Source organism: Oncorhynchus mykiss, chromosome 22, assembly GCF_013265735.2.
Source record: "Oncorhynchus mykiss isolate Arlee chromosome 22, USDA_OmykA_1.1, whole genome shotgun sequence".
NCBI classification, from domain to species: Eukaryota; Metazoa; Chordata; class Actinopteri; order Salmoniformes; family Salmonidae; genus Oncorhynchus; species Oncorhynchus mykiss.
In genome coordinates this window covers 39,372,719-39,949,434 of record NC_048586.1, presented here as the reverse complement: position 1 = coordinate 39,949,434, position 576,716 = coordinate 39,372,719, and the positions used below count along the sequence as shown (strand labels likewise).

General features: G+C 44.1%; 9 protein-coding genes and 1 pseudogene across 20 annotated transcripts; 6 read left to right on the top strand and 4 right to left on the bottom strand.

The window, feature by feature from the left end:
- Positions 1 to 36,394: 36,394 nt before the first annotated feature.
- Positions 36,395 to 36,522, bottom strand: LOC118943662 (annotated as a pseudogene).
- Positions 36,523 to 36,572: 50 nt separating this feature from the next.
- si:ch73-116o1.2 (ras-related protein M-Ras) lies at positions 36,573 to 58,792 on the bottom strand. The gene is made up of 6 exons (XM_021579712.2): positions 58,638 to 58,792; positions 45,561 to 45,778; positions 44,803 to 44,956; positions 43,884 to 43,983; positions 39,032 to 39,111; positions 36,573 to 38,383 (listed from the first exon to the last, which is right to left on the bottom strand). Exons 2-6 carry the CDS (start codon positions 45,754 to 45,756, stop codon positions 38,284 to 38,286), a joined length of 630 nt encoding a protein of 209 aa, XP_021435387.1. The 5' UTR covers positions 45,757 to 45,778; positions 58,638 to 58,792; the 3' UTR covers positions 36,573 to 38,283.
- A 37,273-nt stretch (positions 58,793 to 96,065) lies between these two features.
- On the top strand, positions 96,066 to 98,580 carry tmem177 (transmembrane protein 177). Of its 2 annotated transcripts, none has more exons than XM_021579711.2 (2): positions 96,066 to 96,364; positions 97,245 to 98,580. In XM_021579711.2, the coding sequence occupies exon 2, from the start codon at positions 97,284 to 97,286 to the stop codon at positions 98,214 to 98,216; it is 933 nt and encodes a 310-aa protein (XP_021435386.1). In that variant the 5' UTR covers positions 96,066 to 96,364; positions 97,245 to 97,283; the 3' UTR covers positions 98,217 to 98,580. The 2 variants fall into 2 exon arrangements, with proteins under 2 accessions (XP_021435386.1, XP_036815198.1); XM_036959303.1 differs by lacking the exon at positions 96,066 to 96,364 and adding an exon at positions 96,463 to 96,666.
- A 2,857-nt stretch (positions 98,581 to 101,437) lies between these two features.
- Positions 101,438 to 213,006, top strand: LOC110502147 (tyrosine-protein phosphatase non-receptor type 4). Of its 4 annotated transcripts, XM_036959299.1 has the most exons (28): positions 101,440 to 101,901; positions 132,059 to 132,109; positions 132,538 to 132,692; positions 155,193 to 155,312; positions 160,031 to 160,073; positions 160,159 to 160,237; positions 166,482 to 166,526; positions 167,227 to 167,279; positions 170,091 to 170,211; positions 170,443 to 170,530; positions 172,759 to 172,847; positions 175,575 to 175,638; positions 180,550 to 180,722; positions 181,310 to 181,378; positions 184,995 to 185,129; positions 185,444 to 185,605; positions 189,977 to 190,133; positions 190,357 to 190,440; positions 190,802 to 190,858; positions 194,392 to 194,548; positions 195,013 to 195,179; positions 198,286 to 198,376; positions 199,477 to 199,538; positions 199,764 to 199,910; positions 200,149 to 200,277; positions 200,985 to 201,133; positions 206,073 to 206,208; positions 212,663 to 213,006. In XM_036959299.1, exons 3-28 carry the CDS (start codon positions 132,555 to 132,557, stop codon positions 212,885 to 212,887), a joined length of 2,940 nt encoding a protein of 979 aa, XP_036815194.1. In that variant the 5' UTR covers positions 101,440 to 101,901; positions 132,059 to 132,109; positions 132,538 to 132,554; the 3' UTR covers positions 212,888 to 213,006. The 4 variants fall into 4 exon arrangements, with proteins under 4 accessions (XP_036815196.1, XP_036815194.1, XP_036815195.1 ...); XM_036959301.1 differs by lacking the exon at positions 132,059 to 132,109 and having other exon boundaries at positions 101,438 to 101,901; positions 206,078 to 206,208; XM_036959300.1 differs by lacking the exon at positions 132,059 to 132,109 and having other exon boundaries at positions 101,441 to 101,901; positions 155,193 to 155,300.
- Positions 213,007 to 218,320: 5,314 nt separating this feature from the next.
- LOC110501861 (band 4.1-like protein 5) lies at positions 218,321 to 266,215 on the top strand. 4 transcript variants are annotated; one of them, XM_036959295.1, is made up of 26 exons: positions 218,321 to 218,621; positions 220,480 to 220,681; positions 229,292 to 229,396; positions 229,721 to 229,763; positions 230,006 to 230,084; positions 230,203 to 230,247; positions 230,795 to 230,847; positions 234,761 to 234,881; positions 235,716 to 235,803; positions 236,256 to 236,344; positions 236,511 to 236,601; positions 240,839 to 241,008; positions 242,313 to 242,419; positions 242,507 to 242,525; positions 243,475 to 243,511; positions 245,434 to 245,561; positions 254,049 to 254,209; positions 254,566 to 254,651; positions 256,107 to 256,235; positions 257,282 to 257,346; positions 258,074 to 258,193; positions 263,290 to 263,371; positions 263,517 to 263,609; positions 263,822 to 263,887; positions 264,130 to 264,221; positions 264,826 to 266,215. In XM_036959295.1, the coding sequence occupies exons 2-26, from the start codon at positions 220,502 to 220,504 to the stop codon at positions 264,890 to 264,892; spliced, it is 2,316 nt and encodes a 771-aa protein (XP_036815190.1). In that variant the 5' UTR covers positions 218,321 to 218,621; positions 220,480 to 220,501; the 3' UTR covers positions 264,893 to 266,215. The 4 variants fall into 4 exon arrangements, with proteins under 4 accessions (XP_036815190.1, XP_036815191.1, XP_036815189.1 ...); XM_036959294.1 differs by having other exon boundaries at positions 218,322 to 218,621; positions 264,076 to 264,221; XM_036959296.1 differs by lacking the exon at positions 264,826 to 266,215 and having other exon boundaries at positions 264,076 to 264,225.
- A 3,050-nt stretch (positions 266,216 to 269,265) lies between these two features.
- ramp1 (receptor activity modifying protein 1) lies at positions 269,266 to 359,406 on the top strand. The gene is made up of 3 exons (XM_021579710.2): positions 269,266 to 269,860; positions 321,748 to 321,883; positions 358,270 to 359,406. The coding sequence occupies exons 1-3, from the start codon at positions 269,803 to 269,805 to the stop codon at positions 358,523 to 358,525; spliced, it is 450 nt and encodes a 149-aa protein (XP_021435385.1). The 5' UTR covers positions 269,266 to 269,802; the 3' UTR covers positions 358,526 to 359,406.
- A 23,404-nt stretch (positions 359,407 to 382,810) lies between these two features.
- On the bottom strand, positions 382,811 to 471,181 carry LOC110501860 (NEDD8-conjugating enzyme UBE2F). Of its 5 annotated transcripts, XM_036959288.1 has the most exons (11): positions 470,882 to 471,166; positions 466,804 to 466,940; positions 461,443 to 461,472; positions 458,712 to 458,777; positions 441,569 to 441,636; positions 436,115 to 436,185; positions 435,577 to 435,634; positions 410,204 to 410,236; positions 408,305 to 408,367; positions 399,489 to 399,601; positions 382,811 to 384,290 (listed from the first exon to the last, which is right to left on the bottom strand). In XM_036959288.1, the coding sequence occupies exons 2-11, from the start codon at positions 466,919 to 466,921 to the stop codon at positions 384,182 to 384,184; spliced, it is 729 nt and encodes a 242-aa protein (XP_036815183.1). In that variant the 5' UTR covers positions 466,922 to 466,940; positions 470,882 to 471,166; the 3' UTR covers positions 382,811 to 384,181. The 5 variants fall into 5 exon arrangements, with proteins under 5 accessions (XP_036815183.1, XP_036815184.1, XP_036815185.1 ...); XM_036959289.1 differs by lacking the exon at positions 461,443 to 461,472 and having other exon boundaries at positions 470,882 to 471,175; XM_036959292.1 differs by lacking the exon at positions 399,489 to 399,601 and having other exon boundaries at positions 384,100 to 384,290; positions 470,882 to 471,153.
- A 23,128-nt stretch (positions 471,182 to 494,309) lies between these two features.
- zgc:162780 (class I SAM-dependent methyltransferase) lies at positions 494,310 to 497,843 on the bottom strand. Its single transcript, XM_021579707.2, has 7 exons — positions 497,689 to 497,843; positions 496,952 to 497,071; positions 496,494 to 496,657; positions 495,321 to 495,534; positions 495,004 to 495,107; positions 494,745 to 494,882; positions 494,310 to 494,631 (listed from the first exon to the last, which is right to left on the bottom strand). The coding sequence occupies exons 2-7, from the start codon at positions 497,060 to 497,062 to the stop codon at positions 494,538 to 494,540; spliced, it is 825 nt and encodes a 274-aa protein (XP_021435382.1). The 5' UTR covers positions 497,063 to 497,071; positions 497,689 to 497,843; the 3' UTR covers positions 494,310 to 494,537.
- A 10,075-nt stretch (positions 497,844 to 507,918) lies between these two features.
- Positions 507,919 to 512,236, top strand: LOC118943588 (extensin-like). Its single transcript, XM_036959076.1, has 5 exons — positions 507,919 to 507,931; positions 508,330 to 508,533; positions 508,861 to 508,915; positions 510,172 to 510,665; positions 511,164 to 512,236. The coding sequence occupies exons 1-5, from the start codon at positions 507,919 to 507,921 to the stop codon at positions 512,234 to 512,236; spliced, it is 1,839 nt and encodes a 612-aa protein (XP_036814971.1).
- A 732-nt stretch (positions 512,237 to 512,968) lies between these two features.
- On the top strand, positions 512,969 to 519,763 carry LOC110502146. The gene is made up of 10 exons (XM_036959592.1): positions 512,969 to 513,097; positions 514,849 to 515,166; positions 515,326 to 515,586; positions 515,732 to 516,034; positions 516,246 to 516,566; positions 516,805 to 516,912; positions 518,765 to 518,839; positions 519,041 to 519,115; positions 519,198 to 519,229; positions 519,309 to 519,763. The coding sequence occupies exons 1-10, from the start codon at positions 513,010 to 513,012 to the stop codon at positions 519,351 to 519,353; spliced, it is 1,626 nt and encodes a 541-aa protein (XP_036815487.1). The 5' UTR covers positions 512,969 to 513,009; the 3' UTR covers positions 519,354 to 519,763.
- Positions 519,764 to 576,716: the final 56,953 nt, after the last annotated feature.

Sequence of the window (576,716 nt, the reverse complement as noted above, 5' to 3'; positions counted from 1 at the left end):
GACATGACGATCTTAGCCGCTGCAGGTACTGTACAGAGTAGTGTCTCTCAAACCAATGCTGTTCTAACACCTTTCCTGGTGTTTCTTGATGTACACTCCATCTCCAGAATTCAGCCCGTGCCTTTGGTTATATCTCTGCTTCCACCTGAGGATGTGCACACTGCAACACATGGGTCATTTCCTGACAACATAATTGGTGATATTTGAATAACCGCATCCCCTGTCCTCCCATCGGTCTCCCAGTTACTAGTAACCGATCCATGTGACATAAGTCATCATAAACTGATATCCCAACAATGCTACAAAAGTAACCATGGCTCCTTCCAACATGGCCCATGATTATAGTCTCACAATACCCCTCATTTGCGCAGTAGTCCATTAATTAATATAGCATTCTACTCTTCTACTACAGCTCCTTCTGTTACTGTCCCTACAGCTCCTTCTGTTACTGTCCCTACAGCTCCTTCTGTTACTGTCCCTACAGCTCCTTCAGTTACTGTCCCTACAGCTCCTTCTGTTACTGTCCCTACAGCTCCTTCTGTTACTGTCCCTACAGCTCCTTCTGTTTCTGTCCCTACAGCTCCTTCTGTTACTGTCATTACAGCTCCTTCTGTTACTGTCCCTACAGCTCCTTCTGTTACTGTCCCTACAGCTCCTTCTGTTACTGTCCCTACAGCTCCTTCTGTTACTGTCCCTACAACTCCTTCTGTTACTGTCCCTACAACTCCTTCTGTTACTGTCCCTACAGCTCCTTCTGTTACTGTCCCTACAGCTCCTTCTGTTACTGTCATTACAGCTCCTTCTGTTACTTTCCCTACAACTCCTTCTGTTTCTGTCCCTACAGCTCCTTCTGTTACTGTCATTACAGCTCCTTCTGTTACTGTCCCTACAGCTCCTTCAGTTACTGTCCCTACAGCTCCTTCTGTTACTGTCCCTACAGCTCCTTCTGTTACTGTCCCTACAGCTCCTTCTGTTACTGTCCCTACAACTCCTTCTGTTACTGTCCCACAGCGACTGCTGTGAGAGTAGCTATTGCTTGGAATTAGTCTCCTGCTCTCCTATTGTCTTCGTGTTTTACTGATAAGTCTAAGACTGAACCTTTCAGATACCCCCTACCTGTTTCCCTAGTTCATCCCTTGGTCTCTAGCCACCAACATCTCCAATGACCTCCTGTGTTCTGCTACAGTTGGTACCTGCGGATAATACATCCCTGTGCTCAAGGTAGGTACACATCTCTCATTCCAAGGCCGATCTACCCCCCACCCGTTTGTAAACACCCTTGTTACAGTATAGACTTTGGGCCCCAACGGTTGATAAGCAGCCACCTTCTGACCCGTACCATTTACCGTGGTTCTGTCCCAATCTACTGGGAGGTATGTCAAATGTTTACTAGCTGTCAGAAATGGGGGGGATATTAGTGGCGTTGGAAGAGTATCCAACCGTACAAAACTCTATCCAACCGTACTAAACTCTATCCAACCGTACTAAACTCTATCCAACCGTACAAAACTCTATCCAACCGTACAAAACTCTATCCAGCCGTACAAAACTCTATCCAACCGTACAAAACTCTATCCAGCCGTACAAAACTCTATCCAACCGTACAAAACTCTATCCAACCGTACAAAACTCTATCCAGCCGTACAAAACTCTATCCAACCGTACAAAACTCTATCCAACCGTACAAAACTCTATCCAACCGTACAAAACTCTATCCAACCGTACAAAACTCTATCCAGCCGTACAAAACTCTATCCAACCGTACAAAACTCTATCCAACCGTACTAAACTCTATCCAACCGTACTAAACTCTATCCAACCGTACAAAACTCTATCCAGCCGTACAAAACTCTATCCAACCGTACAAAACTCTATCCAACCGTACAAAACTCTATCCAACCGTACAAAACTCTATCCAACCGTACAAAACTCTATCCAACCGTACAAAACTCTATCCAACCGTACAAAACTCTATCCAACCGTACAAAACTCTATCCAGCCGTACAAAACTCTGAGTCACATGTTTCTTAATCACACTCTGCAGGAGATATATTTGCTATTATCACAGCAAACTTCCCTTCTGGTGATGTGGCCTCCTGTATACAGGGATCAGTTGCTATTCTTTCAAGTGTGATGCCTTCTGTGACAAACTCATTACTGAAAGTTGACAATAGTGTCTGAAATGACAACACTATCTCTGCTACTTTCACCATGATCTGGGTATGTGTAATGTTCAATTAAATCCCCATAGTGTGTACAGTTAGCTGCTCTCCCTCTTCTATAAGCATCTCCTGTAACAATATACAGTCTCTGGGAATGATACTCCTCTATCATTACATCTAACCCATAACACACGGTACTCCTAATGCACTTTCTACATTTACAAACCTACTAACACATTCTCAAATCAGTTAGTCAATGTAAATCAGCCCCCCTTTTGTCCCTGTTTTCCTGTCATTAGTGGCCTGGTAAATGAAGATCAGTATCTCAATGCATTCGTAGTTTAAATAATTAGCAGGGCGTAACCCCCCCCCCCCCCCTTTCTGTCCCCCGGCACTTATCATTCTAGCGTGTCGTCTTCAGATATCATTTACAGTTCTTTTTCCCAACAAGACATGTAACTTTTGCCTGTCACATTTCGTGGCCCTTGATAATGTCCCGATTTTAATATCCAAGTAGATACTTCTGTTTCTCCCATTTACAAGAGCCTCTCACCTGAGCTTGTTCTCTGTCTCCACTCTCACTCCACACGTGCTCTCAGCACTCCGGCCCTGGTCTCACTCCACACCGCTCTCAGCACTCCGGCCCTGGTTAATGGCTCGGACTCAGATAGGATGGTAAAAGTCACTGTCTCTCATTGCACGCCTTCGTTGCTCTTTCTTCAGTTGGTTAGGGAGGGTTTTGAGGTTGACACACACTGTCTATGGTCAAATTATTTCTACCATGCATTGAAACACGATCTGAAGTCACCTTCCATGATAACCTAAAAAAAAAACACAGATCATAACAACAATTAAGTTCATTACATTTCTGTTTCAGGAAACTGGATAAACATTGTCTATATGACGAATTATGACATTAACCTTTTCTTTATACCATCTCTAAGACAAATGTCAAAAAGCATAACAATGTTACAGCTAAAAAAAAACATTTTCTAAATTAGTCAATACTCCCTTATTCTACTGGCGACCTCTAGGATGGTTATCAGATCATGAAAATAACAATACATATATCACAGTCCATTTGAAGTTACTGTCATCCCTCATTAACATATATGTTCCTTCCTATACGCAGCCTGAACACAGTACCACTGTATAAGTACCCCGAAGACCATTACCCCAGGGAACTGATCATTTATCCCTTTCAAACACGTGATTTTAAAAAAAAACATGTTCAATCAAAAATAAACCATTTAGAATTACAACTCTTTATAACTCCCTACAGAAATAATAATAATCTCCTAAAGTAATGGTACAATTTGGATAGAGAATGGTGTTTCTCATGAATTTTATAATGAACCCCCCCCCTATCTATTTAATTCCTACTGAAGTTGATTATTCTTCATTAGGAGTTTTTAACATTCAGGGCTTTCGTCACCACGTTTCCTCTCCTTTTCTTTCCCTGTCCTTCAGAAACCATTGAAATACCTCTTACAAACATTACATCCTCCTGCATACCCATTTAACTGAATTGAAAAGATAAATCCCACAACACGGCGATAGTATCTCTCCACCGAGTCTAACGATTCACTGGTCTCCTTTTCTCCATGATTCTCCATAACCGTCATACCATGTCAAATGTAAGTTTATTTTAGGTTTGGTACCCCAATGCTAATTCCTCGTGACCCCTCCACTCTTTCGTCCATTCTAGAATCCCATTCCAGAATAAGTGTAAATGTAAATATAACACTCAAACCACATAAACTGTCTAATGATTTAAGACCTTTTGCAATGAGTGCTGTGTCATATAATTAAAATGTGTTACCTCTAGAATCCATTCCCTTGGCATGTCGCCTAGAATCTTCAACCCAAAATACGTAAGGAATCTGCAATATATACATGTGGTTCCATAACACTTTCTCTCACCAAGGCAGCCACCTTAGCCATTTCATCTGATTTACGATTACCTATGGCGATTTTATCTGTATGACAGAGCTTCACATTTCACCACTGCTAATTTACTGGTTAACTGATATGATTCTAATAATACATCTACGTCCAGACCATTATCATTGGTGTTCCTGTCGCTGCTAACATGCCCCGTGGTGACCACAATGTACTGAAATCATGAATTACTCCAAATGTATACCACACACAGCGCACTCCTTTACTCTATTCCCTTCTGTGTTCATGTAACTAGAGCCATCTGGATACAATACTTTTCCTGATTCCAATGCTGTCTCTTGCAAATCAGGCCTAGGTTTTGGAGTAATCTGATCTGGGTCACATGTATGCGATTCACCCTCCCCATGCAACAGCATTAACGACGCAGGATTCAAAGCACCAATCTTATGAAATTGTAGATATTCCCCATTTAACGTCAACTCCCAGTTTGTCCATCTTGCACAAGTTACATGTTGTGCTTTCTTACACATACTTTATGACCCTGTTCCGCCAAATTGTCTACCAAGTTTCTTCGTCTTTTGACGCTAATAACAAATCCTCCACGTCTTGTACCAACACAGAACCTACAATTGACACCCTTTTAACGATTGTTTCAATGCAAAATGATACCACGTGGGACTATTTGTAAATCCCATCGGTACTCTACTAAAAGTTAGGTAAAACGTGATCTAATACGTCTTCCATCACATAGAAACTGTATTCTCTATGTACCTCTTATCGATGGAACAGAAACTATACACCGCTAGGTGAAAGTTCCATTCTTGCTAACCTCAAAACGAGTAGTTGTTGCTGCTTTGAAAAAGATGCAAACTCTTGTATTTAGCTGTATTTCCTGCTAATACAATAGGTTCCAGTATCACCTTACACTCATTCTTCCAATGCCCGATAATCCCACATCTAAAACATTGAGCCATCTCCTTACGTTTTGATGTTTTTCGCTACGTTTCTTAGTTTTATCCTGGCAATTGAAACTATTGTTAGTGATCTCTTTCTATGGCCCAATTAATTCATTGTCTTTAATTAAATCTACTACCCCCGCAATTACCGTTTTGATGACAGGGTTCAACCCCGTCATTAAAGCAGAACCACAAATGATATCAATACACTCCCGTTCCCAGGCCTTCTGTAGTACAGTACTGGTGTTACACTCCCGTTCCCAGTCCTTCTGTAGTAAAGTACTGGTGTTACACTCCCATTCCCAGGCCTTCTGTAGTAAAGTACTGGTGTTACACTCCCATTCCCAGTCCTTCTGTAGTAAAGTACTGGTGTTACACTCCCGTTCCCAGTCCTTCTGTAGTAAAGTACTGGTGTTACACTCCCGTTCCCAGTCCTTCTGTAGTAAAGTACTTTTGTTACACTTCCGTTCCCAGTCCTTCTGTAGTACAGTACTGGTGTTACACTCCCGTTCCCAGTCCTTCTGTAGTACAGTACTGGTGTTACACTCCCGTTCCCAGTCCTTCTGTACAAAAGTACTGGTGTTACACTCCCGTTCCCAGTCCTTCTGTAGTACAGTACTGGTGTTACACTCCCGTTCCCAGTCCTTCTGTAGTACAGTACTGGTGTTACACTCCCGTTCCCAGTCCTTCTGTAGTACAGTACTGGTGTTATACTCCCGTTCCCAGTCCTTCTGTAGTACAGTACTGGTGTTACACTCCCGTTCCCAGTCCTTCTGTAGTACAGTACTGGTGTTACACTCCCGTTCCCAGGCCTTCTGTAGTACAGTACTGGTGATACACTCCCGTTCCCAGTCCTTCTGTAGTACAGTACTGGTGTTACACTCCCGTTCCCAGTCCTTCTGTAGTACAGTACTGGTGTTACACTCCCGTTCCCAGTCCTTCTGTAGTACAGTACTGGTGTTACACTCCCGTTCCCAGTCCTTCTGTAGTACAGTACTGGTGTTACACTCCCGTTCCCAGTCCTTCTGTAGTACAGTACTGGTGATACACTCCCGTTCCCAGTCCTTCTGTAGTACAGTACTGGTGATACACTCCCGTTCCCAGTCCTTCTGTAGTAAAGTACTGGTGTTACACTCCCGTTCCCAGTCCTTCTGTAGTAAAGTACTGGTGTTACACTCCCGTTCCCAGTCCTTCTGTAGTACAGTACTGGTGTTACACTCCCGTTCCCAGTCCTTCTGTAGTACAGTACTGGTGTTACACTCCCGTTCCCAGTCCTTCTGTAGTACAGTACTGGTGTTACACTCCCGTTCCCAGTCCTTCTGTAGTACAGTACTGGTGTTACACTCCCGTTCCCAGTCCTTCTGTAGTACAGTACTGGTGTTACACTCCCGTTCCCAGTCCTTCTGTAGTACAGTACTGGTGTTACACTCCCGTTCCCAGTCCTTCTGTAGTACAGTACTGGTGTTACACTCCCGTTCCCAGTCCTTCTGTAGTAAAGTACTGGTGTTACACTCCCGTTCCCAGTCCTTCTGTAGTAAAGTACTTTTGTTACACTTCCGTTCCCAGTCCTTCTGTAGTACAGTACTGGTGTTACACTCCCGTTCCCAGTCCTTCTGTAGTACAGTACTGGTGTTACACTCCCGTTCCCAGTCCTTCTGTACAAAAGTACTGGTGTTACACTCCCGTTCCCAGTCCTTCTGTAGTACAGTACTGGTGTTACACTCCCGTTCCCAGTCCTTCTGTAGTACAGTACTGGTGTTACACTCCCGTTCCCAGTCCTTCTGTAGTACAGTACTGGTGTTATACTCCCGTTCCCAGTCCTTCTGTAGTACAGTACTGGTGTTACACTCCCGTTCCCAGTCCTTCTGTAGTACAGTACTGGTGTTACACTCCCGTTCCCAGGCCTTCTGTAGTACAGTACTGGTGATACACTCCCGTTCCCAGTCCTTCTGTAGTACAGTACTGGTGTTACACTCCCGTTCCCAGTCCTTCTGTAGTACAGTACTGGTGTTACACTCCCGTTCCCAGTCCTTCTGTAGTACAGTACTGGTGTTACACTCCCGTTCCCAGTCCTTCTGTAGTACAGTACTGGTGTTACACTCCCGTTCCCAGTCCTTCTGTAGTACAGTACTGGTGATACACTCCCGTTCCCAGTCCTTCTGTAGTACAGTACTGGTGATACACTCCCGTTCCCAGTCCTTCTGTAGTAAAGTACTGGTGTTACACTCCCGTTCCCAGTCCTTCTGTAGTAAAGTACTGGTGTTACACTCCCGTTCCCAGTCCTTCTGTAGTACAGTACTGGTGTTACACTCCCGTTCCCAGTCCTTCTGTAGTACAGTACTGGTGTTACACTCCCGTTCCCAGTCCTTCTGTAGTACAGTACTGGTGTTACACTCCCGTTCCCAGTCCTTCTGTAGTACAGTACTGGTGTTACACTCCCGTTCCCAGTCCTTCTGTAGTACAGTACTGGTGTTACACTCCCGTTCCCAGTCCTTCTGTAGTACAGTACTGGTGTTACACTCCCGTTCCCAGTCCTTCTGTAGTACAGTACTGGTGTTACACTTTCTGGGTTTATCGTTATGCATTTTCTGTTGATAGAATGCCGACATCAAAACGCTGGTATATTGAGCTTTTGATTCTGGTTTTATGTCCTTGTGCCAAGTCATAATTGCCTCCCTGAATTCTTTATTTGATTTGAATTCTCCGTCAGCAGGAAAATGTTGTCAAATTTTCCAGCCGAACTGATAGAATGCTCGTGCTCTTCTTTTAGCTCTTCCGTGGCTTTATTAAATTCTACTAGAACGGGTCCGTTTGTCGCCATATCAATAGATATTATTCCCGAATGTCACGTTCGCTGTCTTCAAACTCCCTGTCATAGATGAGCCAAGGCGCAGCTTGTAAATACACATCTTTTAATCGTAGTGAAACTTTCACACAAAAAACAGGTAACCAGAAACCGACCGTGACGCACACAACCACACACAGAGAATAAATAATTACCCACAACATTAGGTGGGAAAAGGGCTGCCTAAGTATGATTCCCAATCAGAGACAACGATAGACAGCTGCCTCTGATTGGGAACCACACTCGGCCAAAAACAAAGAAATAGACAACATAGAATGCCCACCCAAATCAGAGGCACCTAAACCTAAACACCTAAACACTCCCGACGGTGTTGATTGTATTTTATATTCCTTAACTCCCTTCTATAATACACACCTTTTATTCACTATTTTCTGAGACAGCACTACACACTTCCCCAGATAATAATTACAGCTTCTATTAACAATTTTCTAAGGTAGCACTACACACTTCCCCGGATAATAATGAATTGGATAAAGCACTTAATACCTTGTATTAAAACCGATACCATAAATATCTGTGAATCTATTACTGGAGAAGGTAGATTTCTTAATGTCTTTCTGCCGTATCTCCTCCAATATCACCAAAATGATTCACACTTGTCTTCCTATTTCCACATAATATGCCATAGTTCATCACCCCAACAGGGCACACAATTAACCTTCCATTCACACACACACTTTTATGGTCAATACAACTAGGCTCTCACCCCGTTATAGCTATGCAATACCAACCCCGCTGGTATTTACCCCCTAGGACTCACCCTTCGCAGGTTCCAGCCTGCGCGGACTTACCTTCCGGGACTCACCCTATATTAATAGTAATCACAGGTATTAACCTACTGGGATTTACTATTGTCTTTATAGTACTAAAGCAGGACCAACCTACTAGGGATTTACCCCCTAGGACTTTCCCTACAGGTACCAGTCCGGGCCTTACCATTTACTATAAAGCTACAACCGGTCGTTACACAATGGGCTTATGTAATTAAACTCAGGCTCTCCAGGTCCGTATCCCATAATTAGTTCAGCCAACGATTCTCATCTCACCAAGATGTCAAAATGAGTGGAAACAGATCTAGGAACTAGCCTACCTTGTTTGTTGTGCCGGCTCCTGTTCCACTGATCTGGACTCTATGGTTTGACTACAAATCATGATGAACTCTGCTCGCAGCACCCTCTGTTCGGTTCTTATTTTTCAGAGTAAATAACCCACGGACACTAGAGAAGCTTTAACCAAGTTGAATTCTTCCCAAAGGTTATGTACAGCTGTAATCAGACAACCCAACATTTGTCCCATCCAGATATCAGACAACCCAACATTTGTCCCATCCAGATATCAGACAACCCAACATTTGTCCCATCCAGATATCAGACAACCCAACATTTGTCCCATCCAGATATTTATATCCAACTTAAGACACTCCTCCTTCTCTCCAATCCTTCTTATGGTTAAACAGGAAAAGAGTAACGAGATCCAAAACCCTTATTACTCCCTTCACCTGTCCTCACCTCCTGACCTCAACCCCTCCTTCACCTAATCCACAGATGTCCATCTGTCTCCCCTGTATCAACACGGTGCTCTGCTCCCGTCCCCCAACACATTCCAACACATTCCGCAGCTATCTGTCCTTCTACAGAGAACCCTTCCCTTTCTCCTTTGATTCTATCAATCATTTATTTAATATCTCAATGTTCAAAATGTCGAACCCAACACCAGCGAGACAAGCATGTAACATGTAGCCTATGTGGCCTATAGATCTCATTTGGACCCTAACCATCTTCCAGTCTTCAGTAGGTGAGTTTGCCAAAGTACTGTACTGGTACTAGAGTAACACTTGTACTAGCGTTCATTAGGTTCATCCTAAAACCACTTGAATCAACAAATGTAAGAAGTGTCCTGGTCAGTCGTTTATGATACTGTAGGGTGAGGTGTCTGGATTCAAGGGTCTGTCTGGTCTCTGTGTCCGTCTGGTCTCTGTGTCTGTCTGGACCTGCCTGGTCGATGTGAGTTAAAAACATTTTTGAAGTCATTGACAGCTTTCGAAACAGCATTCACATTTACAGACAACCGAAGACTAAGATGACAAACACATCACTATTGGGAGCACATCAGAGCTGCTGAATATTGTTCTATTGTTCTATTTTCTAGTAAAAGCCTGGTGGCTCAGGGAATTCTGACAGGTTTATCTGAAGATGTAGACAGCTATTCAATTACTGGACAGAAATGTCCCTGGAAGGTTCTGTGTTTTGAAAAACAATACTTTGTAGAATCGCCTTTGGCAAAGATTACAGCTGTGAGTCTTTCTGAGTATCTAAGAGCTTTCCACACCTAACCCTAACCCTAACCCTAATTCTTCAATCTCTGTCAAATTGGTTGTTGATCATTGCTAGACAACCATTTTCAGGTCGTGCCATAGATTTTCAAGTAGATTTTAACTCGGCCACTCAGGAACATTCACTGTCTTCTTGGTAAGCAACTCCAGTGTAGATTTGGCCTTGTGTTTTAGGTTATTGTCCTGCTGAAAGGTGAATTTATCTCCTAGCGTCTGATGAAAAGCAGACTGAACCAGGTTTTCCTCTAGGATTTTGCCTGTGCTTAGCTCCATTCTGTTTCTTTCTTATCCTGAAAAACTCCTTAGTCCTTAACGATTATAAGCATACCCATAACATGATGCAACCACCACTGTGCTTGTAAATGTGGCCACATTTTTTTGCAGCATTACTTTAGCGCCTTGTTGCAAACAGTTATTTTTTATTCCGTACAGGCTTCCTTCTTTTCACTTTGTCAATTTGGTTAGTAATGTGGAGTAACTACAATGTTGTTGATCCTTCTTCAGTTCACTTCTCCTATTACAGCCATTAATTAAACTGTGTAACTGGTCAAATACCTGAGTGGTTTCCTTCCTCTCCAGCAGCTGAGTTAAGAAGGCCCCTGTATCTTTATAGTTATTGAGTGTATTGTATTAATACTGTAACGATCATTGTTGCATGAAGAAGTGGACCAAAGCGCAGCGTCGTAAGTGTTCATGATTTATTAATAGAACTGAACACTGAATAACAAAACCAACAAAGAGAATGAACGAAACAGTTCTGTCTGGTGCAGACACAAAACCAGAAAACAACTACCCACAAAACACAGGTGGGAAAAGGCTACCTAAGTATGGTTCTCGATCAGAGACAACGATAGACAGCTGCCTCTGATTGAGAACCACAGCCGGCCAAACACACAGAAATAGAAAACATAGAACACAAAACATAGAATGCCCACCCCAACTCATGCCCTGACCAAACCAAAATAGAGACATAAAAAAAGATCTCTAAGGTCAGGGCGTGACAGATACACCATCCAAAGTGTAATTAATAACTTCCCCATGCTCAAAGGGATATTCAATGTCTGCTTTTTTACCCATCTACCAATAGGTACCTTTCTTTGTGAGGCATTGGAAAACCTCCCTGGCCTTTGTGGTTGAATCTATGATTGAAATTCACTGCTTGACAGAGGGACCTTACAGATAATTCTAAACTCAGTAAAAAAAGAAACATCCCTTTTTCAGGACCCTGTCTTTCAAAGATTATTCATAAAAATATAAATAACTTCACAGAACTTCATTGTAAAGGGTTTAAACACTGTTTCCCGTGCTTGTTCAATGAACCATAAACAATTAACGAACATACACCTGTAGAACGGTCGTTAAGACACTAACAGCTTACAGACAGTAGGCAATTAAGGTCACAGTTCTGGAAACTTAAGACACTAAAGAGGCCTTTCTACTGACTCTAAAAAACAGCAAAAGAAAGATGCCCAGGGTCACTGGTCATCTGCGTGAACGTGCCTTAGACATGCTGCAAGGAGGCATGAGGACTGCAGATGTGGCCAGGGCAATAAATTGCAATGTCCTGACTGTGAGACACCTAAGACAGTGCTACAGGGAGACAGGATAGACAGTTGATCGTCCTCACAGTGGCAAACCACGTGTAACAACACCTGCACAGGATCGGTACATCCGAACATCACACCTGCAGGACAGGTACAGGATGGCAACAACAACTGCCCGAGTTATACCAGGAACACACAATCCCTCCATCAGTGCTCAGCCTGTCCACAATAGGCTGAAAGAGGCTGGACTGAGGGCTTGTAGGCCTGTTGTTAGGCAACTCCTCTCCAGACATCACCGGCAACAACGTCGCCTATGGGCACAAATCGCTGGACCAGACAAGACTGGCAAAAAGTTGCTCTTCACTGATGAGTCGCGGTTTTGTCTCACCAGGGGTGATGGTCGGATTCACATTTATCGTCGAAGGAATGAGCGTTACACCGAGTCCTGTACTTTGGAGCGGGATCGATTTGGAGGTGGATGGTCCGTCATGGTCTGGGGCGGTGTGTCACAGCATCATTGGAATGAGCTTGTTGTCATTGCAGGCAATCTCAACGCTGTGCGTTACAGGGAAGACATCCTCCTCCCTCATGTGGTACCCTTCCTGCAGGCTCATCCTGACATGACCCTCCAGCATGATAATGCCACCAGCCATACTGCTCGATTTGTGCGTGATTTCCTGCAAGACAGGAAGGTTAGTGTTCTGCCATGGCCAGCAAAGAGCCCGGATCTCAATCCCATTGAGCACGACTGGGACCTGTTGGATCAGAGGGTGAGGGCTAGGGTCATTCCCCTCAGAAATGTCCAGGAACTTGCAGGTGCCTTGGTGGAAGAGTGGGGTAACATCTCACAGCAAGAACTGGCAAATCTGGTGCAGTCCATGAGGAGGAGTTACTGCAGTATTTAATGCAGCTGGTGGCCACACCAGATACTGACTGTTACTTTTGATTTTGAACCCCCCCCCCCCCCCCCCCCTTTGTTCAGGGACACATTATTCCATTTCTGTTAGTCACTTCTGTGGAACTTGTTCAGTTTATATCTCAGTTGTTGAATCTTGTCATGTTCATACAAATATTTACACATGTTAAGTTTGCAGAAAAAAAACGCAGTTGACAGTAAAAGGAAGTTTCTTTTTTTGCTAAATATATGTGCGGGGTACAGCGATGAGGTAGTCATTCAAAAATGTATGTCAAACACTATTTTTAAACAGAGTGAGTCCATGCTACTTATTATGTGACTTCAAATCAAATCAAATCAAATCAAATTTTATTTGTCACATACACATGGTTAGCAGATGTTAATGCGAGTGTAGCGAAATGCTTGTGCTTCTAGTTCCGACAATGCAGTAATAACAAGTAATCTAACTAACAATTCCAAAACTACTGTCTTGTACACAGTGTAAGGGGATAAAGAATATGTACATAAGGATTTATGAATGAGTGATGGTACAGAGCAGCATAGGCAAGATACAGTAGATGGTATCGGGTACAGTATGTACAAATGAGATGAGTATGTAAACAAAGTGGCATAGTATAGTATAAAGTGGCTAGTGATACATGTATTACATAAGGATACCGTCGATGATATAGAGTACAGTATATACGTATGCATATGAGATGAATAATGTAGGGTAAGTAACATTTATATAAGGTAGCATTGTTTAAAGTGGCTAGTGATATATTTACATCATTTCCCATCAATTCCCATTATTAAAGTGGCTGGAGTTGAGTCAGTGTCAGTGTGTTGGCAGCAGCCACTCAGTGTTAGTGGTGGCTGTTTAACAGTCTGATGGCCTTGAGATAGAAGCTGTTTTTCAGTCTCTCGGTCCCAGCTTTGATGCACCTGTACTGACCTCGCCTTCTGGATGATAGCGGGGTGAACAGGCAGTGGCTCGGGTGGTTGATGTCCTTGATGATCTTTATGGCCTTCCTGTGACATCGGGTGGTGTAGGTGTCCTGGAGGGCAGGTAGTTTGCCCCCGGTGATGCGTTGTGCAGACCTCACTACCTTCTGGAGAGCCTTACGGTTGAGGGCGGTGCAGTTGCCATACCAGGCGGTGATACAGCCCGCCAGGATGCTCTCGATTGTGCATCTGTAGAAGTTTGTGAGTGCTTTTGGTGACAAGCCAAATTTCTTGTGACTTGTTAATAAGCAAATGTTTTGCTCCTGAACTTAACAGTATTTAGGCTTGCCATGACAATGGGGTTGTATAGTTATTACCTCAAAACATTTCAGCTTTTCATTTTCTATTAATTTGTCAATTTTTTTAAAGCATAACTCCACTTTGACATTATGAGGTATTGTGTGTAGGCCAGTGATATACAATCTCAATTTAATCCACTTTAAATTAAGGCTGAAACAACAACATTTGGAAAAAGTCAAGGGGTGTGAATACTTTCTGAAGGCACTGTGTTGTGAAGAGACATGGTGGATATATATTGTGGAGAGATATTGTGACTGATAGAAGTGCAGTATGTGTTGTGTCAGACAGTAGAGTAAGCTGAAGACATCTTTGATGAAAATCTTTTCAAATGTAACTAAATTGTCAGTTTGTTGGCACATTTTTGGGTGACTGTAATACATTTTTTATGAAAGCCGTTGGGTTCTATGTTTGATTTATGTTAAGTCAGGATCCTCGTTTTCACAGGATAGTTACACCCAGGAAGCTGTCGACACTGTGCAAAATAAATTATTTGTTATCTTGAAAATATGCAATTGAAATTAATTGAGAAGGTACTTGTTACGGTGCGTGAATGAGGACCCAAAAGCGAATTAACTTAGACAGAGCTTCTTTAATTACCAAACATAGGTAGGCTCAGACGGACCGGCAGATTCCGACAGGACAAGACAAGGTTACAGCAAACATGACGACAGTCTGGTTCAGGCATGAAACACAACAAACAAGAATCCGACAAGGACAGGAACAAAAACAGAGAGAGATATAGGGACCTAATCAGAGGGAAAAAGGGAACAGGTGGGAAACGGGGTGAATGGGTAGTTAGGAGGAGACAAGGCACAGCTGGGGGAAAGAGGAGGAGAAAAGGTAACCTAACAACGACCAGCAGAGGGAGACAGGGTGAAGGGAAAGGACAGAGACAAGACACAACATGACAGTACATGACAGTACCCCCCCACTCACCGAGCGCCTCCTGGCGCACTCGAGGAGGAAACCTGGCGGCAACGGAGGAAATCCTCGATCAGCGCACGGTCCAGCACGTCCCGAGAGGGAACCCAACTCCTCTCCTCAGGACCGTACCCCTCCCAATCTACGAGGTACTGGTGACCACGGCCCCGAGGACGCATGTCCAAAATTCTACGGACCCTGTAGATGGGTGCGCCCTCGACAAGGATGGGGGGGGGGGGGGGGAAGACGAGCGGGGGCGCGAAGGACGGGCTTGATGCAGGAGACATGGAAGACCGGGTGGACGCGACGAAGGTATCGCGGAAGAAGAAGTCGAACTGCGACAGGATTAATGACCCGAGAAATACGGAACGGACCAATGAACCGCGGGGTCAACTTGCGAGAAGCCGTCTTAAGGGGAAGGTTCTGAGTGGAGAGCCAAACTCTCTGACCGCGACAATATCTAGGACTCTTAGTTCTACGCTTATTAGCAGCCCTCACAGTCTGCGTCCTATAACGGCAAAGTGCAGACCTGACCCTCTTCCAGGTGCGCTCGCAACGTTGGACAAAAGCCTGAGCGGAGGGGACGCTGGACTCGGCGAACTGAGATGAGAACAGCGGAGGCTGGTACCCGAGGCTACTCTGAAAAGGAGATAGCCCGGTCGCAGACGAAGGAAGCGAGTTGTGGGCGTATTCTGCCCAGGGGAGCTGTTCTGACCAAGACGCAGGGTTACGAAAAGAAAGACTGCGTAAGATGCGACCAATAGTCTGATTGGCCCGTTCTGCTTGACCGTTAGACTGGGGGTGAAAGCCGGAAGAGAGACTGACGGAAGCCCCAATCAAACGGCAAAACTCCCTCCAAAATTGAGACGTGAATTGCGGACCTCTGTCCGAAACGACGTCTGACGGAAGGCCATGAATTCTGAAAACATTCTCGATGATGATTTGTGCCGTCTCTTTAGCAGAAGGAAGCTTAGCAAGGGGAATGAAATGAGCCGCCTTAGAGAACCTATCGACAACCGTAAGAATAACAGTCTTCCCCGCTGACGAAGGCAGTCCGGTGACAAAATCTAAGGCGATGTGAGACCACGGTCGAGAGGGAATAGGAAGCGGCCTGAGACGGCCGGCAGGAGGAGAGTTACCGGACTTAGTCTGCGCGCAGACCGAACAAGCAGCCACGAAACGACGCGTGTCATGCTCCCGGGTGGGCCACCAAAAACGCTGGCGAATGGAAGCAAGCGTACCCCGAACGCCAGGGTGGCCGGCTAACTTGGCAGAGTGAGCCCACTGAAGAACGGCCAGACGAGTAGGAACGGGAACGAAAAGAAGGTTCCTAGGACAAGCGCGCGGCGACGGAGTGTGAGTGAGCGCTTGTTTTACCTGCCTCTCAATTCCCCAGACAGTCAACCCGACAACACGCCCCTCAGGGAGAATCCCCTCGGGGTCAGTGGAGGCTACTGAAGAACTGAAGAGACGAGACAAAGCATCAGGCTTGGTGTTCTTAGAGCCCGGACGATAAGAAATCACGAACTCGAAACGAGCGAAAAACAGCGCCCAACGCGCCTGACGCGCATTAAGTCGTTTGGCAGAACGGATGTACTCAAGGTTCCTATGGTCAGTCCAAACGACAAAAGGAACGGTCGCCCCCTCCAACCACTGTCGCCATTCGCCTAGGGCTAACCGGATGGCGAGCAGTTCGCGGTTACCCACATCATAGTTACGTTCCGACGGCGACAGGCGATGAGAAAAATACGCGCATGGGTGGACCTTGTCGTCAGAGAGGGAGCGCTGAGAAAGAATGGCTCCCACGCCCACCTCTGACGCGTCAACCTCGACAACGAACTGTCTAGAGACGTCAGGTGTAACAAGGATAGGAGCGGATGTAAAACGATTCTTGAGGAGATCAAAAGCTCCCTGGGCGGAAACGGACCACTTAAAGCACGTCTTGACAGAAGTAAGGGCTGTGAGAGGAGCTGCCACCTGACCGAAATTACGGATGAAACGACGATAGAAGTTCGCGAAGCCGAGAAAGCGCTGCAGCTCGACGCGTGACTTAGGGACGGGCCAATCAATGACAGCTTGGACCTTAGCGGGATCCATCTTAATGCCTTCAGCGGAAATAACAGAACCGAGAAATGTGACGGAGGAGGCATGAAAAGTGCACTTCTCAGCCTTCACAAAAAGACAATTCTCTAAAAGGCGCTGGAGGACACGTCGAACGTGCTGAACATGAATCTGGAGTGACGGTGAAAAAATCAGGATATCGTCAAGGTAAACGAAAACAAAGATGTTCAGCATGTCTCTCAGGACATCATTGACTAATGCCTGAAAGACAGCTGGAGCGTTAGCGAGGCCGAAAGGAAGAACCCGGTATTCAAAGTGCCCTAACGGAGTGTTAAACGCCGTCTTCCACTCGTCCCCCTCCCTGATGCGCACGAGATGGTAAGCGTTACGAAGGTCCAACTTAGTGAAAAACCTGGCTCCCTGCAGGATCTCGAAGGCTGAAGACATAAGAGGAAGCGGATAACGATTCTTCACTGTTATGTCATTCAGCCCTCGATAATCTATGCAGGGGCGCAGAGACCCGTCCTTCTTCTTGACAAAAAAAAACCCCGCTCCGGCGGGAGAGGAGGAGGGGACTATGGTACCGGCGTCAAGAGCTACAGACAAATAATCTTCGAGAGCCTTACGTTCGGGAGCCGACAGAGAGTATAGTCTACCCCGGGGGGGGGTGGTTCCCGGAAGGAGATCAATACTACAATCATACGACCGGTGTGGAGGAAGAGAGGTGGCCCTGGACCGACTGAACACCGTGCGCAGATCGTGATATTCCTCCGGCACCCCTGTCAAATCACCAGGCTCCTCCTGTGAAGAAGAGACAGAGGAAACAGGAGGGATAGCAGACATTAAACATTTCACATGACAAGAGACGTTCCAGGAGAGGATAGAATTACTAGACCAATTAATGGAAGGATTATGACAAACTAGCCAGGGATGGCCCAAAACAACAGGTGTAAAAGGTGAACGAAAAATTAAAAAAGAAATGGTTTCACTATGATTACCAGAAACAGTGAGGGTTAAAGGTAGCGTCTCACGCTGAATCCTGGGGAGAGGACTACCATCCAGGGCGAACAAGGCCGTGGGCTCCTTTAACTGTCTGAGAGGAATGTCATGTTCCCGAGCCCAGGTCTCGTCCATAAAACAGCCCTCCGCCCCAGAGTCTATTAAGGCACTGCAGGAAGCTGACGAACCGGTCCAGCGTAGATGGACCGACAAGGTAGTGCAGGATCTTGAAGGAGAGACAGGAGTAGTAGCGCTCACCAGTAGCCCTCCGCTTACTGACGAGCTCTGGCCTTTTACTGGACATGAAGTGACAAAATGACCAGCGGAACCGCAATAGAGACAGAGGCGGTTGGTGATTCTCCGTTCCCTCTCCTTAGTCGAGATGCGGATACCTCCCAGCTGCATGGGCTCAGCACCCGAGCCGGCAGAGGAAGATGGTAGTGATGCGGAGAGGGGGGCGACGGAGAGCGCGAGCTCCTTTCCACGAGCTCGGTGACGAAGATCAACCCGTCGCTCAATGCGAATAGCGAGTTCAATCAAGGAATCCACGCTGGAAGGAACCTCCCGGGAGAGAATCTCATCCTTTACCTCTGCGCGGAGACCCTCCAGAAGACGAGCGAGCAAGGCCGGCTCGTTCCAGCCACTGGAGACAGCAAGAGTGCGAAACTCAATAGAGTAGTCTGTTATGGATCGATTGCCTTGACATAGGGAAGACAGGGCCCTGGAAGCCTCCTCCCCAAAAACAGATCGATCAAAAACCCGTATCATCTCCTCCTTAAAGTCCTGATACTGGTTAGTACACTCAGCCCTTGCCTCCCAGATTGCCGTGCCCCACTCACGAGCCCGTCCAATAAGGAGAGATATGACGTAGGCGACACGAGCAGTGCTCCTGGAGTAAGTGTTGGGCTGGAGAGAAAACACAATATCACACTGGGTGAGGAACGAGCGGCATTCAGTGGGCTCCCCAGAGTAACACGGCGGGTTATTGATTCTGGGCTCCGGAGATTCGAAAGCCCTGGAAGTGGCCGGTGGATCGAGGCGGAGATGGTGAACCTGTTCTGTGAGGTTGGAGACTTGGGTGGCCAGGGTCTCAACGGCATGTCGAGCAGCAGACACTTCCTGCTCGTGTCTGCCTAGCATCGCTCCCTGGATCCCGACGGCTGAGTGGAGAGGATCCGAAGTCGCTGGGTCCATTCTTGGTCGGATTCTTCTGTTACGGTGCGTGAATGAGGACCCAAAAGCGAATTAACTTAGACAGAGCTTCTTTAATTACCAAACATAGGTAGGCTCAGACGGACCGGCAGATTCCGACAGGACAAGACAAGGTTACAGCAAACATGACGACAGTCTGGTTCAGGCATGAAACACAACAAACAAGAATCCGACAAGGACAGGAACAAAAACAGAGAGAGATATAGGGACCTAATCAGAGGGAAAAAGGGAACAGGTGGGAAACGGGGTGAATGGGTAGTTAGGAGGAGACAAGGCACAGCTGGGGGAAAGAGGAGGAGAAAAGGTAACCTAACAACGACCAGCAGAGGGAGACAGGGTGAAGGGAAAGGACAGAGACAAGACACAACATGACAGTACATGACAGTACTTTTACCTAGGACCTCTTAGAAAGCATTCCCATGGGTCTTTCAGGACCTGCAGAAACAAACAAGACAGATTGTTGTGATGTAAACATATATTGTTAAGATGTAAACATAGATTGCTGAGATGTAAACATAGATTGTTGACATGTAAACATAGATTGCTGAGATGTAAACATAGATTGCTGAGATGTGAACATAGATTGCTGAGATGTGAACATAGATTGCTGAGATGTGAACATAGATTGCTGAGATGTGAACATAGATTGCTGAGATGTGAACATAGATTGCTGAGATGTAAACAGATTGCTGAGATGTAAACATAGATTGTTGAGATGTCAACATATATTGCTGAGATGTAAACATAGATTGCTGAGATGTAAACATAGATTGCTGAGATGTAAACATAGATTGCTGAGATGTAAACATAGATTGCTGAGATGTGAACATAGATTGCTGAGATGTGAACATAGATTGCTGAGATGTAAACATAGATTGCTGAGATGTCAACATATATTGCTGAGATGTAAACATAGATTGCTGAGATGTAAACATAGATTGCTGAGATGTAAACATAGATTGCTGAGATGTAAACATAGATTGCTGAGATGTAAACATAACCATTTCATTTCAGTCAAGAGTGCACATGGCATACTGACAATAAAATTGCGACAATTGCGTTTATAATACCACTTTATATTCTACTGTATGAAACTAGTGTAGTGTAGAATGGGAGGCATTGCATACAATTACCATGTGTTTTTCTCCTTAAACGGTCGACATACGCCCGTGTGATGTGTGTGATTAGAGAGGCACTCCACTATGCCCACTGTAGCAATCACAATTCCCTCTCGTCACACCACCAAAAAAAGGACCCGGTTCATATCCAAGCATCCTCTCTCATCCCCTTTTACATGGAACATATTACACACAGAAACACACAATGTCATTTACATGCCATTCAAGCATGTTTTCAACCCATTGAACATGTATTGAGAAAGAAAAATGGTTGCAAAGCCATGCTGACACAAATGGACACGCCTGTCATCTAGAGAACTAATTAGGACGTCAATTAGCTGGTACTTAGAAACAGAAAGACAACCATGCTGACGTCAGGTAAGACTATCATGACAATCAATCTATAAAGGGCCATATTCATCTCCCACTCTAACAACAACAGCCACTTACGGAGGTGCAGGAGGCAGAATGAAAACCATCTGCTCCTCTATTGGAAGACAGGAGAGACAACCTCAACCTCCTGGGTTGCATCCCAAATGGGATGCTATTCCCTTTATAGTGCACTACTTTTGACTGGAGTCCTTATGAGCCATGAACAACAGTAGTGCACTATAAAGAAGTGTCTCTAGGATTTTGGGTGATAATTATTTGTAGTTGAAAATGACCAATTTTTCTTCTGCAATTCTGACATTTTTCATGGCAATGTGGGATGATTTTGTCAAATGTATCGCAGAAATGCACTGACAAGGGAAAATGTTTGTTGACGTGTGGGTTGATTTGAACCATATTATAAGCTACATGTGTGGTGATTGGTTGAAAATGCGAGCCTTCTTTTTGTACTGCTGTGATAGGTCCGTTTTATGCTCTATCATTGGGATGATCTTACCGTTTTATGTGGAAGTAGTGCGGTGATTGGTCAAATTTGCAACCCCCCCCGCATAATTAGCAGGTGAATTGTTGATTTTTCTAAAAGTGCTGCGATCGCAGAATCACGAGTTGGAATCCTGGGGGGACTGATGGAGGGAATAGGGTGTCATTTGGTACACAGACCTTGTTTCATGATGTGTCTGTTATGTCACAGATGGAAAAGCAACGAGTGGTCTCGATCTTCCTGATGAGAAAAGGCTACACAGGTAGTGTTGAGCACAGGGTAGCTATTTATGAATTGAGAAAGGAGCTGAGGGATTGTATTCTGTTGTATCCTCTGCCCAGGCCAAAATCATCCTGGACCCGTATTCAGAAAGCCTCTCAGAGAAAGAGTGTTGATCTAGAACACTGCTTTACACTATGCACTGAGAGATTAATCATAAAAAACGTATGCACACTCATGCATGAACCGAAGCATCAGGGGATGAGTGCTTAGTCCCCTCCTGTAATCCATATTCAACCATGACCGAAGCAGACAAACTCAGTCCCTGGAGTGGGGAGCTCGAGTGGAAAAACACATCTATCCTTTCCTCTCCTACGGATGAAGGATCCTCATTTCTGTTGCTGAGAATATGTTCCTGCACAGCAGGAAATGTGAACTTGTAATATATTTAAGTTTTAAAAAAGGCTTCTAAATTTTGTAATTTCAGACTTAATTTGCCCCAACAAGAAATATATCAACTGCTTCAAAAATGTACATTCATTATAATCCACATTTACATTTCCTGTTACTGCAGGACTATTTTCCTGCTGTAGCAAACATGTTGATACCCCCGAGACTCTCCTCTCCATGAACCTTGTGTCTGAGCATAGTTATCATCACCTCCCCTGCTGAGACTATGCATATGTAGAGACAGACTGACAGCGAGGATGAGATAGACAGAGGAACAGGTATGATAGTTAGAGAAACAGGTATGATGAGATAGATAGAGGAACAGGTATGATGAGTTAGATAGAGGAACAGGTATGATAGTTAGAGGAACAGGTATGATGAGATAGATAGAGGAAAATGTATGATAGTTAGAGGAATAGGGTATGATAGTTAGAGAAACAGGTATGATGAGATAGAGGAACAGGTATGATGAGTTGGATAGAGGAACAGGTATGATGAGTTGGATAGAGGAACAGGTATGATGAGATAGACAGAGGAACAGGTATCATGAGATAGAGGAACAGGTATGACAGTTAGAGGAACAGGTATGATAGTTAGAAGAACAGGTATGATGAGATAGACAGAGGAACAGGTATGATGAGATAGATAGAGGAACAGGTATGATGAGTTGGATAGAGGAACAGGTATGATGAGATAGAGGAACAGGTATGATGAGATAGATAGAGGAACAGGTATGATGAGTTGGATAGAGGAACAGGTATGATGAGATAGAGGAACAGGTATGATGAGTTAGAGGAACAGGTATGATAGTTAGAGGAACAGGTATGATGAGATAGACAGAGGAACAGGTATGATGAGATAGATAGAGGAACAGGTATGATGAGTTGGATAGAGGAACAGGTATGATGAGATAGAGGAACAGGTATGATGAGTTAGAGGAACAGGTATGATAGATAGAAGAACAGGTATGTTGAGATAGTTAGAGGAACAGGTTTGATGAGATAGACGAACAGGTATGATGAGATAGATAGAGGAACAGGTATGATGAGATAGACAGAGGAACAGGTATGATGAGATAGATAGAGGAACAGTTATGATGAGATAGACAGAGGAACAGGTATGATGAGATAGACAGAGGAACAGGTATGATGAGATAGATAGAGGAACAGGTATGATAGACAGAGGAACAGGTATGATAAGATAGATAGAGGAACACATATGATGAGTTGGATAGAGGAACAGGTATGATGAGATAGATAGAGGTACAGGTATGATGAGATAGACAGGAACAGGTATCATGAGATAGAGGAACAGGTATGATAGTTAGAGGAACAGGTATGATAGTTAGAGGAACAGGTATGATGAGATAGACAGAGGAACAGGTATGATGAGATAGACAGAGGAACAGGTATGATGAGATAGATAGAGGAACAGGTATGATAGACAGAGGAACAGGTATGATAAGATAGATAGAGGAACACATATGATGAGTTGGATAGAGGAACAGGTATGATGAGATAGATAGAGGTACAGGTATGATGAGATAGACAGGAACAGGTATCATGAGATAGAGGAACAGGTATGATAGTTAGAGGAACAGGTATGATAGTTAGAGGAACAGGTATGATGAGATAGACAGAGGAACAGGTATGATGAGATAGATAGAGGAACAGTTATGATGAGATAGACAGAGGAACAGGTATGATGAGATAGACAGAGGAACAGGTATGATGAGATAGATAGAGGTACAGGTATGATGAGATAGACAGAGGAACAGGTATGATAGACAGAGGAACAGGAATGATGAGATAGATAGAGGAACAGGTATGATAGTTAGAGGAACAGGTATGATGAGATAGACAGAGGAACAGGTATGATGAGATAGATAGAGGAACAGTTATGATGAGATAGACAGAGGAACAGGTATGATGAGATAGACAGAGGAACAGGTATGATGAGATAGATAGAGGTACAGGTATGATGAGATAGACAGAGGAACAGGTATGATAGACAGAGGAACAGGAATGATGAGATAGATAGAGGAACAGGTATGATAGTTAGAGGAACAGGTATGATGAGATAGACAGAGGAACAGGTATGATGAGATAGATAGAGGAACAGATATGATGAGATAGATAGAGGAACAGGTATGATAGATAGATAGATAGATAGATAGATAGATAGATAGATAGATAGATAGATAGATAGATAGATAGATAGATAGAGGTACAGGTATGATGAGATCGACAGAGGAACAGGTATGATGAGATAGATAGAGGTACAGGTATGATGAGATAGATAGAGGAACAGGTATGATGAGATAGATAGAGGAACAGGTATGATGAGATAGATAGAGGAACATGTATGATGAGTTGGATAGAGGAACAGGTATGATGAGTTGGATAGAGGAACAGGTATGATGAGTTGGATAGAGGAACAGGTATGATAGTTAGAGGAAAATATATGATGAGATAGACAGAGGAACAGGTATGATGAGATAGATAGAGGAACAGGTATGATAGTTAGAGGAACAGGTATGATGAGATAGACAGAGGAACAGGTATGATAGACAGAGGAACAGGTATGATGTGATAGATAGAGGAACACATATGATGAGTTGGGTAGAGGAACAGGTATGATGAGATAGACAGAGGTACAGGTATGATGAGATAGACAGAGGAACAGGTATGATAGACAGAGGAACAGGTATGATGTGATAGATAGAGGAACACATATGATGAGTTGGGTAGAGGAACAGGTATGATGAGATAGATAGAGGAACAGGTATGATGAGATAGATAGAGGAACAGGTATGATAGATCGATAGAGGAACAGGTATGATGAGATAGATAGAGGAACAGGTATGATGAGATAGATAGAGGAACAGGTATGATAGATAGATAGAGGAACAGGTATGATGAGATAGATAGAGGAACAGGTATGATGAGATAGATAGAGGAACATGTCTGATGAGTTTCAGGGAAAGGTAGGATGAGAAAGAGGAACATTTATGATGAGTTTTAGGAACACGTATGATGAAATAGGGGCACAAGTGGCACCTACAGGAGACAGGGAAGCTGTATCCTCAAATACCTATCTAGTGTCTGTGATCTGTTATCTTCAATGTCAAATCGGATGGCTGCTCCCCCTGCTCTTTGCCATTTAGTGTGATTGAACAGGAGCAGGCTGTCAGAGCTGATACGATAAGAGGTTGTGCATCGCTCTCGTCCTCTCTGTCTCCCAACAATCCCTCACCTCACGGTTGATTAAATGATAAGATTGGAGAGAAAACAGACCGTATGAGATTCTCTTCACTATGACATGCCGTCACCGCTGAGCAATAATAGTAGCCTCTTCACCACAGAAAGTAAACATCCAGCTTCTTACTGAGGTGAATAATTAAAACCGCCTTTGTGCCGAGTGCCTCCTGTTTTGTGCAGTGTGTATTATTTGAATCCTGATAACAGATGTGTTCAGAGAATCATATGAAAGTAGGATCTCAGAGAGAAACTGGAGATATTGTACTTTATGATAGCACCAGTGTGATAAGGCAACAGGCAGCACATAGTTCTCTGCGTATTGTGGTGAACCACTTGCTTTCCCTTCCAAAGGATATGTGAGCACTTTGACCTTTGAAGGATTTAAGTCACAACATTACGTAAACATTTACTTTACAGGGTCAACTAAATTCCATCCTCAGAGGTTTAATCAGATGCATAGCCAGTGGTCTTATTGATGACCCCCTTGTACATTGATACAGTACTCCTTCTGTAAACCTGAGCAGCAGCAGTGTAGACAGCTTTATTCTCCACAGATGAAATTGGAAATGCTCTGAGTCAGAGCTGTAGTTATTATAGTCGTAGGAGATGTTTTAGAAAATCTCAGGTTGTCTTTAATTTGGCTGAGTCTTCTCCTGGAGGCAGACCTGACCAATTTTCGGTAGATGGGCCAGCAGCAAAGACAAAATTGGCTATATTGAGAAAAATTCATAAAAACAAATTCCATCCTGAGCATTTTGGTCTTCATTTAAGGTTAGGGTTAGACATTAGTGTTAACCCAGATTGGATGACTTTGTGCCTGTGCCAGCTAGAGACCACTCTGCAGAGTGGCCTCCATAACAAGATTCATGATGAAAAACGCTAATCTGCTGGAAAAACTAATTTCACCAGCTTTTAACAGGCTTAAACATTGTTGCCAGCTTCCCACAGGCTTTTAGCAACGTTTACCGCCCGATATCTTGCATCACTAAACACTGTCCAAATATGGTCCAAATATCCCCCTATACCCTACCTAGTGCACTACTTATGACCAGAGCCCTATGGAACCATTTGTGCAGAGGGGGCATGCTGAGTGTCTTGCCGACGGCCCAGAGTCACAGGGGGTTACATCCACTGACAGGAAGTGGACGTCAGGGTGTCACCAGCGCTATCTCACTGGGAAAAAAACAAGGGGCCAGGGTTTCCGTTCTAGAAGCACGATTTAGACTGCTCCTACAGTATTGCTTCTGTACTTCAGTTTAACTGACGCCCGGCCTAGAAAGACAATTTCCATACACAGCCACATAGAGAATTCAGATTAGAAAATTCCTAATACGACACTTATAGTCATCACCTTTGTGCACAAAACATCCTTTGAATTTTTCAACCTTATGTGGCAAAACTGGTTAAATCAACATTATTTCAATGTAATTTCAACCCCAAAATGATATGTGACGACGTTGAATCAACGTGGAAAACTGATTGGATTTGAAAAAAGTAATTACGTCTTTATTTCACCCAACTGTTACGGATACAGGTATCCTGTGTGTGTATCCTGTGTGTGTATTTCTTTTCTCTCCTTCTCCCCTCACATGTGGCATTCATCATTCCCCAATCAGTCATCAATCAGTCGTTAATCAGAAGACACACCTCCTCCTGTTTCCATGACCCAATCACATCCCCTTTCCCTTGGTTTAAAAACCCATTCAGTTGTTTCCTCTAGAGCTCAATCTCTCTAGGTCAATGCCATCTGTCTGTAGATCTCTCTGTCAATGCCATCTGTCTGTAGATCTCTCTGTCAATGCCATCTGTCTGTAGATCTCTCTGTCAATGCCATCTGTCTGTAGATCTCTCTGTCAATGCCATCTGTCTGTAGATCTCTTGTCAATGCCATCTGTCTGTAGATCTCTTGTCAATGCCATCTGTCTGTAGATCTCTTGTCAATGCCATCTGTCTTTTATTTTTTTTTATTTTTTATTTCACCTTTATTTAACCAGGTAGGCTAGTTGAGAACAAGTTCTCATTTGCAACTGCGACCTGGCCAAGATAAGGCATAGCAGTGTGAGCAGACAACACAGAGTTACACATGGAGTAAACAATTAACAAGTCAATAACACAGTAGAAAAAAGGGGAGTCTATATACATTGTGTGCAAAGGCATGAGAAGGTAGGCGAATAATTACAATTATGCAGATTAACACTGGAGTGATAAATGATCAGATGGTTATGTACAGGTAGAGATATTGGTGTGCAAAAGAGCAGAAAAATAAATAAATAAAAAAACAGTATGGGGGTGAGGTAGGTGAGAAATGGGTGGGCTATTTACCAATAGACTATGTACAGCTGCAGCGATCGGTTAGCTGCTCAGATAGCAGATGTTTGAAGTTGGTGAGGGAGATAAAAGTCTCCAACTTCAGCGATTTTTGCAATTCGTTCCAGTCACAGGCAGCAGAGAACTGGAACAAAAGGCGGCCAAATGAGGTGTTGGCTTTAGGGATGATCAGTGAGATACACCTGCTGGAGCGCGTGCTACGGATGGGTGTTGCCATCGTAACCAGTGAACTGAGATAAGGCGGAGCTTTACCTAGCATGGACTTGTAGATGACCTGGAGCCAGTGGGTCTGGCGACGAATATGTAGCGAGGGCCAGCCGACTAGAGCATACAAGTCGCAGTGGTGGGTGGTATAAGGTGCTTTAGTGACAAAACGGATGGCACTGTGATAAACTGCATCCAGTTTGCTGAGTAGAGTGTTGGAAGCAATTTTGTAGATGACATCGCCGAAGTCGAGGATCGGTAGGATAGTCAGTTTTACTAGGGTAAGTTTGGCGGCGTGAGTGAAGGAGGCTTTGTTGCGGAATAGAAAGCCGACTCTTGATTTGATTTTCGATTGGAGATGTTTGATATGGGTCTGGAAGGAGAGTTTAGAGTCTAGCCAGACACCTAGGTACTTATAGATGTCCACATATTCAAGGTCGGAACCATCCAGGGTGGTGATGCTGGTCAGGTGTGCGGGTGCAGGCAGCGAACGGTTGAAAAGCATGCATTTGGTTTTACTAGCGTTTAAGAGCAGTTGGAGGCCACGGAAGGAGTGCTGTATGGCATTGAAGCTCGTTTGGAGGTTAGATAGCACAGTGTCCAAGGACGGGCCGGAAGTATATAGAATGGTGTCGTCTGCGTAGAGGTGGATCAGGGAATCGCCCGCAGCATGAGAAACATCATTGATATATACAGAGAAAAGAGTCGGCCCGAGAATTGAACCCTGTGGCACCCCCATAGAGACTGCCAGAGGACCGGACAGCATGCCCTCCGATTTGACACACTGAACTCTGTCTGCAAAGTAATTGGTGAACCAGTCTGTAGATCTTGTTTGGTTTTCACAACTACATGTCACTTTGTCCCCACCTGTGAGTATTGGTTGTGTTGTGGTGTTTGTTTGACGGTGGGAAAAGGGGGTACCAAGATAAGTCACCCATGGGCATACATTACCCGTAGGAATACTTTGTATAAAAACACTAGTTAGAACTGGGCGGACCACCCACTGTATTTTTGGTTAGCTGTTGGTGAAGTAGGCTAGTCTAGCTTAGGGGTATTTTGGGTTAGTTAGTTAGCTGTTGGTGAAGTAGGCTAGTCTAGTTTAGGGGTATTTTTGGTTAGTTAGTTAGCTGTTGGTGAAGTAGGCTAGTCTAGCTTATGGGTATTTTTGGTTAGTTAGTTAGCTGTTGGTGAAGTAGGCTAGTCTAGTTTAGGGGTATTTTGGGTTAGTTAGTTAGCTGTTGGTGAAGTAGGCTAGTCTAGCTTAGGGGTATTTTGGGTTAGTTAGTTAGCCCCCCCCGGTTTTGGCCTTTCTAGGGAGTTTTTCCTAGCCACCGTGCTTCTACACCTGCATTGCTTGCAGTTTGGTGTTTTAGGCTGGGTTTCAATCAGGCCTTTATAGTAGAGAGGCCAGACTGAAGCCCCTCCTCAGTAAAAGGGTCATGACAGCCCGCTTAGAGTTTGCTAAAAGCCACCTAAAGGACTCTCAGACCATGAGAAACAAGATTATCTGGTCTGATGACACCAAGATTTAACTCTTTGGCCTGAAAGCCAAGCGTCACGACTGGAGGAAACCTGACACCATCCCTACGGTGAAGCATGGTGGTGGCAGCATGATGCTGTGGGGATGTTTTTCAGCAGCAGGGACTGGGAGACTGGTCAGGAGCGAGGCAAAAATGAACAGAGCAAAGTACAGAGATCCTTGATGAAAACCTGCTCCAGAGCACTCAGGTGCTCAGACTGGTAAGAAGGTTCAACTTCCAACCGGACAATGACCCTAAGCACACATCCAAGACTACGCAGGAGTGTCTTAGGGACAAGTCTCGGAATGTCCTTGAGTCGCCCAGCCAGAGCCTGGACTTGAACCTGTTCGAACATCTCTGGAGAGACCTGAAAATAGCTGTGCAGCGACACTCCCCTTCCAACCTAACAGAGCTTGAGAAGATCTGCGGAGAAGAATGGGAGAAACTCCCCAATACAGATATGCCAAGCTTGTAGCATCATACCCAAGACGAATCGATGCTGTAATCGCTGCCAAAGGTGCTTCAAAGTACTGAGTAAAGGTTTTTTTTAATTTATATAATTAGCAAACATTTCTACAAGCCTGCTTTTTCTTTGTCATTATGGGTTTATTGTGTATAGATTGAGGGGGAAAAAACATTTATTATATTTTAGAATAAGGCTGTAACGTAACAAAATGTGGAAAAAGTCAAGGAGTCTGAATATTTTCCGAAGGCCTGTATGCTGAGCACTTGTTGGATGCTTTTCCTTCACTCTGCGGTCCAACTCATCCCAAACCATCTCATCTATATTTACACACTATGAGGTTGGAATAATACTGTGAAATTGTGAAAATGATGATAATGCCATTTTAGTGTAAGAGCTGTTTGAAAAAAAAAAAAACACCTGAAAATGTCAGCCTGTTTTTGTGGGATGGAGCTTTGGCCTGCCTGGTGATATTACCAGACTCTGCCAATAACAGATAGCTTTCCCCTCCCCACTCAGACCACTCCCAGACAGCCCTAGCAAAACTCTTGATTTAGAAATTGCTCTTTGCTTAGAAGCTATTTTTGTTTATTTTGTACCATTTATAATTTAAGACAATCCCAGTAAGGTCCAAAATTCTTACCCAGAAATTATTTGATCTTTAGATAAAAAACGGCTGCATTAGACCTATAAATGCTGACTCATTCAACAAAGCAGCCAAACTTCCTGTTTAGGAAGTTTGGCTGCAAGTTTGATCATGCCATTTCCATTTAGATTAAATATGTCCACAAAGCTGCCCGGAGACTGTTATATTATTACTGTTATATTATTGAAAAGTTTTAATGACTTTCAACTTGCACCAGAGGCAAAAATAGGCAGAGAGGGACAGAACACGCATTACATCAAATCAACTTGCCTTTGTAAACAACCTCTGGTGATAGGCTGCCATGGGATGTGATGAACAGCAGGAGTGACAAACTCATTTCATGGAGGGCCTAGTGTCGGCAGTTTTTTTTTCTCCATTTCAATTAAGACATAGACAACCAGGTGTGAGGAGTTCCTTACTAATTACTGAACTTAATTTATCAATCAAGTACAAGGGAGGAGCAAAAACCTGCAGACACTCGGCCCTCCGCGGAATGAGTTTGACAAGGCAAGACAATAGCGCCACCATTTGGCCTGATGAGGTAAATACAGAACTTTAACCTGTATAGCAAGATGCAAGTCCTATCAATCTATAGAGAATGATAGAAGCCTCTTGTTGCCAAAACACCGTTTTAGCAACATTGAGGGAAGCCCTGCTTCCACCATGCTTCCTCCATTTTAAAGTAGTCAGTGGGGTGGGGATTCCTATGGGTTGTAGACTCAATGACGCTGCCCATGCAGTTACAGACGCTATGATGGCACAGATATAAAGATGAGTCCTCTATATATCTCTATGTATCAGTCATGTAATTTCATTCAAGTTTGCATTTTGCAACAATATATATATATATATATATAATTTTTTAAAATCCAGATCAGGCCATGGTCCCTGGGACAACAACTCAAAAAATGTTGGTCACATACTCATATTCAGCAGATGTTATTGCGGGTGTAGCAAAATGCTTGTGAAAATATAGAAGTTATTTCCGGCTATATGTAATAACACAAAAATTGTTCTGGGCTAATAATGTAAGAAATAACACCCCAAAATATACACTGCAAAGTTGCTTAGGAGCTCCCCAGCCTGTCCCAGGATGCCCTCTTCCCCCATCCTTGGTCAGGAGGTCAACAAACTCTTTTGGAAACAGAAGATCAGAAAGGCTGCCGGCCCAGACAAGGTCTCTCAAGCCATATTTAAGCATTGTGCTGACCAGCTCTCCCCTGTTTTCACTGAAATATACAACCAGTCACTAGAGCAATGCACTGTTCCTGCCTGTTTCAAATCTTTCATCACTGTTCCAGTCCCGAAAAAACAAAAGGTGTCCTGTCTGAAGGATTACAGACCTGGTGTCCTGTCTGAAGGATTACAGACCTGGTGTCCTGTCTGAATGACTATAGACCTGGTGTCCTGTCTGAAGAACTAAAGACCTAGTGTCCTGTCTGAAGGACTACAGACCTGGTGTCCTGTCTGAAGGACTACAGACCTGGTGTCCTGTCTGAAGGACTACAGACCCGGTGTCCGGTATGAATGACTACAGACCTGGTGTCCGGTATGAATGACTACAGACCTGGTGTCCTGTCTGAATGACTACAGACCTGGTGTCCGGTCTGAATGACTACAGACCTGGTGTCCGGTCTGAATGACTACAGACCTGGTTATCTGTCTGAAGGACTACAGACCTGTAGCGCTCACCTTGGTCATCATGAAAACCTTTGAGCGCCTGGTACTGTCCCATCTCTAAACCATCACTGACGCCTCCCCTCGACCCACTGCAGGTCACCTACAGAGCTTACAGGTCTGTGGACAACGCTGTTACCGTGGGCCTAGACTACACCTCAAACATCTGGAAAATCCAAAGACATACAAGGATATTGTTTGTGAACTTGAGCTCTGTGTTCAATACCATCATGTCAGAACAACTAAAAGACAAACCCTCCAAGCTGAATGTGTCCAGCTCCATGTCAGTGGATCACTGACTTCCTGACCAACAGGACTCGTCACGTGAAGCTGGGAAAACGCCTTTCGGACTCTTTATCCCACAGCACTGGAGCGCTGTAAGGACGCGTGCTCTCACCTCTACACTACACCAACTACTCACGTATGCAGGCGACACCACTCTGGTTGGTCTCATCAACGAAGACGATGAGTCCAGGTACAATGGAGAGGTCGATCAGCTGGTGTTCTGGTGCAGTCTCAATAACCTGGAACTCAACACAGACAAAACTGTGGAGATGGTTTGTTGACTTCAGAAAATGCCCCCACCACCAGATTGATGGCTCAGCTGTTAGCACGGCTGAATCATTCACATTCCCGGGAACCATCATTTCCCATAACCTTAAGTGGGAGGACAACATCACAGTGGACAGCAAGAAGGTACCCCAGCGGATGTATCAATAGTTGAGTTCATCCTCATCTCCTCCATCGCCATCTGGTTTGGGTTTGAAGCTGCTCACTACAAGGGCAAATTACAATGCATTGTCTGGTCTGCAGAGAGGGTTATCGCTGGCTAGCACCTGCCCTACATCGAGGTTCTGCATGACTCCAGGGCAAGGAAGTGTGCAGGAAAGATCATAGCCGACCCCTCCCACCCCGGTCACCCCCTCCACCAAAAATTCACCTCACTCACGACCTAAACCTTCCCCCACCGGAAACGTTGCTTCCCCCGGGCTGTGGCCCTAACCAACCGGCCATCCGGCCTAGAGACTAAAGGACTATGTACTCGATGTGGCTCGATTTGTATATTTGTTAATTATCTTATAGCTCTTTGCTCACTTACCTAGTTGTATATATGTATGTAAACGTTGTTTAAAATCTGCTGTCTGTCTAAATCACCATATGAAATGGTAAAATTCTGAGTTTGTGTAAATGTACTTGGTGAAGGTGATTCTGACGTTGGATTTCTTCATGGTTTTACACTGCTTAGAAACGCCTAAAATGGCTATACTGCTTCTTACCTTATCATAATCCTAATAATCCTTATCATAATTGCACAACGTTTTGCAACGGAAACCGTTTACTGTTTACTCTAGGAACCAAACGGAACGAAACGGGACCTACCTGAATTTGTCCAATATAAACTCTCGTTTTCATTACAAACTGTTTCCTGTTTAGAGTAAACCGGTTCCATTACAAAACGTTTTGCAAAGGAATCTGACTAATGAATACACCCCTGGGATATAATCATTAATACAAACCGTGCACCTAAAACGAGAGCTTCTATTTGGCAAATCCAGGTAGGTCCCACCCCGTTTCATTCCGTTTAAGAACATTTTTACCACAGGATAGCCATGTTTTTGCTACATCGCGAATGAGAACATTACAGAAATTTAGGGCGGCCTATGTTTTAGTCTCGTGGATTTAACCCAAAGGCACATTTGGATTCATTTGGAAAAAAAGGGCGTTACTTCCGTAACCAGGTAGAGGTCCGTGGCCGGAGTGAAACTTCCCTGTAAACGTGAAGTCACAGGTGCATAATTTATTATTTCCTTGATTCAATGTCAATACCTAACCACTAGAGAGAGGCATTAGACCAGCTGTTTTAATGGGCCTACAAACAATATGCTCATGTTGTGTGGGCGCCCAAATTAGAGTTGAGTTGCAGAATGGGGCTTATTGATTAAACTGGTCAATTAACCACTCGTTTATTTTTTATCAGACTTAAAGGTGTAGATCAGGGGTGGGAAACTCCAGTCCTTGGGGACCGGAGTGGTGTTACTTTTTCCCCATCCCTAGCAAACACAGCTGATTAAACGAAATGCGTTCTAAACTGAAGATCATGATTAGTTGAATTATGAAGTCAGGTGTGTTAGCTGGGGTTGGAGCAAAAGTGTGACACCAATCAGGCCCCCGAGGACTGGAGTTGCCCATCCCTGATATAGATATTGCTCAGGTTGATAGATTGGGTATCATGACTGCAAGTCAAATCTAACAAAGATACTTCTTTCAACTTTTTTCTAAAGATCGGACACTTCAATTTTCGCCTAAATTGACATACCTAAATCTAACTGCTCAGGACCTGAAGCAAGGATATGCATATTCTTGATACCATTTGAAAAGGAAACACTTTGAAGTTTGTGGAAATGTGAAATGAATGTAGGAGAATATAACACAGATCTGGTAAAAGATAATACAAAGAAAAAAAACATTTGTTTTTTGTTCTATCATCTTTGAAATGCAAGAGAAAGGCCACAATGTATTATTCCAGTTTAGGCGCAATTTAGATTTTGCAATGTATGTGCAAAGTTTTAGATTGATCCAATGAACCATTGCATTACTGTTCAAAATGTTGTATTATGTCCACCCAAATGTCCCTAATTTGTTTATTGACATTTTCAAGTCCATAACTGTGCACTCTTCTCAAAAAATAGCATAGTATTCTTTCACTGTGATAGCTGTAAATTGGACAGTGCAGTTAGTTTAATGAGAATGTAAGATTTCTGCCCATATCAGATATGTCTATATCCTGGGAAATGTTCTTGTTACTTACGTCATGCTAATCACATTAGCGCACGTTAGTTCAACTGTCCTGCGGGGGGGAACCGATCCCATAGAGGTTTTAAAATGCAGGGTTTCTTTTAGTTTTTTGTTTGGTTTCGGTTCCTCCTCAGTGAACTGGTCTTGTTTTAGATGGGGAAACTCTGGTGTGTCTGTTGCCATGACCACATCTGGACATGCAGACTAAAACAAGAAAATGGGTATGGTGAGGTAAAAATAAATGCCACTGGAATCAAATAATCCCTCTGGTGTTTGACATCTCCTTTTTCTGAGCCACTCTGAAAAAACATCTTCAAAGCAATACCAGATACCCTCTTCAACCTGTACTAGTAACTTTCATATGCACGTGACATATTCATTGGCTGTGAAAATAAAATGACACATAGAGAGGCGTGAAGTGTGATATGCTACTTGTAATCTGCATCCCAAATGGTACCCTATTCCCTATGTACTGCATTACTTTTGACCAGGGCTCATAGGCTAGTAACCGAAAGGTCGCTGGTTCGAATATACAAGTCGACAATGTGAAAGTCTGTCGATGTGCCCTTGAGCAAGGCACTTAAACCATATTTTGCTCCATGGGCGCCGTACTTCTATGGCAGACCTCATAAAACAAAACATTTCACTGCACCTATCCGGTGTGTGACAATATTATTATGATATTTTGTGATTTATAGAGCTTACTGTAAATCAGAGAGTAGCATGTCTGTTCTACACAATATAATTCCATCTGCAGATTCTCCACATTCCATAACGTTGAAACCACTTCAACAGACAGCGAGGCGCTGAAATAACTGTACAAGATACAGCCACTCTGTAGGTCTATTTTATCAGAGGGAGAGAAATTCTTAGTCTCCAGGGTGCATCCTGGTCATGTATTCAGTGGAGTCCGATGGACAAGTACGATGACAAGGACATCAATTTTCAATCAATTGTATCCGTTTCAGCTCTACAGGCTGTATCTATTCCATGGAGAGTAGAGAGATCAATATGTTTTTTAATAGTTTACAGTAATTACATTTTTTATTTAACCTTTATTTAACTAGGCAAGTCTACCGACACCAGTGAGCCAGCAATATGATTAATATCAAAGGCTTCTGCTGAACAGACAGTTATGCCCATCACGATACATATTTTAGAGATGATTTAATAACAGTGTGCTACAACACACACACACACACACACACACCACACACACACAGCAGGAGATTTAGCACCTAACAGGCACCTCTGTCTCCTCTGGCTGATATTAGTTATGTCCTACAACACCGAACCTCCACTAGGAGCTAATAACAATATGTAGTCATAGAGTGCCACAAATGGCATGCTATTCCCTATATAATGCACTACTTTGAAGCAGGGCCCATATGGTTCCAGTTGAGGAGCAACCACAGTCTCTCGTGACAGACTGACCAGCATTCCTCTACACCCACAATAACATCTGCTAAACACATGTGACCAATAAAATTAGATTTGACTGTTTCTATTTATTTAACTAGGCAAATCAGTTAAGAACAAATTCTTATTTACAACGACGGCCTACCCCCGGCCAAACCCGGACGACACTGGTCCAATTGTGCGCCACCCAATGAGACTCCCAATCACGGCCGGTTGCGATACAGACTGGAATCGAACCGGGGTCTGCAGTGACGTCTCTAGCACTGAGATGCAGTGCCTTAGACCGCTGCGCCACTCTGGAACATTTAATATGTAGTCCCTCGATGGGGGACGTATCAGATATTAAACTGATAAAAACAGATACTACACTTGATCTTAGCCAAAAGGCCGAGGTCCCCAGGTTAAGTAAGCCAAGACATCATACAGACACACAGTCAGAGATAGTATCATTTAACTCACAATATTGTATTTCTTTATTCATTATTGAAACCCTGAAGTGACGATAGATAGAAAGGCGGTGGCCATTTTTGTTATGCCTCGTCTTCTCCTGGTTCATCAGTCAGACACAGCCAGTTATAACAAATCATGTTGAGGTAACAGGTACAGTAATAAATTATCAATTATTAAAAAACACTACTAAAGAAATTCATATCAATAATACAAAGGCTTCAAACATACTTGATATGATATCATTGATTTCTTCAGACACAAGCTTTTTTCTTCTCTTTTTTTGTTGTAAAATACTGCCGAAGACAACATGTCTGCTACTTCATACCCTGGGAAGTGGAACTTCCACTGCACTGCACCTCTCGGTGAAATACAGCAGGGTCACTCCAGGGCCATGTTTATTAAGCACCAAACTAATGAAAATGGACTGAAACATGAAGGCATTACTTGGACTTGTCCAATAAGAAACGGCCATTTTTGTTTTCCATTGCAAACTGCTTTGCTACGGAACACGACCCAGGGCTGAGAGTATAGAAACTGTTCAGTGCAACAGACATGAGACAGACAGATTCGGCTACATGGGATTGACATATGATAAGATCGGTTTTTCACATTCCATTATGCCTTCCCTTTCATATTTAGCCATTTTTCAACAGATGCGGATATGAAACTCAAACTCTGTTAAAAATGCAATGGTACTTTGTTCTTTTAAGAGCCCATTTCTAACCAGATGAACAAGCCAAAATGTTTGCTTTTTGTTTTGTTTAGTGCTTTAACAGTACAAGCCATTTCATATGTTGTGAAATACTCCTTATTAGACACGAGAAATCAAACGTCTTGTTGCTTGGAGTGACTGGTCCCCTTGACCTACAAGCCAGATTCCCCATTGACTGATCCCAGACCAGTACTAACAGCCACATCCTCCCACTTTTCTTCAGGACCCCAGGAAACAAAGCCACATCCTTTCATGCCAGTGGCTAGTGCAAATAGAATATACTTCAAAATCATATACCCTTATCGTTTCAGAATTCAATCTTCAACATCATGGAGAATGAACAACCACAATGTTACACTCAAATAATGTGTCCCAAGTCCCCGACCTGACTGACAGTCAGATCATGGGTCCCCAACAACATCTAACTTCACATCTCCCCAACCTGGAGAATACATTGATGTCCACCTCCACAGAGAGCATCATCACATCCCTGTCTGTCAGTCAGTCCATAAGGAGCTCTAACTGAAGGGTCTTTTTTCTGACCAATCAGGGGAAGGGAAAGGGTAAATCTATTAATTTGTACAAATGAATGCATTTAACCCAACCCCTCTGAATCAGAGAGGTGCGGGGGACTGCCTTAGTTGACATCCACGTCATCAGCGCCCGGGGAGTAGTTGTTGTTGGGGGTTTAACTGCCTTGCTCAAGAGCAGAATGGCAGATTTTTCCACCTTGCCGGCTCTGGGATTCGAACCAGCAACATTTCAGTTACTGGCCCAATGCTCTTAACCACTAGGCTACCTGCTATAAGACCCCCACTTGGGGATGTCTTGGAGTTGAACCCCTCAACTGAGAGAGGTTTTCCATGACACTGTAACAGTCAACAGTCAGTTCCTTCTCTCCCCAAGTCCCCCCTTCCTCCTCCAGTTGTTGCTCCCTGCCAGTCTGCAGTTCTCTCTAACAACAATGCTACGCAGAGGCGAGAAGGGTGACACCATCATAAGATGACACAGTGAACTTTGTGAGAACCCGTAGAGCGTTCTCCTCGCCACTTCATCTTCTTTTTCTTCTTCAGGCTCCTCTCTGGGATCTGCTGCCTGCAAAGGGAGGGGGGGGGGGAGAGAGGGGGAGAGAGAGAGAGGGGGAGGGAGAGAGAGAGGGAGAGAGAGAGAGGGGGGGGGAGAGAGAGAGGGGGGGAGAGAGAGAGGGGGGGGAGAGAGAGAGAGGGGGGGAGAGAGAGAAGGGGGGGAGAAAGAGAGGGGGGGAGAAAGAGAGGGGGGGAGAAAGAGAGAGAGAGAGAGAAGAAAATGAGTAAGAAAGGAGGGTATGTAAAGGGAGGAGAAAACAAGAGAAAAAAAAGATGGAGATGAGAGAGAATGAGGGTTAAAATCAGATGGCCAAGCTATCTAAGCAGCTAGACTAGATGGCCTCTGTGTTACTCCTCTAAATGCTTGACAAACAGTTGAGTGGGCCCTGACCACACCAAACATCAACACATACTGGAGTCCTCTGAAATTACACATCTGTTCATTCAGGAAATAGCTACAGTTTTTTCCCCATCCTTTTAACAGACTTTTTCTGGCATTCATGTCAAACATATAGTTATGTACGTTTGCAAAGAGAAACCAAAATGGTGGTTCTCTTATTCAAGCATCAATTTAATCCAATATGTTCATGCCTATAGATTCATAATTCTTAAAAATAACCTGCAAGTCAGTGAGTATCCATCTAGAAGTTTGACCTACCTTATAACCCTGACTAATCCATGGAACGCCTTATCCACATTCATAGGAGGATCCTTGGCACTTGTCTCAATGTATGTAATCTGTAAAGAAAAAACACATTGATCCAACATTGCCAGGAAAGACAACATAGTACACAAGCAAACGTCCAATTGTCTCTGTTTTAAAAAGTTATACAGCTGCACCATCGAGAGCATCACCGCTGGTTGCATCACCGCCTGGTATGGAAACTGCTCGGCCTCCAACCGCAAGGCGCTACAGAGTGTAGTGTGTCCGGCACAGTTCAGCAAGCAGTACCGGAGCGCCAAGTTCCGTTCTAAAAAGGCTTCTTAACAGCTTCTACCCCCAAGCCATAAAAATGCTTAACAGCTAATCAAATGGTTACCCAGACTATTTACATTGACCCCCCCCCCCCTCTCCTTTTTATGCTGCTGCTACTCACTGTTATTATCTATGCATAGTCACTTTACCCCCACCTACATATTACCTCAATTACCTCGACTAACCTGTACCCCTGCGTATTGACTCAGTACTGGTACTCCCTGTATGTAGCCTCGTTATTGTTACTTCTACATTTTTTTACTTTAGTTTATTTAGTAAATATTTTCTTTACTCTTATTTTTCTTAAAACTGCAAGGGCTTGTAAGTAAGCATTTCATGGTAAGGTCTACTACACCTGTTGTATTTGGCGCATTTGACAAATAAAATTAGATTTGATTTAGCTAGTGCCACAAGGTATAGACAACAAATAGTAATTACGTCTTTCCGAACCAGACCCTCATAATAAGGAATGTGGGTTTTTCCTACCCTGCACCAACAACCTCTGTCGCAGCCTGCCCTGCAACCAACAACCTCTGTCCCAGCCTGTCCTGCACCAACAACCTCTGTCCCAGCCTGCCCTGCACCAAGAACCTCTGTCCCAGCCTACCCTACACCAAGAACCTCTGTCCCAGCCTGCCCTGCACCAAGAACCTCTGTCCCAGCCTGCCCTGCACCAAGAACCTCTGTCCCAGCCTGCCCTGCACCAACAACCTCTGTCCCAGCCTGCCCTGCACCAAGAACCTCTGTCCCAGCCTGCCCTGCACCAAGAACCTCTGTCCCAGCCTGCCCTGCAATCAACAACCTCTGTCCCAGCCTGCCCTGCACCAAGAACCTCTGTCCCAGCCTGCCCTGCACCAAGAACCTCTGTCCCAGCCTGCCCTGCAACTAACAACCTCTGTCCCAGCCTGCCCTGCACCAAGAACCTCTGTCCCAGCCTGCCCTGCACCAACAACCCCTGTCCCAGCCTGCCCTGCACCAACAACCTCTGTCCCAGCCTGCCCTGCAACCAACAACCTCTCTCCCAGCCTGCCCTGCACCAACAACCTCTCTCCCAGCCAGCACTGCACCAACAACCTCTCTCCCAGCCTGCCCTGCAACCAACAACCTCTGTCCCAGCCTGCCCTGCACCAAGAACCTCTGTCCCAGCCTGCCCTGCACCAAGAACCTCTGTCCCAGCCTGCCCTGCAATCAACAACCTCTGTCCCAGCCTGCCCTGCACCAAGAACCTCTGTCCCAGCCTGCCCTGCACCAAGAACCTCTGTCCCAGCCTGCCCTGCAACTAACAACCTCTGTCCCAGCCTGCCCTGCACCAAGAACCTCTGTCCCAGCCTGCCCTGCACCAACAACCCCTGTCCCAGCCTGCCCTGCACCAACAACCTCTGTCCCAGCCTGCCCTGCAACCAACAACCTCTCTCCCAGCCTGCCCTGCACCAACAACCTCTCTCCCAGCCAGCACTGCACCAACAACCTCTCTCCCAGCCTGCCCTGCAACCAACAACCTCTGTCCCAGCCAGCCCTGCAACCATCCTCTCTCCCAGCCTGCCCTGCAACCAACAACCTCTCTCCCAGCCTGCCCTGCAACCAACAACCTCTCTCCCAGCCAGCACTGCACCAACAACCTCTCTCCCAGCCTGCCCTGCAACTAACAACCTCTGTCCCAGCCTGCCCTGCACCAAGAACCTCTCTCCCAGCCTGCCCTGCACCAACAACCTCTGTCCCAGCCTGCCCTGCACCAACAACCTCTGTCCCAGCCTGCCCTGCAACCAACAACCTCTCTCCCAGCCTGCCCTGCACCAACAACCTCTCTCCCAGCCAGCACTGCACCAACAACCTCTCTCCCAGCCTGCCCTTGCAACCAACAACCTCTGTCCCAGCCAGCCCTGTAACCATCCTCTCTCCCAGCCTGCCCTGCAACCAACAACCTCTCTCCCAGCCTGCCCTGCAACCAACAACCTCTCTCCCAGCCTGCCCTGCACCAACAACCTCTCTCCCAGCCTGCCCTGAACCAACAACCTCTCTCCCAGCCTGCCCTGCACCAACAACCTCTCTCCCAGCCTGCCCTGCAACCAACAACCTCTCTCCCAGCCTGCCCTGCAACCAACAACCTCTCTCCCAGCCAGCACTGCACCAACAACCTCTCTCCCAGCCTGCCCTGCAACTAACAACCTCTGTCCCAGCCTGCCCTGCACCAAGAACCTCTCTCCCAGCCTGCCCTGCACCAACAACCTCTGTCCCAGCCTGCCCTGCACCAACAACCTCTGTCCCAGCCTGCCCTGCAACCAACAACCTCTCTCCCAGCCTGCCCTGCACCAACAACCTCTCTCCCAGCCAGCACTGCACCAACAACCTCTCTCCCAGCCTGCCCTTGCAACCAACAACCTCTGTCCCAGCCAGCCCTGTAACCATCCTCTCTCCCAGCCTGCCCTGCAACCAACAACCTCTCTCCCAGCCTGCCCTGCAACCAACAACCTCTCTCCCAGCCTGCCCTGCACCAACAACCTCTCTCCCAGCCTGCCCTGAACCAACAACCTCTCTCCCAGCCTGCCCTGCACCAACAACCTCTCTCCCAGCCTGCCCTGCAACCAACAACCTCTCTCCCAGCCTGCCCTGCAACCAACAACCTCTGTCCCAGCCTGCCCTGCACTAACAACCTCTCTCCCAGCCAGCCCTGCACCAACAACCTCTCTCCCAGCCAGCCCTGCACTAACAACCTCTATCCCAGCCAGCCCTGCACCAACAACCTCTGTCCCAGCCTGCCCTGCACCAAGAACCTCTGTCCCAGCCTGCCCTGCAACTAACAACCTCTGTCCCAGCCTGCCCTGCACCAAGAACCTCTGTCCCAGCCTGCCCTGCACCAACAACCCCTGTCCCAGCCTGCCCTGCACCAACAACCTCTGTCCCAGCCTGCCCTGCAACCAACAACCTCTCTCCCAGCCTGCCCTGCACCAACAACCTCTCTCCCAGCCAGCACTGCACCAACAACCTCTCTCCCAGCCTGCCCTGCAACCAACAACCTCTGTCCCAGCCAGCCCTGCAACCATCCTCTCTCCCAGCCTGCCCTGCACCAACAACCTCTCTCCCAGCCAGCACTGCACCAACAACCTCTCTCCCAGCCTGCCCTGCAACCAACAACCTCTGTCCCAGCCAGCCCTGCAACCATCCTCTCTCCCAGCCTGCCCTGCAACCAACAACCTCTCTCCCAGCCTGCCCTGCAACCAACAACCTCTCTCCCAGCCTGCCCTGCAACTAACAACCTCTGTCCCAGCCTGCCCTGCACCAAGAACCTCTGTCCCAGCCTGCCCTGCACCAACAACCTCTGTCCCAGCCTGCCCTGCACCAACAACCTCTGTCCCAGCCTGCCCTGCAACCAACAACCTCTCTCCCAGCCTGCCCTGCACCAACAACCTCTCTCCCAGCCAGCACTGCACCAACAATCTCTCTCCCAGCCTGCCCTTGCAACCAACAACCTCTGTCCCAGCCAGCCCTGCAACCATCCTCTCCCAGCCTGCCCTGCAACCAACAACTTCTGTCCCAGCCAGCCCTGCAACCATCCTCTCTCCCAGCCTGGCCTGCAACCAACAACTTCTGTCCCAGCCAGCCCTGCAACCATCCTCTCTCCCAGCCTGCCCTGCAACCAACAACCTCTCTCCCAGCCTGCCCTGCAACCAACAACCTCTCTCCCAGCCTGCCCTGCACCAACAACCTCTCTCCCAGACTGCCCTGCACCAACAACCTCTCTCCCAGCCTGCCCTGCACCAACAACCTCTCTCCCAGCCTGCCCTGCAACCAACAACCTCTCTCCCAGCCAGCCCTGCAACCAACAACCTCTCTCCCAGCCAGCCCTGCAACCAACAACCTCTCTCCCAGCCTGCCCTGCACTAACAACCTCTCTCCCAGCCTGCCCTGCACCAACAACCTCTGTCCCAGCCTGCCCTGCACCAACAACCTCTCTCCTAGCCAGCCCTGCACTAACAACCTCTCTCCCAGCCTGCCCTGCACCAACAACCTCTCTCCCAGCCAGCCCTGCAACCAACAACCTCTGTCCCAGCCAGCCCTGCACTAACAACCTCTCTCCCAGCCAGCCCTGCACCAACAACCTCTCTCCCAGCCAGCCCTGCACTAACAACCTCTCTCCCAGCCAGCCCTGCACCAACAACCTCTCTCCCAGCCAGCCCTGCACCAACAACCTCTCTCCCAGCCAGCCCTGCACTAACAACCTCTCTCCCAGCCAGCCCTGCACCAACAACTTCTCTCCCAGCCAGCCCTGCAATAACAACCTCTCTCCCAGCCAGCCCTGCACCAACAACCTCTCTCCCAGCCAGCCCTGCAATAACAACCTCTCTCCCAGCCAGCCCTGCACTAACTAGGTAATACAGTAAATACGGTTTTCCTGGTCAGAAAAAAACTATCCAGGAGTCCCTATCAAAAGTACATGAATCAATTTGGACACTGTACTACATCAAACAAAACATTGAATACAAAGGATTTAGACGTCAAGATGTCCCATAATGCTTCTTGTCGAAGCTGTACTCACGTTGTGTTTGGCAGCCATTTCCTGCCCCTGGTCGCTGGTGATTTTGCGCAGGTGAACCAAGTCCACCTTATTGGCCACCAGCACCATGGGGAAGGCCTCCCTGAAGGAGAGAATGAAAAAGAGGGACTGAGGAACAGATGTATCTCATTTAACACAACGTGTTCAGTAACACCACTACACAGCTGACGATCTGACTGGAATCCCACTGAGCAAAAGTTGGTTGAGTCAACGCTGTTTCCACGTCACTTCAACCCCCCAAAATCTATGTGATGATGTTGAATCAATGTGGGAAACTGATTGGATTACCAACAAAAACATTTTTTTTTTTAGTATCATTTTTTAACCAATTTTTTTTTTAAACATATTTTTTTTGTTGATTTCACGTTGAATTCACGTTAGCTAACAACTCAACCAAATCTAAATAAAAACTAGAAATTGAACTGACGTCGGCACCCAGTGGGATGGAGACATTGGCTGAGGAAGCAGTTGTTTGTTGTAATTTTGTGAACAAGAGATACAATAGAGAACAGAATGACTATCTGCTGTATAGATGAACCCTTTACCAGTGAGAGTGTTAGAGGGACGACACAAAACATTATGGCAGACAACCCAGTCGGAGGCACTCAGAGCACCACCAGCATGTGTCTGGTCCATAAGGCACGCATCATACTTTTTTTATTTCACCTTTATTTAACCAGGTAAGCTAGTTGAGAACACCTTTATTTAACAAGGTAGGCTAGTTGAGAACACCTTTATTTAACCAGGTAGGCTAGTTGAGAACACCTTTATTTAACCAGGTAGGCTAGTTGAGAACAAGTTCTCATTTGCAACTGCGACCTGGCCAAGATAAAGCATAGCAGTGTGAACAGACAACACAGAGTTACACATGGAGTAAACAATACCAAGAGCTGTGTCTCACCTGTCCTTCACCCTGAGGATGAGCTGGTGGAAGCGGTCCACATGTTCAAAGCTGGCCTTGTCTGTCACAGAGAACACGATGAGGAAGCCGTCCCCCGTCCTCATGTACTGCTCCCTCATAGCACTGAACTCCTCTTGGCCTGCCGTGTCCAGCACTGTGCAATTACACACATACAGGTACCAGTGTTTCAGCACTGTGCAATTACACACATACAGGTACCAGTGTTTCAGCACTGTGCAATTACACACATACAGGTACCAGTGTTTCAGCACTGTGCAATTACACACATACAGGTACCAGTGTTTCAGCACTGTGCAATTACACACAGACACTGTAATAACACACAGGCACTATGTAATAACCCATAATGTAGGCACTGTGCAGTAACACACATAGGCACCTTACAATAACACACATGGGCACCTTACAATAACACACATGGGCACTGTGCAATAACACACATAGGCACCTTACAATAACACACATGGGCACTGTGCAATAACACACATAGAGGTACCAATGTTGCAGGTTTTACAATATGTTTTTTGGGAAATTCATCTTCTTGCTCAACTGTGAAAAATCTAGCTAAAAAACAAATGCACATCATGGGTGTAAATCCCAGGATCTAAATCTGTGAATCTATATGGGAGCACTGTGCTACAATATGTTTAATTAACAAGTTAAACACAATTAATAAAGGAGACAACCCCCCCCCCCCCCCCCAACCCTGAGAGACAGAGGACAAGATGTCTCCCTACCGTCCAGGATGGCCCACTGTCCGTCTATCTCTGTGTGTTTCAGGTAGGAGTCCTCGATGGTGGGGTCGTAGTCAGACACAAAGATCTTCTGAAAGAACTGGATGGTGAGAGCGCTCTTCCCCACCCCTCCGTCCCCCACCACCACCAGCTTGTAAGTGGGGAGGTTGTCGCTAGGGACCGCGCTGCTGGTTGCCATGGTGACAGGCAGCTGGCTACACCTGGAACACGGCAGGAGGGGGGAGGCAGGCAGGGAGGGAGAGATGGAGAAAGAAAGGAACACAAGATAGAGTGTTAGACTGCTGCTGCTGGTGCTAATTCATTGCCAGGGAGACCAGACTTCATGGAGAACCATGCATCAAACACCAACCTCCTCAGAGAGAAAGAGCATCAGCTAGCTATCGACACCTCCGTCAATCTCAACTAGAGAGGCTTGCAGAAAAGGCTGTAGTAAAGGATGTGTGTGATGTGCAAGCAACATGTGTCATAATACTGAAATAAACCAAAGAGCTGGAACAGCAGAGCCTAAGATAGAGATTAGGCTACTGACTGAGCTGGAGAAAACACCCTGGTCACTGATTGGCTGTCTGTATGAAGAAGTGCCTTGCACAGCCAGCCAACCAGTGGTGTAATGGAGAGGCTCTCCTTCCCACTATGTAGACTATTCTGTTTTCTCCTTTTTCTGAGACTGCCAGAATAGCATGCAGCACCAACCACTCTCCCAGCACCATTATGAGCAAGGGAAATACAGTCTAGACATATAGACTACTGTGTTTTGTAATTATGGCTTTCAGAAAGAAATTCACTGCCCGTGACTTTTCTCTGAAAGAGTAGACTATATAGCAGCTGTCGTGGTGCATTTTCACCAGCTTCCCACAAAAATAATTGTGATTCAGATTCACTGACAATTTCTGTTTATTTTCTGTCGTTTGACAACATTTTCCTTCCCACACTTTCTTTAAATCGTTGTTTTCTACTGTGACTTAGTAAGGACCTGGTCCTTGATAAATATGGACATTACAGCAGGTAAGTGCTCTGTTGTCTTGTGTGTGGGGGCATTATTTCATTAAACTTATGCTGTAATGGCAAAAGGCAACAGCTTTCACAAGACATGTAAAGCCACTAAGATAGTGGGTAGAGGACAGGCTGTGGGTAGAGGACAGGCTGTGGGAAGAGGACAGGCTGTGGGTAGAGGATAAACTGTGGGTAGAAGACAAGCTGTGGGTAGAAGACAGGCTGTGGGAAGTGGACAGGCTGTGGGAAGAGGACAGGCTGTGGGAAGAGGACAGGCTGTGGGTAGAGGACAGGCTGTGGGTAGAAGACAGGCTGTGGGTAGAGGACAGGCTGTGTGTAGATGCTGTGGGTAGAGGACAGGCTGTGGGTAGAGGACAGGCTGTGGGTAGAGGACAGGCTGTAGGTAGAAGACAGGTTGTGGGTAGAGGACAGGCTGTGGGTAGAGGACAGGCTGTGGGTAGAGGACAGGCTGTGGGTAGAGGACAGGCTGTGGGTAGAAGACAGGCTGTGGGTAGAGGACAGGCTGTGTGTAGATGCTGTGGGTAGAGGACAGGCTGTGGGTAGAGGACAGGCTGTGGGTAGAGGACAGGCTGTAGGTAGAAGACAGGTTGTGGGTAGAGGACAGGCTGTGGGTAGAGGACAGGCTGTGGGTAGAGGACAGGCTGCGGGTAGAGGACAAGCTGTGGGTAGAGGACAAGCTGTGGGTAGATGCTGTGGGTAGAGGACAGGCTATGGGTAGAAAATGTGGGTAGAGGACAGGTTATGGGTAGAGGACAGGCTGTGGCTAGAAGACAGGCTGTGGGTAGAGGACAGGCTGTGGGTAGAGGACAGGCTGTGGGTAGAACATGTGGGTAGAGGACAGGATGTGTGTAAAGGACATGGCATAGATACAGTTGAAGTCGGAAGTTTAAATACACCTTAGCAAAATACTTTAAAAAACTCAGTTTCTCACAATTCCTGACATTTAATCCTAGTAAAAAATCCCTGTTTTAGGTCAGTTAGGATCACCACTTTATTTGAAGAATGTGAAATGTCTGAACAATAGTACAGAGAATGACGTTTCATCACATTCCCAGTGGGTCAGAAGTTTACATACACTCAATTAGTATTTGGTAGCATTGCCTTTAAATGGTTTAACTTGGGTCAAACGTTTCAGGTAGCCTTCCACAAGCTTCCCACAATAAGTTGGGTGAATTTTGGCCCATTCCTCCTGACAGAGCTGGTGTAACTGAGTCAGGTTTGTAGGCCTCCTTGCTTGCACACGCTTTTTCATTTCTGCCCCAAATTTTCTATAGGATTGAGGTCAGGGCTTTGCGATGGCCACTCCAATACCTTGACTTGTTGTCCTTAAAGCTATTTTGCCACAACTTTGGAAGTATGCTTGGTGTCATTGTCCATTTGGAAGACACATTTGCGACCAAGCTTTAACTTCCTGACTGATGTCTTGAGATGTTGCTTCAACATATCCACATAATTATCCTCCCTCATGATGCCATCTATTTTGTGAAGTGCACCAGTCCCTCCTGCAGCAAAGCACCCCCACAACATGATGCTGCCATCCCCGTGCCTCACGGTTGTGATGGTGTTCTTCGGCTTGCAAGTCTCCCCCTTTTTCCTCCAAACATAGCAATGGTCATTATCGCCAAACAGTTATATTTTTGTTTCATCAGACCAGAGGACATTTCTCCAAAAAGTAGGATCTTTGTCCCCATGTGCAGTTGCAAACCGTAGTCTGGCATTTCTAATGGCAGTTTTGGAGCAGTGGCTTCTTCCTTGCTGAGCGGCCTTTCAGGTTATGTCGATATAGGACTCGTTTTACTGTGGATATAGATACTTTTGTACCTGTTTCCTCCAGCATCTTCACAAGGTTGTTTGCTGTTGTTCTGGGATTGATTTGCACTTTTCACACCAAAGTACGTTCATCTCTAGTAGACAAAAACGTGTCTCCATCCTGAGCGGTATGACAGTTGCGTGGTCCCATGGTGTTTATACTTGCGTACTATTGTTTGTACAGCTGAACGTGGTACCTTCATGCATTTGGAAATTGCTCCCAAGGATGAACCAGACTTGTTGAGGTCTTGGCTGATTTATTTTGATTTTCCCATGATGTCAAGCAAAGAGGCACTGAGTTTGAAGGTAGGCCTTGAAACACAAAATTACTCAAATTATGTAATTTAGCCTATCAGAAGCTTCTAAAGCCATGACATAATTTTCTGGAATTTTCCAAGCTGTTTAAAGGCACAGTCAACTTAGTGTATGTGAACTTCTGACCCACTGGAATTGTAATACAGTGAATTATGTGAAATAATCTGTCTGTAAACAATTGTTGGAAAAATGACTTGTGTATTGCATAAAGTAGATGTCCTAACCGACTTGCCAAAACTCTAGTTTGTTAACAATAATTTTGTGGAGTAGTTGAAAAACGAGTTTTAATGATTCCAATCTAAGTGTATGTAAAGTTCCGACTTCAACTGTAGGTTACATGGCAAGGTCACTGCCCAGGATGTGTGATACAGATCTGACCCTTTAAAATAATTCAGATTTATTTGCCTGATTCCAGTTATTTTTTTTCCCCAAAGTCAGTTTTCCATTTTCTTCTCTAGGTTTCTGTTTTCTCCTGTTTTTTCAGGATTTCACTCTCAACATCACACTTTTTTTTAAATAGAAAAAGAGCAGAATTGGATGTTCCAAGTACACAACTATGTTAAAGCCACATCAGGAGGCCATTTTTTAGTTCTAGAAAAAAATTAAGAAATGTCAATTTTGGTGTGTAGTTAGCCTGTAATGAAAGTGCACACCAGGAAGAGATCAGTACTTTATTAAGCATTGCTATAGCGCTCACGTGATTGCAGAGTTTGCAAAACAAATAGCTACTAGATTGATGAAAATAATGTTGATACTGTATCATTCTAGGCTACGATGTATTTAACATTTAATTGAGAAGGTTTGTGGGAAAGCCTCTCCATCGCTTCCAGAAGAAGGTTATCATTAGCATTATTGCTAACAGCTACACAGTGTTGTCACGACTTCTACCGAAGTCGTTGCCTCTCCTTGTTCGGGCGGTGCTCAGCGGTCAACGTCACCGGTCTTCTAGCCATCATTGATCCATTTTTCATTTTCCATTGGTTTTGTCTTGTCTTGTCTTGTCTTCCCACACACCTGGTTTCAATCCCATTCATTACCTGCTGTGTATTTAACCCTCTGTTTTCTCATCATGTTTTTGTCAGAGATTGTTTGTTATTCAGTGTTGTGTTGTATTGGTGCGCGACGGGTCCTCGTACCCACTTTGTTTATTTGTTACATTTAGTGTTTGGAGTATGTTTAGTTTATTTGTTACTAAATACTCCATTACACTCAGTTTGATTCTCCTACGCCTGACTTCCCTGCCACCTATACACACGACTCTGACAAGTGTAGACATAAGCGTGCACACACAGACATGGACATTCTTGTGCTGTTTCATAAAGTTTCAGGAAAATAAGAATCACTGATGCATTTTGTTACTGTCTTAATTCACAAATATATTTTCTAATAAGTTCAATAGATTTAGTTGATTTCCTACTAAGTTCAATACATTTTTTAATATTGTTGAATTCCCTTTTAATTAATGTCTGGATTCCGTGATTCTGTCCTGGTTCTCTGCACCGTGCATACAGCGAGTGGGTAGAGAACAGCCCAGACAGTGAGTAGAGAACAGCCCAGGCTCAGCCCAGACAGTGAGTAGAGAACAGCCCAGACAGTGAGTAGAGAACAGCCCAGACAGTGGGTAGAGAACAGCCCAGGCTCAGCCCAGACAGTGAGTAGAGAACAGCCCAGGCTCAGCCCAAGCAGTGAGTAGAGAACAGCCCAGGCTCAGCCCAGACAGTGAGTAGAGAACAGCCCAGACAGTGGGTAGAGAACAGCCCAGGCTCAGCCCAGACAGTGAGTAGAGAACAGCCCAAGCTCAGCCCAAGCAGTGAGTAGAGGACAGCCCAGACTCAGCCCAGGCAGTGGGTAGAGAACAGCCCAGACAGTGAGTAGAGAACAGCCCAGGCAGTGAGTAGAGAACAGCCCAGGCAGTGGGTAAAGGACAGCCCAGGCTCAGGCCAGACAGTGAGTAAAGGACTGCCCAGGCTCAGCCCAGGCAGTGGGTAAAGGACAGCCCAGGCTCAGCCCAGGCAGTGGGTAGAGAACAGCCCAGACTCAGCCCAGGCAGTGAGTAGAGAACAGCCCAAGCTCAGCCCAAGCAGTGAGTAGAGGACAGCCCAGACTCAGCCCAGGCAGTGGGTAGAGAACAGCCCAGACAGTGAGTAGAGAACAGCCCAGGCAGTGAGTAGAGAACAGCCCAGGCAGTGAGTAGAGAACAGCCCAGGCAGTGGGTAGAGAACAGCCCAGACTCAGCCCAGGCAGTGGGTAGAGAACAGCCCAGGCTCAGCCCAAGCAGTGAGTAGAGAACAGCCCAGACTCAGCCCAGACAGTGGGTAGAGAACAGCCCAGACTCAGCCCAGACAGTGGGTAGAGAACAGCCCAAGCTCAGCCCAAGCAGTGAGTAGAGAACAGCCCAGACTCAGCCCAGGCAGTGAGTAGATAACAGCCCAGGCTCAGCCCAAGCAGTGAGTAGAGAACAGCCCAGGCTCAGCCCAAGCAGTGAGTAGAGAACAGCCCAGACTCAGCCCAAGCAGTGGGTAGAGACCAGCCCAGACTCAGCCCAGGCAGTGAGTAGAGAACAGCCCAGGCAGTGAGTAGAGAACAGCCCAGACTCAGCCCAGGCAGTGAGTAGAGAACAGCCCAGACTCAGCACAGGCAGTGGGTAAAGAACAGCCAAGGCTCAGCCCAAGCAGTGAGTAAAGAACAGCCCAGACTCAGCCCAGGCAGTGAGTAGAGAACAGCCCAGACTCAGCCCAGGCAGTGGGTAAAGGACAGCCCAAGCAGTGGGTAGAGACCATGACTCAGCCCAGGTTGAGGAAACCGCAGTCAGCTGGTGAAGGCAGCCCGCCCCTTCCTGCTCCACACAATAAAGGGAAGGAAAGAGGTTTCCTTCATCAAGCAGCCCAGACAGACCTTCCTGCCTCTAGCGGCCCAGACAGACCTTCCTGCCTCTAGCGGCCCAGACAGACCTTCCTGCCTCATGCGGCCCAGACAGACCTTCCTGCCTCAAGCGGCCCAGACAGACCTTCCTGCCTCATGCGGCCCAGACAGACCTTCCTGCCTCTAGCGGCCCAGACAGATCTTGCTGCCTCTAGCGGCCCAGAAAGACCTTGCTGCCTCTAGCGGCCCAGACAGACCTTCCTGCCTCTAGCGGCCCAGATAGACCTGGCTGCCTCTAGCGGCCCAGACAGACCTTCCTTCCTCAAGCAGTGAGTAAAGAACAGCCCAGACTCAGCCCAGGCAGTGAGTAGAGAACAGCCCAGACTCAGCCCAGGCAGTGGGTAGAGAACAGCCCAGACTCAGCCCAGGCAGTGAGTAGAGAACAGCCCAAGCTCAGCCCAAGCAGTGAGTAGAGGACAGCCCAGACTCAGCCCAGGCAGTGGGTAGAGAACAGCCCAGACAGTGAGTAGAGAACAGCCCAGGCAGTGAGTAGAGAACAGCCCAGGCAGTGAGTAGAGAACAGCCCAGGCAGTGGGTAGAGAACAGCCCAGACTCAGCCCAGGCAGTGGGTAGAGAACAGCCCAGGCTCAGCCCAAGCAGTGAGTAGAGAACAGCCCAGACTCAGCCCAGACAGTGGGTAGAGAACAGCCCAGACTCAGCCCAGACAGTGGGTAGAGAACAGCCCAAGCTCAGCCCAAGCAGTGAGTAGAGAACAGCCCAGACTCAGCCCAGGCAGTGAGTAGATAACAGCCCAGGCTCAGCCCAAGCAGTGAGTAGAGAACAGCCCAGGCTCAGCCCAAGCAGTGAGTAGAGAACAGCCCAGACTCAGCCCAAGCAGTGGGTAGAGACCAGCCCAGACTCAGCCCAGGCAGTGAGTAGAGAACAGCCCAGGCAGTGAGTAGAGAACAGCCCAGACTCAGCCCAGGCAGTGAGTAGAGAACAGCCCAGACTCAGCACAGGCAGTGGGTAAAGAACAGCCAAGGCTCAGCCCAAGCAGTGAGTAAAGAACAGCCCAGACTCAGCCCAGGCAGTGAGTAGAGAACAGCCCAGACTCAGCCCAGGCAGTGGGTAAAGGACAGCCCAAGCAGTGGGTAGAGACCATGACTCAGCCCAGGTTGAGGAAACCGCAGTCAGCTGGTGAAGGCAGCCCGCCCCTTCCTGCTCCACACAATAAAGGGAAGGAAAGAGGTTTCCTTCATCAAGCAGCCCAGACAGACCTTCCTGCCTCTAGCGGCCCAGACAGACCTTCCTGCCTCTAGCGGCCCAGACAGACCTTCCTGCCTCATGCGGCCCAGACAGACCTTCCTGCCTCAAGCGGCCCAGACAGACCTTCCTGCCTCATGCGGCCCAGACAGACCTTCCTGCCTCTAGCGGCCCAGACAGATCTTGCTGCCTCTAGCGGCCCAGAAAGACCTTGCTGCCTCTAGCGGCCCAGACAGACCTTCCTGCCTCTAGCGGCCCAGATAGACCTGGCTGCCTCTAGCGGCCCAGACAGACCTTCCTTCCTCAAGCAGTGAGTAAAGAACAGCCCAGACTCAGCCCAGGCAGTGAGTAGAGAACAGCCCAGACTCAGCCCAGGCAGTGGGTAAAGGACAGCCCAAGCAGTGGGTAGAGACCATGACTCAGCCCAGGTTGAGGAAACCGCAGTCAGCTGGTGAAGGCAGCCCGCCCCTTCCTGCTCCACACAATAAAGGGAAGGAAAGAGGTTTCCTTCATCAAGCAGCCCAGACAGACCTTCCTGCCTCTAGCGGCCCAGACAGACCTTCCTGCCTCTAGCGGCCCAGACAGACCTTCCTGCCTCATGCGGCCCAGACAGACCTTCCTGCCTCAAGCGGCCCAGACAGACCTTCCTGCCTCATGCGGCCCAGACAGACCTTCCTGCCTCTAGCGGCCCAGACAGATCTTGCTGCCTCTAGCGGCCCAGAAAGACCTTGCTGCCTCTAGCGGCCCAGACAGACCTCCTGCCTCAAGCGGCCCATACAGACCTTCCTGCCTCAAGCGGCCCAGACAGACCCTTGGAGAAGGATGTACTGGAATATATTCCTGCCTCCCTCACAAGGGAACATGAAGTCACTAGATTCTGGGTACAAATAAGGTCACTAGATTCTGGGTACAAATGAGGTCACTAGATTCTGGGTACAAATGAGGTCACTAGATTCTGGGTATATATGAGGTCACTAGATTCTGGGTACAAATAAGGTCACTAGATTCTGGGTACAAATGAGGTCACTAGATTCTGGGTACAAATGAGATCACTAGATTCTGGGTCTTCAGCATCTGTGATGACAGTATACACGATCACATAATGGACAGCTGTGTGCTCAATGTGCTCTGAACGTCTCTCATTCTATAATCTGATCAGAACTCATGCATTACATATTTTGCCACTAAAAGACTGACTGACTGTACATGACTTGGTACAGATAAGGTTATGTTACTGTTGAGATGCCTCTTCAGTGAATCAACCTCACCTGGCTGTCAGTGGACTTGATAGGAACATCTAATGTACTGCAGAGCATAGATCCATGTCGCATTTCATAGAGTAACGCCTTGTTAGAGTCATTTGGTTGACACTGCCCAACATGCTTCTCTAAAACAAAACAAGAGTTCAAGCTGCTTTGATCAAGTTTAAATTAAACATACAGTACCTTCAGTAGCAGTTTAACTTCTCTGATCGACTGACAAGTGAAAAGCCTCGAAAATAAAAGAGAGCCGCACACTCTAGGAGCTCAGATGCAAAAATGTAATTACCAACGTTTTGACAGCCAAGCTGTCTTCATCAGGGTAAAGCCTCCACAGCCTTGTGAAAAACCTCCACCACCATGTGAAAAACCTCCACCACCATGTGAAAAGCCTCCACCATCTTGTGAAAAGCCTCCACCACCATGTGAAAAGCCTCCACCACCATGTGAAAAGCCACCACCATGTGAAAAGCCTCCACCACCGTGTGAAAAGCCTCCACCACCGTGTGAAAAGCCTCCACCACCATGTGAAAAGCCTCCACCACCGTGTGAAAAGCCTCCACCACCATGTGAAAAGCCTCCACCACCGTGTGAAAAGCCTCCACCACCGTGTGAAAAGCCTCCACCACCGTGTGAAAAACCTCCACCACCATGTGAAAAGCCTCCACCACCATGTGAAAAGCCTCCACCATCTTGTGAAAAGCCTCCACCACCATGTGAAAAGCCTCCACCATCTTGTGAAAAGCCTCCACCACCGTGTGAAAAGCCTCCACCACCATGTGAAAAGCCTCCACCACCATGTGAAAAGCCTCCACCACCATGTGAAAAGCCTCCACCACCATGTGAAAAGCCTCCACCACCATGTGAAAAGCCTCCACCACCATGTGAAAAGCCTCCACCATCTTGTGAAAAGCCTCCACCACCATGTGAAAAGCCTCCACCACCGTGTGAAAAGCCTCCACCACCGTGTGAAAAGCCTCCACCACCGTGTGAAAAGCCTCCACCACCATGTGAAAAGCCTCCACCACCATGTGAAAAGCCTCCACCACCATGTGAAAAGCCTCCACCACCATGTGAAAAGCCTCCACCACCATGTGAAAAGCCTCCATCATCTTGTGAAAAGCCTCCACCACCATGTGAAAAGCCTCCACCATCTTGTGAAAAGCCTCCACCACCATGTGAAAAGCCTCCACCACCATGTGAAAAGCCTCCACCACCGTGTGAAAAGCCTCCACCACCGTGTGAAAAGCCTCCACCACCATGTGAAAAGCCTCCACCACCATGTGAAAAGCCTCCACCACCATGTGAAAAGCCTCCACCACCATGTGAAAAGCCTCCACCACCATGCTATTCTTGCTGCTGTATTATCTGGTGATTTCACTGAGGTATTAATAGTCAAAAGAATATGTGTAGCCCCATAGAATATGTGTAGCCCTATAGAATATGTGTAGCCCTATAGAATATGTGTAGCCCTATAGAATATGTGTAGCCCCATAGAATATGTGTAGCCCCATTGAATATGTGTAGCCCTATAGAATATGTGTAGCCCCATAGAATATGTGTAGCCCTATAGAATATGTGTAGCCCCATAGAATATGTGTAGCCCTATAGAATATGTGTAGCCCCATAGAATATGTGTAGCCCTATAGAATATGTGTAGCCCCATAGAATATGTGTAGCCCTATTGAATATGTGTAGCCCTATAGACTATGTGTAGCCCTATTGAATATGTGTAGCCCTATAGAATATGTGTAGCCCTATAGAATATGTGTAGCCCCATAGAATATGTGTAGCCCTATAGAATATGTGTAGCCCTATAGAATATGTGTAGCCCTATAGAATATGTGTAGCCCTATAGAATATGTGTAGCCCTATAGAATATGTGTAGCCCTATTGAATATGTGTAGCCCCATAGACTATGTGTAGCCCTATTGAATATGTGTAGCCCTATAGAATATGTGTAGCCCCATAGAATATGTGTAGCCCTATAGAATATGTGTAGCCCTATTGAATATGTGTAGCCATATTGAATATGTGTAGCCCTGTAGAATATGTGTAGCCCCATATAATATGTGTAGCCCTATAGAATATGTGTAGCCCTATTGAATATGTGTAGCCCTATAGAATATGTGTAGCCCTATAGACTATGTGTAGCCCTATAGAATATGTGTAGCCCTATTGAATATGTGTAGCCCTATAGAGTATGTGTAGCCCTATTGAATATGTGTAGCCCTATAGAATATGTGTAGCCCTATAGAATATGTGTAGCCCTATAGAATATATGTAGCCCTATTGAATATGTGTAGCCCTATAGAATATGTGTAGCCCTATTGAATATGTGTAGCCCTATTGAATATGTGTAGCCCTATAGAATATGTGTAGCCCTATATACTATATGTAGCCCTATTGAATATGTGTAGCCCTATTGAATATGTGTAGCCCTATTGAATATGTGTAGCCCTATATACTATGTGTAGCCCTATTGAATATGTGTAGCCCTATATACTATGTGTAGCCCTATTGAATATGTGTAGCCCTATATACTATGTGTAGCCCTATTGAATATGTGTAGCCCTATAGACTATGTGTAGCCCTATTGAATATGTGTAGCCCTATATACTATATGTAGCCCTATTGAATATGTGTAGCCCTATTGAATATGTGTAGCCCTATAGACTATATGTAGCCCTATTGAATATGTGTAGCCCTATAGAATATGTGTAGCCCTATAGACTATGTGTAGCCCTATAGAATATGTGTAGCCCTATAGAATATGTGTAGCCCTATAGAATATGTGTAGCCCTATTGAATATGTGTAGCCCTATAGAATATGTGTAGCCCTATAGACTATGTGTAGCCCTATAGAATATGTGTAGCCCTATTGAATATGTGTAGCCCTATAGAATATGTGTAGCCCTATAGACTATGTGTAGCCCTATAGAATATGTGTAGCCCTATTGAATATGTGTAGCCCTATAGAATATGTGTAGCCCTATAGAATATGTGTAGCCCTATATAATATGTGTAGCCCTATTGAGTATGTGTAGCCCTATTGAATATGTGTAGCCCTATTGAATATGTGTAGCCCTATAGACTATGTGTAGCCCTATAGACTATGTGTAGCCCTATTGAATATGTGTAGCCCTATAGACTATGTGTAGCCCTATTGAATATGTGTAGCCCTATATACTATATGTAGCCCTATTGAATATGTGTAGCCCTATTGAATATGTGTAGCCCTATAGACTATATGTGTAGCCCTATTGAATATGTGTAGCCCCATAGAATATGTGTAGCCCTATAGAATATGTGTAGCCCTATAGAATATGTGTAGCCCTATAGAATATGTGTAGCCCTATTGAATATGTGTAGCCCTATTGAATATGTGTAGCCCTATATACTATATGTAGCCCTATTGAATATGTGTAGCCCTATATACTATATGTAGCCCTATTGAATATGTGTAGCCCTATATACTATATGTAGCCCTATTGAATATGTGTAGCCCTATAGAATATGTGTAGCCCTATAGACTATGTGTAGCCCTATAGAATATGTGTAGCCCTATAGAATATGTGTAGCCCTATTGAATATGTGTAGCCCTATAGAATATGTGTAGCCCTATATACTATGTGTAGCCCTATTGAATATGTGTAGCCCTATAGACTATGTGTAGCCCTATAGAATATGTGTAGCCCTATAGAATATGTGTAGCCCTATAGAATATGTGTAGCCCTATAGAATATGTGTAGCCCTATAGAATATGTGTAGCCCTATTGAATATGTGTAGCCCTATAGAATATGTGTAGCCCTATAGAATATGTGTAGCCCTATATACTATGTGTAGCCCTATTGAATATGTGTAGCCCTATAGACTATGTGTAGCCATATAGAATATGTGTAGCCCTATATACTATGTGTAGCCCTATTGAAGGCTGCTCAATGGTGGGTGACCTCATCCTATGATGTGGTGCCTGAAGAAATTCTACAATGGTTATAATGCATCTATTCATAACATGCCTGGTTGAAATACAGTCTGAGGTATAAACATTGTAACAAAGCAGATACATGTATCAATCAAGTTTGATCTTGCGATGTTTTATCAAGTTATTATTTTTTTTTAATGAAAAGTAGATTATATTACTGTTCACTTCACCACTGACATAAAACGTCACAACATTATTTCTGTTGTTTTGAAGTCGGGGTTCTGTGTGTATAAGAACCCGAGTTGCCGCGCCTGGATAAAGGTTTTTTGTTGCTTCTTGAATGTGAAAATCTTTTAGAGAAGTTTGCTGCATCAAGCAATTTCCGCAAATTGAATATTGGCGTCCATTTCTCGAATCCAACAGAGGCCCCACAATGTTACAAAAAAAATGTACTCCAGTTTACGTTGCAGAAACCAACTCCACAATTTAAATATTTACAAAAGCAGAGTAAAAACATGACATGAAAAATACTTACTAAGAATGTTTAAGCAACCTACAGTAGCTATGTGTAGCTGCCTGGCCAACGACGACAATTTCAGCAAATAACTTACCAATATGAAACCCGTTGTCGTGGAAGTAGACTACAGCACTTCACGTACAAATATTCCACATCCCTCTTTCTATCCGTTACCTCAGAACATTGCCATCATCTTGTGACGAGAATGCGCCTGTCATATCCGCGATGCGACGCAGTCGGCTATGTAGCAAATCTTTTTTGCAACAGCTGATACTAAAAATAGAACGGTCTCATAGGGGTGGACCCTTATGTTGGTTACAAATAAGAATCATCCGATTTTACTCTCTGCATTAAATAATGACTGCTATTCAAATTTGGTCTAAGTTAACATTTTTAAATATGTTTCACAGAAACATATTTTTTCTACAAAATGTAGAAATCTGATGATTATTTTTAGGAACGCACCTTTTTTGAGAAAGTGAACTGTTCCGTTATGTCCAGTCTCCCCCAGACTGGTTTCAAGCAATGGTTTGAAGAGGTACCTCTGTCTAAATTCTAAAGTGGCGTCTCTGAGTAGCACATTTCGATTTTAACATCAACATAGCTTTTGTAATTATTTTATTGACCATGAAACTTGATTAGTGGTAATTACAGTCGCTAGCCTAACCCATTTTATTTATATGGGTCACCGATCACTACATTTATGAATTATTCTATTATGCATCACATGTTAACAAAATGAAAGTGAGAAAGTTAATCAGATGTGAGACTCAAAGTACATTGATCATGGAAAAATAGAGGTATACAAACTAGGGCAAAAAAAATGCATAATTGAGTGTGGAGAAGTTGCGGTGTGGTACAGCAGTGCTTTATTTGTAAATCGAGGTGCCGGAACAAAAAGTGAGCACGAACGCATGAGAAAAAAGTGCCATAGAGCAGTAGAGGAGAGGCACTTACAGAAGTTGCACACATGGCTGAAAAAAATTGTATCCTAGGATCCCAGAAAAAATGTGGCCTTTTATAAACACTATTCATGCAATTGTACATAATTTTACATGACACATGACGTTGGCAGAATCTTTTTTAATACCGCACAAATAAATGATCTAAATGGCAGGCTACTTTGACACTGAGAAAATTAGAATCTGAGATCAATAAAAACGACCTTGTCTTAAATGCAATAGCCTGGCTCACCCAATGACACGGTGCTCACTCGCTGGTGATGGCTGATGGGCTCGTGCCAAAAAAATTTTTTTTTTTTTTTCTAAAACAATATTTGAAAGTTGATGAAATATGTTGGTAGCCTAGCATAGTCTTCTCTTTTCAGCAGGAGCCATTTGCTTTCCAACCCGTGTTTTCCCTCAATTGAGGTTCAGCGGTCTAAGGCACTGCATCTCAGTGCTAGAGGCATTACTACAAACCCTGGTTCGATCCTGGGCTGTATCACCAACGGTCGGGATTGGGAGTCCCATAGGGCGGCGCACATTTGGCTCAGTGTCGTCCGGGTTAGGGGATGGTTTGGCCGGGGTAAGCCGTCATTGTAAATAAGAATTTGTTCTTAACTGACTTGCCTAGTTAAATAAAGGTTAAATAAAACATATTTGAAATATTGCTAAAGGGCTGTTTTGTCTGCATGCTGCTTTTTCACTGACAGATTTGCCTCGTGTTCCCCACTCTAGGTTATTTCTTACTATTGGGCTACTGTGGCAATTTTCGCATGTAAATCTTGGTGGGGCAAAAAAAAAAAAAAAATGGATGACATTTTTAAAACGTATTTTACCAGTCTGAGCTTTTTTCTGAGTTCCCAGTTGTCTTTAACTCTCTGAAGTCTGAGATTTCCCAGTTCTGAGTTCCCAGTTGTCTTTAACTCTCTGAAGTCTGAGATTTCCCAGTTCTGAGTTCCCAGTTGTCTTTAACTCTCTGAAGTCTGAGATTTCCCAGTTCTGAGTTCCCAGTTGTCTTTAACTCTCTGAAGTCTGAGATTTCCCAGTTCTGAGTTCCCAGTTGTCTTTAACTCTCTGAAGTCTGAGATTTCCCAGTTCTGAGTTCCCAGTTGTCTTTAACTCTCTGAAGTCTGAGATTTCCCAGTTCCGAGTTCCCAGTTGTCTTTAACTCTCTGAAGTCTGAGATTTCCCAGTTCTGAGTTCCCAGTTGTCTTTAGTCTCTGAAGTCTGAGATTTCCCAGTTCTGAGTTCCCAGTTGTCTTTAACTCTCTGAAGTCTGAGATTTCCCAGTTCTGAGTTCCCAGTTGTCTTTAACTCTCTGAAGTCTGAGATTTCCCAGTTCCGAGTTCCCAGTTGTCTTTAACTCTCTGAAGTCTGAGATTTCCCAGTTCTGAGTTCCCAGTTGTCTTTAACTCTCTGAAGTCTGAGATTTCCCAGTTCCGAGTTTCCGGTTGTTTTGAACACGGCAGGAGTCATGCTGGATTGACAGCATGGCCAAAGTGTTCAACCTTATCTGTCCAATGACATGTGCATGTTTATCCTTTACAGCTTGGAAAAGAGACCCTGAAACCCAGACTTGGACCACACACCCACTCTACTGAATAGCAGGTTAGTGATTGCTTTGCAACGCTTGCAGTTAGCCACTGATTCCTTCCAAATCACTCATCGTTGAATTTGCGATTTCCAACTTAGTAGTGTAATGTTTATGTCCAATTGCCGATGAGCACAGATATGTTTTATTTATAATTTCTCCTCATATCACAAGGATTGAGAATTATTTGCCAGTAATTGTCAATATGATTCATCATGATGACTGCTTGTTTAGCTTGCTAGCTAACATATTGAAAGTATGATGTTGATATGATCAGTCCAATCAAAGCCACGGTAGATATGTGATTTGACATCTTTTTATCTATGGCCAATGACCTTGAGCCTTCTTGAATGGGCACCTCTAATGTACAGTAATTATATGACAGCACCCAAGGGGCTTGAATTTTTGAGCTCTCCCCATAGATTTTGTAGTGATGTAGTGTCCCCATTAGTGAAAGAACGCTGAGCCAATCACGGCGCAAGTAGAGAACATTATCAACCACAATGCTCTGTATTTTCCACTGGCTGCCACCACCATAGACAACACAGAGCTAGGCTGAAACACCTACATTTTGGAGCTGTCTTACTCAAGAAAGCGACCATGTTTGTATGCGGCTTTATTAACTGAATGATTTTGGGGGTTTTACATTGTTTGCAAACTGATAGGTAACACGTATTAATGGCTAAATAACATGCAAAAAAGGCACACAAATAGATAAACAGGCTCTGCCCCACCTGCCCTGAATGACGGCGTTGCCACTGTTGGGCTACAATCCACAGCTAGGCTATTTTTAAAATCTATTGAGACTCTGTGGCTGAATTATAGGCCTTCTCATGGTGAAGAAGGTTATTCTGAATTATTTAATTTATTCCTGAACAGACAGCAGTAATTATATAACTTTGGTAAATGTATTTACATTTATCAGGGGTGCTGCAGTTCCTTCAGAACCCTTTACGCGATTCTATAAGGAAATACATTATGTGCAAAGCTGGAGAGATGAGAGTTGGAGGCTGGTGTCTTTCAGAGCAGAGAAGGAGATAGATCATAGAAAGGGAAACTCATTCTAGTTCTGTGAGAGATACTGGCACACTTCTCACAAAGCCACGGCCACGCGTTGGTCTCAAACATAGGTTACAATGGTGCGCAAATCATAAACCCAGGCCGGCCCAACCCAAATCAATTATTTGAAAATTAGGCTGAAAATCAACTTTTTCACATTATATATATTTTGTGGGGGCAGGATAATGAACAAAGAGGCAACTTGAATTAACTTGGATCGCTTTTATAAGAATTTTTATATTGCAAAAAGTGACAATTATTTTTCATGCCACAAGAGGTACCGGATCAGGCCAAATAGGTTCCGGAACAAAACGGAGAGGTGCAGGATATTGTGAAGTCATTATGTTGACACTTTTAGGTGAAATTAACAGATATGAGGCTGAAGCGATGGATTTAAGGCTTCCTTCATGCCATTACAAGTAGCCTAAATATCCTTCTGATCTCTTTCGTGGGGTTCAGTTAGAGGACAGGTGACGGATAGGATCATATCAATCAAGTGTGTTTGTGATTGCATGTGTAGGCTCTGTGAGGGGGGCACTGAAATAGCACAGATACAATTTATCATGTTCTTTTTCTCTCCATACTTCACTTACAGTAAACAACATCTATATTGATTCTCCTTGAGAGAGAGACTGTCTAGAAATATGTGCCATGAGGTCAGACACCATTGTGTTCCTCTGGAAACCCGTTTCAAATCAAATCAAATTTTATTTGTCACATGCTCTGAATTCAACAGGTATAGATAGACCTTACCGTTAAATGCTTATTTACAAGCCCTTAATATATTCCTCTAAGGGCTCAGATCCCGCTAGCGGGATTAAAATCGACAACATCCGGTGAAGCTGGAACGCGCAATCTGGAGCCTATTGTAGAGTATATCCCATAGGTTAGCATTGAAACGGCATGTGACCTGAAAAAAATACAATTCCGGATGGATTTTCCTCTGTTTTTTGCCTGCCATATCAGTTCTGTTATACTCACAGACAATTTTAACAGTTTTAGAAACTTCAGAGTGTTTCCTATCCAATGCTACCAATTATATGCATATCCTAGTTTCTGGGCCGAAGTAACAGGCAGTTTACTTTGGGCACGTCAGTCATCCGGAAATTCAGGATACTGCCCTTAGCCATAAGAGGGCTTAACCAACAATGCAGAATTTTGTAAAAAGTAAGTAAGAAAATATTAGAGCCAGTTTCATCATAGCGTTTGATGGTTTTTGCGACTGTACTTGAAGAAACTTCAAAAGTTCTTGAATTCTTCCGGATTGACTGACCTTTATGTCTTAAAGTAATGATGGACTGTTGTTTCTCTTTGCTTATTTGAGCTGTTCTTACCATAATATTGACTTTGTCTTTTACCAGATAGGGCCATCTTCTGTATACCACCCCTACCTTCCCACAACACAACTGATTGGCTCAAACACATTAAGAAGGAAAGACATTTCACAAATGAACTTTTAACAAGGCAAATCTGTTAATTGAAATGCATTCCACCTTATGAAGCTTGTTGAGAAAATGCCAAGAGTGTGCAAAACTGTCATCGGGGCAAAGGGTGGTTACTTTGAAGAATCTAAAATCTAAAATATTTTTTGATTTGTTTAACACTTTTTAAGTTACTATATGATTCCATATGAATAATTTCATAGTTGTGATGTCTTCACTATTATTCTACATTCTAGAAAATAGTAAAAAATAAAGAAAAATCCTGGAATGAGTAGGTGTGTCCAAACCTTTGACTGGTACTGTGTATAGCAAATCAAATCAAATCAAATGTTATTTGTCACATACACATGGTTAGCAGATGTTAATGCGAGTGTAGCGAAATGCTTGTGCTTCTAGTTCCGACAATGCAGTAATAACCAACAAGTAATCTAACTAACAATTCCAAAACTACTGTCTTATACACACAAGTGTAAGGGGATAAAGAATAGGTACATAAAGATATATGAATGAGTGATGGTGCAGTGCTATTTGCAGTTAGCTCCAGGTAAACGTTGCAATTCTTCAGCCATTCCTAAACCAAAAACGACCTACATATGGACAGTACCAAAACAAATGATCTAATGATTCTGTCTCTTCGCAGCAAAGCAAAATCTGCAGAGCTGGGATGGTTGTAATCCCCATATACAGTATATAACATTATATTGGTTGCAAGAATTTTGTATAATAATTTAAATAGAAAAACTCAAAGTTTTGAATCAAGTGTTGTTTGGTGTATCAGTTCATACATAAACCATGTGCCATGGAATCGGTACATCGAAAATATCTTCCCAACTATTTTGCAATCTACATGGCACAGCTGTACATTTTTTGACCTTAAATGAAAGTCTTTAATGCAGGGCCGACAGACAAGTTTCTTACTTTCTCCTTCTTCCATTTTTGCAGTAATGCAGCAATTATTTGGTTGTAATTTTGTGAAGACCAGCCCTTTCCATATTTTTATGTTAGCTGCATGTGTGACATAACTCCACCAGTCCTATTTATGATATAATTTACTTTTTATTCCTGCATCGGTCTCTTATCAATATACAATGTGACATATGGCGTGTTTTAAAAATAGTGATATTTTGGAGATTATCTCATTTTCAAATAACTGAAATGGAGAGGTTGTAATCTGACTAAAGGGAAAGGGCCATTCTTGAACATGGGCTGAGACAATCCTACTAATCTGCTAGAAAACCAGTTTGGAAATTATCAAGATCCTCTGAGGCTGTGGAGGGATCCAAGTTGTGGATTTAAAAAGAAAACATGAATCAGCGGTTAATGACACCTTTCTTTTTAAGCCATGGATTTCTAGGCCCTTGATACGATTGTTGTATCTGATTTTAATAGCCAACATTTCGATGGCCATAATAAATAGATATGCCAAAAGTGGGCAACCTTGTTTTACTTCTCTTGACAGTTTAAAACTTTTTGAGAAGTAGCCATTATTTACTATTTTACACCTAGGGCTACTATATTTAACTTTAACCCATTGTTTAAGAGATTTTCCAAAACTTTTATATTCTAGGCATTTACAGTGCATTCGGAAAGTGTTCAGACTCCTTGACTTTTTCCACATTTTACATTACAGCCTTATACTATAATCGATTAAATTGTTTATTTCCCTCATGAATCTACACACAACACCACATGATGACGAAGCAAATTTATAAGAAAAAAAATGGAAATATCACAGTTACATAAGTATTCAGACCCTATACTCAGAACTTTGTTGAAGCACCTTTGGCAGCAATTACACCCTCAAGTCATCTTGGGTATGACACTACAAGCTTGGCACACCTGTATTTGGGGAGTTTCTCCCATTCTTCTCTGACAATCCTCTCAAGCTCTGTCAGGTTGGATGGGGAATGTCGCTGCACAGCTATTTTCAGGTCTCTCCAGCGATGTTCGATAGGGTTCAAGTCCGGGCTCTGGCTGGGCCACTTAAGGACATTCAGAGACTTGTCCCGAAGCCACTCCTGCATCGTCTTGGCCATGTGCTTAGGGTTGTTGTCCTATTGGAAGGTGAACCTTCGCCCCAGCCTGAGGTGCTGAGCGCTCTGGAGCAGGTTCTCATCAAGGATCTCTCTGTACTTTGCTCCGTTCACCTTTCCCTCGATCCTGACTAGTCTCCAAGTCCCTGCCGCTGAAAAACATCCCCACAGCATGAGGCTGCCATCACCATGCTTCACCATAGGGATCATGCCTGGTTTCCTCCAGACGTGACACTAGGTATTCCGGCCAAAAAGTTCAATCTTGGTTTCATCATGGTCTGACAGTGGTCTGACAGTCCTTTAGGTGCGTTTCAGCAAACTCAAAGAGGGCTGTCATGTGCCTTTTACTGAGGAGTGGCTTCCTCCTGGCAACTCTACCATAACGGCCTGATTGGTGGCGTGCTGCAGAGATGGCTGTCCTTCTGGAAGGTTCTCCCATCTCCACAGAGGAACTCTGGAGCTCTGTCAGAGTCACCATCGGGTTCTTCGTTACCTCCCTGACCAAGGCCCTTCTCCCCTGATTGCTCCACCCGACCAAAGTCAGCTATGAATACCAGGCCTGGTTTCCCAGATTTTTCAGTGTTCTATTGTTTCCAGTACTTGTCTTATATTTTCTCCAATGTATCGTCCATGTAAAAAACCTGTCTGATTAGGATGAATAATATCCAACAATAAAATGTTTATTCTAACCTCTATATACTATGCTAGAATTTTTGCATCACAGCACTGAAGTGTAAAGGGCCTCAAAAAAAAATGTTTTTACTGGATCTTTATATTTACCACTTGGGTCATGTTTCAGTAATAAAGAAATCAGACATTCTTGCTGAGTATCTGATAATCCATTTAATATGAATGGTTAAAGCATGCTAATAACGGTCCTCTGCGTGGAAATTATGTAAGAGTAATGTACACTACCATTGAAAAGTTTGGGGTCACTTCGAAATTTCCTTGTTTTTGAAATAAAATCACCTTTTTTGTCCATTAAAATAACATCAAATTGATCAGAAATACAGTGTAAACATTGTTAATGTTGTAAATGACTATTGTAGCTGGAAACTGTGTTCCAGTGGCATGTTGTGGTAGCTAATCCAAGTTTATCGTTTTAAAAGGGTAATTGATCATTAGAAATCCCTTTTGCAATTATGTTAGCACAGCTGAAATCTGTTGTTCTGATTAAAGAAGCAATAAAACTGGCCGCCTTTAGACTGGTTGAGTATCTGGAGCATCAGCAGTTGTGGTTTCGATTACAGGCTCAAAATGGCCAGAAACAAATAACTTTCTTCGGAAACTCGTCAGTCTATTCTTGTTCTAAGAAAGGAAGGCTATTTCATGCGAGAAATTGCCAAGAGGCTGAAGATCTCGGAAAACGCTTTGTACTACTCCCTTCACAGAACAAAGCAAACTGTCTCTGTCATGTATTGTCATGTTGTGTCTTGTTTCTGTCCTTTCCCTTCACCCTGTCTCCCTCTGCTGGTCGTTATTAGGTTACCTTTTCTCCCCCTCTTTCCCCCAGCTGTTCCTTGTCTCCTCCTAACTACCTTGTCACCCCTTTTCCCACCTGTTCCCTTTTTCCCTCTGATTAGTCCTCTATATCTCTCTCTGTTTTTGTTTCTGTCTTTGTCGGATTCTTGTTTGTGTTATTCATGCCTGAACCAGACTATCGTCATGTTTGCTGCAACCTTGTCCTGTCCTGTCGGAATCTGCCGGTCCATCTGAGCCTACGTTTGTTTTGTTATTAAAGAAGCTCTGTTTACGTTAATTCGCTTTTGGGTCCTCATTCACGCACCTAACAGAAGAATCCGACCAAGAATGGACCCAGCGACTTCGGATCCTCTCCACTCAGCCGTCGAGATCCAGGGAGCGATGCTAGGCAGACACGAGCAGGAATTGTCTGCTGCTCGACATGCCGTTGAGACCCTGGCCACCCAAGTCTCCAACCTCACAGAACAGGTTCACCATCTCCGCCTCGATCCACCGGCCACTTCCAGGGCTTTCGAATCTCCGGAGCCCAGAATCAATAACCCACCGTGTTACTCTGGGGAGCCCACTGAATGCCGCTCGTTCCTCACCCAGTGTGATATTGTGTTTTCTCTCCAGCCCAACACTTACTCCAGGAGCACTGCTCGTGTCGCCTACGTCATATCTCTCCTTACTGGACGAGCTCGTGAGTGGGGCACGGCAATCTGGGAGGCAAGGGCTGAGTGTACTAACCAGTATCAGGACTTTAAGGAGGAGATGATACGGGTTTTTGATCGACCTGTTTTTGGGGAGGAGGCTTCCAGGGCCCTGTCTTCCCTATGTCAAGGTAATCGATCCATAACAGACTACTCTATTGAGTTTCGCACTCTTGCTGCCTCCAGTGGCTGGAACGAGCCGGCTTTGCTCGCTCGTTTTCTGGAGGGTCTCCGCGCAGAGGTAAAGGATGAGATTCTCTCCCGGGAGGTTCCTTCCAGCGTGGATTCCTTGATTGAACTCGCTATTCGCATTGAGCGACGGGTTGATCTTCGTCACCGAGCTCGTGGAAAGGAGCTCGCGTTCTCCGTTGCCCCCCTCTCCGCATCACTACCATCTTCCTCTGCCGGCTCGGGTGCTGAGCCTATGCAGCTGGGAGGTATCCGCATCTCGACTAAGGAGAGGGAACGGAGAATCACCAACCGCCTCTGTCTCTATTGCGGTTCTGCTGGTCATTTTGTCACTTCATGTCCAGTAAAAGCCAGAGCTCATCAGTAAGCGGAGGGCTACTGGTGAGCGCTACTACTCCTGTCTCTCCTTCAAGATCCTGCACTACCTTGTCGGTCCATCTACGCTGGACCGGTTCGTCAGCTTCCTGCAGTGCCTTAATAGACTCTGGGGCGGAGGGCTGTTTTATGGACGAGACCTGGGCTCGGGAACATGACATTCCTCTCAGACAGTTAAGGGAGTCCACGGCCTTGTTCGCCCTGGATGGTAGTCCTCTCCCCAGGATTCAGCGTGAGACGCTACCTTTAACCCTCACTGTTTCTGGTAATCATAGCGAAACCATTTCTTTTTTAATTTTTCGTTCACCTTTTACACCTGTTGTTTTGGGCCATCCCTGGCTAGTTTGTCATAATCCTTCCATTAATTGGTCTAGTAATTCTATCCTCTCCTGGAACGTCTCTTGTCATGTGAAATGTTTAATGTCTGCTATCCCTCCTGTTTCCTCTGTCTCTTCTTCACAGGAGGAGCCTGGTGATTTGACAGGGGTGCCGGAGGAATATTACGATCTGCGCACGGTGTTCAGTCGGTCCAGGGCCACCTCTCTTCCTCCACACCGGTCGTATGATTGTAGTATTGATCTCCTTCCGGGAACCACTCCCCCCCGGGGTAGACTATACTCTCTGTCGGCTCCCGAACGTAAGGCTCTCGAAGATTATTTGTCTGTAGCTCTTGCCGCCGGTACCATAGTCCCCTCCTCCTCTCCCGCCGGAGCGGGGTTTTTTTTTGTTAAGAAGAAGGACGGGTCCCTGCGCCCCTGCATAGATTATCGAGGGCTGAATGACATAACAGTGAAGAATCGTTATCCGCTTCCTCTTATGTCTTCAGCCTTCGAGATCCTGCAGGGAGCCAGGTTTTTCACTAAGTTGGACCTTCGTAACGCTTACCATCTCGTGCGCATCAGGGAGGGGGACGAGTGGAAGACGGCGTTTAACACTCCGTTAGGGCACTTTGAATACCGGGTTCTTCCTTTCGGCCTCGCTAACGCTCCAGCTGTCTTTCAGGCATTAGTCAATGATGTCCTGAGAGACATGCTGAACATCTTTGTTTTCGTTTACCTTGACGATATCCTGATTTTTTCACCGTCACTCCAGATTCATGTTCAGCACGTTCGACGTGTCCTCCAGCGCCTTTTAGAGAATTGTCTTTTTGTGAAGGCTGAGAAGTGCTCTTTTCATGCCTCCTCCGTCACATTTCTCGGTTCTGTTATTTCCGCTGAAGGCATTAAGATGGATCCCGCTAAGGTCCAAGCTGTCATTGATTGGCCCGTCCCTAAGTCACGCGTCGAGCTGCAGCGCTTTCTCGGCTTCGCGAACTTCTATCGTCGTTTCATCCGTAATTTCGGTCAGGTGGCAGCTCCTCTCACAGCCCTTACTTCTGTCAAGACGTGCTTTAAGTGGTCCGTTTCCGCCCAGGGAGCTTTTGATCTCCTCAAGAATCGTTTTACATCCGCACCTATCGTTGTTACACCTGACGTCACTAGACAGTTCGTTGTCGAGGTTGACGCGTCAGAGGTGGGCGTGGGAGCCATTCTTTCTCAGCGCTCCCTCTCTGACGACAAGGTCCACCCTTGCGCGTATTTTTCTCATCGCCTGTCGCCGTCGGAACGTAACTATGATGTGGGAAACCGCGAACTGCTCGCCATCCGCTTAGCCCTAGGCGAATGGCGACAGTGGTTGGAGGGGGCGACCGTTCCTTTTGTCGTTTGGACTGACCATAGGAACCTTGAGTACATCCGTTCTGCCAAACGACTTAATGCGCGTCAGGCGCGCTGGGCGCTGTTTTTCGCTCGTTTCGAGTTCGTGATTTCTTATCGTCCGGGCTCTAAGAACACCAAGCCTGATGCTTTATCTCGTCTCTTCAGTTCTTCAGTAGCCTCCACTGACCCCGAGGGGATTCTCCCTGAGGGGCGTGTTGTCGGGTTGACTGTCTGGGGAATTGAGAGGCAGGTAAAGCAAGCACTCACTCAAACTCCGTCGCCGCGCGCTTGTCCCAGGAACCTTCTTTTCGTTTCCGTTCCTACTCGTCTGGCCGTTCTTCAGTGGGCTCACTCTGCCAAGTTAGCCGGCCACCCTGGCGTTCGGGGTACGCTTGCTTCCATTCGCCAGCGTTTTTGGTGGCCCACCCGGGAGCATGACACGCGTCGCTTCGTGGCTGCTTGTTCGGTCTGCGCGCAGACTAAGTCCGGTAACTCCCCTCCTGCCGGCCGTCTCAGGCCGCTTCCCATTCCCTCTCGACCGTGGTCTCACATCGCCTTAGATTTTGTCACCGGACTGCCTTCGTCAGCGGGGAAGACTGTTATTCTTACGGTTGTCGACAGGTTCTCTAAGGCGGCTCATTTTATTCCCCTTGCTAAGCTTCCTTCTGCTAAAGAGATGGCACAAATCATCATCGAGAATGTTTTCAGAATTCATGGCCTTCCGTCAGACGTCGTTTCGGACAGAGGTCCGCAATTCACGTCTCAATTTTGGAGGGAGTTTTGCCGTTTGATTGGGGCTTCCGTCAGTCTCTCTTCCGGCTTTCACCCCCAGTCTAACGGTCAAGCAGAACGGGCCAATCAGACTATTGGTCGCATCTTACGCAGTCTTTCTTTTCGCAACCCTGCGTCTTGGTCAGAACAGCTCCCCTGGGCAGAATACGCCCACAACTCGCTTCCTTCGTCTGCGACCGGGCTATCTCCTTTTCAGAGTAGCCTCGGGTACCAGCCTCCTCTGTTCTCATCTCAGTTCGCCGAGTCCAGCGTCCCCTCCGCTCAGGCTTTTGTCCAACGTTGCGAGCGCACCTGGAAGAGGGTCAGGTCTGCACTTTGCCGTTATAGGGCGCAGACTGTGAGGGCTGCTAATAAGCGTAGAACTAAGAGTCCTAGATATTGTCGCGGTCAGAGAGTTTGGCTCTCCACTCAGAATCTTCCCCTTAAGACCGCTTCTCGCAAGTTGACCCCGCGGTTCATTGGTCCGTTCCGTATTTCTCAGATCATTAATCCTGTCGCAGTTCGACTTCTTCTTCCGCGATATCTTCGTCGCGTCCACCCGGTCTTCCATGTCTCCTGTGTCAAGCCCGTTCTTCGCGCCCCCGCTCGTCTTCCCCCCCCCCCCCATCCTTGTCGAGGGCGCACCCATCTACAGGGTCCGTAGGATTTTGGACATGCGTCCTCGGGGCCGTGGTCATCAGTACCTAGTAGATTGGGAGGGGTACGGTCCTGAGGAGAGGAGTTGGGTTCCCTCTCGGGACGTGCTGGACCGTGCGCTGATCGATGATTTCCTCCGTTGCCGCCAGGTTTCCTCCTCGAGTGCGCCAGGAGGAGCTCGGTGAGTGGGGGGGTACTGTCATGTATTGTCATGTTGTGTCTTGTTTCTGTCCTTTCCCTTCACCCTGTCTCCCTCTGCTGGTCGTTATTAGGTTACCTTTTCTCCCCCTCTTTCCCCCAGCTGTTCCTTGTCTCCTCCTAACTACCTCGTCACCCCTTTTCCCACCTGTTCCCTTTTTCCCTCTGATTAGTCCTCTATATCTCTCTCTGTTTTTGTTTCTGTCTTTGTCGGATTCTTGTTTGTGTTATTCATGCCTGAACCAGACTATCGTCATGTTTGCTGCAACCTTGTCCTGTCCTGTCGGAATCTGCCGGTCCATCTGAGCCTACGTTTGTTTTGTTATTAAAGAAGCTCTGTTTACGTTAATTCGCTTTTGGGTCCTCATTCACGCACCGTAACAGTCTCTCACCAGATAGAATAGAAAGAGGAGTGGGAGGCCCCGGTGCACAACTGAGCAAGATGACAAGTACATTACAGTGTCTAGTTTGAGAAACAGACGCCTCACAAGTCCTCAACTGGCAGCTTCATTAAATAGTACCCGCAAAACACCAGTCTCAACATCAACAGTGAAGAGTCGACTTCGGGATGCTGGCCTTCTAGGCAGAGTTGCAAAGAAAAAGCCATATCTCAGACTGGCCAATAAAAAGAAAAGATTAAGATGGGCAAAAGAACACAGACACTGCACAGAGGAAATAACAGCTGCTACACGATATCTAAGGAAGTCTTGAGCTATTGCTCACCTGAGGTAGAGTTTCTCATGATAAGCTGTAGACCACACTACCTACCGAGAGAGTTTTCATCTGTATTTTTTGTAGCTGTTTACATAGCACCACAGACTGAGGCTCGCACTAAGATAGCATTGAATGAGCTGTATTCTGCCAAAAGCAAACAAGACAACCTTCACCCAGAGGTGGAGCTCCTAGTAGCCGGGGACTTTAATGCAGGGAAACTTAAATCCGTTTTACCAAATTTCTATCAGCATGCTAAATGTGCAACCAGAGAGAAAAAAACGCTGGACCACCTTTACTCCATACACAGAGACGCATACAAAGCTCTCCCTCGCCCTCCATTTGGCAAATCTGACCATAATTCTATTCTCCGGATTCCTGCTTACATGCAAAAATTAAAGTAGGAAGCACTAGTGACTAGATCAATAAAAAAGTGGTCAGATGAAGCAGATGCTAAGCTACAGGACAGTTTTGCTAGCACAGACTGGAATATGTTCCGGGATTACTCCGATGGAATTGAGGGGTACACCACATCAGTCATTGGCTACATCAATGAGTGCATCAATGACATCGGCCCCACAGTGACCGGTACGTACTGTACATATCCCAACCAGAAGCCATGGATTACAGGCAACATCCGCACTGAGCTAAAGGATAGAGCTGCTGTTTTCAAGGAGAGGGACTCTAACCCGGAAGCTTATAAGAAATCACGCTATGCCCTCCGACGAACCATCAAAAGGCAAAGCGTCAATAGAGGACTAAAATCTAATGGTACTACACCGGCTCTGACGCTCGTTGGATGTGGCAGGGCTTGCAAACCATTACAGACTACAAAGGGAAGCACAGCCGAGAGCTGCCCAGTGACACGAGCCTAGCAGACGAGCTAAACTACTTCTATGCTCGTTTCGAGGCAAAGAACACTGAAAAATGCATGAGAGCACCAGCTGTTCATAAAAACTGTGTGATCACGCTCTCCGCAGCCGATGTGAGTAAGACCATTAAACAGGTCAACATTCACAAGGCCGCAGGGCCAGACGGATTAACAGGACGTGTGCTGCGAGCATGCTCTGACCAACTGGAAAGTGTCTTCACTGACATTTTCAACCTCTCCCTGTCCGAGTCTGTAATACCAACATGTTTTAAGCAGACCACCATAGTGACTGTGCCCACTACCGAGCCGTAGCACTCACATCTGTAGCCACAATGTGCTTTGAAAGGCTGGTCATTGCTCACATCAACACCATTATCCCAGAAACCCTAGACCCACTCCAATTTGCATACCACCCCAACAGATCCACAGATGATGCAATCTCTATTGCACTCCACACTGCCCTTTCTCACTTGGACTGAAGGAACACCTATGTGAGAATGCTACTCATTGACTATAGCTCAGCTTTCAACACCATAGTTCCCTCAAAGCTCATCACTAAGCTAAGGACCCTGGGACATCTCCCTCTGCAACTGGTTCCTGGATTTCCTGAAGGGCCGTCCCCACATCCGCCATGCTGATCCTCAACACAGGGGCCCCTCAGGGGTGTGTACTCAGACCAGTCCTGCACTCCCTGTTTACTCATGACTGTACGGCCAGGCACGACTCCAACACCATCATTAAGTTTGCCGATGACACAACAGTGTGATCACAGACGATGATGAGACATCCTATAGGGAGAAGGTCAGAGACCTGACCGTGTGGTGGCAGGACAACAACCTCAATGTGATCAAGACAAAGGAGATGATTGTGGACTACAGGAAAAAGAGGACCAAGCACACCCACATTCTCATCGACGGGGCTGCAGTGGAGCAGGTTGAGAGCTTCAAGTTCCTTGGTGTCCACATCACCAACAAACTAACATGGTCTAAGCACACCAAGACGGTCGTGAAGAGGGCACGACAAAACCTATTCCCCCTCAGGAGACTGATGCCTAAGCCAGCTCATTGGGCTTCCACGTCCTAGCTGGCTCGAGAGGTTTCTTTGCCTCAGTTGGCTCGGCAGGTTCCCATCCCACGTCATGCTCCGCCGGATCATCGAGCTTCCACGTCCTAGCGGGATCGCCAGGCGTTCTTGCCTCATCCGGCTCGCCAGGCTCCCTTGCCGCAGCCGGTTCGTGGGGAGTTTACCCCCAGCCGGATTGCCCAGCACCCATGTCTCGGCCGGCTCACCCGGGTGGGATGCCGGGTGGCGCTCCTAGAGTGGGGGGGTACTGTCACGCCTGCTCCCTCTCTTCCTCCCTGGCGCTTGAGGGCGCCAGGCTGCCTCGCATTACTCACTCCTGCCACCATCATTTACGCACACCTGCTTTCCCTCGTCACGCACTTCAGCGATACTGGACTCACCTGGACTCACTCAATCACCTGTTTATTACCTCCCCTATACTCACCTGGACTCACTCAATCACCTGTTTATTACCTCCCCTATACTCACCTGGACTCACTCAATCACCTGTTTATTACCTCCCCTATACTCACCTGTTTATTACCTCCCCTATACTCACCTGGACTCACTCATCACCTGTTTATTACCTCCCTATACTCACCTGGACTCACTCATCACCTGTTTATTACCTCCCCTATACTCACCTGGACTCACTCAATCACCTGTTTATTACCTCCCCTATATTTGTCAGTTCCCCAGCTCTGTTCCCCACTGCAGATTTCTCCATTGTGTTAATGACTGTTTAACTCTGTGTTGTTTGTGTCGCACTGCTTTGCTTTATCTTGGCCAGGTTGCAATTGTAAATTAGAACTTGTTCTCAACTGGCCTACCTGGTTAAATAACGGTGAAATTTAAAATTTTAAATATAAAATTAAAATAGTAACTTTAATAACTCTACCTACACGTACATATTACCTCAACTAACCGGTGTCCCCGTACATTGACTCTGTACCGGTACCCCCTTATATATAGTCTAGCTATTGTTATTCTACTGCTGTTCTTTAATTACTTGTTACTTTTATTTCTTATTATCAGTATTTTTTTAAAACTGCGTTGTTGGTTAAGGGCTTGTAAGTAAGCATTTCACTGTAAGGTCTACCTACACCTGTTGTATTCGGAGCATGTGACTAATAAAATTTGATTTGATTTATATGAGATCAGATGATGTTCCTGACACTGTAACACAGACTATATTTGACTCACAATTCTGGCAGCTTGGAACAGTGTAACTTCGAGGTGTTCTGGTGTTGCTGCATGGTCGGGTGGTGTGAATTTATGATCTTAGTTGATCTCAAATCAAATCTAATTTTATTTCTCACATTCACATGGTTAGCAGATGTTAATGCGAGTGTAGCGAAATGCTTGTGCTTCTAGTTCCGACAATGCAGTAATGACCAGCGAGTAATCTAACCTAACAATTCCACAACAACTACCTTATACACACAAGTGTAAAGGGATGAAGAATATGTACATAAAAATATATGAATGAGTGATGGTACAGAACGGCATAGGCAAGATGCAGTAGATGGTATACAGTATACAGTATATACATATGAGATGAGTAATGTAGGGTATGTAAACATTATATTAAGTGGCATTGTTTAGTGGCTAGTGATACATCATCTTCAAATAATATTTTTGCAGGAATCTCCATGCGAATGATTGTATTTATGTATTACATAAAGATGGGAAGATGCAGAATGGTCGGACCAAGCTGCAGCGCGATATGGTTTCCACATAATTTATTAAAGTGAAAAACCTAGAACAAAACAAATAAAGAAACAAACAACGAACCGTGACCAACGAACCGTGACTAACGAACCGTGACCAACGAACCGTGACCAACGAACCGTGACCAACGAACCGTGACTAACGAACCGTGACCAACGAACCGTGACCAACGAACCGTGACCAACGAACCGTGACTAACGAACCGTGACTAACGAACCGTGACTAACGAACCGTGACCAACGAACCGTGACCAACGAACCGTGACCAACGAACCGTGACTAACGAACCGTGACCAACGAACCGTGACCAACGAACCGTGACTAACGAACCGTGACTAACAAACCGTGACTAACAAACCGTGGCTAACGAGATGCTACGTGCAATAACTCAAAACATATACATTCAAACAACATCCCATAACCCACAGGTGGAAAAATGCAACTTAAGTATGATCCCCAATTAGAGACAACGATTACCAGCTGCCTCTAATTGGGAATCATACATAAACCCCAACATAGAAAATAAACCTAGAACTACACATAGAAATAATAAACTAGACTAAAACTCCTAGTCACGCCCTGACCTACTCTACCATAGAAAATATAGGCTTTCTATGGTCAGGACGTGACAGTGACATTGTTTAAAGTGGCTAGTGATACATTTTACATACATTTTTCCATTATTAAAGTGGCTGGAGTTGAGTCTTGGATTTTAGAGCTGTTAAATTATATCTAGAACCTGAAAGGGTACTTTGGCTGTCCCCATAGCAGAACCCTTTGAAGAACCTTTATTGGTTCCAGGTAGAACTCTTTTTGCATCCATGTAGAACCCTTTCCAAAAGGGTTCTATCTGAAACCAAATGAGGTAATCCTATGGGCACAGCTGAAGAAACACTTTGCAACTCTTTTTTTTCTAAGAGTGTATTCATTAAAGAGAAATCACTGAACCGACCTTTAATTCATTTTGAATCTTAAAAGTTTCTAGGAATGTATCTTCTTAGGGCTAAACTGTTACCCTTAGGTTTATCAGACCAACTGTAAGGGGCAAAGGCAGGTTGTTTGCACACACACACAGATTTGTACCATAAAGTGGCTAATGGTGGGGAGAAGGCGATAGGAGCAGGCCTGTGTCTACAGGGAAGGTGGCAGCGGTAGGAGCAGACCTGTGTCTACAGGGAAGGTGGCAGCGGTAGGAGCAGACCTGTGTCTACAGGGAAGGTGGCAGCGGTAGGAGCAGACCTGTGTCTACAGTGAAGGTGGCAGCGGTAGGAGCAGACCTGTGTCTACAGGGAAGGTGGCAGCGGTAGGAGCAGACCTGTGTCTACAGGGACGGTGGCAGCGGTAGGAGCAGACCTGTGTCTACAGGGAAGGTGGCAGCGGTAGGAGCAGACCTGTGTCTACAGGGAAGGTGGCAGCGGTAGGAGCAGACCTGTGTCTACAGGGAAGGTGGCAGCGGTAGGAGCAGACCTGTGTCTACAGGGAAGGTGGCAGCGGTAGGAGCAGACCTGTGTCTACAGGGACGGTGGCAGCGGTAGGAGCAGACCTGTGTCTACAGGGAAGGTGGCAGCGGTAGGAGCGACGTGATTGTGAATAATCTGATGGCGGACTGTGCTGTGCTGCTTGATATCAGGATTGCCTTTATAAATAAGTAATGCGTTAGATGGTGTTCCTGGCTTTTACAAGACTCATTACATCGACTAATGGGCATGAAATGGACAGCTCTCTCTCCCTTCTCTTTCGCAGTGTGCTGCAGTTCCTGGAACACCTCATGTTCACTCAAACCCCCCCTTCTCATGCTGAATTGCATTAGTGCATGTGAGGCTTCCGGGAACCAAATCATCTATTCCACGCACATTGTTTTCCAGTAACCTGCCATTCCCTTTGGTTCCTATGTACTATGTATATATAATAGCAGGATACTACATCATTCTCTGTCTCCCAAATATATTTTGACATGAAGATGAATAACAAACATAAACAATGATCCCTTGAGCAAAAATTATAATCTGAAACTGGAAACCCAAAGGGGCCTTTGAAACCTAAAAGAATACTTCCCTTCTCAATGAATGGAGAAGTACACTATTGATTTACCTCTTGTAAATTGCTTGGAGGCAATCATGTCAAGGGTCGCTAGATTGATCGATTGGTCTCCACTCAAACTGATTGATTGCTCAACCGATGAAGCAGTGGTGATGGGATCTTAATTTGATTATTGATTTCAAGGTCTCTTTTACAGATGTGTGTGTGTGTGTGTGTGTGTGTGTGTGTGTGTGTGTGTGTGTGTGTGTGTGTGTGTGTGTGTGTGTGTGTGTGTGTGTGTGTGTGTGTGTGTGTGTGTGTGTGTGTGTGTGTGTGTGTGTGTGTGTGTGTGTGTGTGTGTGTGTGTGACATATTTCTGAGACTCGGTTAAAGGCCCAGTACAGTCAAAACATGATTTTCTTTTGTTTTATGTATACTGAACAAAAATATAGATGGAACAATTTCAACGATTTTACTGAGTTACAGTTCAAATAAGGAAATCAGTCAATTTAAATAAATGAATTAGGCCCTCTTCATGGGTGGGCCTGGGAGGGCATAGGCCCACCCACTGGGGAGCCAGGCCCAGACAATCAGGATTAATTTTTCCCCACAGAAGGGCATTGTTACAGACAAAAATACTTCTCAGTTTCATCAGCTTTCCGGGGGGCTTGTCTCAGATGATTCCGCAGGTGAAGAAGTCGGATGTGGAGGTCCTGGGCTGGGTGGTTGTACGTGGTCTGCAGTTGTGAGGCCAGTTGGACGTACTGCAAAATTCTCTAGAATGACATTGGAAGCAGCTTGTGGTAGAGAAATTAACATTCAATTATCTGGCAACAGCTCTGGTGGACATTCCTGCAGGCAGCATTCCAATTGCACGCTCCTTCAAAACTTGAGATGTCTGTAGCACTGTGTTGTGTGATAAAACTGCACATTTTAGAGTGGCCTTTTATCGTCCCCTGCACAAGATGCACCTGTGTAATGAACATGCTGTTTAATCAGCTTCTTGATATGCCACATCTGTCAGGTGGATGTTTTATCTTGGCAAAGGAGAAATGCTCACTAACAGGGATGTAAACAAATATGTGCACAAAATTTGAGAGAAATAAACGTTTTGTGTGTATGGAACATTTCTGGGATATCTGGGACACTTTACATGTTGGGTTTTATTATTTTTTGTTCAGTATATATTTACACACTATGAGGTTGGAATAATAATGTGAAATTGTGAAAATTAGGATAATTCCCTTTTAGTGTAAGAGATATTAGAAAACAAACAGCTTGAAATTTCAGCCTTTTTGGTAGGATGGAGTTTTGGCCCACCTGGTGACATCACCAGGCGGTAAATTAGCTAATTAACCTAAGAAAGAGAGTCCCAACCCTCTCTGCAATAACAGCTAGTTTTCACTTTTCCCCTCCACACTCAGACCACTCCCAGACAGTCCTAGCAAAGTCTTGCTTGAGAAATTGCTATCTGTTGAGAAGCTATTTTTGTTTGTTTTTGACCATTTTAATTTAAAACAATCACAGTAAGGTACTTAACTAACTCAGAAATGATTTGATATTGAGATCAATATTAAACAGTCTGCATTGGACCTTTAACACTATCACAACATGAACCTTTCCACAAATCACACCTTATTTACGTGATACCGTGCCTTCACAAAATAGTCCCTTTGACTTATTCCACATTTGGTTGTGTTACACACAATACCCCATAATAACAAAGTGATAACATGTTTTCAGATATTCTTGCTAATTTATTCAATATGAAATACAGAAATATCTCATTTATATTCACACCCCTGAGTCAATACATGTTAGAATCACATTTGGCAGAAATTACAGCTGTGAGTCTTTGCACAACTGGATTGTATAATATTTGCAGATAATTAATTTTAAAAAATGATTCAAGCTCTGTAAAATTGGTTGTTGATCATTGCTAAACAACCATTTTCAGGTCTTGCCATAGAACTGTAACTCGGCCACTCAGGAACATTCATTGTCTTCTTGATAAGCAACTCTAGTGTAGATTTGGCCTTGTGTTTTAGGTTATTGTACTGCTGAAAGGTGAATTCATCTCCCAGTGTCTGGTGGAAAGCAAACTGAACCAGGTTTTGCTCTAGGATTTTGCCTGTGCTTAGCTCCATTCCGTTTTTTTTTATCCTGAAAAACACCCCAGACCTTAATGATGACAAGCATACTCAAAACATGATGCAACCACCACCATGCTTAAAAATATGGAGAGTGGTACTCAGTAATGTGTTGTATTGGATTTGCCCCAAACATACCACTTTGTATTCACGACAAAAAGTGAATTGCTTTGCCACATTTTTTGCAGTATTATTTTAGTGCCTTGTTGCAAACAGTATGTATGTTTTTGAATATGTTTATTCTGTACAAGCTTCCTTCTTTTTACTCTGTCAATTAGGGTAGTATTGTGGAGTAACTAAAATGTTGTTGATCCATCCTCAGTTCTCTCCTATCACAGCCATTAAACTCTGTAACTGTTTTAAAGTCACCATTGGCCTCATGGTGAAATCCCTGAGCGGTTTCTTTCCTCTCCTGCAACTGAGTTAGGAAGGACACCTGTATCTTTGTAGTGACTGGGTGTATTGATACACCATCCAGAGGGATATTTAATGTCATCTTTTTTTATACCGATAGGTGCCCTCCTTTGCGAAGCATTGAAAAACCTCCCTGGTCTTGGTGGTTGAATTTGTATTTGAAATTCACTATTCGACTGAGGGACCTTACAGATAATATGTGGGGTACAGAGATGAGGTAATCATTCAAAAATCATGTTTAACACTATTATTGAGAGTCCATGCAACTTTTTATGTTACTTGTTAAGCATATATTTTTACTCCTGGACGTATTTAAGCTTGCCCTAACAAAGGGGTTGAACACTTATTTTTACTTGTATTCATATTTATTAGAATCCCCATTACTCTTCCTGGGATCCAAACACATTAAGGCCCTTACATTACCAGTGGAGATTTTAGTAGGGAAATTTTGGTGAGGAAAACCCCCCCCCCCCAACATTTGTTGATGCATGCCAGCGAAGTCACTACACAACACTAAACATTACATTCATTGCACTATAACGGTGACAAACAGTGCCCACAAACTGTTAGCGCCAACAGCAGAGCTTTCTTTTCAGCACCATAGAGTGAATCCTTACCACCGCAACACCTGGCTAGTTCCCAGTTGTCTTGAACTCACTGAAGTCTGAGATTTCCCAGTTCCAAGTTTCCAGCACGGCCAATGTATTCAACCTTTTATGGCCCATGGTATTGAATGTTTGTCCTTTTAAGCTTAGAAATGAGATCCTGAAACCCAGGCTTGGACCACACACCCACTCCACTGAATAGCAGGTTAGTGATTGCTTTGCAACGCTTGCAGTTAGCCACTGATTCCTTCCAAATCACTCATCGTTGAATTTGCGATGTCCAACTTGTCGTGTAATGTTTATGTCAAATGGCCGATGAGCACCGATACAATTTATCTATAATTTTTCTTCATATGACAAGGATTGAAAAGGATTTGCCAGTAGATTGTCTACAGTATTCATGATGATGCCTGCTTGTTTAGCCTGCTAGCTAACATTTTGAAAGTATGATGTTGATATGATAAGTCCAATCAAAGCTACGGTAGATATGTGATTTGATGTCATTTTATCTGTCGCCGATTTTATCTGAGCCTTCTTGGATGGGCACTTCTAATGTAACTCTATGGCAGCACCCAAGGGGCTTGAATTTTCTAGCTCTCCCCGTAGATTTTGCAGCAACGTAGTGTCCCCATGAGTGACAGAACACTGAGCCAATCACAGCACAACTAGAAAACATGACCAACCCATACGCTCCATATGTTTCGCTGGCTGGCCCACCACCACAGAAAGCACTGAGCTAAGCTGAAACACCTGCATTATGGAGCTGTCTTACTCAATAGGCAAAAAGGAGACCATGTTTGTATGCAGCTTTATTAACTAAACATTGTTTGCAAACTGATATGTGACACGTATTAATGTCAAAATAACATAGCTCTGCATATAAAACAAAAGATGAAACAGTACATCATATAACATTACTACACCACTACGTTTCTACAAAACAAATAGTATAATACCACCATACAACAATACTACAATGTACGTGTGTGTAGAGTGCGTGTGGTAGCGCCTGTATGCGTGTGTGTGTGTCTCTTCACAGTCCCAGCTGTTCCATAAGGTGCATTTGTATCTGTTTTTTTCAATCTGATTCTACTGCTTGTATCAATTACCTGATGTGGAATAGAGTTCCATGTAGTCATGGCTCTATGTAGTTCTGTGCGTTTCCCATAGTCTGTTCTAGACTTGGAGATTGTGAAGAGACTCAAGACATTTCAGATTTTAATTTTTAATTAAATTTGTAAACATTACTAAAAACATTACTAAAAACAGAATTCCACTTTGACATTATGGGGTATTGTGTGTAGGTAGGCAAGTGACACAAAATAAAAATGTAATCCATTTTAAATTCAGGCGGTAACACACCAAAATAAAATAAAAAAGAGGTGTGAATACTTTGTGGAGGCCCTGTATCACTGACATTAATCAGGGCAAAATGTGTAGAATTGCAGGAATGTAGCTGTAAAAACATTTTTTTGTTCGCTTTAAAACTTACATTTTTCTCTCCTTAGTCAAGAAGGGGGGCAATAAAAAAAATTGCCCACTTGGTGCCCCCCCCCCCCTCCCCCCCCGACCAAATCTCACTTAGGGTCCCCAAAAGGCTGCCTGTACACATTCTACATTGGTGTGCATAATCTCCCTCTACTGCATGAAATAATTATACAGATCACTAGCAGCAGTATTCAGATTAGTCAAAAGCTTTCCATCCACTAGTGTCTTGACCTTTATGTAGGCTACAAACACCCAGGCTTAATAAATACTGAAAATCCATAGTCAAATGAGGGAGAGCTCCAAAGGTTACCAACGAGTAGCCTTCGATAATACCAATCTCCATTCGACACCCTGGATTGCTCGTCCAGTGACGTCTGAAAAAACAGCAATGACGTTGACGTCACTTACCCTCAGCCTGGCTTTACATTTGTCACCGTGGCAGCCAGAACTCCTTTCTCCCATCATTAAAATACATCTTACTCCTTCTGTCCTGCTAGCATGTGTTCCATGTTGCCTAGTGACCTCGCTCAGTGGAATTAAAAGGGGATTACGAAAGGGATGCGGTTTTAAACTGAACTGGTGTAGAGTAGTGGTGTAGAGTAGTGGTGTAGAGTAGAGGTGTAGAGTAGTGGTGTAGAGTAGTGGTGTAGAGTAGTGGTGTAGAGTAGTGGTGTAGAGTAGTGGTGTAGAGTAGAGGTGTAGAGTAGAGGTGTAGAGTAGAGGTGTAGAGTAGAGGTGTAGAGTAGTGGTGTAGAGTAGAGGTGTAGAGTAGTGGTGTAGAGTAGAGGTGTAGAGTAGTGGTGTAGAGTAGAGGTGTAGAGTAGTGGTGTAGTGGTGTAGAGTAGTGGTGTAGTGGTGTAGAGTAGTGGTGTAGAGTAGAGGTGTAGAGTAGTGGTGTAGAGTAGAGGTGTAGAGTAGTGGTGTAGTGGTGTAGAGTAGTGGTGTAGAGTAGAGGTGTAGAGTAGAGGTGTAGAGTAGAGGTGTAGAGTAGAGGTGTAGAGTAGTGGTGTAGAGTAGAGGTGTAGAGTAGAGGTGTAGAGTAGAGGTGTAGAGTAGTGGTGTAGAGTAGAGGTGTAGAGTAGTGGTGTAGTGGTGTAGAGTAGTGGTGTAGTGGTGTAGAGTAGTGGTGTAGTGGTGTAGAGTAGTGGTGTAGAGTAGAGGTGTAGAGTAGAGGTGTAGAGTAGTGGTGTAGAGTAGTGGTGTAGAGTAGTGGTGTAGAGTAGAGGTGTAGAGTAGAGGTGTAGAGTAGTGGTGTAGAGTAGAGGTGTAGAGTAGAGGTGTAGAGTAGAGGTGTAGAGTAGAGGTGTAGAGTAGTGGTGTAGAGTAGTGGTGTAGAGTAGAGGTGTAGAGTAGTGGTGTAGAGTAGTGGTGTAGAGTAGTGGTGTAGAGTAGTGGTGTAGAGTAGTGGTGTAGAGTAGTGGTGTAGAGTAGAGGTGTAGAGTAGAGGTGTAGAGTAGAGGTGTAGAGTAGTGGTGTAGAGTAGAGGTGTAGAGTAGAGGTGTAGAGTAGAGGTGTAGAGTAGAGGTGTAGAGTAGTGGTGTAGAGTAGAGGTGTAGAGTAGAGGTGTAGAGTAGAGGTGTAGAGTAGTGGTGTAGAGTAGAGGTGTAGAGTAGTGGTGTAGTGGTGTAGAGTAGTGGTGTAGAGTAGTGGTGTAGAGTAGAGGTGTAGAGTAGAGGTGTAGAGTAGAGGTGTAGAGTAGAGGTGTAGAGTAGTGGTGTAGAGTAGAGGTGTAGAGTAGAGGTGTAGAGTAGAGGTGTAGAGTAGTGGTGTAGAGTAGAGGTGTAGAGTAGTGGTGTAGTGGTGTAGAGTAGTGGTGTAGTGGTGTAGAGTAGTGGTGTAGTGGTGTAGAGTAGTGGTGTAGAGTAGAGGTGTAGAGTAGTGGTGTAGAGTAGAGGTGTAGAGTAGTGGTGTAGTGGTGTAGAGTAGAGGTGTAGAGTAGAGGTGTAGAGTAGTGGTGTAGAGTAGAGGTGTAGAGTAGTGGTGTAGAGTAGAGGTGTAGAGTAGTGGTGTAGAGTAGTGGTGTAGAGTAGTGGTGTAGAGTAGAGGTGTAGAGTAGAGGTGTAGAGTAGTGGTGTAGAGTAGTGGTGTAGAGTAGAGGTGTAGAGTAGAGGTGTAGAGTAGTGGTGTAGAGTAGAGGTGTAGAGTAGAGGTGTAGAGTAGTGGTGTAGAGTAGTGGTGTAGAGTAGAGGTGTAGAGTAGAGGTGTAGAGTAGAGGTGTAGAGTAGTGGTGTAGAGTAGAGGTGTAGAGTAGAGGTGTAGAGTAGTGGTGTAGAGTAGTGGTGTAGAGTAGAGGTGTAGAGTAGTGGTGTAGAGTAGTGGTGTAGAGTAGTGGTGTAGAGTAGAGGTGTAGAGTAGAGGTGTAGAGTAGAGGTGTAGAGTAGAGGTGTAGAGTAGAGGTGTAGAGTAGTGGTGTAGAGTAGAGGTGTAGAGTAGTGGTGTAGAGTAGTGGTGTAGAGTAGAGGTGTAGAGTAGAGGTGTAGAGTAGTGGTGTAGAGTAGAGGTGTAGAGTAGTGGTGTAGAGTAGTGGTGTAGAGTAGTGGTGTAGAGTAGAGGTGTAGAGTAGAGGTGTAGAGTAGTGGTGTAGAGTAGAGGTGTAGAGTAGAGGTGTAGAGTAGTGGTGTAGAGTAGTGGTGTAGAGTAGAGGTGTAGAGTAGTGGTGTAGAGTAGTGGTGTAGAGTAGAGGTGTAGAGTAGTGGTGTAGAGGTGTAGAGTAGAAGTGTAGAGTAGTGGTGTAGAGTAGAGGTGTAGAGTAGAGATGTAGAGGTGTAGAGTAGAGGTGTAGAGTAGTGGTGTAGAGTAGAGTTGTAGAGTAGTGGTGTAGAGTAGAGGTGTAGAGTAGAGGTGTAGAGTAGAGGTGTAGAGTAGAGGTGTAGAGTAGAGGTGTAGAGTAGAGGTGTAGAGTAGAGGTGTAGAGTAGAGATGTAGAGGTGTAGAGTAGAGGTGTAGAGTAGTGGTGTAGAGTAGTGGTGTAGAGTAGAGTTGTAGAGTAGTGGTGTAGAGTAGAGGTGTAGAGTAGAGGTGTAGAGTAGTGGTGTAGAGTAGAGGTGTAGAGTAGTGGTGTAGAGTAGAGTTGTAGAGTAGTGGTGTAGAGTAGAGGTGTAGAGTAGAGGTGTAGAGTAGAGGTGTAGAGTAGAGGTGTAGAGTAGAGGTGTAGAGTAGAGATGTAGAGGTGTAGAGTAGAGGTGTAGAGTAGTGGTGTAGAGTAGAGGTGTAGAGTAGAGGTGTAGAGTAGAGGTGTAGAGTAGTGGTGTAGAGTAGAGGTGTAGAGTAGTGGTGTAGAGTAGAGGTGTAGAGTAGTGGTGTAGAGTAGAGGTGTAGAGTAGTGGTGTAGTGGTGTAGAGTAGAGGTGTAGAGTAGAGGTGTAGAGTAGTGGTGTAGAGTAGAGGTGTAGAGTAGAGGTGTAGAGTAGAGGTGTAGAGTAGTGGTGTAGAGTAGAGGTGTAGAGTAGTGGTGTAGAGTAGTGGTGTAGAGTAGAGGTGTAGAGTAGAGGTGTAGAGTAGAGGTGTAGAGTAGAGGTGTAGAGTAGTGGTGTAGAGTAGAGGTGTAGAGTAGTGGTGTAGAGTAGAGGTGTAGAGTAGTGGTGTAGTGGTGTAGAGTAGAGGTGTAGAGTAGAGGTGTAGAGTAGTGGTGTAGAGTAGAGGTGTAGAGTAGTGGTGTAGAGTAGAGGTGTAGAGTAGAGGTGTAGAGTAGAGGTGTAGAGTAGAGGTGTAGAGTAGTGGTGTAGAGTAGTGGTGTAGAGTAGAGGTGTAGAGTAGTGGTGTAGTGGTGTAGAGTAGAGGTGTAGAGTAGAGGTGTAGAGTAGTGGTGTAGAGTAGAGGTGTAGAGTAGTGGTGTAGTGGTGTAGAGTAGTGGTGTAGAGTAGAGGTGTAGAGTAGAGGTGTAGAGTAGAGGTGTAGAGTAGAGGTGTAGAGTAGTGGTGTAGAGTAGAGGTGTAGAGTAGTGGTGTAGAGTAGTGGTGTAGAGTAGTGGTGTAGAGTAGAGGTGTAGAGTAGTGGTGTAGAGTAGAGGTGTAGAGTAGAGGTGTAGAGTAGTGGTGTAGTGGTGTAGAGTAGTGGTGTAGAGTAGAGGTGTAGAGTAGTGGTGTAGAGTAGAGGTGTAGAGTAGTGGTGTAGAGTAGTGGTGTAGAGTAGAGGTGTAGAGTAGTGGTGTAGAGTAGAGGTGTAGAGTAGAGGTGTAGAGTAGTGGTGTAGTGGTGTAGAGTAGAGGTGTAGAGTAGAGGTGTAGAGTAGTGGTGTAGAGTAGAGGTGTAGAGTAGTGGTGTAGAGTAGAGGTGTAGAGTAGAGGTGTAGAGTAGTGGTGTAGAGTAGAGGTGTAGAGTAGTGGTGTAGAGTAGAGGTGTAGAGTAGAGGTGTAGAGTAGTGGTGTAGAGTAGTGGTGTAGAGTAGAGGTGTAGAGTAGAGGTGTAGAGTAGAGGTGTAGAGTAGAGGTGTAGAGTAGTGGTGTAGAGTAGAGGTGTAGAGTAGTGGTGTAGAGTAGAGGTGTAGAGTAGAGGTGTAGAGTAGAGGTGTAGAGTAGTGGTGTAGAGTAGAGGTGTAGAGCAAGCCCAGATCTTAAACCTTTATGTGAGGAACACAAAATCCATTCTATTACCAGCATGTTTCCGGGGAATGGGTAACCTCCTTCTTTTGAATTCTCCCTTTTTAAGGGCCAGGAGATTCTCGAATGTCTGCCAGTGCCAGTTGCCATGGAGACTTGTGTAGGGAAAAGCAAAGAGGAGCTTTCTCTCTTGGAGTTGATCATAGCCTCTTGCTCGTTTTGTGTAGATAATTCTACTGAGGTTTGATGAATCTCACAGCATCAATGTGTAATATATGCACAGTTACAATGAGTGGTCTATCTCAAAATTAAATCACATTAGGGACAGATCAGGGCTGGTCCATCGCAAGGTGTCATAAAAAAAAATGCACCCCTCCCCAACTAAAAAAACATTTTTACACGACCCTCCCCTTGTACTGTAAAACAGATTGAACACCCTCCCCCCTCATATAATTTACTCAAAATAATGTTTAAGACCACAAATAAAAATAACTATAGCGACCCTTTGTTTATAAAAAAAAAAAGCATTATTTTAAGTTCGCTGTAACCAGCGACTAGAAAAAGGGCTACAACAAACACTCAAACTGTACAGTTTTATCTCAATCGCTTCATTCAAAGACTCAATCAAAGACTCAAACACTCTTACTGACAGTTGTGGCTGCTTTGCATGATGTATTGTTGTCTCTACCTTCTTGCCCTTTGTGCTGTTGTCTGTGCCCAATAATGTTTGTACCATATGTTGTGTTGCTACCATGTTGTGCTGCTGCCATGTTGTGTTGCTACCAAGTTGTTGTCATGTGTTGCTACCATGCTGTCTTGTCATGTGTTGCTGCCATGCTATGTTGTTGTCTTCGTTCTCTCTTTATGTAGTGTTGTCTTTCTTGTCGTGATGTGTGTTTTGTCCTATATTTTTAATCCCAGACCCCGTCCCCCAGAAGGCCTTTTGGTAGGCCGTCATTGTAAAGAAGACTTTGTTCTTAACTGACTTACCCAGTTAAATAATAATAAAGGTTAAATTTAAAAATCATAAATAAATGTGGATATCAATTTTGCCACTTCAGCATGCTTTTTTGGCACAGTGGATACCAAGCAGGGCTACAGGCCAGAAAGTTGAGGGTTCGACGACCACCACAGACGAGCTCACTCTCTCTACCTGTTTCATTACTTCATGATCAGAGACAGTTGCAGACAATGATCAGCTGTGGGGGAATCTGATTTTTTTAATCATATAAAATACAGTGCCTTGCAAAAGTATTCGGCCCCCTTGAACTTTGCGACCTTTTGCCACATTTCAGGCTTCAAACATAAAGATATAAAACTGTATTTTTTTGTGAAGAATCAACAACAAGTGGGACACAATCATGAAGTGGAACAACATTTATTGGATATTTCAAACTTTTTTAACAAATCAAAAACTGAAAAATTGGGCGTGCAAAATTATTCAGCCCCCTTAAGTTAATACTTTGTAGCGTCACCTTTTGCTGCGATTACAGCTGTAAGACGTTTGGGGTATGTCTCTATCAGTTTTGCACATCGAGAGACTGAATTTTTTTCCCATTCCTCCTTGCAAAACAGCTCGAGCTCAGTGAGGTTGGATGGAGAGCATTTGTGAACAGCAGTTTTCAGTTCTTTGCACAGATTCTCGATTGGATTCAGGTCTGGACTTTGACTTGGCCATTCTAACACCTGGATATGTTTATTTTTGAACCATTCCAATGTAGATTTTGCTTTATGTTTTGGATCATTGTCTTGTTGGAAGACAAATCTCCGTCCCAGTCTCAGGTCTTTTGCAGACTCCATCAGGTTTTCTTCCAGAATGGTCCTGTATTTGGCTCCATCCATCTTCCCATAAATTTTAACCATCTTCCCTGTCCCTGCTGAAGAAAAGCAGGCCCAAACCATGATGCTGCCACCACCATGTTTGACAGTGGGGATGGTGTGTTCAATGTGATGAGCTGTGTTGCTTTTACGCCAAACATAACGTTTTGCATTGTTGCCAAAAAGTTCAATTTTGGTTTCATCTGACCAGAGCACCTTCTTCCACATGTTTGGTGTGTCTCCCAGGTGGCTTGTGGCAAACTTTAAACGACACTTTTTATGGATATCTTTAAGAAATGGCTTTCTTCTTGCCACTCTTCCATAAAGGCCAGATTTGTGCAATATACAACTGATTGTTGTCCTATGGACAGAGTCTCCCACCTCAGCTGTAGATCTCTGCAGTTCATCCAGAGTGATCATGGGCCTCTTGGCTGCATCTCTGATCAGTCTTCTCCTTGTATGAGCTGAAAGTTTAGAGGGACGGCCAGGTCTTGGTAGATTTGCAGTGGTCTGATACTCCTTCCATTTCAATATTATCGCTTGCACAGTGCTCCTTGGGATGTTTAAAGCTTGGGAAATCTTTTTGTATCCAAATCCGGCTTTAAACTTCTTCACAACAGTATCTCGGACCTGCCTGGTGTGTTCCTTGTTCTTCATGATGCTCTCTGCGCTTTAAACGGACCTCTGAGACTATCACAGTGCAGGTGCATTTATACGGAGACTTGATTACACACAGGTGGATTGTATTTATCATCATTAGTCATTTAGGTCAACATTGGATCATTCAGAGATCCTCACTGAACTTCTGGAGAGAGTTTGCTGCACTGAAAGTAAAGGGGCTGAATAATTTTGCACGCCCAATTTTTCAGTTTTTGATTTGTTAAAAAAGTTTGAAATATCCAATAAATGTCGTTCCACTTCATGATTGTGTCTCACTTGTTGTTGATTCTTCACAAAAAAATACTGTTTTATATCTTTATGTTTGAAGCCTGAAATGTGGCAAAAGGTCTCAAAGTTCAAGGGGGCCGAATACTTTCGCAAGGCACAGTATATAATTATAAAGCAAACGTCCAATTCTAAATCTTCTTCTTCTTATTATTATCGTGGGGCTTACGCAGCAGCTTCAATCTTCAACATACTTCTTATTGTGGGACTTGTGAAGCAAAAGCACTAGCTTCCTCTTCGACATACTACTTCTTCTTCGTCTACTTCTTCTTTAGCACCCTACTCCTCCTACACCGTTTAAGCTAGAAATGCCGCTCAAACTTTAAAACGTTCAGAATGGTAATGCTTGAGTTGCTTGTATACAACTTTTTTGATATCTTTTATACTTTTTAATAAATTAAACCTGTTGTCCTCCATCCCGTTGTATGGGATTTCCTCAACATTCTAAAAAGCCCAATGGTGACATCATCACTTCAAACTTCCATTCACTGTAAATGCAATAATGCAACTTTTGACACAAATCAGCAACTTTGACCACTTTGCAACAACTTAGACAAAAACTTACTCAAATCTTGCATTTGAACATAAAATTATATTCTGATAAAAAGTTACAGCTATTTTCTGTAACTTTTTTGCAAACAACTGCAGTTTTGACCACTTCCCCAACAATTTGGAAATAGGTTATCAGTAGATCTGTTTTAGTTACCCATCAACTGCTCTCTTTTTAGACACAGTCATGTCAGAAGCTAATGTTAGCAGATGAATTATTTGCCAACAACAGTTGCATATTCCAATAAAACTACATCACATTTTTAAGGTAACTTTATAGCTTTGTCTAACAAAACTATTATGAATCTAGCAAATACGTTTTGTGGGTCAGAGCATGGTATTTATTTGGTATTAAAGCACTGTATGTTAGCATGTTTTTCACACTTGCTTTAGCCATAGTGGAGCAGTGTTGCCAATGTTACTGTTCCCTAGCAACGCTTTGCTTGGTGAAAGAGAAGTCTTCATAGCTTGACAAATCCCCATGATTTGTGAACTACTGACCACTCAACTTGCCTAGCAACGCTTGACTCGCGGGAATGAATGTCTTCATAGCTTTTCAAATTCCCTTGACTTGTTCATCTGTTTCAGACTGAACAGCTAGCACTGTTTCTAATGCTTACTAGCATTGTCCTTCTTTTCCAGGATCATTCTCCGTGTTCTAAATAACTTTACTGACTAGTTTGCCGGTCTCTATAGAGGAGTAGGGCTGTAACCCTCTTATTGGATTGAGTGGATTACGAATTCTACCAATACAAAGTTACAGCTGTTTAGAGTACAGCTGAGTTTAGAGTGACAAAAAGTGTCTAGGTAACGTCTATTAACAACTCTCCGTGTGATCATTGAGCAGCCTGAACGGAGCTGTTGTTATGGATACTCACAGACAGAGAGGGCAAAAATGATGACTTGGGTGAAGAGAGTGACCACAATTACTGACCACAACCACACAAATATTGACCCCACCACAAATGAACCACACAACTACAGACCACAACACAACTACTGACAACAACCGCACAACTACTGACCACAACTACTGACCACAATGATACATTTTATTAGTGTGGCGAGACATTTGAGTCAGTATGTTGGCAGCAGCCACTCAATGTTAGTGATGGCTGTTTAAAAGTCTGTTGGCCTGTTTTTCAGTCTCTCGGTCCTAGCTTTGATGCACCTGTACTGACCTCGCCTTCTGGATGATAGTGGGGTGAACAGGCAGTGGCTCAGGTGGTTGTTGTCCTTTTTTGCCTTCCTGTGACATAGGGTGGTGTACCTGGAGGGCAGGTCATTTGCCCCCGGTGATGCGTTGTGCTGACATCACTACCCTCTGGAGAGCCTTACGGTTACGGTTGTGGGCGGAGCAGTTGCCGTACCAGGCGGTGGTACAGCCCGATATGATGCTCTCGATTGTGCATCTGTAAAAGTTTGAGTGTTTTTGGTGACAATCCAAATTTCTTCAGCCTCCTGAGGTTGAAGAGGCGCTGTTGCACCTTCTTCACCACCCTGTCTGTGTGGGTGGACCATTTCATTTTGTCTGTGATGTGTACGCCGAGGAACAGAAAACTTTCCACCTTTTCCACTACTGTCCAGTCGATGTGGATAGGGTGGTGCTCCCTCTGCTGTTTCCTGAAGTCCACGATCATCACCATATTTTCCTGACACCACACTCCGAGGGCCCTCACCTCCTCCATGTAGGCCGTCTCGTCATTGTTGCCCACAACCACACAACTTCTGACCACAACCACAAAACTTCTGACCACACAAATGCTGACCACGTCACAACTACTGACCACAATTACTGACCACAACCACACAAATTCTGACCACAAAAACCTAACTACTGACAAAACAACTACTGACCACAATCATACAACCTCTGACCAAAACCACACAACTTCTGACCACACAACTATTCACCACTCATCTAAATCACCATAATTACTGACCACCACAATTATTGACCACAACTACCTGGCTACAACTACTGACCATAACCACACAACTACTGAACACACAACTACTGACCACTCAACCACTGACCACTACTACTGACCACAACCACACCACTACTGACCACAACCATACATCTGCTGACCACATCTAGTGACCAAAACCACACAACTTCTGACCACATCTAATCACCACAATTGCTGACCACAACCACACAACTACTGATCACTACTGCGACCACAACTACTGCTCTGGTCTGCACTAGCTCTGGTCCAGCTCTACCCCCGCCGCAGGCCCCGGACTGGCGACCCTCCCCGCAGGCCCCGGACTGGGGACCCTCGCCGGAGTCTACAGATTGGGGACTGTCGCCGGAGGCTCTCTAAGGTCAGGGCGTGACAATAACTACTTAAATGTGAACATATTAGCCTACAGTATAATACCTACCAACAATAATTGTAACTCTTGAACCGTTCAACAAACCACACCAAACCAACTTTCACATATTCAATTTATCCTAACTTTTAAATTATTATTAAGTGATCAACTATAACTATATACATTTGTGTAAAATAACTCATCAACGCTAATTATTGAACCCTTCAAGCTAAAGACACCAAACCAAATTTCACATGTTCACTCTATCCTAACGTCAAATTCATATTTTTTTTTATCGACTATCACTATATGAATTAGCATACATTTGCATAAAATAACACACCAACCGTAACTCTTAAACTGTTCATACTAGATACAACATATCGACTTTCAAATGTTCAGGCTTTCATCTACTTCCTTTTTCAACAATAACCAGTCACCACCATTACTAATCTATGGATTTCACATGAATGATGAATGGGCAGGGGCGCAGCCAGTCAAAAATAGTTTTTCCCCACAAAGGGGCTTTATTACAGACATAAATACTCCACAGTTTCATCTGCTGTCTGGCTGGCTGGACTCAGGCGATCCCGCAGGTGAAGAAGCCGGATATGGATGTCCTGTGCTGCCGTGGTTACATGTGGTCTGCGGTTGTGAGGCCGGTTGAATGTACTTTCTCTAAAATTACATTGGATGCAGCTTATGGTAGAGAAATGAACATTCAATTCTCTGGCAAAAGCTCTGCTGGACAAACCTGCAGTCAGCATGCCAATTGCACGCTCCCTCAAAACTTGAGATGTCTGTAGCACTGTGTTGTGTGATAAAACTGCACATTTTAGAGTGGCCTTTTATTGCCACCACTGTCAGGTGGATGGATTCTCTTGGCAAAGGAGAAATGCTCACTAACAGGGATGTAAACAAATTTGTGCACAAAAGTTTAGAGAAATAAGCTTTTTGTGTGTATGGAAGATTTCTGTGATCTTTTATTTCAGCTCATGAAACATGGGACCATCACTTTACATGTTGCATATATCTTTTTGTTCAGTGTTGAGACCGTATCATAGGTTTGTAGTAGCTAAAGCTAAATAATAGCCATGCCACACCACACCTTGACAAAGGTTTCTGAACTTTATTATGGTCATATCAAAAGTAAGGGTATTTATGAGCAAGCTGTTATATTGTGGAAAACAGCATTACAGTTGGAACTTAAATTGGACAAAGAAAATGGCTCAACAGAATTAAATATGGTTTAAATCTTCACAAAAGTTCTGAACAGGTTATAGTGTAGCAATTACCATCAAAGGCAACTGCCTACCCTACCCAACAAGTGACCGAAATAGGCTAATATTATTCATTTTTATAACAGACCTACTAATAACCCATCTTAAACTAAATATGGAGCACACAATTAAAAAGACAGATCAAATGTAATTTAGCCAATGAAATGTCCCAACAGAATTAAACAAAACAGGTTTAGCATATTTAAAAATCTGGGTTTGATTAATAAATAGTCTTACAATAATATCAATGATATAATAAAATAATAATGATATAACAAATAATTATAAAGTAAGTTCTAAAATTGCATCCCACCTGAATAGGCAGTTACACAGTAGCCTGGAATTTGGCAATGCCAACGTTCTTCTCATCTTCCACTACAATATTAAAACATACTAAATCCCCCTTATAGGCTTTTCACTACAGGAATGCTCTTTTTCCTCTAACTTTTGTTTTAATTCAATGAAAAAAGCTTCCATTTTCACAATCAACAGTGGCCTAAACAAAGGCTCCTCTCTCGCTTGCTTTGGCCTAAGCTGGAGGCTCACGTGTGTGCTTGCAAGGCGTGAAAGAATTGTGCTGAAGCACGAATTCTGGGTGTAAGGCTATGGTAGACAGTCTCTCCTGGACAATTTGGTTTGCTACAATTTTATTTATTGGCTTTTCATTTTTTATTGGCCAAATTTTATTGGCCAAATGCCGCAATTAGCCTAGGCTAAGGGAACCCCTTGTGTATGTTCCCATCAGAGTTCCCATCAGTGCTTCCATCAAATGTACTTGTTACAGATATTATCTGCACTACGTATGTATGCACAGACCAACTTTTGCGGTCAAATTCTCATGTAGCGAATAAAAAAAATACAAGTTAAATGGGTTTCCATGGCATTTTCAACTCTAGGTTTACTGATGGTTTTGTCACAAAAAAATGTTGTGTAAGTATAGCGAATGTGCCGACTAAGTAATGTATGTTCCTTGCATCACATCCACCTAGTTACATTTAATTTGCATCTCCTGCATACTCCAACAACACCATAAACATTTCATAACAGCTCGCAGACATTTTGGACATTTATTGAGCACATCATTTCAGCTCAGGGCCTGAACACACATTCCTACACGGATCAATGTGTGTCTGGCAGTAATAATGCATGAGAAGTGTGTTATGCACACTGTAATTACCCAGATGCATGAGGTTGGTAAATCCCCAGAAAAAAAAGAGAAAAAGAACCGGTTGGTAATCAAGCATTGTCTACCCATCACGCCCACAGCGACAGGCAGCTCCAGCAACAGTCTGGAGGAGAACAGGGAACAACAGTGATATGGGAACCTGGAGAGCTAAATTATTCATATCAGGCTATGACTCTGAAAATGTGAGACAAATAGAGAGGATGGAACATTTTCTCTGTGACACACACACACTAAATATAGTAATATGTGTTATTTATAACAACCCCTGTTAGAACACTTTACAAATGCCTCTGTCCTTCCTTCAGTGAGATCTAATAGGCTGATACTGTGCCTTTGCTTTGCACTTATTTGAAGCTGTGGTAAAATAGAGTAGCCCCTATCTTAGAACACTTTACAATGCCTCCTTCCTTCAGAGGTCTAATAAACTGATACTGTACATTTGCTTTGCACTTATTTGAAGCGGCGGTAAAATAGAGTATGCCCCCTTGTGGCCAAGTGAATAGCGTGACACGTATATGAAACTGTTCCAGCAGACTACGATAGCAAAACATGAATGCATTAAAATTACACTACTTTAACCCACTATGCAGTGTTTGATATTCTTACAGCGTAAACAGATTGACGCACTTGTCACTGATTAACGTAGTGACTAGACATTAACGTAAAACTGTCGTAAAAACAGTTGCTTTACGGCGTTGTTGCCTTCGTAATAACCTGTTTCCACTATATAGCACAGCAACAAAGTCGAAATGTCTATGTCTAGAAATTTATGAAAAATCAAATTAGCTTTTTGGTGTTAATTTAAGGTTAATTTAAGGTTTTTTTGGTGTTAATTTTTGGTGTTAATTTAAGGCAGCGTGGTTGAGTTTAGGGTTAAGGTTAGGTTTAAAATCACATTTTTAAGAAGTGAAATTGTAGAAATAGGCGGGGTGTACTACTTTGTGGCTGTGGTAATTAGTGACGACCCTTTTTGTCCAGTTGCCCTTACATAGATGTCCATGGCATGTGAGTTATCCAAACGTTTTATGAAATGCAACATTACCTGTTGGTTCAGTGTGTGTTTTCAAGCTGTTAGTAATGCTTCACTTGCCTGGCAGTCATGCACAGTTATCGTTATTTTATTGAGATTTCTGTGCTAGCTATGCTAACCAACTAGCCAGCCAGCTAACATAATAATCTGGCTTCTAGTTGCACACGTATCCATTGCATTTTGGATTTGACCAACAGGATAACATAATTGCCAATTGGAACATTAGTGTGAGACTTTGTTACATTTTCAGCAGACGCGTTTATCCAGAGCGATTAAGGTTGGCTAAGTACTTTGCTCAAGGGCACATCGACCAATTTTTCAACTGTGTAACTTTGTATTTAACTAGGCAAGTCAGTTAAGAACACATTCGTATTTACAATGACGGCCTACACATTAGTCTGCTCTGGGATTCGAACCAGCGACCTATCGATTACTGGCTCTTTAACCGCTAGGCTACCTGCCGCCTTTATTACACGATGCACTGTTGTCGTCAAGTTCAGGTAGTCTGGATGAATTCTAGAACCCCATACATTCTCAACACATCCCTATGAGAATGTGTTGTATGCAATCACAGTAGAATTAAAAAGAGTTCAGTCTTCATGGTTCCCCAACTTCTCACAGATAGCAGTGTTTTCCCTGTATTAATTTAGCCCTATATTCATTTAACCCCCTATCCTTGCCACCACTGCTGGGAAAAAACATCCTAGGGGAAAACACTGGAGAGTATGTATTTGTTATTCCTAAAACAAGAGTAGGCCTATTCACCGACAGTATTTTGTCACCACTCATTCAGCCAGGTCAAACCTGCTTTGTCAGATATAAAACCATTAACGTTATAATTCTGTTTCTCTGCAGATCCATCCCTCTGAAGTCTGTGTCTAACAGATTACGACCATGGCGTCTCCATTTCTGAAGTATGCCGTGATGGTACAGAAGTACCGGACGCCGCTGCTCATTGCTGGGTGCAGTGGGGTGTTTGCGGCCCAAATGTTCTACCACTTATTCCCAGAGAATACTTATAGGAAGCTGTATCAGGCCTGGAACAAAGGAGAACCAGCCAGCCTTTCTGAGAAGCTGGAGAGCCTCTTCAAACAGGTGCTGAAGGATTCTGATGTGGGCGCCCCTGATGGTTATAGTGCCTTCGCGTCGTTTGGCTTCCACCCTGTTGGGGCTGGCGTACCCTGGCTTCCCTCCGGTGCCCAGATTGGCATCCCTGCCAACTTCAACAGCACATTGGACGACCCTGCTGGCATCACAAACCGCAGCATACTCATCAATGGCGAGAAGGTGGAGTGGGACAGTGTCATCGGCACGGCCCTGAAGGATGCTCTAGTGTTCTCCCCAGAGGCTCAGAAGTTTGCCGTGGCGAGGGAAGTAGCTCGTCTTGAGGTGGGCGGGCCTGTGCTGAATGCGGCTGTAGCTCCATTCTGCTTGGCCGGAGTGATGGTCTACTCGGTGACCCTGAAGCAGATCTTCAGGCTCCACGTTGGGCCTGTGATCTTCAGGGGCGTAGTGAATGTTGTGGCGCTCGGCCTGGGCGCTGTCTCTTACTTCCTGACTTCCGACGCTGTCAGCCAATGGCTGGACTACAAATCAGACCGCCGTGCTGCAGGCCTGTCCAAGATCTATGCCAAGGGAGGGGTGGAGTTCTACAACAAGATCCTCTCCCGGAACAAGACGCTACGTTCGCTGATGGGCCAGAAGGGGGAGGAGATGTACGCGCCCAGTGGCAACCTGTTCCCTGCTCACCTGCTAAGACTGAAGCACGCTCCCTACACCTCCAGGAGGGATGGCATTGTGGGCCTACTCAAGGAAGAGAAGGCCTAAAAAGGACATTGGAAGCCCAGTAATCTCCGCACCAAGAACCAAATATCACGTGAGCTTTGACCTCTGGCCAGCTACTTGTAAAGTCTGACACGAGACTGGAAGCCCAATGCTGTTTGTGCTAGTTTTCCAACAGGTATTATTTATGAAATCACAATTACTGTGAGGAAAAAGGAAATTTCAACCACATGTAACATTGCCTGAATAATGGCAGTTATACTTGACCTTGTTACTATCGTTTCTCTTATCAGTGACCTCAATTTGAGCACAAATTTGCCTAAAATTGGTCTACATGGTGAACCTGCACTTTTGTGTTGTAAAATACATCAGGGCAAGGCGCAATAAAAATATTTCATAACAATACCAATTTGACAAAATGTATGTAATAATGTTTAAACATGTACAGCTGACTTGTGTGAGATGAAATTGTTGTGAATGTTTAATCACAACATAAATAGCCTTTGGCTATTGTGTGAGAGAGACAGTGTGTGTGCGTGAAGGAAATCAAGAATCAGTTGGGTTTTAATGAACCCATCATTTTAAAGCAATTTGCTTGGTGATACAGATCTTAATCTCCCGAGTCTCCACATTTAGCAGTTGTCTGCATATGAAATTGGAAATCTAATCTAGTTTTTTAATCACATCTCACACGTCTGAAGCCCTGTGGCGTTCTACAAAAAGAACCAAGTAATTAACATTGTGACAGAGTGACTACTGCAGAGCAAAACTGAACCTAGAGAATAATAGCATTGTCAAATGAAGGTGCAGCTCAATGGCACTTTATCTCGGTCTAAATCATAGAGCCAGAACAAAATCCACACTAGTCACAGCAATGACAGCGTCTTTTTAGCTTTGATAGTGAGGCTCTTATGGGCTATATACGAATTCCTGTGTTTGTGATTACAAAAAACTCAATTTTATGCAACGGAAAACTTGTTTAGGAAAATGACAATTCTCCACCCAACTTCTATGGAAATGTGATTGGGCCGTTCTCCACAGAAACTAATTACAGCACTGTACTGGGCTACCACCAATGGTACCCACAGACTGGGTGGAGATGATCTGGGGTACCACTAATTTGTGACAATAGATACTCTACAATTCACAGTTTAAAAAAACCCACATGCAAATAGCATTTATCTTTTAAAATATATTCTCAGTTTCTTTACATACCACTTCACCAGTATGAGAGAAAATAATTTTCATCACCACATCAGTCATTGCTAACTGCATAGATGGAGTGTCAACAGAAGTGGGAGGATCAAGAGAAGTACACTATATTTACAGAAGTATGTGGACACCCCTTCAAGTTAGTGGATTAGGCTATTTCAGCCACACAAGTTGCTGACAGGTGTATAAAAGGCACACAGCCATGTAATCTCCAAAGACAAACATTGTCAGTAGAATGGCCTTACTGCAGAGCTCAGTGACTTTCAGCGTGACGCCGTCATAGGATGGCACATTTCCAACAAGTCAGTTCGTCAAATTTCTGCCCTGCTAGAGCTGTCCAGTCAACTGTATGTGCTGATATTGTGACGTGGAAACGTCTAGGAGTAACAACGGCTCACCATGTGTAATGCCAAGCGTCGGCTGCAGTGGTGTGAAGCTCACCGCCATTGGACTCTGGAGCAGTGGAAACGTGTTCTCTGGAGTGATGAATCACGCTTCACCATCTGGCAGTCCGACAGACAAATCTGGGTTTGGCAGATGTCAGGAGAACGCTACATGCCCCAATGCATAGTGCCAACTGTAAAGTTTGGTGGAGGAGGAATGATGATCTGGGGCTGTTTTTCCTGGTTCGGGCTAGGCCCCTTCGTTCCAGTGAAGGGAAATCTTAATGCTACAGCATACAATGACATTCTAGACGATTCTGCGCTTGGGGAAGCTAAAAACGAAACAGTTTGGGGAAGGGCCTTTCCTGTTTCAACATGAAAATGCCCCCATGCACAAAGTGAGGTCCATACAGAAATGGTTTGTCAAGATCGGTGTGGAAGAACTTGACTGGCCTGCACAGAACCCTGACCTCAACTCCATCGAACACCTTTGGGATGAATTGGAATGCCGGCTGTCAGCCAGGCCTAATAGCCCAACATTAGTGCCCGACCTCCCTCATGCTCTTGTGGCTGAATGGAAGCAAGTCCCCATAGCAATGTTCCAACACCTAGTGGAAAGCCTTCCCAGAAGAGTGGAGGCTGTTGTAGCAGCAAAGTGGGGACCAACTCCATATTAATGCCCATGATTTTGGAATGAGATGTTTGACGAGCAGGTGTCCACATACTTTTTGTCATGTAGTGTAGGTGTATGGAAATCAAATCAGCTAATTGGGCAGATTTGTTACCACTTAAGACCATTTTGCTGGCTGATTGGGCTGCACAACAAGTTGATTGTGGACAACTATAGCATTTTACCTAAGCCTAACCCTTTTCCGAACCTTAACCTGATTCTCCTAACCTGCCACAATAATTATCCTAAACTGCTACGCTACATTAGTTCACTTAACTTGCTATATTAACATTAAGTTAACATTAAATATTTGATTTAAGCTGACCCGCAGTGCACCTGCTTACCGCTGTTGATCCAACCATTGATTCTACTGCACCCATCACTGTTGACCCAACCATTGATTCTACTGCACCCATCACTGTTGACCCATCCAGTTATTTTGCAAAGCCCATTTTCAGACACCAAGTATGTAGATACCCATACTTGCCCCATCATTGGTCGCAGTGATATGGAATTAAGGGGGTAGTACTGTTCTTGTTTGCACCACATGATGTCGCCACAGCCCAAATTTACATTTTACTCTACAGTGGCATTGTCTGGCCACAGTGGTGTATTGTTAATACAGTTCCTTCACAGTCACAGGCCTAGATATTTCCTGAATTTAGGGCAATAACAAACTAATTTAGGCTAATTCTGACCAACAATGGAATATTGCATATCCTGTGGCTAAAATTAACTGAGGCAATGGTGTCGCTTCCTCGCCACTGACTACCGGTATTCTACTCCACACTGTTGCATTTAGATTTCAGTGACCTTGGCTGCACAATGTTCTAAGGTGATGCCACAGTTCTCACAATACATTCGGTAAATCTATAAAACCGGCAAAATACCAATACCATGGCATGAAAAGTAGTGGGAAAATGACAGGAATGCTCACTCGCGGTTTAACCAATTAAAACTGCGCCTCCCTGTCCTGTGACTCCACCCCGGTGCACTGGTGGCGCTACGGAGATGGCGCCGGTACGTTGCTATGCTGTTGCCTCTGCTGCATTCAGCGTGCATTGACAACGGACTCCGCTGAGAAAGTCAGAGACGCTATTCGGAAATCCGGAATACACTCCCCCCCCCAACATTTATGTCGCTCATACCCTCTCATTTACAAATCAAAGGAATTGTAAATATCATTCACTCGGTCTGAGATGCCTGCTGGTTCGCTGTAGCCAATGGTTGCTGTATCTTGTCTGTGGATTATTCGTCGCCGAGCAAGTCGCGGATTCAAACTAGTAAAGGGCCCGCAGACAGTTGAATGTATGAAGCTGAAGGATCGGAGTGATAAAAATGAGGTTTTGTCGGAGTTCCCAGCGGGTGAACTGAACTTGGATTTTCAGTCCCTCACCCTAAACTCATTTCCCGTTGTAAGAAAACCATATTCCTTAACTGGACGCCTCTGGAACTGTTTATGACGGTAAGATATTTGACAGACTGGCTACAGTACCTAGCTAAGCGATTGCGTTACTCGTTAGAACCACATTGTACTGAAAAGTAATGCAGCTTGTTAGTTACTGTACAGTAAGTTAACGTTAGATGGGTATGAACTGACTAGCTAACGTTAGCTAACTAAATTACTAGGTCATTTTTGCTGTCCATAAACCCAACCAAGATATAGCTAAATGTTTTGCTAACTTATCTAGTTGCACTTTTGAACTGTCCTATACTCACGTCCAATGTAGGCTATGCTTTTTTATTTTATTTTATTGGAAATGAAAATAAACTGTTCACTACTGTCACTGTAACGTTAACGGTATTCACATGACTTCAGCTAATGTTAGATTTAGCCAGCTCAAATTTGACAGATTATGGAAGGAGAATAGCTAGCTAACCGTATTTAGCTAATCCAATTCTGGATCATGTTGGAACTAGATACTGTAGCTAGTTAGGCAGTTGACTAGATATTTATAATTTTAATTACGCAGCTAGCTAAATTAGTTATAAAGCTACCTTAATTAACCCATTCTGAAATAGCCTACAACAGAGGCTACATTGTCATAATTTGCATCCAGTTACTGTATCCGCATGGCCCACTATCACCAAAGACAGAACAGTATGTGATCACTCACAACTGTTCAACCAGGTTGCAGTTGCCTTGTACTGACAGCTGTATCAGTCCTGTCACTTTCTTGTTGGTCATTTTGAAATAACATTAGGGAGAACTAACGTTACAAGCATTCGTCAAGGGTTTCCTTCCTTCTGACATTACTGAGGGCTGTTTCAAATTAGTAAATCGATGGTTAATCTGTCATTTCTGAATTTGGACATCATTCAATTATGTAGCTAGCTAATGTGGTCAGCGTTTACAATTACTTAATCGTCAGACATGACACATTAATGTTTGTGGAAGCCCATCGAGAGTGTAATTTACCTGGACTGATTTCAGCCTGCGAGCTCGAACATGTCACTACGTGAAAGCAAATTGAATGTCCGAGTTCAGCCTGAATGAATGATAGTCTACATTACAAGACCGGACCTCTCACTTGTCGCAAAAATGTTGGCTTTCTCAGGTCCCCGAATCTCATTCAATCGAACCTATTCCTCCCTTACACGCTGAATGACGGGCTGCTTTATAGTCCAAAGAGGACCTCTGTATTTTTCCTGTCCTCGTTTCATTAATCTAAGCCCCCATAGATTGCTACTTTGCTTCACAAAATCCTAAGGAGATCACGTCCAGGATTCAGAGAGAAATCAGATTCATGCCAAAGGGTGGATTTACATTACTCAAATGTGTCTAGTGAGTTCTATCTCTGTTCAACATCAGATTTACAACGTTTTTTATGCTAGCCTTGGATGTGGTGTGGCCAATGCCACATTCCTGCTGCATGTGGAGCTATTATCATACCTTTAAAAAAAACATATTATATAGACAAAGACATTCCAACTATACAGGAAGCTAATCCATATTGCACACTGTGGTGCACACTTGATACATGCAATGATTCCCAATTGTGTGGATATTTTAAAAGCCTTTCATTAAATTGGGCTAACAGAGCAAAAATGGTGTTTGTCTATTGGCATTAAGGTCATTCTTGCATGGACATGTTGAGCTGTTGTCGTTAAACTGTACCACTCAGAGAGGTGTATGTGGCAGATATGTTGTGTGAGATACATCTCTTAAAGAGATGTATCCTGGACCTAGTTTGTGTCATCAAAGTAGTGTTGTGTAAAGAAGCCATAAGAGACTGTGACTGTGTGTCAGCAGAGATGCCTCTGTGTACACTAGAATAAAACCTTTTTTATGGGGACCCAGCTGGTAATCGAAAAATGGCCAGTGGCGAGAGCCATGGCTTAATAGGTTGTGTACCGGAACTGGGCATCCTTGGATTTGAAGTGGAGTGTGGGTGGGGTATTGGGACTGGGGGTAGAGGGAGAGGAGGGGGGGGGGGGGGGGGGGGTCCCAGGTGCGGGGATAATTGGGATAGACTACACCTGCTAACATGAGCATTGGCGAATCCACAGGGAGATTGATGGGACACAGCTAGCTAATCTACAATGAAGTAGGCTAACATTACTGCTGGGACGACAGTAACAAAGCTAAAGAGGCAGAATTTGTAGCCCTGTTATGCTCATACAATGGTTTTTGTGTTTATTTGACGACTGCAATGGGAATGCCATTGTCATCCTTGTTTCAGTTTATCATAAGTGAAAATACAGCTATAGGTTGGGGATGAGATAAACCTGTGATCGTAAGCCATGTCCTCTTGGATAATCCCAACCTACACCAATCAGTCAATACATTTCAACCCAGGTAAAATACTCTGAGAAGGCAGCAGCTCCAAGACTGACACCTGTGTTGACTTGGCTCAGGACCACCTCTGTTTGAGACACGAGGCATGCTAACAGGAGACAGCTCTTAGCTCTGACACTTTCTGTTTAGTTAGCCCTGCAATGAAAGCCACATGCTTGCCCTGGGTGTTACAGCAGTGTTGTCATGTGTGCAGCACACCCTGTCAGCACCCTTTGCAGAGACAGCCTGTGTGGCAATCCATAACGAAGGGCCCGTCGGGTCGGCCGGCCGGATATCACACCCGTTTCAGCAAATCTCTAAAAGGCAAAACACAGCTGTGTTTACACTCCCATCTCTCACAGCCTCACATCTCAGAATCAAATGTGTTTTGGCTAATCTTTTCATTTCCTAACTCTGTGATGATCGCTGTATTGCCAGCTAAATGAAGGGTATTCATCAGCTAAGCGACAGTCCACAGAGGGATGAGTGACAGCTGGTTCTACACACTCCTGTTTGTACTGGACTACACTGTGCCTTGAAATGAAACATTACTTCCTGATATAACCAAGTTTAATCCACAACTGGCTTTAACTCTTTATCCTTCCCATTTCCCCAAATCAGCTTCTTAATTCTTGGAAGAGGGACCAGAATAGAAATACCCTTTTACCAACAACCACAACAAACCTCTCAGACATTTACAATTAACAATCTCCAGGGCAGATGATGGTAGGCTTCACATTAATCAAAGGTCCTAATTGGAGCACAGTGTAACAGCTTTATGCTCTAAAACACTGGCGTGGTAGGGTGGAAAGGTTCAACCAGTCCTTTCATTCAGAACCTATTGTTAGTTCACAGGCCTGTTGTCTCTTTTGCGCTGGACAGATGCATAACCAATCAGATGAAATAGCATTTTTGCTGCATGTTAATGATGTTATTGGTTACTCACCTGTTGTACATATTTAAGTTGTTGAAAAGTGTGGTAAGGAGAGACAGGAGCTTCTGACCACCTGCTGTCAACTGAATTTAACCTGCTCAATGCACCTACTCCCAGGTTGAACATTTGTGATTATAGTGTTGGAGATGCAGCATTTAGTTCAGAGCAATTCCACAGTAAAGGAATTACCACAGAACATGGTTAGCTTCAGACTTGATTTACAGAGGGGTAATTCCACGCAAATGGAATTACTCCTAGACTCCTATTTTTCACTTTAAGATGTATGCCGAACAAAACATTAATTTTTGAAGTTTAACAAACCATACAACACAATGACTACTTTAAATAATTTACACAATAAATCAAGTTTGGTAACAGAATTATGGTAAAATCCATAGAATTTGGATTGTAATAGGATCTCTGTGGTTTAATCTCACTGTTTTAATCTCACTGTTATCTCACTGTTACCAAACTTGAGCTGCAACATTCTTCCTGTAAATGTGTTTTTGTCAAATGTTTAGTGGAAAGGTACATTGTAAAGTGAAAAATCTTGAGTCTCAGTGTAATTCCGTTACCATGGATTTGCACTTCTATTCCCAGCCAATGATTATTTAGGGTGCACCACTGGGACAAGAGAGGATTGGCTCATGACTGATACACCACCAGTAGGAAATTGAGAGAATGAGATGAAATCACCTATAAAAAGCCACGTGTGTGTGATTGCTATTGCCAGCTGTGGGAAGTCCCAATCTGGAACAGCCTTTATGTTAAAGTCCAGCCCTGAAAGATAGACTGTTCTGTTTGCCTAGATTGGATACAGTGAGTTAGAATCTGCATGTGCTTGTTGGAGACGGTAGTGCACTATTTCATAGTGAATAGACAGTTTTAGTCAACCCCCATCCAGTGGTTCTACTGAGCATGTTGGCGATGCCTGTTGGCCAGTACACTGCCCACTGTGCTAGACCATAGGAAGGTGATCTGCTCCAGCTGTGAGGGTTCATATTGGGCACTATGGACAGTGTGACTCAAACATCCTCACATCTTCCAGGTCAGATTAAGAGATTACGGGCCCTGGGGGCTGCCTGCCGTAGCATAGCAGTGCTCTGGGTCATGGCTGAGTTTGCTGTGGCTTAGAAAATAACAGGTACGAACATTAAAGGATTAGCATGATCTGTGGTGATTACTGTATAGGGAGGGTTAGGGCCTATTAATGGACTAACAACGGGGAAGAAGAGGGCATGTCACCATCCATGCGTATGAAAACATAAATAGTGAGCTTTCTTCCATTTTCTGTTAAAGTGCATCAGAAAGCAAAGATGAAGTGTAGCCATGATATTCCACATGGAAAGAGCCCACAGAACATGGTTCAGCTTAGACTTGATTTCTAGAGGGTGGTGCCTCTTTCTGAAACCTTTGTGCAGTATATCAACATTGAGTTGGATAGCGGGCTTTGGCGGCCTCTCAAATGACATCCTATGGGCCCTGGTCAAAAGTAGTGCATTACATAGGGAATAGGGTGCCATTTGAGATGTAGCTTACAGTGCATTCGGAAGGTATTCAGACCCCTTCACTTTTTCCACATTTTGTTACAGCTAGGGATGCACCGATATTACATTTTTGGCCGATACTGATATCCAATATTTTCTTTGCCAAAAAAAATGATAGTGATATTTTACATTTTAGTAGCCTTTTAAGCATTCCAGTACTGTTAAATAGTTACACACACAAACATGGACACAGTGGTCTAAGGCACTGCATCTCAGTGCAAGAGCCATCACTACAGTCCCTGGTTCCAGGCTGTATCACATCCAGCAGTGATTTGGAGTCCCATAGGGCGGCGCACAATTGGTCCGGGTTTGGCCGGGGTATGCCGTCAATTTGTTCTTAACTGATTTGCCTAATTAAATACAGGTTACTCACTCACTCACTCTCGCTCTGACCAAAACGTTATTTAGTTGGCATTTACGTATGTCCCTATTGCCAGTAAAACATAGTCAAAACATATTTCTTTCACTTACTTGCTGTGCTGTTTCGTTGTTCATTTGTTCAATCGTTTCATTCTCAACCAGGATTTCATCATACATGTCAAGCAGTGAAGTTTCAGTTCTGTCTGTAGCCTCTCTTCCTAAACCCTGTTTCTTGTCTGCATCGAAGTAGCGGTCCTTGTACCTAGCATCTAGCATGGTGGCAACACAGTAAAGAGGCTCAGAGAGAATGCCACTGAATTGCTTGTTCACAGCCTCTAGTACTTTTCCAAGTTTTAACCCCACTGTCTGTGTGGGCAGTGTGTGGGCAGTTTTACGGAGCAGGTGTTTCAATGCCATGACAGAGGGTATCATGTCTGCTGCAGACACAGTTGATGAGCTTATTTCTCGTGTCAGTTCTTCGAATGGGGCCAGGAGCGTGTTCATGTTTCAAACATGTTCTCATATGCCATTTGAAATGGCAGCAGCGGTATGAGAACCAGCACATTCTTGAGCAATACTGCTTTCCTCAGTACAAATCCTCGTCGACCCACTGTGCTGTCAGACTCACCATGCTCACTGGGCTGACATCGCTGGTCCAAATGTCAGCTGTGAAGCTAATAGCAGTGACGCCCATAGCAAGTAGCTCATGGATGTGTGTTTCAACAATACTGTGTAACTCCGGTAGGGCAACCTCTGACAAGTAGCGCCTACTTGGTAGTATGTACCGGGGCTTGAGGTGCTCGACCTGTTAATGTATTTCGCCTTTGAGTTGTCTCGCTGAAAGGGTCTTACTCTTTCAAATGACTGCTTGACTTGAACTTGTTTAGTTGTTGGAAGTTTGCGTGTAGTTTATTTCTGCTTTTTGTTCTAAGTAGTCTCTGAACATCTGGAGGTGATGCACTTTCAAATGAATAATTCGGTTTGTGGTATTGAGAGTTTTCACTTTCACAAATGTTGCATATGGCCTTTTTGTTATCTTCCTTTGAAACTTCAAAATAGACCACACAGCAGACGTTGTGGGCTGGGTTAGGCCAACATGATGGTTGTCTAGCAATGATCACCAACAAGAATAATGTGCAATGCTGCACAATCATATACCTTGAGTCAATACTAGAAGCACCATTGGTAGTGATTACAGCTGTGAGTTTCCGGGTGAGTCTCAGAGATTTCCACACCTGGATTGTACAGTATTTGCACATTATTCTTCAAGTGCTCAAATTTGTTGGTGATCATTGCTAGACAGCCATATACCTTGATTTATTGTGTTTTATATTGTGTTTTATTTTTCATAAATATTTGACAAATGTTAGAATTTTTCTTCTACTTTTACATTAGTGTTTTGTGTGCCGTAATTTCCGGACTATAAGCCGCTACTGTTTTCCCACGCTGTGAACCTCGCGGTTTATACAATGACGCGGCTAATTCATGGATTTTTCCCGCTTTCACAAGATTCATGCCGCCAAAAAACTGAGCACCGTCACATAATGTGACGTAAATCGAGCGCGCTCAAACTTCCCATCATTCTGATTACGGTAGTCATTTTGTCACCCTCATCATGGCAAAGACACGGAGAAATGCATATGATGCAGCTTTCAAGTTGAAGGCGATCGATCTGGCTGTTGGAAAAGGAAATAGAGCTGCTGACAGCGTGGAGCATTGTCAAAAAATCCACTATCATCAACGGGTTTCGAAAGGCTGGACTGCTGCGTGTTGAAGAGGGCAGCGATCCAACATCGGATGAAGCAATTCTGAGGCTATTCAACTCCGACACCGAAGGAGATGACTTCAGTGGTTTCAGAGCACAGGAGGAGGAAGATGGTGACCAATGACTTTCTTGGTAGGCTACTGTTTACTGCTATTTTTTTTGTTACAGGCCGTGTTTCATTTAAAGGCTGTGTAAAGTTTATTTGTTTCAATGTACCGGTAGGCACCTGCGGCTTATAGACATGTGCGGCTTATTTATGTACAAAATACAAATTTAAAAAATAATAATTTTGATCCCACTTTGTAACATGCTGACCACACCTCCTGCATTGTTTGCACGAGCATTGCAAAATAAATGTACACATACATGTTATTCAATCATTTCATCTGAAATGCTTGTGTGCGTCAACAAGCATCTGTGTAGCCAGACGCTAAAATAGAATTCATACAACGTGCTACAAGTCCCATCTCCTCATTGGTTTTTAAGAGCATATACCCATGTGGGTGATTGAAAGATGAAATAGGTCCACACATCAGTCTAGTTGGTGGCTGTATTGTACCTTAAAGTTGGTTGCCATCCACTGTAGAAGACTGATTGAGGAGAGATTACTAGAACCTAACTAGGTTTCCCATTTTATCTGTGGATTAATTGTCACAGTAGAGAACACACGATTTTGTGTGACTCAAAAATCTACAAAAGTCCAGCAAATAAAGAACATTGTTCATTTCAGGTAAAATAACAACCCAATGTTTATATCCCAGGACAAATTAGCTAGCAACAGCAAGCTAGATATCTAAATGTCCAAGAATGTTTCATATGTGTTTTGACCTGTCCTCAAATGAATTATCATAGTTGGTTCGGGGTTTTTGATAATAACCTGCGTGTCCTGACCGCGTCTGGTGGAGATAGACAAACTCAGTATGTGCAACCGGATACATGCTCGGAGACGGTTTGGTCATCATGTAGCACATCAAAATGTGGAATAAGTCAAGGGGTGGGAATACTTTGATGTTACATTTCTGATGTCCTAATAACAGCAGGACTTTGTCAAAATAAAGGACAGAATTCACACAAGGAACTGTCCATGGAGTTTTGTGCAGAAACAACAATGGTTCTGAATATGTTAGGAAGAGAACTTTACAATTGCAAACCTTGTTAAAGACTTCAAGGTTCAGATTGGATTTGGCTGATTCTAAAGGTTGTGGTGTAAGGGCCCTTTGTTTCAGCTAGGTGAATGAACCCTTATCGCTGTTTGTACCAGAGCAGGTTTACCAGTGTTTACAAACCGAAGGTCAGATCATGGTCCTTCCTTCACTTTGATGCCTAAATAATCTAGGCAATGCTCTCTACTCTTCTAATGGCAAACCTGTGACTGCATTTCCCTTAAAACACCCACAGGCCTCATCTTCTATAGCACAGCCATCCAACCTCTGACATCTCTGGCATGTTGCTCTTGCCCTACGTTTTGCTCATATCTACTGCTGTGCTTGTTGTGACTTGCCCCCCCTCCTTCCTCCCCAACCCAGTAGGAAAAGTCTACCCTGACTCTGCTTGCACAGAACGCAAGAGAAGTGACACAATTTTCCGTAGTTAAAAGAAATTAATGTTAGCAGGCAATATTAACTAAATATGCAGGGATAAAAATATATACATGTGTATTGATTAGGTACATTGGTGCAACGACAGTGCTTTTTTTTGCGAATGCGCTTGTTAACTCAAGTAGGCTGTGATTCAATGATAAATTAACAGGCACCGCATCGATTATATGCAACGCAGGACAAGTCCACTATCAGCTCCTTCGTTTTCTCTTGATGTTGAGAGGTTATTTTCCTGGCCCCACTCTGCCAGGGCCCTCACCTCCTCCCTTCAGACTGTCTTGTTGTTGGCAATCAGGCCAACCACTGTTGTGTTGTCTGCAAACTTGATTGAGTTGGAGGTGTGCGTTGCCACGCAGTAATGGGTGGACAGGGAGTACAAGAGGGGGCTGAGCACGCACCCTTGTGGGAGTGTGTAGTGTGATGGCAATATCATCCTCTGTGTCTCTTGGTTGGTATGCAAATTGAAGTGGGTCTTGGGTGTCGGGTTTGGTGGAGGTAATATGATCCTGAATTAGCCTCTCAAAGCACTTCATAATGACTTCATAAGTGAGTGTTACGGGCGATTGTCATTAAGTTCAGTTACCTTCGCTTTATCGGGTAAGGGTGGCCCTGAGGTGTTATGGAGAGACTTCAGAACAGAGTATCTATCTCCTGTTTCTCAATCAGTGCTGCTTGTGTAACCTAAGCCACTAAAGACAAGCTCTTAACCATATCGATGCACAGCTTCAAATGCCACAAGAGTTCCAGTCCTCGGACTGATGCCACTCTAGACAGCCACTGTTAAGATCGTACTGAAATACTACACCATTCATGGGTCTCTACCGAACATGCTGTGAGACAGTTGACAAACATAGTCATTACGGAATGTAAGCGACTTAGGGACTGTTTTTAGTTTTTATCCGCTGTCTATTTGAGTTGGACGCCCATAGAGGAAACAAAAATCTACGTCCAAATTAAATAAGGATACGCTGTAATCCAAAAATAAGACTGTAGTGCGTTAAGTGCTTTCTCCTTCAATTCCACTTGTTTTCTTTCCCCCTTCCATTGGAACCCTGAATTCATGTCTATGTTCAACCTGTTCTAGAGGCAGAGTTGTTGGAAATGATTTTCTTCTCTCCATAACTTCCCTCAGTCTATGTATTTATGGTGATGGTGCCAAATGTAGCCTGGGGCTGTGAAAATGTCAGGTGTGCGTGCGTGTGTCAGAGAGTGGGGAACCTAGTTTCAAGTTCCTATCGACATGGTGTTCCAGGGAATGTGTTCACGTGAGGAAGCTTGAGAAACACCCTTCGCACCACAGTCCTGTCTAGATGGGATACAGCATTTGATGTAAAAAGTAGTTTTTTTTTGCATTTTTAGCTCTGTTGTGTAAGTAATTCAAAAACCTACAACAAAAAGTCAATTTTGACAAAAGCTGTACCCTTCTAGACAACCCTGCACCACCTCCCATACCGAAAACAGACATGCTTTCTGCACTCTGCTCTGTTAATATGCATGTTTGGCTTGCCTTTACTTTGGCTAACCCGCCCTTAGCTCACAGCCAAACGAGAGGAAAAGAGAGCAAGCATTTATGGTCCTGTAATAACACTAACCAGGGTCTCTCTGTACAGAATGTGTGTAGGGTATTTGTGCTTGCGAGCTTTGCTTATAAACTTTGGTAGCTGCCCCACTTCACGGAATAGTACACTCTCATGCTCGATCTGCTTTCAAGGTTGTTGATTGAAGAAGCTATAATGGTTCCTTTTATTCTTTCAGAGTTCATAGGACTGTTCCTGTCCGCATCTACAGACCTGTCTGTTTTTTTAGATTTCATGTATTCTGTAATAGTGAGGGAGTGGGAAGAGCATGTTATTTTCTTCTCTAGGGATAATAACAGAAGCTGTTACATTCTTGTGGTTACTGACTGTGATTTCAGCACTGGGCCAAGTCTGACTCGTTCCCGCTGCAGTACCCTGCAGTTCAGTTTAACAGTCCCCAGCATGTAACGACACAGCTAGCCTTGACTTCTGGTCCTTGACAGATGATTTTGCAAAATGGTTTTCACAAAAATCCCCAGTCATACTTGACAAGAAAACGTGAGTAGCCTAAAAGCCTTTCCATTGGGTTGTCATCATTGGATTCAAGGGGTCATCCTCTGGGGCCCCTCTATGAGCTACGCCTGGGTGTAGATTCTACACCTAGTAGGGAGCAGGTGTTAAATTGGGACTAGATTCTACACCTAGTAGGGAGCAGGTGTTACATTGGGACTAGATTCTACACCTAGTAGGGAGCAGGTGTTACATTGGGACTAGATTCTACACCTAGTAGGGAGCAGGTGTTACATTGGGACTAGATTCTACCATTCTGCCTCTTGCACTGAGAAGCAGTGCCTTAGACCGCTGCACCGCTTGGGAGCCCGGTGGGAAAACGTGTCACGTGCTCTCATGCTCAAGACAATCTCTTGTTTACTGCTGGTCAATTGCACTTTAACATAATGTCACTGCCAAAGACCATTGGTTTTAAAGTTAAGCAAACCATACAACTCTATGCTCAAGGACTTTTAAATTATTATTTTATATATATATTTTTTTTAAATATAATTTCTACTGAAAATATATACAGAACCAGTCAAGTTTGGACACACCTACTCATTCCAGGGTTTTTATTTTATTTTTACTCTATTCTACATTGTAGAATAATAGTGAAGACATCAAAACTATGAAATATCACATATGGATTCATGTAGTAACCAAAAGTGTTAAACATCTAAATCTATTTTCATGAATGCATCTCTATTAACAGGTGTGTCTTCTTCATTTGTGGAATTTCTTTCTTTCTTAATGCGTTTGAGCCAGTCAGTTGTTTTGTGACAAGGTAGGGGTTGGTATACAGAAGATAGCGCAATTTGGTGAAAGACCAAGTCCATATTATGGCAAGAACAGCAAAGCGAAATGATTACTTTGAGACATGAAGGTCAGTCAATCCGTAAAATTTCAAGAACTTTGAAAGTTTCTACAAGGGCAGTCGCAAAAACTATGTTTTTTTTCAACAAGTGCTTTGTTGAAACTGGCTCTCATGAGGACCGCCACAGGAATGGAAGACACAGAGTTACCTCTACTGCAGAGGATAAGTTCATTAGAGTTACCAGACTCAGAAATTGCAGCCCAAATAAATGTTTCACAGAGTTCAATTAACGGGCACATCTCAACATCAACTGATCAGAGGAGACTGAGTGAATCAGTCCTTCGTGGTCGAACTGCAAAGAAACCACTTCTAAAGGACCAAAATGAGAAGTAGACTTGCTTGGCCCAAGAAACATGAGCAATGGGCACTAGACCGGTGGAAATCTGTCATTTGGTCTGATGAGTACAAATTTTAGATTTTTGGTTCCAACCGCCGTGTCTTTGAGACACCGAGTACTTGAACAGATGATCTCTGCATGTGTGGTTCCCACCGTGAGGCATGGAGGAGGTGTGATGGTGTGGGGGTACTTTGCTGGTGACACTGTCTGTGATTTATTTAGAATTCAAGGCACACTTAACCAGCATGGCTACCACAGCATTCTGCAGTGATACTCCAGCCCATCTGTTTTGCGCTTAGTGGGACCATCATTTGTTTTTCAACAGGACAATGACCCAACACACCTCCAGGCTGTGTAAGGGCTATTTGACCAAGAAGGAGAGTGATGGAGTGCTGCATCAGATGACCTGGCCTCCACAATCACCCGACCTCAACCCAATTGAGATGGTTTGGGATAAATTGGACCACAGAGTGAAGGAAAAGCAGCCAACAAGTGCTCAGCGAATGTGGAAACTCCTTCAAGACTGTTGGAAAATCATTCCTAAAGAAGCTGGTTGAAGGAATGCCAAGAGTGTAAAGCTGTCATCAATTTATTTATTTATTTTTTGGTTCTACATGATTCCATATGTGTTATTTCATAGTTTTGAAGTCTTCACTATTATTCTACAATGTAAAAAATAATAATAAAAGTCTTAAACAAATCAAAAATATATTTGAGATTCTTCAAATTAGTCACCCTTTGCCTTGATGACAGCTTTGCACACTCTTGGCATTCTCTCAACCAGCTTCACATGGAATGCTTTTCCAACCTTGTGTGTTCAACCTTTGACTGGTACTGTATATAAAACACTAATCGGATTTACATAACTTTTCAACCCCCTTAGTCAATACTTGTTAGAATCACCATTAGCAGCAATTACAGCTATCAATTTGTTTGTTGAGCAATGTTAGACAGCCATTTTCAACTCTTGACATTGATTTTTAAACCGATTTTATGTCAACATTGTAACTAGGCCACTCGGGTATATTACATTTCATCGCGGTTAGAAACTCCAGTGTATATTTGGCCTTTTCTTTAGGTTATTGTCCTGCTGAAAGGTGAATTCATCTCCCAGTATCTGTTTGGAAAGCAGACTGAATCAGGTGTTCCGCTAGGATTTTTTTCTGTGCTTAGCTTTATTCCATTTATTTTATGATAAACACCCTAGTTCTTGCCGATGACAAGCATACCCATAACATGATGCAGCCCCACCATGCTTGAAAATTTGGAACGTGGTACTCAGTGAAGTGTTGCGTTGCATTTGGCTAAAACATAACGCTTTATCTTCAGGTCAAAGTTAATTTCTTTGCCACATTTTTTGCAGTTTTACTTTAGTGTGTTGCAAAAAATGCTTTTTTAAAAATATTTTTTATTCTGTAAAAGCTTCCTTCTTTTCACTCTGTTAATTCGGTTATTATTGTGGAGTAACTACAATGTTGTTGATTCATCCTCAGTTTTCTCCCATCACAGCCATTAAACTCTGTTTTAAAGTCGCCATTGGCCTCATAGTGAAATCCCGGATCGGTTTCCTTCCTCTCCGGCCACTGAGTTAGGAAGGACACCTGTATCTTTGTAGTGACTGGGTGTATTGATACACCATCCAAAGTGTAAGTTAGTAACTTCACCATGCTCAAAGGGATATTCAATGTCTGCTTTTTTATTTTTTATCCATCTACTAATAGGTTCCCTTCTTTGCGAGGCATTGCAAAACCTCTCTGGTGTTTGTGGTTGAATCTGTGTTTGAAAATCACTGCTCGACTGAGGAACCTTACAATTATCTGTATGTGTGAGTTATAGAGATGAGGTAGTCATTCAGAAGTCATGTTGAACCTATTATTGCACACAGTGAGTTCATGCTACTTATTACGTGACTTGTTAAGCACATTGGTACTCATGAACTTATTTAGGTTTTCCATAACAAAGGGGTTGAATTCTTATTGACTCGAGGGCATTTCAGCTTTTCATTTTTAAATAATTTGTACAAAATTCAAAAACATAATTACACTTTGGTGTGATGAGGTGTAGTGTGTAGGCCAGTCCCCCCCCCCCCCCCCCCCCCCCCCACAAACAAAAAAAAATCGCAATTTAATCCATTTTAAATTCGGGCTGAAACGAAACAAAATGTGGAAAAAGGGTGTGAATACTTTGTGAAGAAACCGTATTTCTAATATCTTTTTAGACTTTTGGTAGATGTTTTCTTAGACCCATTTTCCAACTGTTTGACCAGAAACCAAAGCGTTTGCTTCTTCCACATTTTTAGGATGGTAAATTTATTTATGAAAAATAGACTGTTAGCTATCATGTTACACCAAATTTGATGTGCTGCTATGATCTTCATGGAGATTTTTACATGGGAATGCCTTGCTGCTCAACCCGCAGCCATAGCTGTACCTCCACCACTGGCTTCTCACGGCACAAATTGATTACGCCACACGTTTTTTCCCTCTCTGCCTCTGCATTTCGTGTGAGATGAATGTGACAGACTGATTTCTGAGAAGTGGTAAAAAAAAGTGGAAGCTTCCTTCATGAGAATTCCAGTTCTACAATTGCATGTATAAATATCCCTTAAAAATAACCAATCTGTCACAATTTGTGTTTGAGGAGGAAGTGGTTGTTTTGAGAAAATGTTCAGATGAATCTTATCTCGTACATCATTCAGAGGGGAAATGTTAGAGTAGCTCAACGGCAGGGAAACCTAGTGGGAGCTACATTATACATCAGTAGAAACACTCATCAGATAAATGTGCTGCTGGGCCTATTAGGTCACATTCTCAGACCAGACGTGAACACACACACACACACCAGACGTGAACACACACACACACCAGATGTGAACACACACACACACACACACACACACACAGAGTGTTTTGTATTGCTGTCCTTGTGTGAGGATCAAATAATTAATTACCATCCAAAATCCTATTTTCACTAACTGTAAATCTAACCTTAACTCCTAACCTTAATTATAAACCTAAACTTTTGTTTTTCCTTGTGCGGACCGGCAAAATATCCACCTTGTTTTTCTATCCTTGTGAGGACTTCTGGTCCCCACAAAGATAGTTAAACATACAGTGTTTTCAGTGTGACACCCTCGTCAAAGGCACTAAACCTCTCCAAGGTGATTATTTACACTACTGGCAATGAATTTTATGCCTTCTATAAGCAGCGTGTGTGTGTGTGTGTGTGCGTGTGCGCGCGCGCATGTGCGTGTGTGTGTGAACTCCGTTTGAGAGTTTAAATGTTGCGAGGCAGAAAAAGGCTCATGCCAGTTAGGCCTACTTTATCTGTTTCCATTCTATGTGGTTTCTTAGATGACTCCTCGTTTCCTCTTTCAGAGACCGAGAAAGAGGAAGGGGTTTCCACACTGACGCCATTTTTAATTTCCACTCTTCTTCCCTCTCCATGGGTCAGCGCATGATTAGCAGGAGGACTGAGCAGAGTGTTGTTCATCTGAAATTTAAAAGCTAATGGTCATATCTGGATGTGACGATAAAGCCCTTGTCTGAAGAGGATTAGGCACAATTCAAATGTCAGTTTTCTTATATAATTGGAGTTTCCCTTCTCCAGAATCTCCACCACGTCTGACCACTCCAGTGTGATTCTAAGAAATGGGCACATGTCACAACTGACTGATATGTATCAAACTGACTGACAGCAGTTGCTGATCAGTTCCTGTCCAAATTCCAAGAGCCTTTTCCAAACTTTCTCACACTTTTTTATCTGACCAATACCATTAACAAGACAAGTCAGTGTCTATGGTTGTGAGTTAGGACTGACACATGCCTTGACAGACAGAAGGCCTGACACATGCCTTGGCAGTGTTCTTAGCAACACAGCCTGAAGAACAGAGGGTCACTTGTGTGTGTCTATAATTCACTCTACCCACACTGCGCCAGGATCCTCTCCATTTTAAAACTTGGAAGTCACACAGAGCCCACAGAGGAAGTTTTTGTGTCCAAGTCTGAGATGCATCGGAAACTAGTCGTAAAGAATTCACAAGGGCTAACTTCCTCCCAGACTATTAGCAATCTCCAGCAGCCTGAGCTTGAGCAGCTCTGGGGCATTTTCTACAGCTCTTCTAATGAACAGAGGCTGATTCACTTACAGCCTATCAATCTCCCTGGAACTCCTTAGCTGGTTCCCCCTGCCTCATCCTGCATGTTGATTCCCCTCTGGAGGTATCCGACTGTAATCTGCCCGGGCCGTTAGTTGCCCATCAGGGCAGGTATGATGCCTCTAGTTGGCTCTATCGTTGGCCATAAGTGGGTCGCAGGAGCAGCAGTGGGCCCCCTCCATGACACACCTGGCTTCCCCTCCACGACAGCTGCCACACAGGAAGGTGCAAGGTCAAGGTGGATGCGGGAAGAAATTTGCTGCGTGATCAGAACACGGCCCCCTAACATTTAAACCTGCTAACGTAAGCAGAAGAAAATCTGGAGAATGTGCTGCTTTAATCAAATGTATGTTTCTTTTTCTGAAAGTCATGAGTCTAGTGCAACGGGAAAGAGAGGGTCTCTTGTTTTCAATCTGAGCCTCTTGAATGATGTTGTGTAACCAGTTCCCCCTCTCACAGCATTGTCCTGGATGACTGATCAAATGTTAAACATCGCTTTAGGATGGTTTTAATGACTGAATCGTAATGTATTTTGATTTGACCAATAAGCTGTGTTATTAGGCTGTAGCCTAGGGTTATATTTGTACCAGTTTATATGTTGTGACAGAGGCGAGAGTCGTCATGTCATGAGACCTCATGAGGACACAGGCCTTCTGGGGGCACAGACGTCATAATACTTAACGTCGGGAGGTGCGACACACAAGGCCAGCCCAACCCTATAGATGCTGTAAAGAGGTCAATCGAATTCGACCAAAACAATGGAAATTAGGGATGCACGATATATTGGTGAACATATCGGAATCGGACGATTATTAGCTAAAATTTCCAACATCGGTATTGGCCCGATGTTAAAAACCGTTGTCAATGTACATACCTATATTACGTAGGTACATCATGTAATGATGCCAAGTAAAATGTTGAGCTACACGTGCAACACAGCATTCTTAACCTAGCCCACAAGGTCTGCTGTGTGGATCGAGCAGTCAACAAGTCGAGCAGTCATTTGAAAGAGTAAGAAAATTTCAGCGAGATAACTCGAAGGCAAAATCCATTAAAACCAATATAATGGACTTCATTGCCCTTGTCAATCAACCGTTCTCTGTCGTGGGTGATGTTGGCTTTCATCGACTGGTCGAGCACCAGGGCACACTACCAAGTACGCTATTTTTCAGATGTTGCCCTACCGGAGTTACACTAATAGCATCACTGCTATTAGCTTCACGACAAACATACCATTGAACACCATTTGGGTCTTTTGCGTGTCAAAAAAGATACAGTAGCACTGTCAAAGCTGAACATAAACGTCTGCAAACAAGCAAACACTGGCCACAAACAATGTTTACAATACTGCGTTGGTAATAATGCATCATTTGCTCGACGGCAACTTCTGGGGTAGCTAGTTTAGCTTGGTACCTAGCTTGCGCCAATACAACCAGCCTGAAAACAATGACCAGTTGAAACTGCAGTCATTTTCATTATTCTTAGCAATGATTTAAGAATCCTTGTGAGTAAGTATTAGCTAGGTTGTCGCTTGTTGTTCACCTATTGAAATTTAACTTCAGTTCATGAAAATAAATAGCTAGCCAGCTATTTAACCGTGTTGCCCAAAGCTAACGTTATAAGAAGCCAGCTAGCTTCATCTGGCTAGTGAGGCTCGACCAGACCTGGTTATGTGTTGTGAAGCTAGCCACAATAAGGATTAGGCACAATAGTGGAATTTTGCAGTTTGCCTTTAAAAAAATAAAAGTATGTCATTGGGGCGGCAGGTAGCCTAGTGGTTAGAGTATTGGACTAGTAACCGAAAGGTAGCAAGATCAAATCCCCGAGCTGACAAGGTAAAAAATCTGACTTGCCTAGTTAAATAAAGATAAATTAAAAAATGCTAATGAATACAAATAGTGGAACTATGCTATAGTTTTATTTTGAAGGCTAACCGCAAAGTCGACTATTGTGGCAAGCTTCCCATAGATGGGTCTGACCACCATTAATCAACTAAGAACTGTCTTATAAATTAGGGTTATTTTAGATGATACCTAAATTATGTAGTTTTGTTATGTTTTTGAGGAAGAACATTGTTTGCATCCATGAGCTTGCTAGCTTTTTTTTATGACCAGCACTGTAGGTGTGCTTGACAACTTTACAAGCATCATAGCATACATATTGATGAATCGTTGAGACATATGAAATGCAAGTGATAGTGTAATCAATGTGTAATAACTACAACCAAAAAAATATGAACTCGTTAAATTATTACGTGACGTGCAGTCATATTCAGTCCTGATTGGTCAAATAGAGTTATTTACACTTATCTTTTTTGACACGCAAAGACCCAAACGGCATTCCATAGAAATCCCGAGCAAATGAACAACAAAACAGCACAGCAAGTAAGTGAAAGAAATAGGTTTTGATTTATGTTTTCATCACGGCCAGATGTGATACAGCCTGGATTCGAACCGGGGACTGTTTTTTTTTTTTTAAATTGTATTTATTTCACCTTTATTTAACCAGGTAGGCTAGTTGAGAACAAGTTCTCATTTGCAACTGCGACCTGGCCAAGATAAAGCATAGCAGTGTGAACAGACAACACAAAGTTACACATGGAGTAAGTAAACAATTAACAAGTCAATAACACAGTAGAAAAAAAAGGGGAGTCTATATACATTGTGTGCAAAAGGCATGAGGAGGTAGGCGAATAATTACAATTTTGCAGGATAATAACACTGGAGTGATAAATGATCAGATGGTCATGTACAGGTAGAGATATTGGTGTGCAAAAGAGCAGAAAAGTAAATAAATAAAAACAGTATGGGGATGAGGTAGGTAAAAATGGGTGGGCTATTTACCGATAGACTATGTACAGCTGCAGCGATCGGTTAACTGCTCAGATAGCAGATGTTTGAAGTTGGTGAGGGAGATAAAAGTCTCCAACTTCAGCGATTTTTGCAATTCAGTCACAGGCAGCAGAGAACTGGAACGAAAGGCGGCCGAATGAGGTGTTGGCTTTAGGGATGATCAGTGAGATACACCTGCTGGAGCGTGTGTTACGGATGGGTGTTGCCATCGTGACCAGTGAACTGAGATAAGGCGGAGCTTTACCTAGCATGGACTTGTAGATGACCTGGAGCCAGTGGGTCTGGCAACGAATATGTAGCGAGGGCCAGCCGACTAGAGCATACAAGTTGCAGTGGTGGGTGGTATAAGGTGCTTTAGTGACAAAACGGATGGCACTGTGATAAACTGCATCCAGTTTGCTGAGTAGAGTGTTGGAAGTAATTTTGTAGATGACATCGCCGAAGTCAAGGATCGGTAGGATAGTCAGTTTTACTAGGGTAAGTTTGGCGGCGTGAGTGAAGGAGGCTTTGTTGCGGAATAGAAAGCCGATTCTTGATTTGATTTTCGATTGGAGATGTTTGATATGAGTCTGGAAGGAGAGTTTGCAGTCTAGCCAGACACCTAGGTACTTATAGATGTCCACATCTTCAAGGTCGGAACCATCCAGGGTGGTGATGTTGGTCAGGCGTGCGGGTGCAGGCAGCGAACGGTTGAAAAGCATGCATTTGGTTTTACTAGCGTTTAAGAGCAGTTGGAGGCCACGGAAGGAGTGTTGTATGGCATTGAAGCTTGTTTGGAGGTTAGATAGCACAGTGTCCAAGGACGGGCACTGTAGTGACACCTCTTGCACTGAGATGCAGTGCCTTAGACCACTGCGTTCATGTGTGTGTTAACTATTTAACTGTACTAGGATGCTTAAAACGCAGCTAAAATATTGGTTATCGGTATAGGTTTTTTTGGCAAGGAAAATATTGGATATCGGCCAAAACTGTCATATCGGTGCATCACTAATGGAAATACCATGAGAACTCGTGGGGGAAAGAAACCGAGTCTCCTTATTGCCAACGAGCTAAATTACCCTACATTTAGGCTATTGTTAATGTGTATTTCACACTATGTTGAGGTAAAAATCAGAGTGTAATGCTTGTATGAATGTCAACCCGAATACATGTTCATGTCATCGTTACCAATAAACTGCATTACAGTTCACAATGACGTTGAATACCACCACCGATTTCTGTATGCTAGCTATGCTAACCATCTTATACGAACGGGAGTTAGCATTTAGCAGTCACTACTTCTAAACCTGAAAAGGGACAAGTTCTACATGTTATGCAGCTAAAACATCCACATTTATCCACATCGGACTTAAGTAACCACATTGTGGACCTGTTACAATACAATACATCATCCCCATTTTTTAGATCAGATTTGTTGGTGCACATTCAATCTGTTGTTCCGTTGACTCCTTTACCACGTCTATGGCCGCCGCTCTGCTCGTCTCATCTAGCTGACCTTTTGAGCACTGTTTGTGTGCTCAGAATACGTTAAACTTGATGTTCTAGGAAAGGACTGAAACTCTCTCTTGTGTGAAAGCCTCGGTTGTAAACTGCATCCCCCCCCAACACTATCCCCCAGCCTCCACCCCCTGTGGGCCGCTGGCCACTCAGCTATGAATGGCCTTGAGAGAATGAATGGTTTCTCCAAGGAGTTGATTATTGCAATTTGCATAATGGTCTTGCTCGGGAGTGACAGGCAGAGTGGAGGCTGAAAGAGAAAAGGGCATACACACAAAACATTTCCCCACAGTAGGAGCAGGAAAATAGAAGGGGGAAAGGAGGGGATGGAAGAGAGATGGGAGAGCACAGCACAACTCAAGAAGTGCTATTTATGGGATTGTATGAAATGTATATATTTTTTTGAGGGTCTGAGATGATGGCTGTCCGGGACAAATAGTACTTGCTCTCTGGGAGCCATCAGACTGTTTAAATAGTCACCACTAGCTGGCCTCCACCCAGTGCCCTGACCCGAACAAAGATTTTACTGAGTTACAGTTCCTATAAGGAAATCAGTCAATTGAAATAAGTTCATTAGGCCCTAATCTATGGATTTCACATGACTGGGAATACAGATATGCATTTTGGCCACAGATACCATAAAAAAGGTAGGGGCGTGGATCAGAAAAACCAGTCACTATCCGGTGTGACCACCCTTTGCCTTATGCAGCGCGATACATCTCCTTCACATGGAGTTGAACAGGCTGTCGACTATGGTCTGGAGAATGTTGTCGCACTCTTCTTCTATGCGAAGTTGCTGGATATTGTCCGGAACTGGAACACGCTGTCGTAAACCTCAATCCAGAGCATCCCAAATATGCTAAATGGGTGGAATGTCTAGTCAGTATGCAGGCCATGGAAGAACTGGGACATTTTCAGGTTCCAGGAATTGTGTCCAGGTCCTTGTGACGTGGGGCTGACCTTGCGTTATCATGGTGAAGCATGAGGTGATGGCGGAGGATGAATGGCACCACAATGAACACGGATCTGTAGTGACTCCTTTAATTGTCCCCAGCACAAGGTGCACCTGTGTAATGATCATACTGTTTAATCTGCTTCTTTATATGCCACACCTGTCAGATGGCTGGATTTTTTTAGCAAATGAGAAATGCTCAAGAACAGGGATGCAAAAAAAATTGATTTGATTTTGATTTACAATACCAGTCAAAAGTTTGGACATACCTACTCATTCAAGAGTTTTTCTTTATTTGTAATATTTTTGGTATTGTAGAACAATAGTGAAGACCTCAAACTATTAAATAACACATTGGTCATTGTCTTGTTGAAAAACAAATGATAGTCCCACTAAGCGCAAACCAGGTGGGATGACGTATCGCTGCAGAATGCTGTGGTAGCCATGCTGGTTAAGTGTGCCTTGAATTCTAAATAAATCACAGACAGTGTCACCAGCAAAGCACCATCACGCCACCTCCTCCATGCTTCACCGGTGGGAACCACACATGCGTGTCTCACAAAGGCAGTTGGAACCAAAAATCATCTGACCAAAGGACAGATTTCTACCATTGTTTGTGTTTTTTGGCCCAAGCAAGTATATTTTTCTTATTGGTGTCCTTTAGTAGTGGTTTCTTTGTAGCAATTCAACCATGAAGGACTGATTTCACGCAGTCTCCTCTGAACAGTTGATGTGTCTTTTACTTGAACTCTGAAACATTTATTTGGGCTGTGATTTCTGAGTCTGGTAACTCTAATGAACTTATCCTCTGCAGCAGAGGTAACTCTGGGTCTTCCTTTCCTGTGGTGGTCCTCATGAGAGACAGTTTCATCATAGTGCTTGATGGTTTTTTAGACTGCACATGAAGAAACTTTCGAAATGTTGGATTGACTGACCCTCATGTCTTAAAGTACTGATTGATTGTCATTTCTCTTTGCTTAATTGAGTTGCTCTTGCCACAATATGGACTTGGTCTTTTACCAAATAGGGCTCTCTTCTGAATACCACCCTTACCTTGTCACAACACAACTGATTGGCTGAAATGCATTAAGAAAGAAAGAAATCCCACAAATGAATTTTTAACAAGGCACACCTGTTAGTTGAAATGCATTCCAGGTGACTACCTCATGAAGTTGGTGGAGAAAATGCAAAGGGTGGCTATTTGAAGAATCTCACATTTAAAATGTATTTTAATTTGTTTAACACTTTTTTTGTTTGTTTACTACATGATTCCATATGAGTTATTTCATAGTTTTGATGTCTTCACTATTATTCTACAATGTAGAAAATAATACAAATAAAGAAAAACCCTGGAATGAGTAGGTGTGTCCAGATGTTTGACTAGTGCTGTAAATAACAAATTGTAGCTTTATGGTCTGTCATTGTCTCTTCACTGATCTTATTCTCATAGATGAATGAACCATTTTAGACAGGTCTTCAGTAGACGCCAATGGGATATTTTTTGTTTCCGTTCAATATGATATGTGATGATGGCGGTTCAAAATGTTCAAGGTCAATAGTGCAACAGCGAACGTCCTCAGAAACAATGAGCAGGAAACAAATTGCGACCTGGAGTTTGTGTTGTCGTTCTTCACCACATTCGTATGCTCAGTCTTTATCTAGCCCATCTCTTTGCTCATATTAAATGAAGCGTAACGGTGATCTCTCCAATTTTTAATGCAGCTGGTGTTGAATGGTGCTTACATCCGCCTAGAGAATAAGCCTAACATATGTATTGGACAGACATTGTGTGAGAGACATCAGTCAGTGATCCTTCATTGGATTTGCAGCCAGGGGAAGAGTGTGTCAGCCTAGTCCAGGAAGGTTTGTGGTAGAGTTAGGACATGGAGAGTGTCTTTTACAGAGACGGAGGCATTGCTGCTCTACAGACACGGCATGGTCGCTGTAGAGATGATGTGTCAAATCTTTTCAAGTCAGTCTGGCAACGCTCGTACAGAATAACGGTTCTGAAATGTATTCTTCTGGAAATAAAACATGTACAGGATTTAAAAGGCCCATTGCAGTCCAAAACATGATTTTTCTGTGTTGTATATGTATTTCTACACTGATGTGGGAATAACACAAGGCAGTAAATTAGTTAAAAGACCAATAAGAGGGAGAATGCCAAAACACTCTGCCAATAGCAGCTAGTTTTCAGGTTTCCCCTCCCAACTCAGGCCACTTCCGGACACTCCTAGCAAAATTCATGCAATAAAATTGTCCTTTGCAAAGAAGCTATTTTTAATTTGACCGTTTTAATTGAAAACAAATCACAGTAAGGTACTTACATTGTTACCCAGAAATTATTTGATTTGGAGATAAAAACGACATCATTGGACCTTTAAAAGGGCAGAAAGTTTTAGGTCAGAATCAAATCAAATGTTATTTGTCACATGCTCCGAATTCAACAGGTGAAATACAACCTTACAGTGAAATGCTGACTCACAAGCCCTTAACCAACAATGCAGTTGGTTAAAAAAAGTACAAGTAAAAGATAAGAATTACAAATAATTAAAGAGCAGCAGTAAATAACAATAGTGGGGCAATAAACAGGTGGGTACCGGTACAGAGTCATTTGAGCTACCCACAACCCCTAAACACACCCTCTTAAAAAAATAAGCATTCTTTTTTTCCCCTCTCTTCTGTGTGTTCTGTCCATTTATATGTGCTGTCCTAGATACTAGTACAGCAAACCTGTAGTGTTGCTTTTTCTTCTACTGTTCGAGCTATGAACCGTCGTCTCTCCTGTTTTTGTTTCCTAAAACAAGCCTCTCTGTTCTTAGTTGTATTGTTGTGCCTGAGTTGTCACGCTAGCTGTCGACCTGGGTGGATCTCAGTGGGGATTCCCCATAGTGACTCCTCCTTTTCTACTGTAGCTGCTGTCTGATGATTGACTCACTGCTTCTGATCCCTGTGCTTTGCCAAGTAGGTGCCTCTTGAAAGCTAGCTACTTCACTTTAAAAAAAAATATATGCAGGGCTCTGTTGGCAGCGCTCACCAGACGTCTTTCCCTATCAGCTCACATGAAGATGAAGACGCTCTCATCTCTAAATCTGTGATCACCTGTTTCTCTGCGTCCAGTGTAAACTGCACTACAGCACCTTGCTGGAGCAGGAAAGAGAGATCTCCTGAGATTCTTCTGGGCTTTTCTAATATCCTGTTGATAGTAGAGAGGCAGAGGGGTGAGGGGGAAGGACTGGTACGTAGAGGGGAGGATGGGAGACAGAAAGGCTGCTGGGCTGTCTGTGTTTGTAATAAGCCGAGTGCACCGGAGCCTACCGGTGAGGGAAGCACTGGGGTCAAGAGGCCTGCTACACACACACACACACACGGGAGCCCAGGCCCAGTGTTTGGAAGCTTTGCTTACTGGAGTAAGCAATAATGGAAGTACGCTTCCGGAGCGTTCTCCATGCCGGGAGAGGAGAGGAGAGGAGCAGAGGCCTGAGCGGCCGGCCTCCTGTTGCCTGACGGAGCGGCAACTCACTGGGCTTTGCTTTGTCCTCCTCTCATTGGGACGGGAGAAGACAAGCCTCAGCTGTGGCGCCTCACATGTTGAGCATCAGTGAACAGCATCATAGTACACACACACACACACAGCTTTAGATTTATAAATGAAACCATTCGGGCCTCACTGCATTGCAGTGCTAGAGGTGTCACTACAGACCCGGGTTTGATCCCGGGCTGTATCACAACTGGCTGTGATCGGGAGTCCCATAGGGTGGTGCACAATTGTCCCAGCCTCCTCCGGGTTAGGGTTTGGCCAGGGGGGGGTTTACTTGTCTCATTGCGATCTAGCGACTCCTTGTGGCGGGCAGGGCGCCTGCAGGCTGACCCCGGTTGTCAGGTGAACGATGTTTCCTCTGGCACATTGCTCCGGGCGGGTGTTACAAAGTGTGGTTTGGCAGGTCATGTTTTGGAGGATGCATGACTTGACCTTTGCCACCCGAGCCCATATTATTATGTACATATGTATCACATACTGCTCATTCCATACAATATGTATCATATCACATACTGCTCATTCCATACAATATGTATCATATCACATACTGCTCATTCCATACAATATGTATCATATCGCATGCTGCTCATTCCATACAATATGTATCATATCACATGCTGCTCATTCCATACAATATGTATCATATCACATGCTGCTCATTCCATACAATATGTATCATATCACATGCTGCTCATTCCATACAATATGTATCATATCACATGCTGCTCATTCCATACAATATGTATCATATCACATGCTGCTCATTCCATACAATATGTATCATATCACATGCTGCTCATTCCATACAATATGTATCATATCACATGCTGCTCATTCCATACAATATGTATCATATCACATGCTGCTCATTCCATACAATATGTATCATATCGCATGCTGCTCATTCCATACAATATGTATCATATCACATGCTGCTAATTCCATACAATATGTATCATATCACATACTGCTCATTCCATACAATATGTATCATATCGCATGCTGCTCATTCCATACAATATGTATCATATCACATACTGCTCATTCCATACAATATGTATCATATCACATGCTGCTCATTCCATACAATATGTATCATATCACATGCTGCTCATTCCATACAATATGTATCATATCACATGCTGCTCATTCCATACAATATGTATCATATCACATGCTGCTCATTCCATACAATATGTATCATATCACATGCTGCTCATTCCATACAATATGTATCATATCACATGCTGCTCATTCCATACAATATGTATCATATCACATGCTGCTCATTCCATACAATATGTATCATATCACATGCTGCTCATTCCATACAATATGTATCATATCACATGCTGCTCATTCCATACAATATGTATCATATCACATGCTGCTCATTCCATACAATATGTATCATATCACATGCTGCTCATTCCATACAATATGTATCATATCACATGCTGCTCATTCCATACAATATGTATCATATCACATGCTGCTCATTCCATACAATATGTATCATATCACATGCTGCTCATTCCATACAATATGTATCATATCACATGCTGCTCATTCCATACAATATGTATCATATCACATACGGCTCATTCCATACAATATGTATCATATCACATGCTGCTCATTCCATACAATATGTATCATATCACATGCTGCTCATTCCATACAATATGTATCATATCACATGCTGCTCATTCCATACAATATGTATCATATCACATTCTGCTCATTCCATACAATATGTATCATATCACATGCTGCTCATTCCATACAATATGTATCATATCACATGCTGCTCATTCCATACAATATGTATCATATCACATACTGCTCATTCCATACAATATGTATCATATCACATACTGCTCATTCCATACAATATGTATCATATCACATACTGCTCATTCCATACAATATGTATCATATCACATACTGCTCATTCCATACAATATGTATCATATCACATGCTGCTCATTCCATACAATATGTATCATATCACATGCTGCTCATTCCATACAATATGTATCATATCACATGCTGCTCATTCCATACAATATGTATCATATCACATGCTGTTCATTCCATACAATATGTATCATATCACATGCTGCTCATTCCATACAATATGTATCATATCGCATGCTGCTCATTCCATACAATATGTATCATATCGCATGCTGCTCATTCCATACAATATGTATCATATCACATGCTGCTCATTCCATACAATATGTATCATATCACATACTGCTCATTCCATACAATATGTATCATATCACATACTGCTCATTCCATACAATATGTATCATATCACATACTGCTCATTCCATACAATATGTATCATATCACATGCTGCTCATTCCATACAATATGTATCATATCACATACTGCTCATTCCATACAATATGTATCATATCACATGCTGCTCATTCCATACAATATGTATCATATCACATGCTGCTCATTCCATACAATATGTATCATATCGCATGCTGCTCATTCCATACAATATGTATCATATCACATGCTGCTCATTCCATACAATATGTATCATATCACATGCTGCTCATTCCATACAATATGTATCATATCACATGCTGCTCATTCCATACAATATGTATCATATCGCATGCTGCTCATTCCATACAATATGTATCATATCGCATGCTGCTCATTCCATACTATATGCGTGACTCGTGAGCCGTAATATGTCATCCCCAAGGCCTTTCTTAAGTCACTAATCTTTTTCCACGTACTGTAGCCGGTCTCGTGTACTGGTGTACAATTCTCAGAACCTCCATATGACAGGCTAAAGACACCTCAGAGTAGTAGGACGACTGGACAATGTGCTCTTAATATGGGCGAGTTGGTTTACTTGTACCTCTTTGTGTGAGAGTTTACATTACCAGAATGACTAAGTACAGCAGGGTAGAAGGCTGTGTGTGTTCATGGAATAAGTACTGCTGTGACTCTGCACAGCACGCTGGAATTAGTCCCTGGGGTCCCCTGCTATGTCTCTGTTCAACTCAGCACTTCTGCACACACAGGCCATCTTCTGCCGTTCTTCATTTGCGAGGCCTGTGATGTTTTGTGAAAACTCTTCAAAAAGGCACAGAAAGCCTTCCATATGGATTAATCAGGTTTAAACTGAAGGGGCGTGACCTCCATAGCTTAGGTAATGTATCCCTAGAGGGGTGACGATGTGAAGACGGGGCTTTACCAACGTGTGTGTGTGTGTGTGTGTTTGTGTGTGTGTGTGGATTCAATCAGGGAGTTAACATGGAATTATGTTCTCCCCAGTCAGCATGTAGGTTTGTCTGTACTCCCCATTAATTTTCATTATTGTCAGATGGAGCACTTGTTGCCCCTTCTGGATGTGCAAGTTTGTTAGCTGAGTGCTGATGTCAATAGTACTGTATAGTAGGGTTGGCCGTTATCCAGATTTAATTACCGTTCCTGTACCGTACCGGGGTATGTGTGTCACCGGCAGTGCACACAAAGGCCGTTATTTCTTTCCAAAGATAAAAATACATAATGTTAAAAAATGCTAGCAAATTACTAGCGGATTCTAGATAAATATTAACAAGTGCAAGTGAACACACAGTACCAGTCAAAAGTTTGGACACAGCTACTTATTCAAGGGGTTTTTCTTTATTTTTTTACTATTTTCTACATTGTAGAATAGTAGTGAAGACATCAAAACTATAAAATAACACCAATGGAATCATGTAATAACCAAAAAAGTGTTAAACAAATCAAAATGTATTTTATATTTGAGATTCTTCAAATAGCCACCCTTTGCCTTGATGACAGCTTTGCACACTCTTGGCATTCTCTCAACCTGCTTCACCTGGAAGGCTTTCCAACAGTCTTGAAAGAGTTCCCACATATGCTGTGCACTTGTTGGCTGATTTTCCTTCACTCTGCGGTCCAACTCATCCCAAACCATCTCAATTGGTTTGAGGTTGGGTGGTTGTGGAGGCCAGGTCATCTGATGCAGCACTCCATCACTCTCCTTCTTGGTAAAATAGCCCTTACACAGCCTGGAGGTGTTTTAGGTCATTGTCCTGTTGAGAAACAAATGATAGTCCTAAGCGCAAACCAGATGGGATGGTGTATCGCTGCAGAATGCTGTGGTAGCCATGCTGGTTAAGTGTGCCTTGAATACTAAATAAATCAATGTCACCAGCAAAGCACCATCACACCACCTCCTCCATGCTTCACGGTGGGAACCACACATGTGGAGATCATCTGTTCACATACTCTGCGTCTCTCAAAGACATGGGGGTAGGAACCACTAAGGACAGATTTCCAATGGTCTAAATTTCCATTGCTCGTGTTTCTTGTCCCAAGAAAGTCTCTTTCTATTGGTGTCCTTTAGTAGTGGTTTCTTTGCAGCAATTCTACCATGAAGGCCTGATTCACGCAGTCTGAACAGTTGATGTTGAGATGTCTGTTACTTGAACTTGAGGTATTTATTTGGGCTGCAGCGTTCTAATGATCTTATCCTCTGCAGCAGGTAACTCTGGGTCTTCCTTTCCTTCCTCATGAGAGACAGGTAACTCTAATGAACTTATCCTCTGCAGCAGAGGTAACTCTGGGTCTTCCTTTCCTTCCTCATGAGAGACAGGTAACTCTAATGAACTTATCCTCTGCAGCAGAGGTAACTCTGGGTCTTCCTTTCCTTCCTCATGAGAGACAGGTATCTCTAATGAACTTATCCTCTGCAGCAGAGGTAACTCTGGGTCTTCCTTTCCTGTGGCGGTCCTCATGAGAGCCAGTTTCATCATAGCGCTTGATAGTTTTTGCGACTGCACTTGAAGAAACTTTTAAAGTTCTTGAAATGTTGGAAGTGTTCCTGGATTGACTGACCTTCATGTCTTAAAGTAATGATGGACTGTCATTTCTCTTTGCTTATCTGAGCTGTTCTTGCCATAATATGGACTTGCTCTTGTACCAAATAGGGCTATCTTCTGTATACCACCCACCCTTACCTTGTCACAACACAACTGATTGGCTCAAATGCATTCAATTCCAGAAATGAACTTTTAACAAGGTACACATGTTAATTTGTTTCCCGAGTGGCGTGGTGGTCTAAGGCACTGCATCTCAGTGCAAGAGGCATCACTACAGTCCCTGGTTCAACTCCAGGCTGTATCACATCTGGCCGTGATTGGGAGTCCCATAGGGCGGCACATTGGCCCATATTTTCTTATAACTGCATTGTTGGTTAAGGGCTTGTGAGTCAGCATTTCACTGTAAGGTTGTATTTCACCTGTTGTATTCATAGCATGTGACAAATAACATTTGATTTGATTCTGACCTAAAGCTTTCTGCCCTTTTAAAGGTCCAATGATGTCGTTTTTATCTCCAAATCAAATCATTTCTGGGTAGCAATGTAAGTACCTTACTGTGATTTGTTTTCAATTAAAACGGTCAAAATAAAAATAGCTTCTTTGCAAAGGACAATTTTATTGCATGAATTTTGCTAGGAGTGTCCGGAAGCGGCCTGAGTTGGGAGGGGAAACCTGAAAACTAGCTGCTATTGGCAGAGTGTTTTGGCATTCTCCCTCTTATTGGTCTTTTAACTAATTTACTGCCTTCCCACCTCAGTGTAGAAATACATATAAAACACAGAAAAATCATGTTTTGGACTACAGTGGGCCTTTTAACTCCTATAAATGTTTTATTTCCAGAAGAATACATTTCAGAACCATTATTCTGTATGAGCGTTGCCAGACTGACTTGAAAAGATTTGACACATCATCTCTACAGAGATCTGTCATTGGCCAGGTTGTTACGGTCAGTCTCCTTTCTGTGTTGCAGACCCTGGTTGGACCGTAATGACCGCACGCTTCCAGTTGCCTGCTGGCAGATCTTACAATGTCCGGGCGTCGGAGCTGGCACGCGACAGGCAGCACACTGAGGTTGGCTGCAACATTCTTCTATTGGACAACACTGTCCAATCCTTCAAAGTTAATGTAAGTATCACAACAAAACAAGCCCTTTTTTAAAAGTATATGTGTGGAAGCCATGAGATGCTAAATGTGTTTATGTTAATTAACGGTAAATTACCATGAGACCGACAGTTATTTGCTTGACAATCACCGGCTGACAATTTCGTGACCGCCACAGCCCTAGTGATGAGTCAATACATTTTCAACCCCGTAGTTACGGCAAATACGAGTACAATACGCGTATAATACAAGTACAATACGAGTACAAATTTTCTTAACTAGTCGCATAATAAGTTGCATGCACTCACTCTGTGTGCAATAACAGTGTTTAATGTGATTTGTTATGAGTCCCTCATCTCTGTAATCTCTGGAAAGGGTTATTTAACATGCATTGACTCAGAGGGTTGAATACAATATTGTTATTGTATTCAATATAATATTGTTTTTTATTATTTTTTTTTACAAATGTTAGAATTTTTCTTCCACTTTGACATTAAGAGTTTTTTTTTTGTTTTTTTTTGATTGTTGACAAAAAATGACATCTAGTTTAATCCTACTTTGTAACACAACATGAAATCTAGTTTAATCCTACTTTGTAACACAACATGAAATCTAGTTTAATCCTACTTTGTAACACAACATGAAATCTAGTTTAATCCTACTTTGTAACACAACATGAAATCTAGTTTAATCCCACTTTGTAACACAACAACATGAAATCTAGTTTAATCCCACTTTGTAACACAACAACATGAAATCTAGTTTAATCCTACTTTGTAACACAACATGAAATCTAGTTTAATCCCACTTTGTAACACAACAACATGAAATCTAGTTTAATCCTACTTTGTAACACAACATCATGAAATCTAGTTTAATCCTACTTTGTAACACAACAACATGAAATCTAGTTTAATCCTACTTTGTAACACAACAACATGAAATCTAGTTTAATCCTACTTTGTAACACAACATCATGAAATCTAGTTTAATCCCACTTTGTAACACAACAACATGAAATCTAGTTTAATCCTACTTTGTAACACAACAACATGAAATCTAGTTTAATCCTACTTTGTAACACAACATCATGAAATCTAGTTTAATCCCACTTTGTAACACAACAACATGAAATCTAGTTTAATCCCACTTTGTAACACAACAACATGAAATCTAGTTTAATCCTACTTTGTAACACAACATCATGAAATCTAGTTTAATCCTACTTTGTAACACAACAACATGAAATCTAGTTTAATCCTACTTTGTAACACAACAACATGAAATCTAGTTTAATCCCACTTTGTAACACAACAACATGGAAATCTAGTTTAATCCTACTTTGTAACACAACAACATGGAAATCTAGTTTAATCCCACTTTGTAACACAACATCATGAAATCTAGTTTAATCCTACTTTGTAACACAACAACATGAAATCTAGTTTAATCCTACTTTGTAACACAACAACATGGAAATCTAGTTTAATCCTACTTTGTAACACAACAACATGGAAATCTAGTTTAATCCTACTTTGTAACACAACATGGAAATCTAGTTTAATCCTACTTTGTAACACAACATGGAAATCTAGTTTAATCCTACTTTGTAACACAACAACATGGAAATCTAGTTTAATCCTACTTTGTAACACAACAACATGAAATCTAGTTTAATCCTACTTTGTAACACAACAACATGAAATCTAGTTTAATCCTACTTTGTAACACAACATCATGAAATCTAGTTTAATCCTACTTTGTAACACAACAACATGAAATCTAGTTTAATCCCACTTTGTAACACAACAACATGAAATCTAGTTTAATCCTACTTTGTAACACAACAACATGGAAATCTAGTTTAATCCTACTTTGTAACACAACAACATGAAATCTAGTTTAATCCTACTTTGTAACACAACATCATGAAATCTAGTTTAATCCTACTTTGTAACACAACAACATGGAAATCTAGTTTAATCCTACTTTGTAACACAACAACATGGAAATCTAGTTTAATCCCACTTTGTAACACAACAACATGGAAATCTAGTTTAATCCTACTTTGTAACACAACAACATGAAATCTAGTTTAATCCCACTTTGTAACACAACAACATGGAAATCTAGTTTAATCCTACTTTGTAACACAACAACATGGACATCTAGTTTAATCCTACTTTGTAACACAACAACATGAAATCTAGTTTAATCCCACTTTGTAACACAACAACATGGAAATCTAGTTTAATCCTACTTTGTAACACAACAACATGAAATCTAGTTTAATCCCACTTTGTAACACAACAACATGGAAATCTAGTTTAATCCCACTTTGTAATACAACAACATGAAATCTAGTTTAATCCCACTTTGTAACACAACAACATGAAATCTAGTTTAATCCTACTTTGTAACACAACAACATGAAATCTAGTTTAATCCTACTTTGTAACACAACAACATGAAATCTAGTTTAATCCCACTTTGTAACACAACAACATGGAAATCTAGTTTAATCCTACTTTGTAACACAACAACATGAAATCTAGTTTAATCCCACTTTGTAATACAACAACATGGAAATCTAGTTTAATCCCACTTTGTAACACAACAACATGAAATCTAGTTTAATCCTACTTTGTAACACAACAACATGAAATCTAGTTTAATCCTACCTTGTAACACAACAACATGAAATCTAGTTTAATCCCACTTTGTAACACAACAACATGGAAATCTAGTTTAATCCTACTTTGTAACACAACAACATGAAATCTAGTTTAATCCTACTTTGTAACACAACAACATGGACATCTAGTTTAATCCTACTTTGTAACACAACAACATGAAATCTAGTTTAATCCTACTTTGTAACACAACATGAAATCTAGTTTAATCCTACTTTGTAACACAACAACATGGACATCTAGTTTAATCCTACTTTGTAACACAACAACATGAAATCTAGTTTAATCCTACTTTGTAACACAACATGAAATCTAGTTTAATCCTACTTTGTAACACAACAACATGAAATCTAGTTTAATCCTACTTTGTAACACAACATGAAATCTAGTTTAATCCTACTTTGTAACACAACATGGAAATCTAGTTTAATCCCACTTTGTAACACAACAACATGGAAATCTAGTTTAATCCCACTTTGTAACACAACAACATGAAATCTAGTTTAATCCTACTTTGTAACACAACATGAAATCTAGTTTAATCCTACTTTGTAACACAACAACATGAAATCTAGTTTAATCCTACTTTGTAACACAACAACATGAAATCTAGTTTAATCCTACTTTGTAACACAACAACATTAATTCTAGTTTAATCCTACTTTGTAACACAACAACATGAAATCTAGTTTAATCCTACTTTGTAACACAACAACATGAAATCTAGTTTAATCCTACTTTGTAACACAACAACATGAAATCTAGTTTAATCCTACTTTGTAACACAACAACATGAAATCTAGTTTAATCCTACTTTGTAACACAACAACATGAAATCTAGTTTAATCCTACTTTGTAACACAACAACATGAAATCTAGTTTAATCCTACTTTGTAACACAACAACATGAAATCTAGTTTAATCCTACTTTGTAACACAACAACATGAAATCTAGTTTAATTCTACTTTGTAACACAACATCATGAAATCTAGTTTAATCCTACTTTGTAACACAACATCATGAAATCTAGTTTAATCCTACTTTGTAACACAACATCATGAAATCTAGTTTAATCCTACTTTGTAACACAACATCATGAAATCTAGTTTAATCCTACTTTGTAACACAACAACATGAAATCTAGTTTAATCCTACTTTGTAACACAACAACATGAAATCTAGTTTAATCCTACTTTGTAACACAACAACATGAAATCTAGTTTAATCCTACTTTGTAACACAACAACATGAAATCTAGTTTAATCCTACTTTGTAACACAACAACATGGAAATCTAGTTTAATCCCACTTTGTAACACAACAACATGGAAATCTAGTTTAATCCCACTTTGTAACACAACAACATGGAAATCTAGTTTAATCCCACTTTGTAACACAACAACATGGAAATCTAGTTTAATCCCACTTTGTAACACAACAGAATGTGGCAAAAGGTGTGTGATTACTTTCTGAAAGCACTGTATGTTCCTCCTGATCCATTGTCACGGGCTGTTACTCTTAACCATGTCGAAAGCACTGTATGGTCCTCCTGATCCATTGTCACGGGCTGTTACTCTTAACCATGTCGAAAGCACTGTATGTTCCTCCTGATCCATTGTCACGGGCTGTTACTCTTAACCATGTCGAAAGCACTACATGGCCATGTCCCAGAATAGCTATTGGAATCGGTTGGATTTACTGCAGCCCTATTGTTCAACACTCCTCTTTGGGTCGTAGATCTTTCAGGGCTATCTTTCTCCTATAAGATACCCAGGACTGTAACACCACAACATGTTGCAAATCTAAGATGGAAATGTCCCCCATCCGTTCCTTCCGTCCTCTGCAGGGTGGTGGGGGTTGAGGCCAGGGCTACAGCCCTAGCTCTCCTCACTGTGAAATGCCTGACATTCTTTCTCACATAGTAGCTTCCCTAAGGGCTGTCCATTCAAGTATATACTCGCTCACAGGCACGTCTTTCTAGCTACACACACACACACACACACACTATGTGCCAAAAAATCAGTGTTCAGAGTAGGGATGGATAAGATTTTAACGGTATTACTACTCTTACTGATGCTGCTTATCGATCCGGTACTTTAACGGTATTACTACTCTTACTGATGCTGCTTATCGATCCGGTACTTTAACGGTATTACTACTCTTACTGATGCTGCTTATCGATCCGGTACTTTAACGGTATTACTACTCTTACTGATGCTGCTTATCGATCCGGTACTTTAACGGTATTACTACTCTTACTGATGCTGCTTATCGATCCGGTACTTTAACGGTATTACTACTCTTACTGATGCTGCTTATCGATCCGGTACTTTAACGGTATTACTACTCTTACTGATGCTGCTTATCGATCCGGTACTTTAACGGTATTACTACTCTTACTGATGCTGCTTATCGATCCGGTACTTTAACGGTATTACTACTCTTACTGATGCTGCTTATCGATCCGGTATTTTAACGGTATTACTACTCTTACTGATGCTGCTTATCGATCCGGTACTTTAACGGTATTACTACTCTTACTGATGCTGCTTATCGATCCGGTACTTTAACGGTATTACTACTCTTACTGATGCTGCTTATCGATCCGGTACTTTAACGGTATTACTACTCTTACTGATGCTGCTTATCGATACGGTATTACTACTCTTACTGATGCTGCTTATCGATCCGGTACTTTAACGGTATTACTACTCTTACTGATGCTGCTTATCGATCCGGTACTTTAACGGTATTACTACTCTTACTGATGCTGCTTATCGATCCGGTACTTTAACGGTATTACTACTCTTACTGATGCTGCTTATCGATCCGGTACTTTAACGGTATTACTACTCTTACTGATGCTGCTTATCGATCCGGTATTTTAACGGTATTACTACTCTTACTGATGCTGCTTATCGATCCGGTACTTTAACGGTATTACTACTCTTACTGATGCTGCTTATCGATCCGGTACTTTAACGGTATTACTACTCTTACTGATGCTGCTTATCGATCCGGTACTTTAACGGTATTACTACTCTTACTGATGCTGCTTATCGATCCGGTATTTTAACGGTATTACTACTCTTACTGATGCTGCTTATCGATCCGGTACTTTAACGATATTACTACTCTTACTGATGCTGCTTATCGATCCGGTATTTTAACGGTATTACTACTCTTACTGATGCTGCTTATCGATCCGGTACTTTAACGGTATTACTACTCTTACTGATGCTGCTTATCGATCCGGTACTTTAACGGTATTACTACTCTTACTGATGCTGCTTATCGATCCGGTACTTTAACGGTATTACTACTCTTACTGATGCTGCTTATCGATCCGGTACTTTAACGGTATTACTACTCTTACTGATGCTGCTTATCGATCCGGTACTTTAACGGTATTACTACTCTTACTGATGCTGCTTATCGATCCGGTACTTTAACGGTATTACTACTCTTACTGATGCTGCTTATCGATCCGGTACTTTAACGGTATTACTACTCTTACTGATGCTGCTTATCGATCCGGTACTTTAACGGTATTACTACTCTTACTGATGCTGCTTATCGATCCGGTACTTTAACGGTATTACTACTCTTACTGATGCTGCTTATCGATCCGGTACTTTAACGGTATTACTACTCTTACTGATGCTGCTTATCGATCCGGTACTTTAACGGTATTACTACTCTTACTGATGCTGCTTATCGATCCGGTACTTTAATGATATTACTACTCTTACTGATGCTGCTTATCGATCCGGTACTTTAACGGTATTACTACTCTTACTGATGCTGCTTATCGATCCGGTACTTTAACGGTATTACTACTCTTACTGATGCTGCTTATCGATCCGGTATTTTAACGGTATTACTACTCTTACTGATGCTGCTTATCGATCCGGTACTTTAACGGTATTACTACTCTTACTGATGCTGCTTATCGATCCGGTACTTTAACGGTATTACTACTCTTACTGATGCTGCTTATCGATCCGGTACTTTAACGGTATTACTACTCTTACTGATGCTGCTTATCGATCCGGTACTTTAACGGTATTACTACTCTTACTGATGCTGCTTATCGATCCGGTATTTTAACGGTATTACTACTCTTACTGATGCTGCTTATCGATCCGGTACTTTAACGGTATTACTACTCTTACTGATGCTGCTTATCGATCCGGTACTTTAACGGTATTACTACTCTTACTGATGCTGCTTATCGATCCGGTACTTTAACGGTATTACTACTCTTACTGATGCTGCTTATCGATCCGGTACTTTAACGGTATTACTACTCTTACTGATGCTGCTTATTGATCCGGTACTTTAACGGTATTACTACTCTTACTGATGCTGCTTATCGATCCGGTACTTTAACGGTATTACTACTCTTACTGATGCTGCTGATGCTGTTGATGATGCTGTTGATGATGCTGATGATGCTGATGATGATGCTGATGATGCTGATGATGTTGATGATGCTGATGATGCTGATGATGCTTGCTTTATTTTCTGAAATGTAAAATATATCAAATAAACTATTATATACAGCAAAAGAAACAGCAATGTTTTTAACTAAACATTATAATTATAGACTCTAATGTTGTGGTGATAGTAATGCAAAACAAATTACAACAATATTTTCCTGCAGAAGATAAGACAGGGGTATAGAGCAACACGGGTGGGGCCTGCAGGTAAGGCTGCAGAAGGACTATACAGGGGTATAGAGCTACACGGGTGTGGCCTGCAGGTAGGCTGCAGAAGATAAGACAGTGGTATAGAGCAACACAGGTGGGGCCTGCAGGTAGGCTGCAGAAGGACTATACAGGGGTATAGAGCAACACGGGTGGGGCCTGCAGGTAGGCTGCAGAAGGACTATACAGAGGTATAGAGCAACAGGGGTGGGGCCTGCAGGTAGGCTGCAGAAGATAAGACAGGGGTATAGAGCAACACGGGTGGGGCCTGCAGGTAGGCTGCAGAAGGACTATACAGGGGTATAGAGCAACACGGGTTGGGCCTGCATGTAGGCTGCAGAAGATAAGACAGTGGTATAGAGCTACACAGGTGGGGCCTGCAGGTAGGCTGCAGAAGATAAGACAGTGGTATAGAGCAACACGGGTGGGGCCTGCAGGTAGGCTGCAGAAGGACTATACAGGGGTATAGAGCAACACGGGTGGGGCCTGCAGGTAAGGCTGCAGAAGATAAGACAGGGGTATAGAGCAACACGGGTGGGGCCTGCAGGTAAGGCTGCAGAAGGACTATACAGGGGTATAGAGCAACACGGGTGGGGCCTGCAGGTAAGGCTGCAGAAGATAAGACAGGGGTATAGAGCAACACGGGTGTGGCCTGCAGGTAAGGCTGCAGAAGATAAGACAGGGGTATAGAGCAACACGGGTGGGGCCTGCAGGTAGGCTGCAGAAGGACTATACAGGGGTATAGAGCAACACGGGTGGGGCCTGCAGGTAGGCTGCAGAAGGACTATACAGGGGTATAGAGCAACACGGGTGGGGCCTGCAGGTAGGCTGCAGAAGATAAGACAGGGGTATAGAGCAACAACGGGTGGGGCCTGCAGGTAGGCTGCAGAAGATAAGACAGGGGTATAGAGCAACACGGGTGGGGCCTGCAGGTAGGCTGCAGAAGGACTATACAGGGGTATAGAGCAACACGGGTGGGGCCTGCAGGTAGGCTGCAGAAGATAAGACAGGGGTATAGAGCAACACGGGTGGGGCCTGCAGGTAGGCTGCAGAAGATAAGACAGGGGTATAGAGCAACACGGGTGGGGCCTGCAGGTAGGCTGCAGAAGGACTATACAGGGGTATAGAGCAACACGGGTGGGGCCTGCAGGTAGGCTGCAGAAGATAAGACAGGGGTATAGAGCAACACGGGTGGGGCCTGCAGGTAGGCTGCAGAAGGACTATACAGGGGTATAGAGCAACACGGGTGGGGCCTGCAGGTAGGCTGCAGAAGGACTATACAGGGGTATAGAGCAACACGGGTGGGGCCTGCAGGTAGGCTGCAGAAGGACTATACAGGGGTATAGAGCAACACGGGTGGGGCCTGCAGGTAGGCTGCAGAAGGACTATACAGGGGTATAGAGCAACACGGGTGGGGCCTGCAGGTAGGCTGCAGAAGGACTATACAGGGGTATAGAGCAACACGGGTGGGGCCTGCAGGTAGGCTGCAGAAGGACTATACAGGGGTATAGAGCTACACGGGTGGGGCCTGCAGGTAGGCTGCAGAAGGACTATACAGGGGTATAGAGCTACACGGGTGGGGCCTGCAGGTAGGCTGCAGAAGGACTATACAGGGGTATAGAGCAACACGGGTGGGGCCTGCAGGTAGGCTGCAGAAGGACTATACAGGGGTATAGAGCAACACGGGTGGGGCCTGCAGGTAGGCTGCAGAAGGACTATACAGGGGTATAGAGCAACACGGGTGGGGCCTGCAGGTAGGCTGCAGAAGGACTATACAGGGGTATAGAGCAACACGGGTGGGGCCTGCAGGTAGGCTGCAGAAGGACTATACAGGGGTATAGAGCAACACGGGTGGGGCCTGCAGGTAGGCTGCAGAAGGACTATACAGGGGTATAGAGCAACACGGGTGGGGCCTGCAGGTAGGCTGCAGAAGGACTATACAGGGGTATAGAGCAACACGGGTGGGGCCTGCAGGTAGGCTGCAGAAGGACTATACAGGGGTATAGAGCAACACGGGTGGGGCCTGCAGGTAGGCTGCAGAAGGACTATACAGGGGTATAGAGCAACACGGGTGGGGCCTGCAGGTAGGCTGCAGAAGGACTATACAGGGGTATAGAGCAACACGGGTGGGGCCTGCAGGTAGGCTGCAGAAGGACTATACAGGGGTATAGAGCTACACGGGTGGGGCCTGCAGGTAGGCTGCAGAAGGACTATACAGGGGTATAGAGCAACACGGGTGGGGCCTGCAGGTAGGCTGCAGAAGGACTATACAGGGGTATAGAGCAACACGGGTGGGGCCTGCAGGTAGGCTGCAGAAGGACTATACAGGGGTATAGAGCAACACGGGTGGGGCCTGCAGGTAGGCTGCAGAAGGACTATACAGGGGTATAGAGCAACACGGGTGGGGCCTGCAGGTAGGCTGCAGAAGGACTATACAGGGGTATAGAGCAACACGGGTGGGGCCTGCAGGTAGGCTGCAGAAGGACTATACAGTGGTATAGAGCAACACGGGTGGGGCCTGCAGGTAGGCTGCAGAAGATAAGACAGGGGTATAGAGCAACATGGGTGGGGCCTGCAGGTATGCTGCAGAAGGACTATACAGGGGTATAAAGCAACACGGGTGGGGCCTGCAGGTAGGCTGCAGAAGGACTATACAGGGGTATAGAGCAACATGGGTGGGGCCTGCAGGTAGGCTGCAGAAGGACTATACAGGGGTATAGAGCAACACGGGTGGGGCCTGCAGGTAGGCTGCAGAAGGACTATACAGGGGTATAGAGCAACACGGGTGGGGCCTGCAGGTAGGCTGCAGAAGATAAGACAGTGGTATAGAGCTACACGGGTGGGGCCTGCAGGTAGGCTGTAGAAGATAAGACAGTGGTATAGAGCAACACGGGTGGGGCCTGCAGGTAGGCTGCAGAAGATAAGACAGTGGTATAGAGCAACACGGGTGGGGCCTGCAGGTAGGCTGCAGAAGATAAGACAGTGGTATAGAGCAACACGGGTGGGGCCTGCAGGTAGGCTGCAGAAGGACTATACAGGGGTATAGAGCAACACAGGTGGGGCCTGCAGGTAGGCTGCAGAAGGTCTATACAGGGGTATAGAGCAACACGGGTGGGGCCTGCAGGTAGGCTGCAGAAGGACTATACAGGGGTATAGAGCAACACGGGTTGGGCCTGCAGGTAGGCTGCAGAAGATAAGACAGTGGTATAGAGCTACACAGGTGGGGCCTGCAGGTAGGCTGCAGAAGATAAGACAGTGGTATAGAGCTACACGGGTGGGGCCTGCAGGTAGGCTGCAGAAGGACTATACAGTGGTATAGAGCAACACGGGTGGGGCCTGCAGGTAAGGCTGCAGAAGATAAGACAGTGGTATAGAGCTACACAGGTGGGGCCTGCATGTAGGCTGCAAAAGGACTAACAGTTCTTAACAGTTCTTCTGGAGAAAGATCAACATATTTGCCTTCTCTGGCAGAAGTCGGGACCTCCCCTGGCTTATTGTGTTCCCTGCAGTCGAAAATACCCTCTCGCTAGGGGTGGAGGAGGCTTGAGCGCAGAGGTAGCTTGTTGTAATGTTTGTGAGGAGGGGCAGAGTATCTCTTCTCCCACCACCACTACACAGGATCTTCAGCCATGGAGATGGGAGGCAGGCCTTTGTAGAGCTCCACCTCTAGGTCAACACACTCACTGAAGGTGGGGGATGAGGTGTCCTGTTGGATCATCAACCTCAACTTCCTGTCCTCCTCTGAGAACAGCTCCTCCAAGGATCTCCTCCAGTTCTTCTCCTTCTCCTTCAGACTCCCTCTCCTGTTGCTGGTGCTCTGTGTCTGTCTGCTCCGGCTCCTCTGACAGCCTTGGTGTTGCTCCTGTCACATTGGCCTCAACAGTTGCCTTCCTCAGCCTGTCCCAGGTGAAGTAACTCACCAGCCTCCCTTGAAATCTGGGGTCCATTGCTGTGGCCTCATGCAGGAAGGCTTGAATGTACTCACCCTGATAGCACTCGGAGAGGTTCTCCCAGATATTGTCTTTGATGGTTGCCACTAACGTTGTATCTTCATGCTTCACAGTGAAGTGCTCTTGTGGAGGATGGGTTTGATCTGTCCACAGGTCGCATTCTTTTCACATGACACACACAGTGTGGATGTATAGAGGATTCTCATGAGCTGGACAAACTTCCTCAGTCTTAAGGAAGTCCTCGTCCTTCAGACGGTCCAGGTTGTCCTTGGTCGTTGCTTTTCTCAGTCGTGGATCCAAGGCCGCTGCTTGGATCACTGCCTACTGCTCCATGAATATCTCTATCATTAGATAGAGTTTCATCTGGTCCTGACATCAAGGATGAGTGTTGCAGAAGGTCTGAAACAATAACAAAAAACAACATACATTTATTTACCACACACTTGAATATTGAATTAAATTGTTAAATGTGGGAATTTCAAAATAATACTTTAATAGATTGAACTGGCTTCTTACCAAGGAGCTGCTGCTTTTCCTTCAAAACTGTTTTGGACATCGAGGATCTCTTGAACCACATGACCACTGCTCTGATTCAGGCTGCCCATTTATCAATGGAAGTAATATTGTAGATTTTATGTGCTGCTAGATTTACTATGTGCACAAAGCTCTTGAAGGCAACATCCATATTGCCAGCAATATCAACAGTCACAGCTACAATATTTCTCGGCTCTGTCTCAAACTCTTCCTGAATGTCTGAGATCTCCTCTGCCACTACTTCGCCAGTTTGCGATTTGTACACTGCCCTGGTGTGGAGGACCTTCTATTTTACACTGTCCTGGTGTGGATGACCTTCTGTTTTACACTGTCCTGGTGTGGATGACCTTCTGTTGTACACTGTCCTGGTGTGGAGGACCTTCTGTTGTACACTGTCCTGGTGTGGAGGACCTTCTGTTGTACACTGTCCTGGTGTGGAGGACCTTCTGTTGTACACTGTCCTGGTGTGGAGGACCTTCTGTTGTACACTGTCCTGGTGTGGAGGACCTTCTGTTGTACACTGTCCTGGTGTGGAGGACCTTCTGTTGTACACTGTCCTGGTGTGGAGGACCTTCTGTTGTACACTGTCCTGGTCTGTCCTGGTGTGGAGGACCTTCTGTTGTACACTGTCCTGGTGTGGAGGACCTTCTGTTGTACACTGTCCTGGTGTGGAGGACCTTCTGTTGTACACTGTCCTGGTGTGGAGGACCTTCTGTTGTACACTGTCCTGGTGTGGAGGACCTTCTGTTGTACACTGTCCTGGTGTGGAGGACCTTCTGTTTTACACTGTCCTGGTGTGGATGACCTTCTGTTTTACACTGTCCTGGTGTGGAGGACCTGTTGTACACTGTCCTGGTGTGGATGACCTTCTGTTTTACACTGTCCTGGTGTGGAGGACCTTCTGTTGTACACTGTCCTGGTGTGGAGGACCTGTTGTACACTGTCCTGGTGTGGAAGACCTTCTGTTGTACACTGTCCTGGTGTGGAAGACCTTCTGTTTTACACTGTCCTGGTGTGGAGGACCTTCTGTTGTACACTGTCCTGGTGTGGATGACCTGTTGTACACTGTCCTGGTGTGGATGACCTTCTGTTTTACACTGTCCTGGTGTGGAGGACCTTCTGTTTTACACTGTCCTGGTGTGGATGACCTGTTGTACACTGTCCTGGTGTGGATGACCTTCTGTTTTACACTGTCCTGGTGTGGATGACCTTCTGTTTTACACTGTCCTGGTGTGGAGGACCTGTTGTACACTGTCCTGGTGTGGAGGACCTGTTGTACACTGTCCTGGTGTGGAGGACCTGTTTTACACTGTCCTGGTGTGGATGACCTTCTGTTTTACACTGTCCTGGTGTGGATGACCTGTTGTACACTGTCCTGGTGTGGATGACCTTCTGTTTTACACTGTCCTGGTGTGGATGACCTTCTGTTGTACACTGTCCTGGTGTGGAGGACCTTCTGTTGTACACTGTCCTGGTGTGGATGACCTTCTGTTTTACACTGTCCTGGTGTGGAGGACCTGTTGTACACTGTCCTGGTGTGGATGACCTTCTGTTTTACACTGTCCTGGTGTGGAGGACGTGTTGTACACTGTCCTGGTGTGGATGACCTTCTGTTGTACACTGTCCTGGTGTGGAGGACCTGTTGTACACTGTCCTGGTGTGGATGACCTTCTGTTTTACACTGTCCTGGTGTGGATGACCTTCTGGTTTACACTGTCCTGGTGTGGATGACCTGTTGTACACTGTCCTGGTGTGAATGACCTTCTGTTTTACACTGTCCTGGTGTGGATGACCTTCTGTTGTACACTGTCCTGGTGTGGAGGACCTTCTGTTTTACACTGTCCTGGTGTGGATGACCTTCTGTTGTACACTGTCCTGGTGTGGAGGACCTGTTGTACACTGTCCTGGTGTGGATGACCTTCTGTTTTACACTGTCCTGGTGTGGATGACCTTCTGGTTTACACTGTCCTGGTGTGGATGACCTGTTGTACACTGTCCTGGTGTGGAGGACCTTCTGTTTTACACTGTCCTGGTGTGGAGGACCTTCTGTTTTACACTGTCCTGGTGTGGATGACCTTCTGTTGTACACTGTCCTGGTGTGGAGGACCTTCTGTTTTACACTGTCCTGGTGTGGATGACCTTCTGTTGTACACTGTCCTGGTGTGGATGACCTTCTGTTTTACACTGTCCTGGTGTGGATGACCTTCTGGTTTACACTGTCCTGGTGTGGAGGACCTTCTGTTGTACACTGTCCTGGTGTGGATGACCTTCTGGTTTACACTGTCCTGGTGTGGAAGACCTTCTGTTGTACACTGTCCTGGTGTGGATGACCTTCTGTTTTACACTGTCCTGGTGTGGATGACCTTCTGTTGTACACTGTCCTGGTGTGGATGACCTTCTGGTTTACACTGTCCTGGTGTGGATGACCTTCTGTTTTACACTGTCCTGGTGTGGATGACCTTCTGTTGTACACTGTCCTGGTGTGGATGACCTTCTGTTGTACACTGTCCTGGTGTGGAAGACCTTCTGTTTTACACTGTCCTGGTGTGGATGACCTTCTGTTTTACACTGTCCTGGTGTGGATGACCTTCTGTTAAACACTGCCCTGGCTTGTGTACTGCACTGTAACAGAGAGATAGTGGTCCTGACAGAGGCTGGTCCACCCGTCTGATGAGATGTCCAGCTTTGGCACGTCCTTCAGCTCAGTGATCACATTGGCCTTTTCTGCACCACACCAGGTAGGAATGAATATGTCTCTAAGGTAACTCCTGGAGGGAGGGGTGTATTTGTGTTGAGTGCCTTGCTCATCTCCCTACAGTACAATAACTTTTTTCATGTGTTGAATTATCATTATTGTATTGTGGAGTGATGGGACTAATACAACCCTTTTATACCACTATATCCTAAACATTAATATAACTCAACATATACTGACAGACTGTTACCTGAAGTCCTTGGAGTCCACTGTTGCAAAGGGGTGTAGGCCATTCACTATGACCTTGGTCACGGTTAGGTGGCACTCGTTCAGCCTCTCCTCAGTCATCCTCCCACTAGCTGCCAGCGTGAAGGGGCTTTGGGCTTGTCTTTGGCTTGGACCAGCAGTATTAGAGGGAGGAGTGGGTTGGTTCATTGTAGCTGCAACTTTAACAAAAAAAGTAGCAAAATCTTTAAATGGGTGATTACATTTTATGAACACACCCATAGCTCAACACTCAGCTGGCTAATGGTTCCTTTTGATCAGGAACCCATGTTCTCATAATTTAGTTAACTTGTTATGGCTGCAATCCCGTTAACAGGATAATTGTCATCAACAACCTCTGAATTGCATACCTCTACATTCAATGAATATTACTAAAAATATTTATATTCATGAAATCACAAGTGCAATATAGGAAAACACAATTTAGCCTGTTAATCCACCTGTCATGTCAGATTTTGAAAATGATGCTTTACAGCGAAAGCAATCCAAGCGTTTGTGTAAGTTTATCGATCGCTCGACAAAACATTAAGTACACTTAGCATCAAGTAGCTTGGTCACGAAAATCTGAAAAGCAATCAAATTAATCTTTTACCTTTGATCTTCGGATGTTTTCACTCACGAGACTCCCAGTTACACAACAAATGTTCCTTTTGTTCCATAAAGATTATTTTTATATACAAAATACCTCCGTTTGTTTGGCGCGTTATGTTCAGAAATCCACAGGAAAGAGCGGTCACGACAACTCAGACAAATTCCAAATAGTTTCTGTAATGTCCACAGAAACATGTCAAACGTTTTTTATAATCTATCCTCAGGTTGTTTTTAAAATATATAATCGATAATATATCAACTGTTGACACCTTGAGGAAGTGATAGGAAAAGGAATCTGGTTGATATCCCTTTAAATGGAGCAAAGGGAGGCTATGGAACATGGAGTTTTCAAAATAGAAGCCACTTCCTGGTTTGATTTTCCTCAGGGTTTCGCCTGCAATATCAGTTCTGTTATCCTTACAGACAATATTTTGACAGTTTTGGAAACTGTGTTTTCTATCCAATACTACTAATAATATGCATATATTAGCAACTGAGACTGAGGAGCTGGCCGTTTACAATGGGCACCTTTTCATCCAAGCTACTCAATACTGCCCCTGCAGCCAGAAGTTAACTCCGTGTGTGGGCTCTAGGCTGCTAGCATACATACCTAACGTAGATCAGCCAACGACAGATGAACTACGAGCTAGGCAGTCAAACTGTGCATTTCTCTGCCTGTACACAAAGCACTTTCGATAGATGTTTGGACAGATTGCTTGTGTTTCTGCCCTAACAAGCAAAAGTGTTGTTGCATTGTGGCAACGAGCATTGTCAGCATCGACTCTGGTGAAGTGTATCCACAATTTTGTATGTTTAGTTCTCTCTGCCATCGTCACTGTTTAAGAGCAGGGTCTTTGTGCGCGCGACAGGCTCTGCGCGAGAGCGATCTCTTCTGGATTGGGAATAGTGAAAATGCATCATAGACATATGTCTTAATCTTATTGCAAATTAGAAACGGTTGGTAAAATGTTTGTAGTTTATGCAATAATAAATACATGTATTTTCCTAATTTCTCCAGTTCCGAAAGCAGAACCGATAACGTCGGTTTATAATTTAGCCCCGGGGCCCATTTAAAACCTGGTTTCGGGACCCATCCCTAGTTCAGTGTCTTTATTGAGCTAGGCAAGTCAGATGAGAACAAATTCTTATTTACCGGGGAACAGTGGGATAATTGCCTTGTTCAGGGGCAGAACGACAGATTTTTACCAAGTCAGCTCGGGGATTCGATCCAGTAACCCAGTTACTGGCCCAACGCTCTAACCACTAGGCTACCTGCCGCCCCAAATGGCCACACAATCATATTACATGTCAGGAGGAATATAAAAGAGCTTGCACAAACCCCCTTCCCATGTTATTTGTATTATATAATGTGGGAATATGTGAATTATATTATTATGTAACTTCTCTGAGTTAATGTTTTTCAGGTTGATACTGTATATGTACTCCATCTGTTGCCACGGTAGCCCGGCTATAAAAGGAGCTTGTGACACTGATCTTGGCTCAGCAGCTAAATTAATAAAGCTCAACATTCCTTCGATTTCCTTCCTCAGTTCCGCATCGATTTGTACTCTGCAGTTCCTGGAAAGCCATACGTCCCTGGCATAACAAGAGTTGGTTTGATCAGATTTGTCCAAGCTTTGTCGTGACCTACATTCCTGACTGATTGGTTGGAGCGGGACAGTAGGAAAGAACCTGACTGATTGGTTCCTCTGAATGTGAAGGGAAACTGAAGACAAGATGGAGTGATGAGAAAGTAGGAAGGGAGGAGGAGTGAGGATAATGAACGGGACAGTAGGAAAGAACCTGGCTGATTGGTTCCTCTGAATGTGAAGGGAAACTGAAGACAAGATGGAGTGATGAGAAAGTAGGAAGGGGGAGGAGTGGGGAGGATTGTTGGTGTCAAAGACGGGTCACTAAATATTGTCACTAAACAACTAACATCGGTTCAATTACTTGAATTACATGTAGTATCAACTCAAGAACTGTGGGATGCTGGAATGGAGTTTTCATTAAGCAAATATGCAACCTAGTTCAGCTCAGAAACATGGTAATTAACTACAATGACCATAATCCATTGCACTTTATTGCTACGTTAGGTTAGATGCACACAGAACACAGCCTGAATGAGAGACAGGATTGTGCACATCACAGCAACAAGAGAGAGGGATAGAGACAGTTTAAGTATGCCTCATCTTCTTTAAAGAACTAGTAAAATGATTGTCAGACAGCTCTGCAGCTAGCCTAGCAAACTAAATAGGATGACTCACCACTGTACGATATGGGGAGTATAGAGATAATGTTGGCTGGCTGCTACTGTCTGAGCAGAGATGAGATGATGACTTTAAGGAATGAAAAATAATAAAGCCGTGAAATAAAAACTAAGTAATATACACAACTGAAATGTTTTATTTCATAGTAATTTCTTATTTTTCTATTGATATTTACCCAATGTGGACCTGACAGAGACAATAGAATATGTTCAGTGATAACTGCTTTTGGCTTTGGAATTTCCATTAAAAAGCTCCTTCTCACTCTCCATGCCTGCCTCATCCTCTCCCTCCCTCCCTGCCTCCTCCTTTGCCTGCCTGCCTCCTTCTCTCCTTCTTTGCCTGCCTGCCTCCTTCTCTCCTTTTCCTGCCTGCCTCCTTCTCGCTCTCCCTGCCTGCCTGCCTGCCGCCTCCTTTCCCTGCCCCCCTCCCTCCCTGCCTCCTCCTTTGCCTGCCTGCCTCCTTCTCCCTCTCCCTCCCTGCCACCTACTTTCCCTGCCTCCCTCCATCCCTGTCTATCTGTCTTCTATTGCTCCTGAACAAGCTGTCTCATGTCCACATTTCCCTCATTCCTCCAAGCTCAGGCTCTAGCAGTGCCCCAAGCCTCCTTTTCAGAGTCTTTACCAGAGATCCATCTAGCTCTTCCTTTCTTATGATTGCAACCATGTTCAGTATGTTTACATGTAAATACTATATTTCTCATACATATAGACTTTCGTGCATTGACACCACATCTACTTTAGAGATATAGTTTCCATTCAGACCCAAGGCTTGTATTCACCTAACATTCTCCCCCTCCCTCACTAGTCCAGTCCTCACACCATCTCAGGTGCTGGCTCACAGATAGTGGTGGGGGTATTGATAAAGATCAGCACAAAGACTGTTTGTATGGCCCTGTCTGCCGAGTCGTCAATCATCCACTCACTCTCTCTCTCTCTGTCTCTATGTCCCAGCCCAGTCTTCAGTGAGGATCTCAGAATGGGCCCATTGCCATTGTCCTCCACAGATAACTGAAGTATCTTTCGAGACCTGTGTTAATCTAACTTTCCCATTTATTATGCAAACCTCAAGGAGAAGGTGCCAGCCCAGTTTAAATAGTTACTGCCTATGTCAAATCAAATTTTATTGGTCACATACACATATTTAGCAGATTTTATTTATTTTTATTTATTTTATTTTATTTCACCTTTATTTAACCAGGTAGGCTAGTTGAGAACACCTTTATTTAACCAGGTAGGCCAGTTGAGAACACCTTTATTTAACCAGGTAGGCCAGTTGAGAACACCTTTATTTAACCAGGTAGGCCAGTTGAGAACACCTTTATTTAACCAGGTAGGCTAGTTGAGAACACCTTTATTTAACCAGGTAGGCTAGTTGAGAACACCTTTATTTAACCAGGTAGGCTAGTTGAGAACACCTTTATTTAACCAGGTAGACTAGTTGAGAACAAGTTCTCATTTGCAACTGAGACCTGGCCAAGATAAAGCATAGCGGTGTGAACAGACAACACAGAGTTACACATGGAGTAAACAATTAACAAGTCAATAACACAGTAGAAAAAAAAGAGTCTATATACATTGTGTGCAAAGGGCATGAGGAGGTGGGCGAATAATTACAATTTAGCAGATTAACACTGGAGTGATAAATGATCAGATGGTCATGTACAGGTAGAGATATTGGTGTGCAAAAGAGCAGAAAAGTAAATAAATATAAACAGTATGGGGATGAGGTAGGTAAAATTGGGTGGGCTATTACCAATAGACTATGTACAGCTGCAGCGATCGGTTAGCTGCTCAGATAGCAGATGTTTGAAGTTGGTGAAGGAGATAAGTCTCCAACTTCAGCGATTTTTGCAATTCGTTCCAGTCACAGGCAGCAGAGAACTGGAACGAAAGGCGGACAAATGAGGTGTTGGCTTTAGGGATGATCAGTGAGATACACCTGCTGGAGCGTGTGCTATGGGTGGGTGTTACCATCGTGACCAGTGAACTGAGATAAGGCGGAGCTTTACCTAGAATGGACTTGTAGATGACCTGGAGCCAGTGGGTCTGGCGACGAATATGTAGCAAGGGCCAGCCGACTAGAGCTTACAGGTCGCAGTGGTGGGTGGTATAAGGTGCTTTAGTAACAAAACGGATGGCACTGTGATAAACTGCATCCAGTTTGCTGAGTAGAGTATTGGAAGCTATTTTGTAGATGACATCGCCGAAGTCGAGGATCGGTAGGATAGTCAGTTTTACTAGGGTAAGTTTGGCGGCGTGAGTGAAGGAGGCTTTGTTGCGGAATAGATTCTAGATTTGATTATTCTATTCTAGATTTGATTTTAGATTGGAGATGTTTGATATGAGTCTGGAAGGAGAGTTTACAGTCTAGCCAGACACCTAGGTACTTATAGATGTCTACATATTCTAGGTCGGAACCATCGAGGGTGGTGATGCTAGTCGGGCGTACGGGTGCAGGCAGCGAACGGTTGAAAGCATGCATTTGGTTTTACTAGCGTTTAAGAGCAGTTGGAGGCCACGGAAGGAGTGTTGTATGGCATTGAAGCTCGTTTGGAGGTTAGATAGCACAGTGTCCAAGGACGGGCCGGAAGTATACAGAATGGTGTCGTCTGCGTAGAGGTGGATCAGGGAATCGCCCGCAGCAAGAGCAACATCATTGATATATACAGAGAAAAGAGTCGGCCCGAGAATTGAACCATGTGGCACCCCCATAGAGACTGCCAGAGGACCGGACAGCATGCCCTCCGATTTGACACACTGAACTCTGTCTGCAAAGTAGTTGGTGTTATTGTGAGTGTAACAAAATGCTTGTATGTGGCATCAATATGAGTCAAACATGAATTCTAGTGTCAAAATTGGCTATAAAGTGTAGATAGGATAATTTTGGTCATAAAGTCACTCGTCTAAAACTGAGTTTGTAACATCCTTGCGTCACAATGGGTAATTGAAGGTTGGGTTTTGATTTAATGATGTCCATTTGTCCACTGACATGGAGCGCTGCGGTGATTTGCTCTCTATCCAATAGCATAGACCTGCCCAGCAGCTCCGACTTTGTTCAAATAAGATAACACGTTGTTTTACTTGACAAGTGCTGCACCAAACACCTTAGTTAGATATAAAATTGCGCATCTAAAACATCATTTGGAATAGCATATATTAGAATCACTGGCCACTTTTAGAAATGGATCTCTAGTCGCTTTAATAATGTTTCCGTTTCTAACATTACTCATCTCGTATGTATAAACTGCACTCCACACTATTCTACGGTATCTTAGTCACTTTTAAATTGTGTTTACATATTGTGTCATCCATTTCATATGTCTATATACTGTATTGTGTTCTATACTACATCACTGACTGTTAAACCGCCATCTCAGCACATCAGAGGCTGCTGCCTATAGACATAGATTAACCACTTTTTAAAGAAATGAAACACTAGCCACTTTAATAATGTCTCCGTATCTTGCATTACTCATCTTATATATGTAAACTGTACTCTACTATTCTACGGTATCTTAGTCACTTTAATTGTGTGTAAATATTGCGTCACGCATCTATGTACAGTGGGGCAAAAAAGTATTTAGTCACCAATTGTGCAAGTTCTCCCACTTAAAAATGAGAGAGGCCTGTAATTGGCTTCGTAAGAAGCATTTCAAGGTCCTGGTGTGGCCTAGCCAGTCTCCAGATCTCAACCCCATAGAAAATCTTTGGAGGGAGTTGAAAGTCAGTGTTGCCCAGCAACAGCCCCAAAACATCACTGCTCTAGAGGAGATCTGCATGGAGGAATGGGCCAAAATACCAGCAACAGTGTGTGAAAACCTTGTGAAGACTTACAGAAAACGTTTGACCTCTGTCATTGCCAACAAAGGGTATATAACAAAGTATTGAGATAAACTTTTGTTATTGACCAAATACTTATTTTCCACCATAATTTGCAAATAAATTCATTAAAAATCCTACAATGTGATTTTCTGGATTTTTTTTCTCTCATTTTGTCTGTCATAGGTACACTTCAACCATGATGAAAATGACAGGCCTCTCTCATCTTTTTAAGTGCTAGAACTTACACAATTGGTGTGGCTGACTAAATACTTTTTTGCCCCACTGTATATACTGTGCTCTATACTATGCCACTATCTTAGTCCAATGCCGCTCTGACATGTATCTATGTATGTATATATATTCTTAATCCATTCCTTGCTTAGATTTACGTGTGTTTTGGGTATATGTTGTGAAACTGTTAGATATTACTGCACTGTCGGAGATAGAGACACAAGCATTTCGATACACCCGCAGTAACATCTGCCAAACACGTGTGTGTATGTGACCAACAAAAATTTGATTTGATTTGGTGTCATCTAACTGAAGGTTGAGGCTAAACATAGTGTACGCGGGGAGTGGCTGTGTTTCCCCACTCTGTCAGCACATGTTTGACAGTCAGCAGCCCAGAGCTGCCAGTCTGTTCCCTGTGGCTTAGAACTGGCCTAGGGCTGTGACATGGACTTACCTCTGTGGAGCACCGTGTCAACACCATCCCCTCACTGGCACAGCACTGCAGTGTCACATGGGAGAGTGGGAGGGGCAGAAGGGAGACAAGTGGTTGTCACTGTGTCCCTGGTGTGACTGTGCTATGGGAGATGGACAGTGATAGGTAGCAGCTACTCAGACCTGGCTGCCATGGAGACTTGAGGCATGGGGAGTTTGCTAGGAGACACACAAATAATTTGTTATTTTCTTGTTCCCTCTTTCTCACCCCCCCTGCCCCTTTCTCCACCACCCCCTGCCCCTCTCTCTACAGAAGCACAACCAGGGTCAGGTCTTACTGGAGGAAGTGTTTAAACACCTGGAGCTGACAGAGAGGGATTACTTCGGCCTGCATCTGTCCGACGACTCCTCTGACAGCCCGGTAGGTGCCAAGGTCAGACTCTTGATGGCAAAACACCTTTTTACACTTCAGTCAACACTGTCTCGTTCACTACTGTCCATCTCCATCAAGTCTTTCACTTGAGGACAGCCTTTTCCTGCTTTCACCTAAATGTAACTCTCTGTGGTGAATTTAGTCTTCAGACAAGTGTGTTGCTATGAGAAATGGAGGGGGTGGAGAGGGATAAGATGGGGAATTATTCTTCTACATAACCCGTTGTACAATCCATCTGTTAGCCTAAGTCATGTTGGAAGCCTGTATGTTAATGGGACATTGCCTGCCACTGCACACTATACTACAACACAGCTGATGGTCGCCTCGCTTTGAGTCCTAAGGAAACTATGCAGAATTTAGTTTTTTCATGTATTAATTCTTACATTGTCTCCCCAGAAAATCTTAAGCGTTATTACATACAGCCGGGAAGAGCTATTGGATATAAGCGCGACGTCAACTTACCAACATTACGACCAGGAATACGACTTTCCCGAAGCGGATCCTTTGTTCGGACCACCACCCAGGACATGCAATCTTATCCCAGCGGTCGACCCAAAACAACGTTGCCGAAGGAAGAGGCAGACGGAGCGGCCTCCTGGTCAGGCTCCGTAGGCGTACACAACGCCCACCGCTTCAGAGTATACTACTCACCAATGTTCAGTCTTTTGACAACAAGGTAGATGAAATTAGAGCAAGGGTTCCCTTTCAGAGAGACATCAGAGATTGTAACATTCTCTGTTTCACGGAAACATGTCTTTCTTGGGCTACGTTGTCGGAGTCGGTTCAGCCACCGGGCTTCTTCATGCATCGTGCTGACAGAAATAAATACCTATCTGGGAAGAAAAAAGGCGGTGGTGTATGCTTCATGATTAACGACTTATGGGGTAATCATAACAACATACAGGAACTCAAGTCCTTCTGCTCACCCGACCTAGAATTCCTTACAATCAAAAGCCGGCCATATTATCTCCCAAGAGAAGTCTTGTCAGTTATCGACACATTTGTGTATATACCCCTCAAGCAGACACCACGGCGGCCCTCAAAGGAACTTCACTGGACTTTATGTAACCTGGAAACCATATATCCTGAGGCTGCATTTATTGTAGCTGGGGATTTTAACAAAGCACATCTGAGAACAAGGCTACCTATATTCTACCAGCATATTGATTGCAGCAGTCGCGCAAACAATACTCGATCACTGCTACTCTAACTTCCGTGATGCATACATGGCCCTCCCTTCGGCACATCCGACCACGACTCCATCTTGCTCCTACCGTCTTATAGGCAGAAACTCAAACATGACGTACTGGTGACTAGAACCATTCAACGCTGGTCTGACCAATCGGAATCCACACTTCAAGATTGTTTTGATCACGCAGGCTGGGAAATGTTCCGGGCAGCCTCAGAGAATAACATTGATCTATACGCTGACTTGGTGAGTGAGTTTATAAGGAAGTGCATTAGAGATGTTGTACCCAATGTGACTATTAAAACCTAACCTAACCAGAAACCGTGGATGGATGGTGGCATTCGCGCAAAACTGAAAGCGCGAACCATTGTTTAACCATGTTAAGAGGACTGGGAATATGGCCGAAAATAAACAGTGTAGTTATTCTCTCCGCAAGGCAATCAAACAAGCGAAATATCGGTATAGGGACAAAGTGGAGTCGCAATTCAACAGCTCAGACACGAGACGTATGTGGCAGGGTCTACAGACAATCACGGACTACAAAAATAAAACTAGCCACGTCACGGACAACGTCTCGCTTCCAAACAAACTAAACACCTTTGCCCGCTTTGAGAATAATACAGTGCCACTGTTACGGCCCGCTAACAAGGGCTGCGGCTTCTCCTTCTCTGTGGCCGACGGGAGTAAGACCTTTTAAACGTGTTAACCCTCGCAAGGCTGCCAGCCCAGACTTCATCCCCAGCCGCGTCCTCAGAGCATGCACAGACCAGCTGGCGGGTGTGTTCACGGAAATATTATATAGCTCCCTGTCCCAGTCTTCTGTCCCCACATGCTTCAAGATGTTCACCATTGTTCCTGTTCCCAAGAAGGCAAAGATAAATTAACTAAATGACTACCGCCCCATAGCACTCACTTCTGTCATCATGAAGTGCTTTGAGATACCAGTCAAGGATTATATCACCTCCACCATACCATTTTAGAATAAGGCTTGATGCATACTGGTAATATTTTCAGATATTACACTTTTCTAATTTTGACAAAGTGGTTTAATTTCAAGTGTACTGTTAGCTAGCTAACGTTAACCTGCGGGGTCGCTAGCTAACGTGTGATCTTATTCTTCGTATCTGACACATTTGCTTGACTAGTTATAGCCGTTGAACCTGCTGGTTAGGTACCTGCAGATTCATGTAGGGTAGTAATGTCATGTTGGTCCATTATGGTCCATTGTTTTGCTTGCTAGCTAGCAAAACAATATCTTAACAAAACATGTCTTAACAAAAGACTCCACTCTAATTTTGACAAAGTATTTTCATTTAAAGTTAGTGTACTGTTAGCTAGCTAGCTAGCTAATGTTAGCTGGCTGGCTCGCTAACTAACGTCATGCGTTGGGATTGATTGTTTACCTAGCTAGCTATCAAGCTACATTTCTTAACAAAACACCCTTTGAATATTTTCGTTGTCAGTAAATTTGGCAACAAAGCATAATTCAATTGTTGCCAGTCGCACAGGTACAGTCACCAACACTCTGGATAACATGAAAAAAGCCTAACCAGCTCTGCTAGGGTGAGTAAAATAGTCAGAGTGGGGTGTTCTCTCATTATGTGTCTGGAAGTAGCAAGCCAATGTTTGCCAGTTAGCGTGGGTGCTTGACTGTAGTTGTGTGGTCAGAGCCTTCGGAACAACCCTACTTACTTATTGGCCAGAGCGTCCAGTGTGCACTCTGAACTCGAAACCACAGATGGAGCTATAGGGTGAGTAATGCTCAGTGAGCTGTTCTCTCTCTCTTAGATGTCTGGAAGTAGCTGGACAATTAGTACAGGACGCACGGATCAGTGTGTGAACGATGCTGAATGGGTGTAGACAAAGAAGGGCTCTCCAATAGTAGTACCAAAACATTTTCTCAAAAGTGAGTTTACAATTTAATCAACTTTCAAAGCAGAATTACTTTCCCATTGTTTCCTCAAATGCAGTGTATGAAATACCATTTTGTAGCTCTGAGTCTCTAATTTATCCAATGTAAATAACAGAAATTCAAATGTTGCTACATAAGACGGATTCCAGGTGGTGAGTTGTATTTACTCCGTACTTTGTTAAAGTACCTTTTGCAGCGATTACAGACTTCTTGAGTATGATGCTACAAGCTTGGCACACCTGTATTTGGGGAGTTTCTTCCATTTATTCTTTGCAGATCCTCTCAAGGTCTGTCAGGTTGGATATGGAGCGTCATTGCACAGCTATTTTCAGGTCTCTCCAGAGATGTTAGATCGGGTTCAAGTCCGAGCTCTGCCTGGGCCACTCAAGGACTTTCAGAGACTGTTAGGAAGTGAACCTTTTCCCCAGGCTGATGTCCTGAGTGCTCTAGACGAGGATCTCATCAAGGATCTCTATTTACTGCTCACCTTTCCCTCAATCCTGACTAGTCTCCCAGTCCCTGCCACGGAAAAACATCCCCACAGTATAATTCTACCACCACCATGCTTCAATTGGTATTAGCCTGGTAATGAGCGGTGCCTGGTTTCCTCCAGACTTGACGCTTGCCATTCAGGCCAAAGAGTTCAATCTTGGTTTCAGCAGACCAGAGAATCTTGTTTCTCTTGGTCTGAGAGTCCTTTAGGTGCCTTTTATTGAGGAGTGGCTTCTGTCTGGCCACTGTACCATAAGGTCTGATTGGTGGAGTGCTGCGGAGATGGTTGTCCTTCTGGAAGTTTCTCCCATCTCCACAGAGGAACTCCGGAGCTCTTTCAGAGTGACCATCGGATACTTGGTCACCTCCCTGACCAAGGCCCTTCTCCCCCGATTGTTCAGTTTGGCTGGGCGACCAGCTCTAAGAAAAGTATTGGTGGTTTCAAACTTCTTCCATTTAAGAATGATGGAGGCCACTGTGTTCTTGGACTTTCAATGCTGCAGAAATGTTTTGGTACCCTTCCCCAGATCTGTGCCTCGACACAATCCTGTCTCGGAGCTCTACGGACAATTCCTTAGACCTCATGGCTTGGTTTTTGCTCTGACATGCATTGTCAACTGTGGGACCTTATATAGACAGGTGTGTGCCTTTCTAAATCATGTCCAGTCAATTGAATTTACCACAGGTGGGCTCCAAGTTGTCAAAGAATCTCAAGAATGATCAATGGAAACAGGATGCACCTTAGCTCAATTTCGAGTCTCATAGCAAAGGGTCTATGTAAATAAGCTATTTCATTTTTTTTTAAATGTAATGCATTTGCAAACATTTCTAAACCTGTTTTTTCTTTGTCATTTATGGGGAATTGTGTGTAGATTGAGGATTTGTTTCTATTTAATGCATTTTAGAATAAGGCTTTAATGTGACTGTGTAAAAAGTGAACAGTTCTGAATACTTTCCGAATGCACTGTTACTAGCTACAGATCATCACGGCCCAGCCCGCATTTACCAACTAGAAAACAGAGAGTGAGAGGTGGAGGGGGCTGTCTTGTGAATAATTGAGAATGAACACGGCTGCTGAGGAAATGCTGTTGTGTCATTGAGTTTCTCCTCATTTATCTTTTACAGAGATGGCTGGATCCAAACAAACCCATCAGGAAGCAACTTAAACGTAGGTGAACCTTCAGTAGATGGATGAACTAGGAAGTGGTTCTTTTTAAGTGTAGATACAATAATCTCTCATTGTGCATTTACAGGGGGATCGCCTCATAATCTGAGCTTCAGAGTGAAGTTCTTTGTGACCGACCCTAATAAACTTCAGGAAGAGTACACTAGGTAAGGATACTAATTAGAAATGGAACATTTCTGCCAAAATTCCACGTCAATTCAAAATGTAGAATAATGGTCCTACTACATATGTATGACCCGGCAATGACGTTATATCAACTGCAACCCTTTACAGACATGGAATGCAGCTACAGTAACATGTCAATAGCGACCACTGATAACAAGTTATGAAGGCTTCAGAAGGGTCTGTACCTTTTCAGACGGTAGAGTTCTGCTCCGGCATATGTTCTATTCTTTCTCTGACCACAAGAAACGTTGCTGATTGATGACCTGCTGTGTTGTTTTTTATGGTAGAGTAGCTAGATGTACTTTCTTTCTACTAAATGTCTTGGTAAGTCACGGTATTTAAAATAACTTTACTTTTTTAGGAGAGAGTGTTCTGCAGGCAGGCTGTGCGAAGCAGTTTGAGATGATTTGATTGACAGTTCTGGTCGCCTAGTGATGGAAGTTAGACCCACTTCAGAAGCAGCATTACTTTACAGACAACTAAAATGCCATTCATATCTCCAGAGAAAGTTTTGTGTCGGCATTTAAAAAGCCATTGTGTAGCCTTACCCTAACAGACAAACAAAAATGCTGTAGACGAGGCGCTTTCCATTCCATTATATCTGAAAAGGGTAATCTTTACAGGCTACCAGTAGCCTACTGTAATTTCATATTATGAGACAAAAACAGCCCCACCCACTCAGCAACAAAGAGTACTGAAGAGTTGTGCTCTTCAGTAAATACTTCTGTAGCCCGGCGACATCGGTCCCATGATTGAACTAGGATATTCTCCAGGCAACAGACTGAACACACACATGCATCATTAGCAAAGTGAAAGAGCAGGCAGGCCAGCGCTAAGGAGGGAGAGGGGCAGGAAGGCCAGCGTTAGGGATGGAGAGGGGCAGGAAGGCCAGCGCTAGGGAGGGAGAGGGGCAGGAAGGCCAGCGTTAGGGAGGGAGAGGGGCAGGAAGGCCAGCGCTAGGCAGGGAGAGGGGCAGAAAGGCCAGCTCTAGGGAGGGAGAGGGGCAGGAAGGCCAGCTCTAGGGAGGGAGGGAGAGGGACAGGAAGGCCAGCTCTAGGGAGGGAGGGAGAGGGGCAGGAAGGCCAGCGTTAGGGAGGGAGAGGGGGAGGAAGGCCAGCGCTAAGGAGGGAGAGGGGCAGGAAGGCCAGCGTTAGGGAGGGAGAGGGGCAGGAAGGCCAGCTCTAGGCAGGGAGAGGGGCAGGGAGGCCAGCGCTAGGGAGGGAGAGGGGCAGGGAGGCCAGCGCTAGGGAGGGAGAGGGGCAGGAAGGCCAGCGTTAGGGAGGGAGAGGGGCAGGAAGGCCAGCGCTAGGCAGGGAGAGGGGCAGAAAGGCTAGCTCTAGGGAGGGAGAGGGGCAGGAAGGCCAGCTCTAGGGAGGGAGGGAGAGGGACAGGAAGGCCAGCTCTAGGGAGGGAGGGAGAGGGGCAGGAAGGCCAGCGTTAGGGAGGGAGAGGGGGAGGAAGGCCAGCGCTAAGGAGGGAGAGGGGCAGGAAGGCCAGCGTTAGGGAGGGAGAGGGGCAGGAAGGCCAGCTCTAGGGAGGGAGAGGGGCAGGAAGGCCAGTGCTAGGGAGGGAGAGAGAGGGGCAGGAAGGCCAGCGCTAGGGAGGGAGGGAGAGAGAGGAGCAGGAAGGCCAGCGCTAGGGAGGGAGGGAGAGAGAGGGGCAGGAAGGCTAGCGCTAGGGAGGGAGGGAGAGAGAGGGGCAGGAGGGAGAGATCCAGAAAAGAGCTGTTAAATTCTTCAACCACCTAAAAGGAAGCGATTCCCAAACCTTTTGTAAAAAAAGCCATTACCTACAGAGAGATGAACCTGGAGAAGAGTCTCCTAAGCAAGCTGATGCTCGGGCTCTGTTCACAAACACAAACAGACCCCACAGAGCCCCAGAACAGCAACACAATTAGACCCAACCAAATCATGAGAAAACAAAAAGACACATTGGAAAGAATTAACAAAAAAACTGAGCAAACTAGAATACTTGACCACTGTGACTGACCCGAACTTAAGGAAAGCTTTGACAATGTACAGATTTAGTGAGCATAGCCTTACTATTGAGAATGGCTGCCGTGAACAGGCGTGGCTCTCGGGAAGACAGGCTATGTGCTCACTGCCCACAAAATGAAGTGGAAACTGAGCTGCATTTACTAACTTCCTGCCAAATGTATGACCATATTAGAGACACATATTTCCCTCAGATTACTCAGATCCACAAAGAATTTGAAAACAAGCCCAGTTTTGATAAACTCCCATATCTACTGGGTGAAATTCCACAGTGTGCCATTACAGCAGCCATATTTGTGACCTGTTGCCACAAGAAAAGGGCAACCAGTGAAGAACAAACACCATTGTAAATACAACCCATATTTGCTTTATTTTCCCTTTTGTACTTGAACTATTTTCACATCATTACAACACTGTATATAGACATAATATGACTTTTGTAATGTTTTTATTCTTTTGTAATGTTTACTGTACATGTTTGTCTATTTCACTTTTGTATATTGTCTACTTCACTTGCTTTGGCAATGTTAACGTATGTTTCCCATGCCAATAAAGCCCCTTGAATTGAATTGAGAGGAGGGGCAGGCAGGCAGAGAGATGCAGGCAGGCAGAGAGATACAGACAGGCAGGCAGAGAGATACACTTATCTTGGAATTCTGCATTTCGCAATGTTTAGTCTTGCATGCCTCGCAAGTGGAACCCCAAGACTATATCCACAAGAACAAGCAATCCCTGTACCATCAATTTAGTAAGATCTTGGTATGACATTTGTAAGTTATTTGGTCTGAAACAGGACTTGTCACCCAACACACCCCTGTTGCAAAACAGACTCCTGCCAATGATCTTGGATAGCAACATGTTTCAACATTAGCATGAGAAGGGAACAAATCATATTGAACATTGTTATATAGATGGGGTACTTATGTCATGTAGAACATTGTTATATAGATGAGGTACTTACAGTTGAAGTCAGAAGATTACATACACTTAGGTTGGAGTCATTAAAACTTGTTTTTCAACTACTCCACATATTTTTGTTAACAAACTATAGTTTTGGCAAGTTGATTAGGACATCTCCTTTATGCATGACAAAGGTCATTTTTCCAACAATTGTTTGCAGACAGATTATTTCACTTGTAATTCACTGTATCACAATTCCAGTGGGTCAGAAGTTTACGTACACTAAGTTGACTGTGCTTTTAAACAGCTCGGAAAATTCTCTAAAATTATGTCATGGCTTTAGAAGCTTCTGATAGGCTAATTGACATCATTTGAGTCAATTGGAGGTGTACCTGTGAATGTATTTCAAGGCCTACCTTCAAACTCAGTACCTCTTTGCTTGACATCATGAGAAAATCAAAAGAAATCCGCCAAGACCCCAGAAAGAAAATTGTAGACCTCCCCAAGTCTGGTTCATCCTTGGGAGCAATTTCCAAACGCCTGAAGGTTCCACGTTCATCTGTACAAACAATAGTACGCAAGTATAAACACCATGGGACCACGCAACCGTCATACCGCTAAGGAAGGAGACACGTTCTGTCTCCTAGAGATGAACGTGCTTTGGTGCGAAAAGTGCAAATCAATCCCAGAACAGCAGCAAAGGACCTTGTGAAGATGCTGAAGGAAACAGGTACACAAGTATCTATATCCACAGTAAAAACGAGTCCTATATCAACCTAACCTGGAAGGTTGCTCAGCAAGGAAGAAGCCACTGCTCCAAAACCGCCATAAAAAAAGCCAGACTACGGTTTGCAACTGCACATGGGAACAAAGATCGTACTTTTTGGAGAAATGTTCTCTGTTCTGATGAAACAAAATAGAACTGTTTGGCCATAATGACCATTTATGTTTGGAGGAAAAAGGGGGAGGCTTGCAAGCGGAAGGACACCATCCCAACCGCGAAGCACGGGGGTGGCAGCATCATGTTGTGGGGGTGCTTTGCTGCAGGAGGGACTGGTGCACTTCACCAAATAGATGGCATCATGAGGATGGAACATTTTGTGGATATATTGAAGAAACATCTCAAGACATCAGTCAGGAAGTTAAAGCTTGGTTGCAAATGGGTCTTCCAAATGGACAATCACCCCAAACATACTTCCAAAGTAATGGCAAAATGGCTTTAAGGACAACACAGTCAAGATATTGGAGTGGCCATCACAAAGCCCTGACCTCAATCCTATATAAAATTTGTGGGCAGAACTGAAAAATTGTGTGCGAGCAAGGAGGCCTACAAACCTGACTCAGTTACACCAGCTCTGTCAGGAGTAATGGGCCAAAATTCACCCAACTTATTGTGGGAAGCTTGTGGAAGGCTACCTGAAACTTTTGACCCAAGTTAAACAATTTAAAGGTGATGTTACCAAACACTAATTGGTGTATGTAAACTTCTGACCCACTGGCAATGTGATGAAAGAAATAAAAGCTGAAATAAATCATTCTCTCTACTATTATTCTGACATTTCACATTCTTAAAACAAAGTGGTGATCTTAACTGACCTAAAAAGGTCATTTTACTAGGATTAAATGACAGGAATTGTGAAAAACTGAGTTTAAATGTATAAAGGTGTATGTAAATTTCCGACTTCAACTGTATGTCATTTGAGCAACTTAAAGATAAATACCATTTATCCAATAATAATTTATTTTATTATTGAGAGTTAAGAAACTTTCTCAGAAAGTCTTTGAGATATGACTTTACCAAACCTATCAAGTTTTGAACAACTACTCCATGATAACAATGACACACACATATTTATATCCAGAGTGTACTCATTGCTAATGCAACAATGCCCAAAACCAGATGTACATAAGTCAAGAGAGCGATGGGAATCCGATTTGAATCCTACAATTGATAAGGGTCTATGATTGGACCTATGCCACGATAGTGTGTCAGCGACCATCAACTCTAGATATAGACTTCTACATTACAACTTCCTCCACCAACTCTATCTGACGCCTCAGAGGTTACACCCTGAAATATCAGAAATGTGTTTTAGATGTGGAACAACAGAAGACAGTTTTTGCATTTAACTTGTCAGTGTACTAAATTACAAACCTTCTGGCATGATGTTTGTGACTCCCTGGCCTTTATTATGGAGGTCCGTTTCCCCCTTGACCCTGAAATATACCTTCTGGGTAACTTCACAAATGTGAATTTGAGAAATAACTTCAAAATCAAATTTACAGAAATCGCTCTTGCCACTGCAAGAAAATGTGTTGCGTTGACATGGAAATAATTTCCCCTCTCCCAATTACAAGACGGCTCTCTGAAATGAACACGTGTATTCATATGGAGAAGATTGCCTATGCTTTAAGAAATAAATTCAACCACTTTGTGAAAATATGGCAACCCTTCCTGGTCTTAATGGAAACACTTCCATTGGGTTTGGTGGATGTGAGCTTGTAGATTGATGTAGCTATGGTCTCTCTGTAATGTACTGTTTTTGTGTAAATGTTGGTATCTCTTGTCATTTGTCTTATTTAGTCATTAGTGTTATTAATATTACAACCATGCCATGTCATGCCCATAAAAGAAGATGAATTACCCTGTGTTACTGTATTGCACTTGCTAAAAGCCCTCAGCTAATCATTCTACTAATGGAGAAGACTACAGTAAACGGGTTAGGAGTAGGTCTGGGGTTGAGAGTTTGCGACAACTTGGTCTAAGACTAGGATCAGCTTGGTAGGTATATTAACCAATAATGGGCTAATTCTACTGCTGGCTGCCTGGCACACAGCTAGACATAAATGTGAATAGCATGCCATGGATGCTGTCAGCCCCTATTGCAAGGGTGTCCATCCATGGTCATTAAAAACAGAGTTACAGTCAACTAGATACTCCAGTGTTATTTACTCAATCCATGCACCACTCAAGCATGATATTGCTCAGACAGCCTTATTAAGTGAGTAAACCACTTTGCATGTCTAAGATGGAGGCATGGATCTGTTTTGGATGTGCGTTATCGATTCCAGACAGCACACAACAACAGTGCTGGTGAGCTCTTACACTATGATGAGTTTAATTCAGTATTAGTTATACACAAAAACAACAGGCTACAAGTTAAGTCATAGAAATGTTGCCTAAGCAATGAGCATGGGAGAAGCTCCATGTGAGTGGGTCTGGTCCAGCTGCTTTTTCTAGTGTACTGTACATTATGTCCTCTGGTCCATAATCACAGAGGCATCTGTATCTCATTGTTGTTGGTGTAACTGCTCTCCTTATTCCCTGTAGGTACCAGTATTTCCTCCAGCTCAAACAGGACATCCTGACTGGAAGGTTAGTTCAGTTGGCTGTTCTTATTTACACAGGTTCAGCAGCACACTCACACACTGTTCTAGTGGACTAACACTGATTCTACCGGGCCAGCACACTGACACACTCTTCTAGTGGACTAACACTGATTCTACCGGGCCAGCACGCTGACACACTGTTCTAGTGGACTAACACTGATTCTACCGGGCCAGCACGCTGACACACTGTTCTAGTGGACTAACACTGATTCTACCAGGCCAGCACGCTGACACACTGTTCTAGTGGACTAACACTGATTCTACCGGGCCAGCACGCTGACACACTGTTCATGTGGACTAACACTGATTCTACCGGGCCAGCACGCTGACACACTGTTCATGTGGACTAACACTGATTCTACCGGGCCAGCACGCTGACACACTGTTCTAGTGGACTAACACTGATTCTACCGGGCCAGCACGCTGACACACTGTTCTAGTGGACTAACACTGATTCTACCGGGCCAGCACGCTGACACACTGTTCATGTGGACTAACACTGATTCTACCGGGCCAGCACGCTCACACACTGTTCTAGTGGACTAACACTGATTCTACCAGACCAGCACGCGGGTACACTACACTTTATTGGTAGCAGCCATCAGTAAAAGCTGTTGTAATGATTTTCCTATTGATCCAAATGAATTAATGTGGTGACTTGTGTGTTTGTGGTTTGTGTCCCACAGACTGCCCTGTCCACACAACACTGCCGCACTCCTGGCGTCCTATGCTGTTCAATGTAAGTACCCGTTCTCCTGGCGTCCCATGCTGTTCAATTACCCGTTCTCCTGGTGTCCCATGCTGTTCAATGTAAGTACCCGTTCTCCTGGTGTCCTATGCTGTTCAATGTAAGTACACGTTCTCCTGGTGTCCCATGCTGTTCAATGTAAGTACCCGTTCTCCTGGCGTCCCATGCTGTTCAATGTAAGTACCCGTTCTCCTGGTGTCCCATGCTGTTCAATGTAAGTACCCGTTCTCCTGGCGTCCCATGCTGTTCAATGTAAGTACCCGTTCTCCTGGCGTCCCATGCTGTTCAATGTAAGTACCCGTTCTCCTGGCGTCCCATGCTGTTCAATGTAAGTACCCGTTCTCCTGGTGTTCCATGCTGTTCAATGTAAGTACCCGTTCTCCTGGTGTCCCATGCTGTTCAATGTAAGTACCCGTTCTCCTGGTGTCCCATGCTGTTCAATGTAAGTACCCGTTCTCCTGGTGTCCCATGCTGTTCAATGTAAGTACCCGTTCTCCTGGCGTCCCATGCTGTTCAATGTAAGTACCCGTTCTCCTGGCGTCCCATGCTGTTCAATGTAAGTACCCGTTCTCCTGGCGTCCCATGCTGTTCAATGTAAGTACCCATTCTCCTGGCCTGCTGCTAAAGATATGTAGCTACTTGTAGTTAATTCACACATTTGATCTCTCTGTTGCTTCATACAAGGCTACACAGTTTCTGGCCACTAGGCAACTCCAGCGTTTTTGTTGTGAGATGACTAGAAAGATGTGTGTTGTAAGCCTTTAGTTGAGAGTCAGTGTACTCTCCAGGACTTCCCAATGGTCACACTGTGTGTGCTGCTTTGCATAACTTTTTAAGATGTCATATCCAAATTATTCTTTCATTCTCTCACCCCAAAAAAACAAGCAGTTTGCAGCAGAGCCTGAAATCGGCCATAATCCTCTCTTTATGCCCTTGTTGCTTTTTTAATTGAATGAACCTTTATTTAACTAGGCAAGTCAGTTAAGAACAAATTCTTATTTACAATGACAGCCAACGTTAGCAGGACATGGAGAGCTGTATACGGAACGCTATGCTAATCATTAGGCTGTTTCTCCCCATCTTTTGTCCCAGATTGATTTGTGTGGTATGACTTTTCTGTGCTGGTAGTGTGACTGGCCATTCGCCAAGCATGCTCAGGACAGCAAGGCACAGTATAGTGCAGCACACACCACAAGAGTGTGTGGAGAACAGGTTTATGGTAATGGCTGACGTAGAATGGTATCAAATATATCAAACACATGGTTTCCAGGTGTTTGATGCTATTATTATTACTCGGTAACCAACATTCTAGCTAATAAATTAGCACGCTGACTACTGTAACATGTTATCACAGTATAGCCTAGCCTAGCGGTCCACAGCTAGCATAGAACCACAGCCTACCATTGTGATGGGCCCATTAGCCTGAGGAGTGTAGTTTACCAGCCTGTGTCACCAGATTGACCTGAATAATGGCTCCTGACAGATTGGAGAGGGGGATAGCCAATGGTCTGTCCCCATTCAATCTGTCCACATTCCCACTTCAGTGGCCCGCTGAGGCTTGCCTCTCTCTCCAAACTCCCCAGGGAGTCTCATGGCTATATAGGTCACTGGAGGGATTTGAACTGCACCTCTAACACAACCTGTGGGTGTCCATGTCCAGAATCTCACTTAGCTCAATGTCCCTCCCCAAGAGAAGGTTTTCATTTCATTGTAGCCATGGGGATAGTGGTATGAATCATTTTAGGTTCAATTCAGTTTCAAGATGATTCAATGCTGCTGGTCATTCGGTTAGTTTTACCAAATCAGTGAGGCTGGTCAAATTTGATCAAGAAATGCACTCTGCTGAAAGCTTTGGTGTTAGTGCTGTGTAGATATTTATTTGCATACTGCTCATAAATCCATAGGCAATTGACCGGTTAGTTTTAACATTGCGTGTCTTTTTTTTTGTGTGGTGATTTAGATCAAGAACTGTTTTGAATTGATCCGTTTGTTATGCGCCCTAGTTAAAGGGATTTTTCCCCAGAGTCAGATTAAGTTGTTGATGTCATATTTACGTCTCTGCGTCCAGTATGAACGAAGTTAGATGTAGTTTTGCAATCCAATGCTAACTAGCGTTAGCGCAATGACAGTAAGTCAAACTAGGCATGACTTCCTGTCATTACGCTAGTTACCATTTGTGCAAACGCTAGGTGGCAACTTCCTTTAAAATGCACTTTGAGACATTGTCAAAATCACAAACTATCCATTTTAAAGCAGCAGTTGCTACATCCATTTTTGGACTTATAAATGAGTTATAAATACCCATTGATTCTTGAATATAATTAATACAAGCTTGTTTTATTCCAATGTTTGTAAACAAACACTGTATAGCTTCAACATGCTTAAAACAATACATGTTATATTGTATGGTCAGTCCTTGAATTCCTCAGCTTTTTCACAAAACCAGAGGCAAGGACACTGCTTTGTTATTGTTACAATGAAGGATTGGCCTTTTAAGAGGTCCACTCCAATGAATTGGTGTCTGTTTCACACACGACCACAAGCTAATGGATCTGAGGTACTCAGCTATTGTAGTGGTGGTTGGTGGTCCAAAGCTTCTCAACCCACTTGTGTATTTTATAAACAGACCTCATAACCAGGCTTTTGATTGAGGTTCTTGTATTCATTACTGCATTGATAGGCAATGGTTTGTCTGTCCAGTACAATATAGGCCTACTGTTTGCTGTGTATCATATAGGCTATGTGTGTCGACTTAACTGTCTGTGTACTATTGAATAGATTCTCTCTCTGTGCGTTGTGTAGCTGAGTTGGGAGACTACAGTGACTCGGATCATGCTCCTGGATACCTCTCAGAGTTCTGCTTCATCCCCAACCCACCACAAGGGTTCCACAAGGAGGTCACCAAACACCACCAACAGCACAGGTAGAGAGGCCCATCTTCATGCCCCAGGCACACATGTTCATTCACAGCTGTATGCTTGTCACTTGTCTGCCCCAGCTCTTAAAGCAGACTAGGTTTTCATGGTTTTATTGAGTGCATTTCCAGGCATGGTCTCACTGTGCTGCTCCATCTTCTGTGAATGGATTACGTGCGTTTGATTAGAGGAACCGTCTCCCACTCATTTATCTCTCTCTCGTTCTCTCTACTTCTCAGTGGTCTGTCTTCTGCCCAGTCAGAGTTTAATTACCTGAACACAGCACGGACGCTGGAGCTGTACGGAGTGGAGTTGCACTATGCAAGGGTAAGGCTGCTCCCCTGTGTGTCTGTCACTGCTACAGTAGAAAGGGCACTTGTCATAGCAGCACTGATACCCATGTTCCATAAAGCTGTGCTTTAGCCCTAGAAAAACCTGTGCTTTCTAAGCCAGCAGGTACAAGTAGGTTGAGGCAGCGTACAGTAGTATGTAATTCCTCTGTCCCCAGCTGCCAGGCCCTCATGAAGCCTTTAAAGGGATGCTTTAGGATTTTGGCAATGAGGCCCTTTATCTACTTACACAGAGTCAGATGAAGTTGTGGACACCATTTTAATGTCTCTGTGTTCAGTATGAAGGAAGTTAGAGGTAGTTTTGTGAGCCAGTGCTAACTAGCGTTACCCATAGACTTCCAGTCATTGCGCTATCTCGAGCTTCCTTCATACTGGACACAGAGACATAAAAATGGTGTCCACAAGTTAATCTGACTCTGTGTAAGTAGATAAAGGGCCTCATTGCCAAAATCCTGAAGTATCCCTTTATAGCTGAGGAACAGCAGAACCACTGAGCCTTGACAAGCTGTGTCTGTGTGTCTGTGGACTAGGGAATCCACTAATCCAGCCATTGTCTGGAGTACAGAGATTTCCCTCATTGTCCGATTAGACAGACTTCTCTTTTTGTCCCAGATAATGTGTGTGTGTGTGTGTGTGTGTGTGTGTGTTGTCTGGTCTGTCTGTGTACTTTTATGTGCATGTTTGGGTGTCTTGGTCTGTCTGTCTGACTGTCTAGGTTTGGTTGTTTTTGTCTGGATAGTAGTTTGGTTCATAAGACAAAGCAGGTCACAAAATGATTGGTACAATGAGTGAATGGCAGATCTCAACTGAGGCCCAGCCACCATTGTCCATCCAGCCATTTTTGCTGTAGAATGATCATCACACTATTACAGTGAAGAGGTGGAGTGGGTGTGCCCCATTTTAAACTAGGGACTATATTGCCCCCCTACTGTTGTCATACCCTTACCCCACCCCACCCCACCCCTGCCATAGAGAGATGGGGGGAGGGAGATAGGAGGAGAGGGTCTGTGTCTGTACTGCCATAGAGAGATAGGAGGAGAGGGTCCTTGTCTGTACCCCCACCCTGCAATAGAGAGATAGGAGGAGAGGGTCCTTGTCTGTACCCCCACCCTGCCATAGAGAGATGGGGGGAGGGAGATGGGAGGATAGGGTCTGTGTCTGTACCCCCACCCTGCCATAGAGAGATGGGGGGAGGGAGATAGGAGGAGAGGGTCTGTGTCTGTACTGCCATAGAGAGATAGGAGGAGAGGGTCCTTGTCTGTACCCCCACCCTGCAATAGAGAGATAGGAGGAGAGGGTCCTTGTCTGTACCCCCACCCTGCCATAGAGAGATGGGGGGAGGGAGATAGGAGGAGAGTGTCTGTGTCTGTACCCCCACCCTGCCATAGAGAGATGGGGGGAGGGAGATGGGAGGATAGGGTCTGTGTCTGTACCCCCACCCTGCCATAGAGAGATGGGGGGAGGGAGATAGGAGGAGAAGGTCTGTGTCTGTACCCCCACCCTGCCATAGAGAGATGGGGGGGAGGGAGGGAGATGGGAGGATAAGATCTGTGTCTGTACCCCCACCCTGCCGTAGAGAGATGGGGGGAGGGAGATAGGAGGAGAGGGTCTGTGTCTGTACCCCCACCCTGCCATAGAGAGATGGGGGGAGGGAGATAGGAGGAGAGGGTCTGTGTCTGTACTGCCATAGAGAGATAGGAGGAGAGGGTCCTTGTCTGTACCCCCACCCTGCAATAGAGAGATAGGAGGAGAGGGTCCTTGTCTGTACCCCCACCCTGCCATAGAGAGATGGGGGGAGGGAGATAGGAGGAGAGTGTCTGTGTCTGTACCCCCACCCTGCCATAGAGAGATGGGGGGAGGGAGATGGGAGGATAGGGTCTGTGTCTGTACCCCCACCCTGCCATAGAGAGATGGGGGGAGGGAGATAGGAGGAGAAGGTCTGTGTCTGTACCCCCACCCTGCCATAGAGAGATGGGGGGGAGGGAGGGAGATGGGAGGATAAGATCTGTGTCTGTACCCCCACCCTGCCGTAGAGAGATGGGGGGAGGGAGATAGGAGGAGAGGGTCTGTGTCTGTACCCCCACTCCTTCCATAGGAGGAGAGGGTCTGTGTCTGTACCCCCTCCAAAGCTTTCACCAGGCTGGCCCACTGTCAGGGTGCTTAGACACTTAATTTTCTCTCTCTGTCTCTGTGTGTGTGTTCCAGGATCAACGCAACACTGAGATTTTAATTGGGGTGATGTCAGCAGGGATCGTGGTTTACAAGAACAGGGTACGAATCAACTGCTTTCCCTGGTGAGTGACAAACTGGAGTCTTTTGATTCTGATACAAGATGAGGCGATTTGTAAATCCTATAATTAATTTGATCGTTGCTACAAGGGGATCGTTTGTGATCACACAGAGCGTCCACTTCGGTAGATTGTGTTACACATACAGTAAGCATTTAGAATGTCTAAGTAGGAAGGGGAAAGATGAGGATATTTATTTTTTAATGTATATATTTTTTATTTGACCTTTTATTTAACTAGGCAAGTCAGTTAAGAACAAATTCTTATTTTCAATGACGGCCTAGGAACAGTGAGTTAACCTCTCTGGGATATGTGGGAAGGTCGCGTCCAAACTCGCCAGTGAAAGTGCAGGTCGCCAAATTCAAAACAACAAAAATCTCAATTAAAATTCCTCAAGCATGCAAGAATTTTACACAATTTTAAAGATAAATTCTCGTTAATCCGGCCACAGTGTCTGATTTCAAAAAGGCTTTACAGCGAAAGCACCACAAACGATTGTTAGGTCACCACCAAGTCACAGAAAAACACAGCCATTTTTGCAGCCAAAGAGAGGAGTCACAAAAAGCACAAATAGAGATAAAATTAATCACTAACCTTTGATGATCTTCATCAGATTACACTCATAGGACTTCATGTTACACAATACATGTATGTTTTGTTTGCTGAAGTGCATATTTATATCAAAAAATCTCATTTTACATTGGCGCGTTACGTTCAGTAGTTCTAAAACACTCAGTGATTGTGCAGAGAGCCACATCTATTTACAGAAATACTCATTATAAATGTTGATGAAAAACAAGTGTTATACATGGAATTAGAGATATACTTCTCCTTAATGCAACCGCTGTGTCAGATTTAAAAAATATATAAAAAAAAGACGGAAAAAGCAAACCATGCAATAATCTGAGTACAGTGTTCAGACAACAAAGCAGCCAAAAAGATATCCGCCATATTGTGTCGTCAACATTAGTCAGAAATAGCATTATAAATATTCACTTACCTTTGATGATCTTCATCAGAATGCACTCCCAGGAATCCCAGTTCCTCAATAAATGTTTGATTTGTTCGATAAAGTTCATCAATTATGTCCAAATAGCTTCTTTTGTTAGGGTGTTTGGTAAACAAATCCAAACACGCGTTCAGGTCCAGCCGAACGTCAGACGAAATGTTCAAAAAGTTATATTACAGGTCATAGAAACTTGTCAAACTAAGTATAGAATCAATCTTTAGGATGTTTTTATCATAAATCTTCAATAATGTTCCAACCGGAGAATTTCATTGTCTGTAGAAAAGCAATGGAACGAGAGCTAACTCTCTCTTGACCGCGCCTCACGAGCGTTGGGCACTCTGCCAGACACCTGGCTCAATCCCCTCTCATTCTCTCCCCCTTCATAGTAGAAGCCTGAAACAAAGTTCTAAAGACTGTTGACATCTAGTGGAAGCCTTAGGAAGTGCATTATGACCCCATTTACACTGTATATTGGAATGTCAAAGAGTTGAAAAACTACAAACCTCTGATTTCCCACTTCCTGGTTGGATTTTTCTGAGGTTGCCATATGAGTTCTGTTATACTCACAGACATCATTCAAACAGTTTTAGAAACTTCAGAGTGTTTTCTATCCAAATATACTAATAATATGCATATATTTGCATCTGAAACAGAGTACTCTGGGCACCTTATTCATCCAAGCTACTCAATACTGCCCCCCTGTCACCAAGAAGTTAACTGCCTTGTTCAGGGGCAGAATGACAGATTTTTACCTTGTCAGCTCGGGGATTCGATCTTGCAACCTTTACGGTTACTAGTCCAACGCTCTAACCACTAGGCTACCTGCCGCCCCAGATATCATTCCAGGTTGCAGAAGCATTCCGAGAAGTGTTAAATAGGATTCTTGTAAGCACATCACATAACTGTTTTACATATTCATCTGTAAACTACAGATGATCCTTCCTAGAATCTCAGAGCGGTTTAGACTTTCATGTGGATTGTCTTTGAGGCCCAAAGATTTAATTCTTAGAAATCTTTGATATTCAGCTGTGTTGGTGGGGCTACTGGAAGTGTGTGCAAGGGGTGGGAGAGCACAGCCCAAATCCCCACCAGACGAGTAATAATCCAACACACACACTGACACAGACACTTCCCCACCCCCCACTAGCTCCTCACAGCACACATCCCCATTCTTAAAAGCCAGCTGCTTGCTGTAGCACAGGCAGCTCCGACGCTTTCCAGTCAGGCTAAATTTAGGGCTGCTAACAGTGGCGCGTTTCACAACAGCTGTCCTCCACTGTCAAGCGAGAAGGCTCGCTCCCATTGACCACTCTCTCTGTTTGGCTTGCCTGCCAATACTATTAAAAGGTGATACACAACGTTACTCCTCTCAGAAAGCAGAGGGGTCCGGTATCTAAGAGAGATGTGTGAATTCTAGCCTCTCTCCCATTAATGTCCACAACGGGCTGACAAATGAGCTATATTAGATGACGCTGTCTTAGAGAGAGTGTGTGAATTTAAAATATATTTATCTGAGCTGTGAGTCATGTAGAAGGGCTGTAGGGGGAAGGGAGAGAAGAGGGGAGGGGGAAGGGAGGAAGAGAGGAGAGGGGGGATTAGTTTTGAGGGGGAGACAGCTGCTCTCTGCAGCGAAGGCTCTGATTTGAGCCGTGAAGGAAGGAGACCCTCTGCAGTGACACACATTGTGACGCAATTTCTGTGTATTTCTCACTCACCCCTTTCAGGTTGAAGATTGTGAAAATATTGTTCAAGTGCAAACAGTTCTTCGTTCAGCTCAGGAGAGAAGTGGTAGGTATTCAAGCCGTCGTTTTCAATGTCCTTATTTTGACAATAAAATGTGAATGTAAGGCGGGATCTACTAATCTAGCAGCAATGTGTTTTATACAGTAGGAATGATGACTTACCCAGCAGTGAACACAGCCACCGGTTCTGCCTCAGCTTGTGTAACTGTGCTTCCCTGCCATTAGTGTCCCCAAACTAGATCCAGTTGTCTGGCTCTTCCTCAGGGAGGAAACTAGCTAGCACTGCTAATGGACCACCTACCACTGGTCCAGTCCCTCATCACTCCACAGGCACCATATCAATCTGAAACAACCAAGCTTAGACATGAACAACATTAACTGCCCCCTCACCCAGACCCAGTGTCCATATTTGTTTATTTGATGAACTGGTTTTCTGGCATAATCACTTGCCTGCTCAGCCGCTGACTGTCACTGAAATCTGGAAGAGCAACGGAGGGAGAGCCTCTTAAATGCTTATTAATTATGAAGAATAGATAATTCATTTTGGGTGGGGAGCGTGGGGAGCGTGATCTGAAAATGAATTGAAAGTGCTGCAGGCTCCCTCTCCTACTTCCTCTGTTCCATGGAATCTCAGGAAAAGATCCCCAAAACAGCCCCATCACCCCTCTCCCTCCCTAGTTTCATAATGGAGAAGGGTTTTTTCCAGAGCAGTTGTACTAAGAGCACTGCGGCCGTCGCCCAGCCTCCAGGGTGTCACTCGAACTGAATTATTCATGGATTGCGTCCCAAATTTAACCCTAGTCCCTATGCAGTGCACTACATTTGACCAGGGCTTTGATCAAAGTAGTGCCATGTATAGGGGACAGGGTTCCATTTGGGACGCAGCCCCATGTAGATATGGGTCATGTGAGCGCAGGTCACTGCACATGCTTTAAAAAGCAACAACGAACCAGGAAATTCATTTCCCTCCTTTTACATTTTCCTCCTGTAGTAAGGAAAAGTAGTAAGTTGTTCCTGCAAGCAATATATATTTTATTATATACTATACATATACTGTTCTTCAGATATACTACATATTCAATCCATATGCTGTCCAAATTGTCTATACATCACACACACAGATATATAGATAGATAGATATGTATGTAGATATGTATGTATGTGTGTGTGTGTGTATGTATGTATGTATATATATGTATATGTATGTATGTGTATATGTATAGTATATAATAAAATACATATAGTGCATTTAGAAAGTATTCAGACCCCTTGACTTTTCCACATTTTGTTACGTTACAGCTTTATCTGTAGATATATTTTTTAAAAAACATTTAAATATTCATAAATCTACACACAATATCCCATAATGGAAAGTGAAAACAGGTTTTTAGAAATAATGATGGAGGCCAATGTGTTCTTGGGGACCTTCAATGCTGCAGAAATGTTTTGGTACCCTTCCCCAGATCTGTGCCTCGACACAATCCTGTCTCGGAAGTCTACGGACAATTCCTTCGACCTCATGGCTTGGTTTTTGCTCTGACATGCACTGTCAACTGTGGGACCTTATATAGACAGGTGTGTCCCTTTCCAAGTCATGTCCAATCAATTGAATTTACCACAGGTGGACTCCAATCAAGTTGTAGAAACATCTCAAGGAGGATCAATGGAAACAGGATAAACCTGAGCTCAATTTCAAGTCTCATAGCAAAGGGTCTGAATACTTATGTAAATGTATATATAGATTTATTTATTTATTTTATTATTTTATTATTTTATTTATTTATTTTTTAAAACATTTTTGAAATACATTTGCAAAACCTTTTACACACCTGTTTTTGCTTTGTCATAATGTGGTATTGTGTGTAGATTGATGATGGAAAAAATAAATGTAATACATTTTAGAATAAGGCTGTAACGTAGCAAAATGTGGATAAAGTCAATGGGTATGAATACTTTCTGAATGCACTGTATATACACTATATATACAAAAGTATGTGGACACCCCTTCAAATTAGTGGATTCGGCTATTTCCGCTACATCCGTTGCTGACAGGTGTATAAAATCGAGCACACAGCCATGCAGTCTCCATAGACAAACATTGCCTGTAAAATGTCCTTATTGAAGAGCTCAGTGACTTTCAACGTGGCACCGTCATAGGATGCCACCTTCCCAACAAGTCAGTTAAAAAAAAAAAAAAATTGCTTCCTTGTTGGAGCTGCCCCGGTCAACTGTAAGTGCTGTTATTGTGAAGTGGAAATGTCTAGGAGCAGCCGCGAAGTGGTAGGCCACACAAGCTTATAGAACGGGACCGCTGAAGCGCGTAAAAACATCTGTCCTGGGTTGCAACACTCACTACTGAATTCCAAACTGCCTCTGGAAGCAGCTCCAGTACAAAATGTGTTCGTCAGGAGCTACATGAAGTGGGTTTCTATGGCTGAGCAGCCGCACACAAACCGAAGATCACCATGTGCAATGCCAAGCTGGAGTGGTGTAAAGCTCTCGGTCATGGAAACACATTCTGTGGAGTGATGAATCACGCTTCACCATCTGGCAGTCTGACGGATGAATCTGGGTTTGACGGATGCCAGGAGAAAGCTACCTGCCCGAATGCATAGTGCCAACTGTAAAGTTTGGTGAAGGAATAATGGTCTGGGACTGTTTTTCCTGGTTCGGGCCATTCCCCTTTGTTCCAGTGAAGGGAAATCGTAAAGCTACAGCATACAATGACATTCTAGATGATTCTGTGCTTCCAACTTTGTGGCAACAGTTTGGGGAAGGCCCTTTCCTGTTCCAACATGAAAATGCCCCCATGCACAATGCAAGGTCCATACAGAAATGGTTTGTCGAGATCGGTGTCGAAGAACTTGAATGGCCTGCGCAGAACCCTGATCTCAACCCCATCGAACACCTTTGGGATGAATTGGAACACCGACTGTGAGCCAGTCTTAATCGCCTAACATTATCTGACCTCTTGGTGAGGCGAGGGGAGCTTTAGTCTACTGTACATGATGATGGTGTTGGTCAGATAACCTGCTTCTTTGACGATGTTTCAAGATGCTGAGAACCTGCTCTTCCTTGACGATGTTTCAAGATGCTGAGAAGCTACTCTTCCTTGACGATGTTTCAAGATGCTGAGAACCTGCTCTTCCTTGACGATGTTTCAAGATGCTGAGAACCTGCTCTTCCTTGACGATGTTTCAAGATGCTGAGAAGCTACTCTTCCTTGACGATGTTTCAAGATGCTGAGAACCTGCTCTTCCTTGACGACGTTTCAAGATGCTGAGAACCTGCTCTTCCTTGACAACGATGCTGAGAACCTGCTCTTCCTTGACGACGTTTCAAGATGCTGAGAACCTGCTCTTCCTTGACGACGTTTCAAGATGCTGAGAACCTGCTCTTCCTTGACAACGATGCTGAGAACCTGCTCTTCCTTGATGACGTTTCAAGATGCTGAGAACCTGCTCTTCCTTGACGACGTTTCAAGATGCTGAGAACCTGCTCTTCCTTGACAACGATGCTGAGAACCTGCTCTTCCTTGACGACGTTTCAAGATGCTGAGAACCTGCTCTTCCTTGACGACGTTTCAAGATGCTGAGAACCTGCTCTTCCTTGACAACGATGCTGAGAACCTGCTCTTCCTTGATGACGTTTCAAGATGCTGAGAACCTGCTCTTCCTTGACAACGTTTCAAGATGCTGAGAATCTGCTCTTCCTTGACGACGTTTCAAGATGCTGAGAACCTGCTCTTCCTTGACAACGTTTCAAGATGCTGAGAACCTGCTCTTCCTTGACGACGTTTCAAGATGCTAGTGTGGACAGTCACAGCAAAGTAAACATATATATTTTTTAAAGGACGCTGAACCTTAACTAGGCTCACAGGCTATATTAATCAGACAGCTTACTAGAACATTATGCTATGGCTGTCTCTGAACATAATGACCCAAGTGGGAATGGGGACCACCATGTCTTCATTACGAGTGGCATGTTCCCTCAGGAAACACTGTAGAGGCTGAGGGAGGGGTATGGGGATGTGGCATGTGCCCTCAGGAAACACTGGAGGCTGAGGGAGGGGTATGGGGATGTGGCATGTGCCCTCAGGAAACACTGTGGAGGCTGAGGGAGGGGTATGGGGATGTGGCATGTGCCCTCAGGAAACACTGTGGAGGCTGAGGGAGGGGTATGGGGATGTGGCATGTGCCCTCAGGAAACACTGTGGAGGTTGAGGGAGGGGTATGGGGATGTGGCATGTGCCCCCAGGAAACACTGTGGAGGCTGAGGGAGGGGTATGGGGATGTGGCATGTGCCCTCAGGAAACACCGTAGAGGCTGAGAGAGGGGTATGGGGATGTGGCATGTGCCCTCAGGAAACACCGTAGAGGCTGAGGGAGGGGTATGGGGATGTGGCATGTGCCCTCAGGAAACACTGGAGGCTGAGGGCGGGGTATGGGGATGTGGCATGTGCCCTCAGGAAACACTGTGGAGGCTGAGGGAGGGGTATGGGGATGTGGCATGTGCCCTCAGGAAACACTGTGGAGGCTGAGGGAGGGGTATGGGGATGTTGGGGCTGCAAATAGAGATGAATTGTCTCGTGCGACAAACCTACCGGATCATGGTGGCTAATCCAACACATTCTATTTCCCCATCTATGAAAATGGCACTGTAGCATTGTCTTGACATCTGTGACCATAGGACCAAGATTTTAACTCAACACCTCATTACTGCCCCCCCCCCCCCCCCCCCCCCAATTCATAGTACACAATAAAGCCTATGGATTAAAGGAATTGAATGATGTGTGGGGGTGGTCACATAACAGCAGCTCAGAATATATTGCTCTTAGTATAGGAACATGTTCTTTCTCATTATTGTTGTTACTCACTGTCATTCTGTCTCTCCCTCACTCTCTCATTCGGTCTCTCCCTCACTCCTCTACTTTTTTATCTCTCTCCCTCCCCCTACAGAATGAGACGAGGGAGACCTTGCTGGGGTTTAACATGGTGAGCTACAGAGCCTGTAAGAACCTATGGAAGACCTGTGTAGAGCATCACACCTTCTTCCGTCTGGACCGGCCCGTTCCCCCTCAGAAGAACTTCTTTGCCCACTATTTTACCCTGGGCTCCAAGTTTCGTTACTGGTAAGAGAAAATCCCCATTGCCACAGGTGCATGCATCAACCCATCCATACACACTATACCTGCAAGGCACGAAGCACTGCAACTGAAATGTCAACACAGGTCAAAGATGTTTGCGAGGTCACGATGAGTGGCATCAACAGTCAGTGTTTGGGGAATTGTATCAGTGGTTGCCTATTGTGCTCTCATCTTTGGGAAAAGTAGATTAATTATTAACGCAAACCCAAAACTGGGCTTGTTTTTCTTTAGTCCTTTCAAAACGCTTTTGGGGTAAAAGGAATTTTTCCATTATTCATATGGATTCACGTCTCAGATGGAGATTAGAAAGGGTACAAATAAAACAAACTGTTCATTGTTGAAGTACTTGAGCAATTGCTTTGAGCTGCGAAGGGGATGGAGGGGGTGGTAAGAGGGTTTTTCGTCCGGTGAGATATACAGTTTGGGTGAAACAGAGTTGGGAGATTGTTGATGCATTTTTTTTTTAAGCTCCAATTGGGATGTGAGTTGCAGCACAAAACAGCAGTTTGTAAGATGTGGCTGAGTGTTACTAAAGGGATGGTTTGGATGTTGTTTGAACGTGTTCTATGCAGCGGGAGGACCGAGGTGCAGTCGGTGCAGTATGGCAAAGAGAAGGGGATCAAGAACAGGGTGTTTGCCAGGTAATACAACACAACACTATACTATATATATGTACAGTGTCTATAGAATATCTACACCTCCCTTGAATTTCTGTACATTTTCTTGTTACATTTTGGGATTAAAATTAATTAATTGTATTTTTTTTGTCAACGATCTACATGAATGAATGAAAAGCAAAACACTAGTATTCCTTGATTAACCTCTAGCGTCGCGCAAACCCGTAGCCGGGAGCGTAATCATAGCCTCAAGTTCATTACCATAACGCAACGTTAACTATTCATAAAAATCGCTAATGAAATGAAAGAAATATATTGACTCACAAGCTTAGCCTTTTGTTAACAACACTGTAATCTCAGATTTTCAAAATATGCTTTTCAACCATAGCTACACAAGCATTTGTGAAAGAGTATTGATAGCATTAAGCCTAGCATTCAGCAGGCAACATTTTCACAAAAACAAGAAAAGCATTCAAATAAAGTCATTTACCTTTGAAGAACTTCGGATGTTTTCAATGAGGAGACTCTCAGTTAGATAGCAAATGTTCAGTTTTTCCAAAAATATTATTTGTGTAGGAGAAATCGCTCCGTTTTGTTCATCACGTTTGGCTAAGAAAAAAAAACGAAAATTTTGTCATTACAACGCCAAACTTTTTTCCAAATTAACTCCATAATATCGACAGAAACATGGCAAACGTTGTTTAGAATCAATCCTCAAGGTGTTTTCACACATCTATTTGATGATAAATCATTTGTGGCAGTTGGGTTTCTCCTCGGAAGCAAACAGAAAAATACATGCAGCTGGAGATTACGCAATAATTGCGACGGAGGACACCAAGCGGCCACCTGGTATATGTAGTGTAAAATGGTCAATCTTCCAATGATACGCCTACAAATACGTCACAATGCTGTCGACACTATGGGGAAACGACAGAAAGTCTAAGCTCATTCGTGACCCATACACAGCCATGTAAGGACTCATTGAAACACAGCGCCTTCAAAATCTGGAGGTACTTCCTATTTTAAATTTCATCTTGGTTTCGCCTGTAGCATCAGTTCTGTGGCACTCACAGACAATATCTTTGCAGATTTGGAAACGTCAGAGTGTTTTCTTTCCAAAGCTGTCAATTATATGCATAGTCGAGCATCTTTTCGTGACAAAATATTGCGCTTAAAACTGTAAAGTTTTTTTTTATCCAAAAATTAAAAGAGCGCCCTCTATATCAAAGAAGTTAAATAATTATTTACGCCCCTGAGTAAATACTTGTTAGAAACACCTTTGGCAGCAATTACAGATGTGAGTCTACTTAGATAAGTCTCTAAGAGCTTTGCACACCTGGATTGTGCAATATTTGCCCATTTTGTTCAAGGTGTTGGATCTTGACATAGATTTTCAAACAGATTTATGTCAAAACTGTAACTTGACCACTCAGGAACATTCACTGTCTTCTTGGTAAGTAACTCCAGTGTAGATGTGGCTTTGTGCTGTAGGTTATTGTCCTGCCGAAAGATGAACTTGTCTGCTGGAAAGCAGACTGGACCAGGTTTTTCTCTAGGATTTGGCCTGTGCTTAGCTCCATCCCTTGTCTTTTCATCCTGAAAAACTCCCCAGTCTTTGCCGATGACAAGCATACCCATACCATGATGCAGCCACCACCATGCTTGAAAATAAGTAGAGTGGTACTCGGTGATGTGGTGGATTCGCCCCAAACATAAGGCTTTGCATTTAGGTCATTTTTTGTTGCAGTAATACTTTAGTGCCTCTTTGCATACATTTTAATGTTTTGGAATATTCTGTATATCAGTGTTCTCCTTTTCACTCTGTCATTTAGGTAATTATTGTGGAGTCACCACAATGTTGATCCATCCTCAGTTTTCTCCCATCACAGCCATTGAACTCTGTACATGTTTTAAAATCACCAATGGCCTCAAGGTGACAACCCTAAGCAGTTTCCTTCCTGTCCTGCCGCTCAGATCAGAAAGACAACTGCATCTTTGTGTCTAGGTGGTTTAATGCTTAATCCACAGCATAATTATTAACAAGACCATGCTTAAAGATATATGCAATGTTTGATTTGTTATTGTAACCCATCTACCAATCACTGCCCTTCTTTATGAGGCTTTCCAAAAGCTCCCAGGTCTTTAGTTGAATCAATGCTTGAAAGTCAATACTTGACTGATGGACCTTACAGATAGATGTATGTATGGGGGGCAGATGGAAGGGGTAGTCAATCAACAATCATGTTGATCCTTATTATTTCACACAGAGTGAGTCCATAAAACTTATTGTGTGTGATTGATTAAGCCACATTTTTACTTCTGAACTAATTTATGCTTGCCTAAACGAAAGGGGTGAATACTTACGCAATGACTTTTAGTTATTACATTTTTTATTACTATGAATATTTAGAATGCTCTTTTCACGTTAACATTATGGAGTATTTTGTGTAGCTCAATGACAAAAAAACAACATCAATTTTATCTGTTTCAGTCCCACTTTGTAATGCAACAAAATGTGAAAAAAGTTCAAGGGGGTGTCGACTTTGTGTAGGCCCTGTATTTATGGTTTATGCATGACTGTATTTATGGTTTATGCATGACTGTATTTATGGTTTATGCATGTATCTCTGCTATTAAGTCCTCTATCAAAACAAGTATGACAGCTCTATGTTAATGCCCAGAGAATTAGTGATGTTGATGGGCCAATCATTACATCCTGGAGGTGCTGTAGGATGAATTAGGGATGTTGATGGGCCAATCATCACATCCTGGAGGTGCTGTAGGATGAATTAGTGATGTTGATGGGCCAATCATTATGTCCTGGAGGTGCTGTAGGATGAATTAGTGATGTTGATGGGCCAATCATCACATCCTGGAGGTGCTGTATGATGAATTAGTGATGCTGATGGGCCAATCATCACATCCTGGAGATGCTGTAGGATGAATTAGTGATACTGATGGGCCAATCATCACATCCTGGAGGTGCTGTAGGATGAATTAGTGATGTTGATGGGCCAATCATTACATCCTGGAGATGCTGTAGGATGAATTAGTGATACTGATGGGCCAATCATCACATCCTGGAGGTGCTGTAGGATGAATTAGTGATGTTGATGGGCCAATCATCACATCCTGGAGGTGCTGTAGGATGAATTAGTGATGCTGATGGGCCAATCATCACATCCTGGCGGTGCTGTAGGATGAATTAGGGATACTGATGTGCCAATCATCACATCCTAGTCTCACGGATTCTGTCTTTATCGCTGAGCTGTGTGTTAGTCATATTCATCTGGGCTTTAGACTGGAGTGTTTTACCACTCTGGCTGGGTCTGACATGGCGCCCTGTTCCCTATATAGTGCATTACTTTCCCCCCGAATTCCTATCCAGACCCTGGTCAAAGGTAGTGCCCTATATAGGGTATAGGGCTGTAGTATAAAGTAGTGCCCTATATAGGGAATAGGGCTGTAGTATAAAGTAGTGCACTATATAGGGAATAGGGCTGTAGTATAAAGTAGTGCCCTATATAGGGAATAGGGCGCCTTTTCAGCCACACCCTCTGTCTTCCTTATCACAAAGTCAGCACTATCACATCCTCATAGACTCTGTCACGTGGCTGATTTATATTTCCTGTTTGAGTAGGTCTCCCAGTAAGCCCATGGCCAGGAAGTTGATGTGCGGGACAGACTGGGAGGCGGTGAGCAGGAACAGCCTATCAGACGAGAGGCTGGAGACCCAGAGCCTGCCTACACGCTCCCCACCCGGTACCCCTAACCAGTGAGTTCCTGGCTGTCACTCCTCCTCATATACCCTGTCCTAATATAATGCCCACGCCTCAGAGGGAGACACGCTGTGAGGGAGTCCCAGTTCCAATACCATTAGAAGTGGAAGTCATACTTTTCATAGCATGGGATAAAACAAAAGGAGTTGTACACTTTCAAATGTATCACAGAAGCTGGGTAAAACATAATAGAATCAAACCAACCATGGAAGTCTTCAAACAGTGTGGAATACCGTACATTCATTTGCTTTGATTCCACACACAATCCTCCTAACCACCATGTTGTGTGTGTGTGTGTGTGCGCGTGTAGCCGGAACTCGTTGTTCGTACAGGAGGGGACGCGGATGCGCCCGTTGTCGGTTGGGCACCTGGTGGACCACATGATCCACGCCTCGCCTAGTCTCCCCGTCTTCTCCAATCACAAATCAGCGTCCTCCACCCAGGCCAACTCTATCAGTCTGGACTCCAGCCCGTAAGCCTGCTGCCACACATACACCCCCACACACACACACCAATCACAAGTCAGCCTCGTCCACTCACACCAACTCAATCAGTCTGGACCTCGAGTGGACACTGGACACACTGCAGTAATCAGGAAGGTGAGAGGTGTGGTGGTTATCAGTGGCCCTGTTGATATGACTGTAGGATCTGACCAGGAACAACTGGGGCCCCTAGTTGTAGCCCAGTACGAGATACTAGGCCTACATTAAAACAATATGCACCAAGGGACTGCTCTAAGCAAGACTAACAATCTAATAGAAGTTGTCTCTGACCAGCTCTTCCCTCTCTGTCAAACACCACCATAGCTGTTAATGAGGGTGAAAGTTGGTGCCTGTGACTATATTCCACTGTTAAAGTCTCCACTAAAGCCACGGTCTGAAAATCAATGGAAGCCACATTTGAATTGGACATGACAGTACCAGTGCCATGGTGTCTGCTCCGACTTCTGAAATGGCTGCTTTTTAAAGTTATCCTTTTTAACGGCTGGCTTGTGTGTCTGTGGCTTGCAATTACAGTTCACACCCTTTCCCAAATGTCATTTAATGGGCTTAAATGGAAACAGATCCTTTGAACGCGGGCTATAAACGGTGTTTACAGCTCTGGGGGCATGGAGGGGGTTCGGCAGGGCTGGGATGGAGCACGGTGGGGGGTGGTAGACACATTAAAATGAGGCCTGTCTCTGACTCAGCGCAGTATACCCGTCTAGGGTCAAACTTCCCCCAGCCCGTGGCTGTAGTCTACTGCACTGGTAGTCCACTGATATCTGAGAGTAGCCTAACAGTAGAGCCCAACCCAGCATGACGTGTGAGAGTGACCTAACCCCTGGTGACTCTACTGTAGCAGTGTGACAGTGACCTAATCCCTGGTGACTCTACTGTAGCAGTGTGAGAGTGACCTAACCCCTGGTGACTCTACTATAGCAGTGTGAGAGTGACCTAACCTCTGGTGACTCTACTGTAGCAGTGTGAGAGTGACCTAACCCCTGGTGACTCTACTTTAGCAGTGTGAGAGTGACCTAACCTCTGGTGACTCTACTGTAGCAGTGTGAGAGTGACCTAACCCCTGGTGACTCTACTTTAGCAGTGTGAGAGTGACCTAACCGCTAGTCACTCTACTGTAGCAGAGTGACGTATCAGAGTGACCTAACCCCTGGTGACTCTACTGTAGCAGTGTGAGAGTGACCTAACCCCTGGTGACTCTACTGTAGCAGTGTGAGAGTGACCTAACCCCTGGTGACTCTACTTTAGCAGTGTGACAGTGACCTAACCGCTGGTGACTCTACTGTAGCAGTGTGAGAGTGACATAACCTCTGGTGACTCTACTGTAGCAGTGTGACAGTGACCTAACCTCTGGACCACTAGTGTTGAGTTGCCCTACTGAGTGAGGCTATGTTCAGCCCTCTCCTTGTCCCACCCCCCTGTTTTCCCTCTGCTCTACATCCTAACCTCAACCTCCAGACAACCCTGTACTCCAGTTATTTTGGCTGTTATGTTCTCTGAGATGCCTTTCAGAGATCCGTTAACTGTTTATTATTAGGCCAGATTGGGTACGAGCCTCTACAACAACTGGCTTGTTATGTTCTCTGAGATGCCTTTCAGAGATCCGTTAACTGTTTATTATTAGGCCAGATTGGGTACGAGCCTCTACAACAACTGGCTTGTTATGTTAGAGCAGGAAGGCTGTTTATCTGTTCTGCAGAAGTGTTCTCTTACCAAGAACTGTGTCGCAAGCACCAGTACAGATACCGTATCTCTAATGGGAATAGAGGGAGTAGTTCAGAGTCCCTGCACTTCCCAATTTAACATTTTAGTCATTTAGCAGACCTTCTTATTCAGATCGACTTACAGTAGTGAGTTCATACATATTCATACTTAACCTATGCATGTACACAGAGGCACACCCGCACTCTGCCTATATACTTTCCCTCCCTCTTTCGCTCTCATTTCACTCCTCTATTCACACACACAAACATATATACACACACAAACGCATACACACACACACACACACACACACACACACACACACACACACACACACGGACAAACGCATACACACACGCTTGCACGCACCCACATTCTGTGCCAAGCCATTTGCTCTTCTCTTCACTGATCCAGAAGATGACATAACCACCTGCTCACTCTTCCTGGGATCTCAAGCATCGCCCTCTCTCTCTCCATCTCTCTCTCTCCTTCTCTCTTTTTCCTGTCTGTCTGTCTGGTCTGATCTGGTCTCGTTCATTTCGCTTTATTGGCATGACGTAACAATGTACATATTGTCAAAGCTTATTTTGGATATTTACGATATACAAATAAATAAAAATTAGAATCAAATTGTCAACGGGACAACAGTAACAACAATTACCAAGTGTCAAAATAACCATACATTTAACAATAAGCATACAGTAGAGGACATGTGCATGTTGATTGGTCTGTCAGACACTGTCCCTCAACTTATGGCAGGCAGCAATGTAGTGCGCTGCCAACCCACAGCTCTCTGCATCCTCCCCCAACAGGACGGGTAGCCTACTCTCATCAGAGAGGTCTTTGAAACCTTGAATAAGGGTTTCAAATTTGGGAAAATGTCACCCTCTCTAATTGTTTTATATTTTTGACAGTTTGTCAGGAAATGCAGCTCCGTCTCAGGTTCTGCTGTTGTGCAGTGGTTGCACAGCCTTTCCTCTACAGGTAGCCAGGTTTTCCTGTGTCTACCCTTCTCAATGGCAAGGCTGTGCCCACTGAGGCTGTACTTTGTCAAGGTTTTTCTAAGGTTTTGATCAGTAACCATGGTCAAATATTTAGCCACGGTGTACTGTCGATTTAGGGCCAGATAGTACTGCATTTTGCTTTGTTTGTGTTTACCAATAAGCAATATAGTTTTGTTTTGACTGTGTTGTAATTGGGTTTATCCTGATTGATTGGATGTTCTGGTCCTGAGGCTTCAGTGTGTTAGTAGAACAGGTTTGTGAACTCAGCCCCAGGACCAGCTGGATGAGGGGACTCTTTTCTTTGCTCAGCTCTTGGCATTGCAGGGCTTGGTAATGATATGAGAGGGTCACTGTATTTTAGATGTTTCCAAAACTTAATTGCTCTTTTTTGAGTTTTTATTGTTAGTGAATATTGGCCTAATTCTGCCCTGCATGCATTGTTTGTAGTTTTCCAATGGACATTGTAGGAGAATCTTACAGAACTCTGCATGCAGGGTTTCAATGGGGTGTTTGTCCCATTTGATGAAATCTTGTTTTGGAAGTGGAACCCACACCTCGCTGCCATAAAGTGCAATTGGTTCTCTGTCTCTCTCTCTCTTTCCCTCATCTCTCTCCCCATCTCTTTTTCCTCTGTCTCTCTCCCTCATCTCTCTCCCCATCTCTTTTTCCTCTGTCTCTCTCCCTCATCTCTCTCCCCGTCTCTTTTTCCTCTCTGTCAATGTCTCTCTCTGTCTCCAAAAGAAGTATCAATACAACAATCTTGGCTGTCACAGCATTACCTCAGTAAGATGAGGTTTCAAGCAGTGGATACCAAGGCAACCAGGTCACATGATGCTTTCCTTCTGCAACCTGATCTGTGAACCAGGAAAACATCCCACTACACTGTCACGCGAGAGGCTGCTGACCTCAGCCTGACCTTTAAAGAACTAAGCGAAGGTTGACCCTTCCGTTCCCTGACTTCAATCAGTTGGGGGGAAAAGGACAGCAACTGTATTTATGTCTTACTGTCTTGATGTATATACAGACAAATACTCTGTATGTCCCCGTGGTCATTGTCAGTGAGCAGTAGTCCCTTCCCCCTTCCCTCTCTCAGCCATGTGGCTGAAGTCCTTGTGGTATCTGTTTATTTTGAGAGAGAGGCCTGTCTGTCCCTCCTGCAGTGTCACCCCTCCCTCCCCACCAGTGTCTCCTCTGTTGTGACACCAGCCTGGTATACAGGACCCCAAACAAACACAATGTGCTCTGACTGGCCTCAAGTCCCCCTGGGCCTCCTGGGATTTCTGTGGTTGAGTGACTGGGATGGTTAGGTACACTGTACACAACACACACCCACTGTGACTGGGATTGTAAGATAGTTACACACTACAACACACACACACCGTCTCTCTCTGTGGAGGATCTGCTGTAGGAGCTCTGCTCTCCTATTGGCCAATGACCACGAGCAAATGGAGTTTCTGCTTATCTGAAAGCTCTGATTGGCTGAATGGCTTACAGAGCTCCTGTTAGCTCTGTTGGATTTTAGGAAATGGAACGTGCCTTATCTTGAAAAAATATCAAGGACCTAAAATTGACTGGCTGACAGACAGACTGAAGGTCCTCTACCATGAGCTTAACGCTGTCTGTGTCTCTCTCCAGCTCCCCAGAGACAGTAGATGGTCGGCCCCCGGCCCTGCCTCCAAAACAGTCCAGGAAGAACCTGAGCCAGATCATCCAGGCCCACTCCCAGCAGAGTCTCCTTGACAACCACATCAACGAGATGTACGATGTTCCCTTGGCAACCGACAAGACCACGGTAAGTCCGCCCTGACTCAATCTACCACTGTTTTCGTTTTTTTTCATAGTGAATTTATTCAGCTGAACCTAAATTACTTAGAACTAGGGCCAGGGTCATGTTTTTTCTGACCTTGTGACCTCTGAAGAACTGTGGGTCCTTCAGAGTCGCTGTAGGCTGTCAGGGGCTTATGTCCTTTCCAATGGAGACATGTATTAACACATCACTATGTCTTTCTCTACAGTTGAATGGTGTTGTCCCTCACGACAATCTGGTCCTGGTCAAGATGAGGCCAGATGACAACAGACGATTTGGCTTCAACGTCAAGGTGAGACCTTTGTCTTGTGCCTACAGTAGTACTTTGTAGGGCCCCAGGTAACCTAGCGATTAGAGCGTTGGGCCAGTAACCGAAAGGTCGCTGGTTCAAATACTCGAGCCGACAAGGTGAAAAATCTATCGATGTGCCCTAATTTGCTCCAGGGGTACTACACATTTCACTGCACCTATCATGTGTGTGTGACAATGAAACATCTTTATTATTATATTTTAAATGATGTATAAAGCTATGAAATAACAATGCCCAAAGGGTCACCTAACCCTACTGCTCCTAATCCTGACCATGTGACTTGACCAAGAACTGCTGTTGATATGATCAGATTGTTTAGCCCTCTCCATTGCCTTGGTTTTAGGGTGGAGCTGATCAGAAGGTGCCCGTCATCGTGTCTCGTGTGGCCCCTGGGACATCGGTATGTTAGAACACTAACCAACACCCCATACACTCTGGTTCCCGAGTGGCGCAGCGGTCTAAGTCACTGCATCTCAGTGCTTGAGGCGACACTACAGACCCTGGTTCGATTCTAGGCTGTATCACAGCCGGCCGTGATTGGGAGTCCGGGTTAGGGTTTGGACAGGGTAGGCCGTCATTGTAAATAACAATTTGTTCTTAACTGACTTGCCTAGTTAAATAAAGGTCAAATGAAAATAAAATGCCCAAAAAAATTTACAGTACACATACTCATGTTCTCCCTCTCTCAGATACTCAGAAACACGCTCACACTTTCCCTATCACTTCTGCCCTCACACTCACAATGTCTCTACCCCTCATCTCACTCTCTCTCTCTCTCTCGCTATTTCTCTCTCCATCTTTCCCTTCTCTCTATCTTTCCCTCGCTCTGTCTTGTTCCCTCTCACGCTCTCTCATTGGAACACACACACACTCACACACAGTATGAAACGTTCCATTGTTTGGAACAGTAGACTCACACTTGTAGGACTGTCTGTCAATGTAAATTGCGTTGAACTGGTCTGATTTGACATCACCCAGTCATCACATCAGATTTGATTGGTTGCATACACATATTTAGCAGATGTTAATTGCAGGTTAGTGAAATTATTGTGTTCCTAGCTCCAACAGTGCAGTAATATCTAACAGTAAATTAAAGAAGTAGAAGAATGGAATGAAGAAATATGTAAATATTACGACGAGCAATGTAGGAGTCCGGATTATAAATATATGTGATGGGGTGTATAGTCATTATGGACAGTGTTTGGTGTGTGTGTGTGTGTGTGTGTGTGTGTGTGTGTGTATACACATATACATACACACACACATATATACTGTATATACAGTTGAAGTTGGAAGTTTACATACACTTCGGTTGGAGTCATTAAAACTCATTTTTCAACCACTCCACAAATTTCTTGTTAACAAACTATAGTTTTGGCAAGTCAGTTGGTAATTTGTAACAATTGTTTACAGACAGATTATTTCACTTATAATTCACTGTATCATAATTCCAGTGGGTCAGACGTTTACGTACACTAAGTTGACTGTGGTCTTAAACAGCTTGGAAAATTCCAGAAAATGTCATGGCTTTAGAAGCTTCTGATAGGCTAATTGACATCATTTGAGTCAATTGGAGGTGTACCTGTGGATGTATTTCAAGGCCTACCTTCAAACTCAGTGCCTCTTTGCTTGACATCATGGGAAAAATCTAAAGAAAGCAGCCAAGACCTCAGAAAGCCAATTGTAGACCTCCACAATTCTGGTTCTTTCTTGGAATTACCAAACGCCTGAAGGTACCACGTTCATCTGTACAAACAATAGTACGCAAGTATAAACACCATGGGATCACACAGCCGTCATACCGCTCAGGAACGAGACGCGTTCTGTATCCTAGAGATGAACGTGCTTTGGTGCGAAAAGTGCAAATCCCTTCACAAAATAGATGGCATCATGAAGATGGAAATCTATGTGGATATATTGAAATAACATCTCAAGACGTCAGTCAGGAAGTTAAAGCTTTGTCGCAAATGGGTCTTCCAAATGGACAATAACCCACAAGCATACTTCCAAAGATGTGGCAAAATGGCTTAAGGACAACAAAGTCAAGGTATTGGAGTGGCCATCACAAAGCCCTCACCTCAATCCCATAGAAAATTTGTGGGCAGAGCTGAAAAAGCGTGTGCGAGCAAGGAGGCCTACAAACCTGACTCAGTTACACCAGCTCTGTTAGGAGGAATGGGCCACAATTCACCCAACTTATTGTGAAAAGCTTGTGGAAGGCTACCTGAAACGTTTGACCCAAGTTAAACAATTTAACGGCAATTCTACCAAATCTAATTGAGTGTATGTAAACTTCTGACCCACTGGCAATGTGATGAAAGAAATAAAAGCTGAAATAAATCACTCTACTATTATTCTGACATTTCACATTATTAAAATAAAGTGATGATCCTAACTGACCTAAGAGGGAATTTTTACTAGGATTAAATGTCAGGAATTGTGAAAAACTGAGTTTAAATGTATTTGGCTAAGGTCTATATAAACTTCCAACGTCAACTGTGTGTGTGTGTGTATATATATATATATATATGTGTAGGATAGAATGGTATATGTTCAGCAATAGTTAAATACGATAGGCCTTGACTAGAATACAGTACATACATATAAAGTGGGTAAAACAGTATGTAGACATGATTAAAGTGACCAGTGTTCCGTGTCTATGTACTGTACATAGGCAGCAGCCTCCAAAGTGAAGGGTTGAGTAACCGGGTGGTAGCCGGCTAGTGACAGTGACTAAAGTTCTGGGCAGGGTACTGGGCGGGGCCGGGTAGTGGTGACTATTCAACAGGCTTTGAGATAGAAGCTGTTTAGAAGAGAGATAAGTCTCTCGGTCCCAGCTTTGATGCACCTGTTCTGACCTCGCCTTCTGGATGGTAGTGGGGTGAACAGGCCATGTCTTGCGTGGCTGAGTTTCTTGATTATATTTTTGGCCTTCCTGTTACACCGGGTGCTGAATATGTCGTTGAGGGCCCTCTGGAGAGCCCTGCGATTGCGAACGGTGCAGGTGCCGTACCAGGCAGTGATATAGCCCTTGTCTCGTCGTTGTTGGTAATCACTACTGTTGTCGTCTGCGTTGAAGACATGTGTGCCCATGCGGTCATGGGTGAACAGGGAGTACAGGAGGGGGCTGAGCACGCACCCTTGTGGGGCCATTGCGTTGAGGATCAACGTAGTGGAGGTGTTGTTGCCTACCTTCACCACCTAGGGGGCTGCCCATCAGAAAGTCCAGGACCCAGTTGCACAGGGTGGGGTTCAGACCCAGGGCCTCAAGCTTAATCATGAGCTTGGAGGGTACTATGGTGTTGAAGACTGTGCTTTAGTCTATGAATAGCATTCTTGCGTAGGTATTCCTTTTGTCCAGATTAGAGGTCAACCGACAATCGGTAATCGGCATTTTTGGACACCGATTTTGGCCGATTACATTGCACTCAACGAGGAGACTGCGTTGCAGGCTGACTGCGAGTGCAGCAAGAAGCCGGGGTAAGTTGCTAGCTAGCATCAAACTTACAGTGGAGCAAAAAAGTATTTAGTCAGCCAACAATTGTGCAAGTTCTCCCACTTAAAAAGATGAGAGAGGCCTGTAATTTTCATCATAGGTACACTTCAACTATGACAGACAAAATAAGAAAAAAAATCCAGAGAATCACATTGCAGGAGTTTTAATTAATTTATTTGCAAATTATGGTGGAAAATAAGTATTTGGTCAATAACAAAAGTTTATCTCAATAGATCGAGTGAACAAAAGTAGCAGTCCTTTCACGGCTCAACTAAAAAGGCTTCTACTCTGATGTTGATCACAAGGCAATGAACAGCACAGTTGTCTTTGTTGTCAACTTTATTATATTACAGGCCCAGTGTTCTAGTCTTCTTCCCAGTATACCACTTTAACCACAGAACTGTGGTCTGATTGCGTTCTCCTCCAACCCTCTACAGGCTGACCTGTGTGTCCCTCGCCTGAACGAAGGTGACCAGGTGGTTCTGATCAACGGTCGAGACATCTCGGAGCACACTCACGACCAGGTGGTCATGTTCATCAAGGCCAGCTGTGAGAGCCACTCAGGAGAGCTCATCTTATTGGTCAGGCCCAATGGTGAGGAGAGTGCTCTGATTGGTGACTAAGTAATCTCCTTGGGTTTACTACATTTAACATTTATGCCATTTAGCAGACGTTCTTATCCAGAGCGACTTATTAAAGTAAGTAGTAATTGCATACTTTTTCCATACTGGTCCCCCGTGGCGTTGCAAGCGCCATGCTCTACCAACTGAGCTACACGGGACCACTATTGAAATGTGCAGTTAAAACAGGCCAGATTATTACGATATAGGTAGAAGAACAAGGGACATCAAACAAAAGAGGCTACCTTCCAATATCCACACTAGCGTATAGCATTCCAGTTAGAATCCAATATCTAATACATTGCTTATTTTTAAGTGGTATGCTGGTGTGAATATTGAAACTGAGCAGAGCCTAATACTTGTTAAAGTAATAATAAGAGATGCTGTTGTTCTACACTATTCTAACTAACTGGGTTACTTCCTTCCCTGTCTCTCCAGCCATCTATGACATGGTGGAGGAGAAGCAGGAGACTGAGCCAGACTTCCAGTACATCCCAGAGAAGTGTCCCCAGGACCCCAGTCAGCTGGACCAGGACGCCTGGAGGGACTCTATGAACACCCTGAAGGAGGGTCTGGTCAGCGGGGAAGTACTAGCCCAGTTTGATGTGAGTCAGTCCTCCCCTCACCTCCTCTATAAATTTAAAGCTTTCATGAGCAAGACTATCACGTCTATTCCACTCAATGTTCTTGTGATTTTATTTGTTGTACCTCGAGTCATGTGGGTCTTGTTCATTTTTTAGTTGTCTTTTCTGAGGTGACTGGAAATGTGGCGAGAGCAATAGCTCCCCCTAGTTTGTGCACTATTGTTTTCACCTCATTGAGGTCACGAAGGAGGTTACCACTTTCTGGAGGGAAATGTTGCCCAGGACTGGTGTTACATAAGTTCTACAGTATCAGCTTTATTGCTGTGATTTACTGTGCCCTCCAAGTGCAGGGTGATGCCCCTCACAGAGACCCTCATAACTTCTAGGTTATGGCACATAAGACAACTACTATAACACCTGTTACTGTGTGAGGAATAATCGCCAAGTAGTTAACTTTATTTATTTAATTTAGATTTTTACCCCCTTTTTCTCCCCAATTTCCATCTTGTCTGTTCACTACAACTCCCCAACGGACTCGGGAGGCGAAGGTCGAGTCATGCATCCTCCGAAACAAGACCCGCCAAAGCGCTTCTTAACACCCGCCCGCTTAACCTCCGCACCAATGTGTCGGAGGAAACACAGTTTAACTGACAAGAGGTCAGCCTGCAGGCACCCGACCCACCACAAGGAGTTGCTAGAGTGCGATGAGCCAACGTTCAGACATAGCAGGCGTTCTGATTCCGAATGTTCAGACATAGCAGGTGTTCTGATTGTGAACGTTCAGACATAGCAGGCGTTCTGATTCTGAATGTTCAGAGAGCAGGCGTTCTGATTCTGAACGTTCAGACATAGCAGGCGTTCTGATTCTGAACGTTCAGACATAGCAGGCGTTCTGATTCTGAACGTTCAGACATAGCAGGCGTTCTGATTCTGAACGTTCAGACATAGCAGGCGTTCTGATTCTGAATGTTCAGACATAGCAGGCGTTCTGATTCTGAACGTTCAGACAGCAGGCGTTCTGATTCTGAATGTTCAGACAGCAGGTGTTCTGATTCTGAACGTTCAGACATAGCAGGCGTTCTGATTCTGAATGTTCAGACAGCAGGCGTTCTGATTCTGAACGTTCAGACATAGCAGGCGTTCTGATTCTGAATGTTCAGACATAGCAGGCGTTCTGATTCTGAATGTTCAGACATAGCAGGCGTTCTGATTCTGAATGTTCAGACAGCAGGCGTTCTGATTCTGAACGTTCAGACATAGCAGGCGTTCTGATTCTGAACGTTCAGACATAGCAGGCGTTCTGATTCTGAATGTTCAGACAGCAGGCGTTCTGATTCTGAACGTTCAGACATAGCAGGCGTTCTGATTCTGAATGTTCAGACATAGCAGGCGTTCTGATTCTGAAGGTTCAGACAGCAGGCGTTCTGATTCTGAACGTTCAGACATAGCAGGCGTTCTGATTCTGAACGTTCAGACATAGCAGGCGTTCTGATTCTGAACGTTCAGACAGCAGGCGTTCTGATTCTGAACGTTCAGACAGCAGGCGTTCTGATTCTGAATGTTCAGACATAGCAGGCGTTCTGATTCTGAACGTTCAGACATAGCAGGCGTTCTGATTCTGAACGTTCAGACAGCAGGCGTTCTGATTCTGAACGTTCAGACATAGCAGGCGTTCTGATTCTGAACGTTCAGACAGCAGGCGTTCTGATTCTGAATGTTCAGACAGCAGGCGTCCTGATTCTGAATGTTCAGACAGCAGGCGTTCTGATTCTGAATGTTCAGACAGCAGGCGTTCTGATTCTGAACGTTCAGACAGCAGGCGTTCTGATTCTGAACGTTCAGACATAGCAGGCGTTCTGATTCTGAACGTTCAGACAGCAGGCGTTCTGATTCTGAACGTTCAGACATAGCAGGCGTTCTGATTCTGAACATTCAGACATAGCAGGCGTTCTGATTCTGAATGTTCAGACATAGCAGGCGTTCTGATTCTGAATGTTCAGACAGCAGGCGTTCTGATTCTGAACGTTCAGACAGCAGGCGTTCTGATTCTGAACGTTCAGACATAGCAGGCGTTCTGATTCTGAACGTTCAGACAGCAGGCGTTCTGATTCTGAACGTTCAGACAGCAGGCGTTCTGATTCTGAATGTTCAGACATAGCAGGCGTTCTGATTCTGAACGTTCAGACATAGCAGGCGTTCTGATTCTGAACGTTCAGACAGCAGGCGTTCTGATTCTGAACGTTCAGACAGCAGGCGTTCTGATTCTGAACGTTCAGACATAGCAGGCGTTCTGATTCTGAATGTTCAGACATAGCAGGCGTTCTGATTCTGAATGTTCAGACATAGCAGGCGTTCTGATTCTGAATGTTCAGACATAGCAGGCGTTCTGATTCTGAATGTTCAGACATAGCAGGCGTTCTGATTCTGAATGTTCAGACATAGCAGGCGTTCTGATTCTGAACGTTCAGACAGCAGGCGTTCTGATTCTGAACGTTCAGACATAGCAGGCGTTCTGATTCTGAACGTTCAGACAGCAGGCGTTCTGATTCTGAACGTTCAGACATAGCAGGCGTTCTGATTCTGAACGTTCAGACAGCAGGCGTTCTGATTCTGAACGTTCAGACATAGCAGGCGTTCTGATTCTGAATGTTCAGACATAGCAGGCGTTCTGATTCTGAATGTTCAGACATAGTAGGCGTTCTGATTCTGAATGTTCAGACATAGTAGGCGTTCTGATTCTGAACGTTCAGACAGCAGGCCTTCTGATTCTGAATGTTCAGACAGCAGGCGTTCTGATTTTGAATGTTCAGACATAGCAGGCGTTCTGATTCTGAACATTCAGACATAGCAGGCGTTCTGATTCTGAATGTTCAGACATAGTAGGCGTTCTGATTCTGAACGTTCAGACATAGCAGGCGTTCTGATTCTGAATGTTCAGACATAACAGGCTTTCTCCGTCTGTATATTTCATTATTGATGCTTTGCTGAAATATCATGGTTCCTTGCTCCACATTTCTAAATGTATTGAGGGGGATAAAGAACGAGGTGCTTGTGTAGAGTTAAAGTCAGATTTGAGATTACCAGTCAAGGTTTTTTTTCTCCTAACGCTTTTATTATTTTCTCACAGCAACTCTACCGGAAAAGTCCTGGAATGACAATGTTGTGTGCCAAATTACCTCAAAACATTTCCAAAAACCGCTACAGAGACATCTCCCCCTGTGAGTATCACATCACACTACAGTCTCCTACACACAGTTGTCTTCACTTTTCTTAGTCTGTGTTAACAGACTGTGTTAACCCACCATTTCACACTCCTCTCCTCCTTTCTCTCTCTTCTCTCTCTCCCCTGTCTCCCCTGTCTCTCCCCTGTCTCTCTCTCTCCCCTGTCTCTCTCTTCTCTCTCTCCCCTGTCTCTCCTTCTCTCTCTCCCCTGTCTCTCCTTCTCTCTCCCCTGTCTCTCCTTCTCTCTTCTCTCTCTCCCCTGTCTCTCTCTTCTCTCTCTCCTCTGTCTCTCTCTTCTCTCTCTCCTCTGTCTCTCTCTTCTCTCTCTCCTCTGTCTCTCTCTTCTCTCTCTCTCCCCTGTCTCTCCCATCTCTCTCTCTCCCCTGTCTCTCCCATCTCTCTCTCTCCCCTGTCTCTCCCATCTCTCTCTCTCCCCTGTCTCTCTCTTCTCTCTCTCCCCTGTCTCTCTCTTCTCTCTCTCCCCTGTCTCTCTCTTCTCTCTCCCCTGTCTCTCTCTTCTCTCTCTCCCCTGTCTCTCTCTTCTCTCTCTCCCCTGTCTCTCCCATCTCTCTCTCTCCCCTGTCTCTCTCTTCTCTCTCTCTCCCCTGTCTCTCCCATCTCTCTCTCTCCCCTGTCTCTCTCTTCTCTCTCTCCCCTGTCTCTCTCTTCTCTCTCTCCCCTGTCTCTCTCTTCTCTCTCTCCCCTGTCTCTCTCTTCTCTCTCTCCCCTGTCTCTCTCTTCTCTCTCTCCCCTGTCTCTCTCTTCTCTCTCTCCCCTGTCTCTCTCTTCTCTCTCTCCCCTGTCTCTCTCTTCTCTCTCTCCCCTGTCTCTCTCTTCTCTCTCTCCCCTGTCTCTCTCTTCTCTCTCTCCCCTGTCTCTCCCATCTCTCTCTCTCCCCTGTCTCTCTCTTCTCTCTCTCTCCCCTGTCTCTCCCATCTCTCTCTCTCCCCTGTCTCTCTCTTCTCTCTCTCCCCTGTCTCTCTCTTCTCTCTCTCCCCTGTCTCTCTCTTCTCTCTCTCCCCTGTCTCTCTCTTCTCTCTCTCCCCTGTCTCTCTCTTCTCTCTCTCCCCTGTCTCTCCTTCTCTTTCCTTTTTAGATGACGCTACACGGGTCATTCTGAAAAGCACAGATGACTACATCAATGCAAATTACATCAACGTGAGTTTCTCTAACCTCCTCGCTCATCACATATGCTGTTCGCCTCAGTCCACCCACACTACCATAGACTCTTTGTTCAGCAGGCCTAAAATAGACCTCTGTCGGCCAAGATGTAGGTGTAGTCTCCACTCCAAGGACTGGAAATGGACACATGCTCACATGCCCACACACTGTTGATCGTTAACAGCCCTACTCACAGGTCTTATTCTCCTCCCTGTACTCTAGATGGAGATCCCAGCATCCAGCCTGATCAACCGGTACATTGCGTGCCAGGGCCCGCTGCCCAACACATGCCCAGACTTCTGGCAGATGACCTGGGAGCAGAGCTCCTCCATGGTGGTCATGCTCACCACCCAGGTGGAGAGGGGACGGGTATGTACAGTAGGGTTAGACATGTACTGTATCCTCTCTGGGCCTCCAGGGAAAGGAGACAGGAGTTTTTCCTGAACAATGTAACCTAAGAAGGAAAAACTCCAGGCCCGAGTCATGCACTCAATATAAACAGGAGTTTTTCTGGAGTAAAGAAACATTTAATTGATCCTGTTTTTTTCTATCATGATGCCATACTAATCTGTGTCTGAGGTCTTATGTTGTTGCTCTGTGCCGACAGGTAAAGTGTCATCAGTACTGGCCCAACCCTGACAGCACTGCCTCGTACGGCCGCTTCCAGCTGGCCTGTCTCACCGAGGAGGGTAATTCTGCCTTCCTGGTCCGAGACATGACCCTGACTCACCTCGAGGTACATGACGCTCACTAGTCAGTGTTGTGTTTCCCAGTGCTAATGCAATGCCAACTATTTGGAAGTCAAAGTAAACTTAGCGAAATGGTGGATCACAGCTAAAAAAAATTATTCAAAACGTTAGGAACACAGCATTGGAACTATCGCTTTCAGCGTTTTAAAAGAGTTGGCATGGTGACTTGTGTGGGCTGTTATTTTTCGGCCTCGTGCGGTGCACCTACGGTGGATCATCGTGTTGCCATGGGGACCAGCAGCTACAGCCATGAGGCTTCCAGTATTAACATGCAGCCTGTGTGTGTTACCATAGCGACACTGATAGACGATGTTGAAAGGGCAAACACACATCCCATAATAGTTTTTGATTAACCGTGCTGGTCTGGCTGTGCTCCACCATTGTCAGTGAGGTGTCTCAGTGTGTGTCGGTGAGGTGTCTCAGTGTGTGTCGGTGAGGTGTCTCAGTGTGTGTCGGTGAGGTGTCTCAGTGTGTGTCGGTGAGGTGTCTCAGTGTGTGTCGGTGAGGTGTCTCAGTGTGTGTCGGTGAGGTGTCTCAGTGTGTGTCGGTGAGGTGTCTCAGTGTGTGTCGGTGAGGTGTCTCAGTGTGTGTCGTGGTGGGATGGTAATAAAGGGGGGTGCAGAGCGGACAGTCTTTTTTTGTTTTTTTGTTGTCATGGCAACATTGCACTGACTGTACTGTTGTGTGATGACAGAGCGAGGAGGTCCGGGAGTTGACCCAGATCCAGTACGTGGCCTGGCCGGACCATGGCGTCCCCGATGACTCCATGGACTTCCTGGACTTTGTCAGCCTGGTGCGAAGCAAACGAGCCGGCAAGGATGAGCCCATGGTGGTCCACTGCAGGTAGGGAACATAATGCATGACACACATCCTTAGATGTATAGCAAGAAATGGTCTTATGTTTTCACTAAACAACTCATCACAGGATCCCTCGATCTGACCTCAGCCCTTGTGTCTCAACTACAGAGGCTACTCCTCTCCCTATTTGTGGAACTGTCTGAATGTTCTACTAGACTCCTACACACTGCTGTAGTACACAGCCCAGTGGAACTGTCTGAATGTTCTACTAGACTCCTACACACTGCTGTAGTACACAGCCCAGTGGAGCTGTCTGAATGTTCTACTAGACTCCTACACACTGCTGTAGTACACAGCCCAGTGGAGCTGTCTGACTGTTCTACTAGACTCCTACACACTGCACACTGCTGTAGTACACAGCCCAGTGGAACTGTCTGAATGTTCTACTAGACTCCTACACACTGCTGTAGTACACAGCCCAGTGGAGCTGTCTGACTGTTCTACTAGACTCCTACACACTGCTGTAGTACACAGCCCAGTGGAACTGTCTGAATGTTCTACTAGACTCCTACACACTGCTGTAGTACACAGCCCAGTGGAGCTGTCTGACTGTTCTACTAGACTCCTACACACTGCTGTAGTACACAGCCCAGTGGAACTGTCTGAATGTTCTACTAGACTCCTACACACTGCTGTAGTACACAGCCCAGTGGAGCTGTCTGAATGTTCTACTAGACTCCTACACACTGCTGTAGTACACAGCCCAGTGGAACTGTCTGAATGTTCTACTAGACTCCTACACACTGCTGTAGTACACAGCCCAGTGGAACTGTCTGAATGTTCTACTAGACTCCTACACACTGCTGTAGTACACAGCCCAGTGGAACTGTCTGAATGTTCTACTAGACTCCTACACACTGCTGTAGTACACAGCCCAGTGGAGCTGTCTGACTGTTCTACTAGACTCCTACACACTGCTGTAGTACACAGCCCAGTGGAGCTGTCTGACTGTTCTACTAGACTCCTACACACTGCTGTAGTACACAGCCCAGTGGAGCTGTCTGACTGTTCTACTAGACTCCTACACACTGCTGTAGTACACAGCCCAGTGGAGCTGTCTGAATGTTCTACTAGACTCCTACACACTGCTGTAGTACACAGCCCAGTGGAACTGTCTGAATGTTCTACTAGACTCCTACACACTGCTGTAGTACACAGCCCAGTGGAACTGTCTGAATGTTCTACTAGACTCCTACACACTGCTGTAGTACACAGCCCAGTGGAGCTGTCTGACTGTTCTACTAGACTCCTACACACTGCACACTGCTGTAGTACACAGCCCAGTGGAACTGTCTGAATGTTCTACTAGACTCCTACACACTGCTGTAGTACACAGCCCAGTGGAGCTGTCTGACTGTTCTACTAGACTCCTACACACTGCTGTAGTACACAGCCCAGTGGAACTGTCTGAATGTTCTACTAGACTCCTACACACTGCTGTAGTACACAGCCCAGTGGAACTGTCTGAATGTTCTACTAGACTCCTACACACTGCTGTAGTACACAGCCCAGTGGAGCTGTCTGACTGTTCTACTAGACTCCTACACACTGCTGTAGTACACAGCCCAGTGGAACTGTCTGAATGTTCTACTAGACTCCTACACACTGCTGTAGTACACAGCCCAGTGGAGCTGTCTGACTGTTCTACTAGACTCCTACACACTGCTGTAGTACACAGCCCAGTGGAGCTGTCTGACTGTTCTACTAGACTCCTACACACTGCTGTAGTACACAGCCCAGTGGAACTGTCTGACTGTTCTACTAGACTCCTACACACTGCTGTAGTACACAGCCCAGTGGAGCTGTCTGACTGTTCTACTAGACTCCTACACACTGCTGTAGTACACAGCCCAGTGGAGCTGTCTGACTGTTCTACTAGACTCCTACACACTACTGTAGTACACAGCCCAGTGGAGCTGTCTGAATGTTCTACTAGACTCCTACACACTGCTGTAGTACACAGCCCAGTGGAGCTGTCTGACTGTTCTACTAGACTCCTACACACTGCTGTAGTACACAGCCCAGTGGAGCTGTCTGACTGTTCTACTAGACTCCTACACACTGCTGTAGTACACAGCCCAGTGGAGCTGTCTGACTGTTCTACTAGACTCCTACACACTGCTGTAGTACACAGCCCAGTGGAACTGTCTGAATGTTCTACTAGACTCCTACACACTGCTGTAGTACACAGCCCAGTGGAGCTGTCTGACTGTTCTACTAGACTCCTACACACTGCACACTGCTGTAGTACACAGCCCAGTGGAGCTGTCTGACTGTTCTACTAGACTCCTACACACTGCTGTAGTACACAGCCCAGTGGAGCTGTCTGACTGTTCTACTAGACTCCTACACACTGCTGTAGTACACAGCCCAGTGGAGCTGTCTGACTGTTCTACTAGACTCCTACACACTGCTGTAGTACACAGCCCAGTGGAGCTGTCTGAATGTTCTACTAGACTCCTACACACTGCTGTAGTACACAGCCCAGTGGAGCTGTCTGACTGTTCTACTAGACTCCTACACACTGCACACTGCTGTAGTACACAGCCCAGTGGAGCTGTCTGACTGTTCTACTAGACTCCTACACACTGCTGTAGTACACAGCCCAGTGGAGCTGTCTGAATGTTCTACTAGACTCCTACACACTGCTGTAGTACACAGCCCAGTGGAACTGTCTGACTGTTCTACTAGACTCCTACACACTGCTGTAGTACACAGCCCAGTGGAGCTGTCTGAATGTTCTACTAGACTCCTACACACTGCACACTGCTTTAGTACACAGCCCAGTGGAGCTGTCTGACTGTTCTACTAGACTCCTACACACTGCTGTAGTACACAGCCCAGTGGAGCTGTCTGAATGTTCTACTAGACTCCTACACACTGCTGTAGTACACAGCCCAGTGGAGCTGTCTGACTGTTCTACTAGACTCCTTCACACTGCTGTAGTACACAGCCCAGTGGAGCTGTCTGACTGTTCTACTAGACTCCTACACACTGCTGTAGTACACAGCCCAGTGGAGCTGTCTGACTGTTCTACTAGACTCCTACACACTGCTGTAGTACACAGCCCAGTGGAACTGTCTGACTGTTCTACTAGACTCCTACACACTGCACACTGCTTTAGTACACAGCCCAGTGGAGCTGTCTGACTGTTCTACTAGACTCCTACACACTGCTGTAGTACACAGCCCAGTGGAGCTGTCTGACTGTTCTACTAGACTCCTACACACTGCTGTAGTACACAGCCCAGTGGAGCTGTCTGACTGTTCTACTAGACTCCTACACACTGCACACTGCTGTAGTACACAGCCCAGTGGAGCTGTCTGACTGTTCTACTAGACTCCTACACACTGCTGTAGTACACAGCCCAGTGGAGCTGTCTGACTGTTCTACTAGACTCCTACACACTGCTGTAGTACACAGCCCAGTGGAACTGTCTGAATGTTCTACTAGACTCCTACACACTGCTGTAGTACACAGCCCAGTGGAGCTGTCTGACTGTTCTACTAGACTCCTACACACTGCACACTGCTTTAGTACACAGCCCAGTGGAGCTGTCTGACTGTTCTACTAGACTCCTACACACTGCTGTAGTACACAGCCCAGTGGAACTGTCTGACTGTTATACTAGACTCCTACACACTGCTGTAGTACACAGCCCAGTGGAGCTGTCTGACTGTTCTACTAGACTCCTACACACTGCTTTAGTACACACACAATAATTATCCACTGATTTAACCCTCTAGAGTCTAAGCCGCAGGGGGTTCTACTGAGTTAACATATGGAAGTGTTTTAAGATGGTCATACCATGGATCATTTAGATATTTGATATTTTAGGACCCCTTCAGGTATAAACAAATATATTTTCATGTTTTTTTGTTAGATAAACACATTGTCCCCCAGAACATCTAAAGGAAGTTTGTTCTGAAGTGTCTGTTCTATATCTGAGAGATACAAGATAGATCAGGAAACTATTGTATTTATTTTGACACATTTTTTTTTAGGTGCTAAACTACTTCCATACATTTTTTTTTACTGGTACCCGGTAACCTTCAGGCAAGTCTTGAGGCTTGTGGGGGCGGAGTAGAGAAAAACAACAGAGACTCACCTTTCCGTAGAGGGGTCATAATAGTTTGGGCCATACCGTTCGGATCCTACAGCCGTTCTCTTGAGAAGACTGATTTTTCTGGGAAGTCTCATGGTCTAACAAACACCACTAGCTCTGCCTCCTTTCACTGCAGATGTAGAAGACTGATTTTTCTGGGAAGTCTCATGGTCTAACAAACACCACTAGCTCTGCCTCCTTTCACTGCAGATGTAGAAGACTGATTTTCCGGGAAGTCTCATGGTCTAACAAACACCACTAGCTCTGCCTCCTTTCACTGCAGATGTAGAAGACTGATTTTCGGGATGTCTCATGGTCTAACAAACACCACTAGCTCTGCCTCCTTTCACTGCAGATGTAGAAGACTGATTTTTCTGGGAAGTCTCATGGTCTAACAAACACCACTAGCTCTGCCTCCTTTCACTGCAGATGTAGAAGACTGATTTTCGGGATGTCTCATGGTCTAACAAACACCACTAGCTCTGCCTCCTTTCACTGCAGATGTAGAAGACTGATTTTCTGGGAAGTCTCATGGTCTAACAAACACCACTAGCTCTGCCTCCTTTCACTGCAGATGTAGAAGACTGATTTCAACGGATACGGTGGATTGAGATACAGCCCATGCAGATATCTAGTTTAAACAGACAGATTTTTATGTGGATTTTTTTACAATGTTCATTGGATTTCAGCGGGGCTGCGGAAATTGACTCGAGAGTTTTAAAAGGTAGAAATGATGTCATGAGTTTGTTCTTCCTCCGCCCCCCTTCCCTCCTCTCCTCCTCCTCTCCCCTTCTCTCCCGCTTGTGTGTCATCACTCAGCGCAGGGATTGGCCGAACGGGAGTTCTCATCACCATGGAGACAGCGTTGTGCCTGATGGAGTGCAGTCAGCCCATCTATCCATTAGACATAGTCAGAACCATGAGGGACCAGAGAGCCATGATGATTCAGACACCTGTAAGTCCTCCTTTCTTTTCTTCATCCTCCTTTTCTAACCTACTATTAATCATCCTTCTCTCTCTCTCTCTCTAGTTCTCTCTCTCTCTCTCTCTCTCTCTAGTTCTCTCTCTCTCTCTCTAGTTCTCTCTCTCTCTCTCTAGTTCTCTCTCTCTCTCTCTCTCTCTCTCTCTCTCTCTCTCTCTCTCTCTCTCTAGTTCTCTCTCTCTAGTTCTCTCTCTCTCTAGTTCTCTCTAGTTCTCTCTCTCTCAATTCAATTCAAGGGCTTTATTGGCATGGGAAACGTGTTAACATTGTCAAAGCAAGTGAGCTAGATAATATATAAAGTTAATATATATAAAGTGAAATAAACAATAAATTAACAGTAAACATTACACATACAGAAGTTTCAAAAACAATAAAGACATTACAAATGTCATATTATATATATATATATATACAGTGTTTTAACAATGTACAAATGGTTAAAGGACACAAGATAAAATAAATAAGCATAAATATGGGTTGTATTTACAATGGTGTTTGTTCTTCACTGGTTGCCCTTTTCTCGTGGCAACAGGTCACAAATCTTGCTGCTGTGATGGCACACTGTGCAATTTCACCCAGTAGATATCGGAGTTTATCAAAATTGGATTTGTTTTCGAATTCTTTGTGGATCTGTGTAATCTGAGGGAAATATGTCTCTCTAATATGGTCATACATTGGGCAGGAGGTTAGGAAGTGCAGCTCAGTTTCCACCTCATTTTGTGGGCAGTGAGCACATAGCCTGTCTTCACTTGAGAGCCATGTCTGCCTACGGCGGCCTTTCTCAATAGCAAGGCTATGCTCACTGAGTCTGTACATAGTCAAAGCTTTCCTTAATTTTGGGTCAGTCACAGTGGTCAGGTATTCTGCCACTGTGTAATCTCTGTGTAGGGCCAAATAGCATTCTAGTTTGCTCTGTTTTTTTGTTAATTCTTTCCAATGTGTCAAGTAAATATCTTTTTGTTTTCTCATGATTTGGTTGGGTCTAATTGTGCTTCTGTCCTGGGGCTCTGGAGGGTGTGTTTGTGTTTGTGAACAGAGCCCCAGGACCAGCTTGCTTAGGTGACTCTTCTCCAGGTTCATCTCTCTGTAGGTGATGGCTTTGTTATGGAAGGTTTGGGAGTCGCTTCCTTTTAGGTGGTTATAGAATTTAACGGCTCTTTTCTGGATTTTGATAATTAGTGGGTATCGGCCTAATTCTGCTCTGCATGCATTATTTGGTGTTCTACGTTGTACACGGAGGATATTTTTGCAGAATTCTGCGTGCAGAGTCTCAATTTGGTGTTTGTCCCATTTTGTGAAGTCTTGGTTGGTGAGCGGACCCCAGACCGTACAACCATAAAGGGCAATGGGCTCTATGACTGATTCAAGTATTTTTAGCCAAATCTTAATTGGTATGTTGAAATTTATGTTCCTTTTGATGGCATAGAATGCCCTTCTTGCCTTGTCTCTCAGATCGTTCACAGCTTTGTGGAAGTTACCTGTGGCGCTGTCTCTCTCTCTCTCTCTCTCTAGTTGTCTCTCTCTCTCTCTCTCTCTCTAGTTGTCTCTCTCTCTCTCTCTCTCTCTAGTTGTCTCTCTCTCTCTCTCTCTCTCTAGTTGTCTCTCTCTCTCTCTCTCTCTAGTTGTCTCTCTCTCTCTCTCTCTAGTTGTCTCTCTCTCTCTCTCTAGTTGTGTCTCTCTCTCTCTCTCTAGTTGTGTCTCTCTCTCTCTCTCTAGTTGTGTCTCTCTCTCTCTCTCTAGTTGTCTCTCTCTCTCTCTAGTTGTCTCTCTCTCTCTCTAGTTGTCTCTCTCTCGCTCTCTCTAGTTCTATCTCTCTCTCTCTAGTTCTCTCTCTCTCTAGTTCTCTCTCTCTCTCTAGTTCTCTCTCTCTCTCTAGTTCTCTCTCTCTCTCTTGTTCTCTCTCTCTCGTTCTCTCTCTCTCCTTCTCTCTCTCTCGTTCTCTCGTTCTCGTTCTCTCGTTCTCTCTCTCTCTAGTTCACTCTCTCTCTAGTTCTCTCTCGTTCTCTCTCTCTCTCTTAGTTCTCTCTCTCTCTAGTTCTCTCTCTCGTTCTCTCTCTCTCTCTAGTTCTCTCTTCATCTTCCTCTCTCTTTTACCCCTTCTCTTTTCCTCCTCACGCTCTCTTCTTCCTCCTCCTTTTCTGGGCAGGCTCGCCTCCTCCAAGATGGCTCCGTTTAGCCTCTGAAGACAACCGAAACAATCTGTGTTGGTGTGTTAAGTAATACCAGATGGAGCACAGTGTAGAATAGAACAGTGTTACTACCTGAAAGGAGAGGGTCATCCTACTAGGAAGATGTTTTATTCATCCTTGTTGTATTGTCAGTGGTAGACTTTCCATTGTTACAGTCTACCAGTGATAATCTCTTGTGCCATGAGAATGCCATTGTCTCTCCAGATTCCCATTTTTAGACTAGGTGTAAGGATTTTGTTTCGTACACTCGCTGGGTTCTCTGGTATTGAGTCTGGGCTACAGTATAATACCGTATATACATTGAGCTCAAAGTATTGGGACAGAGACACATTCTTTGTTGTTTTGGCTCTATACTTCAGCACTTTAACGTCATTGTATAATTTCAAATCTAAAGTGAGGACTGTCCTCTTTAATTTGAGGGTATTTTCATCCATATCGGCGTGAACCGTTTAGAAATCACAGCACATTTTGTACAACATCAACCCATTTTAGGGGACCAAATGTATGGGAACAAATTTGCTTACATTCGTATTTAACAGGGTATGTGAGTGGAGTTGAGCGGTTTGAAATCCCTCTCATCGCTCATGGGAGCGGTGCGTGCTCATGGGAGCGGTGCGTGCTCATGGGAGCGGTGCGTGCTCATGGGAGCGGTGCGTGCTCATGGGAGCGGTGCGTGCTCATGAGAGCGGTGCGTGCTCATGGGAGCGCTGCGTGCTCATGGGAGCGCTGCGTGCTCGTGGGAGCGCTGCGTGCTCGTGGGAGCGGTGCGTGCTCGTGGGAGCGGTGCGTGCTCGTGGGAGCGGTGCGTGCTCGTGGGAGCGCTGCGTGCTCGTGGGAGCGGTGCGTGCTCGTGGGAGCGCTGCGTGCTCGTGGGAGCGCTGCGTGCTCGTGGGAGCGCTGCGTGCTCGTGGGAGCGCTGCGTGCTCGTGGGAGCGCTGCGTGCTCGTGGGAGCGCTGCGTGCACACCGATTGCTCCACATCCTTTCCCAAATCACTCCATTCATTAAAATCACCATTTAACCAACACCCCATCTATTTTCATGACGACCTGAACCTACCATTTGCTTTTGTAGTATTGAAACCAAACCATATGATTTGAATGAAAAGTATTATAATAAACAACAGGAAAAGGGGACTAAGAAGCGTTCATCATTTCAAATGGGCTACATGTCGTATTAAACATCATTATAAACACTCTGAATAGGAGCCAGACAGGGAGCCTAAGAAGGAACAAAAATGAATTATTTAGGCCATATTATTTAAATTATTTCAAGGCTATAGCCTACAAATAAATACATTTGTGAATGTGACACACTAGGCTGGTAGGGACATAACGCGCTCAGAATTTAATCAACATTTTGTTGTATTCAATCATTATAGTCTATAAATGGCACATATAGGCTGGGACTTACTTAGAATGAAATGCACATTACATTAAAAATGCCTTATTAGGCTCCATCTACAGTGCCTTTTGAATTTGTTTTTAGAAACATGAGTTTAGCCAGAGTCTCATGCGATGGTACTCTGAGAGCAGGCCAGCACCAGTGAATACCCTCTCGGTGCTCGCAGAGCCACTGCGGATGCTGAACACCCTTTGGGCCACTCTTGCCAGACTGGGCAGGGATGTGTCGTTTTTTATATTATTTTTGTAATAGTTTCTCTGTTTGTATGCCTGAAGGGGTTTAGTTCAAACAACCCTATTAAAACGGAAAGGTTCTTGAAAGGGATAATAGACCCTTTATTTCTTCATATACTCATATACATTCCCAAACGAGAGACCGTGGATTGGTTGATTGGCAGCATTCGCACAAAACTGAAAGCGCGAACCACTGCTTTTAACCAGGATAAGGTGACCGGAAACATGACCGAATACAAACAGTGTAGCTATTCCCTCCGCAAGGCAATCAAACAAGCTAAGTGTCAGTATAGAGACAAAGTAGAGTCGCAATTCAACGGCTCAGACACGAGGTACGTGGCAGGGTCTACTGTCAATCACAGATTACAAAAAGAAAACCAGCCCCGTCACGGACCAGGATGTCTTGCTCCCAGACAGACCAACATTGAGTGGCTGCTGCCAACATACTGACTCAACTCCAGCCACTTTAATAATGGGAATTGATGTAAAAAATGTATCACTAGTCACTTTAAACAATGCCACTTAATATAATGTTTACATACCCTACATTATTCATCTCATATGTATATACTGTACTCATACCATCTACTGCATCTTGCCATCTTTATGTAATATATGTATCACTAGCCACTTTAAACAATGCCACTTTTATATGCTTACATACCCTACATTACTCATCTCATATGTATATACTGTACTCTATACCATCTACTGCATCTTGCCTATGCCGTTCTGTACCATCACTCATTCATATATCTTTATGTACATATTCTTTATCCCTTTACACTTGTGTGTAAGGTACTAAGGTAGTAGTTTTTGGAATTGTTAGTTAGATTACTCGTTGGTTATTACTGCATTGTCGGAACTAGAAGCACAAGCATTTCACTACACTCGCATTAACATCTGCTAACCATGTGTATGTGACAAATAAAATTTGATTTGATTTACTTATAATGATGTTTTTATTCTGGCTTGAACAGTCGCCAAGATTATATTTGGTCGTGATCTCTGCAAAATACCTATTTTGGATGCAGCAGCAGTTAGCTAGAATGCTAAGGCTCATTGATATCGGCCGTAGCAAAATCTAGCCAAAGAGCCGTTTTACTGGTTGAAGTTCAAGTGTTACCTAATTATAATGCAGTTGATTTGCGATGTTGACACAAACATTATATTAAGCAGGAAATTCATACGAGCCTTAAAATCCAAATATAATCCAAAAGCAGTGTGAAATGCACTCGTAAGCAACATGTAAATTAAGTTGGGTTTTTTTGCTATAAGAACAGAAGAACCAATGATGACCTATTGTGTATATAGAATAGAATGAAAATGAACTAAACTTTTAAGAGATCGGATTTTTTGTTTATAAATACTTTGCTACAATGACACCCTTAGGTAGCTTCCCTCCTCGTTCCTTTCTGTTGGCATGTACGCGTCATGCTTTCAGGATAACCGTCTTTCCACAAGGATTCTTTAGTCACCGCATCTCTGCACTGCCTCTCTTGCTCTTGGTCCTCCTCATCTTTGTAAGTCACCTTTTATAACAGATATTTAACATACTCCATGACAGTGTCTAAAGCAAGGGGCTATAGGGGCGGCAGGGTAGCCTAGTGGTTAGAGCTTTGGACCGAGAGTAACCGAAAGGTTGCAAGATCGAATCCCCGAGCTGACAAGGTAAAAATCTGTCGTTCTGCCAAGGCAGTTAACCCACTAGGCTGTCATTGAAAATAAGAATTTGTTCTTAACTGATTTGCCTAGTTAAATAAAGATATAAAAAAAATATAAATAAAAACCAGCAGCACACAAGTAAACAACAAATGCATGCTGGGCCGGGCAAAAGCTCGTTAAGTGAGCGCTACTGGATCGTGCGAGAAGGCCCAGCTTTCAGTCAAATGGGGCAAGCTCCTCGCTCTGCTCCAGCTCCACTCACTGGTATTAAAGTAGTAAAAAGTGAAGTATTTGGTTCCATATTCATAGCACGCAATCATAATGCTGCCGTGATTACGAATAATCCTGAATAAATCTTCAAAAATGATGTGAGAAAGTTAGAAAGCTATTGACCCTGGTCAAAAGTAGTGCACTATATAGGGAATAGGGTGCCGTTTGGGAAGCACACTCTCTTCTCAGTCTCTGAAGAACTTCACATGAGTACAATTTGGCCCCGTGCTCAGAACCAGGGTAGCGGGGGTAGAGAAGCTGCTGCAGCGGTAATTTCATTAGAATATGCTGAGCGCTAATGAGGCTAGGACACCCTCAGGGTCCGGGAGAAATAGGTGGAAGATAATGGCACTAGGGGAAGAGAGAGGCCTCCCTTTCTCCTGTCATGCACACTGAACTATGTGTGTGCACATGCACACACACCCACACAACACACCCTTTTCTTAGTACACAGACACACACTGACATAAACAGTGTACATACGCGCAGACACATTTGCGACACACACAACTGCATTACCCACCTCAGGGAAGTTTATTCACGCCTGGCTCCCTCTGTATCCCAATCACTGGCTGTCCTGGCTCCTTTGCTCATGCCTTGCCATTGGCTCCTAATGTTGTTGACATTCTCTTCCTTCCCCCTCTCTCTTTCTCTTCTGTGTCCTCAGAGCCAGTACAAGTTTGTGTGTGAAGCCATCTTGAGGGTCTATAAGGAAGGCCTGGTCAAACCCCTGAAGCCCACCCTTTACCAGAGAGAAGAAGAAAATGGAGGAGAAGCAGTAGGAGAGGAGGAGGAAGAAGAGGAGGAAGAGGATGTTAGCGTTAGTGTTAGCGCTAGTGTGACCAGTGTGACGAGTGAGACTAGCGCAACCAGCGATTGCCCTGAACCCTGACCCCTTTGACCTGACCTGGGTCAGCGCAGCGCCAGGGAGGTGGAGCCCTGGTTGCCATGCTTACCGCTATGGGCCGAGGAGAGAACAAAGCACTGTTGCACTTTACGCCGTCAAAAAAAACAAAAAACTGAAAGTCATGGACAAATGAATCCAGTGATGTTGAATAGGTACCGTTAGGGGTATTGTGTGTTCAGGGTTAATAATAAAAAAAAAGACATTTAAAACATGGTGAAATTGCTGTAGTAGTGCCGTAAGTACAATGACTGGGCGGGGCTGTGAGAGAGGGAGTGTTTTTAAGAGTGATCGATAAGCCCCTCCAAATGAATCTGCCGTCTTTTCTTCTCTGTCCCTCCGGTCCAACGAGAGACGCCATATTCTTTTCTAATAATATTTATTGTGTTTTTAGTTTGTCAAACCCTGTCCATTGAACAACGTGTATGTTAGAGTGAGTCTTAGCTTCAGGCATCCCAAATGAAATCATAGGTAGTAAACGTTGTCATTCTTTACTTTTTAATGAAAAAAAGTGGTTTAATTTATTATATATTTGAGCTTTTGACAAATTCAGACACTACACATCAGAGCACTTTGTGTCTACCCCTAGCTAACCTTGTGGCTGATGTGGCACTATGCCTTGGTTTTTGCATAGAACAAACAAGGAGCCATTGATGGGCATTGATTGGCATGTTAAACTGTCTAGTTGGTCAACTTTTAGAGCTGTTTACTGTGTCAAGACAGGGGGACGATCTACTCTAAGCAATTTGACAAAGTCCACAGCCACTGAGGGGAGGCTCGACCGTAAAACAATCTTAAGTTACGTTCCTCTCTGTCTTTGTTCGTGTGTCTGTCTCTAAAGAATGTAGAGAATACCAAGAGCATCCAACCAATAATGATTAGAAACCCCACCTCCCCCCTTTTGACATATATTCAAATGGTAGTTAGAGTTTTTAAAACACATTATTGTTTATTGGAGATGATAATCACGTAGAATGTTTTAGGTACAAATTACTGGGCATTTGTAGTACTTGTACCCAACACAGTTATGACATGTTATGCTTCACTCAAACATCTGTGTTCACATTGTCATCAGCTCTTGTATTGGAGTTATCAGCATCCCGCAACAAGAGGTGTCCTTCTTTTCACACTGGTTCAACTGTGTTCACATTGTCATCAGCTCTTGTATTGGAGTTATCAGCATCCCGCAACAAGAGGTGTCCTTCTTTTCACACTGGTTCAACTGTGTTCACATTGTCATCAGCTCTTGTATTGGAGTTATCAGCATCCCGCAACAAGAGGTGTCCTTCTTTTCACACTGGTTCAACTGTGTTCACATTGTCATCAGCTCTTGTATTGGAGTTATCAGCATCCCGCAACAAGAGGTGTCCTTCTTTTCACACTGGTTCAACTGTGTTCACATTGTCATCAGCTCTTGTATTGGAGTTATCAGCATCCCGCAACAAGAGGTGTCCTTCTTTTCACACTGGTTCAACTGTGTTCACATTGTCATCAGCTCTTGTATTGGAGTTATCAGCATCCCGCAACAAGAGGTGTCCTTCTTTTCACACTGGTTCAACTGTGTTCACATTGTCATCAGCTCTTGTATTGGAGTTATCAGCATCCCGCAACAAGAGGTGTCCTTCTTTTCACACTGGTTCAACTGTGTTCACATTGTCATCAGCTCTTGTATTGGAGTTATCAGCATCCCTCAACAAGAGGTGTCCTTCTTTTCACACTGGTTCAACTGTGTTCACATTGTCATCAGCTCTTGTATTGGAGTTATCAGCATCCCTCAACAAGAGGTGTCCTTCTTTTCACACTGGTTCAACTGTGTTCACATTGTCATCAGCTCTTGTATTGGAGTTATCAGCATCCCGCAACAAGAGGTGCAGCACGCATGTGTATTTTTAGTGTGTGTGTTGGGGGGGGGGGGGGTGTATGGGTGAGAGAGTGCAGCATGCATGTGTATTTTTAGTGTGTGTTGGGGGGGGGGGGGTGTATGGGTGAGAGAGTGCAGCACGCATGTGTATTTTTAGTGTGTGTGTTGGGGGGGGGGGTGTATGGGTGAGAGAGTGCAGCATGCATGTGTATCTTTAGCAGTTTCTGTTGTGTGTATGTATTATGCCCTGCCTCTGGTGATGCTGTGTCTGTGTAACCATCAGCGAACCCCCTACCATTTCACCTTAAGCTGGTCGTCATTTCTAGCTCAATATTGGATACCAGGATTGAAGCCTGCTTTCTTGTAAACTAATTTGCCGTAGTTCCATCTTCTTGACCTGCTGAGTAGACTGTGATGCATCTATAGCAGGTGCATTGGACGTGAGCACATTGTGACCAACGTGTCCACGCTGTCAGAAGTCCGTACAGTAAATTCTCTCTCACGGGCCGCTACGGTGGGTCATCAGCCCGTTGTGTGGAATCCACAAAACCCTCATTTGATTATTATTTTTTATTTTTTTAAATGTTTGATCATACATGGAGCCCACTCACTCTTTTGCCTGAGAGTTTTATGATGGCGCATCAAAAAGTCCACACTACAGAATTCCACATACAAGACTTGGGTTTCCAGAATCATCAAATGTTAATTATCATGAATGTCCAGCATTGAGATGTGTGTTGTGATAGCGTCTCGAGGGTACTGTGGGGTTCTGTTTGGAAGCAAGAGGGAAGGGAAGTGGGGTATGTATTGGAGGGTGGATGAGTTGTATTTTTTGTAAAACTGAAACCACAGTTCTTGCTTAAGAATGGACAGCACTTTGCAGATGACTGGGTAGCCATGCTCGCTACTGAGTATGTCAGAAACTGAAAGTGGTGTAGAATTTTTATTTATCATTGAATTTGTTTTTTAAGACACCTGTAGGGAACCAAAACTCCAAACTACACAGTGCCACTTGTTAATGTTGTGTAAATATACTAGACCATGTAAATACAATGTTGTGTGTATATAAAAAAAAAATCTTTAAAATAAAAGGGAAAATGATTTGTGAGTTAAAATGTTTTTATATAGAGAATGCCGAACTTGTGTTTTAAAAATCGAAGCGAAATTGAAATCTTCAACTGTACATTAATGACGTTGCTTTTCCACACTGCAACAGTGAGGTCAATGCAATGTTTTGACAGTAGATTGATGTTATGTTTACTTAGCACACACACACACAACTGTATTCCAAATTCTACATTTCAGAAGTGTGACTGATGCATTGATTATTTAAATAGTAGCATAAATGTAAGAAGCCTAAAATAATAGCATTTCTACTTGTAGGTGATCAACCTCCCACGTTCCAATAGCCTCAATTAGACATATTTCCCTGTTTGCTTTGTGTCTGCTTTTAAGTTAAGCATTGAGCATGTTGGAATGGAGTGCACATGTACGGTCTGGATATCCATGGCAGGGCATATGATGATAAGAGAGAGCCGCAAGTATTTTCAAGTTTTCTACTCCGCTAGCCAGCACCTCGCCTAAATAGGTGTGTGTTTCTTTTTCTTCTAGGGCATATGATGGATGACACATTCATGAAGATCACACTGAAGCCATTTTAATTTATTTTATTTTTTATTTCACCTTTATTTAACCAGGTAGGCCAGTTGAGAACACCTTTATTTAACCAGGTAGGCCAGTTGAGAACACCTTTATTTAACCAGGTAGGCAAGTTGAGAACACCTTTATTTAACCAGGTAGGCTAGTTGAGAACAAGTTCTCATTTGCAACTGCGACCTGGCCAAGATAAAGCAAAGCAGTTCGACACATACAACAACACAGAGTTACACATGGAATAATCAAACATACAGTCAATAACACAATAGAAACATCTATATACAGTGTGTGCAAATGAGGTAGGATAAGAGAGGTAAGGCAATAAATAGGCCGTTAACATGGTCAGTAAGTGGCGCTGTTGTTAAATGGAGAGGAATCATGCAGTAGATATTTAGTCTTTTTGAAAAAAGAAAAACATGTTTTACACTGACATGATGCAGTTTAAAAACATTGAGATTGAGGAACTCACACAGACAGTGTGGTTAAAGAAGGTGCAACAGTGCCTCTTCAACCTCAGGAGGCTGAAGAAATTTGGCTTGGCCCCTTAGACCCTCACAAACTTTTATAGATGCACCATTGAGAGCATCCTGTCGGGCTGTATCACCACCTGGTACGACAACTGTACCGTCTGCGGGCTGTATCACCACCTGGTACGACAACTGTACCGTCTGCAACCGCAGGGCTCTCCAGGGGGTGGTGCAGTCTGCGGTCTTCCCAATGCATCACCGGGAGCACACTGCCTGTCCTCCAGGACATCTACAGCAGCCGGTGTCACAGGAAGGCCAAAAAAAATCAAGATCAACCACCCGAGCCACGGCCTGTTCACCTCGCTACCATCCAGAAGGTGAGGTCAGTACAGTTGCATCAAAGCTGGGACCGAGACAGAAGCTGTTTTTCAATCTCATGTCCATCAGACTTTTAAATAGTCATGACGAGCTGACCTCTGCCCAGTACCCTGCCCTGAATTTTAGTCACTGTCACTATGCGCTTACCACCCGGTTACTCAACCCTTCACTTTGGAAGCTGCTGCCTATGTACAGTACATTGACATGGAACACTGGTCACTTTAATCATGTCTACATACTGTTTCACCCACTTCATATGTATGTACTGTATTCTAGTGTGTGAATAACCTGTCTAAATAAGGTCCCACAGTTGACAGTGCATGGAACAGCAAAAACCATGTGGTCAAATTAATTGCCCATGGTGGGGATTTTTTTTTTCAGCAGCAGGGCTTGTGAGACTAGTCAGGATTGATGGAAAGAAGAACGGAGCAAAGTACAGAGATCCTTGATGAAAACCCACTCCAGAGTGCTCAGGACCTTAGTCTAGGGCGACGGTTCACCATCCAACAGGACAACAACCCTAAGCACACAGCCAAGACAATGCAGGAGTGACTTTGGAACAGGTCTCTGAATGTCCTTCAGTGGCTCAAGGAGAGCCCGGACTTGAACCTGATCAAACATCTCTGGAGAGACCTGAAAATAGCTGTGCAGCGACGCTCCCCATCCAACCTGACAGAGCTTGAGAGGATCTGCAGAGAAGAATGGGAGAAACTTCGTCATTATGGGCTATTGTGTGTTGATTGATGAGGAAAAGTTTAGAATAGGGCTGTAACGTAACAATGTGGAAAGTCAAGGGGTCTGAATACTTTCCGAATGCCGTGTATATTATACTTTGGTCTCCGATTTTTCCTACACACGCAATAAGGTCTACTAACGTAAATATGTGTATGCGATTTGATGCATGATAAAATGGGCATAATCTGAAACAACACCATATGATAGTGTGAAGTTGGGAGGACGTATTTATTTTACTATTTCATTTTCATGATTATAGAAACACCCAAGTGTCCCTTTAAATGCAAATCGCAGTTTTGTTAGGGATTTATTTCGACGTCATTTCCTGAGGGGAATTGTGTGCTTTACCTCCCACTTCTCTTGGGACTTGTGAAAATTGTCTCGCGTATCGAGTAGGAATTATTGTAACGCTAGTAAGACTACATGTCAACCATGGACACGTATTAGTTTTACTTTGTGAAGGTGGAACAGGCAAGTGGTTTGGTTATTATTTTAGATATCGGCAAGTATTTTGTGAGTATTGCTTATAGTATAGGACTTTCGGATCTACAAGTGGCCATCGGCGACAGCAGCAAGTGTGAATGTCGGACTTGTTTCATCTGTCGCTTCAGCATCCTCACAATAGGTAACGGCTTTTTAACCCTGTTGCTGTCGTTCATGATGGGTTCGTCTGTCCCACAGGCTCACGATGTTTTGTCCCAAAGCTAGGCTAGTAACGTTATACGGTATTTATTGGGGCAGATCATTCTAGTTAACTAGCTCACTACAGTAACTTCACTAATAATAGGTAACGTTAGTCCAAATTGTCAGTCCATAACGTTTATGTAAAATTGTCACCTTTTCAGCCCAATTGGATGTAGTTATGTCATGGCGAATAACCTGCATATTGCTAACAGTAGTTAAGTTAGTGTTTCTTCCCAACTTCATTGCCAAGCCATTTGGAGCAACAACAACTATTTGTGGGGAGTCTACATAACATTGTAAAAAAGTAATAGGCCGAGAAGAGAACTTAGTTGCTGTGATATGAGTCACACAATTTTATATTTGATGTGTTCCTCAGACGTATACTGATGCGGCTTCTGTCACTGTATTTAACAGACTGAACAAAAAAATAGCTATTTTGTACTTTAGTGTGTGTACAGTTGAAGTCGGAAGTTTACATACACCTTAGCCAAATACATTTAAACTCAGTTTTTCACAATTCCTAACATTTAATACGATTAAAAATTACCTGTTTTAAGTCAGTTAGGATCACCACTTTATTTTAAGAATGTGTAATGTCAGAATAATAGTAGCGAGAATGATTTATTTCAGTTTTTAATTTCTTTCATCACATTCCCAGTGGGTCTGAAGTTTACATACACTCAATTAGTGTTTGGTAACATCACCTTTAAATTGTTTAACTTGGGTCAAACGTTTCAGGTAGCCTTCCACAAGCTTTCCACAATAAGTTGGGTGAATTGTGGCCCATTTCTCCTGACAGAAATGGTGTAACTGAGTCAGGTTTTTCGGCCTCCTTGCTCACACACACGTTTTCAGTTCTGCCCACAAATGTTCTATAGGATTGAGGTCAGGGCTTTGTGATGGCCACTCCAATACCTTGACTTTTTGCCACAACTTTGGAAGTATGCTTGGTGTCATTGTCCATTTGGAAGACCCATTTGCGACCAAGCTTTAACTTCCTGACTGTTGTCTTGATGTTGCTTCAATATATCCAATTTTGTTTTGCTGTTGTTCTGGGATTGATTTGCACTTTTCACACCAAAGTACGTTCATCTCTAGGAGACAGAACGTGTCTCCTTCCTGAGCGGTATGATGGCTGCGTGGTCCCATGGTGTTTATACTTGCGTACTATTGTTTGTATAGATGAACGTGGAACCTTCAGGCGTTTGGAAATTGCTCCCAAGGATGAACCAGACTTGTGGAGGTCTACAATTCTTTTTCCTGAGGTCTTGGCTGATTTCTTTTAATTTTCCCATGATGTCAAGCAAAAAGGCACTGAGTTTGAAGGTAGGCCTTGAAATACATTCACAGGTACACCTCCAATTGAGTCAAATTATGTCAATTAGCCTATCAGAAGCTTCTAAAGCCATGACATCGTTTTATGGAATTTTCCAAGCTGTTTAAAGGCACAGTTAACTTAGTGTATTTAAACTTCTGACCCACTTGAATTTTGATATAGTGAAATAATCTGTATGTAAACAATTGTTGGAAAAAAATACTTGTCATTGCCAAAGTAGATGTCCTAACCGACTTGCCAAAACTACAGTTTGTTAACAAGAAATGTGTGGAGTGGTTGATAAAATGAGTTTTAATGACTCCAACCTAAGTGTATGTAAACTTCTGACTTCAACTGTATACTTGTGATATCGCTTTTCAACGGGAAAAGTTCAAACAAAGCTGCAGTCCAGCTTTTAACATCACGATCTGATTGAGGAACTCAACCGATCTGTATCATTTAATGCTTTCTCTCGCATGTGCAGGTAGTGTTCACCAGGCCCAACCATGCTGAGTTTCCTCCGCCGAACGCTGGGCCGGCAGTCCATCCGTAAGCATGCTGACAAGGCCCGGTTGAGAGAGGCCCAGCGGGCCACCACACACATCCCTGCTGCCGGGGACTCCAAGTCTGTCATCACCTGCTGTGTGTCAATGCTGGACGGCACAGACGTCAGTGTGGACCTAGCGGTGAGACTTTACACACAACACAATGGGAAAGATTCTGAATACCTAACCTGTTGTTTGAGTTTCAACTGATGTCAAGGTACACCCCATGAGGAAGTAAACGAGTGAATAATTGGTACAAGGCTTTCAAAAGCTATTTTAAATGGAAGGACAGAGCAGACACATGTTTTTGGTCATGCCAGGTGCCCTGAGGCTGATGCTCTCTGTGTGCCATTGGTGCTGGTTTCAGTCCATTCCCATGCATATGGTTCTGCTGTATAGTACTTAGTGACCAGCTCTTTCCATTGCTCTGAGATCCTGCTCCTTCCATTGCTCTGAGATCCTGCTCCTTCCATTGCTCTGAGATCCTGCTCCTTCCATTGCTCTGAGATCCTGCTCCTTCCATTGCTCTGAGATCCTGCTCCTTCCATTGCTCTGAGATCCTGCTCCTTCCATTGCTCTGAGATCCTGCTCCTTCCATTGCTCTGAGATCCTGCTCCTTCCATTGCTCTGAGATCCTGCTCTTTCCATTGCTCTGAGATCCTGCTCCTTCCATTGCTCTGAGATCCTGCTCCTTCCATTGCTCTGAGATCCTGCTCCTTCCATTGCTCTGAGATCCTGCTCCTTCCATTGCTCTGAGATCCTGCTCCTTCCATTGCTCTGAGATCCTGCTCCTTCCATTGCTCTGAGATCCTGCTCTTTCCATTGCTCTGAGATCCTGCTCTTTCCATTGCTCTGAGATCCTGCTCTTTCCATTGCTCTGAGATCCTGATCTTTCCATTGCTCTGAGATCCTGATCTTTCCATTGCTCTGAGATCCTGATCTTTCCATTGCTCTGAGATCCTGCTCCTTCCATTGCTCTGAGATCCTGCTCCTTCCATTGCTCTGAGATCCTGCTCCTTCCATTGCTCTGAGATCCTGGTCATGTTGTGGACCTGTTCTCAGGGTGAGGTGGAGAATATGGTAGCTACTAGCTCATTGCCCTCGTCTCAGTGTGCTGTTACTGAGAGAGTTCCTCTCCGGTCTTGGCATTAGACCTGCATGCCAGTGTGTGTATATGTATATGACTGTGTGGTGTTGTGAGTGCTGTTGATCACTGGTAATTCATTCCATGACCCCTCTACAGCACACCTGGTCACATGACCTACTAGGTCTGAGCGATATATCAAATTAATTTGTATGTATGTTTTTGCGCCATGTTCCATATGCCTGCATTGCAAGTATTTTTGGTATTTTAATTTTTATGAGTGTTTGTCTCATGTTGTCTTTTTGGACTTTGGTCTCCTTCGCTCCTGTGCTGTGCACCTTCCCATTTACACTAGAGATCTGAATATAATGATGAGATGCTTATGTCTCCACCCTAACAATGGGAGTTGCTGTCCCAAAGGCGGAAGGCAGTTTAGGTCAAAAATAAGCCTATAGAAACGCATTGGGTGGCAGGGTAGCCTAGTGGTTAGAGCATTGGACCAGTAACCGGAAGGTTGCAAGTTCAAATCCCCGAGCTGACAAGGTACAAACAAATCTGTCGTTCTGCCTAGTTAAATAAAGGTAAAAATAAAAAATGTGGACAGATTTTGCGGAGAGTGAAACCTCTCACTTCACCATTTATAAAAAAAAAAAAAACAGACTAGACAGCTAGTATAAGTTTTTGGCCAGCAGTGTTTTAGCCATGTGGAATAAGCTTAAAACACAATTTTTATATAAGGAATTGGCAACTCGTTCTCATTCTGAGAAATAAGGTAAGCCGCTTGATTTCAACAATCAGAACAAAGTGGACAGGCTAGCATGCTGTTCAAACAGTTGGAGACGGACAGAAGGGTGTGTTCATAATTAAACTGTTCTGCCTTGTTTTCTAGAATATTGATCCAAGTTGACCTAACTTGAAATCTATAGATTAGATGGCTACCCACTAGCATGTGGGCTTGTGCTTGAGACATTGTTTGAGACCTGTGTTCATTTTCTATAATGCCTGCTACAGGAAGTTGGTCATTATTAGTGAATGTGCATTATATGCCTGGGTATGGTTACATTTTTAACAAAAAGGGAATTTTCATAGACTACCTTGAAAACCAGATAAGTGATTATTGCAAAAAAGCAGGTTAAACTATTTTGATAATAAAATTAATTTATAAGTGGGGCTTATTTATCCACATTCTTTACGTTACACCCTTAGTCTAATGTCCATTGCTTATGTTTCTTGGCCCAAGCAAGTCTCTTCTTGTTATGGGTGTCCTTTAGTAGTGGTTTCTTTGTAGCAATTCAACCATGAAGGCCTGATTCACACTGTCTCCTCTGAACAGTTGATGTTGAGATGTCTGTTACTTGAACTCTAAGCATTTATTTGGGCTGCAATTTCTGAGTCTGGTAACTCTAATGAACTTAACTCTGGGTCTTCCTTTCCTGTGGCGGTCCTCATGAGAGCCAGTTTCATCATAGCTCTTGATGGTTTTTGCGGCTGCACTTGAAGAAACTATAAAAGGTCTTGAAATGTTCTGGATTGACTGACCTCTTTGCTCATTTGAGCTGTTCTTGCCATAATATGGACTTCATCTTTTACTAAATAGGGCTATATTCTGTGTACCACCCTTACCTTGTCACAACACAACTGATTTGCTGAAACCTATTAAGAAGGAAAAAATTCCACAAATTAACTTTTAACAAGGCACACCTGTTAATTGAAATGTGTTCTAGGTGACTACCTCATGAAGCTGGTTGAGAGAATGCCAAGAGTGTGCAAAGCTGTCATCAAAGGGTGGCTACTTTGAAGAATCTAAAATATATTTTGATTTAACACTTTTTTTGGGTACTACATGATTCCATATGTGTTATTTCATAGTTTTGATGTCTTCACTATTATTCTACAATGTAGAAAATAATACAAATAAAGAAAAACCCTGGAATGAGTTGGTGTGTGAACTTTTGACTGGTACTTGTGTGAGAGAGAACTGGGTGGTTCGAGCCCTGAATGCTGATTGGCTGACAGCTGTGGTATATCAGACCGTATACCACCGTTATGACAAAACATTTTATTTGTACTGCTCTAATTACATTGGTAACCAGTTTTTAATAGCAATAAGGCACCTCGGGGGTTTGTAGTATATGGCTAATATACCACAGCTAAATGCTTTATTTAGGCACTCAGCTCTGCGTCTATCTCGTGAATGGAAGTTGGAAAAACTTTATTTACATTTTTAAGCCATATTGCCCAACCCTATGACCTACCCACAACCAGGAGCCAAGTGAATGGTGTAGAGGTTGACCGATTTCATCGTAATGGCCGATTTTTAAAGTTTTCATAGCAATCGGTAATCAGCATTTTTGGACACTAATCAATGGCCGATTACATTGCACTCCACGAGGAGACTGCGTGGCAGGCTGACTGCGAGTGCATTAAGGAGCCAAGGTAAGGTGCTAGCTAGCATCAAACTTATTAACTTATGTTAATCTTAACATAATCACTAGTTAACTACACATGGTTGATATTACTAGTTTATCTAGCTTGTCCTGCGTTGCATATAATCGATGTGGTGCCTGTTTAATTTTTCATTGAATCACAGCCTACTTTGCCAAATGGGTGATTTAACAAGCGCATGTGAAAAAAGCACTGTAGTTGCACCAATGTGTACCTAACCATAAACATCAATGCCTTTCTTAAAAACAATACACAAGTATATATTTTTAAACCTGCATATTTAGTTAATATTGCCTGCTAACATTAATTTATTTTAACTAGGGAAGTTGTGTCACTTCTCTTGCAATCTGTGCAACAGAGTCGGGGTATATGCAGCAGTTTGGGCCACCTGGCTCGTTGTGAACTGTGAAGACTATTTCTTCCTAACAAAGACAGCCAACTTTGCCAAACGGGGGATGATTTAACCAAAGCGCATTTGCGAAGAAAGCATAATCGTTGCACAAATGTACTTAACCAGAAACATCAAAGCTTTCCTAAAATCAATACATAGAAGTATATTTTTAAACCTGCATATTTAGTTAAGAAATTCATGTTAGCAGGCAATATTAAACTAGGGAAATTGTCACTTCTCTTGCGTTCCTTGCACGCAGAGTCAGGGTATATGGGCTGCCTGGCTTGTTGCAAACTAATTTGCCAGAATTGTACGTAGTTATGACACATTGAAGGTTGTGCAATGTAACAGGCATATTTAGACTCATGTATGCCACCCGTTTGATAAAATATGGAACGGTTCTGTATTTCACTTAATAATAGTTTCTGGATTTTACCATATTAATGACCTACTACTTGTATTTCTGTGTGTTATTATGTTAAGTTTATGATTTGATATTTGATAGAGCAGTCTGACTGAGCGGTGGTAGGCAGCAGCAGGCTCGTAAGCATTCATTCAAACAGCACTTTTGTGTGTTTGCCAGCAGCTCTTCGCAATGCTTCAAGCATTGAGCTGTTTATGACTTCATTGGCAATACTAAAGTGCCTATAAGAACATCCAATAGTTAAAGGGATATGAAATACAAATGGTATAGAGAGAAATAGTCCTATAATTCCTATAATAACTACAACCTAAAACTTCTTACCTGGGAATATTGAAGACTCCTGTTAAAAGGAACCACCAGCTTTCATATGTTCTCATGTTCTGAGCAGGAACTTAAACGTTAGCTTTCTTACATGGCACATATTGCACTTTTACTTTATTCTCCAACACTTTGTTTTTGCATTATTTAAACCAAATTGAACATGTTTCATTATTTATTTGAGGATAAATTGATTTGATTGAATACTTATTTTAACTTAATATAATACACATTCACTATTGTTGTAATTTATTGGTCCTCCAATAATCGGTATCGGCGTTGAAAAATCCTAATCGGTCGACCTCTAGAATGGTCTCTCTTCTCCAGTGGGAAGACTTGTCCCTCAATGTCCTCTTTTATTTCTCTGGGTTATTTCAATTTCTAAGGCATTCCAGCTGTCAATCCAGTTGAATACCTGATCTTTTGATCCCACTCTGGTATTCCACTGTAATGCTATAGGTCTATTTATAAACCTGGTGGTTCGAGCCCTGAATGTATGTATGTGTGTATATATAGTCATTGAAAATAAGAATTTGTTAACTTGCCTTTTTAAAAGGTAAAAAAATATATATATATATTTTTTTTTTTACCTTTTAAAAAGGCAAGTTAACAAATTCTTATTTTCAATGACTGCCTGTTCAGGGGCAGAACGACAGATGTCAACTCGGGGATTTGAACTTGCAACCTTCCGGTCCTTAGTCCAACCGCTCTAACCACTAATCCTGCCGTCCGTCTCCCTGGATACAGCCCTTAGCCGTGGTAGAGTGTATTGGCCATGTACCACAAACACCCAAGGTTTTTGCTATTATTGCTATTATACACTGGTTACCGACGTAATTAGAAAAGCATTCGAATCACCCAGTTTATAACAGACCGTATACCACGGTTATGACCAGATTTAGTTTTTTTTTACTGTTCTAATTGTGTTTATAATAGCATTAAGACACCTCAGGGGATTGTGGTATAAGTCCAACATACCACGGCTAACGACTATATCCAGGCACTCCGCATTGTGTCGTGCTTAAGAACAGTGCTTAGCCATGGTACATTGGACATATTTTTTTATTTTACCTTTATTTAACTAGGCAAGTCAGAACAAATTCTTATTTCAAATCAAATCAAATCAATGACGGCCTGTTCAAGGCCTGTTCAAGGGCAGAACGACAGATTTTGTACCTTGTCAGCTCTGGGATTTGAACTTGCAACCTTTCGGTTACTAGTCCAATGCTCTAACCACTAGGCTACCTTGCCGCCCCCTCGTGCCTTATTGCTTAATAATACAGTGCTTCTCCATTTGTTTATTCTGTTTTGCAATGCCTCTGAATGCATTGCTGGTGGAGACTTATTACAACATGGAATAGTGCACTGTTTGTCTGAAGAGTTTTTGGAGTTCAGGGGTGTATTCATTACGCAAATTATGTTGCAAAACGTTTCGTCTGTTGCAAATTGTTTTGCAACAAAGTTTACTACAAATGGAAAAAAGTATTGAAATGAGAACAAGAGTTTCTATTGGACAAATTCAGGTAGGTCCCTCTCCATTTTGTTCTGTCTGCTCTGTTTGGTTCTTAAACAGGTTTTCGTTGCGAGACATAATGAATGCACCCCTGGTTTCTCAACTTGGATGGAACCGTCTTTGTTCAGTCCCATCAGTACTGTCTCTCATGCTGCTGTGCAGGACAGAATGAGTCTTTTGATTACAGACATGAGAAACAGTGGGTAGTTTTCTAATAGCTTCTTCATTTTCATGGGAAGGTACATAAGGTGTTCCCTGTGGCTGTGTATCTCTACCGTTAAGAGTCCTGATGACATCCATCTGTGATATTCAACAACCAATAAGTTACTGTAAACAACGAAACACTGTTTTTCCCTCCTCGGACATCATTGCACGCACAATATAAGAGCACAATGTGTACTGGCATTTTTTAACCACGCTGCACGGCGTCAGCTCGGCAACAATAATGGTGGTGGTGCGGCCGTGGCGCTGTTTCCACCTACTGCAAATTCCCCCTTTAAGTGTTACACAGCAAAGCAGAACTTGTGTTCTTCTTCCCTTTACACTAACCAATGTTCTGTTTAGGCTGTCGATGGGCTCCCCAGGCAATAACTCACTGAGTGATTCTAATCGTCAAGGCCTGGAGTGGGTGTTCTGAGACAGCTTCGGGTCTAATGGGCTGTCCCTTTGTTTACATGTTCTGTGTGATGTCTGACTAGCATGCTGCAGCCACACTTGGGACTAGCAGGAATAGTGGGATTAAACAGAGTGAATAAACATGTTGACCAATAGGGCTGGTATTTGTAAAACATGAATGATTCAACTTATTTTAGAATGAGTCTTTGCATGTTCACTGTCCAGGTCTTTTCACTGTAAGGATACCATGGGGGGACTTGAGCTGACTTGGTCAGTAGAAACTGATGTTGTTACCTAAACAGGCCTAATGCATTCTGATTTAACAATGAGTTAGGTTTTAGTGCTAGTCAACAGTCCAGAATAACTGTTAAAGAAACTGTGGCGTAGCATGTGTATTGCCCTTACCAAGATGGTTGAAGGCTTGGGTATGCCCACCCAAAGGGTTTCCTCCCTCTTCAGACAAGCAGCACAGTGGAGAACCTGATGATTCACCTCTCCTCGGACAGCTACTGGACTCCAGTCTGAATGAGGGAGCCTCGAGCTTTAAGACTATGTTAGGAGGAGGGCTGCCATGTTTCTTGTCCCCTCCCTCTGTCCTGCCCCAGTGGCTCTCTGACGTGCATGCATCGAGCAGCCTTAGACATGTAACTGTGTCTCCAGGCAGGCTGGAAACCTCTGGTGAACAGTGTGGCAGCGAGGCCCGGGGTTCACTGGAGCGTACAATGGCTCCTTCGTGTCTATTGTCCCTGGCTGCGGGGCTCCTTCGTGTCTATTGTCCCTGGCTGCGGGGCTCCTTCGTGTCTATTGTCCCTGGCTGCAGGGCTCCTTCGTGTCTATTGTCCCTGGCTGCGGGGCTCCTTCGTGTCTATTGTCCCTGGCTGCGGGGCTCCTTCGTGTCTATTGTCCCTGGCCGCGAGGCTGCTTTGTGAGCTATGCCAACTTCATGGGGCCTGCTTGAGCATCCAGCAGGCTGGGGCTAACACTGTGCAATGGCACCATCCACCCCTCTCCTCTCATCATGACCACACCCTCTGTATAGCATGCTGGACCAGAGATGGACAGGGCAGGCATGTGTCCTCGCTGCTAATGTCAATGTTTGTTCCCCTGCAGGGTGTTTGTGTGTGTGTGTGTGGCTGTGTGCTTTATCTATGTCTACAACAGTGTCACAACCGGTAATGTGCTTGTTAGGTTTCAGCGATAGTGTTGCAGGCTTTGCTGCATGTGGTAACTGTTTATGATTAATCTCTGTCTTTAGTGTGGTGAGTTACCCTTGTTTGAGCACTTGGGAGTGTCTCCTCTGAGTAATACGTTGTGTTCACGAAAGAAACAGTCTAAAGGATGACGTGAACTCTCCCATCCACTACAAGGGCTGATTTCTCCCCTTCTATAAGCTTTGTTCATTCAGGCGTGGCTGAGCCAACCCGCTGCCCGGTGGCGTGGCCGAGCCAACCCGCTGCCCGGTGGCGTGGCCGAGCCAACCCGCTGCCCGGTGGCGTGGCCGAGCCAACCCGCTGCCCGGTGGCGTGGCCGAGCCAACCCGCTGCCCGGTGGCGTGGCCGAGCCAACCCGCGGCCCGGTGGCGTGGCCGAGGCGGCCCGGTGGCGTGGCCGAGCCAGCCAATGTGTTCTACTTAGTGCTTGTCTCTCTTTCTGGTGTTTTCTAGTCAGAGGCAATGAGATCAACACCAGGTCTGGGGAATTAAATATCAGGGAAGAGTACCAAACACCTAAAACAGATCCATATGTTCTCTTTTCCACCAGTGTTGTCTCAGTCAAACTTCACTACAATCGCTCATTCTATTTGTGTTGTTGACCATAACTGTTGCTAAATGGTATTCATTATCAAGATACTAAAGAGAACCCAGTGAAATGTCTTGTCTGTTGAATGATTGATTAGGTTGCTGACATTGCTTCCAGACCAATGACTGTGTTGTGACCTCTGACCTCTCTCTGTCCTGTCAGAAAAAAGCCAAGGGTGAGGAGCTGTTTGACCAGGTCATGTACCATCTGGACATCGTAGAGAAGGACTACTTCGGACTGCGCTTCATGGACTCTGCACAAGTACCGGTAAGAACAGACAACCAATTACAACCCACCCTGGTTCTGACTAGACATTTGGACGGGGTTTGTTTTGGTTAGAATTATCCACTCTCAACTCCTCTCTGGAATAGTGATTTTGAATAACATCGTTCAGTTTACGTACTTTTGTTTTTCTAATGTAGGGTTTTTCTTATGGGAGAAGGGAGAGAGGGAGAACTGGAGAGAGAGCAATGTGGGGGAGAGGGGTGTGAAAGAGGACTGAAGGTCTCTGCCACAGCTCTCTCTCCTAAACCCCAGCCTCTACCTCTTACGTTGTTCATGCCTCACAGACGTCTTTTTCATCTTTCGCAGCATTGGCTTGACATTACAAAAAGCATAAAAAAACAAGTCAGAAGTAAGTATCTCTTCTTTACCTAACAGTTACCGGAGATGTACAACCCATATTTTCTTCTACTGTCTCCTTCTGTACCAATGGAGACCTAGAGCTGTAGAGACGTAGACTGGATAAACTGATGACAGATGGATAAACTGGTGCTGTCATGTAACAGCCAGAAATGGATTGATTTCATTACTGGCATTCCAACTTTCACACCTCGGGTTCTTGTCCTTTATCTCTTCCCCTAATTCTCTGTGCAGTCGGACCTCCATACTGCCTTCACATGAGAGTTAAGTTCTACTCCTCAGAACCCAACAACCTGCACGAGGAGTTGACCAGGTCAGCTTGTCGTCGTCTTATTAGTATCAACCAGTTGTTTTTAGAACATTTATGTTGATGAACATTGGATTGATTGGTCAGTTATCTGGACTTTTGACCTTTTTTTTTGTTCCTTCAGATATCTATTTGTATTACAACTAAAGCAAGACCTCCTCAGTGGCAAGTAAGTAGCCCTCCTCACTCAACAGTTGTCCTCTTCCTATAGTAGATTAGATGTACAGTAAATTCGATCAGTGTATAGTTCATGTGGTCATGTGCGTCATTATATTTAACATATTTGATGTCTGTAGGCTAAAGTACATCATTTAATTTTGGCTACATCTGTTCTGTTGCATCATGGTACAGATGCTACGAGGTTTAGCTACAGTAGTGGATTACACAATTGATGTTGGGGAATGGAATTATTTATATCCATAAGTAGTGTGAATATTAGTATCTGTTTTCGATACAGGGGATTAGTGTTCATGTTATGTCTGTGTGGTGATCCTATAACACAGGGTTGTGAGTGTGTGTGTGTGAGAGAGCGTGAGCTCTGGAGAGAGAGACAGGCTGTTAGATCCAGTGTACTGTATTACCTCCGTAGTTCCCTGGTCTAACAGCTGTGACTGATCTCTTCAGACAGTCTCCTTGCCTAGAGCGGACTGTACCTCCATGTTGAAAACGACAGCATCCAGACAATAATATATTGTCCACTCCTCCTCGTATCACAGGTTAGAATGCCCTTTGGACACAGCAGTGGAACTGGCAGCCTTCTCGTTACAAGGTAAGATCTAGGATGGTCTAATGTCTTGCTGTGGTTGTCACTCTTCTTGAATGAGATCCACGGAATTGCACTTTTCTGAGGGGGTGGAATCTAATCTGTCAGAAGGGAGAGCCCACAGCACCCCAGTAGTATTCAGAGCCTGTTAACATGGTGGAGTATTCATGGAAAATGGAACGTAGCCCTGTACCCACATCCCAGAACTGTCTTTCCAGAGGGTTGGAGAAATGCTGAGGCTGCAGTCCTTGCTGAGTGTTTCAACTGTAAATGAGCACTCCAGGGTTGTTCTGAAAGGAAGCGATCGCCCCTGCCTCTCTCTCTCTCCCTCCCACTCTTCTAGTTCCTCTGTGGGGTAAATGCCAGCTCGTTAGTGCCCAGCTCTCTACAAATGCCTCCTAATCCAGCCCTCTCCCTCGTTCCTTCGTTCTCACTCACACTCCCTCTCTCTCAATCTCGCTCCCTCCCCTTTTCATAGAAATCCTCCACGCACCCCCTTTTCACATACAGCAAAACCACTATTTTTCTCAATTATTGTTAGCCAGAACTCAGAATGGCCCTTCCTAAACAAAACAGTCACACTTATAACGGTCACACTGTTTTTAGGGTCAGCTCTTTACTCTTTAGACTGTAATCTGTTCTGCTAGCCAAATGGCCAGTGAGTCAAACGATGTCTCAGGTTGGAATGCAACACCATCTGAACGTCCAGTCCGTAGCTAGATTCCACTCTGTTTGGCAGCCAGACTGGGTGTCTGTCCATAGTCCTGGAGCACATCACTGATAACGGAGTCTCTCCTCACTTCCACCACCCAGATAACATAGTGCCCGCCCTATTTATCCCCCAGCCTGCAGAGTCACACTGCAGCTCTGTTTATCCCCCAGCCTGCAGAGTCACACTGCAGCTCTATTTATCCCCCAGCCTGCATAGTCACACTGCAGCTCTGTTTATCCCCCGGCCTGCAGAGTCACACGGCAGCTCTATTTATCCCCCAGCCTGCAGAGTCACACTGCAGCTCTGTTTATCCCCCGGCCTGCAGAGTCACACGGCAGCTCTATTTATCCCCCGGCCTGCAGAGTCACACTGCAGCTCTATTTATCCCCCAGCCTGCATAGTCACACTGCAGCTCTGTTTATCCCCCAGCCTGCAGAGTCACACTGTAGCTCTGTTTATCCCCCAGCCTGCAGAGTCACACTGCAGCTCTGTTTATCCCCCAGCCTGCAGAGTCACACTGCAGCTCTGTTTATCCCCCAGCCTGCAGAGTCACACTGCAGCTCTGTTTATCCCCCAGCCTGCAGAGTCACACTGCATCCCTGTTTATCCCCCAGCCTGCAGAGTCAGACGTTATCTACATGCTGCTATTTAGGGAAGGAGGAGAGTGAGGCGTCATTGGAGGTCTCTTGCTCGGCTTGAATATGATTTGGATGTATTTGAATGTTAGTGTCCTAGTGGGTTTTAGGAATTTAAGGGGGGGCAACCTTTTTAAAGGGAGTATTCAAAATGTACAAATTGAATGAATAGCTAGCAGGTTATCTATAGGTCCTTAGTCAGTGACCAAAATGATGGGGGCAGAACAATACATTCCCACAGGTTCTCATTTTATTGCAAAACAAGCTCAGACCCCAGATAGCAAATTGTCTTAACAAGGATATATAATGGCGCCGGACGGGATGCCTGCCGTTCCTAACCAACTGTGCTATTTTGTTCGTTTTTTCTGCATTGTTTGTAACCTGTAATTATGTACATAAAGTTGCTCCTACCTCATCATCAGAACAGCGATTACTCACCTCGAACTGGACAAAGATTTTTTTCGTTATTGAGTCTGACTCTAAGGATATACTGCTTTCCGTAGAACGTGTCCAAATCCCCATCATTCGCGTGAAGAAAGTTAGCATGGGAGAGTTAGCATGGGAGAGGGTCGGAATGTTAGGATTCGTAGGCGAGTGAGTAAATCACCATTACCATCGGTTCTATTTGCCAACGTGCAATCACCGGAAAACAAACTGATCGATCTACGGTCGAGACCAACGGGACATTTTAAAAACTGTAACATCTTATGTTTCACCAAGTCGTGGCTGAACGACGACACGGATAATATAGAGCTAGCTGGTTTTCTGTGTAAATCGCCAGGACAGAGTAGCTACGTCTGGTAAGACGAGGGGCAAGGGGGTGTGCGTCTATTTGTCTAATGTTAAAGAAGTCACAAGGTATTGCTCACCTGAGGTAGTGTGGTCTACAGCTTATCATGAGGTACTCTATCTACCAAAAGTTCTCATCTATATTATTCATAGCCGTCTATATGCCACCACAAACCGATGCGGGCACTAAGACCGCACTCAGCTAGCTGTATAAGGCCATAAGCAAACAAGAAAATGCTCATCCAGAAGCAGCGCTCCTAGTGGCCTGGGACTTTAATGCAGGCAAATTAAAATCTGTTTTACCTCATTTCTACCAGCAACGTGCAACCAGAGGAACCAAAATTCTAGACCACCTTTACTCCACACAGAGACGCATACAAAGCTCTCGATCGCCCTCCATTTGGCAAATCTGGCCATACCTCTATCCTCCTGATTCCTGCCTACAAGCAAAAACTAAAGCAGGAAGTACCAGTGATTCGCTCAATACCGAATTGGTCCGATGACACGGATGCTACGCTGCAGGACTGTTTTGCTAGCACAGACTGGAATATGTTCCGTGATTCATCCAAAGGCGTTGAGTATACCACCTCAGTCCCCGGCTTAATCAATACGTGCATTGAGGACGTCGTCCACACAATGACCGTACATACATATCCCAACCAGAAGCAATGGATTACAGGCAACATCCGCATCGAGCTAAAAGCTAGAGCTGCTTCTTTCAACGAGCGGGACACTAATACGGACACTTATAAGAAATCCCACTATGCCCTCAGACGAACCATCAAATAGGCAAAGCGTCAATACAGGACTAAGAGCCGGCGTAGTTGGATTCAATCTGACATTCATCGGATGTGGCAGGGCTTGCAAAATGTTATGGACTACAAAGGGAAACCCAGCCGCGAGCCTTCCAGACGAGCTAAATGTATTTTTATGCTCGTTTTGAGGCAAATGACACTGAAGCATGCATGAGAGCACCTTCTTTTCCGGGAGGCTGTGTGATCACGCTCACCGTAGCTGATGTAAGCAAGATCCTTTAAACAGGTCAACATTCACAAGGCCGTGGGGCCAGACGGATTACCATGGCGTGTATTCAGAGCATGCACAAACCAACTGGCAAGTGTCTTCACTGACATTTTGAACATCTCCCTGACTGAGTCTGTAATACCAACATGTTTCAAGCAGACCCCCATAGTCCCTGTGCCCAAGAATGTGAAGGTAACCTCAGCATTCAACACCATAGTGCCCACAAAGCTCATCACTAAGCTAAGGACCCTGAGACTAAACACCTCCCTCTGCAACTGGATCCTGGACGTCCTGACGGACCGGCCCCAGGTGGTGAGGGTAGGCAACAACACATCTGCCATGCTGATCCTCAACACCGGTTCCCCTCAGGGGTGCGTGCTTAGTCCCCTCCTGTACTCCCTATTCACCCACGACTGCGTTGTCAAGCACGACACCAACACCATCATTAAGATGACAAAACAGTGGTAGGCCTGATCAATGATGAGAGCCTATAGGGAAGAGATCTATTTCTTGAACTGCGCTGTTGGTTAAGGGCTTGTAAGTAAGCTTTTCACGGTAAGGTCTATATACCTGTTATATTTGGCGCATGTGACAAATAAAATTTGATTTGATTCAGAGAACTCATGTCTATGGTTGTGTTCCAGCTGAGCTGGGAGACTGACCCTGCGGAGCATGCTCTGGACATGGGGTTGGGGTTGGTTAGGGTGTCTGAGTTGTGGTTAGGTTTAAAGTACTCCGTATGTAACCTGTTGTGTTCCAGCTGAGCTGGGAGACTGTGACCCTGCGGAGCATGCTCTGGACATGGTGTCTGAGTTCCGCTTCATGCCAGAGCAGACGGAGGCCATGGAGCTGGCCATCTTCAACACCTGGAAGGAGTGCAGGTAAAACAATGATATCACATGTCTGAGTAACACTTCATGGGATCACCATCAATAGATCATTTACAAGGTAATGTTTTAATGAAAGCTAGTGTAAAGTGTTACCATGTCTAGAGGTTGTATTGCCCATCTTATACAGCCTTTATGTTACAATGGTTACGGCCAGGGGTTACGGTCAGGCGTTACGGTCAGGCGTTACGGCCAGGCGTTACGGCCAGGCGTTACGGCCAGGCGTTACGGCCAGGCGTTACGGCCAGGCGTTACGGCCAGGCGTTAGGGCCAGGCGTTAGGGCCATGCGTTTGGGTGCCAGTAATTGGTTACTCACCTACCTAGTTAAACCCTCCTTGGGGAGCAGACAGCAGGTCATCCATGGACTATAGGACACCTATATTATCTGATCACCCTTGATGTACTCAAGCTGGGGGTGTTCCCAGGCCGGGTTAAGTACACTTATTTTTAGAACTTGATTTAAAGCATGTGTCGGTGTGGACCGGGGTTGACCAGAGGTTACGTGAGGATCAATATTATCATAGTCTGTTTTTTAACCCTGGGCACATGCATGGGCTTCCTGTGTTGTATGACTTCCTCATGGGTGAGATGTTAATGTCACCTTTAAGGTTTAGAATCATCCGGCGGGGTTCATCTCAAGAGTCAGCATTCTTTGTATGTGACCTTGTCTCTCTCTCTCTCACACACACACACACAGAGATACACCCACATGCATACATAGAGACACACATCATATACACATGCATACATAGACACACATCATACACACACACCCCATCTCCTGTTCAACCCAGTATTCTGTATTTTCTCCCTCTGCTCCATCCCAGAGGCCAGATGCCGTCGCAGGCAGAGATTAACTACCTGAACAAGGCCAAGTGGCTGGAGATGTATGGGGTGGACATGCACATGGTCAAGGTGAGGAGAACAGAACGGGCTGTACTGGTCCTGTGTCTCTCACCTGGTAGAGCATGGCACTTTCAACGCCAGGGTTGTGGGTTTGATTCCCACGTGGGACCGGTATGAAGACGTTTGCTCTCACTACTGTTCGTCGTTCTGGATAAGAGCGTCTGCTAAATGATGTGACTGTAAAAAGGGAAACGTAGTGCGCTAGTTTTTTTTATTTGATTTATTTCACCTTTTATTTAACCAGGTAGGCCAGTTGAGAACACCTTTATTTAACCAGGTAGGCCAGTTGAGAACACCTTTATTTAACCAGGTAGGCCAGTTGAGAACACCTTTATTTAACCAGGTAGGCCAGTTGAGAACAAGTTCTCATTTACAACTGCGACATAGTGACGATTTAACAACGATGACAAACATAAACAGGAATACTGCGCTGAATGGGTGTGTCCTCTTTTCCCCTCCAGGCTCGAGATGGTAATGAATACCAGTTAGGACTGACTCCCACTGGAGTGCTGGTGTTTGAGGGAGAGACCAAGATAGGCCTGTTCTTCTGGTAAGAACACATTTAAGCTCCTAACTCTGCTGGTGCGTTCACTTTCCAATGGACAAAGCCCTGTGTCAATAGATTGTAAGGCACATCCTTGTTTTTTAACAGAACAACTGGAAAACATCTTACACCTGTTGTATCTGAAACACTAGTGTATGTGTCTGTCCCACAGGCCCAAGATCACCCGTCTAGACTTTAAGAAGAGCAAGCTGACCCTGGTGGTGGTGGAGGAGGATGGAGAAGAGGATCAGGAGAGAGAAGAGGTAATAAACCAACCCTACTCCACACTGGGGTAGCCATGGTCCCTACTATCTATCTCTCTCACACACACACACACACACACACTGGGGTAGCCATGGTCCCTACTATCTATCTCACACACACACACACACACACACACACTGGGGTAGCCATGGTCCCTACTCGTCAGTGAGTGAGCCGAAGAAAATCAGAAATCAGCTCAATGTAATTGAACAATCCATTGAATCTAACCACTTCAGGAAAAATTGGAAAACGCTAAACAAGAACAAACAGTGAAAACACATACATGATGAAATACAAATCTTAGAATCAACTATTAAAGACTATAAGAACCCACAGGATTCTCAAATTACCTTGAATGAACTACAGGACTAAATATAAACCCTCCAACTCAAAAATGACAAATTCCAATTGGCTATACTTACTCTTTAACATCATCCTTAGCTCTGGCATCTTCCCCAATATTTGGAACCAAGGACTGACCACCCAAATCCACAAAAGTGGAGACAAATTTGACCCCAATAACTACCGTGGGATATGCATCAATATACAACCTTGGGGAAATCGTCTGCATTATCATTAACAGCAGACTCGTACATTTCCTCAGGGAAAACAATGTACTGAGCAAATGTCAATTGGATTTTTACCAAATTGCCCTGCACTCCCTAATGGACAAACAAACAAACTAAAGGCGAAGTCTTCTCATGCTTTGTTGATAAAAAAAAAAACTTTGACTCAATTTGGCATGAGAGTCTGCTATACAAAATTGATGGAAAGTGGTGTTTGGGGAAAAAACATACAACATGATTAAATCCATGTACACAAACAAGTGTGGGGTTAAAATTGGCAAAAAAAAATACATTTCTTTCCACAGGGCCGGGGGGTGAGACAGGGATACAGCTTAAGCCCCACCCTCTTCAACAAATTGGCGAGGGCACTAGAACAGTCTGCAGCACCCGGCCTCACCCTACTAGAATCTGAAGTCAAATGTCTACTGTTTGCTGATGATCTGGTGCTTCTGTCACCAACCAAGGAGGGCCTACAGCAGCACCTAGATCTTCTGCACAGATTCTGTCAGACCTGGGCCCTGACAGTAAATCTCAGTAAGACAAAAATAATGATGTTCCAAAAAAGGTCCAGTCGACAGGACCACAAATACAAATTCCATCTAGACACTGTTGCCCTAGAGCACACAAACTATACATACCTCGGCCTAAACAGCAGCACCTCAGCTCATTCACAGCTTTGTGGAAGTTACCTGAGACGAGACAAGAAGGGCATTCTATGCCATCAAAAGGAACATAAAATTCGACATTCCAATTAGGAACTTCAAAAAATACTTGAATCAGTTATAGAACTTCATGGTTGTGAGGTCTGGGGAAAAAAAAACAAATTGAGACTCCATGCAGAATTCTGCAAAAATATCTCCCTTGTACAACGTAAAACACCAAATAATGCATGCAGAGCAGAATTAGGCCGATAATCATCAAAATCCAGAAAAGAGACCTTAAATTCTACAACCACCTAAAAGGATACGCACATTGCCCACAAAATGAGGTGGAAACTGAGCTGCACTTCCTAACCTCCTGCCAAATGTATGACCATATTAGAGAGACATATTTCCCTAATATTGCACAGACCCACAAAGAATTTGAAAACAAACCCAATTTTGATAAAACTCATCTACTGGGTGAAATTCCACAGTGTGCCATCACAGCAACAAGATTTGTGACCTGTTGCCACAAGAAAAGGGAAACCAGGGAGGGAGGGAGAATTGGAGACTGGGCAGGGAGGGAGAATTGGAGACTGGGCAGGGAGGGAGAATTGGAGACTGGGCAGGGAGGGAGAATTGGAGACTGGGCAGGGAGGGAGAATTGGAGACTGGGCAGGGAGGGAGAATTGGAGACTGGGCAGGGAGGGAGACTGGGCAGGGAGGGAGACTGGGCAGGGAGGGAGACTGGGCAGGGAGGGAGAATGGGAGACTGGGCAGGGAGGGAGACTGGGCAGGGAGGGAGACTGGGAAACTGGGAGATGGGGCAGGTAGGGAGGGAGACTGGTTGACCAGACATATAGTTGTGTAATGGGACAGAGTAGACTAGGGATTGGCAACAGGAATTATGTTAAGAATGAGTTTAATTTAGGACGTCTGTTCCTAAGTATTCCCACAAAATAAATCATATACCGTAGACTTGATTGTAATCGAGGTATATAATGATTTGATTTTCATATACATTCTCTTTTTGGGCTTAGTTGTGGTCAATTTGCAGTGTACAAATTATTCTCATTATTTTCCGGCCCCCCACCATTCGCTCGGACAAAAATTGGCCTGCAGCTGAACCTAGTTGCCTAGTTACCCCCTGGAGTAGACTAATTAAAGTCATGATTTATGAAGCTACTCTGGACTGTTGCTCAGCCAGTCTGACAGGTGACCACTTGGAATGTGTGAACTATGTTGCACCATCGGAATGTGGCCAGGGTCTTGACTTTTGGGACATTTTACTAATCGTGTGTGTAGGGGGGTTTTGTGTGTGAATATGGGGGGGGTCTGTGTGTATATGGGGGGTCTGCGTGTGGGGGGGTCTGCGTGTGCACACTCAAAGGTATTCTGGTTGTCCTCTCCTGGTGACTTTGTTGAAATCTTAATCCTGCCTAGGGTTGAAATACCGGTTGGTTGTTCCCGGAATAGGGGCGAATAAGCAGGAAATCTGGAATCCTCAAACCAGCATTTCTGAAAAACCCAGGGAATTTATTGAAAGTTCCCTAAATTCTTCTACCTTAATCCTACATGTGAACGTGTGGTGTTCTCTTTGTATCTCTGTACTCTGCTCTTGTGTCCGAATTAATTTAAGCACTGTTAGCTGAGCGCTGGACAAGACTGATTGTAGTGTACTGAGCAGGCTGGCTAGCAGCAGGACAGAGCACTGCTGAGAATGTCGCTACGCTGGCATAACCGAATAGGACACGAGAAGGGATTTAATTTGCCTCATCGAGGTCTGATGTAAAATTGCAATAATGAGCAAGTTAATGAAATGAAGCAGCCTCTTCTCGCTCTCGGGCGCGCGCTCGCTCTCTCGCGTGCTCTGTCTGTTCTTGGCTATAATTTGAGCTAGGAAACTGGGGTATAAGATTGTTGTACACTACCGGTCCAAAGTTTTAGAACACCTGCTCATTCAAAGATTTTTCTTTATTTTTACTGTTTTCTACATTGTAGGATAATAGTGAAGACATCAAAACTATGAAATAACACATATGGAATCATGTAGTAACCAAAAAAGTGTTAAACAGATCCAAATATTTTTGAGATGATTTAAATAGCCACTATTTGCCTTGATGACAGCTTTGCACACTCTTGGCATTCTCTCAACCACATTCACCTGGAATGCTTTTCCAACAGTCTTGAAGGAGTTACCACATATGCTGAGCTCTTGTTGGCTGCTTTTCCTTCACTTTGCGGTCCAACTCATCCCAAACCATCTAGTAAAAAGAAAAACCCTTGAATGTATATTTTCATCTGAATTTTAAGAGAAATATAAACTAACCACCTTCCTAATATTGAGTTACACCCTCCCTTTTGCCCTCAGAACAGCCTCAATTTGTTGGGGAATGGACTCTACAAGGTGTCGAAGCTGACTCCAATGCTTCCCACAGTTGTTTCAAGTTGGCTAGATGTCCTTTGAGTGGTGGACCATTCTTGAAACATTCAGGAAACTGTTGAGCATAAAAAACCCAGAAGCGTTGCAGTTCTTGACACAAATTGGTGCGCCTGGCACCTATTACCATCCCCCGTTCAAAGCACTTAAATCATTTGTCTTGCCCATTCTCCCTCTGAATGGCACACGTATACAATCCATGTCTCAAGGCTTAAAAATCCTTCTTTAACCTGTCTCCTCCCCTTCATCTACACTGATTGATTTGAAGTGGATTTAACAAGTGACATCAATAAGGGATCATAGCTTTCACCTGGATTTTCCTGGTCAGTCTATGTCATGGAAAGAGCAGGTGTTCCTAATGTTTCGTACACTCAGTATATTACATTGTACTAAGTCTTAACTGGTTTAATTAGCATGTCTCTGGAGCCGTAATAACCAATTAGATCATGGTCTAGTTTCTATGGCCCAGGACCCAAAGCCCCAAAAACGACCTAACCACTTTTTAGTCATTGTACTGTTTCATGTATGTGTTCCCTAATAATACAGGGGATGTTGTCTCTCTCTGTCTCTCGCTCTCTCTCCGTCTCAGGGCAAAGAGCAGCAGCACACGTTTGTGTTCCGTATGGACCACCCCAAGGCCTGTAAGCACCTGTGGAAGTGTGCTGTGGAACACCATGCTTTCTTCCGGCTCCGCGGCCCCGTCCAGAAGGGCTCCGCGCGCTCCGGGTTCATCCGCATGGGGTCACGCTTCCGCTACAGGTAGCTATTGAGCAGCATGTGTACACTACACTCTGAAGTATACTACCATCTGCATATTACTCCTCACCAACCATGTCAGTCTGATATGGTTGATGACAGTACTGCTACACTTAACACTACATTATTCACTCCACTCTGCACAAGTCTCTACACAATGCCCCAATACAATTCAATCCCCAGTTCATTACTGTAATGCTTTTTAAAACTAAAAAAATGTGCACATTAGACAAATCCACAGATTTATAATTTTAATAGGATTTAACTGACCATGTGCTCACATTAAGCTAACTGCCTAATGAAACTCGTTAGAACTTTCAACTTGTCCCGTTGTGTAAAAATATCTTGTCTCGCTGCAGTGTAAACAACAGCCTGCTGAAACCGCAGCTTCAGGCTCTCTTTAGGGCCTTGTTGTTATAATATGGCGTATTTCTTTTTGGATGACCACAGAGTTCAGCAGGGGTCAGTCCCGTGTCACAACACCTTGTCGGGGGGTTGAGCATTGAAGGCCACCCTGGGGGTAGGAGGGGGAGCTGGGGACTGGGGGTTGATGGATGGGAGGAGATACAGAACGGTACACTCCACGTCTCTTTTTCCTCTGACAGTAGCAGTAGCTACTATACTCCAGTTCTTGGCTATATTCCATAGGGCCAGGCGTGTTTCCATCCTGACCGTGTGGCAAACTAGGAAAACCTCAACTGTTACCAGTGATGAAGGAATCTCTTTGCCTTTTTGTGTTTTCATGTGATCTTCTTCTTCTTCTTCTCTAGCTGAAGTGTCTCCTACACAAACTTGACTCTTGTTCTCCTTGAAACTACCACATTTGCATATTTTCCAAGGCTTATCTGTTTGAATACAAGCTTTCCCTTCAGCCCAGATCTAGCTAAGGATTTTCTATATGTTCAAGTCATTTGCCAAACTGTTTCCCCAGTGTTGGTCCTGAGCCCCAACAAAAGTTCCAGTCAGTATGTGAATCAGTCCTGGTGGTCTGATTGCCAGGGAGGCCCTCCCTCTCCCTGCCTGCCTGCCTGTGTTCAGGCTTCACTGGGCAGACTCACTGCCTGATTGTCCCCTGCCTGGTGGTGGGTTGTTTGGTTTCGCTCTCATTCCCCCTCCTCCTTCCTGTCTGTTGTTCTGGGTTGTATTCACTAGGAACGAAACAGAATCAAACAGGCCCGAAATTGGGGGGGGGGGGGGGGGGGGGGGACTACCTCAACCTGTCCAATAGGAAATGCTTGTTTTCATTTCCCGTAAGCAAACTGTTTTGCTACATTGTACCCTAATGAATATGACCCTGTTGTCCTCAGTGGGAAGACTGAGTACCAGACCACCAAGGGCAACAAAGCCAGGAGGTCAGCATCGTTTGAGAGGAGGCCCAGCCGACGCTACTCCAGGAGGACCATGATGAACCGGGGTGGGTGGACACACACTGTTTTAATATAAATGTAAATCCTTACACATCAGAATTACTCATTTATATGTTATTTCTCTCATTTCTCAGGAGCCAACAAACCCCAGGAGTAAGTACACCCCCCCAATGTAAAAAAAAATAAATAAAATTAGATATTTGAAAATGTTTATTAAAGGGAATGTTTTGTTACTAAATGTTTGGGATGGGCACTGATCACTGATTGATTAATTTCAAGCTGTTGATGTATACATATCTGTTTCCTGTTGTTGTTAGACTCATCTCAGTATGATAAACATGACACAGAGAGAGAGAGAGAGACAGACACTATTTCTTTCTTTGCATTGTTGGGAATGGGCTCGTGAGTGTTTCACGGTAAAGTCTACACCTGTTATTTTCTGGTCATGTGACAAATATAATGTGATCTGATTTTGGACTAGATTAATATCAGAGGCCCTCACACAGTCTGTAGTACCCTCTGGTTTGTGTCCTCCTCCAGGCTTGCCTTTCTCTCCTGTGTGCTGTGAGAGGAGTACACTGGTTATCACACAGTTCTCTGTCCACACTGTGCTGTCTGCTGCAAGAACTAGAGATCTCCCTCTCTGTGTGTGTGTGTGTGTGTGTGTGTGTGTGTGTGCACGCACACTACTCTGCTCTTTCAGCAGGTGACCTTTTCACATCACAGCAGTAAAGCGTTGTGAATGAGTAATGTTAAATGTCACGGAGAGGAGGGCGTAATTATAAAAGTCAGTCTGACGTCCCCTTCTTACCATTCCTCATGCTCACTGAATCATAATGGTTAAATCATGTGTGTGGATTACTTAGGTAGTTAGCAGTGATGTCGTCATGACTGTGGGAGTGATGACGCTCACTTCACGTGCATCGCCGTAGCGATGAGTGATTAATCAAAGGCATAGTGCTCTGACAAGGACATGGCAGCCATGTCTTCTGTGAAAAACAAGGGTGGAATGTCATTTGCTTCAGGGTTACTTCAACATAAGCTCTTAAGGCTGAAAGAAAAAGAATAATATCTGTTGAGTTCTCTCTCCTCTCTTTACCAGTCACAACAACGGAATGAGCCCCAACACAGATGCCAAGGTATGTTGCTCTGCTGTCCTTGAACCCTACTGACTCTAGTGACAGTTTCCCAGGCACATATTAAGCCTGGTCTTGGACTGGGAAGCACTTTCTATGGAGAATCTCAATTCAACATGATTTTTTTATTTCAGGACATGGAAGAATCAGTGTTAGGGATGGGCGCAGTTATTTTAATATTCAAATAGCCGAAAGGACCTAACCCCTGTCTCTCCCCCAGCCCCTCCACATCAGACCTAACCCCTGTCTCTCCCCCAGCCCCTCCACATCAGACCTAACCCCTGTCTCTCCCCCAGCCCCTCCACATCAGACCTAACCCCTGTCTCTCCCCCAGCCCCTCCACATCAGACCTAACCCCTGTCTCTCCCCCAGCCCCTCCACATCAGACCTAACCCCTGTCTCTCCCCCAGGCCCTGCACATCAGACCTAACCCCTGTCTCTCCCCCAGGCCCTGCACATCAGACCTAACCCCTGTCTCTCCCTAGCCCCTCCACATCAGACCTAACCCCTGTCTCTCCCCCAGGCCCTGCACATCAGACCTAACCCCTGTCTCTCCCCCAGCCCCTCCACATCAGACCTAACCCCTGTCTCTCCCCCAGCCCCTCCACATCAGACCTAACCCCTGTCTCTCCCTAGCCCCTCCACATCAGACCTAACCCCTGTCTCTCCCCCAGCCCCTCCACATCAGACCTAACCCCTGTCTCTCCCTAGCCCCTCCACATCAGACCTAACCTCTGTCTCTCCCCCAGGCCCTGCACATCAGACCTAACCCCTGTCTCTCCCCCAGCCCCTCCACATCAGACCTAACCCCTGTCTCTCCCTAGCCCCTCCACATCAGACCTAACCTCTGTCTCTCCCCCAGGCCCTGCACATCAGACCTAACCCCTGTCTCTCCCCCAGCCCCTCCACATCAGACCTAACCCCTGTCTCCCCCCTAGCCCCTCCACATCAGACCTAACCCCTGTCTCCCCCCCAGCCCCTGCACATCAGACCTAACCCCTGTCTCTCCCCCAGCCCCTCCACATCAGACCTAACCCCTGTCTCTCCCTAGCCCCTCCACATCAGACCTAACCTTTGTCTCTCCCCCAAGCCCTGCACATCAGACCTAACCCCTGTCTCTCCCCCAGCCCCTCCACATCAGACCTAACCCCTGTCTCCCCCCCCAGCCCCTGCACATCAGACCTAACCCCTGTCTCTCCCCCAGCCCCTCCACATCAGCCCTAACCCCTGTCTCTCCCTAGCCCCTCCACATCAGACCTAACCTCTGTCTCTCCCCCAGGCCCTGCACATCAGACCTAACCCCTGTCTCTCCCCCAGCCCCTCCACATCAGACCTAACCCCTGTCTCTCCCCCAGCCCCTCCACATCAGACCTAACCCCTGTCTCTCCCTAGCCCCTCCACATCAGACCTAACCTCTGTCTCTCCCCCAGGCCCTGCACATCAGACCTAACCCCTGTCTCTCCCCCAGCCCCTCCACATCAGACCTAACCCCTGTCTCCCCCCTAGCCCCTCCACATCAGACCTAACCCCTGTCTCCCCCCCAGCCCCTGCACATCAGACCTAACCCCTGTCTCTCCCCCAGCCCCTCCACATCAGACCTAACCCCTGTCTCTCCCTAGCCCCTCCACATCAGACCTAACCTTTGTCTCTCCCCCAGGCCCTGCACATCAGACCTAACCCCTGTCTCTCCCCCAGCCCCTCCACATCAGACCTAACCCCTGTCTCCCCCCCCAGCCCCTGCACATCAGACCTAACCCCTGTCTCTCCCCCAGCCCCTCCACATCAGACCTAACCCCTGTCTCTCCCTAGCCCCTCCACATCAGACCTAACCCCTGTCTCCCCCCCCAGCCCCTGCACATCAGACCTAACCCCTGTCTCTCCCCCAGGCCCTGCACATCAGACCTAACCCCTGTCTCTCCCCCCAGCCCCTCCACATCAGAAGCCCCTGGTCCCTGCCCGTGGTCAGCCCTGCATCCTCAGGCTCCACCAGCAGACCTATGAAAATCGAAACCCTCCCCAGGAGTCCTGGCGGTGGCCAATCGGAGAAGAGGAGGTGAGGCGCTCTCTGTTCTAATGCCATAAGAGCATTAAGCTGCCTAATCTGGTCATCCTGCTGGTCGTGGGTGGCACTGGGCAGTGCAGTGGGTGGCACTGGGGCAGTGGGTGGCACTGGGGCGGGTGGCACTGGGGCAGTGCAGTGGGGCAGTGCAGTGGGTGACACTGGGGCAGTGCAGTGGGTGGCACAGAGCAGTCATTGGGCAGTGGGTACTGGGTAGAGGACACAGAGGCAGCATCCCAAATCACACCCAGAGTAGTGGGCTATGGAGGGAATAAGGTGCCATTGTGGACGCGCGTAGTGGCTCTGCCTAGTGCCTCTGCCTAGTGCCTCTGCCTAGTGCCTGCTCTGCGACAGCTAGTGACCAGACAGATGGGGAGACACTTAAATGTGCCTTCCGCATTTAACCCAACCCCTCTGAATCAGAGCGGTGCGGGGAACTGCCTTAATTGACATTCACGTTTTCGGCGCGCAGGGAACAGTGGGTTAACTGCCTTGTTCAGGGGCAGAATGACAGATTTTTACCTTGTCAGCTCAGGGATTTGATCTTGCAACTTTGGTTACTGGCCCAACCTTCTAACCACTAGGCCCCCTGGGTCGTGTTCATTAAGCACCAAACGGAATAAAGTAGACTGAAACAGTGGTGGGATTACTGGACTTGTTAAATAAGAAACACACATTTTTGTTTTCCGTTGCAAAATGTTTTGAAGCGTTTTCCATGGCGTGCCCTAGTGAACTGGCTACATTACGCTCACCCTGGAGCTCTCAGGAGGTCGGGTGGTGGTGGTTTGGTGAGTGTGTAGAGGTACACTGAGTGACTAGAATGTGAAGGGGATCTGGGGGGTGGTGGTGCGTGTTTGACAGTGTGTTATGACACTGAGTAGACGGATAGTGGTTGTAGTCCAGCTACTGCTGCGTTGGTGGTGGCCATGACCCCCGCTGGGGTGGAAACAACAAACTCTCTTTTCTATGAAATACCCCATCCTTTTCCTCAGCCCCCTCTCTCTTCTCTCCTAAAACTTGATCCCCAGAGGATGACTCTGCAATGAAGGCTGTCTGCCTTTCGAATTCCTGACATATTAAAAATAAACGGTTTCCTGTATTTCGTTGACCTTGAAGCTGTGTTCCTTTAAGATAAATCCCAATTTTTAAGCTCTACCTTTTTTGTTCTAGTATGATGTACTGAAGCCAAACAGACCTTTTCATAAGGCAAGGTATGTACCCTCCAAGTTAACTTAATTGGTTGAAGCAGAACTCCAGTTATCTTGGTCCTGCTGGGTCCTGTGATTCAGGGCTGGGAACTGGGTCCTGTGATTCAGGGCTGGGAACTGGGTCCTGTGATTCAGGGCTGGGAACTGGGTCCTGTGATTCAGGGCTGGGAACTGGGTCCTGTGATTCAGGGCTGGGGACTGGGTCCTGTGATTCAGGGCTGGGGACTGGGTCCTGTGATTCAGGGCTGGGGACTGGGTCCTGTGATTCAGGGCTGGGGACTTGGTCCTGTGATTCAGGGCTGGGGACTGGGTCCTGTGATTCAGGGCTGGGGACTTGGTCCTGTGATTCAGGGCTGGGGACTTGGTCCTGTGATTCAGGGCTGGGGACTTGGTCCTGTGATTCAGGGCTGGGGACTTGGTCCTGTGATTCAGGGCTGGGGACTGGGTCCTGTGATTCAGGGCTGGGTCCTGTGATTCAGGGCTGGGGACTGGGTCCTGTGATTCAGGGCTGGGGACTTTCTCCTGGGGTAAACAAATCATCCTCATCCATGGTAATGGTTGCTCTCTGCATTGATCCTCCTTCAATACCAACCCAAATACTCAGGTGACCTTTGGCCTCTGTCCCGTTTTCACGACCACCACTTGTTGTGATCTACTAATGGTACTGTATCCTCCCTACACGTTGTTAACTCCTTTTCCCTTATTGGCTCAGTACCTGTCTGAGATTATATCTACCATTTGAGTCCTTACTTCACTTCTCGTCTCCCTCCCTAGCCATATGAGGAAGAGTAATGAAAAACAAACTTGATTATAAGGATAATGCAGTACTGTAGGCTAGTTGTTTGATTTGATTAAAGCAACCACTGAGGATAGATCAAAATGTCAGCCCACAGCCTATAAACGCTTAAATCACACTGGGTGCATATTTCATGGCACTGAGTGAACAAGCTTGAAGGTCTCTGCCAGCTGGCGATTACAATTTAATGAAAGTTTACTTTAGGCCAGAAGATCTTTAGGCCAGAAGATCTCTTCAGACCCACTTCACACAGGCCAGGGAAGAGACTCTCACGTTGTCATGCGATCAGGTCAGGCTGTGGAACTGAAGATAATGGCACACCATCCTCCCTGGATCTAGGCCTGTTCCCCATCAGTGGTGAAGTAGAGGGTAGAGGGTTATATGCAGGTACAGTTAAAAGTCTGAAGTTTACATACACTTATGTTGGAGTCATTTAAACTTGTTTTTTCAACCACTCCACAAATGTCTTGTTAACAAACTATAGTTTTGGCAAGTCGGTTAGGACATCTACTTTGTGCATGACACAAGTAATTTTTCCAACAATTGTTTAGACAGATTATTTCACTTATAATTCACTGTATCACAATTCTAGTGGTTCCGAAGTTGACTGTGCCTTTTAAACAGCTTGGAAAATTCCAGAAAATTATGTCATGGGTTTGGAAGCTTCTGATAGGCTAATTGACATAATTTGAGTCAATTGGAGGTGTATCTGTGGATGTATTTCAAGTCCTACCTTCAAACTCTGTTCATCTTTGCTTGACATCATGGGAAAATCAAAAAGAATCAGCCAAGACTTCAGAAAAGTCTGGTCCATCCTTGGGAGCAATTTCCAAACGACTGGAGGTACCACGTTCATCTGTACAAACAATAGTACGCAAGTATAAACACCATGGGACCACGCAGCCGTCATACCGCTCAGGAAGGAGACGCGTTCTGTCTCCTAGAGATGAACGTACTTTGGTGAGAAAAGTGCAAATCAATCCCAGAACAACAACAAAGGACCTTGTGAAGATGCTGGAGGAAATGGGTACAAAAGTATCTATATCCACAGTAAAAACGAGTCCTATATCGACCTAATCTGAAAGGCCTCTCGGCAAGGAAGAAGCCACTGCTCCAAAACTGCCATAAAAAAAGCCAAACTACAGTTTGGAGAAATGTCCTCTGGTCTGATGAAACAAAAATAGAACTGTTTGACCATAATGACCATTGTTATGTTTGGATGAAAAAGGGGGATGCTTGCAAGCTGAAGAACATCATCCCAACCGTGAAGCATGTAATGCAAATAGTCTGGGTAGCCATTTGACTAGATCTTCAGCAGCCTTATGTCTTGGGGGTAGAAGCTGTTTAGAAGCCTCTTGGAAGGGTGTTCCTAATGTTTTGTACACTCAGTGTAGCTTTTACTCACGTGTGTTAACAGCTCAGTGTTAAGTGGGGAATTCACATGAATAAATGAGGCAAGGATTTGGCTGGAGTTCTGGAGTAACACTGCTCCTAATCCTGTGGATCTGACTGCGACACAGACCAGAGCCAGAGCAGAGACTTTCAGGACCAGTATTATGACTGCGTTTATACTGATGGGAGCCTGACGTCGGACTCGCTGAATAGTTTTTCCAGGGTTTTTTGGTTTTGTTCTTTCCTGTAATTTGATAATCTCTTGCATTGATTCATGTTGAGATCAGATTATTTGTTTGTGCAGTTACCGGCAATGAACTAGACCTGCTAGACACATTCCTTAGGCTCTTTGCTGACTGCTTAGCTTTCCTGGCTGTACCTCGGAAGATATTGAAGATAACGTCATCGATTCCATTTTCAGTTGTTGAGGATTAACGATGCAGGTGAAGGCCAGTGTTCATTTTCAAGCCCTAAGAAATAGACTTTTACAGAAGCATAGGAGTCATGTTAAATTGGTCTTTAGGTTGCACCCCTCTCCACCCCAACCCGTGGATGATTCTGCATGCTAACCTCTTCTCCTCTCTCCCTCAGTTTACCCTCATTAACCTCCACCAAACACACTCCCAATCACTCCAGTTACCATTAACTGCCTGCCTTCCCACTAACCAATCATCTGCCTGCCTTCCCACTAACCTAACAAAAATGCATGACAACAACAAGCACGTTTCTAGCTAGCTAGCCACAGTAGCTTTAAAAAAATAAATGTTTCATTGATGCTAAGTTGTCCTCCATGTCTGTCTGTCTGTCTCTGTCTGTCTGATGTGTAATGTTCCTGTTACCTCCTCTGTGACCTCAGTTTCACACTCATCTATACACACCTCATCCACCTTCTATAGAAGTACTGCGAACATCAATATTAAGATTTCTGATTAGTACACCTCTAGCATGCCTTCTTCAGCGGTCTTTGAAGAGCGGTTAGCCTAGTTGTACGGGTATAGAGTTGCCTGCTTCTTCAGCGGGCTTTGAAGAGCGGTTAGCCTAGTTGTACAGATAGAGTTTTGGTGAATTTCAAGGACAGAAACCCATGGACAATATATAAAAAATGTGTACTATATACTCTATAAAAATTACCCAAGATACTATAGATTGTCATAGAGTACCTGTTAATTACCAAAATTACAGAAGATTTGAGTAACTTTGGTAAATAAACAGTAGCTTTGCAATCCCCTAGGTATGCATAAGTATGACAAACACTCTCCACTCACATTGACTTTGTGAAACGGTCAACATTGGAAGAGATGTTTCCTATCTGCCTAATCTCAGCTAACCCTGAACTAAAGTTTCATGTAATTGGTCATCTGCTCGATTAAGTTCTTGGTCCATACATGTTCGGAGAAGATCTCAAGAAATACTAGAATGATGAGCGGAACTGGAACGAGGTGCTCCACGAATGTCCCCTTGCGAAATTCAAAAGATGCTAACACCTGCGAAATTTTGATTTGTCCAATTAACCAGTGATAGAAAAACTCTAAATACTGCTTCTCTTATCATACACATCCCATTCAGTCCTGACAGATTATCTCACTTTCCTCGAAAGATTACGGTCTGCCGATTTTTTTTAATCTGTGATTTGAAATGCGGTGCTTCAAGTCCACTGATGTAGTTGTGTTAGTCAACCACACTCTAAAGAATGTCACGACTATTCATGTCTCTTTGAGATCATCATGCAGTGATGTCACAACATCTTAATGTATGTAGTGAATTACATAGGGACCTTCCATCACTCCATAAGTTATTTTCAACAGCAATGGTGACACATAGTTAGGTCTCTCTTTCTCAATGCTGTTGTAATACTATCATATAAGGGAATGCTGAATTCAGGACCTCCCGTTTACCTCTGTCTTGCACTTGGTAGGTACACAGATTTTAGTTTGCAGAAAGAATAGTCACCCACTGCTGATTAGTCACTGAACACCTAATACAGGCAGGTCTAGTCCTTCTCTGTACGTTCTGCTGTATGTCCTCTCCAGTCCTCTCTCCTTGTCCGCTCTGCCACTCCTTCTCTTCCACACACTCCTCTTTTTGACTCCTTCCCCCATACCCCCTGTCTTCTCCTCTCCTCCGCCCTTCCTGTCCAGGCCTCACCCTTTCACCACGCAATGCTGACCCTTCTCCTGGATGTGGGTGAGTGGACGGACACCGCTGGACCTTCCCCCTGTCCCACCCTGGGACACTAGGCTAATACTCAACAAGAGACAGACCAGACAGAGCTCTGTGTGTCTCAGTGACACCTTACCTGGACGATTCTCTCTCTACTCCTGCCCATTCCTCCTCCTCCTCCTCACTCAACCACTGCCGTGACCACCCCACCAAAACTGTCTGGGCCTGGCAAGATGGTATTGGAGGGAGAAACAGTAGAACAAAAACCAGTCTGTAGACAGGAACCAAGAGGAGAGAGGGAACATGAACCCACTGAACCACTGTTCTGTTCAATTATAGACAGACTGAAAGACTTATGTCTCTGAAGAATGACTTTATATGATATTTCCAGGGATATGAGGTGTTCCTCTTGTCCTCACTTCCCCCAGTTGGGGAAACCCTCTCATTTCCCCCAGTTGGGGAAACCCTCTCATTTCCCCCAGTTGGGGAAACCCTCTCATTTTCCCCAGTTGGGGAAACCCTCTCATTTTCCCCAGTTGGGGAAACCCTCTCATTTCCCCCAGTTGGGGAAACCCTCTCATTTTCCCCAGTTGGGGAAACCCTCTCATTTTCCCCAGTTGGGGAAACCCTCTCATTTTCCCCAGTTGGGGAAACCCTCTCATTTTCCCCAGTTGGGGAAACCCTCTCATTTCCCCCAGTTGGGGAAACCCTCTCATTTCCCCCAGTTGGGGAAACCCTCTCATTTCCCCCAGTTGGGGAAACCCTCTCATTTTCCCCAGTTGGGGAAACCCTCTCATTTTCCCCAGTTGGGGAAACCCTCTCATTTTCCCCCAGTTGGGGAAACCCTCTCATTTCCCCCATTTCCCCATCTGTTACATATCATGTTACTGCCGGCTGTCTTTGTGTATTCTCAATCATCCAACGATTTGATTCAACCCACGTTTTTATCATCGTTGATTTCAATCTGTTTATGGTTTATGGATCTGCACATGTTTCAGTCTCGCCTTAATCGGTGTTAAGTTAATGCACAAACTATGAATACAGATACAAGATGTATTCCTAACAGTGTACTTGCTGTAAACTCCTCGCTATTTCATTTTAATTGTAGTCTAATAATTCTATATTATTTCTATATATTGACAGTACTACTTACACAGCTCTACCAATGATTTTTTTTTTTTTTTCATTTTAAATTAACTTCCTGTTTACATTATTAAGTCGTGTTAACAAAGGTTGTCTCAGTATTGTAATTTATTGAGACTTCTGATAATGAACAGAAATAAAGCACCCAACTCCAGATGGGAAGTTAGTAGGCAGTTGTTGTTTTATATAGTTTCAGTGTAAAGTGCACTGCACTCAGTCATTTGTATACTTGTTTGTTAATTCTGTAGAGGCAACAAGTGCTGTTCGGCTGTATTATGGCCAGTGATGTCACTAGTCCCTGAGGTGTAATTGTTAGTAGCTGGCAACATCTTATTTACTACGAAAGAGGCAGGTGTCGTCTCTCTGACAACTGAAACCAGTTGTATCAAAGCCTCTTAGGCTGCGTTTACACAGGCAGCACAATTCTGCTCTTTTGTCCAATAATTGGTATTTTCCCCAGTCACATCTTTTCACATCGGATCTTTTTTCAGAGCTGATCTGTTTTGCTCAAAAGACTAATTAGTGGGGAAAAAATATCAGAATTGGGCTGCCTGCGTAAACGCAGCCTCTCAGCCTGTAATCTCACTGCAGTCCCATATGGAATGTGATCCGCTAGCTAGTACACCGCCCCCTCTATCTACTCCCTCTATCCCCTTCCCTCCCTCTCCAACTCCCTTCTCCCACCAGTCTCCCTTTCCCTCATCCCACCAGTCTCCCTTTCCCTCATCCCACCAGTCTCCCTTTCCCTCATCCCACCAGTCTCCCTTTCCCTCATCCCACCAGTCTCCCTTTCCCTCATCCCACCAGTCTCCCTTTCCCTCATCCCACCAGTCTCCCTTTCCCTCATCCCACCAGTCTCCCTTTCCCTCATCCCACCAGTCTCCCTTTCCCTCATCCCACCAGTCTCCCTTTCCCTCATCCCACCAGTCTCCCTTTCCCTCATCCCACCAGTCTCCCTTTCCCTCATCCCACCAGTCTCCCTTTCCCTTCTCCCACCAGTCTCCCTTTCCCTCATCCCACCAGTCTCCCTTTCCCTCATCCCACCAGTCTCCCTTTCCCTCATCCCACCAGTCTCCCTTTCCCTCATCCCACCAGTCTCCCTTTCCCTCATCCCACCAGTCTCCCTTTCCCTCATCCCACCAGTCTCCCTTTCCCTCCCAAACTGTGTGTAAAGAGTTCTCAGACCATTGTTGTTCTCCTTACATGGAGTTTGTATAGATGATGCCGTTGTCTTGTTACATGATGTGTGGTGTGTCACGTCTACAAGACTTGAGGCAGTAGGTGGTAATATTTCCCTCAGCTTTCACATTGTCTTTGTCCTCAGGCTGCAGCCAAGTGTAAGCTACGCCCTGCTGGTCTCACGTCAAGGCCCTCTTTGATGTAGAGAACAATCTACTTCCTCATTACCATACAGTTACCCGAGCTAACTCGAGGCCTGATAAAGCAGCTGTTGACTTACAAGTGTAATTATGGATATGGTCAGTTGATTTCAGGATTAGTTGTGCATGGTGCTGGCTCTGAGCCTCATTCATTAACTGTCACAGTGGGGCAGACTCTTCCGTCTTTCTCATCCAGTGTTCACAGGTAAGTCATACTCATGTTGTGACCCTGTCTTTCTGTACCAGGTGACTTGATCAGGGAGGGGGGGGGGGACCTGGGCCCAGGAACTACCCTGCAGGTTGTTCATTTTGTTGTCAGATCAAATGCTCTGGAAAAACTCTGCTTGTATAGCAGTGTCTCCCTCTCATGCCTGTATCTATCCTCGTGTGTGTGTGTCCGCAGCATGGCCTTGCCACTCGTAGCCGATCTGCTGGAGACATGCGTTAATGACGTCACCCATACACCCGTTCCCATGGCGACAGCAGGCCTGTCTGAGGAGACTGAGGCAGCCATGCTTAGCCCCGTCTCCAGCCTCACAGGGGAGGAGAAAGTCTCTCTTGCCGGTGAGCTTTCACACAGTCATGCCAAGGCTGGACTTACTGCATAACACCAGTCATGTCATATGTTTAGTAGGTAACCTTAGTAGTAGTAGTACTTGCCTCGTTAAAAGTACTGCCCCTGCAGAGGAAGTTGTGTTCGGTAAGGTTGTATAATGTCAAAAAGAAGCGCACTGCCTTGCAAATATCCTCCCTAACAGACATCCTGTGTTTGGTATGGGAGGCTTGGTACACCAAAGACGGTCACTGGTGTTATTGAACGTGCTGAATAGAACTGTGACATGTATTCCACAGTTAAATGTTCTGTGTGCTTCACCAGGAGTGTTACTGATAGTAAAGACGTGTCCTTGTTTCTTCAACAGAGGCGGCGGCGCGGCTGAAGCAGCTGGAACTACACAGTCTCTCGCTCCCTGTCCCTTCCAGAGCCAACCTCAACATGAACAACCAGGTCAATGCACTCAGCTGGAAGGGGGAGAGAGTGGGGTAGAGAGAGAGAGTGGGGTAGAGAGAGAGAGTGGGGTAGAGAGAGAGAGAGTGGGGTAGAGAGAGAGAGAGAGAGAGAGTGGGGTAGAGAGAGAGAGAGTGGGGTAGAGAGAGAGAGAGTGGGGTAGAGAGAGAGAGAGAGAGAGGGGGGTAGGGAGAGAGAGCGGGGGTAGGGAGAAAAGAGACATGAATACTGTGTACATACACACACACCGCCCTCTACAGGGAACACACACACACCGCCCTCTACAGGGAACACACACACACCGCCCTCTACAGGGAACACACACACACCGCCCTCTACAGGGAACACACTCACACCGCCCTCTACAGGGAACACACACACACCGCCCTCTACAGGGAACACACACACACCGCCCTCTACAGGGAACACACACACACCGCCCTCTACAGGGAACACACACACACCGCCCTCTACAGGGAACACACACACACCGCCCTCTACAGGGAACAAAGCCTGGTTAGTGTCAGTCAGACGAGCAGCGCTGCGTTGTATGGGAAGGGGAAGAGAGCTGCATGGACCGTCTCTCTGGTGGAGCAGAGAGCTGCGTGGACCGTCTCTCTGGTGGGGCAGAGAGCTGCATGGACCGTCTGTCTGGTGGGGCAGAGAGCTGCATGGACCGTCTCTCTGGTGGGGCAGAGAGCTGCATGGACCGTCTCTCTGGGAAAAAGCTAATGTGTGATGGTTTTTGATTTGATGTGTGCTAAAAGGCAGGGGGCTTGCCAGTAGTGTTGGTTTTAGTTTCACAGGGACCCTAATTGGCTCCATATGCTGAGGAAGACAGTAGGCCACTTTGACAGGCTAATGTGGACGCAATGGCAGACAGGGAGCAACTCAGTGGGCTGGGGAGAAAGGGTGGGGTGGGGAGCCATTGTGGGGTGGGGAGCCATTGTAGGGGTGGGGTGCGGAGCCATTGTAGGGGTGGGGTGGGGAGCCATTGTGGGGGTGGGGTGGGGAGCCATTTGTGGGGTGGGGGCCCATTGTAGGGGGTGGGGTGGGTAGCCATTGTGGGGGTGGGTAGCCATTGTGGGGGGTGGGTAGCCATTGTGGGGGGTGGGGAGCCATTGTGGGGGTGGGGTGGGGAGCCATTGTGGGGGTGGGGTGGGGAGCCATTGTGGGGGTGGGGTGGGGAGCCATTGTGGGGGTGGGGTGGGGAGCCATTGTGGAGTGGGGTGGGGAGCCATTGTGGAGTGGGGTGGGGAGCCATTGTGGGGGGTGGGGTGGGGAGCCATTGTGGGGGGTGGGGTGGGGAGCCATTGTGGGGGGTGGGGTGGGGAGCCATTGTGGGGGTGGGTGTTTTTTATCTTTAAGGAAGGTGGAGGGCAGAGCTATTGTAACTACAGCCTTTACAGGAAGATACTGTAGCCTAACTGTGTGTGTCTTGGTCCCCCCCACAAGGAGGATGTGGTGAAGCTCACAGAGGAGTGTCTGAACAGTGTGGCTAGCAGCTCTGTGCCTTCTCCACTTCGCCCCCCAGAGGACCTGAAGAGGAACATTATCAAAGCCCAGGCACATGCTGCCCTCAAGGTACTGAACACCAGCACCACAGAGTTGTGCGGTACTGTCCTCTAGGTACTGAACACCAGCACCACAGAGTTGTGCGGTACTGTCCTCTAGGTACTGAACACCAGCACCACAGAGTTGTGCGGTACTGTCCTCTAGGTACTGAACACCAGCACCACAGAGTTGTGCGATACTGCCCTCTAGGTACTGAACACCAGCACCACAGAGTTGTGCGGTACTGTCCTCTAGGTACTGAACACCAGCACCACAGAGTTGTGCGGTACTGTCCTCTAGGTACTGAACACCAGCACCACAGAGTTGTGCGGTACTGTCCTCTAGGTACTGAACACCAGCACCACAGAGTTGTGCGGTACTGCCCTCTAGGTACTGAACACCAGCACCACAGAGTTGTGCGGTACTGCCCTCTAGGTACTGAACACCAGCACCACAGAGTTGTGCGGTACTGCCCTCTAGGTACTGAACACCAGCACCACAGAGTTGTGCGGTACTGCCCTCTAGGTACTGAACACCAGCACCACAGAGTTGTGCGGTACTGCCCTCTAGGTACTGAACACCAGCACCACAGAGTTGTGCGGTACTGCCCTCTAGGTACTGAACACCAGCACCACAGAGTTTTGCGATACTTCCAGGAACACTTCGAAGCAGGTTCTACAGACCAAGACGGGGTTGGGAAGTCAATGGGAGAAGTGAGAAATTCTTTCTTAGTTGTTAATTTTAAAACCCATTTACATGTTTCTGCCCATAAGCTTAGCTAGACACCGTCGCCATGACATCGCCTACAAGCGTGATCAGGGATTTCTATTGGAGGAGCAGTTTCTGCCTGTCTGTGCTAGCACTTTGTCGATAGACACTCAGAAATCATCTTGGTGCAACATAGAAATGGTACAGGGATGCTTTGGAGTCTTACATGTAGACAAGGAAGTATTGTATAAGTACTGTAAACTTTTGGATAACCAGGAAGTTGGATACAGTGGCAAGTTTCTTTTTGAAAACCACCAACCTTACACATTGATTGTATTATACCTCCACTGATGTTCTGTATGTTATAGAGCTCCCTGGAGGAGCACGTTGTGATGGGGGACAAGAACACCAATGTACAGGAAGCTGCAGGCAGGTGAGTGAGGACACCGTGAAGAGTCACTACGGTTGTGTTCCTAGTCTCTACCCTTTTAGTGTGCAATCTTTCACTTCCCCTCGTGCATTCAAAGCATTGGATGATCACGCTTCATTGTGCGGTATTTGATGACAAAGGAAACCTCAATCTTGGAATGTCACCAAGCCTCCCCTGTCTCCATCTCCCTGGAGTCACCCCAACACTCCACAGCCAGCCTAAGCCAATCACAGCCTTCCTCCAAAGCTCATTAACAGCTAGAATATTTATGAGGGTTCTTGGCATAATTCTGTTATGACATCAACGGCTCATTCCCAGGGGCTGCCCACTTTTCTGTGGGCAGGACTCTTGGGGTTGATTGACAGGAGGGATTCTTGCAGCAGCTGTAGTGAAGTTAACACAAAAGCCAAAATGTGTTAAGGTGATAATTCCTCTGAAAGAAAACCTAAACACCACAGCTGCATCCCTGCACACACAAAAAAACAGCAGTTCGCGGAGCTTTGTTTTGCCCTTCTCCAGTGACCTCTTATGTTGAGCTTCAAACAAAGTGCACAAGATGAGGGATTGATGTAGTGGTGCAGTAGGGCAATAACAACTGGAGGGAAGCAACAAAGGCGACTCGCATCGAAAAAAAATCTACATTTGCCTCAACAAACTGGATGTTTAGGCTGAGCTGAGTAGTGGAGGGTGTTGTAGATCTCTCTTACTGTCCACTCTTTGTCATTCCCAGGCTGAAGGTGCGTAGTGGCCGTATGGGCAGCAACTCCTCCCTGTCTCTAACTGGACGTCCCGAGAGACAGGAGTCAAGGGACCTCCTCAAACCCACACTGCTGACCACAGCTGGGGCCAGGTGAGACTGGGAAATAAACACCTCACACTCACTGTATAGATTGAGGAGTAGGCTTGCCATTTGAAGGGGGGGGGTCAATGTGTTCTTTCTTAATGCTTCTTGAAGTAAACTGCAGTGTTCATATGGTTTAAATTAGAACTGGTGAGATATTGGTGTGTGTTTATGTGTATGTTCCATGTGCTTGCCAATGTTCAGTAGTTAGGGTGTGTGTTTATGTTGGATGGTGTACATTAGTTAGGGTGTGTGTTTATGTTGGATGGTGTACAGTAGTTAGGGTGTGTGTTTGTTGGATGGTGTACAGTAGTTAGGGTGTGTGTTTATGTTGGATGGTGTACAGTAGTTAGGGTGTGTGTTTGTTGGATGGTGTACAGTAGTTAGGGTGTGTGTTTATGTTGGATGGTGTACAGTAGTTAGGGTGTGTGTTTGTTGGATGGTGTACAGTAGTTAGGGTGTGTGTTTATGTTGGATGGTGTACAGTAGTTAGGGTGTGTGTTTGTTGGATGGTGTACAGTAGTTAGGGTGTGTGTTGGATGGTGTTCAGTAGTTAGGGTGTGTGTTGGATGGTGTACAGTAGTTAGGGTGTGTGTTTATGTTGGATGGTGTACAGTAGTTAGGGTGTGTGTTTGTTGGATGGTGTACAGTAGTTAGGGTGTGTGTTGGATGGTGTTCAGTAGTTAGGGGGTGTGTTGGATGGTGTACAGTAGTTAGGGTGTGTGTTTATGTTGGATGGTGTACAGTAGTTAGGGTGTGTGTTTGTTGGATGGTGTACAGTAGTTAGGGTGTGTGTTGGATGGTGTTCAGTAGTTAGGGTGTGTGTTTGTTGGATGGTGTACAGTAGTTAGGGTGTGTGTTGGATGGTGTTCAGTAGTTAGGGTGTGTGTTTATGTTGGATGGTGTACAGTAGTTAGGGTGTGTGGTGGATGGTGTACAGTAGTTAGGGTGGGTGTGTGTTGGATGGTGTACAGTAGTTAGGGTGTGTGGTGGATGGTGTACAGTAGTTAGGGTGGGTGTGTGTTGGATGGTGTACAGTAGTTAGGGTGTGTGTTTGTTGGATGGTGTACAGTAGTTAGGGTGTGTGTTTGTTGGATGGTGTACAGTAGTTAGGGTGTGTGTTGGATGGTGTACATTAGTTAGGGTGTGTGTTGGATGGTGTACAGTAGTTAGGGTGTGTGTTGGATGGTGTACAGTAGTTAGGGTGTGTGTTGGATGGTGTACAGTAGTTAGGGTGGGTGTGTGTTGGATGGTGTACAGTAGTTAGGGTGGGTGTGTGTTGGATGGTGTACAGTAGTTAGGGTGTGTGTTTGTTGGATGGTGTACAGTAGTTAGGGTGTGTGTTGGATGGTGTTCAGTAGTTAGGGTGTGTGTTTATGTTGGATGGTGTACAGTAGTTAGGGTGTGTGGTGGATGGTGTACAGTAGTTAGGGTGGGTGTGTGTTGGATGGTGTACAGTAGTTAGGGTGTGTGGTGGATGGTGTACAGTAGTTAGGGTGGGTGTGTGTTGGATGGTGTACAGTAGTTAGGGTGTGTGTTTGTTGGATGGTGTACAGTAGTTAGGGTGTGTGTTTGTTGGATGGTGTACAGTAGTTAGGGTGTGTGTTGGATGGTGTACATTAGTTAGGGTGTGTGTTGGATGGTGTACAGTAGTTAGGGTGTGTGTTGGATGGTGTACAGTAGTTAGGGTGTGTGTTGGATGGTGTACAGTAGTTAGGGTGGGTGTGTGTTGGATGGTGTACAGTAGTTAGGGTGGGTGTGTGTTGGATGGTGTACAGTAGTTAGGGTGGGTTTATGTTGGATGGTGTACAGTAGTTAGGGTGTTTGTTGGATGGTGTTCAGTAGTTAGGGTGTGTGTTGGATGGTGTACAGTAGTTAGGGTGTGTGTTGGATGGTGTACAGTAGTTAGGGTGGGTGTGTGTTGGATGGTGTACAGTAGTTAGGGTGGGTTTATGTTGGATGGTGTACAGTAGTTAGGGTGTGTGTTTGTTGGATGGTGTACAGTAGTTAGGGTGTGTGTTTGTTGGATGGTGTACAGTAGTTAGGGTGTGTGTTGGATGGTGTTCAGTAGTTAGGGGGTGTGTTGGATGGTGTACAGTAGTTAGGGTGTGTGTTTATGTTGGATGGTGTACAGTAGTTAGGGTGTGTGTTTGTTGGATGGTGTACAGTAGTTAGGGTGTGTGTTGGATGGTGTTCAGTAGTTAGGGTGTGTGTTTGTTGGATGGTGTACAGTAGTTAGGGTGTGTGTTGGATGGTGTTCAGTAGTTAGGGTGTGTGTTTATGTTGGATGGTGTACAGTAGTTAGGGTGTGTGGTGGATGGTGTACAGTAGTTAGGGTGGGTGTGTGTTGGATGGTGTACAGTAGTTAGGGTGTGTGGTGGATGGTGTACAGTAGTTAGGGTGGGTGTGTGTTGGATGGTGTACAGTAGTTAGGGTGTGTGTTTGTTGGATGGTGTACAGTAGTTAGGGTGTGTGTTTGTTGGATGGTGTACAGTAGTTAGGGTGTGTGTTGGATGGTGTACATTAGTTAGGGTGTGTGTTGGATGGTGTACAGTAGTTAGGGTGTGTGTTGGATGGTGTACAGTAGTTAGGGTGTGTGTTGGATGGTGTACAGTAGTTAGGGTGGGTGTGTGTTGGATGGTGTACAGTAGTTAGGGTGGGTGTGTGTTGGATGGTGTACAGTAGTTAGGGTGGGTTTATGTTGGATGGTGTACAGTAGTTAGGGTGTTTGTTGGATGGTGTTCAGTAGTTAGGGTGTGTGTTGGATGGTGTACAGTAGTTAGGGTGTGTGTTGGATGGTGTACAGTAGTTAGGGTGGGTGTGTGTTGGATGGTGTACAGTAGTTAGGGTGGGTTTATGTTGGATGGTGTACAGTAGTTAGGGTGTGTGTTTGTTGGATGGTGTACAGTAGTTAGGGTGTGTGTTTGTTGGATGGTGTACAGTAGTTAGGGTGTGTTTGTTGGATGGTGTACAGTAGTTAGGGTGTGTGTTGGATGGTGTACAGTAGTTAGGGTGTGTGTTGGATGGTGTACAGTAGTTAGGGTGTGTGTTGGATGGTGTACAGTAGTTAGGGTGTGTGTTTATGTTGGATGGTGTACAGTAGTTAGGGTGTGTGTTGGATGGTGTTCAGTAGTTAGGGTGTGTGTTGGATGGTGTACAGTAGTTAGGGTGTGTGTTGGATGGTGTACAGTAGTTAGGGTGTGTGTTGGATGGTGTTCAGTAGTTAGGGTGTGTGTTGGATGGTGTTCAGTAGTTAGGGTGTGTGTTGGATGGTGTTCAGTAGTTAGGGTGTGTGTTGGATGGTGTACAGTAGTTAGGGTGTGTGTTGGATGGTGTTCAGTAGTTAGGGTGTGTGTTGGATGGTGTACAGTAGTTAGGGTGTGTGTTGGATGGTGTTCAGTAGTTAGGGTGTGTGTTGGATGGTGTACAGTAGTTAGGGTGTGTGTTGGATGGTGTACAGTAGTTAGGGTGTGTGTTGGATGGTGTACAGTAGTTAGGGTGTGTGTTGGATGGTGTTCAGTAGTTAGGGTGTGTGTTGGATGGTGTTCAGTAGTTAGGGTGTGTGTTGGATGGTGTACAGTAGTTAGGGTGGGTTTATGTTGGATGGTGTACAGTAGTTAGGGTGGGTGTTGGATGGTGTTCAGTAGTTAGGGTGTGTGTTGGATGGTGTTCAGTAGTTAGGGTGTGTGTTGGATGGTGTTCAGTAGTTAGGGTGTGTGTTGGATGGTGTTCAGTAGTTAGGGTGTGTGTTGGATGGTGTTCAGTAGTTAGGGTGTGTGTTGGATGGTGTACAGTAGTTAGGGTGTGTGTTGGATGGTGTTCAGTAGTTAGGGTGTGTGTTGGATGGTGTACAGTAGTTAGGGTGTGTGTTGGATGGTGTTCAGTAGTTAGGGTGTGTGTTGGATGGTGTTCAGTAGTTAGGGTGTGTGTTGGATGGTGTTCAGTAGTTAGGGTGTGTGTTTATGTTGGATGGTGTTCATTCACTGTCAGAGCAAACGTAGCTAGCTACAGCCTTATACCAGTGCTGGTGTAGGCCTAAATCAATATGTTTATGCAACAGTATCTTCTGAATCCGAGAGGAATAGGCAAAGATTTAATGTGTTAGCTACATGAAGTAAGAGAGAGTATTGAATGTAGCCAAACATTCTAGGGTCTCACTCCCCTGGGAAACACTGTCCAACACTTTGGTTCCTACCCTGTCACAATAGTACCTACATAGAGATCCTATTAGTATTCTAATGAATAGTAATACGAATGCCTCCCTGGCTTTTTCATCTGTGGTCATTGTTATATTTCCATGATTCCAACAGTTGATCTAAATCGGAAGTCAAATCCAAATGGCAATATTTGGTTAAAAATAAGGCCTCTATTTTTTTGCACATATCGTGCAGCCCTACGTCGCAGTGTGGAAATTATATGTTGTAAAATGAGATTTTGGTTTAAGCTTGATTTGTTTTATACTGTTCAATCAGAATGGAGAAAGCCCCTTAGATTCTACAAGTTATTTCAATGTGTTGCCACCCTGGGTCATACACAACTCATAAAGCACATTTACAACTTTTATTATTCAAAAACATAAAATACCGTCATACTTTCAAAAATCACCTCATGAGGAGGAGATATTTTGGCCATATTGCCCAGCCCTATGTGAGGCTAAGAGTGGGGCACACCCAGGTTAGAGGGGGCCACCTGTCTAGCAGTCAGGACTACAGCTCCATCTGACACTCATTTAAGGATATATGTCACTTCTTAGATTCTACTCAGCATTGTTAACAAGCGTTCTTTAGTCTACTAGGCTATAGGTTGCAGCACTCAAGACCAAGACAGTGTTTTTACACAGCTCTCTGCTGCCATCTTGTGGATTATGGGAATCATAGCTGTCTGATACCATCTGATTGAGCATGGGAATCACACTCCTGCTAATGTGACATGACTCAATTCTGCCTGGATACATGTCTTTGCATATTAAGCACTTGTGAAGATTGTGTCCATTGATAATGTGTATGTTAGCCGTGCTATTGTTCAGTACTTCCTCATCAGACCCTATAGGAATGAATTAAACTCTCGTCCCTCTGTCTTCTGCCTCGTCCCTCTTTCCTCATCAGTGTTGAGATGTTGGCTGTGGATCTCGTGCAATCAGCACCTATGATGCCCCTTGAAATACTTAACGGAGGGCAACCAACAAAGGTAATCAATTAATCTGTGTTTTGCTTTTCCGGTTACTCTCGTGCATTAGAATGGAAACTACATCTGAATGCACAGAGAATTGTATGCCTTTTTGTGGGAATGTGATAGCTGTTTGTAACATAGCCATTGGCTTGTCACTATGCAGGCCGAACCTGAGGAGCTAAAGATGCCCACCCCTCCACCACTGCGGGCCCCGCTGAGCAGTAACCTGATAGACTTCTCAGACCCAACCCCAGTAGTAAGTCTATAGACCCCGTCTGCTACCTCACGCTTCAGCTGCTGTTATCTGTTGTCTTGACTAGATCAAACTTACCAAAAATAAGTACGATTCGCTTTCAAGTTTAAACCCAATAGGCCTACTGTACGTTGACAGGTCACCTATTTACTTTGGCCTCATTGTGCCAACTGATAGGTGTTTGAGTGTAACTCTTCAACATTCTTCTCTTGTAGTTAGCGCCATCATCAGTGCAATCCAAGCCCATGATATCACCTCGCTGGATCATCCCTGCTGCTGCAGTGAGTACTGATGGACTTTCACTGTCCTCCAGGCTTTAATGCTCCTGTCTGTCTTTAGCCTGCCTGCCTGGCCTGTGTTTAAGTATGTCTGTATTTTAGTCTGTCTGTACGTCAGTCTACCATCCCTACTGTAGCTGCCTCAGAGACTGACACAGCCAGTCCACTTTCCTTCTCCCATTCTAACACAGCCACTCGCTGCCATCTTTACTAACGGCCTCTTTGACCTTGACCCCTCTGAAAAGACCGCCGCCCCTCTCCAACCTGAAGGGGGGGCTCTCACCCCAGCCCTGCACCCCCATCTCTCCTCTCAAATGCACAATGTGATTGACACCAGGTAACTCCGTCGTGGCACGTCGTCATCTCTACCTTGTCCTAATGTTCTTTAGGTCATCTCATCTGGACAGTGTGGTCATCGTTGCTATGTGTTTTTGGTGCCATGCCCATATGCTGTGTTGTAAAGAGTAGACAATATCATTCTCCATCCTGTTTAATAATTGAAGCCTGTAGTGATTAACATCCCCATTTACTAATTATGGTCCTGATGAGCTTCTTGAAATAGCTTGCTGAAAGCTGGAGCTGAATGCTTAATTTCTCACTACATCTCTACAGAAGTTCTAAAGTTTGGCTGTACTGCTGAATAAAGTCTGTTCGTTAAGATGAAGGTAGTGACCACTACAAGTTAGTAGTGATCACATCAGGTAAATGGAAAGATGAATAGTGCCTGCAGGTCTCCTGGAACAATATCCATAGATTGATGGATGTGAACCGTCTTGTGCAGTTTCTCATTACGTTGTGACGTTCCCATGCATCACATTATACTGGCTAGCAATACAATATTCCTATTCTACTAGAATATTACTATGATACAGTACTTTATGTTGTGCACATTGAAAAGTAGGTGTTCTGGGATTTTTATTTAGTTGTTCTCCTCTCACCAGCATTGTGGCCCAGCCACCCAAAGAGCACGGCACCAAGCACAAAGGTCTGTTGACCACTGAGCTCTGAGTGGGAACCAGGGAGGGAGCTAGCTTCTACCCTCCTCACAACGAATACTTCCTACTCCTGGTGTTTCCAAACTAGGGGACTACTTCCTACCCTGAGCACATTCATCTCCTACTGCATTCCCAAACCTGGGGGAAGTTCCTACCCTAGTGACAACCAGTATCTCCTACTGCGTTCCCAAACAATTCCCAAACCAGCAGCAATCAAGAGATTGGAATTCCTCGTCTCACTCTATTCCAGTTTGGAGGAGTGTTTTTAGTTTAGTACCACAGTTGGTTCACTGCTTCTTGTCATAAGCATTCCTACAAAGTGCACAGACTCCCTTTTAGAAATGTTTAAAGCAGGAAGGGACTGCAATAAGTGCTAAGGAAGAGGACATCTGTTCCTCAAGCCACTGTATTACATTGGAGCACTGGACCTGAACTCTGAGAAGATATGAAACAATGACTTTCTACTGACGGTTTTTAGTCCTGTTTTTTTTTTATTTTTTTTATTTAAAGTCATACAGAGTGAATCAATCAAGTACCAATGTTCAGTTAGGACCTGGTGCTCACTAGACGTTTCTGAATCTGATTTAAGACTCCGTTATCAGAGACAACAGCAATATGTAGAATGCAGGCATGAATTTAGCCACATCTAAAATGTTATTCCTATTTTGTATCCATATAAAAACGCTGTAGCTACAACCTGCCTTAAGCTAGCAGAATGTTAAATTATGATCGCATAACTTTACACAGTAAGGAAATACTACCACTACTATTACTAATACTACCACTATTACTACTGTATCTAGGCCTAAACTGTACTTTAGTTTTTCATCTTACTGAGTCCACTGCTTACGACTGGAGTGTCTGTGTGTGATGGTAATATCTAATCATGTAGTCTTGACACTGTTTCTGGCTGTGGTCATCAATGACAGGGGACATGACTCATAGGCCTATTTCCTCTGTCAGCCTATCACAAACTGGCTCTCCATTGGTTCTTTTCCACACTAAGCCAATCACATACAGGATCTCTGGTGGTAGGAAGTTGTCAGTCAACTGTATTATTCACTAACGTAAGATGTTATTAAATGTATTTTAGATATCAGATGGGCGGTAGATCAGAAGTAGGTATTTGCGAGACGATGTGCAGCAGAGGTAAAAGCAGAAGACCTTTTCGAATACAGTTCATTTGAACAAGTGATCTGTGAACAACACCCATCTCAACGGAAAGACTTAAAATACATCACGTTTAGTTTTTTTTAACTTAAAATAGCCACTCTGAGAAGATGTGGTGTTCTCTCTCTGTGTCATGAATATAAACTCAGCAAAAAAAGAAATGTTCTCTCACTGTCAGCTGCATTTATTGTCAGCAAACTTAACATGTGTAAATATTTGTATGAACATAACAAGATTCAACACCTGAGACAAACTGAACAAGTTCCACAGACATGTGACTAACAGAAATGTAATAATGTGTCCCTGAACAAAGGGGGGTCAAAATCAAAAGTAACGGTCAGTATCTGGTGTGGCCACCAGCTGCATTAAGTACTGCAGTGCATCTCCTCATGGACTGCACCAGATTTGCCAGTTCTTGCTGTGAGATGTTACCCCACTCTTCCACCAAGGCACCTGCAAGTTTCCAGACATTTCTGGGATGAATGGCCCTAGCCCTCACCCTCTGATCCAACAGGTTCCAGACGTGCTCAATGGGATTGAGATCCGGGCTCTTCTCTGGCCATGGCAGAACACTGACATTCCTGTCTTGCAGGAAATCACGCACAGAACGAGCAGTATGGCTGGTGGCATTGTCATGCTGGAGGGTCATCTCAGGATGAGCCTGCAGGAAAGGTACCACATGAGGGAGGAGGATGTCTTCTCTGTAACGCACAGTGTTGTGATTGCCTGCAATGACAACAAGCTCAGTCCCATGATGCTGTGATCCCGCTCCAGAGTACAGGCCTCGGTGTAAAGCTCATTCCTTTGATGATAAACGTGAATCCAACCATCACCCCTGGTGAGACCAAACCGCAACTCATCAGAGAAGAGCACTTTTTGCCAGTCCTGTCTGGTCCAGCGACGGTGGGTTTGTGCCCTTTGGCAATGTTGTTTCCGGTTATGTATGGTGAGGACCTGCCTTACGACAGGCCTACCAGCCTCGCTCAGCCTATTGCGGACAGTCTGAGCACTGATGGACGGATTGTGCGTTCCTGGTGTAACTCGGGCAGTTGTTGTTGCCATCCTGTACTTGTCCCGCAGGTGTGATGTTCGGATGTACCGATCCTGTGCAGGTGTTGTTATACGTGGTCTGCCACTGTGAGGATGATCAGCTGTCCGTCCTGTCTCCCTGTAGCGCTGTCAGTCAGGACATTGCAATTTTTTGCCCTGGCCAAAAATCCTCATGCAGTCCTCATGCCTCGCAGCATGCCTAAGGCACGTTCACACAGATGAGCAGGGACCCTGGGCATCTTTCTTTTGGTGTTTTTCAGAGTCAGTAGAAAGGCCTCTTTAGTGTCCTAAGTTTTCATAACTGTGACCTTAATTGCCTACCGTCTGTAAGCTGTTAGTGTCTTAACGACCGTTCCACAGGTGCATGTTCATTAATTGTTTGGTTCATTAATAAGCATGGGAAACAGTGTTTAAACCCTTTACAATGAAGATCTGTGAAGTTATTTTGGATTTTTACGAATTATCTTTGAAAGAGTCCTGAAAAGGGGACGTTTCTTTTTTTGCTGAGTTTATAAACTAATTTGCCTGGCAAGAACATTCTTTGTCATATTATTGAATTGCATCAGAGATTGTAGAGATGGTGATTGACCAAAATGAGTGGTCTTTTTTTAAAGCTCTGAGAGGAAACTTTTCTCAGTTTAAACATACCACTTTCTCTCTCTGCTGTTTGAAATTGTGCTTCACCATGTAAGTGCACTTGTGCTGTAGCTCTCGTACCTTAATTTATTCCTCTTTTTGTAAGGGCACCCTTGTTATTCGCACTGTATTTAAGTGTATTGTAGATGTGAAGAGGAAAAAAATGCTCTAGATAGTCACCATACCAATTTTGTATCTTGTATGTACATTGAACGTCATTACTTTTTAAATGATCTGTAGGCTAGTATGACAGTAATAATTTTGTACAATGTAGTAAATTCTGTAAGTAAAAAAAAGTATTATAAAAAAACGTGTGAATTCTTCCATTTTAAGATCTCTGGTCTTTGAGAAAATGTTTATCTTCCTGTACATGCAGTATTATCATGAATTATATGTCCATCGGCATCGATTCATTGATTTCCTATAGAGCCTTTCCAGATGCTCGAAGACTCACCTCTTCCACCACCAAATGTGTAGCACCCACTTGGGGTGGGGCGGGATGCATGGTCAGCAACCATTTCTGCCAGAACGCTCACCACACATCAGCTATCGGGTGGAGAGATTAATAATCTATGCCAATGAGGAACTGGAGCGGTTTGTTGGGACTGCGGGAGCTGTAATGCTGCGTTTATATATTCTAACACTAGATGGCAACATTAGGTGAGTTTGGACTGTACTACTTAATCGTCAAGTTTGCGCAACCTGTCTGGTTTAACCCCTTAAATCCAATCCCATAGGTCAAACGTATTATCTTTAAAAAATATATATATGTTGAAGCCTATGAACTTTGACATCACATTGTGTAGTAGGCTAGGATGGAAGTCATTTTTATTATGTCAACAATGACACCAGGATGATACTGATCACTTTTCCCAGAAGGAAGTGTTAATTTTGAATGTGTAACAGGCACCAGTTGGTCACAATTTGTTTTATGTACAGTACTGAATGTAATGTAGTCCCTGCAGCAAAGTCGGCCTCTGCCTATTGCTGCGTTCAAAACAACTGGGAACTCGAATAATGCGAGGTCCAATCATGACGTCAGTGATCTTCAGGTCGGAAAGTCGGAGGTCTAGAAAGAGGCCCGAGTTCGCGAGATCAAATCGATTTTTTTCCCCAGACGTGTTTTGAACACACTGAAGTAGGAAGTCGAGATTTCCCAGTTGCTTTGGACGCGGCATTAGCCCCAGAATAGTTTACCCACATCGGGGACAATCGACTAGATACAGCTGCGTACCGATTTCAGGGGGCCGGAACATATTTTGAAATAATTGATAGACTGCAAATTGACCCCAAGAAGCCCAAACATATACATTTGCCTAAAACCTAATAATTTTAAACCTTGCTGACATTTGTATGCTTGGGAATACTTTGGAACAGATTTCCAAAATTAATTTGAGCTGATTTGCTGGTGTTTTTTTGTCCCCAAAAATGTTTTATAATATATTTGTTTTGCTCAGAACGTGGGGCGTAAAATCAAATCACCTGCGTCGTGTTGGGGAACCCTGGTTTACATTCTGGTTATGGCCCCTTGGCTCTCTCACGGACTCTCTGTTGGTGTCAGTCAAGAGAACGCACGCTCGAGACCCAGCAGTTCACTGGCGGCTCTACTCTGGCTCAGTATGTTTCGCTTGCGCATGGTTGGTTGGAGTTGCCAAGTATGTCCTCGTAGTGTACGCAATGTTTTTGGACTCTAATGGAACTTACCATTTGTTGAATTGTCAAGACTCGATGTTGGTTGCATATTTATTTAAATGATAGCGAATCTATTTCGTAAAGAAAGCTGGCGGGATAGGTTACTCCGAAAGCAAAACTCCCGACGACCCGAACCAAGTGTATCTCTTCCGAGTTTTTGCGCAAGGTGATAGTGACGGTGACGACAGTTGAGCTGCCTTTATAGTTGGTTGAGAGGAACGAGTCGAATGCTTATGGATTACAACTCTGTGATTCTGTGACAGGGTCGTCTCTTAGTGGATACATTAGGGAGGAGAATTGTGACGCTTTTATCGTCTGTTTCATCTTAACGCTTCTCCAACTTCTTGCATTGGATAGTCGTTTTTAAAGAAGACCATGACATCGGATACCACACCAGTGTTTTCGAAACAGGTGCTCCTGTGGCTGGTTGTAGGTAAGTTTTGGAGAGACGCGCAGCGCACCGCTATCCTTGATGCCGCTCGAGGCTTTCTTTAATTCAATTTCTACAAATGATGCCTGGGCATGATGGTTTATCATTCATTAATGAATGATGACCATAACATTATTCGATAGAAACTAGAAAGATGATAAAGTATTGACATTAAAATAATGACCATCCTTTTCATCATGTCAAAGCATTGATTCATTAGTAATATAAATATTATTATATCATGTTAATATTTTTAGAGGTTCATATATTCAATCATTTTAGAAAACCATGAAAAATAATATTCATCGTAACTAATAAACGTGCTTGTCTGAGCCGGAGGGTTGACTTGTGTGTATCTGGAAAGTCGTCGTCCATGAATCCCAATTATGACATATCCTAAGGGCATTTTCAAATAATTTCGTGAAATGAGGACGCTCCAGACATGAAAGGTCTAAGTGGCTTTTAAAAATGTCATGTCAATATGACATTTAGACTTTCCAGCAAGTTGGAGGTGCTCAAAACGGACCCATCCACACAAGTTAATTATCGGTTTTAATGAATCATGCAAAGCTCCCTCCTGCTGAGAAATGTATTTTACACTTCTCTTAACCAGCCTGCTGTGCTAAGGTCTGATGAGGGGTGTTGCTGTCTGTGCACACGCTTCACTTTGCTCCCTAGTTTTCCGCTCTCCATCAGCACGATCCACGTGGAGCCTCTCTATATTTCCTGTACACACACCGACTCACAGGACCAAGACATGGCTCCTCATAACTATTTAACTATTTCTGTCTAAGAATAGGCTATCGTTCACTTTGCCTATTAAAAAGCTAGGTTTTTGGGCTGTCTAGCCTTCTGTTAAAACAGATGGAATATTTTGACCTACCTAACTGGGATGATAATCATTTTCAAATGATAGTTCACATCATTCAATATTATATGATTAATATGATTTGTTTCCCGGATAAACCCGGCAATTGTGGATGCTTCGCATAGTACTGTAATGGTCTGTGGTGTTTAACTGTGGGAGTCTGAGTCATAACTGCAGAAGGCCACTGTGTGTTAGGACCCATACGATACAGCAGCTCTGACTTTTAAATGAGGGAACTCTTATTCATTTTTTATTTTATTTTTATCTCAAAACTGAGTATAGAAATGGGAGCTTGTCATGCTAAAACATTCCTCCATTTTGTTTTGTTCATAACAGAATCTCAATCAATACACAACCCTTTGTGCAAAATGCGGTCCACACTACTGTACACCAAGAGCCCTGGCTAAAAATCACAAGAAAATAATATTTAAAACAAGCTCAAAGAGCATTTACATAGCTTGTCTCAGTCTCTCTATTTCCCTGTTGTCTAATTAAGCTTCTTTTTTTTAAATGGCTTAAATGAGGGTGTAATTTCACTCTCTTACAAAACACAATACATTTAGCAGTATGTTTTTATAGTTGTGTTATCCCTGCTGGTTGATCCAGTGAGGCATGCTTAGCTGCAGTGTTCTGATCCAGTGAGGCATGCTTAGCTGCAGTGTTCTGATCCAGTGAGACATGCTTAGCTGCAGTGTTCTGATCCAGTGAGGCATGCTTAGCTGCAGTGTTCTGATCCAGTGAGACATGCTTAGCTGCAGTGTTCTGATCCAGTGAGACATGCTTAGCTGCAGTGTTCTGATCCAGTGAGACATGCTTAGCTGCAGTGTTCTGATCCAGTGAGACATGCTTAGCTGCAGTGTTCTGATCCAGTGAGACATGCTTAGCTGCAGTGTTCTGATCCAGTGAGACATGCTTAGCTGCAGTGTTCTGATCCAGTGAGACATGCTTAGCTGCAGTGTTCTGATCCAGTGAGACATGCTTAGCTGCAGTGTTCTGATCCAGTGAGACATGCTTAGCTGCAGTGTTCTGATCCAGTGAGACATGCTTAGCTGCAGTGTTCTGATCCAGTGAGGCATGCTTAGCTGCAGTGTTCTGATCCAGTGAGACATGCTTAGCTGCAGTGTTCTGATCCAGTGAGGAATGCTTAGCTGCAGTGTTCTGATCCAGTGAGGAATGCTTAGCTGCAGTGTTCTGATCCAGCGAGGAATGCTTAGCTGCAGTGTTCTGATCCAGTGAGGAATGCTTAGCTGCAGTGTTCTGATCCAGCGAGGAAGGCTTAGCTGCAGTGTTCTGATCCAGCGAGGAATGCTTAGCTGCAGTGTTCTGATCCAGCGAGGAATGCTTAGCTGCAGTGTTCTGATCCAGTGAGGAATGCTTAGCTGCAGTGTTCTGATCCAGCGAGGCATGCTTAGCTGCAGTGTTCTGATCCAGTGAGGAATGCTTAGCTGCAGTGTTCTGATCCAGTGAGGCATGCTTAGCTGCAGTGTTCTGATCCAGTGAGGCATGCTTAGCTGCAGTGTTGTTCTGATCCAGTGAGGCATGCTTAGCTGCAGTGTTGTTCTAATTAAACATGTACAATTAACAGAGGGTTCCTGAATAATGAGTGACTGTAGGGGTGCCAGATTATAGGGAACATTCTTGGGTGACGCCAACACTTCCTCCCCATGAAGCACCAGCATGCTTTTCCTATATGAGGTTATTCTCTGGCAAGGACTAAAATCTACAAACTGAACTAAGTTTGTCTTGTTTGCAATGCTGTGTTTCCTGTTTTGTCAGTTCTGTTTCTTTGGAACTCTGACCTCCTGTGAACCCTGTTTTTCATCATTACATAATGTCACTCAGAGGGAGTTTATCGAGCATTCAATCAGAGGTGCTGACAACAAGGCTGAAGTATTGACTTGTGGTGGGAAAAGGAGAGGAGGTGAAGTGAGGCCCAGAGGAGTTGGCTAAGTAGTTTAGGAGACAGAGTGGATGTGTACCGCTGGTAAGGAATTAAATGGAGGGGGTGAGGGAGGAGCAAACGAGGAAGACCTATTGGAGTTGGCTATGTAGCTTAAGAGACAGAGCAATGGTCTACCGCTGGTAGGGGGAAAACAATGACCCCATGGGATGACGGAAGCAGGGAGAGAAGTGTCAAGTTTGTCCCCCTTCCCCCTTTTTCAGAGCTGGCTTTGTGTGGCAATCAACACGGATCCTCTGAGATTCATTACCCTCACAGGTGACTCACCACTACTCTTTCTGGCCCTCTCCAACACACATACTGCAGACATACAGTTAAAGTTGGTCAGTCATTCTTTTCATTTGTTTTGGATACATACTCTGCCCCTCTCCAACAGGACATTAAACATCACTATTCCTAGGAGAAAGAATCAAATAAATCTCCCTGTTTGGTGAAGAGAATTCCTCTTACCTAGAGCGATGAATAAGAAATTGTGGAGGCGGGGCCGAGGTAGGCAGGAAGAATAAGTGCAGATTGGTGTTTTGTTTGTTTTATGACTACAGTTGTCAGCTCTGCTGTGTTCTCAGGTCCAGTTGGACTGGTGGGACAGGACCACTCACTTGTGATTGGACTGATTGGAGCCATCTGTCGTGAACTACATTATGTCTGGAGAGATCAGGATGGAAACCTTGCCTTTTTTCATGTAGTTGTGCTCAAGTGTAACATGATAAATATCTGGATTTCTCTTTAAAAAGGACAGTATCTACAACTCTTTCTATGGTCAGTCTCCCATATTCAGTGAGCGGACTGCTGCCAAATGTAGCATGGCAATAGGCCAATATTTTTTGCTTTAACTCTGTTCATGGCGCCCCACAACCTACATACAGCAACATTATTTATTTCACTCAGTGGGCAGCAGAGCTGATTTTACAGGCCATTGGTTTTCATGCCTGTCTTATAAAGCACATTTAACCTTGTATAGCAAAGGCACCACATCCCTGCTGGCTGCAGACAGAGACAACCAATGGCTTCTCATTAGTGACCCAAAATCCAGGGAGTGAAGATATGAAAATACACTCCTCTCTTCCATTATGCATATCTCTATATATCTATATCTCTCTCTATATATCTCTATGTATCTATATCTCTATCTCCATCTATATATCTCTCTCTATCTCTATGTATCTTTATCTCATCTATATCACTATATATCTATCTAGCTCTCTGTCTCTATCTCATATATATATATCTATATCTATATCTATATATATCTATATATATATCACACACACACACACACACACACACACACACACAGTGGGGCAAAAAAGAATTGTCAGCCACCAATTGTGCAAGTTCTCCCACTTAAATAGATGAGAGAGGCCTGTAATTTTCATCATAGGTACACTTCAACTATGACAGACAAAATGAGAAAAAAAATCCAGAAAATCACATTGTAGGATTTTTAATGAATTTATTTGCAAATTATGGTGGAAAATAAGTATTTGGTCAATAACAAAAGTTTATCTCAATACTTTGTCATTGCCAACAAAGGGTATATAACAGAGGTCAAATGTTTTCTGTAAGTCTTCACAAGGTTTTCACACACTGTTGCTGGTATTTTGGCACATTCCTCCATGCAGATCTCCTCTAGAGCAGTGATGTTTTGGGACTGTTGCCGGGCAACACAGACTTTCAACTCCCTCCAAAGATTTTCTATGGGGTTGAGATCTGGAGACTGGCTAGGCCACTCCAGGACCTTGAAATGCTTCTTACGAAGCCACTCCTTTGTTGCCCGGGCGGTGTGTTTGGGATCATTGTCATGCTGAAAGACCCAGCCACGTTTCATCTTCAGTGCCCTTGCTGATGGAAGGAGGTTTTCACTCAAAATCTCATTCATTCTTTCCTTTACACAGATCAGTTGTCCTGGTCACTTTGCAAAAAAACAGCCCCAAAGCATGATGTTTCCACCCCCATGCTTCACAGTAGGTATGGTGTTCTTTGGATGCAACTCAGCATTCTTTGTCCTCCAAACACGACGAGTTGAGTTTTTACCAAAAAGTTATATTTTGGTTTCATCTGACCATATGACATTCTCCCAATCTTCTTCTGGATCATCCAAATGCTCTCTAGCAAACTTCAGACGGGCCTGGACATGTACTGGCTTAAGCAGGGGGATAGGTCTGGCACTGCAGGATTTGAGTCCCTGGCGGCGTAGTGTGTTACTGATGGTAGGCTTTGTTACTTTTGTCCCAGCTCTCTGCAGGTCATTCACTAGGTCCCCCCATGTGGTTCTGGGATTTTTGCTCACCGTTCTTGTGATCATTTTGACCCCAAGGGGTGAGATCTTGCGTGGAGCCCCAGATCAAGGGAGATTATCAGTGGTCTTGTATGTCTTCCATTTCCTAATAATTTCTCCCACAGTTGATTTCTTCAAACCAAGCTGCTTACCTATTGCAGATTCAGTCTTCCCAGCCTGGTGCAGGTCTACAATTTTGTTTCTGGTGTCCTTTGACAGCTCTTTGGTCTTGGCCATAGTGGAGTTTGGAGTGTGACTGTTTGAGGTTGTGGATAGGTGTCTTTTATACTGATAACAAGTTCAAACAGGTGCCATTAATACAGGTAACGAGTGGAGGACAGAGGAGCCTCTTAAAGAAGAAGTTACAGGTCTGTGAGAGAGCCAGAAATCTTGCATGTTTGTAGGTGACCAAATACTTATTTTCCACCATAATTTGCAAATAAATAAATTAAAAATCCTACAATGTGATTTTCTGGATTTTTTTTCTCATTTTGTCTGTCATAGTTGAAGTGTACCTATGATGAAAATTACAGGCCTCTCATCTTTTTAAGTGGGAGAACTTGCACAATTGGTGGCTGACTAAATCATTTTTTGCCCCACTGTATATATCTATATCTCTCTCTATATATCTATATCTCTATCTATATAGCTCTATCTAGCTCTCTCTCCCTATATATCCATCTATATAGCTCTCTATCTATATGTATATATATCTCTATCTCTCTTTATCTCTACCTATATATCTCTCTATGTATCTATCTCTATCTAGCTCTCTATCTATATGTATCTACATCTCTCTATATATATAATATATTTCTTGCTCTATATCTACATATCTCTCTATATAGTTCTATCTATATCTCTCCATCTATATATCAATATCTCTAGCTAGCTTTTTATCTCTATCTATACATCTCTACCTATTTCTGTCTCTATATCTATATATCTCTCTATATGTATCTATCTCCATCTATATATCTAGCTCTCTATCTATATCTCTCTATCCATCTATATACAGTGCCTTGCGAAAGTATTCGGCCCCCTTGAACTTTGCGACCTTTTGCCAGATTTCAGGCTTCAAACATACAGTTTTATATCTTTATTTTTTTGTGAAGAATCAACAAGTGGGACACAATCATGAAATGGAACGACATTTATTGGATATTTCAAACTTTTTTAACAAATCAAAAACTGAAAAATTGGGCGTGCAAAATTATTCAGCCCCTTTACTTTCAGTGCAGCAAACTCTCTCCAGAAGTTTAGTGAGGATCTCTGAATGATCCAATGTTGACCTAAATGACTAATGATGATAAATACAATCCACCTGTGTGTAATCAAGTCTCCGTATAAATGCACCTGCACTGTGATAGTCTCAGAGGTCCGTTAAAAGCGCAGAGAGCATCATGAAGAACAAGGAACACACCAGGCAGGTCCGAGATACTGTTGTGAAGAAGTTTAAAGCCGGATTTGGATACAGAAAGATTTCCCAAGCTTTAAACATCCCAAGGAGCACTGTGCAAGCGATTAATATTGAAATGGAAGGAGTATCAGACCACTGCAAATCTACCAAGACCTGGCCGTCCCTCTAAACTTTCAGCTCATACAAGGAGAAGACTGATCAGAGATGCAGCCAAGAGGCCCATGATCACTCTGGATGAACTGCAGAGATCTACAGCTGAGGTGGGAGACTCTGTCCATAGGACAACAATCAGTCGTGTATTGCACAAATCTGGCCTTTATGGAAGAGTGGCAAGAAGAAAGCCATTTCTTAAAGATATCCATAAAAAGTGTCGTTTAAAGTTTGCCACAAGCCACCTGGGAGACACACCAAACATGTGGAAGAAGGTGCTCTGGTCAGATGAAACCAAAATTGAACTTTTTGGCAACAATGCAAAACGTTATGTTTGGCGTAAAAGCAACACAGCTGAACACACCATCCCCACTGTCAAACATGGTGGTGGCAGCATCATGGTTTGGGCCTGCTTTTCTTCAGCAGGGACAGGGAAGATGGTTAAAATTGATGGGAAGATGGATGGAGCCAAATACAAGACCATTCTGGAAGAAAACCTGATGGAGTCTGCAAAAGACCTGAGACTGGGACGGAGATTTGTCTTCCAACAAGACAATGATCCAAAACATAAAGCAAAATCTACAATGGAATGGTTCAATAATAAACATATCCAGGTGTTAGAATGGCCAAGTCAAAGTCCAGACCTGAATCCAATCGAGAATCTGTGGAAAGAACTGAAAACTGCTGTTCACAAATGCTCTCCATCCAACCTCACTGAGCTCGATCTGTTTTGCAAGGAGGAATGGGGAAAAAATGTCAGTCTCTTGATGTGCAAAACTGATAGACATACCCCAAGCGACTTACAGCTGTAATCGCAGCAAAAGGTGGCGCTACAAAGTATTAACTTAAGGGGGCTGAATAATTTTGCACGCCCAATTTTTCAGTTTTTGATTTGTTAAACAAGTTTGAAATATCCAATAAATGTCGTTCCACTTCATGATTGTGTCCCACTTGTTGTTGATTCTTCACAAAAAAATACAGTTTTATATCTTTATGTTTGAAGCCTGAAATCTGGCAAAAGGTCGCAAAGTTCAAGGGGGCCGAATACTTTCGCAAGGCACTGTGTGTGTGTGTATGTATATGTGCATATATATATATATATATATATATTATATATATATATATATGTCTATCTATATCTCTATGTATCTCTATCTAATATATATCTAGCTTTCTATGTAGCTCTATCTAAGCTCTCTATTTATCTCTCATAAGTTTGGGGTCACTTAAATGTCCTTGTTTTTAAGAAAAGCACATTTTTTTTGTTGTCAATTTGATATTTTAAAATGGATCAGAAATACAGTATGGACATTGTTAATGTTGTAAATGACTTTTGTAGCTGGAAACGGCAGACTTTTAAAGGAATATCTACATAGGTTTACAGAGGCCCATTATCAGCAACCATCACTCCTGTTCCAATGGCACATTGTGTTAGATAATCCAAGTTTATAATTTTAAAAGGCTAATTGATCATTAGAAAAGCCTTTTTCAATTATGTTAGCACAGCTGAAAACTGTTGTTCTGATTAAAGAAGCAATAAAACTGGCCTTCTTTAGAGTAGTCGAGTATCTGAAGCATCAGCATTTGTGGGTTAGAACAAGGCTGTAACGTAACAAAATGTGGAAAAAGTCAAGGGGTTTGATTACTTTGCAGTATGGCTGTCCCCAAGATGGCACCCTATTCCCTAATATAGTGCACTACATTTAACCAGTGGAGATAGGGTGTAGGGTGCCATTTGGGATGCATTTCTCTCCACACTTTGTTTTATTGTCACACACACCTGATAGGTGCAGTGACATTTGTTGTTTTACTGGGTCATCCATATTAGTATGGCAACCTTGGGTAAATTAGGGGTAAGTGCTACAAGGCACAACGGCAGATTTTTTTTTAACCTTGTCAGGTATTCGAACCAGCAACCTTTCGTTTACCGTCCCAATGCTCTAAGCGCTAGACTACCTATCGCTCTTTACCCACTAGTCACGGCCGTCTGAGCGAGAGAGTGAGGACAATTGCTCTCAGGGGCCAGTCATTCAGTGAGCAGCCAGCCACATATCTAGGGCCGTGACGGTAATTACAAGTATTTGTGGAGCTGTTTCCCATTGAAGCCCCCTGCGTGTGTATGTATCAGCACCGCTTCACGCCCTCAGCTGGACAACTCGTTGTGTACCAACGACTCTCTGATCCAACTGAGCTGCGTGCTGCATGTTAAGGAAGTGCAAACCGCTCACAGAAGTATGATTTAGAGGGACACGCGCACACGTACATACGCACTGGTTGACTTACCATTAGGCAGAAGAGGCAATTGCCTCAGGCCTCATGTCATCAAGCGGCATCATGAGCTGGCCATAAAAAAAAAAAAAAAACAAATTAGCAAATAAAAGATTCTATGCTTGAGGCCTCCTCATGCTCCGCTCGAGGCATCATAAAATATTAATACAAAACCCGTCTGTATGAGCCCGTGGCTGTGTCTCAATCCGTTGCATCTGTTGATGTTCGGCCTTCTACATCCGTGGTGGAAGGTGGCTGAGCTACAGCGATGTTTGTCAGACCATTTGTCAATCATTTCGCTACACTCGCATTAACATCTGCTAACCATGTGTATGTGACAAATTATTTAAAATTAGATTTGACCAGGAGACATCTCGAAAATCGGTCTTCTCACGAAAACATCTGTAGCATCCGGGACGTTTTGGGCTGCACTCTATACCCTTCTATAGGAAGTCGGAACTCTCATGAACACAATGGTGTGCTCCCTTTTGCTCGACAACCCCACCAGTGTCACAAGACACATCTTTTGTCTTGCCTATTCACTCTCTGAATGGCATACACACACTCCAAGGCTTAAACATCCTTCTTTAACCCGTCTCCTCCTCTTCATCTACACTGATTGATTTGAATTGGATTTAATAAGTGACATCAATAAAGGATCATAGCTTTCACCTGGATTCACCTGGTCCATCTATGTCATGGAAAGAGCAGGTGTTCTTAATGTTTTGTATACTCGGTGTATCTCTGATATAGGACAGACACTTAATTCCTTTTGATTCATTACATTTTGTTTCTGTTTTTCAATGTATCTGTTATTACATGGATTTATGTGGGCTAATAGCACTAAGGCCGAATGTTTAATCAAATCATTTTTGTATATATTTTTTCAAAACTACAGACTATTTGAAATCAAATAGCTAGATGATCCTTGGTATGACCATCTTAATACAATTCTATATGTTAGCTCTGTTGAAAACCAGCCCCGGGTCATTAGACTCTAGGGGGTATTTAATACATAATCCACAGCATAATTATTTACAACACCATGGTTAGAGAGATATTCAGTGTCTGATTTATTGTTACGCATCGACCAATCACTGCCCTTCTTTATGAGGCTTTCGAAAATCTCCTTTGTCTTTGTAGTTGAATCTGTGCTTGAAATTCAATACTTGATTGAGGGACCTTATAGATGTTCTATGTAGAGGAAGGGTAGTCATAAAAAATATACACTGCTCAAAAAAATAAAGGGAACACTTAAACAACACAATGTAACTCCAAGTCAATCACACTTCTGTGAAATCAAACTGTCCACTTAGGAAGCAACACTGATTGACAATAAATGTCCCATGCTGTTGTATAGACAACAGCTGGAAATTATAGGCATTTAGCAAGACACCCCCAATAAAGGAGTGGTTCTGCAGGTGGTGACCAGGCCACTTCTCGGTTCCTATGCTTCCTGGCTGATGTTTTGGTCACTTTTGAATGCTGGCGGTGCTTTCACTCTAGTGGTAGCATGAGACGGAGTCTACAACCCACACAAATGGCTCAGGTAGTGCAGCTCATCCAGAATTGCACATCAATGCGAGCTATGGCAAGAAGGTTTGCTGTGTCTGTCAGCAGAGTGTCCAGAGCATGGAGGCGCTACCAGGAGATAGGCCAGTACATCAGGAGATGTGGAGGAGGCCGTAGGAGGGCAACAACCCAGCAACAGGACCGCTACCTCCGCCTTTGTGCAAGGAGAAGCAGGAGGAGCACTGCCAGAGCCCCGCAAAATGACCTCCAGCAGGCCACAAATGTGCGTGTCTGCTCAAACGGTCAGAAACACCATGCAGGACGTTTGGCATTTGCCAGAGAACACCAAGATTGGCAAATTCGCCACTGGCGCCCTGTGCTCTTCACAGATGAAAGCAGGTTCACACTGAGCACGTGACAGACGTGACAGAGTCTGGAGACGCCATGGAGAACGTTCTGCTGCCTGCAACATCCTCCAGCATGACCGGTTTGGTGGTGGGTCAGTCATGGTGTGGGGTGGCATTTCTTTGGGGGGCCGCACAGCCCTCCATGTGCTCGCCAGAGGTAGCCTGACTGCCATTAGGTACCGAGATGAGATCCTCAGACCCCTTGTGAGACCATATGCTGGTGCGGTTGGCCCTGGGTTCCTCCTAATGCAAGACAATGCTAGACCTCATATGGCTGGAGTGTGTCAGCAGTTCCTGCAAGAGGAAGGCATTGATGCTATGGACTGGCCCGCCCGTTCCCCAGACCTGAATCCAATTGAGCACATCTGGGACATCATGTCTCGCTCCATCCACCAACATGGCGTTGGTGGATGGAGCGAGACATGATGTCCCAGATATGCAGATGTTGCACCACAGACTGTCCAGGAGTTGGCGGATGCTTTAGTCCAGGTCTGGGAGGAGATCCCTCAGGAGACCGTCCGCCACCTCATCAGGAGCATGCCTAGGCGTTTTAGGGAGGTCATACAGGCACGTGGAGGCCACACACACTACTGAGCCTCATTTTGACTTGTTTTAAGGACGTTACATCAAAGTTGGATCAGCCTGTAGTGTGGTTTTCCACTTTAATTTTGAATGTGACTCCAAATCCAGACCTCCATGGGTTGATACATTTGATTTCCATTGATAATGTGTGTGATTTTGTTGTCCAGCACATTCAACTATGTAAAGAAAAAAGTATTTAATAAGAATATTTCATTCATTCAGATCTAGGATGTTATTTTAGTGTTCCCTTTTATTTTTTTGAGCAGTGTATTATTTCACACACAGAGAGTCGATGTAACTTTTGTGACTTGTTAAGCCAAATGTTACTACTGAACTACTGTTTAGGCTTGCATGAATAAAGGGTCTGAATACTTATGCAATTACTATTTTAAGTTTGCAAATTTTTATTAACCATGAAAACATGTTCACATTTTTTGTACCACTTTGGATATTTTGACTAGATTGTTGACAAAAAATGACAATTCCATACGTTTAAATTTGAGTACTTTGGCATGTGGTTCTCTTTTTTGTCCGACTGCATCAGATACGTGAGCTACATGTAGGAAGACAAAGGGGCACTGTTCGAATCACATTTTATTTGTCACATACACATATTTTGCAGATGTTGTCATGGGTGTAGCGAAATGCTTATTCGCTCGGATGCTTTCTCCGGTGAGATAGTTTCAACCACTTGCGAACTGATGGAAAGTTGACGAGTGCACAGTGTTTGGATGTTGTAATTATTTTGGATGAATGTGCATAGGTAATCTAGTTTTTGAAGTGATTTGTTTGACAATCAAATCAAAACACATGCGTCGAATACAACAGTGAAATGCTTACTTACAATCCCTTAACCAACACTACAGTTTTAAGAAAATGCCCCCAAAAAGTAAGAGATAAGAAAAATGAATAATTAAAGAGCAGAAGTAAATAACAATAGTTGGGCTATGTACAGGGGGTACCAGTACAGAGTCTATGTGCGGGGGCACCGGTGTCGAGGTAATTATGTACATGTAGGTTGAGTTATTAAAGTGGCTATGCATAGATAATAACAGAGAGTAGCTGGGGGGTGGGGGGCAATGCAATGGCTTGGGGGTAGAAGCTGTTTAGAAACCTCTTGGACCTAGACTTGGCGCTCCAGTACCACTTGCCGTGCGTTAGCAGAGAGAACAGTCTATGACTACGGTGGCTGGAGACTTTTGCAATGTTTAGAGCCTTCCTCTGACACGGCCTGGTATAGAGGTCCTGGATGGCAGGAAGCTTGGCCTTAGTGATGTACTGGGCCGTATGCACTACCCTCTGTAGTGCCTTGCGGTCGGAGGCTGAGCATTTGCCGTACCAGGCAGTGATGCAACTAGTCAGGATGCTCTCGATGGTGCAGCTGTAGAACCTTTTGAGGACTCATGCCAAATCTGTTCAGTCTCCTGAGGGGGAATAGGTTTTCATGTGACCTCTTCACAGCTGTCTTGGTGTGCTTGGACCATGTTAGTTTGTTGGTGATGTGGACGCCAAGGAACTTGAAGCTTTCAAACTGCTCCACTGCAGCCCCGTCGATGAGATGGGGGACGTGCTCGGTCCTCCTTTTCCTGTAGTCCACAATCATCTCCCTTGTCTTGATCACGTTGAGGGAAAGGTTGTTGTCCTTGCACCACACGGTCAGGTCTCTGACCTTCTCCCTATAGGCTGTCTTGTCATTGTTGGTGATCATGCCTACCACTGTTGTGTCATCAGAAAACTTAATGATGGTGTCGGAGTCATTCCTGGCTGTGCAGTTATGAGTGAACAGGGAGTAGAGGTGGGGACTGAGCACGCACACTGAGGGGCCCCCGTGTTGAGGATCAGCGCGGCGGATATGTTGTTACCTACCCATATCACCTGGGGGTGGCCTGTCAGGAAGTCCAGAATCCAGTTGCAGAGGGAGGTGTTTAGCCCCAGGGTCCTTAGCTTAGTGATGAGCTATGAGGGCACTATGGTGTTGAACACTGAGCTGTAGTCAAAAAATATAATTATTCTTCTTGCCCAGGTGGGAACGGGTAGTGTGGAGTGCAATAGAGATTGCATCATCTGTGGATCTGTTGTGGTGCGGTATGCGAATTGGAGTGGGTCTATGGTTTCTGGGATAATGGTGTTGATGTGAGCCATGACCAGCCTTTCGACGCATATCTTTGCTACAGATGTGAGTGCTATTGGTCGGTGGTCATTTAGGCAGGTTACCTTAGTGTTCTTGGGCTCAGGGACTATGGTAGTCTGCTTGAAGCATGTTGGTGTTACAGACTCGGACAGGGAGAGATTGAAAATGTCAGTGAAGACACTTGCCAGTTGGTCAGTGCATGCTCGGAGTACACGTCCTGGTAATCCGTCTGGCCTAGCAGCCTTGTGAATGTTGACTTGTTTAAAGGTCTTACTCACATCGGCTGTGGAGAGCGTGATCACACAGTCGTCCAGAACAGCTGATGCTCTCATGCATGTTTCAGTGTTACTTGCCTCGAAGCGACCATAGAATTTATTTAGCTCATCTGGTAAGCTCATGTCACTGGGCAGCTCTTGGCTGTGCTTCCCTTTTGTAGTCTGTAATAGTTTGCAAGCCCTGCCACATCTGACGAGTGTCGGAGCCGGTGTAGTACCATTGTCTTAGTCCTGTATTGACGCTTTGCCTGTCTGATGGTTCGTCGGAGGGCATAGCAGGATTTCTTATAAGCTTCCAGGTTAGAGTACCTTGAAAGCAGCAGCTCTAACCTTTAACGCGAATGTGACCTGCAATCCATGGCTTCCGGTTGGGATATGTACATACAGTCACTGTGGGACGACGTTCTCGATGCACTTATTGATAAAGCCAGTGACTGATGTGGTGTACTCCTCAATGCCATCGGAAGAATCCCGGAACATACTCCAGTCTGTGATAGCAAAACAACCCTGTAGTTTAGCATCGGCTTCATCTGATCACTTTTTTATAGTCTTAGTCAATGGTGCTTCCTGCTTTAATTTTTGCGTGTAAGCAGGAATCAGGAGGATAGCGTTATGGTCAGATTTGCCAAATGGAGAGCAAGGGAGAGCTTTGTACGTGTCTCTTTTGTGGAGTAAAGATGGTCTAGAATGTATTTCTCTCTGCTTGCACATTTAACATGCTGATAGAAATGCAGGGCTTGACATTAACCTGTTTATCCACTGAAAATGTTTGATTCAAGAAACAACTTTACAAAATAAAATACATTTTATTATTCCCATACCATTATTAACTCCGCTATTGCTGACTACATCTTATCTAAAACTGGGCTAATAACTCACTAACTAGTAAAGGATATGAACACGTGCACACGTGGCTACATGCAACTCTCACTTTGATCTCAAAACAAGCACATTTACTCTCAACTGCTCATGCTGTAAACACAGTCCAGTTCAAAGTGAATGGCACAGATCCATTATGGCAATGGTCTATTTGCATATAGGCCTACTGCAGCTCTGATTGGTTATGTTATGGTGTCACCGGTCTGTGTAGAGTACAGGCCTGACTCGTGTCTGTCAATGTAATAGAATCCTACTCCTGATGCGTTCTGCCTACAACACAATCTCTTGCATAGTTAGTTTTACATACTTAAGTCTTGCACAGTTTATGTTTTGGTATGTTGCATTAAAGGTGACTAATATTGCATTTATTCATTTATGCATTTATTCAATCACAATTCCCACATTAAAGGGAAAACTTGATAGTGTTAACCCTCCTGCTGTGTTCCGGTCGAATTAGACCGATATTACAAGTTTTCCCTCTGAAAAATGGAGTTAATTTAATCTGATTGTCATAAGGTTCTATGACTTTGTCCACGCAGGGCATCTGAAAACACAAAATACATTTGGATGATTTTCATTACATTTTGGGTGTTTTATTTAACTTTTGTACACCCGTGGTGTTCCCGGTCAATAATGACCGGTCATTAGAAATATAATGGGTGAGACTACAATTAGTGTATAAATTTTCTTAGTTCAGGCACATGCCCATTCATCAGATGGACATGCTTCCTCTCCCAGACCCCCACATGCATTTGTGTTTGAGCACACACACACACACCTCACTCCTCTTCTTGGCTTCCATGGCAACCCCTACAGGAACCTTTCCCCAATAGAATCTTTCTCCCACGGGAAACACACCTGTTGGCATTCTCACAAACAATCGTAACATGGTTTCAATATTACAGTTGAAGTCTGAAGCTTACATACACCTTAGCCAAATATATTTAAACTCAGTTTTTCACAATTCCTGACATTTTCATTCTAGTAAAAATTCCCCGTGTTTAGGTCAGTTAGGATCACCACTTTGTTTTAAGAATGTGAAATGTCAGAATAATAGTAATTTATTTCTGCTTTTATTTCTTTCATCACATTCCCAGTGGGTCAGCAGTTTACATACACTCAATTAGTATTTGGTAGCATTGCCTTTTAAATTGTTTAACTTGGGTCAAACGTTTCAGGCAGCCTTCCACAAGCTTCACACAATAAGTTGGGTAGATTTTTGGCCAGTTCCTCCTGACAGAGTTGGTGTAACTGAGTTAGGTTTGTAGGCCTCCTTGCTCGCACACACTTCTTCAGTTCTGCCCACACATTTTCTATAGGATTGAGGTCAGGGCTTTGTGATGGCCACTCCAATACCTTGACTTTGTTGTCCTTAAGCCATTTTGCCACAACTTTGGAAGTATGCTTGTGGGTTATTGTCCATTTGGAAGACCCATTTGGGACCAAGCTTTAACTTCCTGATTGATGTCTTGATGTTGCTTCAAAAATATCCACGTAATGTTCCATCCTCATGATGAGATCTATTTTGTGAGGTGCACCAGTCCCTCCTGCAGCAAAGCACCCCCACAACATGATGCTGCCACCCCCGTGCTTCACGGTTGGGATGGTGTTCTTCAGCTTGCAAACCTCCCCCTTTTTTCCTCCAAACATAACAATGGTCATTATGGCCGAAAAGTTATATTTTTGTTTCATCAATCGAGAAGACATTTCTCAAAAAAGTACAATCTTTGTCCCCATGTACAGTTGCAAACCGTAGTCTGGCTTTTTTTATGGCGGTTTTGGAGCAGTGGCTTCTTCCTTGCTGAGCGGCCTTTCAGGTTATGTCAATATAGGACTCGTTTCCTCCAGCATCTTCACACGGTCCTTTGCTGCTGTTCTGGGATTGATTTGCACTTTTCACACCAAAGTACGTTCATCTCTAGGAGACAGAACGTGTCTCCTTCCTGAGTGGTATGATGGCTGCGTGGTCCCATGGTGTTCATACTTGCGTACTATTGTTTGTACAGATGAACGTGGTACCTTCAGGCGTCTAGAAATTGCTCCCAAGGATGAGCCAGACTTGTGGAGGTCTCCATTTTTTTTCTGAGGTCATGGCTGATTTCTTTTGATTTTCCAATGTCACGCAAAGAGGCACTGCGTTTGAAGGTAGGCCTTGAAATACATCCACAGGTACACCTCCAATTGACTCAAATGATGTCAGCCTATCAGAAGCTTCTAAAGCCATGACATAATTTTCTAGACTTTTCCAAGCTGTTTAAAGGCACAGTCAACTTAGTGTATGTAAACTTCTGACCCACTGAAATTGCGATGCAGTGAATTATAAGTTAAATAATCTGTCGGTAAACAATTGTTGGAAAAATGACTTGTCATGGCAAAGTGTTTATAATCAGCTATAATGGGGTGGTCATTTTTGCCCGGGAACACATAATTAATTTAACATGAAAGGAACACAACAGGAGGATTAATAACTAAGGGGGAGAATTCCAGAAAGTTGAGTGAAGTTCAATCTCGTGCTTCTCTGCGCCGGCCGATATTTCTTCTGCAGACACGCATGTGTGCAGCTTAGAGGGAACATTGGTCATAATGCTTCTTGACAGAGTCATAAAGTGTATTTTCTACAAGTCATTTTAAAATATGATGAAAAAGACTGTAAATAATTCAAAGGATTTAAGAAACAAACTTTCAAACGAAAGGAAACTTCTTGACAGGGAGACAAAACATTTGAATAAATGTTAATTTTGACACTTATGTAGGTGTCATAACCAGCCATAAAATAATGCAATATATGTCACAACATGTGTAAATATATGGGTCATGTTATATTATGACAGGTTATGACGCTGGGTGCCCATATTTTTGTCAATGTGTGGCTTTGTTTTTCTTTTACCAGATTGCTCAGGTCTGTTGTTGACCTATATTATCATCGTTTATGTCATGTTGAGTCCCTTGGCACATGAAGGTCATGATCATGACTGTCTTTGTGATATTTTCACAGAGTTAACGTTTAAGTGAACAGCAGTTTATGCCGGTAAAATACCACAGTGAATGAGAAAGACATATGCAAATAGAGTATATTTGTTACTGCCATAGGTTCTGTGTTTTGTAGCTGTGACCTGCATTTATAGGCTCATTGGACCTCCTGAAAGATGCAGGATGGGGCTGTGACTATCCTTTAGCTGCATTAAGGGACAGGTGTAAGCTTAGCCGCTGGTGAATATTTGATGCTTCACTACGCAGTGTCAATAGGTGGTGGTAGTGAGGGAGACGTAGCTCGAGTCTTAAATGGAACCCTTTTCTCTACATAGTGCTCTACCTTTTACCCTATGGGCCCTTGTCAAAAGTTGTGCACTATAGGAAATAGGGTGCCATTTAGGATACAGACGAGCTTAGTTCAGTGGGCTGGCTCCTGGCTGGCAGCTCCCTGCATTAGCTAATTATTCATTATGCAGATCTGGTCTCACCCAGCCAGTCTCCAGACCAGCGCTGCTGCAGCACACTGTTAATTTATTGAGGACAGAAAATAAGGAGAGGCAGGATTCATCTACTCCTCTCTCTCTCTCTGTCTCGCTGTATCGCTGTATCGCTGTATCTGTCTCGCTGTATCTGTCTCGCTGTATCTGTCTCTCTGTATCTGTCTCTCTCTGTATCTGTCTCTCTCTGTATCTGTCTCTCTCTGTATCTGTCTCTCTCTGTATCTGTCTCTCTCTGTATCTGTCTCTCTCTGTATCTGTCTCTCTCTGTATCTGTCTCTCTCTGTATCTGTCTCTCTCTCTGTATCTGTCTCTCTCTCTGTATCTGTCTCTCTCTCTCTGTATCTGTCTCTCTCTCTCTGTCTCTGTCTCTCTCTCTGTCTGTCTCTCTCTCTGTCTCTGTCTGTGTCTCTCTCTCTCTCTCTCTCTGTCTCTCTCTCTCTCTCTCTCTCTCTCTCCCTCTGCATGTCTCTTTCTCTCTCCCTCTGTCTGTCTCTCTCTCTGCCTCTTTCTCTCTCTCTCTTTCTCTCTCTGTCAGTTTATCTGTCTCTGTCTCTGTCTGTCTCTCTCTCTGTCTCTCTCCCTCTCTCTGCCTCTTTCTCTCTGTTTGTCAGAGTTGAACTTTCTCTGTCTCTCTCTCCCTCTCTCTCTCTGTCTCTCTGTATCTGTCTCTCTCTGTATCTGTCTCTCTCTGTATCTGTCTCTCTCTCTGTATCTGTCTCTCTCTCTGTCTGTCTCTCTCTCTCTGTCTCTGTCTGTGTCTCTCTCTGTCTCTCTCTCTCTGTCTCTCTCTCTCTCCCTCTGCCTGTCTCTCTCTCTCCCTCTCTGTCTCTCTCTCTGCCTCTTTCTCTCTATTTTTGTCAGTTTATCTGTCTCTGTCTCTGTCTGTCTGTCTCTCTCTCTCTCTCCCTCTCTCTGCCTCTTTCTCTCTCTGTTTGTCAGAGTTGAACTTTCTCTGTCTCTTTCTCCCTCTCTCTCTCTCTCTCTCTCTCTCTATCTCTCTCTCTGTCTCTGTCTCTCTGCCTCTTTCTCTCTGTCACAGTTTAACTTTCTCTCTCTCTCTCTCTCTCTCTGTCTCTCTCTCTCTCCCTCTCTCTCTCTCTCCCTCTCTGTCTCTCTCCCTCACTCTGTTTGTCACAGAGTTTAACTTTCTCTCTCTTGATCAGCGAACTGTGTGCGTGCTTAGAGCTGAATGTGCCCAACCATGGGACCCAATCCATTACTCATCGTCATTGTGCTACAAAAGCTACTTCTCCCGGGTGGGTCCAAGGTGAAGCCTGGTCTGTGTCTCAAATGGCACCATATTCTCTACATAGTGCACTACTTTGACCAGAGCCCCACAATGTAGGGAATAGGGTGCCATTTAGTAGGCACCCTCTGACTACTGCTGCTCCCCTTATCACACTCTCTGGTGCAGGGGTGTCATGCACCCCAAAAATCTGAGGGGGCACAAAGTACGTGTTGTTGTAGACTGTTAGTCTGGAGCGGGGCTTAAGTCTGAACATTTTTGATTTTTCAAACACATGAAACAGCTTTTTCCTGCATTCTAAAGCCATAATCATTAGACCTAATTGTATGTAAAACATTTATATTTTTCTACATAGCATATCTTAGCATACAGTGCTTTCAGAAAAGCATTCACACCCCTTGACTTTTTCCACATTTTGTTGTGTTACAACCTGAATTTAAAATGGAATTATGATTTGGAAATGTTTACAAATGAATTAAAAATAAAAAGCTGAAATGTCTTGAGTCAATAGTTCTTCAACACCTTTTGTTAAGGCAAGCTTAAATAAGTAAAAATGTGCTTAATTTACAAGTCACATAGTAAGGTGCATGGACTCACTCTGTGTGCAATAATAGTGTTTAACATGATTTCTGAATGACTACCTCATTTCTGTACCTCACGCATACAATAATAATAAGGCCCGTCAGTCAGGCAGGGAATTTCAAACACAGATTCAACCATACAGACCAGGGAGGTTGTCCAATACCTCACAAAGAAGGGCACCTATTGGTAGATGGGTAAACGTTATTAATTGCATTTTGGATGGTGTATCAATACACCCAGTCACTACAAAATACATGCATCCTTCCTAACTCAGTTGCCGGAGAGGGAGGAAACCGCTCAGGGATTTCACCATGAAGCCAATAGTGACTTTAAAACAGTCAGAGTTACCCATCAACAGCATTGAAGTTTCTCTACAATACTAACCTAAATGACAAAGAAGGGAGGCTGTACAGAATAAACGTATTTCAAAACATGCATCCAAAAAAGGCACTAAAGTAAAAACTGTAAAAAAAAATAAAAAAATGGCAAAGAAATGCATTTTATGTCGTGAATACAAAGCATTATGTTGGTACAAGTCCAACACAACACATCCCTGAGTACCACTCCATATTTTCAAGCATGACTGTGACTGCATCATGTTATGGGTTTGCTTGTCATTGGCAATGCAGTTTTTTTAGGATAAAAATAAACGTAATAGAGCTAAAATCCTAGAGGTAATCTTGGTTCAGTCTGCTTTACAACCGACACTGGGAGACAAATTCATCAATAACCTAAAACACAAGGCCAAATGTGTACTGGAGTGGCTTACCAAGACAACATTGAATGTTCCTGAGTGGCCTAGTTACAGTTTTGACTTAAAATCGACTTGAAAATCTATGGCAAGACTTGAACATGGCTGTCTAGAAATGGTCAACAACCAACTTGACAGAGCTAGAAGAATTTTAAAAAGAATGTGCAAATATTGTACAATCCAGATGTACAAAGGTGCCAAAGCTCTTAGACTTACCCAGAAAGACTCACAGCTTTAGTCGCTGCCAAAGGTGTTTCTAACATGTATTGACTTAAAGGTGTGAATACTTATGTAAATGAGAGATTTCTGTACTTCATTTTCAATACATTTGCTAAAAAAAGTATAAAAACATGTTTTCACTTTTTCATTATGGGGTGTTTTGTGTAGATGGATATATGCATTTAGAAAGTATTCAGACCCCTTTCCCTTTTCCACATTTTGTTACGTTACAGCCTTATGGATTCAATAATTTTTTTCGATCAATCTACCCACAATACCCCATAATGACAAAGTGAAAACAGATTTTTGCAAATGTACTAAATATAAAACTAAAATATCTTTTTAACTTAAGTATTCAGACCCTTTGCTGTGAGACTTGAAAATGTGTTCATGTGCATCCTGTTTCCATTGATCATCCTTGAGATGTTTCTACAACTTGATTGGAGTCCACCTGTGGTAAATTCAAACTATTGGACATGATATGGAAAGGCACACACCTGTCTATATAAGGTCCCACAATTGGCAGTGGATGTCAGAACAAAAACCAAGCCATGTAGGTCATAGGAATTGTCCATAGATCTATGAGACAGGATTGTGTCGAGGCACAGATCTGGGGAAGCGTAACAAAAAATTTCTGCAGCATTGAAGGTCCCCAAGAACACAGTAGTCTCCATCATTCTTAAATGGAAGAAGTTTGGAACCCCCAAGACTCTTCCTAGCCCAGCCAAACTGAGCAATCTGGGGAGAAGGGCCTTGGTCAGTGAGGTGACCAAAAACCCGATGGTCACTCTGACAGAGCTCCAGAGTTCCTCTGTGGAACTGGGAGAACCTTCCAGAAGGAATAACCATCTCTGCAGCACTCCACCAATCAGGCCTTAATGGTAGAGTGGCCAGATGGAATCTACTCCTCGGTAAGAGGCACTCGACGGCCCACTTGGAGTTTGCTAAAAGGCACTGAAAGACTCTCAGACCATGAGAAACAAGATTCTCTGGTCTGATGAAACCAAGATCGTACTCTTTGGACTGAATGCCAAGCATCAAGTCTGTAGGAAACCTGCCGTCATCCCTACGGTGAAGCAAAGTACAGTGAGATCCTTGATGAAAACCTGCCCCAGAGCGCTCAGGACCTCAGATTTGGGCTAAGGTTCATCTTCCAACAGGACAACGACTCTATGCACACAGCCAAGACAATGCAGGAGTGGCTTTGGGACAAGTCTCCTGAATGTCCTTGAGTGGCCCAGCCAGAGCCCGGACTTTAACCTGATTCGAACATCTCTCAGGAGAGACTTGAAAATAGCTGTGCAGCGACGCTCCCCATCCAACCTGACAAAGCTTGAGAGGATCTGCAGAGAAGAATGGGAGAAACTCCCCAAATACAGGTGTGCCATGCTTGTTGACAAGACTCGAGGCTGTAATCATTGCCGAAGGTGCTTCCACAAAGTACTGAGTAAAGGTTCTGAATACATATGTATTATTTCAGTTTTTATTTTTATATATATATATATATATATGCTAACATTTCTAAAAACCTGTCCTTAATGTTTTGTATACTCAGTGTATATACTGTATCTCTTGTCTGCACCTCTGGCTGTTCTCCTCTCCAGTAACTGTACTTTACCCTGGTGGGATTGATGTGTAGCCTAAAGCTAGGACGATAAACCCAAAATTTGTGACATCGACCATACAGATCACTTATCGCAGGCATTTAGCTCATATCGTTCATTATGATACAGTGAGGGGGAAAAGTATTTGATCCCCTGCTGATTTTGTACGTTTGCCCACTGACAAAGAAATTATCAGTCTATAATTTTAATGGTAGGTTTATTTGAACAGTGAGAGACAGAATAACAACAAAAAAATCAAGATAAACGCATGTCAAAAATGTTATATAAATTGATTTGCATTTTAATGAGGGAATTAAGTATTTTATACATTGATGTGTGATGTTTAACTGTATTTTTGTATAGGCCTACATATACAGTGGGGCAAAAAAGTATTTAGTCAGCCACCAATTGTGCAAGTTCTCCCACTTAAAAAGATGAGAGGCCTGTAATTCATAGGTACACTTCATAGGTACACTTCAACTATGACAGACAAAATGAGAAGAAAAAAAATCCAGAAAATCACATTGTAGGATTTTTAATGAATTTATTTGCAAATTATGGTGGAAAATAAGTATTTGGTCAATAACAAAAGTGTATCTCAATACTTTGTTATATACCCTTTGTTGGCAATGACAGAGGTCAAACGTTTTCTGTAAGTCTTCACAAGGTTTTCACACACTGTTGCTGGTATTTTGGCCCATTCCTTCATGCAGATCTCCTCTAGAGCAGTGATGTTTTGGGGCTGTTGCTGGGCAACATGGACTTTCAACTCCCTCCAAAGATTTTCTATGGGGTTGAGATCTGGAGACTGGCTAGGCCACTCCAGGACCTTGAAATGCTTCTTACGAAGCCACTCCTTCATTGCCCGGGTGGTGTGTTTGGGATCATTGTCATTCTGAAAGACCCAGCCACGTTTCATCTTCAATGCCCTTGCTGATGGAAGGAGGTTTTCACTCAAAATCTCACGATACATGGCCCCATTCATTCTTTCCTTTACACGGATCAGTCGTCCTGGACAAACAAACAGCCAAAAAGCATGATGTTTCCACCCCCATGCTTCACAGTAGGTATGGTGTTCTTTGGATAAAACTCAGCATTCTTTGTCCTCCAAACACGACGAGTTGAGGTTTAACCAAAAAGTTCAATTTTGGTTTCATCTGACCATATGACATTCTCCCAATCTTCTTCTGGATCATCCAAATGCTCTCTAGCAAACTTCAGACAGGCCTGGACATGTACTGGCTTAAGCAGGGGGACACATCTGGCACTGCAGGACTTGAGTCCCTGGCGGAGTAGTGTGTTACTGATGGTAGACTTTGTTACTTTGTTCCCAGCTCTCTGCAGGTCATTCACTAGGTTCTTGTGATCATTTTGACCCCAAGGGGTGAGATCTTGTGTGGAGCCCCAGATCGAGGGAGAATATCAGTGGTCTTGTATGTCTTCCATTTCCTAATAATTGCTCCCACAGTTGATTTCTTCAAACCAAGCTGCTTACCTATTGCAGATGCAGTCTTCCCAGCCTGGTGCAGGTCTACAATTTTGTTTCTGGTGTCCTTTGACAGCTCTTTGGTCTTGGCCATAGTGGAGTTTGGAGTGTGACTGTTTGAGGTTGTGGATAGGTGTCTTTTATACTGATAACAAGTTCAAACAGGTGCCATTAATACAGGTAACGAGTGGAGGACAGAGGAGCCCCTTAAAGAAGAAGTTACAGGTCTGTGAGAGCCAGAAATCTTGCTTGTTTGTAGGTGACCAAATACTTATTTTCCACCATAATTTGCAAATAAATTCATTAAAAATCCTACAATGTGATTTTCTGGATTTTTTTTCTTCTCATTTTGTCTGTCATAGTTGAAGTGTACCTATGAAGTGTACCTATGAATTACAGGCCTCTCATCTTTTTAAGTGGGAGAACTTGCACAATTGGTGGCTGACTAAATACTTTTTTGCCCCACTGTATAGGGGATAACCTTAGTCTCTTGGGATGTTCATTGGGACCTCTCTTCATCTGCAAACCAACTTTCACAGCTTTCCACAGCTGAGGACAGAAAACATTAAAAAAACAGGATTCATTATGCTCAAATTAGACAGCACTGAATATTATCTTGCTATAATCTCCTCAACATTTTCCCCTCTAGGGACTGGAACTGGAGAATATTTTCATAGTGTCCTCCCACAAAATTACCTGCCCTATCCAGTAGCCTACACTCTCTATTTCCCAACAGCGGGAGCCGCAATTTCACCCTCTTCCATGGCTATTATCTACAAATGCATTTGGATTTTAATTCACAATGATTACATCAAGATAGCTAGCTAATATAAAGTTAGTTAGCTGATGACATTTAATTAACTTAGCTAAACAGTGTGTAAAGTTATCTCAGTTGAGTTAGCCTACAGATTTTTTTTCAAATTTATGGCCGATTCACAATATACAGTGCCAGTCAAAAGTTTGGACACCTACTCATTCAAGGGTTTTTCTTTATTTTTACTGTTTTCTACATTGTAGGATAATAGTGAAGACATCAAAACTATGAAATAACACATATGGAATCATGTAGTAACCAAAAAAGTGTTAAACAAATCAAAATATATTTGAGATTCTTCAAAGTACCCACCCTTTGCCTTCATGACAGCTTTGTGCACTTTTGTTAATGTCTACTCTATTGCAGTAAAATAATGTTTTTGTGTCCATATGACGGATTCTGTCAGAGGAAGAAACAAGTTGAAACCGCTCGTCAGAGAGGAAGAGGTGATCTGTGGTAGGGGCTTGGTGTATGTGTAAGTTTCACACAGCCGACAGTCATTGCACACAGCACAGTAGCGGAGGAACCAAAAAAACAACATGAGAACAAGCGGCCTATACAGGCATGTGGAATATCGCACCAAAACATACATTCTAATGTCAGCTACACTTTAATAACTTGAAAACTAGCACCTGATACTAGCATATGTTACAACAACAACCTGCACGGAACACAGTGATTCACATAACACTCAGCAGCCCATCTACGGGCGTGTGGAGCAAGGTCCTTCAAATCTAACATCCAATCCAAATCTTGCTGCTGGGACCCAGCGGACCATTCAAACCGTTTTTCCAAAACCAAATTATCCAGACCTCCCCCGGAGGCGCGACAACGGCATGATTTTTGAGTTATGGCAACGCAAGACTAAGGGAATAGAAATGAGCTGAAAATGAAAGCCTCATTTTTCTCAGGACTCCAAAGCTTATGAATATATGCGTCTGTGTGAATGTTGTTGGAGTTTCTGTTGACAGCTCGTATCATATCAAGAGGTCTCCACAGAGGAAAACAGACAGACAGGGCTCCTGACAGCTAGGGGCCGGGGGCAGGAACAGGCTCACTCCGCTCTGCGCTAATCATGACATCACCACCCCCTTTCCTCTCCTCTCCCAGAACAACGCTGATACATTGTGGAATTGTATTCATCCACCTCCATCCCACTCTGTTTCTCCTCTGTCTCTCTCTGTTGTGTCTGTGCCGTGAGGTGTCTCTCATCCAGTGGTGGGGACTACCTTTGCCAGCCAGCAAGCCAGCCAGCCAGCCAGCCAGCCAGCCAGTCAGTCAGCCAGCCAGCCAGCCAGCCAGCCAGCCAGCCAGCAAGCAAAAAAAAACTCTGACAGCTATTTTCTTTTTACTCTGAATCTTAATCTATTGTGTACACCAGAAAGTGAGTGGCTTTGGGCTATTATTGTTCAGTCAAACATCTACCACTGCTGTGCTGGAACCATTTAAATTGGGCTGCTGCTGTATGAGTAATGAGTTTAATCACCTCTATACAGATGAAGTCAAATGCTGCAGGAGTCCCACCAGTATTGTCTTTCTGCTCACCTCTCTGATATAGACACAGAGGCTTTGTAGAGGCTGTGTTTGGGTTGCATGTGTAGGTATTCGTGTGTCCATCGTCCATCCCCCAACAAATTATTGGCAACAAATGGAGAGAGGGAGAGAGCGCAGGGCAGGCTGTCTGTGTTTCACCGCTGGCTGGCAGCTGCAGGACCTAATGGGGATGTGGAAGGTGTAATGGGTGTGAGTGATCCATCACCAGCAACACACAGAGGTGACAGATCAGTGCCACAACAATTACCATAACACACAGGGTATACAGTGCCTTCAGAAAGTATTCATACCCCTTGACTTATTCCACATTTTGTTGTTACAGCCTAAATTCAAAATGGATTCAATAGATTTTTTTTATTTCACCAATCTACACACACTAGCTCATAATGACAAAGTGAAAACATTTTTTTAGAAATCTTTACATATTGATTGAAAATGAAATACAGAAATATCTAATTTACATAAGTATTCACACCCCTGAATCAATACATGTCCGAATCCCCTTTGGCAGTGATCACAGCTGTGAGTCTTTCTGGGTAAGTCTCTAAGAGCTTTGCACACCTGGATTTTACAGTATTTGCCCAGTATTCTTTTCTAAATTCTTCAAGCTCTGTCACATTGGTTGTTGATCATTGCTTGCAATGGCAGACTTATCATTAGGCTGAAGAAGCAATTGCCTCACATGGGGCGGCAGGTGGTTAGAGTGTTGGACTAGTAACCGGAAGGTTGCAAGTTCAAACCCCCGAGCTGACAAGATACAAATCTGTCGTTCTGCCCCTGAACAGGCAGTTAACCCACTGTTCCTAGGTCGTCATTGAAAATAAGAATTTGTTCTTAACTGACTTGCCTAGTTAAATAAAGGTAAAATAAAAATAAATAAATAAATCAAGGGGTCTCATGAGCTGGGCATAAAACAAATATATTTTTAAACAACAAAATATGATTTCTCTGCCTTCTGCATCATCTGCGGTGTAAGGAGGCGGAGCTACAGCGGTGTTTGTCAGACCAGGAGACGTTCCCAAAATTGGTCTTCTCATGAAAACATCTGTAGTGTCCGAACATTTTGAACGGCACTCCCCTCTATGGAACTGGGAGAAGGGGAGTCTCACCAACAGTATGGTGTTCACCGTTTTGCTCTACGACCCCACAAGTGCCACGAGACTTGTATGAAGGTAAGTCAGTACTGGGCCGAGAAATGAATGGAAATGAATAAGGCATTTCCACGTAAAAGGTATATGGGTAATTCAACGATTCTTCTTTCCTGAGCTCTCGGATATGAGAGACACTTCAAAACATACTTTTATTTACTATCAAAAGGAAGTACCTGTTTTTCTGTGAATCTGTTATTAAACGCGTTTCTATGGGCTAAAGCAGTAAGGCCAAATTCAATGTTTCATCAAATCGTTTTTGAATATATATATTTTTTTTATAGCTACAGGGGTCCTAAAAATCTAAATCAAATAGCTAAATGATCTTTGGTATGACCATCTTAAAACAATTCCATTTGTTAGTTTAGTAGAAACCCACTGATAATACTGCAGCATTTTCAAGTCAGCCAGAGGACATGTCCTGTACAGTGCCTTAAAAAGGTATTCATACATCTAAATATTTTATTGTGTTAGAAAGTGGGATTAAAACCTACCTAAGATGTCACCTATTGAACAACTCTGCCAAGCAGACCAACCACTGTTCAAGACCATTTCCCGTGTCTACGATGCTCTTATGTCAGGACTAACACTGCCTGGGCTAGATAAACCCCGACTTAGATGGGAAAAAGATCTGGGTATTGATCTTGATGAGGATCTATGGAGTGACCTATGCAGGGATGGCGTTACATCCACATTGAACTCCAGATACAGACTGATCCAGTTTAATTTCCTCCATCAGCTCTATATCACCCCATCTAGACTGCACAAGTTCAACCCTGATATCTCCTCCCTATGTTTTAGATGTGGCTCAGATGAAGGAACATTCCTCCATTCCACTTGGCAGTGTTCAAAACTACACGGTTTCTGGCAGGGGGTATGCGATACCATATCCTCAATTCACGGGGTTGCATTCCCTTGAGACCCGGAGGTCTGTCTACTGGGTAACTTTACTAACACCAATCTTAGGCAAAGCCATACTATAAAGCTAACAGAAATATTGCTAGCGATTGCCAAGAAATGTATTGCCTTGAAATGGAAATTGGATTCCTCCCTGCCAGTTGCAATGTGGCTATCGGAAGTTAATAGTTGTATCCCACTGGAGAAAATCACTTACTGCTGGAGGAATAAGTTAAAGACATTTTACAGAATTTGGCAACCTTTTATTGACTATATGGAGAATCTCTCCCCACATCTCATTGATTGAATCTCTATATAATCCTCACATAATGTTTCACACGTAATGTATAATATGTAGCCTACTGCAGGTGATCCAATGTCTCGTTATTATTTTTCCTGATTGTATGTTTGTGTATATAATTAGAATGATTTTTATTTTTTGTTACGCTCGTCTGTTACTGTCACTTTGTCCTATCGTTGTCTAATATCTTTTCACTTTTGTTTTGAATGTTCTGAATTGGAAAATGCAAAAAAAATATATATTTTTTAAAGAAAGTGTGATTAAAATGGCTTTAATTGTAATTTTTTGGTCAACAATCTAAAATAAAAAAAAAGATTCCTAGAAGTTAAACTAAAATATAATATAGTTTTTTACTAAAATATAGTCGTTGCGTAAGTATACAGCTCTCTGTCAATACGTTTAGAAACACTTGGCACCGATTACATGTATCATTTTTATGATTCTTCAAGCTAGGTTAGACAGCAATGTTCAAGTCTTGCCATAGATTTTCATAAAGATTTATGTTAACTGTAACTCTGGAGCTTTCACTGTCATCTTGTTAAGCAACTTCACTGTTGATAAGCAACAGTCGTGGCCAAAAGTTTTGAGAATGACACATATTAATTTCCACAAAGTTTGCTGCTTCAGTGTCTTTAGATATTTTTTGTTGTCAGATGTTATTATGGAATACTGAAGTATAATTACAAGCATTTCATAAATGTCAAAGGCTGCATTAACTTGACAATTCCATGAAGTTGATGCAAGAGTCAATATTTGCAGTGTTGACCCTTTTTTTTCAAGACCTCTGCAATCTGCTTGCTGTCAAGTAACTTCTGGGCCACATCCTGACTGATGGCAGCCCATTCTTGCATAATCAATGCTTGGAGTTTGTCAGAATTTGTGGGTCAAATGTTTCGGGTAGCCTTTTTTAAGCTTCCCATAATAAGTTGGGTGACTTTTGGCCCGTTCCTCCTGACAGAGCTGGTGTAACTGAGTCAGGTTTGTAGGCCTCCTTGCTCGCACAAGCTTTTTCAGTTCTGCCCACACATTTTCTATGGGATTGACGTCAGGGCTTTGTGATGGCCACTCCAATACCTTGACTTTGTTGTAATTTTGTTGTCAACCATTTTGCCACTTTGGAAGTATGTTTGGAGTCATTGTCCATTTGGAAGACCCATTTGCGACCAAGCTTTAACTTCCTGACTGATGTCTTGAGATGCTACTTCAATATATCCACATTAATTTCCATCCTCATTACGCCATCTATTTTGTGAAGTGCACCAGTCCCTCTTGCAGCAAAGCACACCCACAACATGATGCTGCAAGCCCTGTGCTTCATGGTTGGGATGGTGTTCTTCGGTTTGCAAGCCTCCCCCTTTTTCCTCCAAACATAACAATGGTCATTATGGCCAAACAGTTCTATTTTTGTTTCATCAGAGCAGAGGACATTTCTCCAAAAAGTACAATCTTGTCCCCATGTGCAGTTGCAAACCGTACTCTGGCTTTTTTATGGCGGTTTTGGAGCAGTGGCTTCTTCCTTGCTGAGCGGCCTTTTAGGTTATGTCGATATAGGACTAATTTGACTGTGGATATAGATACTTTTGTACCTGTTTCCTCCAGCATCTTCACAAGGTCCTTTGCTGTTGTTCTGGGATTGATTTGCACTTTTTGCACCAAAGTACGTTAATCTCTAGGAGACAGAATGTGTCTCCTTCCTGAGCTGCATGACGGCTGCGTGGTCCCATGGTGTTTATACTTGCATACTATTGTTTGTACAGATGAACATGGTACCTTCAGCCGTTTGGAAATTGCTCCCAAGTATGAACCAGACTTGTGGAGGTCCACAACATTCTTTCTGAGGACTTGGCTGATTTCTTTAGATTTTCCCATGATGTCAAGCAAAGATGCACTGGGTTTGAAGTTAGGCCTTGAAATACTTCCACAGGTACACCTCCAATTGACTCAAATGATGTCAATCAGCCTATCAGAAGCTTCTAAAGGCATGACATCCTTTTCTGGAATTTTCCAAGCTGTTTAAAGGCACAGTCAACTTAGTGTATGTAAACTTCTGACCCACTGGAATTGTGATACAATGAATTATAAGTGAAATAATCTGTCTGTAAACAATTGTTGGAAAAATGACTTGTGTCATGCACAAAGTAGATGTCCTAACCGACTTGCCAAAACTATAGTTTGAAAGCAAGAAGTTTGTGTAGTGGTTGAAAAATTTGTTTTAATGACTCCAACCTAAGTGTATGTAAACTTCTGACTTCAACTGTATATATATACACATACATACATACATACATACATACATACACATATTAATACATAAGAAAAAGTATGTGAACCCTTTTAGAATTACCTGGATTTCTGCATAAATGTGTCATACAATTTGATCTGATCTTCATCTAAGTCACAACAATAGACAAACATAGTTTGCTTAAACTAATAACACACAAACAATTATACGTTTTCATGTCTTTATTGAACACAACGTGTAAACATTCACAGTGCAGGGTGGGAAAAGTATGTGAACCCTTGGATTTAATAACTGGTTGACCCTTCATTTTGCAGCAATACCCTCAACCAACTATTTTCTGTGATTGCGGATCAGACCTGCACAACGGTCAGGAGGTATTTTGGACCGTTCCTCTTTACAAAGCTGTATCAGTTCAACAATATTCTTGGGATGTCTGGTGTGAACCGCTCTCTTGAGGTCATGCCACAACATCTCAATCGGATTGAGGTCAGGACTGGGCCACTCCAAAAGGTGTATTTTCTTCTGTTGAAGCCATTCTGTTGTTGATTTGAGTTTGAGTTTATTTTTTATTTTTTTTACAGTGGCAGTGCACAACGTTTCAGTAAAACTGCCGGTTTTAGCCAGCTGGCTAATTTTCAACCGAAGTCCCTGGGCAGGTACATCTTTGATTTTTAACTTCTGTGTTCTTTGTCGTGGTCCTGTTGCATCACCCAACTTCTGTTCAGCTTCAATTGGCGGACAGATAGGCTTACATTCTCCTGCAAAATGTCTTGATAAACTTGGGAATTAATTTTTCCGTCGATGATAGCAAGCCAAACCATGATGCTCCCTCCACCATACTTTACAGTGAGGTTTTGATGTTGGTGTGCTATGCCTTTTTTCCCCCACACACTGTGTGTTGTGAGTTCCTTCCTTCCAAACAACTCAACTGTAGTTTCATCTGTCCACAAAATATTTTGCCAGTAGCGCTGTGGAACATTCAGGTGCTCTTTTGCGAACCTCAGACGTGCAGCAATGTTTTTTTTTGGACAGCAGTGGCTTCTTCTGTCGTGTCCTCCCATGAACACCATTCTTGTTTAGTGTTTGACATATCGTAGACTCGTCAACAGAGATGTTACCATGTTTCATAGATTTCTGTACGTTTTTAGCTGACACTCTGGGATTCTTCTTAACCTCATTGAGTATTCTGCACTGAGCTCTTACAGTCATCTTTGCAGGACGGACACTCCTAGGGAGAGGAGCAACAGTGCTGAACTTTCTCCATTTATAGACAATTTGTCTTACCGTGGACTGATGAACATCAAGGCTTTCAGAGGTACTTTTGTAACCATTTCCAGCTTAACGCAAGTCAGACCTTTTGAGATCTCTTTTGTTCGAGGCATGGTTCACATCAGGCAATGCTTCTTGTGAATAGCAAACTCAAATTTTGTGAGTGTTTTTTATAGAGCAGGGCAGCTCTAACTAACATCTCCAATCTCGTCTCATTAATTGGACTCAAGGTTAGCTGACTCCTGACTCCAATTAGCTTTTGGAGAAGTCATTAGCTTTGTGGTTCACATACTTTTTCCAACCTACACTGTGAAAGTTTAAATGATGTATTCAATATAGACAAGAAAAATACAATACTTAGTGTGTTTATTAGTTTAAGCACACTTGTGTTTGTCTATTGTTGTGACTTAGTCGAAGATCAGATCACATTTTATGACAAATTTTTGCAGAAATCCAGGTAATTCTAAAGGGTTCACATACTTTTTCTTGCCACTAGATAAAAAAAAAGCTATCATCCGGCACCAACAGAGATGGCCACCTCGCTTCGAGTTCTCAGGAAACTATGCAGTATTTTGTTTTTTTTATGTATTATTTCTTACATTGTTACCCCAGGAAATCTTAAGTGTTATTACATACAACCGGGAAGAACTATTGGATATAAGTGCAACATCAATTTACCAACATTACGACCAGGAATACGACTTTCCCGAAGCGGATCCTCTGTTTGGTCCACGCCCCAGGACAATGGATCGAATCCCAACCGCCGACCCAAAACAACGGCGCCGCAGGAGGGGCAGAAGAAGCGGTCTTCTGGTCAGGCTCCGTAGATGGGCACATCGCGCACCGCTCCCAAGTTTACTACTCGCCAATGTCCAGTCTCTTGACCACAAGGATTGACGAAATCCGAGCAAAGGTTACCTTCCAGAGAGACATCAGAGATTGTAAAATTCTCTGTTTCACGGAAACATGGCTCACTCGAGAGACGCTATCAGAGTCGGTACAGCCACCCGGTTTCTTCACGCATCGCGCCAACAGAAACAAACAACTCTCTGGTAAGAAGAGGGGCGGGGGGGGGGGGGGGTATGCCTTATGATTAACGAGACGTGGTGTGATAATAACAACATACAGAAACTCTAGTCCTTTTGCTCACCTGACCTAGAATTCCTTACAATCAAATGTCGACTGAATTATCTACCAAGAGAATTCTCTTCGATTATAATCACAGCCGTATATATATCCCCCCCAAGCAGACACATCGATGGCCCTGAATGAACTTCATTGGACTCTATGTAAACTGGAAACCACATATCCTGAGGCTGCATTCATTGTAGCTGGGGATTTTAACAAGGCTAATCTGAAAACAAGACTCCCTACATTTTATCAGCATATCGAATGAGCTACCCGGGCGGGAAAAAATCCTGGACCATTGACCATCTAACTTCCGCGACGCATACAAAGCCCTGCCCCGCCCTCCTTTGGAAAATCTGACCATGACTCCATTTTATTGTTCCCAGCCTATTGACAGAAACTAAAACAGGTAGCACCCATGCTCAGATCTGTTCAACGCTGGTCCGACCAATCCACGCTTCAAGATTGCTTCGATCACGTGGACTGGGATACGTTCCGCAGCTCAGACACGAGAGGTATGTGGCAGGGTCTACAGTCAATCATGGGCTACAAAAAGAAAACCAGCCCCGTTGCGGACCACGATGTCCTGCTCCCAGACAAACTAAACAACTTCTTTGCTTGTTCCAGTTCCCAAGAAAGCTAAGGTAACTGAGCTAAACGACTACCACCCGTGGCACTCACCTCGGTCATCATGAAGTGCTTTGAGAGATTAGTCAAGGATCATATCACCTCCACCCTACCTGACATCCTAGACCAACTCCAAGTTGCTTACCGCCCCAATAGGTCCATAGACGACGCAATCGCAATCACACTGCACACTGCCCTATCTTGACATGAGGAATACCTATGCAAGAATGCTGTTCATCGACTACAGCTCAGCATTTAACACCATAGTACCCTCCAAACTCGTCATTACGCTCCAGACACTGGGTCTCAACCCCGCCCTTTAGCAACTGGGTCCTGGACTTCCTGACGGGCCGCCCCCAGATGGTGAGGGTAGGAAACAACATCTCCACCCCGCTGATCCTCAACACTGGGACCCCACAAGGGTGCGTTCTCAGCCCTCTCCTGTACTCCCTGTTCACCCATGACTGAGTGGCCATGCACGCCTCCAACTCAATCATCAAGTTTGCAGACGACACTACAGGTGAGGGCCCTCGGAGTGTGGTGTCAGGAAAATAACCTCACACTCAACGTCAACAAAACAAAGGAGATGATCGTGGACTTCAAGAAACAGTAGAGGGAGCACCCCCCTATCCACATCAACGGGACAGTAGTGGAGAAGGTGGAATGCTTTAAGTTCCTCGGCGTACACATCACGGACAAACTGAAATGATCCACCCACACAGACGGAGTGGTGAAGAAGGCGCAACAGTGCCTCTTCAAACTCAGGAAGCTGAAGAAATTTGGCTTGTCACCAAAAACACTCACATCCTTTTACAGATGCACAATCGAGAGCTTCCTGTCGGGCTGTATCACCGCCTGGTACGGCAACTTCTCTGCTCACAACCGTAAGGCTCTCCAGAGGGTAGTGAGGTCTGCATAACGCATCACCGGGGGCAAACGACCTGCTCTCCAGGACACCTACACCACCCGATGTCACAGGAAGGCCAAAAAGATCATCAAGGATAACAACCACCCGAGCCACTGCCTGTTAACCCCGCTATCATCCAGAAGGCGAGGTCAGTACAGGTGCATCAAAGCTTGGACCGAGACATTGAGTGGCTGCTGCCAACATACTGACTCAAATTCTAGCCACTTTAATAATTACAAATTGGATGTAATAAATGTATCATTAGTCACTTTAAACTATTCCACTTTATATAATGTTTACATACCCTACACTACTCATCTCATATGTATTTACTGTACTCTATACCATCTACTGCATCTTGCCTATGCCATTCGGCCATCGCTCATCCATATATATTTTTATGTACATATTCTTATTCATTCCTTTACACTTGTGTGTGTAAGGTATTTGTGAAATTGTTACATTACTTGTTAGATATTACGGCATGGTCGGAACTAGAAGCACAAGCATTTCGCTACACTCGCATTAACATCTTCTAACCATGTGTATGTGACAAATAAAATTTGATTTGATTTATACAGATACATACATACATACATGCATGTACACACATCTTAATTTGTTCTATTTTCCCCTTTATTACCCTCCAACCACCCCTCCCCCAATTATAGCAAACGAGTGAACAACGCCTGTATTATCATTATTATTATGTGACTTGTAAATTTCCGCCCAAACTTATTTAGGGCACTTATTGAAGGCACTGTACATCACAGAGACTGTAACACATAGTGTATACATCAGAGACTGTAACACATAGTGTATACATCACAGAGACTGTAACACATAGTGTATACATCACAGAGACTGTAACTCATAGTGTATACATCACAGAGACTGTAACTCATAGTGTATACATCACAGAGACTGTAACACATAGTGTATACATCACAGAGACTGTAACACATAGTGTATACATCACAGAGACTGTAACTCATAGTGTATACATCACAGAGACTGTAACACATAGTGTGTACATCACAGAGACTGTAACACATAGTGTATACATCACAGAGACTGTAACACATAGTGTATACATCACAGAGACTGTAACTCATAGTGTATACATCACCGAGACTGTAACTCATAGTGTATACATCACAGAGACTGTAACTCATAGTGTATACATCACCGAGACTGTAACTCATAGTGTATACATCACAGAGACTGTAACTCATAGTGTATACATCACAGAGACTGTAACACATAGTGTATACATCACAGAGACTGTAACACATAGTGTATACATCACAGAGACTGTAACACATAGTGTATACATCACAGAGACTGTAACTCATAGTGTATACATCACAGAGACTGTAACACATAGTGTATACATCACAGAGACTGTAACTCATAGTGTATACATCACAGAGACTGTAACACATAGTGTATACATCACAGAGACTGTAACTCATAGTGTATACACCACAGAGACTGTAACTCATAGTGTATACATCACAGAGACTGTAACACATAGTGTGTACATCACAGAGACTGTAACACATAGTGTATACATCACAGAGACTGTAACACATAGTGTGTACATCACAGAGACTGTAACACATAGTGTATACATCACAGACTGTAACACATAGTGTATACATCACAGAGACTGTAACTCATAGTGTATACATCACCGAGACTGTAACTCATAGTGTATACATCACAGAGACTGTAACACATAGTGTATACATCACAGAGACTGTAACACATAGTGTATACATCACAGAGACTGTAACTCATAGTGTATACATCACAGAGACTGTAACACATAGTGTATACATCACAGAGACTGTAACTCATAGTGTATACATCACCGAGACTGTAACTCATAGTGTATACATCACAGAGACTGTAACTCATAGTGTATACATCACAGAGACTGTAACACATAGTGTATACATCACAGAGACTGTAACTCATAGTGTATACATCACAGAGACTGTAACACATAGTGTATACATCACAGAGACTGTAACTCATAGTGTATACATCACAGAGACTGTAACACATAGTGTATACATCACAGAGACTGTAGGGTTTGGGGTTAAGGTTGGGTTTATGTTAAGGGTTAGGTTTAGGGTTATAATTAGGGTTTGGGGTTAAGGTTGGGTTTATGTTAAGGGTTAGGCTTTTGGGAAAATAGGATTTTGAATGGGAATCAATTGTTTGTTCCCCACAAGGATAGTAAAACAAATGAAAAGATAGACATTAACTTTGTCGTTGTGCAGTTTTTATTGCCTCTTTTCAAAACAGCTGGCCTATAAAATATAACACCAAATTAAAATGGATTATAATTCATTTTCTCGCTTATAAAATGACAGCTCTCAAACAGTAATGTGTTTGTCAAGTTTAGCCCAGCCACACAGCCATAGCATTCTGTTAGTCAGACTACTGCTTTCCCCCTGAGAATTCCTAATTAAATTGAATGTCATTATTTGTTGTCTTTTTTTTTGCACCTATGCATTTTGTTGTGTTGAGACAAGTGCATCTCAGTTCTTCACCCTATGGCTGAATTGATATTAGTCTATCTGTCAGACTATATGCTCTAGCACACACAGGACAGGGTGGGGAGGTGGGGGCGATGGGGACATTCAACACTGGAGACAGTTCTTTCACCAATTATTTGGTCGTTATTTTCCCCCAGAGCACGATTGCTTGTCAAGGTGACAAAATCCCATTTGGTGGTGTCTTGATGAATCGGGGGCACATTTTGCTATGCAAAGGTCATGAAGGTGAACTGATAGTTCCGTTCTGAGAACAAAAGGTATTGAGGAAGTAATGATCAGATATAATGGTGATTCCTGCCAGGCCAGGCTTCTATCTGGGTTATGTTGGTGGGAGTGGTTCTGGCACTGCTGGGTTTCTAATGAGAAGTAGTTCTCAGAGAATCATTTCTAGTGGTTGGACGTTTAGGGGGATGCTTGTGACTGTGTGAAGTGTCCATATGTACAGTGCCTTGCGAAAGTATTCATTCCCCTTGGCGTTTTTCCTATTTTATTGCGTTACAACCTTAATTTTAAATATATTTTTATTTGGATTTAATGTAATGGACACACAAAATAGTCCAAATTGGTGAAGTGAAATGAAAAAAACAACAAATTGTTTAAAAAATTTCAAACAAAAAAAAAAACTGAAAAGTGGTGCGTGCATATGTATTCACCCTCTTTGCTATGAAGCCCCTAAATAAGATCTGGTGCAACCAATTACCTTCAGAAGTCACATAATTAGTTAGATTGCACACAGGTGGACTTTATTTAAGTGTCACATGATCTGTCACATGATCTCAGTATATATACACCTGTTCTGAAAGCTCCCCAGAGTCTGCAACACCACTAAGCAAGGGGCATCACCAAGCAAGCGGCACCATGAAGACCAAGGAGCTCTCCAAACAGGTCAGGGACAAAGTTGTGGAAAAGGTTGGGTTAGGAAAGAATGTTGCACCACAACAAACCTGCCAAGAGAGGGCCGCCCATGAAAACCCACGGACCAGGCAAGGAGGGCATTAATCAGAGAAGCAACAGAGGCCAAAGATAACCCTGAAGGAGCTGCAAAGCTCCATAGCGGAGATTGGAGTATCTGTCCATAGGACCAGTTTAAGCCATACACTCCACAGATCTGAGCTTTACGGAAGAGTGAACAGAAAAATGCCATTGCTTAAGGAAAAAAATTAAGCAAACACGTTTGGTGTTCGCCAAAAGGCATGTCGGAGACTCCCCAAAAATATGGAAGAAGGTACTCTGGTCAGATGAGACAAAAATGTATATTTTTGGCCATCAAGGAAGATGCTATGTCTGGCACAAACCCAACACCTCTCATCACCCCGAGAATACCATCCCCACAGTGAAGCATGGTGGTGGCAGCATCGTGCCGAAGGAATGATGGATGGCGCTAATACAGGGAAATTCTTGAGGAAACCTGTTTCAGTCTTCCAGGGATTTGAGACTGGGACGTAGATTCACCTTCCAGCAGGACAATGACCCTAAGCACCCTGCTAAAGCAACACTCGAGTGGTTTAAGGGGAAACATTTAAATGTCTTGGAATGGCCTAGTCAAAGCCCAGACCTCAATCCAATTGAGAATCTGTGGTATGACTTAAATATTGTTGTACACCAGCGGAACCCATCCAACCTGAAGGAGCTGGAGCAGTTTAGCCTTGAAGAATGGGCAAAAATGACAGTGGCTAGATGTGCCAAGCTTATAGAGACATACCCCAAGAGACTTGCAACTGTAATTGCTGCAAAAGGTGTCTCTACAAAGTATTGACTTGTTTGTTTCATAATAAAAAAAACTATTTTGCATTTTCAAAGTGGTAGGCATGTTGTGTAAATCAAATGATACATACCCCCCCAAAATACATTTTAAATTCCAGGTCGAAGGCAACAAAATAGAAAAAATGCCAAGGGGGGTGAATACTTTTGCAAGCCACTGTAAATATTTTGACACTTTTTCAATACTGATGTATGGGTCCGATTCCAACCCGAGTTATACAAGTGTGAATGGACCTTAATATCCCTTTTTATGCACTTTTCTCTTTATGCGTATTCCGACCCAACGTAAGCATGAGAATAGCATGCTATACACCCGCTATTTGTTTGGGGTGGAGATGGAATAAATTAGGGTGTGGCGGAGGTGGTCTACAAATACACCATATTCTGACCCTGACTTAATTCCACTACCTTTACGCGCGAGGAAACCATGAATAAGTTCTAGTGACTCTACCAGTTCCAAGAAGAAAAAGCACTTTATTTTATTTTTCCGATAGAAATAACATCATTCTCCATGCACTGTAATGCACAACTTGATAAGAGCTAGGTAAATGAGTATTCCGTTTGGATAAGGGAATTATAAATTATATTTATTTTTATATACATTTTACCTTATAATCACTGGAGACAAATGTGAAACCAGTCACATGGCAGCAAACTGAAGCATATCAACATATCACTTTTCCAACAGTGAAGTTTATGAAATGCTGTGCCAGAATAACAATTGTACGACCTTTTAACTTACAGGGATGGGCACACTTAATTATACGCTACCCTGACTTGATTTGTTTCCTATTTCTATCATGTTAAATATTAGTCACTATAAGTATCGACCGTCAGTAGGCCTAAAAACCACACATATTCAACTGCCAGTTTACTGTTAGTTCCCTTATGTTGGTATAGTCTACATTATCATTCCATTACTGTTAGTTCCCTTCAGTTGGTATAGCCTACATTATCATTCCATTACTGTTAGTTCCCTTCAGTTGGTATAGCCTACATTATCATTACATTACTGTTAGTTCCCTTATGTTGGTATAGCCTACATTATCATTACATTACTGTTAGTTCCCTTATGTTGGTATAGCCTGCATTATCATTCCATATAATTACCCTTCAGTTGGTATAGCCTACATTATCACTCCATATAATTACCCTTCAGTTGGTATAGCCTACATTATCATTCCATATAATTACCCTTCAGTTGGTATAGCCTACATTATCATTCCATATAATTACCCTTCAGTTGGTATATCCTACATTATCATTCCATATAATTACCCTTCAGTTAATATAGCCTACATTATCATTCCATTACTGTTAGTTCCCTTGTGTTGGTATAGCCCACATTATCATTCCATTACTGTTAGTTCCCTTCAGTTGGTATAGCCTACATTATCATTCCATTACTGTTAGTTCCCTTCAGTTGGTATAGCCTTCATTATCATTCCATATAATTACATTGTTTCCTTTACCTTCATTTGCTTCCTCTGTAAACTCTGTCACTGCTGTGTGGTTGTTGCTGAGTGTCATTATTAACAGTTGATAATATAACAAAAAATGTAGGGAAATGAAATTGTTATGGAGCAGAGCACAGACCAAGTCGTAACAGTTTGGCACAATACTCAGCTGTGTCATCACACAGTACCATGGTTAGTGCAGGCAATAGAGCATAGCCTACTATTGTACACTATTTTCCCTATCATAATTCTATATACACTAGTCTTCCAACATTATCATGGGTTAAAGAACTGAATGTGGCAATGTTCAAAATGAATCAAACCACCCTTTTCTTTCTTTCGTGCGTAAAGGCTCTCAAAAACCGTTTTTATTTTTTTTCATAAATACTTTCCTAACCCTAAATAATCTACACGATCAGAGTATTTTTTTTAAATCTACCAAATTGGTGCCGAAACAGAGACTTATATGCATGTATTTAGATGGCTTTCTTTCATTGGACCCTAATATTCTGAATCTGTTCTCTCGATACATTCTATCGAGTCTGACGACAAAATTCTAACTAACAGATACACCGTATTGAAAGGGAGGCTTAAGTTAAATGTACTGAAAAACCTTTTGAATGAAAACTCCATGAGAAAATCTGTTGGGCAGCTAGCTAGTGGTAGAGTTTTCAGCAGTTTAATTACATTTATTCAGTGCGCGCAAGGGAACCACGCCTGCAAAGCCCATTACGCACCTTCAAATAAAATAAAATAACACTTTATTTGTTACTCGATAGCGTGGGCCAGGTGAATCTGGATAGGGAGTAGGTCTCATTGAGTGTCTCAATGAGTGAACAGTGTTTTACCTATTTCTTCACAGTATAATGGACTACTGAAAAAGTTATACCGGCAAAGTTTGTCGGCTTTATCAGTGCATTGGTGCGGCTGGCTTCCGGGTTGGATGCGCCCTGTGTTAAGAAGCAGTGCGGCTTGGTTGGGATCAATTGGATACCACGAAATTGGGGAGAAAAACGGGTAAAATTCAAAAAATTTAATTTAAAAATTTAAAAATAAAATAAAAAATGGCTCCCTGGAGCGCAGCGCATTCAAAGGCCCAGGAACATGAAGTCTCAGTCAGATTGAGGACAGTGTTAGAGCAGGAATGTGTCCCAAATGGCACTCTATCCCCTATGGGCCCTCTTCAGCAGTCGTGCACTATGGGCCCTGTTCAGAAGTAGTACATCATATAGGTAGCAGGGTGCCATTTGAGATGAAGCGGGTTCAGGTTCAGATTACACCCTAAGTACCTAAGTTTCCGTACAGCTTAATGACCAGGTCCCATTCTCCCTGGGCAGCCTGAGGGTGATAGGGAAGAGACTCAGGACCCAGTTGCATAAAGTAGCTTTGGGTATTATGAGCTTATCTTTACTTTAACACCCTTTACAGACAGACTTTACGGTATGTTGTCCTTAAAAAAAGAAAACTAGCAACATTTTTATCACATTCTTGCCGGGATAAGCCTTTTGTATCTCCTGTGCACACGCTGGCATGTCTAGGAGTGGGACTGGACGTGGGACTAGACGTGGGACTGGACGTGGGACTAGACGTGGGACTGGACGTGGGACTAGACGTGGGACTGGACGTGGGACTAGACGTGGGACTAGACGTGGGTCGATGTGTCTATTTTAGTAAATACATTCTGTGCACACGCTGGCATGTCTAGACGTGGGACTAGACGTGGGACTGGACGTGGGACTGGACGTGGGACTAGACGTGGGACTGGACGTGGGACTAGACGTGGGACTGGACGTGGGACTAGACGTGGGACTGGACGTGGGACTAGACGTGGGACTAGACGTGGGACTGGACGTGGGACTAGACGTGGGACTGGACGTGGGACTAGACGTGGGACTGGACGTGGGACTAGACGTGGGACTGGACGTGGGACTAGACGTGGGACTAGACGTGGGTCGATGTGTCTATTTTAGTAAATACATTCTGTGCACACGCTGGCATGTTTAGGAGTGGGACTAGACGTGGGTCGATGTGGGTGGACCTCTATTTTAGTAAATACATTGAATATAAACCATTACAAAGAAACCAAATATTATAAGACTAATCAGATGTATTTTCAAAACAATAGAATAGCATATTTTGAGTTGAATGATGTTACTGGTCTGTGCAGTCTATAGGCTACATGACTGCGCCATGCACAGGAAATCAATAGATGCACGACGACACAGATTTATACTAGGCTTCCAATACAAGGAAATACAACAGACTAAAATACAATTCATATTTTTCACACCTCAATTCGCGTCACGGCTAGTGTAAACATGTGGAACCACTGTCATATAAAAGAAAATGTGATATTTTGGAACAGAGCCGATGCTTTTTTGATCCACGCTTCATCTCTTTCCTACCCTCACACCACTTAGGGAGCAGGCACCGGGGTCTTACATTGAGAGTATCATGATACTGACAGGAAATAATAGCTATCCTATTGTTAGATATTACTGCACGGTCGGAACTAGAAGCACAAGCATTTCGCTACACTCGCATTAACATCTGCTAACCATGTGTATGTGACCAATAACATTTGATTTGATTTTCTCATGTTTATATTTCACAATCTCCACAGGCTTTTGAAGTTACCTGTACTGATCGAGCAAAAGAATAATAGCAATATAATATACACTTGATTTAGGCTACATTATAGCATGCTAAATGTTTCTGATCGTAGATGAGCTATACCACTTCCACTATAGCCCAGCCAGAGAAAAACAAATATCCAGACATTTAGTGAAACAAAATCACATTGATTGGTTAAGATAATTCGTAGGGTTGGGAGTAGGCCTAGGCTTACTAAGCGACTGCGAGTGAAGAGAAAAGTAATCAACTTGTTAAGCCACATAACATGCTGGCATAATGTTCTGATCAGAGATGATACATGATCAAACTAGACAAGATGATCGTGAGCAGCACTCACCTCAACTTAGCTAACATTTCCACAGCCTAATTGTAGCCTAATCAATATCCAAATGGAGATTCAGTGAAAAGGATAAGTCAATGTCAGATTAAGTCCCCACACTAGCCTCAAAGCAGTGCCAAGCGGTTCAGAAACAGTTTACCACAAGTAGGCTATTGCTTCAAATGTATTAGAACACTTTGATGCCTTTCAAAAATGTGATGTCATCGATTGCATAAGCATATACTTTATTCCGGTATTTTCGTCACTCAGTAATATTTATTCCCTCATTAATTAATTCCAGATCCATCCATTGTGGTTAAGAAAACAATGCGTGTGGTGGGCTACGAGAAGAGATGGGTGAAGTGACATTAAGATCCTTTTTTGGTTAATTGTACACAAAGTCCTGTGCCTTCTGCTTTTAACCCAACCGATGGTTCGCCGCCTCAGCATAACGGTTACATTTCATACTAAGCCGTAGGCAGAACTTTACCGCAGTCATGACCAGGCCGGGTGGCGGAGATAAAAGTAGAGGCTTTGTTGCTGGCAATACCTTTCATATTACAGTGCCCAATTTTGTTAGGTTACAGACTTATTCTAAAATGTATTAAATAGTTTTTTCCCTCTCACCAGTCTACACACAATACCCCATAACGACAAAGCAAAACCAGTTAAAACATTTTTTTTTTTTGCAAATGTATTGAAAAGTGTAAAACGGAAATATTACATTTACATAAGTATTCAGACCCTTTACTCGGTTGAAGCACTGCTGGCAGCGATTACAACCTTGAGTCTTCTTGGGTATGATGCTACAAGCTTGGCACGTCTGTAGATCCTTGCAGATCCTCTCAAGCTCTGTCAGGTTGGATGGGGAGCGTTGCTGCACAGCTATTTTCAGGTTTCTCCAGAGATGTTCGATCAGGTTAAAATCCGGGCTCTGGCTGGGCCACTCAAGGACATTCAGAGACTTGTCCTGAAGCCACTCCCGTGTTGTTTTGGCTGTGTGCTTAGAGTCATTGTATTGTTGGAAGGTGAACCTTCATCCCAGTCTGAGGTCCTGAGTGCTCTGAAGCAGGTTTTCATCAAGGATCTCTCTGTACTTTGTTCTGTTCATCTTTTCCTCAATCCTGACTGGTCTCCCAGTCCCTGCCACTAAAAAACATCCCCACAGCATGATGCTGCCATCGCCATGCTTCACCATAGGGATGGTGCCATGTTTCCTCAAGATGTGACGCTTGGCATTCAGGCCAAGGAGTTCAATCTTGGTTTCATCAGACCAGAGAATTTTGGTGGTTCCAAACTTCTTCCATTTAAGAATGATGGTGGCCACTGTGTTCTTGGGGACCTTCAATGCTACATAAATGTTTTAGTACACTTCCCCAGATCTTTGCCTCACCTCGACACAATCCTGTCTTGGAGCTCTACGGACAATTCCTTCGACCTCTTGGCTTGGTTTTTGCTCTGACATGCACTGTCAACTGTGGGACCTTATAGGAGTTTGCCTTTCCAAATCATGTCCAATCAATTGAATTTACCACAGGTGGACTCAAATCAAGTTGTAGAAACATCTCAAGGATGATCAATGAAAACAGGATGCACCTGAGATCAATTTCGAGTCTCATAACAACGGGTCTGAATATTTGCAAAATATTCTAAAAACCTGTTTTTCGCTTCATCATTATGGGGTATTGTGTGTAGATTGATGAGAAATTGTTTTACTTAATACATTTTAGAATAAGGCTGTAACCTAACAAAATGTGGAAAAAGTCAAGAGGTCTGAATACTTTCACTGTATAAAGAAAAGTCTGCAAAAATTTGGCGGGATGCTAAAGTGTGGCGGAAAAACGTCTTGGTTTGAAAGGTGTGTGAGAGTGACAGACAATCTGGTTGCTTTAAAACCATCCAGACTTGTGATAAATGGTATTTGAATTTCAGAATTCCCCTCAAAAACACTTCACAATTACACAGAAGGAGACAGGAAGGGTTTTTAGAACCTGTCTTGGTGACCATGGTTGGGGTAGAGGACCTGTGGTCGTTACCATGGTTGGGGTAGAGACCCTGTCTTGGTGACCATGGTTGGGGCAGAGACCTTGTCTTGGTGACTGTGGTTGGGGTAGAGGACCTGTCCTGGTGACCATGGTTGGGATAATGGACCTGTGGTGGTGACCATGTTTGGGGTAGAGACCCTGTCTTGGTGACCATGTTTGGGGTAGAAGATCTGTGGTGGTGACCATGGTTGGGGTAGAGGACCTGTGGTGGTGGCCATGGTTGGGGTAGAGGACCTGTGGTGGTGGCCATGGTTGGGGTAGAGGACCTGTGGTGGTGGCCATGGTTGGGGTAGAAGACAGGTACAGACAGAAGTTCTACTATCCTCACTCAGGGGATAGTAGGCAGTACAGAGGAATGATGGTTCATTAGTTAAACTCAAACTCTGCTTTCCCTGGGTCTCCTCCTGAGTGTTCTGACTTTACTCTTAATGCACCACTTTCTTTCCGGTGATATACAGTATGTTTCTTGTTTCCAAGCTGCTGAGAGGCAGGCATAATTCACTGGACTATCTAAGTTTGTGCCTTGCCAACATCCGCTGTCCAAATGTTTGTATTTCAACACTGCATGTCATTTTCCACTTGTGGAGCATTCACAAAGGCAACCGGAGAGAGGGCTAGATTATGAACAGAAAGGTTTGACTGAATGTTTATGTATGAGCGTTTATCTGCCACCAAATTAAAAACAGCACAGGACATTTTTCTTGAAGAGACTGAATAGTAATCAACAATGTGGGCCATGATATGAAGTTTAATTCAAACAACTTGTTTTTATTCTACTCTAATTTATTGTGTATTGGTGAATCAGGTGTTATTTACTTTGTCGTTCCTCTGTTTTATTCTTTCTCCAATCTGTCCTCAAGCCTCTTGTCACAAATCTCAGCTTGGATGTTTTATTCTTTCTCCAATCTGTCCTCAGGCCTCTTGTCACAAATCTCAGCTTGGATGTTTTATCTGTAAAAAATATGTTTCTGTTTACATTTTTATTTCGTAAGCATGCTTCCTCTCTTCCTTTGCTGAACACCATCACAGATTAAGGGCAAGAGCCTAAGCACCATATGACGTATTAGTTTTGATCAGATCTGGGGTCTCTCTATGCAGTGTGCATAATGCAGCCTTTGAATATGCAATACGCTTTGAAGAAATCTAAAGGCCTTGGCCAGAGGAAGGGGATGGAGGAGATTTGATAAATACAACACTCTTAGTATTCACTGCCTTCTGAGTCTTACACTACACTTCAGTTTGAGTTCGCTGCAGGCAGGGTGTGTTCTTATGTAAAATAGCATCTTTCTGTTCTTAATAGTTGAGGTGAAGAAGGAAGATCTTTGTCCCTCTATGACCATGCCTCCCATAGACACAGGTTCTAGGTGTTCTTAGAACACTGTTCTACTTAGAACAGCCATTCAGTGATTTCACACAACACACTTCAGTGTAACCTTAAATGTCCTCTGGTAAAATTGCTGTGAGGTGAGAAGCAACTCCGAACATTTTCTTTAATGAAAGAGAGATCTGATCGATAATACTGATGGTTGATGATTGCAAATGGGTCATTTTCTCTCTAATATAAGTTGTTGCTATTTCCAGGGTAATTACCAACTAGGCTTTGATAAATGAAGACAAACATTTGTGAAATCAATACCAATAATGCAGTAAAGTTCAGGTTTAAATACTCATCCCAAGAGATTGTGTATTAAAAAAGACAGTGGGCCCAGTTTAATCCATTTCTATAACCACAGTGAAGCACAGTGTTTTGTTGTCACTGCATCTTTGAATTTGGGAGCACAGTACCAACAGTGAGGATCATGGTCATAATCTGGTTTCGTCATTGCTGTGTTGTATAATTATCTGGTGGGTTATCAGCAACACTGCATGTAGTCAGTCGTCTGATGTCAGGACACTTTTTAGAGGTTGTAAACAAGTCTATTTCTCATTCTTACTATTAATACTGGCATGTCCTCATCCCCTTCTCACTCCGTTTACTTCCAGTTTTACGGATCATTCACACTCAAAGATACAGGGCGCACCAATACACAAGTCACACATTCATTCAAGTTCAAGTTCCAATTCAAGTTCAAGTTTGTCATATCCATGATGCACATGCTGTACCCAGTCCAATAAAACGCTGACTTTGTCATATCCATGATGCACATGGTGTACCCAGTCCAATGAAACGCTGACTTTGTCATATCCATGATGCACATGGTGTACCCAGTCCAATGAAACGCTGACTTTGTCATATCCATGATGCACATGGTATACCCAGTCCAATGAAACGCTGACTTTGTCATATCCATGATGCACATGGTGTACCCAGTCCAATGAAACGCTGACTTTGTCATATCCATGATGCACATGGTGTACCCAGTCCAATGAAACGCTGACTTTGTCATATCCATGATGCACATGGTGTACCCAGTCCAATGAAACGCTGACTTGCAGGTTGAAGATGAAGGTCAACGGAACAGAATAAACATGTAGCAGAAGTATAAATACAGGGAGGAAGTCAACAATTTACAGTATTAAACATCTGGGGGAAGGGGGGGATTTGGAGAGCAAACGGTTTAAAGTGTTCAGTATTTACAGTAACACATATACGTGTAGTAGAATAAGTCATGTTTGTGTAGCATGTACAGTGCCCATCAAAAGTTTGGACACACCTACAGTACACATTCCAAGGTTTCTCTTGTACCTTCTCCAGGGTTTCTCTTGTACATTCTCCAGGGTTTCTCTTGTACCTTCTCCAGGGTTTCTCTTGTACCTTCTCCAGGGTTTCATGAGATAGGTGACTACCTCATGAAGTTGGTTGAGAGAATGCCAAGAGTGTGCAAAGCTGTCATCAAGGCAAAGGGTGGCTACATTGAAGAATCTCAAATATAAATATATATTTTGATTTGTTTAACACTTTTCTGTTTACTACATGATGTTATTTCATAGTTTTGATGTCTTCACTATTATTCTACAATGTAGAAAATAGTAAAAATAAAGCAAAACATAAATGACTAGGTGTGTCCAAACGTTTGACTGGTAGTGTATATGGTAGTGTATATGTATATGTGCGTAGCATGAATGTATGTATGTGTGTGTGTGGAAGATATTGACAAACCATTTAATCACAAACCTCTCGCTTTCTCATCATCTGTTGTTGATTGTTTCCCTCTTTGGGGCCGGTCCTGATGGCCGGTCGTGAGGGCCGGGGTCCTGAGGGCCGGTCGTGAGGGCCGGTCGTGAGGGCCGGTCGTGAGGGTCGGTCGTGAGGGCCGGTCGTGAGGACCGGTCGTGAGGGTCGGTCGTGAGGGTCGGTCGTGAGGGCCGGTCGTGAGGGTCGGTCGTGAGGGCCGTTCCTGAGGGTCGGTCGTGAGGGCCAGTCGTGAGCCCGTGTCTGGTCTTCAGGCCTACTCTCCTGCCAGTCTGTATGTGGTACATGCTTGATGTTGACTAGCAATGAGCTGCAATTACCCATCATGGTATCTGAGGGCCAGAAAGTTCAGACGACAGGTTGATTACAAATGGTGATCTGTCAATCTTTCCTCATGACACTTAGAGTAGCTGCCAGATGGAGAGATGTAGCTAGAGATGAAGGGAGAGATAGAGAGAGGGGAGAGAAAGAACAAAAATATGTGATAAGAGCATTGGCTGGTGAGTCACACTGTCGCCATTTGAAAAGGTGTTGCTTACTAAATCCATTCTGCCAGCGTTAATTAGAGAAGTCTTCGTTGTTCTCTCTCTCTCTTTCCTTTCTTTCTTCTGTACACACGGTGCTATGCCAACTTCACACTCTGCTGTCAGTACCCCCAGCTTGTGTCAATGCGTTTCAGCATTAGCCGCATCAACTTAAAGTAACAAGTTCGTCTTCATTGTTAAAAGGCTGAAAATGCCCCCCCCCCCCCCCCCCCCCCCCCCCCCCCAGACTAGAGACTGGGTCGCCAGTACTGAGACAGCTTGCACACAGAGGACAATAGAATATCATGGAGAACAAGTCATGAAAGAGCTTGGTGTCTTTCTGTGGAAGTGTGGTGGTCATGATTAAGTTCTACTACAGACAATATATCTGAAGTGGGAGATTTTTAAGCATTCTCTGTTGACAATAACAGGGTTCTCTTAAAGTATTCTAAATCAAATCAAGTTTATTTGTCACGTGCGCCAAATACAACAGGTGTAAACCTTACAGTGAAATGATTACTTACAGGCTCTAACCAATGGTGCCAAATAGTCCGGGTAACCATTTGATAACCTGTGCAGGAGTCCTATGACTTGGGGGTAAAAACTGTTGAGAAGCCTTGTTGTCCTAGACTTGGCACTCCGGTACCGCTTGCCATGCGGTAGTAGAGAGAACATTCTATGACTGGGGTGGCTGGGGTATTTGACAATTAGGGCCTTCCTCTGACACTGCCAGGTGTAGAGGTCCTGGACGGCAGGCAGCTTAGCTCCAGTGATGTACTGGGCCGTATGCACTACCCTCTGTAGTGCCTTGTGGTTGGAGGCCGAGCAATTTCGTACCAGGCAGTAATGCAACCAGTCAGGTTGCATGCTCTCGATGTTGTAGCTGTAGAACCTTTTGATGATCTCAGGACCCATGCCACATCTTTTTAGTTTCCTGAGGGGGAATAGGCTTTGTCATGCCCTCTTCACGACTGTCTTGGTGTGTTTGGATCAATCTAGTTTTTTGTTGATGTGGACACCAAGGAATTTGAAGCTCTCACCCTGCTCCACTACAGCCCTGTCAATGAGAATGGGGGCGTGCTCGGTCCTCCTTTTCCTATAGTCCACAATCATCTCCTTAGTCTTGGTTACATTGAGGGATAGATTGTTATTCTGGCACCACCCGGCCAGGTCTCTGACCTCCTCCATATAGGCTGTCTCGTCGTTGTTGGTGATCAGGCCTACCACTGTTGTGTCGTCAGCCAACTTAATGATGGTGTTGGAGTCATGCCTGGCCATGCAGTCGTGGGTGAACAGGGAGTACAGGAGGGGACTGAGCACGCACCCCTGGGGAGCTCCAGTGTTGAGGATCAGCATGGCAGATGTGTTGATACCTACCCTTACCACCTGGGGGCGGCCTGTCAGGAAGTCCAGGATCCAGTTGCAGAGGGAGGTGTCTAGTCCCAGGATCATATTAATACTATTTTAACAGTAGATTAATTAATCTTTCTTAGGAGCAAGCTAACAGTGTGTCATGGAGTTGGCAGCTTGAGAGACCAAATGTATATTTTTAGCCAGCATCCATCTTTTTGCCCTATGTTTCTACAAGGGCTGTGAGGATGCCAGTATTGCAATATTTTTTCCATGGCAAAAATGAAAACACAAAGCAGACCAAACTCTTTGATCCTTTAAAAACCTGCCTGTATGTAGAATATTGTGCTCTAGCACAACATAATGATGTTTGTTTCCAACATTAGGGCTGTTTTCATAAAGAAGTTTGCTTGCTGGGCACTGGGCACAGTGGGTAGGGCAGAAATTCAATGTCTATTCCACGTTGGTTCAGTGTAATTTCATTGAAATTAAGTGGAAACAACATTAATTCAACCAGTTTGTGCCCAGTGGGTAGTCTCTACTCCCTCCCAGAGGTTCAGTTTGGGCTGACCCTAAACTGGCCAATTTGTTAAATTCCTCCCCTACCGTTTAGATATCTCTATGAACCTCTAACACAGTGTTCTTTTCCCTGCTCTGAGCCCTGGGGCAGTAATGCTCTATGATGCTATGCTGCTTGGAGTTGAGAGTGTATTTGTGCCCTTCTAACAGTTTAAAGCAATTTCCCAATCCAGCCAGCCTTGTCAAACAGTGAGAAACGACCACCACCTGCTGTAGGGTATAAACAGCACTTAGAAAACCTCTCAAAGCCACCGCTCTGTAGCTTTCCACAGGAACTCCAGCATTAAGCTTTAAACTGTCAGCACCTTGTCAGGAGAGATCTTTCCAGAGCTCTGTTGGATGTCAGATATATAATGTTAATGGTTGTCCTCTGTTCAATATAGAACATACAGATATAGGATCCTAATTTGATCACCCTGTTGCAGGATCATTTTTCAGGAACATTAAAATGTGTGTGTTTGAAGTTTAAAAAGGCATCTAAAAAGGCAAGTCTACTGCCATTCTAACCCTGTCCTCTCTCTCTCTCTCTCTCCTCCCCAGTGTGCCAGTCTGTGTCGGTGATGGCGTGCAGCGGGACCTATGAGTACGTCATCGAGGAGTTCTGTCTGGGGAAATTCAGACTGGACATGGAGGAACTGGACCAGCATCGCTGGTGCAGCTGGGAGGACACAGTGGAGTGAGCATTCTATGTAGCACTTATGTAGTATCATTGTAGTATTCTATGTAGCAGCTATTTAAAATATGTAGTATTCTTAATAGCATCTGGGAGGATTCTGTAGTACCTATGCAGTATTCTATGTAGCACCTATTTAGTGTCTATGTAGCACCTATGTAGTATGCTGATATTCTATGTAGCACCTATGTAGCACCTATGTAGTATTCTGATATTCTATGTAGCACCTATGTAGTATTCAGATATTCTATGTAGCACCTATGTAGTATTCTGATATTTTATGTAGCATCTATGTAGTATTCTGATATCCTATGTAGCATCTATGTAGTATTCTGATATTCTATGTAGCATCTATGTAGTATTCTGATATTATATGTAGCATCTATGTAGTATTCTGATATTCTATGTAGCATCTATGTAGTATTCTGATATTCTATGTAGCATTCTGATATTCTATGTAGCATCTATGTAGTATTTTGATATTCTATGTTGCATCTATGTAGTATTCTGATATTCTATGTAGCATCTATGTAGTGTTCTGATATTATATGTAGCATCTATGTAGTATTCTGATATTCTATGTAGCATCTATGTAGTATTCTGATATTCTATGTAGCATTTATGTAGTATTCTGATATTCTATGTAGCATCTATGTAGCATTCTGATATTCTATGTAGCATCTATGTAGCATTCTGATATTCTATGTAGCATCTATGTAGCATTCTGATATTCTATGTAGCATCTATGTAGCATTCTGATATTCTATGTAGCATCTATGTAGTATTCTGATATTCTATGTAGCATCTATGTAGTATTCTGATATTCTATGTAGCATCTATGTAGTATTCTGATATTCTATGTAGCATCTATGTAGTATTCTGATATTCTATGTAGTATCTATGTAGTATTCTGATATTCTATGTAGCATCTATGTAGTATTCTGATATTCTATGTAGCATCTATGTAGTCTTCTGATATTCTATGTAGCATCTATGTAGTATTCTGATATTCTATGTAGCATCTATGTAGTATTCTGATATTCTATGTAGCATCTATGTAGTATTTTTATATTCTATGTAGCATCTATGTAGTATTCTTATATTCTATGTAGCACCCCATCCATGTCATTAACAGTACAGTCACTACTATAATGATAGGAAGGTAATAGGGATATGTAAAGTTTATTTAATCAGTGTGTGCACAAACCTTTGGTCTGGTAATACAGCAATAGGTTTTCACCTTTTTAACTCTTGCCCTCTTTTTGCTTCCTATTTGCACATTATTATCAAACTCTTGGAGGGTGACCAAAATGAATCAGAGTTTAACAGCCCCAGCTGTCACCAGTCCCACACCAAACCTACAATATTGAGCCAATATCACGGGCGTTCACTCAGCAGCAGCACAGCCATCTATGCAGACAGTTGAAACTACGGCAACATCCATATTTTAGTCATAAATGTCAAGTTCAGGGAAGGTCGGCTCCTTCTCCCGGTTCAGATGGTTGAACGTTTTGGGGTGGATCTGATTGGCTTAAGGCGGGCTATTAACTACAGCAGCAGCATCTTGATTGGAGACTGGGGCTGTCTCCCAAATGGCATCCTATTGCATATTTAGTGCACTACTTTCAACCAAAGCCCTATGGCTCCTGGTCAAAAGTAATGCACTATATACGGAATAGGGTGCCATATGTGACACAGGCTCGGAGAGTGGAGCAGAGGGCAGAGCCTCGTGCAGTTGTTCTCCGTAAAGGATAAGCTATTCCTGAGATGACCCAGCAAACACAGCACAGAATGATTTGAATGAATTCCCACCTGTTTTAATGAGATTCAGCAGGGAGGATCTGGGGCTGCTGCTCTGAATGTAGCACATAGTATGTATCATATAGTATGTGACTGCAACAGCAGCTGCAATTCATTGCCTCATGATGGGACTCTTCCATTAGAAACATATACTGTACTGTAGTACACCTCTGTCTCTGTGGTTGTAGTCATTAGTCCAGTACCACATACTGTGCAGTACTATGCACAACTATTGTCATCAGTCCACTAAAGCATACTATGTTGCTATACACTACTCGAGTACCACATATGCTAGTATACACCACTACGGTGGTCATCAGTCTAGTGTCTTTTCTCCATGAACCAGGTATGCTGGGTAGACATGGTGGATGTTGCCTGCCTGCTGCCTGTCTGCCACCATGGGGTTTTGTTTTTCCTCTGTGGTGGTAACGTCAGTCTGGATGTGTCAAGCGGAGGCTTGTGGTGGGTGAGACTGACATCCCAGCTGTCAGAGCAGGGGCCTTCCCCTGTCATGGACAGAAGAGTCCCCTGTCCCCCTCCACCTTGCCACAGGGAGGGACAGTCTGTCTATCAACATGAATTTTACTGTCCCTGTCTTCCTAGACACTTCTCTTCTTCTCTGCCTCGACCCGTCTCTTCTTCTCTCCCTCAGCCCGTCTCTCCTTCTCTCTCTCAGCCCGTCTCTCCTCGACCCGTCTCTACTTCTCTGCCTCGACCCGTCTCTCCTTCTCTCCCTCAGCCCGTCTCTCCTTCTCTCTCTCAGCCCGTCTCTCCTCGACCCGTCTCTTCTTCTCTGCCTCGACCCGTCTCTCCTTCTCTCCCTCAGCCCGTCTCTCCTTCTCTCTCTCTACCCGTCTCTCCCTCGACCCGTCTCTTCTTCTCTCCCTCAGCCCGTCTCTCCTTCTCTCTCTCAGCCCGTCTCTCCTCGACCCGTCTCTACTTCTCTGCCTCGACCCGTCTCTCCTTCTCTCCCTCAGCCCGTCTCTCCTTCTCTCTCTCAGCCCGTCTCTCCTCGACCCGTCTCTTCTTCTCTGCCTCGACCCGTCTCTTCTTCTCTCCCTCAGCCCGTCTCTCCTTCTCTCTCTCTACCCGTCTCTCCTTCGACCCGTCTCTTCTTCTCCGACCCGTCTCTCCTTCTCTCCTTAAACCCGTCTCTCCTTCTCTCCCTCTACCAGTCTCTCCTTCTCTCCATCTCTCCTTCTCTCCTTCGACCCATCTCTTCTTCTCTCCTTCGACCCGTCTCTCCTTCTCTCCCTCGAACAGTCTCTCCTTCTCTCCCTCGACCAGTCTCTCCTTCTCTCCCTCGACCAGTCTCTCCTTCTCTCCTTAGACCCGTCTCGCCTTCTCTCCCTCGACCAGTCTCTCCTTCTCTCCCTCGACCAGTCTCTCCTTCTCTCCCTCGACCAGTCTCTCCTTCTCTCCCTCGACCAGTCTCTCCTTCTCTCCCTCGACCCGTCTCTCCTTCTCTCCCTCGACCCGTCTCTCCTTCTCTCCCTCAGCCCGTCTCTCCTTCTCTCCCTCAGCCCATCTCTCCTTCTCTCCCTCAGCCCCTCTCCTTCTCTCCCTCAGCCCGTCTCTCCTTCTCTCCCCCAGCCCGTCTCTCCTTCTCTCTCTCTACCCGTCTCTCCTTCTCTCCCTCGACCCGTCTCTCCCTCGACCAGTCTCCCCTTCTCTCTCTTGACCCGTCTCTCCCTCAACCCGTCTCTCCTTCTCTCTCTCGACCCGTCTCTCCTTCTCTCCCTCGACCCGTCTCTCTTTCTCTCTCTCGACCCGTCTCTCCTTCTCTCCCTCGACCCGTCTCTCCTTCTCTCTCTCGACCCGTCTCTCCTTCTCTCTCTCTACCTGTCTCTCCTTCTCTCTCTCTACCCATCTCTCCTTCTCTCCCTCGACCCGTCTCTCCTTCTCTCTCTCGACCCGTCTCTTCTTCTCGCTCTCTACCCGTCTCTTCTTCTCGCTCTCTACCCGTCTCTTCTTCTCGCTCTCTACCCATCTCTCCTTCTCTCCCTCGACCCGCCTCTCCTTCTCTCCCTCGACCCGTCTCCCCTTCTCTCTCTTGACCCGTCTCTCCCTCAACCCGTCTCTCCTTCTCTCTCTCGACCCGTCTCTCCTTCTCTCCCTCGACACGTCTCTCCTTCTCTCTCTCTACCAGTCTCTCCTTCTCTCTCTCTACCCGTCTCTCCTTCTCTCCCTCAACCCGTCTCTCCTTCTCTCCCTCGACCAGTCTCTGCTTTTCTCTCTCTACCAGTTTCTCCTTCTCTCTCTACCCGTCTCTCCTTCTCTCTCTCGACCAGTCTCTCCTTCTCTCCTTCGACCCGTCTTTTCTTCTTTCTCTCTACCAGTCTCTCCTTCTCTGCTTCGACCCATCTCTCCTTCTCTCCCTCAACCCATCTCTCCTTCTCTCCCTCGACCCGTCTCTCCTTCTCTGCCTCGGCCCATCTCTCCTTCTCTCCCTCAACCCATCTCTCCTTCTCTGCCTCGACCTGTCTCTCCTTCTCTGCCTCGACCCGTCTCTCCTTCTCTGCCTCGACCCGTCTCTCCTTCTCTCTCTCTACCAGTCTCTCCTTCTCTCCCTCTACCAGTCTCTCCTTCTCTCTCTCTACCAGTCTCTCCTTCTCTACTTCGACCCGTCTCTCCTTCTATCTCTCTACCAGTCTCTCCTTCTCTCTCTCTACCAGTCTCTCCTTCTCTCTCTCTACCAGTCTCTCCTTCTCTCCATCTACCAGTCTCTCCTTCTCTCCCTCTACCAGTCTCTCCTTCTCTCTCTCTACCAGTCTCTCCTTCTCTCTCTCTACCAGTCTCTCCTTCTCTCTCTCTACCAGTCTCTCCTTCTCTCTCTCTACCAGTCTCTCCTTCTCTCTCTCTCCCAGTCTGTCCTTCTCTCTCTCTACCAGTCTCTCCTTCTCTCTCTCTACCAGTCTCTCCAGTGTTTTCCAAATTCATTGTGAATGGCTGCACTGATACAGTGTTCAGGAGACGTACAGCTGAGAGAGGATCTCATATGGACCTGCTCAGCAACAATCCCCAGTTCAGCCACATGGACATACTGTGCATACGAACAGTAGAGCTGGGACATACTGTACACAGCAGAATAAACACACTGGGTAAGGGAATAAACCATTTTCAAGCAACCAATCAGTGAGAGTATTTGTCAGTGTTGGGGAGTAGTGAACTACATTTGAACTAAATTCAAACTTGGTAGTGATTTTAGTAGTTAATAACTTTTTTTGCCGTGTAGCTAATTACTGGAACTACACACCACTTTAATTTAGCAAAAAGATAAGAAAATATGGGGGAAATAGGCAATAATTTCCTGTCTTTTTCTGCACCAGACCTGCCTAATTCTCACTTGAAACACAGCTGTTGTGTTTAATAGGCTAAATGACACATTCTGTTAACATCTGACCCCAGAGGATCTGTTCTTGCAATCTGTAGTCCATGACATTTCTGATTTAGATATGATGACTTTCCCAACGAAGTAGCTTGGCTGTAGTGAGCGTTCTTTTTCAAAGTCGCTTTAGTTAAGTAAACTTTATTTGTCTTAAGGGTAGCTTAACTTCTTCTAATGTGAAGTAATTAGGTGTTTGGTAAAGTATTGTTTCAGAGTAGCTTCCCCAATATTGGTATTTGTCAGACCAGTGTTTTCAAGCAGCCAGCCAGTGAGACTGTTTCTTCTATGTCATTCAGGCAGGCAGAGAGGCAGGCAGTCAGGCAGGCAGAGAGGCAGGCAGTCAGGCAGGCAGAGAGGCAGGCAGTCAGGCAGGCAGAGAGGCAGGCAGTCAGGCAGGCAGAGAGGCAGGTAGAGAGGCAGACAGAGAGGCAGGCAGTCAGGCAGGCAGAGAGGCAGGCAGTCAGGCAGGCAGGCAGAGAGTCAGACAGACAGAAAGGCAGGCAGGCAGAGAGTCAGACAGACAGAAAGGCAGGGTCAGTAAGTAAGGTCCTGAGTCATGGCTGTTGGTTGCTGTTGTAAACACAGGTTGTTTCCTCAGGGCAGCGAGGACCAACTGGAGTGTGTTCTGATGTACCCAGGGAGACATGTGCCTCTCAGTTTCAATCCCCTACAGTCTACATTGAGTCAGTTTGTTTATAGTATGGTGAGCTCACATACACTATCCTTCCTGTCTTTCTATGCAGTAATGCAGACATAATTCAACTTTATTCCATTTATCTGTGTGTGTCCAACCCCCTACACCAGTGATTCATTGTTTCCACTGCTACAGTAACTGTGAGGAATATTTGCTTTGATAGACAGAGTTGACCTTGACGGCGATGGCATGTTATTGTTGCTTTATGTTAGCGTTACCAACACCACTAGAACAAACAGCAGAGCAGGGTAAAAGTCACAGCCTCTTTGGTGATGATATATATATATATATATATTTGTTGTAAGAAATGTATTTTTATTTACAATTGTGTTATAATAATTTGACATGCATATACTGACCTCATTTGATGATGTAGTAAAAAAGGAATGTCCGTACTGTAGCGTTCTGCAGAATTCATGTAACAACACTGTCACGGATCTTTTAACATAGGTCAGGCACTCATCTCTGTTCTCTGCTCAGAGGGCTCCATAACATCTACAATAGGGATTTAAGCCACAAAAACCTGAACAGATTTCAGATAGGCGACTGGATACCGATAGTGGTTCATTCCTCCAGTTACTCAGACCAGCCAGGGATGTTTAAGTGGTTAGCACCGTGCCTGGGCTCTCTGTGTGCGCTGCTTCGAGGTGAGGTGGTTATGCTTGGGTTGGGCTCCAGTCCCACTTGATCCCTCAGCCGTGAAAGGACTCATTAAAGTATGCATGGCCCCCGGGCCGGCGCCTCTGCCTCAGCAGCCCTGCATGAGGTCATCCACCCACCCACTGCTCAGCTCCTCCATAAAGGAGTCAGCGTGCTTCAGTTCAGCTGGCGCCTAGCCGAACGTCGCCAGCCGAACCGAAAGAGTTGTATTCGCATACTCCCTTAAAAGACCTTCGCTTGAAAAATGAGAAAACAGAGGCAATAGTACTGTTTGTCCATTTTGAGACACTGTAGCCAGTCTAAAAATAGTCAGAATTATTCCAAGATAACTCAATAAATCTGTAATTCATTTTGACGTTTTTGCCAAAGAGTAGGCCTAAGTTATGAACACTTTTCTACTGACTGAAAAACAGCAAAGAAAGGCGCCCAGGGTCCCTGCTCATCTGCGTGAACCTGCCTAGTTGCACAATTTTACATCTAACTAAGATGTTTGGTGTAGCTTCTTTTTTTTTCAATTCAAAAATTGGCATGAAAACGGGTCTTCTCTCGTTGAATGAATCCCTACTGTTGACCAATCACCGACGAGAGGCGTAGCCTTCTACTCTGAACTTCCGCTTGCCTCCAGAAAAAATGTTGTGTGCCCCAACAGCCATCATAATACTGTATATGCACTTCAGCACTGTTTTCAGGACAGTCAACATGTCACTGCAGACAGAGAACTGACTGCCAAGCAGGTTTAGTTAGCACTGTTGGTGACTCAAGGAAGTCTATCTAGCCCACATTAGCAAACCTGCACCAATGTGACTTGGCGATAGAGCCCCAGACTCTTAGAACCTCACTGTTGTTGTCAGGGTACAGAGAGCAGGAACTGTTGTTGTCAGAGTACAGAGAGCAGGAACTGTTGTTGTCAGAGAGCAGGAACTGTTGTTGTCAGAGTACAGAGAGCAGGAACTGTTGTTGTCAGTACAGAGAGCAGGAACTGTTCTTGTCAGGGTACAGAGAGCAGGAACTGTTGTTGTCAGGGTACAGAGAGCAGGAACTGTTGTTGTCAGAGTACAGAGAACAGGAACTGTTGTTGTCAGGGTACAGAGAGCAGGAACTGTTGTTGTCAGAGTACAGAGAGCAGGAACTGTTGTTGTCAGGGTACAGAGAGCAGGAACTGTTATTGTCAGTACAGAGAGCAGGAACTGTTGTTGTCAGAGTACAGAGAGCAGGAACTGTTGTTGTCAGAGTACAGAGAGCAGGAACTGTTGCTCTCAGAGCACAGAGAGCAGGAACTGTTGTTGTCAGAGTACAGAGAGCAGGAACTGTTGTTGTCAGAGCACAGAGAGCAGGAACTGTTGTTGTCAGAGTACAGAGAGCAGGAACTGTTGTTGTCAGAGTACAGAGAGCAGGAACTGTTGTTGTCAGTACAGAGAGCAGGAACTGTTGTTGTCAGAGCACAGAGAGCAGGAACTGTTGTTGTCAGTACAGAGAGCAGGAACTGTTGTTGTCAGAGTACAGAGAGCAGGAACTGTTGTTGTCAGAGCACAGAGAGCAGGAACTGTTGTTGTCAGAGTACAGAGAGCAGGAACTGTTGTTGTCAGAGTACAGAGAGCAGGAACTGTTGTTGTCAGTACAGAGAGCAGGAACTGTTGTTGTCAGAGCACAGAGAGCAGGAACTGTTGTTGTCAGTACAGAGAGCAGGAACTGTTGTTGTCAGAGAGCAGGAAATGTTGTTGTCAGAGTACAGAGAGCAGGAACTGTTGTTGTCAGAGTACAGAGAGCAGGAACTGTTGTTGTCAGAGTACAGAGAGCAGGAACTGTTGTTGTCAGAGTACAGAGAGCAGGAACTGTTGTTGTCAGAGTACAGAGAGCAGGAACTGTTGCTGTCAGCACAGAGAGCAGGAACTGTTGTTGTCAGAGAGATGGGCTCCTTTTCTAGGTTATTTTCTATGTTCTATGACTGTTTCTGTTTCTCAGTCCCAACAATACAGACTGTGAAACCCGTTCACTATCACAGAAATACACATCTAGCAGAGAGCTGCACACCACTCCACTAGCATCATTATAGAGAGAACCCACTGGCCACAGTGTAGACTACATCACACACCCTGCAGTCTTCTAGCTAGCCTTGTGTTCCTTCGTGTGTGAACTACATGGAGCCACGTCAGCTGCCCCGGGCCTGAGATCTGTAGACTCTGCTACCAGACCTCTCATCTTCTCTCGGCAGAGTGCATCTCTCTCTCTCTCTGGGATTTCAATGTGCTTGATTTTCTCTGCCTTTGGCATGTTCCTGGGTTCCCCACATGAGTTCTGCAACGGGGGCAAACCTCCATCTTTCTCCTCTCCCTCCCTCTTTTCTCTCCCCCTCTTCTTCCTCTCTCATCTCCCCCTACCCCTCTGCCTCTCCCTCTCTCCTCTCTCCATCTCTCTCTTTCTCTCAGCACGCTATAATGTCCAATGGGCTAATCAAACTCCCTCAGCTGTTAAATCACACAGAAACCCCCCCCAGGACCATAACACCAGGGTGGCTGACATGATGTAGAGAGGTGAGGAGAGGAAAGTGTTTAGTGCCCTAAATTCACAGGACCCGTACATAGCAACAGTTGTGTATTTATCTTCTTTTCACCAGCCTCCTTTGATATGAAGGTTTGGTCTTCGGTTCTGAGTATATGTGTTCTATGGTCATCTGAGATGTGCGAAGTGACCTGTTTAGCGATGAACAAAAATGTACCCCCCCCCCCTCCATTTACAAAACATTTTTTGGTGAGCTTAACGCGTCATTTCTGTAGAGAGAAATCAAAACAAGCACGAGAGAAATCAGGTTGAGAATTGTGGGTCAATATGGGAAGTTGTAGTTTTCAACAGGAAAATATTCAACCTAGTTCAGCGCAGAAAATGTGGTAATTAACTACAATACCCATAACCCATTGCACCTGTACTGCCTGCCCTGATGGCTCCTTGACAGACAAATGAGAGAGGAATGTACACAACACAACAACGAGAGAGAGAGGGATAGAGACAGTTTGTGAGGTAGCTCTACCCGATTGGTAGTCGTAGTACTTGGTAATTAGCGGTCATTTTAAGGTCATCATTTAATGTTTTTTTTTAATGTTTTATCTAAATTGAAAATAGTGATGATTATTTATTACGAACTGAACCGAAACCGAACCAACATCAGAAAGCACTAATCATTCAGTACTACAAGCTAACTAACTAATTAACTAACTAGCTAACTAACTCACTAACTAACTAACTAACCTACTTTGCTATTTTTCCTTCCTTTCCCTTTCATTCTCCATTCAGCTCCAGGTTTATGTTCTATAAAGTTTCTAATCTATTGTTAGTATCTCTATATATCAGACTGGTGAGAGCTGTGGCAGTCTGTCATGCCTGTTGGGGAATCATTCATGATGCAGACATGCCTGTTGGGGAATCATTCGTGATGCAGACATGCCTGTTGGGGAATCATTCGTGATGCAGACACGCCTGTTGAGGAATCATTCATGATGCAGACACGCCCGTTGGGGAATCATTCATGATGCAGACACGCCTGTTGGGGAATCATTCATGATGCAGACATGCCCGTTGAGGAATCATTCGTGATGCAGACATGCCTGTTGGGGAATCATTCGTGATGCAGACATGCCTGTTGGGGAATCATTCGTGATGCAGACATGCCTGTTGGGGAATCATTCGTGATGCAGACATGCCTGTTGGGGAATCATTCATGATGCAGACATGCCCGTTGAGGAATCATTCATGATGCAGACATGCCCGTTGGGGAATCATTCATGATGCAGACATGCCTGTTGGGGAATCATTCATGATGCAGACATGCCTGTTGGGGAATCATTCATGATGCAGACATGCCTGTTGAGGAATCATTCATGATGCAGACATGCCCGTTGAGGAATCATTCATGATGCAGACATGCCTGTTGGGGAATCATTCGTGATGCAGTCATGCCTGTTGGGGAATCATTCATGATGCAGACATGCCTGTTGGGGAACCATTCATGATGCAGACATGCCTGTTGGGGAACCATTCATGATGCAGACATGCCTGTTGGGGAATCATTCATGATGCAGACATGCCTGTTGGGGAATCATTCATGATGCAGACATGCCTGTTGGGGAATCATTCATGATGCAGACATGCCTGTTGGGGAATCATTCATGATGCAGACATGCCTGTTGGGGAATCATTCATGATGCAGACATGCCTGTTGGGGAATCATTCATGATGCAGACATGCCTGTTGGGGAATCATTCATGATGCAGACATGCCTGTTGGGGAACCATTCGTGATGCAGACATGCCTGTTGGGGAATCATTCATGATGCAGACATGCCTGTTGGGGAATCATTCATGATGCAGACATGCCTGTTGGGGAATCATTCATGATGCAGACATGCCTGTTGGGGAATCATTCATGATGCAGACATGCCTGTTGGGGAATCATTCGTGATGCAGACATGCCTGTTGGGGAATCATTCATGATGCAGACATGCCTGTTGGGGAACCATTCATGATGCAGACATGCCTGTTGGGGAACCATTCGTGATGCAGACATGCCTGTTGGGGAATCATTCATGATGCAGACATGCCTGTTGGGGAATCATTCATGATGCAGACACGCCTGTTGGGGAACCATTCGTGATGCAGACACGCCTGTTCGAGTTTACTGGCCAATAAGCTGCTACATCATATCTGCACCAAATCTTCAGAGTTCAGTTGTGTGGAAATAATTGAGGTTGTTGAACCACTATGATTGGATTGCTAACTACACTGTAACCAGAGGAATTGCATTGGGTTTGTCCACAGCTCTCCAGATGGATGCTGGCCTGGGAGTTATTTTCCCCCATGCCAGCATCCCAAATGGCACCCTGTGGGCTCTGGTCAAAAGTAGTGTGCTATATAGGGAATAGGGCTCTGGTCAAAAGTAGTGTGCTAGATAGAGAATAGGGCTCTGGTCAAAAGTAGTGTGCTATATAGAGAATAGGGCTCTGGTCAAAAGTAGTGTGCTATATAGAGAATAGGGCTCTGGTCGAAAGTAGTGTGCTATATAGAGAATAGGGTTCCATCTGGCACACATACCTTATTCTCTGTCTCTTAATCCAAGAAGCTCTACCTCTGTTCTCCCGATCAATAGCCAGATTGTTCACCTTGGGCCCTAATGTTCCCACTGGATTTCCATTCAGGGAGAAGGTAAAGCTGGATGCAATTGGCAGGGATATCAGAGGCTTGTCTTCTCATCTCCCTGCCTGCCTTCAGATAAAATCACTATTCTGCTGAGAATCAAATTTGATGTGCAGCCCAAATGCCTCCATGTTCCATGTATAGTGCAGTATGTTGGGCCCTGGTTAAAAGTATGCACTATAAAGGGAATAGGTTTCTATTTGGGACGTAGGCTCGCTCAAGATCAGTTTCTCTGTCTGGTTCTGAAGGCTCAGCTTCGATCCCCCCCTGCTGTTGGTTGATGAACGTTTTTTTTGTTGTTGCGTTCTCTGTTTTGTGTGTGTGTGTGTAAGTCGACCATCTGGTTCTCCACAGCTAGGAGAGCCTCGTGTGTGTGTGTGTGTGTGTGTGTGTGCGCGTGCCCGTGTGCGGTGTCTATCTCTCTCATCTGGCTAATGGAACAGTATGTTGGGGGACCAACCTACCACTCTGCTTTGAGAGCTGCAAGAGGGAGTATGTTGAGTTTTATCAAAATGCCTTCATTGGCAGGCATAGTAACACAGAAACAAACAAGTATAGGGATGGAGAGAGGCGGGGGGAGGGAAGGAAAAAGAGAGAGAGACACTATTAGCCTTCCTTCAGCAATGGGCCAACACAACTTAGTACTCTGGTCAGGAGGCACATTTTCTTATGTTGGTTGACTCGTGACTCATTTTGTGACATTTGAGAGAATAATTTATTAACCTTTTAAAGATGACTTTTTTTCTACTTATTACATCATATCCTTTGACTTTTCAGTTTGACCTCGCGTCAGATCAATGTCTCCAACTGTGGCCTCCAGATATGATTTAATGTGGGACTTACTATTACAGCTTCAGGAATGTCAAATGTTGTTGTCATAACGACAGAAATGCCCAAGCAATCCTTTAGCCTTAGGCTTTCTCTTCAACCCATCTCTCTGGTTCCATTTCACATCCCATGTTGACACACTTTACTGTAAGCATTGAACTGTACAGTTCAGAATGTGCGACCCACAGCTGTGCTGCAGATAGAGGTCTTGCTGCAGATAGAGGTCTTGCTGCAGATAGAGGTCTTGCTGCAGATAGAGGTCTTGCTGCAGATAGAAGTCTTGCTACTACAGCTGTACAGGCAACATATGATGTCTGACAAAAGCTCAAGCATTGAACCTGCAACATCCTAATGAGATGGCAAACCTCTGTAAACATTATACATCCTTCTAAAGAGCAAAGGTTTTAGCTTATACTGTACATGCATGTACACAATACACAGGTTCTGTGCACTGCAGGTCTGCACAGATCAACTGATGTTCACAATGTCTATGCAGACCTGATCTTTAAAGCAATCAAGAATTTGTGCAACAGATGGAACAGACCACCTGTTAATCAACTGCTATGCCTTCTACCACAGAACTCAGTTGGTCCTGTTCCCTGATTGGTACTCCTTCCTCCCTGTGGCATATTCCTCTGATCTCTCTGTGTATCACAGCACCTGACCCTCTGCATGGTGCTGCTCGTCACTCACAAAGAGGCCCCTAAGTGCTGCTGGGATTGTTTCCTTGTGTTACGCTCCTGGTGGAATGCTTCTGACGTGGAGAGGCAGGCAGGCAGGCAGGCAGGCAGGCAGGCAGGCAGGCAGGCAGGCAGGCAGGCAGGCAGGCAGGCAGGCAGGCAGGCAGGCAGGCAGGCAGGCAGGCAGGCAGGCAGGCAGGCAGGCAGGCAGGCAGGCAGGCAGGCAGGCAGGCAGGCAGGCAGGCAGGCAGGCAGGCAGGCAGGCAGGCAGGCAGGCAGGCAGGCAGGCAGGCAGGCAGGCAGGCAGGCAGGCAGGCAGGCAGGCAGGCAGGCAGGCAGGCAGGCAGGCAGGCAGGCAGGCAGGCAGGCAGGCAGGCAGGCAGGCAGGCAGGCAGGCAGGCAGGCAGGCAGGCAGGCAGGCAGGCAGGCAGGCAGGCAGGCAGGCAGGCAGGCAGGCAGGCAGGCAGGCAGGCAGGCAGGCAGGCAGGCAGGCAGGCAGGCAGGCAGGCAGGCAGGCAGGCAGGCAGGCAGGCAGGCAGGCAGGCAGGCAGGCAGGCAGGCAGGCAGGCAGGCAGGCAGGCAGGCAGGCAGGCAGGCAGGCAGGCAGGCAGGCAGGCAGGCAGGCAGGCAGGCAGGCAGGCAGGCAGGCAGGCAGGCAGGCAGGCAGGCAGGCAGGCAGGCAGGCAGGCAGGCAGGCAGGCAGGCAGGCAGGCAGGCAGGCAGGCAGGCAGGCAGGCAGGCAGGCAGGCAGGCAGGCAGGCAGGCAGGCAGGCAGGCAGGCAGGCAGGCAGGCAGGCAGGCAGGCAGGCAGGCAGGCAGGCAGGCAGGCAGGCAGGCAGGCAGGCAGGCAGGCAGGCAGGCAGGCAGGCAGGCAGGCAGGCAGGCAGGCAGGCAGGCAGGCAGGCAGGCAGGCAGGCAGGCAGGCAGGCAGGCAGGCAGGCAGGCAGGCAGGCAGGCAGGCAGGCAGGCAGGCAGGCAGGCAGGCAGGCAGGCAGGCAGGCAGGCAGGCAGGCAGGCAGGCAGGCAGTTTCAACACTACATGTCATCTACAATAACAATAGGCTTGTCGTGCACTCCCTCCTTGAAAGCGAGTGAGTGTCACATTGCTGATTGCTCATTGTTATGGTGAGTCGGAGATGAAAGAGAGATGAGCTGCCAAATGCTCAAGAACCTCTGAGTTTCTCCCTGTACACTCTTAGAAAAAAAGGTGCTATCTAGAACCTAAAAAGTTTATTTGGCTGTCCCCATAGGAAAACCCTTTGAAGAACCCTTTTTGGTTCCAGGTAAAAGAGAGAGAGAGACTGCTGAGAGAGAGAGACTGCTGAGAGAGAGAGACTGCTGAGAGAGAGAGACTGCTGAGAGAGAAAGACTGCTGAGAGAGAGAGACTGTTGAGAGAGAGAGACTGCTGAGAGAGAGACTGTTGAAAGAGAGAGACTGCTGAGAGAGAGAGAGACTGCTGAGAGAGAGAGAGACTGCTGAGAGAGAGAGACTGCTGAGAGAGAGAGACTGTTGAGAGAGAGAGACTGCTGAGAGAGAGAGAGACTGCTGAGAGAGAGAGAGAGACTGCTGAGAGAGAGAGAGACTGCTGAGAGAGAGAGAGACTGCTGAGAGAGAGAGAGAGACTGCTGAGAGAGAGAGAGAGACTGCTGAGAGAGAGAGAGAGACTGCTGAGAGAGAGAGAGAGACTGTTGAGAGAGAGAGACTGCTGAGAGAGAGAGAGACTGCTGAGAGAGAGAGACTGCTGAGAGAGAGAGAGACTGCTGAGAGAGAGAGAGAGACTGTTGAGAGAGAGAGACTGCTGAGAGAGAGAGAGACTGCTGAGAGAGAGAGACTGCTGAGAGAGAGAGAGTGCTGAGAGAGAGAGACTGCTGAGAGAGAGAGAGACTGCTGAGAGAGAGAGAGAGACTGCTGAGAGAGAGAGACTGCTGAGAGAGAGAGAGTGCTGAGAGAGAGAGACTGCTGAGAGAGAGAGAGACTGCTGAGAGAGAGAGAGAGACTGCTGAGAGAGAGAGACTGCTGAGAGAGAGAGACTGCTGAGAGAGAGAGACTGCTGAGAGAGAGAGAGAGACTGCTGAGAGAGAGAGAGACTGCTGAGAGAGAGAGACTGCTGAGAGAGAGGATTCCTTTAAAGCTAGTTCTTGCATCGTACTGTCAAACGATACATTTACTCTAAAAAGCACTAATATTTCTGAATATCTGAATAATTCCATTGGCATTACAGTAACTGATTCCATGGGAAGTCTTGGCATAATTCTCTTTGATGGATGTAAATGTGATCATACACTGTAGTATCTTTGAAGAGCTGACACCAGGGAGAACTGCAGCAGTGTTCACTGCTATGCAGACGAGGCTCTGAACAAAGCAGAGCTGAGCTGAACTGCAATGTAGGCAGAAAAAAGATGTGTAGAGCTTCTGTAGGGCAGCAGAACTGAGCTTCTGTAGGGCAACAGAACTGAGCTTCTGTAGGGCAACAGAACTGAGCTTCTGTAGGGCAACAGAACTGAGCTTCTGTAGGGCAACATAACTGAGATTCTGTAGGGCAACAAAACTGAGATTCCGTAGGGCAACAGAACTGAACTTCCGTAGGGCAGCAGAACTGAGCTTCCGTAGGGCAGCAGAACTGAGCTTCTGTAGGGCAACAGAACTGAGCTTCTGTAGGGCAACAGAACTGAGATTCTGTAGGGCAACAGAACTGAACTTCCGTAGGGCAGCAGAACTGAGATTCTGTAGGGCAGCAGAACTGAGCTTCCGTAGGGCAGCAGAACTGAGCTTCCGTAGGGCAGCAGAACTGAGCTTCCGTAGGGCAGCAGAACTGAGCTTCCGTAGGGCAGCAGAACTGAGCTTCTGTAGGGCAGCAGAACTGAGCTTCTGTAGGGCAGCAGAACTGAGCTTCAGTAGGGCAGCAGAACTGAGCTTCTGTAGGGCAACAGAACTGAGATTCTGTAGGGCAACAGAACTGAACTTCCGTAGGGCAGCAGAACTGAGATTCTGTAGGGCAACAGAACTGAGCTTCAGTAGGGCAGCAGAACTGAGCTTCCGTAGGGCAGCAGAACGAGCTTCTGTAGGGCAGCAGAACTGAGCTTCAGTAGGGCAGCAGAACTGAGCTTCCGTAGGGCAGCAGAACTGAGCTTCAGTAGGGCAGCAGAACTGAGATTCTGTAGGGCAGCAGAACTGAGCTTCAGTAGGGCAGCAGAACTGCGCTTCAGTAGGGCAGCAGAACTGAGATTCTGTAGGGCAGCAGAACTGAGATTCTGTAGGGCAGCAGAACTGAGATTCTGTAGGGCAGCAGAACTGAGATTCTGTAGGGCAGCAGAACTGAGCTTCCGTAGGGCAGCAGAACTGAGCTTCTGTAGGGCAGCAGAACTGAGATTCTGTAGGGCAGCAGAACTGAGCTTCAGTAGGGCAGCAGAACTGAGATTCTGTAGGGCAGCAGAACTGAGCTTCCGTAGGGCAGCAGAACTGAGCTTCTGTAGGGCAGCAGAACTGAGATTCTGTAGGGCAACAGAACTGAGATTCTGTAGGGCAGCAGAACTGAGATTCTGTAGGGCAGCAGAACTGAGATTCTGTAGGGCAACAGAACTGAGATTCTGTAGGGCAGCAGAACTGAGCTTCAGTAGGGCAGCAGAACTGAGATTCTGTAGGGCAGCAGAACTGAGCTTCTGTAGGGCAACAGAACTGAGATTCTGTAGGGCAACAGAACTGAGATTCTGTAGGGCAGCAGAACTGAGATTCTGTAGGGCAGCAGAACTGAGCTTCTGTAGGGCAACAGAACTGAGATTCTGTAGGGCAACAGAACTGAGATTCTGTAGGGCAGCAGAACTGAGATTCTGTAGGGCAACAGAACTGAGATTCTGTAGGGCAGCAGAACTTTCCTCTGAACATACACTGAACAAGAATATAAACGCAACATGCAACAATTTCAATGATTTTACTGAGTTACAGTTCATATCAGGAAATCAGTCAATTGAAATAAATTCCTTAGGCCCTAATCTATGGATTTCACATGACTGGGCAGGGGCGCAGCCATGGGTGGGCATAGGTCCACCCACTTGGGAGCCAGGCCCAGCTAATCAGAATGAGTTTTTCTCCACAAGAGGTTTATTACAGACAGAAATAGGCCTCAGTTTCATCAGCTGTCCGGGGTGGCTGGTCTCAGACGATCCCACAGGTGAAGAAGGCGGATGTGGAAGTCCTGGGCTGGCGTGGTTATACAAGATCTGCAGTTGTGAGACCGTTTGGACATACTGCCAAATTCTCTAAAATTACATTGGAGGCAGTTTATGATAGTGAAATGAACATTAAATTCTCTGGCAACAGCTCTGGTGGACATTAATACAGTCAGCATGCCAATTGCACGTTCCCTCAAAACGTTTGACATCTGTGGCATTGTGTTGTGTGACAAAACTTCACATTTTAGACTGGCCTTTTATTGTCCCCAGCACGAGGTGAACCTGAGTAATGATCCTGCTGTTTAATCAGCTTATTGAAGTGCTCACTAACAGGGATGTAAACAAATGTGTGCACACAATATGAGAGAAATAAGCTTTTGGTAAGTATGGAACATTTCTGTGATCTTTTATTTCAGCTCATGAAACATGGGACCAACACCTGACATGTTGCGTTGATATTTTTGTTCAGTATAGATCTAGAACTATAGAACTGCCAAATTGTAGATTAAATTTGTAGAACTGTAGATTAAAGTTGTGGAACTAGAGGACTGTCGAATTGTAGATTAAAGCTGTAGAACTATAGAACTGTAGATTAAAGCTGTAGAACTATAGAACTGTAGAATTATAGATTAAAGCTGTAGAACTATAGAATTGTAGATTAAAGCTGTAGAACTATAGAACTGTAGAATTATAGATTAAAGCTGTAGAACTATAGAATTGTAGATTAAAGCTGTAGAACTATAGAACTGTAGATTAAAGCTGTAGAACAATAGAACTGTAGATTAAAGCTGTAGAACTATAGAACTGTAGATTAAAGCTGTAGAACTATAGAACTGTAGAATTATAGATTAAAGCTGTAGAACGTTTCTACAGAACTCTGGTAGAACTAGATCTTTGGTCTAGCAACACACACAGGAAAGAAAGGGACACAGGCATGTACTGTATCTCCCTCCCATCAAGTGCTGCAATGACACAGGCAGCTAACTTGATGAAAAAATGAACACTTTTGTCTCTAAGAGTTTGACAGAGTGGCCTGTATGGGATGCCGAGGTTTGCAAGGAGTATGAGGAATGAATGAGGAATGAGGCATTCTATGTGTGTGGCACACTTTGTGGAGGAGTGGTGACACAAATCCATTTTAATTTCGAGCCAGAATCAAACGGAAAAAGTGTTTGGAAAGGTGGTTTTGGCGGGAGAAGGACTCTCCTGACACCACGCAGTTCCAGTTGAGCGACCGTACTTCAAAGTACTCCAATAACATAGGTGCTTCCTTCAATTAAACATTTAGGGTTGTGAACAACCGCGTTGATGAGGTGAGCTTATAAAAGATTTCCCTCATGAAAAGTATATCCATGTGCATATAAGATTTACATCAAACACCACGCCCAGATGACATCTCTGTTTCCTCTGACTCCTCGCTACAATTGGTACGATTTAGACTCAAACACACTGAGGGAAGAACCCTTCAGGAATAAAGAAGTTACAGTAGATGAAGGAAAATGAACATGGAAAAACTATAGACCTGAGTACTGAAGTGTAGGTACAAGCTGTCTTGTCCAGAGCTGACCATGTACTTCTTAGGCTATTTACAGAATAACAACTCCTGGATGCTTTTCTAGCAATAGATAACAAGAAATCCACAGAGGACGACCAATTGGATCCCAGGCTGCGTAAGTGTGCAGCGCTCATCATTGTTGGCATCAATAACCCACATTTTTCATTGTTACCAGGAAATATTCCAAAAGTATGAAAAGTCAGTGTTTAGGACAGAGAACTATTACAACAACCACCTCAGTCAGTGTTTAGGACAGAGCACTATTACAACAACCACCTCAGTCAGGGTTTAAGACAGAGCACTATTACAACAACCACCTCAGTCAGGGTTTAGAACAGAGCACTATTACAACAACCACCTCAGTCAGGGTTTAGGACAGAGCACTATTACAACAACCACCTCAGTCAGGGTTTAGGACAGAGCACTATTACAACAACCACCTCAGTCAGGGTTTAGGACAGAGCACTATTACAACAACCACCTCAGTCAGGGTTTAGAACAGAGCACTATTACAACAACCACCTCAGTCAGGGTTTAAGACAGAGCACTATTACCACAACCACCTCAGTCAGGGTTTAGGACAGAGCACTATTACAACAACCACCTCAGTCAGGGTTTAGAACAGAGCACTATTACCACAACCACCTCAGTCAGGGTTTAGAACAGAGCACTATTACAACAACCACCTCAGTCAGGGTTTAGGACAGAGCACTATTACAACAACCACCTCAGCCAGGGTTTAGAAGAGAGCACTATTACAACAACCACCTCAGTCAGGGTTTAGAACAGAGCACTATTACAACAACCACCTCAGCCAGGGTTTAGGACAGAGCACTATTACAACAACCACCTCAGTCAGGGTTTAGAACAGAGCACTATTACAACAACCACCTCAGCCAGGGTTTAGGACAGAGCACTATTACAACAACCACCTCAGTCAGCGTTTAGAACAGAGCACTATTACAACAACCACCTCAGTCAGGGTTTAGAACAGAGCACTATTACAACAACCACCTCAGTCAGGGTTTAGAACAGAGCACTATTACAACAACCACCTCAGTCAGGGTTTAGGACAGAGCACTATTACAACAACCACCTCAGTCAGGGTTTAGGACAGAGCACTATTACAACAACCACCTCAGTCAGGGTTTAGGACAGAGCACTATTACAACAACCACCTCAGTCAGGGTTTAGAACAGAGCACTATTACAACAACCACCTCAGTCAGGGTTTAGGACAGAGCACTATTACAACAACCACCTCAGTCAGGGTTTAGGACAGAGCACTATTACAACAACCACCTCAGTCAGAGTTTAGGACAGAGCACTATTACAACAACCACCTCAGTCAGGGTTTAAGACAGAGCACTATTACAACAACCACCTCAGTCAGGGTTTAGGACAGAGCACTATTACAACAACCACCTCAGTCAGGGTTTAGGACAGAGCACTATTACAACAACCACCTCAGTCAGGGTTTAGGACAGAGCACTATTACAACAACCACCTCAGTCAGGGTTTAAGACAGAGCACTATTACAACAACCACTTCAGTCAGGGTTTAGAACAGAGCACTATTACAACAACCACCTCAGTCAGGGTTTAGGACAGAGCACTATTACAACAACCACCTCAGTCAGGGTTTAGAACAGAGCACTATTACAACAACCACCTCAGTCAGGGTTTAGGACAGAGCACTATTACAACAACCACCTCAGTCAGGGTTTAGAACAGAGCACTATTACAACAACCACCTCAGTCAGGGTTTAGAACAGAGCACTATTACAACAACCACCTCAGTCAGGGTTTAGAACAGAGCACTATTACAACAACCACCTCAGTCAGGGTTTAGGACAGAGCACTATTACAACAACCACCTCAGTCAGGGTTTAGAACAGCGCAATATTACAACAACCACCTCAGCCAGGGTTTAGGACAGAGCACTATTACAACAACCACCTCAGTCAGGGTTTAGGACAGAGCACTATTACAACAACCACCTCAGTCAGGGTTTAGGACAGAGCACTATTACAACAACCACCTCAGTCAGGGTTTAGAACAGAGCACTATTACAACAACCACCTCAGTCAGGGTTTAGGACAGAGCACTATTACAACAACCACCTCAGTCAGGGTTTAGGACAGAGCACTATTACAACAACCACCTCAGTCAGGGTTTAAGACAGAGCACTATTACAACAACCACCTCAGTCAGGGTTTAGAACAGAGCACTATTACAACAACCACCTCAGTCAGGGTTTAGGACAGAGCACTATTACAACAACCACCTCAGTCAGGGTTTAGAACAGAGCACTATTACAACAACCAACTCAGTCAGGGTTTAAGACAGAGCACTATTACAACAACCACCTCAGTCAAGGTTTAGGACAGAGCACTATTACAACAACCACCTCAGTCAGGGTTTAGGACAGAGCACTATTACAACAACCACCTCAGTCAGGGTTTAGGACAGAGCACTATTACAACAACCACCTCAGCCAGGGTTTAGGACAGAGGACTATTACAACAACCACCTCAGTCAGGGTTTAGAACAGAGCACTATTACCACAACCACCTCAGTCAGGGTTTAAGACAGAGCACTATTACAACAACCACCTCAGTCAGGGTTTAGAACAGAGCACTATTACAACAACCACCTCAGTCAGGGTTTAAGACAGAGCACTATTACAACAACCACCTCAGTCAGGGTTTAGGACAGAGCACTATTACAACAACCACCTCAGTCAGGGTTTAGGACAGAGCACTATTACAACAACCACCTCAGTCAGGGTTTAAGACAGAGCACTATTACAACAACCACCTCAGTCAGGGTTTAGAACAGAGCACTATTACAACAACCACCTCAGTCAGGGTTTAAGACAGAGCACTATTACAACAACCACCTCAGTCAGGGTTTAGAACAGAGCACTATTACAACAACCACCTCAGTCAGGGTTTAAGACAGATCACTATTACAACAACCACCTCAGTCAGGGTTTAGGACAGAGCACTATTACAACAACCACCTCAGTCAGGGTTTAAGACAGAGCACTATTACAACAACCACCTCAGTCAGGGTTTAGAACAGAGCACTATTACAACAACCACCTCAGTCAGGGTTTAAGACAGAGCACTATTACAACAACCACCTCAGTCAGGGTTTAGGACAGAGCACTATTACAACAACCACCTCAGTCAGGGTTTAGGACAGAGCACTATTACAACAACCACCTCAGTCAGGGTTTAAGACAGAGCACTATTACCACAACCACCTCAGTCAGGGTTTAGGACAGAGCACTATTACAACAACCACCTCAGTCAGGGTTTACAACAGCGCAATATTACAACAACCACCTCAGCCAGGGTTTAGGACAGAGCACTATTACAACAACCACCTCAGTCAGGGTTTAGGACAGAGCACTATTACAACAACCACCTCAGTCAGGGTTTAGGACAGAGCACTATTACAACAACCACCTCAGTCAGGGTTTAGGACAGAGCACTATTACAACAACCACCTCAGTCAGGGTTTAGGACAGAGCACTATTACAACAACCACCTCAGTCAGGGTTTAGAACAGAGCACTATTACAACAACCACCTCAGTCAGGGTTTAGGACAGAGCACTATTACAACAACCACCTCAGTCAGGGTTTAGAACAGAGCACTATTACAACAACCACCTCAGTCAGGGTTTAGGACAGAGCACTATTACAACAACCACCTCAGTCAGGGTTTAGGACAGAGCACTATTACAACAACCACCTCAGTCAGGGTTTAGGACAGAGCACTATTACAACAACCACCTCAGTCAGGGTTTAGGACAGAGCACTATTACAACAACCACCTCAGTCAGGGTTTAGAACAGAGCACTATTACAACAACCACCTCAGTCAGGGTTTAAGACAGAGCACTATTACAACAACCACCTCAGTCAGGGTTTAGAACAGAGCACTATTACAACAACCACCTCAGTCAGGGTTTAGGACAGAGCACTATTACAACAACCACCTCAGTCAGGGTTTAAGACAGAGCACTATTACAACAACCACCTCAGTCAGGGTTTAGAACAGAGCACTATTACAACAACCACCTCAGTCAGGGTTTAGAACAGAGCACTATTACAACAACCACCTCAGTCAGGGTTTAGAACAGAGCACTATTACAACAACCACCTCAGTCAGGGTTTAGAACAGAGCACTATTACAACAACCACCTCAGTCAGGGTTTAGGACAGAGCACTATTACAACAACCACCTCAGTCAGGGTTTAGAACAGAGCACTATTACAACAACCACCTCAGTCAGGGTTTAGAACAGAGCACTATTACAACAACCACCTCAGTCAGGGTTTAGAACAGAGCACTATTACAACAACCACCTCAGTCAGGGTTTAGAACAGAGCACTATTACAACAACCACCTCAGTCAGGGTTTAGGACAGAGCACTATTACAACAACCACCTCAGTCAGGGTTTAAGACAGAGCACTATTACAACAACCACCTCAGTCAGGGTTTAGAACAGAGCACTATTACAACAACCACCTCAGTCAGGGTTTAGAACAGAGCACTATTACAACAACCACCTCAGTCAGGGTTTAGAACAGAGCACTATTACAACAACCACCTCAGTCAGGGTTTAGAACAGAGCACTATTACAACAACCACCTCAGTCAGGGTTTAGGACAGAGCACTATTACAACAACCACCTCAGTCAGGGTTTAGAACAGAGCACTATTACAACAACCACCTCAGTCAGGGTTTAGAACAGAGCACTATTACAACAACCACCTCAGTCAGGGTTTAGAACAGAGCACTATTACAACAACCACCTCAGTCAGGGTTTAGAACAGAGCACTATTACAACAACCACCTCAGTCAGGGTTTAGGACAGAGCACTATTACAACAACCACCTCAGTTGTTAATTATCTTTATTTAACTAGGCGAGTCAGTTAAGAACAAATTCTTATTTACAATGACAGCCTAGGAACAGTGGGTTAACTGCCTTGTTCAGAACAAAAGATTTGTACGTTGTCAGCTCAGGGATTTGATCTTGCAACATTTCGGTTACTAATTCAACGCTCTAACCACTTGGCTACCTGCCACCCCAGCTTCATGAGGTAGCTAGCTACATGAGGTAATTTCAACCAGCTTCATGAGGTGGTCACTTGGAATGCATTTAAATTAACAGCTGTGCCTTGTTAAAAGTGCCTTTGTGGAATTTCTTTCCTTCTAAATGCGTTTGAGCCAATCAGTTGTTTCGTAACAAGGTAGGGGTGGTATACAGAACATAGCCCTATTTGGTGAAAGACCCAGTCCATATTATGGCAAGAACAGCTCAAATAAGCAAACAGTCCACCATTACTTTAAAACATGATGGTCCGTTATTACGGAACATTTAATTAACTTTGAAAGTTTCTTCAAGTGCAGTCGCAAAAAAACATCAAGCGCTATGATGAAACTGGCTCTCATGAGGACCACCACAGGAAAGGAAGACCCAGAGTTACCTCTGATGCAGAGGATAAGTTCATTAGAGTTACCAGCCCCAGAAATTGCAGCCCAAACTAATGCTTTACAGAGTTCAAGTAACAGACACATCTCAACATTAACTGTTCAGAGGAGACTGCGTGAATCAGGCCTTCGTGGTCAAATTGCTGCAAAGAAACCACTACTAAAGGACACCAATAAGAAGAAGACACTTGCTTGGTCCAAGAAACATGAGCAATGGACATTAGACCTGGTAGAAATCTGCCCTTTGGTCTGATGCGTTTAAATTTGAGACGCAGAGTTGGTGAACGGATGATCTCCACATGTGTGGTTCCCACCATGAAACATGGAGGAGGAGGTGTGATGGTGTGGGGGTACTTTGCTGGTGACACTATCTGTGATTTATTTAGAATTCAAGGCACACTTAACCAGCATGGCTACCACAACATTCTGCAGCGATATGTCATCCCATCTGGTTTGTGCTTAGTGGGACTATCATTTGTTTTTCAACAGGACAATGTGTAAGGGCTGTGTAAGTGCTATTTGACCAAGGCGAGTGATGGAGTGCTGCATCAGATGACCTGGCCTCCACAATCACCCGACCTCAACCCAATAGAGATGGTTTGGGATGAATTGGACTGCAGAATGAAGGAAGAGCAGCCAAAAAGTGTTCAGCATATGTTGGAACTCCTTCAAGACTATTGGAAAAACATTCCAGGTGAAGCAGGTTGAGAGAATGCAAAGAGTGTGAAAAGCTGTCATCAAGGCTGCAAATTTGAAGAATCTAAAATATGAAATATATTTTGATTTGTTTAACACTTTTTTGGTTACTAGATGATCCAAATGTGTTATTTCATAGTTTTGATGTCTTCATTATTATTATACAATGTAGAAAATAGTAAAAATAAGAAAAACCCTTGAATGAGTAGGTGTGTCCAAACTTTTGATTGGTACTCTATATATGTACAGTGCCTTCAGAAAGTATTCAGACCCCTTGATTTTTCCTTATCAATCTACACACAATACCCCATAATGACAAAGCAAAAACAGTTTTTTTAAAGTTATTTCTAATTCATAAAAAAAAAAGAAAATATCACATTTACTCAGTAGTTTGTTGAAGCACCTTTGGCAGCGATTACAGCATTGAGTCTTCTTGGGTATGACGCTACAAGCTTGGCACACCTGTATTTGTGCAGTTTCTCCGTTTCTTCTTTGCAGATCCTCTCAAGCTCTGTCAGCTTGGATGGAGAGCGTCATTGCACAGCTATTTTCAGGTCTCTCCTGAGATGTTTGATCAGGTTCAAGTCCGGGCTCTGGCTGGGCCACTCAAAGACAAGCAGAGACTTGTCCTGAAGCCACTCCTGCATTGTCTTAGGTGTGTGCTTAGGGTTGTTGTCTTGTTGGAACATGAACCTTTGCCCCAGTCTGAGGTCCTGAGAGCTCTGCAGCAGGTTTTCATAAAGGATCTCCCTGTACTTTGCTCCGTTCATCTTTGCCTCGATCTTGACGAGTCTCCCAGTCCCTGCCACTGAAAAAAATCCCCACAGCATGATGCTGCCACCACTATGTTTCACCGTAGGGATGGTGCCAGGTTTCCTCCAGACGTGACGCTTGGTATTCAGGCCAAAGAGTTCAATCTTGGTTTCATCAGACCAAAGAATCTTGTTTCTCATGGCCTGAGAGTCTTTAGGTGCCTTTTGAAAACTCCAAGTGGGCTGTCATGTGCCTTTTACTGAGGAGTGACTTCTGTCTGGCCACTCTACCATAAAGGCATGATTGGTGGAGTGCTGCAGAGATGGTTGTCCTTCTGGAAGGTTCTCCCATCTCCACAGAGGGACTCTGTCAGAGTGACCATCGGCTTGTTTGTCACCTCTCTTACCAAGGCACTTCTTCCCCTGATTGCTCAGTTAGTCAGAACGGCCAAGTCTAGGAAGAGTCATGGTGATTCCAAATGTCTTCCATTTAAGAATGAGGGAGGCCACGGTATTCTTGGGGACCTTCAATGCTGCAGAAATGTTTTTGTACCTTTCCCCAGATCTGTGCCTCGACACAATCCTGTCTCGGAGCTCTACGGACAATTCCTTTGACCAAGTACTCTCTAACATCCTGTTTACTTTCTTATTTCAGTAAATAAGAAAATCTCCTTTCTTTTTTTCATTCAAGCAGAAAAACAGAGAAAGGCATCGGGAGAATGTTTTGTAATACAATACAATGCACCAGTTTGGCTTCTCACTGCAGCAACAACAAATAAAAAGGGATCCAATTTGCTTCACGCTTTGTTTGCCTCAGACTCCCACATGAGTTGTGTTTGTTCCCATTTGTTTCCAGTCAATGGAGCAAACAAACCCTAAACAAACTAAGCTCTTTCTCTAGCTTGTCAATTACCATCTCTCTGTATCATCCTCTGTTACAGAAACAAAGCTTTCAAAGTCATTCATTTGGATCATTTATGTAATGACATGGGATGACATAATGGGAGCAGGAAACAAGTGATCTCTTTCAGTTGTTCAACATTCAGTTTTCAATAGCAAATATAAGCAGGCACAGTCAGCTATATGGCACTCCAAATCTCTGAGATTACGATCTTTCTGATGCCTGTTTAATAAAGATATTGAATGATGAATTGGCAGAGTCTGACATTGTATCTCAAAGTCTCAACCTTTACACTGCTGATTCAATATGTAACTATATGACTTTGTCATGAGGGTTGATGGGGGGGGGGGGGGGATGAGGAAAATCAGCTCTCAAGACATTATCCAGAGCAAGGTCTTCAGTAAATGTCACAGAGCCACTCGCCCATTGATATGACTTACAAGGGGTTGCCCTCCTGCCCTTTTTAAATGTGGCGTCATGTGGCGAAAACAACCCGTTTTTGTGCAGTATTGATTTACCATCCTTACAAACCACTTACTGTAAATGTGCATTACTGTATAGTACATAGGCTGGTCATCGAGGTTTGTACCTGTAGACTTTACATCACCATGAAGAAGAACGATGCACAATACAGTAATTGAGTACATTGAGACAGCAAGTGATTGGTGATGATGTGGCTCAGTTGGTAGAGCGTGGCGCTTGCGATTCCTTTACAGACCTTTACTAGCCCTGTATTAGCAGACCTTTACTAGCCCTGTATTAGCAGACCAATATAGACGTCTGTAACACTGGGTCTTTACTAGCCCTGTATTAGCAGACCTTTACTAGCCCTGTATTAGCAGACCAATATAGACGTCTGTAACACTGGGCCTTTACTAGCCCTGTATTAGCAGACCAATATAGACGTCTGTAACACTGGGCCTTTACTAGCCCTGTATTAGCAGACCAATATAGACGTCTGTAACACTGGGCCTTTACTAGCCCTGTATTAGCAGACCAATATAGACGTCTGTAACACTGGGCCTTTACTAGCCCTGTATTAGCAGACCAATATAGACGTCTGTAACACTGGGCCTTTACTAGCCCTGTATTAGCAGACCAATATAGACGTCTGTAACACTGGGCCTTTACTAGCCCTGTATTAGCAGACCAATATAGACGTCTGTAACACTGGGCCTTTACTAGCCCTGTATTAGCAGACCAATATAGACGTCTGTAACACTGGGCCTTTACTAGCCCTGTATTAGCAGACCAATATAGACGTCTGTAACACTGGGTCTTTACTAGCCCTGTATTAGCAGACCAATATAGACGTCTGTAACACTGGGTCTTTACTAGCCCTGTATTAACAGACCTTTACTAGCCCTGTATTAACAGACCTTTACTAGCCCTGTATTAGTGGACCAATATAGATGTTTTCAGCGCACAATTTCTTCTTCTTCTGTGCATCCCCCCCCCCCCCCCCACCCCCCCAGTCTTGCAGCACCACCACCCTCACAGCACCCCCCACGGCTATGGCTTACCCTAACCCTAACCCCTAACTCTAATGGTTGCCACCTGGCTAACATTAGCCTTAACCACAGCTAACATTAGCCTTAGCCACCCAGCTAACATTAGCCTTAGCCACTCAGCTAACATTAGCCTTAGCCACCCAGCTAACGTTAGACGTAGCCACCCAGCTAACGTTAGCCGTAGCCACCCAGCTAACGTTAGCCGTAGCCACCCAGCTAACATTAGCCGTAGCCACCTAACTAACGTTAGCCACAACACAACACACTCCAGCCACTTTAATAATGGGAATTGATGGGAAATTATGTAAATATATCACTAGCCACTTTAAACAATGCTACCTTATATAATGTTACTTAACCTACATTATTCATCTCATATGCATACGTATATACTGTACTCTATATCATCGACTGTATCCTTATGTAATACATGTATCACTAGCCACTTTAACTATGCCACTTTGTTTACATACTCATCTCATATGTATATACTGTACTCGATACCATCTACTGTATCTTGCCTATGCTGCTCTGTACCATCACTCATTCATATATCCTTATGTACATATTCTTTATCCCCTCACACTGTGTACAAGACAGTAGTTTTGGAATTGTTAGTTAGATTACTTGTTGGTTATTACTGCATTGTCGGAACTAGAAGCACAAGCATTTCGCTACACTCGCATTAACATCTGCTAACCATGTGTGTGTGACAAATAAAATTTTATTTGATTTGATTTGATTTTTATTCGTAACATATACATTTAGCAAATTCATAACATACTGTATCATAGAAATTGTAAATCGTAAAAAAACATACTAAAAGGATGATGGACCTCTACAGATAAATACATACCATACGAAACATAACATATCATACTAATTGGAGCGTCTCGGATTGACATTTACTATGTTACGTCTACCCAAGTCCAGGTTGCAGCTGCTTCTGTACATCGAGGAAGGTTAGGGGACTTTTGACCACCTGTTGGTTTATAACGCAAGGTGCCATTCTTTTTGTTCTGGAATGGGAACTGGGTGATCGGAGCGGAGGCAGTGAAATGTTAGCTAACCGTTTATAGCAAGCAGTGTGAACACTAGGTACTGCTTTGGAGTCTTGTTTCGTGCATGCGTGTGCATATGTGTGACTGTGTGTGTGTGTGTGTGTCAACCCGTCTGTCTGTCTGTGTTTCTTGCCATCAGTCAGTCTGTCAACAGCTTCCAAGGCCTCTAATGTTGCAGTATGGAAAGTAAACAGTAAAGAGGACATCGAAGAGGACAGTATGTGAGAGAGAAAGGAGGGGGTGGATTTAAACTGACATGTTCCCTGGAAGAGCAGGAAGGAAGGGGGTGGATTTAAACTGACATGTCTCCTGGAAGAGCAGGAAGGAAGGGGTGGATTTAAACTGACATGTCTCCTGGAAGAGCAGGAAGGAAGGGGTGGATTTACACTGACATGTTCCCTGGAAGAGCAGGAAGGAGGGGGTAGATTTAAACTGACATGTCTCCTGGAAGAGCAGGAAGGAGGGGGTAGATTTACACTGACATGTCTCCTGGAAGAGCAGGAAGGAGGGGGTAGATTTACACTGACATGTCTCCTGGAAGAGCAGGAGGGAGGGGTGGATTTACACTGACATGTCTCCTGGAAGAGCAGGAAGGAGGGGGTAGATTTACACTGAAATGTTCCCTGGAAGAGCAGGAGGGAGGGGGTGGATTTAAACTGACATGTCTCCTGGAAGAGCAGGAAGGAAGGGGTGGATTAAACTGACATGTCTCCTGGAAGAGCAGGAAGGAGGGGGTGGATTTAAACTGACATGTCTCCTGGAAGAGCAGGAAGGAAGGGGTGGATTTAAACTGACATGTCTCCTGGAAGAACAGGAAGGAGGGGGTAGATTTACACTGACATGTTCCCTGGAAGAACAGGAAGGAGGGGGTGGATTTAAACTGACATGTCTCCTGGAAGAGCAGGAAGGAAGGGGTGGATTTACACTGACATGTCTCCTGGAAGAGCAGGAAGGAAGGGGTGGATTTACACTGACATGTCTCCTGGAAGAGCAGGAAGGAAGGGGTGGATTAAACTGACATGTCTCCTGGAAGAGCAGGAAGGAAGGGGTGGATTTAAACTGACATGTCTCCTGGAAGAGCAGGAAGGAAGGGGTGGATTTACACTGACATGTCTCCTGGAAGAGCAGGAAGGAAGGGGTGGATTTAAACTGACATGTCTCCTGGAAGAGCAGGAAGGAAGGGGTGGATTTACACTGACATGTTCCCTGGAAGAGCAGGGAGGAGGGGGTGGATTTAAACTGACATGTCTCCTGGAAGAGCAGGAAGGAGGGGGTGGATTTAAACTGACATGTCTCCTGGAAGAGCAGGAAGGAGGGGGTAGATTTACACTGACATGTCTCCTGGAAGAGCAGGAGGGAGGGGGTGGATTTACACTGACATGTCTCCTGGAAGAGCAGGAAGGAAGGGGTGGATTTAAACTGACATGTTCCCTGGAAGAACAGGAAGGAGGGGGTAGATTTAAACTGACATGTCTCCTGGAAGAGCAGGAAGGAAGGGGTGGATTTACACTGACATGTCTCCTGGAAGAGCAGGAAGGAAGGGGTGGATTTACACTGACATGTCTCCTGGAAGAGCAGGAAGGAAGGGGTGGATTTACACTGACATGTTCCCTGGAAGAACAGGAAGGAGGGGGTAGATTTAAACTGACATGTCTCCTGGAAGAGCAGGAAGGAAGGGGTGGATTTACACTGACATGTTCCCTGGAAGAGCAGGAAGGAAGGGGTGGATTTAAACTGACATGTCTCCTGGAAGAGCAGGAAGGAAGGGGTGGATTTAAACTGACATGTCTCCTGGAAGAGCAGGAAGGAAGGGGTGGATTTACACTGACATGTTCCCTGGAAGAGCAGGAAGGAGGGGGTAGATTTAAACTGACATGTCTCCTGGAAGAGCAGGAAGGAAGGGGTGGATTTACACTGACATGCTCCCTGGAAGAGCAGGGAGGAGGGGGTGGATTTAAACGGACATGTCTCCTGGAAGAGCAGGAAGGAGGGGGTGGATTTAAACTGACATGTCTCCTGGAAGAGCAGGAAGGAGGGGGTAGATTTACACTGACATGTCTCCTGGAAGAGCAGGAGGGAGGGGGTGGATTTACACTGACATGTCTCCTGGAAGAGCAGGAAGGAGGGGGTAGATTTACACTGACATGTTCCCTGGAAGAGCAGGAGGGAGGGGGTGGATTTAAACTGACATGTCTCCTGGAAGAGCAGGAAGGAAGGGGTGGATTTAAACTGACATGTCTCCTGGAAGAGCAGGAAGGAAGGGGTGGATTAACACTGACATGTTCCCTGGAAGAGCAGGAAGGAGGGGGTAGATTTAAACTGACATGTCTCCTGGAAGAACAGCAAGGAAGGGGTGGATTTAAACTGACATGTCTCCTGGAAGAGCAGGAAGGAAGGGGTGGATTTAAACTGACATGTTCCCTGGAAGAGCAGGAAGGAGGGGGTGGATTTAAACTGACATGTCTCCTGGAAGAGCAGGAAGGAAGGGGTGGATTTACACTGACATGTTCCCTGGAAGAGCAGGGAGGAGGGGGTGGATTTAAACTGACATGTCTCCTGGAAGAGCAGGAAGGAGGGGGTGGATTTAAACTGACATGTCTCCTGGAAGAGCAGGAAGGAGGGGGTAGATTTACACTGACATGTCTCCTGGAAGAGCAGGAGGGAGGGGGTGGACTTACACTGACATGTCTCCTGGAAGAGCAGGGAGGAGGGGGTAGATTTACACTGACATGTTCCCTGGAAGAGCAGGGAGGAGGGGGTAGATTTAAACTGACATGTCTCCTGGAAGAGCAGGAAGGAGGGGGTGGATTTAAACTGACATGTCTCCTGGAAGAGCAGGAAGGAGGGGGTAGATTTACACTGACATGTCTCCTGGAAGAGCAGGAGGGAGGGGGTGGATTTAAACTGACATGTCTCCTGGAAGAGCAGGAAGGAGGGGGTAGATTTACACTGACATGTCTCCTGGAAGAGCAGGAAGGAAGGGGTGGATTTACACTGACATGTCTCCTGGAAGAGCAGGAAGGAAGGGGTGGATTTAAACTGACATGTCTCCTAGAAGAGCAGGAAGGAAGGGGTGGATTTAAACTGACATGTCTCCTGTAAGAGCAGGAAGGAGGGGGATCTGTAGAAATAATACAAGGGGAATAACACTGTTCTCTTCTGATGCGATATAAAACTATAAGGACAATTTTTTTATACATTTTTATTTCACCTTTATTTAACCAGCTAGGCCAGTTGAGAACAAGTTCTCATTTGCAACTGCGACCTGGCCAAGATAAAGCAAAGCAGTGTGACACAAACAACAACACAGAGTTACACATGGAATAAACAAACTAACAGTCAATAACACAAAATCAGTGTGTGCAAATGGCGTGAGGAGGTAAGGCAATACATATGCCATAGTACCAAAGAATTACAATAACTACCACACCTTCTGCATATGCATACCCCCACTACACATAGTTCAGCAGGTCACATAGCTAAACTGTATTAGAAGAGCCAGAGTATATATACTCCACATTAAGTCATGTAAAGAAGATAGGATCATACAGAAGAAATGATTACAGGTATATGTGTGTGAGTTCAGACAAGATAAGTTAATACTGACAAGGGAAGATACAACCTCCTGTGTGTGTTGAGACAAGACACGTTTTAGCGGAGCTCTTGAAATTGTGCCATATCTGGGTTATTATAAATCTCTTAGTTCTCAGTACAGAATAGGTTCCAGTTAGCAGGGGTGCCCTTGCCTTAGCCAATGAAGCATCGCCATTGGCTCTTAGGGAGAAATGTTTTGGAGAAATGTACAGGGAGAGAAAAGGGACTGTCTAGCAACGATTAATTTCCTCCGATGATGAAATGTTGCAGATGACGTGACTTTGGCAAGAGTGTTCTTTCAATAAAGCAGCTGTAATATAAAGGTATTGAATCCTGTCATGTCAATAAATTGGTCATGGCCGTACATCTGTAGTGGATAAATGTGAGGAGAGAATAGGGGTTTGCTCATATTTCTATTCTTGCTGAGGTCTAATTTTACACTGTGTTCTCCTACACAGAATATCAACTATCACTATTTCTCTCTCTTCTCTTTCCTCTCTTTTTCATTCTTTCTCTCTCATCTCTCTCCCTCGTTCCTCTCTCTCTTCCTCTCTCTTCTGTTCATAATGATCACGATGCATGATTATAATGTCTGTCTGCCTTGGAAGATGAGCCAGATGGTCTGCCTTTTACCCTGTGTATCACTCTCCCACTGGGGGATTGGGTAAGCTGAGACAGACATTACTCCTCGGTTGTGTTAGGGGACACCTGTGGATTATAAAAAGGTCCTAGCTATGCCAGGCATGCCACACCAGGGAGGATGTGGGTAGAAAGAGCAGGCCATATGGAGGGCATGTTCTGAGGAGAGGGGGGAGAGCTCTTGTTCAGGAGGAGGGGAGGGTGGATGTGTGTCTCTGTGTTTTTCACTCTCTATCTGTCCTCTGTCATTACCAGGGGTCATTACTCTCAATCATGGCAGGCCTATACACACGAGGGAGCACAGTCACACGCAGAGAGCTGTATGAGGGAAAATATTGATTTGCACACGACGGTTGATTGCACCATTAGTGTGTGTATCCCGTTTGTGTATTTCATTTTCAAAGTCTCTCCCCTAACTTCAAATTAACATTGCCTACAGTACGTTCCATGAAGGCAGTCCAGGTAGATGTTAGAGGGCCCTTTTACTGAAGAATGTGTTCGTTTCATATGATTTGTGTTTAGCTTCTTCATGTTTTGGGGTTGCTTTTCAATGTATTGTTGTGTAATATAGATATGTACAGTGTAATTGATGTGTACATAGATATACAGTTGAAGTCGGAAGTTTACATACACCTTAGACAAATACATTTAAACTCAGTTTCTCACCATTCCTGACATTTAATCCTAGTAAAAATTCCCTGTCTTTAGGTCAGTTAGGATCACCACTTTATTTTAAGAATGTGAAATGTCAGAATAATAGCAGAGAGAATGATTTATTTCAGCTTTTATTTCTTTCATCACATTCCCAGTGGGTCAGAAGTTCAAATACACTCAATTAGTATTTGGTAGCATTGCCTTTAAATGGTTTAACTTGGGTCAAACGTTCCTGGTAGCCTTCCACAAGCTTCCCACAATAAGTTGGGTGAATTTTGGCCCAAGTTTGACGTTTGACCCAAGTTAAACAATTTAAAGGCAATGCTACCAAATACTAATTGAGTGTATGTAAACTTCTGACCCACTGGGAATGTGATGAAAGAAATAAAAGCTGAAATAAATCATTCTCTCTACTATTATTCTGACATTTCACATTCTTAAAATAAAGTGGTGATCCTAACTGACCTAAGGCAGGGAATTTTTACTAGGATTAAATGTCAGGAATTGAAAAAAACTGAGTTTAAATGTATTTGGCTAAGGTGTATGTAAACTTTCAACGTAAACTGTGTAGTGTAATTGATATGTATAGTGTAATTGATGTGTATATAGATATGTATAGTGTAATTGATGTGTATATAGATATGTATAGTGTAATTGATGTGTATATAGATATGTATAGTGTAATTGATATGTATATAGATATGTGTAGTGTAATTGATGTGTATATAGATATGTACAGTGTAATTGATGTGTATATAGATATGTGTAGTGCAATTGATGTGTATAGTGTAATTGATGTGTATATTGATATGTATAGTGTAATTGATATGTATAGTGTAATTGATATGTATATAGATATGTGTAGTGTAATTGATATGTATATAGATATGTATAGTGCAATTGATGTGTATATAGATATGTATAGTGCAATTGATGTGTATAGTGTAATTGATGTGTATATTGATATGTATAGTGTAATTGATATGTATATAGATATGTGTAGTGTAATTGATGTGTATATAGATATGTATAGTGTAATTGATGTGTATATAGATATGTATAGTGTAATTGATGTGTATATAGATATGTATAGTGTAATTGATGTGTATATAGATATGTATAGTGTAATTGATGTGTATATAGATATGTATAGTGTAATTGATGTGTATATAGATATGTATAGTGTAATTGATGTGTATATAGATATGTATAGTGTAATTGATATGTATATAGATATGTGTAGTGTAATTGATGTGTATATAGATATGTACAGTGTAATTGATGTGTATATAGATATGTGTAGTGCAATTGATGTGTATAGTGTAATTGATGTGTATATTGATATGTATAGTGTAATTGATATGTATAGTGTAATTGATATGTATATAGATATGTGTAGTGTAATTGATATGTATATAGATATGTGTAGTGTAATTGATATGTATAGTGTAATTGATATGTATAGTGTAATTGATATGTATATAGATATGTATAGTGTAATTGATATGTATATAGATATGTGTAGTGTAATTGATATGTATATAGATATGTATAGTGCAATTGATGTGTATATAGATATGTATAGTGTAATTGATATGTATATAGATATGTATAGTGTAATTGATATGTATAGTGTAATTGATGTGTATATTGATATGTATAGTGCAATTGATGTGTATAGTGTAATTGATGTGTATATTGATATGTATAGTGTAATTGATATGTATAGTGTAATTGATATGTATATAGATATGTGTAGTGTAATTGATATGTATATAGATATGTGTAGTGTAATTGATATGTATAGTGTAATTGATGTGTATATAGATATGGTGTAATTGTTGTTTATTGATGTGTTCTGTTCTGCTCTTGGTATCAGCATGGCTCCCTGCTTAAATAAAAGGTTCAATAAAGATTACACTGTAGATCATGAAACTGGTGTTCAATTTAAAAACCACACTTTGGAGACCCATTAAGAACCCCAAACTGTCCTAAATGTCTATTCAAAGGTGTAGGCTATTATTTACCCTCATTGGGATGTACGGGACACAAACCAAACCTCGTCTTCATTCCATTAATGTGACCTCCCACTGTTCCTTTCCGTCTCTCCCTACAGACCTTACGGTGAGCTCACCAACTGCACCTACCTGATCGCCCTGAAGATGGACTGTTTCTGGCCCAACCGGCTGGTGGACGAGTTCTTCATCCGCATCCACAAGCACTACTTCCACGACTGCTCCCTGTCGGGACGGCTGCTGCGTGATCCGCCCAACCGTATCCTTGGGCCATTCATCGTGGTGCCCATCCTTGTCACGTTGCTCATGACTGCCCTAGTGGTGTGGAGGAGCAAACGCAGTGAAGGCATGGTGTAGCCAGGCCCAACCTCCAGGCCACCAGCCAGGGAGAAGAGGTCCAGAGGAGGCCCCCTTCACCTCCACCTCCACCCATGACAGACTCAGATACACATAACACTGCTGCTACCTACTACAGAACAGACATCATGGACCAGGTGAGGGACTGGGAGGACTGTCTAAGCCTGTCTCAAGGATAACATTATAGAGCATCTCTGGTCCTATCACTGTTTGATAGGAGACCGAGCTAGAGGCACAGGATATAGGAAAGTACACGGACTACAAGATGAGAGTTCATATAACTACAGTGATTATACCCTGCAGACGGACTGGTTTAAAAATGGAAGAGTGATTCCATTGCCCTTTATCTACTAAATCCAATCTGGCTGGAGAATCACAAGCTGTTTGCCATGAAGGACAGATGGTGTCTGATTGGTTTGAAGGACTTCCTGGACACATTAGGTAATTTCCTGTGCAGTGAGTTGAGACACTTTGGCACAGCTCCTGGAGTGGACTTCTTACAGTCAGTCACTGATTGGTTGATATAAAGCATCGTCCTATCATCTCTGTGCTTTATGGATGTTGTCTGTGCACTCTGTACTCTCCTCAAACACTGTTTGGTCCCCCCTGTTCCTGTCCTTGCCCGTCAGAACCAACAGATTTCCACACTCACCCTTCAAGTCCTTACTTTGTGTACTGTGCCAAAGTACCTGTCAGTAACCAAAATAATTACAAAAATATTCAAATCAAATGTGTCCATGAATAGAAAGTGAATGTGAAAAAGAGAATATTATTTTATGTGTGCGAGACTGAGGTACAACATACTGTGCAAATGATGGATTAATAGCCTCCTGTTGGTATTTCATAATGACTGTGTTCAATAAACTTGGATTAAAAACAAAGACGTGACATTGTGTATCGGGTGCTTTGTAAAGGTGGTTTGGTGGGTATAACTTTTATCTTCGTGGTCACGAGGCTTGTGGATTGTTTTGTAAGTTACTGATACACCGTCGTGTCTGTGGAACATCTGAGTTGATTGGGTCTTTAGTAAGGCTAATGCTGTCATCACCAGATAGGGACATTGCCTTTAAGAGCAGAGCATCCTGCTAATGGCATTTTCTGACGCGCTCTTCATCTTATTAGTACTGAGAGGCAAAGCGTCTGCGTGTCTGACTGCCTTACTAATTGCCTTTATATTACTATGGCTGAGACACGGTTTTGCTACAAGATCTGAGCTCCCAATGACTCCAAGTAGATACCTGCTTACTATTCACAGGGCAACGGAAAACTATATATATTTTTTCTATCTCTGTGTGTGTCTCTCTCTCTCAAAGCACCTTGATTGCTTTAAGAGATATCCTAAACCTTTTGTGGTGCTCTAGTCAGACCCTGTATTAAAACTCTCCCCGTCATTATGAGTCTAGTCTGGCTCCCGTGTAGAACCCAGTGTACTCTGGGAAACGCAGTTAAAGACCTCCCAGAGGATAACTGACTGTTAGTCGTTGGGGAATTCTTTAAGGCATTAAATATAGAGAGCATATTTATCTAATTATAATTTTATGGTGTTTTAATCTAGTCTGGTTACCAGTCTGTTTAGCTATCATTCCACTCCTTGCCACTCTGTGTCGTATGTCAAAGAGACTGGCAAATGTCACGGGAAATAAACCAAAATTAAACCATCTTACTGACCTGAGAACGAATGGTTTCCGCCATATTCCTGTTTTTGTTTGAGGCTGAAGACAGCAGCACATCTTAAAAAGAAATACAAGTCTGAGACAGGCTATTAAAATCCTAGTTTTCCTTTGCCTACTCTACAACAGCTATATTCAAGCCCAGTAGAGTAAATAGAGAAGAAGACAGTATGCCAGTATGCCAGTAAGCCAGTATGACCTAAGTCTCTCCATACAAATAGAAGGCTCCATCTGCTCCCAGTCCGATGCACAAGCATTGGATGTCCATTCTGCAATACTCTGCACTTCGAAATGCCATGTATTTAAGGGCAGGGCTGGCCAGGGTTAGTTAGGCATGCCTTAGCTGTATTAAACGTGGCTGGTTCTCATGCAACTGATGAGATAACCTAAAAACATGACAATTACCAGCAAATCAATAAAACAAAGAAAGCTTGAAGAAGGGACTAAACTAAAGCCTGTGGGTTGGGATTCGATGTTGGTGGAGTACATTTAATTACATCACAGAGTGTAGGCAGAGTTAAACAGTGTCTATTGTGACAGAGCTGGTACAGAGCTGACAGGGATGTGGGATTTCAATGTGCTTGATTTTCCCTGCCTGTGGCATGTTCCTGGGTCCCCCACATGAGTTTGCAACTGGGGTAAACCTCCATCTTTCTCCTTTCCCTTCTCCAGAACAGAGCATAGCGGAACAGAATAGAACAGAATAGAATAGAACAGAATAGAACAGAGCAGAGTAGAATAGAACAGAATAGAATAGAACAGAGCAGAGTAGAGTAGAACACATCAGAGCAGAATAGAACAGAAGAGAACAGAGGAGAGCAGAGCAGAGCAGAACAGAGAAGAATAGAACAGAGCAGAGCAGAACAGAGCAGAATAGAACAGAATAGAACAGAATAGAATAGAACAGAATAGAACAGAGCAGAGTAGAATAGAACAGAATAGAATAGAACAGAGCAGAGTAGAGTAGAACAGAACAGAGCAAAATAGAACAGAGCAGAGCAGAACAGAGCAGAGCAGAGCAGAACAGAACAGAACAGAACAGTGCAGAATAGAACAGAACAGAGCAGAATAGAACAGAGCAGAACAGAGCAGAGCAGAGCAGAACAGAACAGAGCAGAACAGAACAGAACAGAACAGAGCAGAGCAGAACAGAGCAGAGCAGAACAGAGCAGAGCAGAGCAGAACAGAACAGAGCAGAACAGAGAAGAATAGAACAGAGCAGAGCAGAACAGAGCAGAACAGAATAGAACAGAAGAGAACAGAGGAGAGCAGAATAGAACAGAGCAGGGCAGAACAGAACAGAGCAGAATAGAGCAGAACAGAACAGAACAGAGCAGAGCAGAACAGAGCAGAGCAGAACAGAGACCATAAGAGAATCCTAATGAAAGTCCTGCTCACTGTGACTGAAAAAGCTGAGATGGCACTTACACATTCATACACACTTTCACTCATGCTCTGATGCATATTGTAGGCACACACACACACACACACACACACACACACACACACACACACACACACACACACACACACACACACACACACACACACACACACACACACACACACACACACACACACACACACACACACACACACACACACACACACACACACACACACACACACACACACACACACACACACACACAAAGTTCTCACACACACACAGAAATAAGTAGTCTGCCGTGTTTTGGTCTACTTTCGGTGATATATTTCATTCCCTCACAGGAGCACCTCAGGGAAAGTTTGTTCATGACAGAAATATGCCAGAGCCTCACGGGAGACAAAGACAAATTGGATTCTGCCACACAGACTGAACACTGAGTGAGAGTAAACTGATATGTGATGAAAGACAGACATCTGTAAATTATATTACAGACATTTTATCCACTTTGTGATGACCCAGAGGGCCTAGTGCCTCCCTCTCTACAGAAACATCTCCCCTTGTCAGGTCTTCCTTGATGTGTCAGTCATAAGCTCATAATGACCCACAATGGCTATTGTCGTTAGATCGCTCACACTGAACCGATTCTGAAATCTTTATGAAAGAATAGAACATATGGTGGTAACCTATGTCCACACTACCACATTACACAACCTTATCATGAATGGACAATATTACCCATTCTAATCACAACTGCATGATTCTGTGTCAATACACACTTTTCACCTCGGGAGGGACAGTGTTTGACCATTCACGCTTCAACATGCTCTATCAGACGTTCAGTTGGTTATCTATAGTAACTCCTTCTGGACTTATCCAGACTGATACAGCACGGCAGATCCAGGCTGACCTCTTTTATGGAAGGAGACCCAAGTGTAGATCTATAAAGGACACATTGTCTACTTTATCCAGCAGTGATACACTGCTGGATCCGGTTGTTCTAGCAAAAGCGATACACATATCTATCTTGTTGTTGAGTAACCTCAGCAAGCGCCGCTGTTTTTGTCTTTATCTCAGCGCCTTCTTGTCATGGCTGCTGTTTCTCTCCTCTGGAAAGAACAATCTTGTACAGTGTTTATACTGTAACTGGCCCATGGTGACAAGCAGCATGTGTTCAACGGTCAAAACACACTACAGTCCATGACATCACAAAGATGTCAGACACAATCAGAATCAATAAAATGACAGAAAGTGGAATCTCCTTGCTAATGATCCAAGGAGTCATTAATCAGTTAAGTGTCATAGCGTATATTTGCAATCACACGGCTTTTGTGTTATTTCTGGAGAAGACTGATATGAGACATTCTGGAGGATTGGAGAGGTCCCACAGCTCTGAACGAGACAGAAACGTACTAATTACCAAGGAGACAGTTCCACAGGGGGACAGACAGGGACGAGGACAGGGATGGAGGGAGAGAGCGAGAGAGAAAGTATGAGAGAAACTGTGAGATAGAGGGAGATGAGGAGTACAGAACTCATAATTAGAGTGTAATTAATCACTTTGATGCATTAGAAATCTGTAGAAACTGAACCCAGACCGGGCCTTAGCTGCTAACTTAAGTACTTTGTCTCATTTCAGAAGGGTAATTGGAGACCGGAAACGCAGCTTCACACGGTTTAATAATCAGACTGGGAACAAGTAACTTGACCGTTGGTGTGAACATTTGACATAACTTCTCGTCCAGAACATACCTCATCATCACCATGAGATAAATGTTGCCAGAAAACAGAAATATAAAATAGTCAAACTCAAAGATGTAGTTTGACATGAATTCATTCTAAAACCTGTAATATTACTATATCTAATAATATCTAAAAACAAGACAACTGTGATAAAAAAAAATATTGAATAAAACTAAAATAAACTCTTTGGACAGAGGAGTGCATGGATCAATGTCCTGGAGGAAGCGAGGAGCATAGCCTTTGTCTTCAGTAATATAATCTATCCTTCACACAGACAGCTCAGATTAGCTAGCGGAGGATGAGCACAAATTCAATTTTTCAATTGAGGCTATTGGGTGGGGCCTTGCAGCTATGTTCAGTGGCCCAGATCCACAAGGCAGAGGCTGAGACTGCTGACATCACAGGAAACTCACTTCTGCATTCTAAATGGTACACTATTCCCTTTGCAGTGCAGTACTTTTGACCAGGGACCAGAAGTAGTGCATTATGTAATAGGGTTCCATTTGGAATGGAGGGTAATAGACTTTCACATTGGAGAGTATGTCACTTTCAAAGTACTATTGTAGGTGTATTCATTGTCACATTTCACTTCTCTGGGTATTACTTCTGCATCCCATGTGTTATTTCAGTGCATAATGTTATAATAACTTCAGCATTCCATTGTGTCTTTGTGAAGGGGGATTGCCTCATACAAAACCATGGGGCGATAAAGACAAAGGTATTGGAAGGTATATGAATATTAATAATGGCATTAGGATTCTTTATCTGAAATAATACATTAGCATATGTTCAAAGTGGGAGAGAAAGAGAGAGAGAGAGAGAGAGAGAGACAAGGAGACAGAGAGAGAGAGAGAGAGAGACAAGGAGACAGAGAGAGAGAGAGAGAAACAAGGAGACAGAGAGAGAGAGACAAGGAGACAGAGAGAGAGAGACAAGGAGACAGAGAGAGAGAGACAAGGAGACAGAGAGAGAGAGACATAGGGAGACAGAGGGATAGAGAGAGACACAGACAAGGAGACAGAGAGAGAGAGAGAGAGACAAGGAGACAGAGAGAGAGAGAGAGAGAGAGAGACAAGGAGACAGAGAGAGAGAGAGAGAAACAAGGAGACAGAGAGAGAGAGAGAGAGACAAGGAGACAGAGAGAGAGAGAGAGAGAGACAAGGAGACAGAGAGAGAGAGAGAGAAACAAGGAGACAGAGAGAGAGAGAGAGAGAGACAAGGAGACAGAGAGAGAGAGAGAGAGACAAGGAGACAGAGAGAGAGAGAGAGAGACAAGGAGACAGAGAGAGAGAGAGAGAGACAAGGAGACAGAGAGAGAGAGAGAGAGACAAGGAGACAGAGAGAGAGAGAGAGAAACAAGGAGACAGAGAGAGAGAGAGAGAGACAAGGAGACAGAGAGAGAGAGAGAGAGACAAGGAGACAGAGAGAGAGAGAGAGAAACAAGGAGACAGAGAGAGAGAGAGAGAGAGAGACAAGGAGACAGAGAGAGAGAGAGAGAAACAAGGAGACAGAGAGAGAGAGACATAGGGAGACAGAGGGATAGAGAGAGACACAGACAAGGAGACAGAGAGAGAGAGACAGAGACAAGGAGACAGAGAGAGAAAGACAGAGAGAGACAGAGAGAGAGTCCCCTCCTGTACTCCCTGTTCACCCACGACTGCGTGGCCAGGCACGACTCCAACACCATCATTAAGTTTGCTGACGATGCAATGGTAGGCCTGATCACGGACAACGACGAGACAGCTTATAGGGAGGTCAGAGACCTGGCCGTGTGGTGCCAGAAAAACAACCTATCCCTCAACATAATCAAGACTAAGGAGACGATTGTGGACTACAGGAAAAGGAGGACTGAGCATGACCTCATTCTTATCCACGGGGCTGTAATGGAGCAGGTTGAGAGCTTCAAGTTTCTTGGTGTCCACATCACCAACAAACTAGAATGGTCCAAAAACACCAAGACAATCGTGAAGAGGGCACGACAAAACCTATTCCCCTCAGGAAACTAAAAGATTTGGCATGGTCCTCAGATCCTCAAAAAGTTATACAGCTTCTGTTATCAAGGCAAAGGTTGGCTACTTTGAGGAATCTCAAATATAAAAATATATATAGTATAATAATATACTTTTTTGGTTACTACATGATTCCATATGTGTTATTTTATAGTTTTGTTGTCTTCACTATTATTCTACAATGTAGAATATATTAAAAATAACTAAAAACCCTTGAATGAGTAGGTGTGTCCAAACGTTGGTACTGTATGTAAACATTAAGTTGTACTTAAATCAAATCAAAGTTTATTGGTCACATACATATATTTAGCAGATGTTATTACGGGTGTAGCGAACCGCTTGTAAATAAGGCGAGAACCGGGTGCATTTGAATGAAGTCAAAGTTTTATGAAAATGATAGTTTTTCTGTCTTGAATAAAAGTAATAATAGAAACAAATTATGGCTGGATCTTCACTTAATTATTTAATGTTATTATATAGTCCAAGTTTGTGTAGCCAGGAGGCTCACATTTTATTTATTTTATGCTGTGACATAAATAAACATTTTTAAAACAAGACCTTGAGAGGTAATCATTGTTTTTTTTGGCTAGAAATGCCATAGATTTTTAGGCTAATGAATGATAACTGATAAATGTTAGCTTTTACGTAAAATATAGCCTAACTTAGAATGGCAAATGATTCACATGATTCGCAGGCAATGATCAACTGCAGTACTGGCCATGGTGCTGAATCGCCACAGCAGCTTATCTGTATGATTAGCAGAGAATCAGATATGTTCAGATATGTTCTCTCTGACAGAATCACCACAATAAGCGGGTTAAAAACCACCACAACATTCTGAAATTCTCCCGATAGCCATGTGCAAGGGGAGAGAAAAGGACCAAGCTGCATCTTTCAGTCAAAGGTAGGCTAAAACTAAAGTCATTTTCACTAGACTGCAATAACCTCATAATATTTTGAGTCGGCCAACAGGCCAATAAGGCTACGTCAACGAAATAGTTTGGTGACTTTGAGAGAACTTTCAGTTGAGTAAATTGCAACAAATACAGCAAGACACTGTTAAGATTCATGTGTATATTGTGGCAGATGGCAGGGAGTGGTGATTGAAGGAAGATATCTTCCATCCCCAAGCCTTATATGGACTTCCTGACCCAATGAGGCAAGGCAAGGCGGATCATTAAGCCATTGAGTGCTTGGGGATAAAAGAGGAAGCGGACTGCACAGAGGGGGAAAGGACCGAGAGGGAAACGCGCGTTATGGAGTGAGTACGGAAAAGGAGAATGATCTGTATGATTACCTGTTGTGAACTGGTTGCTGGAATCCCCCCCTTTCCCACCGTGTGCAAATATCCCTAATAAATTCCTGATTTGCATTCTAGTTGTGCTCCCTGTGCATGTTTGGTTGTTGAACTTGGTGATGTGGAAACCCCACACCCTTGAGCCTGCTACATATGGTGGAGAATGCGGGCACCCCAGACCAAGCTCAATAACTTAACAGAAACGGCGCACAATGGAAGCATTTGTGAAACAGCTGGTGGAGGCGAACATAGTGCAGCAGGCTATGCATCTGGAGCCACTGGAGGAACAGCGTCAGCAGCTGCGAGCTGAACTCCCTTCGAGAGGACGGCAGCTAGGGAGAAATGGCCCCATGACCAGTTAGCCAGCCTGCTAGCACCCTTCCTGCCAGGCATAGAAGACCTATCAGAATCTGACGGATGACCAGGCGATGCATCCTGCGTTGGGATGGTTACACCCTGATTAGCAGAGCGCTAAGATTCCATTATTGGGTGTATGACACCACAGTGTCCCCCAGATCGCAAATGCATGATCTGATTAGGCTGGCTAACTGCTGAACCACTGACGATCACGGCCATCGAGAAAGTGGTCATAGATACATTTATACGCTCTCTCCAGTTCGAAGCTAAAAAGTTAGCAAACCAAGCAAATACGCAGAGCGTGGATCAGCTGGTGGAACTGGTGGAAGGTCAACAGGGGGTTTTGGAGGTCCTGCGCAGGGGACAACCACGGAATGCTGAACCCTCCACTCGCCCAAAAGAGCAAAAAAGGACAGAGGACCCCGGACAAGGATGGGGGGGGGGGACACAAACAGCCAGCTCCCTAAGACGATACCCCGCCCTGAACACGGACAGCAGGAAGTGCAATTAGTGTGGCGAGCCGGGACACATTGCCTGGAACTGTCCAAACCGCGATGTCCCAATGCCTTCGGCTTCAGCCAGTGAGGTAGCCACTGGGCGTCCCTGCGGCTTGCTGATGACAGGATGGGCTAAGAAGAGTGGTCCTTCCCGTCACCCCAGTAAGAGCCAATGGAAAGGACACCATAACAACTTTCGCCCAATCCCAGAAACTGACTGACACCGTGGCCATCACGTGCATAAACGGTGAGATCAAGGACTACCCTACCACACTCCTCCACCTACAGACCACAAAGAGACAACACAAGTAGCCAGTGGGAGTCGTCCCGAACCTGCCAGTGCCGGTCCTTATCGGGAGGGATTTCCCAAAGTTCCGCCAACTGTGGACCTGTATTTTCAGAGACGAGGGAACCAGAAGGGAGGAGGAGGCCGGAGAGGCGGGCGGGACCCCAGAAGGAGGGATGCTCGGATGTGTGGATTCCAGGAAGTGGACCCACAGGCGTCAACAGAACCCCTCTCTGAGGGGGACTCGGGTGAAGCAAGACTGGAGGAAGGTGAGGCGAGTCTGGGCGACATGTTCCCGATGGACCATGAGGTGGAGCCAGAGCACGCCTCTCTTGCGGGCCGGTCCAGCACGGCCCAATTGGAGCATCTCAACCTGGCCAGCACTCAGCAGGTGACCGTGGTAGATGGAAAGCCCATGGAGGGGGTAAGTCAGATCTCCTACCCCCATTTTTTATATAGAAGAAATTGATGTATCAGGTCGTGAAGAAGAATGACGAATGTATGGATTTGTTGTTGGTGCCCCGTCCCGTTGTACAATCTGTCCTTCAGTTGGTGTGCTCCCACCTTCTTGGGGCTCACCTACGGTTGGAGAAGACCTTTAACAGGATCAAGGCATAGCTAGCTTCACACTAGCTGGGTGTGAAGAGAGCAGTGGAGGATTACTGCCACAGTTGCCCGGAGTGCCAGCAGGTGGTGCCAAAACTGCACTTTCAGTCCCTTTCAGCAGGATCGCAATGGACCTGGTGGGACCTCTACCCAAGAGCAACCGAGGCCACCAATACATCCTGGTGATTCTGGATTATGCCACCAGGTACCCAGAAGCCATTCCCCTGTGCACCATGTCTACCAAGGGAATCACATGTGAGTTAGTCATGCTATTCTCCCTAGTCGGCATTCCCGACGAGATATTAACTGACCAAGGAACCCCATTCATGTTGCGAATCATGAATGACCTCTGCAAACTAATGAAAATAACCCAGTTGCGCACCTCAGTGTATCACACGCACACCAATGGATTGGTGGAAAGATTCAATAGAAACCTGAAGCAGATGTTAAAGAAGGTGATGGAGGTGGACTGAGAAGTACCAAAAGCTTCAACAGGGTTCTCTCCCTTTGAATTCCTGTATGGGAGACGACCCCGAGGACTTCTGGATGTGGCTAAAGAAGCCTGGGAACAGCAGCCGTTGCCCCATCGAACAATGGTGGAACACATGAGAGACCGGATGGCAACCCTGTGGCCCCTGGTACAGGAACACATGCTGAAGCCCAGGATGCCCAAGCGCGGGTGTACAACAGAGGGGCCCAACAAAGAAACTTCTAGCCAGGAGACAAAGTGTTGGTGTTTTTATAAACAGAGTTTTTTATTTTATTTCACTTCACTAATTTAGATTATTTTGTGTATGTCCATTACATGAAATCCAAATCTAAATCAATTTAAATTACAGGCTGTAATGCAAAATAATAGGAAAAACAGCAATGAGGATGAAATTTTGGAAGGCACTGTAAGTAGGAGCAAGGAGACAGAAGGAAGAGTAATATAATGTTAGACATGTAAAGTCAGAGGAGCTCTCTCGAGACCACAGCGGAATCAACCTTTATAACTAATCTTGATCCTTTAGGCCAGAAGCGTCCATCAACCTCTGTTCTCTGTCAGTACAAAGCATACATAAACTCATCTAAAAAAAATAAACGTCCTCTCACTGTCAAATGCATGTATTTTCAGCAAACTTAACATGTATACATATTTGTATGAACATAACAAGATTCAACAACTTAGACAAACTAACATGTGACTAACAGAAATTGAATAATGTGTTCTTGAACAAAGGGGGGTGAATCAAAAGTAACAGTCAGTATCTGGTCTGGCCACCAGCTGCATTAAGCACTGCAGTGCATCTCCTTCTCATGGACTGCACCAGATTTGCCAGTTCTTGCTGTGAGATGTTACCCCACTATTCCACCAAGGCACCTGCAAGTTCCCGGACATTTCTGGGGGGAATGGCCCTAGCCCTCACCCTCCGATCCAACTTGTCCCAGACGTGCTCAATGGGATTGAGATCCGGGCTCTTCGCTGGCCATGGCAGAACACTGACATTCCTGTCTTGCAGGAAATCATGCACAGAATGAGAAGTATAGCTGGTGGCATTGTCATGCTGCAGGGTCATGTCAGGATGAGCCTGCAGGAAGGGTACCACATGAGGGAGGAGGATGTCTTCCCTGTAACACACAGTGTTGAGATTGCCTGCAATGACAACAAGCTCAGACGATGACGGACCCTCCACCTCCAAATCGTTCCCGCTCCAGAGAACAGGCCTCGGTGTAACGCTCATTCCTTCGACGATAAACGCTAATCCGACCATCACCCCTGGTGAGACAACCGCGACTCGTCAGTGAAGAGCACTTTTTGCCAGTCCTGTCTGGTCTAGCGAGGGTGGGTTTGTGCCCATAGGCGATGTTGTTGCTGGTGATTTCTGGTGAGGACCTTCCTTACAACAGGCCTACAAGTCCTCAGTCCAGCCTCTCTCAGCCTATTGCGGACAGTCTGAGCACTGATGGAGAGATTGTGCGTTCCTGGTGTAACTCGGGCAGTTGATGTTGCCATCCTGTACCTGTCCCGCAGGTGTGATGTTCGGATGTACAGATCCTGTGCAGGTGTTGTTACATGTGGTCTGCCACTGCAAGGACGATCAGCTGTCCGTCCTGTCTTCCTGTAGCGCTGTCTTAGGCGTCTCATAATACGGACATTGCAATTTATTGCCCTTGCCACATCTGCAGTCCTCATGTCTCCTTGCAGCATGCCTAAGGCACGTTCACGCAGATGAGCAGGGACCCTGGGCATCTTTCTTTTGGTGTTTTTCAGAGTTAGTAGAAAGGCCTCTTTAGTGTCCTAAGTTTTCATAACTGTGACCTTAATTGCCTACAGTCTGTAAGCTGTTAGTGTCTTAACGACAGTTCCACAGGTGCATGTTCATTAATTGTTTATGGTTCATTGAACAAGCATGGGAAACAATGTTTCTTTTTTTGATGAGTTTATTATCTCACACATAAATCATGCACGTACGCACATACAGTGGGCTGCTTCTGGAGTACCCCACACACTCAAGTATTCTCTTCAATCTATCTACACTACAGGTCAAAAGATTTAGAACACCTACTCATTCAAGGGTTTTTCTTTATTTCTACCATTTTCTACATTGTAAAATAATAGTGAAGACATCAAAACTATGAAATAACTCATATGGAATAATTTAGTAACCAAAAAAGGGTGAAACAAATCAAAACGTATTCTATATTTGAGATTCGTCAAATAGCCACCCTTTGCCTTGATGACAGCTTTGCACACTCTTGGCATTCTCTCAACCAGCTTCACCTGTAATGCTTTCCTACAGCCTTGAAGGAGTTCCCACATATGCTGAGCACTTGTTGGCTGCTTTTCCTACACTCTGCGGTCCAACTCATCCCAAAACATCTCAATGTGGTTGAGGTTGGGAGATTGTGGAGGCCTGGTCATCTGATGCAGCCTTCCATCACTCTAATTATTGGTAAAATAGCTTATACACACCCTGTTGGGTCATTGTCCTGTTGAAAAACAAATGATAGTCCCACTAAGCCAAACCAGATGGGATGGCGTAATGCTGCAGAATGCTGTGGTAGCCATGCTGGTTAAGTGTGCCTTGAATTCTAAATAAATCTCAGACAGTTTCACCAGCAAAGCACCCCCACACCATAACACCTCCTCTTCCATGCTTTACAGTGGGAAATATACATACGGAGAGCATCCGTTCACTAACACCGCATCTCACAAGGACATGGCGGTCCTTTGGAGGACAAATTTCCACCGGTCTAATGTCCATTGGTCGTGTTTCTTGGCCCAAACAAGTCTCTTATTATTATTAGTGTCCTTTAGTAGTGGTTTCTTTGTAGCAATTCAACCATGAAGACCTGATTCACACAGTCTCCTCTGAACAGTTAATATTGAGATGTGTCTGTTACTTGAACTCTGTGAAGCATTTATTTGGGCTGCAATCTGAGTTAACTCTAATGAACTTGTCCTCTGCAGCAGAGGTAACTCTGGGCCTTCCCTTCCTGTGGCGGACCTCATGAGAGCCAGTTTCATCATAGCGCTTGATGGTTTTTGTGACTGCACTTGAAGAAACTTGCAAAGTTCTTGAAATGTTCCATATTGACTCACCTCATGTCTTAAAGTAATGATGGACTGTTGTTTCTCTCTGCTTATTTGAGCTGTTCTTGCCATAATATGGACTTGGTCTTTTACCAAGTAGGGCTATCTTCTGTCTACCACCCCACCTTGTCCCTGATTGGCTCAAACGCATTCATTTAATTCCACAAATGAACTTTTAACAAGGCATTCCAGGTGACTACCTCATGAATCTGGTTGAAAGAATGCGAAGAGTGCAAAGCTGTTTTCATGATAAAGGGTGGGTATTTGATGAATCTCAAATACAAAATATATTTTGATTTGTTTTACACTTTTTTGGTTACTACACAATTTCATATGTGTTATTTCATCGTTTTGATGTCTTCACTATTATTCTACAATGTAGAAAATAGTACAAATAAAGAAAAACCCTTGAATGAGTAGCTGTTCTAAAACTTTTGACTGGTAGTGTAGTTCTAGTGACACATTCCAAATGCTCTTGTAGACTGTGGTATCCACACTCCAACACCTCCTCTCACAATGATAACTTCAAACTGTGTTGGGTCAGGCAAGGCTTTCTCCTATAGAGCTCCATTTTTATGGAATGCTCTGCCTACCCATGTAAGAGACGCAAACTCGGTCTCAACCTTTAAGTATTTACTGAAGACTCATCTCTTCAGTGGGTCATATGATTGAGTGTAGTCTGGCCCAGGAGTGGGAAGGTGAACGGAAAGGCTCTGGAGAAACAAACCGCCCTTGCTGTCTCTGCCTGGCCAGTTCCTCTCTTTCCACTGGGATTCTCTGCCTCTAACCCTATTACAGGGGCTGAGTCACTGGCTTACTGGGGCTCTTTCATACCGTCCCTAGTAGGGGTGCGTCACTTGAGTGGGTTGAGTCACTGATGTGATCTTCCTGTCTGGGTTGGCCCCCCCCCCCCCCCCCTTGGGTTGTGCCGTGGCGGAGATTTTTGTGGGCTATACTCGGCCTTGTCTCAGGATGGTAAGTTGGTGGTTGAAGATATCCCTCTAGTGGTGTGGGGGCTGTGCTTTGGCAAAGTGGGTGGGGTTATATCCTTCCTGTTTGGCCCTGTCCGGGGGTGTCCTCGGATGGGGCCACAGTGTCTCCTGACCCCTCCTGTCTCAGCCTCCAGTATTTATGCTGCAGTAGTTTATGTGTCGGGGGGCTAGGGTCAGTTTGTTATATCTGGAGTACTTCTCCTGTCCTATTCGGTGTCCTGCGTGAATTTAAGTGTTCTCTCTCTAATTCTCTCTTTCTCTCTTTCTTTCTCTGTCTCGGAAGACCTGAGCCCTAGGACCATGCCCCAGGACTACCTGACATGATGACTCCTTGCTGTCCCCAGTCCACCAGGCCGTGCTGCTGCTCCTGTTTCAACTGTTCTGCTTTATTATTATTGGACCATGCTGGTCATTTATGAACATTTGAACATCTTGGCCATGTTCTGTTATAATCTCCACCCGGCACAGCCAGAAGAGGACTGGCCACCCCACATAGCCTGGTTCCTCTCTAGCTTTCTTCGCCTTTCTAGGGAGTTTTTCCTAGCCACCGTGCTTCTACACCTGTATTGCTTGCTGTTTGGGGTTTTAGGCTGGGTTTCTGTACAGCACTTTGAGATATCAGCTGATGTACGAAGGGCTATATAAATACATTTGATTTGATTTGAAACTCAAAGTCTCTTTTCTTATCTCACTGGTATCCATGCAGCTAGCGTCATTGGTAGCTAACCTTGGGGCCTAGCCAGTGGTGGAAAAGTACCCAGTCTTCATACTTGAGTAAAAGTAAAAGACACCTTAATAGAAAATGACTCAAGTGAAAGTGTGTCACCCAGTAAAATACTACTTGAGAAAAAGTCTAAAAGTACTCGCTTTTAAATATACTTAAGTATCAAAAGTATCTCCTGGTCGAGGATCCAAGGCCTCAGATCAGCCTGGCAAATGGCTGACGATAGCCAGACCCCCCTCTCTCCCATAGAAGCGAGGGGGGGCTGGGCCAGTTTAATGAAACCTCGCGGCAATCGTACATCATATGCAGCCCTCTTATACTCTTCAGAACCCTCTTCTGCTCTTCAGTATCAACCAAAGGAATGCCTTTGTCTCCAGAGGACTGTTGCCAGCCAAAAAACTCTAACATCCAAAAAGTGGATAATGGAACAATAATTCTAACATAAATAATTTGGGAAATGGTCAGTGGGGATCTAAAGAATAATAATGTCATATTGCTTTTCATTTTGTGATGTTATTAAAACTGTATGAACCAAATACTGTAACTTAGGAAGGAAACGCCCTTCGGCTGTTAAGTATGACAATATGACGTTAATTCAGTATGAAAAATGATGAACCTATTTTGTTAAGATAGAGAACTAAAATCACATTCCTAACGAGATCATTGTTTTCATGTCCTTTGCAAATTAACCATGCCACGCCCCGAATGAGGTCAGAAGAGCGTGTCAGTGTGATGTAACCGCCCTTTTGACCAGAGTGCTTAAAAGGACTCGCCATGAATGAACATACCAGACCAGCAGATGTGAAGCGTGAGCTAAACTTTACAAATGGTTGAAACTCCCAGACCAGAAAGCATGCAGCTGTGGCTACACGTTGAAATAGTTGGAGACTCTGAAACTCATCATGAGGTGAAGAAGATAAACACACTAGACCAGAACATTTGACAGTCTGCAGCTGTGCATGTAGAAGGATCTAGAACTTTGACTAGCTACCTGAAAAAGAGGCAAGAAGCTCACCTCAAACAATCACGGGTGCATCTATGTAGCTGCGCTGGAGAAACACGCCACTCCAAGCCAGGGCAACCAGAGCCTTACACCCAACGAGCCCTTCCCATAGAAGGATTGTTTGGTTTCAACAGAGAGACGGTGAACAAAGACATCTACACGTAAATACATTACATTTCTTACCCAAACGGGTGGTGGTCCATGAGCAAAGTTTTATTATTACTTTGAGGGTAGTTTCCAAATGTACGATTGTCTCTCCCCCTCTTTATCTACCCCTCCCTCTCCATATGTGTAACAAGTCGTCATATCTTGTCAGTCCACTAGGGACTTTTGTCTCATGTAAGTGTGTATGTGTATTCTGTGTTATTATTTAGTTAGTAAATAAATCAATGAAATACATTTGTGTAGTACTGAATAATCAGAAAAGGCTGGGGTTCTTGCGGATTCATGAAGTCTGCAACATTCAGAATTGAGACTGAAATTACGTAATGATTAATAAGTGACTTTTATCGATATATAACATATATGTATGTATATCTTTTAGAGTTGAATTCGGGAGATGATAACTCTATAAAAACTTCTGTTGTGCCTCAAATTCCTAATGAGTTAATTGTTACATGATTAATTTAAATCAGGTAACAATTAAACATAGTTAGTTGATTAGATAAATAACAGTCATCAGATTAATGAAAGTCCTGACAGTATCAAGCAAGCCAGATGGCACAATTTAGTTTTTTAAAAATTTACTAACCGCCAGCAGCACACTCCGACATAGTTTACAAACAAATAATTTGTGTTTAGTGAGTCTGCCAGGCAGTAGGGATGACCAGGGATGTTCTGTTGATAAGTGCGTGAATTAGACCATTTTGCTGTCCTGCTAAGCATTCAAAATGTAACAAGTACTTTTGGGTGTCAGGGGAAATGTAGTAAAAAATACATTATGTTCAAAAATATAAATAGTAAAGTACCCCCAAAAACTACTTAAGTACTACTTTAAATAATTTTTACTGGAGTGCTTTAAACCACATGGCCATTGTAACCCACAGCTCTACTTTACTTCCTTGCTACAGGGAGAAAGATTCCATTCAAGTGTCTCGGTGCCCATTTAACCTCCACATTGTTTCCTCTACCCAAATCCCCACTATATTTCCTCTGTTTAAATTGACTTCGCCAATAGCTGTTTGTTTGAAGGGAGTCTAATCTCTCCACAATGCCTCCCACATGTGGAATAAATGTGTGGGTTTATTTTCCCTCACTGTCTCATTACATGTGGGTGACTTTGATGAGATGAAGAGAAAGAACACGAGTAACTGGAGATTGGGTGAAGGGAAGCGTCCAGGTTGGTCGCTGCATGAGCTGACAAATCACAAAGACAGCTTTCTCCATGAGGAACATAACCCCTGCATCATTGGTCATCTATTAGCCATATTGCCCAGTCAATACTTATACTTTCATGCACAGATTAACCATGAAATAAAAAAAATAACATTCACCGCTTCAGTGACCCTTTTCCAAAGACATTTAAGTATTGGTGTCGAAGGGTAACGTAGCAGGAACTCATAGAGTTGGACCCAGTCCCAACAGCTCAGTATAAACTAGTAAAGGGGTTATTTTATCCTGGGGAGGCTGAAACGGCAGTCAGAACACAAATGGAAATAGCTAACCTCTTCTCGCTAATGCATTTCACGCATGCACACACCTCACTACATAATCCCCCAGTGATTTCTGGGCTGTTTCCTGACTGCTGTCGAACCGCTGGGGGCCAGGGGAGGTCACGGAGGGGCGTATCGATCTCCGCCCGGCTCATATTACACCTGCTCAGCACTTCCCATTGGTGGCGACCCCTAACCCTATCATATTACACCTCCTCAGCTCTTCCCTGTGGTGGCGAACCCGACGGTGGTGTGAGGAATACAGTGTCCCCTTTCCCTTGTGCTTAACTTTAAAGCAGAAAAGGCAAGCTTTAACATTTTTAAAGGCATGCCATATATTGGTGTTTCTTGGGATGGATACATGTGAGTGCTGTGGCAAAGGAGTCCCTTTAAATGGGCAATTTACCACTCAACCAACCACTGGACAGAAGACAAGAGAGGACAAAACCCTACACTCAGGTATGGTCACTGTGCATGCCGCTGGGGCTCCTGATCAACCTATGACACTGGGAAGGAGAACCCTTACCTCCATTTGGTTCGGAAGGACGTCGACACTCAGGTGTGAAGTCCAACCCCTGGCCTGGGCCTTATTGCTACAGCATGTCTGTCAATGGCTATAAGAGGCTATGATGAACATTAGGTAACATAAGGGTAGATGGATTACAGAAGCCTCTTGTTTGCCCTGGTAGTGTCTCAGGCAGACAGCTTATAGCAAGATGTATAATGCATTATAAGTACACTGTATCACTAGGCCTTATAAATGCATTTATAAAAGGCATTTTGTGTGTGACTTATTTTCCCTTTCCAAGGTATGGCACACGGTCTCGTCTCCTGACCTGAGTGCTCTCAGTAAGAACAGTTTACACAGCTCGCTCCTGAAAGTCTGTGTCCTCTGTAAAAGCAGCTACTGCGTGACTAGGAATAATTCAGTGTTTTTTTTTTTGTACAGAGGCATAATGACCATGTCTTTAAATACATCAAGTTTTATTGGGGTATTTTCTGTCTGAAAGGTTAACCTGTGAATCAAGGACCACAGAGACGATGCTGCAGAAATGCAGTACAATAAAAAACACTGCCAACTTTAGGACTTGAACATTACCAGTGTCAATACCTTAAATGGGTAAATAGTTTGGTTGTAAAGCAATGCAGTTTAAACTTCAAACAGAACAGATTCATGATTGATGCAGACACCAGTGTTAAATGCTACATGTAAAGGGTTGAGCTTATGTTTCCTTATTCTAAATAAAATATCCCCGAAATGTTCCATACACACAAAAAGCTTATTTCGCTCAAATTTGTTAGTGAGCATTTCTCCTTTGCCAAGATAATCTATCCACCTTACAGATTTGGCATATCAAGAAGCTGATTAAACAACATGATCATTACACAGGTGCACCTTGTGCTGGGTACAATAAAAGGCCACTAAATATGAAGTTTTGTCACACAATACAATGCCACAGATGCCTCAAGTTGAGGGAGCGTGCAATTTGCATGCTGACTTCAGAAATGTCCACCAGGGCTGTTGCCAGAAAATTGAGTGTTCACTTCTCCACCATAAACTGTGTCCAATGTCATTTTAGAGAATTTGTCAGTACAGCCAACCGGCCTCACAACCATAGACCACGTGTAACCACGCCAGACCAGGACCTCCACATCCATCTTCTCCACCTGCGGGATTGTCTGAGACCAGCCACATGGACAGCTGATGAAACTGTGGGTTTGCACAAACAAAGAATTTGTTCACAATTCCTGGAAGCTGAAAATGTTCCTTCCTGGCCTGCATTTATCACCAGACATGTCACACATTGAGCATGTTTGGGTTGTTCTGGATCAACGTGTACGACAGCGTGTTACAGTTCCCGCCACTATCCAGCAACTTCACACAGCCATTGAAGAGGAGTGGGACAGCATTCTGCAGGCCACAGTCAACAGCCTGATCAACTCCATGCGAAGGAGATGTGTCGCACTCCATGAGGAAAATTATGTTCACACCAGATACGGACTGCTTTTCTGATCCACGCCCCTACTTTTTTTAAAGTACGGTATCTGTGACCAACAGATTCATATCTGTATTCCCAGTCATGTGAAATCCATAGATTGGAGCCTAATGAATGTATTTCAATTCACTGATTTCCTTAAACTGTAACTCAGTAAAATCTGTTAAATTATTGTATATTGTATTTATATATTTGTTCAGCGTACCATCACATCTGTACTAGAAAAGAGGAGGGAATCGTTGTTCTGCTCCTGCTGTGAAAAAATGGCTACATCTGACATTCCTTTTTCTGGGTTAGTGTGTGTGGGTAGATTATCATCAAAGACGATTGTCCTATTTTTCTTGTGAAATGAGTGTACATGTCATGTTGAAAGCAGATAATGATGTAACAACACACTGTGCACTACAGACAGGCTGTGGTTGGTCATTAGTGCTGGGTTTGGATGTGGTTGATGAGGATGATGGCTACCTACAGATTTGACTAATGACTCATCCTACCACAATCGTCATTGTACTGTTTTTAGAAAGGAGAGAGTGGGTGAGTGAGTGAGGGAGGGAGATGGGTTTGTACGGGTGTGGGCACAATGAAAAACACTTTCCGTCAGGCTGACTGATGTAATCTGAGAAGTTTATTCCATTGCGCCAGATGTTATTCATTTCATTGGGGACCGTCCACAAAAGTGGCATCGCAGCGCGCCCTTGCTGTTGAAGGTTCCGTCGGGAAACAGATACAGCATCATTTGAAATTTTGCAAACTTTGCGTCATCTTTAGTGCAGCCAGATTCCGTCAACAGAACAGCAAGTTACCAAACCACAGAATAAAATAAAAATTAGTTTTTCGGCAGAATGGGATAGCTAGCGAGTAATATTTTATATAAATGCCAATACACATTGGCTGTTAAGCCAATTATATATGACTGTTGCTTTCCATTTTTATTTATTTTGATGGTAATGACGTTTGTAACGATAATGGCTCTCCTCCATCTTGTCTTGCGTTGTGAAACCCTCCCTATGCTCTCAATCCAGTAGCGGAAGGAGATGCATGAAGATGACGTATGGTGTAGAAAAATACTTTGAGATGTAAACGGGGCATGACTGATCAGAGCCCATGATCTGCTATTTTAACACAACGTGGAGAGTTGTCCTGCTTTGTTTGCGTAAGACCTTCACTTCTCATTATCAAAACACTCACTGGAGCGAAGTGACAATCAATAAACAACAACATAATGGTATTCATTGAGTACATGAGCACCTCTTTAATGCTAAGAGCCTGGATTTGAATCACAAGCGAAAATGGAAACTACACCGAGTGTACAAAATATTAAGAACACCTGCTCTTTCAATGACACTGACCAGGTGAATCCAGGTGAAAGCTATGATCCCTTATTGATGTCACTTGTTAATAACTTCTTTGAGATAGGGGGCAGAGTTTTCACTTTTGGATGAATAGCGTGCCCAGAGTGAACTGCCTCCTACTCAGTCCCAGATGCTAATATATGCATATTATTATTAGTATTGGATAGAAAACACTCTGAAGTTTCTAAAACTGTTTGAATGATGTCTGTGAGTATAACAGAACTCATATGGCAGGCAAAAACCTGAGAAAAAAATCCAGGTTTGTAGTTTTTGAACTACCCCCTATTGAATACACAGTGGGATATTGGTTATGTTGCACTTCCTAAGACTTCCACTAGATGTCAACCGTCTTTAGAACGTTGTTTCAGGCTGCTACTGTGATGTGGGACCGGATGAGAGCTCTTTGAGTCACTGGTCTGCCAACAGCCTCGTTCTCAGTCATGCGCTTTCACTTGAGAGGTAGCTCTCGTTCCATTGCTTTTCTACAGACAATGGAATTCTCCGGTTGGAACATTGTTGAACTTTTAGGATAAAAACAGCCTAAAGATTGATTCTATACTTAGTTTGACAAGTTTCTTCGACCTGTAATGTAACTTTTTGAACGTGTCGTCCGAATGGACCAGATCTGCCCATTTGGATTGGTTACCAAACACCCTAACAAAAGAAGCTATTGGACATAAATAGCCTCATCTACATTTATAATGAGTATTTCTGTGAATTCATGTGGCTCTCTGCAATATCACTGCATGTTTTGGAACTACTGAACGTAACACGCCAATGTAAAATAAGATTTTTGGATATAAATAGGAACTTTACCGAACAAAACATACATGTATTGTGTAACATGAAGTTCTATGAGTGTCATCTGTTGAAGATCATCAAAGGTTAGTGATTAATTTTATATCTATTTGTGTTTTTTGTGACTCCTCTCTTTGGCTGGAAAAATGGCTGGGTTTTTCTGTGAGTTGGTGGTGACCTAACATAATAGTTTGTGGAGCTTTCGCTGTAAAGCATTTTTGAAATCAGACACTGTGGCTGGATTAATGAGAATTGTATCTTTAAAATGGTGCCTAATACTTGTATGTTTGAATTTTGATTTATGAGATTTCTGTTGATTTGTATTTGGCGCCCTGCAATTTCAGGGCTTCAGGTTATTAGAAGGATTTTTAAGCCTTGGGGCATGGATTTTGTATGTGTGCCATTCAGAGGGTGAATGGGCCAGACAACATGTTTAAGTGCCTTTGGGGTATGGTAGTAGTTGCCAGGCGCACCGGTTTTTGTCCAGAACTGCAACGCTGCTGAGTTTTTAACACTCCACAATTTCCTGTCTATCAAGAATGGTCCACCACCCAAAGGACATCCAGTCAACTTTACACAACTGTGGGAAGCATTGGAGTCAACATGGGCCAGCATCCCTGTGGAACCCTTGACACCTTGTAGAGTGATGAATGAAGTGAGGCTGTTCGGAGGGTAAAAGGGGAGGGGTGCAACTCAATATTAGGAAGGTGCTCTTAATGTTTTGTGAACATTGTATTTATTATGTTTATTCTGATTCCCCTGATGAATACAATCTCTCCACTCTGCTTTGTTATGCTCCACTAGTGCTGATTCATACTATGGAAATCAACTAAATACTACATTTAGTTCATATCAGGGCTTTGCAAGGATCCAAATAGTCATATTTTGAATAAGGAGGATTACAGTTAGTGGGTTGATACATCTTCGAGAGACATCTTCCCGACTCTGGTCTCTTTAAGGACACTCTCTGTGTGCGAGTACCTAATCTACCGACTGTCTGATTACCCACTGTCAGCGGTCCAGAGGAACCTTCATTCAGCCACTCTACACATGGCAGGTAGGGAGACGCGCTGCCACTGTCATTGTGTGGACAGATAGTCAGCCAGCCAGCCAGTCAATAAATCAGCCAGAAAGCGTGGAAAGAGATTAGTACAACACTTAACAGATAAATAGATACCATCTCCTTCAGATGGCCGTGGACAAAGGGGCCACAAAAGGTTGGGGGAATCAGCTCTTTTGGTCAATAAAAACCTTGTCCCCGAGGTTGCAGTGTTGTAAAGAAGTTAAGGTCTACGTGCAGAGGAAGAGAAGGTGTCTGGGTTTATAGTTCTGGGTGTACACCCCTAGTTAAGGAGGCAGTAGCAATGAGAGGAATCTTTCATGGGGAAAGGAAGAAGCTTCGACCCAGTGATGGTAAAGTGGGTGTCTCAGGCTCAAGCAAGATGGCCGTAGTCCAACTGCTCCATCTGCCTGCCTCAGTACAGCAGTCTCCCCCCCGTTAGAAGAGAGCGTGGGGCGGTACAGCAGTCTCCCCCACGTTAGAAGAGAGCGTGGGGCGGTACAGCAGTCTCCCCCTCGTTAGAAGAGAGCGTGGGGCGGTACGGCAGTCTCCCCCTCGTTAGAAGAGAGCGTGGGGCGGTACGGCAGTCTCCCCCTCGTTAGAAGAGAGCGTGGGGCGGTACGGCAGTCTCCCCCTCGTTAAGAAGAGAGCGTGGGGCGGTACAGCAGTCTCCCCCACGTTAGAAGAGAGCGTGGGGCGGTACAGCAGTCTCCCCCTCGTTAGAATAGAGCGTGGGGCGGTACAGCAGTCTCCCCCTCGTTAAGAAGAGAGCGTGGGGCGGTACAGCAGTCTCCCCCTCGTTAGAAGAGAGCGTGGGGCGGTACAGCAGTCTCCCCCTCGTTAGAAGAGAGCGTGGGGCGGTACAGCAGTCTCCCCCTCGTTAAGAAGAGAGCGTGGGGCGGTACAGCAGTCTCCCCCTCGTTAAGAAGAGAGCGTGGGGCGGTACAGCAGTCTCCCCCTCGTTAAGAAGAGAGCGTGGGGCGGTACAGCAGTCTCCCCCTCGTTAAGAAGAGAGCGTGGGGCGGTACAGCAGTCTCCCCCTCGTTAAGAAGAGAGCGTGGGGCGGTACGGCAGTCTCCCCCTTGTTGGAAGAGAGCGTGGGGCGGTACAGCAGTCTCCCCCTCGTTAGAAGAGAGCGTGGGGCGGTACAGCAGTCTCCCCCTCGTTAGAAGAGAGCATACAGTAATAACATTGTAGTTGAATCAACATTGATGGCAACAATCCCAACCCATGAATATGACAGGGACACTGACTATAGAATAAAATACAGGTTCATTTTCCTTATTACATCCTCTTTAATATATCTTTAAAAAACGATATACAATCTGAAAGCAAAGGAGGATTTGAACTGAGGGACAGACCCTCCTGAGCCTCACAGGAAACTAGGCTAGCTGGGCCAGTAAAACAAGGAGTGTGGGGCTAGGAACCAGAGCATGCTAACAAGTCAAATCTGAACTTGTTCATTTGAAAGCACGCGCACACGCGCTCACACACACTAAAATACACCACCTCCTGATCACATACACTTTGCCTCATGGAAACGTAAATACAATGTTTAATACAGTGATGACACTGAATGTTATGTTCCAATGTGCACACAGGCACAAAGCCAGCCCAGGCAAAGCTACACACACACACACACACACACACACACACACACGGAGGGACAGACAGACACACAAGGACAAAGAAGAGAGCGAGACCACAGGCCCTCCCTTCAGAAAACTAATCAGAGGACTCATACACAACCTAGGAGAGGGAGAGCGCCCTGGTATTCCCCTACCTTGGGGGCAGAGGAGAACACATGAGGTGGGTGGGGCCTAAGAGGTGTGGAGGGAAAAGCAGCAGGATAGAGAGATAAAAAACAGCAGGCTTCGGCCCACGTAGGGTCCGAGTTGAATATCTCTGCCCTATATAATGCACTCACTACTTTTGACCAGGGCCTATAGGGTTGTGATTATTGGGATTATTAGGGTGCCTTTTCAGACATATCCAGAGTGAAATGGAGAATATGGGGACTGACTGGAATGGGGACTGGGTTGAATGGGGACTGGGTTGAATGGGGACTGGGTTGGTGGCACTTGTCATTCACATGCTGTCTGGTGAGTTGGGGGTGGGCAGGAACGAGTGACATAACAGATATGTCCTTTTTCTAGCTGTGTGTTTGCATGCACAGCCAAGTGCTGTGTGTTGTGAGAAGCTAGTTGAGTATGTTCGTTTCTCAATGTGCATGAAGGGATTGTGTGTGTGTGTGTGTGTGTGTGTGCGCGCGCGTGTGAGCTCGTGCATTTTCTTTGCAACACAAACATGGCAGGCACTAGAACTGAGAAAAACTAACAGATCATCTTTCTCTTTGATTTGCCGATTCTTAAATAACAGATAACTGGATTGATTAAATCCCGGGTCCTCACTGCCACCGGCGCCCACTCTGATTGGCTCAGACACAACGAGAAGCCCAGTCATTGGACGATCCCTGTTGTGACGGATGATTACTCTGGTCCAATAAACAAGTCCCTCCTCAAACTTTAAAAAAACGTGTTTAATCTTTCATTCTTCCAGCGACGTCTTATTGCAGTCGGGGCGTGTCAGCGGTGCGCAGCGGTTAGTTGGTTGATGAGACATTAGGGACGGGGTTCAGCTGCGCAGTCACAGACGGGGGAGGGGGGGGGGGGGGAGCAGGCAGCTGGCGCAGCTGATGCAGTCATCACCTGGCGTAGTGCTTGATGTAATCCTGAACCTTATTCCGGAAATCCTCCTAGAGCAAGACACACAAACAAAATCAGTGATCTTTTCTCTATCAATATCCTTGTTTCATTCATTTTTTACAAACATCTAACCCCCAATTGAACTGCTCTGAAAATCTTTAGGCCAATATACAGTGTGTTCATCAGTTGTACTACATTTATGGAGATATTCAATTTAAAAAAATGCAGTAAGCACCATCAGAGGGTTGATGCCAGTGATACAGTGGGATGAAAACATTACCCATAAACCACGCACACACAAACATGACATCCACTGCTCTGGCATCAGCCAGAACTATGAAAGAAATGGACCGCAGAGCGTCAGTCCAGCCGGCTAGGGAATACAGTCACCTAGACTGTGGAGATGGAGGTAGATATGGAGGCCACAAGAGCAGCTCTGGCTCCCTCCGAGTAAACAGCCTCCAGCAACAAGATGTCAGAGCCTGAATGGAACCCAGGAGGGCTCGGGATTCTTCACACAGCTCTGCTGGCCCGTTGCTCCATAACAAGTACCAGGCTGTAAATAACCCCAGTCTACATGGAGTCCTGAGGCACACAGTGAATGGCCCGCCTTTGCTCTGATCTGTCTGTGACCACCTCTTTTCCCCCAGCTGGCGCATCGGTCTGAATGGTGTCGGACACTTCAGTGAAGTACCTCCATTACAGGTCACGAATGGAGAGCTGAATGGAGAGCTGAATGGAGAGCTGGGGAGTTATAGCCTGGGTCCCAGTGAGTGTGTGTGCATGATATAGAGAGAATGTGTGTACTCTGTGTGTGTGCAGGGTTTAAATAAAATGAAGTCAAATCAATTCCCATGACCCCTCTGTGGACAGTGTTCCATGGCGCAGCTTGATGATGGATGGAGAGCAAAGGTGGAGCCAAGTTGGCATGGCAGTTTGATGATGGATGAAAGGGAGAGAGAGAAGTGGAGACAGGTTGGCATGGCAGTTTGATGATGGATGAAAGGGAGAGAGAGAAGTGGAGACAGGTTGGCATGGCAGTTTGATGATGGATGAAAGGGAGAGAGAGAGAAGTGGAGACAGGTTGGCATGGCAGTTTGATGATGGATGAAAGGCAGAGAGAGAAGTGGAGACAGGTTGGCATGGCAGTTTGATGATGGATGAAAGGGAGAGAGAGAAGTGGAGACAGGTTGGCATGGCAACGTATGTAGCGGATGGCGGCGGGCAGTAACTCAAAGCGGTTGACATGTTGGTCCCTCCTGCGTCAGCTTGCCCCCTGCCCCCTGCCCTTTCCCTTTACCATGGCCAGCTATACTAAACCACACCAGCACAGCAAAGCACAGCACAGCAACAAACACATAAAACAAAAGCCTACTTCTTTTCTCACTGGTGGTCCAGGCTTTGGGTTCGATTGGACAGGGGTAGGAAGGGGGTGGAGCCCGTTAAAAGACTACACAGCCCTGGTATCAGGAGCCAAGGGAAGTGAAGGGAGCAGCAACAGTAAACCCTCCTCCAATCTGCACAGAAACCTCCTATTGACATCAATGCATTATTTACCCATTAAGCTTCAGTTTCACAGATGCATGTTTCCCAAGATGGGATTCAGTTCTTAAGAGAATATGCTCAGAAGGAGGCTTGGCCAGGGCTGGAAAAGGTCAGGTGACTCTCAGCCAAGAACAACAAAGATGCCAACCATGACGACAACTTGATGTAAAAAGGGCTTTATAAATACATTTGATAGATGTGATTTAACTTAAGGAGATAAGACCAAGACGTACTGCTTTGAAATGGAGACTACTTTAGGACAAATGTGTGTGGCTGACTTAGTTCCTCGCATACCATATAAAGAGCCTGGGCCTGCTACTCTACAGCTTACTTTACCCTCATGGAAAGTCGATTAGCACTGCAGATCTCTTCTCTCTCTGTCCAACATGTTTATTTTTAACCTTTATTTAACTAGCAAGTTAGTTAAGAACAAATTCCTATTTACAATGACGGCCTACACCTGGCCAAACTATCCTATGGGACTCCTAATTACGGCCAGTTGTGATACAGCCTGGAATCGAACCATGGTGTCTGTAGTGACGCCTCTAGCACTGCGATGTAGGGCCTTAGACCGCCCCTCCAAAGGGGAGCTATTGCACAAAAGCTAATACAGTGCCTACAGAAAGTATTCAAACCCCTTGACTTTATCCACATTTTGTTGTTACGGACTGATTTTAAATTTAGATTTTTGGTCACTGCCTACACACAATACCCCATGATGTCAGAGTGGAATTATGATTTTCGATTTTTTGTAATACAAATTAATATAAAATTAAAAGCTGAAATATCTTGAGTCAATAAGTGTACAACCCCTTTGTTATGGTAAGCCTAAATAAGTTCAGGAGTAAAAGGATAGTGTGAAACATGATTTTTGAATGACTACCTTATTCCTGTACCCCACACATACAATTATCTGAAAGGTCCCCTAGTCGAGCAGTGAATTTCAGACACAGATTCAACCACAAAGACCAGGGACAATTTCCAATGCTCGCAAAGGGCACCTATTGGTAGGTCGAAAATTAAAAATGACATTGAACATCCCGTTGAGCATGGTGAAGTTATTAATTACACTTTGGATGGTGTATCAATACACCCAGTCACTACAAAGATACAGGCGTCCTTCCTAACTCAGATGCCATAGAGCAGTGGTTCCCAAACTTTTTATAGTCCTGTACCCCTTCAAATATTCAACCTCCAGCTGCATACCCCCTCTAGCACAAAGGTCAGCGCACTCGCAAACATAAGAATGAGTGTGAGTTTTTGTCACAACCCGGCTCGTGGGAAGTGACAAAGAGCTCTTATAGGACCAGGGCACAATTAATAATCAATAATATTGCTCTTTATTTAGCCATCTTACATATAAAACCTTATTTGTTCATCAAAAATTGTGAATAACTCACCACAGGTTAATGAGAAGGGTGTGCTTGAAAGGACATCCATAACTGCAGTGTTGGGTTGTATTGGAAAGAGTCTCAGTCTTACATCATTTTCCACACAGCCTGTGCCTGTATTTAGTTTTCATGCTAGTGAGGGCCGAGAATCCCCTCTCACATAGGTAGGTGGTTGATAAGGGCACCAGTGTCTTAACAGTGCGATTTGTCAAGGCAAGAAACTCTGAGCGCAGCCCAATCCAGAAATCTGGCAGTGTCTTCTGATTAAATTACATTTTCACAGAACCGTTTGTTGCAATTTCGATGAGGATCTCTTGTTCAGATATCGGTAAGTGGACTGGAGGCAGGACATGAAAGGGATAACAAATCCAGTTGTTTGTGTCATCTGTTTCGGGAAAGTACCTGCGTAATTGCTCACCAACTCACTCAGGTGCTTCGCTACATCACATTTGACATTGTCCGTTAGCTTGAGTTCATTTGAACACAAAAAATCCTACAATGATGGAAAGACCTGTGTGTTGTCCTTGTTAATGCAGACAGAGAAGAGCTCCAACTTCTTAATCATAGCCTCAATTATGTCCCACACATTATATATAGTTGGAGAGTCCCTGTAATCCTAGATTCAGATCATTCAGGCGAGAAAAAACCTCAGGCCCTGAAGCCAGGATATGCATATAATTAATACCATTGGAAAGAAAACACTGAAGTTTGTAGAAATGTTAAAATAATGTAGGATAATATAACACAATAGATATGGTAGGAGAAAATCCAAAGACATTTTTTTCCTTCTTTTTTTTGAGAGAGACTATCCTCTTAGAATGGCAAGTAAAGGTCATATTGAGAATTTGCTCCCTGGATGCTATTCCTATGGCTTCCACAGGGTGTCAGCCGTCTATGTTCAAGGTTTCAGGCTTGTAACTTCAAAAACTAATAAGAAATATCAGTTTTAGTACAGGGACACAACAGTCTTGGATATTAGTGTTTGTGCGCGCCATGAAGACAGGATGCACATGCTAAAATCAGTTTCCTATTGAACATCCTTCTTTCTGTAAGAAATATTATAGTTTGATTACATTTTATGGTATGTGAGGAGTAAATAAACATATTTTGACTTGTTGAAACAAAGTTTAGGGGTAGATTTTCCGGATTCCTTTCTCTACATGTTGAATGAGTGGATTACTCAAATCGATGGAGCTAACTAAAACAGGGATATAAAGAAAGATTTTTACTAACAAAATGACACTACATGTTATAGCTGGGACCCTTTGGATGACAATTCAGAGGAAGATTTTCCAAAAGTGAATATTTCAAATCGGTATTATGAAACCTGTGCCGGTGGAAAAATATTTTGATGTGGGGCTCCGTCCTCAAACAATCACATGGCATGTTTTAGCTGTAATAGCTACTGTAAATGGGACAGTGCAGTTAGATTAACAAGAATTTAAGCTTTCAGCCGATATAAGACACTTATGTACCAACGTTTGTTGTTTCTCTAAAATCTAAATGTTTAATATACATAATTTTTATGATTATTTATTTGAATTGCGCGCCCTCCAGTTTCACCGGAAGTTGTCCCGCTGTAGTGTCCAAAACGTCTCACAAGCTGTCAGGTATGTATTCCCTTGGCAGCAAGAGCTGCCAAGGTGGATGCTGTAGTGTACCCAAGTGGCGTCGGGAGCAACTGCAAGCACTCCACTGTCTCCCTGTCATGGCTTTTGCGCTATCAGTACAGATACCAACACATTTTTTTACTAGTCCAACGCTCTAACCACTAGGCTACCCTGCCGCCCCTTGACCACCAAAGTCCATTTGACGTCACCAAGCTGTCCAGTACTTAAAAAATATAATCTCATGTTGTTCTGGCTTCCAGTGGATTGCAGAAGAGGTCTTCCTTAATTGACCTCCCATAAACATAAACGGACATACACCAGGAGCTGTGCCAGGCCCGCCACATCTGTTGACTCATCCAGCTGTAACGCATAGCTTGTATGCAAAGCTGGAATTGTTTCAAAACATCTCATGCCAAGTCACTGATGCGTCGTGAAACAGTGTTGTTTGATGAAGTAACTGTCTAACTTTTTTTGGCCTTTTCCCCCAGGATTGTCCCAGCCATATCGGCGGCAGCAGGAATAATTAAGTCCTCCACAATAGTATGGGGCTTGCCTGTCCTGGACACTCGGGAGCTCACCATACGATGCTTCTAGCCCCTTCTTATTAATGGTATCTGTTGATTTTATACGTGTTACTACTCAAAAGTTGTGTAAATTCTCACTCAAAAAACTCCCGTGGAGTTATGTTTAGTTTCTAAATGTCTGCGCAAGAGTGAAGGTTTCCTGCGAGAGAGTAACGGTTAATGTGATTGGATATTAATTATTTGACAAGACTACCTGTATTTGACATTGTGTTGTTACTTCGCTGAACACTAGATGGTTAAAATGTATTTTTGGCAGTGAAACGAGGCTACTCAGGTGAGAAAAAAACCTCACCCAAATGTATCGCCCCGTTGGAAAATATAAATGTAATGCATGAATATTTTTATGTGAATCACATTTTTATTTGGCGTACCCCTGACGGCATTGCGCGTACCTGCCGTAGAGCAAGGAAACCGCTCAGGGATTTCACCATGAGGCCAACGGTGACTTTAAAACAGTTACAGAGTTTAATGGCTGTGATAGGAGAGAACTGAGGATGGATCAACAGCATTGTAGTTACTCCACAATTCTAACCTCATTGACAGAGTGAAAAGGAAGCCTGTACAGAATAATACTATTCCAAAACATGCATCCTGTTTGCAACAAGGCAATAAAGTAATACTGCAAAAAATGTGGCAAAGCAATTCACTTTTTGTCCTGAATACAAATCAAATTTTATTGATCACATTCACATGGCTAGTAGATGTTAATGCGAGTGTAGCAAAATGCTTGTGCTTCTAGTTCTGACAATGCAGTAATATCTAACAAGTAATCTAACAATTTCACAACAACTACCTAATACACACAAGTGTAAAGGGATGAATAAGAACATGTACATATAAATATAGGGATGAGCGATGGCTGTGCGGCACAGGCAAGATGCAGTAGATGGTATAGAGTACAGTATATACATATGAGATGAGTGATGAATGACATGTAATCATTATTAAAGTGCTGCTATTAAAGTGACTAATGATAAGCACAGGCAATATGCAGTAGATGGTATAGAGTACAGCATATACATATCAGATGAGTAATGTAGGATATGTAAACATTATTAAAGCAGCATTGTTTAAAGTGGCTAGTGATACCTTTATTAAGTCAATTTATTAAAGTGGCCAGAGATTTGAGTCTGTATGTTGACAGCAGCCTCTCCATGTTAGTGATGGCTGTTTAACATTCTGATGGCCTTGAGATAGAATCTGTTTTTCAGTCTCTCGGTCCCAGCTTTGATGCACCTGTACTGACCTCGCCTTCTGGATGATAGTGGGGTGAACAGGCAGTGGGTGGTTGGTTGTTGTCCTTGATGATCTTTTTGGCCTTCCTGTGACATCGGGTGCTGAAGGTGTGCTGGAGGGCAGGTAGTTTGCACCCGGTGATGCTTTGTGCAGACTGCACTGCCCTCTGGAGAGTCTTGCGGTTGGGGGCAGTGCAGTTGCCGTCCTAGGCGGTGATACAGCCCGACAGGATGCTCTCGATTGTGCATCTGTGAAAGTTTGTGATTGTTTTAGGTGACAAGCCAAATTTCTTCAGCCTCCTGAGGTTGAAGAGGCGCTGTTGCGCCTTCTTCACCACGCTGTCTGTGTGGGTGGACCATTTCAGTTTGTCCGTGATGTGTACGCCAAGGAACTTAAAACTTTCCACCTTCTCCACTACTGTCCTGTCGATGTGGATGGATGGGGGGAGGGGGGGGGGGGGGGGGGGGGGTGCTGCATCTGCTGTTTCCTGAAGTCCACGATCATCTCCTTTGTTTTGTTGAATGAGAGGTTGTTTTCCTGACACCACACTCTGAGGGCCTTCACCTCCTCCCTGTAGGCCGTCTTGTCATTGTTGGTAATCAAGCCTACCACTGTAGTGTCGTCTGCAATCTTGATGATTGAGTTGGAAGCGTGCATGGCCACGTAGTCATGGGTGAACAGGGAGTACAGGAGAGGGCTAAGAACGCACCCTTGTGGGACCAATGTTGAGGATCAGCGGGGTGGAGATGTTGTTTCCGCCCTTCACCACCTGGGGACAGCCTGTCAGAAGGTCCAGGACCCATATGCACAGGGCGGGGTCGAGACCCAGGGTCTCAAGCTTAATGACAGGTTTGGAGGGTACTATGGTATTAAATGTTGAACTGTAGTCAATGAACAGCATTCAAGCATAGGTATTCCTCTTGTCCAGGTGGGATAGGGCAGTGTGATGGTGATTGCATCTTCAGTGGACCTATTGGTGCGGTAAGCAAATTGGAGTGGGTCTAGGGTATCAGCAGGTCCTTGACTAGTCTCTCAAAGCACTTCATGATGACAGAAGTGAGTGCAACGGGGGCGATAGTCAGTTCAGTTACCTTAGCTTTCTTGGGAACAGGAACAATGGTGACCATCTTGAGGCATGTGGGGACAACAGACTGGGCTAGGGATTGACTGAATATGTGCGTAAACACACCAGCCAGCTGGTCTGCGCATGCTCTGAGGACGCGGCTCGGGATGCCGTCTAGGCCGGCAGCCTTGCGAGGGTTAACACGTTTACATGTTTTACTCACATTGGCCACGGAGAAGGCGATCCCACAGGCTTTGGTAGCGGGCTGTGTCAGTGGCACTGTATTGTCCTCAAAGCGAGCAAAGGAGTTGTTTAATTTGTCTAGGAGCAAGACTTTGATGTCCGCGACGGGGCTGGTTTTCTTTTTGTAATCCGTGATTGACTGTAGACTCTGCCACATACGTCTCGTGTTTGAGCCGTTGAATTGCAACTCTACTTTGTCTCCATACTGACGCTTTGCTTGTTTGCTTGCCTTGCGGAGGGAATAGCTGCACTGTTTGTATTCGGGCATGTTTCCAGTCGCCTTGCCATGATTAAAAGCGGTGTTTTGCGCTTTCAGTTTTGCCCGAATGCTGCCATCAATCCACGGTTTCTGGTTAGGAAATGTTTTAATAGTCACAGTGGGTATTGAATCACCGATGCACTTGCTAATAAACTCGCTCACTGAGTCAGCGTATACATCAATGTTGTTGTCTGAGGCTATCCAGAACATATCCCAGCTGTGACAATAATCAAAGAGAATTCTCTTGGAAGATAATGCGGTTGCATTTGATTGTAAGAATTTCTAGGTCAGCTGAACAAAAGGACTTAAGTTCCTGTATGTTATTGTGATTGCACCATAAGGCATACACCCCTGCCCTTCATCTTACCAGAGAGATGTTTGTATCTGTCGGCGCGATGCATGAAGAAACCGTATGGCTGTACCGACTCTGACAACATATCCCAAGTGAGCCATTTTTTCTGTGAAACAGAGAATGTTACAATCTCTGATGTCTCTCTGCAAGGCAACTTGTGCCCTAATTTCGTCCACCTTGTTATCTAGAGATTGGACATTCTGACCAGTAGGCCGCTCCGTCTGCCTCTCCTACGGCGACCTCATTGTCGAAAGACAATATCCCTGGTCGTAATGTTGGTAAGTTGTCATCACTTTTATATCCAATAGTTCTTCCCGGCTATATGTAATAACACTTGAGATTTCCTGGGCTAACAATGTAAGAAATAATACATGAAATAATACATTAAAAAAAACAAATAATTGGACCTGAAGCGAGGCGACCATCTCTGTCGGCGCCATAACAAGTGTTATGTTTAGGGCAAATCCAATACAACACATTACTGAGTACCACTCTCCATATTTCCCAGCATAGTGGTGGCTAAATCATGTTATGGGTATGGTTGTAATGGTTAAGGACTGGGGAATTTTCAGAATAAATAAATAAATGGAATGGAGCTAAGCACAGGCAAAATCCTAGAGGATAAACTGGTTCAGCCTGCTTTTCACCAGACACTGGGAGATTAATTCACCTTTCAGCAGGACAATAACCTAAAACACAAGGCCAAATCTACACTAGTTGCTTACCAAGTGAATGCTCCTAAGTGGCTGAGTTACAGTTTTGACTTAAATCTAGGGTTGCACATTTTGGGGAATATTCAAAGGTGGAAACTTTCAGTGGGAATTAACGGGAATATATGCAAATTAATATTAACACAATTTAAATGTAGATGTTTTTTGCATTGGATATATTTACCATATCATATGGAGACAGAAACAAATATTTAATCATAAGTAGACATAATTGCAAATGATTAAATCCTTCCAATAGAAATAAAACAACTATTTAGTTATGAATTGAACTTTAATTAAATGAGTTGACTCTTCACATGGGATGATTTCACTGAACAAAAAGGGAATATTCAATGATCCCCAATGATCCATCACATCTCCCAAAAAACGTTTTCAACATACATCTGTAAAATGATAGTCTAGAAACTAAAGCTTTGGTTGTCTTCCTCTCAGGCTTCCATATCTTCTCCCTGGACCTCCTGAATGTCCACCTCTTGAACATCAGATTCTGAGGCCTCATCTTCACTGTCACTTTCCAACCTTGTTGAGGATGGCTCGTTGTCAGGCTCAAAAAGCCTCAAATTTGCCCAGATGGCCAAAAAATTTTCAACCCTTGTATTGGTCAGCCTGTTGCGTACTTTGGTGTGTGTGTTCCCAAACAAGGACCAGAAGCGCTCTGAGGTGGCTGCTGAGGGTGGGATTTGGAGGATGATGATGGAGGCAACAGGGGAAAGAGCCTCAGGTCCACAAAGTCCCTTCAACCAGGTGTCGGATGAGATATGTTGGCACGACTGCCTTATTGCATCTCCATCCCAAAGCCCTTGCTTGGAAGTGTACTTCGCCAGACTGCCAAGAACCTTGCCCTCATCCAGGCCAAGGTGGCGAGACACGGTAGTGATAACACCATAGGACTTGTTGACCTCTGCACCAGACAGGATGCTCTAGCCAGCATACTTGAGGTCCAACATGTACGCTGCAGTGTGTATGGGCTTTAGGAAGAAGGCTTCACGCTTTTTCATGTATTTCAGAACTGCAGTTTCCTCTGCTTGGAGCAACAATGAAGTGGGCAGGGCAGTATGGATTTCTTCTCTTACATCTGCAAGCAGAGACTGAACATCAGACAGGTTGGCATTGTCTCCCTCAATCCGTGCAGTGGCTACTGCTATAGGTTTCAGGAGTTTCAGGCTGCTTACCACTCTCTCCCAAAATACGTCATCCAGGAGGATCCTCTTGATGGGGCTGGCCATATCGGCAGACTGTGATATGGCCATTTCTTGGAGAGACTCCTTTCCCTCCAGGAGACTGTCAAAGCATTGTCTGTCACCAGTGCAAATACCTTCCGTAGTTCAAGGTCATTGATGACTGCCTTCAGCTCATCTACAATGTAGAGACCGGTGTGTTTGTTGTCCCTTGTGTCTGTGCTCTTGTAGAATACTGGTTGAGGGGTGGAGATGATGTAGTTAATTATTCCTAGCCCACGAACATTCAACCACCCATCAGAGATGATTGCAATACAGTCTGCTTTCTCTATGATTTGCTTGACCTTCACTTGAGCTCTGTTGAACTCTACATCCAGCAAATTAGTAGATTAAGCATGTCTGGTTGGAGGGGTGTATGCTGGGCGAAGAACATTCAGAAATCTCTTCCATTACGCATTGCCTATGAGCATCAGAGGTGAACCAGTTGCATACACAGCTCTAGCAAGACATTCATTAGCATTTCTGACTACTTTCCTCCACGGAGTCAAAAAAACATCTGATTCCAGGAGGACCATGAGCTGTTGAACTCTGTTGAACTCTGCATCCAGCAAATGAGTAGATCAAGCATGTCTGGTTGGGGGGCTGTCTGGTTGGAGGGCTGGACCATGAGCTGTTGCTATCGATAAGATGTCTGATTCATCATTTTCACCTCAAATAGAAGTAGAGGGACTTTTGTCAGAGGTTGCTTGTTGTGAGCGAGGAGGGAACTTTATGCACTTGGCCAGATGATTCTGCAGCTTTGTTGCATTCTTCACATATGATTTGGCACAGTATTTGCATATGTACACAGCTTTTCCTTCTACATTAGCTGCAGTGAAACGTCTCCACAGATCAGATAGTGTCCGTGGCATTTTCCTGTAAAGATTAGAAGAAAAAATGTTTTAAAAAAAACCCTAATACAATTCCATGTACAGATAAATAGTTAAGCAGTTATCTTACAAAGGAGTTGTTTAATCTAAATGTTTTAAAATGAAACATGTATGAAACAGGTGAATTAACACTCCTCAGTTAGCAGGCTCAAGCAAGCTAAAACCCACATGGTAGCAAAAAATTAACTAGCAGAAATTGCTAAGTTAGAAATGATTTAAAACACACTTTGCTGCAGGCTACTATTTACTAGTTAACAAGAAATTACGTCATAAAATATATTCACCCCACCCAGTATTGTAATCAAAACTTACCAGAAAGCATGTAGTCCTTGGCTCAGACAGTGTAGTAGTGTGGGCTCAATAGCATCTCATTAGTGTGAAAGATCTTGAGAGATCAGCTGTACATGTGATGGAAGAATGCACTGTGCATGCAGAGGGTTGCAATTCCATTGAACTGGGGATAGTTTAACCAAAATACGCCACAAGACCTAGAATTGCCTTGTGTATCCCACAAAAAAGGTTCACTGTTATGAACTACCCTTTTTTAATTATTTAAGCAACATTTCCGGGCTTAAAAATGACGTACATTTACTGGAAAGTTTCAGACTCTTTGCAACTCTACTTACAAATCTATGGCAATACCTTAAAATGGTTGTCTAGCAATGATCAACAACAACAACCAATTTAACAGAGCTTGAAGAATTTTGAAAATAATCATGGGCAAATGTTGTACAATCCAGAGGTGAAAAGCTCTTAGAGACTTACCCAAAAAGACTCACAGCTGGAATCACCCTTAGAGACTTACCCAAAAAGACGCACAGCTGGAATCACCCTTAGAGACTTACCCAAACAGACTCATAGCTGGAATCACCCTTAGAGACTTACCCAAAAAGACTCAGAGCTGGAATCACCCTTAGAGACTTACCCAAAAAGAGTCACAGCTGGAATCACCCTTAGAGACTTACCCAAACAGACTCACGGCTGGAATCACTCTGAGAGACTTACCCAAAAAGACTCACAGCTAGAATCACCCTTAGAGACTTACCCAAAAAGACTCACAGCTGGAATTGCTGCCAAAGGTGCTTCTACAAAGTTGGGCTGTGAATGCTTACGGAAATGAGATATTTCTGCATTTCATTTTTAATAAATGAACAAACTTTTCTAAAAAAACATGTTTCCACTTGGTCATTATTGGGTAGTGTGTGCATATGGGTGAGAGAAAAAAAATGTTTTAATCAATTTTGAATTCAGATTGTAACACAACATGTGGAATAAGTCAAGAGGTATGAATACTTCCTGAAGGCTCTACTCCCTGTAAATCCACTCTAAACTGTGGATGAAAATCACTGTCAGTTGAAAACCTGCTATTTGAGTCATAATCTACTGCATCTCATCAGTCCTTAGTGAAAGCCATATAAATTCCCCTTTAAACAGTAATGCCTCAAACAATGACTGGGGATCAGTTTTACAGGACTGTTTTACTGAGAGATTATGACGTCTGTCTGTTACGTGGTCATTCCTTAGTGAACTGAACCATGTCACCAATCCTACCCAATTAGCTCATCCTGCCAGCAGGCAGGTACACCAGTGTTCAAAACACCTCTTCAAGAGGTAAATTAATGAATGCAAATGGTTGTACTTCCCCTTGGGTGGAACGTGCTACAGCTTTCTAGTCCGACTAGAGCAGCAGAGCAAAGCACACAGCATTAAGTTAAAGAGCCCTCAGCACAGCTAAGCAGACAGAACAGACTTAGAACTAACAGAACTGGAACCTCGGAACACACTGAGCTCTCCAAGCTGAGACCCCCGGGGATTCCTGTGCTGCACCCCCATCCTACCCCTGCCCCCTCCAACCCCCCTCTTGCATAACACTGCAGCCCGCTAAATATTTTGGCAGTAACTCAGTGAGCCAAGTGCAGCACAGAGTATTAAATAGCCCCATGTAATTATGCTTATTAATATGACCCATTATAAATGTGAGGGGTGTCTGGTGGATTGTGGAGCTTTGGCTAAGCTGATTGGGCCATGCCTTTCTTCCCTGGCTAATTGCCTTTTGATACACCTCCATATGCAGTGTTACAAAGTGTTATAGTATTAGGCTTTACTACGATTGATCATCATCATCATCATCATCATGGAGATGAATGATGACATTCAGAACAGCTCAGATGTACACTCAGCAGACAGTTTATTAGGTACACCACTCCATTCTCTAAAATGGTTCGCTCCTACAGACAGTGAAAGACTCTGCATGGTCAATCCGATGTCTGCAGTGTTCGTACAGGATTCACTGTGAAACGGCCTCTGTAAAAGTCAGGGCATTCATACTTCTTGCGCTTCGCAGAGCTGTTGTGAAGGAAGTTGTCAAGAAAGTGAGTGTGTGTTTATACAGGACCTCCTGCCCCCACCTACCGTCAACCAATCATGTCAGTGCGGAGCTACACAGAGCCCGCCGCATTGCTACAAAAATTGGGAGGCGCATGGCAGTAAAGGGCTCGATTTGGCCTCTGCAAGCCTCCAGAGGCTCCACAATTGCATCACATCCTCCATGCTGCGCCTCCGGACAACATTACCGGATCAAGCATAAATCAGCTGTGAGTCACGTCAGACATTGAGGCATTCAGTTAGATTGAACGTAAGAATGGGCAACACAAGTGACCTACGTGACTTTGAACGTGGTTCTGTATGATAGTACCTCAGAAACAGCTGACCTCCTGGGCTTTTCACACACGACAGTGTCTAGGGTTTACAGAGAATGGTGCGGCAGACAAAAAACATCCAGTCATCGGCAGTCCTGTAGGCGAAAACAGCTCGCAGAATGAGAGGTCGAAGGAGAATGGCAAGAATCGTGCAAGCTAACAGGCGGGCCACAAACAGACAAATAACGGCGCAGTACAACAGTGGTGGGCAGAACGGCATCTCAGAACGCACAAGTCGTCGGTCCTTGTCACATTAGGCTATTGCAGCAGATGACCACACCGGGTTCCACTCCTATCAACTAAAAACAAGAAGAAGCAGCACTGGACAATTGAGGCATGGAAAAATATTGCCTGGTTCGATGAATCAAGCTGATGGCAGTCAGAGACCATGGACCCAACCTGCCTGGTGTCAACGGTACAGGCTGGTGGAGGTGGTGTACTGGTGTGGGGAATGTTTTCTTGGCACACGTTAGGTCATTTGATAACAATTTCCATGCCACAAAGATTTCAGGCTGTTCTGGTGGCAAGGGGGGGGGGGGGGGGGGGGGGTCCGACCCAGTACTAGGGGTGTACCTAATAAACTGTCCATTGAGAGTACAATGCAATGTCCTCAAACGACTTCAAAAGTAAAACTGGAGTGACTCAACATAATCATGCAGACTTGTAAACCATTTTCCTCAGGGAATAAGTAAAAACGACATACTGTCCCTCCCCTGGTAGAGAATACAGGGAAAGAGACAAGCAGAATTTCCTGTCAGATCTCATCAATGTCAGTGTTCAGACTCCCAGGCGATGATTGAGTGAGCTGTCATTGATACGGCACGTTTGTTTATTAGACTCAGATGGGAGAGATGACATTATTTGGTTTGGCCATATAGAAGTTTTCAGACACAAAAATGACCAATCATGGGATTCAGTGACCCTGTGACATTAATTTCTTACACCAAACAAGGTAACGTCAGGACACGGGCCTGCATGGCTCCTCTTCTCTCCTCCCTAACCAGGCAGCGATAACAGGTGACTTGATCTTTTTACTTAGTGAGGAGCACGTCATCCAGAGATGTTCTATACTCCTCTCTATTTTGGGACAGTTTGAACCATCTGCAGAGTGAGAGACCCTCAAACACTCACTCCCCCTCCAGTCTAAATAGTCTGATAGCCCAAACTGGATGTGTACTGTCCAGATGGGACCAGACTGCCCAGCATTAATATGATTCTGCTGTAAACTGCTCGTCTCTCCTGACGCCACTGTGTGCACCACAGGCAGGAAGCAACATATATCATATCAGTGTTGCAACAGGGCTTCCTGGGTAGTGGAACACTACCGTGTCTGGTACACCCTATCAACTCAGAGGCCCAGGCATGCTGTACACCACTATTGCTGCAGGCAGGAGCAGCAGTATGGTTATGTAACGGTAATCACCTCACCTGAACACCATCTCAGTAGAGGCTGTCATGATAGGCAGTGGAAGGAATGGAGGGATGGATGGAGAGGTGGATGGGATGATGAAAAGGAGGGGGTGGCCGATAGAGAGATAGATCTGTGGTGAGAAAGGAGACCTCACAGCACTCATTTTTCACTTTTAATCACTGTTAATCCCCTCTACCGCCACAGCAGGGCTAGTGAGAAAACATTCTGGAGGCCAATGGCTCAGCTGGTAGATGGGATCGATTCAGGTCAGATCTGGTCAGGGTTGAAGGTGGCCTACAGCCACCAAGTTAAACACTAGACAGACAGTATGACATCACACAGGTCAGATAGTGATTTCACAGAATGAACGAAAATAACTACTTCTGCACCATCCAGATTTTCACTTCATGAAACAGACATACATGGCGTAAATGACCACTGTGTAGAACCATGTAGAACCAATACAATGCAGAACCATGTAATGTAGAACCATGAAGAACCAGATCGGACATGCAAACAAACAGTTGGCTAATTGGCTATTAATCCACAGTGAGACAAACTGGTCCTGTGTTGGATGGAGATCCATAGACTTGCATTAGGATGCAGTCAGAAGACCACAAGGTTCCTCATGGTTCCTCAGAAGAACCTTGTGGAAAGGCTTCTCTAAGCCATCGGACCGGGGCTCATTAATGGTGCAGAATGGCTGATCATGCTAGAGTGACTTATCACTGGAAATGTTGCTGTTAGTTTGCTGTGGCCAACTTTAAAATCAACCGTTTTCTGTGGCATTGCCACAGCTAGGTGAATACCACATTGACATGTCAACATATAGGTCCAATATTATTTTGTGTTTGTTAAAAAACATACAGTATGAAGGTCAAGACAGACATCTCGCCTGGCTAATCAACGGTTTCTTTAGGCGCTATAGTTTTAAGGTCAACGGTCAAATAGCAGTCTATTCCGTTATGGTATGTTCCATCTCTCACACAGAACTACTGTATGACCCCCATGGAGGTGTCCTGTCCACTCTGAAAGAGGGAGGTAGAGGGAGAGAGATGAGGGGAGAAAGGAAAGAGAGAGTGTGAAAGAGACAGAGAAAGTGAAAGAGCGCAAGAGAGAGCGAGAGAGTTTGAGTCCCAGCTGCCTGTGAAGAGACACCACAGGGGAGTCAGTAAGCAGGGTAACTGATGCATCAGTATGGTCGTTACATGGTCATTTAGCATTCGTGAGGCAGACGTGCTATGTGGCGGACGTGCGAGTTGTGGTTCCCCAGTTCCCTCCTGCACAGTGACTTGGTGTTGTCGGCATGCCACAGCTACAGAGTCAGGGGAGACCCAGAGATTGGACACTCCTCACGCCGAGAACCACAGACTGTGGACATCACACTCGGCAGGGGGTGGGAGAGGCAGCTGGGACAACTACTACAGAGCTGTGGTAGTGTGAGGAAGCGTGTACAATGTTCCCTCTAAGCTGCACGCGCACCCCGAGACTGTCACGCAGAACAAATACTCTATCAGCCCACAGAGAGAAGCATGATATTGAACTTCACTCTTTCTAGAGTTTTCCCTGTTAGTTAACACTATCAATGTTCCCTTTACTGTGGTAATTGTGATCGAATCCACACAATATTATCCACTTTGAATGCAACATACCGAAACAAAACAAGCTACGCAATAGATATTCCAGAACGCATCGGAGTAGGATTATATTGCATTAACACACATGACTCAGCCCGTACTCTACACAGACTGATGTGGCATAACCAATCAGAGCTGCAGTAGGCCTATATGCAAATAGACCATTGCCATATATGGATCTGTGCCATTTACTTTGAACTGGACTGTGTTTACAGCTGTGGTCCTGAGTAGATGAGCTTGTTTTGAGATCAAAGTAAGAGCTGCATGTAGCCACGGGTGCAAGTTTTGTTCATATCCTTTACTAGTTAGTGAGTTATCAGCACAGTTATAGATCATTTGTAGTCAGCAATAGGGGAGGGATTTCTTCCTACAAGAGCACAAACCATGTACATTTCTAGACATCTTTGAATAGTGAGTCAGGTAAAGAACTTTTTTTGTCTTAAAGTAGCAGTGTTGTATTTCGAAACAGGTTTGAATAAGCTAAGTAGCCAATAGGGTAGCATAATTTGTCTGATTATCTGTAATAATGGTATGTGAATAGTAATGCATTTTATTTTGTAAAGTGGTTTATTTCATCAAATACCATTTTCAGTCACCTTGTCTGAAGGACAAGTGGATAAACAGGTTAATGTCAAGCCCTGCATGTCCCCCCCCCCCCCCCCAAAGTCTCAAGGAATGTAGGCCTACATTGAACACCACACATTGGCTGCTACTGTAGGCTGAATGATAGAACAGCTATTTCCATGTAAAAATATTATGGGATGCATTTTCTCCATTGTTTTTGATGGTAGGCCACTCTGGTGGGCCACTCTGGTGGGCCTTAGTTATGATCAAATTGCCACAATAGCCTACTCAGTCACTGTTAAAACTAACAGAGCGGGTACAGCCTCAGTGTTCACAGTAAAAGCACGCTGGAAGTTGCACAGAATTTTCACAACGTTCAAGTCTTCCCTCAGCAGACCTGAAATGTACTGAGTGCTGAGAAACATTTGAGGGAATATTGCATGGGCCATCGTTCCTTTACTTAGCTTTGATTGTGGACCTGACTCACACCAACACCCGACCTGGCTTCACCAGCTGTTACTAGCGCCACTCAGCCATTTTCAACGCCACAGGGGAGCTGGCTTGAGAATCCTTCTGACACAGCAGAAAACGTTTAGTTCAGTCAGTTTCGATAAACATTCCTGCTCATTTTCATTTTCCCATTTCCTGCAGAGTGGTGTGAATCAAATTGACCTTCAAATTCTGTCCCGAATCTCGCCGAAGATGGTGCCTCTTCCTGTTCGGGCGGCGCTCGGCGGTCAGCGTCGCCGGCCTATTAGCTGCCATCGATTCCCTTTCCGTTTGTTTCTGTTTATTGGGTTTAATTGGGTACACCTGTTTTGAATTACTGTTTGTTTGGAGGCTATTTAAGGGCACTAGGCCCACTGGGTATTTGTGCGGGCTTGTTTTCTGTTATCTGGTGTATGAGTGTAAAGAGTATGTTTTACGGACAGTTTAGTCCGTTGTATTTTGGGACGGGTTGTTTCATGCGCCCTGGTGTTTTGCATGTCGTGACTCCACAGTCTATGGAATAAAATATCCACAAACTGAATTACCTGCTCTCTGCGCTTGACTCCTCCACTCACCATTGTAGAAGTTGTAACAAATTCAGTAAATAGGGATGATGAGACTTCAGGCAAGTGAGTTTTTCCTGATATGAAAAACAAATAGGTGCAACGGTACTGTCCAGGGGAACCTGTCACAGTAGTGATCACCGGTACTGTCCAGGGGAACTCGTCACAGTAGTGATCACCGGTACTGTCCAGGGGAACTCGTCACAGTAGTGATCACCGGTACTGTCCAGGGGAACTCGTCACAGTTGTGATCACCGGTACTGTCCAGGGGAACTCGTCACAGTAGTGATCACCGGTACTGTCCAGGGGAACTCGTCATAGTAGTGATCACCGGTACTGTCCAGGGGAACTCATTACCTGAGTGTTTTGGGGCCCACTGTGTAGGAAGCCCACTATGGCCTGTGGACACTAGTCTCTTTGTAACTCTCTGTAATTGGTCTGAATGGCTGCTCTGAACAACAACCTTACAGTTACAGTGGCGTGTGAGAGATGAGTCGTCTCCCCAACAGAGCCTTCTGCCTGCCCGGCCAGTTGAGCAGCATCATTCAGACAGACAGGATGGACAGACCATCACACAGAAGGATCCATACTCCTAATGTGACCAAATGGCTGCCACAGCAACACAGTTGGCCCCCAGCTCCAGCCCCCAGCTCCAGCCCCAGCTCCAGCTCCAGCCCCAGCCCCCAGCTCCAGCCCACATCCCCAGCTCCATCCCCAGCTCCAGTCCCCAGCTCCAGCCCACATCCCCAGCTCCAGCCCCAAGCCCCAGGTCCAGCCACCAGCCCCAGCTCCAGGCCCCAGCTCCAGCCCACATCCCCAGCTCCATCCCCAGCTCCAGTCCCCAGCTCCAGCCCACATCCCCAGCTCCAGCCCCAAGCCCCAGGTCCAGCCCCCAGCCCCAGCTCCAGCTCCAGCCCCAAGCCCCAGGTCCAGCCCCCAGCCCCAGCTCCAGCCCCATGCCCCAGGTCCAGCCACCAGTTTGGTAGAAAGGCTGAAGTTCACAAAGCTGAGAAATATGAGGTCTGCAGAAGACAGTGTTTTTAAGTGAATATAACTAATTGTATGTAAATAATATGCAAATACTTGTCTGAATGCACAGCTCCAGGCATTGTACTATAGAGACCATGCTAGAGGCTAACTGGAAAACACATAAGGAAATGTATGGATAAGTCATATGCAAATGATGTTGCATTCATTGAAGATATAAATAATTCTAAGAGCTTTAGGAGTTATTTGAATTAAACATGTTAATACTTATTTGGCAACTCATCTAAGGATGTTAATAGCGAGGATGTTCATATTAAAGAATATATACTTTAAAGTGGATTAATAGTTTTCAAACAAACATCCGGCACATGTGCACATACTGCACTGGTTAATAACTACATGTCAACCACTACTCCTACTGTAAAAGGTGGAAGTTTTAGGTGTGTAATGTTGCAGAACACAGATTCACTGCACAGGCCTTGCGACGGTTAAACAGACAGAACTTTAGAGATGAAAGACAACACCGGATCCCTCAGGACTGTAGAGACCAGAGGACACCAACCATTGAAATAAATACTTCCTGTAGGTCCTGCCTGCCTCTCCTGTCTCCTGCCTCCTCTCCTGTCTCCCGCCTCCTCTCCTGTCTCCTGCCTGCCTCTCCTGTCTCCTGCCTCCTCTCCTGTCTCCCGCCTCCTCTCCTGTCTCCCGCCTCCTCTGCCCTCTCCCGCCTCCTCTCCCGTCTCCTCTCCCGCCTCCTCTCCTGCCTCCTCTCCCGCCCCCCTCTCCCGCCTCCTCTCCCGCCCCCTCTCCCGCCTCCTCTCCTGCCTCCTCTCCCGCCTCCTCTCCCCTCTCCCGTCTCCTCTCAGACATCAGTTTAACATGTTCCTTCCTTCCCTCACATACTATCTCCGGTCTCTTTTCCTCTAGTTTGTGTTCCTCAAGCCCAATCTGACTTTTGAACAGGGCTTGAGGTGTTGGTGTGCGAAACCAACCGGTATGAACCGGTCACCAAGCCAGGCAGTCAAAGCCTCCATTCTACACAGGAGGAGACGGTGCCGATATTGACCTGCTGCAAGTGGCCAACAGATGAAGGCCTGACCTTTCCTGTATTTTATTTTTATTTCACCTTTATTTAACCAGGTAGGCCAGTTGAGAACACCTTTATTTAACCAGGTAGGCCAGTTGAGAACACCTTTATTTAACCAGGTAGGCCAGTTGAGAACACCTTTATTTAACCAGGTAGGCCAGTTGAGAACACCTTTATTTAACCAGGTAGGCCAGTTGAGAACAAGTTCTCATTTACAACTGCAAGCTGGCCAAGATAAAGCAAAGCAGTGCGACAAAATCAAACAACACAGAGACAAACTCACAGCCAATAACACAATAAAAAAATCTATGTACAGTGTGTGCAAATGTAGAAGAGTAGGGAGGTAGGCACTAAATAGGCCATAGAGGCAAAATAATTACAATTTAGCATTAACACTGGAGTGATAGATGTGCAGATGATGATGTGCAAGTAGAGATACCGGGGTGCAAAAGAGCAAGAGGGTAAGAAATAATATGGGGATGAGGTAGTTGTTGTGTGCTGTTTACAGATTGGCTGTGTACAGGTACAGTGATCGGTAAGCTGCTCTGACAGCTGATACTTAACGTTAGAGGGAGATATAAGACTCCAGCTTCTGTGATTTTTGCCAGTCGTTCCAGTCATTGGCAGCAGAGAACTGGAAGGAAAGGCGGCCAAAGTAAGTTTTGGCTTTGGGGATGACCAGTGAGATATACCTGCTGGAGCACGTGCTACGGGTGGATGTTGCTATGGTGGTGCAATACCTAGCATAGACTTTCAGATGACCTGGAGCCAGTGGGTTTGGCGACGAACATGTAGTGAGGGCCAGCCAACGAGAGCGTACAGGTCACAGTGGTGGGTAGTATATGGGGCTTTAGTAACAAAACGGATGGCACTGTGATAGACTACATCCAGTTTGCTGAGTAGAGTGTTGGAAGCTATTTTGTAATGACATTGCTGAAGTCAAGGATCGGTAGGATAGTCAGTTTTACGAGGGTGCGTTTGGCAACATGAGTGGCTTTGTTGCGAAATAGGAAGCCGATTCTAGATTTAATTTTGGATTGGAGATGCTTAATGTGAGTCTGGAAGGAGAGTTTACAGTCTAACCAGACATCTAGGTATTTGTAGTTGTCCACATATTTTAAGTCAGAACCGTCCAGAGAAGTGATGCTAGACGGGTGGGATGGTGCGGGAAGCAATCGGTTGAAGAGCATGCACTTAGTTTACTTTGTATTTAAAAGCAGTTGGAGGCCTCGGAAGGAGTGTTGTATGGCATTGAAGCTCGTTTGGAGGTTTGTTAGCACAGTGTCCAAAGAATGGCCAGATGTACACAGAATGGTGTCGGATCAGAGAATCACCAGCAACAAGAGCGACATCATTGATATATACAGATAAAAAAGTCGGCCGAGAATTGAACCCTGTGGCACCCCCATAGAGACTGCCAGAGGTCCGGACAACAGGCCCTCTGATTTGAAACACTGAACTATAGCTGAGAAGTAGTTGGTGAACAAGGTGAGGCAGTCATTTGAGAAGCCAAGGCTATTGAGTCTGCCGATAAGAGTGTGGTGATTGACCGAGTCGAAAGCCTTGGCCAGGTCGATGAAGACGGGTGCACAGTACTGTCTTTTATCAATGGTGGTTATGATATCATTTAGGACCTTGAACATGGCTGAGGTGCACCCATGACCAGCACGGAAACCAGATTGCATAGCGGAGAAGGTACGGTGGGATTCGAAATGGTCGGTGATCTGTTTGTTAATTTGACTTTTGAAGATTTTAGAAAGGCAGGGTAGGATGGATATTGGTCTGTAACAGTTTGGGTCTAGAGTGTCTCCCCTTTTGAAGAGGGGGATGACCGCGGCAGCTTTCAAATCTTTGGGGATCTCAGACGATACGAAAGAGAGATTGAACAGGCTAGTAATAGGGGTTGCATCAATTTCGGCAGATCATTTTAGAAAGAGACGGTCAAGATTGTCTAGCCCGGCTGATTTGTAGGGGTCCAGATTTTGCAGCTCTTTCAGAATATCTGAATATGTCTGGATTTGGGTGAAGGAGAAGCGGGGGGGGGGGGGGGGGGGGGGGCATGGGCAAGTTGCTACAGGGGGTGCTGAGATGTTGGCCGGGGTAGGGGTAGCCAGGTGGAAAGCATGGCCAGCCGTAGAAAAATGCTTATTGAAATGATCAATTATCGTAGATTTAGCGGTGGTGACAATGTTTTCTATCCTCAGTGCAGTGGGCAGCTGGGAGGAGGTGCTTATTCTCCATGGACTTTACAGTGTCCTTTTTGGAATTAGTGCTACAGGATGCAAATTTCTCTTTGAAAAAGCTAGCCTTAACTTTACCTATTGACTGAGTATATTGGTTCCGGACTTCCCTGAAAAGTTGCATATCGTGGGGGCTATTCGATGCGAATGCAGAACGCCACAGGATGTTTTTGTGTTGGTCAAGGGCAGTCAAGTCTGGGGTGAACCAAGGGCTATATCTGTTCTTAGTTCTACATTTTTTGAACGAGGCATGCTTATTTAAGATGGAGAGGAAAGCACTTTTAAAGGGCAACCAGGCATCCTCTACTGGCGGGATGAGGTCACTATCCTTCCAGGTCAATTTGAAAGGCCTGCTCACTGAAGTGTTTTAGGGAGCGTAGGCTGTAAACCACCTGTAATAAAGCATGAGTCCATGGAGACAGTACAGTAGTCTTGCCCTGCTGTTGAGATATTAAGCTGCTCTTTCCGTCTCTCTGCAGTGAAGCACATGCCTGGCTGGGGACTGGGGAGCACCTGGGGAGTACTGCAAACCCCAGCCGAGCAGTATTTGGGAGCGAGTGCGAGTGGTCCCACCACAGTTTAATTATAGAGCGGTTGGAACAGCTGCTAGCTCTGTCTCTCTGCAATGGTGCTACTAGGCTAGGCCTGCAGTATGGTAGGAGACGCATCACAGTGAATCCAATCACTCATGTCAACAACAGTCTGATCCCAGACCAGCTCTTGGGGGAGCTGGCTGTTCCGGTAGTCAGTGTGTCAGGATGTAAGTTCCTCTGGGATCTGAGGTTCCCAGATCACCTCTTGGGGGGCTGACTTAGGGGCTCGCTGTTCCGGTAGTTAATGTGTCAGGATGTAAGTTCCTCTGGGAACATCTGATCCCAGACCAGCTCTTGGCAGCCTGGTTGGCTGGATGTTTCAGCAGCAGTGTGTACAACAGGATGTAAGTTAATCCACGTCGACACACTGGTCTGTCTCCTGCAGGGAGAATGAGACATAGGGTGCATCCCAAATGGCTCCCTATTTACTATATAGTGCCCTGCTTAGACACACAGAGAGAGACATACACTACAGCCTAGTCCCTAGTGGTTCTGAAAGGTCCACTTGACCCACTCACAGTCCAGTGGTAGTGAGAGAGTTCTACAGAACTACCTCACATTCTACCTGTAGAGCTTTCCGACAACAATTCCAACTTCATGCTGTTCATGTAAGGCCATGTACAGGATAGAGGGAAGATGACCTCCCTCCAGGTGGACTGGTTGGTTTCGTTACCTTATCACGCAGATGATGCTCGGCCGCGTCAATGTTCAACGGGTCATCAAAGTTAAGTAGATCCTGAGGGAAATGAGAGAGAGACAGCGGAAGTTTACAAAAAAACGGTTTAAATAAACAACAACAACCTGCTAACCAAGATTAAAACAAAACAACCACTTGCCAGACTATTAGGTTTGTTGTTGTCTGATACTAACTGACAAAGTAGTGTAATAATCCTGTTGCCATAGAGACTGTGTGCATGGCGAGCGAGGCGCATTGTGTTATTAGGGAGTTAAAATGGGAGCTAGGCCTGTGTGGCGAGCTCCTCACTTCCTGATTAAAAGCTAAGCATCAGGGCATGACTGAGCATCAGGCTGCAGCACCACCAGAGTCCGTCCGATATATCGGTTCACCGATATTAGTGGCTGAAATTGGCCTTTTACCGATATATTGGTATCGGACGAAAATGTCACAGATAACAGATTTTCAATAAAAAGGATGAAAAAAGGAAATTTCAGGCTTATCTGATCATGTGCGACCATTCTCGTGATGTGTTATTATTTTACAATATAAGAAACACATTTTAAGCATATTTCTTGAACAATCTCTCTTTTAGATGGCAATTTGAGAACACGTGTGAAGATATTACACTTTTTCATTTTCGTGCTGTTAAATAAGAGATTTTAACATCCTCAGTCTACCTGTTCCTCATACACGGGCCTATGCAGAGCCTTCAGAAGGTATTCACACCCGTTGAGACTTTTTCCACATTTTGTTGTGTTACAGCCTGAACTTAAAATGCATTTAATTCAGTTTCTTTGTCACTAGACTACACACAAAGTTGGAATTACGTTTTTTAGTCATTTATAAAAATGTATAAACAAATGAAATGTCTTGAGTCAATAAGTACTCAACCACTTGGTAATTGCAAGCCTAAATAAGTTGATGAGTAAAAATGTACTTAACAAGTCACATAATAAGTTGCATGGACTCACTTTGGGTGCAATAACAGCGTTAACATGATTTCTGAATGACTACCTAATCTCTGCAACCAACACATATAATTAAATTATCTGTAAGGTCCCTCAGCCCTGCAGTGAATTTTAAACACAGATTCAATCACAAAGACAAGAGGTTTTCTAATGCCTAGCAAAGAAGGGCACCTATTGGTAGATGTATAAAAAAAACTAATTTGAATATCCCTTTGAGCATGGTGAAGTTATTAATTACACTTTGGATGGTGTATCACCCAGTCACTACAAAGATACAGGCGTCCTTCCTCAGTTGCTGGAGAGGAAGCAAACCGCTCAGCGATTTAATCATGAGGCCGATGTTGACTTTCAAACAGTTTTTGCTTAAATCGGCCTGAAAAGCTATGTCAAGACTTTAAAATGTCTGTCTCGCGATGATCAACAACAAACTTGCCATTGCTTGAAGAATTTAAAAAAGAATAATGTGTACAAGCCCAGTTTGCAAAGCTCTTAGAGACATACCCAGAAAGATTCACAGCTGTACTCACTGCCAAAGGTGATTCTAACATGTATTGACTCAGGGGTGTGAATACTTACTGTATGCAAACTAGATATTTCATTTCAAATACATTTGAAAAAAATGTCTAAAAACATGTTTTCACTTTGTCATTATGTGGTATTGAGAGCAGCTGGGCAAGAAAAAAATAATCTATTGAATCCATTTTGGATTCAGGCTGTAACAACAAAATGTGGAATAAGTCAAGGGGTATGAATACTTTCTGAAGGCACTGTATACCCTGTGTGTTATGGTAATTGTTGTGGCACTGATCTGTCACCTCTGTGTGTTGCTGGTGATAGATCACCCATTACAGAAGGCACTGTACACCAAGAACGAACACATTTTAAGATAATTTTCAAATCAGTTAATTGATTACAAGGTACTTACGGTAAACAAGGAGTTCAATCCCCAGACTACATCCTGAAAGACACAGAAACAGACAAGAACATAAATAAACATGTATAGACCATCCATAGACCATTCATAGACCATCCATAGACCATCCATAGACCATTCATAGACCATCCATAGGCCATTCATAGACCATTCATAGACCATTCATAGACCATTCATAGACCATCCATAGACCATCCATAGACCATCCATAGACCATCCATAGACCATCCATAGACCATTCATAGACCATCCATAGACCATCCATCACATGTTATGTACCATTAAAAGTGAAACTAAACTAGTAATTAATAACCAGGTCATCGTTGAGCATTTTCATTCCAACAAATTAACAAACAAAATTGTTGAATTCCCCAAATAGATTATAAAGCGGGGCCCTCTATCGTCTCTACAGGCACCATTGTATCTAACGAAGACAGGAACCTTCTGTGAATACGCAAGTGGATTGTCTCTCAGCGCGTATTAGGCAAATTTCCTTGATGTTCAAACACTGTGAAGAAGTGATTATGATGGGTATTAATTAGCATATCTATTTTGAGGACATTATAAAAGGATACTGGCATTTGTAATTGAGCATCTCAGAGGGGTGTGAATTCATGAATGATAAAGAGATTTGTTAAATTAATTAAACAACGTGTAAACAATTACCCTTAATAAAGGTAACTGCCAAAATAAAGGAAACACCAACATAAAGTGTCTTAATAGGTTGTTGGGCCACCATGAACAAGAACAGCTCAATGCAGCTTGACATATATTCTACAAGTGTCTGGAACTCTACTGGAGGGATGCCACACCATTCATTAACGAGAATTCCATCATTTGGTGTTTGGTTGATGGTGGTGGAAAACGCTGTCTCAGGCACAGCTCCAGAATCTCCCATGTATTTAATTGGGTTTAGATCTGGTGACAGATGGCCATGGCATATCATGTTTTATTTTACCAGGTAAGTTGACTGAGAACACATTCTCATCTACAGCAACGACCTGGGGAATAGTTACAGGGGAGAGGAGGGATGAATGAGCCAATTGGAAGCTGGGGATGATGGCCATCATGTTGGCCATGATGGTATGAAGGCCAGATTGGGAATTTAGCCAGGACACTGAGGTTAACACCCCTACTCTTACGATAAGTGCCATGGGATCTTTAGTGACCACAGAGTGTCAGTACGCCTGTTTAATGTCCCATCCAAAAGACGGCACCCTACACAGGGCAATGTCCCCAATCACTGCCCTGGGGTATTGGGATAATTTGTTTTAGACCAGAGGAAAGAGTGCCTCCTAGTGTGCCTCCAACACCACTTCCAGCAGCATCTGGTCTCCCATCCAGGGACCAACCCTGGTTGGTTACATCGTTTTCATGCTTATCAAACCATTCAGTGACCACTAATAAATAACCTGTTGATGGGGTCATTGCCATCTTATAGGGGCATAGCCATGGTAGCCAAAATAATGGCCCGCCCAGCATTTCTATACATGCATGATGGGATGTTAATTGCTTAATTAACTCAGGAACCAAGCCTGTGTGCCTGATTTCAATATACTTTGTATCCGTCATTTACTCAAGTGTTTCCATTATTTTGACAGTTACCTGTAGATCTTAACGTATTCATGTATGCTAGCTTCACCTTCAGGATGCCAGCACAGACAGAACAAGAAGCCAGATGTTTCACCGGATGTAGAAATCTCAAGCATCTGGTTGTTATTTCCCCTCCCCACCAAATATGGTGAGGAGAGGAAGCCCAGTGGCCAGCAGTGGGAGAGTATGGAGCGAGATGGAACTGGGCCAACATTCTGCTGATTTTTTTGTCAAAGAAAAGCCCGATGGCAATACAGTTTTCTGTTCTCAAAGCTAGAATCTGTTACGAACATAGTGCACTAAGTTTTGTATATTTTCCAAAGTAAAAAAAAAAAGGCTAATTAAGTTATTGCACACACGCGGTTCAAAGAGAAGAATATTCCCCAAAGGAAATATGTAAATATACATGCTAGAATGCGCCATTAGGATCTCACTAGCGTGTGCTTGTTCTGCCCACTATGCTACATTTGCTCCCATTGAAAACAACACGGATGAACCATCTTGGGTTAGTTATAAATATCTTTAACGTCAGTGTGGACATTCAACTCTGTTCCCCTGCCAACTAATAATGTCATAGACTTGTCACACATGCAGGACAGGATGAGAGTAAGAACAAGAAAACATGACTGTTAATGGATACTATCCCTAATGGGGTTTTCTAATGGTAATAGATACACAATTAAAACAGATATAAGCCTCGCAGAAAACAAAGGCAATGAGCCCAATTTACTCTTATCACTTTGCTATTTCATTATAGAACAAAGTGTGGTCCCATCAAAGAGCAGGACACAGTGAAGATGGGCCTATAAAACAGACATGGAATAAAACAACAACGAATGTTTTCCAGGGTTGTGATGCAAACTGCTGTCAGACGCAGTGATTGAAAGTTGGTGGAATTGCATTTAAATGAAATAGTCATTAAGGCAGTTTATAAAATTTTAAAAACATGACAATACATTCACAGATTTCACAACACACTGTGTGCCCTCAGGCCCCTACTCCACCACTAGCACATATCTACAGTACTAAATCCATGTGTGGATTTCAAGTTTTCATAACAATCGGAAATCTGTATTTTGGGTGCCGATTTTTAATTTTTTTATTATTTTTTTACACCTTTATTTAATCTTTATTTAACTAGGCAAGTCAGTTAAGAACACATTCTTATTTTCAATGATGACCTAGGAACGGTGGGTTAACTGCTTCGTTCAGGGGCAGAACGACAGATTTTCTTTCACCTTGTCAGCTCGGGGGATCCAATCTTGCAATCTTACAGTTAACTAGTCCAACGCAATAACAACCTACCTCTCTCGTTGCACTCCACAAGGAGACTGCCTGTTACGCGAATGCAGTAAGCCAAGGTAAGTTGCTAGCTAGCATTAAACTTATCTTATAAAAAACAATCAATCATAATCACTAGTTAACTACACATGGTTGATGATATTACTAGATATTATCTAGCTTGTCCTGTGTTGCATATAATCTGACTGAGCATACAAGCATACAAGTATCTAAGTATCTGACTGAGCGGTGGTAGGCAGAAGCAGGCGTGTAAACATTCATTCAAACAGCACTTTCGTGTGTTTTGCCAGCAGCTCTTCGTTGTGTGTCAAGCATTGCGCTGTTTATGACTTCAATCCTATCAACTCCCGAGATGAGGCTGGTGTGATAGAAGTGAAATGGCTGGCTAGTTAGCGCGCGCTAATAGCGTTTCAAACTTCACTCGCTCTCAGCCTTGTGGGGTGGTTGTTTCCCTTGCTCTGCATGGGTAACGCTTCTATGTGGTGGTTGTTGTCGTTGTGTTGCTGGTTCGAGCCCAGGGAGGAGCGAGGAGAGGGACGGAAGCTATACTGTTACACTGGCAATACCTAAGTGCCTATAAGAACATCCAATAGTCAAAGGTTAATGAAATACAAATGGTATAGAGGGAAATAGTCCTATAATAACTACAACCTAAAACTTCTTACCTTGGAATATTGAAGACTCATGTTAAAAGGAACCACCAGCTTTCATATGTTCTCATGTTCTGAGCAAGGAACTGAAACGTTAGCTTTCTTACATGGCACATATTGCACTTTTACATTCTTCTCCAACACTTTGTTTTTGCATTATTTAAACCAAATTGAACATGTTTCATTATCTACTTGAGGCTAAATTGATTTTATTGATGTATTATATTAAGTTAAAATAAGTGTTAATTCAGTATTGTTGTAATTGTCATTATTACAAATACATGTAAAAAATTTAAATTGGCCGATTAATCAGTGTTGGCTTTTTTGGTTCTCCAATAACCGGTATCGGCGTTGAAAAATCATCATCGGTCGACCTCTAACGCGTGTAATGCGTATGATATTGTGTGTGTGTGTGTGTGTGTGTGTGTGTGTTGGTGTTTGTTCACAGTCACTCGCTGTTCCATAAGGTGTATTTTTATAATTTTTTTAAATAACACTTTACTGCTTGCATCAGTTACTTGATGTGGAATAGTGTTCCATGTAGTCATGGCTCTATGTAGTACTGTGCACCTCCCATAGTCTGTTCTGGACTTGGGGACTGTGAAAGAGACCTCTGGTGGCATGTCTTGTGGGGTATGCATGGGTGTCTGAGCTGTGTGCTAGTAGTTCAAAACAGACAGCTCGATGCATTCAACATGTCAATACTGCTCATCAATCCAATTAGTGATGAAGTCAATCTCTCCTCCACGTTGAGCCAGGAGAGATATTAGTTATCTGTGTACATTCAAGGGACAGCCATGCAAGGGACAGCCATGCTGCCCTGTTCTGAGTCAATTGCAATTTTCCTAAGTCCGTTTTTAGTCCAGGTGCGACAAAACTAGGGCCTGTAGGACCTGCCTTGTTGATAGTGCTGCTAAGAAGGTAAAGCAGCACTTTATTATGGACAGACTTCTCCCCACCTTAGGTACTGAATGATGAATAAGAGAACCAACAACACATGAATAGATAGGAAGACAGACAGTCACCTGTCCTTGCTCTCTATCCTTGACATTACTAAGGTGATATCTCACAGGAAAACTAACCCACAAAAGGCTCCATAACGCCACACAGCTGAGGGCTATGGGACTTATCCACCAACTAAACTAGATGTTTCAAGTCTTCTCTTGCTTGTGATTGCACTTAGCCTTCCTATACCACTCAGTTTGTTAAACAGGACTCTCCACTTGTTCAAAGAGGACTGAATCTATGGATACAGTATGTAACTATTGATCAGATCTGACTGCAACTACCAAAGAGCATCCCTCCCCACAAAGCGATAGCAGTCTATTTTTAAGTGAGTAGTAAGCTTTGTGAGATTGAGGGGAAGAACGTGTGGGGGAGGAAGAATGAAGACTATTAAAGAGAAATAAGGACATGTTCTGTTGGTAGAAGTTCATTTTGGGCAAGTCACTGGAGGTGAGTAGGACGGATAGACAAATTATTAAAAACTCCTCTTTTGTCAGGCTGCCAATTCAAAATGAGTCAAGCACTGAGTGAGTGAGTGAGTGAGTGAGTGTGTAAATAGCTAAATATGTAGGTGTGTGCCTACGTTTATCTATTGACACATGTTTTTGTGCCTGAGTGAATGTGTGTTTGGGCTGCTTAGTGGAAGAGGAGAGAGATGACAGGTGACAGTAGCTGTGTGGGTTGGAGCTGTGCTGCACAGTAGAGGTGACAGTAGAGGTGACAGTAGCTGACAGGGAAGATACAGGACATCGTCACACTCTCGAACACACACACGCAATGCACTAATCTACACACCCACTCATTTGACATACACTTATCATAGAGAATGCCCCGGGCCAGGTTCTACCATACAAAAAAAGCTTCACATTTTTTTACCTGATCTTTTCTAGATCTTGTTTGTTCTTCATTTAAAAAAAAAAAAACATTTTTTAAACCTTTATTTAACTAGGCCAATACTAAAAGTCAGTTAAGAACAAATTCTTATTTTTAATGACGACCTGGGAACAGGCCGTCTGCCCCTGAACTGCCTGGCAGAATGACAGATTTGTCAGCTCGGGGATTCGAACTTGCAACCTTTCGGTTACTAGTCCAACGCTCTAAACACTAGGCTACCCTGCCGTCCCAAAGCAGCCTGTTAAGTATTAACAATATAGGTTGCTTCTGTCTATTGCAACTCACTGCTGAAAGGCACAGTACATTAGGAAATAAAAATGCAGAAAGCTGCATCTGTGGTTGATGCCAGTGATACAATTACCCACAAACCACGCACACTTCATGACAACCACAAATGGACCGCAGAGCGTCCGGCCGGCTAGGGAACACAGTCTCCATTGTCAGACTGTGGAGATGGAGGTACAGTGCATTCGGAAATTATTCAGACCCCTCGACTTTTTCCACAATTTGTTAAGTTACAGCCTTATTTTAAAATGGATTAAATAATAAATGAAAAATCCTCATCGATTTACACACAATACTCCATTATGACAAAGCGAAAACAGGTTTTTAGATTTTTATGTAAATAATAAAAAAACTTATTCACATAAGTATTCAGACCCTTTGCCTTGAGACTCGAAATTGAGCTCAGGTGCATCCTTGAGATGTTTCTTCAAATTGATTAGAGTCCACCTGTGATAAAGTCAATTGATTGGATATGATTTGGAAAGGCACACACCTGTCTATATAAGGTCCCACAGTTGACAGTGTATGTCAGAGCAAAAAAACTGAGCCATGAGGAATTGTCTACAGAGCACCGAGACAGGATTGTGTTGAGGCACAGATCTGGGGAAGGGTACCCAACAATGTCTGCAGCATTGAAGGTCCCCAAGAACACAGCAACCTCCATCATTCTCTCTCTAAAGTGTGTAGGCTGGATCAATCCCTCGCAGGGGGGAAAACAAAAGCTTGGTAGCCAGAGAGCGTTTGACATTTGGAGCGATAGTCACTAGATGTTCTTGAATCTTAGGTTCAGAGAGAAGAGCGAGTGCCAGTGATGCATACTGTATTGATTGGTGGGAGCAGGGTTGCAAAGGGAGGGTATACAACTGTAAACTTTTGAAGTTTACCAGAACTTCGGTAACTTTCAAGGAATATTTGCAATTTTATCAGATGGCATATCAGTGGCCTTTTTGAATACTTCAGATTATCACATTTGCCTAATTATCTCTGGCCCTCTGTGAGGCCTTATCACATGTAAAATCTATATTTTAAAATCTAATATGATATATATAAAAAAAAGCTTGAAGGTTTCAGCATGAAAAATCCTTTATGTATTTTTTTTACACACTTACTTATATCACTATGTCAATGCGTCTTTGTTGTAAATGTTAATTTACAGAGTTAATTGCATTGTTGAATGCATGTTTTTTTCATTCATTAGGCCATTCTCTTGAACCATATGGTCTATCCACTAGAAAGTAATGGACAATATGGACACAGATATAAAAAAGTAATACTATATATCAGGGGTTGGCAACTAGATTCAGCCGTGGGCCGATTTTTGTCCGAGAGCCGGAACGTAATTACAATAATTTGTACACTGCAAATTGACCACAACTAAGCCCAAAAAGAGATTGCTGAAAGTAAGCTGAGTTTACAAACTTAACATGTGTAAATATTTGTATGAACATAACAAGATTCAACAACTGAGACATAAACTGAACAAGTTCCACAGACATGTGATTAAAAGAAATTGAATAATGTGTCCCTGAACAAAAGGAGGGGGGGGTCAAAATCAAAAGTAACAGTCAGTATCTGGTGTGGCCACCAGCTGCATTAAGCACTGCAGTGCAACTCCTCCTCATGGACTGCATCAGATTTGCCAGTTCTTACTGTGAGATGTTACCTCACTCTTCCATCAAGGCACCTGCAAGTTCCAGGACATTTCTGGGGGGGAATGGCCCTAGCCCTCACCCTCCGATCCAACAGCTTGCAGCATGCCTAAGGCACGTTCACGCAGATGAGCAGGGACACTGGGCATCTTTCTTTTGGTGTTTTTCAGAGTCAGTAGAAAGGCCTCTTTAGTGTCCTAAGTTTTCATAACTGTGACCTTAATTGCCTTCCGTCTGTAAGCTGTTAGTGTCTTAACGACCGTTCCACAGGTGCATGTTCATTAATTGTTTATGGTTCATTGAACAAGCATGGGAAACAGTGTTTAAACCCTTTACAATGAAGATCAGTGAAGTTATTTGGATTTTTACTAATTATCTTTGAAAGACAGAGTCCTGAAAAAGGGAAGTTTCTTTTTTTGCAGAGTTCATTTGAAAATAACAATAATTTCATACCTTGATTACACTGAGACAGTCACGTCTATTTTTATATTTATGTGTGGAATACTTGGTGAACAGATTTCCTAAATGAAATATTTTTTTTTGCAGATTTCATGGCGATTTTAGTATTTTTGACCAAAAACAAACCTTTTTTTTTGTGCCAAAAACCACAATGTACAGTGCCTTGCGAAAGTATTCGGCCCCCTTGAACTTTGCGACCTTTTGCCACATTTCAGGCTTCAAACATAAAGATATAAAACTGTATTTTTTTGTGAAGAATCAACAACAAGTGGGACACAATCATGAAGTGGAACAACATTTACTGGATATTTCAAACTTTTTTAACAAATCAAAAACGGAAAAATTGGGCGTGCAAAATTATTCAGCCCCTTTACTTTCAGTGCAGCAAACTCTCTCCAGAAGTTCAGTGAGGATCTCTGAATGATCCAATGTTGACCTAAATGACTAATGATGATAAATACAATCCACCTGTGTGTAATCAAGTCTCCGTATAAATGCACCTGCACTGTGATAGTCTCAGAGGTCCGTTAAAAGCGCAGAGAGCATCATGAAGAACAAGGAACACACCAGGCAGGTCCGAGATTCTGTTGTGAAGAAGTTTAAAGCCGGATTTGGATACAAAAAGATTTCCCAAGCTTTAAACATCCCAAGGAGCACTGTGCAAGCGATAATATTGAAATAGAAGGAGTATCAGACCACTGCAAATCTACCAAGACCTGGCCGTCCCTCTAAACTTTCAGCTCATACAAGGAGAAGACTGATCAGAGATGCAGCCAAGAGGCCCATGATCACTCTGGATGAACTGCAGAGATCTACAGCTGAGGTGGGAGACTCTGTCCATAGGACAACAATCAGTCAGTCGTATATTGCACAAATCTGGCCTTTATGGAAGAGTGGCAAGAAGAAAGCAATTTCTTAAAGATATCCATAAAAAGTGTCGTTTAAAGTTTGCCACAAGCCACCTGGGAGACACACCAAACATGTGGAAGAAGGTGCTCTGGTCAGATGAAACCAAAATTGAACTTTTTGGCAACAATGCAAAACGTTATGTTTGGCGTAAAAGCAACACAGCTGAACACACCATCCCCACTGTCAAACATGGTGGTGGCAGCATCATGGTTTGGGCCTGCTTTTCTTCAGCAGGGACAGGGAAGATGGTTAAAATTGATGGGAAGATGGATGGAGCCAAATACAGGACCATTCTGGAAGAAAACCTGATGGAGTCTGCAAAAGACCTGAGACTGGGATGGAGATTTGTCTTCCAACAAGACAATGATCCAAAACATAAAGCAAAATCTACAATGGAATGGTTCAAAAATAAACATATCCAGGTGTTAGAATGGCCAAGTCCAAGTCCAGACCTGAATCCAATCGAGAATCTGTGGAAAGAACTGAAAACTGCTGTTCACAAATGCTCTCCATCCAACCTCACTGAGCTCGAGCTGTTTTGCAAGGAGGAATGGGAAAAAATGTCAGTCTCTCGATGTGCAAAACTGATAGAGACATACCCCAAGCGACTTACAGCTGTAATCGCAGCAAAAGGTGGCGCTACAAAGTATTAACTTAAGGGGGCTGAATAATTTTGCACGCCCAATTTTTCAGTTTTTGATTTGTTAAAAAAGTTTGAAATATCCAATAAATGTCGTTCCACTTCATGATTGTGTCCCACTTGTTGTTGATTCTTCACAAAAAAATACAGTTTTATATCTTTATGTTTGAAGCCTGAAATGTGGCAAAAGGTCGCAAAGTTCAAGGGGGCCGAATACTTTCGCAAGGCACTGTACCTAACAAGACAATGTTGTTAGTGTATGCGTGTCATCCAACACCTCCCCACCCACACAGTAGTTAATAGTCAGGTGCTCACTCTTAGCACTCATCGACCAGGGGACCAGGGACGGGGGATATCAATACCCTGATTGATTAGGCAGGAGGCTGAGGGGCCAGGAGATCCTGGGGCCCATCGAAGGACAGAAACATTGGTATCAATTACACCTGCAGATAGAACGAAGGGCTATTTGTCTGTCTGTTATTGTGCAAGGGTAGAAACTGGAGTGTGCAGAGCACAGCCGATAGTCTGGGAACAGGTTTAAGAAATATTTGAGCAGTGCCTTAAGACACTACCTTAAAGAGAAAGGGGGGATACCTAGTCAGTTGTACAACTGCATGAGTTCAACTGAAATGTGTCTTCCCGCATTTAACCCAACCCCTCTGAATCAGAGAGGTGCGGGGAAGCTAGCTCCAAAAAAAAATTACTTAAAAGGTAATACAGGTGCCCATTCACATTCCTCTGATGAGACATTTAAGGGAAAAAATTATGAAACTAGCATAGAACTAAAATTACTTCCTGTTTTGGCAAGTACTGTTTGTCATAGGAGGAAGACAGGACAGAGAGAAAAGGAGAGAAGAGGACAGGAGAGAAGAGGAGGACACGAGAGGAGGAGATCCAGACATCTTTATCTATCCAGGCTACAGAAACCGATAACTCTTTTTATAGGCTTGTGTTTGAGAGAAGGCTTTCAGAGGCTGATTGGCCATTGGTCAACGTTTGAGGTTTGGATGATCGAGTCGCTTTTGTTTCGCTCACTCCACCTCAAGGTTGATGATAATGAAATCCATAATCCTTCCCCAGCACCAGACTCACATGATGTTCTAGAGGAATTTGGGAAAAGAAGGACTGGTACAGTCACCTCTCGACTCTGTTTAATGTGTATCCTGTGAGAAAGACGAGCGAGACCGAGCGAGAGAAAAAGAGGCTGTGTCTAGACTTCAGAAAACGTCATGCATCTACAGCTACATGTAACTCTGTCTACCGTGTCCAGTGTGTCCTGATTCCCTTTTCCCGCGCTATATTCAAATGCCAATATGCAGTCTATAAATGGTGGAATAGGCTAAATATGATAATAACACAACAACTGATGGCAGTAGCTAACTACTGGCGCTAACTATAGGTAGCATGCAACGCTAAAAGGGATTGCAAACGGGTCAGCATAACTCTAGCCAAGCAAAAAAAACATATTTTTTTCTAAATATTAGCTAGCATTTATGAGACAAGCAAACACGTTCCTCACACGCTAGTGGCGTATTTCCTCCAACGCTTTAATGAAAAAGTGCCTCTCAGTCCCAAACCACACGAGGAGACTTGTGGGAGGAGTGCTGATGACGTAGCAGATGACGTAGCCCACTGTATGTGCTTTTGGTAGCCTGGTTGTGTCCAGACTGAGGAGAAATCCACACACAATGCATCCCTGACCACCTGCTGGCCAGACAGATCTGAACACAATCAGACCACAAAGCAACTTTTGAGCATCTAGACGTGTCTTTTTTCAGTGCGACCTTCGTATTCTGATAGCAGAAGTAGCATGTAGGTATCAAGTGTAGACACAACCACAGAGACAGATGGAGAGAGAGAGACAGAGCTACACTTCCGAACCTCCTGCCAAATGTATGAACACATTGGGGACACATATTTCTTACAGATCCACAAATAATTTGAAAACAAATCAAACATTGATAAACTCCCATATCTGTTAGGTGAACTACAGTGTGCAGTCACAGCAGAAAGGTGTGTGACCCGTTGCCATGAGAAAAGGGCAACCAGTGGAGTACAAACAACATTGTAAATACAACCAATCAGTTTATTTATTTTCCCTTTCATACTTCAACTATTTGCACATTGTTACAACACTGTGCATAGCCAATAATATAACATTTGAAATGTCTATATTATTTTAAAACTTGTGAGTGTAATGTTTACTTTTGGCAATGCAATGCAATGTTTCCTATGCCAATTAAGCCCTTTGAATTTAATGAGAGAGATAGAGAGAGACACACACACACACACACCTGGTAGTCCCATCTACCAAACTCCCAAGTGTGAAACAGAGAATAGACTGTATGCTGATTTGGTATAGAGAAGACCTAACCCACTATATTAAATTAGTCAAACAGGAGCATTTTACCTCTGGCTTGAAATTAAAAAGGAAATTATCTCTACAGAGAAATATGTCCTCCTGTGTGCTACCTATATCCCCCAAAATAATCCCCATACTTGATGACAGCTTCTCCATCCTAGATGGGGAGATCATTCACTTCCAGGCCCAGAGACATGTACCAGTCTGTGGCGACCTAAATGCCAGAACTGGACAAGAACTTGACACTCTCAGCACACAGGGGACACACACACCTACCTGGAGGTGATAGCATTCCCTCTCCAATATACCCCACTAGACACTACTACGACAAACCAACCAACAAAAACTCCTGCAGCTTTGTCGCACACTTGGTCAAACGTAGGCTTCGAGGGGACTCCTTTGGTAGCTACACCTGCAGCTCATCCCTTTGCAGAAGTAATGTAGATTACTTTATCACTGACCTCAACCCAGAGTCTCCCAGAGGGTTCACAGTCAGCCCACGGACACCTCTATCAGATCACAGCAAAATCACAGTCTACTTGAAGAGAGCAATGCTCAATCTTGAGGCATCAAAGCCAGAGGAACTGCATAATATTAAGGAATACTATAGATGGAAGGAAAGTAGTGTAGAAACCTTCCCAAAAACTATTAGGCAACAACAAATTCAATCCGTTTTAGAAAACTTCCTGGACAAAACATTTGACTGTAATAGTGAAGGTGTAAACTTAGCAGTAGAAAACTTCAACAGTATATTTAACCTGTCAGCTGCCCAATCAAAAACAAATTCAAGCAGACAACCAAAGAAAATGAACATCGATGACGAATGGTTTGTTGAAGGCAATAAACTAACATAGAAATTGAAAAATCTATCCAACCAAAAACAGAGACCCAGAAAACTTGGCCTACAACTAAACTATTGTAAAACACAAAAACATCACAGAAATACACTAAGAAAAAAGAAGGAACAGTACATCAGAAACCAGCTCAATATAATTGAAGAAGCCACAGAATTCATAGAAAATCAGAATACACTAAACCAGTGATTCCCAACCTTTTTATAGTCCCGTACCTCTTCAAACATTCAACCTCCAGCTGCGTACCCCCTCTAGCACCAGGGTCAGTGCACTCTCAAATGTTGTTTTTTGCGATCATTGAAAGCCTGCCACACACACACACACACACACACACACACACACACACACACACACACACACTATAAATGTATTAAAGATAAGAATGTATAAGAGTTTTGGTCACAACCCGGCTCGTGGGAAGTGACAAAGAGCTCTTATAGGACCAGGGCACAATTAATAATCAATAATATTGCTCTTTATTTAGCCATCTTACATATAAAACCTTATTTGTTCATCAAAAATTGTGAATAACTCACCACAGGTTAATGAGAAGGGTGTGCTTGAAAGGACATCCATAACTGCAGTGTTGGGTTGTATTGGAGAGAGTCTCAGTCTTACATCATTTTCCACACAGCCTGTGCCTGTATTTAGTTTTCATGCTAGTGAGGGCCGAGAATCCACTCTCAGATAGGTACGTGGTGGCAAAGGGCATCAGTGTCTTAACTGCGTGATTTGCCAAGGCAGGATACTCTGAGCGCAGCCCTATCCAGAAATCTGGCAGTGGCTTCTGATCAAATTACATTTTCACAGAACCGTTTGTTGCAATTTCGATGAGGCTCTCTTGTTCAGATATTGGTAAGTGGACTGGAGGCAGGGCATGAAAGTGTTGTGACGTTGCATTAGTTAATGTGACGACTGTCGCTCATCGAATGATTAAAGGTTTCTAATTGCGTGATTAAATGAATCAAGCAATTATTAAACTCATTAACCTGGGGCACCATGGGAAAATTTGTTTTATTGAGTTTCTATTTCCCAAATTAACTCAAAGAATATCAGAATATCAATTTTACAACAGCCGCTAATTAACCAGTTTCCTCTACAGTCTCGTTCTGAACGTCGTATAGCCCGTGAATCTGCACGGACCCGGGTCTCACCAATGAGTTCGTACCACACTAATCTCAGTTGATTATTTATTTACAAGAAAGCTAAAATGATAAAAGATACACAAAAACACAGTCTAGGCTATTGATTAGAACTTAGTATAACGGGCCAACACACTATGGCACCCCCAAAATGGGGTTTTAAAAGAGAGAGAAAAAGAGAAAGTACACGAGAAAAATATACATTTGGGTGCATTTGTCAGCTATGCTTATTTTAACCGTAGCCTTGCCCCGAACTGCCGCTCTTATGGGTCAGAATATAATGATGTAATTACGTGTTGGAGGTCTCAGAGGGGAAGCTCCGCGTGGGTCCTTTAGGCTTCTCAATGACGCACTTCTCCGACGCAACTCTCTGGTTGTCCTCACGAGGTCAGTGTCCTTTTGGCTTAGTGGTCTGATTCCTCGCCCTTGCTCTGGAAGGGGTCTTCTGAGGACAGACAGCTCTGTAGCTCAGAGCTCACAGCATATGAATGAAACAGTGTAGATACCACGATTCGATGGAGAGTGGAGGCTAGGTGGTCCGGCTTGAATTCACCCGCTTAGACACAGCTACTCATCATGGGCATGGGTAGAAAAAAAGATCGTCTTCAACCTTGTGTTGCGTTTTGGGTTCGTTGACTTTTTAGACCTTGGCTGCAGCTTGGGCCACTTAGTCTGATATGTCAATTCTTAACTCACATGTCTTATACCCTCGGGTCAGAAGTGGGCGTAACCGCCTTTAGGGCAATTCACTGAGCGTACCAAGTTAAGACACAAGGTCTAGATTTGACTCAAATCCAATTTTAGACAACTAACTTCACATTTCATCTTTACCAAAACATTATCTTTGATTTGGACATTTTCCACACAAGTACAATGTATAAACATCAAGCATATACTGGGAAAACTCTTAAAGTTACAATGTTTTCGTAACAACGTCATCTAATAACCTTTTAATAACAAAACAAAAATGACAAATGTTCATATTCCATCTATTCCATCATCAGCAACCGCTGAATAGCATAGCGCCCCAGTCAAATAATAATAATAGCAATCCAAGCATTAGTGTAAGTTTATCAATCGCATGACAAAACATTAAGTACACTTAGCATCAGGTAGCTTGGTCACGAAAATCAGAAAAGCAATCAAATTAATCATTTACCTTTGATGATCTTCGGATGTTTTCACTCACGAGACTGTGAGAATGTTCCTTTTGTTCCATAAAGATTATTTTTATATCTAAAATACCTCAGTTTGATTGTCGCGTTATGTTCAGAAATCCACAGGAAAGAGAGGTCACGACAACGCAGACGGAAATTCCAAATAACATCTGTAATGTCCACAGAAACATGTCAAACATTTTATATAATCAATCCTCAGGTTGTTTTTAAAATATATAATCGATAATATATCAACCGCAACGGTCTTGTTCAGTAGGAGAGGGAAATGAAATGGCTGTCCGAACTCTGTTGCGCGAGCAAAGTTCACCTGACGCAATGTTATCTTTCTGGCTAATTTTTCAAAATAAAAGCCTGAAACTATGTCAGTTGTGCGCCGCCCTATGGGACTCCCAACCATAGCCGGTTGTGATACAGCCTGAATTTGAACCAGGATGTCTGTAGTGAGGCCTGTGGTGTTGATGGTACCCTAAATTAAATAATAAAATATACAGACCACAAATTCCAATTGGTTATACTCTTTAACATCATCCTCAGCTCTGGCATCTTTGCCAATATTTGGAACCAAGGACTGATCACCCCAATCCACAAAAGTGATTGACTAACAAACCTAAATAAAAGCAAAGTCCTCTCATGCTTTGTTGATTTCTTTCCACATGGCCGTGGGGTGAGACAGGGATGGAGCTTGAGCCACACCCTCTTCAAGATATATATTAACAAATTGGCGAAGGCACTAGAAGACTGCAGCACCCGGCCTCACCCTACTAGAATCTGAAGTCAAATGTCTACGGTTTGCTGATGATCTGGTTCTTCTGCCCCCAACCAATGAGGGCCGACAGCAGCACCTAGCTCTTCTGCACAGATTCTGTCAGACCTGGGCCCTGACAGTAAATCTCAGTAAGATAAAAATAATGGTGTTCCATTTTTTTTTTACAGTTACCAGGACCACAAATACAAATCTAGACACCGTTGCCTTAGAACACACAAAATACTATACCTACCTTGGCCTAAACATCAGCACCACATGTAACTTCCACAAATCTGCGAATGATCTGAGAGACAAGGCAAGAAGGGCGTTCTATGCCATCAAAAGTGTAAAACTAACAATGACTCGATAATCCACGCATTCTGGGAACGCTATGAAGTCCAAAAGTTATGGGCGGAGTTAGAAAGTTGGCAGAAGTATTACAATATCAATTTAATGTGAATCTGTCTGCATATTTCAAGACATGACATATGAGTGTGCAGTGAGATACCCGATGGGTTGGACGAAACTTTTCTTGTCAATCATCTTGAAAAAACATACTCTTTAAAACGGTAAGTCAACCAATCCTCCATCGTTAACACAATGGAAAGGTCAAATGCTTTGTTATCTAAATGTTAAAAGTGTGTGGGCGACGGAGAGAAACTAAATGGTGCAGTTTGAGGCCATGTGGCAGAGTGATGCTGGCGCTGGAGATGGGGGTGTGAACAGGTGGATCTGGGCAGCGGTGATGTTGTGGGCCAGCTACTGGTAGCTAACAGAGAGCTTGTTCCTACGGGCCAGGTACTGGTAGCTAACAGAGAGCTTGTTCCTACGGGCCAGGTACTGGTAGCTAACAGAGAGCTTGTTCCTACGGGCCAGCTACTGGTAGCTAACAGAGAGCTTGTTCATATGGGCCAGCTACTGGTAGCTAACACTAGGCTACCCTGGGGCGGCAGGGTAGCCTAGTGGTTAGAGTGTTGGCCGTCATTGAAAATAAGAATTTGTTCTTAACTGACTTGCCTAGTTAAATAAAGATAAAATAAAAAAGAGAGCTTGTTCCTACGGGCCAGGTACTGGTAGCTAACAGAGAGCTTGTTCCTACGGGCCAGCTACTGGTAGCTAACAGAGAGTGAGATGATACTCAGTCCCATGTATTTATGCTGCAGTAGTTTATGTGTCGGGGGGCTAGGGTCAGTTTGTTATATCTGGAGTACTTCTCCTGTCCTATTCGGTGTCTTGTGTGAATTTAAGTGTGCTTTCTCTCTTTCTTTTTCTCTCTCGGAGGACCTGAGCCCTAGGACCATGCCCCAGGACTACCTGACATGATGACTCCTTGCTGTCCCCAGTCCACCTGGCCGTGCTGCTGCTCCAGTTTCAACTGTTCTGCCTTATTATTATTCGACCATGCTGGTCATTTATGAACATTTGAACATCTTGGCCATGTTCTGTTATAATCTCCACCCGGGAACAGCCAGAAGAGGACTGGCCACCCCACATAGCCTGGTTCCTCTCTAGGTTTCTTCCTAGTTTTGGCCTTTCTAGGGAGTTTTTCCTAGCCACCGTGCTTCTACACCTGCATTGCTTGCAGTTTGGGGTTTTAGGCTGGGTTTCTGTACAGCACTTTGAGATATCAGCTGATGTACGAAGGGCTACATAAATACATTTGATTTGATTTGATTACACCTCCCTCGAGGAGACTGCTGGAGGAAGGCAGAATAAGACTCTCCTAACTACCTTTGTGGATTATCCACAGGGCATGCTCAGCGTAATACTAGCAAGTAATGACTCCGATGAATAACAAGCACCCTCATATATGCCTACTGACTAGTGTGTGCAAAAAGAGACAATGGCTATGTCTGAAATCTGTCTTGCATACTATTTACTAAAACATGCTGTGTAATAACTGTACTACATAATATTTAGAAAAGCACTGTTTAGTAAAAACGAAAGCAGAAATAAATAACATACTAGGCTCATCCATACTGAGAATGCCTAATGTGGATTCCTTCCATCCGTAAATCCTGGCATATAAAGCTAGCTCAATTTAAACTTCACATACTTTAAAAGTCATACCCAAAATCCCTACTATTTAGAACGCAAGTACGAGTATTTGGACACAGCCACGCTTTCTTCACGTTGCCGTCTCACTATGGCCAATATTAAGTAGGCTAGACCTAGTCTGTGTCCCAAATGGCACCCTATTGGGCCCTGGTAAACAGTAGTGGTCTAAAGGAATAGGCCGTCGTTTGGAAAGCAGACCTTGTGCAGCAGCAGATTGCCTCAATTACTAGGCTGGCTAATTTACACGCAAAATCACAGCAGTCCAGTAGAACGAGCCTGAACAGGCCAGGCAGCCAGCCATCACCTCAGGTACTGACTGACATAAATCATTTCCTCCCTCTGCCTGATAGCAGCAGTACAGGAGCCTAATGCCTAATGATTACAATATTCTCCTCAGAACTGATATTAGTATTACTCCTCCTGTCAATGCCCCCCCCCCCCCCTCTCAAGGATGGGGGGAAACACAGTCTCTTTTTTGGGCTGGGGGCACCCTGGAGGTCAACCCTCTCTCCCTCCCCACACGAACAGGTCATAACCCTTGGCAAAATAATATTGAATTACAGGAAATAAGCTGTAAAAATGCCAAATTCTCTCAGCCTCACTGCAAAATGTGTAGAACAGCATGATTAGATTGAAAACTGCAAATATTTCTCTCTACCGCATGGCACTGTGTGTAGAATAGCTGGAAATGAGCTTTAAACATGTACTATTCTAAATGTGTAGAATATTAATAGATTAGCTAGAAAACTGCACATTTCTGTTTAGCCCAATTGCAAAATGTGTAGAATAGAAGGAAGTTAGCAGTTTCTCCCCCACAAACAAATCCCTTGCTCAGACAGTGCCTCCTGTCCACCTTATTCTCTTAAATAGCTACTGTACTTCTCAACAATTTCTACGACTACACCAGTGAGAGCATCTTGACTGGCTGCATCACCGCTTGGTATGGCAACGGCTTGGTATCCGACAAGCAAGGCACTACAGAGCGTAGTGCGGACGAGCTCCCTGCCACCCAGGACCTCTATACCAGGCGGTGTCAGAGGAAGCCCCTACAAATTGATAAAGACTCCAGCCACCCAAGTCAAAGACTGTTCTCTCTGCTATTCACGGAAAGCGGTACCTATGCATGAAATCTGGAACCAACAGGATCCTGAACAGCTTCTACCCCCAAGCCATTTGAGTGTCAAATAGCTACCCAGACTATCTGCATTGACCATTTTTACTTCACTGCCTAAAGTCCGATGCTATCCTTCTTACACACCTTAGCTAGGCTATAGGAGTATACTGCCAGCTATACAACTGCACTCCATAGTCCAACTACTATTTTACACCAGTATGAGTGAAACCCTTTCCCACAGCTTTGAGACTGCAGAAATATCTGGTTAATGAGGATACGTTAATATCAATTGCTTTTGAAACAGTCTCACTCCACGCTGTATAGTAACCCTGACTGGCTGTGGGTGTCATTGTTAGAGCCCAACTAATATGGGATTTTTGGGTCCGATACCGATTTTAGGGAGGAAAAAGTTACAAATGACTGATATATTTGTTGTTCAGAGGTGGACTGAAAAACATACCTTTTGTTGGATCGCATGTGTGCCTTAAGTTACGCCTAAGCTGGCATCCTTAATTTTCTAGGCGTACTGGTGCTCTGAATTACAAGTTCAAGTTGCACAGCAAAATATTTAGGCACATATGCAAGTAAAATGGTGGCACTGTGGAGCCCTGTAATGTCACCACTAGATGTCAGCATTTTGTATTAGTAGATTCACAACAGTGCTTTTACAACAGTCAAAGGTCATGTAAAGAAACACTTTATGGCAACATCGCAATGAGAGCCTGTTATGACCATTCTAATTATACCTCAGGTGGTTGTGACCATAATGTAAGAACCACACGCAAGCTGCTCATTCTGACAATGTTTTCTTACTGAAACCATAATGTCAATTACAGTGTTATCCAATACAAAATGTACTGGCTATGTATTTCAACTGCAAAATGGCATGCGCTGATGACTGAAAATGTTAATGCAGCAAAAATAGAATGTGACGAGGACAGGGCTGCTTGCTTGGTGAGGTGTCCTTTTGATTATTCACCTATTGAAATACGCTGTGGCAAGCTACGCACAGTCGAACCATCATGCTAGGCCGATAATATTGGACGATTATACTGGTTGATCGATTTATCTAGTCGTCGTTCTCTAAGTAAGACATCGGTTAGCTGAGGGCGTCACGGGGATATCAGAACTGTTCATTACACAAGGAAGCCCTCTCACAGGAACAGAAGACGAGAGCGAGTCAGGGAGCATGATGTAGTTAGTTGTCGTGAGCGCGTGCCTGTGTATGTGTGTGTGGACCTGGCAGTTGGCTGTATGTAGTGTGGAGATGAGCATGGTGTTGCGTAGCAGGCAAGACGTCCTGGCTAACAAGCTCCTTATTGGGGTCAGGGAGAGGGGGCTAGACATCCTGGCTAACAAGCTCCTTATTGGGGTCAGTACAGGGGGCTAGACGTCCTGGCTAACAAGCTCCTTATTGGGGTCAGTACAGGGGGCTAGACGTCCTGGCTAACAAGCTCCTTATTGGGGTCAGTACAGGGGGCTAGACGTCCTGGCTAACAAGCTCCTTATTGGGGTCAGTACAGGGGGCTAGACGTCCTGGCTAACAAGCTCCTTATTGGGGTCAGTACAGGGGGCTAGATGTCCTGACTAACAAGCTCCTTATTGGGGTCAGGGACAGGGGGCCAGACGTCCTGACTAACAAGCTCCTTATTGAGGTCAGTACAGGGGGCTAGATGTCCTGGCTAACAAGCTCCTTATTGGGGTCAGGGACAGGGGGCCAGACGTCCTGGCTAACAAGATCCTTATTGGGGTCAGTACAGGGGGCTAGACTTCCTGGTTAACAATATCCTTATTGGGGTCAGTACAGGGGGCTAGACGTCCTGGCTAACAAGCTCCTTATTGGGGTCAGTACAGGGGGTTGGTGGTACGGCCTAACTAACAAGCTCCTTATTGGGGTCAGTACAGGGGGCTAGAGGTTCTACCCAACAAGCTCCTTATTGGGGTCAGTACAGGGGGCTGGTAGTACGTCCTAACTAACTGTGGAAGGAAAGAAGCTTCTAGCGAGAGGAGCTGGTATGACGTCACAGCAACTCCTCTGTAATGTGATTAACATAGCATCTTGTGATGGACGTGGTGTGTGTGTGTGTGTGTGTGTGTGTGTGTGTGTGTGTGTGTGTGTGTGTGTGTGTGTGTGTGTGTGTGTGTGTGTGTGTGTGTGTGTGTGTATTGTATAGCAACTTGGAGATGAGCAGCAGCACAACAATAACAACAGCTTATTTCAGTGTCACGTCTTTTATCTCCAACACCATCTATTTAATCAACAAAGTTTTTGAGCTGAGGGCCTTTAAATATGCAGTGGCTGTGGCACTACAAACGGAATCCATTTGAATGGGATCTCAGCGTGACAGAGGGGTTTAGAGGAGATCGAGGAGATATACACCCCATCTTCTGGACGGTTAACTGGACTTGTTCTTCTTTTGATTTGGGCTGCCAAGTAGCGCAGCGGTCTAAGGCACTGCATCGCAGTGCAAGAGGTGTCACTATAGTCCCTGGTTCGAATCCAGGCTGTATCACATCCGGCTGTGATTGGTAGTCCCATAGTGCGGCGCACAATTGGCCCAGTGTCGGCCAGGTTAGGCCGTCATTATAAATAAGAATGTGATCTTAACTCACTTGCCTAGTTAAATAAAGGTTAAATGTAACAAATATATATATATTTTATTTGCAAAACACATAATCAACTGTTGGAGGTAGTAACATAAGCATTTCACTGCACCTGCTGTAACACACCAGCAGATCTGTGTGTGCGACCAATAAACTTTGATTTGGTATGACGTAGGTGTGACAGGGAGATAGATGGAAGGTAGTTCGTTAGAGAAGGAACAATGGTAGGGGGCTGTTGGTCGGGTTGTGGCTTCTGAGAAGGGTAACACAGCAGTGAGACACAATCAACACAATCAAGGCCTCAGGAGAGCCAGCAGATCCGACCAGCTTGCTTACAATTGCACTATGGCTGATGCTACTTAGCATGAGGAGGAAAAGGACCGTTTTCTTCTCTGTGTAACAGTTGGGATAATGGGACAATTCAGAGTACAATGCATTTCTCATCTCTGGATTGAGGTACATATTCCGAGCCATATCTCACGCTAGCATCTTAATCGACACAGAAAGTCTGTCTGACCCTAGTGTAGCTGTAAGCAAGTGGCCGGACCAGCTGGCTATGCCTCAGGGTTGAGTTTTACCATTAAGATACAGTCTGAGTTTGAACATCAAAAACATTAGTGGTGTGTATTGGTCATGAGTCATACGGACACATCTAATAGATTTAGGCCTAGGATTGGAGTTTGAAACCCCAAATGATCCTTTTACAAGGGATCGTAAATGTATCTGGAATTCTAAAGCAAGTCCAATGCATAGTACATGTTTAACCCCATGTCTCTGGGGTCAAACGTGTGCCATTTATCAAAAGGTCAACTTTTGGGGTTTTCAGGCATGGAGCCCTGCTTCAGTGAGCCAATTCCCAGAGGATCAATACATGACAGCAGACCACCACCAATGAGAGTAGTATAGTGCCTCGTCCTAAGAAATCAGTTTATTTGGTTCAATAACACACACCCCTCAGCAGAGAAAGGTTTAGCAAAGTACCCCAGGTCTACCTGCAGTTCAGTCCCCTTAAGGCAGTGAGATTTATCCTACATTCTCAGTCCAGACATCTACCAAACGCAATGTAAGGCTGATGGCATTAACCTCTCACACAATTTAAAAGTGCCCTCCTTTTTAGAGAAGACTGGGATCTTTCAATTGTAGAGATGAGAAAGGCTGGTAGAAGACAGTCATGGTTCATGCTAGTTTAAAGAACACACTTAAGTGCTCGTTTAGATTTCAGAACAAACCTTGAGAAGCAGGCAAGGTATTAAGAAAACCAACAGGTGAGCGCTTCGCAATGACGCACGCAGCACTTTTTAGACTAGTGCTACCATGTTTCCGTCCCCTGTAGCAGTATCTATCTACCATGTTACCCTCCCCTGTAGCAGTATCTATCTACCATGTTTCCCTCCCCTGTAGCAGTATCTATCTACCATGTTTCCCTCCCCTGTAGCAGCATCTATCTACCATGTTTCCCTCCCCTGTAGCAGTATCTATCTACCATGTTTCCCTCCCCTGTAGCAGTATCTATCTACCATGTTACCCTCCCCTGTAGCAGTATCTATCTACCATGTTTCCCTCCCCTGTAGCAGTATCTATCTACCATGTTTCCCTCCCCTGTAGCAGCATCTATCTACCGTGTTTCCCTCCCCTGTAGCAGTATCTATCTACCATGTTTCTCTCCCCTGTAGCAGTATCTATCTACCATGTTTCCCTCCCCTGCAGCAGTATCTATCTACCACGTTTCCCTCCCCTGTAGCAGTATCTATCTACCATGTTTCCCTCCCCTGCAGCAGTATCTATCTACCACGTTTCCCTCCCCTGTAGCAGTATCTATCTACCATGTTTCCCTCCCCTGTAGCAGTATCTATCTACCATGTTTCCCTCCCCTGTAGCAGTATCTATCTACCATGTTTCCCTCCCCTGTAGCAGTATCTATCTACCATGTTTCCCTCCCCTGTAGCAGTATCTATCTACCATGTTTCCCTCCCCTGTAGCAGTATCTATCTACCATGTTTCCCTCCCCTGTAGCAGTATCTATTAGAGGTCGACCGATTAATCGGAATGGCCGATTAATTAGGGCCGATTTCAAGTTTTCATAACAATCTGGGCCGATTTTTTAAATTAGGGCCGATTTCAAGTTTTCATAACAATCGGTAATCTGCATTTTTGGACACCGATCATGGCCGATTACATTGCACTCCACGAGGAGATTGCGTGGCAGGCTGAGTACCTGTTATGCGAGTGAAGCAAGGAGCCAAGGTAAGGTGCTAGCCAGCATTAAACGTATCTTATAAAGAACAAATCAATTTGAACATAAACAACAGTTAAACTAGTAATATCATCAACCATGTGTAGTTATCTAGCTTGTCCTGCGTTGCATATAATCGATGCGGTGCCTGTTAATTTATCATTGAATCACAGCATATTTCGCCAAACGGATGATATAACAAGCGCATGCGCGAAAAAAGCACTGTAGTTGCACCAATGTGTACCTAACCATAAACATCAAAGCCTTTCTTAAAATCAATAGACAAGTATATATATTTAAACCTGCATATTTAGTTAATATTGCCTGCTAACATGAATTTCTTTTAACTAGGGAAATTGTGTCACTTCTCTTGCAATCTGTGCAACAGAGTCGGGGTAAATGCAGCAGTTTGGGCCGCCTGGCTCGTTGCGAACTGTGTGAAGACCATTTCTTCCTAACAAAGACAGCCAACTTCGCCAAATGGGGGATAATTTAACAAAATCGCATTTGTGAAAAAAGCACAATCGTTGCACGAATGTACCTAACCATAAACATCAATGCCTTTAAATAAAAATAAAAAAAAACTGCATATTTAGTTTAAATTAATTAATGTTAGCAGGCAATATTAAACTAGGGATATTGTGTCACTTTTCTTGCGTTCATTGCACGCAGAGTTAGGGTATATGCTACAGTTTGGGCCGCCTGGCTCATTAGAATTCTATGTAATTATGACATAACATTGAAGGTTGTGCAATGTAACAGCAATATTTAGATTTAGGGTTGCCACCCGTTAGATAAAATATGGAACGGCTCCGTATTTCACTGAAAGAATAAACGTTTTGTTTTCGAAATGATAGGTCATTAATATGGTCAAATCCGGAAACTAAGGCTCGTATTTCTGTGTGTTTATTATATTATAATTAAGTCTATGATTTGATAGAGCAGTCTGACTGAGCGGTGGTAGGCAGCAGCAGGCTCGTAAGCATTCATTCAAACAGCACTTTCCTGCGTTTGCCAGAAGCTCTTCACAATGCTGTTTATGACTTCAAGCCTATCAACTCCCGAGATTAGGCTGGCAATACTAAAGTACCTATTAGAACATCCAATAGTCAAAGGTTAATGAAATACAAATGGTAGAGAGAGAAATAGTCCTATAATAACTACAGCCTAAAACTTCTTACCTGGGAATATTGAAGACTCATGTTCAAAGGAACCACCAGCTTTCATGTTCTCATGTTCTGAGCAAGGAACTTAAACACTATTTTTTTTACATGGCACATATTGCACTTTTACTTTCTTCTCCAACACTTTGTTTTTGCATTATTTAAACCAAATTGAACATGTTTCATTATTTATTTGAGACTAAATTGATTTTAATTTATGTATTATATTAAGTTAAAATAAAAGTGTTCATTGTTCATTCAGTATTGTTGCAATTGTCATTATTACAAATATATAAAAATCAACCGATTTAATCGGTATGGGCCTTCTTTGGTCCTCCAATAATTGGTATCAGCGTTGAAAAATCATAAATCGGTCGACCTCTAGTATCCATTCTCCCTCTCAGAGCAGGGGGGAAGAGGGTGAATGGTGCTTCAAAAGGTACATTACTTGTATAAGAGTGGGCGTTTTGGGACTAGAGAAATTCAATCAGATGAGCACTGATGCCAGAGAGATTAGAGACTTACCTTCAACGTTCTGGTAGGGGCCCAGCCCGTGCCGTCGATAGAGTGCTCCCGCAACAAACTGGGGAAACAGAAACAAGTAGAAATCAAATCTCCATCATCATATTGGAAATCACGGTGGGGGAAAAAAAATCTACATTTAAATAGTCTAGTACTACTGCCAGACCTTTTCTTCCATGACACCCTCATTTGTGATAGGTTGCTCTTTAAATGATTGGAAATCCCAAAAGAAAGTGAGCCAGCCAAACATCTAGGGGTGTTTCTCAATATGCATACTACTGTGGTCCAAGCACGCAGAGCACGGGAGGGTCAGAGCGTGAGTCCAAATCAAAGTACTGTGAAACGGAGCATAGAGGGCGATTCTCAGATGCGTATTTAGTTTGTACATATTTCTAAGAAACGGAAGGTACGCCAAGAAATATGACCCGGCCACATAACAAAACGTTGCAAAATGTATTGAACACAATGGCAGCTATTATTTGAGCTGAAGTGAATTAAATGAGGTGTCAATGAGTGTGTGGCGATGTGAGAAGTGAATTACCTCAAACAGATCTCCCCCGTCTCAGCAATGTTGGGGTGCCATATTCTGGTCTGGCATTTCACTTTGGGAGGCTGGAGAGAAACATGGGACAACCACCCGTTAGCATAGGATTATGTCGTCCACCAGTCTGCTCTCTCTTGAGGCTGAGGAAGAGTTGAGGACCAATTGTATCGCAAGGTTTGACTAGAATGGAACACATACACTAACCGACAGTTTATCAGGTACACCACCCCGCTCACAAAAATGGATCGCTCCTACAAACAGTGAGTCACGTGGTTGTGGCTTGCTATATAAAGCAGGCAGACAGGCATCCAGTTACTGTTTGATTGAACGTTAGAGTGGGCAAAACGACCTACGTGACTTTAAGCGTGGTATGATCGTCAGTGCCAGACGCGCCGGTTCCAGTATCTCAGAAACAGCCGACCTCCTGGGCTTTTCACGCACGACAGGGCCAAGAATGGTGCGACAAACAAAAAACATGCAGTCAGTGGCAGTCCTCAGGGTGAAAACAGCTCGTTCATGAGAGAGGTTGAAGAAGAATGGCAGTAATCATGCAAGCTTACAGTCGGGCCAAAAACAGAAATAACGCCTCAGTACAACAGTGGTGTGCAGAACGGCATCTCGGAACGCACAACTTGTCGATCCATGTCACCCAATAGAGAATCTTTGGTCCAATCTGCAGAAACTGCATGATGCCATCGTGTCAGCATGGCAACGTTACTGACACCTTGTAGAATGCCCCAAATAATTCCAGTTGTTCTGGAGGCGAAGGGGGGTCCGACCGGTACTAGATGGGTGTACCTAATAAACTGTAGAGTGAGTGTAGGTTCCCCTGAGGCAAACTATCCTCCAGAAAGAAAACACAGCATAGCTGAGGAGAGTAGTACTGAAACTCTTAAAAAAAGAACCCCTGTATATTTTCTCCCCAAGACAAACAAAAAACAAACAAGAAAAACACACCCCAAAAAGTAGTCTTCTGATTCTTTAACTTTGTTTATTTATATATATCATATGTCAGCCTTAGACCTGATTAGTGTTCCTCAGAACTGTGAGATGAGAACGGCGAGGTGGCAGAGAAACAAAGCTGTATAATAAACAGTACAGCGAGAGAACTAGACGTGTCAGTCTACCATAGTTGATCAAAGAGGCCTTGTAGCAACTGATCATGTAATAGCTGCTAATAATGTTCACTTTTGCATTTATAATGTAATAAAATGCTGATAATGTAATAAATTGCCAATAATGTAATACATATGCTAAACACTTAGCACAATAACGTTTTTGCGCATAATGTAATTATTTACTTTTAAAATACAGAAATACAACCAGGAATACTGCAAAATGCAGCATCATATGATGCAAAATGCATCATTTGGCTGTATTTCTGTATTTTGAAAGTTATATATCTTGAAAACTTGATTGCTGACATGCAAAACAATGGACTGGTGAAAAGAACACCAAAAGATAGCATTTCCTTAAATGGTTCACATTGGACTTTTCCAAAAACACCACTCTCTCCTCCCGTCAATTTCCCGAATGAAGCCCTTTTTTAGAGACATGCACTATCTGAAACATTACATGAAAGAGACATTTCAAAAGACATATCGGCCTAGCAGTCCCTACTGGCATGGAATGAAAAACTTGCTGAATCCCAACTCAAGACTAGAGTGCTCTGCATGAAACTTCTGCTCTCTCTTAATATTGTTTATGCTGGGCTGTCAAGCTTTAAGGAGATCTTTTTCTCTAAAGCACACAGTTAAAAATATTCACTAACTAAGGTGAACTGGAGAGAGAAAAAGGAGTGAATTTTTAACTCAGTGACTAGAGTCACCGACTCAAAACCAGAAGACGGTAGAACACATTTCAAACGTTGCTTGTTAGGGGGAGGTAGTTTCAGAAACGTTGGAATGGTTTAGTCGGCTTCCTCGCCGGTTGGTCCAGATTCGTTTTTCTTCTTCTCTTCTATAGTCCCAAAATGGATTTGAGATAACCTTATATTTTGTAGTCTGTAACTATGCTCTTTCATTCCCCAGTATTGAGTGCTAATGAGGCCCAGTCCTGGCTAAGAACGTCTATAAATGATAGATTTATACAGTAGAGTATACTGTTCTTTCCATTGCCACCCATACTGTCATCTTATACCAATATCAAACGCTTCAGTTTACTTACTGCCTTACCACTTGCTTAGAAGAAAATAAAAAACATACTTTACTATTCAAGGCTGGGATCAAGACATTACACCATTTAGAAAAAACTCTCAAATAATCTCATAATGTTTTAACCTCTTTGTACAATATTGCGGTCCAGTTTTCTATAATCAAATAAAATGTTATTCATCACATGCTTGGTGAACAAGAGGTGTGGACTAACAGTGAAATGCTTACTGACTGGCCATTCCCAACAACACACAGAGGGAAAGACAATAGATCAATAACACAACAGTAAATCACGTAACAATAAAATCTATAATAAAACACACACAGAGTAACGATAACTCGGCTATATATGTAAGGGGTACCAGTACTGAGTATGTGCAGGAGTACGAGGTAATTGAGGTAGTTATGTACATATAACTAGGAATAAAGTGACAGACAGCAGCAGCATGTGATCTAAATAATGCAAAAAGGGTCCATGCAGATAGTTAACCGAGAAGCTACCGGACTAACTATGTAGCAGTCTTATGACCTGGGGGTAGAAGCTGTTCAGGGTCCTGTTGGTTCCAGACTTTGCACATCAGTATCACTTGCCGTGCGGTAGCAAAGAGAACAATCTATGACTTGGGTGGATGGAGCCTTTGACAATATTTAGGGCCTTCCTCTGACAACGACTGGTATAGAGGTCCTGGCTGGCAGGAAGCTTGGCACCAGTGATGTACTGGGCTGTACACACTTCCCTCTGTAGCGCTTTGCGGTCGGATGTCAAGCAGTTGTCATACCGGTGATGCAGCCAGTCAAGATGCTCTCAATGGTGCAGCTGGAGATCTGAGGGCCCGTGCCAAATCTTTTCAGCCTCCTGAGGGGGGAAGAGGCGTTGTCGTGCCCTCTTCACGACTGTGTTGGTGTGTTTGATGTATAACAATATAATGGTTAAATGTTCTAATAAACGTAATGTGTTGGGTATGTAGGGCCTAGGCAACAAAAAAAAAAGCTGTCAGGGTCTTTATGGGTCTCTTTCAGGCAGTTTACTAGCTCTCATAAAAGCCTGATAAATCCATACAGGCAGGTGGTAAACACAGCCTTTACTGCCTGTCTAATTAACCTCCATTAAGATAAAGCACAGAGCATAAGGTTTTGATATGAAGCAGGTTGTAAATTCTAATGAAGCCACAAGAGAATGTGTGTGTGTGTGTACTTGGGAGTGTGTGTGGACGTGTGTGTGTGTGTGTGTATGTGTACTTGGGAGTGTGTGTGGACGTGTGTGTATGTGTGTGTGTGTGTGTGTGTGTGTGTGTAGTAAGACCACCAGTGTGAGGTGAGATAAAACTGCATCCAGGATGGATGGGTGGCAGATAAAGCAGAATGGAGGGATGGAGAAAAGGAAAGGCTGAGACTCTGTGTGGGGCTGTAACTCACCCTGCTAACTCCACCTAAACCTCCACGCTAGCCTGTTCAGGGAGAGGACTTTAACTCACTTTCGCCTGACAGGGCCGTGGACAGCAGGCAAACTGGGACAGCGTAAATTACCCATGCTGCTGCTGTTCACGGGGTGCTTATCGCCACGAAACTACTGGTGTGCGTCCAAAATGGAGCCCTATTCCGTAAAGTGCACTACTTTTGACAAGAGCTTCAGACATTGTATGTTTTGGCCACGAGGACATTCAAATGGAAGGCAGGACCTGACATGTTTCATAGATCACAGAACTCTATCAGAGTGACCATCGGGTTCTTGGCCACCTCCCTGACGAAGACACTACTTCCCGATTACTCAGTTTGGCCAGGCGGCCAGCTCTAGTAAGAGTCTTGGTGGTTCCAAACTTCTTCCATTTCAGAATGATGGAGGCCACTGTGTTCTTGGACCTTCAATGCTGCAGAATGTTTTTGGCTTGCTCAGATCTGTGCCTCGACACAATCCTGTCTCGGAGCTCTACGGACAATTCCTTAGACCTCATGGCTTGGTTATTGCTCTGACATGCACTGTCAACTGTGGGACCTTTTATATAGACAGGTGTGTGCCTTTCCAAATCATGACCAATCAATTGAATTGACCAAAGGTGGCCTCCAATCAAGTTGTAGAAACATCGGAAAGATAGGTCGCAGGTGTAAATGAAAACTTGTTCTCAACTAGCCTACCTGGTTAAATAAAATGAATGAATGGAAACAGGATGCACCTGAGCTCAATTTCGAGTATCATAGCAAAGGGTCTGAATATTTACGTAAATAAGGTATTTCAGTTTTTTTTTTTACATTTGCCAACATTTCTAAAAACCTGTTTTTGCTTTGTCATTATGGGGTTTTATGTGTAGATTGATGAGGAATAAGGCTGTAATGTTATAAAAAGTGTAAAAAGTCAAGGTGTCGGAATACTTTCCCAATGCACTGTATTACTGTAGGTCCAAGATGGAGGAATATTCTATAACATGACAACTGAATGTACCTCAGGTGGACTCCAATCAACTTGTAGAAACATCTTGTAGAAACAAGTTCAATTGAGTCTCTTAGCAATAAGTTACTTCAGTTTTTTATTTTTAATTAATTTGCAAATATTTCTAAAAAACATGTTTTCGCTTTGTCATTATGGGGTATTGTGTGCAGATTTGAGGAAATAAATGTATTTAATCAATTTTTGAATAAGGCTGTAACGTAACAAAAAGTCATGGGGTCTGAATACTTTCTGAATGCACGGTATATTAGCCAATCAATATATCACTGTATAACACGCTGACCAGACCACATGCCAACACGCTGACCAGACTGCACGCCAATACGCCGACCAGACCACATGCCAACACGCTGACCAGACCGCACGTCAACACACTGACCAGAACGCACGATAACACGCTGACCAGACCGCACGCCAACACGCTGACCAGACTGCACGCCAATACGCCGACCAGACCACATGCCAACACGCTGACCAGACCGCATGCCAACACGCTGACCAGACCACATGCCAACACGCTGACCAGACCACATGCCAACACGCTGACCAGACTGCACGCCAATACGCCGACCAGACCACATGCCAACACGCTGACCAGACCGCACGTCAACACACTGACCAGAACGCACGATAACACGCTGACCAGACCGCACGCCAACACGCTGACCAGGCCGCACACCAACACGCTGACCAGACCGCACGCCAACACGCTGACCAGACCGCACGCTAACAGAATTAGACATGGAAATGTATACCACTTAAGGACCAGGCCTCCTCTGCATCCCTCATCGCCTGTTATCATTAGCACCTCTATCTGACCCCCACACACTAATGAGACATGACAGGACCACTTACCACCATGTTGTAGGCTTCAGGGACGTCTATTTCAAAATGGAACGTTCCACTCTGGTAGTAGCCTTCATCTGCAGATGAAGAGAGAGAAAGATACAGTGAGCAGCAGTGAGGTTTAGCTGGTGGAATTGTCAGTGGTTTCCCGGGGGGGCTGTGTTGTTAGTCTGCAGAAGGATTGATGGCGGGGTCAGGCTCCCAGCGACAGGGACAGGGTTTCGATGAGAAAGTGGTGGAAACATGAAATATGACACTTTGGATCCCCTTGGCTCTCTATGGCCTCTTCCCACCTCTCCATACTGCTGAGGATTGAAAGCAAAAAGCTCAGGCTACAGCCAACTAGCAGGGATACAACAACCTCTCCCCCTAGCGGTTTCCCAAATGGCACCCTATAGGGCTCTGGTCAAACATACTGCACTATTAAGGGAATAGGGTCCCATTTGGCATGCAACCGCTCTCTCCCTGTAGCCTGTAGGGGGAGAGGCTCACACCGGGTCACCTGCATGCTCTCTCTGTCAGTCAATGAAGGTGACCTTTCTGATACTTGTGAAAAATCTTCTTGTCTAATGCACTGGTTGAGCAACCATGGCCCAGTAATGAGCTCCTCTCTAGGAACTGTCTACAGCGGATATGGCTGTCTTAATTGGGATGACGGCCAATAAAATCCTGTGTGATTCCAAGCCTTTATGGGTCTGTTATTGAGAGACGTCTATAAAACCAGAGCTGTTCCCTCCCTCTGGGGAAGGATGTCTCTTAACCCTGAACAGACCTGAGCAGAGGGAAACAGGCTGGTCTAATTAGCAGCAGCTTGACACCAGACACACACATTATGAATCAGCCTTGGAACCCCTCTGAGAACACACTGGTTCTGCTCTGATTAGCACGGAGCAATCAACCAACGTTTTTGGATTTTTAAAAATGTGTTATTAAAACAACAAGGTCGGTTCAATTACCTGAATTCCATTTAGTTTCTTCTTTTTTTTTGGTAAGCCCAAATGACTTCAGTCACTGAAATCAGCAGATCTGATCCCTTCACTCTCTGCACCAAAGCATGGACACATGCTGAGGAGTCAGAGCAAGCAGGGGTGGAAAGCAGAGGCACCATGTCCTGATTCCAAGGTGGCTAAGTAGCATGCTATTTGCTTGATGTCTACAGAGTGATCGCTGCAGTCAGAAAGAGCTGCGCTAGCCTGGCACATGTTTGCTGGGTACAGGGGGCGGTACAGTTCACAGATGGCACGGCAGAGATCACAACAGTGAATGTGGTCTAGGCAAAATGAGTATTTAGTATTTATTAGCATCCCCATCAGCTGCTTGACAAGGCAGCAGCTCCTCTTCCTGGGGTCCAAACAGGAAGAAAACAGTACATTAACAATACATTGTGCATTATACATATGTACTTCACTCCAAAACTACAAATGTACAATAATAAAAGATTACAATGTGTGGGTGTTTGCACATATGCGTGTGTGTCTCTTCAGTTCGCATTGCGCTGTGAGGTGTTGTTTTATCTGCTTTTTAAATCTGATTTATTGCACGCTTGAGTAACTTGATATGGAATAGAGTTCCATGTGGTCATGGCTCTATGTAGTACTGTGCCTTTCCCAGAGTCTGTTCTGGACTTGGGGACTGTGAAGAGACCCCTGGTGGCATATGTATGTGTAACAGTATAGCTTCCATCCCTCTCCTCGCCCCAACCTGGGCTCGAACCAGGGACCCTCTGCACACATCAACAACTGATACCCACGAAGCATCGTTACCCATCGCGCCACAAAAGCTGCGTATCAGAGCAAGTGACGTCACCAATTGAAACGCTATTAGCGCGCACCACCACTAACTAGCTAGCCATTTCACATCGGTTACACTCACCCCCCTTTTTGACCTCCTCCTTTTCCGCAGCAACCAGTGATCCGGGTCAACAGCATCAGTGTAACAGTATAGCTTCCGTCCCTCTCCTCGCCCCTACCTGGGCTCGAACCAGGGACCCTCTGCACACATCGACAACAGCCACCCTCAAAGCATCGTTACCCATCGCTCAACAAAAGCCGCAGCCCTTGCAGTGCAAGGGGAACCACTACTTCAAGGTCGCAAAGCGAGTGACGTCACCGATTGAAACGCTATTAGCGCGCACCACTGCTCTGTTCTGGGCTAACTGTAATTTCCTGTAAATTTAAGGGCTAGCTGTGCTGCTCTGTTCTGGGCTAACTGTAATTCGCTGTAAATTTAAGGGCTAGCTGTGCTGCTCTGTTCTGGGCTAACTGTAATTCACTGTAAATTTAAGGGCTAGCTGTGCTGCTCTGTTCTGGGCTAACTGTAATTTCCTGTAAATTTAAGGGCTAGCTGTGCTGCTCTGTTCTGGGCTAACTGTAATTTCCTGTAAATTTAAGGGCTAGCTGTGCTTCTCTGTTCTGGGCTAACTGTAATTTCCTGTAAATTTAAGGGCTAGCTGTGCTGCTCTGTTCTGGGCTAACTGTAATTCACTGTAAATTTAAGGGCTAGCTGTGCTGCTCTGTTCTGGGCTAACTGTAATTCACTGTAAATTTAAGGGCTAGCTGTGCTGCTCTGTTCTGGGCTAACTGTCATTTCCTGTAAATTTAAGGGCTAGCTGTGCTGCTCTGTTCTGGGCTAACTGTAATTTCCTGTAAATTTAAGGGCTAGCTGTGCTGCTCTGTTCTGGGCTAACTGTAATTCGCTGTAAATTTAAGGGCCAGCTGTGCTGCTCTGTTCTGGGCTAACTGTAATTCGCTGTAAATTTAAGGGCTAGCTGTGCTGCTCTGTTCTGGGCTAACTGGCACTTGACATAACAGCAGAAGCCTACCAGATGCCTCCGTTTAATACGCCATACAGTCAAAGATTAGAAATGTCCTGAGATGTTTTAATGACACTAAGCATGTTGTGAGAATGAGATGCTCTAAACGTTTCACCAACAATGCAGTGGTCTGATTCCTTGCAGTATATTAACATCCCCAGAGAGAGACCGGCTAGCTTGATCTAAAATAAAACCAACGCTGTTAACCAGTTGAATCATCTCTGTGAACATTGACTGTTGTAACTTTTCCATGTCCAGGTATTCCATAGACCTGATACTGTTGCCCGTGCTCATTCAAACCTATTTCACTGAGATACAGGGTGGGATGCAGCAGAACCAGAGGGATCTGATGCTCTGAGTGAGCAATCAGCCCCCTAATCCTCCCTGGCCCACTATCAGGACAATACTCTGTGTAGGCTGTCTACTGAGCCTGTGGAGGTTGAAGGAACTTGCTCTAGTCTCAAGCCTTGCTGAAAGCTGATCTAGTGTAGCGCACACACACACGTCCCCCTAATACCTCTATCTGGCGTAATACCACTTTCTCTCCCCATTCTCCACACAGATCAAGTTTCCTCACACAACTCAGGATTCTTGGAGAGACTGAATTCCACACACCCATTTCACACCACAACAACAACTGCTAGATGTGTACAGATATGACTGGTTACAGCACCACTCTTTAGGTCTACACCAAGCTACACACTCCACTCCAGCACACTGGGCTTCCAGGTGGCGCTGCGGTCTAAGGCACTGCATCTCAGTGCTAGAGGTGTCACTACAGTCCCTGGTTCGAGTCCAGGCTGTATCACATCCGGCCATGATTGGGAGTGCCATAGGGCCACGCACAATTGGCCCAGTTAGGCCGGGGTAGGCCGTAATTGTAAATAAGAATTTGTTCCTAACAGATTTGCCTAGTTAAATAAAAGTTCAAATCAATAAAAAATGTAAATATTGTACTAGTCATCACAGAACAAGCCCATCCAATTCCTGGCTTTTGTGCGGGATTCCTGCTATCCCCCCAGCCAAACCCAGATTCCTACCTACCAAACCCAGATTCCTACCTGCCAAACCCAGATTCCTACCTTGTGCGGGATTCCTGCCTTTCCCTTGCAGATTTAGGCCAATATCCTCATCGCCAGCAGTCGATTTGAAACAGCGGGTAAATATTGAATGACAGGCTAAATGTTGCGAGAATGAGGATGGTAAAGCCGCAGGTCAGGCTGGGGGATAACAACACTATGGTGCTTCCTCTACTCTGTCAGTGACTACTGTGTACTAATCACGATGTTCCCACCAAAGGACCATTTAGGGCCGGTCTGAGAGACATGTTCCTCAGAGTACTAGTCAATCAGGACACACCACCATGTTCCTCAGAGTACTAGTCAAGGGGCGGCAGTGTAGCCTAGTGGTTAGAGCGTTGGGCTAGTAACCGGAAGGTTGCAAGTTCAAATCCCTGAGCTGACAAGGTACAAATCTGTCGTTCTGCCCCTGAACAGGCAGTTAACTCACTGTTCCTAGGCCGTCATTGAAAATAAGAATTTGTTCTTAACTGACTTGCCTGGTTAAATAAAGGTAAAATTAAAATAAAATTAAAAAAATCAGGACACACCACAGCTGGGTCTCTCTCTGTTAAGTGGAACAACTTCAGAATGTTCTCTGCTCTGAAAAGTGTAAATTATTCCAGCTGTCATGACTGGCCTGTGAGGATCAGGTTACAGTGGGGATCAGGTATAGAGGGATTGATTGATGGGGGGGGGGTTATGACACCTCCATGCTTAAGGCAGCAGTTTTCCTTTAGTGATTGGGCCTTATGGAAAATCTAGCTCAGAACTGTACCATGCAACAAATGGACTTTGGGACATTATATTTCATCAACCAAAATGGTGGTAACAATCAAAGATGGAATATGAAAATGAAGGTCCAAGTTATGTTATTAAAAATATTATGAAGACGTTATAACGAAAACATTAACTTGAAGAGTTTTCATAATGTGTACGTGATGTTTACATACTTTATGTTGTGTAGAAAATATCCAGATGAAAGAGAATGTTTTGGTGACGATAAGACTGATTTTAGTTGTCTAAATGAGATCATAGCAATTTATAATACCTTGCCTCGTAACTAGCTACGCCCCAGGGAACCCAGAGAGCGTGTCAAAGACGGGAACGCCCTTTCTACCCTGGGGTATAAAACATGTGAGTTAAGAATTTACATACCAGACTAAGTTGACCGCGCGCTGTAGCTGAGGTCAACCACTAGTTGTGAGCCCGGAACGCAACACGAGGAAGAGGACAAAGGAACCTCTTAGTACTGTATCTAAGAAGGTGAATTCAAGAAAGACCAACCGGTTATTCTCTTCAAGTCACCGGTTGTCTACACGGCCCTCTTACCCAAGCTGGGAGCGTCGACATGACAGATTAGCCTCCTAAAAAGACCACTCTCACAGAACGAGTGCAAGGAAGCAGACAACTAAGAGAAAGGCCATCGCGTGGACAATCAGAGACTTACACCCGATAACGAAGGAGACGCGGCGATCGAAAGAACAGGGCGTCGGCCAAACCTATCCCACTAAGCGGAACTCGGCCCACGAACAGATACCCAACGGAGACCTTCAACACATAAATACATGCATTATAATTCTGACCCATAAGAGCGGCAGTTCAGGGCGTTAGTTAGGGCTAAACTAAGCATAGTTTACAAATGTATCCAAGTGTTGCTTTTCTCGCACTTTCTCTCCCACTCTCTCTTTAAATCTCCATCTTGTGTAACACGTGTCATATTGTGTTGGTCTGCTAGGGACCGTTTGCCATTGTATTAAGTTCTAACCAATAACCTGGACTGCTGCGTCTCTCAGACAAAAAAACTGTATCAAATATAAATCATGTAGAAGATGTAGCAAATGGTAGAAAGAGTATGTGGCCCTTCTCTGTAGCCTACAGGCTGGAGATACAATGTAATGAGACGGACACTTTTTCCGATCAAATAGCCTAACCCAAATGGCACTCAATCAAAAAATATATATACAAATAAAAATAACAACAACATATCCTAAAAACAGGACAGGTCAAAGTAAAATGAACAATATGGACAATCACAACTGTTGTCTAGGAGTTTCATATGGGATGGACAATAACAACTGTTGTCTAGGAGTTTCATATGGGATGGACAATAACAACTGTTGTCTAGGAGTTTCATATGGGATGGACAATAACAACTGTTGTCTAGGAGTTTCATATGGGATGGACAATAACAACTGTTGTCTAGGAGTTTCATATGGGATGGACAATAACAACTGTTGTCTAGGAGTTTCATATAGGATGGACAATAACAACTGTTGTCTAGGAGTTTCATATAGGATGGACAATAACAACTGTTGTCTAGGAGTTTCATATGGGATGGACAATCACAACTGTTGTCTAGGAGTTTCATATAGGATGGACAATAACAACTGTTGTCTAGGAGTTTCATATGGGATGGACAATAACAACTGTTGTCTAGGAGTTTCATATAGGATGGACAATAACAACTGTTGTCTAGGAGTTTCATATGGGATGGACAATAACAACTGTTGTCTAGGAGTTTCATATGGGATGGACAATCACAACTGTTGTCTAGGAGTTTCATATAGGATGGACAATCACAACTGTTGTCTAGGAGTTTCATATGGGATGGACAATCACAACTGTTGTCTAGGAGTTTCATATAGGATGGACAATCACAACTGTTGTCTAGGAGTTTCATATGGGATGGACAATCACAACTGTTGTCTAGGAGTTTCACCCCATCATCATGATCAGTGGTTTCAAGTTACCCGCTGTGTAAACACATTGCAAATAGGCTCAAAATAACTCCTGATAAAGTTGGTCTCGCCTAAAGTAAAGTAATGTGAACAAAATGGTTAATAAGTGATATGCAGTAATACGTGGTCACTACCATCATGTGACTTAATTGTTTTATTCTGTGTTACAGCGTTCAACCCACATTATGCATTTAAAATGTTAAAAAAACAACAACAAAAAACAAACCGAAACAACCTCAAAAATCACTAATCACTCAGCACTATTATTGGTTAACCGTAAAAGAGGATGAATTGGTAACGGTGAGCACCAGGCTTATCAATCTTTATCAGTGTTTTCCATTAGGTGTCAGGCCAGGGGCAAGACTTTGTTAACTATGCAGGGCAATCATACAGTGGAATAAGGCTGTAAGGTAACAAAATGTGGGAAAAGTCAAGGGGTCTGAATACTTTCCGAATGAACTGTATTTTGCACACCAGTATCTCTACCTGCACATGACCATTTGATCATTTATCACTCCAGTGTTAATCTGCTAAATTGTAATTATTCGCCCACCTCCTCATGCCTTTTGCACACAATGTAAATAGACTCTTTTTTTCTACTGTGTTATTGACTTGTTTATTGTTTACTCCATGTGTAACTCTGTGTTGTTGTTTGTTCACACTGCTATGCTTTATCTTGGCCAGGTCGCAGTTGTAAATGAGAACTTGTTCTCAACTAGCCTACCTGGTTAAATAAAGGTGTTCTCAACTAGCCTACCTGGTTAAATAAAGGTGTTCTCAACTAGCCTACCTGGTTAAATAAAGGTGTTCTCAACTAGCCTACCTGGTTAAATAAAGGTGTTCTCAACTAGCCTACCTGGTTAAATAAAGGTGTTCTCAACTAGCCTACCTGGTTAAATAAAGGTGTTCTCAACTAGCCTACCTGGTTAAATAAAGGTGTTCTCAACTAGCCTACCTGGTTAAATAAAGGTGTTCTCAACTAGCCTACCTGGTTAAATAAAGGTGTTCTCAACTAGCCTACCTGGTTAAATAAAGGTGTTCTCAACTAGCCTACCTGGTTAAATAAAGGTGTTCTCAACTAGCCTACCTGGTTAAATAAAGGTGTTCTCAACTAGCCTACCTGGTTAAATAAAGGTGTTCTCAACTAGCCTACCTGGTTAAATAAAGGTGTTCTCAACTAGCCTACCTGGTTAAATAAAGGTGTTCTCAACTAGCCTACCTGGTTAAATAAAGGTGTTCTCAACTAGCCTACCTGGTTAAATAAAGGTGTTCTCAACTAGCCTACCTGGTTAAATAAAGGTGTTCTCAACTAGCCTACCTGGTTAAATAAAGGTGTTCTCAACTAGCCTACCTGGTTAAATAAAGGTGTTCTCAACTAGCCTACCTGGTTAAATAAAGGTGTTCTCAACTAGCCTACCTGGTTAAATAAAGGTGTTCTCAACTAGCCTACCTGGTTAAATAAAGGTGTTCTCAACTAGCCTACCTGGTTAAATAAAGGTGTTCTCAACTAGCCTACCTGGTTAAATAAAGGTGTTCTCAACTAGCCTACCTGGTTAAATAAAGGTGTTCTCAACTGGCCTACCTGGTTAAATAAAGGTGTTCTCAACTAGCCTACCTGGTTAAATAAAGGTGTTCTCAACTGGCCTACCTGGTTAAATAAAGGTGTTCTCAACTGGCCTACCTGGTTAAATAAAGGTGTTCTCAACTAGCCTACCTGGTTAAATAAAGGTGTTCTCAACTAGCCTACCTGGTTAAATAAAGGTGTTCTCAACTAGCCTACCTGGTTAAATAAAGGTGTTCTCAACTAGCCTACCTGGTTAAATAAAGGTGTTCTCAACTAGCCTACCTGGTTAAATAAAGGTGTTCTCAACTAGCCTACCTGGTTAAATAAAGGTGTTCTCAACTAGCCTACCTGGTTAAATAAAGGTGTTCTCAACTAGCCTACCTGGTTAAATAAAGGTGTTCTCAACTAGCCTACCTGGTTAAATAAAGGTGTTCTCAACTGGCCTACCTGGTTAAATAAAGGTGTTCTCAACTGGCCTACCTGGTTAAATAAAGGTGTTCTCAACTGGCCTACCTGGTTAAATAAAGGTGTTCTCAACTAGCCTACCTGGTTAAATAAAGGTGAAATAAATAAATAAATATACTTCCGGATTAAAAACAGGCTGACACACAACAAGATATTGCATACAGCAACAGCTGTTGAGAGGAAATGACTGATACTTAGTAAATAAGTCATGTTCTTGTGGACTACTGAATGATCATTCTGGAGGAACTATCTACACAGCCTCGGGTGATATACAATATTGTAGATATACCAAGTAGTTTAATATTATCATTACAAAGCAGATAGTCAAATCTATTGAGTAACAGGTTGTGTAGCCTAAATGTGCTTTAAAAATGTTAACTTTTTGTTGCAACTATACAGTAGCGAGTTTATTCAGCATGGAGGTGGCACCTATAGATGAACAGATGTTACTAAACAGTCAATGCAAATAATGTATCTCCTTAAACATGCCGGTTTACTTGAAAGGACATGTTGTTGTTGTTTTGGACCATGCAGAGAGTTTGTCTTGCAGCTCTTTGGCTTTGCGGTTTCTCATTACAGAAATAGATACTCAGGTCACAATGTGGACAGCAGTAGGTAGTAGAGAAAATCTGGCATGAGCTCCATGTTTGGAAATCTAATTTGTGAAACAGTTGGCTCTCGTCCTCTCTCACCTGTGGTCTTTGCTACAAGGCGAAATGCCAGTCATTAGGCCTAAATCAAATGCATCAACAACTTGTTTCCCAGCCCCCCTCCACTGAGACCGTGGATTCTGAACTGACTACAGTCCAGAAAACAGACAGCCAGCCTATCATTCCCCTCCCTGTTAAGACATCATTCAAATAACATTTGCTTATCTACAGATAACTCTTCACTCTCTACGTTCCTCAATACCTGAGCTGACCGATTCATTAGAATTCGATCCTAGAGCTCCTACTCTGATACATTATGAACACCCAGAGCTCAACTTCACCATGGTCACATATCAGGAACCCAAACTGGACTGGGCCAATTTAGTCCAGGCATTCCCGACATGTTGTTCCAATTGTTTAAAGCTACTCTCCTTTATAAACAAGCCTTGCTGTTCTCTGCTAAAGGCTCCATATCAAACCAGGGAAAGTTTCCGACTCATAATGGCCACAAATAACGCAGAACAAAAGTACCAAGTGAACCCAAGCTGTCGGTGTTCTAGTTCTATAGGGAGATCCTGAGACATAGTGCTGTAAAACGCAGGCAAAATGGGGTGAGTGGGGCCCGAGAACAGTGTGTGGTTCCACTAAGTCATGCTGAGAGTAGGGGATAGGGGTTGACCAGTGAGTAGGGCCCGAGAACAGTGTGTGGTTCCACTAAGTCCTGCTGAGAGTAGGGGATAGGGGTTGACCGGTGAGTAGGGCCCGAGAACAGTGTGTGGTTCCACTAAGTCATGCTGAGAGTAGGGGATAGGGGTTGACCGGTGAGTAGGGCCCGAGAACAGTGTGTGGTTCCACTAAGTCTTGTTGAGAGTAGGGGATAGGGGTTGACCGGTGAGTAGGGTTCATTCTGTAGAGACACAGACAGACAGGGTTGTAAGGACACAGGGGACGGAGTGAGTAGGGTTCATTCTGTAGAGACACAGACAGACAGGGTTGTAAGGACACAGGGGACGGAGTGAGTAGGGTTCATTCTGTAGAGACACAGAGAGACAGGGTTGTAATGACACAGGGGACAGAGTGAGTAGGGTTCATTCTGTAGAGACAGAGACAGACAGGGTTGTAATGACACAGGGGACAGAGTGAGTAGGGTTCATTCTGTAGAGACAGAGACAGACATGGTTGTAAGTAGGGCCACGGTAATTGTGATGACGACAACCTTGGAAACTCTTGTGAATGGTGCCAATGTTAGCTAGCTCAAGTACTGCCTTTATTTACAGCAGGACAGGAAAGGTCTTAGGAATGGGTTGCGTGTTATGTTGTGAAGCAAATTGAGTCACTTCCTCTTCAAAAACATGAATGAGGGTTGTAACAAATCAGCCATTCAAGTAAGTGACATTGCCTATATTGCTAAGGCTGAGGCTAACCTATAGATTACTGTGAAAGGTAATATACCAAGGTAGTAAGTATCATGTAGAACCACAAATTACCCCCAAAAATTGTTAATTCTATTCATTGGATACTAATGGGTTCTGCGACACTCCAATACTGCTTCCTGCCATGTAGCCTCATTTCCTGTCTGTATACAAGGCTAGTCCTCCATGATTACAGTCCCTGCTCAAACCACATTAACTCTCATAGCACAGCACACTGCAGGTGAATGCAATTACAGCCATCTACCCCCACCCATCATGTACCCATACACGCCAACACATATGAGAAGGGGGTGATCTCTACATGTCCTTCCTCTCTAGCTGCCCTGTTAGTGGGCAAAGCAGCACAGCATCGTCCAATAAGGCTGTCTTAGCAGATGCTTTTTCCCTCATCTCACAACGCTTCTTCTTCTGCTGAAATGGACATTTTATAGAATATTCCTCCATCTTGGACCTACAGTAATACAGTGCATTGGGAAAGTATTCCGACACCTTGACTTTTTACACTTTTTATAACATTACAGCCTTATTCCTCATCAATCTACACAAAAAAAAACATAATGACAAAGCATTAGAAATGTTTGCAAATTTATAAAATTTTAAAATAAAAACGTATTTATGTAAGTATTCAGACCCTTTGCTATGATACTCAAAATTGAGCTCAGGTGCATCCTGTTTCCATTGATCATCTTTCCAATATTTCTACAACTTGATTTGAGGCCACCTTTGGTCAATTCAATTGATTGGACATGATTTGGAAAGGCACACACCTATCTATATAAAAGGTTGCACAGTTGACAGTGCATGTCAGAGCAAAAACCAAACCATGAGGTCTAAGGAATTGTCCGTAGAGCTCCGAGAAAGGATTGTGTCAAGGCACAGATCTGGGGAAGGGTACAAAAACATTTCTGCAGCACTGAAGGTCCCCAAGAACACAGTGACCTCCATCATTCTTAAATGGAGGAAGTTTGGAACCACTAAGACTCTTCCTAGAGCTGGCCGCCCAGCCAAAATGAGCAAAAAGGGGAGAAGGGCCTTGGTCAGGGAGGTGACCAAGAACCCGATGGTCACTCTGATAGAGCTCTAGAGTTCCTCTGTGGAGATGAAAGAACCTTCCAGAAGGAAAACAATCTATGCAGCACTCTACCAATCAGGCCTTTATGGTAGAGTGACCAGACGAAAGACACTCCTCCGTAAATGGTACATGACAGCCGGCTAGGAGTTTGGCAAAAAGGCACCTGAAGACTCACAGACCATGAGAAACAAGATTCTCTTGTCTGATGAAACCAAGATTGAACTCTTTGGCCTGAATGCCAAGCGTCACGTCTGGGGGAAACCTGTCACCATCCCTATGGTGAAGCATGGTGGTGGCAGCATCATGCTGTGGGGATGTTTTTCAGCGGGACTGGGAGACTAGTTAGGATCGAGGCAAAGATGAACGGAGCAAAGTACAGAGAGATTCTTGATGAAAACATGCTCCAGAGCACTCAGGACCTCAGACTGGGGCGAAGGTCCACTTTCCAACAGGACAACGACCCTAAGCACACAGCCAAGGCAACGCAGGAGTGTCTTCGGGACAAGTCTCTGAATGTCCTTGTTTTGGTTTTTGTCATCCTTATTATTGTGTGTAGAATGATGAGGAAAATGTATTATTTAATCAATTTTAGAATGAAGATGTAACGTAACAAAATGTTGAAAAATTCAAGGGTCTGAAAACTTTCCGAACGCACCCTATAACACGTTCATTTCTCTGTTGGAACCACAGACGTGCTTTACGTGTGTTTTCTGTTAGGTTCAACTTTAAAAATTAGGCCCGTCTGCTCAAAAAGCTTTTCTATTTAGTTTACAGAGTTTGTATAAAGTTTGTTTCCAGTTAAAGACCCTCAGTGTGCAGGTCAACGTTGAAAATAAATGCTTATGTGGGCTGCTAAATAAACATTCAACAAAATAATGGCAGTGTTAAGCTCTGATTTTGCACCATCTCATATTCATACCAGTGCATTTCTAAGTTCCCAAGCATTCCCCTTCCCAGTGACAGAAGGCTACATATCACTACGGCTGCTTCCCTGCAGTTTTATCACTATAAACATCCTTCAAACTGCAGTTTCCAGTCCAGCGACTACCGCCTGCCTGCGTCTTCCTGAGTGATTGACAGAAGCTCACAGAAAAGACGGGGAAGACAGCCACCCACGGCCTGAGAGAAGAGACAGCTACAGTGTTAGAGGAGGGAGGACAAGAGTGGGAAAGATCATGATCATTATTGCTTACATTAAGCTGATGAAGATGATCATTATAGCTAAGGATAGAAAAATGATTGATCAATGAATGACTCATGTTGAAATCTGGAATACAGGCCTAGTTTCTGAGAAGAGAAACACAGTAGGGACTGTGTGTGTGGGACAGCTGTACTGAGGTGAACGAGTAAACCCTCTCTCTCCCTGTGTGTCCTTTAATAATTCCGCGGCTGAGACTACCAGATGGACACTCACCTCTCTGCTCCTCTACTGGTCATTAGAGGTCGACTCCAGAGCAGAGGTGCCTTGACTTTAATGATGTAATACAATGGCAGGCTATAAGATGTTTATTTAAAAAAATATTTATTTTTACCTTTATTTAATAGGCAAGTCATTCTTATTTTACAATGACGGCCTACCCCGGGCTAAACCCCCCCCTAGCCGGGGCGATGCTGGACCAAATGGGACTCCAGATCACAGCCGGTTGTGATACCGCCCGGGAATCGAACCAGGGTCTGTCGTGACGCCTCTAGTACTGAGATGCAGTGCTTTTAGACCACTGCATCACTCGGGAAGAGAATACTATTAATTCAGAGTTAAAGAGGGCTTAGAGCCTTGGCAGTGGGCACACACACACACACACACACAGCTCAGCAAATAAAAGGGTCTCCTTTTAAAAGACTAACTGGCTGACAGCAGTGCAGAAAGAGAGTGAGAAGAGGTGTCTCCTTAACTAATACACCACATCTCTAAATGCATAACGTTCCCGCTATTCTTGGAATTTCCATTCCAGCCGGGATAACCGGAGATCCGGTGGGTTTTTCCAACAACACCTGTATAGTAAATTTCTCTCCTGGGTCGTTCAGCTATAAATCGCCATTATCTCTCCCACAGTTTGTGAATTTAAAAAGATCAACTTCCCCCAAAACCCAACTAATACCTTTGCAAACAGCCGAGTAAATTAAGGTTGGGTTTACAATTATGTCAACAAATCATGCCCCCTTTTGCCAAGCTCCACGTGCAAATCCCCCTTCCACCCACTTCACTGAATTGGATTCTGTTGTTTCATCACCTCCAACGCGTTTAAAGGACCAAGGCCGTTTGAGGCTGAAGATACGGATTGACCGTGCAAATGCATCCACATGCCCTGTCAAATGGACCCTAAGATGCGGGAATAGGTGGTTAGAGTTCGTTGGTCCCCAGTGGCAGTGTTGCCAACTTAGCGACTTTGTATATTAAACGAGTTCAGACCCCCTCAGCGACTTTTAATAGTAAAAGATTATTGCGACCAATTCATCTACTTTTTAGGCTGCCTTTGGGAAGTTTTGACACCAGGGCCAGAGTTGTTTCATAACAGTTGGGGCTTTGTCCTGAAGACAGGGGCTGAGAGATTTGTGGGTCCCAGAAAAAAAAGGGGACTTTCTAAAGTAATTTTCTGCGATTTTACATGACTGGAGACTAGAGGTCGACCAATTAGGATTTTTCAACACCGATACCGATTATTGGAGGACCAAAAAAGCAGAAACCGATTAAATAATTAATTCACGCATGCACACACACATACATACATACATACATACATACATACATACATGGCCAAAAGTTGAGAATGACACAAATACACATTTTCATAAAGTCTGCTGCCTCAGTTTGTATGATGGCAATTTGCATTTACTCCAGAAATGTTATGAAGAGTGGTCAGATGAATTGCAAAGTCCCTCTATGCCATGCAAATGAACTGAATCCCCCAAAAACATTTCCACTGCATTTCAGCCCTGCCACAAAAGGACCAGCTGACATCATGTAAGTGATTCTCTCGTTAACACAGGTGTGAGTGTTGACGAGGACAAGGCTGGAGATCACTCTGTCATGCTGATTGAGTTCGAATAACAGACTGGAAGCTTCAAAAAGGAGGGTGGTGCTTGGAATCATTGTTGTTCAATTGTTGTGAAGAAGGCTTGAGGGCCCCCAAGAAAGTCCAGCAAGCGCCAGGACCGCCTCCTAAAGTTGATTCAGCTGCGGGATCGGGGCACCACCAGTACAGAGCTTGCTCAGGAATGGCAGCAGGCATGTGTGAGTGCATCTGCACGTACAGTGAGGCAAAGACTTTTGGAGGATGGCCTGGTGTCAAGAAGGGCAAAGAAGCCACTTCTCTCCAGGAAAAACATCAGGGACAGACTGATATTCTGCAAAAGGTACAGGGATTGGACTGCTGAGGACTGGGGTAAAGAAATTTTCTCTGATGAATCCCCTTTCCGATTGTTTGGGGCATCCGGAAAAAGCTTGTCCGGAAAAGACAAGGTGAGCTCTACCATCAGTCCTGTGTCATGCCAACAGTAAAACATCCTGAGACCATTCATGTGTGGGGTTGCTTCTCAGCCAAGGGAGTGGGCTCACTCACAATTTTGTCTAAGAACACAGCCATGAATAAAGAATGGTACCAACACATCCTCCGATAGCAACTTCTCCCAACCATCCAGGAACAGTTTGGTGATGAACAATGCCTTTTCCAGCATGATGGAGTACCTTGCCATGAGGACAAAGTGATAACTAAGTGGCTCGGGGAACAAAACATCAATATTTTGGGTCTATGGCCAGGAAACTCCCCAGACCTTAATCCCATTGAGAACTTGTGGTCAATCCTCAAGAGGCAGGTGGACAAACAAAACCCCACAAATTCTGACAAACTCCAAGCACTGATTATGCAAGAATGGGTTGCAATCAGTCAGTGGTCCAGAAGTTAATTGACAGCATGCCAGGACAGATTGCGGAGGTCTTGAAAAAGAAGGGTCAACAATGCAAATATTGACTCTTTGCATCAACTTCATGTAATTGTCAATAAAAGCCTTTGACCCTTATGAAATGCTTGTAATTATACTTCAGTATTCCATAGTAACATCTGACAAAAATATCTAAAGTCATCATGTTGTGGGGGTGCTTTGCTGCAGGGACTGGTGTACTTCACAAAATAGATGGCATCATGAGGGCGGAAAATGTGGATATATTGAAGCAGCATCTAAAGACATCAGTCAGGAAGTTAAAGCTTGGTCGCAAATGGGTCTTCCAAATGGACAATGACCCCAAGCATACTTACAAAGTTGTGGAAAAATGGCTTAAGGACAACAAAGTCAAGGTATTGGAGTGGAAATCACAAAGCCCTGACTTCAATCCCATAGAACATTTGTGGGCAGAACTGAAAAAGTGTGTGCGAGCAAGGAGGTCTACAAACCTGACTCAGTTACACCAGCTCTGTCAGGAGGAATGGACCAAAATTCACCCAACTTATTGTGGGAAGCTTGTGGAAGGCTACCTGAAACGTTTGACCCAAGTTAAACAATTTAAAGGTAATGCTACCAAATACAAATTGAGTATATGTCATCTTCTGATCCACTGGGAATGTGATGAAAGAAATAAAAGCTGAAATAAATCATTCTCTCTACTATTATTCTGACATTTCACATTCTTAAAATAAAATGGTGATCCTAACTGACCTAAGACAGGGAATTTTTACTAGGATTAAATATCAGGAATTGTGAAAAACTGAGTTATATATATACATATATTATTTTTTTTAAACTGCACTGGTGGTTAGGGACTTGTAAGTCAACACATGTGACTAATAACATTTGATTTGATCTAAGTACCTACCTCTGAAGACTAAAGGGATTATAAACAGCTTCCAAACTGCTACCATATCATAACTACCACAGTAACTGGCTAACTGATTACAAACAGCTTCCAAACTGCCACCATATCATAACTACCACAGTAACTGGCTAACTGATTATAAACAGATTATAAACAGCTTCCAAACTGCTACCATATCATAACTACCACAGTAACTGGCTAACTGATTATAAACAGCTTCCAAACTGCCACCATATCATAACTACCACAGTAACTGGCTAACTGATTATAAACAGATTATAAACAGCTTCCAAACTGCTACCATATCATAACTACCACAGTAACTGGCTAACTGATTATAAACAGCTTCCAAACTGCCACCATATCATAACTACCACAGTAACTGGCTAACTGATTATAAACAGATTATAAACAGCTTCCAAACTGCCACCATATCATAACTACCACAGTAACTGGCTAACTGCACGCTTTTGTCCTAGATTTGTTATTTTATTTGGGTCTCCAAACACACAGGTTGGATATTAGTGAGATGGAGGGTGGGTGGTCTTACCTGGAGAGACAGCCAGCTGAAAGTGGTGTAGCTTGTTCTCATCAGGGAAGCTGGCTTTACACGTACCTGGGATAGGGAGGAGGAAGTGGGAGAAGAGAGAGCGATAAGGGCATTTATAAACTGGGTGGTTTGAGCCCTGAATGCTGATTGGCAGAAAGCAGTGGTATTTCAGACCATATACCATGGGTATGACAAAACATTTATTTGTACTGCTCTAATTACCTTGGTAACCAGTTTCTAATAGCAATAAAGCACCTCAGGGTTTGTGGTATATGGCCAAAGTACCACGACTAATGGCTGTATCGAGAACAGCCCTTAGCCGTGGTATATTGACTATATACCACAAACCCCCGAGGTGCCTTATTGACTTAATATCTCAGTTGTTACTAGCCAACGATTACAGTTGCATTTATCTTCGCTGGGAAATGTAGATGGATTCACATAGTTATCTTAATCTATGTGTGCATTATACATCTAGGTCTAGCTTATCTCATCTGCATTATGCTAATATACACTGAGTGTACAAATCATTATGAAAAACTGCTCTTTCCATGACATACACTGACCAGGTTAATCCAAGTGAAAGGTATGATCTCTTATTGACGTCACTAGTTAAATCCAATTCAAATCCGTGTAGATGAAGGGAAGGAGACAGGCCAAATAAGGATTTTTAAGCCTTGAGACATGAATTATGTGTGTGCCATTCAGAGAGTGAATGTGCAAGACAAAATATTTAAGTGCCTTTGAATAGGGTCTGGTAGTAGGTGACAGGTGCACCAGTTTGTGTCAAGAACTGCAACGCTGCTGGGGTTTTCACGCTCAACAGTTTCCCGTGTGTATCAAGAATGTTCCACCACCGGGGAGTCAGGTAGGCTAGTGGTTAGAGCGTTGACCTAGTTAAATGTAAGGTTGCAAGATTGAATCCCCGAGCTGACAAGGTAAAAATCTGTCGTTCTGCCCCTGAACAAGGCAATTAAACACTTTGTTCCTAGGCCGTCATTGAAAATAAGAATTTGACCTTAACTGACTTGCCTGGTTAAAATAAGTTAAAATAAATGTAAACAATTAAATAAAAAAAGGACATCCAGCCAACTTCACACAACCAGCCAACTTCACACAACCAGCCAACTTCACACAACCAGCCAACTTCACACATCCAGCCAACTTCACACATCCAGCCAACTTCACACATCCAGCCAACTTCACACAACCAGCCAACTTCACACAACCAGCCAACTTCACACAACCAGCCAACTTCACTCAACCAGCCAACTTCACACAACCAGCCAACTTCACACATCCAGCCAACTTCACACAACCAGCCAACTTCACACAACCAGCCAACTTCACACAACCAGCCAACTTCACACAACCAGCCAACTTCACACAACCAGCCAACTTCACACAACCAGCCAACTTCACACATCCAGCCAACTTCACACATCCAGCCAACTTCACACAACCAGCCAACTTCACACAACCAGCCAACTTCACACAACCAGCCAACTTCACACATCCAGCCAACTTCACACAACCAGCCAACTTCACACATCCAGCCAACTTCACACATCCAGCCAACTTCACACATCCAGCCAACTTCACACAACCAGCCAACTTCACACAACCAGCCAACTTCACACAACCAGCCAACTTCACACATCCAGCCAACTTCACACAACCAGCCAACTTCACACAACCAGCCAACTTCACACAACCAGCCAACTTCACACATCCAGCCAACTTCACACAACCAGCCAACTTCACACAACCAGCCAACTTCACACAACCAGCCAACTTCACACAACCAGCCAACTTCACACAACCAGCCAACTTCACACAACCAGCCAACTTCACACAACCATCCAACTTCACACAACCAGCCAACTTCACACAACCAGCCAACTTCACACAACCAGCCAACTTCACACAACCAGCCAACTTCACACAACATTGGAATAAACATGGGCCAGTATCCCTGTGGAACGCTTTAGACACCATGCCCCTACAAAGTGAGGCTGTTCTGAGGGCAAAAGGGAGGGTGCAACTCAATGGGGTAGCATACCACCCTGCATACCACTGCTGGCTTGCTTCTGAAGCTAAGCAGGGTTGGTCCTGATCAGTTCCTGGATGGGAGACCAGATGCTTCTGGATGTGGTGTTGGGGGGCCAGTAGGAGGCACACTTTCCTCTGGTCTAAAAAAAATATCCCAATGCTCCAGGGCAGTGATTGGGGACACTGCCCTGTGTAGGGTGCCGTCTTCCGAATGGGACGTTAAACGGGTGTCCTGACTCTCTGAGGTCATTAAAGATCCCATTATCGCAAGGATGTCAACCCCAGTGTCCTGGCTAAATTCCCAATCTGGCCTTCAAACCACCTAAGAATCCCCAGTTTACAATTGGCTCATTCATCCCCCTCCTCTCCCCTGTAACTACTCCCCAGGTTGTTGCTGCAAATGAGAACGTGTTCTCAGACAACTTACCTGGTAGAATAACGGATAAATAAATAAAAAATATTTGGCTGTGGAAGTAAGCAGTCACATCATCTGCCAATGGCTCTGAATCCCCCCCTGGTGTTCAGACTGGAGCACTACACTACAGCTGAGCCAGCCACTGCTGTCTGCACATATCTCCCTCTAACACACAGTGAGACTAATGAGCCATCAGAACATTAAAACCACAAATCAGCTATTGTATAATGTTACACTGCATAGTGTTAAAGGGTGTATACTTACTAGGGAGGTTGGCTTCAAGTTCTGCAACTTCTGCAATGAGAGAGAAGGGGGGGGGGGGACAAACTAAGAACGCATCCTGCTTGCGTTGGTAGCTAGGAATGAGCAGTCAGTGGTGCGCACCAAATCCTAAAGGAACAACACTCCCTTCCCAGTCTCTCCTGTCTCCCTCAGACCTTTGTTGTTTGGATGCTACAAACTAACTAGAGGAGATGCCCAAAATAACCCTGCAAAACAGTGACCTCATTATTCATAGGCTGAGTGTGTCACTAAAACAAATGTTATGAAACTGTAGCTACACATTGTAATTATGCATCTCATAAATCTGGGTGCAAATAACTCAAAAAAAGACAATAGGACGGATAGACCAGACTTGCAGACGATTCAGCAAATCATTTGTACCTGGTAACCAAGTCAGGTTGTCTACAGACAGAATCAAGTGGAGCAGACCTAACTCAGCAGGAGGAAGGGTTTGCATTGCAAGCACACACACACTCTCTCTCTCTTCACAGTCCCCAAGTGCAGAACAGACTATGGGAGGTGCACAGTACTATATAGAGCCATGACTACATGGAGCTCTATTTCACATCAGCTAAATGGAGAATTAGATGAAAATACACCTTATGGAACAGCGGGGACTGTGAAGCAACACAAACAGACACATGATAACATACGCACTATACACACACACATGTACTTGTGTTGTAGATATGTGGTAGTAGAGGCCTGAGGGCACACACTTTATATGTTGTGAAATCTGTTGTGAATGTATAACTGCTTTAATGTTGCTGGACCCCAGGGGATCCATAATAAACACACATGTACTTGAGAACGCTATATTTTTACCCCCTTCCAGACAGTCCAGTGTATGACTGTATAGTAACAGTAACACTATGGAGTCCTGTCGGGAGAGAAGGGGTTACACTTTGTGTTCCTCTTTCCGTACAATCCCTGCCGGTGCTCTGGCTACAGTAAATGAGGCTTTGATACAGTGCTGTGCTAGCAATATTAAAACAATAATTCATGAGAAAAATTGAGATTGGAAAGTTCCACCATTTCCTGGCTGCTAAAATTATAAAAGTTTGCCTAATTTTAGTATGACATAAAACAAGCAAGTATAGTGTAGAGAAACATTGTACCCTCTAAACCGCTTTAAAATATATTTTCTATAACCAACAGTATTGTATTTTCAGCAGTTTCATGCTGGTGTACAAAACCAAAAGTAAAATGACTCAAAAATTAAACACAGAAATAGTGCACATTAGAATTGTTTTCAATGAGAACGACAGATCTTCATATTGAATTCATATTTCTATGTGAATTTTGTCAGGTCGCTCAGCCAAAAAGTTTCAGCTTTAAAAGAGGATGATAGTTCTACCACATTATGGAACAGTGGTAGGACAATAAACAGTGAATATGGCAGTAATAGGGCAGTAATAGAGATTGACAAGGACAGGGGGAGGTGGTGGAAGAGAGGAAAGATACATCTGAATCTGTAAAGGGGTCTAGAGCTGATGATGATGCTACCTCAGAACAACGTTCCGGTCTTGCTAACGTTCAAGCCCACCTCCTCAATCACTTCACTGGACAGATGAGCACCAAAAGAGATGCGACTCTAGCTAGATATTAAAGAAACACTAAAGAGGAAGTGGGCAAAATATGACCTCTCCTATTGTTGCTCTGGAGGACTGACTCTGCAGGCTAAGAGACGTAACAGGAAACTCAAATGACAGAAAGAACTTAAGAACTTTATTTGACCTGAACTACCCAGGAAGTGGAGAAAAAAAATTGCCATTGGTCTAAAATAAAAAAACAATACTTGGAGGAAACATGGGGCAGAGACTGGGGAGAGAACATCCAATGTGATTGTGAACAGGAAGACATCCATCTAATTTGCATAAGATAGGCTTTAGACTTGGAATCTGAATGGATATAAAAGATTTAAAAAAAAATAAAAACGGGAACTAAAGAGCTTGAGAGAGAAAATGGGAGCATGTGAAGAAAAGGAGAAGAGAGCGAAAGGAGAGGGAGGACGATTAAGGGGAGGGAAAGACTAGAAAGAGTGAGCAACAGGACAATTGTGATCAAATGTAAAGACAGACAGTATGGAAAGAGTATGAAGAAAAAGAGACACGGAAAGATGGAACCTTTGAAATTCATGAGAAGAGAAATACTGCTTAAGGTCCTGGAAGCTCTCATTCAGGGGCAAGAAGATTGAGATCAGGGGATAAAGCGAGGCAGGAAGAGAGACAAAAAGAGAGAGATATGAGAGCTGGAACGCAGGAGAGGACGAGGGGGACAAAACCCACCCAGACAAACAGTTCCATGGGCCGCTGCATGAATACTAAAACCAAAGGCAGATTAGACAACCCAGACAGACAGTGAAGCCAGACTGCCTATATTCCCTCTATCCCCAATATCACCCTGCCTGTACTGTCTACAGAACAGTCTACACTGACCTCCAGCATTAGTTGAGCTGCATACTACTGTAGCTCCTTTCATATGTATCTTGTGTTATTTTATGACTGGTTATGACACCCACATAAGAGTGTTAAAAACCACCACACAAGGCAAAGCATTCCATTACACAATAGCCTATATGTCAACACTATTTGTATATATTTATTTAATTTATTGACCATGTTAAATTATCCTTGTAATTGCACACACATTGATATCAGACACGCACCCACCCCAATGCTCTGTTGCTGATGACTGGGATGATTGCAGGACCAGGGCAAGACACCCTAATTTGCCTGGTGACTGATATAAGGGCATGTCTGAAGTGAAACAGGATGGACATAATGCTTCATGAGTCATAAAGTGTATTTTCTACAAGGTATTTCAAATACGAAGAGATAAAAAACATGACTAAAGAATTCATCACAACAACTAAAGGATTTAACAAAAAAAAGCTTTCTAACTAAAAGGACATTTCTTGTCAGAGAAAAAAACTAATTTGAATAAATGTGGGTTTTGACACTCTTATTTTTGGTATTTTTTATTTTTATTAGGATTCCCATTTGCTGTTGAAAAATCAGAAGCTACTCTTGCTAGGATCCACACAAAACATGACAATGCAGAACATTAGACAATAACAGAACTACATAAATTTTAAAACGGTACACATAGCCTACATATCAAGACATACACACAAAATCTACAGTACAAGTCAAAAGTTTGGACATCTACTCATTCAAGGGTTTTTCTTTATTTTTACTATTTTCTACATTGTAGAATAATAGTGAAGACATCACAACTATGAAATAACACACATGGGATGAGTTGGAGCGCAGAGTGAAGGAAAAGCAGCCAACAAGTGCTCCGCATTATTGGCAACTCCTTCAAGGCTGTTGGAAAAGCATTCCAGGTGAAGCTGGTTGAGAGAATGCCAAGAGTGTGCAAAGCTGTCATCAAAGCAAAGGGTGGCTACTTTGACAAATCTCATATATTAAATGTGTTTTTTCCCCACACTTTTTGGTTACTACACGATTTCATATGTGTTATTTCATAGTTTTGATGTTTTCACTATTATTCTACAATGTAAAAAATAGTAGAAATACAGAAAAACCCTGGAATGAGAAGGTGTGTCCAAACCTTTTACTGGTGCTGTAGGTCAAATAGGGGAGAGGCGTTGTGCCATGTAGATGTCATAACCAGCCATAAAAATATTGCAATATATGTTATCACAAGTGTGGTAAAAACTTAGATTGGTTGAAATTTTAAAACATGTATTTTTCCACATATACACGTCCTATGTGTTTTAATCAAATCAAATATATGCACTGAGCTTGTCTGATGCTTTAAGCGAACTGTTTGATGAAATAATTAGGACACAATGACTAGAGGGTTAATTGATGAGGGTAAATTGATTTGATTGATTTCATGTGTTATTTCATAGTTTGATTGTGCTGGGCCTGGCTCAGACTTGCTGTGCAGCATAAAAATTTAAAAAAAAGACAGCTAGTGACTGTGTGACTAGCACCCATTGTCTCACTCTCCTTCGAGCTGCAGCGACCACCACAGAACACCAACAGTGTTTATTGCGATGTCTGTGTTGCTGAAGCTGTAACATATTTACAGCCATTTCTGACTGAAAAGTTGTTGCCGAAATCCCTCATTTGTTGAGGAAAAACATTCCCTATTCCCTCAACCCTTGCTCTCTTTACGTGACACACGTATGCACGTGTCAAAGGGCCTGACCTATGACCTATATCATAATCACATCAATAAATTGGTAATAAACTCTGAAAAACGTGACACATGTGAAAGCAAAATGGATACAGAGGACGTGACAAATAAACTTGAAAACGGGAGAATGTTTACTAGTGCTTGGGAGGTAAAGGGGGAGTCAGATGTGTGGAATAAATGTGACTAGTTGTGGAAAACACTGGAGATCAAGAAAAAGAAGGAGGGGCTTCCAACTTTGTGGCAACTGTTTGGGGAAGGCAATTTCCTGTTGGGGAAGGCAATTTCCTGTTTCAGCATGACAAAAGCACATTTGTTATAAAATAATCTTATTTTTATTGGTGTTGTTCTTACATAATATAACCATATACAATTTCAGTAGCAAATGTCTTAGACTGATGGACTGGACTGTGCCATCCCAACGACCTCCACAATGGACCAGTCCACTCAGACAGGAGCCAATCAGACAGGTGTCTTGTAAACCATGATCATCATCATTTCTTTATTTTGCTACCACTCGACTAAAGAACTCTTGGTCGACCAACAGCCTAGCGACCAAACAATTGACCAGTCAACTAAATGGGGTCAACCCTATAATATATATGGACGTGACAGTGTTATGACAGGCTATGTATGACATGTTATGTCAGCTGTTGTGACATGGTTATGACTGTGTCATAACACTGGGTGTCAAGTGTTACAAACTTTTCTAACTAAAATAAAGAGATATTGGACATCCATTATTTTTTTCTACATTCTTCATATCTGGTTTTAGTTGTTCAAGTTAATATTGAAAACGTTTTACCATAGCAAAAAAAAAATATAGCTCCATTATTTTTTTCTACATTCTTCATATCTGGTTTTAGTTGTTCTTGTTGATATTGAAAACGTTTTAGCAAAAAAAAAATATAGCTCCATTATTGTTTTCTACATTCTTCATATCTGGTTTTAGTTGTTCAAGTTGATATTGAAAACGTTTTACCATAGCAAAAAAATAATAATAATGGAGATATATTTTTGTGCATGGCAGTGACGATTTAGCAGCAGCGACCCAACTCTGCTAAATGAATAGGAAATACTGGCATTACAAAGAAGCACAGCCAGGCCCATCCGTATGCTAGTGTGAAAAGAGTTACTGGAGGAGATCCATTTATACATGTAGAGAACGTTGTGTACCTTTGATGAGCAGTCGGTCCCTGATAGAGACCCTGTGAGAGGAGTCGGAGGGGCCCCCAGGGGGACGGCCAGTCTTCACCCCCTCGTCCCTCTTCAGCTTACTGGCCAACGTCAGCATGGCTGCCCCGCGCTCTCTCCTGAAAACACACAATGACATGACAGTTGATCAGTGACTGTGACACATGTAGTGATATTACAATACAACATGGCCAATTAATAACAGCAGTAGGCTATATAGACACACCCAACATGAAAAAAAATAAAGGAAATAACCTGGCACTCAAATCCCTGAATACACTCGTTTGCAGTTCACAAGTTCATTAGACAAAGTAAAGTTCTGCCAGAGCACATACAGGAATACTGCCACTCAACAACCACTTTGGCCGCCAGATTGTGACTGAATGTGTTAGTGACAAGTACCCCATTAGATACCCTTTTGTCCCCTGCTGGCTCAGTGGAATTAGGACACCAGTCACCCAGCACCTCCGGGACCCGCCTCATTATCCCAAAAGTCACTGCAGCATCGAAGCTGCTGATAACAACAATGGCTCCTCAACCACATGACCTGGTGACTCCTTCATGCAACTGGAACCTTCGCTGTCAATGGGAATTACATGCGATGTGAAACATGTTTGATAGACTGGCACAGTGGCACAACTAATGGAATGAATCCAAAATCACTTATCTTGACAGTTGGCAGCAAGAATGTTTAGACGGTCATGCTTGACTACAAAATCAGACTTATTTTTCTAGTTACCTTTCTTCATTGCATAATTAGTTACCTAAATAGAGTTTTTAGACAGTTTTATAGTGTTTAAGTCAGACTTAATTAAAGTATTACTTTAAAACAAAGCCCATGTCTGACAGCTCCTCTGTGTTTTAATGGGCTGAACTTCTCTGTTCTCCTCAATCACTTGCCTAGGCTACATTCTAGTCTACCACCACAGGGGAGAGACCAACCAACCAATTCTAGCTAGCCTATTCCCCCTGGCATTCCCTTTAGGTGTGCATTGGCTAGGTATAAGCAATGTTCCAGTGGCTTGGGCAGGGCCCAGGCTGGGGGATAGGCATAGAGGCCAGGTGGTGTTGTTTTCAGAAAAAGTCCCAACAGGAACCATTTTATAAGTCAGCCCTAATGGACCCAGAATAGAGCTTGTCCTAGCCTAATACAAGTTTGTCCCAAACAGACAAAAACCATGACAGGAATGCTTAAAACTGTAAGAGGGAGAGGTATTTACTTCCCAGCTGTTCACACCTTTGATCAGGATGAGTAGACTAATTACAGCCAGGCTAATTAACGGGAAATAATAAAGTAGCTGACGGTGATTAGGTGTTCTAATTCCAATTAGGCTGACAATGATTAGGTGTTCTAATTCCAATTAGGCTGACAATGATTAGGTGTTCTAATTCCAATTAGGCTGACAATGATTAGGTGTTCTAATTCCAATTAGGCTGACAATGATTAGGTGTTCTAATTCCAATTAGGCTGACATTGAGAGAGATCATGCACAGCTCTGTAGGCAGTCTTTAGACAGTTTTTCCTTTAATCAGCTTGTTTACTAAGTGTTCCCAGTGGTCAACTTAGTCTGAATATGAGCAGATGGTTGGCATCATGCAGGTTTCAACTCCAGTTCTTCAGTCAACACAACGCAATCAGGGCCAGCTTGGCAGCCAAGGACAAACTGCCAGGAGAGGAGCAAAAGCACAACAGTACACAGTAGTTCAGTCAGACTAGCCTTCTGTATGAGTCATTCACCCGCTGTGAGACTGGCTGTGCGAAGTGGTCATTCCGATGAGGTTATTCTCTCAGTTCAGCTGTGGCCATCATAGCAAGTGGCCATCATAGCTGGCTAGTGGCTAGGCCAGGGGTACTCAACTCCTACCCTGCGAGGTCCAGATCCTACTGATTTTCTGTTCTACCTAATAATTAATTGCATCCACCTGGTTTCCCAGGTCTAAAGCAGTCCTTGATTCGTGGGGAACAATGAAGAAATGCAGAGGGAATTTCTGGCTTCGAAGTCCAGAGTTGAGTTTGAGGGGGCTAGGCTGTCATAGCTGGCTAGTGGCTAGAACAGCTACCTACCCAGCCAGAATAATTCAAATAGTTCAGCTGGCTTAAAGAATCACTGACTGAGTAGTCTACTCAGTTTCATACAAAGGAATGGAATGTGTCTGCGACTCTGCATGCATTTATGCTGCAATAATAACAGTGATGACTGCAGTCAAGCCGGCTCTTGAAGTTCACAAGTAGGCCAAATTGATACCAGACTATAATGTTGTATTGATCCATCAAATCATGTTCCTTGTTCTGAAAGTAATTGGAACAACCCCCAGGCATGGGATGACTGCACCTAAATATCAACCCCAAAATCTTGCCGCCCTAGGCTGCCTGCGAGGGAAAATGTGGAGTGAGGGCTTGTGTTCAGAGAAGTGTGTGTGAGAGAGGGTTGCCTGGGTATCAGATATCAATGTTTCCATGAAGTGTGTGCCCAGTTTGACCCCCGCCTGTTTCAGTTGACACTGAAAGTTATTCACTTCCCAGCTGTTCACACCTTTGATCAGGATGCAAGTTGCCTGCCAGCCAGCAATACAGGGCATACTCAGCCTGCACAGAACCGGCATGCATTCAGGCCTTACTTAGAAGAAGCCGATTGCCCTAGCCATGTTTACAGACTGACAATGTAAATAATTCAACAGCTTGGATTGGCAGGTTGTTCATTCCCCCAAATCAATGTCTGGAAACCAGACCATGAATTTTATAGAATTCTATGTCGGGCAGAAATTATCTTTTGAATCAGAAAAGTTTCCTTCCACGACCTCTACATGCCAGAATGATGAATAAAAGGATTGTGAGACAATATGTCCACATGAAAGTATAATTCCATAAACTTTTCAAAGAACTGGCAGTGCTTTCATCTGAAGCATGCGCAGAACCATGTAAACATTTGGACGAGCTCAGCAAGTTGCATGCGTCTCGTGCATGTATTTTTAACTGGCGTGTATGCTCAGGTGATAGATGTCTGAATGATAGATGTCTGAATGCACTTCCTGCGCTTTGAAAAGCTGATAGAATTATAATACTTTCCTATATCGTCTCACATTCCTACCGCCAAATGGACCGATCACAAGGACAACCGGTAAAGTGGGTTAAAAATGTATTCTAGTCAACATTCTGCCTTTTAGAGGTCGTGAGAGGAAACTTTCCTGATTCAACCGCTAATTTCTGCCAGACATGGAATTCAACGTCGGCTTTCCAGGCAAAGGGCAGAGCTGCATTGCACCAATGCAGGAAGTCCGACAAACCGATTTGTTTTCCCATAATAAGCACTGCCAGGATGATGCTGCTTCAGACATCGTTGTCATTTCCCACTTCAATTACAACAGAAAAAAAGTGAAGTTCAGTTAACAGTTAGGACGTAGCCGGCACGAAGGGGAGACTTGCAACAGATAGCAACCCCCCCAAAATCTGGTTAGCTAGTTCATATCTAGAGAATACTGATAGCTAAGAGTAACTAGTTGGGATAAAGATATGAGGTTAGCTACCTATGTGACATCAGTGTGGGAACATTGTTTACCTAGTTAAATAAACATTGCTTTTGTATAGCTAGCAAGTAAACTACAAAAGCAATGACATAGCAAGCTAACTAACATTTTAAGCTAAATAGTTAACTAGCTAAGTACCTAGACATATGAATAATTAGCTAACTAATCAGTACAGCAATCCAGTTAACCAGCTCTTAAGCGTGATATATTCTATCAAATAACAAGTTAGCTACAGCTCAACCACATATAGCAGGCTAGTTATGCCACAATCACAAATAGAACGATGAGATCTTTGGTTATGGTGTTCGCTAGCTACCGTTACCTAGCTAGGTAAGAATAAAGTTAGCTACCAGCTAGCCGACGTTACAGACATATTCACAAACTTTTAGTTACAAGGTTAGAATGGGATGACAACTGGATACATTCATACAAATACATCAAAAGGGTAACACGTTTCTATCAGAGACATTTAAAAATAAATATCGAATTAAAATGTCACTTGGCTAGCTAATGTCTGCCCCTTGTTGTGCTTTACCTGCTGTCTCAGAGAAAAGGGCTCCGTCTAAACCATAATCAACGACGCTCGGGAAGCAAAGGCTCTGGCTGCAACAACAGATTGAAAACTGAACTTCGGTCGCCAAATAACCTTACAAATATATAATGAAATGTAAACAAGCTGACTTTCAGCTGTAACAACTTCGCTCCCGGTATCACAAACAGAATTGCAGTGATTGTTCCGTTCGTTATTGTTGTCCGAGCAAATATGAAATGAAAACATTTGTTCCGCAGGAGAAACCAAAGAAAAGTCAAAGCAGTGTAGCAAAATAAGCAATTCATTTCGTAGCAAGATGCTGAAATCACTCATTAACATATTGTTTTTGATTCAATGTTGGAAAGATAGAAACATGTTTATCGCTTTGTCTCACTTGCACAGGCCAATGGACTGGATAAGAATTAATACAGTGTCAAAACCAGTATGATTATTTTAAAAACACATCATTATGTTGTGTTATTTTTTGGTACAGGACATCTCAGTAGTAGTATGGTTTCCAGTTACATTTTACAACTACATGCATGAAACAGTATCCAAAAAGTAATTCACATAAAATGTGAACTCTTGAAAAAGCGAGGTAAAGTGGTCCACCGGCAAATACCCCAAAACCTTGGATGGTGACAGTTCTTGTTTTATTTGTCAGGACCCAGTTACGAACTCGAGTCTCCGGTGTGAGAAACAGTCACTTAGCAAACTGAGCCACTAATAGTTGTCAGAACATGAGGCAGACACAGCAGTACTTGGCACTAATAGTCGTCAGAAGCCAGAAGATGAGGCAGACACAGCAGTACTTGAGACAGTGTTTTAATAAAGTAAAGGAAAGATCGTCAGGCAAAAATATAAATCCACAACTGCAAAAGTAATTCCAAGAGAACAAAAGGTAATCCTCCAAGGGTGGTAGGTACAGCAGAAAAAGCCTCAAAACAAGAACAAACAAGAACAAACAAGAACAAACAAGAACAAACAAGAACAAACAAGAACAAACAAGAACAAACAAGAACAAACAAGAACAAACAAGAACAAACAAGAACAAACAAGAACAAACAAGAACAAACAAGAACAAAGTACCACACGAGAGTCCAACTTGCGCAACAAATGTTCACCGCATCACTGGGGCTGGGTGCTAACATTCAAACACAGAGCAAAGAACTGAGGAAAACTAAGGGTTTAAATACAATCAAGGGAAACGAGGCACAGGTGCAAATAATAACTGGAAACAAGGGAAAACAAAAGGGTCAAAAAGCACAATGGGGGCATCTAGTGACCAAAACCGGAACAACCCTGGTCAAATCCTGACATTATTGGTAATTAATCATCCCAAAGACTATTGGATCACTGTGCATCAATCTAAATTACATAATACAAAAAATCGCCATCAAAATCCGTCAGTTTAAGCTAGAGATATGCATTTCAATCCACTGCATCAGCCTATATCGGCCTTCTGCATATGCGGTGGAAGGTGGCGGAGCTACAGAGGTGTTTGTCAGACAATGAGACATCCCGAAAATAGGTTCTCTCACTAAAATGTCTGTAGTGTCTGAACGGCTGTACGACCCCCACAAATGTTACGGGACTCGTCTGACGTTGGTAGAGCTGATGTGCCAACTTCTGTCTGTAGCGTCGGAACACTCTCACAAACACAATTGTTTTTTTGCACTACGACCCAGGAGTCACAGGGCTCGTCTGAAGGTAACCCATACAAACAAATTAAAGTATGGAGGTAGTTTTGTGCCAACAAAAATAAGGGGTTAAATATGTGTCCAAAAAAGTATAATTTCATAAACTTTCTTATATCTCCTAGATAGAGGACATACACTTCAAAACAATATTCCTTATGATTTCTTTGCCATTTCTAAATGTGTTATTCAATGCATTCAATATTTTAGCAAAGTCTTAGAATTGAACTTGAACTTCTTGGGTTTCACTGTATTTGACATAGTCTTGGAAATCCCATATAATGTGGGAGGCAACCTGTCTGCCTAGGGATTTTGGTCAAGCTGGTTGAGCTAGTAAGACCATACCAGATTGGTCAAGCTGGTGGAAACATGGTTGAGCTAGTAGACCAGCTTGTTCAAGATGGCTATTGTAATGGCATTGCTTGAGCTGATATTGACATTGGCATTAATGTTCATTTATTTTTTCATTCAGAACTCTCATGTAAAAGAAACATATTGACCAAATTTGTATTTGTTCGTGTTTGTTGGGGGGGGGGGGGGGGTTACAAGTACATTATCCATTTCAAATTACATGTTTATAAACATGTACCTGTAGAACAAGAAAAAAACAGTAGAAATTACATATAGTTTAAGTGATAATAAATTCAATACAAACAGGAAATGAAAACAAAAAATAATTGGGCCTCCACCCCCAACGTCCCATCCCAATCCCCAAACCCCACCCGGCCAACATGTCTCCAACTAAGCCTCCCAGCAGTAATCGTCTCTGGTTGATTGAGAGATTCAAGGAGCTATCATCGTTAAGTAACATAATACACTGAACAAAAGTATAGACGCAACATGTAAAGTGATGGTCCCATGTTTCATGAGCAAAAATAAAAGATCTCAGAAATGTTCCATATGTACAAAAAACTTATTTCTCTCACATTTTGTGCACAAAATTGTTTACATCACTGTTAGTGAGCATTTCTCCTTTGCCAAGATAATACATCCACCTGACAGGTGTGGCATACAAAGAAGCTGATTAAACATAATGGTCATTACACAGCTGCACCTTGTGCTGGGGACAATAAAAGGCCACTCTAAAATGTGCAGTTTTGTCACACAATACAAAGCCAGAGATGTCTCAAGTTGAGGGAACGTGAAATTGGAATGCTGACTGCAGTAATGTCCACCAGAGCTGTTGCCAGAGAATTTAATGTTAATTTCTCTACCATAAGCCAACTCTCCAATGTCGTTTTAAGAGAATTTGGCAGTATGTCCAACCAGCCTCTCAACTGCAGACCATGTGTATGGCGAGCGATTTGCTGATGTCAATGTTGCGAACAGAGTGCCACATGGTGGCGGTGGGGTTATACAGTAGTATGGGCAGGCATAAGCTACGTACAACAAACACATTTGCATTTTATCGATGGAAATTTGAATGCACAGAAATACCGTGACGAGATCCTGAGGCCCATTTTTTTAAAGGTATCTGTGACCAAACGATGCATACTGTATCTGTATTCCCAGTCATGTAAAATATACAGATCTGTGAACAGACTGTATTATGGGATGGCAAGGTCATATTTTTCCATATTCTGTTGCAGTTAGAGGGTTTTCCAGAATCAATTATATCTGTTCAACACACTTTTTTAATGGCTAGCTCAGAATATGAACTTTCCAAAAGTTGTTTTACAGTCCATTCGGAAAGTATTCAGACCCTTTCCCTTTTTCCACATTTTGTTATGTTACAGCCTTATTCTAAAACTGATTCAATTAATTTTCTCCCTCATAAATCGACACACAATACCCCATAATGACAAAGCCAAAACAGGGTTTTAGAAATGTTTGCAAATGTAGTAAAGATAAAAAACATAAATCCCTTATTTACATAAGTATTCAGACCCTTTACTATGAGACTCAAGTGAGCTCAGGTCCATCCTGTTTGTATTAATCATCCTTGAGATGTTTCTACATCTTGATTGGAGTCCACCTGTGGTAAATTCATTTGATTGGACATGATTCCGAAAGGCACACACCTGTCTATATAAGGTCCCAATGGACAACACATGTCAGTCCAAAAACCAAGCCATGAGGTCGAAGGAATTGTCCATAGAGCTCAGAGACAGGATTATGTCGAGGCCGAGATCTGGATACTTATCAAAAATTCACATTTTTATTTGTAATAAATGTGCGAAAATGTCTAAAAACCTGTTTTTGCTTTGTCATTATGGGGTATTGTGTGTAGATTGATGAGGGTGGAAAACAATTGAATCAATTTTAGAATAAGGCAACATGTGGAAAAATGTAACAACATGTGGAAAAATTCAAGGGGTCTGATCATAAAGTTCAGTCCTTTTGGGAGGCCAGAAAATGTATTTATAAATCCCATCATTGAATGGCTCGGTAGTTGGGTTTCTCAAGGGACACCATACACCAGCATACAATGCCTTCACACAAAAACTATACTTTTTCCACATTTTGTAAAAAAAACAAAAAACAAATAAAGGATGAAACAGTAAACACCATGTCTTGATTAGAGTATTCAACTCCTTATTTAATTAAAAGGTTTACCTCTTTTTCCGGCTACTATAAAAAAAAAATGAATCAGAAGCTATGCCCCTATGGAGCTTGAGTGACAACAATTTCAATGACTTCCCATTCGACAAAAAATTGTCTTGTTAATCTTGGCATAAAAATGTTGAATAATCTTCACAACCTGTCTATCAGCAACTTTGTACCTGTCCTTCGGGCAGTAACGGAAGACCTCGATAGGTGGATGGACCTGCCATTATCATGGATGTGTAGAATTTATCTGATTAAAATGAATGTTTCACCCAGACTTTTGTATCCTCCCTAGATGGTCCAATTATATATAACGAAAAATACTTTTAATGAACTCAATAAATAATAATCGTCACTTAACCTCTACCTATATGTACATATTACCTCAATTACCCCGCCTTTTTAATTTTTAATTTCACCTTTATTTAACCTGGTAGGCCAATTGAGAACAAGTTCTCATTTACAACTGCGACCTGGCCAAGATAAAGCAAAGCAGTGTAACAAAAAACAACACAGAGTTACACTTGGAATAAACAAAAGTACAGTCAACAACACAATAGAAACATCTGTATACAGTGTGTGCAAATGAAGTAAGGAGGTAAGGCAACAAATAGGCCAATAGTGGCGAAGTAATTACAATTTAGGTGTCACGGCTTCTAGGAGTAGTGGGTGGAGGAGTCAGGCGCAGAGAGCAGAGGTAGTACAATCGTGGTCCTTTATTCCAGAACAACAAGTAACAGTAACGCCAAACACTAAGGCGCATCACTTAAACCAGCCCAACAGCAGGACCAAACAGTCCAGGGAAAAGAGTCCACGAGAATCCACACACACATGAACAGAAAAACAAGCCTGCACAAAAGCAGGCGGGCATACCTGGTTTAAATAGCCCAAATCAAAACCCAAACAAGAAACAGGTGAGACTAATCAGACAAAACTAACTGAAACAGAAAAGCGGATCGGCCGGCGACGACGACCGCAGAGCGCCGCCCGAACAGGAAGAGGAACCACCTTGGGCGGGATTCGTGACATTAGGAACTTACACTGGAGTGATATATGTGCAGATGAGGATGTGCAAGTAGATATACTGGTGTGCAAAAAAGCAGAAAAACAAAAACAAATATGGGGATGAGGTAGGTAGTTGGTTGGATGGGCTATTTACAGATGGGCTGTGTACAGCTGCAGCGATCGATAAGCTGCTCTGACAGTCAGTTAGTGAGGGAAATATACAGTGCCTTGCGAAAGTATTCGGCCCCCTTGAACTTTGCGACCTTTTGCCACATTTCAGGCTTCAAACATAAAGATATAAAACTGTATTTTTTGTGAAGAATCGACAACAAGTGGGACACAATCATGAAGTGGAACGACATTTATTGGATATTTCAAACTTTTTTAACAAATCAAAAACTGAAAAACTGGGCGTGCAAAATTATTCAGCTAAAGTTAATACTTTGTAGCGCCACCTTTTGCTGCGATTACAGCTGTAAGTCGATTGGGGTATGTCTCTATCAGTTTTGCACATCGAGAGACTGAAATTTTTTCCCATTCCTCCTTGCAAAACAGCTCGAGCTCAGTGAGGTTGGATGGAGAGCATTTGTGAACAGCAGTTTTCAGTTCTTTCCACAGATTCTCGATTGGATTCAGGTCTGGACTTTGACTTGGCCATTCTAACACCTGGATATGTTTATTTTTGAACAATTCCATTGTAGATTTTGCTTTATGTTTTGGATCATTGTCTTGTTGGAAGACAAATCTCCGTCCCAGTCTCAGGTCTTTTGCAGACTCCATCAGGTTTTCTTCCAGAATGGTCCTGTATTTGGCTCCATCCATCTTCCCATCAACTTTAACAATTTTCCCTGTCCCTGCTGAAGAAAAGCAGGCCCAAACCATGATGCTGCCACCACCATGTTTGACAGTGGGGATGGTGTGTTCAGCTGTGTTGCTTTTACGCCAAACATAACGTTTTGCATTGTTGCCAAAAAGTTCAATTTTGGTTTCATCTGACCAGAGCACCTTCTTCCACATGTTTGGTGTGTCTCCCAGGTGGCTTGTGGCAAACTTTAACCAACACTTTTTATGGATATCTTTAAGAAATGTCTTTCTTCTTGCCACTCTTCCATAAAGGCCAGATTTGTGCAATATACGACTGATTGTTGTCCTATGGACAGAGTCTCCCACCTCAGCTGTAGATCTCTGCAGTTCATCCAGAGTGATCATGGGCCTCTTGGCTGCATCTCTGATCAGTCTTCTCCTTGTATGAGCTGAAAGTTTAGAGGGACGGCCAGGTCTTGGTAGATTTGCAGTGGTCTGATACTCCTTCCATTTCAATATTATCGCTTGCACAGTGCTCCTTGGGATGTTTAAAGCTTGGGAAATCTTTCTGTATCCAAATCCGGCTTTAAACTTCTTCACAACAGTATCTCGGACCTGCCTGGTGTGTTCCTTGTTCTTCATGATGCTCTCTGCGCTTTTAACGGACCTCTGAGACTATCACAGTGCAGGTGCATTGACTTGTAATCAAGTCGGAGACTTGATTACACACAGGTGGATTGTATTTATCATCATTAGTCATTTAGGTCAACATTGGATCATTCAGAGATCCTCACTGAACTTCTGGAGAGAGTTTGCTGCACTGAAAGTAAAGGGGCTGAATAATTTTGCACGCCCAATTTTTCAGTTATTGATTTGTTAAAAAAGTTTGAAATATCCAATAAATGTCGTTCCACTTCATGATTGTGTCCCACCTGTTGTTGATTCTTCACAAAAAAATACAGTTTTATATCTTTATGTTTGAAGCCTGAAATGTGGCAAAAGGTCGCAAAGTTCAAGGGGGCCGAATACTTTCGCAAGGCACTGTAAGTCTCAAACTTCAGTGATTCTTGCAATTCGTTCCAGTCATTGGCATCAGAGAACTGTAAGGAAAGGCGGCCAAAGGAGGTGTTGGCTTTGGGGATGACCAGTGAAATATACGTGCTGGAGCGCGTGCTACGGGTGGGTGTTGCTATGGTGACCAGTGAGCTGAGATAAGGCGGAGCTATACCTAGCACAGACTTATAGATGACCTGGAGCCAGTGGGTCTAGCAACGATTATGTTTCGAGGGCCAGCCGACTAGAGCATAGAGGTCACAGTGGTGGGTGGCATAAGGCGCCTTGGTAACAAAACGGATGGCACTGTGATAGACTACATCCAATTTGCTGAGTAGAGTATTGGAAGCTTTTTTGTAGATGACATTACTGAAGTCGAGGATCGGTCGGATAGTAAGTTTTACGAGGGTAAGTTTGGCAGCATGAGTGAAGGATGCTTTGTTGCGAAATAGGAAGCCGATTCTAGATTTCACTTTGGATTGAGATGCTTAATGTGAGTCTGGAAGGAGAGTTCACAGTCCAGCCAGACACCTAGGTATTTATAGTTGAGAACCGTCCAGGGTAGTGTTGCTAGTCGAGAGGGCGGGTGCAGGCAGCGATCGGTTGAAGAGCATTAATTTAATTTTACTAGCATTTAAGAGTAGTTGGAGGCCACAGAAGGAGTGTTGTATAGCGTTGAAGCTCGTTTGGAGGTTTGTTAAACACAGTGTCCAAAGAAGGGCCAGATGTATACAGAATGGTGTCATCTGCATAAAGGGGGATCAGAGAATCACTAGCAGCAAGAGTGACATCATTGATATATACAGAGAAAAGAGTCAGCCTGAGAATTGAACTCTGTGGCACCCTCATAGAGACTGCCAGAGGTCCAGACAACAGGCCCTCCGATTTGACAGACTGAACTCTGAGAAGTAGCTTAATGCCCTGTAAGTAAGCATTTCACTGTAAGGCGCATGTAACAAATAACATTTGATTTGATTTAAATACCTCTCAGACTATATGACACAGAAAAAGATCAAGGTTGAAAATGAGTAAACTGCAGCTACCATATAATTTAGGAGGCCTGGCACGAATTAAATTACTATTTTATAACTGGGCATGTCATGCTCACATCATTTCAGAATTGCTCAGAGATTAACATTGCTCTAATTGGGTCAGTAACAACTCCTGTTTCACATCTCTGTACTCATTAATCAGTGTTATGACTGGTGATATAAACTCAGTCAGCACAGAAGGGAAACATAACCTGACTCTTAACAGCACCTTTAAGATCTGGAGAGATATTTTCAAACATCTTAGGAGAAAGGATTACTTTCTCCCCTTATTAATAACAAGGTCGTTTTAGCAAATCCAACAAACTTTTGCTGTACCACACAGAACGTTTTTGGGGTATCTGCAAGTAAGACATTTAATTGAATCCAAGATGATGTTCAACCCTATACGAACCCCAGTGGACAATCTCCTGTTGAAGCTAAAAGACCTAAACACGTTATCTCTTCATTTTATGCTGCCATACACTCGAATGTTGAAAGTAAGTATTCTGATTAGGGTAATGGAAAGGGAGCTGGGGAGAGGCCCAGAAAATCGTAATTGGACAAAGGCTTGAAGCAAGACAACTGTTCACCAATAGAAGATTTTGCAAAGGATTCATAGGACTCCCATGATAGGTAATACAATTAAAGCAGAATTCTCCGATACCTGTTGTAAGTGTAAGAAGGAAAAGGGCACTCATGGCCATCTGTTTTGGACTTACTCATTCATTAACATTTTTCGGGACAATGTTCAAATGGAGCTGGAGGGCATGTTCATACTGTATGTCCTATACAGGTATTCCCAAACTGGGGTACTCGTCCGCAATGCCGTCGGGAGTACGCCAAATAAAAATGTGATTTTTTTTTTCCTTCACATTTTCAAACAGTCCATTTATATTTTCCAATGGGGCGATACATTTGGGTGAGGTTTTTTTCTCACCTGACTAGCCTCGTTTCACTGCCAAAAATAAAATTCAACCCTCTAGTGTTCAGCAAAATAACAACACAATGTCAAATACAGGTAGCCTAGTCAAATAATTTATATCCAATCACATTAACCTTTACTCTCTCGCAGGAATTCCACTAATGGTTCGTATGTAGCCAAATGGGGCTGCTGCTCATGTTGGTATCTGTATTGATGGCACAAAAGCCATGACAGGGAGACATAGTGGAGTGGTAACGTTCGTGCAAGCAGTTTCTCCCGACTCCACTTGGGTACACTGCAGCATCCACCGAGAGGCTCTTGGGTACACTGCAGCATCCACCGAGAGTCTCTTGCTGCCCAGGGAATGCCTGACAGCTTGCAAGACAATTTGGACACTACAGTGAAAATGGTTAACTTTGTTAAAGCAAGGCCCCTGAGCTCTCTTGTATTTTCTGCACTATGCAATGATATGGGCATCGACCATGTAACGCTTTTACAACATATAGAAGTGCGCTGGTTATCAAGCGGCAAAGTATTTACAATTTTAATTGAGAGATGAGCGTAAACTTTTCTTCACTGACCATAACTTTCATTTATTTACTTATTTTCACTTTCACCTATCTGGGTGATCTTTTTTCTCGACTGAATGATCTGAATCTAGGATTACTGTCACGTTCTGACCTTAGTTCTTTTGTTATGTCTTTGTTTTAGTATGGTCAGGGCGTGATTTGGGTGGGTTGTCTATGTTAGTTTTTCTATTATTTGCTATTTCTGTGTTTGGCCTGGTATGGTTCTCAATCAGAGGCAGCTGTCAATCGTTGTCCCTGATTGAGAACCATACTTAGGTAGCCTTTTTTTTCACCCTTGAGTTGTGGGTGATTGTTTTCTGTTGTGTGTCTGCACCAGCCAGAACTGGTTTCGGTTGTTGGTTTATTGTTTTTGTTCAGTGTTCAAGTTCTTTATTAAAAGATATGGACACATACCACGCTGCACCTTGGTCCTCTTCTTCCACCAACAACGGCCGTTACAATTACAGGGACTCTCCGCAACTATATTCAATTTGTGGAACAAAATTGAGGCTATGATTAAGAAGTTGGAGCTCTTCTCTGTCTGCATTAACAAGGACAACACACAGGTCTTTCCATCCTTGTATGATTTTTTTTGTGTGCAAATGAACTCAATCTAACGGACAATGTCAAATGTGATATAGCGAAGCACCTGATTGAGCTGGGTGAGCAATTACACAGATACTTTCCCGAAACGGATGACACAAACAACTGGATTCACTATCCCTTTCATGTTCTGCCTCCAGTCCTCTTACTGCTATCTTAACAACCGGTTCTGTGAAAATGCAATTTAATCAGAAGCCACTGCCAGATTTCTAGGTTGGGCTGCGCTCAAGAGTATCCTGCCTTGGAAAATTGGCAGTTAAGACACTGATGCCCTTTGCAACCACATAGCTATGTGAGAGTGGATTCTCGGCCCTCACTAGCATGAAAACTAAATACAGACAAAGACTGTGACTCTCTCCAATAGACTCAACATTGCAGAGTTATGTGCATCCTTTCAAGCACAAACTTCTCATTAACCTGTGGTGAGTTATTCACAATTTTTGATGAACAAATAAGGTTTTATATGTAAGATTGTTAAATAAAGAGCAACATTGATTATTATTATTAATTGTGCCCTGGTTTTATAAGAGCTCTTTGTCACTTCCCACAAAACTCTCACTCATTCTTGTGTTTAATTAAATGTATTGTATGGTGTGTGTGTGTGGCAGGCTTACAATGATGGCAAAAAACAACATTTGCGCTTACCCTGGTGCTAGAGGGGGTATGCCGCTGGAGGTTGAATGTTTGAAGGGGTACGGGACTATAAAAGTTTGGAACCACTATCTTATAAGAATGGACCCATGGCGATTTGTACTGGCTGTCGTTGGGAACAGGCCCTGACTTACCTTAGCACAGCTCAATCTTCTTAAAAAAATACTATTCGTGGCATTCTTCTTAACTGGATAGAAGACCAGGCCCGAACAATAAATCAGTGGTATTGTGAGATCTTTAAAGTGTTACTGGAGAACATGAGTGCTATATTTAGTAGCAAGGAAGGGGATTTCTATACAATATGGGACACCTTTTTGCTATCTCTTCCCCCCTAATCTTGCTGATACCGTAAGAAGTGTCAATATAAAACTTCAATGAATTTATGGGTCAACTGGCCCCTGGTCACTTTCTTGTAGAAAATAAATATCTTGTTGCATAGGCCTCTACACTCTGTTAGAGGTATATTACACACTACTAGGCTGAGGGCAGAGCAGGCTGAGGGCAGAGCAGGCTGCATGTGATGGAGTTAGATGATGATGTGGATTACTAACACGACCCCTCTGCCACAGGCTACAGACACACAGCTAACGACCTAACTACTGCCCCCAGGGAGGACGGGTGTGTGTCAATCCTCATCCTCCTATCACAGCCATTAAACTCTGTAACTGTTTTAAAGTCACCTAAGCAGTTTCCTTCCTTGAAGGCAACTGAGTTAGGAAGGACACATGCATCTTTGTAATGACTGGGTGTATTGATACACCATCCAAAGTGTAATTAAAAACTTCAACATGCTCAAAGGGATAGTCCATGTATTTTTTATTTGTTTACATAAGGGGTATCCTCATTGTTTTATGCGGAGGGCAGCATCAGAGGCTAGGCTGCATGATTTTGCATGGATAGCATACCTGAATAATAAGCCAGTCAAGGGGTTCCATCTGTTGGCTTGTACCCTTGTGTGTTGGGTTTGATGTTCTTCTCCAAGAAGTCTTGAGCCTCATTGGCAGTGGAAAGCGTGTGTATTGTGTTCTGGAAGGTCATGATTAATTGTATGGACGTATTTGACAGGTGAAGACATATGGCTGAACATTATGTAAATGTACTATTTTGAAAATATATGATTTTCTTGCACATGTGAATATAAAACATGTAAATAGTCTATATTTTGTAAAGTTAGGACAGAAATATCCATGCTTTGTCACGGCACACTGAGTTGTCAATCACAATTTTAAATGTTCCCAAGCCCAGCCCCGACAAATGGAATTTGCTTAGATGAAGCAGAAGTTACGTGAGCTCCAAAAAAGTCTCATTAAGGCATTTTATTTGAGTCAATATTCATAAATAAAATATTTGGCATGTACGTATAAGTAGTAAGCCAAGGACCTCTCACAAAGCTAATACAACGTGGTGCAGTAGATCTGTCAATGAAAGTCTGTTCTCTCTGGAACAACATGTGTTCACCACCAGGCAGCCTCTGATTGATGGCTCTCCATTTCCACCTTATACATCCACAGAGCAGGCCAGAGGTCGGATTTATTATATCATTTGTGTGTCAGCATTATTGTATAGACTCTGAGGATAAAATAACAATTAAAAAAAAAATAATTTCAATAAAAAAATCCCAGCGCTGAGGGTGTATCTACACATTCTTTACTCCTGCAGTCTGGTCCTGGTCTGGACTCCTTGTTGTGACAGTGGCTCCAGAAGCGATGTTGTGGTACTGAGGGAAAGGGGTTTAGGGGATACGATCTATGATCCCTTTTTCCCCCCCAGCTTGGCCCCCTTGAAGTATTCACATGTGAAACCGTTGCCCTATATCACACATAAACAAACATACACATTTTCCCTGCTTAGAGCGGGTGGACATGCAGCACAGCAAGCTGCTTATTTTATCTTTTCCATTTCTGGCTTTTTTTTATACCAAACACTGTGATGGACTCAAGGGGCATGGAGAGGCATATTTTCCTAAGGCAGGGTAATTTACTGTCTCTGTGATGATTTTTACAGATGGAGGTAATTATGTCCCCCATGGTGCCCACGCAGTCAGGACAAGCTCATGTGACGTCCGCTCTTTCTACATCTGATTACACACACAGATACACAAGTGTTGTCACACACACACACACACACACACACACACACACACACACACACACTGATCTTTTGATCCGATTTTTTTATTTAACCTTTATTTTAACAGGGAAGATATATTGAGACCTAGGTCTCTTTTACAAATGCGCCGTGTATAATACAACATACAGTACCTTCAGAAAGTATTCAGACCCATTTACCTTTATCCACATTTTGTTACATTACAGCCTTTGTCAGATATGCGTAAATGGCTGCAAGGAAGTCAGGCGCAGAAGAGCAGATATTGGGTGGCAAACGGAGCCTTTTATTTAGGCGAACCAAAAGCACACGGCACAACGAACACGAAATACAATACGGGTTGACATAACCCAGCGCAACCAGTCTAACGTGCGCATACATGAAGCAGATAAACAATACCACACAAAGACATGGGGAAAACAGAGGGTTAAATACACAACACATAATGAGGGAAATGAGAACCAGGTGTGTGTGAAAACGAGACAAAACAAATGGAAAATGAAAAATTGATTGGCGATGGCTAGAAGACCAGCGATGTCGACCGACGAACACCGCCTGAACAAGGAGAGGCATCGACTTCGGCAGAAGTTGTGACAGCCTTATTCTAAAATGTATTACATTTTTAAAAATCCTCATCAATCTACACAGACTACCCCATGACGACAAAGGTAGGTGACCAAGAACCCGATGATCATTCTGACAGAGCTCCAGAGTTCTTCTGTGGAGATGGGAGAACCTTCCAGAAGGACAACCATCACTGCAGCACTCCACCAATTAGGCATTTATGGTAGAGTGGTGAGACGGAAGCCACTCCTCAGTAAAAGGCACCTAAAGCCAAAAGGCACCTAAAGGACTCTCAGACCATGGAAACAAGATTTTCTCATCTGATGAAACAAAGCGTCACTTCTGGAGGAAACCTATCCCTACTGTGAATCATGGTGGTGGCAGCATCATGCTGTGGTGATGTTTTTCAACGGCAGGGACTGGGAGACTAGTCAGGATTGAGGGGAAGATGAACAAGGGAAAGTACAGAGAGATCCTTAATGAAAACTTGCTCCAGACTGGGCGTAGGTTCAGCTTCCAACAAGAAAACGACCCTAACCACACAGCCAAGACAACGCAGGAGTGGCTCCGGGACAAGTCTCTGAATGTTCTTGAGTGGCCCAGCCAGAGCCCACAACAATGGGCCTCAGGATCTCCTCACGGTATCTCTGTGTATTCAAATTGCCATCGATAAATGCAGTTGTGTTTATTGTCCGTAGCTTATGCCTGCCCGTACCATAACCCCAACGCCACCATGGGGCACTCTGTTCACAACGTTGACATCAGCAAACCACACACCTACACTACACCACACAACACCATACATACCAGTGGCCATCGAAGGTGAGCATTTGCCCACTGAAGTTGGTTTCGACACCGAACTTCAGTCAGGTCAACACCTTGGTGAGGACGATGAACAAGCAGATGAGCTTCCCTGAGATGGTTTCTGACAGTTTGTGCATAAATTCTTTGGTTATGCAAACCCACAGTTTCATCAGTTGTCCATGTGGCTCGTCTCAGACAATCCCGTAGGGGAAGAAGCCGGATGTGGAGGTCCTGGGCTGGCATGGTTACACGTGGTCTACGGTTGTGAGGCCGGTTGCACGTACTGCCAAATTCTCTAAAATTATGTTGGAGACGGCTTATAGTAGAGAAATAAACATTCAATTTTCTAGCAACAGATTTGTGTGACATTCCTGCAGTCAGCGTGCCAATTGCACTCTCCCTCAAAACATGAGGCATCTGTGGTTTTGTGACAAAACTGCACATTTTGTCTTCAGCACAAAATGCACCTCTGTAATGATCATGCTGTTTAATCAGCTTCTTGATATGCCACACCTGTCAGGTGGATGAATTATCTTGACAAAGATGAAATGTTCACTAACAGGGATCTAAACAACAAGTATATTAAAACAACAAGTATATTAAAGAATCCTCCTTATCACTTCAAACCTCTCCTTTATGGAACTCGTCCAGCTGGTGAGCAATCAGCCCCTTGACTCACCAACCACAGCTGCAACAATAGTCTTCCCTGGCCCTCCGGGCCAGTGGAACCAGGCGGCGATCCGTTCCCAGGTATTTATCCTTCCCAGTTGCAAAACCCAACAAATGGGTGTCGACCAGCTGAAGAACGGTTGCCACTTACCGTCTGGGCAGCAACAGTACCTCTCGAAGTTCCCCCTGTTGGCACGACACCTGATACAAAAGGTTATTCTTGATTTGGTAATGGGGGTATCGCCAGTCACTCACCCTTTCAAGTTCAGATCCTACCACTGCGCAGTCCTGAACTGTCCCTTCAGTTGGCCAATGGCGGTTGTCTCGGCTGGTCTCTCGAAATCGATGAAGTGGAGAATGGGCTCCTACTCCAATTGTTCACCAGGGGGATCCGGTTCCGGTGCCCCCTCGGACTCGGACTCCAGACCCGTAGATACGGGTTTGTCAACCGCTTGCTTCCGAGCCGCGCAGACGTCGGGTCGTCCTCGCTCTTGTCTCCTGCCGGCTCGTACCTTTTTCCTCAGCCCGTGCCTCCACAGTGCCGCAAACAGCGGTCAATCTCGTCCCACATGGAGGGGTACCGGCAACTCCAGTACGCCACCCACCATCATCTGGCAGCTCCCTTGTGACGTCACAATGTTGGCCTGTACGGTTGGATACCGCTTGGTGTCACCGTGGACACAGGAAATGGACATTTCCCAGCCACGTTCGGCCCCCCTGGGCAAGCAGACTCGTGGCTACGAGCGAAACCACACTCCCGGAGTCCAATAGAGCTTTAGTGACTTTCACAGGGACCATGGGTGCCGTTGGTTCGTGGTGCGCCCAACAGGAGGTGACATAGTTCAATGAGTGGCCCACCTCGCCTCCGGGGCTTGCTGATGGTATCGACTCCTTTCGAGTCAGGCAATTCCATGCAAAGGGCCCCCGGGCCACACTAAAAACACCTCCTTTGGTCACCATCTATCTGGGGACGTCGGCGGCGGGTCGGCTCTCCCCCAGCCGTCTCTCCACGGGTCTGTGGCCCTTTGGCCTCGCCGACTGTCGATTTGGGTATACAGCGGTGGGAGTGTTCTTCAGTCCCCTCGGACGGGTCCCCGAACGGGCCCGGCACCCCTTCAGCAGGGCATCGGTGTTCTGATGCATCTCCACTGCTCGCAAGAGGCCCTCCAAGGTCTGGGGCGCGAGTAGACTCACTGCCCTCTTCATGTCGTGGGATAGCGCCCGTAAGAAGCGATCCATGACCACTTATGTCTATGATGGAGAGGGTGGATACATCGGTTAGGAGCCTGCCCTGGAGATGCGCATTAGGTCGCTCATCTGGGCTCGGGGGGAGGCATCGGCCACGATATATACACATATATACACAATATATACAAATTAAAATACAAAAATACAGTCATGGGAAGCACAAATAAAACATCACATATCACCCTGAAAAACAGTTACATTGCTCCACAAATAAGTCCCCAATCAATACTTTAAATTGCCTGAACGGAACCAGAACATCAAGATTAAATATACACTACCGTTCAAAAGCTTGGGGTCACTTAGAAATGTCCTTGTTTTTCAACAAAAGTACATTTTTTGTCTATTAAAATAACATCAAATGAATCAGAAATACAGTGCAGACATTGTTAATGTTGTAAATGACTACTGTAGCTGGAAACGGCTGATTTTGAATGGAATATCTACATAGGTGCACAGCAACCATTATCAGCAACCATTTTGTATTTTGAAATGTGCAGTAACACGGTGCATTAAAACTAAAAGCAGATAGACCTAGCTCTGTGTAGACCCTAGGAACCTCAAGAGTTACCCAATCTTGTGAACGGGATTGGCAACTCAACAGCAAAGTTAGATATTAGATAAGACAGAAGTTTTTTAAGTTTATGAAGTAGGGCCACTATTTGTATGGAGACTTGGCAATAATGTCAATCTGTGAGAAACCTTCCATGATATTGTATCATTGAAATCAGAGGGAGAAAAACGTACGACATGAACTTAACAATGGACAACTCAATGCCTAAATAAAGCACTTTGTTTCTAGGTGGAAGAACACCAACACCATTTATGCTACTGAGTATTCGCTGTGTGTTTTGGATTATGGTAACAGGCATGGCCACTTATTTCATATTGTATGAGTCCCAAACGGCACCCTATTTCTAAACAGGTCTAATTTGGGATGCTGCCATAGTCTCTGTCATCCACCAAAAACTCCTCAAGCTTTTGGCAATCAAAAACAGTGTTTTGCCTGAAACTGTTTGCCTAAGGTACTTATGCTGGTCAGTACACCATTGTAACATTTCAGCACACTGTAAGCATTCTGGCAGGCTTGGGAAACCCATTTCTCAGGCTAGATTCATTATTTATACCCCAATCTGGATTTGACCCGTTATATTAGAAACAAGCCCTCCAGTGAGTCAGACTGTCAACACTGCAGCCAAAATCGTTTCCTAGAAATAAAAGCCACCAGCAGTCTCCCAAGCCGCTCTCCATCCACGCCAGGCTTCAGTTTACAGACATTTAAATAGGAGCTATAGGCCATTGTTGCTTAAGCATTGCTCAATATAAGGTCAGATCTGGGCTTAGATCAGTGGAGGCTCCTCAGAGGAGGAAGGGGAGGACCATCCTCCTCATTGAATTTCATAAAAATTTCAATATTGAAACATTTAAAAAGTTATCCTTTTTAGATAAAAATATACCAAATATATGCACGTCACCAAATAATTGATTAAAACACACTGTTTTGCAGTGAATGTCTACATACAGTAGCCTCAGCAGCACTGTAGGGTAGCACCATGGTGTAGCCAGAGGACAGCTAGCTTCTGTCCTCCTCTGGGTACATTTACTTCAATACAAAACCTAGGAGGCTCTTAGGAGGCTCTTATGAGGTGACAATGATATAGGCTGTGCATAGCGGTTAGCAGTCATGACATGGTTTAGCTTGGAAATAAAAAAATGTTGCCTGGCCACAGACAGCTGATGTGTTGTGCACTGTAGTCCACAAACAAAGGGAAAATGTGAGAGGAGGAGAGTGTGTAGATGGTTGTTAGAAGGAATGATATATAGAAGGAGCAAACTGATCATGCTGTTTGTATGTGGCTGCTATGAAAGTGAACTGTTTTTGCGTGTGATCAGGGATGTATTCATTTCACCGATTTTGTTGAAAACGATTCTTAAAAAGAAGCAAACGGAACGAAATGGGGATAAACATACCTGAATTTGTCCAATGGAAAATCTAATCTGTAACTGTTGGAGTAATGATTACATCCTAGATCAGCTAGATGCAGGCAAGTGTGCAAGGCGGTATTGAATGTGTCATTGTCTGTCACCTTGATTACTCAAAATTATTTCAACCTGTGCACCTACGTTGTAAACTTTCATTCATAGGCTAGGTTGTAGCAACTTCATGATGGGAACAAGGAAAATTAGAGTATCATACAGTAGCCTAAACCTAGCGATGTTACAATGAGCCGGGTGAATGGAATATGAATGACAGTCATCCAATATGCTGTAATAGAAATAAGGCCGTGCTCATAAAAAAATTATATCTTTCCTTAAACGGCACCGACCGCCACTGTCGTAGACAGATCCCTACTGCGAATTTGGCTGATATGTGAGAAGTCAAAAATATGTTCCTCAATGTGTTTGCAAGAAAGCCAGTGTTTCCACTAGAATGGGACTGCCCTTTAGCAAAGTGACATCTGTCTGTCATGCAAGGTCATGTTGTCAAGACCTGATGAGGATCGTATCTGCTGGTCTAGGACCAGAGTTTACTCTGCCTGTCATATCACATCATGGTTGTGAGGACCGTATCTGCTGGTCTAGGACCAGGCTTTACGAGAGGCCTGACTGTCTCAGGGTAGGCAGGGTAGCCTAGTGGTTAGAGCTGACAAGGTACAAATCTGTCGTTCTGCCCCTGAACAGGCAGTTAACCCATCGTTCCTAGGCCGTCATTGAAAATAAGAATTTGTTCTTAAGTGACTTGCCTAGTTAAATAAAGGTTAAAAAAAAATATATATATATAGTACCCAGTTGTAGAAGACCAGAGGTGGAGTGGTCTGAGTCACACTTGTTCATCTGGGGTGGGTCCACCCAAGAGCAGAGATCATGTCATACAGGATCCTTGTTGTGAAGAGGGCACGACAGTGACTATTCCCCCTCAGGAGACTGAAAAGATTTGGCATTTGGCATGGGTCCTCAAATCCTCAAAAAGTGCTACAGCTGCACCATTGCACCACTCCGACTGCAAGGCACTACAGAGGGTAGTGCCCAGTACATCACTGGAGCCAAGCTTCCTGCCATCCAGGACATCTATACCAGGCCCCAAAAATTGCCTAAGACTCCAGCTACCCTAGTCCTAGAATTTTCTCTCTGCTACCGAATGGCAAGCGGTACTGGAGCGCCAAGTCTAGGTCCAAAAAGCTTCTTAACAGCTTCTACCCCCAAGCCACTCCTTAATTAACAGCTAATCAAATGGCTACCCAGACTATTTGCATTGTCCCCCCCCACCCCCATTTTTACACTGTTGCCACTGTCTGTTTATTATACATGCATAGTCACTTTACCTCTACCTACATGTACATATTACCTCAATTACCTTGACTAACCAGTGCCCCCGCACATTGCCCCTGTACCCGCAGCCCCTGTATATAGCCTCGCTAATGTTATCTTTTTGTTGCTCCTTAACGATTATTTTTATTTAAACCATTTAAATTAATTTTAACAGTTTATTTTAGTAAATACTTTCTTAACACTTTTTTTTCTTAAAACTGCATTGTTGGTCAAGGGCTTGTAAAGTAAGTATTTCACCTGTTGCTTTTGGCGCACGTGACAAATACAATTTGATTTGATGATGATAATGATAGTAATTAGTGTTCAGCCTTGAGGTGGGCTATACAACACACAACACCTTTTGTGAAGCCATTGAGCAAGTAGCTTTGCATACTGGAGATCTATTCACGACGTGTCGGTCTGCTGTACGAATACACAATGTTATTATTCTGACTGTCAGAGTGATTGATCGCCACTCAGACAAGTCACAGAATGAAAAAGGATAAGAAAACCAGGATAAATACACAGCAAAAATGGAGGGAAATTAAGGGAAAGCTTGTTTCTTTTTTGCCCAGTGGGCTGTTGCAGGTCATGCAGGTCATGGATGTACAAAGAGAAACCATGATATGACCAGTTAACTCCTCTGGCATGTGGAAAGTTGACACTAGTGTCATGTGTACTCTTGCATAAAGAGCAAACAATACCTTAGAAAATCCATAAATGTAGGCTACTGGGGGCAACCGCCCCCCAACCTGTAATTCACATTAAAACAACAAGATGTCACCAAATTATTTCCCCCAAACTTGACCTTGGCTGCCACTGTTCTTGCTCAACAAAAAGTCCTCTGTGTCAGCACAACATTGGAGATATTTCAACAAAAGTATTTTGTGGTAAGTTTATCAAATATTTTGCACATTTGAAAACGTTGTAGATATATTCCAATGAAGTTAGATCTATGAATGATTTTTAAATATACAAGTAGGAAAGCCTTAAGATAAATAATACACTTGTTTAGTGAGAAACATTTAGATAACTTTTGAGTAAAGTAGTAATTTCTTGGATGACTGTGTTGGAGGCAACTCACCCCCACTTACTATGGGGTAACCGGCTCCTGGGGGCTAGTTCCCCCTTTATGGCTATGAATGTGTTTCTACCTGTCCTTTAGACAATGTCTAGCCCAGTTAGCACTAGTTTATGCTAGGTTATGCTAACTTGCTAGCTAGCAACTTTACTTGCAGTAAATGCTAGCCAGCTGGCTAGTTAGCATAAGCTGCTAGGAGTACTAGCTAGCATCTTTACTTGCAGTAAATGCTAGCCAGCTAGCTAGTTAGCATAAGCTGCTAGGAGTACTAGCTAGCAACTTTACTTGCAGTAAATGCTAGCCAGCTAGCTAGTTAGCATAAGCTGCTAGGAGTACTAGCTAGCAACCGTACTACCATGATGTAAAATACATTTAAAAGACAACGTAACTTAATTGCAGTTCTAAATGTTTCCACTAGTGACTGATAGCTTTACAGTTGATGTTATTTTATAGCTTTTTAGCTATTTTACACAGCGTTTTATGTCATATAACTAAATAACTAGCTACGTTTTTGAGAGAGCTTTTCATCTCTCCCTGTTTTCAGTCACATGTGGGGGACTGGATTAAGTGTGAGCAGTGCAGGTGTGCTCATGACTTGTGCTCTAATTTGACTGTAGATAGCTTCATTTGTGACCTATGTACAAATTAGAATTGTTCAATAGCAGAGAATAAGAGAGTTGCCACATCAATGTTACACTGAATTAATTAGTTACGTTATTGTTATTAAATGTTATATTCCAATGAATATTACATTTAAATATAAAATAACTATTGAAATCCTTTTGCTCCTGAATGTCATTTTAAAGACTGCTGGGACTTAAAATATTACAATATTTAAATAATATTTAGTGCAATTGTACATAATTGATTGTATGGAAATAAAACAAAGAAAGAACAAAGAAAATGAATGTGCAGGTGAGGTACAAAGAGGGACATTACATCAGATCTCCTCGTAGTGCGGATATTAATGGTGACATGTGCAACACCATTTACCCCCATATTTTATTTAAATAATTCAAATAAGACAACTAGACCTAGCTTTTAAGTATTACTTACTAAACAATTGCTAAATAAAACGGATTTAAATGGACACTTGTGTGAAACCCTATCCCATAATCTTCCCCTGGGGGCCAGTTACCCCATGGTGGGTGTTTTCTAAAGACAACATCTCATGAAATAACTAAAAAAAGGGTAAACCGTAGCCATTTATTTCCCTTTATAGTTTATTCACCTAGCATGACCTTCATCCACATACCAATTTATTTTTCCAAATGTAGCTTTTTTATGTCAGCAATTTGACATTGTTCTTGGGGGGGACTAGTTACACCCAGTGCCCTATAATTCTTGTACAATTTTTAGGCTACATTGAGTTTTTCTTTCATTATTTTCTTGTAGAAAAATGATTTATTTCTTTTAGCATATTGAGAAGATTTGAATGGGCAGTTATATACTGTCTGTAGAGATGCTATCTTTATTAACATCATAAAAGCTGATAGTATTTCAACCACATATAATATGCGTCGAAGCCGAACTGAAATCTAATCAGAAACATGTCTGGTCATTTTCACAGCTTTCTATTTCCTGACAACCTGTCAAACTGATGTCATTTGGATTTTTTTTAACAGAAAATCGTTCCTGTTTATTTTTTTTTCGAGTTGGGCTATTACATTTTCTCACAGGAGTACTCGATCCGGTGGAAGACGACGAGGCCTAGGTATGTTGGACTGGGACACGTTTTAATACGTCCGCCATGGTTCTGTGTAGCCTAGTTATGCTAATATATTTGCAGGTCATTAATGTCTTAATAAGTATAATATCTTTGAATAGTTAACAGAGAAACAACAACAAGTCCCAGACAGTTCGTAATATAACTAGTTAAATAAAGGTTAAATAAATCAAGAATATCATACCAGAGGGGTCGTCGTTTACTAGGCTACCTAAATCATTGGGATCATCTGGTTAGCACAAGTGTTGTCGTTGACAAAACAGACAATGGAATGCCTTTTCACACGAAGGTCCGAAGTAGGCCTATGTAAATGATGTGATTGTATTGGAGACAGGTTTATAGCAGTGAATGTCATCTATTCATTTACTCGTAGCATTTCTAAGTAGAAGCCATATCAGCCAGCGAAACGAATTGTTCTCACTTTATGACAGAACATTCAGATTTGTGGGGCTCTAGACCATAATTATTAAGATTTTCTTGTGATCATAAAAAAACTACTTATTTTGCTCAAATAGAGATATAATTCAAATGTGTTTTCTTCAAAAAGATTGGCCTGGCTGAGAATAGAACATTCAAACAATGACCTCTAGTGACCATAGTTGGAACAGCACCTTAGTCAGCAGAGTGCAGGTAGCATCTATTCAAATGTCATGTAATCTGGTGTGAAAAATTCTGTTTTGGCAACAATAAATGATCATGACCAGATTGTGTAGCTAAAGAGACCGCCATTGGAGTTTAGGACTTAGAAACACCCACACACAGACATTCTGAAAAGTAATCTATAGAAGCTTGTATCCGTGAAGGAAAACTGGATACTGAAAGTGCTGTGCTAGGTACCAGTACTTTTAGCCATAAAGAGATCCCTCTGCTAGGAATCCTCTACTCTGCACACACACAAATCTGGTATCACTCATACCACTGGGCTAGGTTCGTGTGCTTGTAAAGTAAACAAAACTGTAGCCAGAGTGACAAATATAACAAATGAGATGCCAATCACTGGAAAGTTATAATACAAATGTAATCACTTATTCGATCATTTCTCATGTTCACCATGAATCAATTTTATTTCACCTTTATTTAACCAGGAAGGCCAGTTGAGAACAAGTTCTTGTTTACAACTGCAACCAGATAAAGCAGAGCAGTGTGACAAAATCAAACAACACAGTTGAGAAGCGTACAGTCAATAACACAATCAAGACAGATAAGTAGTAGCACATCTTAGAGTGTCCAGTGTCAAAGGGAACACAGTGTAGTCTCAGTCAGCGATCGGTAGCTAGTCCTCTGACTTGCAGGCTAGCAGGAAGAAATACCTTACTCCAACCACAAGCTCAGTCTCTGGGGAGGTCACCCCCATCACAGCCAACAGTCTGCAGAGGAGAGAGGGAACGAGAGAGTGGGAGAGATGGATGTGAGATGTAACATGAAATGTTACCTTTACGTTTTTGACCAGCATCAACTAGGGATTGTGACAGGGACCAACCTGTGGGTGATGTCAGTTGACAGTCTGCTGGCTTCCTCTGGGTCTTTCTTTAGTAGAGCCTGGTAGCTGGAAAATGACTCTATCATACCCATGTAGTTGGACAGAGTCATGGACTTCTTCACCCACATACACTCCTGCCTAACAACACAGCATTAACATTACCTTAGAGTATACCCAACCCATCTTGTACATCAAATCAAACACTTCTTGTAAGTACATAGGTAATAGCAACGAGGGCAGTGGATGTATCCGGCCTCACCACTCTTTCTCTGTGTAGGGGATGGAACTGTAGCACTGTTTGTAAAGAGCAACAGAGCAAGGACCCAGGCAGGGGTTACGATAGGGCAGGAGTGCAGCATAAAACTGATGAGATAGAATTGTAAAAAAAATACAAATGTTGAAAAAACAAACATGTGCGTGATCGACTTACTGATATTTGAAAATAAAAGAAACCTTAACTTGACAACAAATGAGATATTGGCAAAACAAACTAACAGTTCAAACTAAGTAAATATAAATAAACATATCTAGTGTTTGTATAATACACGTGTATTCTATTTTATAAAGTTTCCAGACCTCTTTGCAGACTGTGTTGAGTTTGTGGGAGCAGTCTCCATAGTCAAGCTCCATATCCATGGTGTAGTTGAGTAGGGCCAGGCAACCTTTAGCCTTCAGGATCCTGTGGGCTTCCTGGAGGAACCGCGGCCGGTCAAACCAGTGGAAGGCAGACATGGCCGTCACCAGGTCCACTGAGCTGTCTGCAAACGGCAGCTCCTCAGCCTGGCACTGTCTAAACAGAGACACAGAGACGTGAGACATACTAACACAGGGATACATACATACAAACACAAGGTCATGTTGTAATTTAAAGATATCCGACAGAATGGTACCAGATCAGTTAGTGCTGTTTTGCCAACTCCTAAGATTATTGTCACAATAGGAGTTGACAAAAATGCACTAACAAATCTGGAACCAGACTAGAATTCACACACAAAGTTGTGTTTTGGTTTGGTTCCTTGGATATGACTCCCTTCATTCAGTCCTAACTGGGAACATCTACTGTACGTGTAGATGTGTTCCAGAACAGTATTAGTAGCTGTAGCTTCTTTGTTTGCTCACTAGAGGGAGAAATGCATGAGTTTGAGCAGACAAGGGTCCCATTGTCTGTCTTGGCCCTTGGCCTAATTTCACCGTGTCCCCTTCAACAAAGGACTCTAACCCTATCGTTCCTTCTCCCATCACACTGGTTTAGTTAAGCAATAAGGCACAAGGGGGTGTGTTATGTGCCCAAAATACCACAGCTAAGGACTGTTCTTAAGCGCGACACAACGCAGAGTGCCTGGATACAGCCCTTAGCTGTGGTATATTGGCCATATACCACAAACCCCTGAGGTGCCTTATTGCTATTATAAACTGGTTACCAACGCAATTGGAGCCGTGTTTTATCATACCCGTTGTGTACGGTCTGATATACCACGGCTGTTAGCCAATCAGCATTCATGAACCACTCAGTTTATTATCTGCATTATACTAGGACTCTTGTTAGGTCTCAGAGAAATGCCCCAGAAATAAATAAATCTGTACATAAAATCTACCCTCTACACTACCCTATAAATACTACTTATACCAAAACTCATTCTGTGACTATAATGTGTTTGAATCAGAGGGTTTGAATCAGTGTCAGTGTCACTACAACGAAATACAACCCTATCCTCCCCCTGAAGACCTCCACCTCTCTGGGGCTCTGACCTGTAGGAGATGTTAGGGGCGGTGGTGTGCTCCTGGGCCACCTCCAACTGGGCAGGGCTGATGTCGGTCCCCACCACTGAGGAGAAGTGAGGGGCCAGGAGCACGGTCCCTTGACCCGACCCACAGCCTACGTCTACTGCCAGGTCACAGGGCTGCACGCCCCTCTGTCAGGACAAGACACATGATCATCACACATAGGTATGAGACATCATTAGTATATGTGAATATTTTTTAAGGCAAGAGATTGTCCAGTTTATTAGTAAAACATTGAAAAGCAGGAATAAAACATGCAGCAATATAATTCTCTAATTTAATTCTGCACTACTATTTGTCATTGAAAATATTTTACATCCACAGACAGTAACTATATGATTTGAACTCATACTGTACATATTGCATGAAAATAAGAACAAACAAATAGTCTTTTGTATTCTGTGAAACATGTATGTCACTCCTACCTTTTTCTTTAGGAAGGACATGACTTCTTCAATGAGTTGAGCTGAGGGAGAGACCCTGTACTTCCAGTAGGAGGTAGCATGCTCCTTACCTTCAAACAGACGATGGGCCATGCCACTGAGCTACAGCAGAAAACAACAGGAATAGAAGTGTTCTCTTCCACTCAGAAAGATTCCTGCTACTTTACGGCTTTTACTTCAACTCAGGCTCTCTTTCCAGCCTGGTCTCATAGACTAGACGTAACACAGTAAAAGTACATCGGAGACATTCAAATGATAATTGATATGTATCGTTTGGTATGGTTACATAAGACAAGATTACTTAAGACAAACCCTCTTAGCTATCCTTTTAACCTAACTCCTAACATTAACCCCTAGCCTAGCCAACATTAGCAACAACAAATTGTAATTTGTAACATATCATACGAATTGTAATTTGTAACGTATCATATGAAATTGATGACGGACATCCACAAATGAATACAGACCATACGAAACATAACATGTCATACTAAATTGGCAGCACCCCACACCTCTCTGATTCAGAGGGGTTGGGTTAAATGTGGAAGACACATTTCAGTTGAATGCATTCAGTTGTCAACTGACTAGGTATCCCCCTTTCCCCTAAATGGAGTGTCTCGGATTTACATACAGAATAATACAAAATGCTCTGAAACCAGGTTGCTCTTTCTCACTGGCGTGTGGTCGCTACATAAACAAACATACAGATGCACACTCACCTCCGGAAATTCCCTTACTTCACAGGCCCAGTTCTAGGGAAAACAATATGTGTTAGGGCAGGCATGTATGAGAGAGGCCCCGGGATAGAGAAAGGAAGGGGCATGGGCAGTGGCTTCATGGGGATGTGGGTTGTTTGGTAATGAGGCCTTTTAAGAAGGGGGCCAGGGTTACATGGGTTCGCAGAAAGCTGTGTGGGGTGTCAGAACTAATAAGAAGTCCTGTGGAGATGGAATGGGGGAGGGATCGGAATCTTGTTAGCCAATGAGGTGGCTTTTCAGTGATGATTGGAGGTGGGAAAGACAAAAAAGCCAGTCTTCCTGCTTACTTAGATATTGTACAATCAGATCTCTCTCTAAATTTCAAGTTCAAGTTCTTCTCTCAGCGATGTTACATAACCCTGTTGATATATTATGATACAGTTCTTCTCTCAGCTATGTTACATAACCCTGTTGATATATTATGATACAGTTCTTCTCTCAGCTATGTTACATAACCCTGTTGATATATTATGATACAGTTCTTCTCTCAGCTATGTTACATAACCCTGTTGATATATTATGATACAGTTCTTCTCTCAGCTATGTTACATAACCCTGTTGATATATTATGATACAGTTCTTCTCTCAGCTATGTTACATAACCCTGTTGATATATTATGATACAGTTCTTCTCTCAGCGATGTTACATAACCCTGTTGATATATTATGATACAGTTCTTCTCTCAGCTATGTTACATAACCCTGTTGATATATTATGATACAGTTATTCTCTCAGCTATGTTACATAACCCTGTTGATATATTATGATACAGTTCTTCTCTCAGCGATGTTACATAACCCTGTTGATATATTATGATACAGTTCTTCTCTCAGCGATGTTACATAACCCTGTTGATATATTATGATACAGTTCTTCTCTCAGCGATGTTACATAACCCTGTTGATATATTATGATACAGTTCTTCTCTCAGCGATGTTACATAACCCTGTTGATATATTATGATACAGTTCTTCTCTCAGCGATGTTACATAACCCTGTTGATATATTATGATACAGTTCTTCTCTCAGCTATGTTACATAACCCTGTTGATATATTATGATACAGTTCTTCTCTCAGCGATGTTACATAACCCTGTTGATATATTATGATACAGTTCTTCTCTCAGCGATGTTACATAACCCTGTTGATATATTATGATACAGTTCTTCTCTCAGCGATGTTACATAACCCTGTTGATATATTATGATACAGTTCTTCTCTCAGCGATGTTACATAACCCTGTTGATATATTATGATACAGTTCTTCTCTCAGCTATGTTACATAACCCTGTTGATATATTATGATACAGTTCTTCTCTCAGCGATGTTACATAACCCTGTTGATATATTATGATACAGTTCTTCTCTCAGCGATGTTACATAACCCTGTTGATATATTATGATACAGTTCTTCTCTCAGCGATGTTACATAACCCTGTTGATATATTATGATACAGTTCTTCTCTCAGCTATGTTACATAACCCTGTTGATATATTATGATACAGTTCTTCTCTCAGCTATGTTACATAACCCTGTTGATATATTATGATACAGTTCTTCTCTCAGCGATGTTACATAACCCTGTTGATATATTATGATACAGTTCTTCTCTCAGCGATGTTACATAACCCTGTTGATATATTATGATACAGTTCATAATGGCAGATGTTTCACGTGGCCCCAGCCGATTGTGTTTTTTTGTTCACTTATTTGCGTTGTTTGTAACTTATTTTTGTACTTATTTTGTACATAATGTTGCCACTACCGTCTCTTATAACCGAAAATCAGGACTGAGATTACTCACCACGGACTAGCAGAATCCTCTTTTTCAATTCACGACACTGGCGAGCCCCGATGCGAAGGATACGCTACTTCCTCGGGGACAGGCCCCGATCCCCGTGATCTGCTTGAAGAGGAGGCAGAGAAAGTGGGGTCCGGCTGCCTTCTGAGAATTTGCAGGCGATCGAATAAACCCCCACTTCCATCCATTCTGCTTGCAAACGTGCAATCTTTGGACAATAACATCGCTGACTTACGAGGAAGATTAAACTACCAACGGGACATTAAAAACTGTAACATCGTATGCTTCACGGAGTCGTGGCTGAACGACGACACCTTCAACATACAGCTGGCTGGTAATACGATGTGCCGGCAGGATAGAACAGCGGCATCGTTGATCCAAGATGGCGTAGCAGTCAGACGTATTTGTCCTTTGTCTTGTCGTGTCCCATGTATATGTATTTTATATATTTTTTTCACCTGGATTAAATGCTATTTCTAGAGACAATATCTCTTTCATTATCACTATATGCACAGGTTTACCCCCACTGTATTCACATCCTACTATACCTTTGTCTGTACATTATGCCTTGAATATATTCTACCGTGCCCAGAAATTTGCTCCTTTTACTCTCTGTTCTGAACGTACTAGGCATCCAGTTCTGTTAGCCTTTAGCCGTACCCTTATCCTACTCCTCCTCTGTTCCTCTGGTGATGTAGAGGTTCATCCAGGCCCTGCAGTGTCTACCTCCACTCCCATCCCCCAGACTCTCTCATTTGTTGACTTCTGCAACCGTAAAAGCCTTGGTTTCATGCATGTTAACATTAGAAGCCTCCTCCCTAAGTTTGTTTTATTCACAGCTTTAGCACACTCCACCAATCCGGATGTCCTAGCCGTGTCTGAATCCTGGCTTAGGAAGACCACCAAAAACCTTGACATTTCCATTCCTAACTACATTTTCCGACAAGATAGAACTGCCAAAGGGGGCGGTGTTGCAATTTACTGCAAAGATAACCTGCAGAGTTCTGTCTTACTCTCCAGGTCTGTACCCAAACAATTTGAGCTTCTACTTCTAAAAATGTACCTTTCCAGAAACAAGTCTCTCACCGTTGCCGCTTGCTATAGACCACCCTCTGCCCCCAGCTGTGCCCTGGACACCATATGTGAATTGATTGCCCCCCATCTATCTTCTGAGCTCGTGCTGCTAGGTGACCTAAACTGGGACATGCTTAACACCTCGGCCATCCTACAATCTAAGCTAGATGCCCTCAATCTCACACAATTTATCAATGAACCTACCAGATATAACCCCAAATCCGTAAACACGGGCATCCTCATAGATATCATCCTAACTAACTCACCCTCCAAATACACCTCTGCTGTTTTCAACCAAGATCTCAGCGATCACTGTCTCATTGCCTGCATCCGTAAAGAGTCTGCGAGCAAACGACCACCCCTCATCACTGTCAAATGCTCCCTAAAACACTTCTGCGAGCAGGCCTTTCTAATCGACCTGGCCGGGGTATCCTGGAACGACATTGACCTCATCCCGACAGTAGAGGATGCCTGGTTATTCTTTAAAAGTGCCTTCCTCACCATCTTAAATAGGCATGCCCCATTAAAAAAATGTAGAACCAGGAATAGATCTGTCTGCCCTTGACCAACACAAAAACATCCTGTAGCGTTCTGCATTATCATCGAATAGCCCCCGTGATATGCAACTTTTCAGGGAAGTTAGGAACCAATGTACACTGGCAGTTAGGAAAGCTAAGGCTAGCTTTTTTAAACAGAAATTTGCATCCTGCAGTACAAACTCAAAATAGTTCTGGGACACTGTAAAGTCCATGGAGAATAAGGGCACCTCATCCCAGCTACCCACTGCTCTGAGGCTAGGAAACACTGTTACAACCGACAAATCCACTATAATTGAGAATTTCAATAAGCATTTCTCTACGGCTGGCCATGCTTTCCACCTGGCTACCCCTACCCCGGTCAACTGCCCGGTACCCTCCACAGCAACCCGCCCAAGCCCCCACCATTTCTCCTTCATCCATATCCAGTTTGCTGATGTTCTGAAAGAGCTGCAAAATCTGGACCCCTACAAATCAGCCGGAATAGACAATCTGGACCCTCTCTTTTATAAATGATCTGCCGAAATTGTTGCAACCCCTATTACTAGCCTGTTCAACCTCTCTTTCGTATCGTCTGAGATTCCCAAAGATTGGAAAGCTGCCGCGGTCATCCCCCTATTCAAAGGGGGTGACACTCTAGACACAAACTGCTACAGACCTATATCTATCCTACCCTGCATCTCTAATGTCTTCGAAAGCCAAGTTAACAAACAGATCACCGACCATTTTGAATCCCACCGTACCTTCTACACTATCATAAACGCAATCGATAAGAGACATTACTGTGCAGCCGTATTCATCGACCTGGCCAAGGCTTTCGACACTGTCAATCACCACATTCTTATTGGCAGACTCGACAGCCTTGGTTTCTCAAATGATTGCCTCGCCTGGTTCACCAACTACTTCTCTGATAGAGTTCAGTGTGTCAAATCGGAGGGGATTTCTTCTCTGTATACATCAATGATGTTGCTCTTGCTGCTGGTGAGTCTCTGGTACACCTCTACGCAGACAACACCATTCTGTGTACTTCAGGCCCCTCTTTGGACACTGTGTTAACTAACCTCCGCTCTCGTTGGTTGGCCCTCGCTTCATACTCGTCGCCATACCCACTGGCTACAGGTTATCAACAAGTCTCTGCTAGGTAAAGCCCCGCCTTATCTCAGCTCCCTGGTCACCATAGTAGCCACTAGTAGCATGCGCTCCAGCAGGTATATCTCATTGGTCACCCCCAAAGCCAATCGTCGTCTTTCCTTCCTGTTCACTGCTGCCAATGACTGGAACGAGCTGCAAAAATCTCTGAAGCTGGGGACTCATATCTCCCTCACTAGCTTTAAGCACCAGCTGTCAGAGCAGCTCACAGATCACTGCAACTCTACATAGCCCATCTGTAAACAGCTGATCTAACTACCTACCTCATCCCCATGCTGTATTTATTTATTTATCTTGCTCCTTTGCACCCCAATATCTCTACTTGCACATTCATCTTCTGCACATCTACCATTCCAGTGTTTAATTGCTATATTATAATTACTTCGACACCATGATCTATTTAATGCCTTAACTCCCTTATCTTACCTCATTTGCACTCACTGTATATAGACTTTTTGTTTTCTTTTGTTCTCCTGTATTATTGGCTATGTTTTGTTTATTCCATGTGTAATTCTGTGTTGTTGTATGTGTTGATTTGCTGTGCTTTTTCTTTGCCAGGTCACAGTTGCAAATGAGAACTTGTTCTCAACTAGCCTACCTGGTTAAATAAAGGTGAAATACATTTTTTTAAATGAATAAAATACCCCCTGTATATAGCCTCCACATTGACTCTGTACCGGTGCCCCATGCATATAGCCTCCACATTGACTCTGTACCGGTACCAACTGTATATAGCCTCCACATTGACTCTGTTCTGGTACCCACTGTATATAGCCTCCACATTGACTCTGTACCGGTACCCCCTGTATATAGCCTCCACATTGAGTCTGTACTGTTACCTCTGTATATAGCCTCCACATTGACTCTGTACTGGTACTGGTACAAATAAGGTGTGTAGTGTTGGGGGAAAAAAAAAGAAATACAGAGTTTGGGAAAACGCCGATCTACAGTGATTGAAGTGGATTTAACAAGTGACATCAATAAGGGATCATAGCTTTCACCTGGTCAATCTATGTCACGGAAAGAGCAGGTGTTCCTAATGTTTTATTCGCTCAATGCACAGTACCAGTCAATAGTTTGGACACACTTACTCATTCAAGGGTTTTTCTTGACTATTTTCTACATTGTAGAATAATAGTGAAGACATCAAAACTATGAAATAACACATATGGAATCATGTAGTAACCAAAAAAAGTGTTAAACAAATCAAAATGTATTTTAGATGATTTAAATAGCCACTATTTGCCTTGATGACAGCTTTGCACACTTTTGGCATTCTCTCAACCACATTCACCTGGAATGCTTTTCCAACAGTCTTGAAGGAGTTCCCACATATTGAGATTCTTCAAAGTAGCCACTGTTTCTTTGATGAATACCCTTGGTATTCTCTCAAACAGCTTCATGAGGTATTCACTATAAATGTATTTCAATTAACAGGTGTGACTTGTTAATAAAAGTTAATTTGTTTAATTTCTTTCCTTAATGCTTTTGAGCCAATCAGTTGTTTCGTAACAAGCTAGTGGTGGTATACAGAACATAGCCCTATTTGGTGAAAGACCCAGTTCATATTATGGCAAGAACAGTTCAAATAAGCAAACAGTCCACCATTACATTAAGACATGAAGGTCAGTCAATCCAGAACATTTCAAGAACTTTTTAAGTTTCTTCAAGTGCAGTCTCAAAAACCATCAAGCGCTATGATGAAACCGGCTCTCATGAGGACCGCCACAGGAAAGGAAGACCCAGAGTTACCTCTGCTGCAGAGGATAAGTTCATTAGAGTTAACTGCACCTCAGATTGCAGCCCAAATAAATGCTTCACAGAGTTCAAGTAACAGACACATCTCAACATCAACTGTTCAGTGGAGACTGTGTGAATCAGGTATTCATGGTTGAATTGCTGCAAACAAACCAATACTAAAGGACACCAATAATAAGAAGAGACTTGCTTGGGCCAAGAATCACGAGCAATGGACATTAGACCGGTGGAAATCTGTCCAAATTTGAGATTTTTGGTTCTAACCGTTGTCTTTGTGAGACGCAGAGTAGGTGAACGGATGATCTCTGCATGTGTGGTTCCCACCACGAAGCATGGAGGAGGTGTGGGGGTGCTTTGCTGGTGACACTGTCAGTGATTTTATTTAGAATTCAAGGCACACTTAACCAGCATGGCTACCACAGCATTCTGTAGCACTACGAAATCCCATCTGGTTTGTGCATAGTGGGACAATCATTTGTTCTTAATCAGGACAATGACCCAACACACCTCCAGGCTGTGTAAGGGCTATTTGACCAAGAAGGAGAGTGATGGAGTGCTGCATCAGATGACCTGGCCTCCACAATCACCCGACCTCAACTGAATTGAGATGGTTTGGGATGAGTTGGACCGCATAGTGAAGGAAAAGCAGCCAACAAGTGCCCAGCATATGTGGGAACTCTTTCAAGACTGTAAAAGCATTACAGGTGAAGCTGGTTGAGAGAATGCCAAGTGTGTGCAAAGCTGTCATCAGGGCAAAGGGTGGCTACTTTCAAGAATATATAAAATATATTTTGATATGCTTAATACTTTTTAGGTTATTACATGATTCCATATGTGTTATTTCATAGTTTTGAGGTCTTCACTATTATTATACAATGTAGAAAATAGTAAAATAAAGATAAACCCTTGAATGAGTAGGTGTGTCCAAACTATTGACTGGTACTGTATGTATGACACTAAGCTGATTAAGTGGCATTGGTTTGTCACCATAGAAATACAATTATTTCAGTTCTGTTCTATGTCCACAGATAGGGCATGGGGCTTGCCTTCATAATTGGCCTTCATTTCGTCTGGGTTCTGATGTGAGTTTTAGTTGTAAGCTGTCCAGCCTACCAGAAGGGACCACACTTCAGTGGGAAAGAGAAGGAGATCCCACTTCTAACACCACGTTGTTTTACAACAACACTGTCCACATGGTCATCCATAGTGTTGATCAGAGCAGTAAGCGGAGATGCAACTGCACTCTCAAACAGACTGGAACATTGTTATATGGAGTTCATAATACCTTGAATGTTGAGGCAAGACTTTAACTACAGTAACAGGGTTGTCTCCTCTTGTCTAGTGGTCAATCCAGCCTTCAGTGACTACGTCTTCCACAGCAAAGGCTATGACATCACAGTGAAGTTTGAAAGCGCAGGGATTTTTTTGTCCTTGTCTACACACAGTGATGAAGAGGAGCATGTCCTTCAACTCTGTGCAGACAGAGAGTGTGAATCTGTCTTGTGTCACACCTGCTAGTGTCTGAACTGATTCAACCTCACTGGTCAGAGTTCAGCTGGGAGTGGACGTCACGAGATGACATCACAGTGAAGCCAAAGTGTGAAAGCGCAGGGGTGTTTTTGTTTGCAAGAACTCAACCAGAGTATGTCTCAATTCTTGTCTGTTTTGTACAGACAATCCATTGTGAAATTTTCATAATTACTGTCACGCCCTGACCTGAAAGAGACGTTTTATTTCTCTATTTGGTTAGGTCAGGGTGTAATGTGATGTGGGGTGGGCATTCTATGTATTGTTTCCTATGTTTCTTTATTTCTATGTTTTGGCCCGGGTATGGTTCTCAATCAGGGACAGCTGTCTATCGTTGTCTCTGATTGGGAATCATACTTAGGTAGCCATTTTCCCCTCCTTTCAGTGTGGCTAGTTAACTTTGTTTGTGGCACTTAGCCCTGTATTGTTGTTTTGTTGGCGACATTTTAAAATAAAATAAAATGTACACAGCGCTGCTGGTCCACTTCTTTTGACGGCCGTGACAATTACAAAATAGTTTCCGATGTTGAAATAGTTTTGAAAGCTTCTGCAAATACCCTTCTTTCTTCACTTTCTTTGTTCATTCAGTTAATATGTAATAATATACAGTTGCAGTTGGATGTTTACATACACTTATATTGAAGTCATTAAAACTCGTTTTTCAACCACTCCACAAATGTCTTGTTAACAAGCTATAGCTTTGACAAGTCGGTTAGGACATCTACTTTGTGCATGACACAAGTAATTTTTCCAACAATTGTTTACAGACGGATTATTTCACTTATAATTCACTGTATCACAATTCCAGTGGGTCAGAAGTTTACATTCACTAAGTTGACTGTGCCTTTAAACAGCTTGGAAAATTCCATAAAATGATGTCATGGCTTTAGAAGGTTCTGATAGGCTAATTGACATCATTTGAGTCAATTGGAGGTGTACCTGGGGATGTATTTCAAGACCTACCTTCAAACTCAGTGTCTCTTTGCTTGGGATCATTGGAAAATCTAAAGAATTCAGCCAAGACCCCAGAAAAAAAAAACTGGTTCATCATTGGGAGCAATTTCTAAATGCCTGAAGGTACCACGTTCATCTGTACAAACAATAGTTCACAAGTATAAACACCATGGGACCACGCAGCCGTCATACCGCTCAGGAAGGAGATGTGTTCTGTCTCCTAGAGATGAATGTACTTTGGTGCAAAAAGTGCAAATCAATCCCAGAACAACAGCAACAGGACCTTGTGAAGATGCTGAAGGAAACAGGTACAAAATAATCTATATCCACAGTAAAACGAGCCCTATATTCACCTAACCTGAAAGGCCGCTTAGCATGGAAGAAGCCACTGCTTCAAAACCGCCATAAAAAAGCCAGACTACGGTTTGCAACTGCAAATGGGGACAAAGATAGTACTTTTTGGAGAATTGTCCTCTGGTATGATGAAACAAAAATATAACTGTTTTGCCATAATGACCATTGTTATGTTTGGAGGTAAAAGTGGGAGGCTTGCAAGCCGAAGAACACCATCCAAACCGTGAAGCGCAGGGCTGGCAGCATCATTTGTGGGGGTGCTTTGCTGCAGGAGGGACTGGTGCACTTCACAAAATAGATGGAATCATGAGGAGGCAAAATTATGTGGATATATTGAATTAACATCTCAAGACATCAGTTAAAGTTAAAGCTTGGTCGCAATTGGGTCTTCCAAATGGACAATGACCCCAAGCATACTTCCAAAGTTGTGGCAAAATGGCTTAAGGACAATAAAGTCAAGGTTTTGGAGTGGCCATCACAAAGCCTTACCTCAAACTTATAGAATATTTGTGGGCAGAACTGAAAAAGCATGTCGAAGCAAGGAGGTCGACAAACCTGACTCAGTTACACCAGCTCTGTCAAGAGGAGTACGACAAAATTCACCCAACTTATTGTGGGAAGCTTGTGGAAGGCTACCCAAAATGTTTGACCCAAGTTAAGCAATTTAAAGAGAGTGCTACCAAATTCTAACTGAGTGTATGTAAACTTCTGACCCACTGGGAATGTGATGAAATAAATAAAAGCTGAAATGAATCATTGTCTCTACAATTATTCTGACATTTCACATTCTTAAAATAAAGTGGTGATCCTAACTGACCTAAGACAGGGAATTTTTACTAGGATTAAAGGTCAGGAATTGTGAAAAACTGAGTTTAAATGAATTTGGCTAAGGTGTATGTAAACTTCTGACTTCAACTCTATGCCCAGTTTGAAATGACATCTTTTTTTGTTGCACCTTTCTTTTGGCCTTCCTTTCGTCTGGGTTCGGATGTGAGTTGTGAGGTGTCAAGCCTCCCACATTTTAGTGGGAAAGAGATGGAGATCCCACGTCTGACACCAAGTTATTCTACAACAACACTGTGCTCATGGTCATCCATAGTGTTCATCAGAGCAGTGAGGGGAGATGCTGCTGTAATCTCAGACAGACTGGAACACTGCTAAATAATATTTCTAATGCTGTCAGATCTGAGGAAGGTACAAAATGGATTCTTATCTAACTGAAATATAAACATTTAGGTGAAGTCAGAATATTGTCCTCCTGATTATTAGTTATTAACAATCAATTATATTGGTCTCATTTTAAATGTTGAAGGTATTTGTTACATTTACAATAAGATGCACTAGTAATGGCCAGAAGACTTTGGATTTAAATGAAATGAAACATTCCCTTCTGGCTGAACACAGCTTTGGTTATCCCCAATCTCACGTAGTGACACTGCTTTGTAGGAGAGTACACCCACGGTCATGCGGAGTACACCCACGGTCATGCGGAGTACACCCACGGTCATGCGGACTACACCCACGGCCATGCGGAGTACACCCACGGTCATGCGGAGTACACTCACGGCCATGCGGAGTACACCCACGGTCATGCGGAGTACACCCACGGTCATGCGGAGTACACCCACGGTCATGCAGAGTACACCCACGGTCATACATCGTGGTCTTGGACACAACTATCTACAGCAAGAGCTTCCAGTCGTGACATCTAAAATATACGGATCCAACCTGACGTTTAATGAGGGCTTTTCATATAGGGACTTCAATGGCCACTTCTTCGCTCTTTACATCTCACCAGTGGAGTTGGAAGATGGTGGAGGTTCATCTTCCATTTTAAAAACCTCCTCGTCGCCTCTGTTAATGTGGTAAACATAAAGGGTGAGCATATCCAAGGTACATTTCTTAGAATAAATTGATTCTACTTGCATTTGAGAGAACAGATAACTGATTCCCGCTGTCTTCTATTTGTCTCCACAGTGCCCCCTAGTGGCGTGTCCATCATGAATCATCCGGTGATGCTGAGGTGTCGGTGGTGAGCGGTGACCCTGGCCAGGCTGAGGATGAAGGGGAGGAGGGGGCTGCTGGTCAAACAGGACATCCTGATAGAGAGTCACCCCAACAGGACGCTCAGTGTGAAACCCCCCCCCAGCCTCCGTATGGACCAGCTGCACTGGCAGAGTGTGGTGTTCAAAATATTGAAATGTATATTTTAATATGTAAAAATTATTTAAGCAATTTTAAAATAAGGCTGTAACAAAACATGTGGAAAAAAATCAAGGGGTCTGAATATTTTCCGATTGCGCAGTATAATATCTGCATTCTTTTAACACTTACAGGTTGAATGAAAAGTGTTATTTGACCAGATCTGTGTCTCCTTGTCTACACACAGTGATGAAGAGGAGCATGTCCTTCAACTCTGTGCAGACAGAGAGTGTGAATCTGTCTTGTGTCACACCTGCTAGTGTCTGAACTGATTCAACCTCACTGGTCAGAGTTCAGCTGGGAGTGGACGTCACGAGATGACATCACAGTGAAGCCAAAGTTTGAAAGCGCAGGGGTGTTTTTGTTTGCAAGAACTCAACCAGAGTATGTCTCAATTCTTGTCTCTTTTGTACAGACAATCCATTGTGAATTTTCCATAATGACAAAATAGTTTCCGGTGACGAAATAGTTTTGAAAACCAGGTTCTGCAAATACCTTCTTTCTTCACTTTCTTTATTCATTCAGTTAATATGTAACTATATATGCCCATTTTTAAATAACATATTTTTTGTGGCACCTTTCTTTTGGCCTTCATTTTGTCTGGGCTCTGATGTGAGTTGTGAGGTGTCCAGCCTACCAAAAGGGCCAAACTATAGTGGGAAAGAGATGGAGATCCCACGTCTGACACCAAGTTATTCTACAACAACACTGTGCTCATGGTCATCCATAGTGTTGATCAGAGCAGTGAGGGGAGATGCTGCTGTAATCTCAGACAGACTGGAACACTGCTAAATAATATTTCTAATGCTGTCAGAACTGAGGAAGGTACAAAATGGATTCTTATCTAACTGAAATATAAACATTTAGGTGAAGTCAGAATATTGTCCTCCTGATCATTAGTTATTAACAATCAATTATATTGGTCTCATTTTAAATGTTGAAGGTATTTGTTACATTTACAATAAGATGCACTAGTAATGGCCAGAAGACTTCGGATTTAAATGAAATGAAACATTCCCTTCTGGCTGAACACAGCTTTGTTTATCCCCAATCTCCGCAATCTCACGTAGTGACACTGCTTTGTAGGAGAGTACACCCACGGTCATGCGAAGTACACCCACGGCCATGCAGAGAACACCCACGGCCATGCAGAGTACACCCACAGCAATGCGAGTACACCCACAGCAATGCGGAGTACACCCACAGCAATGCGGAGTACACCCACAGCAATGCGGAGTACACCCACAGACATGCGGAGTACACCCACAGCAATGCGGAGTACACCCACAGCAATGCGGAGTACACCCACAGACATGCGGAGTACACCCACGGCCATGCTGAGGTGTCGGTGGTGAGCGGTGACCCTGGCCAGGCTGAGGATGAAGGGGAGGAGGGGGCTGCTGGTCAAACAGGACATCCTGATAGAGAGTCACCCCAACAGGACGCTCAGTGTGAAACCCCCCCCAGCCTCCGTATGGACCAGCTGCACTGGCAGTGTGTGGTGTTCAGAGGGCTTGTTCAGAGCGACAGCCTCCCTGACCTCACAATGCCCACACAGACAACAGTGTCTTCAATGACAGGTAACAACGTGTGATTTTATAGACTCTGCAATCTGACCCCATTTGTTCCAAACCCAGCATCATCTAAAAAGACTGTTCATCTCCGGACCTCTGCATAGGCCTATTGTAACAAAGGACAGAGGTTATCATTTGTACTTGAGAGGCTTTCTTGTAGAATATAATCTAACAGAGGTCTCTGTTTCTTAGAGCCAAGCACAGCGACGGTGGTCAGAGGGGACAGGGGGTACCACCCTAGTAATACTGGTTCTGCTGTTGAACACCAAAAGGTAAGGAAACACTCCCTCTTGGATACTCTCAGAGGCATCCAACCTAACCCCGAAGAAATGGAAAAGATACTGCAGGTACCATCTAAAATGACTGAATTAGACAGTGCATATCTTTCTCATTCATTTGGGACAGAGGCATATATCTAGCCTACACATGGATTCATCTCCACGTTAGTCTTCAAACAACTGACAAACTTAGATCTCCAACATCCACACCATCACCGCTGGCCAGAACCACCTGTTCACACCCCCATCACCAACATCCACAACATCCCCGCTGGCCAGAACCACCTGTTCACACCCCCATCACCAACATCCACAACATCCCCGCTGGCCAGAACCACCTGTTCACACCCCCATCACCAACATCCACAACATCACCGCTGGCCAGAACCACCTGTTCACACCCCCATCACCAACATCCACAACATCCCCGCTGGCCAGAACCACCTGTTCACACCCCCATCACCAACATCCACAACATCACCGCTGGCCAGAACCACCTGTTCACACCCCCATCACCAACATCCACAACATCACCGCTGGCCAGAACCACCTGTTCACACCCCCATCACCAACATCCACAACATCACCGCTGGCCAGAACCACCTGTTCACACCCCCATCACCAACATCCACAACATCACCGCTGGCCAGAACCACCTGTTCACACCCCCATCACCAACATCCACAACATCACCGCTGCTCAGAACCACCTGTTCACACCCCCATCACCAACATCCACAACATCACCGCTGTCCAGAACCACCTGTTCACACCCCCATCACCAACATCCACAACATCCCCGCTGCCCAGAACCACCTGTTCACACCCCCATCACCAACATCCACAACATCACCGCTGGCCAGAACCACCTGTTCACACCCCCATCACTGACATCCACAACATCACCGCTGTCCAGAACCACCTGTTCACACCCCCATCACCAACATCCACAACATCCCCGCTGCCCAGAACCACCTGTTCACACCCCCATCACCAACATCCACAACATCACCGCTGGCCAGAACCACCTGTTCACACCCCCATCACCAACATCCACAACATCACCGCTGTCCAGAACCACCTGTTCACACCCCCATCACCAACATCCACAACATCACCGCTGGCCAGAACCACCTGTTCACACCCCCATCACCAACATCCACAACATCACCGCTGTCCAGAACCACCTGTTCACACCCCCATCACCAACATCCACAACATCACCGCTGGCCAGAACCACCTGTTCACACCCCCATCACCAACATCCACAACATCACGCCCACACACTTTTAACATTTAGATAACAAAGCATTTGACCTTTCCATTGTGTTAATGATGGAGGATTGGTTCACTTCCAGTTTTAAAGTATATGTTTTTTCAAGATGATTGAGGAGAAAAGTATCGTCCAACCCATCTTGTATCTCACTGCACCCTCATATGTCTCGTCTTGGATTATGCAGACAGACGTGTTAGAAGTACATTTACATTGTAATACTTCTGACAGACAACTTTCTAACTCCGTCCATAACTTTTGGACTTTATAGCATTCCCAGAAGGCAGGGATTGTTGAGTCATTGTTAGTTAAACACTTATGACATGACTCTGTCGATGTGCTGTAGAATTTATGAATGGTGTCTCTTGCGTAAGTAATTCAATACATTAGTTTATAATGGATTAAGCGTACATTTTCGGGTAACTGTCATTTTGTTAGTTATGTTCCAACATTCCCTTGGCAACAACGTCTCAGCTTATTTCAGCATCCAGTAATGGGGAAGGTATTAGTAATAGAGAATGATAAAAGGACTTTTGTAAGATACTGGCCATGATGTAACAAGTTCAGTGTTCTGTTTTCCAGCTTCTGTTCTAGCCCTTAACCCCAGTCCGACATACAGTATAGGGTCATGAAGTATCCTCAGATGTGCAGTCAGTTTATTTTGCATTACATAATCTGTAGTTTTATTTGAACTTCCTCTTTTCTTCAGTCATTTCCTGTAGAAACTTAACAGGGCCCTCAGTAATGATGTGAGTTTGCTACTGAGCAGAGAGAGGAACAGAACAGGCAGTTACAGTAACATGAGGAAGAACAGAGGCTCTATGAGTGTGAGGTTGTTGTGGATCCTGGTGTGGATATCAGCATACGGTCAAGGATTCTCAGCTGAAGGTGAGTAACGGGTTTCTGGTTGAATTATCAAGATAATTTTTGAGTGTAAAATAAAAAGACATCTCCATTTAAAGTTTGGCATACAAGTACAATGATAAAGCTGGGTTCTGCTGTAGCCTTTAATAGAGAAAGGTGAATTATATTATATAGATTTGGAGAAAGAGGGGGGGGGGGGGGGGGGGGTCTGCTGTAGCCTTTAATAGAGAAAGGTGAATTATATTATATAGATTTGGAGAAAGGGGGGGGGGGGGGTCTGCTGTAGCCTTTAATAGAGAAAGGTGAATTATATTATATAGATTTGGAGAAAGAGGGGGGGGGGGGGCGGGGGGGGGGTCTGCTGTAGACTTTAATAGAGAAAGGTGAATTATATTATATAGATTTGGAGAAAGAGGAGGGGGGGGCGGGGGGGGGGGTCTGCTGTAGACTTTAATAGAGAAAGGTGAATTATATTATATAGATTTGGAGAAAGAGGAGGGGGGGCGGGGGGGGGGTCTGCTGTAGACTTTAATAGAGAAAGGTGAATTATATTATATAGATTTGGAGAAAGAGGGGGGGGTCTGCTGTAGACTTTAATAGAGAAAGGTGAATTATATTATATGTATTTGGAGAAAGGGGGGGGGGGGTGTAGTAGACTTTAATAGAGAAAGGTGAATTATCTTATATAGATTTGGAGAAAGAGGGGGGGGTCTGCTGTAGACTTTAATAGAGAAAGGTGAATTATATTATATAGATTTGGAGAAAGAGGGGGGGGTCTGCTGTAGACTTTAATAGAGAAAGGTGAATTATATTATATAGATTTGGAGAAAGAGGAGGGGGGGGGGGTGTCTGCTGTAGCCTTTAATAGAGAAAGGTGAATTATATTATATAGATTTGGAGAAAGAGGGGGGGGTCTGCTGTAGACTTTAATAGAGAAAGGTGAATTATATTATATAGATTTGGAGAAAGAGGGGGGGGGGGGCGGGGGGGGGGGTCTGCTGTAGACTTTAATAGAGAAAGGTGAATTATATTATATAGATTTGGAGAAAGAGGGGGGGGGGGGGGGGGTCTGCTGTAGACTTTAATAGAGAAAGGTGAATTATATTATATAGATTTGGAGAAAGGGGGGGGGGGGTGTAGTAGACTTTAATAGAGAAAGGTGAATTATATTATATAGATTTGGAGAAAGAGGGGGGGGTCTGCTGTAGACTTTAATAGAGAAAGGTGAATTATATTATATAGATTTGGAGAAAGGGGGGGGGGGTGTAGTAGACTTTAATAGAGAAAGGTGAATTATATTATATAGATTTGGAGAAAGAGGAGGGGGGGGGGGGTGTCTGCTGTAGCCTTTAATAGAGAAAGGTGAATTATATTATATAGATTTGGAGAAAGAGGGGGGGGTCTGCTGTAGACTTTAATAGAGAAAGGTGAATTATATTATATAGATTTGGAGAAAGGGGGGGGGGTGTAGTAGACTTTAATAGAGAAAGGTGAATTATATTATATAGATTTGGAGAAAGAGGAGGGGGGGGGGGGGGTTGTAGTAGACTTTAATAGAGAAAGGTGAATTATCTTATATAGATTTGGAGAAAGAGGAGGGGGGGGGGGGTGTAGCAGCCTTTAATAGAGAAAGGTGAATTATATTATATAGATTTGGAGAAAGAGGAGGGGGGGGGGGGGGTGTAGTAGACTTTAATAGAGAAAGGTGAATTATCTTATATAGATTTTTTGTTGCTTTTTATTGCATCATTTTGACACATTTCTACTCTCCACAGTATTGTCAAAGAACATATTTTTCCTTGCCGGGTCCAGAGGAAGAGTCACTGTCCCAGTTTCCCCCGTGGGTCCACAAGGGACAGAGCACCGATTCCAATGGATATGGACCTCACATGACGGCAGACACTCAAACACCACAATAGCCAATATAATTTCATCCACTTGGGAATCTGTATCGAACACATTGGGTTTTTCAAAAGGCAGTGGATATGGTCTTTCCATGGGGACAAACTTTGAAAATGCTGGAGAGTTTGTGTTCATGCAAACCAAACCAGTTTCAGTTATTGTGACGAGGTTTCAGGTGTTTGCTTTCAAAGGTATTGTGTTTCAATATGTTTATTGTCACTTTTTCAAAATCAGAATTGGAGTCAAACACAAGCATGTTCCTTTTGTGTTTGATATCACTAAAAACACGTCCTGGATATGCCAACAAGGATGTTTGATTTGTAAATGTTAACCAATTATTTTGTTTGCAGTTACACCCTTTGAATGGCCTTCATTTCGTCTGGGTTCTGATGTGAGTTTTAGTTGTGAGCTGTCCAGCCTACCAGAAGGGACCACACTTCAGTGGGAAAGAGAAGGAGATCCCACTTCTAACACCACGTTGTTTTACAACAACACTGTCCACATGGTCATCCATAGTGTTGATCAGAGCAGTAATGGGAGATGCAACTGCGCTCTCAAACAGAATGGAACATTGTTGTATGAAATTTATAATACCTTGAATGTTGAGACAAGTAAGTTAGCTAGATTCATGGATATTATCAGTAATATATTAATGAATTAACAGTAACTGCAGGTTCACTCATCATGTGTAGATTAACTTGATTGTTGTAGATATTCTTCGTCATAGTGTTTTCCCACAATGTTTATTTTTTCCAGGCACATTCAACATGCCAGTAACTTTGTTCAGAGAGAGCAGCAACAGCAGTGAGGTGGAGATGATGTGCAGGTCTTCATTCTCGTACAGAAAAGCCTCCTGGACCAAGGGCTCATCTCCAGCGGAAGCACCTGCGACTCTGACATCAGATGATAGACTAGAAATTGACCGGTTCTCATCTCCCACTTTCAAACAAAAAGATTTTCCCCTGAGACTTTCACCAGTGGAATTTGAGGATGGAGGAGTGTTCAGATGTAATTTTAATAACAAACTCATGTCTTATGTTCAACTCACAACCATTCAAGGTAACTTTACTTTTGGCTTTTAACAGCGTTCAATGAGAGAACAAACACTCTCTGCTCAAGTAACCTAATGTTGGTTCTCTGATTGTCAACCACAAATTGACATGTTTCATTAGCCAGATGTATACTAGGCCTACATTATTATTGTTATTATTACGGTATACTGTTCTCTCAGAGGGGAAAGTTCAGTTCTGTTTTCTGTTCTCTGGCCCAGTCTCTGCATCTAGAGGCCCCCCTGGTGGCCAGTCGGTGGTGCTGAAGTGTGAAGTGTCGGAGGTGAACGGTGACCCTGTGACCCTGGCCTGGCTGAGGATGGAGGGGAGGACGGGGCTAGTGGTCAAAAAGGACATCCTTACAGAGAGTCAACCCAACTGGACACTCAGTGTGACCCTGCCCAGCCTCCAAAGGGACCAGCTGGACTGGCAGTGTGCGGTGTTCAGAGAGGACATGCTCAGAGCGAGTGTTCCCCTCAGACTCCGTGGTGCTGGTGGAAGATCTGGGATACCAGGCCTAGTGTTACCATCGCCTCTGAAAGGTTACTAACGACCATAGTTGATTATAGTAGGTCACAGTAGATCACATTCTCTGAATGAGTAGATTCAGTGAGACATCATGATCATAAGCAATATAAAACCAATAACCCAATCAATGTCTCCAAAATGCAGTTTGCCCCCCACTATACTGTGATGCCTTTGGAGTCATAGCAAAAGTCATAGTAAGTCCTCAGCTGTCTCATTTTTGGCATGTTCTCTTTCATACTCGGTTTCCAACAGACGACACCTTGCAGATTTCGATCATTGTGGCCTGTACAGCGTTGGTTGTTGCCGGGATACTGATTGGTGCTCTGGTGTTCCACCTGAAGAGGAAGAAGACAGACCCAGGTAAAGACTGATAATGACTATAACTACATTAACAGGGCAGACTCTACTCCTGATAATGACTATAACTACAGTAACAGGACTGACTCTACTCCTGATAATGACTATAACTATAGTAACAGGGCTGACTCTACTCCTGATAATGACTATAACTACAGTAACAGGGCTGATTCTACTCCTGATAATGACTATACTACAGTAACAGGACTGACTCTACTCCTGATAATGACTATAACTACAGTAACAGGGCTGATTCTACTCCTGATAATGACTATACTACAGTAACAGGGCTGACTCTACTCCCGATAATGACTATAACTACAGTAACAGGACTGACTCTACTCCTGATAATGACTATAACTACAGTAACAGGACTGACTCTACTCCTGATAATGACTATAACTACAGTAACAGGGCTGATTCTACTCCCGATAATGACTATAACTTCAGTAACAGGTCTGACTCTACTCCTGATAAGGACTATAACTTCAGTAACAGGGCTGATTCTACTCCTAATAATGACTATAACTACAGTAACAGGGCTGACTCTACTCTTGATAATGACTATAACTACAGTAACAGGGCTGACTCTACTCCTGTAATGACTACAGTAACAGGACTGACTGTACTCCTGATAATGACTATAACTACAGTAACAGGACTGACTCTACTCCTGATAATGACTGTAACTACAGTAACAGGGCTGAATCTCCTCCTGGTAATGACTATAACTACAGTAACAGGTCTGACTCTACTCCTGATAATGACTATAACTACAGTAACAGGGCTGTATCTACTCCTGATAACTACAGTAACATGGCTGACTCTACTCCTGATAATGACTATAACTACAGTAACAGGGCTGACTCTACTCCTGATAATGACTATAACTGATAATGACTATAACTACAGTAACAGGGCTGACTCTACTCCCGAAAATGACTATAACTACAGTAACAGGGCTGACTCTACTCCTGATAATGACTATAACTACAGTAACAGGGCTGACTCCACTCCTGATAATGACTATAACTACCGTAACAGGGCTGTATCTACTCCTGATAATGACTATAACTACAGTAACAGGGCTGACTCTACTCCTGATAATGACTATAACTACAGTAACAGGGCTGTCTCTACTCCTGATAATGACTATAACTACAGTAACAGGGCTGACTCTACTCCTGATAATGACTGTAACTACAGTAACAGGGCTGACTCTACTCCTGATAATGACTATAACTACAGTAACAGGGATGACTCTACTCCTGATAATGACTATAACCACAGTAACAGGGATGACTCTACTCCTGATAATGACTATAACTACAGTAACAGGTCTGACTCTACTCCTGATAAGGACTATAACTTCAGTAACAGGGCTGACTCTACTCCTGATAATGACTATAACTACAGTAACAGGGCTGACTCTACTCCTGATAATGACTATAACCACAGTACCAGGGATGACTCTACTCCTGATAATGACTGTAACCACAGTAACAGGGCTGACTCTACTCCTGATAATGACTATAACTACAGTAACAGGGCTGACTCTACTCCTGATAATGACTATAACCACAGTAACAGGGATGACTCTACTCCTGATAATGACTATAACTACAGTAACAGGGCTGACTCTACTCCTGATAATGACTATAACTACAGTAACAGGGCTGACTACTCCTGATAATGACTATAACCACAGTAACAGGGATGACTCTACTCCTGATAATGACTATAACTACAGTAACAGGGATGACTCTACTCCAGACCAAACTTGTCGGGTTGCTACATCTTAGGTTTTTGCCAAAAATTGTGTACAAATATTTTTCTATTATCTCTTTTTTCAAAGCTGTGACATCCCTACCACTTACCCAGAAGAATGACCCAGTCTATGGTAACATCACTGATCCACTAGCACACCAAGGTATCTCTTTCTTGACTTTGGGAGTGATGTGATGTACAATACATAAGATATATAGATATATTGTATAACAGAGGTATGAGAGAGAGGCCTAAGGGTAGAGAAAGGAGGAGGTTTTGATATCATAGAATTACATATAAGATATATATAGGATCTCTGTGGTTGAGATAACTGATTAACATTTAGGCCTTTTGTATGTTTCAGAGCTCCAGGGGGGGCAAGATGGCAATGAGGAAGTTCATTACTCCGAACTTGCTTTGGGTGAACCCAGGCTTGGTGGTGAGTAGTGGGTTTGGAAATGTACAATGGTTCCTAGAATGTAAATTGAAGCGTAACAATTAGCATTTCTTGTCTTTTTCAGATCCCAACAGAGTCACATCAGGGTCAAATCACGTACGAATAGCACTTTATTCAAATGATTATTTAGCTGTTTAGTATGTTCTTTGTGATTAACTCATATTATTGTCCATAGGTACAGGAAAGGGGTGCTGTGATCTATTCGACGCTCAACATATAAAAACACCTGTCTTTCAGCAGGATAAAACTCCTGTGTTAAAATGCAGGGATTCTTTCTGTTTATTTCTTAGTTTGTTCATTAGACTATTGTGTAGTTTTGTACCTGAGTTTGTCACAATGTAAAGGAAGGCTGTGCTTATTTCCATCCTGCTCACATGCCCACAGCTGGCAGCACACAAGTCATTATCAAATCGGAAAGCAGCTGCACAAGACTAATCGTAATGCCCGTAGTAAACTTTGTTTCACTTATGAAGGAACATCGATGAATTACACAATGTTCAGGGGACAATATGTTAAAATTCAAATAGCTTCAAATGTAAATGACTTAAAAACCTCAAACCAACTATAAATTGTAGAAGTTCATACATACAGTTGAAGTCGGACGTTTACATACACTTAGGTTGGAGTCATTAAAACTCGTTTTTCAACCACTCCACAAATTTCTTGTAAAACAACTATAGTTTTGGCAAGTCGGTTAGAACATCTACTTTGTGTGTGACACAAGTCATTTTTCCAACAATTGTTAACAGATAGATTATTTCACTTATAATTCAAGGTTTCACAATTCCAGTGGGTCAGAAGTTTACAAACACTAAGTTGACTGTGCCTTTAAACAGCTTGGAAAATTCCAGAAAATGATGTCATGGCTTTAGAAGCTTCTGATAGGCTAATTGATATAATTTGAGTCAATTGTGTACCTGTGGATGTATTTCAAGGCCTAACTTCAAACGAACTGCCTCTTTGCTTGAAATCATGGGAAAATCTAAAGAAATCAGCCAAGACCTCAGAAAAATATTGTAGACGTCCACAAGTCTAGTTCATCCTTGGGAGCAATTTCCAAATGCCTGAAGGTACCACGTTCGTCTGTACAAACAATAGCACGCAAGTATAAACACCATGGGACCACGCAGCTGTCATACCGCTCAGGAAGGAGACGTGTTCTGTCTCCTAGAGATGAACGTACTTTGGTGCGAAAAGTGCAAATAAATCCCAGAACAACAGCAATGGACCTTGTGGAGATGGAGGAAACAGATACAAAAGTATCTATATCCACAGTAAGACGATTCTTATATTGACATAACCTGAAAGGCCGCTCAGCAAGGAAGAAGCCACTGCTCCAAAACCGCCATAAAAAAAGCCAGACCACAGTTTGCAACTGCACATGGGGACAAAGATTGTACTTTTTGGAGAAATGTCCTCTGGTCTGATGAAACAAAAATATAACTGTTTGGCCATAATGACCATCGTTATGTTTGGAGGAAAAAGGGGGATGCTTGCAAACCGAAGAACACCATCCCAACTGTGAAGCACGTGGGTGGCAGCATTATGTTGTGGGGGTGCTTTGCTGCAGGAGGGATTGGTGCACTTCACAAAATAGATGGCAACAAGAGGAAGGGAAATTATGTGGATATATTGAAGCAACATCTCAAGACATCAGGAAGTTAAAGCTTGGTTGCAAGTGGGCCTTCCAAATGGACAATGACTCCAAGCATACTTCCAAATCAAAATGGCTTAAGGTCAAGGTATTGGAGTGGCCTTCACAGAGCCCTGACCTCAATCCTATAGAATATTTGTGGACAGAACTGAAAAAGCATGTGCGAGCAAGTAGGCCTACAAACCTGACTCAGTTACTCCAGCTCTGTCAGGAGGAATGGGCCAAAATTCACCCAACTTATTGTGGTGAAGCCTGTGGAAGGCTACCCGAAACTTTTGACCCAAATTAAACAATTTAAAGGCAATGCTACTAAATACTAATTGAGTGTATGTAAACTTCTGACCCACTGGGAATGTGATGAAAGAAATAAAAGCTGAAATAAATAATTCTCTCTGCTATTATTCTGACATTTCACATTCTTAAAATAAAGTGGTGATCCTAACTGACCTAAGACAGGGATTCTTTACTAGGATTAAATGTCAGGAATTGTGAAAAACTGAGTTTAGATGTATTTGGCTAAGGTGTATGTAAACTTCTGACTTCAACTGTAAATATTGAAAGCATTTTAATGAGAACTAAAAGGTGTGCAACATGAAAATATTGTCTCATTTACATTGTGTAATTTATTGACGGTCCCTAATGTGACTCAGCCATTGGCTATCCAAAGTCAAACTACACACACAAGAGACAACACACACACGTTTTAGAGTTCATTTCATGGAATTCTACACATTTTGCCATGTTGTGTAGAGAAAATGTTGCAGATGTAAAGCAAGTTGGCTTCAATTCTACACATTTTGCCATGTGGCGGAGAGAAGATTTCGCAATTTATAACTCATTTTGTGCAATAATACTCATTTTGGCATGGGGTGGAGAAGAGCTGTTTTACAGCTAATTTCCTGCAATTCTAAACATCCTGCTATAGGGTGGAGAGAAATGTTTTTAATATGATATGAGTGAGACTTGGGGCTAGTGCTGAGCGATTGGGGTTTTAGGCTGGGTTTCTGCACAGCACTTTGAGATATCAGCTGATGTACGAAGGGCTATATAAATACATTTGATTTGATTTGAACAGAAATTTCAGTTATCTTTTGGTTTTTGAAAAACATTGGTTCAATTATTTGAATTCCATTTCGTTCATTTTTTTTTCTGTGAGCTCAATGCGCACATTGCACAGCTTTTCAAGAGATAAATCGGATCCAGCCTGAACTGTGCGATGTAGTAGGGAGTTTCCATCAGGCCAATTTTCTGCATAGTTTAGCGCATAAAACGTGGCAATTAACTACAATGACCGCAATCCATTGAGAATCTACTTGTCCTGTCTCTGTTTCTTGTAATGTATGCTTGCCACGGAAGAGGCAGAATGCAGGATAGTGAGGGGATATAGAGAGCAGGTGTTGTTCACAAGATATTTCTACCTGAAAATACATGATCTAAGTCCAAGTGATTGACAGTTGGTGTTCAGCAGTCATAAAAGTATGCCTTATTTAATTTGAAGAACTACTAAAATAGTGATTTTGTCAGACAGCATAGGCAGCAGCTCTATAGTGATGATTTGGAATGAAATAATGAAGTCATCAAATGAAACAAATGTTATATACACAACTGAAATATTGTATTAAAGTAAAGGCTTGTAAAAAATGAAATAAGTGATAGGCAGTAATGGGCAGTCACTACCACCATGGGACTTGTGCTGTTTGTTTTATTCTGTGTTCAACACAAATAATCCAAACCGAAATGGAAAACCATGATTATTATTTTTATTATCAAACTGAAAACAAACCGACCTCAAAAAGCACCAATCTTCAGCACGAATGAGAGACAGATGGTTATTCGACCATGATAACACGTTTAGATAGCAGGATGCTAAACTAATTTAGCAATCTAAAAAAAAATCTAGCTGACATGAGCTATATTGACGGACTATCGTGACTGATATAACAAGAGAAAAACTGCTGATGCACAACCACAGTTCCAAATTACACCGCGTGTATTCTATTATTAAAACGTGCAATATAGTTCATTGAGACCCCGACTGCTTTCCTGAGGAAACTGATCAGAGGGACTTCAAATGTGGGCTGTGGGACACCAGTTGCCAAGCCCTGCTCTAGTAGAATTCGCTGGTTGCACACTATTGAGAAACAGAACCGTCTTTCGAGAACTACGTAAATTTGACAACAGCTGATAAATCCACTTAAAGTGACATGTACCAAATTGAACAAATAGCTGGAATAAAGTTTGCGCATGAAATGACGGATTCTCAGTATCGATGTAGTATGTTGATATTTATTGCTTAGGGCATTCGTTTTTACCAAAATATAGCGTTCTAAATAGTCTGTGGTATGATTAATACACAGTATTTTGTTTTAGTAAGTAGTATGCAAGACAGATTTCGGACATGACCATAGTAGAGTGATATCCATACTAAGACACCCATGTATAGACAGCAGGTGGCGAAATTGAGGAATTTCCAATAGCTGTAACTGAAATCATTTTGGATTGCTGTAGATATCGCATCATTGGGAGCAAACGACAGTAATGTTTTTGTATTTTATAGATGTATATTTTGTATGGAAAGTAACCTTTAGATTGGTATTTTGAAATAAATACGATCCTTGTAAACGGAATTCAAGTCATTGTATAGGTGAGTGCAGTTGCACATGTTACCAGGAGAAGGCAATGTTGGAAAGACAATGTTTTGCAAGAATACAGTACATGAGGTTTTATTTTTTTAAATGTAACTTTAATTTGAGAGAGGAATAGTGCATTTCTTTCAACCTTCTTCCCTTTTCTTTTGCTATCTCTAATACCGTTAGGGATTGCAGTGTAAAGTTAGCAATTCAATGCATTTCTCTCTCCCTCTAAATGCAATGAATAGTCTGCATATAGAAGGAATGTTTTTATACACAGACAGGTGCTGAGGCTAGCAGCAAAATCCCTCCTTTTTTGTGCAGAGGTGTGTGTGTGTGTTCATGCATGGTTGTGTGTACACAAACACACACACACACACACACACACACACACACACACACACTCTCGCTTCTGTGCTTCTGTGTGGCTCTGCGTGTCTTGCGTTAGCATGTGGGAGCTATTGAAAGGATTCAAGGTCTCCTGAAATGAAGTATTTTATACTTGACTCAGAAAGAAGGAATGGGAAATAAAACCTTGTTTCGATTCTCACTGATACGTAACAATGGTGTCGTGAAGAAAGTGACAGCCACAGGTGTTGAGAGGAGAATGAATCAAGGTGAAGACCTATTCTGCCTCTCACCGTGCATGGTTCCTTTCTCTACAATCCTCTTAGCTGCAATAGGACTATAGTGTAGCATCCATGGTCTCAGGCTGGAGCTTTTTCTGTAGCTGTCTGGGTTAATACAACACATAATAAGCAGTCATCTTTTGACAATAATATTATGTATTGTTGAAGGAATTGCTGGCCTCTATTAGTGACATTTTTTATTTCTAAAAGCCATTATACAGCCATTATACATTTATTTTCCCTTTATTTGGTATGAATACTATCCTCCAATAGGGGGCAAGCCTGTACAGTTTAAAGCTTTTACCATTTTCTGTGCAGTGTCTTTGCTTCTCTGTGATCGCCTCACTCACATGGATGTATATCTACACAGAAACACATGCTAACACACACACACATACAGACCTATACATCTGAACATGCACATACAACAAAAATACACACACACACACACCACAATATATTCTATTCTGTAGGAGAACATGCGGAGGAAGGCATATCTATCTCTTGTTACCAGCGCGTTGTGTCCTCTATTTAAGGCACACACAGCAGCAGTCAGGAAGCTGAGTAGGGTTATCTAGAGCCAGTAGCTTGGTTGACCATCAGTGACCATCACACTACTGAATTACACTAAATGGCCATGGCAACACTCAATGACCATGACAACACTACTTAGTGACCATTAGACCAATGAGTGACCATCCTATAGCACTGAGTGACCCTCCTGCACCACTGAGTGACCCTCCTGTACCACTGAGTGACCCTCCTGTACCACTGAGTGACCCTCCTGCACCACTGACTGACCCTCCTGCACCACTGAGTGACCCTCCTGTACCACTGAGTGACCCTCCTGTACCACTGAGTGACCCTCCTGTACCACTGAGTGACCCTCCTATACCACTGAGTGACCCTCCTGTACCACTGAGTGACCCTCCTGTACCACTGAGTGACCCTCCTGCATCACTGAGTGACCGTCCTGTACCACTGAGTGACCGTTCTGTACCACTGAGTGACCCTCCTGTACCACTGAGTGACCCTCCTGTACCACTGAGGGACCCTCCTGTACCACTGAGTGACCCTCCTGTACCACTGAGAGACCCTCCTGTACCACTGAGTGACCCTCCTGTACCACTGAGAGACCCTCCTGCACCACTGAGTGACCGCATTTGTGACCCTCCTGCACCACTGAGTGACCGTCCTGTACCACTGAGTGACCGTCCTGCACCACTGAGTCTTTCAGTGTGGACGGAAAGAGACCTTCCAGGAACAGTGTCCCTCCAACCAACTGTCATCCTGGAAATGAGGGAGAGAGTGAGTGTGAGTGAACAAGTTGTCCCAGGCACAGAGCAAGAGACCTCCTCCCCTGCCAACCTCCAAGTCATTTAGCTCTGCATGCTGTCTGGAGTGGAGGTGTGGGGACCAAATTCAGCGATGTGTGTCTGAGCGCTTAAGAAGAAAGGAACTTCATGTTTTACTAGAATCACTCGGAACCACTCAGGCAGTCGCCCAAACGGCAGCCCATTCCCTATGTAGTGCACTACATAACCACTCAGGCAGTCGCCCAAACGGCAGCCCATTCCCTATGTAGTGCACTACATAACCACTCAGGCAGTCGCCCAAACGGCAGCCTATTCCCTATGTAGTGCACTACATAACCACTCAGGCAGTCGCCCAAACGGCAGCCTATTCCCTATGTAGTGCACTATATAACCACTCAGGGTGCCACCCAAACGGCAGCCTATTCCCTATGTAGTGCACTATATAGGGAACAGGGTTCCATTTGATACAGGAACAGTGATATTGTTGTAAAAGGACTGGGCTTCATCTCTTGTCTCTTATCTCTTGTCTGCATCTTGCTAATTGCTCCACTGGGATGACTGCCTCTGTGTTATGATGTACTGTGTAGTATGACATCTGTGGGCCAGATAGACTGAGTCTATACATGGATTACTCATTGCAGTGGGACACAGAGCCTCATGCAGTAAAATGAGTTGTATTCCTGAAGACGACAGTAAAATGTGACGTGGGACACAGAGCATTGTGTTATAAGTGTGAGAGTTGTATTCTGAAGACGACAGTAAAATGTGACGTGGGACACAGAGCATTGTGATATAAGCGTGAGAGTTGTATTCTGAAGACGACAGTAAAATGTGACGTGGGACACAGAGCATTGTGTTATAAGTGTGAGAGTTGTATTCTGAAGACGACAGTAAAATGTGACGTGGGACACAGAGCATTGTGATATAAGCGTGAGAGTTGTATTCTGAAGACGACAGTAAAATGTGACGTGGGACACAGAGCATTGTGTTATAAGTGTGAGAGTTGTATTCCTGAAGACGACAGTAAAATGTGACGTGGGACACAGAGCATTGTGATATAAGTGTGGGAGTTGTATTCTGAAGACGACAGTAAAATGTGACGTGGGACACAGAGCATTGTGTTATAAGTGTGAGAGTTGTATTCCTGAAGACGACAGTAAAATGTGACGTGGGACACAGAGCATTGTGTTATAAGTGTGAGAGTTGTATTCCTGAAGACGACAGTAAAATGTGTTGTATTCCTGAAGACGACAGTAAAATGAGTTGTATTCCTGAAGACGACAGTAAAATGTGTTGTATTCCTGAAGACGACAGTAAAATGTGTTGTATTCCTGAAGACGACAGTAAAATGAGTTGTATTCCTGAAGACGACAGTAAAATGAGTTGTATTCTGAAGACGACAGTAAAATGTGACGTGGGACACAGAGCATTGTGTTATAAGTGTGAGAGTTGTATTTCTGAAGACGACAGTAAAATGTGTTGTATTCCTGAAGACGACAGTAAAATGTGTTGTATTCCTGAAGACGACAGTAAAATGAGTTGTATTCTGAAGACGACAGTAAAATGTGACGTGGGACACAGAGCATTGTGTTATAAGTGTGAGAGTTGTATTTCTGAAGACGACAGTAAAATGTGACGTGGGACACAGAGCATTGTGTTATAAGCGTGAGAGTTGTATTTCTGAAGACGACAGTAAAATGAGTTGTATTCCTGAAGACGACAGTAAAATGTGACGTGGGACACAGAGCATTGTGTTATAAGCGTGAGAGTTGTATTCTGAAGACGACAGTAAAATGTGTTGTATTCCTGAAGACGACAGTAAAATGTGTTGTATTCCTGAAGACGACAGTAAAATGAGTTGTATTCTGAAGACGACAGTAAAATGTGACGTGGGACACAGAGCATTGTGATATAAGTGTGAGAGTTGTATTCTGAAGACGACAGTAAAATGTGACGTGGGACACAGAGCATTGTGTTATAAGTGTGAGAGTTGTATTCTGAAGACGACAGTAAAATGTGACGTGGGACACAGAGCATTGTGTTATAAGTGTGAGAGTTGTATTCCTGAAGACGACAGTAAAATGTGACGTGGGACACAGAGCATTGTGATATAAGCGTGAGAGTTGTATTCTGAAGACGACAGTAAAATGTGACGTGGGACACAGAGCATTGTGTTATGAGTGTGAGAGTTGTATTCTGAAGACGACAGTAAAATGTGACGTGGGACACAGAGCATTGTGTTATAAGTGTGAGAGTTGTATTCTGAAGACGACAGTAAAATGTGACGTGGGACACAGAGCATTGTGTTATAAGTGTGAGAGTTGTATTCTGAAGACGACAGTAAAATGTGACGTGGGACAGAGAGCATTGTGATATAAGCGTGAGAGTTGTATTCCTGAAGACGACAGTAAAATGTGACGTGGGACACAGAGCATTGTGTTATAAGTGTGAGAGTTGTATTCTGAAGACGACAGTAAAATGCTGCAGTGCACTATTGACAGGAAATCCATCCTACTGTGGAAACATAGGTTTTGTCCCAAATGACACCCTATTACCTATATAGTGCACTCCTTTTGACCAGGGTCAACACTAGTGCACTACGTAGGAAAGATGGTGCTATGGTAGGATGCAGTTGCAGTACAACCCCAGTTCAGTATGATGATCATTACTCCCACATCCTCCCTGTGTTTCATCGTCATTAATAACCATCAATAGACAGTATGATGATGTCTGGTCTGGGAGTATAGCGCATCGAGTCTGTGAACTAGGAAGTGACTGGGTCGATGTCCATGCTGGGGCACAACAGACTGCAGTGAGTGTTAAAACCATGGTCCCGCTGTCAGTCTAGTGTTCTCTCCTTAGACGTGCCTCTGTCATTCTCTCTGTCTCCTTCTCAATCTATCTTCATCAGGCTCCTGAGTGGCGCAGCGGTTTAAGTCACTGCATCTCAGTGCTAGAGGAGTCACTACACACCCTGGTTCGGTCCCGGGCTATTGCTCCAGTGCACAATTGGTCCAGCGTTGTCCGGGTTAGGGGAGGGTTTGGCCGGGGTAGGCCGTCATTGTAAAATAAGAATGTGTTATTAACTGACTTGACTAGTTAAATAAAGGTGAAATAAAATTTAAAAAACAGGCAGATAGAAGGGTTTCAATTGATCTGGGTCTCTGCAGTGTTGCCATTGAATCGGAAAGGATCTTATCAATACAATTTGTGTTTCTCCAGTCAATCAGTTTCCACTTGTCTTGTTCTAAAGCATTACGTAACCTAGCTACAGTACACTGACTGCTCTCACTATTTAACCTAGCTACAGTGCACTGACTGCTCTCACTATGTAACCTAGCTACAGTACACTGACTGCTCTCACTATATAACCTATCTACAGTACACTGACTGCTCTCACTATATAACCTAGCTACAGTAAACTGACTGCTCTCACTATGTAACCTAGCTACAGTACACTGACTGCTCTCACTATGTAACCTAGATACAGTACACTGACTGTTCTCACTATGTAACCTAGCTACAGTACACTGACTGCTCTCACTATGTAACCTAGCTACAGTACATTGACTGCTCTCACTATATAACCTAGCTACAGTACATTGACTGCTCTCACTATATAACCTAGCTACAGTACACTGACTGCTCTCACTATATAACCTAGCTACAGTACATTGACTGCTCTCACTATATAACCTAGCTACAGTACACTGACTGCTCTTGTTAGTGTTCAAAAACTGGAGAGTTGAGACCAAATCACGGACGCTGGACAGAGTGGATTTCAGTTGTAACAAAAGACAGTTTTAATGAGTCAGAGATATCTTGTCCCGCAGTTTTACGTGCACGGACCTAGTTCACATAACTCGGCAAGGAGCCAGGTGAAAAAGAGAGCCTATACAACGGTTACATTCATTTTTATACATAGAATAAAGTAGGTGGAGTCTTGTCGTTTCGGTCTTCTTGACTGGTCGGAGGGTTGGAGGCGGGCCTTGCTCTAGCCAGAGCAGAAGCCCCATTGGTGCACAGCAGAGCCTTATCCTGAGCATCCGACCAATAGAGGGGGTCAGTCTTGTGGCTGGGTGTATGTGTTCTTACGACGGAATGTCTTTGTTTATATGAGCTATGTGTATGAATACTTATATAACACTCTCACTGTATAACCTAGCTACAGTACACTGACTGCTCTCACTATATAACCTAGCTACAGCACACTGACTGCTCTCACTATGTAACCTAGTTACAGTACACTGACGCTCTCACTATGTAACCTAGCTACAGTACACTGACTGCTCTCACTATGTAACCTAGCTACAGTACACTGACTGCTCTCACTATGTAACCTAGCTACAGTACACTGACTGCTCTCACTATATAACCTAGCTACAGTACACTGACCGTTCTCACTATATAACCTATCTACAGTACACTGACTGTTCTCACTATATAACCTATCTACAGTACACTGACTGCTCTCACTATGTAACCTAGCTACAGTACACTGACTGCTCTCACTATGTAACCTAGCTACAGTACACTTACTGCTCTCACTATATAACCTAGCTACAGTACACTGACTGCTCTCACTATGTAACCTAGCTACAGTACACTGACTGCTCTCACTATATAACCTAGCTACAGTACACTGACTGCTCTCACTATGTAACCTAGCTACAGTACACTGACTGCTCTCACTATATGACCTAGCTACAGTACACTGACTGCTCTCACTATATAACCTAGCTACAGTACACTGACTGCCCTCACTATGTAACCTAGCTACAGTACACTGACTGCTCTCACTATATGACCTAGCTACAGTACACTGACTGCTCTCACTATATAACCTAGCTACAGTACACTGACTGCTCTCACTATATGACCTAGCTACAGTACACTGACTGCTCTCACTATATAACCTAGCTACAGTACACTGACTGCTCTCACTATGTAACCTAGCTACAGTACACTGACTGCTCTCACTATATGACCTAGCTACAGTACACTGACTGCTCTCACTATATAACCTAGCTACAGTACACTGACTGTTCTCACTATATAACCTAGCTACAGCACACTGACTGCTCTCACTATATAACCTAGCTAGAGTACACTGACTGCTCTCACTATATAACCTAGCTACAGTACACTGACTGCTCTCACTATGTAACCTAGCTACAGTACACTGACTGCTCTCACTATGTAACCTAGCTACAGTACACTGACTGCTCTCACTATATAACCTAGCTACAGTACACTGACTGCTCTCACTATATGACCTAGCTACAGTACACTGACTGCTCTCACTATATAACCTAGCTACAGTACACTGACTGCTCTCACTATGTAACCTAGCTACAGTACACTGACTGCTCTCACTATATGACCTAGCTACAGTACACTGACTGCTCTCACTATATAACCTAGCTACAGTACACTGACTGTTCTCACTATATAACCTAGCTACAGCACACTGACTGCTCTCACTATATAACCTAGCTAGAGTACACTGACTGCTCTCACTATATAACCTAGCTACAGTACACTGACTGCTCTCACTATATAACCTAGCTACAGTACACTGACTGCCCTCACTATGTAACCTAGCTACAGTACACTGACTGCTCTCACTATATGACCTAGCTACAGTACACTGACTGCTCTCACTATATAACCTAGCTACAGTACACTGACTGCTCTCACTATATGACCTAGCTACAGTACACTGACTGCTCTCACTATATAACCTAGCTACAGTACACTGACTGCTCTCACTATGTAACCTAGCTACAGTACACTGACTGCTCTCACTATATGACCTAGCTACAGTACACTGACTGCTCTCACTATATAACCTAGCTACAGTACACTGACTGTTCTCACTATATAACCTAGCTACAGCACACTGACTGCTCTCACTATATAACCTAGCTAGAGTACACTGACTGCTCTCACTATATAACCTAGCTAGAGTACACTGACTGCTCTCACTATGTAACCTAGCTACAGTACACTGACTGCTCTCACTATGTAACCTAGCTACAGTACACTGACTGCTCTCACTATATAACCTAGCTACAGTACACTGACCCTTCTCACTATATAACCTATCTACAGTACACTGACTGTTCTCACTATATAACCTATCTACAGTACACTGACTGCTCTCACTATGTAACCTAGCTACAGTACACTGACTGCTCTCACTATGTAACCTAGCTACAGTACACTGACTGCTCTCACTATATAACCTAGCTACAGTACACTGACTGCTCTCACTATGTAACCTAGCCACAGTACACTGACTGCTCTCACTATATAACCTAGCTACAGTACACTGACTGCTCTCACTATGTAACCTAGCTACAGTACACTGACTGCTCTCACTATATGACCTAGCTACAGTACACTGACTGCTCTCACTATATAACCTAGCTACAGTACACTGACTGCTCTCACTATGTAACCTAGCTACAGTACACTGACTGCTCTCACTATATGACCTAGCTACAGTACACTGACTGCTCTCACTATATAACCTAGCTACAGTACACTGACTCTGCTTTGCACCTTTCCTTCGCTGTTCAGCTTCAACATTACTTCTGATCACTCATGATCACTTCATAGGGATGAGATGAGTCCACAACCATGGCTACATGTTATTGTGAGTAATATCATCATTATTTAGCTAGTCATGCTCCTCTCCCTCGAAATATGGATTTTCCAAATTTCTCAATTGTGGATCTAATTTTCCAATTGTGCATGCTGCTGTAATTGTGGAATATGAGCTGGGCCACTGTTACATAAAGACACACTGCTTATTGCTGTGTTATCCTGCTTCGAGCTCTGTGATTCAGGAACAAAACGATTCCCTGTCCGTGTGTGTGACACAGCTTACCGGTTCCGGCATCTTGTGAAAAATAAGTGTTTAATTTCAGTAGCCGTGCTGCATGCGGCAGAAGAAGCAATGGGACTGTTGTTAAGTGTTACGGGCTATTATGTGTCATTATGTGTATGTCTCTCTCTTCCCATCCATCGGTCCGTGTCTGTCTCTCTTCTCCTCTGACCAAATCCCTAGGGGCCCGCCAAGGACCTCCTCTCATCAATCCACCCATCCTTCCCCTCTACCTCCAGATCCCCCCATCAGCCCGGCAGCACATGGATTGATCATTCCTTTTGTCTCCATCCTCCTCTTCTCTCTCCATTCTCTCGTCTCCCCTGTCTCTTCTGACAAATGCCCCCACTTTCATTCTTTCCCTCTGCCCCTTCTCCTCTCTCTCTTTCTCTCTCTCTCTCTCTCTCTCGCTTTGCCTCTCTCTCTGCCCCCCCCTCTCTCTCTATCTATCTATCCCTCTATCTTTCTCTCCCCCTCCACGTCTCAGTATCTCCATCCCTGCCCCCCCTCTCTAGTTCTCTTTCTCTCTCTTTTGTTCCCTCAAACTCTCCCTATCTCTCCTCTCTCTCTCTCTCTCTCTCTCTCTCTCTCTCTCTCTCTCTCTCTCTCTCTCTCTCCCTATCTCTCTCCTCTCTCTCTCTCTCTCTCTCTCTCTCTCTCTCTGTCTCTGTCTCGCTCTCTCTCTCTCTCTCTCCCTATCTCTTTCCTCTCTCTCGCTCTCTCTCTCTCTCTCTCTCTCTCTATAGAGACTATAGCAGTGGTAGACGTCTGTGGAAATGACTGAGAATTGATTTTCTCTGCGACTCGTGCACAGCCAGCTATTAAGCAGGAACAGGATCTCTCATTAACATGAAACCTGAGGAAGTTAATGTTGTGCGTGCCCAGGGTGAGGAGGCATATGCAGAGGATCTGCTTTCTCTGACTGGAGAACAGAGATGGAGTGTGTGTGTGAGCCTGTGCGTGTGTGGGGCTGTGGGGTGACTGTTGGGCGGGGTTTTGTGGGTACAGTAAGTGTAAAGTGTGTATGTGTGTGTGTTTTGCGTCATTGCAAGGGAGTGTGTTTTGCCCCTGTAGCTGCTTGGCTACTAATTTGATTTGAGAATTAAAAGCATCAGGAGAGGGAGAGAAAAATAAAGCTTTGACTATGTATAAACTCAGTGAGCGTAGCCTTGCTATTGAGAAAGGTTGTCGTAGGCAGACCTGGCTCTCAAGAGAAGACAGGGTATGTGCACACTGCCCACAAAATGTGGTGGAATCTGAGCTGCACCTCCTAACCTCCTGCCAAATGTAGAAGTCATTAGCCTCTGGGTTCACATGCTTTTTCCAATCTACAATGTGAATGTTTAAATTCTGTATTCAAAATAGACAAGAAAAATAAAATAATTTGTGTGTTATTAGTTTAAGCACACTATGTTTGTCTATTTTTGTGACTTAGATGAAGATCAGATTATATTTGATAACCGATTCATTCAGAAATCCAAGTTATTCCAAAGGGTTCGTATGCTTTTTCTTGAAACTCTATATATTGTGTGAAATACCACAGTGTACCATCACAGCAGACAGATTTGTGACCTGTTGCCACAAGAAAAGGTCAACCAGTGAAGAACAAACATCATTGTAAATGCAACCTATATTTATGTTTATTTATTTTCCCTTTTGTACTTTAACTATTTGCACATCGTTACAACACTGTATATGTATATGTATAATATGACATTTGTAATGCCTCTATTCCTTTAAAACTTTAGTGAGTGTAATGTTTACTGTTCATTTTGATTGTTTATTTCACTTTTGTTTGTGATCTATTTCACTTGCTTGGCAATGTAAACACAGTGTTTCCCATGTCAATAAAGCCTTTGAATTGGAGAGAGATTTGTATAATTGGCACTGTTCCCTAATCTGATAACATTAAGCCCTGATAAAACAACAACAACAAACATAATGTCTTTGTGTGAGCTGTTTACCATGTCTCAATGACCATCTCTCCCTCCACCCTCCAGTCTGGTTTATTTTCTGTTTAATTATGTGTGTTTGGATGACTAGCACCGACTCATCATTGTTACCATAGATACCATGGAAGAGCTGATGAGTCCATGTTGTCGTCTACTGTCACCAGCGCCAGGGGGCCTGTACACACACACACGTACCCCCCACCGTTGTCATGTCAACAGAAGTAATGACAACACTGGACTAGTGGCTCTGAAAAACACTGTGTGTGTGTGTGTGTGTGTGTGTGTGTGTGTGTGTGTGTGTGTGTGTGTGTGTGTGTGTGTGTGTGTGTGTGTGTGTGTGCGTGTTCCAGGACCCTTGGCATGGAACCTGAAAAACCAATGACACACATCACATCTGAGGTTAAATACAGCCCTTTCCTAGCCACACTTATAGCCCTGGCTTAGCCCCACTTATATCCCTGTCCTAGCTCCACTTATAGCCATGGCTTAGCCCCACTTATAGCCCTGGCTTAGCCCCACTTATAGCCCTGGCTTAGCCCCACTTATAACCCTATCTTATCCCCACTTATAGCCCTGGCTTAGCCCCACTTATAACCCTATCTTATCCCCACTTATAGCCCTGCCTTAGCCCCACTTATAACCCTATCTTAGCCCCACTTATAGCCCTGGCTTAGCCCCACTTATAGCCCTGGCTTAGCCCCACTTATAGCCCTGTCCTATCCCCACTTATAGCTCTGTCCTAGCCCCACTTATTGCCCTGGCTTAGCCCCACTTATAACCCTAACTTAGCCCCACTTATAGCCCTGGCTTAGCCCCACTTATAGCCCTGGCTTAGCCCCACTTATAGCCCTGTCCTATCCCCACTTATAGCCCTGTCCTAGCCCCACGTATTGCCCTGGCTTAGCCCCACTTATAGCCCTGTCCTAGCCTCACTTATTGCCCTGGCTTAGCCCCACTTATAACCCTATCTTAGCCCCACTTATAGCCCTGTCTTAGCCCCACTTATAGCCCTGTCCTAGCCCCACTTATTGCCCTGTCTTAGCCCCACTTATAGCCCTGTCCTAGCCTCACTTATTGCCCTGGCTTAGCCCCACTTATAACCCTATCTTAGCCCCTGTTATAGCCCTGTCCTAGCCCCACTTATTGCTCTGTCCTAGCCCCACTTATAGCCCTGGCTTAGCCCCACTTATAGCCCTGGCTTAGCCCCACTTATAGCCCTGTCCTAGCCCCACTTATTTCCTTGGCTTAGCCCCACTTATAGCCCTGTCCTAGCCCCACGTATTGCCCTGGCTTAGCCCCACTTATAGCCCTGTCCTAGCCTCACTTATTGCCCTGGCTTAGCCCCACTTATAACCCTATCTTAGCCCCACTTATAGCCCTGTCTTAGCCCCACTTATAGCCCTGTCCTAGCCCCACTTATTGCCCTGGCTTAGCCCCACTTATAGCCCTGACCTAGCCCCACTTATTGCCCTGGCTTAGCCCCACTTATAGCCGTGTCATAGCCCCTCTTATAGCCCTGTCCTAGCCCCACTTATTGCCCTGTCCTAGCCCCACTTATAGCCCTGGCTTAGCCCCACTTATAGCCCTGGCTTAGCCCCACTTATAGCCCTGTCCTAGCCTCACTTATTTCTTTGGCTTAGCCCCACTTATAGCCCTGGCTTAGCCCCACATAGCCCTGCTTAACACCACTTACAGTCGAAGTTGGATGTTTACATACACTTAGGTTGGAGTCATTAAAAACGTGTTTTTCAAGAACTCCACAAATGTCTTCTTAACAAACTATAGTTTTGTCAAGGCGGTTAGGACATCTACTTTGTGCAGGACACAAGTCACTTCTCCAACAAGTGTTTACAGACAGATTATTTCACTTACAATTCACTGTATCACAATTCCAGTGGGTCAGAAGTTTACATACACTGCCTTTAAACAGCTTAGAAAATTCCAGAAAATGATGTCAGGGCTTTAGAAGCTTAACGTCCATCCAGTTTGAGTTCTATTTGTAACTGTGCTATTTCACAAAAGTTCTGAACCGATATACATTTTACAGATCCCGTATGTTTTACATTGTTTATCTTGTTATTAGTCCCACCCTTCAGCTCCATTCAATCCCTCCCATCTGTCTCTCAACATCATCCATTTTGGATTTCTATTTGCCATATATTTTTCAACTGTGCTGTGATGCTTCACAAAATAATTAAAACTTCATATTCTCATAGCTTCTACAGATTGTAAATTAAATATAAACATTTTTGCTAAAATAATTATTATATTATTGATTATGGCTTTGGCTTTTCAAATCACCCAGTATTGCTATCTGTAGTGTTAGTTCTAGGCAAATGTTGCAATTCTTCAGCCATTCCTGGACCTGTGACCAAAAACGAGCTACATATGGACAATACCAAAATAAATGATCTAATGACTCTGCCTCCTCACAGCAGAATCTGCAGAGCTGGGAAGATTGTATCCCCCATATATATAACATTCTATTGGTTGCAAGAATTTTGTATAGTAATTTATATTGAAAAATGTGACATTTTGAATCCGGCGTTGTTTTGCGTATCGATTCATAAATCATGTGCCATGGGAATGGGTACATCGAAAATCTCTTCCCTGTCACGACTGCTGCCGAAGTCGTTGCCTCTCCTTGTTCGGGCGGTGCTCGGCGTTCGACGTCACCGGTCTTCTAGCCATCATTGATCCTTTTTTCATTTTCCATTGGTTTTGTCTTGTCTTCCCATACACCTGTTTTCAATCCCATTCATTACCTGTTGTGTATTTAACCCTCTGTTTCCCCTCATGTCTTTGTCAGAGATTGTTTTATTGTCAGTGTAGTGTGATTGTTGTATAGGTGTGCGTCGGGTCCTTGTACCCATGTTTATGTACATTTAGTGTTATGGAGCATACTCCGTGGACTTTATTAAAAGACTCCATTTTACACTCCATTTGACTCTCCTGCGCCTGACTTCCCTGCCACCTATTACATCTACGCATGACAGAATCTCTGACCAAATATATGAAGTCAGCAGGAGAGGACACTATGCCCATGGAGCTGGAGGAACGCGTTCAGGAACAAGCTAGGGAGATTGACGTTATCAGCTCCGTCATGGATCACATTGCCATGAAAATGGATCGCTGGGAGAGACAGGGAGTTTCTCCAGCGCCACCACCACCACAACCGGAATCTCCCGTGAACGATTTTTCCTCTCCGGAATCGAGGATCCATTTATCCCTACCTACGGGATACAACGGAGATACTGCCGGCTGCCAGGGTTTCCTCCTTAAACTGAACTTGTATCTAGCCACGGCCTCCCCAGTACCATCTGACCGTGAGAAGAGTTACGCCCTCGTCTCATGCCTCACCGGGAAAGCCCTGGAATGGGCCAGCGCTGTGTGTAGTAGGGAGGTTGCGGCGCTGGACCATTTTGAGGAGTTCACCCGCCAATTCCGGATAGTATTCGATCACCCACCTGAAGGCAAAGCAGCGGGTGAGCTTCTCTATCATCTGAGGCAGGAGACGAGGAGTGCACAGGATTTTGCCTTGGAGTTTAGGACCTTGGCTGCCGGCGCTGGATGGAGCGACAGGGCCCTGATCGACCATTACCGTTGTAGTCTACGCGAGGACGTCCGTCGGGAGCTGGCCTGTAGAGACACCACCCTCACCTTCGACCAGCTGGTGGACATGTCCATCAGGCTGGACAACATGCTGGCTACTCGTGGACGTCTAGATCGGGGTCTGGTTGTTCCATCCTCCCGCACCCTCTCTCCCGAACCTATGGAATTGGGAGGGATGGTGCGCAGGGAGACCGGAGGGGGTTCCCGCTCGAGCACCATTCAAGGTCGCAGAGAGCACACTGCTGGTCGGTGCCGGGTTGGTTCTTCTGGGAATAGAGAGGGCAGGCAGGGCATTCTGGCGTCACCCCAGGTGAGTAGGCACCATTCTCATCCAGAGCCCTCTGCTGCACTAATGTTTGTCTCTGTCTCTTTTCCTGACTTTTCACTGCATTCCCAGTATAAGGCGCTAGTAGATTCGGGTGCGGCTGGAAATTTCATTAATAAAAGTCTAGCTCATAGTTTAGGGATCCCTATTGTTCCTGTGGATATGCCTTTCCCTATTCATGCCTTAGATAGTCGACCATTAGGGTCAGGGTTTATCAGGGAGGTAACCGCACCTTTGTGTATGATAACGCAGGAGGGTCACAAGGAGAAGATTAGTCTTTTCCTTATTGATTCTCCTGCGTATTCTGTGGTGCTAGGCCTACCCTGGTTAGTTTGTCATAACCCCACTGTTTCTTGGCCACAGAGGGCTCTCACAGGGTGGTCGCGAGAATGCTCAGGTAGGTGTTTAGGGGTTTCCGTTGGTGCTACTACGGTGGAAAGTCCAGACCAGGTCTCCACCGTGCGCATTCCCCCCGAATATGCCGATTTGGCTCTCGCCTTCTGTAAAAAGAAGGCGACTCAATTACCACCCCATCGACTGGGGGATTGTGCGATAGATCTCCTGGTAGACGCTGCATATCCCAAGAGTCACGTGTATCCCCTGTCGCAAGCGGAGACGGAGGCTATGGAGACATATATCTCTGAATCCCTGCATCAGGGGTTCATTCAGCCATCCATTTCACCCGTCTCTTCGAGTTTCTTTTTTGTGAAAAAAAAGGATGGCGGTTTACGCCCGTGCGTTGATTATCGAGGTCTTAATAAAATCACAGTGAAATATAGTTACCCGCTACCTCTGATCAATACGATTATTGAGTTAATGCACGGGGCACGTTTTTTCACAAAATTGGATCTCAGGAGTGCGTACAATCTGGTGCGTATTAAGAAGGGTGATGAGTGGAAGACGGCATTTAGCACCACCTCAGGTCATTATGAGTACCTGGTCATGCCATATGGGTTGATGAATGCTCCATCAGTTTTCCAATCATTTGTAGATGAGATCTTCAGGGACCTGCACGGGCAGGGTGTAGTGGTGTATATCGATGATATTCTGATATACTCTGCTACACGCGCCGAGCATGTGTCCCTGGTGCGCAGGGTGCTTGGTCGCCTGTTGGAGCATGATCTATATGTCAAGTCTGAGAAATGCTTGTTTTTCCAACAATCCATCTCCTTCCTAGGGCATCGGATTTCCACTTCAGGAGTGGAGATGGAGAGCGACCGCATTACAGCCGTGCGTAATTGGCCGACTCCAACCACGGTAAAGGAGTTGCAGCGTTTTTTGGGGTTTTCCAATTACTACCGGAGGTTTATCCGGGGTTTTGGTCAGGTGGCAGCTCCCATTACCTCACTGCTAAAGGGGGGCCCGGTGCGCTTGCAGTGGTCGGCTGAGGCGAACAGGGCTTTTGAGCACCTGAAGACTCTGTTTACTTCTGCGCCTGTGCTGGCTCATCCGGATCCCTCTTTGCCATTCATAGTGGAGGTGGACGCATCCGAAGCTGGGATAGGAGCAGTGCTCTCTCAGCGTTCGGGTACGCCACTGAAGCTTCGCCCCTGTGCTTTCTTTTCTAAGAAGCTCAGCCCGGCGGAGCGAAATTATGATGTGGGGAACCGGGAGCTGTTAGCTGTCGTAGAAGCTTTGAAGGTGTGGAGGCATTGGCTTGAGGGGGCTAAACACCCTTTTCTCATCTGGACTGACCACCGCAATCTGGAGTATATCCGGCAGGCAAAGAGATTGAATCCTCGCCAGGCAAGGTGGGCCATGTTTTTCACTCGTTTTGTGTTTACTCTTTCTTACAGACCAGGCTCCCAGAACGTTAAGGCAGACGCATTGTCTCGGCTGTATGACACAGAGGAGCGGTCCATGGATCCCACTCCCATACTCCCAGCTTCGTGTTTGGTGGCGCCAGTAGTGTGGGAGCTGGACGCGGACATTGAGCGGGCGTCACGTGCAGAGCCTTCTCCCCCTGAGTGTCCAGCTGGTCGTCTGTACGTTCCGTCTGCTGTACGCGACCGATTGATATATTGGGCTCACACGTCACCCTCCTCTGGTCATCCTGGGATAGGTCGGACGATGCGCTGTCTTGACGGGAGATACTGGTGGCCCACTTTAGCTAAGGACGTGAGGATTTATGTTTCTTCCTGCTCGGTGTGCGCCCAGTGCAAGGCTCCTAGACACCTGCCCAGAGGTAAGCTACAACCTCTACCCGTTCCTCAACGGCCGTGGTCACACCTGTCGGTGGATTTTTTGACCGATCTTCCACCTTCACAGGGTTACACCACGATCCTGGTCGTTGTGGATCGGTTTTCTAAGTCCTGTCGTCTCCTCCCTTTGCCCGGTCTCCCTACGGCCTTACAAACTGCAGAGGCCCTGTTTACACACGTTTTCCGGCACTATGGGGTGCCTGAGGATATAGTGTCTGATCGGGGTCCCCAGTTCACATCAAGGGTCTGGAAGGCGTTCATGGAGCGTCTGGGGATCTCGGTTAGTCTTACCTCAGGTTTTCACCCCGAGAGTAATGGGCAGGTGGAGAGAGTTAACCAGGATGTGGGTAGGTTTCTGCGGTCTTATTGCCAGGATCGGCCGGGGGAGTGGGCGAAGTTCGTGCCCTGGGCAGAGATGGCTCAGAACTCGCTACGTCACTCCTCCACTAACCTTACTCCCTTTCAATGTGTATTAGGGTATCAGCCGGTTCTGGCTCCTTGGCATCAGAGCCAGACCGAGGCCCCTGCGGTGGACAATTGGTTTCGGCACGCTGAGGAGACCTGGGAGGCAGCCCACGTCCACCTTCAGCGTGCCATAAGGCGCCAGAAAATTGGCGCAGACCGTCGCCGCAGTGAGGCCCCAGTGTTCGCACCAGGGGACAGGGTCTGGCTCTCGACCCGAAACCTGCCCCTTCGCCTTCTCTGCCGGAAGCTGGGTCCGCGGTTTGTGGGGCCGTTTAAAGTCCTGAGGAGAGTGAACGAGGTATGTTATAGGTTACAACTACCCACTCATTACCGTATTAACCCCTCGTTCCATGTGTCTCTCCTCAGGCCGATGGTGGCTGGCCCGCTCCAGGAGGCTGAAGTGCGTAATGTTCCTCCGCCTCCTCTAGACATCGAGGGGGTTCCGGCGTACTCTGTTCGATCCATTTTGGATTCGAGACGTCGGGCGAGGGGCCTTCAGTACCTCGTGGACTGGGAGGGGTACGGGCCGGAGGAGAGATGCTGGGTTCCGGTGGAGGACGTGTTAGATCCTTCCATGTTATCAGAATTCCACCGTCTCCATCCGGATCGCCCTGCACCTCGCCTTCCGGGTCGTCCCCGAGGCCGGTGTCGACGCGCAGCTGGAGCCGCGCGTCAGGGGGGGGGTACTGTCACGACTGCTGCCGAAGTCGTTGCCTCTCCTTGTTCGGGCGGTGCTCGGCGTTCGACGTCACCGGTCTTCTAGCCATCATTGATCCTTTTTTCATTTTCCATTGGTTTTGTCTTGTCTTCCCATACACCTGTTTTCAATCCCATTCATTACCTGTTGTGTATTTAACCCTCTGTTTCCCCTCATGTCTTTGTCAGAGATTGTTTTATTGTCAGTGTAGTGTGATTGTTGTATAGGTGTGCGTCGGGTCCTTGTACCCATGTTTATGTACATTTAGTGTTATGGAGCATACTCCGTGGACTTTATTAAAAGACTCCATTTTACACTCCATTTGACTCTCCTGCGCCTGACTTCCCTGCCACCTATTACATCTACGCATGACAGAATCTCTGACCAAATATATGAAGTCAGCAGGAGAGGACACTATGCCCATGGAGCTGGAGGAACGCGTTCAGGAACAAGCTAGGGAGATTGACGTTATCAGCTCCGTCATGGATCACATTGCCATGAAAATGGATCGCTGGGAGAGACAGGGAGTTTCTCCAGCGCCACCACCACCACAACCGGAATCTCCCGTGAACGATTTTTCCTCTCCGGAATCGAGGATCCATTTATCCCTACCTACGGGATACAACGGAGATACTGCCGGCTGCCAGGGTTTCCTCCTTAAACTGAACTTGTATCTAGCCACGGCCTCCCCAGTACCATCTGACCGTGAGAAGAGTTACGCCCTCGTCTCATGCCTCACCGGGAAAGCCCTGGAATGGGCCAGCGCTGTGTGTAGTAGGGAGGTTGCGGCGCTGGACCATTTTGAGGAGTTCACCCGCCAATTCCGGATAGTATTCGATCACCCACCTGAAGGCAAAGCAGCGGGTGAGCTTCTCTATCATCTGAGGCAGGAGACGAGGAGTGCACAGGATTTTGCCTTGGAGTTTAGGACCTTGGCTGCCGGCGCTGGATGGAGCGACAGGGCCCTGATCGACCATTACCGTTGTAGTCTACGCGAGGACGTCCGTCGGGAGCTGGCCTGTAGAGACACCACCCTCACCTTCGACCAGCTGGTGGACATGTCCATCAGGCTGGACAACATGCTGGCTACTCGTGGACGTCTAGATCGGGGTCTGGTTGTTCCATCCTCCCGCACCCTCTCTCCCGAACCTATGGAATTGGGAGGGATGGTGCGCAGGGAGACCGGAGGGGGTTCCCGCTCGAGCACCATTCAAGGTCGCAGAGAGCACACTGCTGGTCGGTGCCGGGTTGGTTCTTCTGGGAATAGAGAGGGCAGGCAGGGCATTCTGGCGTCACCCCAGGTGAGTAGGCACCATTCTCATCCAGAGCCCTCTGCTGCACTAATGTTTGTCTCTGTCTCTTTTCCTGACTTTTCACTGCATTCCCAGTATAAGGCGCTAGTAGATTCGGGTGCGGCTGGAAATTTCATTAATAAAAGTCTAGCTCATAGTTTAGGGATCCCTATTGTTCCTGTGGATATGCCTTTCCCTATTCATGCCTTAGATAGTCGACCATTAGGGTCAGGGTTTATCAGGGAGGTAACCGCACCTTTGTGTATGATAACGCAGGAGGGTCACAAGGAGAAGATTAGTCTTTTCCTTATTGATTCTCCTGCGTATTCTGTGGTGCTAGGCCTACCCTGGTTAGTTTGTCATAACCCCACTGTTTCTTGGCCACAGAGGGCTCTCACAGGGTGGTCGCGAGAATGCTCAGGTAGGTGTTTAGGGGTTTCCGTTGGTGCTACTACGGTGGAAAGTCCAGACCAGGTCTCCACCGTGCGCATTCCCCCCGAATATGCCGATTTGGCTCTCGCCTTCTGTAAAAAGAAGGCGACTCAATTACCACCCCATCGACTGGGGGATTGTGCGATAGATCTCCTGGTAGACGCTGCATATCCCAAGAGTCACGTGTATCCCCTGTCGCAAGCGGAGACGGAGGCTATGGAGACATATATCTCTGAATCCCTGCATCAGGGGTTCATTCAGCCATCCATTTCACCCGTCTCTTCGAGTTTCTTTTTTGTGAAAAAAAAGGATGGCGGTTTACGCCCGTGCGTTGATTATCGAGGTCTTAATAAAATCACAGTGAAATATAGTTACCCGCTACCTCTGATCAATACGATTATTGAGTTAATGCACGGGGCACGTTTTTTCACAAAATTGGATCTCAGGAGTGCGTACAATCTGGTGCGTATTAAGAAGGGTGATGAGTGGAAGACGGCATTTAGCACCACCTCAGGTCATTATGAGTACCTGGTCATGCCATATGGGTTGATGAATGCTCCATCAGTTTTCCAATCATTTGTAGATGAGATCTTCAGGGACCTGCACGGGCAGGGTGTAGTGGTGTATATCGATGATATTCTGATATACTCTGCTACACGCGCCGAGCATGTGTCCCTGGTGCGCAGGGTGCTTGGTCGCCTGTTGGAGCATGATCTATATGTCAAGTCTGAGAAATGCTTGTTTTTCCAACAATCCATCTCCTTCCTAGGGCATCGGATTTCCACTTCAGGAGTGGAGATGGAGAGCGACCGCATTACAGCCGTGCGTAATTGGCCGACTCCAACCACGGTAAAGGAGTTGCAGCGTTTTTTGGGGTTTTCCAATTACTACCGGAGGTTTATCCGGGGTTTTGGTCAGGTGGCAGCTCCCATTACCTCACTGCTAAAGGGGGGCCCGGTGCGCTTGCAGTGGTCGGCTGAGGCGAACAGGGCTTTTGAGCACCTGAAGACTCTGTTTACTTCTGCGCCTGTGCTGGCTCATCCGGATCCCTCTTTGCCATTCATAGTGGAGGTGGACGCATCCGAAGCTGGGATAGGAGCAGTGCTCTCTCAGCGTTCGGGTACGCCACTGAAGCTTCGCCCCTGTGCTTTCTTTTCTAAGAAGCTCAGCCCGGCGGAGCGAAATTATGATGTGGGGAACCGGGAGCTGTTAGCTGTCGTAGAAGCTTTGAAGGTGTGGAGGCATTGGCTTGAGGGGGCTAAACACCCTTTTCTCATCTGGACTGACCACCGCAATCTGGAGTATATCCGGCAGGCAAAGAGATTGAATCCTCGCCAGGCAAGGTGGGCCATGTTTTTCACTCGTTTTGTGTTTACTCTTTCTTACAGACCAGGCTCCCAGAACGTTAAGGCAGACGCATTGTCTCGGCTGTATGACACAGAGGAGCGGTCCATGGATCCCACTCCCATACTCCCAGCTTCGTGTTTGGTGGCGCCAGTAGTGTGGGAGCTGGACGCGGACATTGAGCGGGCGTCACGTGCAGAGCCTTCTCCCCCTGAGTGTCCAGCTGGTCGTCTGTACGTTCCGTCTGCTGTACGCGACCGATTGATATATTGGGCTCACACGTCACCCTCCTCTGGTCATCCTGGGATAGGTCGGACGATGCGCTGTCTTGACGGGAGATACTGGTGGCCCACTTTAGCTAAGGACGTGAGGATTTATGTTTCTTCCTGCTCGGTGTGCGCCCAGTGCAAGGCTCCTAGACACCTGCCCAGAGGTAAGCTACAACCTCTACCCGTTCCTCAACGGCCGTGGTCACACCTGTCGGTGGATTTTTTGACCGATCTTCCACCTTCACAGGGTTACACCACGATCCTGGTCGTTGTGGATCGGTTTTCTAAGTCCTGTCGTCTCCTCCCTTTGCCCGGTCTCCCTACGGCCTTACAAACTGCAGAGGCCCTGTTTACACACGTTTTCCGGCACTATGGGGTGCCTGAGGATATAGTGTCTGATCGGGGTCCCCAGTTCACATCAAGGGTCTGGAAGGCGTTCATGGAGCGTCTGGGGATCTCGGTTAGTCTTACCTCAGGTTTTCACCCCGAGAGTAATGGGCAGGTGGAGAGAGTTAACCAGGATGTGGGTAGGTTTCTGCGGTCTTATTGCCAGGATCGGCCGGGGGAGTGGGCGAAGTTCGTGCCCTGGGCAGAGATGGCTCAGAACTCGCTACGTCACTCCTCCACTAACCTTACTCCCTTTCAATGTGTATTAGGGTATCAGCCGGTTCTGGCTCCTTGGCATCAGAGCCAGACCGAGGCCCCTGCGGTGGACAATTGGTTTCGGCACGCTGAGGAGACCTGGGAGGCAGCCCACGTCCACCTTCAGCGTGCCATAAGGCGCCAGAAAATTGGCGCAGACCGTCGCCGCAGTGAGGCCCCAGTGTTCGCACCAGGGGACAGGGTCTGGCTCTCGACCCGAAACCTGCCCCTTCGCCTTCTCTGCCGGAAGCTGGGTCCGCGGTTTGTGGGGCCGTTTAAAGTCCTGAGGAGAGTGAACGAGGTATGTTATAGGTTACAACTACCCACTCATTACCGTATTAACCCCTCGTTCCATGTGTCTCTCCTCAGGCCGATGGTGGCTGGCCCGCTCCAGGAGGCTGAAGTGCGTAATGTTCCTCCGCCTCCTCTAGACATCGAGGGGGTTCCGGCGTACTCTGTTCGATCCATTTTGGATTCGAGACGTCGGGCGAGGGGCCTTCAGTACCTCGTGGACTGGGAGGGGTACGGGCCGGAGGAGAGATGCTGGGTTCCGGTGGAGGACGTGTTAGATCCTTCCATGTTATCAGAATTCCACCGTCTCCATCCGGATCGCCCTGCACCTCGCCTTCCGGGTCGTCCCCGAGGCCGGTGTCGACGCGCAGCTGGAGCCGCGCGTCAGGGGGGGGGTACTGTCACGACTGCTGCCGAAGTCGTTGCCTCTCCTTGTTCGGGCGGTGCTCGGCGTTCGACGTCACCGGTCTTCTAGCCATCATTGATCCTTTTTTCATTTTCCATTGGTTTTGTCTTGTCTTCCCATACACCTGTTTTCAATCCCATTCATTACCTGTTGTGTATTTAACCCTCTGTTTCCCCTCATGTCTTTGTCAGAGATTGTTTTATTGTCAGTGTAGTGTGATTGTTGTATAGGTGTGCGTCGGGTCCTTGTACCCATGTTTATGTACATTTAGTGTTATGGAGCATACTCCGTGGACTTTATTAAAAGACTCCATTTTACACTCCATTTGACTCTCCTGCGCCTGACTTCCCTGCCACCTATTACATCTACGCATGACATTCCCAACTATTTTGCAATGTATATGGCACAGCTGTCAGTTTTTTGGTCCTTAATAAATGAAATTGGTATATGTTTTTATTTATCACACTTTTCTTTAACCATTTATGTTCTTTAATACAGCGCCAACAAACAAGTTCCTTACTCTTTTTCCCCTTCTACTTGCCTCTTCCATTTTTGTGGTAATGCTGCAATTAATTGGTTGTAATTTTGGGTAGAGCAAACCTTTCCATATGTCTGTGTTAGCTGCATGTGTGACAACTCCACCAGTCCTATTTATGATATCATTCACTAAAATTATACCTTTTTTTTAAAAATGTCTTCGATAAATACAGTTTTTTTTTTTTAACCACAATATTTGTTGTACTATTTGTTTCGTCCTTTCAGGTGGATTAAACTGAAATTGCAACCCCACTTTCTAAGGCTTGTTTAAAAAATAAAGATATTTTGGAGATGATTTCCTTTTCAAAGAACCGAAAGTGAGCAGGTGTAATCTGAATAAAGGGGAAAAGGCCCTTCCTGAATATAGGATGAGACATTCGTACCAATTTACTAGAGAACCAGTTTGGATTTAAGTATAACTTTTGTACGACTGATGCATTTAGTGAGAGGTCTAATGCTTTAATATTTAATCATTTCTGCCCACCGAATTCATATTCGTTATATAAATAGGCCCTTTTAATTTGATCTGGTTTGCCGTTCCAAATAAAATTTAATATTTTTTGTTCATATAACTTAAAAAGCAGGTCACTAGGTGCAGGCAAAACCATAAGCAAATAGGTAAACTGTGATACAACTTAATGAGTTAATCAGGGTGATTTTTCCACAAATAGACAGGTATTTTCCTTTCCATGGTAGCAAGATCTTATCTGTTTTAGCTAACTTTCTATAAAAATATATTGGAGTGAGATCATTTCTTTCTTTTTGGATTTGTATACCGAGTATGTCCATATCTCCGCCAGACCATTTAATTGGTAAACTACATGGTAATGTAAAAAGTGCATTTTTTAGTGATCCAATACGTAATATGGTACATTTATCATCATTAGTTTTTAATCCAGAGAGGATAGCAAAAGTATCTAGATCCTCTAAGAGGCCGTGGGGAGACTCCAATTGTGGTTTAAAAAAAAGACATCCTTTGAGTTAATTGGAGGTGTACCTGTGGATGTATTTCAAGGCCTACCTTCAAATTCAGTGCCTCTTTGCTTGACATCATGCGAAAAATCTAAAGAAATCAGCCAAGAAAATTGTAGACCTCAACAAGTCTGTTTCATCCTTGGGAGCAATTTCCAAACGCCTGAAGGTACCACGTTCATCTGTACAAACAATAGTACGCAAGTATAAACACCATGGGACCACGCAGCCGCCATACCGCTCAGGAAGGAGACACGTTCTGTCTCCTAGAGATGGACGTACTTTGGTGTGAAAAGTACAAATCAATCCCAGAACAACAGCAAAGGACCTTGTGAAGATGTTAGAGGAAACAGGTACAAAAGTATCTACATCCACAGTAAAACGAGTCCTATATCAATATAACCTGAAAGGCCGCTCAGCAAGGAAGAAGCCACTGCTTCAAAACCGCCATAAAAAAGCCAGACTACGGTTTGAAACTGCACATTGGGACAAAGATCATACTTTTTTGGATGACTGAAACAAAAATAGAACTGTTTGGCCATAATGACCATTGTTATGTTTGGAGGAAAAAGGGGGAGGCATGCAAGCCGAAGAACACCATCCCAACCGTGAAGCACGGGGTGGCATCATCATGTTGTGGGGGTGCTTTGCTGCAGGAGGGACTGGTGCACTTCACAAACTGGATGGCATCATGAGGAAGGGACATTATGTGGATATATTGAAGCAATATCTCAAGACATCAGTCAGGAAGTTAAAGCTTGGTCGCAAATGGGTCTTCCAAATGGACAATGACTCCAAGCATACTTCCAAAGTTGTGGCAAAACAAAGTTAAGGTATTGGAGTGGCCATCACAGAGCCCTGACCTCAATCCTATAGAACATTTGTGGGCAGAACTGAAAAAGTGTGTGCGAGCAAGTTGGCCTACAAACCTGACTCAGTTACTCCAGCTCTGTCAGGAGGAACTTATTTTGGGAAGCTTGTGGAAGGCTACCTGAAACGTTTAACCCAAGTTAAACAATTTAAAGGCAATGCTACCAAATACTAATTGAGTGTATGTAAGCTTCTGACCGAATGGGAAGGTGATGGAAGAAATAAAAGCTGAAATAAATAATTCTCTCCACTATTATTGACATTGCACATTCCTAAAATAAAGTGGTGATCCTATCATTTTTACAATGATTAAATGTCAGGAATTGTGAAAAATTGAGTTTAAATGTATTTGGCTAAGGTGTATGTAAATGTCTGTCTTCAACTGTATGTATTCACACTGGAGGCTGGAATGGAGTCCATGGAATGGTACCAGCCACATGGAAACCACGTGTTTGATGTGTTTGATATCATTCCATTGACTCCATTCCAGGCATTAATAGTAGCCGTCCTCCCCTCAGCAGCCTCCACTGCAGTGGTGATATAAAACAGATCACATATTAGAGTCCAGCGCCAGACGAAAGAGCAGCAACACCAGAAATACCTGATGATAAAATGTTCAGCAGGCAGCCTGTTAGACATGCCCCTCTTTCCTGAACGGACCCGGGAGGGGAGGGATGGGATGGAGGGGGTTGATTGGGTGAAGGGGGCTTTTACTTTGTCATCAGTCACTGGGCCGTGTGTGTGGATCAATAAGCCCCATTAGAAGCTTCTGTTTTCTGTTCTCTGCAATCCCACAGGAAGGGCCTCCGCTCCGCATCACTATACAGTGTTTAGGCCAAAAGGCCCACAACTACACACACACACACACACACACACACACACACACACACACACACACACACACACACACACACACACACACACATGCATGCAGGTGCAGTCACACACAGGCAGGAGTGCATACACACACACAAACCCTCAAATTACTCCTCCCACCCCCACCCATGCCCTCCCTCCTCTCCCCCTCAGCACCCCCACCAAATCAATCTTGCTGATCAGCTCCCTGTCACTCCACAGCAGGGGGTAGGGGCATCTGCCCTCCCATGTGTGTGATAAATATGGAATGGATGGCTAAAGAGGAGAGATGCATCACGGGTCCTAAAGTAATGTTCAATTGATGTTATTAGAATGGATCATCTCTAGGCAGGCAGGCCGGATGGTGTGGGGAGCACGGCTCCTCGGAGGATGAGGGTTCCTCTCCATCTTCTCCATCCCTCACAGCTAAATTAGTAAATATTATTGGCCTGCACAAGAAGTGGGGGCCGGACAACATTTTTATAAATTATTTTTAAAATTTTATTTAATCTTTATTTAACCAGGTAGGCCAGTTGAGAACAAGTTCTCATTTACAACTGCGACCTGGCCAAGATAAAGCAAAGCAGTGTGACAAAAACAACAACACAGAGTTACACATGGCATAAACAAACGTACAGTCAATGACACTATAGAAACATCTATGTACAGTGTGTGTGCAGTTGTAGTGTGACAACCCTCCCACTCTCCCATGGATTTGTCATTTACCTTGCAGGTGGATGCTAGTCATGTGGGGGCAGGTGTGGTTTTGCTGCAAGCAGATGTGTCTGGTGTTGTCCTGTTCTGTCGCTCCTCTGTGTTCCTTTCTGGTCTCGTTTGTCTTCTTTCCTCTTAAAGGCTTCCTGTCCGCAAAGGTTGCTGAGGTCTGGGGAGGTAAAAGGTTGGCTGGGGCAAGTGGAAATGTGAACACATAACCCCCTCATCAATTTGGGATGCAGAGGCTGGGTCAATTTGTTTGTGTGACTGGTATGGTGATCCGGGGTCCTTGTTTTGGGGGGGGGGGGGGGGGGGGGGGGGGGTGGGGGGGGGTGTCAACCCTCCCACTCTGTCTGCCGAATTCTTTCTCTTTGCTCTTGTTTTCCTTAATATGATGTCGGTGGGCAGAGCCGGGAGGGTCGTCAGCTGGGCTCGGGTGTGTCCCAGGATATATACACCTCTTCTTCTCTCATACCCCTCTCGTACCCTCCTAACCCTCCCATACCCCTTTCATACACTCCTAACCCTCCCATTCCCCTCTCATACCCCTCTCATACATTCCTAACCCTCCCATTCCCCTCTCATACCCCTCTCATACATTCCTAACCCTCCCATCCCCCTCTCGTACCCTCCTAACTCTCCCATTCCACTCTCGTACACTCCTAACTCTCGCATACCCCTCTCGTACTCTCCTAACACTTCCATACCCCTCTCGTACCCTCTTAACCCTCCCATACCCTTCTCGTACCCTCCTAACCCTCCTGTACCCCTCTCGTACCCTCCTAACCCTCCCGTACCCTTCTAACCCTCCCGTACCCCTCTCATACCCTCTTAACCCTCCCATACCTCTCTCGTACCATCCTAACACTCCCATACCCCTCCTGTGGCCCATCCCAGCCTGATTGATGTCCTGGCTGTGGGAGTCCATGTCAACAGGATGTAAAAACGACTGGCTACATCGCAGTGAGACAAATTCGAAAAAGGTTAATTGAATCAGTGGTCCTAATTTATTCTAATTAGCAGTCTGATTAGAACTGCGGAGGGTGTTTTCATGACCACGTCAGAGACAGGAGGAGAGATGGAGAGAGAGAGGGTGGAGGAATGGAGAGAGAGAGGGTGGAGGGATGGAGAGAGAGAGAGGTTGGGGGATGGAGGGAGAGAGGTTGGGGATGGAGAGAGAGAGGGTGGGGGGATGGAGGGAGAGAGGGTGGGGGGATGGAGGGAGAGAGGGTGGGGGATGAGGGAGAGAGGGTGGGGATGGAGAGAGAGAGGGTGGGGGGATGGAGGGAGAGAGGGTGGGGGGATGGAGGGAGAGAGGGTGGGGGGATGGAGGGAGAGAGGGTGGGGGGACGGAGGGAGAGAGGGTGGGGGGATGGAGGGAGAGAGAGAGGGTGGGGGATGGAGGGAGAGAGGGTGGTTGGGGGGATGTAGAGAGAGAGGGTGGGGGGATGGAGGGAGAGAGGGTGGGGGATGGAGGAAGAGAGGGGGGAGGGAGAGAGGGTGCAGGGATGGAGGGAGAGAGAGGGGGTGGGGGATGGAGGGATGGAGGGTGGGGGGATGGAGGGAGAGAGAGAGAGAGGGTGGGGGATGGAGGGAGAGAGGGTGGGGGATGGAGGAGGGAGAGAGGGTGGGGGGGTGGAGCGAGAAAGGGTGGGGGATGGAGAGAGAGAGAGGGTGGGGGGATGGAGCGAGAGAGGGTGGGGGGATGGAGAGAGAAATGGTGGAGGGGATGGAGAGAGAGAGGGTGGGGGGATGGAGAGAGAAAGGGTGGGGGGATGGAGAGAGAAAGAGGGTGGGGGGATGGAGAGAGAAAGGGTGGGGGATGGAGAGAGAGAGAGGGTGGGAATGGAGAGAGAGAGAGGGTGTGGGGATGGAGAGAGAGAGAGGGTGAGGGGATGGAGAGAGAGGACGTATGGTGGAATGATGGGAGGAGAGGGGGAGGTGTGCTACAGATACTGGGTGGGGGGATGGAGAGAGAGAGGGGGAGGTGTGCTACAGATACTGGGTGGTGGGATGGGAGGAGAGGGGGAGGTGTGCTACAGATACTGCAGTAGCAGGAAGCTGAAGTTATGGAGAAACTTGACAATGGACGACGGAATGAAGGGATAGAGGGAGTGGGTAGGAGTGATGGAGAGAGCTTGACAGGGGGCCTGGGTGCATTTTGGGTATTATAGTATGCCTTTGTACATCTGAATGTAATAACTTTTCTCCGAAGATGGCTGGTGAACCGGGAGTTTTCTTTCATGACAGACACATCAAAAGGAGAGGAGCCTACAGGTAGCGGCATACAGCAGCCCCGCTATATTAACCCTGACTGGGGTGTAGGATGTGATGCTTCCCCAGCTCCTCTCTTCCCCTCCCGCTGCATGGTCAGTAGACAGGCAGATTATCACAGGTCTAGGCAGTGTAGCAGTGGTGGAACCACTCTGTCTGACCCTTCAACCCTTTATTCTCGGTTGTATTCTAAACAAGCTCTGCCTCTGAATCTCCAACTCCTTCACCCATTCACCCCACAGCCTCGCCTCCATCCCCCTGGAACTAAAGAGATAGACAGCATGTGTGTGTGTGCGTGTGTGTGGCCGTGTGTCCTGCTAGTCATGTGATGGATGCTATACGCTATGATGCTAATCTCACTGAGCCAAGACCAACTGTCAGTTGCAGGCCTGAACATACACCCAACCTGGCCATTACTCGCGACTAAGATGAGAGGCACAAAATGGTGGCCTAGTGGCCCACGTCTGTGGCTCAGTGCTCAATGGTAATAAAATCAGTGTTGGTGACACTTGGGTGACCTTCCATTCGACATTGTTAACATATCAGAGGATGATGGGCTCTGCGCTTCATCCTAAAGCGCTGTCAGATCTCCCCAAGGAGATGTGGGTGTGGAGTCAGGCGCAGGAGAAACCAGTTCCAAAGAAAAGGGCGTTTTATTTAACTAGCTCATAAAAACAACAGGACACCGGACTACAGTAGTGCTCCAACAGTCGCCCAAATACCTTGCGCACCAGAGACACATGCGCAGCGCGGAATAGATCAGTATCTCATCGATGTAAACCACTACACCCTCACCGTGCAGGTCCCTGAGAATCTTGTCAACAAAGGATTGGAAAACGGCTGGAGCATTTTTTTTTACCTATACGGCATGACGAGGTACTCATAACAGCCAGATGTGGTACTAAACGCGGTTTTCCACTCAACTCCAACCCGGATTCGCACCAAGTTATACACGCTCCTAAGATCCAGTTTTGTGAAAAAGCGTGCTCCGTGGAATGACTCCACCGCCGTGGCGATGAGAGGTAGCCGGTAACTGAACCCCACTGTGATGGAATTTAGACCTCTATAGTCAATGCACGGACGCAGACCTCCCCCCTTCTTCTTCACAAAAAAGAAACTCGAGGAGACAGGTGATGTGGAGGGCCGAATGTACCCCTGTCCCAGAGATTCGGTAACATATGTCTCCATGGCAACCGTCTCTGTGACAGGGGATACACGTGACTCCTGGGAAGTGCTGCGTTTACCTGGAGGTTTATCGCATACCCCCGTCGATGTGTTGGTAAAATAGTCGCTCTCTTCTTACAGAGAGGTACATTTCCAAATCGGCATATTCGGGGTGAATGCGCACAGTGGAGACCTAGTCTGGACTCTCCACCGTCGTTGCACCGATGGAAACTCCCACACACCTACCTGAGCACTCCCCTGACCACCCCTTAAGAGCCCCCTGTTTCCACGAAATTTGGGGATTGTGCTGAGCCAACCAGGGAATACCCAGCACCACTGGAAATGCAGGAGAATCACTGAGGAAGAGACTAATCCGCTCCTCATGACCCCCCTGCGTCACCATGTCCAGTGGAACCGTGGCCTCCCTGATCAACCCTGACCCTAACGGTCGACTATCTAGGGCGTGCACGGGGAAGTGTTGGTCTATCTGCACCAAGGGAATCCCTAACTTATCGACTAGCGCCTTATGCCGGGAATGAGGGGAAAACTCAGGAAAGGAAATCAACACATACATATGACCAACAGGGCGCTCTGGGTGAGCCGGGTGCTGACTCACCTGAGGTGTTCGAGCCGTGCTCTGCCTGCCCTCTCGACTCCCAGACGAGCTCCTCCAGCACAGGTCAGCAGTGTGAAACAGCCGTTCACCTGATCAAACACCGCCCGGAAGCGGTGGGTGAACTCTGGGTAATGGTCCCTCGCCGAGTCCGGGCCCTCTCAGACCGCGTTGGCCCACTCCAGGGCTTTAATCGAAAGACAGGAGACGAGGGTGTTGACACTCTCCTCTCCCGAGGGGGTTGGGTGAACGGTCACCAGGTAAAGCTCCAGCTGGAGCAGGAACCCCTTACACCCGGCAGCCGTCCCATCGTAGTCCCTTGGGAGAAGACGAGGTAGGGAGGCCGCTCCTCTCCCATCTCTCCATTCTCACCAACACCTGATCCATCGCTGTCCCCAAACGGTGTAATACCGCCGTGTGCTGTTGGACACGCTCCTCCAATGATGGGGTGGGAGCGTCCGCGCCTGCTGAGTGGGTGTGGGATTCTGTCAGATCTCCCCAAGGAGATGTGGGTGTGGAGTCAGGCGCAGGAGAAACCAGTTCCAAAGAAAAGGGCGTTTTATTTAACTAGCTCAAAAAAACAACAGGACACCGGACTACAGTAGTAGCCACGAAAACCCAACTCAGACACAGTCCAGGGAAAACCACCTGTAGAACATGAGCTAACAAAACGAAACACAAACTCACTGACAGTTCAAACGAAAACAATCCGGCACAAAACCCCAAAGGAAATGTCGAATTAAATACCCGCCCTAATTAACCAAAATGAAACCAGGTGAGACACAAAACAGACAGAACCAAAAGAAAAGGAAAACGGATCGGTGGCAGCTAGTAGACGGGCGACGACAGCCGCCGAGCACTGCCTGAACAGGGAGAGGAGCCACCTTTGGTGGAAGTCGTGACAGTACCCTGACCCCCCCCCCCCCTCCCCCCGAATCGCAGCTCCCGCAGCACGCCGACGCTGGCCTCGAGGACAACCCGGTGGGTGAGGCGCCGGGTCTAAGTTTTAACCTTCGATCATAGAACAGACAGAAGATTGTCATGCATGCCCTGTGCGAGGCCACGATATCAATGTCATTTAGAGTGTGTGGGGGGGGGGGGGGGGGGGGGAACAGCCACTGAGACTGCAAGTCAAGGACCTGGCGAAAATAAAGAGAAAAAATAAATAAAGAAAATAAATCTTGAGAGAGAGAATAACCTGACATGGGCCAGACAGAGAATAGACTTGTCTGCTCAGTATAGTCATCAATCTTCCTAATAGGTTATCTGTTTTTATTCCTGCGCCTGCAAGTCTTTTTAATGCATTTCTATTAGGTGCTATTTCAACATACAGTGCCTACATGAGAGAGAGAGAGAGAGAGACAGAGACAGAGACAGAGAGAGAGAGAGATAGAGAGGGAGGGAGAGAGACAGAGACAGAGAGAGATAGAGATAGAGAGGGAGGGAGAGAGACAGAGACAGAGAGAGATAGAGACAGAGAGACACAGAGAGAGAGAGAGAGACAGAGAGAGAGAGAGAGAGAGAGAGAGAGAGAGAGAGAGAGAGAGAGACAGAGACAGAGAGAGAGAGAGATAGAGAGGGAGGGAGAGAGACAGAGACAGAGAGAGATAGAGACAGAGAGACACAGAGAGAGAGAGAGAGACAGAGAGAGAGAGAGAGAGAGAGAGAGAGAGACAGAGACAGAGAGAGAGAGAGAGAGAGAGAGAGACAGAGACAGAGAGAGACAGAGACAGAGAGACACAGAGAGAGAGAGAGAGACAGAGAGAGATAGAGAGGGAGGGAGAGAGACAGAGACAGAGAGAGACAGAGACAGAGAGACACAGAGAGAGAGAGAGAGACAGAGAGAGAGAGAGAGAGAGAGAGAGAGACAGAGACAGAGACAGAGACAGAGAGAGAGAGAGATAGAGAGGGAGGGAGAGAGACAGAGACAGAGAGAGACAGAGAGACACAGAGAGAGAGAGAGAGAGAGAGAGAGAGAGAGAGAGAGAGAGAGAGAGAGTTAGTGAGAGAGAGAGAAAGAGAATAAAGGGTGGAATAAGAAAAATTGATCTAACATTGATTTTCTATGACATAATTTATTCTCGTGGAGGAACAATGTGTGTTTGTGCCCCTTAGTGTGTTTGTGTGCTCCCCTTAGTGTGTGTGTGCCTTTGTGCATGCATGTGTGTGTGTGCATACGTGTGTGCGTACGTGTGCCTTTTTGTGTGTGTATAGAAGCAGGAGGGGGTATCCCTGGGGAGAGTGCGGGTGGTGCTGGAATCAGGCCGACTGAATTCACGTTCACACAGCCGGTAATGGGGTTAAACATATTTATACAGAGTCACTGACCTGCATCCCATCTCCCTTGTTAAAGCCCAAATGAAACCTGGGATGAAAAACAGGGGCCTAACCAAATCTGACGACTGTTTCTCTTATCTCTCGTTACACACCAATGAGAAGTGGTCAAAAGCCTGCCGCCTGTGTGTTGCCGTATGAATGACGAGGCCAGTTGATTCTGGCATCACTATTAATAAATGGTTATCATTAGACTACCAAATGGCCCACTGCTATTTACTCCAAAGGAAGCAGCCTGATATTTCCTGCTGATAAAGTGGCAGTGAAATACAGATTAACAGTGTTTTCTTTATCCTTTAATGAGAAAAAAACGGTGACTACTCTCTCTCTCCCTCTTTCTCTTTTTCTCTCACTCTCTCCATCATTTTTCTTTTGCCTCAGTCTTGCGCACCCTCCTCCCCAACCCACCGGGGTTGCCATGACAATGGTTGGTCGCCATGGCAACGACAGGAGCTGACAGGTTGGAGTAGGGAGAGATAGAGCTATCTGAGCCTCCCTGGCTCTATACAGGTACCTCTACAGAGAGAGGAGAGAGATGAACAGAAAATGAAAGAAGGGGGAGAGAGAAGGGAGAGAGCCAGAGAGAGAGGGGGGGGGGGGGGGGGGGGGGGGGGTGAAGGAGAGGAAGAGAGAGTGTGAGAGAGAGAAAGAGGGAGCAACCTGATCTCATAGTTTTATGTCGGAATTTGAGGTAATGTGGTTGAATGACCCATTAATTCTGCGTAGTTACAGGCTTTGAACAGAAACTACTCAAAGGGTTACGTTTAGGTATTCATTCCAAGTGGTTAAAGTTTGGGCTATGGTTTGGGGAAAAATAGCTGTTTCCATTAAATATGATCAAATACTATCCCTGCTTGCTGGAGAATTGTGAACTGCCATGGGGCAGTAGTCTAAGTGTGCTCTGGCTTTGAGCTTTGTGAGTTTAAGCGCAGAGCTGGCCCATTGTATTTTAGTTTGTTTTGGTGAATGCCTAAGAATGCATATCTATTAAAATTGACGTGTGTTTCTGGTGACAAGGCTGGAGAGAGACAGACAGGGGGAGAGAGAGAGACAGGGGGAGAGAGAGAGACAGGGGGAGAGAGAGAGACAGGGGGAGAGAGAGAGACAGGGGGAGAGAGACAGACAGGGGGAGAGAGAGAGACAGGGGGAGAGAGAGAGACAGGGGGAGAGAGATAGACAGGGGGAGAGATAGAGACAGGGGGAGAGAGACAGACAGAGGGAGAGCGAGAGGGAGAGACAGACAGGGGGAGAGAGACAGACAGGGGGAGACAGAGAGACAGGGGGAGAGAGAGAGACAGGGGGAGATAGAGAGACAGGAGGAGAGAGACAGACAGGGGGAGAGAGAGAGACAGGGGGAGAGAGAGAGACAGGGGGAGAGAGACAGACAGGGGGAGAGAGAGACAGGGGGAGAGAGAGAGACAGGGGGAGAGAGACAGACAGGGATAGAGAGAGGGAGAGAGACAGACAGGGGGAGAGAGACAGACAGGGGGAGAGAGAGAGACAGGGGGAGAGAGAGAGACAGGGGGAGAGAGAGAGACGGGGGGGAGAGACAGACAGGGGAGAGAGAGAGACAGGGGGAGAGAGAGGGGAGGGGGGGAGAGAGACAGATAAAGAGGGAGCTACAGGAAAGAAAGGCAGGAGGAGAGGATATGAAATAGATAAAGAAGCAAGCAAGCATCTCTGTGTAAAGGAAGCAAGCATCTCTGTGTGAAGGAAGCAAGCATCTCTGTGTGAAGGACGCAAGCATCTCTGTGTGAAGGAAGCAAGCATCTCTGTGTGAAGGAAGCAAGCATCTCTATGTGAAGGACGCAAGCATCTCTGTGTGAAGGAAGCAAGCATCTCTGTGTGAAGGAAGCAAGCATCTCTGTGTGAAGGAAGCAAGCATCTCTGTGTGAAAGACGCAAGCATCTCTGTGTGAAGGACGCAAGCATCTCTGTGTGAAGGAAGCAAGCATCTCTTCCTGGCTGTGGGACAGGGAGGACTATGGAGCACAGAGTGACTTATATACTGACCCAAATAGAGGAGCAGGCCACAGCACCGTCCCTTAATGTTGAGTCATTCAGCAGACACTCTTATCCAGAGCATTTATGGTTAAGTGCCTTGCTTAAAGGCACAAACAGATTTTTCCACCTAGTCGGCTCGGGGAATCAAACCAGCAACCTTCTGTTCACTTGCTCAACGCTCTTAACTGCTAGGCTACCTGCCTTCATCCACACCTCATCTCTATATCCACTCCTTATCGCTCTAACCCACCATCCCACCAATCCCTTCACAGCTACACAGTATTTTATATCATAAAAGAAAACAGAAAAAACAGGAGGAAACAGAAACAGGGATTATTATCCCTCCCTAAAAATAGAACAGAAACTAGAATAGACTAGAATATAATAGACTAGACTAGACTATAATAGACTAGACTAGACTAGAATATAATAGACTAGACTAGAATATAATAGACTAGACTAGACTATAATAGACTAGACTATAATAGACTAGACTTGACTATAATAGACTAGACTAGAATATAATAGATTAGACTAGACTAGACTATAATAGACTAGACTAGACTATAATAGACTAGACTATAATAGACTAGACTAGAATATAATAGACTAGACTAGACTATAATAGACTAGACTATAATAGACTAGACTAGACTAGAATATAATAGACTAGAATATAATAGACTAGACTAGACTATAATAGACTAGACTATAATAGACTAGACTAGACTAGAATATAATAGACTAGACTATAATAGACTAGACTAGACTAGACTAGAATATAATAGACTAGACTAGACTATAATAGACTAGACTATAATAGACTAGACTAGAATATAATAGACTAGACTAGACTAGAATATAATAGACTAGACTAGACTATAATAGACTAGACTAGAATATAATAGACTAGACTAGAATATAATAGACTAGACTATAATAGACTAGACTAGAATATAATAGACTAGACTAGACTATAATAGACTAGACTAGACTAGACTATAATAGACTAGACTAGACTAGACTAGAATATAATAGTCTAGACTAGACTAGAATATAATAGACTAGACTAGAATATAATAGACTAGACTAGACTATAATAGACTAGACTAGAATATAATAGACTAGAATATAATAGACTAGACTAGACTAGAATATAATAGACTAGACTAGAATATAATAGACTAGACTAGACTAGAATATAATAGACTAAACTATAATATAATAGACTAGACTAGACTAGACTAGAATATAATAGTCTAGACTAGACTAGAATATAATAGACTAGACTAGAATATAATAGACTAGACTAGACTAGAATATAATAGACTAGACTAGAATATAATAGACTAGACTAGAAAATAATAGACTAGACTAGAATATAATAGACTAGACTAAAAGATAATAGACTAGACTAAAATAAACTAGACTAGAATAAAATATAATAGACTAGACTAAAATAGACTAGACTAGACTAGAATAGGCTAGAAGAGAATGGACTATAATATAATAGACTAGACTAAAATGGACTAGACTAGAATATGCTAGAAGAGAATTGACTAGAATAGAATAGACTTGAATAGAATAGACTAGACTAAATTAGACTAGACTAGAATAGGCTAGAAGAGAATAGACTAGACAAGAATAGGCTAGAAGAGAATAGAATAGAATAGGCTAGAATAGACTAGAATAGACTAGACTATAGACTAAGCTAGAATATAATAGACTAGAATTGACTATAATAGGCTAGAAGAGAATATAATAGAATAGACTAGAAGAGAATAGACTAGACTTGAGTATACTAGACTCGAATAGACTAGAATAAAATAGAATAGACTAGAAGAGAATAGACTAGAAGACAATAGACTTGAATATGCTAGAATAGAATAGACTAGAATATAATATAATAGACTAGAATAGAATAGACTAGAAGAGAATAGACTAGAATAGACTAGAATAGACTAGAAGAGAATAGACTAGAATATGCTAGAATAGACTAGAATATAATATAATAAACTAGAATAGAATAGACTAGAAAAGAATCGACTAGAATAGACTAGAAGAGACTAGAAGAGAATAGACTAGAATAGACTAGAAGAGAATAGACTAGAATATGCTAGAATAGAATAGACTAGAATAGAATAGACTAGAATAGACTAGACAAGACAAGGAGGCATAATGAAGGATGTGTTTCTATTACGTGTTGAGGAACAGGGTCACTTTGATTCTTGTTGGAGGGGACAGTAATATGTTGTCTGTTTGTTGAGAAGGCTTTCTGGGGATTATTCAATGTCTTCTCTGTGATATTCAGCATTAGACAGCGCTAAATAACCCTGAAGGAAGGAAGGAAGGACACACACACACACCTCCCCCTGTGTCCCTATAACTGTTCCATACCCTTGCTATGTGACTCTGCTGTTGTGTAATCTAATCAGAGCTCAATAGCTCAGCTCAGTCTCTTCCTGTACTGCAGAGATAGCACAGCACCATCTGTAGCTACCACAGATGTTCAGGAGGAGAGGGGGAGGAGAGGAGGAGAGGGGGAGGAGAGGGAGTGGAGGAAGAGGGGGAGAAGAGGAGGAGAGGGGAGGAGAGGATAGGAGGGGGAGGAGAGGAAAGGAGGAAGAGGGGGAGGAGAGGAAGGGAGGGGGAACAGGGGGAGGAGAGGTGGAGGAGAAGAGGAGAGGGGTAGGAGAGGAGGAAGAGGGGGAGAAGAGGAGGCAGGGAGGAGAGGAGGAGAGGAGGAAGAGGGGGAGGAGAGGAGGAGAGGAGGAAGAGGGGGAGGAAAGGAGGAGAGGGGGAAGAGGAGGGGTAGAGGAGAGGGGGAGGAGATAATGAGAGGGGGAGAGGAGGAGAGGAGGAAGAGGGGGATGAGGAATGGTAGAGTAGAGGGGGAGGAGAGAAGGAGAAGGGAGGAAAGGAGGAAGAGGGGGAAGAGGAGGGGTAGAGGAGAGGGGGAGTAGAGAATGAGAGGGGGGAGAGGAAGAGAGGAAGAAGAGGAGGAAGCATACGGGAAGAGGTGAGGAGAGAATCTTGTCTACTGTTTCGTCTCCTGTTCCCTGTTCAGAAGAGAGGTTGGGGTTTGTGTGTGTTTGGTGTGTATGTGTTTGGTGTGTGTTTGATGTGTGTGTGTGTGTTTGGAGTGTATGTGCTTGGTGTATATGTATATTTTTATTGGGGGGGGGGGGGGGGGGGATTCTAGTGTACTCGACCCCTCAACTTGATCCCGTTCTCTTCAGTCACATCTCTGGACGGGTGCTAATGTGCCCTGTGTGGGATGGAGGTCCCTGAGCATGTTGCCTAATGGCCATCTGTCTTTCTGTCCGTCTGGCTGTCTAGCTGGCTAGTCCTGGAACATTGATTAGGCTGCATGGCCATCACATCCCTCCCTCACTCCCTCACTCCCTCCCTCAGTCAGTCAGTCAGTCAGTCAGTCAATCAGTCAGAGAACAGGGTGTACAGCATGTCTATATCATTAACTGATTAGCTTGTACAGAAGGTTGCACAGTTAGTGGTTATAGCCATGATTGTCTAATAGGTTGTAAGGTTTGTAGTAATGGACAGTAAATTGTTTTGGTACACTCTAAAAACAAATGGTTCTATATACAACCAAATAACGGTTATTTGGCTTATAACCTTAGCGGAACTCGTTCTGGTGCTATATATAAACTTTTTTTGATGGTTCTATAAAAAAAACTACTTACAATGTTCTAAATGGAACCTGTATAGTGGTATAAAGAACCCTTTCCTAAGGTTCTTTCAAGAACCATTACAAAATAGGTTCTATATAGCACCAAAAAAGGTTCCGTTATGGTTACAACCCTTTTTGGGGCTATATAGAACCTTTTGTTTATGGTTCGTTATAGATCCTTTAATGGACCATGGTTCTATAAAGAACCTTTCTCAATCTCAAAGGTTCTTTATAGAAACTTTTGCATAACCATACAGGTTTTTATATTCTGGATAGACATATTATGTTGTTACATCTCCTCAGGTGTTATTATTGTGTTAATTGACAAGTTGAATCAGGTGTTATTATTGTGTTAATTGACAAGTTGAATCAGGTGTTATTATTGTGTTAATTGACAAGTTGAGTCAAGTGTTATTATTGTGTTAATTGACAAGTAGATTCAGGTGTTATTATTGTGTTAATTGACAAGTTGAATCAGGTGTTATTATTGTGCTAATTGTCAAGTTGAATCAGGTGTTATTATTGTGTTAATTGACAAGTTGAATCAGGTGTTATTATTGTGTTAATTGACAAGTTGAATCAGGTGTTATTATTGTGTTAATTGACAAGTTGAATCAGGTGTTATCATTGTGCTAATTGACAAGTTGAATCAGGTGTTAGCTCTGGAACATCTGGGGGTCGCTGAGGAGAGAATTGAGAACCACTAACTCAAATGACACTGTAACGTTGGGAAGTCGGGAAGCAAGTTCTGGAAGTGTTTTAATAAAATAAACGTAACGTAATACAAGACAAGAACCTCTAACAGCACAAACACAAGAAACAGAAACAATGACGCCTGGGGAAGGAACCGAAGGGAGTGACATATATAGGGCAAGTAATCAGGGAAGTGATGGAGTCCAGGTGAGTCTGAGGACGTGCAGGTGCGCGTAACGATGGTGACAGGTGTGCGTAACGATGGTGACAGGTGTGCGTAACGATGGTGACAGGTGTGCGTAAAGATGGTGACAGGTGTGCGCAACGATGGTGACAGGTGTGCTTAACGATGGTGACAGGTGTGCGTAACGATGGTGACAGTGTGCGTAAAGATGGTGACAGGTGTGCGTAAAGATGGTGACAGGTGTGCGCAACGATGGTGACAGGTGTGCGTAACGATGTTGACAGGTGTGCGTAATGATGGTGACAGGTGAGCGTAATGATGGTGACAGGTGTGCGTAACGATGGTGACAGGTGTGCGTAACGATGATGACAGGTGTGCGTAATGATGGTGACATTTTCCCCCTCTCCCTCCTCCCTCCTCCTTTTCCCCTCTCCCTCCTCTTTCCTCCTTTCTCCCTCTCCCCCCTCCTCCTCATAGAGCGGGAAGGAGATGAACACAAGAGAGAGTGAGATAGAGAGAAGCAAGGACAGAGACAGATAGAGAGAGTGAGATAGAGAGAAGCGAGGACAGAGACAGATAGAGAGTGTGAAATAGAGAGAAGCAAGGACAGAGACAGATAGAGAGAGTGAGATAGAGAGAAGCAAGGACAGAGACAGATAGAGAGAGAGAGAGAGAGAGAAGCAAGGACAGAGACAGATAGAGATAGAGAGATAGAGAGAAGCAAGGAGAGAGACAGATAGAGAGAGTGAGATAGAGAGAAGCAAGGACAGAGACAGATAGAGAGAGTGAGATAGAGAGAAGCTAGGACAGAGACAGATAGAGAGAGTGAGATAGAGAGAAGCAAGGACAGAGACAGATAGAGAGACGGAGAGAGAGAGCCTGGGGCTGTCCGGCAGAGAGAGAGAGAGCCTGGGGCTGTCCGACAGAAAGAGAGAGAGAGAGCCAGGGGCTGTCTTACAGAGAGAGAGAGAGAGAGAGAGAGAGAGAGAGAGAGAGAGAGAGAGAGAGAGAGAGAGAGAGAGAGAGAGAGAGAGAGCCCTGAGTTGTCTAACAGAGAGAGAGAGGGAGAGAGAGACAAACCTCGCTTCGTAACAGATACCATTTCCGTTTCGCCCTCAGGGGCTCAAGAGAAACAATGTTACCAAAAGACAAGGCACGCACACACACACCCAGAGACACACACACACACACACACACCGTTCCCTCTCACCCAGCTCCACCACAACACAGTAGTAGACCCAACCATTCTTTATACCATCCATCATTATAAGTTTTGCAATTTGTTTGAGTCCCCTGCTATCTTTCTCAACAGTTCTTGTCATCCACCAAATGTTGAATCTTCACTCAGTCCTGACGTTCTACGATCAGTGAGACAAGTTATCTAGAATTTAGAATTGTGACCAGCTATAAGCTCTCTAAGAGACACTTTACAATATGTCTGTGAGCTCTCTCTCTCTCTCTCTCTCTCTCTCTCTCTCTCTCTCTCTCTCTCTCTCTCTCTCTCTCTCTCTCTCTCTCTCTCTCTCTCTCTCTCTCTCTCTCTCTCTCTCTCTCTCTCTCTCTCTCTCTCTCTCTCTCTCTCTCTCTCTCTCTGTTCTGTTCAATTCAATTCAATTCAATGGTCTTTATTGGCATGGGACACATATGTCTACATTGCCAAAGCAAGTTAAATAGATAATAAACAAAAGTGAACAAACAATCAAAAATATTCTAAAGGAATAGAGACATTTCAAGGTCATATTACAGTTTTTTCCAATTGCTTATTACACAAAAAATATTTTCATGTCACACAATTTTTGAAACCTGTCACTCAGTGCAAAACTACACACCAAATATCCAAAACCATAAGCTATTTCTCAGCCTTTGACTCAGTTGTCAATTGCATAAAACACTTTTTTCAAAACACTACACACAATTCTCTACCTAAAACACAATCTAACAGGCTTTCCTTTTCCAAACACAACCAATCAAAATGCTACACTTATTCACCAGGTCACACACACACTCCTCACATGTGCAAACACTAATAGCTTAACTGATCACTAACCAATCACTGCTTTACTGTAGTATAGGCCTATAAATAGGTCAAAGGTCAGATTACCTGTTTTGAACAATGGATGCCAACAATGGACAGAGAGCAAGGAGTAGGAGGGAGAGGAAGAGGAAGAAGAGGGCAAAGAAGAGAAAGGAAGGAGAGCCATCTGATGAGATTAGGGCAACACTTGTTGATCATGTGATCAACCACGGTTTGACCATGAGAGAGGCTGGACTGAGAGTCCAGCCCAACTTGAGTCGATTTACAGTGGCGTCCATAATTCAAACCTTCAGAAATGAGAACAGGTATGCAACAATCTAATGACTATTTTAGCATTACAGTAATGTACTGTAAAATATGTACGACTGCATGGTATTGCTTAAACATTTGTAACTCTAAGCCATCCATTTACTGCACGGCATTGAATGAATGAGGTTGGTTATCATGCTGTACTACATTTTTTTGTACATTGTTTACAGTTCCTATGCTGAACACATACTGTGTTTGAATTCTGTACAGAGTGGAAAGGCAAAGACATCATGGAGGACGAGGACGCTTGTTTACAGATGTACAAGAGACTGCAATTATAAATATGGTTTTGGCCAACAATGCATTTAGGATTCGAGAGACGAGAGCATATCTTGAATAATGACACCATATTTAACAACATCAATGCTGTAAGCCTGTCGACCATACAACGCATCCTCCAACGGCACCGAGTGACGATGAAACAACTTTACAAGGTGCCATTTGAGAGACACTCTGACAGAGTCAAGAAAATGTGTCATGACTTTGTAGAGATGCATGCAACACTACTTCCAGTACTTCAGACATACCATATTTACTCATCTGTATATCCTTTTGTCTGTTACAGAGAGTATTGGAGCTGAATGCCCATGTAATTCGCCATGAATTTATTTAGGTGGATGAGGATGACTTCAACCTCATCAAAACCAGGCGCCGGGGAAGAAATGTAATAGGACAGAGGGCAATTACCAATGTCCCTGGACAGCGTGGGGGTAGTATAACTATGTGTGGTGCCATCACTCAAAATGGGGTCCTCCATCACAATGCCACACTGGGTCCGTACAACACCGGCCATATGCTCACTTTTCTGGATGCAATTTACACAACGCTTGTCCCTGATCCAGATCAGGAGCCTGCTAGATTTGTGGTTTTATGGGACAATGTTAGTTTTCACCGGGCTGTTCTGGTCCAAAACTGGTTTGCCACCCATCCACAATTTGTAATTTTGTACCTACCCCCATATTCACCTTTTCTAAATCCCATAGAGGAATTCTTCTCAGCCTGGCGCTGGACAGTGTATGATTGCCAACCCTATGCCCGCATGCCGCTTCTCCAGGCAATGGAGGACGCATGTGGGGACATAGAGGTTGCCTCTGTCCAAGGTTGGATACGCCATGCTAGGAGATACTTCCCTCGATGTTTGGCAAGAGAAAACGTATCTTGTGATGTGGACGGAGTATTGTGGCCAGACCCAGGCCGGAGAAGAGATGAAGCGTAGCTTAGCAATGGTGACCTCTTTCAATAGAAAGGCTATACTCACTGAATCTATACATAGTCAAAGCTTTCCTTTATTTTGGGTCAGTCACAGTGGTCAGGTATTCTGCCACTGTGTACTCTCTGTTTAGGGCCAAATAGCATTCTAGTTTGCTCAGTTTTTTTGTTAATTCTTTCTGATGTGTCAAGAAACAATCTTTTTGTTTTGTCATGATTTGGTTGGGTCTAATTATGTATCCTTTCCTGGGGCTCTGTGGGGTGTTTGTGTTTGTGAACAGAGCCCCAGGACCAGCTTGCTTAGGGGACCCCTCTCCATGTTCATCTCTCTGTAGGTGATGGCTTTGTTATGCAATGTTTGGGATTAACTCCCTTTCAGGTGGTTATAGAATTTAACAGATCTTTTATGGATTTTGATAATTAGGTATCTGCCTAATTCTGCTGTGCATGCATTATTTAGTGTTTTCCTTTGTACACTGAGGAGATTTTTTGCAGAGTCTGAATTTGGTGTTTGTCCCATTTTGTGAATTCTTGGCTGGTGAGCAGACCCGAGACCTCTCAACCATAAAGGGCAATGGGTTCTATAACTGATTAAAATATTTCTTGCCAGATCCTAATTGGTATGTCGAATTTTATGTTCCTTTTGATGACATAGAACGCTCTTCTTGCTTTGTCTCTCAGATCGCAACTTTGTGGAAGTTACCTGTGGCGCTGATGTTTAGGCCAGGTATGTATAGTTTTTTGTGTGCTCTAGGGCAACAGTGTCTAGATGGAATTTGTCTTTGTGGTCTTTGGAACACCATTATTTTGGGCTTTTGGTCTTACTGAGATTTACTGTCAGGGCCCAGGTCTGACAGAATCTGTGCAGAAGATCTAGGTGCTGCAGTAGAACCTCCTTGGTTGGTGACAGAAGCACCAGATCATCAGCAAACAGTAGACATTTGACTTCAGATTCTAGTAGGGTGAGGCAGGGTGCTGCAGACTGTTCTAGTACCCTTGACAATTCTTCGATATATATGTTGAAGAGGGTGAGGCTCGAGCTGCATCCCTGTCTCACCCCACGACCCCTGTGTAAAGAAATGTGTGTGTTTTTTGCCAATTTTAACCGCACACTTGTTGTTTGTGTACATGGATTTTATAATGTCGGATGTTTTTCCCCCAACACCACTTTCCAACAATTTCTATAATAGACCCTCATGCCAAATTGAGTCTAAAGCTTTTTTGAAATCAACAAAGCATGAGAAGACTTTGCCTTTGGTTTGTTTGTTTGTCAATTAGGGTGTGCAGGATGGATACGTGGTCTGTTGTACAGTAATTTGTTAAAAATCCAATTAGACATTTGCTCAGTAAATTGTCATTCATTGAGTAAATGTACGATTCTGCTGTTAATGATAATGCAGACGATTTTCCCAAGGTTGCTGTTGACGCATATTCCACGGTAGTTATTGGGGTCAATTTTGCCTCCAGTTTAAGTATCTCTCTCTCTCTCTCTCTCTCTCTTTCTTTCTTTCTCTCTCTCTCTCTCTCTCTCTCTCTCTCTCTCTCTCTCTCTCCTAGTACAGGCTTGTTGAGTACCCCCCCCCCCCCCAAAAAAACCTGCCCCGTATCTCGGCTTCCCTGGGGGCATACAGAGAAAGAGATCTTAGAAGCGCTCCCCACTTCCCGAAAGCAATTTAGGGACGGCACGATTAAGGGTATCCAATCACACGGGGCATTCTTGCCCGAGGACGGCGAGAGGGAACTGGAGTGGTTGGGGAGAAAAGCCTATTCCACACAGAGGGCGATGTGAACGGAGGTAAAAGATACACGCGTACACATGCACACTCCTGTGAAAGGTAAAAGATACACGCACACACATGCACACTCCTGTGAGAGGTAAAAGATACACGCACACACATGCACACTCCTGTGAGAGGTAAAAGATACACGCACACACACATGCACACTCCTGTGAGAGGTAAAAGATACACGCACACACACATGCACACTCCTGTGAGAGGTAAAAGATACACGCACACACACATGCACACTCCTGTGAGAGGTAAAAGATACACACACACATGCACACTCCTGTGAGAGGTAAAAGATACACGCACACACATGCACACTCCTGTGAGAGGTAAAAGATACACGCACACACATGCACACTCCTGTGAGAGGTAAAAGATACACGCACACACACATGCACACTCCTGTGAGAGGTAAAATATACACGCACACACACATGCACACTCCTGTGAGAGGTAAAAGATACACGCACACACATGCACACTCCTGTGAGAGGTAAAAGATACACACACACACATGCACACTCCTGTGAGAGGTAAAAGATACACACACACACATGCACACTCCTGTGAGAGGTAAAAGATACACGCACACACATGCACACTCCTGTGAGAGGTAAAAGATACACGCACACACATGCACACTCCTGTGAGAGGTAAAATATACACACACACACACATGCACACTCCTGTGAGAGGTAAAATATACACACACACACATGCACACTCCTGTGAGAGGTAAAAGATACACACACACACATGCACACTCCTGTGAGAGGTAAAAGATACACACACACACATGCACACTCCTGTGAGAGGTAAAAGATACACGCACACACATGCACACTCCTGTGAGAGGTAAAATATACACGCACACACATGCACACTCCTGTGAGAGGTAAAAGATACACACACACACATGCACACTCCTGTGAGAGGTAAAAGATACACACACACACATGCACACTCCTGTGAGAGGTAAAAGATACACACACACACATGCACACTCCTGTGAGAGGTAAAAGAAGCCCTGGAGTCTTGAATCTACAGCTCTACCTTCTATCTTCACTCAGTCACTCTGCTATCTGGTGTGACCTCAGACACTCTGCTATCTGCTGTGACCTCAGACACTCTGCTATCTGCTGTGACCTCAGACACTCTGCTATCTGCTGTGACCTCAGACACTCTGCTATCTGCTGTGACCTCAGTCACTCTGCTATCTGCTGTGACCTCAGACACTCTGCTATCTGCTGTGACCTCAGACACTCTGCTATCTGCTGTGACCTCAGACACTCTGCTATCTGCTGTGACCTCAGACACTCTGCTATCTGCTGTGACCTCAGACACTCTGCTATCTGCTGTGACCTCAGACACTCTGCTGTGACCTCAGACACTCTGCTATCTGATGTGACCTCAGACACTCTGCTATCTGCTTTGAATGCAGACACTCAAGCTGCAGCCCACCTCCACCCCACGGCCACAATACATTACAGATACTTCCCAAATGGAACCCTTTTCCCTACATAGTTCACTAGTGCACTTAGTGAGTAAAGAGTGATTCTTTTTTTCCCGGAGGAGCCTGGACCAAGCCAGGCTCTCTGGACCAAGCCAGGCTCTCTGGACCAAGCCAGGCTCTCTGGACCAAGCCAGGCACTCTGGACCAGGCCAGGCTCCTCCAGGAAAAAAATAATCACTCTCTACTCACTGATTGAAGATCACTCCTCACACTATACTGCACATTAGTAGTGAATTAGCATTTCACATTTTGATGAGGCCGTGCTGTTTATGCCACTGTTGGCTATCTGGTGTTGCTGGTGTACAGCTAGCAGGTCGATATAGCAGGAAAGGTTGATTTAGTCTAAGTCAGTATTTGTGTTTTGAAGAAATGAGTCGTCCGTTGAACCATGTCACAGCTAGTGCCTTTGGACAGGCTAACGGGGTGACAGCAGGGTGACAGGGAAGTGGAGGGGTCAGTGAATCCTGTCTGATTCTTGGAGGTGAGATAGGCCTTCCTTCCTTTTCTGGTGGCTGATCTCCCTATCCACTTGCTGTAGCAGCATCGGGAACAGATGATCAATGACCCATCAGCATGACTCAGCTCACAGGCCTTAGTAACATCTCTGACTCTCTCCTCCATCCACCTAGTCTCTCTGTCTACCCTCCTCCATCCTTCCACCCTCACCTCCCTCAGCCATCCTTCTCCTGTGTCCACTCTCCTCCCTCCACCCCTCAAATCAAATTGTATTGGTCACACACACATGGTTAGCAGATGATAATGCGAGTGTATTGAAATGCTTGTGCTTTTAGTTCCGACCGTGCAGTAATATCTAACAAGTAATCTAACAATTTCACAACAACTACCTAATACACACAAGTGTAAAGGAATGAATAAGAATATGTACATAACAATATATAGATGAGTTATGGCTGAACGGCATAGGCAAGATGCAGTAGATGGTATAGAGTGCAGTATATACATATGAGGTGAGGGTATGTAGGGTATGTAAACATTATATAAAGTGGCATTGCTTAAAGTGACTAGTGATACATTTATTACATCCAATTTTTAATTATTAAAGTGTCTAGAGATTTGAGTCAGTATGTTGACAGCAGCCATTCAATGTTAGTGATGGCTGTTTAACAGTCTGATGGCCTTGAGATTGAAAAACTGCTTCTGTCTCTCGGTCCCAGCTTTGATGCCCCCGGTGATGCGTTGTGCTTACCTCACTACCCTCTGGAGAACCTTACGGTTGTGGGCTGAGCAGTTGCCGTACCAGGCTGTGATTCAGCCCGACGGGATGCTCTCGATTGTGCATCTGTAAAAGTTTGTGAGTGTTTTCGGTGACAAGCCAAATTTCTTCAGCCTCCTGAGGTTTAAGAGGCGCTGTTCACCACGCTGTCTGTGTGGGTGGACCATTTCAGTTCGTCCGTGATGTGTACGCCGAGGAACTTAAAACGTTCCGCCTTCTCCATTACTGTCCCGTCGATGTGGATAGGGGGGTGTTCCCTCTGCTGTTTCCTGAAGTCCACGATCATCTCCTTTGTTTTGTTGACTTTGAGTGTGAGGTTATTTTCCTGACACAACACTTCGAGGGTACTCACCTCTTCCCTGTAGGACCCCCTTCCTCTCCCTCCCTTCTCACTACATCCATTCATTTCCCCATCCTCCTCTCTCCACCCCTCTCTGCACACCCCTCCTGCTGGATGGTCGTGACCAGGGCTGAGTGGGCTGGGGGGGGTGGGACTGCAGCCCAGGTGAGGCCTGGAAGAGAGGAGAGCGAGAAGGGAGAGGTAGGAGAGGGAGGAGGGAGAGGGAGGAGAGGAAGGAGAGCACTGCATGGCTTCTTTCTGGAGGATAATCGATTCTTCCTTTCTCCCACACAGCCTTGGTCTATTTTAATCTCCTCTGAGCCCAGACAGATACTGTACTGCTAGACACTAACACACAGACACAAAGTATAGACATACTCTATCTCCCCAATGTACCTGCATGCGCCAGACACATTCACCATGTACTCAATCCATACAACAACCCTCTGCCAATACATACGCTTCTGCTGTCAACACAGGTGAACAGAATTCAATTCACACCTGAATGGTACCCTATTCCCTATATAGTGCACTAGTTTTGACCAGAATAGTGCCCTATATAGTGAATAGGATTCCATTTCAAACACAGCCACAGATTCTGGCGCTAAACAAACAGACAGGAACAAAAAGACTGACCTGGCCTGTTTAAACTCGTCTGTCCCCATAGGAGAACCCTTTTTGGTTCCAGTTAAAACTCTTTTGGGTTGCATGTTGAACCCTCGTTGGAAATGGTTCTACACGGAACTCAAAAGGGTTCTATCTGAAGCCAAAAGGGTTCAAAAATTCTAAAGTTCTTCAAAGGTTTATCTTATGGGGACAGCCGAAGAACCCTTTTAGGTTCTAGATAGCACCTTTTTTTCTAAGAGTTTATCAAAGCTGCCAGTCAGTCAGACTGGTACACAGGGTTAATGGGGTGACTAGTGCCCTGAGGCGTGCTGTGCATTTCCTTGCCTGTAGGAGGCAGTGTGGTTTCGGTAAGCACAGGGTGAAGTAGCCAGCTGTGGGCGCTGACTGGTGGGCGGTGAATTGGGATTGGTGGGTTCAGTAGAGATGGGAGGTTTGGAGGGGGTAGGGGGGGCTGGCTGGGGGGTGGGTGGTGGGCTGGGATTGGTGCTGGTAGTGAAGATAGAACTGGAGGTTAGGAGGGAGGGAGTAGAAGGGGGTCCAGCTGGTGGGCTATGGACTGGTGCTGGTAGAGGTGGTGGGGGGTTGGGAAGAGGTCTAGCTGGTGGGCTATGGGCTGGTGGAGGTTGTGGGGGTTGGGAGGAGGGTTAGGATGAGGTCTGTTGCTGGGCATGGTGCATGGTGTTCTCTCTATGGGGAGCATCTCTATACTCTAGCTGTAGTAGCAGGGTGTATCTGCTGACCCAGCCATATTCTGCTCCGCCAGGCCGCCGAACTCACTGCTCCCCCGCTGGGAATCTAAATGAGGGGCGGAGCCCGCCAGGACTCCTCACTCATTCCTGCCTACTACCTTCCCCTCCTCCTTACCCCTCACAACCAGGACTCCTCTAACTCCCTCCCTCACCCCTCCACAATCCAGCCCTCCCCATCACTCCCCCCCCCCCCCCACCGCTTCACCATTCACCCCTTCCCCCTTACTCTCCTCCCCCACTTTTCACCCCACTGTCTTTAAAGACACAGTAGGGGGGAGGAGGGTAGCCAACGGGAACGTGGTCAGCAGACTGACAGACAGTCTGAAGCTGGATCGAAGTGTTTGTGTGTGTGTGAGGGGGGGGGGGTCGAAGTGTGTGTGTGTGTGTGAGGGGGGGGGCGAAGTGTGTGCGTGTGTGTGAGGGGGGGGTCGAAGTGTGTGTGTGTGTGGGGAGGGGGTCGAAGTGTGTGTGTGGGGGGGGGGTCGAAGTGTGTGTGTGTGTGGAAGGGGGGGGTCGAAGTGTGTGTGTGTGTGGAAGGGGGGGGTCGAAGTGTGTATGTGTGGGGGGGGGGTCGAAGTGTGTGTGTGTGTGTGGGGGGGGGGTCGAAGTGTGTGTGTATATGTGTGTGTGGGGGCGGGGGGTCGAAGTGTGTGTGTGTGTGTATGTGTGGGGGGGGGTCAAGGTGTGTGTGTATGTGTGGGGGGGGGTCGAAGTGTGTGTGTATGTGTGGGGGGGGTCGAAGTGTGTGCGTATGTGTGGGGGGGTCGAAGTGTGTGTGTATGTGTGGGGGGGTCAAAGTGTGTGTGTGTGTGTGTGTGTGTGTGGGGGGGGGGGTCGAAGTGTGTGTGTGAGGGGGGGGGTCGAAGTGTGTGTGTGTGTGTGTGTGTGTGTGTGCATGCGTGTGTGTGTCTAATTGGATATTGATTTCATAGAGTTTGCTGTGGTTGTTGGAGAGGTTGAACTATCTTCAATACATGTCTGGATGCTACAGCTTATAGTCCTGCATGTAGGAGAGAGGGAGGAAGGGTAGCACTAACACCCAACTGGCAACCTGTTTCCTATGTAGTGCACTACTTTTGACCACGACCCATAGGGCTCTGGTCAAAAGTAGTGCACTATATAAGGAATACAGTAGGGTTCCATTTGGGATGCACCCCAAGCCCTCAGTCCTCCGTATAGTATTTCAGTGATGTAAAATCGTGATCACGAAAAGAGACAATAATATGAATGGGATGAGATGTCACGTGGATGCTGAAACATAAGGTTGCACTGCGAGATTTCTGAGTGGTCCTGCTTCCCTCGTCATTACTGATACACTGTTACAGTACACACATTGTCATTATGTCCACACTGCTTCATCAAAACTGCAAGTAAAACTGCTAGTATTTTGCATGCACACAGACACTCATCATGAAAATGACCTGCACTGTGAATGTGCAGTCTAATGCAGCACTGACTAACATGCTCTCTCTCTCTCTCTCTCTCTCTCTCTCTCTCTCTCTCTTTTTTGCAATTAGTGCTACACACTTATGTTTGAAAAAGCTACCCTTTGCTTTCCTAACTGACTGTGTATACTGGATCCCGACTTCCCTGAAAAGTTGCATATCGCGGGGGTTATTCGATGCTAATGCAGTACGCCATAGGACGTTCTTGCACTGGTCAAGGGCAGTCAAGTCAGGAGTGATCCAGGGGCTATATCTGTTCTTAGTTCTACATTTTTTGAATGGGGCATTCTTATTTAAAATGGCGAGGAAAGCACTTTTAAAGAACAAATCAGGCATCCTCTACTGGCGGGATAAGTTCAATATCTTTCCAGGATACCCGGGCCAGGTTGATTAGAAAGGCCTGCCCGCGGGAGGATTTTAGGGAGTGTTTGACAGTGATAAGGGGTGGTTGTTTGACCGCGGACCCATTACGGATGCAAGCAATAAGGCAGTGATCTCTGAGATCCTGGTTGAAGACAGCAGAGGTATATTTGGAGGGAAGGTTGGTCAGGATGATATCTGTGAGAGTGCCCATGTTTACGGATTTAGGGTTGTGCCTGGTAGGTTCCTTGATCATTTGTGTGAGATTGAGGTGCATCTAGCTTAGATTGTGGGGTGGCCGGTAACAGTACGAACTCTGAAGATAGATGGAGGGCAATCAATTCACATAAGGTGTCCAGGGCACAGCTGGGGGCAGAGGGTGGTCTATAGCAAGCGGCAACGGCGAGAGACTTGTTTCTGGAAAGGGGAATTTTTAGAAGTACAAACTCGATAGTAAGATAGAACTCTGCTGGCTATCTCTGCAGTAGATTGCAACACCACCCCCTTTGGCAGTTCTATCTTGGCGGAAAATGTTATAGTTAGTGATGGACATTTCTGGGTTTTTGGTGCTTTTCCTAAGCCAGTACTCAGATACGGCTAAGACATCCGGGTTGGCAGAATGTGCTAAAGCAGTGAATAAAGCACATTTAGGGAGGAGGCTTCTAAAGTTAACATGCATGAAACCAAGGCTTTTACGGTTACAGAAATCAACAAGTGATAGCACCTGGGGAATGGGAGTGGAGCTAGGCACTGCAGGTCATGGATTAAGCTCTACATTACAGGAGGAATAGAGGAGAAGTAGGATAAGTGTACGGCTAAAGGCTATAAGGACTGGCCGTCTTGCACGTTCGGAACGGAGAGTAAAGGGAGCAGGTTTTTGGGCACGATGGCATAGATTCAAGGTATAATGTACAGACAAAGGTATGGTAGGAAGTAATGTAGAGGTTAATCCAGGACCTAGTATGGTAGGAAGAGAGTACATTGGAGGAAAACCTAGGCATTGAGTAATGAAACGTCTCTAGAGACGATCTACCAGTCGTGGAATTAGTAGGGTTAGAAGTAGCAGAGGGGTCCAAGTCCAATTGGCAAAATGGGTAAAGTGGTCCAAGAAACTGGTCGATGGATCAGCTAACAGTCCAATATGCTCTAGATAGCTAGCAGGACATGGTTAGCAGAATGGGCCTTCAGGGGACGTCGCACCTGGGGGGCCTGTTGGGATCCTTAGGCAGATTATGTGGGTATTCCGGTCGTGAAGGATCGGCGGGGGTTCCATAACGGCAGTAAAAGGGGTCCGGAGTTTGTAGCCGAGGAGTGGGCTTTAGGAGTAGCCCAGGAGCCCTAGCCGGGAGATGGGTCGGAGTGTGGTGTCAGGAAAATAACCTCACACTCAACGTCAACAAAACTAAGAAGATGATTGTGGACTTCAGGAAACAGCAGAGGGAACACCCCCCTATCCACATCGATGGAACAGTAGTGGAGAGGGTAGCAAGTTTTAAGTTCCTCGGCATACACATCACAGACAAACTGAATTGGTCCACTCACACAGACAGCATCGTGAAGAAGGCGCAGCAGCGCCTCTTCAACCTCAGGAGGCTGAAGAAATTCGGCTTGTCACCAAAAGCACTCACAAACTTCTACAGATGCACAATCGAGAGCATCCTGGCGGGCTGTATCACCGCCTGGTATGGCAACTGCACCGCCCTCAACCGTAAGGCTCTCCAGAGGGTAGTGAGGTCTGCACAACGCATCACCGGGGGCAAACTACCTGCCCTCCAGGACACCTACACCACCCGATGTCACAGGAAGGCCATAAAGATCATCAAGGACATCAACCACCCGAGCCACTGCCTGTTCACCCCGCTATCATCCAGAAGGCGAGGTCAGTACAGGTGCATCAAAGCTGGGACCGAGAGACTGAAAAACAGCTTCTATCTCAAGGCCATCAGACTGTTAAACAGCCACCACTAACACTGAGTGGCTGCTGCCAACACACTGACACTGACTCAACTCCAGCCACTT

Excerpts from the sequence above, each read along its gene's own strand:
- LOC110502147 (XM_036959299.1), top strand. The coding sequence starts at position 132,555 with ATGACCGCACGCTTCCAGTTGCCTGCTGGCAGATCTTACAATGTCCGG. Across the intron at positions 172,848-175,574 it reads CGAATCAACTGCTTTCCCTG|GTTGAAGATTGTGAAAATAT; the intron begins GTGAGTGACAAA and ends CACCCCTTTCAG. Across the intron at positions 175,639-180,549 it reads TTCAGCTCAGGAGAGAAGTG|AATGAGACGAGGGAGACCTT; the intron begins GTAGGTATTCAA and ends CTCCCCCTACAG.
- LOC110501860 (XM_036959288.1), bottom strand. The coding sequence starts at position 466,921 with ATGCTGACGTTGGCCAGTAAGCTGAAGAGGGACGAGGGGGTGAAGACT. Across the intron at positions 410,237-435,576 it reads CCCCTACCAGAACGTTGAAG|GATGTAGTCTGGGGATTGAA; the intron begins GTAAGTCTCTAA and ends TGTGTCTTTCAG. Across the intron at positions 399,602-408,304 it reads AGCATCATCTGCGTGATAAG|ATCTATCTCTCTATCGGCCA; the intron begins GTAACGAAACCA and ends TTCTCACCACAG.
- LOC118943588 (XM_036959076.1), top strand. Across the intron at positions 508,916-510,171 it reads GTGATGCTGAGGTGTCGGTG|GAGAGTACACCCACGGTCAT; the intron begins GTGAGCGGTGAC and ends ACTGCTTTGTAG. Across the intron at positions 510,666-511,163 it reads AACAGTGTCTTCAATGACAG|AACCACCTGTTCACACCCCC; the intron begins GTAACAACGTGT and ends ACCGCTGGCCAG.
- LOC110501861 (XM_036959294.1), top strand. The coding sequence starts at position 220,502 with ATGCTGAGTTTCCTCCGCCGAACGCTGGGCCGGCAGTCCATCCGTAAG. Across the intron at positions 220,682-229,291 it reads ACGTCAGTGTGGACCTAGCG|AAAAAAGCCAAGGGTGAGGA; the intron begins GTGAGACTTTAC and ends CTGTCCTGTCAG. Across the intron at positions 254,652-256,106 it reads ACCTCAACATGAACAACCAG|GAGGATGTGGTGAAGCTCAC; the intron begins GTCAATGCACTC and ends CCCCCCCACAAG.
- zgc:162780 (XM_021579707.2), bottom strand. The coding sequence starts at position 497,062 with ATGGCCCATCGTCTGTTTGAAGGTAAGGAGCATGCTACCTCCTACTGG. Across the intron at positions 495,535-496,493 it reads GCCCCTAACATCTCCTACAG|ACAGTGCCAGGCTGAGGAGC; the intron begins GTCAGAGCCCCA and ends GTCTCTGTTTAG. Across the intron at positions 495,108-495,320 it reads TCAACACAGTCTGCAAAGAG|TTTTATGCTGCACTCCTGCC; the intron begins GTCTGGAAACTT and ends CTATCTCATCAG.
- ramp1 (XM_021579710.2), top strand. The coding sequence starts at position 269,803 with ATGACATCGGATACCACACCAGTGTTTTCGAAACAGGTGCTCCTGTGG. Across the intron at positions 269,861-321,747 it reads GCTCCTGTGGCTGGTTGTAG|TGTGCCAGTCTGTGTCGGTG; the intron begins GTAAGTTTTGGA and ends TCTCCTCCCCAG. Across the intron at positions 321,884-358,269 it reads AGCTGGGAGGACACAGTGGA|ACCTTACGGTGAGCTCACCA; the intron begins GTGAGCATTCTA and ends CTCTCCCTACAG.
- LOC110502146 (XM_036959592.1), top strand. The coding sequence starts at position 513,010 with ATGAGGAAGAACAGAGGCTCTATGAGTGTGAGGTTGTTGTGGATCCTG. Across the intron at positions 513,098-514,848 it reads TCAAGGATTCTCAGCTGAAG|TATTGTCAAAGAACATATTT; the intron begins GTGAGTAACGGG and ends TACTCTCCACAG. Across the intron at positions 518,840-519,040 it reads TGATCCACTAGCACACCAAG|AGCTCCAGGGGGGGCAAGAT; the intron begins GTATCTCTTTCT and ends TGTATGTTTCAG.
- si:ch73-116o1.2 (XM_021579712.2), bottom strand. The coding sequence starts at position 45,756 with ATGGCAACCAGCAGCGCGGTCCCTAGCGACAACCTCCCCACTTACAAG. Across the intron at positions 44,957-45,560 it reads ACAGTGGGCCATCCTGGACG|TGCTGGACACGGCAGGCCAA; the intron begins GTAGGGAGACAT and ends GTAATTGCACAG. Across the intron at positions 39,112-43,883 it reads AAATGGCTGCCAAACACAAC|ATTACATACATTGAGACAAG; the intron begins GTGAGTACAGCT and ends TTTTCTTTACAG.
- tmem177 (XM_021579711.2), top strand. The coding sequence starts at position 97,284 with ATGGCGTCTCCATTTCTGAAGTATGCCGTGATGGTACAGAAGTACCGG.